At 42.2% G+C, this 561,004-nt stretch overlaps 5 protein-coding genes and 3 long non-coding RNA genes across 42 annotated transcripts; 6 read left to right on the plus strand and 2 right to left on the minus strand.

The window, feature by feature from the left end:
• Window positions 1-37,155: 37,155 nt before the first annotated feature.
• On the minus strand, window positions 37,156-364,063 carry TMEM117 (transmembrane protein 117). Of its 12 annotated transcripts, XR_005589582.1 has the most exons (11): window positions 363,902-364,063; window positions 361,052-361,356; window positions 307,880-308,012; window positions 198,042-198,141; window positions 159,561-159,623; window positions 147,956-148,053; window positions 98,951-99,110; window positions 83,600-83,663; window positions 82,778-82,903; window positions 82,147-82,198; window positions 49,626-49,755 (listed from the first exon to the last, which is right to left on the minus strand). XR_005589582.1 is itself a non-coding variant. In XM_039505162.1 (9 exons), the coding sequence occupies exons 2-9, from the start codon at window positions 361,326-361,328 to the stop codon at window positions 38,306-38,308; spliced, it is 1,602 nt and encodes a 533-aa protein (XP_039361096.1). In that variant the 5' UTR covers window positions 361,329-361,356; window positions 363,902-364,063; the 3' UTR covers window positions 37,156-38,305. The 12 variants fall into 12 exon arrangements, 9 of the variants coding, with proteins under 9 accessions (XP_039361096.1, XP_039361112.1, XP_039361129.1 ...); XR_005589583.1 differs by lacking the exons at window positions 82,147-82,198; window positions 82,778-82,903 and adding an exon at window positions 38,813-38,946; XR_005589585.1 differs by lacking the exons at window positions 49,626-49,755; window positions 82,147-82,198; window positions 82,778-82,903; window positions 83,600-83,663 and adding exons at window positions 63,216-63,336; window positions 63,508-63,576; window positions 64,724-64,776.
• Window positions 79,720-98,956, plus strand: LOC120386212. Of its 2 annotated transcripts, XR_005589588.1 has the most exons (5): window positions 79,720-79,826; window positions 84,803-84,893; window positions 93,314-94,606; window positions 97,086-97,253; window positions 98,381-98,956. It is a non-coding gene; the product is annotated as an uncharacterized LOC120386212 (long non-coding RNA). The 2 variants fall into 2 exon arrangements; XR_005589591.1 differs by lacking the exon at window positions 97,086-97,253.
• Window positions 160,624-167,028, plus strand: LOC120386216. Its single transcript, XR_005589593.1, has 3 exons — window positions 160,624-161,542; window positions 162,620-162,795; window positions 166,592-167,028. It is a non-coding gene; the product is annotated as an uncharacterized LOC120386216 (long non-coding RNA).
• Window positions 266,381-323,010, plus strand: LOC120386205 (P2Y purinoceptor 1-like). 3 transcript variants are annotated; one of them, XR_005589586.1, is made up of 4 exons: window positions 266,381-266,487; window positions 315,339-315,474; window positions 319,840-319,883; window positions 321,279-321,354. XR_005589586.1 is itself a non-coding variant. In XM_039505255.1 (3 exons), exons 2-3 carry the CDS (start codon window positions 321,303-321,305, stop codon window positions 322,301-322,303), a joined length of 825 nt encoding a protein of 274 aa, XP_039361189.1. In that variant the 5' UTR covers window positions 319,810-319,883; window positions 321,279-321,302; the 3' UTR covers window positions 322,304-323,010. The 3 variants fall into 3 exon arrangements, 1 of the variants encoding a protein (XP_039361189.1); XR_005589587.1 differs by lacking the exon at window positions 266,381-266,487 and adding an exon at window positions 313,056-313,132; XM_039505255.1 differs by lacking the exons at window positions 266,381-266,487; window positions 315,339-315,474 and adding an exon at window positions 321,528-323,010 and having other exon boundaries at window positions 319,810-319,883; window positions 321,279-321,351.
• LOC120386223 lies at window positions 296,846-306,805 on the plus strand. 2 transcript variants are annotated; one of them, XR_005589599.1, is made up of 4 exons: window positions 296,846-298,225; window positions 298,705-298,788; window positions 298,965-299,034; window positions 306,603-306,805. It is a non-coding gene; the product is annotated as an uncharacterized LOC120386223 (long non-coding RNA). The 2 variants fall into 2 exon arrangements; XR_005589597.1 differs by lacking the exon at window positions 306,603-306,805 and having other exon boundaries at window positions 296,846-297,041; window positions 297,287-298,225; window positions 298,965-299,066.
• A 19,621-nt stretch (window positions 364,064-383,684) lies between the features above and the next one.
• On the plus strand, window positions 383,685-419,484 carry TWF1 (twinfilin actin binding protein 1). 2 transcript variants are annotated; one of them, XM_039507731.1, is made up of 9 exons: window positions 383,693-384,144; window positions 391,603-391,680; window positions 396,883-397,061; window positions 398,371-398,466; window positions 410,988-411,092; window positions 414,770-414,895; window positions 415,086-415,236; window positions 415,696-415,817; window positions 418,341-419,484. In XM_039507731.1, exons 1-9 carry the CDS (start codon window positions 384,120-384,122, stop codon window positions 418,509-418,511), a joined length of 1,053 nt encoding a protein of 350 aa, XP_039363665.1. In that variant the 5' UTR covers window positions 383,693-384,119; the 3' UTR covers window positions 418,512-419,484. The 2 variants fall into 2 exon arrangements, with proteins under 2 accessions (XP_039363670.1, XP_039363665.1); XM_039507736.1 differs by lacking the exon at window positions 410,988-411,092 and having other exon boundaries at window positions 383,685-384,144.
• Window positions 419,485-428,213: 8,729 nt separating this feature from the next.
• Window positions 428,214-452,096, minus strand: IRAK4 (interleukin 1 receptor associated kinase 4). 6 transcript variants are annotated; one of them, XM_039505444.1, is made up of 12 exons: window positions 451,900-452,096; window positions 450,763-450,927; window positions 448,674-448,819; window positions 448,134-448,328; window positions 446,952-447,112; window positions 443,549-443,613; window positions 442,619-442,733; window positions 438,071-438,180; window positions 434,291-434,474; window positions 433,123-433,185; window positions 430,034-430,192; window positions 428,214-429,941 (listed from the first exon to the last, which is right to left on the minus strand). In XM_039505444.1, exons 2-12 carry the CDS (start codon window positions 450,921-450,923, stop codon window positions 429,909-429,911), a joined length of 1,392 nt encoding a protein of 463 aa, XP_039361378.1. In that variant the 5' UTR covers window positions 450,924-450,927; window positions 451,900-452,096; the 3' UTR covers window positions 428,214-429,908. The 6 variants fall into 6 exon arrangements, with proteins under 6 accessions (XP_039361378.1, XP_039361370.1, XP_039361391.1 ...); XM_039505436.1 differs by lacking the exon at window positions 451,900-452,096 and adding an exon at window positions 451,428-451,555; XM_039505457.1 differs by lacking the exon at window positions 451,900-452,096 and adding an exon at window positions 451,365-451,534 and having other exon boundaries at window positions 450,763-450,946.
• Window positions 451,187-482,521, plus strand: PUS7L (pseudouridine synthase 7 like). 14 transcript variants are annotated; one of them, XR_005589613.1, is made up of 11 exons: window positions 451,188-451,438; window positions 452,070-452,270; window positions 455,716-456,627; window positions 457,470-457,629; window positions 460,015-460,210; window positions 461,141-461,239; window positions 463,058-463,139; window positions 466,287-466,567; window positions 467,604-467,657; window positions 471,936-472,046; window positions 482,263-482,521. XR_005589613.1 is itself a non-coding variant. In XM_039505399.1 (11 exons), the coding sequence occupies exons 3-11, from the start codon at window positions 455,745-455,747 to the stop codon at window positions 468,673-468,675; spliced, it is 1,785 nt and encodes a 594-aa protein (XP_039361333.1). In that variant the 5' UTR covers window positions 451,188-451,438; window positions 452,070-452,270; window positions 455,716-455,744; the 3' UTR covers window positions 468,676-470,121. The 14 variants fall into 14 exon arrangements, 12 of the variants coding, with proteins under 12 accessions (XP_039361348.1, XP_039361351.1, XP_039361285.1 ...); XR_005589612.1 differs by lacking the exons at window positions 471,936-472,046; window positions 482,263-482,521 and adding exons at window positions 467,977-468,107; window positions 468,346-468,484; XM_039505399.1 differs by lacking the exons at window positions 471,936-472,046; window positions 482,263-482,521 and adding an exon at window positions 468,346-470,121 and having other exon boundaries at window positions 455,716-456,090; window positions 456,391-456,627.
• Window positions 482,522-561,004: the final 78,483 nt, after the last annotated feature.

Consider the following 561,004-nt stretch of genomic DNA (forward strand, 5'->3'; position numbering starts at 1 on the left):
GCTTGAAGTGGTTTCCATTATATACAGGGTTTACAGTTTGGCTCAATGGGTCTCAGCACCACCACTATGCAAATTGTTCCAGCACCCTTGGATGATTTTGATATTTTTGTAATAAAAAATAACGTGTGATGATTCTCCCAATGAATGTATCTTTGTTGATGCAAGGGCAGTCATCCAGCCATCAGAGGAAACTTTCTTTAATAAACTCTATTTTCACTACTGATGTGTCAATAAACAAAAGAGGGAACATGACCAAAGCTGTTTTGTGCTACATAAGAGGGGTGGGGGGAGAATAGAAATAATACAAATAAAATAAACATCTAAAAATATTCAGGAAAAAAAGGACCAGTGCAACATTCTACAGTGGACCATTAAAGCTATGAAGGTTTTCAAACTGAGTAAATCTTTTTTCTCTTCAAGATCTTGTCCATAAATAATAGCTACTCAAGGGATTTTCTGTTTTATCCACAGTTTCTGACAAGCTACAATCAATGTTCTTGAAGAAGCATGTTAGCTCCTTAAAAAGAGGCTGTTTTATGCACTGTTTTCCTGTCTGCTAATAATTGTCAAGGGGTCATGTTTTGCTCTCAGATACACAGGCACATCTCCTGTTGATTTCAATGGCAGTTGTGTGCCTGTATCCAAGGGCAGATTTGACAGACGGTGTTACTGTTTGGGGATTATGCTGAGAGTTCATTATAAAATGTGTGTTAGAAATACACAGAGCTCAGACCATTTGTTTTTTTTGTTGTGCAGAGTAAAAAAAAGAGTTAACATATTGCTTGAGGGCAAAATCCTCTAGCTCAAGTAAAGGCTGCAAAAAGCCCTGAATGAACACTGTGACACTAGCACACAGAAGGGGCAGGAGATGCATAGCCCAGCTTCATGCACACTTTATGTTGGACTCAGAGATAGGAGATTTAAGAGTCATGCAGGGGAAGTGGGTGGGAGGGGGGAGTCTGTCCAGTTGGTCCACAACTACATGAATCCATTAGTTTAACACCCTTTGTGAGGCTTAAGTATCAGGCTTGGAGCATTACTCCCTCCCTGGAGCTGTAATAGCAGCCACAAAGGGCTAGAAGGGTTTTCTATGCCCTCTCCGTGGGCTGGAATTCTGTTCCCCCTAACCTCCAATGTACTTTCTCTGCACGTAGTCTGGGTTGGGTTACGCACAGAGATCAGGTTTGGCCCTAAGACAAAGGTAAGATCATAAGGAAAAATTCTCTTCATTTTTTTTTCACTTCTTCGAGGCACAATAACATTTACACTTCATCCCAACTTGTACTCCAGAACTAAGAATGTGAATGATGGAAAACACATCTCTCCATTCATTGCAAACCCGCCCTTGGAATGGTGTGTCTTATGTTTTGTCTTGGGTTGTTGTTGTTTTTTACCATCTCATTGAACAACCTGCACTTTGCCAACATCTAGGTCAAATATAGCCAAGACATACCATAATAGTTTTTTTGTCAAAATGAACCATGTTATCAAATCCTTAGACAGCCAGTCAATACTATATGTATTTGAGGAGCAGAAGTTATTCAGTTGAACAAAGCTGAATGAATAAAAAATGAGAATGGGTTGAGCGAGCATTTTCTAATCTATCAGTGTTCCAGGTTGTTAATTAGTTGGGAGTTCTTGTAAAGGTCATTAAATTCCACCAAGACATCTCAATAATACCCCCAGCTAAATTGACCCATCAATTAGTAGTTCATGTTTCTAATTTTCCCCCAAACAGAAAATTTAAATACCACTGAAAATTGTCTCCAAGAATTCCAGACCTAAAGAATGTCAGGTAATATCAAACATTTATTTTCCTTAACAAATAATTCATTTGAAGTACTTCTTAGCCATCTCACAGGAGCAGTCAGAGTGAAGCTGATCTGTTGTGTTCTTTTACTGACCTTTCATTATTGGTGCACTGTTTTCAGCATTAGAATTCAATAACTCCCATAAAAGAATTGTCACCTGTTTGCAAAGTAATTGCCCAAAGTTAATAGACCTGCAGATACAAAGGCAGAAAAGTCTTCAGTTACACTGGATTCAATTCTGTGGTGAAACAAATTGGCAACGAATAGCTGCATTGTAAACTGTTGAAAACTAAACTCTTTAACTGGAAATTTCTGGTATCTATAAATTCACCCTGGGCAATAGCAGGGAGAAAGGAAGATTTCTCTTCACTCAGTGCTGGTGTTAAACACTTCTATGTGAGACAAATTGAGCCTCAAAGTGAAATGTTTATCTTCAGTCCAGAGGTTAGATTCATAGAAGTTGAACTGTGCGTCCCAAATATATGTATAGTACCAACGCTCTAAAGCAACATGGTATCTATGTGTATAGCTTTGGATGTGTGTGTTGTGACGGACCCAGGCCAGTGGGGTTCAGGAGTCTGTTAGAGGGCAAATATACTGGTCACTGGATGAGTAGTTTTCTGTTCCCTGAGTGACCAGAGCAGGGGCTGCACTAGAGTAATCAGGAACCTGCTAGAACCAATTAAGACAGGCAGGATAATTAAGACACCTGGAGCCAATTAAGAAACTGCTAGAATCAATTAGGACAGGCTAGCTAATCAGGGCACCTGAGTTTAAAAAGGACCTCACTTCAGATTATGGTGTGCATGTGAGGAGCTGGGAGCAAGAGGTACGAGGAGCTGAGAGTGAGAAGACATATTCCTGGAAGACTGAGGAGTGCAAGCATTATCAGGCACCAGGAGAAAGGTACTGTGGTAAGGCTAAAGAAGGTGTTGGGAGGAGGCCATGGGGAAGTAGCCCACGGAGTTGTAGCTGTCGCGCAGCTGTACCAGGCAGCACTCTAGACAGCTGTAGTCCACAGGGCCCTGGGTTGGAACCCAGAGTAGAGGGCGGGCCCAGGTTCCCCCCAAACCTCCCAACTCCTGATCAAACACAGAAGGAATTGACCTGGACTGTGGTTTCTACCAGAGGGGAAGGTCTCTGGGCTGTTTCCCAACCCACATGGTGAATCTGTGGGGCAAGCAAATCTGCCAATAAGTGCAGGACCCACCAAGGTAGAGGAGGAACTTTGTCACTGTGTGTGCGTGTGTGTGTGTGTGTGAGAGAGAGATATAAAGTGAGTGAGGTAATATCTTTTATTGGACCAACTTCTGTTGGTGAGAGAGAAGTTTTCATACTCAGTTCACAAATTTCAACTTAGTGGAAAGAGTTGAAACTGCCTAGACGATAGAAAGAGGTTCTCTGTGTTATTAGGAAAAGTAGCCCAGTGTAACAATGGACAGAGAATATTGCATATTTTATGGTGCAGTAAATGTTCCTGTTTTCTCCAAAATCTCCATCTCATACACTCATAGACTTTAAGTCTTGCTTCAAAAGTAGAGCCTTTGAATTAAGGTTGAACTCAATATTTACAGGAAGAAACTCTGACAGTAATAGGGATAAATATTAGTTTATAATAGAAATGTGTCATAGAATTGCTTGTGTCGCAAGCCTGGGTGGTCAGCTTCCCATTGCTCCTAGTCACTCTTATGTGGGGTGCACAATGGGTTTATGACCAGAGGTGCTGCACAATGCCCACTGAAGTCAGTGGGAGTCTTTCCATTAATTCCAATGGGCTTTGCATCAGACTTGTAGCGGGTTAGATTCTGATCTCAGTTAACCAGTGTAAATCTAGAATAGCCACTCTAAAAATCTAAATATATGATTGGAATATGATCCATTCAATGCAGAGTAACCTGGAAAAAAGTTGCCAAAAAAATTGTACTTTATAGATTGGGATTTTTTTACACAGCCCAAGGAAATTAGATGCACAATTTCCATTGCATCTGTGGAATTTGGGCACCTAACTCACTTAGGTGCTTGTGAAAATCCCAGCTATAGATATTCCTTCACTTTTTAAAACATAAATGCCAACATACTAAAACTCTACAGATCAATGTTTATTAGAATTTTCTTATTCCCAGCGTTTACACCTTCTGTAAAATGTTAACTAAGTAAAAATAGTCTAATATAAATAAAAAATGTGCACCCTATGTTCTACCAACGTTAGTGAATCATTTAAATAACATAAAACATTAATTACTGCAAACCATAATAATTTACTGATCACATTATATTCCATCCATAAAACAGCCAAATATAATTACTATGCTTTTCTTAAGTCTTTTTTCTCAGTAATATCATTTTACCATTTAAATCGTGCTTTAAATATAATTCCCAGGATGCATCAGAAGTATTGCTTGGAATCACTAATATAAACAATTCTATGGGTCCTATTTAAACTGCAAGAACTGAGTCATATTTGAACTGCAAGCCAAAGCCAAAACAAACTGATCTGCATCATTGCTTCTAGAATATTATCCTAAATAAAGAAGCAGATCACTCATAAAAATTCTGTGAAATCAAGTGAAATTTATAAAATGAACACAACCAAACCATTCCATTGCTAACTGCTCAGGCATACGTTCCTTTTTTAATTATGACAGATTTAAGATGGGGGGGGGGAATTAGTGTGCAGTGGATTTTTCTTACTTTTTGCATGTGCCACTTTCACAAATTTCTTACAGGTGCCACAGCCAATGGCATACTTATGGAATGATGCTCCTTCAACGTTTCTTCCGACTTTGTTGGCTATGACCATTTGCTATTTCTTTTCCTAGTCTCTTTTTCTGGTAATATGTCAGAATAGTTTAGGATCATAGTATCACAAAGGTGAGGGACAGTCTGTTAGAAGCCAGAAATTTCAGTAGCAGCAAACACAGATGCATCAGTGGGGCATGAGACAGAGGTGCTCTGCTGGGGTGATCCCCTGTCCCCCAGCCAGGATCCAGGCACCTGCATAGTAGGGTAGCAGGTGGCAGAAACCTTGCCCAAGGAACAAGTTCCTCTGCTGCTGCTTTATAGCTGAACTAGAACCTGATAACCTCTGTGATAACCTCCTCAGGAGGAGAGGGAACAGACAGGAGAAGGACCAAGTGGATCCCCTTGGCACCACATGAATCAGGAATGCCTCTCCTTGCACCTCATGAGGGTGAGCTCTGCCTGAGAGACATTGCCAACTGTCTTTCCACTGTAGAGGCATGCAGGGGATAGGAATGGTGACAGCCTCTGCCCCACTGGGAGCCTGCGACATGAGAGCAATGGAGGTTGGGGAAGGAAGGGAAAGGAACTTGTGCTGAGGGAGGAGATTGATAGTCAAAGCAGCATGAGGAGGGATCATAGGATGACTTGCGTGTAGTTGCCAAGTGAAGAGGCCAAAGGTTGGCAGGATGGGGTAGGAGAAGAGAGAGAAGGTGGGTGAAGAAACATCTTTTATTGGACCAACTTCTGTTATGAGAGAGACAAGCTTTCGAGCTTACACAGAGCTCTTCTTCAGTGCTGTCTAGCTCAAAAGCTTGTCTCTCTCGCCAACAGACATTGGCCCAATAAAAGATATTACCTCACCCACCTTGTATCTAACAGGGGCGGCTCTAGACATTTCGCCGCCCCAAGCAGGGCGGCATGCCGCGGGGGGCGCTCTGCCGGTCACTGGGAGGGCGGCAGTAGGCTCCAGTGGACCTCTCGCAGGCGTGCCTGTGGAGGGTCCGCTGGTCCTGCTGTCCGCAGGTCCCGTGGCTACTGGTGACCGGCAGAGCGCCCCCCGCGGCATGCCGCCCCAAGCACGCGCTCGGCGAGCTTGGGCCTGGAGCCACCCCTGGTAGCTAATATCCTGGGACCAACATGGCTACAACAGCAGTGTATAGATTAGCAGGTGTAAGGGAGTACTGTGCTCTTGAAGGGGCTTTTAGGGAGCTGGGGGAAGTCTTGTACACATTAGGGAACATATGTTTTGTCAGAATAAATGTGCATAATAACTAAGGAATCATGTGGCCTTACTTTTGTAACCTTAATCTGACTCTACTCCTGCTTTCCCTTCCTATTTTAACTTCCTCGTGTGGTGCCATGACTAGCATTAGAACATGAGCTCTTTGGAGAGAGTCCATCTGCCTATAGTTGCATATGTTGGGTGATACCCAATATAAACTGAAATTGTTTGTATGGATAGCAAAAATAGCCAGAGTTATTACAGTTAATGCAAAAAAAAAGTGTTTTGGAAGGGATAAAAACCTCATGCTTCAGGGGTCAAATCAATCTCTTACTAGTCAGGATTTGGAAGAGGTCTCCATGGACAGGCAGGGTGGGGGAGGGTATCCCACATCTGCCTATAGTGGTGTTTGTTGTATCTGCCTCTGAAGCATCTGGTGCTGGCCACTGTACACAGATAGGAGGACTATGGACTAGGTGGACTATGAGCCTGATGTAGTATGACAATTCCTATGTTAATAACAATAATTAATAATGTACTTTGCATATTGGTTCCTAGAGCTACAGTCTTTGCACCACTGACTCTAGGAGTCCCTAAAGGACCCCATTTTATATTAGAACGTATTTTGCAGTTCTATGCTTCCACTGAATAGTTGGTTTCAAGGTCCTGATGATCCCATGGAGAAAACAGCTGGAGGGGAAAAATTAATTCATTATTTCCACAAAGTGAACCCTTGTTGTCTGCTCGCCTGATGATCCCTTCAAAGGTGAGGGGCTTTCAGTGCATGCAGGAGTCCATCTACAAATCCTGTGGATTCAAAGGATCTGTGTTGAAAACAGCACTCATCTCTGCAGTTCAATGGATGTCCCAGGGATGCCCTTTCCCGACTGTGTTTTAAGCTTTGAGGTCCCTTCTTTCCCAGCAGAAAGACTCACTTAGGAGCAGTACTGCCTTTGGTGACCATGTCATGGCTGGCCCTTCAAAGCTGGAGGTGGACACTCTGGAGAGGAGTTGCCAGTGCTTGTAGTGATATTAGCAGGGCTGGCCCACAACCTTTGGGCACCTGAGGCAGGGAGCTCAAATGACAGCCCACCCTCACTTGGGCAAAAACTTTGAAAGGGCTCAATTCTGCCTTCTTCCTGTTCTACTCCTCTTGTGGTACTGCTCTGCTACCTACCCCAATAAAGGAGAACTAACAACTTAAAATGCCTTATTAAAACATGTTAAGTAACACTTAACTTTCAAACGCCTGAATAAAAAATGTAACTTTTCTTGTCTGCATAGTAAACACTGGCATTTTTATCTGTTTGAATAATCAAAGTGGTGCTTACCGTGCCTTCTTGGGTGCAAAGATTTGAACTGCTTCCTGAAGGTCCACAGTCAGAGCCATCTCATGCTCTAGTGAGATGGTTGCAAGACCAACCAGCCTCTCCTGTGTCATTGTGGAGCGTAGATGTGTTTTTTTATTAACTTCGGCTTGGAGAAGCTGCATTCTCCATTGGCAACTGTTACAGGAAGTGTTAGCAGTATGAGCAGAGCAACAAAAGCGTTTGGAAAGAGAGTGGTCATCTTATTTGCACACGTATATTCCAGAACAGCCTTTTGAGTTGATCCTGCTGAAATGTATCTTGAAAGGGCTTTCAGTTCATCACATAAATCACTCACATCAGTATTGCGCATGTGTCAACACTGTCTCTAGTGCCCTGCATTGCTGGTGTAGGTCTTCTTCAGGTATAGTGAGGAGTTTTGGAATATCATACAACATCTCAAATATACTGCTGTGTTCCTTGAGCTGCATGAAACATTCTTCAACTGACTGTATGCACAATCTAGCACCTGGTTAAAGAATTCAACTTTGAATTGTTCTTTGATGTCTCTGATGGGATTATCCTGTGCCTCGTAATCAAAATGTCTTCTTCTGTGACTTTTGTATTTTTGAATGGGTGGGAAAATAGCTTCAGTGTGAAGCTCTTCTGCCAACTTCTATGCACTCTTCAGAATGTTTTGAAATCCCTCGTTTGAGTGGTAAGACTGTAGCTATGACTTTGCTTTGTCCAGTTGTTCCATTGCTCCAGATATATGAAGGTCAACACCTTGGAGTCTTTTGCTTACAATATTTATTTCAAACAGTATGTCATGCCACAACGCTAAGCCACACGGAAATTTGAAGTTATGTATGTTTCTGATGATTCTATTTCCCTCTGCCACTGTTCTCCCATGGACAGTTCCTGTCATAGCATTATCCTCCATAATGGCAACTATGGCATTATCTATCTTCCCAATTTGGTATGTGATAGGCTTTATCACCGCCACTCAACTTTCCCATCATGTGGCACTCACTGGTTTCAGTGTCAGAGAGGATGTTCCCAGATGTTGCTTCAAAATTTTCCGTTGATGCAGAGAAAAATACATAGATGCTTTGAATTACATTAAAAAATTCAGCAGCCTCACTAGAAACTGATGCTGCATCACTGACCACCAAGTTCAATGAATGAGAACTGCATGGGACAAAAAAAGCTCAAGGGTTTAACTCTCAAATTCGTGTCTGTACTCCTCTGTTCTTTCCTCTCATATTGGCACCATTATCGTAGCCCTGACCTCTCATGTCAGCTATTGCAATTCCTGTATCTTCCAGCCTTTAAAGAAGTACGTTTGTCAGACCAGCTCCTGTAGTATCATCAATGTCAATAAAGTCTAGAAAGTGCTCTCTGACAGTCACCATTGCAGGGATATTTTCATTTGGTTCTGTTACAAAACGCACCATTAAAGTCATTTGTTCCATATGGCTGATGTCAGGTGTGCAGTCCAGAGTAACAGAGTAATATCTTGCTGACTTCAGATCTGCCACAATCTTCTGTTTGACTTTTGTTGCCAGTAACTATATGATCTCATTTTGAAGTGTTTTTCCAAAGTAGTGGTGTGTGTACATTTCTTGGGTGGAGACTCTTCTTAGATGCTCCTGGAGTACAGCATCAAATTCAGCCATCAGCTCCACATACAGCTGATTTAAAGTGCCACATAGTGCTAGGTTTTGGGTAGCAAGCATTCTGGCAATGGCAATGAGCCTTTTCAGAACATTTTGCCAGTAAAGAGACTCTGATGCAATCTTCTCTTGATGCTGATCATCTATGGTGGCCTTTAACCTTAGTCTCATCTCAAGTTCTTTCCACCTATGGAATGCTCTCTGGTGATTTGCTGCCTTCTCATGGCATGGCAGATTTCTAGCCAGATTTTTCCAGTCCTTTGTTCCTGTAGAACCCAATGTGTCTGGAATATTAGACTGGAAGAGTTTGCAACAAAAACACTATGCAGCATTCTGGGTTTTTGAGTACATAAGCCATGGCTTCTCCACTTTGTCACCATTGGGGATTTCACGCCAGTAGTGTGTTGGATGGAAAATTCTATTTTTGTTGTCTTTGGGGAACATGAAGTTTTTCACTTGCTATGGCCCATGCAGTATAAAGAAGTCCCTCAGGCTACTTACTGCTCAAGTGGGTCCACAGTCCTGGATCATCTAGACTTAAGGAACTAAACTCAGCAGCAGCTGTTTCTTGTGCCTCCACCACACTCTTCTCTGATCTACACTTTTCTTCAGGAATGTGCATGGTTACTTCCATTTGAGATGGAGATATGGATGCTATAATAGCTGCCAGGTCACCTGCACTCTGACTAACTGGAAGATCAGGCATCTCCTCACCACTCACATCCTCACAGGGGCCAGAAGGCTTACCATGAACATTTGTGTCTGTGTCTCAGGAGATCTCCTTCCTGCTTAGATAGAAAAACTTCCTTTGCTTTCTTTCTTTTTCTGAATGTTGCCCCAGAGGGGCGTTTTCTTCTTTCACTCATGACTGCTGTTCTGTGCCAGCTATAGTGACTCTCAACACTCAGTTGAAGGGGACAAATAAGCAGGCTGGTAGCAGGGCCTGAGTGAGGGAAGATATCAGCGTCTTAAGAGCCTAACTGGCTCCTACTTCTGCAGTTGGCTGCCTGTTCTCCTCAAGTGGGTTCAGGGAAGCAGCAGGAAACAGGAAGCTCCCTGAGGAGCTGGTGTTAATCAGTCCAGGCTCCTGGGGGTGCTAGAGAGGTACATAAGAAGCTTCTCCTCTGCTCTCTCCCTGTAGCTCCTGCTGCTTTCTGTTATTCCCTCTCACCTTTTCTCCTGCCTGCCTGCCTGTTATGTCTCTTGTGCCCTCCTTCCAGGACTCCTCCATCTCAGTGCATCTAGAACAGAGAGAATACATATGCACCAGCAGCAGACACAATTTTCTACACTCTGGGTCCTAGTGGCTCCCCCACACAGTCTGGCACCTGAGGCAGCCGCCCCAGTTCGCCTCATGGTAAGGCCAGTCCTGGATATTAGCTTCTGCTTGTAATTTATTTGGACAGGTTAGGAGAGGAGAAAGTCATGGAAAATGGGTGCTCCATCCTTCCATATCTAATTTATGCTACCTATAAAGTGCTAACCATCATTTTATATACCATCATTTTATATACCAGGATATACACTTTTCAGTCTCTGCATATCTTGGGAAGGTTCTTGATGTTTTCCATAACAATGTTTTTACTTTTTAGGCCTTCAAACTTCTTAAACACACAGTTCTCTGATAGCACAGTTTGTCTATGAATGTCTTAGTCAATGATAACTTTTTTCTACAACAGCTAAACCTCTGACCATAGAGCAGGGCCTTTATCATTTATTTATTAATTAAATGTATCTAGCATGGCTCCAGCACCCCCTTCCACACCCAAACTCCCTCCCACAGCCTGCACCCCTCCTCCCTCCCTCCCAGAAGCTGCTTTTGTAATGAGCCAGCCACTCCCAGTCCCTATTCAAGCCAAGATTAATGATGTTGCAAATGAATTTTAGTTCTGCTGTTTCTCTTTGAAGTCTGTTTCTGAAGTATTTTTGTTACTTTTAAATCTGTTATAGAATGTCCAGGGAGCAGCTTTGCCTCTCCTGGAATTGACACCTCCTCATCTATTATTGGGAGTGGACTACATCCACCCTGATCAAATTGGCCCTGTCAACACTGGTTCTCCACTTGTGAGGTACTCCCTTCTCTTGTCATTATATAATGCCTGCATCTGTAACTTTTACTCCATGCATCTGAAGTGAGGGTTTTTTACCCACAAAAGCTTATGCCCAAATAAATCTGTTAGTCTTTAAGGTGCCACCGGACTCCTTGTTGTTTTTGTGGACACAGACTAACACGGCTACCCCCTGACACTTGAATTCCAATCTTGTTTCATCCTGAATGGATAATTATAGCAAATCCTTATTCCAGGTCTTCCAGCAACAGCTTCCTAATATCTGTAGTTCATACAAAATTTGTTAGCTCAACTCTTTCCCCACATCTAAGTCCTTCAATCACATTGCAGCAAGATTTAATGCACTTCATTGATTTCAAGGAAAGCTGTGAATACTCGCACACTCTAGCACAGCCCATTTAAGAGATTTTTATTTCTTATAACCAGCTTTTAAATGGCTTTTTGCATGCTTCACACATTTGGATTGCCTCTTATAGGTAATGCGCACTTGCACATAAAGCTTCTCAGCTATTGCATTTCATTTTTCTGATCGAGTAGAATTTGGGATTCACATGGTAAATCTATCCCTCGTGTAGCTCCAATCAGCAGAGTTGCGCCTCTTACATGTAGGCTGAATTTGGCCGATTGTGTATAATTTGAAAGCTGAACTTTTTTGTGTGATTTGGCATTTAAAACATTTTTGTGTGTTTTTATAATAGCCTTCTGTAGTGCCTCAGGGTCTTCGCATTAATGCACTTTAGAAATACAAATGTGGATTGATCGAACAGTCAGTCAATATGGGGTAGAGTGAGGACATTTCCTCCCATCTGTGCAATTTGTTTTTTTTGAAACTGAGGCATTAAAATTTACAGTAATAAATACAGCCATACAATTCACCGCAGTCTGACAACTACATGATTTTCCTTTAAAGGGAGAGCGAAGGAGATGTGCCAGATTAATGAAGCAACACATTAGCATCTAGTTTAGTGAAATAAAGATAAGAGGAAAAATGAGACAGTTACAGATATTGAATGGCTGTTCAGTATTGTACCTTTAACCACCTGCAAACCCCTGGGAAACAATAACCGACTAGCACAGATACTAGCCAGTTAATAACAAGATAAATTAGTCATGGTGAAGAATGTCATCTACCAAAACCTTCAACCACTGATTACTTTGAATATGTAGTATAGACAGGGTTTAAACACCTTTAAACCAAGTTAGCTGATTGTCCATAAGGTCAGTCTTTGCCAGCTAACCCAGTTCTAAAATATGTTAAACCCTGTCTACAATGGGTGCTAACATAGTTTTTCCACATTCCACATTCTGAGGGTGCAATCCAGATTAGTGCGGGCCTGTCATCACCTGCCCTGCAACCTGGGCTTCCTCACAATGCTTTGCTGCTGTAGCTCTCAACCTTGAACAAACAGCCTGCAGGTCACACCCTGAGTGTCTGTGTATAGCTGCAGCCTGCCAGCAACACTCCAGTCACACTCTGGCTTCCACCAGCCTTGGTTGCCATTTGCAGGGTGACCCCCTAACACACTCGCAATCCTGAATTTTTCCAGAAATGTGCGTTCTGCACTGTCCAGCCCTCTCCCAGCCAGTTCAGATATTAGAAATCTGTTGTGATTGGAAGGGAATCAATATTCAACGGTTTGCTTTTTAACTAAAGTTACCCAACAGGTCAGCTAAAACACAGCACTGGATTAGTTTTGATTAAAGAATATTACAAATTTATTTAACTATGCAGAGGGAGCATTAAAGTCCAAAATGGCCACAAGAGAAATAAAGATAAAATGCATCCTAATAATTAAAACTTAACAACCTAGACTTGATTCAAGGTAAAATCCTCACCACCAGTTCCCAGTAACAGGGCTGACCAAATGTTCAGGTCAGAACCCATCCCAAAGTCCAAAGGCTGGTTCCTTTATCTTAGGTAAAAGAGAGAGTGAGAGAGGGTGAGAAAGGAAGAGAGACTACCTGGGGTGTTTTTGCCCATCACTTTTCTAGTTCAGTCACCCTTTGAAATGCTTTTTCTTGAGGGTTACCCCTAGATACAGTTCCTTCCCACTGTGAGAATGGAGACCTAGAATCTTGTGGTGAAAGAGGTTCCATGTTGTTGTTAAAATGCAGGTTGATCTGTTCCAGCCCCACTATGTTGTCAAAGAACGGCCACTGGAGCAGTGATTGCCAATCCACTTGGATGACACCTGGCATCAGCTTGTCCTTTGTCTTTGACAAACAGGTTCTCCCCAGATTAGTCTGATAAATTATGACTGAAATGTGTTTATGTTCATAACTTGACATATAATGTTGCTACACACATTTCACCATGATATAATTGACCAGTGTGTTAATTTTCAAATGATACCTCACAAGACATATTTTGTACAAAGATTATTACAATAGTGTGTAGGGTGTGAATAAAGGGATGAGTTCCATCACAGTGTTTAAACAAGAGTTAATTAAACCATGTTAACTAACATGTTTAAGCCCCACCACGCGCACACACACAAACAAGACCTATGTGCGTCTTTTGTCAGTTTCTCCCCAAACCACCAATATTACCAAAAAACCCCAACCAAACAAAAAACCCTCCAAAACCACAGAGAACCAGATACAGTCCCCGCACCCCTATATTACTCATGTTGAAAAGCGCCTGACTCCATGAGCAGTGTCACTAATTTCAATAAAGTTACTTGAAAATAAAACTCAATGTGAGTAAAGATGACTGAATCAGGCCAGCAAAGTTCTGTACTGTAAATCTGCTGAATTGTAATAGAAAATTATAACACCAATGGCCCACTATAGCTAGCCATCACAGCTGCCAATAGTTATTTGTTAGCAATTGTTTTAATAACTAAACTTATACATCGTCATTGGAAAACATATTGTGCCTGATCCTCAGCAAGTGTAAAGTGGCATAGATACGCTGAAGTCAATGGAGCTACACCAATGTACCCCAGCTGAGGCACAGGTGCATTTTTAAAAAATTTCTTCTAGTGAATCATTGTTTATAGTCGTCTCTTTATACAGTTTAATTAATATAATAGATTGTATAGCTTATGTAAGCACATTTCACTCTAGGGGGTTGTTTGCAGGATTTTCAATACAGCTATTCCCAGCGTGTGATTAGTCACCTTGGAGCAGATCCTCCAGGCATCTCTGTGGAGCTATGACACTTGCCAGTAGCTGGAGAATATGACCCCTAGTTTCTTCTTTGGGAAGGGATGACAAACCTTTTAAATTGGAATGTAGTGAAAAATAGTGCTGCACATGCAGGATGAATTTTTGGCTGTACTAAAATTCACGAAACTTGGATTCCTGATAATTTCATATATAAAAATTGTCTGCCCTTGTCTGTTTTCATAATGTACACTAGTGCTATAAAGAAGGGAAGTGAAGAAGAGAAACACAGCTTGTGCCCAGATTGTACCAACTCCTATGTTGTCATGGAAAATAGTGGTTCTTCACTATACCTGGAAGACAAGATAGGCTCTAAATAACAAGGTGCTGGGTTTGCCAGAAAAACCTTACTTCAGATTTGTGTATTGTAATTATCCTTGTAGAGGCTCATTCATGACCTTGTTTCTCTGCTGCTGTGTATGCTCATAAAGCAGCAAGCACGTCAGCAAAAATTAAGTTACCTGCAAAATAACAGCCAAGATGTTCTGCCAGTCAGGCACCATTCTTCAGGAACGCACAACACTCAAATGCCGACTCCTTCAGATGTCTTCCAGCTTTACATTCACTGCTTCTTAATATATACGGAGGAGAAAAAGAAAGGAAAGCACAGAGGAAAAAAAAGCCCTGAAATTTCAATTTTTATGGTGAAACTGCTTAATAAAATCTAACCCTAATAGTTTGTCTCATCACTCCTGCATGAAACAAACAGTCATTAACCAATATTTCATATAGCATAACCAATATGTAAGTAGAATTTCTCAGTGTGTTTTCTTAATGTAACATTGCGCACTGAGCTATTTAATAACTGATGAGCAAGTCTACTTTGTAACATGTCAAAACGTCCAGTTTTATGAAAGTGCAGTTTCACTTTCAACACACCAACAATACCCGATGAGCCAATGAGAAATAATCAAATATAACATGTTTAGGCCAATGTTAATGTTTTCAGAAGTGCCTATGTCACCTTTAAAAATTTGAGCATTTGTACCGCAAACATTAGGGCATTGGGATAGTGCTCAGACACTTGCCCATACTTACCTGGTTACCACTTGTAGAATTGATTATGGCAATGAACTTTATTTGTCATTTGGAAGGTTTCTGCTTGTGCACAATAGGGTGACCAGATGTCCCAATTTTATATGGATAGTCCTGATTTTGGGGGTCTTTTTCTTATATAGGCTCCTATTTACCCACCCCCCATCCCGATTTGTCACATTTGCTGTCTGGTCACCCTAGTGCACAACAGGCTTCATCCGTAACCCTCTGAAGTTAAAGTTAAGTTCTTGTTGTTTTCTGTTGGCATTAGACTGGGCCCAGTGCACTTAGGCCCTGATCTTGCAAATATTTACACCAAGACGCTACTTTACTACTACGAGTATTCCCATTGACTTCCATTAAGTACATTTGTTTGCAGTGTCAGTGCCTTAATGAATGCATCATATCTGACTCAGCTCAAAATTTGTCAACTTTCATTTCACACTGCAAAGTCTGAGGGCTCTATGTGAGAAGGGGTCAGGGCTGGTGGGTGGGATTTCTGTGGGCTTTAAGGTTGGTACAGAAAAGTATTGTTTTTTGTTGTGAACTAAGATTGGCTAGATACATTTAATTAATAAATGATAAATGCATACAACTGAAAGTCAGGCTGGCTAGAAACAAAATCTTCAATTTTTCAGAGTCCAAAGTACTAGAAAAAACGCATTTTAAAGCTACTTCAGTGTTTGTTCTTTAAGATGGTGTTAACAACACAAGTAAGGAAATAGGTTATTGTACATGTATGGATTTTTAACCAGACCATGTCTCTTTAAGTGTTGAAAATGTAATGGCCCATATGCCAGAGGACAGGATTTTTCAAGTGTGCAATTTGGAGCAATGATGCAAAAAATCACACACACAAAAACCAGAATGACTTACACTAAGTGTTTCAATCACACATCTGCATCTAAAAGAAGAATGTCCTGTCTAAGGCTCTGTTTTCACAGTGCAGCTATGCCACTGCAGCCTTGCCGTTGTAAGGGGTGCTGTCTGGCTGCTTTTTATTGCCGGGAGAAAGCTCTCCCGGGGACAAAATAAAACCACCCCCAATGAGGAGTGGTAGCTTCGGCTACAGGAGCATGGGTCCCACTGACAAAGCTCTGTCCACACCGACGCTTTTTGTCGCAAAAACTTTTGTCGTTCAGGGGGGTATTTTTTCACACCCCTGAGCGACAAAAGTGTTCGTGACAAAAGTGCCAGCCTAATTGTGCACCTTAGCACTCTCAATTATGCATACAACTTATGTGCATATTTTCAATGGTTTCTTTGAGAAGCCTGGATTCACAGTGGCTCCCTGACAAATGCCTATATCCTTATTGAAAGCGATCCTTCCTAATTCTGCTCTGATTTGCAGTATGGGCCAATCCAGATCCTATTCAACTCAATGGCAAAATTCCAAATTGACTTCATATAAGACTTCTTATAAGTCTTTTCACTCTTTTTGTTCAAATCATCAATAACCTCTATAGCCAAAAATACTACTGTAGCAAATGAAAGCTTACTTTTATTTATACTGGGACAAAACTGCTATTTAACTTTAGCTGGGATTTTTCCTCTTAATCACCTTTGATTCCTTACTGATCTAAAGATAAACTCTAGATTATCAGTCCCATACGTCCACTCCTCCATTACAGATCTAAACACAGCCTTTTGTCATATGGATAAAAACATTTTGCCAATGCATACAATGAAAACAAATGTAGAAGATCACTGGGATGTGCAGTGTACTGTCAGATTTGGCTCAGTTCTTCTATGGAAATAGAATAGAAATAAATCAAATCTAGGTATTTCTTTTCAAGCATAAGTTATTTGTTATGACCTTGATTCAGCAAGGTGAGTTACAGAAGTGTCTGCCTATTTTTGTTATGACTTGTCCTATTGAAGTCAATGGGACTACTTGCACACTTAAACATAAGCACACACTTAAGTACCTTGCTGAATGAGGGCCTACGTGAATAGCAATATGGAAGTATATATTTGTGGCTCACACACTGATAAGTATTTATTAGATGAGGTGAGGGTTGCTTAATATCCCCATATGTAACTGTTAGGGATAGAGCAATACAAACTGTTATATTTTATGTTTCATATTTGCTTTTTGTCCCTGTGGGTTGTGGAGTTTTGGAATTTGAGCTGCAGAATATAGAATACTTCCCTACAAAATCAAATATGACTAAGGTAAATTCCAGGTGTGTTCACAGGGAAATACCTTCCAGTAATTTGAGCTTTAGGCAAAAGAAATCAGACTGCTACAAACTGGGGATCTAATCCTGAAAGGTGCTGAGCACTCACATCCCACATTGATTTAGTGTAAATCAAACTGTGGAGATACTTGATCATGCAGTTGCCACTTCATCTACAGAGAGATAAGTCTTTTTGAAAATTCAACTAGGTAAGAAAGAGAATAATTTTTAATAAAATAGAAACCTCACAGGATATGAACTCAAGGCCATTGCAATCTACTACATAACTTTTTTATTCACTAGACTGCACAGTCTTTTGTTAATATCCATGGGAATTTACAAATGTTAAATTAGTCACTGGAGAACTCCCATATTATTTCCTTAATGCATATTGAGAATTACAAAGGAAACACTAATACAAAATTGAATATAAGGGCTGCAAGATCTCATACAAAGTGCATTCCTATAGGGCATTAAGATCTGGCAATATATAAAATGTCATGCAATTCACACTTAATAAACTGTGTTTTGCTTCTTGTTTTGAGAACAACAAATTCTACATGAGAGCTTAAATTGTCTCTATAAATAATGCACCTTTTTGAAAGTATTAGGTCAATGCAGGAAAAACAAAAACAATGGTATCCAAATGGCTGGTATTCTTAGAACAATGCTCAGACTCCCTCATTAAGTTGGATGCTGTAAAGGTAGGCTTGTCAGAAGATGATTTTTATTTTTGTACAACTTCAAAAGATAATATAGATGTTTGTTTTTAATTTTTTAATCTATTAAAATGTTCACATTGGTGCAAAATTATGGATTTTAAGCATTTTTTCCTATTATTGATAGTATTGCATGAGTCAGATGCAATTTCAAAAAGCTAATATATTTCTCTACATAAAAACTGGTTTGTTTTCCATGTACTAGCACATTCGTGACCTTTTTTCTGGTCTCCCAATTAAATGCTGGGCAAGGGTAAAACCAGCAGGTCACAATCACTTTGTTTTTGCTCACTGTATAAATCAACCAAAACTACCACATTTTAGTGCATGTCAATTATTTATGACCAAGTCTAATTGAACAAATATGCTTCTGAGCCTGGACCTAAAAAAAAAAAAAAAAGAGTCAGCGTCACAAATTGACAGAAGTGGGGAAGGTCCAAAGTGAAACAAGCAATGAGTCAAGACCTCCTCAAATTAATAAGTGGAAACCCCAAATGATCCACTTAATTGGACCATGTGTCCTGGGTGTGGCCATTACATAAATCAATAAATCATAGAAGATTAGGGTTGGAAGGGACCTCAGGAGGTCATCTCGTCCAATCCCCTGCTCAAAGCAGGACCAACCCCAACTAAATCATCCCAGCCAGGGCTTTATCAAGCCGGGCCTTAAAGACTTAAATTATTTAAAGTGTTCCTTTGCAATTGAACAATTCTGATTTGTTTTGCATATACAAAATGAATATTCACAAGATCGCCCTTTAAAATCCTGCAGATCTAAGCAACCAGCCAGACCACTTTTAACTTGTGTAGGATTTAAGTGTGAAGCTACATCTTATCAAAAGTGAGGGCAATCATCCAGAAGATGTAAAATATAACTAGAACTGGATGAAAAATACACTGCACATAATGTTTGTCTTTAGTCAAATTCATGAAACTCTAGCAACACTGGTATAATGGGAGACCATGCAGAATTTGAGGACAGTGGCCTTCCCAAGACACTGGAAAGGAGGGACTCTTTCCACAAAATACCCTGGAGAGGTTCACAGGCCATTGGGTGACAACACAGAAGCCAGCACTCAGGCCTGGTCTACACTAGGAAATGAGGTCAGTATAACTACATAGCTCAGAATTCTCCTGTTGTCCTAGCTATTGCCCCTCGGGAAGGTGGATTACCTATGCTGATGGGAGAACCCCTGTGCTATAGTGGCACAGCAGCAGTGGTGCCACTGTGCCGCTGTAGTGGTTTATGTGTAGACAAGCCCTCAGTAGGGTTGGTGAAGGAGGGCTTGCTGCATAGTCTCCATAGGTTCAACAGTATTGTATCCTGGATAACTATCCAACCTCGGAATCTTTAAAATCTGCTGCATTCACTAGATTTGTATGTACTGTGGCTATGGAAAGGCTGGTTTCCTGGTGCTTTAATATGAAGTTTGGCTATGTCAGTTTCTGGGTTTGGATTTTATTTCCTTAACGTCATAGAGTTAAACTCAGTCTGTGTTTCCATTGGCCTCTGTGGTGAAAATCAAGGCACATGACTCTTGAAGCGGAAGGTTCCTAGGTGGTTATAGTCTGGAAAGGTGTCAGGTTCACTCAGTGTTTTTTCAATTCCTTCAGTCCAGGTAATTGCTCCAATTAGGCAGACTTCTGTTCTCATGCAATTGAGTTTAAACATTAATACACACATAAACATAAGAGGGCCGGTCTTGGATTTACAATAGTCATTATCCTTTTCCATTAGAGGGGCCTTAATTCTCATTTTCAAATATTGGGGCAAAAACTCATCTCCTGTGGGACAAGTCAGATAGTCCCAACTTCTAAATAGTTGTGTGCATTTTGGTTTTCTTAAATAAGCCCCCTTTTCATCTGTACTGGTGACCAATGAGTTCATTGCCTGTGGAATTTATAAGACCCAGAAACTCGCTCTGTAAGATGCTATGACCTTGAGGGGCACTCATTTGAGAGGACTTCAGCTATTCATTGTGGCCATCGAGCTGGTACTGTTTTATCCATTTCACTGGTAATGAAATTTTAAAATCCAAATAGGTCTATTTATCTACATTCATGTTTAAATGCAGACAGAGTGACTATTATTATAATAGCTGTTAGCAAACAGATACTTATATTAAAAGTGCTGTCCCATCATTAAAAGACCTCCTATAGACTGATATGGCCATCTGGGACAGCTCAACCTATTAAGAAAGTTTTAAACTACTGTGTCTCTCTAACAGAAATATAATAAAGCCAACTTGCTAATGAGGCTAAATCCTGCATTCAGAAGCATCTCCCTCTCCTATTAGTGTCTCGGAAGCCTCAAACATCTCCATTTTGGCTGTTGCAGGTGAGTAACTTTGATTTGAAAGATTACAAGATCTCATGACACTTTTATATTATGATTCTAAAGATAGGCACTTAGGCTGAGATTTTCAAAGGGGATTTAGATGCACATTAAAATGAATGTGTATATTGTGTCTAAAGCAGCAAAGAATCCTGTGGCACCTTATAGACTAACAGACGTTTTGCAGCATGAGCTTTCGTGGGTGAATGCCCACTTCGTCAGATGCCCACTCTTGCATCCGACGAAGTGGGTATTCACCCACGAAAGCTCATGCTGCAAAACGTCTGTTAGTCTATAAGGTGCCACAGGATTCTTTGCTGCTTTTACGGAACCAGACTAACACGGCTACCCCTCTGATACTATATTGTGTCTAAATCTGTTGGATAACATTGAAAAAAATCTCAGCCGTTCTATATAATTTTTAACGAAGCAATTCTTTCTAGTAAATGCATAATCTACAAACTGGCTAGCTGTTGTAAACGGGCCAGGTCCCAGCAACCTTAAAGTACGCCAGCTGAGACTATGGACCAATGGGTTTTATAATATCTTAATTCTGTGAATTAAGATGCATTTGCTAAATAGAGAGATGTAGTTTAGCAAAAGTTTTCCAACAGCTCACTTAAAATGAAACAGTGTTGTTTGCCAGTCTTGTGGCTCCTCTAGACTTCTGACTACGGTTTGAGGAAAAATCAGTCTCTTATTTCGCACTTCAGCCAGATGGATAGGCCAGGCAAGGGCTTCAGATGAGGACTTGTGTCATTCTGACAGGGGGAAAAAACATGTTTTCCCATTTCAAGCTCTACAGTTTACAAGCCAGTATTGACAGCTTTGCAGCACTTTTTTCCAGGAAAGATCCATCATGGTGGAGCTTCAAGGCACTATTGACTCTGCTATAAGTGTATTTCTAAATACCCTCACTTGCCAAATACAATTATAAATTACCTAAGTGGTGCCTATCTTTGAATGTGCTCAATAAATGTGAAGAGTGGCCAAGAAACTGTATAGAAGTCCTGAATCACCTACAAAGCCAGGGAACCCTAAGTGAACACTCATAGATCTGTACAGTATCTTATACTTTTAGGTACCCATTTGAACAACAAATTCTTCCAGAGTTAATCTAATTTACAGCCAGCCTGATTCTGCTGAGCCACACAGAAAGGTGTAAACAAAATTTGTTTAACAAAAAACCCTAGAAACTGCATTTTTGTGCATTATGAAGAAATTATTTTCCCTGCATATGGAAATGGCACAGCTCTTAAATGCTACTGCAGAGTATGCCGGTGGAAGATTACTTGGAAACACTGACTATTCTTCAGCACCGTGGCTGTCATGGTACATGTCAAAACAAAAGATCATTTTTAATACCCACTTCTGAAGTGCCATTACTATTCACATCGACAATCTGTGTTAAATGTAGTATAGAAGAGCTATACCAAAATGTAAAGATTTCTAAAAGAATGTGTTACTTTCTGGACATATGTATATTAGTATAACTATACAAATTATTTCAGATACCATTGATCTCTTACATACAGAATATAACTACAGCCCAAAAATACCTGAAACAACTATTAAGGTAGCAAAGTCAAGCACTCAAAAGTCAGGCAATGCCAGAATTAAGGTGGCCAGGCCACCTTAGGAATGGACTGTTGAAGGATCCAGATGTTGGGGAGTTGCAGGCTGGGGGAATTCTGCCAAATGAGTGGTTGGGCAGAGGAAGAGTGCCCATGTTCATTTGCATGGTTCACAACCATTTCTACAACATTCATGTGAACCTAGTCTAAAGTTTGTAAGAAAAACTGAATTAAGGATTCAGTGTAAATATTTCACACAGACAAGCTTTTACATGATTATGAACTAACAGTTATAGCCGTTACAGGGTCAAGCACATAACTGGGGTTTACCAACCACCAAAAACATTATTTTTTGCAATAGTATATGTATATGGAGACATACCTATCTCATTGAACTGGAAGGGTCCCTGAAAGGTCATTGAGTTCAGCCCCCTGCCTTCACTAGCAGGACCAAGTACTGATTTTGCCCCAGATCCCTAAGTGGCCCCCTCAAAGACTGAGCTCACAACCCTGGGTTTAGCAAGCTAAGGCTCAAACCACTGAGCTAACCCTCCCCCTAGGTGTGCATACATGATTGGTGCCCCCCCCCAAGAGGAGGACACATTACCTCCCTATGTGACCTCCCCACATGACTCCTCCCGGCCCCACCCCCGCAATCTCCCCATCCCCTTCCCACCCCACCGCACATTAACTGTGGTGGGGCTCTGTCCTCCTGCTGCGCTGGCTCCCCCTGGCATGTTTGGCTGCTCTCCCTAGCAGCCAGGCCCCGGAGCCACTCCCGGATGCTGCCTGGTGCAGCACAGCAGCTGCCTGGGAAAGTGTCTGGCTCTGGTGGCAGTGGGCTGCCTCCTGCCTGGGCTTGGCTTCTGGGACAGCAGCTGAGCATGTTGGAGCCCCCGCTGCCGCCCCCCCCCCCACTGGCATGATCAGAGTCAGCTCCTGTCCCCAGAAGCTGAGCCTGGGCAGGGAGCGGCAGCAGCCCTGCCCACTAGGCCGTGTATCATCTACATGCCTCAGAGGGCACCAGTATTGTCCATTTTTAACATTCCAGTATCTAACACATTGCTATCAAGACGGCCTAATTATATATCAGTATGAAGCATTTAAAATTCAAATGCAGGTACTCCATTTTCTACAGTTCACCTTCCAGAGAGCTACAGGAGCAGCTCAATTTTCTCAAGTCATAAGGGGAATTTTTGTGCAAATATTGGCCATTTATACTCCAGTGCAAAGGAGTGGACTACAAACTAGAACTGTGTGATACTTTCATTATAATTTCCCCAAACAAGCAAAATATCCCATGTTCCACTGCCAATTCAAATCTCAACCCCAGTGCTTCTAAAGATTTTGTATAGTTTGCAAAACATTCAAAAGCACCACAAGTTATTGGCTGGATGCAGAAATCATTGGGTGAAAAGCTATGGACTATGTTATGCAGCAGGTCAGACTAGATATCATAATTGTCCCTCTGGCCCTTAAAAATCTATGATTTTGGGGTCCAGTTTCACAGGAACTAGAATCAATCTATGGTTTCCATACTATAACAATTTAAACTCAATGGTTTTGACTGAGTTTTGTTTTGAGTTTTTGGGCCCAGTCAAATTTAAAACAGCAGTGATCCAAAAGCAAAGAAAAGTTTCATGTGAAACCATGACAACTGAAACAACTGAGATTCACAACATTACACACACATAATAGCCACAAATGTCTAGGCATACCTCTGAGACATGTCATGACATAGTGCATAAAGCTGCTTAAATAAGTGAGACATGGGCCAGGGAAGACAATTTTGCAAAACCAAAATTTTTGGAGGCTTGGGCCTGTAGTCCATCTATCTGAAACCTCTGAAGTGCAGTGGGGTCAGATGAAAGGTTCCTGTTTTGGATTATTTCTATTGAAAATGTCTAAAAGTCAATGCTGCTGTACATAGATATAAGCAAAGGCAGAATACAAACTCTACTGTCCCTTTTGAAGCTTGCTTTTGCTAAAGTATATTGTACTGAGCTTTGGAAAGGAAATTTAAAGATCAGCATGTCACAGAGGTATGGGAGTGTAGGAAAAAGTATTTGCACCATTCACTTTTAGCCAATCTAACCTTCAAGACAAAAATCAGCAGTGTATTGACCATGACTTTTGCAGTGCTTCCTCCCTCCTCTTCTGGCAGCTTGTGGACGCAAATTGCATTTATAATTCTCAAATTCTCTACACAAGTAGAGATGAACTTTTATTTCAGTGTAATGGTAGCCTGGACCATAGCTACACATTAATTTTGTAAATCATAAATGAGAATCCATCCACCAATCCATGGGATTTTTGTCATTCAGTGTAAATATTATTAGGGATTATATATTTTTTTACATATCTATGCATGCTCATCACTCAGGTGAGTGTCTGTGAAGCATTTGTTCTTTTCAGCCAACCCTATGCAATCTGAGTACAAAGGGCTGGCTCCCAAAAGCTGCCAAGTACCAATAACTCCTATAATAAAGGTTGTTATTTTTTATTACAGGTGCCTAGGGGCCCCATATTGCTAGGCACTAGACAAACACAGAGTAGCTGACAGTCCCTACCCCAGAGAGTTTACAATCTGAATAGACAGAACAGGCACGGGGCTGGGGAAGGGATGTAACAGCCAAAGTGAGTGGTGATGGTTTGCAAGCAGTACATCATCGCCATGATTCTTTCATTTTTTGGGTGGGGTTTAATTACTCTGTGATTGGCTAGCTGGAAAGACAAAGGGTGAGAACCATAGAAGAGAGGGGAGAAGAGGAGTATGGGAGGGCAGGTGGAGAGTGAGGGTGGGGACAGAAAGAGATTGGCTGCTTGCACCAATCAGCACAAGGGAGAGAATGTCTGGAGTCCAATCTGCCGAAAACAGGGAAATGACATCACCGATGCTCATGATCCCTGTTGAGGCTGCCTCTGTACCTGCCGCTGTACCTGTACCTACCTGGCTTAAGAGTTTCTCTGTCCCCTGAGGCTGTCTCCTCCATGGAATGTCTTTCTTCTCCCAGCCCACAGAGCTCAGGGAATGGGTACCACTCCTAGTGCCCCTACAGGGGCAGGAGGTTACCTCTGCACAGTGCTGGGCTTGGACTCCTCTTGGGAGCAGGGGTGCTCCCAGCTGGGCCCCATATTGCTGAGGCCCCTACACTTGTTGTCCCCCAGTACTGCAGTATCTGCTGTGGCTTCAGTTTGCACCTGCCAGCTAGCGTTTTTCTGGTGCCACATACAGGTAAGAGCATGACCTTTATTGCCTCTCCCTGGTCACATGACATGGGTCAGGGTTACAAAAGGGTATAAACTGCCATGCTTCAGGGGTCAGTATCCACACATTGCAGGGGCTAGTGGTGTAACTTTCACTGAGTCTTGCTGAAGTTACACATCTACAGCAATTCTGATTTGGCCTGAGAACAGCATCTTGGATGGTGTCATTAGCCACACAGATTGTGTTTGGAATCCAAACTGGTGGAGAAACTTTTTAATTAAAGGCCAGCCCACCCATTAATGAGTTATAAATATGATTGTATTTAGCAACTTGAATTTATGGCAGCAGCAGGTCCACTAGCAGTGAGTTTCCATCTGCTTTCAGGAGTAAATTGGCACCCAAGCTAAGTAGAGGGTGGTCAGGTTTTTTTATGTCACAGACTGTGTTCCGTGATTTGTCATGCACACTTGGCTTGGCCCAGCATACTGGCAGAGCCCAACATTTCTTACACGTCACAGACCACGTTTCATGAGTCATGATTGATTTTGATTGATGGCGCACAACATCTTGGGTGTGAGTATTCTGAGAGATAGGAAGGATCTCATCGTTGGTCTGCTGCGTGCAATGAGCCTCGCTGGGCTAACATTTCCCCCTCATCTTGTCACTAAAAATAGTATTTCTCATGCTGATGCTGGTTGTGTTTTTTCATATCTCGGATGAGACAGTGCATCAGGATTCTTAGTGTAGAATCCCATTACAAATGTATTGTTGTTTTACAGGTCTCCGTGTCTCATTGTTCAAACAAGAATTAATGCACTTGCAATGTACATGACAGGAACATCTTAAGTGAATATTTTTCACTGCATGGCTTTTGAACTTCCAGCTTTGATCCTTGGTGACATTCAATATAACCAAAGAAAAAAAAACACAAATGGGCACAAATTCTAAAAGTGCAACTCCACAAACAGCAGCAAACCCTGCACCTACTTTCAAGAGTAGGCTAAATATAAGAAAAAATAGTTCAAAGAAGCAATGGGATTTATATATTCCTTGGAATAAAAGAAAATACAGCTGTGAAGTACCTTATTTTCTCGGCCAGTGTGCTTTACTGTGTAATTTGCATACAGGTTTGCACCAGCCTATGCTATACTTAGAGCTATGCAATGTCTGACTACAAAATGAGACCAGCAAATTTCAGGTGTATTTTCATTTCTCTTGGATATAACCCTGGTGGCATTTTTCCAACACTGGATGCATGTCATCTCATGTTAGCAAAAATAATTTTTGTGGTCAAAACCTGTATTCCCCAAACTGAATACAGTATATATTATGGTCAGGGCTGTCCTTAGTGGGGTGTGGGACCTGGGACAAATCAGCCTCCCAACTAGTCTCGCCATCCACCTGGCATGCCCGTCTGCCAGGCTACCACTTTCCTCTTTGCCGTCCGCCCGCCCACTTGCCACTCGCCTCCTAACCCGCCTGCCCGCCGCTCGCCTCCCCACTAGCCTCCTCGCTGTCCATCTCGCATGCCACTCCCTGTCCACCCACACGCCGCTCTCCTCTTCACCATCTATCTGCCCGCCACTCGCCTCCTCGCCCACTGCTCGCCTCCCCACTGGTCTCCTCACTGTATGGCTGATGCCCCACCCCCCAGTCCACCCGACCACCACTCTCCTCCTCACTGTCCACCCACCCGCCCGCCACTCTCCTCCTCATCCCGCCCATCCACCCACCCGCCACTCTCCTCCTCACCCCCCGTGCCTGCCCACTGCTCACCTCCCAACTAGTCTCCTCGCTGTCCATCTCGCATGCTCCGCCCCCTCCACCCACCTGCCGCTCTCCTCCTCGCCGCTTACGCACTGCTTTCCTCCTCACCCAGTCCATTCACCCACCCGCCGCTCTCCCCCTCGCTATCCGCCCACCCGCTTGCCACTTGCCTCCTCACCACAGTTGCCAACTTTGATGTGGTAAATAAGCATCCCAACTTTCACAATAAGCCAAAAATCAAGCTAATCTCATTTCAAAACAAGCCAGTCCTTAAGAACCCCAACACTCTATGTGACTAGAACCCACAGCGTGCAGTCTGTGAGTGTGGTGAGCCCACTGTGCACCTCTGACTCTCTCCCCTCCTTGCCCCTCTTGTCAGGGCCAGTGCAAGGATATTTCGCGCCCTAGACGAAACTTCCACCTTGCGCCCCCACCCTCTGGCCCAGGGAGCCAGGGCCGTCCCTAGGTATTTTGGTGCCCTACGCAGCCCCACCAGGCCTCCCCGTGGTTGCACCGGCCCAGTGGTTGCACCGGCCTTGCCTCTTTTCCCTCCTTGTCCCTGCTTTCCCGCCCTTGCCCCTGCTTGTTGGGAGCTGATCAAAAAAAGAAGCAACAAGCTACAGCAAGCAACAGGCTACAACAAGCTACAAGCCAAAAACTAGCCAACAAGCAACTCACAAGCCAATTAAGCCAAAAACCAGCCCAATTTCTGCAGTTTTTTTCCACGGTTTAGCATGTCTGCTCCTCACCCAGCTGCCTGCCACTTGCCTCCCCACTAGTCTCCTCACTGTCCATATCGTGCCCCCCCCCATCCACCCATCCACCACTCTCATCCTCACCACTCCCCACCCACCGCTTTCCTCCTCGCCACCCGCCCGCCTGCCACTCGCCTCCTCACCCGTCTGCCCACTGCTTGCCTCGCCACTTGTCTCCTTGCTGTATGTCTGGTGTGCCCTGCCCCGTCCACCCACCTGCTGCTCTCCTCCTTGCCATCCGCCTGCCACTCACCTCCTCACCCCCCTTCCGCCTGCCCGCCTGCCACTCATCTCTCTGTTCGCTTCCTCACTCTGCTCGCCTGCCCACTGCCCACCTCACCTCCCCATCTGCCTCCTCACCTGAATATTGTGACACATGGTGTCCCAATTATATATTGGTTGGGATGCGAGACAAAGGGCTAAATATTGGGACAGTTCTGATTTTATTGAAACATAGGGCCCCCCCAAAGCATGAGGCCCAAGTCTGTCACCCTGATTCACCCTACCCAAGGGACGGCTCTATGTATGGTAAGAATACCCCCCAACCCGCTTGCTGTGCAAATTCAGAGCAATACCTGCTGTGCTAACCTACAGGCACAAAGAAAACACTCGTCTTTACATTGGGGAAATGCAGGATAAGTCCATCTCAAGCATGATGGGAGAATGTAGGGGCACTAGCTTACCACTCGGGACACCCGGCTTCAATTTCTAGCTCTGCCACTGTCCAGCTCTGTGATCTGGGCAAGTGACGTCATCTCACTCTGCTGCAGTTTTCCCTCCCTCCCCCCCCGTTGTATGTCTTCTGTCTGGTAAGTTCTTCGGGACAGGGTCTGGCGCTTTCTATCTGTGTACAGCACCTCACACGGTGGGCTCCTGCCAGGGCTGGGGGTTATAGGTGCTATTATAATATAAATGATAACAACAATAATAAGATGGGAGCTTGGCCCAGCTAAAATACAATTTTCCACCGCAGCACTTGGCAGATGGAAAAGAGGCCTTCGTGAAGCCCTACTTGTCCGGTTAAATTCTGAGATGAGATTACGTTTTGTCCAGCCAAAATGGAGCTATGAGAAACCAACAGCGTTGTCTGATTTCTTGATTTTTGTTTTTTCCTCACCTTTTTGCCAGAATATAATGGGTACCCCCATGAGAACTGGTCATTTGTTATGGTGCAAGAATGTTGGCATCATTTCTCAGACATAAGCTGGGTTTTGGCATTGCTCACTGGCAGAGGGTGCTGCTACTAATAATTAATAAACAACACCAGGTCTATGCGTAAAGGAAAAGTTAAAAATCCAGACCTCTTTTTGGTAGAACTTTGTACATGTCACTGGTGGATTTATCTGGATAACTCCGTCCTGGGAAGTCTATCTATTAGAAAGACAGAACACCTAAGTAACCTTACTGAGACTCATTGTGTAAATTGAGAAGGACCATAGGGGGGTTAGCATCTGATCCAATTTGGCAATTCTTATGTCAATAATGTACTCACTAGCCCTAGGAATCAATGTATTGACTTTGCACCAATGAGCCCAGGAGTCCCTAAAGGACCTCCATTCTGATCTCAGTTTAGAAGAGAATTCCCAAGGATTTCTTTAAAAAATTTCTTTTCTTTGGAGCTGGTGGGGCATATGTGGGTGATGGTGGAAGGAGGCAGGGACAGACGGGGGAAGGTGGGTATTTTATGGGTTCAAAATTTCATTTTTACCTTACAAATATTGTGGAAAACATTATATTTTCATATCATTTCACAATGCAAAACTAGAACATTTTGCCCTTACAGTCACCATGGAAACAATGATTATTGGAAATGATCTGTACTTGAGAGAACAGGTTTGCATTATCTCCAGATGACACAGAAGATAAAATGCACTTGCTTGTTAAGCAGTGCTAACTGGCAAAGCTTTCACAGCCAACAAGTAAGGAAACTCACAAAGGGCCTCTGGAATAGCTTTAACCCACATGTGTTCTGGAACACATTGGCCCCCCCCAGCTGTCATTTTCTCAGATGTGTCTGCTTTGAAGCAGTGATTTTACAAGTGACTAAATGGTAAAACGGTGCCCATGTTTGAATATTTGTTTTATCCAACTAGAAAAATTAGTAACATCCATTAATATGATTCATTTTAATTTTTTTGAAACCGTCTACAGAGGAGCCTGTACAGCCACCAATACTGTAGCATGACTAGATGATTGCCACAAGAAATCATTAATTCTGTATCTAATCTATCATTTCTATCAAATAAAAAAAATATTGATATTAAATTTTTGAAAAATCTTGTTTTAATCTAACATTATCTCATTATCTGATCTGGTTTGTTTTGTCGTTCTGCCCTTCATGTTAGTCCCTGGACCTTTATGTAAGCAAGTTCTTAAAGAGACAAATGCTTAATAAATTGTTCTGAGCAAAGGCACGTGAGTTTAGTTCCTATATAGATCTGCTTCCACCACTCCCCACCTGTCCCTAGTGCATCTGAACCATTTCTCTGGTATTTAATTCTTTTGAAATTTTGCAGAGTCACCGGCACACTCTTCCAGTTGTTTAAGCTATCTGCAACCTTCAAAACAAGAACCTGAGCAGATCTTTCTTCCTTCCAGTTACCCTGCACTAGACAGGTGATTTTTATTCTTAAAGGAACATTGTCAGGCAATTTAGGCCCAACATCTAGGTTTTAATTAAAAGCAAACAACGAAAGGCCAGCAACTCCAGCTTGTCCATGTTGCACATATGGAGTATTTGCTGTTCTGTTTTTCCTTTGTAAATGTAAACTCTAATACAGCATTTAGTATTGGTTTGTGCCATTTGAATGATAGGGTGTGCAACATGAGTCAGACTGCTGGACCGAATTTCATTTTTCATTTTATTTTAATACTTTTTTCATTTAATAGAGATTATAGATTAATGACTTCTGAGATCATGGCCTAGTCAAACTGTAAAATACTGAGTTCCTACTGTCTCCTCTAGCTGGTTTTTCCAAAAACTTTAAAAATTAATCAAACTATTGTCTGTTACTAGTTCTTCTACTTGAACAACAATAAAGTGTAACTCTTTCATGAATAATTCCAAACACTGACTAAAGATAATTGATTACATGAACCAAGGGTTGCAAATTGCAGAGCTAATTGACTTCATCAATATGCAAATACAATGCTAGGCAATAAACAGATACTACTGTAGTTATATCAGTACAAAGTATCATTGCAATTAATTTCAGCATCACAAAGAATTTTCATTGAATTTGTTTCAACTCTTAAAAGCCATTTCCGCTTGTCAATTATTCATGTGCAATTTCCAGTGGTAGCAATAGAAGTTAGTGTAGTATTTGTCCCTGTAGTGCAGTCCAAAGGGTATCTGAACACTGAGAACATAAGTGTTTCATGGGCTTGAGGTCTTTGCATTGATGGTGTGTGATCGTTTGCACGCTGCTGTTTTTTGCTACTCTTAATTCCTTCTTTCTATCAACATTAACCTTTATCCAAAACTGTTTAAATCAACTGCAAGCATCTGGATGAGATGGTTGTAAAAGAGCAACCCCTCTGCTCTCAGCAGCAACCCCTTCTTTCCAAAGGGTAAAGCGCTCAAACAGCAAAAAATGGCTCTTTTGCCCTCCCCTGTCCACCTGGCATTCCCGAATGGGATGGAGTAAGGAGAGTGGAATTAGGAGCCAGGAACAGGAGTCAGAGGAACATAAGCAGGGGGTGATGGAAGGGGACTGAGGGCTTGGAGAGGATGCAAAGAATGGAAAAGGGAATGATTTAAATAGAAAAAAGGGAAAAAGTCATATGGGAAAAGTGAAAATTAAGAAAATGACAACTAGCCTGACTGAGGAAAGGAATCTGTGATTCTGCACCCAAATGCCATTTTTGGAAAAAAGTAAGAAAATGGCCAGTCTTGATTTTTTAACAATGTAAACTTGCATTTTAATTTTTGACTGATTGATTCCCTTGTCTTCATTGTCCTTCCTGATAGCCCTATGTATTTCATGAAACCTCCTGGTTATAAAGACCAGGCCCAGTCTTTGTGCAGTATTGTAATGTACTGACCTTGAATCCACTGTGTCTTCAGATTGTTAACTCTTTGGGAAAGGAACCTGTTGCTTCTTAAGCATAGTTTCGTCAATTGTGCACAGCTTTGTGCACAAATGGCACTATATAAATAATTATGAACCACTATGGCCCTTCAATGGGTGCTTTGTAGTCAAGGCTGTCAAATGGAAAAAGTGCATGGAAGGGAAAGCAGGAGCCAAACAGACCTAACCTCCCCCTCCCTCCCCCACTCAAAACACTCTGATGAGAAAAGCAGTGGAGGGTGAATTCCATCTGCAGCGAAGCTATTCAGATGTCAAGTGCAGAGCCTACAACAACGAGCTAAAGTACTTTAAGTTCTGCAGTACGCCTCCTACCCCTCCTCCCCATTTGACATCAAAAAAGGTGTTCTTCGCAGTGTCTAATAGCAAGGCCATAAGAGTATTGTATTTGCCAAGTAACTGGCCAAGACTATAACAGGGTCAAAAAAAAAACCAACCTAGATAATTTCATGGAGGATAGGTCCATCAATGGCTTTTAGCCAGGATGGGCAGGGATGGTGTCCCTAGTCTCTGTTTGCCAGAAGCTGGGAATGGGCGACATGGAATAGAGCACTTGATGATTACCTGTTCTGTTCATTCTCTCTGAAGCACTGGGCATTGGCCACTGTCAGAAGACAGGATACTGGGCTAAATGGACCTTTGGGTTGACCCAGTGTGGCCGTTCCTTTTCTGTTCTTAGGTCTATGGCCTGCTACTGTAACTTATCATTTATGTAAGTGTTTGACATAAAGTAATTCTTTTGGCAAATAAGCCAATCACACAACGATGTTGTGACGGACGTGGGTTTTTCTAAGGATGGCCGGTATAGTTCAGATGCGATGCACACAAACCTAAACCGGACATTGATTTGAAAGGTTAGCCCAGGACATGTGCCTGCCACTGTCCCCCATCACTAGTTATTTGGGCTCCATCAGCTCTGTGCAACCACAACGCCATCTCACCACAAGTGAAGCCCATTGCAGAGGCCAGCTCATCCATGCAATGTCATCTCTTGCTGAATCCATCAGCCACCCGGTGGAGTGCTTTTAACTCTGGGACATATTGGTATAACTTGCCTCAGCTTCCCCAGCTGTAAAATGGGGCTAACAATGCCTATCCAGTGCTTTGAGCGCTGCAGATGAAAAGCACACTATAAATGCTATGTGTTTTATTATTAGTATTATGACTACTGCTGAGCTAATTTGAAGTGGGGGCCTAGCGGAGAGATTAGGCCCTGTTGGAACTTGGAAATAGGAGGAGGGCTTTGCTGAGGCCTGGTCTCCTTAATGTGGAGCAAGTAGGATTGGTGAAGAGGAGGAAGAAGGATCTCTGTTGTCCTATGGAGAAGCTGGCAGAGAGAAGGGTCTTTGGTGGTTCCCCTACTGGGGGCATTAGCCTTATGCTTTTCCCCTCTCCAGTAAATGGTTTCCATGGAGTGAAAGGTAGAAGGTTAGACTCAATCTCTTCCTCCCAAAAGAAGGATCAAGTTTCTTCTTCTGCGCACCTTTCCCAAGAAAACAAGAAAAGAGGAGTTGCTGATCTCAAACTTCCTCTGCATAGAGGAAGTATTAGTGGGTATCAGAAAGAAGCCATAATTATGAATCCACTATAGGTAAGGCCTCAAACAATGCAGATTTTCATTTTTTATTGTTCCAAGGATATGCATGGCCTTTCAACACTAAATAAAGACAATATCAGAGGGGTAGCCGTGTTAGTCTGGTTCTGTAGAAGCAGCAAAGAATCCTGTGGCACCTTATAGACTAACAGACGTTTTGCAGCATGAGCTTTCGTGGGTGAATACCCACTTCTTCGGATGCAAGCAGTCAGCCCATAAAGACATAAATAAAGACAGCTTCCCTGCCCCAAACCACAGCAAACACCAGGTCATCAGGATGAGCTGACATCACATAAAGGCAAAGAACATAAAAATGTCTGATGCTTTACCTGATAGGCCCCTCCAGAAATGCCCTCCCTAGTTTTGGGTAAGAAAAAGAAAGTTTGGTTGTTTTCTGTACCTCACCCCTGAATTTTTTCAGTTGTGCTGGACAAACTTTCAGAGGTTTAAAGTTCAAGACAAGCATCCAAAAGTTCATATGGGTGTCTTACTTAGCCAGTGCTTTTCAGTCTCAATCCTTTCCAAGCCATGACAACCTCTCTTTCACTTCACCTCGATCCCATAACTCAACATACCCTAGCTCCCGCCTATTGTGGTGGAAGATCTTCCTAAAGGCTGGAAAAAGAGGCTTCCTAATGCCTCTATTCAGGGTAGTGGAAATGCCTTACTGGGTACAGTTTCTTCTATGTTTATCTTTAACAGCTTGGGGGCTGGCACTTCAGAGTGTAGGGTTAATGTGTTCCACCTCTCCCTTTGAGAATTCAAATGAAACAGGACTGTCCCCCACGCCTATGCCCCCAACTCCATCGCAAGTTTGGGGTATAAATTCAAGGGGTTATTAATTTGGCCGTCCTTACTTTTCTTCTTTTTCCCATTTCTAATAGTTTGAAACCCATGCGTTACATTCTGAAAGCCCCAGCTCCCCAATGTGGATAGTTTAAGTGCCTAGTGAAATGATGATGGGTAGGATGAACAGCCCCTTAGTCAGTTTAGCCAAAGAGTGGCTGTACAGTAACTGTGCCAGAACTGTTTGTGTGTTTGTTGTGTTTTGCTGTAACTTGGGAAATCTCTATAGTGATAAAAGGTTTGCAATTGTTTGTTCATAAATGTAACTTGAATCAAAGCATCTGCAGTATGTCATTCTGAGTATTTCTGCCACTCAACTCCAAGAATAGTATCAGTTTAACATCTGATACAGTACATTCCTCATCTGTATACTATATCCATCAATTGCTAGAGGATCAGCTTTATGTGCTTATACAAGCTTGGATCTGTCTCTGACTTTTATTATTCTTATAGTCTGTTCAAAACTTCAGACCTTTCCTTGTAAGTGCTACCGGTCAAAACCACATGCCTCTTGAATACCTACAAGACTGTGTCCTGAGATACAAAATTCTCTTGTACCTCTGTTAAATATTGTTGCACAATAGCTCATTGGATTCATTAGTTAAAATCTAGACGTGTGTGTTGAGTGTCTGATGCATCATTTAGTGGTGGCCTATCCTCTGTACTTGACAATCTAGTGGGGTTTTAGATCTCCAACTTCTGTGGTCCTATTTCTGTCGCTCATGTGGCTAGTGCTATGGAGGCTATTCAAGGAAGGAAAGGTGAAAGCTAAACACAGTAGGGGGTGTGAGGTGCAAATGTAGTCAAGAAGTTATCTCACAATTACTGTGCCTAGACCGAGAGTAGAAAGTATATTTAAAACAGAACAAGTTAACTTTTCATGCAAATTAACTCAAAAGCATTCAGCGAGGCAGATAATAGAGCTAAAATTTAATTTAATTTAACATTTAATACAGCTAAATGTTAAAAAAATAGTAGCGGGGAAGAGAAATGTACTAGGGAGAAAAGAGACAGGTTTGGCTGGGATTTTATAGATGGGGAGCTGACAGGTGGGAAATTAGAGAAAAATTGTTCCAGGTAATGGCAACTGCAGAGGAGAATGTTCTAAAACTAATAATACCAAATTTTAGGAAGAACCAGAGATGAAGGCCTGAAGGAATGGGGGAAGAAGTGAGGTAGAGTGAAGCAATTTCCTGGAGCATTATAAAATAAGGAGGGCAGTACTGAAGTGTCTCCTTGAGGATATGGGCCATTTCTTCCGAATAAATAATTAAAAAACCAAAAACCTAAAGCCAAATAAGCAGAGTCTGTTTTTAAGGGCTGTTTCAAAAATCTACTTACCCTCCATTTGTTCCACATCATTTCTGTGAGACCAAATGTAATCACTACAGATACTCATATAGAAGTTTGTAAGCACTTGTATACTCGTAAATCCTGTATGCTTATCCCTGGGATGATCTTTGCTATTATTTTTAGGGTACCTGTTATCATGGTATCTTGCAATATATGTGAATGAAAAAAGATACTGTACCAAATACATTCTCTCACAAAGCAGATATAGTTCAGCCATAAAGGGACAGCAACTCCTGCATGGCTCAGGCTTGAGAACCACAAGTTCTCCCTCCCCCACCCCCCCGCCCTCCCAACCTCTCCAACTCACTCATGAGGACGAGGGTTTGGAGTCCTTGGAGGTTATTTTCATTTTCTGTGGTAGGTAGACCATTCATATCACGGTCATGGGTATTGGTGCTGGATAAGGCCCTTAGATTAGAAAAGGTTTCCATTTTGATGTAACAAAGCATATTGTGAATGTTAAATAAGGACTGCCATGGAAAGAATGGACATATCTACTTCTGTGTTTACAATATATATGGCAACAGTTATTGTAAAACTAGTGCCTTTTCAAGTGCTTCCTTTAACTAAAGTGCAGAGTTGACCGCAAAGGTCATGCTGAATCCTGTGACTCCTTTTGAATCCATTTTGGGTACAGTTTCTCTGCTTGGCTATTAATTTGAGCACTCATGGAAAATCTCAGGATTACTTGATTTTCTCTCTCTTGTGGCGACCTTAAAAGCATTAACTTGTAAGGTCACCGAATTATTTTAGCTGTGGATCAGTTGCTTAATAACGGTTACTTCAGAGTCATGTAATCATGCAAGCAGCAAGACTCAAGTCAGTCTTTCATTTTCTGCTTATATATTAATGGACTTAGCCACCCTATGCACAGAAAAAACAAAGCAATCCACAGAAGGGTTTGACATTTTGGAGTAAGTCTTCCAAATCACATGGAGGAGCATGTGTTTGTACAAATAATTAGCCATTTTGTCTCTCTCTTTGTCCATACCAAATCCTACTTGGACAAAAAGCATAAATATAATCACCTCCTACACAGTAAAGGCAAAATCTGACAGTATTTTACCATAAGTAGTTAATAGCTTGGCTTTGAATATATAAATTCTATCTTAAATAGACTGAACAAGTTTACAGGCTGCACTAACCAAATGCTAATAATAGATTTTTTTAATAGCTATAATTTCTGGTGGATAAAAATTCAGCCTCATTAAAAAGGAAACTTTCTCTTGATAAAATATTAACTGTTCCATAGGCAAAATGGTTTGTTTTGATATTACAATGATTTTGATGTCTGTATTTTTTAATGCCAGAAATATTTATGATTCTAAGTAGGACAAAGTATGGGTGAAATGTTAAAACAAAACAAAAGAAAAAAAACCTAACGGGATAGGTTCCTGCCACATGATAAACAATTGTTGAATGATGTTTATTAAATTGGCTCTCAAGTGATAGATAATAAATGCATAGTTCTATTATGCATGCTAAATTCACCATGCTGAAAACTTAAAAGCAGATAGATCAAAACAACTGAGATTAAAAAAAATCATGAAAACAAAATACAGCAACATCAGTAACTGACAGGGAAATAATTTAGACTTTAAAATGACTTCTTATTTAGTAACTTGTAACAACAATTTATGAAACTAAATTAGAGGCAAGTCAGAGTTTTTCTGGTATTTTAGATTTGCTATGTTTTTAGTGTATATTGTTTGAACAGACAGCTGAGGAATTCATATTCCGAGTAGCCTTTAAAAAGGCTGCAAAAACAATTCCTCCATGTTTTTGCTGCTGGGTTCTATTATTTATTAATGGACAGTGTTTAATTCTTGAAAGGGGCAAAAAAGATTCAGGACAAATCACTTGCTAATCTATTCCATGCAGTCACTCCCCAGCCCCCACACCATTGCTTCAGTCTTTGAAGAAGTTAAAGCTGTCAGTTGTGTTGTACATTTCCCAGCATAATGTATCCCAAACCATAGTTACACAAAGTTGTACAAACACTGAAGGCTATGGGCTCTGGGTTCTTTCCTGTAATCACTACACTGGTTCTTTGGCATTGCACAGGTTTGTGTTGATGATGGGATATGTCAATGTTGCTCTAACTATGCATTTTAACCTTTGTTTCTGAAAGGTGAAGGGCAGGAGTTTTACTGAAGCAGCAGTTTATCTTTAATTATGAAAAACATAATTGGCATTATCATGTAATTGCAATTACTGATAGAGAAAGTCCTATTTTCACAAGTAGTGACCCATGCTCTACTGTTACTCTGTTATGAAGCTGTATTTGTGTTTGGCAGCCAGCCAGCAAAAATTAAAAGGTAATCAAAATGCTTCTCTGCAGTCCAGTTATCAAAGTCACTGACTCTACAGCTGAGTAAATAACAAAGTCAACCGTTAGTGTGACATCTTATCAGGAATCGTTCTTCAGAAATCTCTACATCTATTGGTAAGAAATCAAATGGCATTCTAAATAATTGCATGTAAAAAAACCCTTGCAAAATAGGTTAGAAGAATTGGTCTTTATATCTTTCTGTGTTGAGTTAAAAATCAGTTTAATGTTTCAAGGCACCACCACGGTTAGAATTTTCATCTAATTCACTATTATACAGGAACATCAATGAATTAATAAATAGTTTGTGCGATTCTGAGACGCAATCTATAAAGGAATGTTAGCTATAGAGTAGGCACATATATTATAATACAAATAGAAAACAAAATTCCTAAAAAAAGCGTGTTGAGCACCTTTGTGGTACAGGTTATATTTCTTGTGCTAAACATGATGTAAACCTTAACTTACAAAAACTGAACTCTCACAATAATTGGTTATTTAAATCTTTGTTTTCTGGGTCATTTGCTCTAGGTCATGGGATCACTCTTAGGGGCAGAATCCGCTGTCATTGGTTGTAATGGGCTGTCTTGTTCATTCAACTGTAAGCTCAAGTTTTCAGAAGTTAGAAGGGAAGAATTAAAGACAATTTCACTTAAGTCTGATTTTATGGATACTAAATGTGGATCTTGAAAACTTAAAGTTTTCTCCACTAAAACCTGTGTATTTTCTCGTGTCATTCCCATGTCTGATGGCGACTTCCTTTTCATTCTTGTGTATGATTTGTCCAGATTCTCCGTGCCTTGCTCAGTTTTCTGAAATCGCCCAAAGAACCAGATGAAGAACCCAAACAAAGCAAAAGCCAGCAAACATGGAATGAAGGCCAGGCATTTGACATCAAGGCTAATCCCTGTATATCTGCTATGCAAGAACATGTCTCCCTCAGCGTAAGTCCTGTTAGTCAGAGGGTTTGTGTTATTTGATCTCCAATCCCAGGATAACTTGGTTCTGTTAAGGTCCTTTAAGCTTTCTGAGTCCTCCACTGTGTAGATCTTCTGTCCAGGACCAATATACTGACCATATTCATGAGGTTTGTAAAATATTTGATTCTTCCACATATTTAGATCCAGGATTAAAACCAGAAAGATAATTCCATAGTTAAACCATTTACCTGTTTGAAAAAAGAAAACAGTGTCATCCGATGTCCTTTTTATAAGTATCACAACCATGCTGATAGAGTAAATGCCCCTCAGATAAAAATTTTCTTTCAATTAACCTGTAAAACTAAGTTATAATGAAATTCTCAGCAGACCCAGATTTATTCTTGAATCTCTCTTAGTATTGCATAATTATGTCTAGGCACATAATAAATCATTTTGTAAAGCAGTACAACAGTATATCAATTGAATTCACACTGCAGTTTGTAGGTGACCTGTTGATTAAACCATTAGGTGATGTAGTTTACATCAATCAACCTAAAAAGAACTCATTTCAGGATTTTAAAAATAGTTGCAGGAATATTCTCCTTGAAAAAGCTACATTTGATAGAACTCTTTGTATGCTAGTGGTGAGATGCTTTGAAAGGATGGCAATTACATTGCTTTAATAGTATGTACTGTGATTGATTAGTACTCATGCAGTGAAGCCCAGACATATGTACGTGGGAGGTATGGCGGTTCTGAGACATGGTATCCAAAGTACATACAAGATACTACTTTACTAACTCTATTCTTTGTATAGATGCCATTGCAGTATTGTCAGAGTCTACTTATTAACTGGCACCATCTAAAGATCTTACCTTGACATTGTATTAGCAGTGTCCAAGAACTCATCACATACACATACAGTTAAAGACATTTTAGGACCGTGGATGCACAAGTATATCTAACTGCTGCATTATGTGATTTTGCACATAAGACACTAAGGAGTAGTTTTGCTAGTCATCACCAATGTTGATATTAATTTTTAGTAAATAAAAATATACACAGGAAAGAGAATCTCAAAGATGAGTTACTTTATTGGTTTGCTAATCAGTGGTATGGTTGAAATTACTGTCAGGCTGTGCACTCATGTTCTGCCATTAATTTGAATGTCTCAGTAAAGTAACCCCTTATAGTTTGGTATTTGTATTTATGTTTTTAAAGGGCTTTTTTAACCCAGATGGCCATTCTGGATGAGAATAAACATGAGCATTAATTTTCCTGTGGTATTGCCCTATCCAGAAACTAAATTACTGAAAGACGAGGGAGGAAATTCTGCCGTCAGTTTCAACATTATAAGTCCTCACAAACACCACTGAAGCTATTGGTATTATTCTGGATTTTCACCAGCATAGCTGAGAGCAGACGTTAGCCTCATATTTCCTATTACTTTAGTCCCTTAAATGGTCCCTGAGACATTAATAATACTCATAAAAATAAAAAAAAACACAACATACCAAGAAACACAAATACAAATTCTAAACCACCATGCCCCTAGATGCAAAACTAAGATTTCATTGCACCCAAAACATCTTTTGTGCCTGTCAGTTACCTTTGCAGTCCTGACTGCAACAGTAACCTGGTTTGTAATATTTTATGGCACCACACTCATTATCAAACCTCTGCTATATTTTTCACTCTGAATGTAAAGGTTCCTGCTGGGTTGCACATACAATTCAGTTTGCGTGCCAAGCTCAGAGTTGGAAATAGGTCACTAGTGGTTTTCACACCTCCTCCCACACAGGCTATGAGGCCATCACCTGCATTCAGGAGGGTCCTCTAATGCCTCTTCAGCCTGCCTGGAGGAGCTACCTCCTCACATGCTTTCTTCTCTGATTGGCACCACTAGAAACAGGCTATGTAGCTGTGCTTTTTGTTTCTATGGAAACAAGGCAGGTGGCTCTGCAGAGAGCCTTGCTAGGTGTAGGGGATGGTAGGAAATGGGTGGACTGGTATGGGCATTTGTAGGAAGAGTATAATACTTTGCTTTAGGCTGACACACCTGCAAGTGCAGAAGGATAGGAGGAGTAATGGAAGAGATTGAAGTTAGGAAAAAAATTAAGAATAATGCAATGTACGTTATACTGAGACTGCCACTCCTGTATAGAGCTGTAGATGTCCAGTCCAAAAGGGACCATTACGAGTCTAGACTCCTGCATAACACAGACCAAAGAACATCACCCAATAATTTCAGCATCAGGCCCATAACATCTAGTTGGGCTAGAGCATATCTTTTAGAAAGACATCCAGTCTTGATTTAAAGACTTCAAGTGATGGAAAATCCACCACATCATTTGGTAAATTGTTATAATGGTTAATTACCCTCACTATTTAAAATATTTGCCTTTTATCTAGTTTGAATTTGTCTAGCTTCAGCTTCCAGTCATTGGGTTTTCTTATGCCTTTGTCTGCTAGATTAAAGAGTTCCTATCAGAAATATCCTTCCTGTGTAGGTGCTTATGCCCAGATCCTCAAATGTATTTAGGGGCCTAACACCTAACCCATGGGTGTTAGGCCCTAAAATACTTTAAGGATCTGTGCCTTCGAGACTGTGATCAAGTTACCTCTTAACCTTCTTTGTTATAAACTAAATAGATTGAGCTTCTTAAATCTCTCACTACAAAGCAAGTTTTACAGACTCTGAATCATTCTTCTGGCACATCTCTGAACCATATGCAGTCTTTCAACACATTTTTTAAAGTGTGGAGACCACAACTGAATACTGTATTCAGTAAGAGTCCTACTAATGCCATATACTGAGTTCACACCACTTTCCTACTCACAATTCTTCTATTCATTGCAACCAAGGATTATATTAACCCTCTTAAACGTAGAATTGCAATGTGAGCTTATGTTCATGTGCGTATCCACCTACATTCATTTTAGAGTGGCTTCTTTCTAGTGTAGCCCCTCCCTTGAGGCATAGCCCAAGCCTCCTCCCTGATGCTGGCCACTTAGAGTGGCTTTTCCCCTCTCCTCATGTGAATAGGATCCTGTTATTTTTTTCTGATGCTGGGTGCCTTCATCCAAGGTGATGCTTCACTGTGCCAGAGAAACATGTCCCTTGGGAAAAAATGCATAATGCTACCAATGGGCAAGGAGTATAAAATCTAGTACATAAGAGACGGGGATAGGAGAATGGGGGGAAGTGAGAGCCTTCCCCTCCCCCCCCCCCCAAGCACTGGCAGCCCAACTCCAGTGCATGTCCCTGCTGCAGGTACCTCCTCCAGTGCCCTTCAAATGCCCCCTCCAATAATCCCTAAATATCCCTCCCAGTACACAGACACCCCCAGCAGCCTCCCAAATACCCCCCAGTTCCTCCCCTCCACCCCCAGTAGTGTCCTCTATTTGGGTACTTGAAATATGGTAACCCTAGGGGTTGCTCCATTCTCACAGCCCTGGTTTCCAGAGCTGGCGGGAACAAGTCAGCTCTGCCAGCAGCCGCCTGCCCCCAGCACCAGGGCTGGGCACCAGGCTCGTGCAATGGCTGTGTGACCACAAGCCTGGAAGCCAAGGGGCTGGGGCAGGGCAGCCTAGGGGAGCAAGGGGAAGATCTGCTCTGCGCGCAGGGAGTGTGGGGAAAGTGACCTGGCAGCAATGGCAGGTCTCTGGGTGGGGACTGGGGTGTGACCGGGTTACTGAGGGGCAGGTACCCAAGGGGGATGAGTACTCCAGGGAGCTCCTCAGGGAGCATCTCATGGCAGCCAGGCTCCATGGGCAGAGGCTGGCTCCAGGGGGGATCACTGGCTGGCACCAGGCTCCTTCAGGACAGAGGCAAGAGTGTGTCAGGGGCACAACTTAGAGCTGTGCTGCCTACCCTGCCTGGGGAGTGCCTGGCCATGCAGAGGTGGCCCACCTCAGGAAGCAGGGCAGGGAGGGCTTCCAGGCAGCCAGCCAACATCCCCACTCCCACAGCACAGAGAGCCAGGAGCCCGAGCAGGCCGGGCAGCTCCCACCAGCTTCTGATCTTCTGGCTCCTGGCAGGAGGTGATGGTTTTCAAATTGTGGGGTGCAACCACTAGCGAGGCATGCCCCACAGTTTGAAAATCTCTGGGATAAATGGGAGGCAGAAATCTGGGGGGAGCATGTGACCCTGTGTGCCCCCAACATGTCACCATCCCCTGTTGTCCAGTCCCAGGTTCTAGCAGTCAGAGGTTTAGGGATACATAGGGGGTTGGACTAGATGACCTCCTGAGGTCCCTTCCAACCCTGAGATTCTATGATTCTATGGCTAATAGCCATTGATGGACCTATCCTCCATGGGCTTAGCTAATTTTTTAAACCCAGTTATATTTTGGCCCTTACAGCATCGCCTGGCAATGACTTCCACAAGTTGACTGTGCGTTGTGTGAAGTATTTCATGTTAGTTTTAAACCTGATGCCTATTCATTTCATTGGGTGACCCCTGGTTTGTGCGTTAGGTGAACACTTCCCTATTCACTTTTCCCATACCAGTCACAATTTTATAGACCTCTATCATCTCCCTCCCTCAGTCACTGCTTTTCCAAGCTGAACAGTCCCAGTCTTTTTACTCTGTCCTCATATGCAAGCTGTTTAATGTAGTAATTATACTGCGTGCTCACTCAAGGGTGAAAGCACATGCCATCAAGCAGTCAAAACAAAACGTCTAACATACATTTGGGAAATAGGCAAACATTTAGTTGCTGGTCCAGCAAAGGATGTAAACATACATCCTTGAAACATGCATGTCATTGAAATCTCTGGGCCTACCCATGTGTTTGAAGTTAAGCAAGTGAGTAAGGCCTTTGCTGGATGAGGACCTTATAAATGAAGAAATCTTTTAATTGAAAGGTGTTTTTTAAAGTAATCAGTCAATGAAAATGAGAAACTTTGTACTTTTACATTAGCTATTAGCTATATGCCCCTGTTATTTCACAGAGAAAGTGTAATGTATCTCTGCATGGAGCTGTGGTAGTAACCCATCTATTATTTCCATTAACCTTTCCAATAAAGTTATTTCACTATCTCTTCTAATGAAGTTGCATTCACTTCACAGTTTTTAGCGGATTAGTTCCTTTATATTTCAGTTGTGTAATGAAACATTGATTTTCAAACTGTTATTGTCAAGGTAATTTTGTTTTTGTAGCTGATGAAAAGTGATAAAACAACAGGCGAATTAATTTTAAAAGTTACGACATCAACCAACATGTCTTTAATCAGCTGAACAAATGACAGCGCAATTTAGATTAAGTTGATATTCCTTCCAGCTGGGACCAAAACACCACAAACACCTGTTTTGTGTTTCTTTTTCTTTCTTTTGTTTGTTTGTTTTAATGTCTTGATGCCATTAGGTATGGCTGTGTGGGTCAAACAATGAGCCAATTTGGTAAATTAAATGGAAACAATGTGTTGTCGACACAAGAACTGCGTGTGGCTCTAAACTACCTGGGGATTCCCACTAGAGTGACAAGGGGATTCCCACCTATCCAGATTTGCCAGGTATATGTCTCCTTTATACCAGAAAAGTAGCACAAAGGGACCCAAGTGGATCCAAAGGTTGAGTACTCAGTCTATCAGACATTCCTGGATATCTATGTTTAAAATGAGGGGACCTTTTATCTTAGAATTTGCTCTCACAGTTAAAGTAGGGCTTTTTCATTTTACCCTTTCCAGCATTGCATCTACTTTTGTCCATTAAATATTGAAATATGCCCACTTTTAAAAGGTCTCCAAAGGCATACGTGTACGTACACACAAGTGTCAGACACCTGAGTTGCAATCCCCATGACACTGACTCGCTGTGTGATCTGGGCAAGGCCCTCAGCCCCAAATTTTCAAAACTGGCCTCTGATTTCAGGTGCCTTTGTTTTGGTGGGTCCAGCTTGCAAGAGTGCTCCTGAAAGCCTGTCCCAGGTGTAGCTGGGGACCCACTGTTCCCACTGAGGCTAATGGAATTGTAGCTGCACAGATTAAAATCAGGCTCAAGCAGCCTCAAGTTAGGCATCCAAAACCAGAGTCTACTTCAGAAAATATTGGCTGTAACCTCTTTTGTCTCAGTTTCCCCATGTGTAATGTGGATAAAAACGCTCACACATCTCTGTAACGCACTTGGATAGCTGCGTGCTTTGCTGCTATGTTGATGTTATTCGATAGATGCATACACACATACTGTACACAGCTGAACCAAACAGGAAGCCCTCGGAGATTTCTCTCAGAACCTGTGTGCCTGGATTGCTTTGGTTTTGCCTCTAACTGTTCTATTTTTGCCTACAGGCTCCCTCAGGCATCTCTGTGCAGGCAGTGCTCATCCTGGACCTAGACATGCTACTTTTGGGTTACCTGCCCAAGCCATTCTTGCCATTCAGATGACATCCAGCACTGAGACCCTTTCACCTCTGGCTGGATTGCCTAGTCCTTTCTGAGATGGGCAGTAATGCCTCTCCAAAAACTGCCCAATAAGGAGTCTTAATGAATGGTGAGCCTAATCTCCCCCCACCCCTCTGTTTTGACACTTGACACACAGCATTTCCAACTTGAAACCTATCCAGAGTTTGGGTAGCTCAAGACTCTGGATCTCCTGTGTGGTACAATAATATGTTGGTATTAAAAAATACCCGCCTGGCCTCTAGATGCATTTTTAACAACGAAAGAATATGAAGGTTCGGTAACAACATTTACTTTTAAGTAGTACAGATTTCCCTAGGTACTGCAGAAACTAGGCTACACTGTGTATTTTCGTAAACTGCAGCCCAGGAAGGAAAGCACATACACTGCAGTGAACCATCTGTCAAGGGAAATCCAGATGACTTAAGCAGATGCAAAAATTCATGCTCTTTCTGATATTCAGAGATAAAAGCAAGGCTGAAAACAGGATAAAAATATTTAACATGGACTAAACACACTAGGAATTCCTAGGTACAAAAGAATTAAAGCAGAAAGCAATACTGTCTTTCCAGGAAAAATGAGATTTTTTAAAAATAATAAATGACAATTACACTAAAGCATGAGAACTAGGAACGGAAGATGTTAGTTCTGCCGTATTGCCAACTCCAAAAGGTTAAAAAATCATGAGATTGGCTTAAAAACAATACATTTAGGCTTCTTTTTGTCTTCTGGGCTTGTTTGGTGTTTTTGAGCCTTTGGGGTGCACTCAAGTAGTACTTTAAAGCTTTTCTTTGCAATCATGAGAATTGTAACCACAAAATCTTCAAGCCGCATTGAATGCAGCAAAAAATACATTGAGCATAGCAGAGAAAAAGTGGCTAAGCAACCCTTTGCACTTACCTGATCTTCGTGCTGCTCTAATTTAGGCTGACTTGCAACAGCCTCAAGTGGCCAAAAGAGCAGCCCAGTATCCGGGTAGCAAAGGAGCAGCCCAGCTATGCCCCCTTTTCTCCAGTCATGCTCCCTTTTCCCTGGTCTGCTAGTGCCAGCACAGAACTACTGCTACATGGGTATGCTTTTTCACTAGGCTGGTTTTACTAACTGATTACACTGGGGATGCTATGTAAACCAGCTGCACCCACATCAGACTTGACCAGGGATCAAAATATGAACCCAGCTCAAGACCTCAGGGGTGGACAATATTCAGAGACTGGATCCAGATCGCAATTTTGCAGCTTGAGCTCATCCCTATACTAAACTAAACATTGTTTCCATCCCCAGACTCCTCTACTTCACCAATATTATTATCAAGAAAGGGAATTTCTTTTCCAAAAAAGATCTGTTCGAATTAGGCATTCTTATTAGGCTACTGTCTTAAATATTTTAATTGGTTATTCCTGATTTTTTCATTAGCTCCTTGATTTTAATTGAGAATTGCTGTATCTGCACACAGTAACTAGAGCTTGAAAATGCTGTAAATGATGGAGAGCTGACAGCAAGAACAGATGGTCCAGGTAAAACACCCACCCAAAGGAAGGGTCTCATGCCATCTATGGTAACAGCTGTTTTTAGATATCCTGAAGGGTGGTGTAGCACTGAGGCACTCAGTATCCAGGGTATGTGACATGCACTCAAATGGATTGATTTGTCTAGTAATCTAATAAATGGGTCTTATTAATTCTTAGCCAGGAGAGAAAATATTCCTCAGTCCCTATTCACAAGCTCATTCTCATTCAAGAATGCCTCCTCTCCAAAACATCAAAGAGGCCTCCATTTCTTTCTGCAGAGAACTCTATAATGCACAGGTATCGATTTCCCTTAGCTGGTCTGTTTTCAAACAGCAGCACAGACAGTAGTTAAAGGAAAGATTTCAGTTGTTGTTTTGTCACTACCTTATTTTCTTTAATGTTACTCATTCTCCCTTCTATTGAACAACCTTCAACCATCAATACCCCTGACTTCTCTGTATCCCTGAGTCACTCTTCTTTGCCCTTTATTCCCTCTTCTTCCATTCATTGTTTTGTCATCTACACTCTGTACCACCCTTAATTCCTTTATCTCCTTCAGCCACTGCAGAGTGTCCCCCACCAACAATCACCATGGTTCACACTCCCATCCAGTTCCTTGTCTTCTGCTCAAACAATAGTTAACAGCTCTGGATGAAATCTAGGGACCTTGTGCGCTTGCTTCACAGCAAATTCATGTTCTCCATCTTCAGTACTGACTCCTCACAAAACACCACGACTTCTCCACTGTTTTTGAATCCCATACCCACAACCCATGTCATGTATCTGCTACTTTTGACACCTTCCTTGAGCTCTCGTTTCCTCTCCTCTCTCTCTCTCTCTCTCTCTCTCTACTGACTTCAAAGAGAAGATTTATGTACTCCCTTCTTGTATACATTTGCCCCTCCCATACTTTCTCCGCCTTTAGCCTGTATAGTGGCCATGAGGTCACACATATGCTCCTAATTTCCAATCCCTCCTGCAATCCCTTTGTCTCTATCCCTTCACTGTTACTGGCCTCTCTTGCCGTACTCTTACCTACTACCTCTTTTGTCTCTTTTCTCTCCATTTTAAGGCATACCCCATATAACACAACCTCCTAAAACACTCCTTTCCTCCATCTGTCTTTCCTACTACCAGCCCATCTCCCTTCTCCTTTTCAATGAGCAATTTACAATTCCTGCATTGATTTCCTTTCCTCTAGATCAGGGGTTCTGAGGACAAATTATTTGGTGGTCTCAGAGTGTGGCCACCAACTCTTGCTGGTGGACATTCTCACACTTTTCCCTAAAATACTTAATTAGCTTTAGGGAAAACAACTAAATATGCACATAGATACGTCCAAATCATCGTAACATATTTATTGCTAGCTAGTAAGTCTGCTGTGAAAAGTGATATTAAACATACACATATCCCTTTTCACAGCAAACTTAGCCCCAGCAAATCTGGGGATAAATTAAGCCCTAGATGGGGGATCAGGGGCCAGGGCTGATGGGGATGAGTGGGTGAGTGGGTAGCCAAGGGAGGCAGCGGGGGTCAGAGCTTGATGCCCCATGGCTAGGGACAGAGCCTGAAGCCCTGTGGCCAGAGCCTGCTGCCCCGCTACCCAAGGGGTGAAGCCCAAAGCCTGAACTCACCGGCAGCCTGCTCCTCCAGCATTATTCCCCAGCTGTCTCCAGAGGGGGGCAGGGCCCAATACCTTCTGGTGGCCCCCGCAAACAACACCAAGGCTGTGCCCCCAGGAGCACCAAGGAGGGAGAGGGGCTGCTGCTCCCACCCCATCAGAGATCAGGAGGCTGTGGCTGCAAGAAAAGCCCCTGGTGGCCACATAAGGCCATGGTGGTCGCATTTGAGAAACACTGCTCTAGCTCATGTCTACATCCACTCCAGTCAGATTTCTGTTTCACTGAAAATGCCATCTCCAAAGTCTCACAAAATGTCCTCCTGCCTTAGCCACAGGTGCTCAGTTCCATCTTCCTTGATCTTCAGTACTGTTCATCAATCCCTCCTTCTTGGCAACTTCTTTTCCCTTGCCTTTTGTGACCCTGTCCTCTCATGGTTCATCTACTTTCTCTCTGACCTCACCTTAGGCCTATTCTTTGATGTCTCTTTCTCCTTCCATATGGGAATCCAACATGGCTCTATCATTGGCCCCTTCACTTATACTTTACTTCTGGATAATATTGTCTGCTACCATGGTTTCTACTACTTGCCCATGGTACCAAGTTTACACTACCCATCCTCAGCTTCAAGGCCCTATTCAACTCCACCCTGGCCACCACATCACTGTTTCACTAATTTCTTCTTCCTTTGCTCTGTCAACACTGCCATTCTCAACATTCTCCAACTCCTGTATTTGCTGTACTTGTCCCATGCTGCCCCCATGTATGGAATGGCTTCCCTTTCTTATGACACAGAAAGAAACCCCTTTCACATTACAATCTCCCTGAAACACACACACACTTATTCCATGAGGCATACTACTAACCTTCAGCCCACATCTTACAGCCCTCATGGCTCTTGCACTGAGCATGACTCAGTCGTACTTTAGGATTGGGTCCTTTATTTCTAAATTCGCCATGCTTTAGAACATCTACAACCTCCTTTGATTTGTGATCACTCTGCTGTCTGCTTCTGGTTAAAGGACTGATAAAGGTGTAGCTCTTTCCTGGATGAGAATGACTGGAGTTAAGAAAGAATATAATCAAATATATTGAAGCGATCTGAAAGCGGAACAGATCTGAAAATGTAATAACCTGTTAATTCCCCAGGAGAATCGTTTCAGATAAATATGATTTCTTCAGCAACAATAGGTAGTATTTAATGGCACGAGAAGTTGCAAACACCTTGGAAAATTGTAGGTCTGTTTGGTTCATGGAATATATATTCTTGTTCTCTTCACTAATGGGTTATTTTGAAGAAAAAACATAATCTGGGTAAAAATCATATGGTCAACAGACTCACCCCAGCAGAAAAGAGTACCATGTGAGATAGCTATCACCATATATAAGATTACATACCTGTTATATGTATGTGATATTCTTCCTTGAAGATATTTTGGAAGTAAGGTAGTTTGAACTGCAGATGTGCATATGGCAAGCCAGGAAGATTTACGTCAACATCACCCATGAAATGTGGAAACTCCCAATCCTGTTAAAGAAACAACAGAAAAAATAACTTCTCACAATATATTACCCCCCTATAAAATGGTATAAATAAATAGTAGGAAAAGGATTCTGACAAGTAATATGGCAAAACATAAAAATATGGAAAGTTCTTGGGACAACATTTTGTTTCGGGGGACAGCCATTTTAGAGTTGGTTCTGACTAACTGGGAGGAATTGGTTGAGAATTTGATGGCAAGTTGGGTAAAAGTGATCATGAAATTATAGATTTCATGATTCGACGGAAAGGAGGGAGTGAGATCAGCTGAATAAGGAAAATGGACTTCAAAAAAGCAGACTTTAACAAACTTGGAGAACTTGGAGGTAAGGTCCCATAGGAAGAAAATTTAAGGGAAAAAGGAGTTGAACAAACTGCTAAGGAGGAGTACCAAAGAATAGCACAAGCATATAGGGACAAAATCAGAAAAGTTAAGGCACAAAATGCATTATACCTAACAAAGGACATAAAAAGCAATTAAGAAGTAGTTCTATAAATATATTTGGAGCAAGAGAAAGATAAGGAAAGTGTAGGTTCTCTACTTATTGGGGAAGGAGAGCTAATAATGGATGACATAAACAAGGCCAATGCCTATTTTTGCTTCAGTCTTCACTAAAAAGGTAAATTGTGACCTGATACTTAACACAATTAATATTAACAACAAGGAGGAAGACGCAGAAAAGCAAAATAGTGAAAGAACAGATCAAATAGTATTTAGCTAAATTAGATGTATTCAAATCAACAGGGCCTGATGAAATTCATCATATGGTACTTAAGGAACTAGCTGAAGCAATCTCAGAACCATCAGCAGTTATCTCTGAGGACTCCTGGAGGATGAATGAGGTCCCAGAGGTATGGAGGGGGCAAACATAGTACCTATCTTTAAAAAGATGAACAAAGACGACCTGGGGGATTACAGAACAGTCAGCCTAGCTTAGATACCTTGAAAGATAATGGAATTAATTATTAAACAATCACTTTGCTAGCACCTAAAGGACAAAATGGTTATGAGTACTAAGCAACATGGATTTGACAAGAACAAATCATGGCAAATGAAATTAATTTCCTTCTTTGATAGGGTTATTGGCCTAGTGGATGGGAGGAAGCTGTAGATGTAATATTTCTTAATTTTAGTAAGGCTTTTGACACAGTCCGACATGATGGTCTCATAAACAAACTATGGAAATGTGGTCTAGATTAAATTATTATAATGTGGGTGCAAAACGAGTTGACAGACTGTACTTAAAGAGTAGTTATCAATGGTTTGCTGTCCAACTAGGGGGACATATCTAGGGGGGTTTACTTGGATAATGGTGTGGAGAATATGCTTATAAAATTTGTGGATGGGGTTGTAAGGGGTTGCTAGCACTTTGGAGAAGGAGGATAAGAATTAAAAATGATCTTGACAAATTGATGGATTGGTCTGAAATCAACAAGATGAAATTCACTATAGACAAGTGCAAAGTAGTAAACTTAGGAAGGAAAACAACAAAATGGGGAATAAGTGGCTAGGCAATAGTACAGACAGCAGTAGTACTTCTGATAATGATCTGGGGGTTATAATCATTAAAAAACTGAATGAGAGTCAACAGTGTGATGCACTTGCAAAAAAACACCAATACTCTGTGTCCAGTTCTGAGTGCCACACTTTAAGAAAGATGTGGACAAATTGGAGAAAGTCCAGCGAACAAGAAAAATGATGAAAGGCTTCAAAAATCTGACCCACGAGGAAAAGTTTAAAAAATTGGACACGTTTAGTCTTGAGAAAAGAAGATTATGGGCGGGGGACTGGATAACCATCTTCAAATACATTAAGAGAATAGTGATCGATTGTTGTCCATGCCCTCTGAAGGTAGGACAAGAGGTAATTGGTTTAATCTGCAGGAAGGGAGGTTTACATTAGATATTAGGAAAAACTTTCTAACTACACGGATAATTAAGCACTGGAATATGTTTCCAAGGGGGGTTGTGGAATCCCCATCACTGGAGGTTTTTAAGAACAGCTTAGATAAACAGGATGGTCTAGGTATACTTGGTCCTGTCTCAGCACAGAGGACAGGACTGGATGACCTCTCAAAGTCCCTTCCAGCCCTACATTTCTATGATTCTGTGCTTTTCTTTTATAGCCACCTGCTAGTGAATATATCAGAGGGGTAGCCGTGTTAGTCTGGATCTGTAAAAGCAACAAAGAATCCTGTGGCACCTTATAGACTAACAGACCTTTTGCAGCATGAGCTTTCGTGGGTGAATACCCACTTGTAGTAGTGGGTATTCACCCACGAAAGCTCATGCTGCAAAAGGTCTGTTAGTCTATAAGGTGCCACAGGATTCTTTGTTGCTAGTGAATATGTCTATCTTAATCTTGAGTGAGCCACCTGAATTGGAATATTGTTTACATTAGAATATGTGATTTGATTATGACTTTAAATGCATATAATTATGCACTTAAATATTCACTTCAAAATGGTAATGATGAACCTATAGTATCTACTAATAGTACAAAATTAATCTAAGCATATGTATGCCTATTCCTGTATTTTAAAAAAGGAAATTAAGTTCATGATACACTTAATTATAAAAACTTAATCAGAAATTGATTCTTTTAACCTGCAGTAATAGTCTTAGCTCCTGTGATTAACTTGGCAAACAATTTATATATAACAAATCTGGCAAGAAGGGGCCTGATCCTGGAAGTGCTATGCATGCAAAACTCCAACAGAAGACAATTACTCTCAATTTTTGTGTTACTTCTCACAGACATAGCGCTGTGGAACACACTATAATAATGTCTATCCCATTTTTTTTCAAGTGAATCCATGACCTAAAGTGAGCCCCAGTATCAGGATAAAAAAAAATCCACCAGTTTTTAACATGCATATTGACCCACTAACCTTAAAGTTAAAAAGTCACTCACATTATTCAAATTAGCAATAACATGCGCAAGGCAAAAGAAGCCTTAAATGACCTGAGCAATAATGGGGATCTTAAAATACTAATTTCCCAAACTAGGATAGAAGTTGCATTTAAAGCTTTGTTTGTATTATAAGGAAATTAGTTTTAGTTGTATTAATCATGTATTGCTGCTTAGGCAGTTTATTAAAGTATTATAAATCATATATAAATGTCCTCACCACTGTTTCATGCATTAATTTGGCAAAGATGTTGCCCTGATAATACAAGCGACAAGTGTTGGACCTGTTGACCAATGTATGCTGGGCTAATTATATATCAATCACATTATTAATATATATCATTGACATCACATATATTAATATGCATGAAGCACATAATATCAATATAACATTATATTGTATACATTTCCAGCAGTTACATGTACTAAATTGGCCTGTCGTTTTATAATCCTGTTTACTTATACTAAGTATCTCTTTACAAAACTGACGTCAGCTTTGGCATTAGAAACTTGTTAAAGACAAAATACATTAATGTTCTGCTCTGGTACAAGCTGGGGAGGTACCTTCACGGACCAGTTATGTTACCTGGAATGTTAGTATCCAAAACAAAAATAAAGAAAGGTCCAGAACAACACGTTAAGGAACTGGGACAAACTGGTGTTTTGGATTTTAATAATGTGTAAAGGGTTTTGTAATTTGTAAAATCATCCAATAAATACTAACAGTTGAAATGTATACATTTGGGAGCACACCTTCTCAGTAAGATTAATTTAAATACGCTGCATGAGAAGCTTCCCAGAAACTGGTATTGTATTAAGCCTTTCTTCCTGTACTATAGTATCATTGACTTTTAGCAATAAACCTGATTGATATTGGTTATTTTGTCTCTTGAATACATTTCATAACAAACTAAAATGTGCTCAAGCAATTGATGTGCAATTTATCAACAGTCCTCAACAAAATCTGTCCTAGTGAGTTCAAATACTTCCTCCTATTTACTTGTTTGCAGTGTTGTTATAGTCATGTTGGTCCCAGGATATGAAAGAGACAAGATGGGTGAGGTAATATTTTTTACTGGACCAACCTCTGTTGATGGAAGGCACAAGCTTTCGAGCTACACAGAGCTCTTCTTCAGGTCTGGGGAAGGAAGCAGAGTGTCTGAGATAAATACAAATTGGGAGAGACTGTCAAGAGAAGGGGTAACACATATTCGAGGTAGCCATTTGAAATGAAGTGGGCAATTGGGTGTTAGATTATCATGCATAAAGGTTTTGAAGTGGGCAATTAATAGATGGCAGGCACTATGTTGTGTGACAAATTGTTGTAATGAGCCAGTTTCCCTGAAGTCCATGGTTTTTGGTGGCTAGTAGAGTGAAGAATTTAAGTGTCTAGGCTCAGCTTTTGAAGATGTGTAGGTTTCCCTTGAGGATAAATATTGAAAGATCAGATTTGGAGTGATCGCTTTGTGAAAAGTGCTTACCCACAGGTGATATGGTGTTTTTGACTTTAATCATTTTTCTGTGTGAGTTCATTTGAGAGCACGGTGATTGTCTCATTTCACCTACATAGTTGTTATTGGGGCATTTGATGCACCAGATGAGGTACACCACATGTTGTGATAAGCATGTATAGGACCTATGAATCTTGAAAGGTATATTGTGTCTAGCAGTGGAGATATGTCTGTAGATTTTGCATCTTTTGTTCTAGTGGGGTCTGGTATCACTTTCAGTTTAGGGTATCCTGGTATATGATGAGCTTACTTCTGATGATGAGCTTGGCAAGGTAGAGGGGTTGTTTGGCCAGAAGAGGAGGTTCAGAAAAGATTTCTTTCTTTCAGGTTTTGGTTCCCATCAAATATGGGTTGTAATTGTTTGATGGACCTATTTACTTATTTCATGTGGCAGACAAAATAGTGTATGCAATGTGGAGGTTCTTATTAATTATTTGTATATTATGGTCGTGGCTGCACGTCCCAATCCAACTGGTGTGAGATACTCTGTGAGATACTGCTTAGTTTGGAGGAATTTTCCTGCTTAATTACATATATCCACCTCTGGCAATTTGAACTAGGGTATAATGGCATGTCCCTTTAAGGTTAGAACCTGAAAACTCTAGGACTGCTGATAGACAACAGTATAATTGCTGCCTGAGTGGTTACATTGTGAGATGCAGACTGCTGAAGCTCTGCTGATAAAATAGGATTGGATCTGTTCCCATGTATGCACCTGGACATATGTCACACAAGATGGTAAAACAGGTATCTGAACGACTAAAAATAAAATAAAGGACTCTGAAATCTAATAGTGTACAGGATGTTTGCTTCACATGGACATTCTCCCTATATATTCATCCAACTTGAATAATCATTTCAATTTTCTCCAGTCTTCTAAGACAGGAAATTTAATAACCAGATGAGGCAATGAAAAAGAAAAACATTATCAACAGCAAGTCATCTTTGAAAAATAAACCAGCTTTACTTCACTAATTTAATCATTAAGAATTATTGTGGTGTACCGTGTAGAATCATAGGGTTAGAAGGGACCACAAGGGTCATGTAGTCTAACCTTCTCCAAGATGCAGGATTTGTTGCATCTAAACCATCCAAGATAGATGGCTATCCAGCCTCCTTTTGAAAACCTCCAGTGAAGAAGCTTCCACAACCTCCCGCGGCAGTCTGTTCCATTGTCCTACAGTTCTCACAGTTAGGAAGTTTTTCCTGAGATTTAATCTAAACCTGCTATGCTGTAGTTTGAACTCATTGCCTCTTGTCCTGCCCTCAGTGGTAAAAGCGACCAACTTTTCTCCATCTTCTTTATGGCAGCCTTTCAAGTATCTGAAGACTGCTGTCATATCTCCCCTTAATCTTCTCTTTTCCAAACTAAATATACCCAGTTCCTTCAGCCTTTCCTCGTATGGCTTGCATTCTATCCCTTTGATCATCTTTGCTGCTCATCTCTGGAACCTTTCCAGTTTCTCTACATGCTTTCTATACACTGGTGACCAAAATTGGACACAGTACTTCAGCTGAGGCCTAACCAACACTGAGTAGAGCAGTACTATCACCTCCTGGGACTTGTATGCTATGCCTCTGTTAATGCAACCTAAAACTGCATTTGCTTTTTTTGCAATTGTTGACTCATGTTGAGGCTGTGATCCACCACAACTCCCAGATCTTTTTCAGCAATGCTGCTACCAAGCCAGATTTCCTCCCAGTCTGTATTTGTGCATTTGTTTTTTCTTCCCTAAGCATAGCACCTAACCTTTGTCTTTGTTGAATTTCATTTTGTTGTCTATAGCCCAGTTCTCTAACTTATCAAGATCCCTCTGAATTTTAGCGCTATTATCCAAAGTATTGGCAACCTCCCCTGCCTCCCCCAGCTTTGTGTCATCTGCAAACTTGAGCAGTATGTGCTCAATACCTACACCCAGGTAATTAATAAAGATGTTAAACAACACCTGACCCAGAACAGATCCCTGTGGAACCCCACTTGAGACCTCCCTCCAATCTGGCATCATTCCATTAATAGTTACTCTTTGTTTGCAGTTGTTTAACCAATTATGTATTCTGTTGAGGCCACATTTCTCCAACTTACTTATCAGAATGTCATGTTGGACTGTGTCAAAAGCCTAGCTGAAGTCCAAGTATGTTATGTCCAATGCATTCCCCTTATCTACTAAATCAGTTACCCTGTCAAAGAAGGAAATCAAGCTGGTTTGGCATGATTTGTTCTTGGTAAATCCATACTGTCTATTGGTGATTACCCCTTCATCCATCAAATATTCACAAATTGAATGTTTTATATATTTCTCTAGTAGCATCCCAGGTATCAAAGTCAGGCTGACTGGTCTATAGTTCTCCAGTTCTCCTTTTTCCCCATTTTAAAGATGGGCATTGCGTTAGGCCTTCTCCTATCTTCTAGGACCTCTCCTGTCATCCATGAGTTTGTAAATATTATTGCCAGTGGCTCCAAGATTTCTTCAGCTAATTCCTTCAGTATCCTCGAGTGAACAGCATTCTCGGCCCCCTGATTTGAATTCATTCAAATTGGTCAGAAGATCTCTTATGTGTTCTTTACTTATCCTGATCTGCATCCCTTCCCCTTTATTGTCTATGGTAACTTCACTAGTAGTCCTGTCACATTATTTTTTTGTGAGAAGACTGAAGCAAAGTAGGCATTGAGCAGCTCTGCCTTTCTATCATCTTCTGTTATCAGCTCACTTTTTCCAATAAGTAGTGGATCCACACTATCCTTGATCTTTCTTTTTTGTCCGACATATCTGAAGAACCCCTTCCTGTTGCCCTAATGTTTCTTGCTAGCTGTAACTCATGCTTTGCCTTGGCTTTCCTGATTTTATCCTTTCAGGCTCACACTCTTCCCATGTATACTTCCTTGGTGTCATGTCCCTCCTTCCATTTCCTGTATGTATTCTTTCTGGTTTTTAGATAGGTACAAAGATCCTTGTGCAGCCACAGTGGCCTCCTGTGGCTCTTCTTATCTTTCCTCTGCATCAAATAGCTTGATGCTGAGCATCTAGTATTATATCTTTTAAGAACTGAAGGCCCTCATTGATTCCTTTTCTTTCTAATTGGTCTTTCCGTCGGACCTTGCCTACTATTTCTGAGTTGGTTGAAATCCACCTTTCTGAAGTCCAGTGTCCTTCTTTTTCTGTTCTCATGTCCTCCTTTCCATAGGATCTTGAATTCTATCAGATCATGAACACTTCCTGCCAAGTTTCTGACCAGCTTCATGTTCTCAACTAATTGATTGCTGTTGGTCAACACCAGATCCAAAATGCGTGACACCCCCCCAGTTGTTTCCTCAACTTTCTGAATCAGAAAGCTGTACCCTATACATGCTAAGAATTTGCAAGACATATGTTTTGCTGCAACAGTCTTCTAACAGATTCCCACAGCTCCCATTGGCCAGGAGTGGCGAACCACGGTCACTGGGAACTGCAGGAGGCGGTGCCTGCAGACAGTCTGCAGATGGTCTGTGCCTGCAGACAGCCTGCAGGGGGGAGGGATAGCTCAGTGGGTTGAGCACTGGCCTGCTAAACCCAGAGTTGTGAGTTCAATTCTTGAGGGGGCCACTTAGGGATCTGGGGCAAAAAAAAAAAAAATTGGTCCTGCTAGTGTAGGCAGGGGGCTGGACTCAATGACCTTTCAAGGTCCCTTCCAGTTCTAGGAGATTGGTATATCTCCTATTATTATTATTTATTTACAGTCAATGTAAACAAAATGTCTTGTGGCCCGCCAGCAGATTACCCTGATGGGCCACATGCTGAAGGTTGCCGACCCCTGAAGTAGACTAATAGACTTGGGATTGTCTCTTGATAAACAGATGCTGGGAAGTGGCTAGAATTAGCAGAGTTGTGATGCAGGGTTTTTGAAAAAGGGCTCTTCTGGAAATAGTAACTTTGCCTTAATAAAAAGTTTTTTTAAAAATCCAATATTTTTAGCATGAATAATCATTGGGTTACTTTGCAATTATGGAAAGTACCAGAACACTGTTCCAGCTCACCAAACAGGTGCCAGAGCAGCATTGTGGCATGACTTGAGCACTGCTGCTGTACCATGTTCAAAGCCACTCTGCACTTGTAATACAAAGCAAGGAGGCCCTAATACAGAGAAACATCTGGGCCTTTGGATTTTAATAATACCTAGCTCTTACGTTGCATTTTTCATCCACACATCACAAAGGCTTTGCAAAGGAGGTCAGTACCATTAGCATCATTTTACAGATAAGGAATCTGAGGTACAGGGAGGGAAAGCAACTTGCCTAAGGTCACCCAGCAGGCCAGCAGCAGAGCTGGGAATAGAATCCAGATCTCCCAAGTCATGGCCCAGTGGTCTATCCACTAACAGGCCAGTGAGAGAGCTGGGAGTAGACCCCCAGCTCTCCTGAGTCATACCCACTGCTCTATCCACTAGCCCATTTTAAGCACATCTAATTAGCTAAGGCATGTGTTGTGATATTGACTTAAATGGGTTCAGTTGGATATGGCGCTCGGTGCTTACTGTGATGCTAGATACCATATTGTGTATAAGTGTAAAACAAAATATAACTGTTTTGTTTGTGTGCATGTGTTCTCAGCTCACAGTATCTCTTGCCTAGTTTATCTCTCTGGGCTAGTATTTCACATGACAAAGAAATATGTTACATACATTTGGATCCACATGAAGAAACACACATGTAACCTTCAAGACCTCACACATATTAAAACTGAGAAACCATGTGATCTCATTTCCATAATCCTTGTCCTTCCTCACCCCTTCCTCACCCCATTTCTCCTACTGCCTTTAACTCTCACTCACTGAGACAAATCTAAATTTACTTTGTCAAGCCGTCTGGTGAGGGATCACATCTTTTGATGTTGTTTTGTAAAGTGCCTGACACATTTTCTGCACTGTATAAATAACAATAGAGAAAAAATAAAAAACCAGCTCTGTGATGATGGGAACTAAAGTTATGTCTACACAGCACTTTGTCGGGACGGGGGGATGCTTTCCCACCGACAAAGCTGACACCCCTCGTCATTGGAGGTAGTTTCATTTTGTTGGCAGGAGAGTTGTCTCCTGCTGCTTATCCTGCTGACAAAGTTAAAAAAACAGGAATAAATCTCCCTCTTAGCATAGGAAAAATTCACAAGCTAAAACAAAAGATACTCTAACGCATTTCCTTGCCTTTACTTACAATTTTTGTAATTTTAAATGTATCATTTCAGGTATCTTTTTAGGAGATGGTTTACCTGCTTAGTCTCTCTTTCTCTCCAGAGAGGGAACAAACAAAGAGAGCACAAACAAAACCTCCCCTGCCCCAGATTTCAAAGTATCTTCTTTCCTTATTGGTCCTTTTGGTCAGGTGCCAACCAGGTTATTTGAGCTTCTTAACCCCTTACAGGTAAAGTGATTCTGTACCTCTGGCCAGGAGGGATTTTATGTTACTGCATACATAAAGGTTGTTACCCTTCCCTTTATATTTATGACAGGCTGCAACTGTTTACTATACACATCCCACATCCCATATTTTATTAAATATGTCTGAACTCTCCAATGACCTCTATGAGTCTGATCCTACAATGCTTACTTAAGAAACACACTCAGTGAAGCACACTAATACATTCACCTAACATTGTCATTTTTTTCTTCAAAAGCATGCATAGATCCCACACATTTTTTCTCTTATACGGTTACTCGTTCCATGTATTTGATCCTAGGCATTATATACATTTGGTCTACCAAAGGAGCACTTCTTAGAAGTTAGTTTGGCACCTATCCATACCCACCTTTGATAAATAATGATATCCCCATTTGGCAATCCTTGGACTGTTGCGAGCTGGTGTCAATTATGGCTGCACCCATGCAATACCAACCTTCTCCACGGCCAGGAGAGATATATACACTTGGATTATAAAGATTTGTAATTCTAAAATGTCCTGATGTAAAAGTTGTCAGGATTTTCTAATCCCGCATTTTACAAGATGGACTAGCACTAATGTAGAAACTCCCAACCACCTTGGAGCTGATACTACATATAGGAATTTTGTGATTCCTCCTGTAACTGATTTCTGCCAGAACAGCCACAATATATTAATGCAGACTGTCCACACTAGAAAACTATTTCTAAATATCAACTACCCGATCATTGAGAAAAAAGAGAGAAAGTGATAGTGAGAGAGAGAGGCTACATTGGCATCCTTTTGTCTGTGAGAGACGATGGGAATTGCAGCCTATGATGTAGATGGTTTGCAATGTCTCATGTGACTGAATAGTTCAATCTGAGATTTGCATGATCTTTGGCAGTTATTGCAAATGTATGTATCTTGGTTGGGAGCTGCTTGCTTCCTATGGGCTCTTTTCTCCTCAAACTATAGAAGCCAGCTTCTGTCATGGGTTTTGATCATTTGTCTTTATAGTGAAGCTTGGGGTGTCCTGTTGTTCTTGTTCCCTCTGAAAGCTCCCTGTATAGCATGTCCTCAGGTACACATCCATCTTCCAATCTACTCAGATGGCCCAGGCAACGCAGTCATCTTTGCTTGAGCAGGGCTGTCACCTTTGGTGACTTTATCTTGCCATTTGGTGATAAGTATGTGGCGTAAACATTTCTCCTGAGGAGCATAAGTTGTCCAGGTTTCCCCACCATACGTGAGAGTGCTGAGGATGCAAGCTTGGTACACTAGCATTTAGGTCTTGATGGACCTAACAACTTTGAGTTGTTCCATGCTCTTTTAATTAGTCTGCTAAAGGTGGTGGCAGCCTTTCCAATGTGAACATTTAGTTCTTCATCCAGTGAGAGGTTGGTGGTCACTGTAGAACCTAAATAGCAGAACTGTTGGACTACTTCTAGATGGTTTGCATTTAAAGTAATTGAAGGATCTTGTGGAACCCCCAGTCCTAATACAACCGTTTTCTTGATACTGATGGTGAGAGCAAATGCCTGACAGGCACTTGAAAGGTGGGACATGAGTTCTTGTAGTAGATCTTCATTGTGGGCTATGAGGGCAGCATCATCAGTGAATAGAAGTTCCCTGAGTAGCACCTTTTTGACTTTGGTCTTTGACTTAGGTCAGGACAGGTTGAAGAGTTTCCATCTGATCTTGTGTGGAAATAAACTCCATCTTTCATGTCCTAAAATGCACAGTTCAAGAGTACCGAGAAGAAGATTCCAAAGAGTGTACAGGCAAGAACACATCCTTGCTTCACTCTGCTTTTCATCTCAAAGCTGTCTGAAGTGGACCTGTCAAACTGGACAGTTGATCTCATGTTGTTGTGGAATGAACTGTCCAGTTTTAACAGGGTTGGTAGGCACCCTATCTTTTCTAGCATTGCAAATAGACCTGCTCTGCTGACTGTGTCGAATGGTTTGGTTAGGTCCACAAAGGTGATGTACAATGGTCAGTTTTGCTCTCTGCACTTTTCTTAGAGTTGACGCAGAGAAAATATCATGTCTATAGTCAATCTTCCAGCCCTGAACCGCACTGTGATTCAGGGTAGACACGATTCGCCAGCTGTTGTAGGCACAGTAAGATGACTTTTGCAAAAGCTTTTCCTGCTAGACTTAGTAACGAGATACCCCTGTCTTGTAATTGCCCTTTTCGCCTTTATTTTTATACAAAGTGATGATATTTGTATCGTGCATCTCTTGTGATACCTCACCCTCTTTCCAGCATTTAAGTAGCAGCTGATGAAGATATGGTAAAAGGCTGTCTTTCCCGTACTTGATGATTTCTGCTGGGATGCCATCTTTTCCAGGAGCCTTGCCACTTGATAGCAAATCAATAGCCTTGCTTAGCTCTTTTACAGTGGGCTCCACATCTGGCTCTGGCATGACGTGTAGAGTAGGTATTTGGTCCAGTGATTTGCTGGTGATGTTTCTTGTGCGTATAGCTCTGAATAGTGTTCAGCCTATCAAGACAACTGCTTGCTTTTATCCGTAATGATTTCACTGCTGTGTGATTTGAGAGGGGAAACTTTGTTGAGAGTGGGACCTAGAGCTTTCTTCAGGCCGTCATACATGACTTTGAGGTTTCCTGTGTCTGAGGCTGTCTGTATCTCTTCACAGAGCTTGATCCAGTAATGATTTGCACAATGTCTACTTCCTCGCTGTACCTTGGATTTTGCACATTGAAGTCTCACTTTGGTGCTCCCTTGTTGTGTTCCTGATAGGCTGTGTTCTTAATGTTGATGAGAGGTAATAGTTCCGCTTCATTTTCTTCAAACCAGTCCTTTTCTGATGGTCTCTTTCCCCCAAATGGGGACTGGGACCGATATTGCAACCATATGTGGTATCTTTGGGGACTACTGCATTAATGTATCATTGTGGGCTAGGGATTATATTCTGCTTCATGGGGAAAGATTATTGCAGCCCCTCCAGGAATGAAAAATAGTCCCTGTAAACAGCTCCAGAGAAGTGTCCCGCCCCGGGGTGGCTTGCCTATAATGGTTCAGGGTTTCAGCAAATGCAGACAAAAAAAGAAAGAATTGGGGTATAAAAGGCCATCTTGAAGTGACACAGGGGCCTTCCTTTTGATTCAGCAAATGGACATGTCCAACAAGGGACCCAGTCCTGCTGAAAGGTTGGGAAAGACTTTGATCTACCAGACCCCCCCATGGGGAAGATGGGTGACTGTTGGTATGTTCAGTATGCATGTATACGTTTTTATTATTTTATGTGTTCTCTGTCTGCTTTTGTCCCTAAATAAATGTGCTGTGCTTTAAGAGAACTCTTTGGTTACTGGTAATTGACACTGATCATAGCCCTTGGGGAGGAAAGTAAAGTGCAGGGGCTGGACTTTAGTCAGACCTGCTGTGATAAACACAGTGAAGTGAAAGGGGGTTGCAAGCCTAAATCCCTGGTGAAGAGGGAGAGAAATGTGGGTCCCTGCCCAGAGAGAGGTGAAGAGACCTAAGAGGGGATTCCTTGAGTAAGTAAGGAGAGGGTCAAAGGTGCAGGTACCCTGAAACCAGCAGTAACTATCCAGAGACAAGGTAGATAAGATAATATCATTTATTAGACCAACCCACCTTGTTTCGCTAATATCCTGGGACCTAGGCAGATACAACAACACTGCATAAGAAGCATCTTAAACAGTCACCAGTGCAGTCCCAGCATGGGTATAATTGTTCTTCATTGGTAATCTAAACTCAGTTCAGCTTCTGTAATATTCAGACAACATTTTTTGCAGAAAGACCATGATATCCAACAGAAACTATCCCCACTAATGAGGGGAGGTGATTAGCAGCTCCAACTTACAATCTGCACAAATATGAAATCTATTTCTAACACAACAGTAAAGAATTTATATCTGACATCAAGCCTTCATGTACCTTGTATTTCCTCTCCACAGCTTCCAGTCTTCACTCTAGGATATCTGCTCCCACATCAAAGATTAATCACTGCAGATGACATATGCTGCATGCTTTAACTTCTCAACTGATAATAATGTAGATTTTACTTGATCAGTCTTAGTGTTTGCTATAGTGGTGCCCATGCTTTGAAATATCTAAGGTCTCATTCACAACTGGCCCCTGAATGCCATAACTAGATTGCAATCATATACATTTGTGTAATTTTAAAAATAAATGCACACAGCCATACTCATATTAGTATCGCTCATAATGCATGACTAAAAATAGTTTCTTCTTTGAATTCAACAGCAACCAAGTCCTGCTGTTGATCCATTTTGATTTCACCCTGCAGTTACAGGGAGAGGACAGTCACGGGTGCACTTAAGACCCGAGGGATTCACACTGGGCCCTCAGACACCAAAGTGGGCACCTCTGGTTTCCAGTTTCCAAAGGCTGCCTCATTAAACTGACATGCTTCAGTGCTGAGAGCACCAGGAAAGGAGTGCATGCTGCAAAAAGGAGATCAAGCTTGAGGACAAAACTATTTTGATTTCCTCTGACTGGCATCTAATTTCCCAAGCTAAATAAAGGTACATCCCCCGGCCCTCAGATCCTCAAAGGAAGATCTAGAATGGAATGGAACAATGGAAATACTGTAGTTAAGACTGATAAGGCATTTCCACCTTAAATTCCTATTTCAGTCAAAAAATTAATTTGTATTGTTTAGTTTCAGCCTAGAACAATTGTTACTTAATTTCAGGAAAATCTGTTTGGTATAATGCAGTGTGCGGGGGGAAAGTATTGTTCAGATACTGAGAATTTTTCAGATTTTTCGTACTTGGATACCTCTTAAATAGCTTATTTTTTCAATCTCAGCATATGATGTAAACACACACACACACTACAATCCTGTTTATCTGAATGGCCTAGGGGACATCCAAAACTTAACTGGGCATTTGGGTAAACTGAAATGCTATTAACTAACGTAGGACTACATGAGGGGGACACCATGGATTTGGATAAGTAGGATTTTTGGATAAAGGGAATTCAGATAACCGGAATTATACTGTATGTATATTCTTAATAAGGAGTAATGGCTTTGCCTTGCTTGAAGAAATCTGGTTCTGAAATAAGAAACTGAAAGTTGGAAGATAGTCAGCTGGGCATGCATGCTATGTTATTTATGTCTCCTAACCTCAGTGAGATGTTGCAGGATTCAATGCTCCTAATGGTGGCAGCTGTGAACAGCTGAAATACAGAAAAAGTGTTTTATTCCCAAACTCAAACATAAAAGAGAAGTTACAGATGATGATTATTATACACTTTTACAGTGCACTATTAGGCATGGAGAACTGAGGCACAACTCAATCTCTTCCAGTTTGTTGCATCCTTTCCTTTGCCAACAAGATATCTATTTAGATAATGAGTTCTTTAGGGAAGGGGCCTGGTTTTCTTAGGCCTTGACCCTGTAAACAATTATATACATGCTTTACTTTATGCACGTGAGTACTTCCACTGGCTGCGGTGAAATTACATGCATGCTTAAAGTTAACTATACACATAAGTGTTTGTAGGATGGAACCTTCCTGTTTGTAAAGCACCTAGCATCATTTTGGCACTATTAAATACAAAACAGTGGATGCTGGTTCTCAGCAACCCCAATATTAACAACTTTCAGTTAATAGCAAAATTTTGCTGGGAACCAATCCTGTCCCATTGACTATGATGTTTATGGAATTCGGCTATATACCACTTATTCAGAACTTTTTTTGAAAGAAAGACCCCGCTGCAGGCAGGACGAGCTGGGACATGCCTTCTCCGATTGCTGCCCCACAAACTGACCTACAGACAGGGACCCACTGCCAGCAAGGGAGTGGGGCGCTCACATACCCTCCAATGGGAGAGGCTCTGCTGGAGGGGAGTGTGACCCAAGTACCTCTTGACGCCAAATGCTAAGTGCAGTATGTTAAGCAGAGTGGGTCCGGAGGTGAATTTTGCAAGCTGGTGGGTACTGTTACTTTGGGAATAGCAGATCGAAGAGTTCTGTGGGCAGCCAGTGGCACAGGGGCTGAGCACTCCTGAGGGACACTCGGAGGACTCAGGGGTTGGTATGTGTCTATTGCTACCTACACAGAGAGATTGAGGCCCGGGAAGGCCGGGAAGGCAGTGCTTTTGTTGCCAGAGGACTCAGAGAGCTGACACAGCAGGCAGAGGCAAAACTTCCTCATGCTAAGGGCAAGCGGTAGCGAGGTGCCTCACAACCCTGGGTATCCCTGGGGAGCGTCAGAGGGAGGTTGAGGGGGGAGGCTGTGGGCTGGGCAGCAGCAGGGAGTGGGGCTGCAGCCCAGATGCTGGGGCTTTCCATGGAGAGCAGGAGCATGCAGGCTGCACAGTACCTTTCCCTGCACTTTATGGCTGTGCCCTGCCCTGGCATGAGAGGCCCGGGCTAGACATACTCCAGCGCTTCCATCTCTGGCTGCAGCTCCACCAACCTGCCTTTACCTTATTGGCAACCTTTGGATAATAGGGAACCCAGACATTGCTAATAAATGAAATGTGATGATGGGATCTGCCTCCTTAGGGGTAGGGGTGTGTAGGGGTCAGCCCAGCCATGTCACATGGCATGACCTTTTAAGACATGGAAAGGTCTGCCCTACAGAAAGACCCCAAGGAGATTTGGTGGAGAAGATATGGGTAGAGAGCGATAAATGGTGTTTGGGAGAAACTCTTGGCACTGGTTCTGAAGGGCCCGGGATCAGGAGCCTTGCAGAGTGGGCAAGGTAAGGCTCCCCTCTCACCCAAGAAATTGAGGTTGAGCTCTGGGGGAGAGGGGCCAGCATATATGCTGCCTCCTTCTCAAAGCAGGAAAGACAGCAGGAAGTGGAAGGACTGAATGGGAAAAGGGCTAGCTGGAGGAGAATCTGCCACCACTGAGAAACAGCCTAGCTTCACCCTCTTTGGAACCCCCGCCCCCTTAGGTAGTTGAAGGCTGCTATCAAATCCCCCCTCACTCTTCTCTTCTGCAGACTAAATAAACCCAGTTCCCTCAGCCTCTACTCGTAAGTCATGTGCCCCAGCCCCCTAATCATTTTCATTGCCCTCCACTGGACTCTCTCCAATTTGTCCACATCCTTTCTGTAGTGGGAGGCCCAAAACTGGGCACAATACTCCAGATGTGGCCTCACCAGTGCCGAATAGAGGGGAATAATCATTTCCCTTGATCTGCAGGCAATGGTCCTACTAATGCAGCCCACTATACCATTTGCCCTCTTGGCAACAAGGGCACACTGTTGACTCATATCCAGCTTCTCATCCACTGTAACCCCTAGGTCCTTTTCTGCAGAACTGCTTCCTAGCCACTCGGTTCCTAGTCTGTAGGAGTGCATGGGATTCTTCCGTCCTAAGTGCAGGACTCGGCATTTGTCCTTGTTGAACCTCACCGGATTTCTTTTAGCCCAATCCGCCAATTTGTCTAGGTCACTCTGGATCCTATCCCTACCCTCCAGTGTATCTACCTCTCCCCACAGCTTAATGTCATCTGCGAACTTGCTGAGGGTGCAATCTATCCAATCATCCAGATCATTAATGAAGATGTTTAACAAAACCTGGCCCCAGGACAGAGCCCTGGAGCACACTGCTTGATACCGGCTGCCAACTAGACATCAAACCACTGCTCACTACCCATTGAACTCGACGATGTAGCCAGCTTTCTATCCACCTTATAGTCCATTCAACCAATTCATACTTTTTTAACTTGCTGGCAACAATACTGCGGGAGACTGTATCAAAAGCTTTGCTAAAGTCAAGATATATCATGTCCACTGCTTTCCCCATATCCACAGAGCCAGTTATCTCATCATAAAAGGCAATCAAGTTGGTCAGGCATGACTTGCCCTTGGTGAATCCATGTTTACTGTTCCTGATCAACTTCCTCTACTCCAAGTGCTTCAAAATGGATTCCTTGAGGACCTGCTCCATGATTTTTCCAGGGAGTGAGGTGAGACTGACCGGTCTGTAGTTTCCCGGATGGGCACTATATTTGCCTTTTCCCAATCATCCAGGACCTCCCCCGATCACCACGAGTTTTCAAAAATAATGGCCAATGGCTCTGCAATCATATCAGCCAACGCCCTCAGCACCCTCGGATGCATTAGATCTGGACCCATGGACTTGTGCATGTCCAGCTTTTCTAAATAGTCCTTAAGTAGTTCTTTCACTACTGAGGGCTGTTCACCTCTTCCCCATACTGTGCTGTCCAGTGCAGCAGTCTGGGAGATGACCCTGTCTGTGAAGACTGAGGCAAAAAAAGCACTAAGTACTTCAGCTTCTTCCATACCATCTGTCACTAGGTTGCCTCCCCGATTCAGTAAGGGTCCCACACTTTCCCTGACCTTCTTGTTGCTAACATACCTGTAGAAACCCTTCTTGTTACCCTTCACATCCCTGGCTAGCTGCAACTCCAATTGTACTTTGGACTTCCTGATTACACCCCTGCATGCTCGAGCAATATTTTTATACTCTTCCCTAATCATCTGTCTAAATTTCCACTTTTTTAAGCTTCCTTTTTGTATTTAAGCTCACCGAAGATTTCTCTGTTAAGACAAGCTGGTCGCCTGCCATATTTGCTATGCTTTTTGCACCTCGGAATGGTTTGTTCCTGAGCCCTCAATAAGGCTTCTTTAAAATACAACCAGCTCTCTTGGATTCCTTCCCCCCTCATATTAGCCTCCCTGGGGATCATGCCCATCAGTTCCCTGAGGGAATCAAAGTCTGCTTCTCTGAAGTCCAGGGTCTGTATTCTGCTGCTCTCCTTTCTTCCTTGTGTCAGGATCCTGAACTCAACTATCTCATGGTCACTGCCTCATAGAATATCAGGGTTGGAAGGGACCTTAGGAGGTCATCTAGTCCAACCCCCTGCTCAAAGCAGGACCAATCCCCAGACAGATTTTTTGCACCACATCCCTAAATAGCCCCTCAGGGATTGAACTCACAACCCTGGGTTTAGCAGGCTAATGCTCAAACCACTGAGCTATCCCTCCTATCTCACTGAGCTATGCCTCCCAGGTTCCCATCCACTTTTGCTTCCCCTACTAATTCTTCCTGGTTTGTAAGCAGCAGGTCAAGAAGAGCTCTGCCCCTAGTTGGTTCTTCCAACACTTGCACCAGGAAATTGTCCCCTACACTTTCCAAAAACTTCCTGGATTGTCTGTGCATCTCTGTATTGCTCTCCCAGCAGATATCAGGGTGATTGAAGCCTCCCATGAGAATCAGGGCCTGTGATCTAGTAACTTCTGTTAGTTGCTGGAAGTTAAAGCTTTAAGGCTTATGAGTTTAATTTAAATGAGCTAGTGTTTGAAATAGATAACACTTTCATTTTGATAAATTAATGGTGTGGCAAAAAAACTCTAAAAGATGCTTCTACCTATAAAAAAAAATGGTGCTCTCTAGAATTCTAATACTTCACCATATAATTACATTACTTAATCTGATTTATTTTACTGCATGAAACATAGTATAAATGTTTCCTCGACACATTAACATAAATATAATTTTAGATTTTATACAAATGTTAGTGCAAAAAACTCAAGTAACTCTGGAATCATATTTATTTATTGGACATTTTGGATAATGACTACCATCATATTCATACAGGCCCAAACCAAACCATGGAACCCAATACCACTGAAATTTCCAGCCACATTTGAATTTTTGGCTGAGATCCATCTATGCATGTATGCACAAATCCGTAAAACAGTATTTGTGTGTCATGTTTAGGAGTGCAGAACTTTCACTGATGACATGCAATATGTGTATTTACAGGTTTCCTGACATGGCAGCCTGTGAGGGGATGTAATGTATTTGAACGTATTTTTAGAACTAACAGAAACATATCTTGTACCATTATGAATAACATGAAATCAATAAGTAACACTAGAAATAAAGAAAAAAAAAGAGATAGAGCTTAATAGCGTTGGGAATATTGTAACACCAAAAAAGACCCAAATATCTGACTCTAGTTACTAATGTGAAGGATAAAATAATTAATTAAATACATTGTTATGAACTAGTATGCCCCCTGTACAATGATAATATAAAAACTGGAGTGTTTCAGGGCTTTCAAAAAGTATTCATGCTATCTGTCCCCATTTTAGAAGATTAGTCTCTATTTTGAGCTGTATAGTTGTCATTTTGCCTCTTCTCCCTCTTAAAACCTTTCTGTGTCCAGTTTATTTCAAATGAGTTGAAAGATGTATCACCACCTCTCTCTTCCCAAATGTCCACATTTATAGATTTCTATTGTTGGCTAGTAGGGAAGAGTTATTGGTGTATTTTAGTGTTGCTCACAATAATATATTTTTGCAGTAAAATACATGAGTGGCTATTCTAATAATAACCATAGGCTTTTGCTGTGTCATCAGAATGGTAGTGTACGTTGAGAAGAGATGAGAACTATCTGAGGCAAGGAGAATGTATATCCTCATTGCTGGTGGAAGGCAAGGAATCAGCTTCAAATTTAGAGATGGGTGAATGAAGGAGTATTCAGTTCTGGACTGGGCGTAGGCTAGGATTCAAATCAGAGACCAAATCTGGGCTAGAGGCCAGTTCTGATTTGACAGAGCTGAAATCTCCCATGCTTGTTTCACAAGACTTTAGCCCAATGAAGTAGAAATCCCACAAGATACTCTAAGTCTCAAAGCTGGTCTGCCACTTCTTCAGGGACAGCCCCTGGTGGGTTGGGCCGGTTTGTTTACCTGCCTCGTCCGCAGGTTCGGGCAATAGCGGCTCCCACTGGCCGTCATTTGCCGCTCCAGGCCAACGAGGGCTGCGGGAAGGGCGGCCAGCACATCCCTCAGCCCACGCCACTTCCCGCAGTCCCTATTGGCCTGGAGCTGTGAACCACAGCCAGTGGGAGACACGATCAGATGAACCTGCGGACGCAGCAGGTAAACAAACCACCCCGGCCTGCCAGGGGCTTTCCTTGAACAAGCAGTGGACCAGCTTTGAGAACAATTGCTCTAAGTGATCATAGGCTGGGGGAGGCTGTGCCTCCCCAAACAGCCAGGCGTGATCCCGCCCACGCTCTGCCCCCAGGTCCCCTCCTGCTTCCTGTTCTGTGGTTCCCCCTGAGCAGTGGCCTGGGCTCAGGCTGGGGACCCGCTGTCCACTCTCCCAGCACTCTGGGGCTGGGCAGGCTGGGACTGTGCTGCTCGCCCTGCTGGCACACCTGCCCTCCCGGTGCTTGGGATACTAGCCTCGGTTGGGGGCTGGCACCCACGGTGGTGGTAGGGCTTTGGGCTCCAGTGGGGGTGGTTACGGAAGGGGGGGGGTTCTCAGGCAGAAAGGGCGGTGTTGGGGGCTAGCCTCCCCCAGCCGGCGGTTCACGCGCTGCCCATGATATATAGGAACCTGCCTACTATTCCCAGCCAATCTGAAGTTTAGTAGATGATGTAAGGCAGCGGAGCTGACCACCTCTTCTCCTGAAGGTGTTAGTGGGGGCTCCCTCAAAAGATATGAAAGGCAAACAGCAGAATGCCTGTTGTCCAGAGGGAGGGAAGATCACATTCTTCTCAGTGGCTTCTGATTTTTGTCCAGAAACTGTTTAAAAAAAATCAATAATACCTTCTGTATCAACACAAGGAGAGGTACAGCTCCTGTGCCAAAGAATTTACAGCCTATGGCTTCACAGAGATCTGGCTGGGCACCCAGAGTTCCATTAACTTCAGTGAGGGTTTTACCTGCATGGAGCTCATTACAGGATCAGGGCCTAAAACAGAGGTGCTATATAAATTCAAAATCCTTTCGCATATGACAAGACATTCTTTAGTTATAAAATAATCAACAAACCAGACATCAGCATGCTAAAATAAAATAAAAGTACAGCTTCTGACTAAGAACCCCTGCAAGGTCTGTGTCGTAAGACACACTTTTCATTTTACTGTGCTTCATTTACTCCAGGGTTTGCCATGAGATTTCGAGAATAAGAAGAAAATAGTCTCCCTACATTGGGGCGGGCAAACTTTTTGGCCTGAGGGCTGAATTCGGTTTCCAAAATTGTATGGAGGGACAGTTAGGGGAGGCTGTGCCTCCCCAAAGAGCCAGGCGTGGCCCGGCCCCTGCCCCCTATCTGACCCCATCACACTTTTCGCCCCCTGACGAGCCCCATCCCTCGGGACTCCTGTCCCATCCCCCCTCCCACTCCCTGTCCCATCCAACCCCCCTGTCCCCTGACAGCCCTCAGACCTCCTGCTGCCTCATCCAAACCCCCCTCCTTCCTAACTGCCCCCCCAGGACCCCTGCCCCATCCAACCACCCCTTCTCCCTGTTCCCTGACCGCCCCCAGAACCTCTGCCCCTGACTGCCCCCCGCCACCCCATCCAACCCCCTCTCTCCTTCCTGACTGCCCCTCTGTGACCCCTGCTCCCATTCAACCCCCATTCCCCGCCCTCTGACTGCCCTGACCCCCATCGACACCCCTGCCCCAACCACCACCCCGAACTCCCCTGCCCTCTATCCAACCCCTCTATCCCGCCCCTTACCGTGCTGCCTGGAGCACCAGTGGCTGGCAGCGCTACAGTCGTGCCGCCTAGAGCACCAGGACAGGCAGCTGCGCCGCCTGGCTGGAGCCAGTCACACCACTGCGCAGCACAGAGCACTGGGTCAGGCCAGGCTCTGCAGCTGTGCTGCCCCAGGAGCTCGCAGCCCTGGCGCCCAGAGCATTGCGCTGGCAGCAGGGCAAGCTGAGGTTGTGGGAGAGGGGGAACAGCGGAGGAGGGGCTAAGGGCTAGCCTCCTGGGCCAGGAACTCAGGGGCTAGGCAGTAGGGTCCTGTGGGCCGGATGTGGCCCGTGGGCCGTAGTTTGCCCACCTCTGCCCTACATTAATGCAGGATCTACTAGTTTTATTATTTTCAATATTAATAATAAGAGGAGATGTAAAACTAGCATGCCGCTTGGATTATTATACTGTGCCTTCCACCCAGACCATAGTATTCCATTGCTCACTCACAGCAATCCAATGACATGAAATAACCTCCTATTACTAAGAGCGTACGTGACTTAATAGTTGCAGAAATTATTTACAAAATAAAAACAAACAGATCACTCTCCCTTCTCTTTGGGGAAATGCTTCTAGCACAGTCTGTATGCAATGCATCCATAAATTACATACCTTAAAGTATGAACAAAATCATAAAACTAAAAATATGGCCTCAAATGTGAATAAAAACCCAGAGAAGATAAATCTCCTCTCCAGCCCTCTCTCTGACCCCAGTGCAAAAGCTCCCTTACCGCGTGTGAGAGCAGAGAAATGCAATTTCAGCTTTTTATTCCAGAGCAATATATCTACCACTGCCAGCTCCATGCAGAAAACATGAACTTCATCCTAAAAGGCTTTCAGTGTTTAAAATCACTTGGGAAGAATTGTCAAAAACACAGTGAACCAAATTCTAATTGCACTGACTCACCCTGGCTTTGACAAACAAAACAATTTGGTTTGAATTTCATAACCGTTCTCATCAAAATCCTTGGGAAAAGCGAGTGCATGTACTTAATGCTTCTTTTTGAATCTCAAAGACAGAGTCAGAGTTTGGTGGTGAGCCTGGAATGAATTAAAGAATTCTTTCAGTCAGATGTGAATCTATATATAGCAACCATCTCTTTTCAAAAGCAAAAGCTGAATTATAATTTTAGGAAATGGCATACGAGGCGTGATGGGCAAACCTCAAAAGGTTCAGAAATTCAGTCTAGATAAAGATCCACATTTCAAATGCTTGGCTGTAGCTTATCCAAACTAACAGGGGTGCCCTCCTGCAACCTTCCTTCTCAGCCCTTACCTTTGATCTGGGAAGGAATCCCTTTCCCATCTGACTGCAATAGCACTTCAGGAAGGCAGCTTGCCAGCTATCCTAAGCAGAGAATTTATTTAGGGGGTAGGCTCTGCAACCTTTGCTGATAGCTTTATTCCTTTTGACACAGGGCAGGTTCTCTTACCCTCGCTGTCCTCTTAGAGGAGTGGTTCTGTACTTCATCTTCCCATATGACCTCTTCTCAGAAAAGAAGGAAAAGTTGGCACTCCCTCCATACTAGTGAGAGCATTTGTGTACATCTTTCCCACCAGCAGCATTTTTTCCTTAGGTGGGAGGCTCCACAGCCTTCCCCTTAGTTTCAGCAAGTGGAAGGACTGGATTTGATTCTGCTCATTTTTAATTTTGTATTTCTGCATAGAAATGCCCTAAAATGTACAATGTGCCATTTGGTGCATTGCTGTAAGGGCCAGATCCTCAACTACCAGAGCTCAATTTGAGTCAGTGGAGCCACATTACACCAGCTGAGGATCTAGCCCAGAGCAATCAATAGAACAGATAATGGTTTAAAGTTATACTGTGTGTCTGTCTGGTGGTGGTGGTGCTGGGGGAACAGTGTTTGATGAGGAGTCTTGTCTTAACCAGGCCAAGCCATCTGAAGTAGATAGCTAACTTTGGTCTTTCTGGGCAGGGAAGAGATAAGAATCAAGGTTTATTTTCAATTGTTTAAAGAAATGCTAAATCAATTTTCTCATCAGAGGAATCACTTTAGAGCAATTCACCAAGTCAAGATAATGAATGAGCCTTTCTTTCATGGCATTCCTAGAGGAGGCATTATCCCAAATGATGTGGTTACTGAATATGAACATTTATAAAGGGACAATCATTATGTGAATTATGCATTTTACATAATTTATTTTGACTTACAGTATATAGCACCACGTTTATCTTTTCACATTCAGTGATAAAAAAGGCATCAATTATAACCCTCCTATCACAGAACAAATGTCTGGTCCTGAAATTGCCATGCTCATTCAAATATATACTGTAATTATACATTGAAGGATATAGGGCAATCTTAACTTGGTGTAATAAAGAAACACTCAAAAATACTTGCTTAAATGAAGCTTCTAAAGCATCAAAGGTGCAACACAAAACATAGCATGTAAGCAGATCTCCTCTGCCTTCTAGGGCTCGATGGCTGTTGTCTGAAACACCACTATTGCTAAGTATGTAAATCCACTCAGAACTGTGGGGATCAATACTCTTGCTGCAATGTTTTAAAATGAATAAGTGAAAAATTGCTTTCACATTCCTGCAGACACAATTCATTTTTTGTAGAGGCTAATCCAGTTTTCATAGCTGAATACCTGTACATTAGCTGTGAAGCATAGAATGCATCAAAAGAATAAGAACCATACAAATTGTAACAAACAGAACTGCAGTTTTAAAGAATTAATACCGTGTAATAGGAGTCCAGAAGTATAATAGGTAAAGCAATTTAGAGCCATTTCTACAGGTTATTACTAGAGCAATGTGTTATTTAAGAATTAAAACATAGAAGGCCAGGGGTCTGTGTCAGCATGACTGATGTGACAGACATTGGCCAATTGCTGTGACTTGGTCTGAAAATTATTGCACAAGTTTCTGCAAATTAAAGTTCAAACGCTGAGTTATTACAAATATAATTTGTCTGCATTGTGTGAAGGGAACTAATGTATTAGTTTGTTACTCGCATTCAAGTTCTGGATCCTGGTTCGGGATCTTTCTTTCTTTCTTTCTTTTCCATTTTTAGTATTGCCCTTTTAGTTTGTTTTGAGTATCCCTTAAATGACTCTGAATTAGAGGAAACAAAACAAAATTTGATAATAATTCATAGATAATGGGTCTGATCATCCCTTTGTGATTTGCACACGGGAATCATTCCACTGACTTCAATGGGCTTGGATCAGGCCCGGGACGGGAACATTCCGGGTATGTCTATGCTGCAGCCAAGGGTGTAATTTCCAGCTCTGGCAGATGTACCCACACTAAAAAGAGCAGAGTAGCTGTGGCTACACAGACTAGCCACTCAAATACAATCTCACCCATCCCTCTGGTTATGTATTTGGGTGACTAGCCTGAGCCACTGCCCATGCTGCCATGGCCCTACTGCTATTTTTAGCTTGGGAAACACTGACACACCTATGTAAATCACACCCCCCAGCTGGAGTGTAGACACACCCTCAGAGTGTGGGCTTGTGGGGGGAATGAGAGGTGTCAGTTGTCTCAAGCACACTTTCCACACTAGAGCATAGCCACAGCAGATGCCCATCGTCCCCAAAGGGAAGCCACTCAGAAGTTTATGCCCCCTGAAGCTGTATTAGCTGTTGAGTGGCACCCTTTCAGTGCAATGCACCTCCCTTTAAATTGGGGCTGTTTCCCACAGCAGAAGTCTTTTCACTATGGCTCTACAGTGAACTGGGGGAGAGGTGCAAGAGGCCAGGCACACAGTGTGGATCCCTGGAGCTTGGTGGCTGATCCCCTTGCTTCTTCCAGGGTACAAATTTAGAAGAAATTCACCGAATTTTCCTTTCCCATTTGGCAATCTGGGCCAACATAAACACAATTTAATTAGAAATATGACTTAAAAATAGCTTATTTATATGGACTTCAAATGGTCAGACAGAGAGACACACAGAACAAAGTTCTATGCAGCAGGCAGAATCTTATTGTCTCCTCTTAAAATGTTCATTTTTTTTCTGCCAGTTTTTTCTCTGCATCTCCTCTCTAACTTCTCAAATTAGTTTTCTTGCAGTTAGTATCTGCGCCAATAAGATTCACCTTGTGTGCTTAACCTCCTTGATTCACATGGTGAATCAAATTACGAAGATAATCTCATTCAGGTCTCTTTTTTTTACGTTTTTTTAGCTAACTATTTAGGAGGCCTGCAGGAATATTTCCTGTTCTGGGAACTTATACAATTTGAAGCTACACGGTCTTGAACCCATGTCAAAAGGCTTCACTGTTTATCATGAATTCTCACTCCAGCTAAACTTTTGGACAATTTGGATCCTCCTTCTGAGTTGAATTACCTGGATAGTAAAAATAGGTAGTGCTAGTTTTGCATGGGTGTAATTTTTCACAAGCAATTAATTGCACTTTCTTTTACCTTATTGGGACTTGATATACTAAAAGGACCATGTTCTAATCTTAAATTTAATTTTATATAGTATTTAACCAATTGCTTCTTCCCTAATGATTTTACAATCTGAATACATTGTTCTATCTCCCAAATTCAGAATCAGATTCTCAGTACTTTCCTGTGCTAGCGATAACAATCTTATTGAGAATACTAGAAATTTATCCTGTAAATAATTAGATTTGACAGATGCTAGTGTGCCACCAGCTAATCCCCCATGAAGACTCCCATACAGAATAAACACAATATATGCATATATTTGCTTTGGGACAGTTTGTGCAAATTTACTGACCAGAAAAAGCTGAAAAACGTAAACTTATATTTAAGTTCAATGTTAATTACAACTGACCCATTTTATTTCAAAATGTGTTTGCAACTCCATCTCCTCCAATTTAAAGAAAATTGAAAACACCATTGAAATAATTATCAATTTTCTTCATTTAATTAAGGCCAGATTTTTGGTAAACAAACAAAAAATCCAATAACCATGTTGATGATGTTTTCAATTATGTTTCTGATTAATAAATCGGGAAAAAAACAGAAAAAGTCTGAATTTTTTCCCCACACACCACCAACAAATTCCAACAACGTTGATAACTTTTCACAAAGTAAAATTTTATTTTTAAAAAGGTTATTTTTGACCCCCAAAACCCCAATAACAACAACAAAAAATGTCACTTGAAAAATTTCAATCTGTCCTAGTATGGATATGCTCTGTTATTCCTGCATTAAAGGTGGGTCTTAGAGGAATTAAGGAAACTAAAAAAGGAGGGTGTAAAGAAAAGCATTAAGCTATTGCTACAGGAATGACTATGCAAATGAAATTATGGAACATTTGTATGGATGTGACTATCCTAGTGCTTGGGTTAAGCCTCTGAGCATGTCCAGTGTTAAACACTTCAAAAGAATTGAACATACTCAACATTGTCAGCATGGCTCTATTAGGAGCCATTCTATCAGGGAGTGGAAGTGGAAAATGAAGCCAGAGGCTGTCCCAGAATAGCTCACAGTGAGGGGAGCCTCATACCTGAAGATCCCCTAAATTCAGCAAGTGATGAAGGCATATAGCTTTCAAAATGCACAGTCTCCCCACCCTAATGGCTCCCAACCAGATTTGGAAATGCCAGGAAAATTCTGTAAGGAGAACCACAGCGATTTCCTCCTTTCTTGCCCCCTGGGTAATATGGATTCAAGTACAATAAAAGAGAGATGCCTCAGACTATTTACATGATATCAAAAATAGAATTTTGACATTATAATTTCTAATAGCTGTGGAGTGGCAGGAGGGGAGTAATTTATGTAACCTACGTCAGAAAGATACTGAGATACCATTGTGACAGGTGCCACATAAAATAGATAGATCTTCTAGTACACAGAGTTTCATTATAGTTATGTAAGTAGGGCTGGTACTGCTGCCTATTATTAAGGTTGCCTGACACATCCTTTATAACACCCTGCTTTCAGTTGTTTATAACTTTGCCAGACTTTAACCATTTGGACTGAAATTTTCCATGTCAGCTGTCTGCCTCAGGTTGAATGTTGTTGGAAAATTTTAGCCTAAACAATTCAGCCATTTCTGAGAATGAGTCTAGGAATAAATACATTGTTTTGTCCATGTAAAAAAAAATGAGAAGCTTTATTGCCCCCCTTGCTTTGGAGCAGGGATTTGAAATTTGGCAAGGGGGTGGCCTTTGTGTCAGGAATGTGCCTTTTGCCAGCCCTGCGAAAATCCACCCAAATGCAGCCAAGTTATAAGCCTTTGAAAAATTGCACTTCACACATGCTCGCTAGAGACTTGATAGAGTTAGTCAGCTACAAATCTTCAAAGATGCTCTCCTCACTGAGCATGCTTGAGCCTCTCGCAGCTCCTAATGTGGATAAGACAGTGCATGCCCCATCCCTAGAGAATGACTGAAAAAGCTCCAGCCAAGGACTACAGGGGTATAGAAGGAATTTTCCTGTAATTGCTGCTCATGGTGGGGTTGGGACCAGGCACCAGGAGTAAGAGCAAGGAGCCTGTCTCTCCTGTGCTCGCAATGACAACACGCCCCACCCCCACCCCCAAATCCCTTACTGGTACCCAGGCAGCACGGAGGAGGAAGCCATTTGATTCAAATGAAGAGCAGACAAAAGCTGGAAGCTGGAGCAGGGAAAGGAGGAGAATGGGACAAGGAGACTGATGAGACGGAGCCTGGAGGGGAGAAAGGAAGTGTGACTGGGAACTGGAGGTGGGGGAAGGTAGGCAGGGACAGGCAGGCAGGGAGACTGAAACTTGATGGAAAAGGAGACTGGAATTATGAACCAATGGGGCGGATATGGGGGATGAAGGGAAGGAGAGCGATATCTGACAAGGAGCTGACATTTGAGGAGAAAACTGGAACAGGCTGAGCAAAGACAAGGAGCCAGAGCGGGAATGGGCAGGGAGGAAGCGACTGAGATTGGATGAGAAGACTGGGAACCAGTAGAAGGGGAGAGAGAAATCAGACAGAGCCAGGAGTGAGGAACTGCAACTGGCTGAGCAAGAACACTGGGTGTGCGGAACAGACTGGACAGCAACCTCAGAAGGGGTTACTAGGCCTGATTAGGCAAAAAGAATGGGACTGGGATGAGAAGTCTGAGGGAGTGGAGACCGGGACTGGGGTAGGCAAGGAGAATGGGATGTGAAAGAGGGAGGCATGGGGAAGAGACAGGATTGGGACAGGGAGAGATTTGGGCATAAAGCTCAAGCTTGGGGGAAAAGGGTAGATAAGTCTGTGCCCACTAGAGCACACACCTCTCCAAAACTTGGAATGGAACCCAAGATTCCTGAGTCTCAGCATTCCTCTGCTGTCAGGAAATATCTGAATGTGTCTCATTCCCCTCTAGTGCTCATCCACCCAGAGGAGGACAACAAACTACTGCTATCAGTTACTCCATTAGCTCAAGTGTCAGAGATCTGTACGAGGATCTATAGGTTTCAACCCAGCTCATGACCCATGTGGGTGTCAATATAATGCCACGTGATGAAATTTCTGTATTTTCAGTTTGCATTTTAAAAAGCCAGTGTAATTACATACACTGTTAGGAGAATATAATTAAGGTTAAAAGTCAAGCACTGAAAATAAAGGAAATGCCAGCATTAATGTTGCCTGTGACACCTTCATTTGGCCCCCTTGTGCATATACATTATGATACAGTTTTTAATTACATAGTCACATACTATTTTTTCCACAGGACTCCTTCCTCATTCAGAGCACTTGGTGGACCAACTCTGGGAGTGAATCAAGTAAAGGAGACTGCTATCTATACGACCAATGCTTCCTACAGAAATTGGAAGGTATGTGGTGAATGAGTGAGGGAATTGCAGGAAAAGAAAGGAGGTTCTCATGGTTAAACAGTTGAATGCTACCTTGGAGAACTGGATTCTATCCTGGCCTCTACCACAGAGTTCCTATGCAATGCTGGGCAAGTCACTTAAACCAAAATATTCACAGGTGGTCAATAGCTCTGTGTTCCTCATTTTGTGGGTGCCCAACTTGAGATCCCGGGGACTGATTTGTAGAAGTGCTGAACACTCTCAGAAGTCAAAGGGAGTTGTGCTTGAATGTATTGTCATGCTACGGTGATAGGGAGGTTCAGTGAAACTCACTGAAGCTGGTGGGCATAACCACCACCCTTCATTTAGGATAAATGTAAGAAACATCAAGTTCCTTTATGGGACCAGGTAGCTGTAGCAATAGGAGCTACCATCCAAAACACAGGCTGCACATGGCAAGGCTTGAATAGAAGCTAAATCATGTGGCCCAAGGGATTTCCCTGGGGACTGATATAGCAAACACAGGGGTTAGGGCTTTGATTGGTGGAGCTCTGTGTGTTTGTGCATGAGAGAGAACCAGCAAAAACACACAGAAGGACACAGAACAGAAGCAAAGAAGCCCAGACACACCTAGAGAAACACCAGCATAACCCCTGAAGTGCTGGCTGAAAGAGATTTGGAACTGTGAGCAAGGAAATGGTCTCCTAGTGTTTGATTTCTGTTGTGTTCAGGGAAACAAGACTTAACATTCTTTGTAAACAAACAGGGTTGCATCAAAAAATACCTGATTCCATCACCAATTTCTCCCCCTAACAAAAGCAGCCCACTTGGCCCTGAAAACTGGCTAAAATTGGGTTAAAAAAGGTAACAATACAAAGTACCGTGTCCTCGGAAAAAATCATGTCCTACGTGTTTCAAATGGGGCATCCAAAATTAGTGGATACTTTTGACCTTAATTTCTCTGTGCCTCAGCTCCCTCTATGTAAAATAGGGGTAATGATAGCCCCTCCCATCACAGGGGTTCTGTGAAGATAAATTCAGGAATGTTTATGATGCTCTCAAATACTACAGTGATGGGGGCTATAGAAAATCCCATGAGGAAATTAATAATTCTGTATTCAGAGCAGGATTTGAATGGTGTGCAGTAAATAAGGCATGGGGCTGCACACTGAACAGTGACAATACTACAAAATCTTGAATAGCTGCTCATTAATTAAACACTGTTCATCTGGTGCACTGAAAAAATATGTGATCCTGTAATTAAAGATTGTATCGTAATTAAGGCCCTATTTGAATCGCAGGATGATTGTCCAAAAATTGAGGCTGAGTTGTGGACAAGCCATGTAAAATTGTGGAAAAGTAAGAATGGACCTTTTTACTTGCAGTAATAAGGTCCTTATTACTTCTTGGTGATTTTCCGCTGCCAGCCGCCCAGGGCTCCCATAGTTCGCACTGTGCACAGCATGGCTCCTGCTGTCAAAATTGCAGTGGACGCCTAATATTGTGGGATCCACAATATAGTGAATTAAGTAGGGCCTTGATCATAATGTATATGCACAAGGGGGCTTTATTATGGTTGCATGGGTAATCTTATTTCTGTCTTTTCATAACTTCTGAGTGCTTGAGTTTGCAACCCCAATACTGTTCTGTTAAAATAATTACACACAAAAAACCCTATGTTAAGTTTGCTTAAATGATCAAGTGTTCATTTCTGAGGTTAGTCTTGTTTATGCAATGCTTTTCATTAGCTTATCCTCTGTATTTGGAACTCTTTGTCTAGCTATGCAAATCTTTGCAAACTGACCTTGATGAATAGTAGGAGTTTGTATAATTTAGATTAGTTCAGTAATTGTTTGGACCAGATGCCAGAAACATCCCCAGGAGTATTTAACATTCACACAGAAGACATAGTTGTTTGTTCACAATTTAAGGTCAGGACAAAGTAACTTCTTGGAGCCAAGAGAACATTCTGCTGATCTTGCCTTGGAAGTAGCTAGCTAGACATCAACAACAACTAACTGATACAGAAGGGAATGTGCTGATTCCAGAATTCCATTGGATGCTGAGTTTGGCACCTTAGAGTAACATGTATATATATTAGAACCAAAGCCAAGTGGTAATAAAAATGTTTCTATGATTTTAGACATGACAAACAATCTTCCCTTTTACTTCCCTTATTGGCTGCGTGAGAAGATTGCTGTTGTTGCTGCTGCTGCTATCTTTTGTTTTGCAACCTATTCTAAAGTAAGTTGCATTCTGTGAATTGCATCATTTGCTGCTGTTCAGGATTGTTTGCTTTGGGTGCCTAGTTCTGAAAATGGAAGTAAATTTAATTTCTAACCTTGATGTGTACTGCATATTGTAGCCAAGCAGGAGAGAATACCGGAGAGAATCTAAAAAAGAACCATCCAAGAAGGATTATAAGATTATATTCTTAAATCTATAACAAGATAGATGTAAGAAGAAATTTGCATTATTTTTTCATTTACATCTATAGTCACTAGAATAAATCATCTGGACACACATTTAATTCCTCAGACCACACCTGATGTAGGAAATAGTGTAATAAAAGAACTCTTTAAGAATTTGCATATGTGTGGTTGAACATATGCTCGGTGAACCTATAAATGTGTGAGTGCTAGGGAAACAAATATAGTTTTCTACCACCTTCCCTCCCCACCCTGCCCACAAGTCCTGTGGCCAACCAGGAGCTGCTTCAGCCCTGACATTACTTAGAGCTGGCCTCCTAGCTTACCTAAGTTGCACTGGTATGTAATGGCCTTTTGAGGCTGTTGTAATGAGAAACTGCTGGATCATAGAATGTACCAGCCACTCTGCATCCTGCCTCTGTCATGCTCTCTCTGCTGGTGGAGTGAACCAGCTATGCTACTTTTACACCAGCTAAGGATTCCCTACACTGGCTCCAATGGGAACAGAGTAAGGTCAGCATTGAGCCCTTTTGAAAATCTTACCCTAGAAATCCACATCTCTCTTGGTCAGCTGAAACCAGTTCTGCTGCTACTGCTGCCAGCTATTGGAGATTCTTGTTTAGCAGGTGTCATAGAATTGCTGCTTTCGAATCCAAGAGTTCACCAGCTCTGCCAAGGATGGAATTCTCACAGACTAAATAGGCACTTATAGGATAAAATAAATTCATTGCTTCTACCTAATGGACTACAAGAAGACTTATACAGTACTTCCAGTGGCTGCTGGAGTTACACTGAGGAAATGCCAATGAGATACTGCATAGAAACAATACAGTGCTACACCAGTAGAATCGGCGTTTTGGAGAGGGCTTTGAGATATGCCACTTCCTCAATATAAACTGTAGTCTGAATTTACTTAGCACTCTTCATATTATTTCAAAGACAGTGACAGTGTGCTATTGCTACCATAGCACACCACTCAATGTTGAACTCCTTCAGAGCTCTAGGGACACTAAAAACAATGTTGTAATTGTACTGACAGGGTAATCTATTTAGCTGAGAGAAGGTGGAGAATGGGTTAATTATTTGAGACCAGATGAGACATAAGAAGGTTCCAGACTGACTGCAGTCAGCAACAGAGGCTGTTTGGAAGATTGTGTACTTGTTATAGGCATCTTGTCTTAGCTACTTCACTGCTCCAGTGGGAAAAACAGATTCACACTGTGTCATGCAGTGCTCGTCCCCCGTCTAGCTGCTAAGTGTTATGCTGGGGAATCCATTCTCTGTAATAAGTATTACAAGACAGCCTGGCAAACACAGTTAGATACTAGGAAATACAGAAACTTTAAAATCTTTTTAGTTTCTGACCTGTGGGAGACTGGAAGTCTTGCTGAATGAAGACTCCAGCTGTCTTGTCCTTGTCCACAGAGACCTGACTCCAAATGCAACATAGTTGAGTAATTAAATACTAGTTTGAAGCAAGCAAATACTACAACTATCACTTCAAATTGCTTTGTAACACTGGGAAAAAATAATTTCTCTATCTCTGTACAGTGCGAGAATTATCTATTAATGGCCACAGTAAAGTCTAACTATAACAGATGCTAAAATACCTAATGCACTCATTATCCCAAGATATTCAGTGATTAACTATGCAGATCCCTTTTGTTATGCAAAAGAATGCAGCAGCTTTATTGTAAATTACAGGAACTCAAAGGCAATAAAAATAAGCAAGTCTTTCAGTTAATGTACTATATCAAACTTTCTAAGGAAATATAAACTGCCATTTAATAAGCTTTGCAGAAATTATGCACTCAGACTGAGAACATAATGCATATGTTATCCTGCTGTTACTAGTCTACACGATCAGCCTAATAGGGAACAAGTTGTTTCGGACCCTCTTATTTACTGTGTTCAATATTGTTGCTAAGTGTATTTGCGTGCCCAAATATTATCCCTTCAGCCAGTGAGTCCTGTAAAACCCAGCACTCTATAAAGCTCTATTACAAATATGAATAGAAACAGAATAACCTTAAGGTAATATTAAGGGTCTGACTTCATCTGACAAAGGCAAATTAGAACTTTCCTTCTGTTTTTCATCCACACAGTTGTTCTTAGCTATTTCAAGATTCTACAACTTAAAAATAGTTGAATCAATTAAAAACCCATGACACTAAGATGAGAAATTGTGTAACAAGTTTCAGTCTGGACCAGATTTTCTTGGTCAAAAGATATATTTCTGAATGTTGCTACAGATAGTCAAAATGCTCATAGCCTCTTAACTACTGTCATCTTAACATGTGCCACAGCAATAAAAAACAAAACAACAAAGCAATCATCATACATACATCACATAACAATGAAGTCTATCAGACAGTGACTATAGCAGATGGATAATCACTACAAGGGCTTTGCTTTGTATTAGAGCTGCAATTAGAGCTGTGAGAAAACAAAAAAAAAATTGCAAAGAATTTAGGCCTTTTCTTGTTCCTGGAATTTTGCTTTTCTGTGAATTTTAGCAATAATGGTGGTTTGAACAGTGCATGAATAATGCTATGTCCACTTTTGCAGAGCCACTCAATAATGTGATGCAAACACTAGGCCTGTAATAATGGCATCAGCACAACAGATACAAGGTAAAAGGGTAAGACTGTGGCCAATGGTAAGTCAACTGTGATTATTATTTCATTGTTGTTGTTGTTATTACTGTTATTATTTTATTATTATTATTATTTATTATTTACTTGAATTGTGGAATGATTGTCAAATAATTGCAGCTGAGTTGTGGACAAGACATGGAAAATTGCAGAAAAGTAATAATGGACCTCTATTAATTGCGGTAATTTGGGAAAGCCAGGGAAGACCTGTTTAAGAAAAATTTGCTGGAACAATATACACATTCAAGTATTATGTTGTGCCTCCTAATTTTTTTAAACCATTTTGCTGCAACTATATTACAGTCATTAATGCATGGGGCTGACAGCACAAGCCCCAGACACTATCAGCTCAGATAAATGGAGTTCTTCTGTACTAATGGGGAAAAACATGTGTGTTGCAAACCTCAAAATGTATGCAAAATAATGGACTGTACAAAGTAAGCTAATTAAAATCAAAACTGTGGTGGAAGCCTAATATTACGGGATCCGCAATTTCCTCACTATCACACATTAAATGGGGCCTTACTTATATATACTTTTATATTACAGTATTACATAGAGGCCCCTAATAAGATTGGGACCCTATTATACTAGATGCTGTACCTAGTAAGAGACAGTCCCTTGTTGAAGAGCTTACAGGCTAAATAGACAAGACACAAAAAGAGTGGGAGAAAGAAAGTATTATTCACCTTTAACAGATGGGGAACTGTGACATGTAGATTAAGAGCTAACTCCTCAGCTGGTGTAAATTGAAGCTCAGTGGACATATAACTCTTTATCAAACTGAGGATATGGCCTTACATACTTTCCTCAAGGTTACAGAGGCAGTCTGGTGGTGCCATGAATTGAATCTGTGTCACCTGAGACTCAATTCAGTGTTTTAACCACAAGCCCAACCATCCTCTATTAATGCAGAAGGAGAACCAGACTTCAAATTCTGCAGCTCCTGTTTTACAAAGCACCAGGCATAAAATGAGAGTTTGCTCAACAAACTAGACAATCACAAAATGAAAATGTTGCCCCCCCGCCCAGTGCCGCAACAAGGGCGAGGCGAGTGAGGCACCTGCCTCGGGCGCGCAAAGCTGAGAGGCACAGAAAAAGATGACATCAGTACGTTTGTTTGTTATCGAGTTCTAGTATTCACAGTGAGCACATGCTTATTCTATATTAGGACTTCTCAGATCCGCTTAAGACCCACCAAGCGGTGAGTGCCTTTTTTTATCATTCTTTATTTCTTATGGAGATCACAGATTGGGAATCCGTGATCTCTATAATATTTTGTTTAATGTTTAGATGAATTTAATACATTTATATATGTATTTTTAATTTTTATTCCAGTCCCTGCATTATCAATAGTATGAATTCTAAACGTCTGAGTGGGGCAGAGTACCGTAAACGACGAAAACATGCTACAGTAGAAAATGAAAAAATGTCAATGACAATGGGGAAATGGCTAGTGAAAAATGCATCAAACGATGGGAATATGCCAATAGCTGACATCTCTGATGTCATAAGTTTGGCACCGCTATCTAATAGTAACAATGAGAATTATACAACTTCAGAAATTATTGTTGCTATCGACCAGCAATTGGATCATGAGGTTACAACTTCACCTTCAGTATCGATTACTGACAATGATGAGACACTAAACACCTTCGATATCATGACTAAAGCTAATGTGAATGGTCGTGATCCGCAACATAAATCCTCTGCAAGGCAAATAATTGAAATCAATTTTAACGATCCACCATCTTGGCCCTGTATAAATGATAAAATAAGATGCCACCTTATTGAACATGGACCTGACCAGGGAAAATCTGCAGATTTCCATGAATCAACATTGGAAGATGGAAGAAAATTTTCAGGAGACTGTTTTTTTTAAAAGTTTTTAATGGTGAAACCATAGAGTGTAATTGGATTATTTACTCGTATTGTGGAATATGAAAATTCAACTAATCATTGTGAAAATTTCTGTAAATGGAAATCCTTACAAAAGAGATTACTAAGCAGAGAATGTGTCGATGATGCACTACAAAAAGCTATTGAAATTGATAAACAAAAATGGAGATAAATTCTAAAAATAATTCTTGATGCCGTGATGTTTTGCACCAAAAACAATTTACCACATAGAGGATCATGTAGCAGTATAGAAAACCCTAATTTGGGAATATTTCTTAATCTATTGGAATTTATAGATCATTATGATGTTCAACTAAAACAGAACATCGTAACTCACAAAAAAGGCTTAGTGAGTTATTTTTCACCGGTTATACAAAATGAATTTATTGGCTTACTAGCAAACCAAGCTCGTAATGAAATTATATCCAAAATATAAAAAGGTAAATATTATTCTATCCTTCTGGACTGCACATCAGACATATCTCATCGAGAGCAAATGTCCCAGATTGTGAGGTACGTGAGAGTCAATAACGGAATTGTATCTATAGAAGAAAGTTTCATAAACTTCATTGAAACCAAAGAAAAAATGGGAAGTGGATTAGCCGAAGAAATAATAAAGAAGCTCGAAAATGATGGGCTTGATCTTCAAAATGTGAGAGGCCAACGCTATGATAATGGCGCAAATATGTCAGGTGTGTACAAAGGCGTCAAAGCTGTCATTTTGCAAAAAAATAGATTAGCAAATTTTGTACCATGTTCAGCCCACTGTCTAAATTTAGTTGGAGTACGTGCGGCTTCCATAAATTCTACTATGGTTTCATTCTTTGCCACTGTACAAAAGTTATACACATTTTTTTCTCATTCAACCAGTCGCTGGGATATTTTAATGAGTATGTTAAAAGTATCACTAAAAGGTCATGCTGATACTAGATGGTCATCAAGAGCTAATGCAATTGAAGCCTTAAATTTGCAGATTATAGAAGTGAGCAAGACTCTAAAAAATGTCGCTGTTGCATTGAAATGTCCAGAAGCCATATCAACAGCTAATAGCCTTCTTAAAAAAATTATCATTTTTTTGCACGTTATCCATATGGCGCAATATACTATTGACAAAGTGAATAAAGCCCTACAAGCAAAAGGCATCACTGTTTCTCAGGCTTGTAAAATGAGCAACGACTACAAAATATTTTACAAGAGATGCATGAAAGCGATAACGATATGGTCAATATTTTTACAGATTGTAAAAAAAAGGCTGAAAATATAGAAATACCAGCAGAATTTATTGAATCCAGAAAGCAAAACGTAAAAAGGCAGCAACTTAATGAGTGTGCAGACATATCTTCTAATTTATCAGCTGAGCAATCTTTCAAAGTACAAATAAAAAACATATTTGACACCATAATAGTTGAGTTAAATTGGAGATATGAAACTTTAAATGAGATATCGTCTGATTTCGACTTTCTTTCGGTGATTCGCTTGCTAAAATGGACATTACTACTCTTCAAAAAGCAGCAGTGGATTTAAGTCTCAAATATGACGGCGATTTGAATGCCTCAGAAATTTCGTCAGAGATTCAGAGTTTTAAACATCAGGCGTTAGTGTTGTTTCCAAACGTTTCATGCACAACTAGTTTGGACCTTCTCCAGTTAATTCATGAATATAATTCGGCCGAATCTTATCCAAATTTAGAAATTGCATTAAGAATATTTCTCTGCTTGACAGTAACCGTGGCTTCTTGTGAAAGAAGCTTCAGTAAGCTCAAAATAATTAAAAACTACCTTCAGGCAACCATGGGTCAGGAGAGATTAACAAATATGTCCATCTTGTCAATAGAACATGAAGTAGCGAATAATATTAATTTTGATGCAATTATCGATTAATTTGCCTCATTAAAAGCACAAAAAGTACAATTTTGAAAAATAATCATTAATCGTATCTGATATGGTTCTACAGCTAAAGTTTATTTGCAATTATTTAAATAGTATGTTGCATGCACTATGATGCACACCTTATATGTATTAGTTGATTTTGTATGCAGAACTTATGATTAAAATAAATAAACGTTCTATTATCATTATTATTCTTGTTATTTACGTATTTTTCTTTTTTTTACAAAGTAACTACTATGAAATGATATCGAGGGGAGGAGGGCGCAATTTTATATTCTTGCCTCGGGTGCAAAAATAGCTAGTTACGGCTCTGCCCCCACCCAAATCACAGAGTACTCATTAAAAAGGCAGAAGAAATAAAGTGTGATGTGGGAGAAAATATACACCCTTTTTTCCCAGAGAATGATTGGTTTCTTATCACTCTTTTATCCCAAAAAACTGCAAGCATTGAGAAAACAAAGAGTAGTTTAGGTGATAAAATCTGCTTTATTGGGCGACAAACAAGGTCCTACAATCATATTCAAAAGGTGCCCTGGAATTTTCTACAGGCATCTAAGTGATGGAAAATATTCCACACTCAACTTTGATAAAATATTTCCTGGTATGGAAAATTCCACACAAATATGCTAGGGTTTCTCCCCACCCTCATAGAGAGACCAAGAGTCCACCAGGGTCATTTTTTGTGTTTTGGATTTTGCTATGAATAGGGCTCTACCAAATTCACGATCCATTTTGATCAATTTCATGATCATCGGATTTTAAAAATCATAAATTTCATGGTTTCAGATATTTCAATCTGAAATTTCATGGTATTGTAACCATGGGGGTCCCGATCCAAAACAGGGTCACGGGCGGGGGGTCGCAAGGCTCTTATTTCTGTGCTGCTGCCTTCAGAGCTGGGCAGCTGGAAGGCAGCTGCTGGCTGGATGCCCAGCTCTGAGAGAACTGTCACCACCAGCAGTAGCATAGAAGTAAGGGTGGCAATACCATGCCACCCTCACTTCTGCGCTGATGCTGGTGGCAACACTGCCTTCAGAGCTGGACTCTCAACCAGCAGCTGTGGAGCTTTTTGCAGCCAAGGAAGATTCCCGGAGATGGGTCTGACCCAGCCTCGGGAGCAGCTCATGCAGAGGAAGAGGAAGTCTTGTTCCTGTCCAGTCCATCTGGGACTAGCAGCTGGAGCCCAGTGCACAGTAGGAGCCCCCGGCTGGGGTGCCCTCAGTTCCGCCCCTCTTCAGCTTCAGATCCAGTGCTTGGTAGTTAAAGGGGCTTTGGGCTGGCTGTGTGTGGAGGAGTTGACCACAGCACCCCCTGACCATGGGGCCCTGGGCGGTTGCCAACCTGTAAGGCCAGCCCTTCCCCCCCACCAAAAAAATTGACGATCCCCCACATACCATGCCACCCTCACTTCTGCGCTGCTACTGGAGACGATGCTGCTTTTGGAGCTGGGCTCCCAGCCAGCAGCCACTTCTCTCTGGCCCCCCAACTCTGTGAAATCTGGTCTCCCCTACAATATAGATTTCACAGGGGAGCTCAGATTTCACGGTCGGTGGCACATTTTTCACAGCGGTGAATCTGGTAGGTCCCTATGATTATTTCACACCATTCCAGTTGCAATATTAAATTCATCCCCAAACATGAGTTTCCATTCAGATTCCATGCATAATAAAAGTAATGGATTTTATTTTAATTCATTTCCAAATACAAAACTAATTCTTAATATGAAAAAGGAAACCCAGAAGACTAGGACTCTCAGTATGAGAGGCACAGCTCTACTATATTTCCTGGCAAAACCTACAGAGCAAGGATTATGGATGGGAAGCTGGACATAAAAGACAAAGTTGTGAGCTATATGCAGAAACAAGGGCATGGAAATCTCTTACTCTCATGCTTGCTGGCAAGGAACTGACCTGACCTATTCTGACAATCAAAGTAGGCACCAATGGGATTCAGAGGGGCTGCTCAAGGAGAAAAGCTAAAGAATCAGCCACTTCTTAGAGCAACCCTCTACAGATACATCACTTCTCTTTTCCCATTGCTCTGGTCACAGAATATGTCAGTGTGGGGGAGGTGGTGGCATGAGGACCATGCACTGGTTGTTCTGAGATCTCCCACTTCTCTCTCCACTAGGCAAATGGTATCTTCACTCCATGGGAACCTGAAATCCATTCCTGAATTGTCAGCTAGGGAATCATTGTTGGGGGCCACACTGGCCCATTTAGTCCATCTGGATGAGTGACAGACAGGAAAGAATCTGTTAATAAGAACATACGAATGGCCATACTGGATCAGACCAAAGGTCCATCTAGCCCAGCATCCTGTCTTCCGACAGTGGCCAATGCCAGGTGTCCCAGAGGGCATGAACAGAACAGGTAATCATCAAGTGATCCATTCCCTGTTCCACTGATTTCAGCTGTAGGCAGATTTACAGGAAGGCTCACAGAAAACATCCATGGAAGCCTTATGGAAGTGCCTCTGAGGAGACATGAGAGAGGAGCGCAAGGAGCACTTCAGTCTACACAGCTCTCCCACTCCATAGAGTTCCATACCATGAAACCAGACAGGGTCAGGACTTGGCCCAGAGGGAGAGAAAACTGTAAGGGGAAAATGAACAAAATGCTTTAGCACTGAGAAATGTAATACAGATGCAAATGCAAATAAAAGCAGCAGAGATGGCAGATACAGAAAAGATAGCAATTGCAGGATAGGCCAGAAAGATCAGTGCCTGAGCCAACGGCAGGAACTGTAGTGATATCACTAAAGGCATGGGGAGCATTACTAATATGTTTCTGAAATTGTGTTTATGAATGAGCTTGAGCTGACCATTGTGACCAAGTTGTGTTATAAGGCAAGAGGAGTTGATGCTTCCTAGGCATTTCAGTATTCAGAGATCCCATATGCCATGGAGAGAGACACAGTGCTGTGGAATCATCCTTTATTATAAGGGATTACAGGCAAAAACTGTGACCCATTAGCTGAATACAACCCATCTTCAAAAGACATGATAAAACTTTAAACAATGTTATGTTGCAGATGCTTTTAAAAACTGCCAGTGAAAGGCGATATACTTTGAGCTAGAGAGAGTCCTTCATTTAACCAGTGAAAGAAATAGCTTAGTGTTTACTGCTCCTAACCATAAAATATTGCCATATGACCGTGCCCAGGTACACAAGTGAGCAGTGGCGGCTCTAGCTTTTTTGCCGCCCCAAGCACGGCAGGCAGGCTGCCTTCGGGGGTGGGCCTGTGGGAGGTCTGCCGGTCCTGCGGCTTCTGTGTACCCGCCACCAAATTGCTGCCGAATCCACGGGACCGGTGGACGTCCCACAGGCAAGCCGACAAAGGCTGCCTGACTGCCGCCCTCGCAAGGACCGGCAGGGCGCCCCCCGCGGCTTGCCACCCCAGGCACGCACTTGGAGCGCTGGTGCCAGGAGCCGCCACTGCAAGTGAGAGACTTGGACCTGCTGTCATATTTTTGTTAAACGTACAGTCCCATTTATCTTGACTCCTCTAGAATAGCACCCACTGAACACCTGCCCTTCTATCTAATCTCCCTCCTGAGAAACAGTAGCAAATAAAAAAAGTAAGTAACAGTGTCTCACATACAGAATGCCTGAATGTCAGAAAGGTTCCAAAATGGCTGCCAACTTCATTAGTATAGCTGCCTCTCCATGGGTTCGGCTAGTGTTTGCTCATTTTCTTGTGCTTTCAAATGTTACAAAACCCAATAAAAGCATGATGGAAACTACTGTGACATTCATACACTCACTTCTTTAGAAGTTTTCACAGTGAATCGGAGGTTTTTAAAAGCACATTTGCTGAAACCAAATCCAAACAAACAACATGCAAATTGGGAAAGGAACATATTAAAAACTAGACAACAAAAGGGAGAGCTTTTTCTTGGGTTCTTCATTCAAACTTTGGAAACTGCCTCAGGAACAAACTGTGCATGGACATTTTCTTCTGTTGCTTGTCAGGAAATGGGGAAACATGTACACTGTTCCTGAACTAAATGTACAACTGTGAGGATACTGTTCTCAAAGGAATGCATAAATGAAGTTATTTTGTTCTGTACTTCCAGCTTTGTCTATTAACCACAAAATCATATCTTCAATATTTTTCAAAAAACTATACTTATGGGGCCTGATTCTCCTCTCCCGTACACAAATGTAAATCTGGATTCTCCTCTCATTTACATCAATTGTAAATTAATTTCACCAGTCTACACTGTTACAGCAGTGTAAAACCAGAGTAAGTGAAGGGAAAATCAGACTGGTAAGGATATGTAGATTTTTCTAAAGTATTGGGAAGAATGTAAATCTTGTACAGATAGAAGGGTTTTGTTTTTTTACTCTTTAAGATATCTAAGCAATTCAACAGCTTATTGCTAACAACTGAAATTTTTTTCATGTACTGTACAAATGAACCATTCATTGGAGCAGATTCTAATCTAAGTAGCCAGTACATTGGTGTAAACCCATATTGACTCAAAGTAAATAGAGTTGCTTCTGCTTACAGATGTAAATGAGATCAGAATCTTGTTAATTTGTCTATATAATACATGGCTTACCAATGACATAATTAAAACATTCATAATGCCAGAGTTGGGAAATGTCTAAATTAACTGTTTTCTTTGGTAGGGAAACAGATGAAGAGGCTGGGAAAAATACTTATAGGAAAATGATAAGTATTAAAATCTTTTCTATCTACCAAAATTCTACTCTCCATATTAATATTTAAGTATGAGTTAGCATGAGAATTATTCCTCCTAAAATTTTATGTAGAATGAAAGGGGTACAGTATAAGTGCTTTGAATAATAGAACAGATTGTTGAAAGGAAGAAATGTGATTATTATTCTCTGTAAAATGCATGCAAATGCATCACCTCATCTGTGGGGCACATGTATATTCATTAATAATATTGGGTTTACAGGTAATTGAGAAATGCCTACATTAACTACTTTCTTCAGCAGAGAGACAGATTAAGAGACTTGGGAAAGGATATACAGGAGAATGGAAAATATTAAAATCTTTGCTATTTACCTTTTAATCTCCATATTAACAGAGAGCCACCTGTGATGAAGAAGACTGCAAACTATCTGAACCTATTTGATCATATTTCCTCTCAAGTGATACAGTGGGCCAAACTCTGCTTGATTTATTTATAAAAAGAGTCCCATTTGACTTCAGTGGGATTACTTGAGTAAGTGACCATAGATACATAGATTCCAAAACCACAGTCTGATCATCTAGTCTGACCTCTCATCTAACACAGGCCACAGAACTTCCTAAAAAAGTGTCTAGAGCAGATCTTTCATAAAAACACTGAATCTTGATTTTAAAAATTGCCAATGATGGAGAATCTACCAGGAGCTGTTGGTAAATTGTTTCAATGGTTAATCCCTCTTTGTCAAAAATTCATGCTTTATTTCCAGTCTGAATTTGTCTAGCTTCAACATCCAGCCATTGGATTATGCTGTATCTTTCTCTGCTAGATTGAAGAGCCCATTATTAAATATTTGTTCCCCAGGCAGTTTCTTATAGACTGTGATCAAGTGACCCCTTAGCCTTTTCTTTGTTAGACTAAAGAGATTGATCTCTTTGAGTCTACCGCCGTAAGGTATATTTTATAATCCTTTTTCATTTTTGTGGCTTTTCTCTGAACCCTCTCCAATTTATCAACATCCTTCTTGACTTGTGGACACCAGAACTGGGGGACAAAGTATTCAAGCAGCAGTTGCACCAGTGCCAAACATAGAGGTCAAATAATTTCTCTATTCATACTTGAGATTTTTCTGTTTATGCATCCCAGGGTCTCATCAGCTCTTTTGGCCACAGTGTCACACCGGAAATTCATGTTCAGCTGATTATCCACCATGACCCCCAAATCTTTTTTCAGAATCACTGCTTCCCAGAACCGTGTCCTCCATCCTGTAAGTATGGCCCACATTCTTTGTTCTCAGATGTATATGTTTACATTTAGCCACCTTAAAATCCATATTATTTACTTGAGCCCAGTTTACCAAGTATTCTAGATCGTTCTGAATCGGTGACCTGTCCTCTTCATAATTTACAATTCCCCCAATTATTGTGACATCTGCAAACTTTATCGGTGATAATTGTAAGTTTTCTTCAAGGACATTGATAAAAATGTTAAATAGTATAGGGCTGATAACCGCTCCTGGAGAGATCCCACTAGAAATACATCTACTCAATGACAATTCCCTGTTTACAATTATGTTTTGAGACTTATCAGTTAGCCAGCTTTTAAACCATTTAATATGTGTCATGTTTTTTTATAATGCCATGTGGTACCATGTAAAAGCCTTACAGAGCTCTAAGCATAGTATCTTTATCTACCAAACTTGTAATCTCATCAATTTGGGACAGTACCTCAGATTCACAACAAATAGCCAAACTCTCCTTAACCTGGCAGCTCACTCAGCCACCATGCTCTCTCCCTCTGTTGTGGGCTCTCTCTGCTCAAGAAGAGTGTTATCATATGATATGACTACATCATTCCCTCCCGCCATAAAGAACAGAACTATTTATTGAACACTCTGCCTTGTCTGCATTATTGTTGATAATTCTACTATTTCTATTGAGAAATGGACCAATACCATTGTTAGTATTTTTCCCCTTAATATACTAAGCTCTCTTTATTGTTTTTTTATAACAAAAATGCAGATATAAAGCTGATATCCATGGACTTGCAGGGCTCTACACGTGTTGATGGTGGCATCACATGTAGCAGGAAAGATACAACCAAACAAATCACAAACATGGACAGCTTGATTAACTTCAGTGTAGGGAAAGGATGGCAAAATTGGGGCCAAATTCTGAGTTGGTTTAAGCAGACACATTAAAGTCAGTGGACTTGCACCTGCTTCCACCATGTCTGAAATTGGACTTTAGTTTTACCATGAAAAAATGTGCATTTGTAATACTGACAGACCCTGGTCATCATCAAGCAGGATTAAACCTGGAACCTCTGGAGCTAAATGCATGAGCCTCTACTGCATGAGCTGAAAGCCCCAGGGCTCTTAGCTAAGGCTATAGCAGACTCATTCATCTGTAAGTAGTCTCGGTGCCATTAGAGGGGACAGAACACCACTCCCAGGAGGTGTGTGGGTTACACATTCTCTTTCTTTTAAAAAAATACAGCTACCAATCATCTCCCTCCTGCCTTCAACCTCCACATTCTCATGGCCTCAACTTCCCCTCCTTTCTCTTCTGGGTGCTGTGTAATCTCACATCTGCCTGCTCCACTCTACCAAGATTGCTTTCATTAAGCACACTCATGAGTTGCCTATTGCCAGATTCAAGGAGTTCTTCTCCAACCTTAACATTATTGATCTATCTACTGCTTTCGACAATTAACACCCCCTCCCAATCTTCCTTGGCTTTCTCCTCTCTGTGGGTTTAAAGTCTAACTCAGGATCTGCTTTCATGGTTTCATTTACTGTGTCTACATTCATGACTCTCAAATCTACATTTCAACAATGTGGTTGGATTGGCGGGGAGGGAAGACATGGCTATAGCTTTCTGACACTGCCTGGCCCCGAAAAGGAAGTAAAAAGAAGTGCACAAAACAATCAGCATAACTCAGTATCTTTCCCTGTGTAACACTTGGCCTCCCATATTCCCACCCCCTCCTTTTGTTTATGGCATCACTTGCTATATTATGTCTAATTTATAATGTTAGCCCTCCAGGGCAGGGTCCTGTCACTTCTTCATTTGTTTCTACAGTGCTTTGCTCTACGGGGGGCTTGTATAAATATTAAGTTCTAATAATACTGAGCAGGCAAACTTGTCCTTTACATTAATGTAATTATTTTTCACAGCATCAAGAATGGCTTTCCAAACTCAGTTACTTTTCTCCTGTTGCTAAACTTTGTCACATTGATAGGAGTAATGCTACCATTCAAATGAAGAAAAAACATATTTCTATACACTACTCAGTTAGAACATTAAATGAGATTTCATCTGTGCCCTTAATTAATATCATCCTCACATGGAAATTAGAGGATTTAACCCAATACTGGTTTTTGTTTAGTCTGCTATTCTGCTGGAAAAGCTTGTTGAGATCTATAAAAACTAGCACTACCCTTAAAGAGAATGTGTGTATACATTTAATTCCAAAATATGCTTGCTTCCCTCTAGTATAATCACAGGGTCCTGATTCTAATATTGATTTTTGCTTGTAATTTAATACTGTGCTGAGTCAGCTAGCTTTTATTCCCATGCAAAGCACTGATACTACAACCACAATGTAAATAAAATGTTTCATCTTAGTTGTGCATTCTGAATAAATATCTTTAAATAAGTAAATAACTCCACTATACAAACACCATTCTTTCACATGGCTTGGGTAGGTAGCAATGACCACAAATTTATATCTAGATTTGATAGCCAGCACATTGCTGCAGCAGTGAGCTGGTGAATGTCTTTCAGACCCCCAACGAAACAACAAAGGGGACACTAAGATCTGATGTGCTCCATCTTTTGTGCATGGTGACCACAGCCACAGATAGAAGTTTGGAGCAAGATGACAACCTTCATGTGATGCTCCTGTTAAGTGTTGGTATTTTTTGTGCTTTGTGCAAATTCACTAACATACCAATGTCTTCAAGTGGCCTTTGGACATTGCATTACTAACCTCCAAGTGAAAGTAGAAACTATATATATATATATATGCAATTAGAGCAAGTCTTACTTTATGTCATAAAAATATGGAATAGGGCATGCAACAGGTCTTTTCAAATAAAAATTCTCTAAACTCAAAACCCCTTCAAAATATGGTGACTTAATTTTTCAAACTCAAAAGGATGGTTTAATAATGATTTTGGGATTAAGACAGCCCCGTTTCTATATGTGGTATGCAATAGTCAGTGGAGGATAGGATGCTGTCTGGTGCATTTCTATTCATTCTTTCATTACAGTTACACAAAGTAGATCCATTTATTATACACCCTCTTGCATCTTTTTAAAAGACCAAATTAAATGTAAAATGCAGAATGGGAGAAAAGAAAGCATCATAAAGGACTTACTCTCCAACAGAAGTTGGTCCAATAAACGATATTACCTCACCCACCTTGTCTCTCTAATTAGACTCATTAGACATTTAATTTGAACTTCTTTTCTTAACCTTCTATTCAAACAACAAACAGCACATTGGTTTACTCCTGGACACTTAAAATGAAGCAAAACTGTAGAAGTTTATACCCCTCTGATGTCCCATTACAGTGCTGATAAAATCTAGCTGCCATGTCATTGTCACTTCTGTGGTAATTACTCTGGTGATGGATACTTGTCACTATTTACAGGAAAGTTGGTACCTCATCAAAGAGAACTGGACACCTCTCTGATTTGGTTACCTTTGTTAATAGATTTCAGTAATTGTGAACAAAGATGCGATAGCATGTCCAAAAAGGAGGAAACCCAACCATTTATTATGGACCTCTTCATTATTCTTCAGCCGAACGATGCAACTCTGGGACAGAGATAACGTTGATCATTTTGAACACTAAATGGCCTCTTCCAAGTCAGCCAAAGTGACCTTTCTTGCTAGAGTATCAGAGTTGTCTTTAGACACCACTATGACAAAACTCAAGCAATAGACAGAGGTGATGGGTAAGGCATAATGGCACATGAAACAAGTTGTTTGGACTTATATCTACTGCATATACTCCTTTCTTAATTTCCAGATACCAAAGAGCAGCCATTGGAAGGAGTTACACTGACTGGTGAAAGACATTGCAATGCAGCAAACTGTCACTGAACAGAGTAAAAATATTGTTTACATGAAAGTGGAAATATTGAATATTGAGAGCAAGTGTTCATTTTCATCACAAAAATGCATTCCTATATCGTGTACATTTCAAATATTGTAAGCCTTTGAAATGACTGGCAGTTTTTCTTCCCTTGCTTTGCTGAGTTTCTCTCATCCTCATAATAGAGGCTTTACATTTACAAAATGACTAGCTTCCCTTTTTTTCCCCCCAGTGTAGTTTTGGCAGAAGATACCTTCCCATTTGGAAAGTCACCAAGTTCTTACCTGGCACTCTTAGCAAAACAAATCAGCAATGTTTTCACAATACAAGGCCAACTGGCTTTTACAAAGTCCCTGAGAATGTTGATGTAAAATCTCTCAATAGCAATTGCAAATGAAACATTTATTTAACTTTATGAAGTCTCAGTTGAACAGTGTTTGCTCTAGTGGAAATACGGTGACTAGGCAGCTTCAGCAGCCTGAATGAAACATTAAGACAGTGTACCTGCATGATAATAAGAAGGTCAAACACTAAGATGAAAGAAGCCAGGAAGGCTCTTGAGACCTCATCACTTGGCAGAAATCCACGATTCAACTTGTCCCAGCTGATCCAGTCAGTAGTGATGACAAGCACAACCACAGAGGTCAAAGTAAATAGAACAGTCCTGCAAGGGAAAAAAATACTTCAGGAACAATACTGTATAATACAATTCTACATTATTTTTTCTCTCCTCTAACAGTTAACTAATACTTTATCGTACTGTACTGCAGACCAAGTGAGCTTGAAGAAAATTATGTGTAAAAGTAGGTAATTTTACTCAAGATATAAAAGGTGCTGGACAGATCTTTAGTGCAAAGAAATGTGCTAGCCGTTTCCAAACAAGCTACATCATTGTATTTCAGTTTCATACTTTTCATATATATTGTAAAGACTAATAAAGACAAATGTAATATAATAAACCAATAATTATTTGTAAAAGTACCAAGACTACCATGGCGCCTTTGAAAAATGGAATGCAGACTCACTACCCCTGCATCGTGTTTACGATTACCCCCATCAGCCTTCAGTCTGGAGCCAAGGTTCCTTTCAGGCATATATTCTATGTCCAAACCAGAGCTAGCATCATTAAGGGAGTACCTCCAGAAAAACCTAGCCACAGTAGAACCTTAGAGTTACGAACACCAGAGTTACAAACACACCAGTCAACCACACATCTCATTTGGAACCAGAAATACGCAATCAGTCAGCAGCAGAGACCAAAATCACACACACAAAAACAGCAAAAACAGTACAATACTTTGTTACATGTAAACTACTAAAAAAATAAAGGGAAAGTTTTAAAAATTTTTGACAAGGTTAGGAAACTGTTTCTGTGCTTGTTTCATTTAAATTAATATGTTTAAAAGCAACATTTTTCTTCTGCATATTAAAGTCTCAAAGCTGTATTAAGTCAATGTTCAGTTGTAAACCTTGGAAAGAACAACCATAACCTTTTGTTCAGAGTTACGAACAAGCATGATTCCCGAGGTGTTCGTAACTCTGAGGTTCCATTCTAATGGTTTATCCGCTGCTCTGCCTCCCCTGAAGGTATCCTGGTACCTTTACCAAAGAAGAAAGACAGCTCCCTGAGATTTTGTAGACTACAAGGCTCTGAACCAAATAACTATATGCAATGGTTACCCTTTACCATTAATCCCAAACTCTTGGATCAAGTATGGTCACTGCGGGTGTTTATTAAAGTGGACCTCAGAAGAACATATAATCTAGTTCAAATTGAGGCAGGGGACAAGTGGAAGATAGACTTTAGAACAAGGTATAGACACTTCAAGTATTTGGTAATGCCCTTTGGACTCACCAGTGCTCCCATCACTTTTGAGCACCTGATCAACAAGATATTTTGAGATATCCTAGACCAGTTTGTTGGCATATCTAGATGATATTTTACTCTATTTCAGTAGTCAAGCAAGCCACAACTATCATGCCCATGAAGTTCTCACATGATTGACCCAGCATGGGTTATATGAAAAACTGGAGAAGTGTATATTTGAGCAATCATCCATCAAATTTGGGGGTTCATCGTGTCAGCAAACAGACTATGCATGGATTGCAGGTATCTGCCATGTAGGACTTGTTTGAACCCTGGAGCATCTGAGACATCGAGAGATTCATTGGGATTGCCAAAGGTCGCTGCCCCTATATCTGCAATCCTCCAAAAACCTGCAAGGTTTCACTGGCCCCTGGAGGTCTTTGAACTCCTGAAGACAGCTTTCATATCTTCCCCAGATCTGGTCCACCCTGATCCTCACCTACCCTTTGTCCTTGAGTATGACACTTCTGATGTAGCCATCAGGGCAGTATTGTCCCAAGAAACAGGGTCCCAGCATGGAATGCATCCATTTGCATATTTTTCATGACAACTCACCTCAACTGAACACATTTATGAAATAGCAGACAAGGAGTTACTCGCCATCAAGCCTGGATTGGAGATTTGGTGACAATACCATGGGGGAATCAAATACCTCATCCTAATCTTAACTAACCATTGTTGAGATGAGTTCCTGTCTGCATCCTGTAAAACTTGCCCATACCGGTATTGCCCTGGCCTCTTCTTTTGTCATTCAGTGTTGAATGCATTCTAAGACAATATGCATTTCCTCACCTTTTGGGGGCGAAGCCAGACTTTAAGGCACCTGCTCCCCTACTTGGTGTAAGCTTTGCTTGCGCCAATCAGAAACGAACACAAACAGGTTTTGGGCCCCCGTCCCCTATGACACTTCTATGATGTCATAGTTGGTACTTTAGGCCTGCCTGCCATGTGCAGGCAGGGAGAGGAGAAAGAAAAACGAATCCTGTGTATCCTGTGTACACCCGTAACCGAGCCTGATCACCTCGAAGCCTCTCTTCTCTCAGCACACGTGTTTCAAACAGAGCTGCTACGTTTGCCGGTCGTTATGCGTTGGTTTGTATTTGTAAGTATCAGTTATTACTAAATGCTGCATCTTTGTTTATAAATATTGTTAGTAGATATTTTAGTCACTGTGTGTTTTAAGTTTCATTAACTCTATTAGCTAATCATACGCTCCTCCCTTACCCCTTGTAATTATCCCCAATAAAACTTTAAATTGATTAATTTTAGTGTGTGTGTGTGTGTCTGCAGTTTGCATCGTGACCCATACTCTCCTTGCATCCCTTACCAATATAGTCTGTTGCCACGTGCAGCCTGGTAAATAACAGGCCTGCATTTTCTTTCACCCCTGCGAGTCCGTGGCAATCTACAACCATAAGAATCTAGAATAGCTACAATCTGCCAAGGCTCTGAATCAGCAGCAGTTGATCTAGGAGTTTCACTTCCTAGATCTCTGGCTGCAGGCATCCACCACTGGCCAATTGGTATGGGTCAACCAGGTGCTCAAACAACTGTTTCCTGAACCACTCCCAAAACAACTGGGCTGTGGTACTCCTGATCACTGAATTTGCATATAATGTGGAATACTCCTCTACCCAATCCAGCCCCCTTTTCCTCCAGCCATGGTTTTCATTCTTGTTTCCACCCTTCTGTCCTCTTGTCCACAATGGTTTCTGCTGCCTCTGATCTGGTGCAGACCATTAACTGAACCCAAGACAACCTAAATGAGCATCTGGAAGTGGCCGAAACAGCCTACAAATGCCGTGATAACAAACATAACCGGAAGCCACAACTATAAAGGCAGGCCAGAAAATATGGCTGTCCACAAAACACCTACAGACCATCTGACCTGCACACAAATTAGGTCATCAATAAAAAGGCCCTTTCACTATTACTCAGGAGACCATTTGAATTACAACTCCCTTGAAGCCTTTCCTTGACAATCCGTTCTCCAGGCAGCATATGCCATCTCCATCCCTGGTTCAAGTTCAAGACCATGAGGAGTACCTTGTTCATCACATCCTGGACTTCCAAAGTCACAGAGGGACCCCATACTATGTGATTGATTGAGAGGGCTATGGGCCCAAAAATGCTCTTAGGAGCTAACTCATCATGTGCACATCCCTGAAAAAGTATGGGCCTTCCACAGGAGTCATCCTGAGAAGCATGGCCCCAAGGCATCCAGGGATCACCCTTGAAATGGGTGTTTGTGGGAATCAAGTTTCAAATCCAGGCTTGTGGGGCTGCCAAGCCTTATCCTCTGTCCCATCAAGCTGCAAGGGCTGACATGGGAACAGCTGCTAATACCGCACCCAGATGCTATACCTGCTGACTCAGAAGGGTCAGATGACTTACAGCAGACCAGTGATTCAACATCATTGGATGTAAAGCTTCCTGTTCCTGTCCCATCCCTTGTCCGAGCAACTAGTTGCTAGGCCTGTTGTTGCCCAGACCTTAAAATCAAGTCCCTGTTTCCTTGCCTGGTTCTTGTTCCTCATCCGTGCTACCACACCTCATTCCTGTTCCTCATCCAGTTGCCAACTCTGGCTTTGACCTTTGGCGTGATTTCTGAGTCTGACTCTGGCTTGACCCCGATCCCGATGCTACTCCTGGTTCCAGTCACCAGACAACCCACATTACAGGCCCTGACACATCCAAAAATAAATATTTGGTTTTGGCTTCAGTGGTGTTCTGGAATTTATTCCAAGGCATTTAAACTCTACTCATTTTCTTCAGCTAAGGCAAAGAAAATTTGAGAATACTTCCAGACATGACCAATACTCAGTAGAGTAAAAATAAAAAATAAAAAAATGGCAAACAGATAGACACTGATAGATACATAAATTTACAGAGCTAAATCTTGTTGATGTCTGTGCAGGAGGGAAAAGCCACAGACCTTCACACAAGCAGTAGTGTATTCATGTGGGCATCTAGATAGCATCCTGGCATGCAGGTGGGTCTGGGGCAAAATCTGAAAGTGAAGCCCCCCCAGAATGCCAACAGTACAAAAACACGGATGAAAGGATGGAGTGGGGCATTGAAGAGCTGGCATGCCCCATAGTAACCCCGCAGTAGTGGCTCCAGTCCCCGCAGGGGCTGAGTCAGGCTCTCTGCTGTGCCAGGGCCGCAGTGCCACTCAGGTTCAGCCAGGCTGCCTGATCGAGGGGCAACTGGGCCAAACCTGAGTAGTATTGTGACCCATGCACCAGGTCACAATGCCACTATTTTGGGGGATCTCTCAAATGGGGGGCCTGGGGTATACGGCTCATTCCCTGCCTCCCAGGTGGCCCTGCTGCCACAGCACATACGAGTGGACTATCAGATACATCTTGATAATATGTTAGAACACATGTCATCACCACACAGAACATGGTTGGTCTGGCCTGTATGCTGCTATTTACAGCAAGCCATAAACTAGTGCTGCAGCAGCAAATAGACTACCCCTGTAGGAACCCTCCAAGAGTGGTGAACCAGACGTAAAACATCACACATTTATTTTTATTTGTATTGTATTCACCTCACTACATATTTAGTTACATGCACTACCATGGGCAGTGCCATGTTGTCATTTGGGTGTATCATCAGGATGTGGGCCTTAACATGTATGCATGGCAAAGCATTTAGAACCAGATTCCAGGGTGTGCACATGCAAAAGCTCGCACACACTTTTATGCCTGCCTCACCTGCAGGCACACAAATTCCAATGTGTGTGCCCAGTTCCTGATTTGCATATACTCATATCTTGATGCATGCACAAAACAGGTTGAACATGAGAACTAGAGTTTTCATGCATGAAATCTGGGTACATGTACTTTTGAAAATCTGGCTCTTTACATGTTTAAACCAGGGTAAACCAGAAGAACTTCAGCTAAGTTAAGCTCTGATAACAATAAAACAGTCATGCTAGAAAGGGAAAGCTATTTGAAATGACTAAATTCAACAGAACACAAGTAAGGTTCACTCGCCTCTTTTTAACATATGAAACTGGAGCAAAGCCAAATATTTAATACAAGTCTTTTTGTAGCTATTTTAAAAACAAAATTGTTATGGTTTTGAGTTCACTGAATTTTTGCAAAATTGGAGCATTGTCCCGACACTGCAGAAGGAAAGAGAAGACACCAGGAATATCATTTAATTGGACCACAGCTTTATTAAGTAACATGAGCTATCCAGCAATAAATCATCCAGTGCAGGCCTCTTCCTTTGTAACCCATACTACCTGGGGAAGGCTGCCCTTAGCTACTACACACCCAACATTAATCTGGTCTGAACAGCATAACTGGTACCCCACTGTCCTCCTCTTAGACAAGATTAAGGGGATGGGGAAGAGAATGTTGTCTCTTTGCTGCACCAGACATTAGGAGCCCTAGTCCCATTCCCCAGTTTCTTTAGGAGATTCTTTTCCAAATTCGCTTCCAATTCGCTTCCAATTCCAGGGAACTGGGCTCCCTATTGAATAATTACCTGCACTGGATACCTGCCAAGTAGTGACAACAGACAGTTTACAACCTATCCTTCCCACCAGGTCTCTTGGCTTCTGGGACGAAGATATATAAACACTATATCGCCCAGGCCTCTCTAGCTTGCAGTAAGGGGGAAAAAATTCTTCCCAGCCCCTAAAAGACAGCTAACATCATGCCCACAGGAAAACCTAAAAATCTGTCCCTACTCTAATCACAAATCTTTTGCTGCCAGGTGCAGAATGCAGCCCTGGGCAGGGGAACGGTTTATAAGCTCTCCCCTAAGGTGCATACGAGCCAACTGGCTTACATTGTGCCCTGCTGTCCAACCAGTCAGCCAAGCAGTATCTCCCTCCTCAAGCCCATGAGCAGGCTGAGTGCCCACAAGTAAGGGAGTTAATAAAAGAGGGGATGGGGGGAAATCCTTAAAGTGGCTTGGAGTTTTCCTTCCCCTGATGGCTGAGACAAAGGCTCCCCATGTCTGAGGTTGGGAGTGAATGTTACAAAATATTGAAAAAAATCTAGTATTTGTCATTATGTAGATGTTTGCAAAAGCCTGAAAAAACCATTTCCACTCACAATTTATACTAGAAAATTAATAATTCTCCCTCACCCGAAAGGTCTAGTAGAGGGAGGAAGTGGGGGGATCTTGGAAATCCTGAATTATATTCCCTCCTCTGCCTCTGACTGACTGACAATAATTTCCACTCACTGTACACAGAACATTACAGACACAATTAAATAATCACTTTACATCCATAATTTAAGCAATGCCTCATATCACCCTGTGAAGTAACTAAATATTATTACCCCCAATTCACTGTTTGGGGACCAGATTCTCTCCCTGTAGGCCAGCTCTTACAGACAAGTTGAAACTGGCTGTGTTTAGTCTGCTAAGTGTTCCCTCAATGGAACAGATGTCTCAGCTAGTGGAAAAATCAATTTACACCTAGGTCGTCCACCAACCGCCCTCTCCTCTCCATAGACAACATGTCAGAAGGAGTGGGATCAGAATGCAGCTGTGCCTGGCCAACTCTCAGATGGCACGTGATCCCTTGGGGAATCACAGCCAGGAGGCACAAGTTAGAGTAACCTGTGGCTGTTTTAATTTATGCTGGGGATGGACCTGGCAAAGATCCGTTCACAGAAACAGGGAACCATAACAAGCTCACTGATGACCCCCTCTCCTCCACTTGCCTGTGCTGAGTAGATCCCTGAACAGCACAGAATCTGTCCCTGGAAAGCTAAGGATAAGTTAAGTAACCTGCCCAAGTCCACAAAAATCAGTGCCAGAATCCAGACTCTCAGGCCCATGACAATTCCACTAAGTCACAGTACACCCAAAGCAAGTCACAACCTGTAACTTAGTTTCCCAGTCAGTAACATGGCAAAAATGAAGTTTTTCACAGGCAAAATTTGAAAATGCAGAAGGTTTGCATACAAGATATGCCCAGCCACATGTAGGTGGTAGATATTATTACCTACAATTACCAGCAACTTTGAGCTACTTATTGCAATTCTTATTTAGAATTTTCTTCTAAACCTTTCATGACCCTCCCACCTCTGCAAAAGCCTTTATGATGTTTTAGCTTTGATGATCAGGAAGTAAGAGTTCTGCTAAGATCAAGTGATGAGATGAAAGTCATACTTTGACTATTTTCCTGCTCAGTTCTTGCCTTTTGTGACAGGCCAAAAAGTGCATTATTTTTCCCTTTCACAAATCTTCCTATGTTAAAAAAAATTCAGTGTGCTTGGTGAAAAGTAAGTTTTGAAACATATGTGGCACACCATTTTAAGAGCCTTGTATTGCAAGTATATCCAGGAATAATTCCCATTGAACTCAGTTGACTGAAAATTGGCAAAGACAGTGAATGCACGCTGAAGAGCCTATAGCTCAATACTTGTTCTTATTTTGGGTAGGAAGTTACATTAGTTACCCAGAATTAATATTCGGAATGAAATGTCCATAGAAGTCAGTGGGAGATCTGTTTGAGCAAGGAGTGAAGAATCAGATGTTAACCTACCGATCATTATCATGGCATGAAGCATGTGCACTTAATAATTTATTTAATGTGTACTTATGTAATAGAACAAATAAACTGGCATCCTCTCCAGGCATATGGAAACTGAAAATAATATTAATAATTAATTAGCATTTGTCAAACACTTTCAGCTCCTTGGATGGACGTGTTACAGGGATATAAAATACTGTGCTATTCATTATTTTCAAAATCATTAGGTATGCATTGAATAGCAATGAGTTATAGTCGGACGCATTTCATAAACATGCCAGGATAGTTAAAAGTACACTGAAAATAGAGATAGAGCAGGCAAACACCAATTTGATTTTTGCAACTCTTGGCATTTAGAAATGCTTTACAAACCTCCAAAAAGATTGTCGGGCAAGTTAAATATTTTCCATCAATTTTAATTTCAGAACTGGCTCAAACGCTGTCCCACAGTGTACAGTAACTATAAAGCACAACAGAGCTGCAGCTGTTCGTTTGCAAATGCCAACATTTTTTATTTTTCTTGTTTTAATTACCAAGGTTTCCAGTACTAAATCTGTTTCAAAAATGAATTTCCTACAACCATTTAAAAAATGAAATGTAAGATTTTTAGTCAGCCCAATGACTTGATGTCAGCACCACTTGATGCTGTTTCCGACACCCATTTCGGACAGTTCCTCAGCTAGTGCAAAATGTCCCAGCTCCACTGAATTCAATGTAGTGATGATAATTTACACCAGCTGAGGATCTGCTTCCTGGTTTCCTGAATGGCCTGAGATCACAGTTGCCAACTTTCATGCATTAAATAAGCACCCTGCCTTTCACAATAAGCCAAAAATCAAGCTAATCCCATTTCAAAACAAGGCCAAAACAAGCCAATCGCTAAGAACCCCAACACTCTGTGTGACTAGATTCCCCCGTCCTGCAGTCTGGGACTGTGGTGGGCCTGCTGTGCACCCCTGACTCTCTCCCACTCTTGCCCCTGCTTGCTGGGAGCCGATCAAAAAAAGGAAGCAACATGATACAACAAGCAACAAGCTACAAGCCAAACAAGCAACAAACTACAAGCCAAAAACTAACCAACAAGCAATTCACAAGCCAGTTAAGCCAAAACCAAGCCCAATTTCTGCATTTTTTTCACGGGTTTGGCACGTCTGCCTGAGATCTCTTGCTCTCACAATAGCAGAGCCTGGGAATGCCAAAAGGGATGCATTGGGAGACTTATCTGCACTGGGTTTCTTTGGTTTAACTATGATCACAGAGAATAATGCCAGTGTTTGTTCTTACAGTGGGGATGGATGTATGGAGAAGGCAGATAGTGATAATGCTGCCAAAAATATAATATTTCAATTAGTGTCTTAAATTCCAACATTAAAAATAATGTTTGATTTATTTGATACGATCTCACTTTAGTTCTTGACATCACCTACTGCATGTAATGCTGTCACTGCAGAGCACAGTGGGCCTGATTCTGACTTCACTTGCCTGTTTTTACAGTCATGTAATTCCAATTACTTCAATGGAGGTATTCTTGATTTAACCTGATGTAAGTGAGCTCAGAATCAGATCCACAGGGGCTAATTCACCATTCACTCACTCACAGTTGGTTTGCTGTATGGTAAGAGTGTATAGTAGCGGCACCAGGTAATAAAACGTGGCCTATAGGTGTAGGCTAATGGGGATTAACCCCTAATGCTATCTTGCTCGAACAGCAGTGTTACACAATACACGTACCAGATAACACTTAGAAATGCACTAATGTTTATTAGACATTATTGGAAAAACATGACTTCTTGTCCTGTGGAATTGTGATAGAGTAAAATATGGATGGTCCCGTTAGTGGAAAATCTTTCACACCAAGTACTTATAGAAGAGAATCACCACTGCATTAGGTATTTAGAAATTTGGTCACCCTTTTTAGTGAACTCAGAAGAGGAGGGCTCCTCAGCCAGCAAGCCAGAATCTTTAGCCAGGTTTCTTGAATATTAACCTGATCCTGAATAAGTAATCTACGATGGAGTATGTTAACTTTATTGTAACTTTGCCTTAATGAAAAGTTTTGAAAAATAAAACAAAAAAAGAAATGCACCAATGAATATTTTAGAGCTACTATACACTTACTATATTAAAAATACTTTACTTACAAAGATCACAATTTTAATTACCAAAGTTATATATCACTTAGCTGAAAATATAATTTTGTTTTAAACTTTCTATACCGTGATCCTTTTAGACAGAAACATTACCATTGCAAGATTTCACCCCAATCTCTCTCCGCTGGTTGAAATTAATTGGTAAATGATCTGCATTAAGAAATTGGTATTTGCCTGTATAATTCTGAAATGCCACAGTTCCCTTGACTTAGAATAGGAAATAACAGGGGGACGTGTGTAGCGGGACCTGTTCACAAATGTTGATTTTTTAATAGTAACCATGGTACAAGACTTGGGCTTGAAAAAACAGAGACATTAAACATTTGGGGGACTTGCATTCCCCAGGAGACATCCCTGATCTGTGCATGCAGCTTTTCTGTTAGGTGAGATGAAGGGACCAGGCAAGAGTGAACAGACTAAAAGTTCTGAAGGTGGAGAAAACAGTTCTAAGTCAATTTACTCTATGTAATGCATCAAATATATATGTCTTAAACCTCATGTAGGAGCTGCAGAAGGAATACAGATGCCATGGTTTAACACGGTGTGTCTGTACAGCTGCTATATGTGGTAGAAATTGTCCTTTGGCCAGCCTCATGTATGCCAAAACATTTCATACTACTCATGCCCAGAACATCTGTACTACTGGTGCAGAGGGGTTGCAGCTGTTGCTGCAACCTCAAGTGTCTGACAGCCTTGTGCAGCTCATTGGCTCATAATTTGTGTGGTAGATGTCATCTCCTCCACCTCTTCATACTCATCCACATAAACCCTGATTATTATTAAATATTATTATTATTTGTCTTACTCTGGTGCCTAGGAGCCCTAGTCATGGACCAGGACCCCATTATAGCTGGTGCTGTGAGAAAAGACAGTCCCTGCCCCAAAAAGCTTACAATCCAAGCTCTGGTCTACACTACGAGTTTAGGTTGAATTTAGCAGCATTAGGTTGATTTAACCCTACACCTGTCCACACGACCAAGCCTGTTTTGTCGACTTAAAGGGCTCTTAAAATCGATTTCTGTACTCCTCCCTGGCAAGGGGTTTAGCGCTGAAATTAACCTCATTGGGTCGAATTTGGGATAATGTGTACGCAATTCGATGGTATTGGCCTCTGGGAGCTATCCCAGAGTGCTCCATTGTAACCGTTCTCGACAGCATGCTCAACTCAGATGCACTGGCCATGTAGACAGGAAAAGCCCCGGGAACTTTTGAATTTCATTTCCTATTTGCCAGCATGGCAAGCTGATCAGCACAGGTGACCATGCAGAGCTCATCAGCACAGGTGACCATGGAGTCCCAGAATCGCAAAAGAGCTCCAGCATGGACCGAATGGGAGGTACTGGATCGGATCACTGTTTGGGGAGAAGAATCCGTGCAGGCAGAACTCCGTTCCAAAAGACGAAATGCTAATATATATGCCAAAATCTCCAAGGGCATTATGGACAGAGGCTACAACAGGGACACACAGCAGTACCACATGAATATTAAGGAGCTCAGGCAAGTGTATCAAAAAACTAAGGAGGCAAACAGTCACTCTGGGTCAGAGCCTCATACATGCCGCTTCTATGATGAGCTGCATGCAATACTAGGGGGGCCACTGCCACTAACCCACACTGTCCATGGACACCTACAACGGGGGAGTCTCACGCAACAGGGATGAGGATTTTGTGGATGATGATGAGGAGGAGGTTGAGGATAGTGCACAGCAGGCAAGCGGAGAATCCCTTCTCCCCGGCAGCCAGGAACTGTTCAGCACCCTGGAGCCAATACCCTCCCAACCCTCCCAAGGCGGGCTCCTGGACCATGAAGCCAGAGAAGGCACCTCTGGTGAATGTACATTTGTAAATATAATACAGGGTTTAAAAGCAAGTGTGTTTAATGATTAATTTGCTCTGAAGACTTGGGATGCATTCGCAGCCAGTATAGCTACTGGAAAAGTCTGTTAACATGTCTGGGGATGGAGTGGAAATCCTCCAGGGACAGCTCCATGAAGCTCTTCTGGAGGTACTCTAAAAGCCTTTGCAGAAGGTTTCTGGGGAGGGCAGCCTTATTCCATTGTCCATGGTAGGACAAAGTAGTCTGGAATCATTGCAGAACAGAGCATTGCAATGAATGGGCCCGGGCTTTGGTGGTATTCAAGCTACATCCGTTCTTTATCTCTCTGTGTTAGCCTCAGGAGAGTGATATCATTCATGGTCACCTGGTTGAAATACAGGAAATTTGTTTAACGGGACATTCAGAGGTGCCCATTCCTGCTGGGCTGTTTGCCTATGGCTGAAAAGAAATCATCCCCGCTGTTAGCCACGCGGTGGAGAGAGGCCCGTTCATGCTGAGCTGTTTGCGTTTGGCTGACAGGGATCTTCCCTGATACTAGCCACCCAGTGCGCAGGGCGCCCAGCTGTGCTCTTCTATTCGCCCTGGTGTCTGGTTGTGCGTAATCGGCCGCTAGGCAATTTGCCTCAACCTCCCAATCCACCATAAATGTCTCCCCCTTACTCTCACAGATATTGTGGAGCACACAGCAAGCAGCAATAACAATGGGAATAAATTAACTGTGACAGCGAGTTTTTAAATGTCCAAATGCACATTCTACCACCATTCTCCGCTTGCTCAGCCTATAGTTGAACTGCTTCTTACTACTATCCAGGGTGCCTGTGTATGGATTCATGAGCCATGGCATTAAGGGGTAGGCTGGGGTCCCCAAGGATAATTGTAGGCATTTAAACATCCCCAACGGTAATTTTCTGGTCTGGGAAGTAAGTTCCTTCCTGCAGCTGTTCAAACAGACCAGAGTTCTTGAAGATGCGAGCATCATGCACCTTTCCTGGCCATCCCACATTGATGTCAGTGAAACGTCCCTTGTGATCCACCAGTGCTTGCAGCATCATTGAAAAGTACCCCTTGTGGTTTACGTATTGGCTGCCAAGGTGGTCCGGTCCCAAGATCGGGATATGTGTTCCATCTATCGTCCCACCACAGTTAGGGAACCCCATTGCAGCAAAGCCATCCACTATGACCTGTACATTTCCCAGAGTCACTACCTTTTGTAGCAGCAGCCACCATGATGTCCAAATTGCCAGGGCCTGCGCTTTGAGAGAAGTCTATGTCCATTCCTCATCACTATCGTGATCGCGCTGTTGTCGCCTCCTCGCCTGCTTTTGCAAGTTCTGTGCATACTGCAGGATAATGTGTGAGGTGTTTACAATGCTCACAGCAGTAGCAGTGAGCTGAGCGGGCTTCATGCTCCAGTGGTGGATGACGACGGATGCCATGAGAATAGATATTTATACAGAACAACGAGAGGACCTGCAAGGTGGATTCATGGCACCAGGAGAGCAGAGTTGCAGCTCACCAGCTCTAATCAAATCCTGTGTCCACATGTGGCTGCAGATGGATGTTCTGTGCAACCAAAGTAATGTAAAGTCATGCTATCAGCTAAGCTAACAAAATAAATCATAATACACTCTTCTCTGATACTAATCATTATCCAAACTGTCCAGTAAATAAATATGATTCCAGAGTTACTTGAGTTTTTTGCACTAACATTTGTATAAAATCTAAAATTATATTTATGTTAATGTGTCGAGGAAACATTTTTACTATGTTTCATGCAGTAAAATAAATCAGATTAGGTAATGTAATTATATGGTGAAGTATTAGAATTCTAGACAGCATCATATTTTTTATAGGTAGAAGCATCTTTTAGGGGTATTTTGCCACACCATTAATTTATCAAAATGAAAGTGTTATCTATTTCAAACACTAGCTCATTTAAATTAAACTCATTAGCCTTAAAGCTTTAAGTTCCGGCAACTAACAGAAGTTACTAGATCACAGGCCCTGGTTCTCATGGGAAGCTTCAATCACCCTGATATCTGCTGGGAGAGCAATACAGCAGTGCACAGACAATCCAGGAACTTTTTGGAAAGTGTAGGGGACAATTTCCTGGTGCAAATGCTGGAAGAACCAACTAGGGGCAGAGCTCTTCTTGACCTGCTGCTTACAAACCAGGAAGAATTAGTAGGGGAAGCAAAAGTGGATGGAAAACTGGGAGGCAAGAAGCATGAGATAGTCAAGTTCAGGATCCTGACACAAGGAAGAAAGGAGAGCAGCAAAATACGGACTCTGGACTTCAGAAAACCAAACTTTGAGTCCCTCAGGGAACTGATGGGCAGGATCCCCTGGGAGAATAACATGAGGGGGGAAGGAGTCCAGGAGAGCTGGCTGTATTTTAAAGAATCCTTATTGAGGTTGCAGGAACAAACCATCCCGATGTGTAGAAAGAATAGTAATTATGGCAGGCGACCATCTTGGCTTAACAGTGAAATCTTTGCTAATCTTAAACACAAAAAAGAAGCTCACAAGAAGTGGAAGATTGGACAAATGACCAGGGAGGGGTATAAAAATATTGCTCAGGCATGCAGGAGCAAAATCAAGAAGGCCAAATCACACTTGGAGTTGCAGCGAGCAAGGAATGTTAAGAGTAACAAGAAGGGTTTCTTCAGGTATGTTAGCAACAAGAAGAAAGTCAAGGAAAGTGTGGACCCCTTACTGAATGAGGGAGGCAACCTAGTGACAGAGGATGTGGAAAAAGCTAATGACCTCAATGATTTTTTTGCCTCTGTCTTCATGAACAAGGTCAGCTCCCAGACTGCTGCACTGGGCAGCACAGCATGGGGAGTAGGTGACCAGCCCTCTGTGGAGAAAGAATTAGTTCAGGACTATTTAGAAAAGCTGGACAGGCACAAGTCCATGAGGCTGGATGCGCTGCATCCAAGAGTGCTAAAGGAGTTGGCGGATGTGATTGCAGAGCCTTGGCCGTTATCTTTGAAAACTCATGTCTGATCCGGGGAGGTCCTGGCTGACTGGAAAAAGGATAATGTAGTGCCCATCTTTAAAAAAGGGAAGAAGGAGGATCCAGGGAATTACAGGCCAGTCAGCCTCACCTCAATCCCTGGAAAAATCATGGAGCAGGTCCTCAAGGAACCAATTCTGAAGCACTTAGAGGAGAGGAAAGTGATAAGGAACAGTAAGCATGGATTCACCAAGGGCAAGTCATGCCTGACTAACCTAACTGCCTTCTATGTGAGATAACTGGCTCTGTGGATGAGGGGAAAGCAGAGGATGTGTTATTCCTTGTCTTTAGCAAAGCTTTTGATACGGTCTCCCACAGTATTCTTACCAGCAAGTTAAAGTATAGACTGGATGAATGGACTCTAAGGTGGATAGAAAGCTGGCTAGATCATCAGGCTCAATGGGTAGTGATCAATGGCTCCATGTCTAGTTGGCAGCCGGTATCAAGCGGAGTGCCCAAAGGGTCAGTCCTGGGGCTGGTTTTGTTCAATATCTTCATTAATGATCTGGAGGATGGCATGGACTGCACCTCAGCAAGTTTGCGGATGACACTAAACTGGGAGGAGTGGTAGATATGCTGGAGGTTAGGGATAGCATACAGAAGGACCTAGACAAATTAGAGGATTGGGCCAAAATAAATCTGATGAGGTTCAACAAGGACAAGTGCAGAGTTCTTCCACAGGATGGAAGAATCCCATACACTGCTACAGACTAGGGACCGAATGGCTAGGCAGCAGTTCTGCAGAAAAGGACCTAGGGGTTACAGTGGATGAAAAGCTGGATATGAGTCAACAGTGTGCCCTTGTTGCCAAGAAAGCTAACGGCATTTTGGGCGGTATAAGATCAAGGGACGTGATCATTCCCTCTATTTGACATTGGTGAGCCCTCATCTGGAGTACTGTGTCCAGTTTTGGGCCCCATACTACAAGAAGGATGTGGAAAATTTGGAAAGAGTCCAGCAGAGGGCAACAAAAATGATTAGGAGGCTGGAGCACATGACTTATGAGGAGAGGCTAAGGGAACTGGGATTATTTAGTCTGCAGAACAGAAGAATGAGGGGGGATTTGATAGCTGCTTTCAACTACCTGAAAGGGGGTTCCAAAGAGGATGGATCTAGACTGTTCTCAGTGGTACCAGATGACAGAACAAGGAGTAATGGTCTCAAGTTGCAGTGGGGGAGGTTTAGGTTGGATATTAGGAAAAACTTCTTCATTAGGAGGGTGGTGAAGCACTGGAATGGGTTACCTAGGGAGGTGGTGGAATCTCCTCCCTTAGAGGTTTTTAAGATCAGGCTTGACAAAGCCCTGGCTGGGATGATTTAGTTGGGGATTGATCCTGCTTTGAGCAGGGGGTTGGACTAGATGACCTCCTGAGGTCCCTTCTAACTCTGATATTCTATTATTCTAAGTTTCAAATGCCATTTCTTATCTGTAACATAGAAGAAGGAAAGCAGTCTAAGAAAGTTCATGGTCTTGCTTGTAAAAAGTTTCTTCAATCAGCACTTATCATATGCAAGGTAGTGCAGGATTCACATGACTTCTAGTCATAGAATTCCACCTCTTGGTCAACTTTCACAGTCAAAAGTTAATTGCCTAACTCTAGTAGAAAGCAATTTGAAAAACAACCCTTATATAAATGTATCCCACAAGCTGGGGGTTACATAAATAAAAGGGAAATGATATTTCAGGCTTACTTTATATGGGATAGGTAACCTTCTTCCCCAGCCAAACTGGAGGGGGAATGGAGCGGGGAGGGTACAGCTGGTCCAGGAAATAGCAGAATCAAGATTTTCAAAATTAAGGGAAAATTTTCAAAGCACCTTAGTGATTCAGGAAACTGTCACATTTTGAAAACTGACTTGGGCATGTCCTGAAAATGTTACCCTAGGAAGCTAAAGATAGGCTTTTAATATATATTTTCAAAAGTGTGAGCACCCAACTTCCATTGAACTTAATGGTAACTGTTGAAAATGTAGCCCTTTTGAAAACCAAGGTGGTGTCTATATATGGACTTAACACTGAGATTTTCAAAAGTTATTTAGGGTACTTCAGTTTTGCGGTTTCCAAACTCAGACACATAAAAAGAGCCTGATATTCAAAATCTCTGAGCAACCACCCTCTGAAAATCAGGCCCCTGCAAACTGTCTCAAGCTGGCCACTCAAAAATTGAAGTATCCCCAATCTCTAGTTACTTTTGGAAATCTTGGCCTAGGATTCTAACTTTTGGCTCATAATTTTAAAAATCTTGACCCATCAGGCTGATCTAGTGGAAATTCCAAGCTATCTTACATGTACCAGTAGGTGAGAAGATTTGGGACACCACAGGGTGTGTAGATAGCTTGGTCTCTCAGCCTCCATCAGACACCAGGATCTGCAGGAAATGGAAGCCCTAGAGATGAAGGAGGTAGAAGACATTCTCATGGATTCCTCTGTGTGCTGTATTTCCTCATTCCCCTGTAATAACACAGCTCCTTCAGGAGGTACTATACTCCCATTGTAATAGCAGCTGTCAGGAGGACCCAGAAGGAATTAGTAATGCTTCAGACGTGCCCACATGTTCTCCAGCCACTCTCAAGTGGCTCTACACCATTCAGTAACTCCTCTACACCAGGGGAATCCTCCCTGTGAACAAATACATTGGCTTTAAAGCAGCTTTGTGGTGGCAATGGGATAAAGATTTCACTGCATGGCCTAGTACCTGTTCAGGCTTCCTACTCCAGGCTTCCTCATCCTACCTTTGATATCTACAGGGAAGGCATGCCGGCACCACCTTGGGCACAATGCCCGGTCCTCTTGGTGGACTGATTTCCAAACAGGAAATGTGAGGGCCCAGCAATTAAAGATCACCTAACCCTAAAAAGATTTCAAGTAAGAGTGGAGGCAGGACCTACCCAGTAAGGCAGGAGTCAGAAAGGAAACATGCTTGCTCTCATTGCCGCTTCTGGCTATGAACTGGCTGTAGATGATGCAACACAATTCAAGGTTCAAATCTGAATTAGTTTAGGAACCACACGAGGTACTATGGGGCACCTGTGCTGTTGGCTCATTGGAGACAGCCAGTGGTTGTGGGAGATGAATTTTGTGAGTATCTTTGCTATGTGAGCACCCTGAATGAACTCTTGTGTTGCTTAAACTGAGAATGCAAAAACACTATAATAAGAGAGTATGTTGGCTGCAGATGATAATATATTATGAAACAGCCTCAAATTAAGGAAGTGTTTTAATTAATTATATTTTATTAATTGTTTCAGTAATATAGGAATAAACACAATAATTGAGAAGTAGGCCTTGGGTTGCAAAGAGAGAAGGCTTAACAAATTGGAGTAGATGTGATACAAAGAGGAGTACTGTTCATCAACTCTAGAAGTTCCTGGAAAAGTTTTCAAAAGTTTTACAGCAGGTCCTAATGCAGTGCTTTTTGCAGTGAAATCGGAGGAATGGCAGCCTAAGTCAGATATCTGTCTGTGGTAGGAGGTGTACTGTTGGTACTCTATGTTCAGCAGCAGTCAAGCTTTTAAACAACCTTCTCACCAATGAGAAGCTAATAGTCTGTGAGACATTTCTAGACATAAGCTGTCCTGTTACTGCCTCTCTAGAAAAAGAGGTGTGAGTATGTTCAGCCAGTCGGTAAATCCAGCTGGTGGATGATCCTTCTGAGATACTTTATAATATTATAAATCCAAACACTGCATATTGAAAGGTTGTGGGTTTTATTTTAAGGTTCTGGTAACATATAAAAACTCTTTGAGTTTTGCTTTGTCTTCTGAAACCTTGACAAAAATGTACCTCAATAATGCATAGTTGGCTCTGTTTCATTTTATAGAGGAACAGAAGAAGGGAACTTACATCCATTATGGACACGAATCATCTGTCACTTAAACCAACTGTAACTCCAGCAACAGCAGCAGAGTTATATCAGATTTGCCCAGCGATCAATGAAATGAGAATTGGGTCCTATGTATGCTGTTGGAGATTCAGATACGCAAAGGTATAAATTGGTTTATAGAGGAAGGGGTTATGGAAACATGTAGTTGAACCATTGTTTGAATTTACTCTACTATGGCTAAATTCCCTCAGGGTACAGAGGCTGCAGAAGGCCTCCAGCTGAACGCAGCTATGGAGGTTCGACTGTGAATGAGGCAGGGTGCAAAGTGGACACTAGGGTGCTAGGTGCTTCCTGGACTTGGCAGAGTTGGACTCCATCCCAGTACTATATAAGCCATCCCTGAGGCAAGCTTTAGAGCCATTCTGAATAAGATGTGAGGATATGACCACTTAGTCGGCAATCGTATGAATCCAGCAGTATGGGCAGGGGCATTGGCAATAGCCAAGCTGGGACAGTAGCCATGAAAGTATTAAAGAATTGCCCAACATCATGCTCTGGTTTTGGAGTGGGGATTCCATTCCCCCTCAAGTTCCACACAATTTCCCACGCAAAGCAACTTCACTCAGACTGTGCGGGGAGGACAGAGAACTTCGCCCCAATGCATAAAGGCATCTCACTGTACTAATTCATGTTAAGTGCACATTGGTATAAGATACTGGTGCTGTTTGCCCTCAACTATCACTGAAGTCAACCGAATTTGAGGATGGCTCTGCAATTCACAGGATTGGGTCTTTAATTAGTCTTTTAACACAAAGTATGCAATCTCTGATGTTCAGAATATGTTCTGGCAAATCTCCTCATTGGCTTCTTTCTGTTCAGTTCTCTGTCAAAACTAGTTTTATTTTTGAAAAGTCTAATTTAATATAAATTTTCAGATAAATGGAAAGCATGAGATTCTGGACAATTTATGCTTATTCATAGTCTAAGATCAATAATATCTTCGGAGGTAGTAGTGGGCTGTGCTCAATTTTTAAAAAAAGACAAATGTTCATTTGTTACCTGTGACATTTATTGTATGGGGTGGGGGGGAGGTAGAGTGCCAACTATGGTTGAACCAAATAGTAAAAATAGTACTTACTACAGTGATGACAAATTTCAGATGACGTTCTGAGCATGTAAAATACTTTGGTAAAATATTAATGGATGCAGATGTGACAACTGAAGCTCATAGGTCTTATGTACTAATTCAAACAGAAATAAATCCTTATTGCTGCATTTATTCTGTAACAATAATAGAAATTGCTATATTTTTTGGTTTGAAGCTACTCAGTTCAATTACTACCTTTTTTAACAAGTAAATAGGATTGTTCTCTGTTGAATGATTTGTTATATTTCTTTCATAAGTGTAATCGATTTATAACTTATGTGCCTGGTTATTAGGTGTCTTTCATTTGTGCAAAAAAAAATCTCCTTTGCTTAGTGACATATGGTCTGTACTCTCTGGAAACATTTTAACATAAAAAATTTGCCAGAGAAAAGAGTTATACCTTTTTGGATTTTTTTTTTGCTCGTAAATATATCTAGCACTAGAGTAATCATCCTTAGATGAAAGAGACATATTTATTCAAACAGTTTGAAAAAACATTAAAGAGTTGTTCAAAACACTTGTAATTATATTTTACCTTGGTAAGCTTTTTACAACTTTAATTGTAAAAAGTACTTACAAGATGTCTTGATGAATGAGAAGTTACATCTTGCAAGATATCACAGTGTGTGAAGTCTAAAGTAACTGAAAATTTGCTATTGCATCAGTCTAACACAAAGCGAAAAATACAAAGCTAACATAATGGGGAACATACAAAACTATTAGCCTATTATAGTTGTTTCACTCTAAACTTGAAAGCTGCTAACACATAGAAAAGAGTATCCTTATATTTTTCAATTCTGCCAGGTTTTGTGGAATTATAGATATAGATATATAGATGTATTTGTGGAACTATAATATATTGTACTAATGCAATTAAAATATAAGTGTAATATATTACACAGAGTTCCCGTCTGTACTACCACTTTGCTAGGGCATCCAGCTGAATCGTGATAGTGCAATGATATGCTTAAAATTGAGCTCTGCTCTACATAGATATGAGCAAATCATATTTTAACCATACTGTTTGGTAACTCAGTGCCCCACACAGTAGGTTTTGTAATGGAGTTGGAATCTAATTAAATGTGTTGTCATACTGTAAAGGAAGTACTTCTTCACACAACGCACAGTCAACCTGTGGAACTCTTTGCCGGGGATGTTGTGAAGGCCAAAACTATAATGGGGTTCAAAAAATAATTAGACAAGATCATGGAGGATAGGTCCATCAATGGCTATTAGCCAAGATGGTTAGGGATGCAACCCCATGCTCTGTGTGTCCCTAAAACTCTGACTGCCAAAAGCTGGGACTAGACTATAGGGGATGGATCACTCAGTTAAATTGCCCTGCTCTGCTCACTCCCTCTGAAGCATCTGGCACTGGCCACTGTCAGAAGACAAGATACTGGGTTAGATGGACCATGGTCTAACCCAATATGGCCATTTTTATGTTCTTATTTTCTGTCAGAGCACATTAATATTACAGTTCATAATCTCATATCATAAAGTGTAAGAATGTGACATCCTACAATTCATAAAGCTATATTATGTACTCTTATGCCATAAAAATAACAGCAGAGCAGGCTTCTGATACATCATAAATCATGAGAATGTTATTACTGTTCAAAATTGGAACAAACCTTTAAGAAAAATAACTAGCCAAAAGGAAAACTCACTAAACGGAGGACGAGAAGGGATGAGGTAGAGGAAGCAATATGCACAAATACAAACACATACTCCAAGCAATGGTTGTATCATAGGAAAGATTTTTAATACAGACTCACACTGGTTTTAGTGGGAGTTTTGCATGTGGAATAATGACAAGATATGACTCAGCAGTGTGAAGGAACTATCATTGGGGTAACATCAGGAAGATGCTCTTGAAGCTGAAGAAGAAAGTGTTTGAGACTTAACTCATCAAACTAATCACCTGTCAGTTAAAGGCTCCAAAATCTAGTTGTATATACTGCATGGAGTTTGTTTACAACTGTGGAAGCTAACTGTTGAAGTTAAATATCTGTCAGAATTAGGGCCTGATCCTGCCCCATTGAAGTCAACTGGAATTTCAGTATCGATTTCAATAGGAAGAGGATCAGACCCTTATTCCCCTGAAATATATGTCTGGGACAATCAGTCATCTTAAGTGCTAATATAGACCTAAAAAGCCAATAACCACAGCTTCTCCTTAAACTGGGAGCACCTCCAAGATCATTGACCTCAAATTCAAACTGTAGATCCTGATGCAAACACAAACATGAGTCATATAAAAACCTGCCTCCATGCTGATATTTGGGCCCTCCCATATCCTATGAATATTCTCCTTTGTTCCTGACATCTCCAGCAAGAAAAGATGTCCTAAGGTTCATATTTTTGAGTCCAATATGCTCAAGGTAGAATTTTAAATGAAATAATCTGGGTTTCAAGTTCCTTCTAAATGACCTAATGTTTTGGACCATCAAAGTGTTCAGCATGTTAAAGTGCTAATAGAAAGGAAGGATGATCCTGTGTCTGTGACACTAGTCTGGGACTTTGGACATGTAAGTTTAATACCCTGCCCTGCTATAGGCTTCCTGTGTAACCTTGGGCACATCATTTAAGGTCACATTTTTAAAGGTATTTGGTGCCTACAGATGCAGAAAGGCACCCATGGGTTAGGCATCCAGACACTTTTGAAAATCCCATTGGGTGCCTACGTGCATCTTTAGATGCCTAAATACCTTTAAAAATCTGGTCCTTAGGGATGAATCCTCAAAAAGAGAATTAGGCTCCTAACTTCTATATAGGCTCCTAACCTCCAGCTTTTGAGCATTCAGCCCTTAGGCCTGGTCTACACTGGGTTGGGGGGGATCGATATAAGATACCCAACTTCAGCTACGAGAATAGTGTAGCTGAAGTTGATGTACCTTAGATTGACTTACTTCATGTCCTCACGGCACGGGATCGACAGCTGCCGCTCCCCCGTCGGCTCCGCTTCGGCCTCTCGCCCTGGTGGAGTTCCAGAATTGACGGGGAGCGCGCTTGGGGATCGATGTATCACGTCTAGAGGAGATGCAATACATCAATTCCCGATAGATCAATCACTACCTGCTGATCCGGCGGGTAGTGTAGACGTACCCTTAGTCTCTCTGTACTTCAGTTCCCCATCTGTAAAATGGGAGAATTAGCACTTCCCTACCTCATCATGGTGTTGTGATGATAAATCCATTAAATACTCTGAAGCACTTAGATACTACAGTAATGGGGCCATATAAGTACTACAAATGTACTATAAACATTATTATTAGCCACAAGAGATTCAAATATGGCCATGATTTGGTATTTTGTCCAGCAGTGGAAATAACCCACTGAGAGTTTTAGAAAGATCACAACCTGTTGCATTTAGTACAGTGGTTACAATGTCACTAGAATGCAGGTTTGTTCTAATAACAGCCTGAAAACTCATTCAAAAACCAAATGTTTCTGACTCTGCCTCAATGCTGAGTGTACACAAATGCCTTTGCTTCACCGTGACACTCTCTGTCACAAGCATATCTCATTACTGGAGCGCAAGCTCTCATTCTACTAATGTTCAGAGGTGGCCCGTCCATATAGGCGAACTAGGCGGTCGCCTGGGGTGCCAAGTTAAATGGGGCGCCACATTCGAGGAAAAAATCAAATTAAAAAATCAAATAAAATGGGGAAAAAATGAAAAAGATGAAAAAAAATACAAATACAATAACGAAGATATTATTTCAATTCCCAGGTACATATGGAGGGAATATGAATTATAATTCATTTCTCTACATTTCTGAGAATTTATTAATATGTCAAATCTTTTATTTACTGCAAAAATAAATAATATTTTAGTGAAAAAAAATTTCAATTTGTGACAGGGTCAAGATGACCCACTCTGCAGTTTTGATAAGCAATAACTCAGCCACAATGAAACACATCCACCAGTGGCAAGAACTGCAATACTAGTGACATGTAACTCGAATATACATCAAGGTCACATAGCCAGAAATTCATGTAGAGTGGAGATATCGTGAGTTGATACATGTCAAACGGTCATTTTAACACACATCGCAAGTAGATGGTTAAGAATTGAGAAAATACTGTGGAAAATTGTGTTTTCTTTCAGCATTATAAATCCAAAATGTGAGTATCTTTAAGCGTTATTAAACTTTATCATTATTATCGGGCTGTATAATTATGCACTTTTCTTTGTTATAACTGGTTCACATGTAATAAATAAGGTCTATAAAAGAAAAGTAACAGCGTTAATGCTTAATAGACTACGAAAGTGATGACGTCACACTCCAAGTGGATAACTGTGAGGAAGGGGATTACTTTCCAAACAACCGGTGTTGGGTTATAACGTCAAAAAAGGTCATTTTGTTTCCATGTAAACGCTGTAACTAACTGTTTTAATAGGTAAGTGAGTGTATATTACTAATCACTGAACCCTAACCTCAACCTCATTTCTACCTTCAACCGCAGCAGAAATGAAAAATTATACACTCCAGGTAATGGAAACTTTTTAAAACTTCTTTCACCCTTTTAACTGGTTTCCCAAAATGATTAGCAATTTGTATAATTTTATTTTTAATGCCTTTTAAGTGGCAGGTTTATTTTTGGCCTAGAGCCCCAATTTATCCCTTCACCAATCATTTTTTCCTTCTGTAAGTTCCCGTAAGTGGGCCACGGTCCACGGGAGCTGGGACCAGTGGTGCTGTGCCACGTTTGTCAGCCGGATTTGCTCCAGAACCGCTGCAATCAAACTCTGTTGATAAAAATAATTTAATCCAGTTTGCCCTGGGCCCTGATCTAGGTTAGATAGATACTTTTGGGTTTTTTTAGCAGAAAGAAGCACGTCCACCACGGCTCAAACAATGAGCAACCCTTCTTCTTGCAATTCGGCCACCACAGTTCTTATGGTGGAGGCCAGCTCTGGGCTGGCAGAGGTGAGCACCCGCTCAATTTCTTGCTGGGACAAACTATTTACATGTATGATGTTTCAGAGGGAAAGGAGCCGGGTGGTGGCCTTTTCTGTTTTGAAGGGGCCAAGCTCGCAAGCCAGCACAGAGATGTCCTCCGGGCCCAACGGACTCTGAATTCTGGCTGTAACATGCTGAGTCTGGACCCAGGTCCCCTCCTGAAGTTGTTCAGTGGACCTCTCTTTGGTCTTAATGAGGGCCGCTATGGGGGTGCAACAAGAATCCACCCACCCTTAGGGATCCTTCCAAAGAGAGAAATCAAAGCCCTCACATGGGTCACCCGAATCACCCCCCATGAGGCTTGCTACTTGGACCAAACGCATGGTCAAATGATGTTTTAACTGCTCAATTTCCCTTTTATGGAGAGCACACTGCCATTGTGGCGTATGCTGAGCATGGGTGGTTAAGTCTTTAACGAGTCCCTGAAGGACTGGTACGTGCTTAGCCAGTGCTTCCAGGCGGGGTGCGTTTCACCTTTTCCACCTGGAAGTCCTGTCTTAAGGCTTGCAACTTGTCCTGGGCATAGTCCTGGGTTGCTGCCTGGTTAGTGATTTGCGCTTTTAGTTGCTCAATTTCCACCAGCTGTTGGGTACACACTTCTTTCCTTCTCCCCAACTCCTTTTTCTGCCCCGACACCATTTGAAACCACATGGCTGCTGCAGTCCAGATAAATTCCACAGCTGCCCCTAGGTTTTTACCCTTCTGCTTTTTATACTTGGCATACAGGTCTAAAAAATCCTGCCAAATCTGCCCTTTTTTTTGCAGCTCTGCTACAGAACCCCAGGGATTATATCCCACCTTCGTGAGAGCCCTCTCCAACTGGGAGAGGTCCTCACCCCCCTTTGAAAGAGGCAACAGGGTTCCAACCCTCTTTGCTGCCTCCCCTGTGGCTTGGGCATTAGATCCACCAGCCTCCCAGGACACCAGCGGGCTGGGCAGCCAGACTTCCATGTCCGCATTCCCTAATGCCCATTCATCTAGCCTTGAACCCATCGTTGATGCCATTGCCCACGACTGTGGGACTCCTGAGTCTGCAGCTGTACCCTGTTCCTGAACATGTTGTCACAATTTGCTAGTACAACCTTGAAGATTTTTAATTACTTGAGATTTCACATAGCCCATGCCGACACCGGGACTTACAATGTTCACTCCCCATTTGGGCTGAGGGGAGAGATGCTAAGCCTCCTTCCATATTATTTGGTCCAATATCACCTGAGGGTCCATATACCAAAACCCTTCCCGGGCAGAGCGAGACACCCTATGTCCTCCTCTTCAACTCAGGCACGCTACGGCTGAGGCTGTATGCACCAAGGATTATATGCGTAGAGCGAGACTCCAAGTCCTCCCCTCCTAATACCCAGGACTTCTATAACCGGGAGTATACCCACCTGCACCCTACCCCCACCAACCGAGGTGGAGAGAGGAATGCTAAACATCTCTCCAGTTCTCAGACCTTCTACGGCTGAGAGTGGGCACACCTTTAATTATAAAATCCTCAACATGTAAAACCAACAGTGCCAGAGTCCCAACATGAAATACCAAGGGCAAAACAGTTGCTGCGCTCCACAGGGCTCCCCACTCCGCAATTCTCCACCAAATCTGTGAAAGATTTCTGTTACCAATCTGCCTGAGGCATCAGGTGATCAGGCTGAGGCCACAGGATCATTTGGGGAGGAGATGATGAAACACACCAAGTGTCTACGTTTTAAAGCTTTATTAATAAAATAATAGCAGAGAGTGCTGGGTGGGGGAGGGTTCCCCATGTCATTCAGAGGAAGGAAGAAAGCATTAGTGCCCCAAGCCCTAACCCACTTTGATACTCACACCCACACTACCTGAGGCTGGCCAAGCTTGGATGTAACATAAGAAGAAGGGGGGGTGGGGTGGACAGGAGTTCTTGTCCTGGGCCCAGGTCGTCCAGGGTCCGCTGTGATCTCTGAGGTGCTCCGGCTCTCAGGAGGGTTTTACGTCCTGGGTTCCTTTGGGGGTGTTCCGTTCAGGGACCTCTGCTCCTGATGCTCTTTGTACTAGTCAAAACCGACGTTCTGTGGTCTACTCAACTTTCCCAAAACACACCAGCTAGACTTTGTTGTCCTTTTTGTTTTCCTCCGTGCTGGCCTTCGCTTGTCTCGCTCATTATGGGCTGCCTCTGCAGGTCTGTTCAGCTGCACCTTCCTTTCTCATGGCTGGTCGGTGGATTCCAGGCCCCCCTCTTTCTTGGCAGGCAGCCAAGCATCGGCTATGAGCTGCGGCCTTGGACCTTATTTTCTGACTGTGTGAGCTGGAGTGTCAAGTTAACCCATTCTCTGCTTTCTTTCTCCTTCCCCCTCTGGCCTCTTCAGCCTCCAAAGGAATCTTCCATTCCACACTCACACCTTTAACCCTTCCCCAAAATGCCTTGTGATGCTTGCAACAGTGTTAGAGATATACAATGCTGATCTGCCTCCCCATGGGATCCACGGGAGGGAGGGGGCTGTTGAGGTGTGACAGGGGCGACGATTGAATGGTTCACCTAGGGCGCCAGTTGCTGGCAGCTAGTCTAGGGCCGCCCCTGCTAATGTTACTGCTTAAATAACACATTAGGATGATACTGTTTTGATATGGGGGATATCCATACATCTCCCACAAGTAATTACATTATTAGCAATCCTCTTAAAATATTGGTTTTGCTTAGATGCCTTGCCAGTAGCACGAAGCCTGGTTATTTGAAAATCCCACTTACTTGAAGCCCCTGAATTGATAACAAATGAACCAAGTGAAGTGGTGGTGCCATCTGATCAGTAACACACCACAATGCTAAGAGCAAGTCCAAAGAAAATCTAGCTCTGAAACAAAATCTCTTTGCAGTAGGCTGAGTTTCTTTATCATTTGAAATGGTAGAGAGCAAAGAATTACTGACCCTCAAAATAACAGGTGTTCTTTTATATGTTTGGCAAAGAAGTGTAATTATCTGGAAATATTATCACCAGCATTCTAAAGAGCTCCATTATTCACTGAGGGTATAAAGAGCTGCTTCTAGCTATAACACAAGCTTCTCTTTTGTGAAGGATAAAAGTAATGATCTGAAGATACAGGATTCAGGCCATATCATAGGGGATTCTTATCTGAAATCCTAATAATGCTGCAGCAACCGGAAAAGGAAGTTTAGTTAAACACCCATATCCTAAGATAAATGATATGAATTAAAGCGGAAGATTGCTTCACACAGCTAGAATGATGCTGAATGGATTAAAGAATAGAACTCTGCTAACCTGAATACTAACTTTGTATTCTCTTACTATAGAGTCTACTTCTGCTTCCTGAGATGGTGATCAAAAGTAGAAACTGTCACTGTATCTGTCAGTCAATGGCTACATACACGATGCAATAGGCACCGTGCTCAGAAATGTTTTTGGACCATCAAGCAGCAGCAGCACACAGAAAGGCTGTGAATAAATTAAAGTAAAAATATAAGCCTTAGGCTGATGTGTTTGAACTTCACTGCAAACATTCTTCATACATATTTAATTGCTCCGTTGAGACAGTGACTGTTTTGGAGAAGTTCCAGGCATTATTTCCATTCCATTAGTAAGCTTGCAGTATATGTACTCCTTAACCCAAAATGATTGATTCCATAAATGTCTTTCCACTACTGACCTGAACACTAATTGAAGTTGCGTATAGATTAAAAGAAAGTGTATGTTTTCAGAAACCGGCCAAAATATACTGTTGTCATTGAAATATCTCATGATTTAAGAAGAAAGTGGCCCTTTTAACAGAAGACACCAAAATTCCCTTCTCAATAAGCCTTTCAAGAAATAGCTGGTGGAAACTGTACATGATGGGTTGCACAAATTCTGATAAACAAAAATTGAAATTGATTTTTAAGTACAACAACAGACTGCTTTTCTGAAACATAGAACAAACTTTCTTTGAAATATTAATATTGCATGCCAGCTGCTTTCATCTGTACTTGGGTCTTGTACTTTAATTTGCTTTGGGAGACAGTATAAATGTTTTACATTGCATAAAAATAAAACTAAAGAAACACCAATAATTTCATCAATTCAGCTACGCTTAGGGGGGAAAGCTAAATGTTTTGTAAGGTCTTGTTCAAACAGAAATAATGTTATGAAGTTTAAATTATTATATTACAAAACAAGCTTTCTTCTTCATATAAAAGTTGTTAAATATAAGTACCTTACTTATGATGTGACTCAGCCTGACAAACTGATTTTTCAGGTCTCGCATTAGCTCACATTATGGTTAATCTGAAAGCAGTGGCTAGTTTAAAATTCACTGCTCACTAAACTAATTGAAAATAAAATTAATAACACAGTTTTAATGAAAAGGACTGCACATTCTTTGATACAATTCCATAAGATACAGCTATGTTCATGCAACTTAGATGTGTCTACATCAGATATTTGGAGATTCCCTAGGAAAAGAAACCCTCTTACAATATTTTATTTATAAAGCAGAATAACATCAGTATGTTTGACGTTATATGATTGGCTACTGCTAAGTAGTTTAGATATAAAACTTGGCCAGCTTATAGTGAGGATCTACTTTGAAAAGTAACTGTAGAAATGTGCATTCTATATTCAGCATTTCTCAAGGTTTTCCGTATCAAATTTACGCAGTTAAAAGAAGTGTGTTTTTCCCCTTAATTTCCAGCTCTGTAACCTCAATTTATAATCTGAGTCAAACTATGTTTTCTTTTTGCTTATCATCACAAGAAATAAAGGGTCTAAAGACCAAATGCTGTCCTAACCGCACCTGTGCAGTTCTGTTGTTTTCAATAGGACTGCACGGGTGAAACCAAGGGCAGAATTTTGTCCAGCAACTGGAATTTGAATGACAATTGTTGTGATGATGTGTGAACCAGAATACAGCCTAGCTCACTCCCCCATAGCTGTGTTGGCTCTGCACTATCAAGAGGAGTGAAAAGTAGTAAAATCATATTTCTATCAGTTAAAATAAATAGATATGATTCAGACACAGAAAGAATAAGAGCAAGTAGGTGCCATTTTACAAAAATCACTTTTCAGCGCAGAGCTGCGCTTTAATTTGATCACAGTAACATCCTCCAATTCATAGGCTATTACAGCTATGTTACTGAGAAATTAAAATCAAACACGATTTCGGAAACCTACAATGTTTTGCGCTCTGCTGCTGTAGATAGAATCAGCCAGCAGAAGAGCATAACTTACAACTTCCCTTCCCATAGTTGTGATATGATCTTTGGTGAAGTCGATAGACAATCACATAAATAAAAATAACAACAATAATAAAAATATGAAAAGGCAGTTCCATGGAAAAACAGTCCAGAGGCTGAGAAAGAATCCATGTGTACCTAACAGAAAAGGGCAACTGAGGCAGATAAAGTTATTTCAATGTTCATGATTTTACCAAAGTATTACAAATAAAAGAGATGAAAGAAATGTTGATGGTGTTATTCTTGAGATTTGCTTACCTTTTCATAAATTAACAAATTAATTTAATTAACTCTACTTACATGTCATCCTATCTATGTTCTGATACAAGGATCCTGTATATTATTTCTAGGTATATGGGGTTCTTCGAAAAATTTTGAATCACATGTTAAGTACAAACAATAACATAACACATTGGCTGTTTGCAACTTTACTGCATAAAATCCAATAAGCATCCTTTCTAAAAAGTCAAACCTATGCAAAAGCTGCAGCTGGGCCAGCTCACAGGTCAGGTTAAACAGCAGCCAATTAAGGCAGCGAAGAATTCAGTGAGGCATATTCAGCCCGGCATGGATAGGCATCACTAGGAACTCGGACATCCGTTCAAGAAGTTTGTTGGGAGACAAGGCAGTATTGTCCGTAACCTCCCTTCTTCTGTGGAATCCAAGAGACCAGTGGTGTGGATATGGCTAGGATTGATTCTGCTTCCTATAGAGCAGGGGCAGGCAAACTTTTTGGCCTGAGGACCACATCGGGTTTCCGAAATTGTATGGCGGGCTGGTGAAGGGAGGCTGTGCCTCCCCAAACAGCCAGACGTGGCCCAGCCCCTACCCTCTATCTGACCCCCTCTGCTTCTTGGCCCCTGACAGCCCCCACCCCCAGAACCCCTGCCCCATCCAACCCACCCTGTTCCCTGTCAGCCCCCCCAGACCCCTGACCCCTCCCTGTACCCTGACTGCCCCCAGACTCTCCTGACTGCCCCCCACCACCCCGTCCAACCCCTCCTCTCATTCCTGACTGTGCCCCCAGGATCCCTGCCCCATCCAACCCCCCCGTTCCCTGTCCCCTGTCCCTGACTGCCCCTCCACTGCCCCATCCAACCCTTCCTCTCATTCCTGACTGCCCCCCAGGACTCCTGCCCCCATTCAACACCCCTGTTCCCTGCCCTCTGACCGCCCCGACCCCTATCCACACCCCTGTGCCCTGACCACCATCCCGAGCTCGCCTGCCCTCTATCCAACCCCCCCTGCTCCATGCCCCCTTACCGTGCTGCCTAGAGCACTGGTGACTGGCGGTGCTACAGCCGAGCCGCTCAGAGCACCAGGACAGGCAACAGTGCCACCTGATTGGAGCCAGCCACGCCACGGCGCAGCACAGAGCACCGGGTCAGGCTTGGCTCTGCAGCTGCGTTGCCCGTTAAGAGGTTGCAGCCCCGCTGCCAGAGCATTGCGCTGGTGGCGCCATGAGCTGAGGCTGCGGGGGAAGGGGGAACAGCAGGGGAGGGGCCGGTGCTAGCTTCCTGGGCCAGGAGCTTAGGGGCCAGGCAGGAGGGTCCCGCGGGCCACCGTAGTTTGCCTGCCTCTGCTATAGAGCCACAGCAACAACTTCAAGCTGTTTCTGAGCCCTCACAAATATATTAGAAAGGCCCAAGGGATGGTGGGAGCAGTAATGCTATCTGCCCTCCTGTAGGATAAGTACCCTTTGGGACAAAGGGGCCATATTGGTGCAGGGAGAAGTAATTTAGTCCTACCTTTGCCAGCACTAGTGAGTCTGGCCCAGTGCTGTTTGTTTGCAGTGTGATTTCACTTGTCTTGTGATATTTGGTGTTTTTCTACAAGCCCCAGCTGCTGGCACCAGTAATTACCTGAGTGTCTCAACTTCCATTTAAAAAAAAGAAGTTTCTAGCCCCTGTAGTTATGGAATAAAGCTTGAAAATGTGAACCTTAACAGCTCCAACACCAAAAGGCAAATAAATCCTAGTCACATTTATTATCCTAAAAATCTCGTTATTTTTAAGTGAATTCCATGATTTTTCGGGCCTGACTCCTGACTTTTGAATACTTGGGGTTGGCCTAATGTGTTTGTGAGGGTGACTCCAAACAGACAGATGGCTTACCTAGAAAAGTAGAGTCTTGAGAGCAGAGCTGGGCTGATTTTTTCCTTGAGTAGCAAATTCACTGGACAGGGTATTGAAACTATTTTTAAATTCAGATCAAATTCAGTGAATAGATTCAGCTGGGGGAAAAAACTGATTTTTTTTTCAAAATGTCAAAACATTTTGTTTGGAAAAAGTCATTCAAATAGACATTTTATTTCAAAATGTTATTTCAAAACAATGTGCAAAACATTTTGTTTGACCTGAACAAAAAAGTTTCAGCCTTTCATTTTAGGTAAGAGATAAAATGGAAAAAAAAATCAGATTCAGTTTGAAAATATCTGAATATTTTTTGATTATTCAGTTCAGCCACTAACCTGAAAAAATCAGTGATTTGCTTTGCTCTACCCCAGAGGTCGGCCTATGTGGCAATTTCCTTTTATGGGAAAGCCCTAGAGCTCAAAGGCTTAGGGGATTAGAACTTCTCTGCTCCCTCTGTAGCAGACAAGAGGAAAAGCCAGCTTTAACCAATGTGGCTTGCCCATAGTTCCACTTACTGTGATTTGTTGCTGTATTTGGAATTTGTCTGTGTGCTGATAGTATAAGTGCTAATAAATTGTTACTGTAACTGTACTCAAAGGGCACAGGAATTCTGCAAGAAGTGCCCTGGAGCACATGGGTCACTCTGACTTCACTAGTACTTGGCTCTGGTTTCAGAATTAAGGATTCAAATTCAACAAGGAGGAGGATAGGGTTGTGTCCTAGAGATGAGGGGCTCTCCCCAGGGATCCTGTTTTGCTCTGGGTTCCTCACCTGGACATTCTGAACCCGATGTGGAAAGATTGTGGGGTTGTGCTGGGTTGTACTGCACTGCACTGGCCCACATCAACTCAGGCTGAACCAGCAGCAATGCAGAGCTGGTTTAACAATAGGCAAGGCCAGACTGGCAGCACAAGACAGAGCTGACTTTGCAGAAAGGCCCAACCAGACCAGCAGCTGTAGCACAGAACTCACATCAAAGTGCCCCAGACAGGTGATGGTGCAGAGATGACTTAACCGCTCTGCCACAGGTGGTGCAGCTCACAGCTAACTGCACAGTGCCATGAAAAGGGGTGTGTGTACACAAAGATAATTTCACAGTGATGCCCAAGTGGACCAAGAATGACAGAGCTGATGCCAGACCTGGACTATGTAGCTGCACATGAGACAGGGACCTGGTGGTATCTTCCAGCAGGAATCTTTCAGTGCAGGCATCTTCCAGCAGCTCTCATTGGCCCAGAGCAGCGATCCGCAGCCAGTGGGAGCCACGATCGGCCGGACCAGGGGCTTTCCCTACACAAGCGGCAACCTCTGTTTGAGAAACCCTGGTCTAACTGGACCCAAGAGTGGGTTTTAGATGGTTGGGAACTGTGGTGAGACCAAAAGTCTTGGACCTGAGCAAGCAAGACAATTAATTCTTGGTATGTTGGGGCTGCCCATATTCCTGACACAGTGACTGGGGTTTGCTCATTTTATTGTATTTCTCTGGGCCAGCCCCAGGTGGGCTCAGGGGGTGATAACAATAGTGATACCTAGCACCTTTCATCAATGTGTCCATGAGAAGCCTGGGCAGCCCCAGCCCTGCATCCAGGGGAGACACTGCCTATTGAAATACTGTGCCCAACAGCTGGTACTTACTAGTAACTGCACACAGCACTCTAAGCCGGGTGTGTATTTGCCCTCAACTGACAAAGCCTAAATAGGTTCATGTTCTGGTCATGCTGCAAGACCTATTTGTTCATTCATCCAGGCTTTGTCTCAGGTGGGTAGAGATCAACCATTTGCACACAGTGGGATCCAGGGAGCCAAGGGATCAATGGATCCCTGATTGTTATCAAGCAAGAGACAAGGTGGGTGAGGCAATATTTTTATTGAATCAACTTCTGTTGGTGGAAGGGACAAGCGTTCAAGCTACATTGAGCTCTTCTTCAGGTCTGGGGAAGGCAGAGTGTCACAGTTAAGTACAAGGTGGGACAGATTGTTAAACATAAGAAAATAACACCAGGAGACTAGTTAAGATGAAGTGGGCAATAAACACCTCTGCAGCCATAGGACAAAGGAGGGTTAGTAGGTTACAAATTGTTGCAATGAGCCATAGAACCAGTGTCTCTGTTGAGACCATAGAATCATAGAATATCAGGGTTGGAAGGGACCTCAGGAGGTCATCTAGTCCAACCCCCTGCTCAAAGCAGGACCAAACCCAACTAAATCATCCCAGACAGGGCTTTGTCAAGCTTGACCTTAAAAACTTCTAAGGAAGGAGATTCCACCACCTCCCTAGGTAACCCATTCCAGTGCTTCACCACCCTAGGTCTGTAAGTCTATTAGGTGCCATAGGACTCTTTGCTGCTCCTAGCGAAATGATTTTTAGTGTCTAGCAGAGTTATGAATTTAAGTTCCCAGGTTTGCCTTTTGAAGTGTTGTTGGCCTCCAGCCTGTGATTTCTCCTTTAAGGATGAGAACTGAAAGATAAGATATGGAGTGATCGCTTTGCAAAACGTGTCTGCCCATGGGTGAAAGGATGTCTTTGTCTATCATCATTTTTCTGTGTGAGCTCATTCAAGAGCATAGTGATTGTCTGGTTTCATCCACATAGTTGTTGCTGGTGCATTTAATGCACTGGATGAGGTATAGCACATGTTGTGAGAGGCATGTTTAGAACCCATGACTCATGAAAGATGTTCTGGGGGGATATTGATCATCCTAGCGATTGAAATATGTCTGCAGGTTTTGTTATGGCAGGGTCTGGTGCCACTTCGAGCTAGTATGTCCTGGTCTGTGGGGAGTTTGCTTCTGATAATGAACTTGGTATGGTGGGGGTTGTTTGAAGGCCAGAAGAGCAGGTTTCGGAAAGATTTCTTTCAAATATCGACCCTATCTAGAATGGGTTGTAACTGTGTGATGATATCGTGTATAGGTTCCAGTATGGTGTGTGTGTGATCCTAGGCACCCCATATTCACACCCTCCACACTACGCAATCATATTTGTACAAAATATGTCTTGTGAGATATGCTATGAAAGCTAACACCACATTGGTTATTAGTATCATTGTAAAATATTATTTCAGCATCCATGTTATTGAGCACATACACAACTTCACATATGAAAATATGAAAAAAAAACCTGACACTGAATGTAGCTGTTAGGCTCTCACACTGTCTTTGGTTCAACATCGTAATGCACCTCACAAAGACATTTGGCCTCCAGCCTGTGATTTCTCCTTTATGGTATTTTCTCAATCCTACTGACTTCTGTAAGATTACAGTAAACTGCATTGAGATCCAATTTACAGATCCAGTCCAGGTTACCCTGCGTTGCTCTACATTCTCTCTGCAGGGCTGGGCTGGACCTGAGTAGTGCTCAGAATGGCTGCCAGTTTTGTACCCCTGACAGATCTCACTACTGATTGGCCAGCAGCTTCCAGTTTATAGCTAAGGGGGCATGTGTGTACATGCAGAAATGCCTGCCCTTAATGACAGCTTCCAAACAGCCACTGTGCATGGTGAACAACTTCCTAAACTCCTTGCCTGGGAATGTTTCCATATCAACTCAGAGCAAGTGGAAACAACAGCTGGAATTACAGCAATACGGTGTGGGGTTTTCTTTCTCTCTTTCTTTCTTTCTTGCTGAACACCATGCAATAAGAAAAAGAAAAGGAGGTTACAAATGTATCTCAGGTATACCACTGGTATGATGAAATAGATGTTTGGCAATTGTCTTTGGAGTGGATATATAAGTGTTATCCATTGTCGGATAGATATTTGAGGCAGGCAGTGATGTTGTCATGATGAGGAATGTTGGTGTCTAGGGATGTGATATTCATGCTGGCAAGGATGGTGTTCTGAAGGAGGTTGTTAATGCTGCAGAGTTTCTGGAAGAAGTTAGTTGTGTCCTGGAGGAAGCTGGCCCTGTGTGTGTGTTGAGTGACTGGAGGATAGTTTCTGTGAGTCCTGATATTCTTTCAGTAAGAGTGCGGTACTCAGATATGAGGGGTCTGGCTTGTTTTCCTTGTTTGTGTATCTTGGGATGCGTGCTGAAGGTCCTTGGGATGTGTTCGTGGGGGATGAGGTCATAGAATTTCTCTTGAAGTTGTTTGGGGAAGGATTTGATGAATCCTTAAATTCCTGTGTGAATTATGGTGTAAGGTCTTTGAGTTCTTTATAGCAGGTGACGTTAGAGAGTTGTCAGTTGGTCTTGTTGACATAATCATCACAGTTGATTACTACAATAGCTCCCCCATTGTCTGCTAGCTTGTTCTCTAAATTAGATGTCTGGATTGTAAACTCTTTAGGGCTGGGACCATCATTTTATTCTATTTGTACAGAGTTTAGCAAAATGAGGTGCTAGTACATGACTGGGGCTGCTGGGTATAACTGTAATACAAATACCTGTGCCCAGAGTGCATGGACAAGCACATTTTAAAAATCATGTATTTAAATAGACTGTAGCTGACAGTTAAGAAATCTATTTCTGTAGTTCCCATTTACTAAACATTTGTTTAGTATCTTTCAGTTTTTAAACAAAAGTGCCCATTCAAAACCCCCAAAGTGCTTGCATAATAATAAAAAAGATTTATAAACCCATAAAAAATTCCTACAAAAATTAAAATAAGAAACTCAATCAAACCCACCTTAATAAAAAAAAAGCAAGCAACCAAACAGAACCACCACAACAACAGAAGAAACATCGCCCAGATTCTGTAGACCCCACCATTCCCAAAAGCATTGCTGGCCTTGGAGTTTGCAGTGATGGTCAACCGATTGAGACTATTACAAAGAGAAAAATGTATTCAGCAGTAGGAAAAAGCCACATATAATATACTTGACCTTGGCAACATTTTGTTCTTTTTTTTTTCAAGCATGTCTTTGAAGAGGCTAGTACTGCTGGAGCAACAAATGGAATGTAAATGTACGCCAACTCCATTTTAATGTAGACTTCTGACAATTTTTTGGCTTGTGTCTCCTCTCTCAAATTGTATGATACTTGCTGCCTAATGAAATTAAGTTCAAGTTACTTTGTGGCAGAGCAAGTGGATACTGGTGGGCAATGGGTTAGCTGGAATATAAGACACAAAGCTTCCAAAAAAATTAGCCCCTCTCAATTTTTTTTTTCCAAATAATCCCTGGTGCTGCCATCCCCCCTTCAGTGCTCACACACAACATCTTGATCCTACTCCCATTGAAATCCATGGGGCTTTTCCCACTGTCTTAATTAGAAACAGGATGGGGCCCACAAACACACCATGGTAACCATTACATACAAAGCAAAGCACTCCAAATGAGAGCCAAGGTCTTTCTCAAGGAAAGATCACTCATTTCAGTAGGTAACATCTGAATAAATGGAAGATGAAGAATAATTACTGACTACTGTACTGACAGTGTCTTTGTTTTACAGGCTGTTTACCTATGCTTTTGACTGCAGTTAGCCCTGTAGATATTTTATGTTAATCAGAATAACCTCCTGCTTGAATAGAGTAACTAGAACATATACATTCTGAAAGTTAAATAATTGTTTTATTGTAAGAACTTGGAACATTAATTGCTAACATGATTTTTCTTAGGGATTTAAAAAAAAAAGCAGAGATCCATAAGAAAGAAAGAAAGAAAGAATCAGCATGTGCATTAGAAACCAAATTGCCTGCAGGGCACCTTTTGTTAACACAATGTGATTTATTGACATTTTAGTCCATCCTTTGTTTTAGCTTCTGCTTTTCCTGCTGTCACAATTGTGAGTAGATAACATACAATTACATGAAATAAAAATATTGACACAATGTTCTCATTATTACATCTATGTTATAAGGGAGATTTTTAAAGTTGTATGCCTCAATATAGATAGCCATCAGTAGATTCTTTTAGTTTAAAAGCTTTATTAATATTTGCAAAGTACAAAAGCAAGTAAAAAAATGTAAGAAAGGATCCCTAACTCATAATTATGTTTTATATACAAGTTAACTGAGCACAACTGAACTCATATTTACAGTTGTGTTAAAGTACATATAGACAACATTTATTTTAATTGAAAGTGGTTCTACTCCAGTGATAGTTATGGAATAAGAACCTGAATAGAACAGAATGGAAAAGGCTCTCTAAAAAATTGCCATTATTCAATTCATTGTTTCCTGTTCTCAATGTTCTCTTCCACTTAAAGGCACTGATCCTGCTATAGAATCCAGGCAGGCAGACCCTCATGCACAGGTGAATATGATTGCAGATTCGGGGCCCAAATGTGCTCAGTTTACAAGTAAAAACCAGAAATGACAAAAAAAAAAAATCCAACCTTAAATCCAACTGGGATCTGGCAGTCAAGCTGGGCTTTTTCTTTCTTGCATGTCACCACCGAATATAAAGGTTTATTGGGCCAAGGGGTGACTACAGTTATACATATACTGTTGCACTGTCTTCAGATTACACTCTGTAGCCTGAATTAATTTGGGCTGCTGTCATGAACATACAGCTAAGGGTAGCATAAAATCCCTCCTTTACCTGTAAAGGGCAAGAAGCTCAAATAACCAGTTGGCACCTGACCAAAAGGACCAATAAGGGAAGAAGATACTTTCAAATCTGTGGGGGGAAGGTTTTTGCTTTGTGTCTATGTTGTTCTTCTCTCTGAGACAAAGAGAGAGACCAAGCAAGTAATCCAGCTCCTACTGAAATGATACATCTAATATAACAGAAATAGTAAGTAATAGCAAGGAAATGTGTTAGATCATCTTTTGTTTTAGCTTGTGAATTTTTCCTATGCTAAGAGGGAGGTTCATTCCTGTTTTTTTGTAACTTTAAAGTTTTGCTTAGAGGGGAATCCGCTGTGTTTTAAATCTTATTACCCTGTAAAATTACCTTCCATCCTGATTTTACAAAGGTGCTTCTTTTACTTTTTTCTTTATAATGAAGTTCTGTTTTTAAGAATCTGATTGGGTTTTTAGTGTCCTGTTTGGTTGGTATATCATTCTCAAGCCTCCCCAGGAAAGGGGGTGAAGGGTCTTGGGGGGATATTTTGAGGAAACAGGAACTCCAAGTGGTCCTTTTCCTGAATCTTTGTCTAACTCACTTTGTGGTGGCAGCGATACCATCCCAGGGCAAGGAATTTTTGCCTTGGGGAAGTTTTTAACCTAAGCTGGAGGAATATAAGCTTAGGGGGTCTTTCATGCGGATCCCCACATCTGTACCCCAGAGTTCAGAGTGGGGAGGGAACCCTGAGAGGTGCAATTTGCATTTATCACAAACAACAGGTCCTTTCCTCAGCAGCTAAATAAAAATCTCTTCAATAGAGGATACGGATGAGTAACATCCATAAGCACATGAAGATTTTACCAGCGAAATTAGTGCAAAAATAAATAAAGTTGCACATATGATAGATAAACACAATTTAAAAGTCCCTAGGCTTGTCATACTCACACACTTCAAGATCATATTAAATACAGAGATAAGATGATAGCCAGTGGGGTATAGCGTAAGTGGGATGTGATGCTTCAGCTTACACCATCCTGTCAAGCCCAATATGCTCAATGAGGGTTGGATAAACACCTTCATCCCATTCTATCCACACATATCCAGGGCCATATTTGATGAGATTTCTGACCTGCTGCTCATGTGTGCTATTCCAGAGAACCTTGTTTGGTATTCTGGCTAATTAAACTTCTCAGGCTGGCATAAGTAGAGTTGCCAGGTGTCCAACTTTCGACCAGAACACCCAGTTGAAAAGGGACCCTGGTGGGTCTGGTCAACAGCACTGACTGGGCCATTAAAAGTCTGGTTGGTGGCACAGCGGGGCTAAGGCAGGCTCCCTGCCTGCCATGGCTCCACGCGGCTCCTAGAAGCAGCGGCATGTCTCCGCTCCATCTCCTAGGCATAGGGACAGCCAGGGGGCTGCATGCACCAAGTGCAAGCTCCGTAGCTCCAATTGGTCAGGAACTGCAGCAAATGGCACCTGTGGGGGTGGCACCTGTGGACAGGGCAGTGTGCAGAGCTGCCTGGCCACGCCTCCATGTAGGATCCGGAGTGGGGGACATGCTGCTGCTTCTAGGAGCTGCTTGAGGTAAGTGGCATCTGGCACCTGCACCCCCTCCCCTGCCCCAGCCCTGATCCTCCTCCTACCCTCTGAACCCCTTAGTCCCAGCCAGGAGTACCCCAAACTCCTCATCCCCAGCCTCACCCCAGAGCCCACACCCCCAGCCCACGTCCCAACCCCTTGCACCAGCCCTGATCCCCTTGTTACCCTAAGAACCCCTTGGTCACAACCCAGAGCCCCCTCCTGCACCCCAAACCTCTCATCCCCAGCCCTACCCGAGAGCCTGCACCTCCAGCTAGAGCCCTCACCCCCTCCCACATCCCAACACACTGCCTCAGCCCAGAGTCCCCTCCCACACCCTGAACTCCTAATTTCTGGCCCCACCCGGGAGCCTGCACCCCCAGATGGAGCCCTCACCCCCTCCAGCACCCCAACTCGCTGAGCCAGCCCATGAAAATGGGTGAGTGAGGGTGGAGAGAGCGAGCAACAGAGGGAGGGGTGATGGAGTGAGCAGTGGGCGGTGCCTTGGAGAATGGGTGGGGCTTCGGAGGAGGGTCAGTTTTGTGTGAGTAGAAAGTTGGCAACCATAGGCATAAGTAATTTGTGTCAACCCCATTCCAAATTATTTTGATATGTCAATGCAGTTCACTTCATGAATACGTATACCCCAATATCCAAAAAAGATGCTATTTTAAGGTTTTTTCTTCTTTGGGGTTTAATTGTTTGTCACAAGCTATATATTGCTAAATCTCCTGACCTCAGTCAAGCACTCTACTTATACTATCAGGCCTCATTAGGCCTCAGCCTTTTTCCAAGCCTACCTTAATAATACTCCTCACTTTACAGGTTTCTCTACTTGCATTTCAGTTGTATTAATATCATGTAAAAATAATAAAGTAATTTAGCAAGCAATATATGAATTAAGCTTGCCTCATAATTTCCATAGGATCTGGTCCTGGGACACTGGTCACCATCTCTTAGTGGCACCAGCGTAGCCCTGCTGTCTTTACAAAATTTGCCCAGCAATTGTAATTTAGCAAACAATTCTGTTGATGATGCCAAAGAAGGAATCAAATTCAGCTCACCAGAATGAACAAGAGCCAAAAGAGGTAAAATATTTTTAGCTGGTTTAAATGGTATAGCACCACTGAAGTAAATGGAGTTACATAGATTAACACCAGCTAAGAACCTGGTCCAGTATGTCAACAGGGACCCTATTCTGCAACCCTAACATTGTATTACACATACTGACTCGAATAATCTCATTAACATCAATTGAACAACTTTTATGAGTTAATGTTTCTTAGTACAAGTAAAATATGCAGAATCAGGCCCCAAAGTATGCCAACAGGAGTTAACAATTTTTCCATTGGCCTTATGTATGTTTTGGAATTACTTCCTTCTATTCAACTAGGAGCCATATAACCTTTCAAATGTTTATGCTATTAAGAAATAATATCTTCGGTGACCAATATGGCTTGCAATTATCTTTTGCCTTTTATATAATTTAGAGTTGCTTACATGCTAATGTGCTTTCTAAAACAAAATGAGTAAACACACAATGGTGAAGAATAGGGGAACAGATACTCTGAGAATGAGTCAAGGTTTCAGTTAGATGCATGAAAGCTTGGCTGACTGGTCGTCAGAAAATTCTAACACACATCTTTAAATATACCATTACGGAACTGCACAGTTAAAAAAAATGACTCCAACATGCCATAATTGCTTTAATCGTTACATTTATTTTACAGAATTGAATTGATTTTTGGAACGTAGCCACGACAAAGGCTGTGAACACTGGCTATAACCACTAGGAAGGTGAAATGCTTGTTTTTGACCTACATTGAAATGTGAAGCCCAACGTGGGCTTTGAGAGTGCATATTTTGCATAGGTCATTGGCTGAGGCTGTATTTTTCACATAGAGTTTTCTGTCATTGTTTGACAGATTTTTGAAAGCATGCTGAATAAAGCTTGAACTTGAAGCATCCATGTGAAGTTTTGGGGGCATGAGTTTACAAGGCCTCTGCACAATGAAGTCAGGGAGAAAGGAAAAAAATATTCTGCACCTGAAGGTCTTACAGCAGAGGTGGGCAAACTATGGCCTGCAGGCCACATCCGGTCTGCGAGACCCTCCTGCCCGGCCCCTGAGCTCCTGCCCCAGGAGGCTAGCCCAGGGCTTCTCCCCTGCAGTTCCCCCTCCTCTGCAGCCTCAGCTCGTTCCGCTGACAGCGCAACGTCTGGGGGGTGGGGCTGCAAGCTCCTGGGGAAGCGCAGCTGCAGAGCCCGGCCTGACCCAGTGCTCTGTGCTGCGCGGTGGCATGGCTGGCTCCAGCCAGGTGGCATGGCTGCCTGTCCTGGCGCTCTGGGTGGCGCAGCTGTAGTGCTGCCAGCCACCGGTGCTCCAGGCAGCGCGGTAAGGGGGCAGGGGAGTTTGGGTGGTGATCAGAAGCGGGCTATGGATAGGGGTTGGGGAGGTCAGAGGGCAGGGAACAGGGGGAGTTGAATGGGGGCAGAGGTTCCAGGGGGGCAGTCGGGAATGAGAAGAGGGGTTGGAAGGAGCAGCAGGGGGCAGTCAGGGGCAGGGGTTCTGGAGGTGGTCATGGGACAGGGAACGGGGGGTTGGATGGGGCAGGAGTCCCGGGGGTGCCATCAGGGGGCGAGAAGCAGGAGGGGTCGGATACGGGGTGGGGCTGGACCACGCCTAGCTGTTTGGGGAGGCACAGCCTCCGCTAACTGGCCCTCCATACAATTTTGGAAACCTGATGCAGCCCTCAGGCCAAAAAGTTTGCTTGCCTCTGTCTTATAGGATCAAACTCTTTCTCAGCTTTACAGTCTGAAATTTATTTTGCTTCAGTATGTACAATGGTGTACTTATATTATGAAGCTTTGTACTGGGGACAGTGTCAGATATTTATTAGATATTGCATGCAGCCACACTTTAATTTTTTTCAGTCTTGTGATCATGTTACTGCCTGCATTGATAAAATACTGTCACTTATGGAGTTGTGTTAATTTCTGTTTGCTGGCAGTCCTGAAACAAAAACATTGTTCTGGTCAAACTGAAAGTTATTTTTTTCTGAATTTCTGAAGTTTTAAAAGTGAAAAAAAAAAAAAAAGATCCATTTTGGGTCAAATGAAGTGTTCTGTTTCCCTTCTGGGAAATTTTAACCATTGTTACTAAGAACAGAAATGATGAGCTGGAGGTGCCTTGTACCCAATAGCTAGAACATTCAGCTGGGCATGGGGAGAGCCAGTTTCAAATCCCCACTCTGGAGCAGACTCAAACCCAGGTCTCCCCCTTCTCAGGTTTGAGTGCCCTAGTCCCCTGGCTATTGGCAGGTGAGGTGCTTTCAGTCTCTTCTATAGAAATTGTTCCATTTTGTATAAAATACTTGAATAGTCATTGGGGCAGATCGAGAGAGAGAGAGAGACTGACCCTGTAGCCCGGTAGTGAGGGTACTCGGGACAGGTGGAACCTAGAGTCCAGTCCCTGCTCTAATGACTATTTTATTTAAATATCACAGTCTCTAGTATTGCATAGATGGACATTACCTTATGTTATGGAATTAACAGATCATAAATCCTACCCAGAAATAAATAACCAATGTTGTTGTGGAAGGACAGCTTGGACCAATCAAATGTAAACCTTTACCAAATATCTTCTCACCCCCACCTTAGCTCCTCTCTCCCCAGAGAGCTTCCACCACCTTCCTTACTTACATGCGGAGTAATCAGTCACCCACCTGTCTCAGTGAATTGGCAGACCCCATTTAACACGTTCTGAGCAAGACCAACAGATGCTAGCAAGATGGAGCGCTAGAGATGCTTAATGCTAGTCTGTTCAGGGAATTACTGCTGACTGACACATGGACTGCAGTGAGGAAGATAAGTGATTTAGAACAGTGGCTCTCAACCTTTCCAGACAACTGTACAGACACCCCCTGGGTTACGCAAACCCGATTTACACAAATTTCTAGCTTACAGAAAAGATTCCGTAAGCTAGAAATAGGAGGGGGGGGGGTTTCAGGGGGAGAAGGGGGAAATGGTTGTGTATATGTTTCCGACTTATGCAAAATTTGAGTTGGGGAGTGTCTGTACCCCTTTCAGGAGCCTGATTTGTCTTGTGTACCCCTAAGTTACACCTCACATAAAAACTACTTGCTTACAAAGTCAGACATAAAAAACACAAAAAAGTGTTACAGAACACTTTTACTGAAAATTTGCTTACTTTCTCATTTTTACTATATAGTTATAAAATCAGTCGATTGTAATATAAATATTGTAATTACATTTCAGTGCATAGTATATAGAGCAGTATAAACAAGTCATTGTCTGTATGAAATTTTGGGTTCTACTGACTTCACTAGTGCTTTTTATGTAGCCTGTTGTAAAACTAGACAAATATCTAGATGAGTTGCGGTACCTTCTACTGATTGAAAACAACTGATCTGGAATGAAAAAAAGAGTTAATGAGTGAAGTAAATGTGGGGGAGGGGAGGTGAATAACATAGGGTTCCTTGCTTTGTATTGGTTTACACTTGTGTGATATGCAATCTAGAAATCTTAACTTTAATAAAAGGGTTGTTTTGTCTGGGGCAGCATTTAATTTAGGCTGACAAAGGTATGAAATCTACTTAGTTCTTTTAAATGCGGTTCACAATGAAAATAACTAATTTTAATAACCTATTTTTTGAAACAAATACAAGAACTGCTTTCAAATCTGTAAAAGCAACGTAATGCTCCAGTAACGCATTTATTATTGTGACTACTGCAAAGCAAGAAATACTGAAATACAGCTGATCAGGTCAAAGCCTCAATTAGGTGCATCACAGAAAAACCATTTAAAAAGCCCATGTTTAATTTCCATTCTGGAGACAGGGCTATTAATCTCAGATAGTAACTCCTACATTTACATGAGGAACTTTGTCACACTCTCTACCTTGGTGGGTCCTGCGCTTATTGGCAGATTTGCTCACCTCAGTGATCTTCCCCTCTGGTGGAACCCACAGTCTGGGTCAACTCCTCCTGTGTCTGATCAGGAGTTGGGAGGTTTGGGGGGAACCTGGGCCTGCCCTCTACTCCGGGTTCCAGCCCAGGGCCCTGTGGACTGCAGCTGTCTATAGTGCCTCGTGTAACAGCTGCATGACAGCTACAACTCCCTGGGCTACTTCCCCATGGCCTCCTCCAAACACCTTCTTTATCCTCACCACAGGACCTTCCTCCTGGTGTCTGATAACGCTTGTACTCCTTAGTCCTCCAGCAGCACACCCTCTCCCTCTCAGCTCCTTGCACCCCTTGCTCCCAGCTCCTCACACACACAAACTGAAGTAAGCTCCTTTTTAAACCCAGGTGCCCTGATTAACCTGCCTTGATTGGCTGCAGGTGATCTAATCAGCCTGTCTGCCTTAACTGGTTCTAGCAGGTTCCTGATTACTCTAGTGCAGCCCCTGCTCTGGTAACTCAGGGAACAGAAAACTACTCATCCAGTGACCAGTATATTTGCCCTCTACCAGACTCCTGTACCCCACTGGCCTGGGTCTGTCACAATAGTAGGAAATCCCACAATGAACCATGTTTAACATAGTCTTTTTTAAACATAAAATAGATAGTCTCCTGTAGTAACTGAGTAATTTTTGATCAATTCCTTTGAATAAGCCATATAATTTTTGACTCTTTTTGAACTATATTCCTAACTTGTTGAATCAAATAAAGATGACATCTAGTTTAAAAAAACAAAATGCTGAAACGTAAAGAAAATTAGATAGATATGACATGAAAAAAAGTCAGGCACATGAATGTTAGGAAATGCCAGATTTACAATTGCCTGTGAGACCTTAATTTTTTTCCCCTTGTGCATCCATTCTATGCACTGAATAAGACAAGGGACCTGTGGAAAAAACAGTTTGTGATTATGTCGCTATGGACTATATCATAGTGAATATGCACAAAGGATGCCCATGAAGGGGCACCTTGAAGGATTTGACCCTTATCAGCGATTTGCCTGTTCAAATATCCAGTTTGTTTGCACTATTTTTGTAATTGCACATGTACATCAAGTATTGAATAGCACACCTATTTTGTGTTCAGTCCTAGGTTTCTAACATATTTAAAACGTTGCCATCTTTGTGATTTATCCCTTATTTTGAGTAACTAAACTATAGCGCACTGAACTGAAACTTATCCCAATTACGCAGATGTGCCATTTAGAAGATACTAATTAAGCAGATTCTAATACATCTATATTTCTGTGGCATTTTCTACTTAGGATGTTCCTTTCGGACAGCTTACCAAAATGAACCCATTTATGTCACAAGTCGCTAAACAGAGCAAAGAAAGAAAGACTAATACTTTATATTACCACCCATAATTTTAGTTAGCCTTCCCTTTCCCTTTCTCCTCCTCATAAGAAAAAACACATGTCTACTGTTACTGTATGTCTGACACACACTATATAAATAATGTCTCTATTTAATATGGAGTCTTGCCTAAGGTGATTTTATTTCATTGCCGATAGCTACAAATAAAAGAGTTTATGTCGCCCTTTGTGCTTCTGAGTCCTCATTAACAACACTCTTTATTTTAAACGTATTTATGAAAATAAACTTTTTACTTAATCCATTTCTATTTTCAGCTTTTTGTGGCAATTTTAGTGTGACTGTTATGCGAAAGCAAATATGGCTTTATACAATTTTGGCCTGTAAAAAATTCAGAACATCTTTTGTAAGAACATTAATTATTTTTTATAGTGTTTGATTGCTCTCTGTGTCTTGCAGTGTTCTCTCTCGAAAATAAAATATCTTTACCATGGCACTTCTTACTTGTCCCCTAACTAGTCTTGGTATTTTCAATCTTTTCTCAAATGAAAGTCTCTTCATGACTAACTAGTCACTTCACCAGAAGCTCTCTATTTTATGAGACAGATTGACCAGAATTTAATACCGTATTCTAGATGAAGGCATACCATTGATTTATGTCATGACTTGATCTTTTCTATCCTGCTAGATGTGTATTTTAGCATTGTTTGCCTTTTTGACCACTCCCACCTCTGAAACAGAGGTTTTCATTGTGCTGCCCACAATGATGCTCAGGGTTTACTGTTTTCCCCTGAACATAGTTGATTTCAGGCTCAGTAATATAGATAGATAGATAGATAGATCATTATTGCTTCCAATATATATTACCTTGCATTTGTGAACAATCAATTTCATCTGCAATTCTGCTGCCCATTCACCTAGCATTCTTACATCCCACATAGTCTGCTCTAGTCTTGACAAGCCTAAATGATTTTATGTCATCTGCAATTTTTGCCACATTACTGTGCAATCCTTCCTCCGGGTCATGGTTAAATACTAATCCTAGTTCAGAATTTTGGGGCACCGCATTTTTAGTTTGCAACATGACAAAAGAAAAGATTATTTTATTCTTTCTGTTATCTCTTTCTTAGCCAGTTTCTAATCTGCTTTATCTCTCCCTCCATGACTTATTAGTTTTCTTAATTGTCTCGTGTGAGGAACTTTGTCAAAGGCCTTTTGAAAATCCAAATACATTAGATCCACCAGTTCTCCTTCATTTACTATTTTCCTGACATGCTCAAAAGAGTTCTTATAGATCAGAGAGGGATTATTTTCCTTTAGAAAAGCTATGCTGGTTTCTTTTATCATATGTTAGTCTAAGGATTTTTTTATATATTTTATTCATAATTATCATTTCAATCAGATTACCAATGGTTGGTCATTGCCAGAATCATTCCATCACTTAAAAAAAACAAACCAAAAAACAAAAAACAGGCACAACTTTTATTAACCCTCAGTCCTCCAGTATACTTGATTTTAATGAGAGCTGCATATTTTTGCTAGCTTGGCCCCTTCATTCTTAAGTTACTCCAGAACTCCTGGGTGTCTCCTCTTTTTGACACCCCCATTTCTTACGGTATCACATCTTTATTACCTGAAAAAAAGTAAGTATCCCAGTATCCTCTCTGGTGAGGACTGATGCAAAGAAATCATATAGCTTCTCTACAACATAACCTCCTGAATTTCTCCCTTTATCCTTCGCTAGAATAACACTCACTGATATTCTCACAGGCTTCCTATATCTGAAAAATGTCTTATCCTTTTTATGTCTTTGACAATATGCTCTTCAAATTCCTTCTTAGACCATAGAGTTTCCATTTTTCATTCTACCTGCCATAGTTTATATTCCTTGTTATTAGTGTGATTTGGGCTGGGCTGGAATTACATTTTGTGAAGCATACCTTTTGGTTCATGTAACTCTTGTACCCTGTTATTTAGCCATACTGGTTTACTTCTTGTCTACTTTTTATATTCTTTCTCAAAAAAAAATCTATGGGCCCAATCTATTTTTGCATTCACATTCAATTGTGAATGCAAAATGTTACCACATTTAATTTAGATGTCTAGTTAACTTATATACAGGGACAAACAGGTAATTAGACATCTTAATGTTATCACATATGCCAGCAATTTTGATCCTACACTTTTGTGCCCACAACTGCCTGGACAAAAAATGGAAGCCAGGTTGAGGCAATTTTAAAATTTGGCTCATATGTCATATATTCTTATTAGAGGATGTGTATGCATATGCAGCATTGATTTAAATTGCCGTAAAGCTTTTTTATTCATATAAAAATTGTTTTAACAGGCTGACAAATATTGTATGACATTTTGTTAGAAAATATAGCTTAAATCCTTTGCCAGTTTTATTCTTATCATGTATTCACTTCAAAGTTCTTCACTGACATAGAGTGTTAGAGGGTACTTTGGCAGAGGTTTGGATGTCTATTCAAGGCTCACTTACAATAATTGGATTTTACTGTTTTCCTACCAGAATAAAATGATCCTAACATTTCCTTTCTTCCAGAAAGCTCTGGCAGACTTCCCCCAGTCAGGGTAGGTCTTGTCCTGAAGCATCATATCAGTGACCTATGGAGGAAGAAGGAAAACATTTAGCTTTAAATCAGTGTCACAAAGTTTTAAACACAAATTTTTAGATTACAAAAGATTTTTCATTTCAGATCATTCTAATCAACATTTGTAACAACAGCTAAGCTGAAAATCTGAACAAAGATATTATCTGCAGCTCTCTAATTCAAAACCTACATGAACTCTGGTTTGCCTTCTAGAACTGGTATGTACACCTTCCTGAGAGATGTAAGAAGGCTCTGGCATTGCCAAAGATGCAGAGAGGATAGAAGCTAATCTAAATGAGCCAGTTACTTATGAAGATCTAGGAAAAAATGGATGTAAGTTACTTTCTTCATAGCCATATGAAGAAGGCAAACAGTATGGTTCCAGTCCGGCCGGGGAGATAAGTCCAAGTTCTATGAGCACAGTGTCGGGAGAATTTTGGCTATGAAATCTGAATTGCAGTCCAAGGTGTTGAAGCCAGGGAAGCTTGTGCAGTAAGGGCCATATGCTACCCTCGATCTGCTCTCGATCCCAGATGCCAAAGAGAAATGTGCACACAGAGTAAAGGCCATATATGACCCTAAAACCTGTGCTGTTCTCTTACATGGTATTTAAAAATTGAAATGCTTATTCTAATTTTCAGTACTCATATTTAAATGGACCATCTGTCCAACTCTGCCCAGAGACCCATACACACATACTACTTTTGGATGATTTACAAAAAAAACTAAAGTGAACTAAAGCAATGGATTTGGATATCCATTATCTTTGGGCGTGTTAAAAAGCCATATCCTTTTCTTCAGATTAACACTCTTATAAAGTATTGAAAAATACAGAATAGTCATTTCATACACCATGCTACTTAGAAAACCCAGTGGTGGGGAAAACATACACAAGTTTTTTTAAAAAAAAGGTCAGTACACAGTACTTGCTGTGAAATGCAGTAAAACAAATGTTTGTTTGCCACTAGCATCACTACACTGTTTAAACTATTAGTTACTTTAATAAATATAAAAGTAACTCCTAAAGAGATTTCAACAGAAATCCCTCCTAGTTTTCTTCACTTCCAAATAGAACCCAGTTTTATGGAGAATTTTCTATTTTTATTTTCTTCCTGGTTTATTTTTGAAGCATGGAGTTAGTTTGGTTTGGGTTTTTTAATTTAATCAGCTAGCATGTGAATTAGTACTTTCATTCAAAGACATTTTATAGCATTTATCAAAGGGAACACAAACCCTATGTTTAAATCAGGGATCGGCAACCTTTGGCATGCATCACTTCCCACAGCCCCCATTGGCCTGGACCGGCAAACTGCGGCCAGTGGGAGCTGCGATCGGCCGAACCTGCAGATGCTGCAGGTAAACAAACCATCCCAGCCCGCCAGCAGATTTCCCTGACGGGCTGCATGCCAAAGGTTGCCAATCCCTGGTTTAAATCAAAGCCACATATGAATCAAATTCATCTCCCAACTTTAGGATTCTCAGACCTCAGGGGGTGAAGGTGTTCAACACATTGCAGAACTGGGTCCTAAATGATGATGAAAACTTTAAGCATATATGGTATATAAACAAATACGTACTCCAATGATTCTATTATTCTTAGCTTGAAGAATTGATTGTATCCTGAAATACTATTTCCTTTGGTAATTCCTTTCTCTGATCACCCATGTTAAAACCACCAAAGTTAACTAAATAAATATTTGGATACGTATTTAATGCTTAAAAGGCCCCTCTAAAGACTTAATTAATTTCATTCAGCAATACTTTTCCAGTTCCAGGAAGATTCTATACAGTAATAAATATTTGCAGGGAAACAGATGATTACCGGGTGGGTTTTATTCAATTTTCAAAATGTTTTCTCCAGAGTACTTTCTGGGAAGTACTTATTATATTTGCTAGAAGGAAGCAATCTGCAGCTGTGTGACCAGTTATTACAGCAGCGTGTTTTATAAGAACGGCATTCAAGTAAGTGACATTTGCTGAGGAAAATGGCATGAAGAGGCAGGAAATGTTCATTCTGATATCAGACAGCTGGTCTTTTTCATCTCTTAGCTCCAGCATTTATTTTAAGTCTTATCATCAGATCAATGTCAGGTCACTTGCAGCTAAATTGGCAGAAGCAAAGACAGTCATTAAAGGGATGCATTCAATAAAGAAAAATCCAATTACCTTTTGCATTAGAGAAATCAAATTCATTTTCTGGTGGTGGTCAAGGACAGTCATTGTGGAAAATGGTGCATGTACTCAGCTTTGTCACAATATAAATAATTTTGTTTGGATCGAATCAATATAATAGCAACGAGTTGTTTTAACTTCCACCAGCACTGGCAGAAAACAAAAATTCAACCTTTTTGTTTTCCACAAGTTAAAGAATTTATTTCTCTCTTCACATCTCAAAATCCAATGCACTGCCTGGCAAACATTCATCTCTATTAGCTCAGACTATCTGGAAAAATGCTGCATATACTGTAGAATAGATGTTCCATGATGTGCAATTCTTGCATTCTTCAAACATTCTATCTATGTATCTTATATAATCAAGGTAAAATGGGAAAAGCCACCTGAAAAATATCCATTACTTACTTAATTTATTTTGTATCTATTACTATGAAAGAACTAGGAATGTGATACTGTATTAAAATTGTTTGCTTATACTGACTCAATTTAAAAATGTATGGCTTTTTATGCATAACTGTGTTCCTATGTTCCTGTGTTTCCTTGACACCATGGTGCAAATAAGTGATGATCACATTAACACCACCCTATACCGAAAACCTACCGACCACTATGCCTACCTTCATGCCTCCAGCTTCCATCCCGGGCACACCACAAGATTCCATTGTCTACAGCCAAGCACTGAGGTACAACCGCATCTGCTCTAACCCCTCAGACAGAGACCAACACCTACAAAATCTCCACCAAGCATTCTCAAAACTACAGTACCCGCACGAGGAAATAAGGAAAGAGATCAACAGAGCCAGACGTGTACCCAGAAGCCTCCTACTGCAAGACAAACCCAAGAAAGAAACCAACAGGACTCCACTGGCCATCACATACAGTCCCCAGCTAAAACCCCTCCAACGCATCATCAGGGATCCACAAGCCATCCTGGACAATGATCCCACACTTTCACAGGCCTTGGGTGGCAGGCCAGTCCTCGCCCACAGACAACCTGCCAACCTGAAGCATATTCTCACCAGTAACTGCACACCGCACCATAGTAACTCTAGCTCAGGAACCAATCCATGCAACAAACCTCAATGCCAACTCTGCCCACATATCTACACCAGCGACACCATCACAGGACCTAACCAGATCAGCCACACCATCACCGGTTCATTCACCTGCACATCCACCAATGTAATATATGGCATCATATGCCAGCAATGCCCCTCTGCTATGTACATTGGCCAAACTGGACAGTCTCTACGGAAAAGGATAAATGGACACAAATCAGATATTAGGAATGGCAATATACAAAAACCTGTAGGAGAACACTTCAACCTCCCTGGCCACAATAGCAGATCTTAAGGTGGCCATCCTGCAGCAAAAAAACTTCAGGACCAGACTTCAAAGAGAAACTGCTGAGCTTCAGTTCATCTGCAAATTTGACACCATCAGCTCAGGATTAAACAAAGACTGTGAATGGCTTGCCAACTACAGAACCAGTTTCTCCTCCCTTGGTTTTCATACCTCAACTGCTAGAACAGGGCCTCATCCTCCCTGATTGAACTAACCTCGTTATCTCTAGCTTGCTTCTTGCTTGCTTATATATACCTGCCCCTGGAAATTTCCACTACTTGCATCCGATGAAGTGGGTATTCACCCATGAAAGCTCATGCACCAAAATGTCTGTTAGTCTATAAGGTGCCACAGGATTCTTTGCTGCTTTTACAGATCCAGACTAACACGGCTACCCCTCTGATACTTGTGTTCCTATGTTTCACTTAATGTTCCATTAGAAAAATGAGTATTGTCTATAAAGGCTTACAAACTACAATTACATGGTGTGCACAGTCAGATGCTTGTTCAGTGAAAAATAAAATTGGCATTTCTTGTACTGCCTTATCGAACCACAAACTTCATTTTACAAGACACAAATATCAATATGACTGCACATTATCTAGGAGGGTAACCCAGCAATACTTTAGTGGCACATTTCTCTTTATCATTAGGTCAAATATGCAGAAATGCTTATGAGTCACAATGTTAGCTAAAGATTTTAAAAAAATTGATGGTGCATTGTGACATGGTACACTGCAACCATGTAAAAGCAAAAAAATGTTGATTTTGAGATGAACTGTTATTATGAAATACCACTACCAGAGAATACAATTACCAGTAGAGAACATGTATAAAATGGGTATAATGATACTTTGTAAAGTGCTTTGAGATGCTCATATGAAAAGTGTTATAGGAAAGCTAATTATTTATTTATTCTTATCATTGCATCAATTTTTCATAAAACTACCTTCGCCACTGGTCAAACCACTTCTTTCTTATTACATCACCTACAGCAGACAGAGAAAATTATTGTGCAATTCTGCTTCTTAGAAGATATCTTGCAGGATTCTCACTTCTGGCTTAGTGTGAGATTGGCAGAACTTCCCTAGTTCTTAAGGTTTTTTGACCTTTGAGGGCTATGATAGCAAGGCAGTATTGCAAACCACACCCCCTGCTGAGTATAAATGCTGCTTTCTGAATATTCCAGTCTGTCCCTTTGACTGAGAGGAAGGTGAAGCTCCCAGGAGGAAAAGTCGCAATTCAAAATGATCAACGTAAGATCAAAACATGTGCCTCAGAGAAAAAATGAAAAACCAAGGTGTGAACACAACTCAAAAGCTAACCTCCCAACTCTGAGGGGACAAAGGCAGGGGCAGAGAGAATCCTACAAGATGCTTTCAAAGAAACAGCATAACAAATAACTGCAAACAGGAACCTTTCCAAATCTATGTTATAAGCTCAGCTTACATTGTAAAGTACAAATTCATTCTTCTTCTGATGTTTGACTTTATTAACAAAGAAAGCAACAATAAGATTAGCTTGCTCCTTCTATCAGGTTTAACTGCTCTTACAGTTCTTCCCCCAGGGCTGCTCTGACCACACCCTCCCAAGAAAGTCACTTCAAAGGTACAGTAATGAGATCCCTACCTCAGTGAGTCACCAGGCCCACATAATCCTTTCACAGTAAAATCATCTGCTGACAGGTGTTTCAGACTAACACTGACAGCCTGTTACAAACCAGATAGCTGCAAATAAAACTCTAAACAAGGAAAACAGGGGGACACTTTTGACCATTCCTTCAAAAATCTTCAAATCCCTTCCTGGGTAGAAACTAAAGCAGACATTCCTACATTGTAGCCCTTGGAGCAATTGCTGGTAGTCTGTGGTGCTGGCTCATCATCTTTGTTTCCAGCTGCTAAACTGCATTTTAAAATAATTAAAATCTATTTAATGCTTTCATAACAGCCCTTTTTCCAAGCAAAGAATTGGAGTAGGTGTAAATTGGAAGGAAAATGGACTATGAGACAATCTCTCTTATTAGGAAGTGAACTACCCTATGAAAATGTTTGGAAATGCCTGAACTAGCGAACAATGAGCTAACTGGAGTTTCCTTCAGTATTTCATTCATAGTAGTCATCACCGGGTCATCAAACTGGGTGAGGCGCACACCTCAGGAATTAAACAGTAAACAGAGGATGGAATAATTGGAAGCCATGGTCCATCGGAACACTCTAGAATTACAAGCATCTGATGGACTCTGAAATCTTTTCTACCTCCAATTAAGCACCAAGTAGCTTACATTCTAAAAGACAACACCACAGCAACATTTTATATCAACAAGTAAGGAGTGCTCATTCCCAACTATTTTGTCTGAAGGCTCTGGCTCTGCGGTAATAATGTCTGGGACACTGAGTGTATCCAGTGGCTCTCTACCTGAAAGGACAGATAACATATTAATGAACACATTAAATCACAGACTATAAGGTCAGCATGAGTGATCTCTGACGCAGTAAGTAGTGGACTTACTGCTCAGAAAGAGGGTTCAATCAATACACCTCTTCATAACTAACAGCAATGAAAAATGCCCTCTATTCTCCTTCAGAGCAAGGACGGACAAAGATTTCTGTTACAGATCCATTCCTATTAGATTGGAGCAGCAGATTTCAATGTTTTCCTTCTAATCCCATGGAAATCAGGGAGCTAGAACATTCTCCACCTTGGGACTCTGAGGGTTTCCTTTTGTCCTAATGGCACTTTTCCCTTTATCTGGCTTATGTACTCATATGCCCCACAAAATGTAGTATCTGAACACCTCACAATCTTTAATGTAACACCCCTCTAATGAAGGCAAGTGGTATAATCCCCACTTTACAGATAGGAAACTGAGGCACAGAGAGGCTAAGTGACTTGCTCAAAGTCACACAGGACATCTCTGGTCGAAAAGGGAATTGAACCTAGGTCTTCTATAGCCCAGGACTACATAATACATATGGGCCTATCCACTCTTTTTTCCTCCCAGGACCCTATTCAGGCTTGCCAAGAAGAAGCCAAATTCTGCTTGGTTTCAGCAGACTAGGCTTATCGTTTCTTTGAGTCACTTGTTACTCATTTCTGGGCTTTTTTGACTTTTTAAGTAGCTTGTTGCTTGTTTTGGCTTTCCTTTGGGGCTTTTCCGGGAGGTATGGCTGCTGCTTTTTTTTTTTTTAATTGCCCATCAGAGAGTGTGGTTGTCCCCTGGTTGCACAATCCCTCTCCCAACACCAAAAGAAAGGGGATGGGAAGAAATCAGGATCTGGTGACTGACAGCCCCAGAGCCAATGCTCCAGGTCAGCCCGATTGACAGGGCAATAGCAGGGCAAGGAGGGAACCAGGAGCTTGGGGTGGGTTCCTCTCCCTGTGAGGGTAGGTTTACACTTACCTTCCAGGTCAACGCGGTGAGTTCGACTTCTCGGAGTTCGAACTATCGCGTCTGATCTAGACGCAATAGTTCAAACTCCGGAAGCGCTGCGGTCGACTCTGGTACTCCATCACTGCAAACGGCGGTGGCGGAGTCGACAGGGGAGCCGCGGAGTTTGACCCCACCGCGTCTGGACGGGTGAGTAGGTCGAACTAGAGTACTTTGAATTCAGCTACGCTATTCACGTAGCTGAATTTGCGTACCCTAGTTCGACCCTGCTTCTTAGTGTAGACCAGGCCTGAGTGTCGTTGTGAGATTGCTGCATGTGCTTGCTTCTTGTGTGACCTTCAGTGCCTACTCTCTCTCCATGGGCTACCTCCTGCGTGCACAGGGGAATTGATTGGTTGGTTTAGTATGGGGGGATTGTGGTTTGGGAGGGGGGACTGATAACAATAGGCTGGAAGGCTGCAGCAGCAGCAGCAGCCTGCCATTTGCCTGCCCTTGCTGGCTGCTGGTTCTGCAATGCTTGTGCTTTTTGTTTTTTGTTTGTTCTGGTTTTGTTTGTTCTGGTTTTTTTAAATTATTATTAAATTATTATTAAAAGCTCAGCTGTGCTCGGTGGTCTTTCTGTTGGTGCATCTCTGGTGGTGGTGTTGCACCTGCACTAGCAGGGGGAGGTGTATCAGGGGAGCTGCGAGGGGCAGGGGGGAGGCAAGCTGTGGGGGTGGGGGGGAGGGGGCAGGGGGTGGCAAAGCTGGGTGCGGGGGCTCTATGATTGGAGAGGTGTTAACTGGCCACTTGACCTTGAATGGTTTCTTGAAATATGTGCTAACTACTTATGCTAAACTATCTGTTCTACCTTGTATTTAGCTGTGCCACTCTGAATACATTTCCCAAACCTGAGGAAGAGCCCCGTGTAAACTCTGAAGCTTCTCTCTCTCACCAACAGAAGTTGATCCAATAAAAGATATTACCTCACCCGCCCTGCCTCTCTAATATCCTGGGACCAGTTACCACAACACTGTATGCAAGAGCTTAACAGAAATTTAGATAATATGCTGTGAATATTCTGCAAATAACTAGCTTCTAGCTAAAAAGAGTAACCAGCAAATGGAAGCTGTCAACAAAAAATAAACTGCAGCTACTTATGTAATAAAGTTTGCAACCTTTCCCAAGACTCTCTTCAGCATTGCCTTTATCACACAAGAGGGAATTAGACAACTAAATGAATTTCTGTTCAGATCAGAAGCCTTTGCCAAATATCCTTTAAATTACGTATGTGCAACATTAATATTGTTTTTAATTACCCATGTGTATAGAAACTACAACCACAGTCAAAAAACAAAAGCCTTAACAGTTTAGAAATCCCTATATTAAGCAATATCTTATTACACTTCCGAAGAAATACTGTCCTTGGAGCAAAGGCAAACCCTCCGCATAAATCAGTCAATCCCACTTTTTAAAAGCTACTCTAATGTCTGACTTCTGGGAACAAAGGTGCAGCATGGAAACCAAGCTTCCGCTGGTACTGTTCTTCATTCTTACTGAACATACACAATAATCTTGAGACTATTCCACTGCCACATGTACCCCAGTTGGTAAACTGACTCAGAATACTGGCATGTGAAAATGACAAACCACTTTCAATGTAAGACCCTTTATTTAAAAATAGTCCAGGCAAACAATTAAGGCCTGTAAAACTGGCACCAAAGAAAGACAATGATTTGAGGATCATACTACAGATAGGGACCCTTGTGAGACAGCAAGAAACAGCAGCTCCTCTGAGACTGCACCTGGAAGATTGCGCTTAGTTACCGGCATCCTTAAGAAAAAGACACACAAATTGGAGGAATTCATTCTTTCTGTTACTTTTCTCTGATTAGGGAGCTGAGGAGATTGTTAAGCAAAGAGTGATTCCTCCATTAATGTCAACTTTTACCAATGGTTACCACACTACAGTGCCTAAATATTGGATGCATTTCCTGTTCTAAACATAGCAATAATTGCCAACCCACAAAATATCATAAGACTTCCTTAAAAATCATGATGTTTTACAAAACAATTTTTTTGAGGTTTTGTTTTATTTGCATTCTCTTTTTTGAGCCTTTAAGGTTCAGGTTTTCTAGCTTTTCTCTGCAACCATGAAGTCCAGAAAATTATTTTTTTCTTTTAAATGGAAGCTCAGATTTTCACATATACACGTGAGATCAGGACCTGGGGCTTCAAGAAAAATACTGAAGACTCATAATAAAACCACAAGAGTCGGTGCTTTAGTGTAGACACTAGCTATGCTGATGAGGGGTTCTCCCACTAGCATAGGTAATCCACCTCCCTTTGAGCCAGTAGCTAGGTAGATGGAAAAATTCTTCCCCGACTGACACAGTTAAACTAACCTAATTTTCTAATGTAGACCAGGCCTTACTCTTATATGTGTAGAGGAAATATTGCAAGACTCGGGGGATTGTGGTTTGATAAAAAAAAATTAAATGTTAATAAAAAAATGTAAATGTTTCAGAACTATCAAGTTAGCATATTGCTAGCCCATGTAACTATATGGCATATGACAATTACTCTGATCTGCCCTGTCCTCTTCCTTCGGATTCTTTTGTGTGTGTGGGTGGTGGGTGTCTACACGCGTGCCCCCTTTCTTAAATTTTATTGTAAGCTCTTCAAGGAAGGCAGCATGTATATATGTGTTTGGTAACACCTAGCACACAGCATCTCCAATCGTGTGTACAACCGCAATACCAATAATAGTAATATATTAAAAAAACTTTCTCATGAAGTATCTAATGTTGCTGCACAAACAATGCACTTGACATTAACCTTACAAAAATAAAGGAAATGAAAAGTTAAGCCACTTATCAGTCTGAATCCTGTGTTCTTCCAGCCGTAGGACTACAGTTTACCATTACAACTACCGTACACTACAAACCATACACTGCCATAGGCGCTAATTTCCCCTTTGCCCAGTGGGTGCTTGACCCCTGCCCGCCCCTGGTCCCGCCCCTGCACCGCCTCTTCCCGCCCCTGCACTGCCCTTGCCCCACCCCATTCCATGCCTTCCCCAATGTCCCTGCCCCACCCCTGCCTTTTCTCACTCCAGCCCCGTCCCCTTCCTGCCCCCATTCCACCCTTCCCCCAAGTCCCTGCCCCTGCCCTGCCTCTTCTCTGCCTCCTCCCCTGAGAGTGCCACATCCCTGCTCCTCCCCCTCCCTCACGGAAAGTCCTAAGCACTGCCAAACAGCTGTTAGGTAGCGGGGGGAGGGGGCAGGAAGCGCTGGGAGGGAGGAAGAGGAGCGGGGATGTGGCACACTCGGGGTAGGGAGAAGAAGCAAGGAGTGGGAAGCTTGGCTGCTGGTGGATGCAGAGCACCCATTAATTTTTCCCCGGGTGTGCTCCAGCCCTGGAGCACCCACAGAGTTGGTGCCTATGCACACTGCACTCTTAGGTCCCACCCCTCAGCTCACCCTGCTCCAAACATCCCTTTACCAAAGTATCCCCTGCCAATACTATTAGTTGTGGATGTTTGCTCTACTAGTTCAGAAAAGAGGGTGAAGGAACGGTGGTAGCAGGGCCACAAAAAATTCAAAGAGAATCAAAATTACCCTGGTGTGAAATTTCACACTGAGAAGCCACCTGCGTGCCCCCTTTCTTAAATTTCATTGTAAGCTCTTCAAGGAAGGCAGCATGTATACATGTGTTTGGTAACACCTAGCACACAGCATCTCCAATCGTGCGTACAACCGCAATACCAATAATAGTAATATATTAAAAAAACTTTCTCATGAAGTATCTAATGTCCATTGCCAGTTTGCAAACATTCATCCCATAGCGAATGGGAATAGTTGATACTCACTGATGACATTTGGAAAAGAGCAAGCAACACTAGCTCACTGCTACACAGCTACTGACCATTTGTTTGACATGTTCTTCTTCTATTGTCCATACACAAAGTCATATCAGCTCAACTAATGGTCACTCATTAAAATGCATCTTTGCCTTATGTAGATTCATAGAATATGCTGTAATGCCAAACAATGCGTGCTTTCAGAAAAGAAACAAAAAAGAGAATATCCCAGCATGAAGAGAGACCACCTTCCCACAAACAGAAAATGTGCCTCTCAAGACTTCAGATGCCACAATTTTTAAAATGTTGCACTACCAACATGGTGAAATGTCAATTTTTATCAGATTCTGTTTTGAACAATAATTTTCAACATTATGACTTCTCCAGTGTGAACAATTCCCAGGTCTAAGCCATCCTGTGTGCACAGCTGATATGGTGCAATCTTTGCTCTACAGCTGGTCTTGTTTGTCATCTCAGCTTACTTGATTAAGCATTTTAATCAATGTTTTGCATAGGATTGTGCACCTTCTGTTGAAAATCATGTTTGGCTGGTATTTAGCTGAAAACTTGTTGACGCCAACATTTTATCCAGGCATTCCCTTTTTCTCATTTCATCATTTTTAAGGGTTTAGGATCAATATTTTAAATGTTGCCTTTCCTTATATATAAAACAATAAAAAAATATTCCCCAATCATTTTAAAATCCTGTACTAATGATGTTGCTGAGCAGCTTCCGATGCTGCTGGTAAGCTGTTTACATTTAGTATAATACCTTGGAGAATAGCAAGACTTGACTGTCTTCCTTTGCCTGTCTTAAGTTTTGACCTTCTTGCCTCTGAAACATACAAAAAAATATTTTTTTAGTGCTGAATTCACTTATTCTCATCTGACTCAACTGTTATGTTATAACTTCTTGGAAATTCCATTTTTCAAAAAAACCCAAATGATTGCTAACCTTTTGTAACTGTTTTTCCAAATATGTTGCACATATTGCACAGTTGCTGGAAGTTTTTCCCTCAGTGGTACCCATTGGCATAGGCGCCAACTTCTGCTGGCACTGATGGGTGCTTGACCCCCTTCTGGCCCTGGCCCCACCCTGACTCCATCCTTGCTCTGCCCCTTCGACCCCCATTCTAACCCCTTCCCCAAAGTCCCAGCCCCGGCCCCACCTCTTGCCTGTGATGAGTAGGCTGAGACTGCAGTCTGCCCCAGAGCGTGCTCTAGACACTGACTCCCAGCCAAATACTGAGGCAAGGTAAAACAGCTGTTTTGCATGGAGAAAGGAGCAAGAAATGTTGCTTAGGGCATAACACTGTGTTGTGGTGGCACCGGTCCAGGAGGTACGGGGCAAAGAACAGGTGGATCACCGGCCTGCAGAGGGTGCTCCAGGGCTGGACTGAGCTAAAATTCGCAGAGCAACCAGCAGGAGGCGCCGCAGGGGTGAGTCGACCCGTTTACAGGGTGCTCCAGGGCTGGAGCACCCACAGAGTCAGCGCATATGCCCATTGGGGCAGCTTGAGAACCCTCTGCTGCTTTGCGTCGCTGACGTTGGTACAAAGGGCCCAGCAGACTCCAAACTCTCTCAGTTCCTTCTTTCTGGAAGGGCCAATGTAGAGGGGTCAGAGGGTGGATCGTGCAATGGACATGTGCAATGCATCTCAAGGAACAACATTCACAAAATATTAGTAACCATTTTTAATTTTTCAAGTGATTTCACCTGTTCATACCACTCTTGGTGACGCCCAGGCAATAATATAGACAGAAGGATTGGAGTGCACGTATACACAGACAGTAGCATAGTTCAAGCAAATCATCATCATCTCTGGAGTATTGGGTGATGGCATAATGGGAGGATAATGTGTGCACCAATGACCAGGTTGCTGATTAAGGATCTGCACTAGGAATTCTGTTGAGGATGCTTGCAACCTTGTGGAGTGAGTAATCAGCTTGTCTGGTGGAGAAATGCCTGCCACATCATAACAAGCATGGATACGGGAAGTTATCCAAGATGAAATTCTCTGTGAGGAAAGTGTAGGACCTGTCATTCTGTCTGCTATAGCCACAAACAGTTGGATGTCTGGCAAAATGATTTGGTCCTGTCTAAGTAGAACACAAGTGCTTGTCTAACACCCAATATCTGTAGCTACTGCTCATCCCTATTTGCATGTGGTTTGGGATAAACAGGTAAGTAAATTGATAAAAATTTGAAACTACTTTAGAAAGAAAATTCAAATAAGGCATAAGTAAACCTTATCTTTAAAGAAGACTGTGTATGGTAGTTTGGATGCAATGGAATGCAATTCAGAGACCCTTCTGGCCAGAGATGACCTATACCAGGTTCAGGTGGAGCAGCTGACCATGGTCTTGGGAGGTCAGCGATGCAATGGGAGTGAGATTGGAGTTACAACTGAGATGTCCAATAGAATGGAGAACCAGTATTGGCAGGGCGAGGCTTATACCTGAGTATAGTCCCGCTTGATCTTTGGTAGCGCTCTGCATAGGAGGAGTGGGATTGTGGGAAAAGCTTTTCTGTCCAGAATAGCAGGGAGGTATCTGTGATTGAGCCTGGATTGTGGTCTTGTTGGGGGGAGAATTGGTGACATTTTCTGTTGGACTTGTTTGCAAATAGGTCTATCTGGGGAGTCCCCTTCTGCTGGAAAATGCGCCTGGCTACATCCGGATGAAGTGACCAACCATGATGACTTGAAAATGACCTGCTTAGGTGGTCTGCTAACTCGTTCTGCTCCCCTGAAGGTACGAGTCCTTGAGGTTGATTGAATGAGCTATGCAAAATTCCCACAGGTGAATTGCTTCCTGATAAAGGATGGATGAACAAGTTCCTCCCTGCAACCAGGAGCTCCTATCCTTGGCCATTGCCGAAGCCACGGACCTGGCAGCTGAGTCAGTCCCATCCAGAGCAGCCTGCAGCCAGGCCCTTGCTACAGCTGTCTCCTCCTCCACTAGGGAGGACAACTCCTGCCTAGCAACTTCTGGGAGCATGTCTTTAAATTTAATGTGGCATCCCAAAGGTTAAAGTCATACCTGCACAAAAGTGCACGCTGGTTTCCAATCCTGAGCTGCAACCCCTCCATAGAATAAACTTTCCTATCAAACAGGTCTAACCTCTTTGAGTCTTTTGATTTTGGGGTTGCGCCCAGATACCTCTGCTTGTCCCTCTCATTGGCAGCAGATATTACCAGTGACCCCGGGGAGGAGGGGGAATGGATGAGAGTAAGGGAACTCATTACCTTGGGCAGGTACATAATACTTGTGCTCATCCCTTTTTGAAGTTGGGCAGGGGAGAGGATGTAGGGGGTCTGTCTCAGCCCCATAACTGGGTCCATAATGGCCTCACTAACTGGCAGAGCCACTCTGGAAGGACCTGCAGTGGCTAAAATATTGACCAGGCAGTGAGAAGATTCTTTTTCTTCCACCACCCGTACACCCAGACTTACAGCACCCTCTTTAAAAATTCTTGGTGTGCTTTACTGAACTCTGGGAGAGGCGATGTGCCCTCTCCTGAGACTTTCTCATCCGGGGAGGAGGAAGAGGAGGCCAGCTCTGGGTGTGGATGCTCTTCCTACATTTTTTGAACTGCAGGGTCCTGGTGAGCTGGCTCTTGATATCCAGTACTGGGCTCGGTACCAGAGTCATGATCGGGTGCTGCCCAGTGGGTAGGTGCCACATGCCTTTCCAAAGATAACAAATAGAAGTGCCCGGAATACACTTCAGAAACTGGGGAAAATCCCCATGGATTCCAAAAAGGTCACTAGACAGGCATAGGCCCCCAGTGACCTGCAGGCCAACCACTCAATGGTACTCTTGTGACAGGATCCATAGACGGGTAGAAACATCAGGAGGAGGGGTAGCGAGAGTGGCTCCAAGGATGAGAAATGTAGAACCTGACCTCTGATTTGGAAGAAGATGACTTCCCTTCTGCTGACCATGCAGATGCAGTTCCAGATGGTTTCAGCAATCGCTGCCAAGGTGGAGAGGCCCACTGACAAGTGAGCATCGTGGGTTTTCTTTTTGATGCTACCAAAGGGCAAGTTGTCAGGGGTACATGAGGCTGGCATGGTATCAAGCACTCTAGCAATTCTGTTGATTGCCCTATGTCTGATAGTGTCAAGTCTTGTTGACAGTGATACCAGCACTGACAGGGTTAGGAGGTCCTTGGTAGCCACAAACTCCTCCAGAGTGGTCAGTACCGAGACAGCGTTGGTACGGTGTGGTGTTGCAGATGTGTAAGGAGCTCCTTCTGACTCTGGACTCGATGAAACCTACCTAGGTGCTGAAGTCAATGGTGCCATCTTCTGTGGTACCAAAGCAGAGGAGTGTTTAGACTTAGACCACACTCTACTCTTAACCCCGTGCCAACCAGACGTCAGTGCTAGGGATCTCTCCCTTTCATCAGTCTACTTCTTAGGCACTGGGCATGGGGAATGGTGCTGGGACTCAGGCCTGGTAGGAGGTGCACTCCTTACTGAGGCAGAGGCTCTTGGTGCCAAGTCTGACTGACCTGTCTCAGATGGAGGTCTCAAGGTCACCTCCATGAGTAGAAATTTTGGCATTGCTTCATGATCTTTCTCCATGCGAGGCTTAAAGTTCCTGCAAATTTGGCAACACTCCCCAATATGAGCTTCCCTGAGGCACTTCAAGAAACTTGAGGGTGGGTTGCTCACAGGGGAAGCTCTAGCAATTTCGCCGCCCCAAGCACGGCGGCACACCACGGGGGGCGATCTGCCGGTCGCTGGTCCCGCGGCTCCGGTGGACCTCCCGCAGGCACGCCTGTGGATGCTCCACTGAAGCCACGGGACCAGCGGACCCTCCGCAGGCACGCCCTCCCGGCGACCGGCAGAGCGCCCCCCACGGCATGCCACCCTAAGCACATGCTGGGGGCCTGGAGCCGCCCCTGGTTGCTCAAGGCAATAGCCTTATTGCCAGAAAACAGGGCTTGTAGCTTGGTGATTGAGACATCCCTTGGGATTGGAATCAACCAAAATCCTCAGACTGGTAAAAACCTGCTAACTAAACAAACACTAAATTATTTACAATAAAAGACAAGAGAACACAGTCCACTGATAGTACTTGCAAAAGCAAGAAGATCAGTTCCAGAGACCACCTGTAAAAATAAACTGAGGGGGCTCAGGGGCAGTGGTGTCCTTTATACTGATGCTAGTGGTGCACAGCAGCCGAAGGTGCTCAAGCCACTGAGGAAAAAATTTCCAGTGACTGTGCATGGGGCACACACAAAGCAAGAGTGGAATGCACATGTGCAATCACTCAAAGAAGTATATACCATTTGACTGGATTCCAGCTCTTCAACCTTGTATTTCTAGCACAAGACAGGATTGAACTACCATAACTCTGGAAGATTTGAGGCACTAGGAAATGTCATCTACACTGGTCAACTGCCAGTGCTTTAGAGCCTTCTGGAATAGTCTCATTTTGTTCCTTGATAAATAGGAAGTAAAGACCTCCCCAGCCTATATATAACCTGTCCTAGATAAAAAGCTATAGGTCAGATGACTAAAATAGAAATCTTCAGAAATCCACTCCTTCCCAATCTGAGCAGAAGGCAGACAAGTAGGAAGCCTGTCAAACTATTGCTGTGGTTTTCAAAGATGCTGAGCACCCATACCTCCCAAGGATGTCAATGGATTTGTAGGCACTCAGTACCTTTGAAAAATCAGGCCAAATGCCCACAGAGGCTGGGTTACAGGGATGTGATTTTGCTTTGCTATAAGTGTAATATTTACTGGATTTCTATTGGTGTAATAATAGTAAGGGAATGGCTGGCAAAATCAAATATATTAAGCCTGCCTGCCTGGAGTCCTCTCTCATACACACTGCAGGCTCAAGTTCAATAGCCATTGCAAGTCCCTGATGTTCAGTCAGCTCTAAGGACTTGCTCAGTAAAATACTGCAATGCTCTGCCCAATCATTCTCTTCTCCCTGCACTCAGGATGGATACTTTGCGGAACCACTGAGCTGGTATCGATATTCTAGTATAGTAACAAGCAATCTATGAAGAGATACATTCTGTCTCTGAATTCTCAATATGTCCAAGGAGTCTCAGGCATGATGAGTATTCAGTCAGTTAACGAGGTATTCAGACACCTCCCTAGACTACTGAAATGCAGTCTAAGCACTGGGAAGACAGATGTAGTCAATCAAGGATACTCAGCAGGGGATACCCCTCCAGGACCCCGAAATCTGGAACTGTGTGGGAGCAACACCCATAAATCTAGGGTACCAAGACCCTTGCAACCTCCCTGCTGTCCCATGCATGTGAGCTTGAGAAAGAAAACCTCCAGGAGAGCCACCCAGAGCCTCGGCCAGCAAGAGTCTAGACAAGCAGCTGCAGCAGGGGCTTGGACACCACTGCTTTTCAGAAAATTTCAGTCCTTCTCTTTGAAAAGCCTTCCCTCTGTGCTGATTGGTTGACTGCTTGTTCCACTCCTGTTTCAATCCTTCCCACATAGTCTCTCCACTTTAACTTCTCACCACTTGCCCTTCATCTCCCTTCAATGTTGCTTCTCCCTTCCTTTGTCTCTGTTTAATCCCCTCCCAACAAAACAAGAGCCATGGAACTAACATAGATTTGCAGACCACCCTCCCAGCCTTTTGTCTGTCCTGTTTATTTAAATTGCAATGGGCTCTTTAGAAAGGGACAGTCTCTTATTACATGTCTGTACTGTGCCTAACCCAATGAGGCACCCATATGCATTTCAGCTGAGAACCCTAGAGGCTACAGTAATATAATTAATAGTAATAATAAATATGCAATGTGTATTTTATCTTTCAGGAGACCTGTTGTATAAAAATCCAATGTGAGGTCCACGGTGATCTTTTAATGCATAGATTCATAGGAAACCTACATTTGTTGCATTTACATTTGTTCAGAAATTATGATGCAAACTCAAGAATTCTTTGTATAGGAGGTGGAAGAGGTGGAACTCATAACAATTTTGTGACACTTACAAAATATCAAAATGTTTGAGTCAATTCATTGTATGGAATAGTTTGTAGGTGCAGACACTAAAGCTGACAATAACCCAGGAACTATATTATTTATTTTATATGCTCAGGGCCAGTGCTACCATTTAGGCCAACTAGGCGGTTGCCTAGGGTGCCAAGATTTGGGGGTGCCAAAAAGCGGCGCCCCCCCAATTTTTTTTAAAGCATTTCAGTGGCCGCTGCGCTGGGAGGGAGAGGGAGTCTGAGCCGCCGCCGGCAGCCCAGGAGTTCCCCTGGGTCAGCGCGCCGCCAGCAGCCCGGGGGTTCCAGTGCACAGTCGCTGCTCTGCTTCTCCTGCCTCCCAGGCTTGTGGCGCCAATCAGCTGTTTGGTGCAGCAAGCCTGGGAGGAGCATTAGGGCAGGGGCGGCGTGCTCGGGGAGGACGTGGAGCAGAGGTGAGCTGGGGTGGGGAGGTGCCGCACAGCTTCTGGGCGGCAGGGCGCCTCATGGGGGGGGGTAGGGAGCTGCTGCAGGGTGGGGGGGGGGGTGCGCAATATGGAAGTTTCGCCTAGGGCACGAAACTTCCTTGCACCGGCCCTGTATATGCTATCTACCAGAATTAAACTGAATAGGGAAATGAATGTGTAATTATAAATGACAAAATATAGCTTATATTAATATTTATTTTTATTTGGATTTAAATAATAATAAAAGACACCTATAAGAAGTTCTAGGTTCCATAACATACAATTAGCATTGCATCAAAACCCTAGACGCATTAAAATAATAATTCAAACAGAAATACATACTGTAATACATACATTAAACCATTCTAATCAACAGCCCTATTGAGTCTTCCTAAAGGGATCTCCAACTCAACACCCACCACTCATCACCAACACAGCAGGGATTGAACCAAGAACCTCCAGAATTTACAGCATGAGCTGGTACAGTTTAATCTGAAAAGGCAACTAATATAGCTGGGGTTATAGCACCTCACAGACAGGGACTATAGTAACTCATAACCTCTGTGGATTGGCACAGCAAATGACCTGTAATACATATTCACCAGTAGGTTACATGTGAAGCTACAATACCCAGCTACACTGCCTCATCTTGTCACATCAATCTCAAGAAAACAACAAGTACTAGTAGGGCTGGTTGAAAAATGGAAATAACTTTTGCAAAATCTTTGTCCTTTGTTTTGTTAAAACACATTCCATTGTACATTTTTGGCCAGCTCTATAGCTGGTTGAAAAACAGTATGAATGTTTTGGTGAAAGTAATCACAAAAATGTGTCTGTTCATATAAAAAAATGAATTTTGAATTTTTTCAAACAGCTGTAATTACTGGTTAACTGAAGATAGATTGGTGTTATAGGCACATATGCATAATACTGGTGAATGTAATAGAACTGGTGAAATGAAAGTTAAATATGATTATATCTTATGATTATTGGCTGAAATTTGTGTGCCCCAGGGTTTTATGAAGCAGTTTTAATAAAGACAGACAGTCTCATTTTTCAGAAAGATACAAGCTGTACACAGACCAGAATGTTCCTAGATTAAAACAAGGCCATTTTCACTTTTCCCACAAAACCAGAAAAGTCTTGTTAAAAGACTCTTATGGGCTCTGAATAACAATGTTTTCTGGGAAAATGAAAAAGAGAAAGGAGCCAGTATAGAGGGGACTGAGGAAGAAGGTCTCTGGAAAGAGACTGACTCCTACAAGGAGGGCATAGAGAGAGAAACAAAAGCAGGGTATACTGAATGAGAATGTGAGGCAGAAATAAGTCCAGCAAATGGACTAGCCAGTATGAATCTGCAAAAGAATATTCAGAGTGAAGGCATAGGCTAGAAGTTAAAAATACTTCTCACACCTTGTTCAGTATAAACTAAGGGCTGACAACTCAGTACTTTAGGAGATGCAGAATTATCCATAGGTCAAAGAAAGTCATCTCTGTACCTTAAGAGTATTGGTTAGGACATCTAAGTGTGTCCACAAGTTTCTACAGAGTCCAGGACCAAATCCAGAGGAGGAAAATTGTGCACTTCATATCAGAGACCAGACTGTAGGCCAAGAACTAAGTCAAGCCAGTCTTAAGAAGCAGAGAGGACCCTGTCTTTTGTCTCCATCCACCTGCCTCACCTTGTACCTGGACAGAGACTGGGTATTACCCCATAGTATTTAAAAGCCTAGTTGGAGTTACATCTAAGACTTTCTACCTTAAGCTCTAGCTAAGAATTATTTAAAATACACAACATTTGAGAGTTTTCATCTGAAAGCCCCTGCTGTCTGCTGGAGGAGAGATAGCATATCTGCTAAGTAACTTTTAAGTTTTAATACCTTATTTGAGAAATGCTATAAGAAACTTTTGCCTAGGTTAAGCTTTTGTTTCCATAACTGACAAATGTGTGCTTCTAATTGAATTATATGTGAAGTGCTTTAGAATCTGAATTTTGGTTGGTTTTGCAGAACAATGTATGGGCTACAGAGTTGCACTGTGTTGTGATATGGTCCTCCTTTTTTGCTTGTAACAAGTAGCAATAAAAGTAGAATTTAGTTTAGCACATGAATGGAGGCTTGAGTCCTCTGGCTTTGGCTATATCAAATGCTAATATACACGTCTTCTGTAGGAAAAGTCAGCCTTCTGATAAAACGTCTGAGTTATTGACTGTTTAACTTGGGTTTCAAGTTACTAATGCCTGCCCTCCTCCCCCTCCCCGCCCCCCGGTATATAACATACAAGTAGAAATGGACACAAACTGGGCCATTCATATAACTCTCAAATGTTTGGATTCAAATAACATGACACACAGATTCAAACAACCCTTGTGTGCAAATCCACCCCTGGTTTTGCTTATGTCTATATGTAACAACAGAACACAAACTGGACCATTTGGGACCAATGCTGTAGCCTGTCTGTGCCCTGGGAATGCATGTAGTGACTTGCAGAATCAGGTTCCTCTTTCTCATGTTTGTGTCCACAGCAGGAAGCTCATAAAGTCACTATTTTAAAGTGACACTTTGGCCAGGCTCAGTAAAACTAGTCTCCCATCTCTGAATACACGTCAAACACACACATGTTGGGCATGGCAATGAGTCGTTCTTCGAATGGGGAGACAGACCAGAAGCTATAGCAACATAGTAAAATAGGTCCCAAAGCTTCCAATACTTATAACCATGCTTAACTTTGCACATTCTGAATAGTCTCATTGAAGTCAATGTGCTAAAGACTTTATAGAATGAGTGCCCTAAGATATGTCTTCACTAGAAACACGGTTGCTGGAGAGCTTCAGTGTAAATGGGAGACCCTTCCTGTTGCTGTAGTTTATCCACCTCCCCAAGAGGCAGTAGCTATGTCCATCAATCTAGCTCTGTCTACACCAAGGCTAGGTCACCTTAATACGTCACTCAGGGATGTAGGATTTTTACACCTCTCAGTGATGTAGCAAGGGTGCTGTAACGTTTTAGTATAGCCTGGCCTTACATTGGACTAAAAATATGAGTGACCCTGGACAAAGGTCCCACAAAACAAACCTGTAGAATAATGAGTGGAACTGGAGAAAGAAGACTGGGTTTCAGAAGGGACATGATATGTCAGTGTGAGACTGTTGGCATGGCAAACTTGGTCCTTCCTATATTTAACAAAGCTCCTATATACACTCCCTCCTGGTTTTGCTGGTTGGCAGTTACACTAGTAGCGTTCATAAATGAAAGCAGGGATGATTATTCATGAAAAGTGAAACCATGAATCAATTATAATGTTCCTGAACTTGCCATCCAATTTAGAGTCAACAGTGCCTAGTATCCCAGTGCCCACTGTTACTTATTTAAGAATGTTCTATTCGCATTTAGATCATCTATGAACAGGGGCGGCTCCAGGCACCAGCACGCGCCTGGGGCGGCAAGCCACAGGGGGCGCTCTGCCGGTCGCCGCAAGGGCGGCAGGCAGGCTGCCTTCAGCGGCATGCCTGCGGAGGGTCCGCTGGTCCCACGGCTTTGGTGGACCTCCTGCAGGCTGCCGCCGAATTCGCAGGACCAGGGACCTCCTGCAGGCAAGCCGCCAAAGGCAGCCTGCCTGCCGTGCTTGGGGCAGCAAAGTGCCTAGAGCCGCCCCTGTCTATGAATCCAGCACCTTTCTAGGTATTTACACCAGATGAATGAGAGTCAAAAATGAATATGAATAGTGAATAATTATAACTGGCCATGAGGCAGAAGTCTTCCTGAGTTATGCAACAACTTTTGCCCATCCAGGTCCCCTGTGCAGGGAAGCCACCATACTTGACCCTTGGTATATCCTACCACAGTGCTGGGTTGCCATCCATTTTGTGTTTGTCAGCTTCGTCTCATCCCTGACCACAACACAGTATTCCCGTTCCTGTCCCATTCCTAACTGAGAATAATGTTGTCTAGTATGTGGGGGAGTTCTTAGCTTTGAAGGGGGTTTTGTATACATTTAAGGCCCAATCCTGTGACCATTGACTTCATTGGGATTCTCTCCATTGACATCCATGGTCACTGGATGGGGCCTAAATAAGAAAACAGAGTGCACGTCAGTTGGCATTGCTGTGTGTAAAGAGCTGGCCAGATGCTGAGCTTTTGTAAATTGGCCTAATGCCTCTGCAGGCAATACTAAAAATAAAAGACTTCAGAAAGTGTGGAAATTGTAAAAGCAGGCAGTGAGCAAGAGCTTCTAGAAGGAAAGGAAGCAGAAACTGAAGACATTACATTGCAAAGGAAGTGCTACAAATTCCACCACCTGAAATAGCTTATCTCCTGGTCTTGTATCTGGACTTGCAGTGAAGCAATTTATACATGCTCTTAGTTGCAATGATCTAAAAATTATCATTTTAATACTGAAGACAGCACTTATGATGGGAATTTACATGCAACTCTTAATATAACTATGCTAAGGTATGTAGTATACAAACCCGTATACAATAATGCACAATAAGCAGTGATATTGTATACGTAACTTCTGACGGAAACTTAAAGAAATATTCACTTTGATTGTGGGCAAGCACAAAAGTTCTGCTAACATACCATCTGCCATTTCTCATTCTATATTCTTTTGGCTACTGTTTTACCCTCTGATCATTTTATAAGTTTTAATCTCTGTTTCTGCGATGAAAACCTTGTGTTCAGATGAATGTTTGTCTACACAGTCCACATTTGTTTGTCTTCACTCATTTAAGTCTCTGTATTTTTCTCAGCAGTAACCTTCTAACTTTTTCAATTTTGCAGAACTTTCTTCTATACAATACTGTATCAAATGAGCCCATACAGATTTATGTTTTAACGACAAAGAGCAAAGCCATTACAAATATTAAAATAATAATATTAAAAGATGTAAAAAAATAATTTGCAAAACAGTCTTCGTTGTCAGCTACATGACATCAACTAGGTTTCAGACTGAAACTAAATCTTGTGTCTTTGGCTGCATCATATTCCCATGAACAACAACTACCCAACAAATAAATATTGTGGCACAATGGCTAAAAATAAAAGCAAAAATGTCAATTGGGAAGTGAGCAGTAATGGATTCCTGCAGTTTCTCTAGCTTTACCTTATCTTTAAGGAGTAAAAGCAAGAGCATCAGTAAACCTGCAGATTAGCTTTGTTAAATTAAAAAGGCATAGTTGGAAATTGACAAGGCAACAAGTAGTACTGAGACCTGCTGCTGTGCCGATCCTACAGGATGTAAGAAGATCACTAGGCAAAGGCCATCAGTCCTGCAGAAAATGTTATAGAAAGTAAAGAACAAAAGGCAGCACAGCATCAGTCCTTTTTAAATATATTGATCTCTTAGGGTGGCTTGAGTGAACTTGCCCATGCTGCAGTGACTGTGGCAGGGACAGTGCACTATAACGGAAATATCAACATCTTTTGTCACAGTAGATATTGAAGAATGGGCACCATCTTGTATGTGCTTTTTCTGTGGACTGAGTCTTTGCAGCTGGTTTTAAAACATACAAAGCTCCTTTTTGCATAAGAAAACAGTTTAACATGGTTTGAGTTCAACATATTTTTCTAAGAGGATAATTGACTAGATCCCCAGTCTGGATGAGCTGTGCTAAATTGGAGATCAGGGCATGAGAGGAAAATGGTGGCATTAAACCACATGTAAGCTGTGCTGATCCTAAGGCTGTCCAGGATCTAGTCCAGTCCTCAGTGTTCAGGCTGCTTTAACTTGGGGAGGTGGGCACACAGGCCTAAGGGGCGATTCGGACAGCTAGTGATCAGCCAGGCCCATAAGTGCCTTGCCACACACCCTTTTGCACTGTCCAGCCCTCTCCACCCCCAATGCTGTTGTAGATGCTAGTATCACTAATTTTGGGAGCCAGTAAGGTAGCCCTATATCACCTGATTCACACCATGGTGAGATCTGATAAGGGCTTGCCAGACTCTTTGTTCTCCCTCTATTCTATTCATTGTTACTTTAATGGCGAGAGTGATGCAGCCATGGCTGTGACACTCTCAAAATCCCCTGGATATTGAAGGCAGTCTCGATGGTGAGAAACTCTGCAGGAGACTGAATCTCAAACCAAGAGCTTCTGCAGGCATGGCAGGCTGACCTTCCTATCATCCACAGCTGCCCTTTGCAACAGCAGCTATGTGATCTTCCTCTGCTGTGCAAAAGAAACTTTAACTGCTTTGCAAGTGGCCAGACAAACTTGTTCGTCAGAAAGAGCAAAACAAAGATGCATGAGAAATATCCTCTGCTCAGTTCTGAGGGGCCACAGCAGTTCTGAAGTGGGAGCTTTTTCTTGTAAAGAATGACAAACAGAATACTATGAAAAAAGTGTAAAGGGCTAAATTCTGATCTCCTTTACATGGCTGCAAAGCAGGGGTGCTGGAACAATTTTTATAGCGGGTTGCTGAGAGCCATTGAAACAAACTGTAAATCCTGGATATAATGGAAACAAGAGGGTGCAGTAGCCAGGGTGTGTGGCAGCACCCCCCAGGACCTCTAGTTCCAGCACCTATGCTGCAAACCCAGAGTTAAGCCCATTGATGTCCACTAATGCCAACGAGGAAGTTCCGATTTACACCCGTGTAACAGAGAAGTGAATTTGGCCCCAAAGCCTTAACTCTATTTTGGAATTTTGGTGCATCACATATCAGTCACACTTTACTGTTGCAGTTTATTATACTCTCATCAGAACTCTTGGTTGTCTATCATTTATTTCTTATGAATAATATATAACTCATATAGCACAATTAGCTTTGATATGGCTTGCATGGACAAAATAAGCATAGGCTTTTGAAAATACTATTTCATAATCAATGGGAGGTACAGTTAAACCAGAAATCTCTTAAATAAAGTCCCATTCCTGCATGCATTCAACACTCAAAACTCATGTTCTTGACCCAATTAATTAACTTTGGCAAAAAGTCACACTATCTGAAATAAGTCCAATATTTAAGAACTGTTCACTCCAAATGTCAGAATGTGGTGAGCCATTTTAAACACCTTATTTAAGTAATTACTGATGGAAATAAAAGAAAATAATAGTTCATTTCTCATTACAAATTTAGACTAACTGAAATAGTTTCCAAATATTAATTAACTTTTTATTGTAAAATATTTGTCATCTGATATCTTTACCATGTGCATTTATGAAGCTATGAAAGATGAAAAACCTAACAACACATGGTTACAATTCTTTGAAGGTACCAAGGCAGCACAGATTAAAATTTCAGTTCAAATAACAGACTGCAGCCACTCTTAAAAACATATATTCCCTTCATAGCTGAAAAGAATACTAACATATTCTTTGTGTAGACTTGTCAAATGCACACAAGAACTGTCAAACTATATTTTTAGCCATGGAGTCTGCTTAATCCCACAAGACTTTATTTTGCCTTTATGCTGACAAATGAACAAGGCTGAAATATCAGGGATCTGAGCTCCTGTCAAGATCTACTGTGCTTCAAAAGTCATTGTTCTTGCACAGCTGTTTCCTCTAAACTATTGACTTAAAAGCAGTCTTGTTATTCTATTGGATTTGCTACTGAACTCTTTAGTAGTTGTACCTTCATTGTTTCTGAGCTTCACTTCTATAGACAGGCCAATAAAATGTTGTGGAAACATAATATACCAGCAAGATGAGGTGCTTCTGATAAACTTCATTCACTATGGAGCTGTATTATACCGAGATTGTATTATTAACATTTTCACATTTCTTAAAATGTATTAAAAATACATCTTAACATTTTTAAAAAATGTTACTTATATTACCGATAATGCCTTAGATTACCAATATGTACAATAATTAGTAGCAATAATAATTCTATAAATCTAATTTGCTTTTATTGATGCTTTTAGGTTGAGGTTTGTTTATGTTTGTTTTATTTTTGGTTTCTTGTTTGTTTGGAGTTTTTTTGCATTCTTCAAGGTTTTTTAAAGGTTACTTTCATTGTTTTTTATTCAATGGACTGTGACCATTTCAGTTTAGATTTTATAAAAGCTTGTTTTGCAAACACCTATATTTTGGGTTAAATTAGCTCGGGGAGCCTTGAAGCCTCTCTCTCAAAATATGAATAGTTTCCCATACTTTAATACAAACAAGAATACTACCGATCTGTTTATTTTAGTGCTAGTGAGGTTGGCCACACATTTGCATTACATTATTTTCATGTTCCTGGGTGACCTTCTGCAGATGAGCTGCTAGCACCATGCTAGAAATAATTTTTTGATTATGATAATTTTTCATATCTTCATATGTAGTAAAAATTAATGTACTGTTACTGAACTCAATTGGGATTAGCCTGAGTAAGGACTAAAAATGAATAAGGGCCTGGATTGTCCTGTACCATGGTCAAGCCAGCAGGAGGGGACTTTTTATGTGGGAGGATCGCCTAGTGATCTGTCCCCTCTGAGTTCTCAATTGTCCTGGCAGGGGGATGGGCTTCCCTCCACCTCATGGAATAGGTGACAGAGCCTACCCCCAAACCTAACAGAGACCCGTGGGCCTGCAGGGAGCCAGGGCCATCTCCTCTGGCACTGGATTGCCTGCCCCGTTCCTGACTCCCTGGCAGCATGACTCCAGTGAAGCTATACTACCATGGATTCCCCTGATTGTGGCTGCCCCGGGAGCGCAAATGGGGGCTTTCATGGAAAGCATAATCCATCGGCTGCTTTATATTGGTTTTATTGTACAACCCTTGGATGACCATCACTGATTATTTGGCATGAGTTTTACATCATAGAAATATATCAGTTCCATTCTGGGTTCTTCTTGGAAGGCTCACAGCCAAGTACTAACCAGGCGCAACCCTGCTGAGCGTTAGGGTCCAGATCATTCAAGATCATTGCTTTAGGAGGGAGGCAGCTTTGTTTCTACTCAACAGTAAACAGGAAAGAACCAATTACAGTAATAATTTACGGTTGTGCGTCCAAAATCACTACAGCTGGTTAACAGGGTATCTGTATGTGTGTGTGAACTAGGCTTTACTTGATTCTTCTACTGATTCATGATTGTAGTCTGTTCAATGACGATATTTGTACAGTCCCTAGAGGAATCAGGATTCTCAAATAAAGTGATTTCAAAACAAACAGTGTAAACTGAGGAAAAATATAAAGTGGGAAAGAAAAATGTTTCTGTTCAGTGTGAACTATAATCCTAATGTATTCTATCTTGTTTTGCTTTTCATAAAGCAAAGATTTTTCTGGAGACAAATTAAAAAGCAATTATTTTGATTAGTCTGTTCTTTAGTGTAAGAGATCACAAATGATACTGGCTATTCACTTTTTCCTATAATGTTCAACCTTAATCTCTAGTATATAATATACACCTCTAGGTATCTTAAAGAACTAGTTACTTGGCATACTTTATCATGTGCAGAAACAGATTGTCACCCCTTTGGGCCTGAGCAAACAGTTGGCTAATATTCAAGGTCTTGGGGTTGTTTCTATAGGAAGAGAAACTGATGATGGAGTTTCTGGTATTTCGTGGGTGTGATCCTGCTTATTCACAAAGAACATACACAAAGTCCTGTTTTCCAGAACACAGCAGGAACAAGCAACAGGAAGCAGTTTCCTTACTCACATTTCCCGGCCTTCTTCCAGCAAACACTATGACCAAAGGAAGCTCTCTCTTGTCTTCCTGGTAGAGCCCTGCTAAATGTGCTTTAGACCTTTATCCTGAATGAAGAGTGACTAGCACACTCACAAGCCTCAAAGAGGTCTGGGATTGCCTAAAGTTCAAAGCCCCCAGTATCCTCCAGCATAACATATTTTCAAAAAATAGTAGTGAATAATCCATAAAAATCTCCCTGGCTGATGCATGAAAATATTTAAAAACATGGCATGAAAACTGAAAAGGACACAATAGTCAGCCCAGCTTAGGGTGACCAGATGTTCCAATTTTATAGGGACAGTCCCGATACTTGGGGCTTAATCTTATTTAGGCACCTATTACACCCCACCTCCTGTACCGATTTTTCACACTTGCTGTCTGGACACTCTAGCCCAACTGTCATTCATGCTAATGAGCACTTAATCCTTTTTGCCATATGAGAGAGAGAGAGACAGAGAGAGACAGAGAGATGCAATTTTTAAAAAATTATAGCAATGGTTATTACACTATATGGAGCAAATGTCCAGTGGAGATAATTTTTTCCCAAGTTAATTTAAATGTCAGATTAGAAGAAAGGACTCATCTGTTGTCTCCGCAGTAATACAGCCATTATCTAGAAAACATGTACAGCAACCACATTATATCATTATATCATTATTCTGTATGCTACAAATGTATAATAATAAGAGCTACATTGTGGCTTTAAGTCACCATCCTTAGTAGTAAATTCTTAATCTCTTATTCAAAGTGTCTTCCTTAGTAGGGGGTTTATAGGGAATCAATGGACCCACATAAACAGCTACACTAACCCTGGAGACTGGAGCCTTGGGCTGGATGTGGACATCAGAACTGTAAGAACTACTCCCTATCCTGTCAGACTATTTCCATCTGCAAGTGAAAATGACAACTTCCCTCATTTGCAATGCAAGAAGAAACCATGACTATGGTCTGTCTCTGAAAACACCTGGACCCTGCCACATTTCAAAGCTTTCTTATAAAAAGTCCTAGCTAACTGAGAAACCCACATCTATTGGCTTCCTATCAGACACAGACCTGGCCATGCCATTCCATGCATTTTTGACCTCCAGGCTTGATTTACTGCATCTCATTATATCTAGGAATGAAACCACACATTGTGAAAAAGCTCTCTCTGATACAAAAAGAAGTTGCCAGTCTGCTTAGCAAGAGAGGTCACTGTGAACACATTCCTCTGCTCCCTTGTTCTCTGCACTGGTTTATCACTGAATACAGAGTCCATAATCTTTGCCATGAAATTTAAAGCTCTCCATTGAACTGGCCCTAGCTACCTGATTGATTGCTTCACTCTCTGCAACTATGACCTCCTATGACAGCTACGGTCCTCTAGGACAATGAAACAGTCAACCAAGTGCAGGAGACCTAGCTTTCACAGTGCATGAGTGCAGGAGACCTAGCTTTCACAGAAGCTCAACCTAGATTATGGAACTACTGCTCACAAGAGAGGAGGATGACTGCAGACCTTACTTTCTGCAAAATACATACAAAACTCAGTTCTTGGACTTCCCTCCATTAATTCATTTTTCCAAACAAACACACTCCTCATAAACAAGGAAACAAAAGAAAAAGCAAAAAAAAATGTTTTCCCCTAAAGACTGGAAAAGAAGAGCGAGAGAAACAGAGAGAGGCCCTAATTCAGCAAAGCACCTGTGCACACGCTTAACTTGAAGTACTTTCTAACTTGAAGTACATTCTAAATCAATGGGACTTAAACATGTGCTTAAATTTTTGATGACTTGGAGCCAGACAGTAAAGAGTTTAAAACAGGTACCAAGCATAAATCCAAAATATAAATAAGTAAATTTGTGTACTATATTCCCAATACTGTTCCTATTCTCCTTTTGATAATCATAGAATATAGGGTTGGAAGGGACCTCAGGAGATCATCTAGTCCAACCCCCTGCTCAAAGCAGGACCAATCCCCACACAGGTTTTTGCCCCAAATGGACCCTGCAAGGAATGAATTCACAACCTTGGCTTTAATATGTCAATGCTCAAACCACTGAGCTACCCCTCCTGCCCAAGTCCTTAGCTGGTGCTGGATTCAGAGGACTGGGAGAGTGCCGATTAGGAACACCTCAAATTTACCTCTTACTTAACCCAGCAAATACTGAAAATCAAGTCATTCTTATCAGCTCTATGCTGGTGTTCTTAAAAGAATTGGTAGTAACAACTTAAAGTCTTTCCCTGGGAAGTCAAGGATCCAAAAACTTACATATGATGAAGTAAGAAATCTGAGAAACGTGAGCATTCCAAAAAAGACATAGAGAAATATTTGCTTAATAATACGTCTAGTGAGAGAGGCTGGGAAGGCCTGGTCTGGATAAACTAAATTAGGAGATAAGTCAAGAAAATAGAAAATGAAATGTTTTAAGTGTCAGAACTCACATAAGTCACACTGATTGCATACAAAGCACTTCCCACATTGAACGCGGAGCCCGACAGCAATAAGACTAGATTACAAAGGTCCTATTAGACTTTTGAAAAGGAGCAGCACACACTGTCCCATTATTGAGCCAACACTGCTGACCACTGTGGAATCAGGGAGCAGGGCTGTTTCCCAGTCAAAGCCTAATGGTACAGCTACACTAGAATAAAATACCCATAGCACAGCTGTGTCTGGCCTGGGTCAGCCAAGTTGGGCTTTGGCTGCAGGGCCATCCAACTGCGGTGTAGATGTTTGAACTCGGGCTGAAGCTCTGGCTCTGAGACCCTGTGTTGGAGGGCCATGTAGTTTAGTACTAGGAATTTCAGAGGAAGGTGTAAGAAACCCTCTAACGACCAAGAGTAGAATAACCTACCCTACAACACAACAAATTTAATCAGAAACCCAATTAGTAGATGGCTCATGCCCTAAAACATGAGTTTACATAGCCCTTCAAAAAATATCCTATTTAAAAATCAAAAGACAACCACTGGAATGCGTCACTCTTCAGTTTTCAGTTATGTCCAATTCATTGCTGTTTGCCTACAAGTGCCATGCATTAAGCAGCATTATACTTGTTGCTTAAGAGCAAGGTCAATCTATGCTATTGGAGGTTTCAATTTAAGTGAAAATGGTTCAGTCTCAGACAATTATATCTGTATAAACAAGTACATTGGAAAAATCATAGTACAAAAGAGAAAAAGGATGTGGCCCACCATAAACATTTATTAGGATGCAATGGATTGAAACCTAAATGCTTCCCTCATCACGCTATCAAGCCATCAAAATTAAAAGCCTGGGCCACTCTCTTTTGCTATGATATAGAATCTACATCAGATAAGAGCTGCCCAGATGTTCCAAAACCAGAAACAATACAACTAACTATAAAATACAGGGTAACAGATGACCTAGAGCAGTGGCTCTCAAACTATTGTACCGGTGACCCCTTTCACACAGCAAACCTCCGAGTGTGACCCCCCCTTATAAATTAAAAAAACACTTTTTAATATATTTAACACCATTATAAATGCTGGAGGCAAAGTGGGGTTTGGGGTGGAGGCTTTCAGCTCACGACCCCCCATGTAATAACCTCGCAACCCCAAGGGGTCCTGACCCCCAGTTTGAGAACCCCTGACCTAGAGTGAATACTAAATACATAATTTACTTGAAGGACTATACTACTGACATCAAACTATATGAACATTGTGGAATGGTTTATGAACAGAGACAGAACCCTGAGAGCCAAATGCCCCCCGCATTTTCTGTGAAGTCAGGCAGTGTTTTATATAGAATAGATTATAAACAAAGTTTTGGAAACATTTTAACACACAATGAATAATTTACATTCCCCACCAAGTAACCTCAGTGAAATGGTTGGGGCAGGGGAGGTTGTTCAGTGTTTAAAGTGGATTGAACCAGGACTGGGAGCTCTCACTGTACAAGCCAAGGAGCAGGAGGAGCTCTCCTTCTGTCTTTAGCTGAGTCCTTCCACATTCCCTCTTACTTTGGCCTTGTCTACATGTAAGGAAGTAAAACAGTGGTCACACTACACCAGTGTTTCTCAAACTGGGGTCGCCACTTGTGCAGGGAAAGCCCCTGGCAGGCGGGGCCAGTTTGTTTACCTGCCCCATCCGCAGGTCCGGCCGATCGCGGCTCCCACTGGCCGCGGTTTGCTGCTGCAGACCAATGGGGGCTCCTGGAAGCGGCGGCCAGTAAGTCCCTCGGCCTGCGCCACTTCCAGCAGCCCCCATTGGCCTGCAGTGGCAAATTGCAGCCCGTGGGAGCTGCAATCAGCTGGACCTGCGGACCGGGCAGGTAAACAAACCTGCCCGGCCCGCCAGGGGCTTTCCCTATGTAAGCGGCGACCCCAGTTTGAGAAACACTGATCCAACCTGATTTTCTTTACAAAAAATACATCATACATTTGCTGCAACCAATATATTTCTGAACTGCATCATATTTTTAGCAATGATAGCATTTTCAGGAGCCTCTACACTTTTGAAGCCAATCTGAATTTTCTCTGATGGTTATTTATGAATACTACAGGCAATGGATTTCAGCCAGCATCTGTACATTTCCATTCAAACATACAGGATGTGCTCTCCCACAGCCTGCTACCTTTTTACCGAATGTAGGGGTGGGAATGTAGTTAGCATGCATATCGTGGACAAATTTCTCTCTGGTATAACTCCATTAAAGTCAATGGAGTTACACCTGGGATGAATTTGGCCCATTGTGTTTTTTGTAATTTGCTCTAAGACCCTTGTGAAATTATAGCCCTCGGAACTGGTTAGTGCATGAGTGTGGTCATGCTCCCGCTGTCTTCCTGTCAATCTCCCAATCTCTATTAGGCTCCTGTACAGTCTTTTGGGATACTCTGATGAAAATCTCAATAAAATGTATTCAGCTGTTTAAATGTTATTGACACTTTTGACACACTGTTCCCCACTGAGCTGCACAGAAGCCCAGTAGACAGCACAGGATCTGCATCAGCGCTGGGCTCTTGTACTCGGTGACTGAGAAAGCTGTAATTTCATGTGCTGCCTGCCCTAGAACATCTGAATGAAGTGCATAATTGCAGCAGAGATGGTACGGCATATTCACGTGCACTGTCTGCCCTGTGACTCTGGACAAAAATACTGAAGGCAGCCAACATAAGTGAGCTAAAGTGCAAAGAAATCAGCTAGAGCCAGTATTTACTATTATTACTTCAGCATTTACATAGTCTTGTACAGCATATGGTAAAGTAAACTATGCGGTAAACTAGGAGGTCCGTGCCAAAGAAACAATAGGTCTTTGTCCTCAAGTGTTTACAGACTATGGCTTGTTTTCACTGGTGCCTGTACAAGACAGAAAGAACAAATGCAAAGTGAGGTGCCAGCATCATGCCATGAATGTTTCAGGGATTAGATCAATGAGTTTTTCATTCCTTAAAGGGGTGGTTAGATAGAGCTTGGTGCAATTTATTCTAAACACACAAGGCGACATGGAAGAAACCTGAGTTGAACTAGGCAAATGTGCCAAAAGCAGCAATGAAAAGGCAACTTTGGCGGAGTATGACTTGCAGGAGAGAGGGCACTGCACATGGCAATAATGACACGGATGTATGAAAGGATGGAGATGGAAAGAGTTTGAAAGACAAGGAGTTTGAATAATATATGGAAAAAGTGGGGGAGCCAATTGTGAGCACCAAGGACAGGGATAGTGAGAGTGAGGCATAGCAGTGGGAAAAGATAATGATCTTGGCAGCTGCATTTTGGACGGAATGAGAGGGGAAGAGATGAGAGTAGGACAAACCAAAGAGGAGAAGGACAAACCAAAGAGGGTTGCAGTAACTGAAGCAATAGACTATGAGAGCATGGACTAATGTTTTGTATAATATAGCTCAGTGTAGTCATCACTCAGGGCACTTCTGCATCAGGGCAGGCCTTAAGGAAAATGGCACCAGGGGCGAACTTGTATTTTGGTGCCCCTGGCTCCCGTGAACTCCCCCCTCCCATTGCCCCGGCCCCTGCGGGCTCCCCAACCCCCCCAGGGTCCCACTGCCTTCCCGCTCAGTGCTTAATTTGTATTGAAAGAGGTGCCAGGGCTCAGCCCCAGCACAAATTAAGCACTGGCCAGGTGGCCAGGGAGTGGTGGCTTCTGGCTAGGCACCCAGCTCTGCCAGCAGCAGTGGAGAAGTAAGGGTGGCATGGTATAGTGTATTGCCTACCTCACTTTGTGCTGCTGCTGGTGATGGCACTGCCTTCAGAGCTGGGCACCCAGACAGCAGCCACAGCTCTCTGGCCACCCAGCTCTGAAGGCGAAAACCCAGAAAACCGCTAAATGTCCAGAGATCTGTCACACTATATCACATGACATGATTTAGGCAAAAAAAATGTCAGCTTCAAAATGCTATACAGAACAACAGATCTTTCTGTACATCATAAAAGACGCCACTTCCTAGAGCTTATCTGTCTCTTATATCTGCTCTATCCGACTGGTTTAATACAATGCCATGAGAAAGGATCATTTATAGATCGGATTTCCTTCTTGCTGGTCTGCGATTGCAGAGTTAATATTTTAAAACAAACAGGATAAAGACTTATTTTACCCATTTTGTATTTGTATTTTTTTTTAAAAAAGAGTAGGAGGTAAGCAATCTAAAACAGAAGTACCCTCTTTCCCACATTCCAGTAAACAAGGATGGATACTGCATCATCTACCTCAGGAATTTCCACTATCCATAGCTGTTGAATTGGCATCTCAAGAGATTAAAGCTTAAAAAACATATTCATAATAACCAGTCAAACAGAATACAGAACACACAGAGTTTGCTTCTCCCGGGTTTTGCTGGTATAACTGCTAAGTTATACAATCACTTAACAACTATGCTAGCTAACCAAAACCAAAAGCAATAATATATAAACAAGTGCCAAAAAACACACATGGCATAATGGATATAAATTTTGGGCTTGGACATACACTGCTATTAATCAGTCTTCACAAAAATAATAATTTGATTTGGCTAGTCAGCATTGCAAAATTTGATTCCAGTGCTTATTCTGAAGAAATTATCTTTATTAGGAATGTATTTGTAGGGAAGTTCCTCCTGTGCAAACCCATACATTCTAGCTTTAACAATATTACACATCTGTGATGTGTGTCTCAGAATCGGCAAGAAAACATGCTTTCTCTCTCACAATACGTGCTATATATATATATCGAACAAGAGTCTGCCACATGTGATTTTATTTCAGGATACAAAGACTATATGGTAGAACAGGGGTCCCCAACGCGGTGCCCGCGGGCACCATGGCACCCGCAGAGGCATCTAAATGCGCCCGCGTCCTGGCCGGCGGTGGAGCACCCGCCGAAATGCCGCCGACAAGTGACGTCATCGAGAGGCATAGCTGCCAAAACGCTGCAGAAATTCAGCGGCGATGCCTCTTGATGACGCCACTTGCCGCCGACAAGCGACGTCATCAAGAGGCGTCGCCGCCAAAATGCCGCAGAAATTCGGTGGCATTTCGGCGGGTGCTCCACCGCCGCAACCGTCCTTCGTCTGGCACCCGCCAGACGAAAAAGTTGGGGACCACTGTGGTAGAACATAGAATCATCCTTTATTCTTCATGGTAGCAGCAAAACATTAAAATGTTTGCAGACAAATCAACACAAAGTGCTGCTCCAAAACTCTGAACTGCTGAGCAACAGTAGGAGCTGGGACAGATCTTGCAACCTTCATGAGTTCAGTTGGATGAAGTGTACGAGTAAGGACTCATTGCAGAGTTAAGGTTTCCAGATCAAGTATTTGGCTTCTGCTGATAGGTTTCAGCATGCTCTCAAGAATAAAGTAAGGGACGGAGAGAGCCCAGGCAGACAAAGGGAGAGATGGACCCATCTTGTGCTAGTGCAGACAGCTGAAAGATGGTAGTCACTGATAAAATTGAGAATGATTTCAGGCATCTAATCTGAGACGTATGCCTGAAATTATTTGTAAAATACGCAATAATAACAGTAATAATGGATAACCCCTTCTCCCCTAACGCCATCCTGTGCCCCATTCTCCCCAACCCCATCCTGCGACCCCACCTGCCCCTAACCGCTGCACTGTGTCCCCTTCTCCCCTACCTCCTGCACCTCCTTCTGTGCACCTAACCTCTGTACCCCCCTCCTGCACCCACGTTGGGAAGCTGACCTGGATGACAGAGCAGCTGGCATTGCTGCTTGCTCCCCTGCTCGAATGCTACTCCTCTGTGCCCCCTTAGGGGGGCTGTGGGGGAGGGAGTGAGATCAACACCAGGGCTCCCTGCATCCAGGTCACTTTCCCCAGCTGGGCTGCAGAAGGGGAGGGCAGGAGAGAAGTTCTTGATGCTGGCCTCAGGGAACAGCCCATGTGGTGAAAGTGACTTGGATGCAGGTGGCCCTGGCATTGCTCCTTCCCCCCCCCCCCCGCAAAGCCCCTTAGTAGGGCACAGAGCAACATTGGGGGGGCGGGGAGGAAGCAGTATCTGTGCGTCACTGCTCTCCACCCCATCCCTCAGGAGGAAGCAGGGAGAAATCTGCCTCTCCCCGCCCCCCACACATTGGCTCTGCAAGTTTGTGGCGCTCCCCGGCCAGGCACCTGTGCAATGCCGCACAGTGTCTCCTTGACCATGGCACCCTGGGCGCTTACCCATGTGGCCCACCCCTAAGGCTGGCCTTGTCTACACTGCACTTAGACACCTGCAGCTGAACTGTGCCAGCTGACTTGGGCTCATGGGGCTTGGGCTAAGGGGCTGTTTACCTACGTGTAGATATTTGGGCTTGGGCCCAAGTCTGAGCTCTGGGCCCATCCCACCTCACAGGGTCCTAGAGACCATACTCCATCCTAAGCTCGAATGTCTACACTGCAATTAAACAGCCTCTTAGCTTGAGCCCCATAAGCCCAAATAAGCTGGCATGGGCCAGCTGTAGCTTTTTAATTGCAGTGTAGACATACCCTCAGTGCTTAGATACTACAGTGAGAAGCAATCAGGGGCGGCTCTAGATATTCTGCCGCCCTAAGCACGGCAGGCAGGCTGCCTTCGGCGGCTTGCCTGTGGAGGGGCCGCTGGTCCCGCGGCTTCGGCGGACCTCCCGCAGGTGTGCCTGTGGGAGGTCCTCTGAAGTCGCGGGACCAGCGGCCCCTCCGCAGGCAAGCCTCCCTCGTGACGCCGGCAGAGCGCCCCCCACGGCTTGCCGCCCCAAGCATGCGCTTGGCGTGCTGGGGCATGGAGCCGCACCTGGCAGCAATGCAGAAAATCCACAAAACAGATGACACAACAATGTGTTTCAGTTCATCCTATGTTAAGAAAATGGAGTTTTGTGATACTGGTTATTAATTCATATTATAGTTCAGCAAGGTCCTGAGGCCCTAATCTGGATCAGGGCTCTGCCGTGCTAGATCCTGCACAAACTGATCTTTCCTATCCACTTAGAGTGGTGGTATCCAACCTGCAGCTTTAGCGGTGCATGCAACTCTCATTAGACCAGATCTTCAGTTCCTGTTCTGTCCCATTCTTTGTGCCTCTTCCATGATGCAAACTGCAAAGATGGAAAACTGATGTCACAGGGCAGCTGGGGATTGCCCTGGCACGGAGGAATTCTTGGGTGGAGTAAAGCCATCACAGCTGACTCTCTGCTACCCACTCCTGGCCCCCACTAGCACAGTGGACATTCTGCAGCATGCCAGAGACAAGAGGAAGTAAGTCCGCAATGTGCTGCACGCTGGTGATCCTGGACCAGTGAGCAGGCCTAGAATCACAGCCCCATTTTGCAGCAGGGCAGTATCTCTGCATTAAGGATTTGTCCCAGCATAGCTACACTGATTTGTAGTTACACTCATACAATTTCCCCTCATCTAGATAAGCCTATTGACCCAGTGATCAGGGGACCATACAGTTCCAAGCGCATATGGTCACTGGGCTGTTGGCTGTGTGTGGAGCAGCCCCAGTGCAGCAAATCCTGGGTGTCTGGCAACCATATCCATGTGAGTTTTGTACTGTAGAACTTGTTTCTATGGTTATGAAATTGCTTTTTGTGAAATCCTACGTGGGCTACAGGATGCTCATTAAGCAGGCATTCTTTTGATTTGTAGGTAAGGTGTGGTGCACAGGACCTGAGTCTCCATTCTCTTAGCATAAATCCATTGAGGATGGTGGGATTACTCAGGACAGGGGTAAACTCAGCCCAAGTCAGTGGAGAGTCAGGCCAAGAGTGATCTTCAGAGCCCTGAGCCTGGCATGGGTGGAGGCAGCTCAAGGGTGGGCCAGTGGAAAAGTGGGTGAGATCCCAGGAGACCTATCAGGGGACAGTTCCCATTCACCTCCACAGAGGAACCATATAAGTTGATCCAGGCACTAGGCTGGAGTAGTCTCCATCGAGCAGCTCCAATTGCTTCCCTTACATCTCCTCAATTCTCTGCCCAGCTGAACTGGCATTTGGGTTTGGTTTTCCCTCAAAGAAGGTATTTGGCAGCACATTTTAGATACACCAGGGTGCTGCCATCAATGGAGACAAAGAAAAATAATAGTAATTACAATTGGGAACAGGGATATCATTGTGGTTCAAACACAGGACTGGAGTCAAGAGATTTAGGTTCTATTCTCAATTCCACCAAAGACTTCCTGTGTGACCAAGGACAAGCCCCTTAACCGCCACATACCTCAGTTTGCAAAATGGGGACACCTAATGCATTCATCTCACAGGGTTGCTGTGAAGCTAAATTCCTTAGCTGTGAAATGCCAAAATAATAATAATAATAAAAAAAAAATCTACCAAGTACAGGAGCAGCAATTACTTTTGTGACATGCAGAGGTGTGCTGCTGTAAGAAATTGTAAAAATAGCTTTTTAATGGAGGTCTCAAAAGGTACTTTAAAAAGTTGAGTGAAACTCAGCAACCTTTCTATCCATTTAATTAAGTGCTTGAAGTTCCCATTTCAAGGCATGTAAAGCAATAATACAAAAAGAGCAAAGACAAGATGAGATTGATCTGTACCAAGCCCATTTTATTAAATACAATATTAAAATGAGATTCAGTGCAAATCACTGAACTTTTTCATGTGAATGTCTTTATTTTCAGAAAAAAACAGTTGTGTATTTAAGGTCCTGGGACCAAATTCACATCTGCTGTTACTTACTATAGTCAGTAGAATTACACCAGGGTTCAGTTTAACTTTGAATTACAGTCAAACCTCGCAATAACGCGCCCCACCATAACGCGAAATCACATGTAATGCGATCATAAGTTGGCTCCCCTTTAAGGCCTAATACCAGTGGTCCCCAACGCCATGGCGCCCGCCGGGACATTGATGTGCCCCCGCCTAGTGCCCAGCAGGGGAGAGAAGCTGTGGCCCTGCGCCTGCCGGGGACAGGGAACTCCGAGGCTGCAGGCACTGGTGCTCTCTGTCCCCGGCAGGTGCAGGGCCACGGCTTCTCTCCGGCTTCAAGAGGAGCCGTGACTCCCCGCCTGCCAGGGACAGAGAGCACCAGTGCCCGCAGCCCTGGAGTTCTCTGTCCCAGGGCAGGCGCGGGGCCACGGCTTCTCTCCAAGCCGGAGAGAAGCCGCGGCCCTGCACCTGCTGGGGAAACAGAGCACCGGCGCCTGCAGCCTCAGAGTTCTCTGTCCCTGGGAGGCGCGGGGCCGCAGCTTCTCTCCCCTGCTGGGCACTAGGCACTAGTGGTACTAGGCACTAGGCGGCGCACTTCAATGCACCGCGTTGGGGACCACTAAGTTAAACTGACCGGCTTGAAACCCCGCTATACCACGACCCCGCATTTATCGCGATGGAATTTTTTGGACCCCAAACATCATGCTATAGCGGGGTTTCACTGTACCACAAGCCATCTGTCACAGTTTAAGGGCAACTGCACCTGTCTCCCCCACACCATGGTCCATTCTAGGAGTGCCCAGTCAGATCTCACGTCTCCAGCCAGCATCTGTCTCTGGGCAGCGACCCCTGCCCTCACTCCCTTCTGACTGGGGGATTTTAAGGCTGTACAGCCCCATCTTACACTGTGATACCCCCAGCAAGCCAATGTGCCTACAGGCCAGCACCTGTGCATGGCTTTCTCTCTCCAAGGGCTATGAACAGTGCGTTGCCAGAAGTTACTAGCTACTACACAGCGCTTTCTAAGGGCAGGTCTACACTATGGGGCTAAGTCAACCTAATTATGCAACTCCAGCTACGTCAATAACGTAGCTGGAGTCTACATACCTTAGGTTGACTTAGTGCGGTGCCTACATTGCACTGGGTCAATGGGAAAAAACTCTCCATCGACTTACCTTATGTTTCTCGTTCCAGTGAAGTACTGGAGTTGACGGGAGAGCGATCGGTGATTGATTTACCGGGTCTTCACTAGACCCACTAAATCAACCCCCAGTGGATCAATAGCTGTGTGTCAATCCCCTAGTAAGTGGAGACAAGCCCTAAGCAAGCACATTCATTCTTAAGGCAAAAGTATTAGAGAGAACATAATAAAGACAAAAGACACATTTAAACACACTCTAAATCTATCAGGAGTCACCCATTAGTTTTATGTGACCCTAGTAGGCCAAAGTGTTTCCAACCCTTCCTCAAAATTTGGGTCCTTCCTTGGACAGAAGCTCCTGTCTGGTTGCTGGATCAGAAAGATAGCCCTGAGTCAGTTTAAACCCAGCCTTTTTACATCAAAAACCCATTCTTTGCCTATTGGTCTCTGGAATACCCAGTTTGTATCAGTATATGCAAACCTCCCGAGAAATGGTACCTGTCTGGAGGTGTTTACTGCTTGACTCACCTTAATCACTCTCCATTATTTTTAATTCCTGGAGGAGCTGAGTAACACACCACCACCACCTCTGCCCCCAGAGTTGCATGGAATCTCTGGTCCACAGTAATACATAAACCATTCATAAAACTTAATACACTGTTTCCCCAAAGCTACTGCATGGAGTTGCAGTCTCTGTCATACTAGCTAAAGTTTTTCTACATCAGCCATATGAACATAATGAATATCTAGTCTTTCTTCAGCAGAACACACAGACTTTGAGCTTGTGTCCAAAAATCTTACACTCTTCCTATGGTTTGACTTCAATGATGACTCAGACAATGAACATCAGCCTAAGCTTGGCTGTTCCTAAAACTTCTTTGCCGAGACCTCTCCATCCTAGCCCTGGGCTCTCTCATTCACCTCCCCTATAGTCTAGGTGGAGTTAATGAGTTGCACCTGTCACAGCAGAATGTCATCAGCTTGCTGCAGGTTTCAAACAGCTGCTAATTGGATGGGTTAACAGAAGAACTCTGCCACCCTATTACAGCCCAACCCTGTAGTATCTAAATACTGCACAGGAAAATTAGGTCTGCACTGGGATGGATGTAAGCATATCCTTAAATGCTTTTCTGAATCAGGGCCTATGTCTGTACTGAATAGTTTGCCAGATACTTTGTTCTTAGGTCTTGGAGCTGGGAGTTGTTAACCACAGTTTCTGAGTCTGATTTTATTTTACACTTTAGGCTAATTCTAGTGTAAATACTGTTGGGTAACAGGACAGCACGGTTTACAGTGTTACTCTGTAATATCCTGGGTATTTAAAGAGTTTCCTTCTCACCTCAGATACAGTCTAAACACATTGTCCCCACAATCACAGCACTGGGGTGAAATCCTGCCCCACTGAAATCAATGGGATTTTTGCCATTGATTTCCATGGGAGCAGGATTTCATGCTGATATGTAAGCTGAAGAGGTTAATGAGTGAAGACGTAAGCCTTCATACAAGTGGGAGGAGGTAAGGACAGCCTGGATCCAAAAGGTACTAAGGTGTTGCGATACTGAGCGCACCTAGAAAATCACTGGAACAATGTGGGATCCACAAAGCCTGAGTTAGGTGCCCAGGTTCCCGATACAATGCATGGAGAGAGACAGGCACCTTACAATGTGATCTACAGAAACTAGCATACTAGGGGTATGGCTACACTTGCAGCTGTACAGCGCTGGGAGTTAAACCTGTCTTCGTACAGCTGTGTAGGGAAAGCGCTGCAGTCTGGCCACACTGACAGCTACCAGCGCACTGTCGTGGCCACATTTGCAGCATCTGCAGTGGCACTGGGAGCAGTGCATTATGGGCAGCTATCCCAGCGTTCAAGTGGCTGCAACGTGCTTTTCAAAAGAGGGGGTGGGGTGGAGTGTGACAGGGAGCATGGGGGAGAGAGAGAGAGTGGATTTTTGGAGCCGACACTGTGTCAGCAGCTGCCTTGCAAGTTCAGACCCCGTCCCCCACCCCTCTCTCACTCACTGAAAGCAAACAGCAGCTGCTATAACTGGGCTATGGGCTAGTCTAATCGGGTGCGCTCGCGCTCTCTTCTGGTGAAGTCGTTCCATGGTGTGTGAATACATCAAGAGTGTTTGGGCCAGTGAAAGAGACAGCTTGAGGCTTGCTCTATAGCTTAGTGGTTAGGGAATGAACCTGGGGAGTGAGAAACCCAGCATCCAGCCCCCCCTACTCCAACAGCTATTTAATTATTTATAGACAGCTTAATGGTTTCATTAGTAGCGATTGAGAGACTCCTCCCCACCCCCACCACACACACGTGCTAGGAGCCCCCTATTTAAATCCCTTCTCTACCTCAGGCAAAGGAAGGATTGACCCTGGCTCTCCCACATCCCAGGGGAGGGCTCTAAGCACTGGGCTATGGGTTATAAGGTGGACAGCAGCAGCACCACCTCTATCTGGATTTTGAATGGAGCTCTGAGCTCACCTACTGGATCAAGGGCCACAGGTGAGAGAGATGCTCTTCTGCCAATCTTCTCCTGTTTCATGGATCGCACTGGGGCTTTGGAGGGAGATAGGGGCCCAGACTCCTAGAGCGAGGCAGCAGTGTGCGTGCCCAGAGGCAGAAACATAGGTGCCTAGGGAAATTTTACCCTGAAAACTTAGGTGCCAAGTAAGGTTCAGCGCATACAGGGTTAGGTGGCAGAGGAGCAGTTCTGTGGATTGCAGTAGAGCCTAAAGCTGGGATTTAGGCACCCAGGTACCTTTGTAGATTTGGGCTGAGGCACTTGCATCGACAAAGATGCTTCCAGCTGTTTCTTCGGACTTTACAATGAAGTCCTGGTTGTACATAGCTAGCCAGCTTCATTATAACACATTTAAAGACCAGATATGTTCTCTCTCTTTCTCTATCAGTTTCAAATGTGTAGTTTCCACTGTGCAAGAGCATCATCTTGTGAGTCAAAAGTGATGTGATGGTACATTATCAGTACACATAGCATCCTGATTTCCTCTTTCCCCTGCTCAGAGTTTCAGATATCTCATTTTACAAACCCTGAAGGAATTTAGGATTAAAGAAAAACTTTGCTGTGTGCCGCTGCCATCTGCTGTTAATCTCTCCCTTTGGAAGATGCAGGGGGTCTTATTTGATCATATATTTAGTCCATTGCAGTTCTTCAGCTCAATTTGCATGGTCGATTGAATCCTTCTCTTATGATAATATCAGCCTTGCTGCTCCAAGTTTGGTACAAGTCTGCTCATTATGCATCTTGGCAGGTTTTTTGAGGCTGTTGGTGAGGGCTTTAGTTCCAGCACTAGCAAGAAAATTATCCTTTATTTTTCTGTCAATGTAAAAGGTTTGTGCCTGCTTCAAGTCATGTAAAAGGTTACAGAGTCAGACAACTGTTCTCGATAGGATGTGTTCCATGTTAGAGAACAGAAGCTCGAACTTGTTCTGAAGAGATCTAAGTACAGATGGCTAATGGGCTATTTCCAGAGCCACCTCTGTATCCCCTCAGTTGCCCACGCCTTCACAGTGTACATGAAGAACACATCACATCTGAGTGTAGTATTGCTGGAAACAGCCATGCAAGGAATTCTGCGTGTAGAATTGCTCGATGGTTATTGTATTTTTGTTATTATATTTATTTTTGATGGTACATATTTTTAGTTTCCAACATATTTAATTAAAATAAACCACCACAATGTATGTCAAAAGAGCACATTTAGTGCTATAGAGACAAATATTTGTTTAAATGAAGACCAGAAAGAACTTTATAATATATTTATGGACACATCCTTTTTAGTTTAAAGACGCACACAGTGGTTTTCTTCTTTAATCATCAAAAGTGGGAGGAAGAAAAGGCTCAAAAGCACCAATGCAAAATCCATCGGGGAAGAAAAGGAATTCTGATATAATGGAAAATTTACGATCTCAGGACACCTCTTTTTTGCCATGTTTTCCCTTTTCTGTCTAGGCATTATTTCACAAAGAAAAGGCTGAAAGAGATTGTCCTCCTCATTAAGATATAGAAAAACAGCAGACCTGATCCTATAGCTACTGAAGATAGTAGGAAGCTTGACATTGACCTCAGTGGGTTCAGAATCTGGGCAAACATGCCTAAATATCTTATAGTCTAAGATAAGGGTAATCCTAGACTATAACGATTCTTAAAGTATAACGATTCTTAAAGTAACCTTATCTTAGACCTATCTACTTTAAGATTCTTAAAGTAGATAGGTCTAAGATAAGGGCAATCCAAATATTTGGCTTTAGAGTCATGACTGCAGGGGTCCAGAAGGAAATTACCATAAACTCCAGGCACAGCATTGTACAACTGTCTAGGTGCGCACCATGGGGAGGGAGGTGAGCCTTGTTCAGAAGCATCTAGTATGGACCATGGTAGGGTGGCAGGATACTAGACATAATGGACCAGTGGTCTGCTCCAGTATAGAGATTCCTGTGTTATTTTCAAATGTGTGCATGATTTTCTTCTCCACAGAGAAGCTTGCTGTGCTGAATAAATTCCATGGCAAATAACTACCTCCAGGAATCAGGGACAGCAACATACATGAGGGCAACATGTCTAGGTTGTCTTTGATCACAAAGATAATTAGAAAACTAATGCTGAAAAAATATGTCTTAACAGCCTTTGATCCAACAATCAAGAAAAGTTGTTTCCATCTGTATCTGTCCTAGGTAAGTTTTATAACTATAGGGCCCCTCTCAACCCATTAGCATCTTCTGGCCCTGTACTTTTGGATGATTAAAGGGAGGTTAAGTCCCCTTCTGGCCCAAGAAAACTTTGCTGGATTAGGGTTTTGATCTTTTACTACATAAATGCTGCAGGGGAATGTATGAGTTAGCTGCAGGACGGCCTATTAACCTGTTCTTTAATCAGAAATCCCTCAGGAACTGGACTGAGCCCTGGAAAAGGGGAAGGAAGAAGTGAGAGAGAGAGAGCGAGCACTTGACACCATGTGTGCTTCTATGAATGGGCAGAATCTCGTTGCCTCCACTGAGGTCATTAGATACATCTGTGTGCAGCGTGGTTAAGTGAGTTTAGCAACATCTATCATCCATTCCGCTCCTTCCATTTCATGCTTCACAGTTTAATTTCATTTCCATCTCTGAAGTACAGCAGAGTTGTTAGCTATCCTGTTTTTCAGATGCCACTTCAAATTCAATTACAGCTTTATTCTGTCATTTGATATGTCAGTGAAAGGGAAACAATCAAAAAGATTGACACTGATCATAATCTGAATTGTCATGCCCAACCATTGACAGAATAATGAGTTAGAGGTGATGTCAGTCACTCCAGGGTTCACGACACACCAAAATGCAATGGAAGGTGCAGCAAAAATGGTAGTTCTTTCACTGTTTGTGAATGAGACAATATGCAGTACTCTGCAGAACAAATTTATCTGCTTTTCTCACCATATGTGTGGACAGATGGATTACTCTTTCACTCACAAACAATTTTAGAGTGAATATTTGTGGCTGTCCAAAACCTACTGCTAGAGAACAAAGACAGTATCTCAGGAATTTTACTATTTCTATAGAATATGTTGCACTTTATTTTTGCATACAAAAATGCATTCTGTTTAAATTCAGCCCTGCAGTAAAGGAGATTTCTCTTTCAACCATTTTATTATTTTATTTTTGTCCATTTGGGCTGTAGTATATTTTAGCACAGGCTATTTTCAGCAACTGAAAACTTTTTGCAGCATCAAGTGGAATTCCTCCTCTGCTAATTTGTTTTAATAAACCATAACAAAACATATACATTAACAGATAAAAGAAAAACAAGGATGTGGCGCGAACTAATAAGTGTGTGGTAGCCGTGCGTCCTTCTTTCCTCTAGCATGTCAAGATAGGCAAGCTTGTGTGAGAACAGATGAGGATGAAAATAATCTTCTGTTCTAATAGATACAAGAGCTGCATTGTGAAAAAATATCATTTTAACAGTTTGTTCTCCCACTTTCTTCAACGAAATGCAGTCTTTCGGAATCACAATGATAACAAAATAGACACAAGTAAGTGTGTTCCAACACTGTAAATAAAACACATTCTTGCCAATGAGATATGCAGAACTATTTAAAAATTGAATTCAGGGCAATAAGTAATAAGCTACTCTTACTACAAAGAAGAGCAACCGATAAAACAATCTGAACAAAGCTTACACCTACTATTGATATATCAGAAGGTTAAATTAAGCAACTGGTTTATTAAAATATAATATACATGCTGTATTACTTGAACCTACACCACATCATACATTCAAGTAGTGTGTGGGTGTGGGGGTGTGGGTGAGGAATATATTGCTAACAAGGTTGAAACACAGAGCTAAGCAACCTACTCAGCAGTTACTGATAGACAAATTCTTCCATCCAAAATTCCAGAGGTTATATAGTGGCCTGAGTCTATATTGTAGGGAAGGGATGCAGAGAGTCTACACTGCAACAGGATTATCTGGAGGTATTCTGACCTATTGAGCTTCTGTCTCTGGAGAGTTATGGGTTGGGCACATCAGAGCAGAAGCTCTGCCACCATTTCAAAAGTGAAGCATACATTCCGTTCATCTCACACCTGGACAAGTGCAGAAGGGTGGGGTAGTCAGTGTCTTGTCTGCAACCCTCCCTTCCCAGACCCATTTGGAGAATCTAACACTGTGGGCAGACCTCAGGAAATACAACTATAGCCAGCCACTACGCCAGGGCAGAAAGGGAGAGCGGCTCTTTGCCATGCTCCCTGCTTGCATGCCTAGGGCTCAGCCAGCTCTTTTAAACTTAATGAGAGATTCTCATTGACTTCAATTGGAGCTGAATCAGACCCTGACACAGAGTGATCCAATGTCCACAAGGAGTGGGTTTAAGAGGTAAATTCTGATTTCCATACATGAATCATGCAATGTTTCCAAAGTACACTCCTCCCTTTCAAATATTTTTCTGATATTAGGATCCTAAGACAACTTCTAAGAAATGTCTTGCCACGTGCTAGAATAGCATTTTTTCTTATTCATTTTGCAAATGAAAGTCCACAACTCATTCTGACATTATCAGCGCTGACATCTGCCGCCACCAGTTCAACGGAGCATGGGGATCTGAACTCCAACAGGATTCCAGTACAAAAAAATGAGAATACCATCTGCATTTTTCATCTTATACTTAATAGCATAGACATGGCTGACTTTTAGTTATTGCAGAAGCCTCTTAAGCACATTAGAATATAATGGTTACAGTAAATTAGAACCTGCTACAAAACTGGATGTTTCTGTCCTTCTTTTCCTCTTTATTGCTCTGTCAGTATTGGAGAACTTCTCAGAACACAAAGTGCCTACAAATCACTTGTGCCACGTCAATATATCTCAGTACTGTGATTAACATTCACAAAGTTGTTAAGCAAGTCCAAATAGCTGGAAGAGCATGATACCACACCTGTTCATAGCTAAAATGATTTGCCATGGTTTCAAGAGGAGTGGACAGGAATGGTCACTGAGATTAATGGTAGAATAGGAGAGGTTCCTGAATTCTGCGATGGATTTTTCCACATAAATATTCAAGTTCTAGGGGAGACTTTCATGTAGGAGCATGTTCATGGCTTTCTCCTGCCACCATACCTCAGTCTGCCTCCTGCTGACACTGCTACTAGTGCTTTCTTGATGCTGTTAGGCCTAGTTGCTCTGAAGTGCTGCCATTGCTGTAGTCTGCTCTTTCCACATTGTGTGCAGCAAAGTGGAGCGATAGACTGACCCAGCAGCAGTGGTCTCACTATTCATTTTTGCTTTAAGGCTTTGCCCATGTGAATTCAGATTTTTGCAAGTGAGAATTTGCACATTTCAGAAGGTTGGAAATTTCCCCCAGGGAATGCTGTTATTTGTGAATAAAAAATAAGTTGAAATTCTATAGAGAAGTAAGTATTAGCTCTGTGCAAGAGCACACCTCCTTTGTAATGAAACACTTTGTTGCCTCTAAAATCAAATAGCCCTTTTAGTGGAAATCAGTGAAAAACTGAAGTGAAGCCACAAACCATTTTGCTTTTCATAGTGATCCACCTTCAAATTCAACATATCACAGTGGAAGAAAGCAGAGAATGAGCTAACATGCATAACATTCCCAAGTGTTTTAATATGCTTGGCAATGAGGGCTACAGGGAGAAAGACAGATTCACATATGAAAAGAGAGTCCAGGATGCTAGTGGCCTCTGAACTCAGACATTTGCATAGCAGCCTAACTTGTCAACTGTTTTATACAATGACTGAAGTGATAATACACAGTGCTGCATGTTTCTTTGTGACATGTACTTTGGAGGAAGTGGGCAAAGAGCTGACAAATTGGAACACTGCCTAATGTACTGTGACCGTAATCCACCATTTGAACCATGAGCAACATATCTATAATAGACATGACCCCACTCCTTTGGTTTAGATCATGCCTCATCTTTCCTTGCATAGCTGCATAACTCTGTGGAAGTCCATAAAAGAAGGACCATGCTAATGAGGTTCAGACTCAGCCATGAGTTTTATTACTGGTTTGATAGAAAGACACATTAAATGTCAACATCGAGTCCACAGATCAGTTGTGCAATGTTCTTACTCTAAACCTGTTCAGATGGATGATTTGATGTGTACTTTGTTTTCATGGCCACCATTTCGTAGAGGGTAATTTGTCTTGGACAAGCCACTGACACTTACCGTACAATATGCTGAAAAAAATCCTTGATGCTGCTCCAAATATGTGGAAGTTAGAAGATAAATGGGGAGAAACTCAGATGATTCCCCAAGGACTAAGAAATGGTACCAACAGTGCTTGCTCCTAATTCTTACAGATACCCTAAGATTCTTTCTATTCTGGTACTTTGTTTTCAATGCTTTATGTCACAGGTAGCAGTGATTAATAACTAGACATGTCAAATGCTGACACCTTCTCCCCATGTGTCTGTACTCTTCTGAAATATGTTCAGAGCTGTATTTCCTGCATTAATGGAAAAGCAACTTGGATGCTGCTGACTCTTTTGGGGTCACAAATTGAGGCACCATTGACTGGTTAGAGAAAGTAACACTGCCTGAAAAAGAAAATGGCAATTGAATTTCAATGGATTCTGTAAAGTTAAAATCGTTGCTGCTACTTCTCTCTGCTGAGCCACCATTGACATCAGTGGTGGCAGAATCAGATCTCTCTAAAAATAAATCTTGCCTATGTTCAAATTAAAACCTTCAATTATTTAAATCAACAGAATTAAAAAATCTTATTTACTTTAAACTATTTGTGCTGTTTTTAAAAAGTGTATTTCTTGCATCTCAGACAAAGAAATATATGAGTAAACTCACTTTGTGTAGTTAGTTGTCACTTTCCCGTCCTCATGCATTGCTAACACATTTGGTTTGCAAACATGGCAAGGGAACATGCTTTTTAAAAATGGTTCATTGGAATTTAAAGCAGCTTCATGAAAACATTTAGTCTTAGGTTTGTAAAAGCTTATTTTTACAAAAACCTAAATGTGGGGCAAATTTAATCTGGTAATGTCCTTTTAGATGGCTTTTTCCAGACAACATCTGAGTGTATCTTAGACATATTATTGGTTCTCTTCCTTTTCCTTTTCCTGCTTCATTCTTAGAATCAGTTTGCTTAGTCAATTCTTCCTCTTCAGCTTTCTCCTTGTCACTAGAGATGGAGACTGTGCTGTTACTTGCTTTTTCACTTTGCCACTATGTTGTCTTGGTGCTATTTCAAAGCAAAGAAAGGGCCCAATTCTGCTTCCATAGAATTCAATGACAAAACTCCCACTGACATCAGAAGAGTAAAATTAGGCCCCAATTCATTTTAACGGGCTCTTCTTTGGATTCCCAATTCATTACCAAACCCTGCCATTGTTACCTTTGTACTTGTCTGAGTTGAAACATTGTTCAGATTTCAAGGGGTTCAGGATTTTTTTGCTTTAATCAACAGTTATACAGTTTTTGTGTTTTGCATTTAAAGTGTGGTATTAATTTTCTTACCATCCAAGCTGTGACAAAGTCTCCCATCCAAGTCCCCACTGCAGCAACCTTCATAAAACTTTCATTCCTGATGCCCATAAAGTCTGTTATGATGTATGCCCTGTGGAAATAAGCACACAGACTGTAAGTTAGGCCTGGTCTACACTATGAGTTTATTTAGAATTTAGCAGCGTTAAACCGAATTAACGCTGCACCCATCCACACAACAAAGCCCTTTATTTCGATATAAAGGGCTCTTAATACCGATATCTGTACTCCTCCCTGACGAGGGGAGTAGTGCTGAAATCAGTTTTGCCATTTCGGATTAGGGTTAGTGTGGCCGCAATTCGACGGTATTGGCCTCCGCGAGCTATCCCACAGTGCACCATAGTGACCGCTCTGGACAGCAATCTGAACTGGGCTGCACTGGCCAGGTAGACAGGAAAAGCCCTGCGAACTTTTGAATTTCATTTCCTGTTTGCCCAGCGTGGAGCGCTGATCAGCACAGGTAACTATGCAGTCCCAGAATCAAAAAAGAGCTCCAGCATGAACCGCATGGGAGATACTGAATCTGATCTCTGTATGGGGAGACAAATCTGTTCTATCAGAACTCCGTTTCAATAGACGAAATGCCAAAACATTCAAAAAAAATCTCCAAGGCTATGATGGACAGAGGCCACAACAGGGACTCAACACAGTGCTTCATGAAACTTAAGGAGCTGAGACAAGTGCACCAGAAAGCCAAAGAATGAAATGGATGCTTACGAAGGGGGAGGCTACTGACAACTGTAGCTATCCCACAGTTCCCGCACTCTCTGAAAACTATTTGAATTCTTAGCTGAGCTCCCAAAGCCTGAAGGGTCAAAAACATTGTCGCGGGTGGTTCAGGGTATATGTCCCCCCCCCTCCCCCCCGTGAAACCAAAGGGAAAAAAATTGTTTCTCACCTTTTTTCAATGTCACCGTATGTCTACTGGATGCTGCTGGCAGACGCGGTGCTGCAGCGCTACACAGCAGCATCCCCTTCCCTTCCCTTGCGGATGGCAGATGGTGCAGTATGACTGATATCCATCATCGTCATCCCATGAGTGCTCCTGGCTGGCCTCGGTGAGGTTGGCCGGGGGCGCCTGGGTAAAAATGGGAATGACTCCTGGTCATTCTCTTTTTTAAGTTTTTTCTCCTGGAGATTCACTCTTGCCTGGAATATCATAGCAGCTGGAGGCTGCCCTCCCCTCCCCCCCTTTGATCTCTGCTTGCAGACGCAATAAAGTCAGTGTTGTTTCTTATTTATGCATTCTTTATTATTTCATCACACAAATGGGGAGATAACTGCCACAGTAGCCCAGGAGGGGTGGGGGAGAAGTGAAGCAATGGGTGGGGTTGTTGCAGGGGCACCCCCTAGAATGGCATGCAGCTCATCATTTCTGCGGGGTGTCTGGGGCTCTGACCCGGAGTGGCCGTTTGCCTCTCTGGTTCTTTAGTAGGCTTCCCTGATATTCTAGGCAGGACTGACTCTCCCTTTAGACAAAACTTAAAGAAGAGAATGACCTGGGGAGTCATTCCCATTTTTGTCCATGCGTCCCCGGCCGACCTCACCGAGGCTGGCCAGGGCCACCCATAACAGCAGCAGACGGTACAGTATGACTGGTAATTGTCATTGTCAACTTGCAAAACAGCAGACGGTACAATAAAGCGGGTAACCATCTTTGCTAACTTGCAAAAGGCAAGGGGATGCTGCTCTGTAGCGCTGTAGTACCGCGTCTGTTAGCAATATCCAGCAGACATATGGTGATAGTGAAAAAAGGCTGAATGGGCTCCATGGTTGCCATGCTATGGCGTCTGCCCGGGCAATCCAGGGAAAGGAGGGAGGATTGTCTGATGACATTTACCCAGAATCACCCACGACACTGTTTTTGCCCCATCATGCATTGGTATCTCAACCCAGAATTCCAATGGGCGGGGGAGACTATGGGAACTATGGGATAGCTATGGGATAGCTACCCACAGTGCAATGCTCCAGAAATCGACGCTAGCCTTGGTACATGGACACACACCATCGAATTAATGTGCTTAGTGTGGTCGTGTGCACTCGACTTTATACAATCTGTTTCCAAAAATTGATTTCTGTAAAATCGGAATAATCCCGTAGTGTAGACATACCCTGACACACATTCATTTGTTTTACTGAGGGAAAATATTTTTAACATGAAAGATTTTCCAGCTTTTGGATGACCACATATTCGGCCAGATCTCACATCTACAGGGGTCAGTTCCAATTAGAGATAGAGAAGTGAATATGGTTGTACAACCGTGTCATTTTTTTAAGCCAAAAGATTGACAAGAGCTTCTGAAGACTGTCAGAAGAGTTCTAGACTTTTCACCTCTCCCTGAGCACAAACAGAACTGTTGCATTCTGTCAATTGGAGATCTCCCATAAAAAAAAAAGTCTTTTCATCACCCTTTCAAAATAATTGAGCCACCTGACCTTAAATTCTGTGAGTTGTAAAACCATGTGTCTTTTAACTTAAGAGTACAAATACCCTTCATTTAATTCTAGTGAGAAGCAATTGTCTCATGTTCTTGTTAAATTTCAAAATCTCCATGGACATACTTTATCTAAAAACGAACAGAAATGTATTTTCACACACATTAAGCTACGTTCAGGGAAGGACTGTGAGTTAACAAAAAACAAAACAAAAAACCCCAAACATTCTGCTCAAGCAATAGAGCAGATGGAATATGTAACATCACACAATGGTCTTCTATCCACTTCAAGCTCAGTACAAAGGGACAAGTTGGGAACAACCTATACCCATGCTAAATTTGAAGTATCTTTCTTACTCATAGCTTAGGGCATATTTATTTCCTTTGTTAGCAATCCTGGTTTATTTTTTAAAGAAAAACTTGTTCTCACTCACTCATTTATGTAAGAGCTAATACGTTGAACAAAGATACTTGTATCTTTTCAAGTAAACATGTATTTACAGGCTTCTTAAAATAAAGGACTATATAAATGTTATGCATGTTCAAGGATGTGGATGATGAAGCCAACTGACTAACAACTTCTTGGAAACTAGTGTTATCTATTGTGCAAATCTATCTAAATGCTTATTATGCGTCCATCACCACAGTATCTAGAAACTTATGGGCCAGATCCTGCAACTGTATCTGTGCAGGTGGAGCCCTGTACCTATGTGGAGCCCCATTAAAGTCAAATTTTGCCTGCATGGATCCAGTAGAAGGATCGGGCCTTGTATCTGTATTTGTACCTTGTCTCTGCAACAGGAAGTTACAGTGTGTGGTAATAACCTACTTTTAGTGCACAGATGTATGGCCTGGCAAACCATGATGATGTCTATTATGTTAATCAGCTGAACAGGATGTAAATGTAAGCTTAGATTTCCTGTTGGACTGCTCAAAAAAGAGAGATGTTATAAGCAATTTTTAAATATGTCCCATAAGGTTAAATTAAACATATGTTTAATTTTTTCCCTTCTCTGCTGTCTATTCTCAACATCTAAGACACTGTCACTTCTGAAAACCCCAAAATACTCAAGCCGGGGTGCCTAAAGTGAGGGTATTAACAAAATGGACAGTAATGATGCTAGGGTTGCCAATTTTGTTTGGATGTATTCCTGGAGATTTCATCACATAATCTTTAATTCAAGATTAATATTTTAATTCCTGGAGACTCCAAGCCAATCCTGGAGGGCTGGCAACCCTAGATGATGCCTGGTGTATATATGACTGGACAAAAAAAGTTAATGGGCCTGATTCTCCACATCCTGTGTCATCTTGTGTAAAGTTGGTGTAAAGCAATGTAATTCTGACTGGTAGCCTTTCAGAACCATTTTCAATAGGTGTAGCAAATGACTACATAAGGTACCGAGAAGCATAGGCTCTCACCCTCTCTGAAAATCAGGCCACTTATTTAGTTTCTGTAGCTTAAGGGCCTGGAATGGCCTTCTGGGGAATTTGCTTATGTGGTTTGGTCTCTTCATCTTGCAGCCCCCAGAGTAGGAGTGTGCGAGGGTTGTGAAGGAGAGCCACCCATAGGCAGTTGTGCAAGCCTGCTGTAAATTAGTGTAGCCCTGGGACTGTGCCAGCCACTGAAAGAGGCAGAATTAGGAAGCCATTAAAGCTACTTTTACATCCCCATCTCCACAGCTGGGAATTCTGTGCTGCCCTTCCTAACAAGCACAGCACAGAGGCTGACCCAGTCTGAGCAAGGGTCACACTGGCCCAGATAAAATCCACACATCCTGTGAAAGGTCAAACTTGTTTTTTTCTGGGGTTTGGCTTTATTGAGAACTCAAATAATAATAAAAAACATAAACCTCATAAACCCAACCTTTCTTATAAACTGTTCCTATTAATAAGCCACACCTTCCACAATGAATTAGCAGAACTTGCTCAACCACTTTCAATAGGTTCTAACGTCTGCAGACAGAGTGGTACCCATATATAGACTCATTAACTCACAAATGCTGAAAGGTCCCCCTCTGTGAAGGGCTTTATTTAAAAAAAATCTGCATAAACATATTTATAATTAATGCAGAATTGACTGCTATGCTGTGCAATTGTGCCAGGACTGGATCACACTGTGAAAACTCCAAGTACTCAAATAAATCCTGGTACCAAATGCAGACTGTTAATCAAATGACAAACCAAATACGACAAGACAAGCATTGTAATAATTAAGCAGCACAAAAAAGCAGGCATCAGAATCTTTGTCAGAAGGATGAAAGAAAATTCTGGCACCATTTCTTAGGTGTCAAGAAGCAGATTTCACGACTGCAGTGACATGGACTTTGAAAGATCATCTGAATGAACCAACTTTAAGGGCATTCACTACAGCTGATGCAGTACATCAGACAGCTTCTCCTGAGGAAATGACGTATACAATGATCATCACCTTGGTACTGTGATCAGGGGAATTTACCACGATAATGTAAAGTAATTCAAGAAAGTATGTCCGACCACACACATCTCCCTGAGGTTTGAGTAGGGGAGTGAGAATTCTCTGAGAAGGTCAGAAATGCATCCTGAAACCTTGCACCAAGGTTGCAAACCCTTCTGATGCAGAAAAAGAAGAATACAACCACAAGGAAGAGGAACAATGTTGAGTTTAAAGTAGGATCTTGGGGATTTAGTAAAGAGAAAGGACTTCATAATGGCTGGTTCTTGGTGTTCCAGTCAGTCTCCCTCTGAGACCCAGGAGAATAAGGCATGCTGGGAAATAAGTTTATAAACAATACCCCTTTCTCAGTATTGCCAACCCCAAACATTCAAAAGTTATGTCACGCTCTAAATCATGAGATTGGCTTAAAAATAATATTTTTTAAAATAATACATTTGGGGTTCTTCTTTTTCTCTTCTGTTTTTTGAGCCTTTAAACTTCATATTTTCAAACTTTCTTCCACAACCCTGATGACTAGAAATTAACTCACTTTTTTTAACAAAAGCAGAAATTCTCAAGTAATCACCTGACACCATGAATCATAGAATCAGCAAAATGTAAGGCTGGAAGGGACCTTCAGAAATCATAAGGTCCAGCCCCCTGCACTGAGGCAGAACCTAGCAAACCTAGATCATCCTTCTCAGGTGTTTGGAAGCCTATTCCATTGTTTAACTACCTTGTTAGAGTTTTTCCTAATATCTGACCTAAATCTCCCTTGCTGCAGACCCCATTAGTTCTTGTCCTATCTTCACTGAGAACAATTAACCACAGTCTTCCTTATAACAGCCCTTAATATATTTGAAGAATGTTATCAGGTCCCCCTCAGCCTTCTTTTCCCAGGACTAAATATGCCCATTTTTTGAACCTTTCCCCATAAGTCAGGTTTTCTACACCCTTTATCATTTTTGTTGCTCTCCTCTGGACTCTCTCCAATTTGTCCACATCTTTTTTCAAGTGTGGTGCCAAGAATAGCACCCAGTACTGAAGCTGAGACCTCACCAGTGCCACGTGGAGCGGGACACTTACCTCCCATGTCTTACATACAACACTCCTGTTAATACACCCCAGAATATTAACCTTTTTTGCAGCTGCATCACGTTGTTGACTCATTCAGTTTGTGATCCACTATAACCCCTCAATCCCTTTCAGCAGTACTATTAACGAGCCAATTATTCCCCATTTTGTAATTGTGCATTTGATTTTTCCTTTCTATGTGCAGTACTTTGCACTTGTCTTTATTGAGTTTCATCTTGCTCATTTCAACCCAATTCTGTAATTTGTTAAAGTTGTTTTGAATTCTAATCCTGTCCTCCAGAGTGCTGGCAATCCCTCACAACTTGGTGTCATCTCCAAATTTTACAGCATACTCTCCACTTCAGTACCCAAGTCATTAATGCAAATATTGCATAGTAGTGGACCTAGGACTGACCTCTGTGGGATGCCATTATATATGCCCTCCCAGTTTGACAGCAAAACACTGAGAACTACTCTTTGAGTATGGGCTTTCAATAAGTTATGCAGCCACCTTATTGTAAATTTAATCTAGATCACATTTCCCTAGTTTGCTATTCAGAATGTCATGGGGGTCTGTGTCAAAAGTCAAAAATCAAAATATATCACATCTACTGCTTCTCCCTTATCCATGGGGCCAGTAACCCTGTCAAAGAAGGAAATTAGGTTGGTTTTGCATGATTTGTTCTTCACAAATGCATGCTGGCTATTACTAATCCTATTATCCTCTAAGATAATTGATTTTTAATAATTTGTTCCAGTATCTTTCCAGTTATTGAAGTTAGGCTGACTGGTCTATAATTCTTGGGTCTTTTTTGTTCCCCTCTTTAAAGATGCCCTTCTCCAGTCCTCTGGTACCTGACCTGTCCGCCAGGAGTTCTCCCGTATAATTGCTAGCAGTTCCAAGATGGCTTCAGCAGTTCCTAAGTACCCTAGGGTGAATTTCATCAAGCTGTGCCAACTTGAATACATGTAATTTATCTAAATATTCTTTAACTTGTTCTTTCCCTATTTTGGCTAGCATTCCTTCCTCCTTATTGTTAATATTAACTGTGTTGAGTATTTGGTCATCATTTTTAGTGAAGACTGAAGCGCAACAGGCATTAAACATCTCGACCTTCTTGATGTCATCAGTTATTAGCTCTCCTTCCCTGCTAAGTAGAGGACCTGCACTTTTACTTCATCTTTCTCTTGATCCTAACATAGTTCAAGAACCTCTCCTTATTTTCCTTTTATGTCCCTTGCCAGGTATAACCCATTTTGTGCCTTACCCTTTCTGGTTTTCTCCATATATGCTTGTGTTATTCTTTTGTACTCCTCCTTAGCAATTCTTCCATGTTTCCACTTTATGTAGGATTCCTTTTGGATTTTCAGGTCATTAAAGAGCTTCTGATGGAGCCATATTGGCCTCTTACTACTCTTTCTAGCTTTCTTTCACAGAAAGATAATTTGCCGTTGTGCCTTTAATATTGTCTCCTTGAGAAACTGCCAGCTCTCCTGAACTCCTTTTTCACTTGGATTTTCTTCCCATGGGACCTTACCTACCATTTCTCTGAGTTTGTTAAAGTATGCTTTAGCTGGGGCTTTAAAAAGAACATAAACTATCTTGAGATTCATGGTAAAATTGTGAATGGTGACAATAATGCCCAAATATGGAGAAAGACCTAGAAGGCGTCAGGGTGTACTGATGGCCCCTTGGAAGCTGAAGTCAAGCAAACTCATTTGCTTTATTTTTGGTTTTGTCCTCATCCTTTGGCTTTGTATCAATTTTGGGCCAGGCACCTCAAAAACAGAGCTTTAGTCAGAATATTTTTTGTTGTTTCAGAGTAGGGGAAATATAAAGTCTTCAGTCACCTGGTTGCATAAAATAAAGTGTGGAGCACTCAGGAAGGAGAACTTTTCAGCTCACCAGTTTCAAAGTGCCATTTTCTATCCGACCTGCAACAGCAGCCCAAAGTATTTCCATTTTGTCACACAAACACACATACACACACACACCCCTACATGCTGTTAATATATAATAACCTGGTGTAAATGATGCACTTGATTTTAAAAATAATTAAGGCCTAATTTAGATATAATGTAGAGGAGTATCAAATTCTGAATTATAATTAAAGTAATAAATTATTATAAAGATGCTATTAAGCAATATAACCTGTGTATATTTTTAGCTTTATTCATTAACTACAAATGAAATAAAGAACAACTTCATCTGAAACATCAGGAAACAATATCTGGCTTTGCTATTGCTTCATTAGAAATGACAACAGAAATGCACTACTTTCTATTCCTTTTTAATGCTAGTGGCATAAAATTATTCTGTTTCTTTTATGTTCTACTTGAACACTTTTCATTTGAGAACACAACAAAATAGGGGACCGCAGAAATTTGGCCACTATTAGGAATACAAATGTTTATTTGGTTTCAATTACTGCGGTTGAGAGAGATTCTCAATTTTCAAGTTTTAATTAAAATGCACATTTTCTTTAAAGTACACTGCACCATTATTTGACCTTGAAGGATACATTTGCACAGTGCTGCACAAGCGATTAACTTTAACATAGCAAAATCCTCATGTGCATGGAAAGAAGCAAGTTTGAGACAAAATTCTCCTTTGCAGGATTCAGACTGATCTCCACTGATGCTCACCACTAGTGATAGCAATGGTGGAAAGTATGTAATGTAGATGGGGATTTTTACCAACATGCCATCCAACTCTGCTTACAGCTCAGAACAGGGTGAGATGAGACAGTGGTAAAAAAACCCTTACCCTATGTACATTACAGCTTCCATCAGCTGCCATTGATGGAGCTGCACCAGTGGTGAATCATGGGCCCCCCTTTTGGCAGTGCAGATAAGGCAGTAAAGGACAGACGTACCTCTTCACCTATGACCAAATACTTAGACTAGACACTCAGATATCAATTTTTTGGGCAAATAAGAACCTGAAAAGTCTAGATGGTGGGGAAAAATATCAAGAGAAAGTTTTCATAGTATGAACAGTGGTCTTTTATAGTATCATCAGTGCTTTATGATTCCACATCCACAGAATTTGACACAGAATCTACTCTCTGCTTCCAAATTGTACTTCACAATCCAAGCTTTTCTTTAAAAAAAGCTCCTAGCACTCCAAGTTGTGAAGAAACTCTTCCAAATGTGAAACAAATACAAAATGATGCAATCGTGTCTGGCAGCCTCAAGCAATAGTTCTGAGAGCCATGAATTTATCTCAATTAGGAGTTATATTTTCAACATTTGGTTTCAAAGTTAAGTGCCAATATTTTTAACTATTTAGGAGAAATTTCCCATGAATGTGTTTATCTTGCAGTTTCAAACTGCCTTCTGCTTCTTCCCAGGTGCCAGAAAATCAATTTTCTCCTCCTTAGTTGCCTGAACTTCCTGCTTCTCTGACCCCTCACAATGCTGTTCTGTATTTTCATGCAAAATATGAAGCACAATGAAAATCGAAAAAAGGGGGGACAATGTAATACCGATATTAAATCCAGTTTATGACACATGGGGAAAATGCTGCATTGACCGTATTATTCATTTTCATATTTAATTCACTACAACCCTCATGTTTTAAATTTATCGGATGCTGCCACAGAATCTGCAGTTTGAACTGGAGCTTTGCAGGATGAAGACTCCATGCTACAGAATTTACATCTAGTTTGCTGCAGAGTACCGGGGCTTTCCTTGTCAGCAGTCTGTGGAGGACAGAACTACATTGCCACAATAGGGTTGAAGTGAGGAACCCACAACTAAACCAGGTGATCTGAATATTCCATAAGATACCAGAGTGTTCTGATATTCACCCTCTAGTATGCACCCCAGCTGGAGCCAGGCCAGCCAAGCTAACAAAGATAATGTTACCATTGCCTCATATTCATGTTTCAGGGCAGTATTCATTGACATAGAATCCTCTTCAAAGCCATCCAACATACATATTTAAAAAAACAATAGGAATTTCTCTCTAGTTCCCCAACTCTTGGAAGGTGCTGTAAGAACCAGAACAGAAGCTTAAGAGAAAGGTGTGATATAATTTCAGTGCAGATATAATATCTTGACATCACAAAACAGAGATAAAAAGAGCTACTTATCTCCCCTTCTCCAAAAACAAAAAACACCAGAAAAAAGCAATGTGAACTGGTCAAGAAAAAGTCTGACAGCAAGAGAACATGGAGTTGCTGCCCTATTGGCATAATAGGCAGTGAAATACATCCCACCATGGAAAGCCTGCAAAAGTCTATGCATCCCTTCACCCCAATGTACTATTATTAATTTGTACTGCAGTAGCACCTAGAACCAATCAGTCTGGGACCAGGATACCATTGTGATAGCAACTGCACAAATGTCATCAATGACCAGGGGCTGCAGAGCACCACTTAAAGTGTGTGGGTGGGCATCGATTTCCTCCTCCACGTCTTACCCTCCTCTTCCCGTCTCAGGCCCACCACCACCACTAACACATGGTGATCCATGACACTCCTGATCCATGAGCCTCTACTCCCACCTCCCCAAATCTGAGCAAGTGGCATTGTGGCTTATGGGGTTGCAGAGTCATTCAGCTTGACCACTTTTTCGTTGGGCCAAACCTATGACCTGCGTGACCCTCCCCGCTCCATGACCTACAAAAATGACAGTCCCTGCTCCAGAGACCTTACAATCTACTGTATGATGAAAAACATTGTCTCACTAAAACCATCAATGGAGAAAGAGAAGATAACAGTAATACAATGAGGATTAGCAGCGATCAGCCATTATTAATTATTTTGTATGTATCATGGTAGAGCTGAGTTTTAAAAAGGAATTTGGAAGTTTTATTAATCCTAGATACTTACATGGCCTCTGCTGCTATAGTACCTGAGCACCTCACAACCTTTAATATGTTTGTCCTCACAACACACCTTCAAGGTAGGGAAGTGCTATTAAGCCCATTTTAGAGGCAGGAAACTGAGGCACACAGCAACTAAATGACATGACCAACATCACACAGAGAGTCAGTGGCAGACCAGGAAATTGAACCCAGGTCCATGTTTTCAAGGCTAATGGCCTAACTTCTGGGCTATCCTTTTTCTCTCCAAAATAGCCTACTGCTGTTATGGATATCAGTGGGAAGAAGAGGTGAGGGAATAACTGATTTTTCAGTATGGTGCCATTTCAAACCAAAGCTGATTTTTTGTTGTTATTTTTCTTGCCAAAACAAAAAACCTGAAAATATTTTGTTTCAATCAATCTGACTTTTCATTCTATTTTTTAAAAACTTACAGCTGACATTTCCAACATTGAGTTTTCCCACTGAAACTCTTCCTAAAATTCGACCTGGTTTTGTGCATAGTTTCAGTGCGCCCCAAAAATGTATTTTTCAGAGAATTTACTATGTGCCCAAAAAGTTTTACCCAGCTCTAATAGGAAGCTCTTCCTATTCATAAGAGCCAGCATGGGAGAAAGTGAGAAGGTGTTTGACAGTGTGACAAAGTTCCTCCTCTACCTTGGTGGGTCCTACGCTTATTGGCGGATTTGCTCCCCTCAGAGATCTTCCCATCTGGTGGAACCCACAGTCCGGCTCAACTCCTCCTGTGTCTGATCAGGAGTTGGGAGATTTGGGGGGAACCCGGGCCCACCCTCTACTCCAGGTTCCAGCCCAGGGCCCTGTGGACTGCAGCTGTCTATAGTGCCTCCTGTAACAGCTGCATGACAGCTACAACTCCCTGGGCTACTTCCCCATGGCCTCCTCCCAACACCTTCTTTATCCTCACCACAGGACCTTACCCCTGGTGTCTGATAACGCTTGTACTCCTTAGTCCTCCAGCAGCACACCCTCTCACTCTCAGCTCCTTGTGCCTCTTGCTCCCAGCTCCTCACACGTGCACCACAACCTGAAGTGAGCTCCCTTTTTAAACCCAGGTGCCCTGATTAGCCTGCCTTGGTTCCAGAAAGCTCCTGATTGTTCTGGAACCTTCCCTGTTACCTTACCTAGGGAAAGGGGACCTACTTAACCTGGGGCTAATATATCTGCCTTCTATCACTCTCCTATAGCCCTCTGGCCTGACCCTGTCACAACAGGAAACTTGATTAATGTCAGATGTAGGCTTGCAGTGGGTATGACTTGGGACATTTGACCCTTTGAATTCCAAAAGCAGAAGAACATCTACTACTTTCAAAATTCCTATCCTCCCCATTCACGCCAGTAACATTTTGAATGGCATCAACAGCTCTTGGTTTATTCTTGCAGTTTGGTACCACCTAATTTATACATTATTCAAAAATTTTTGGTATTTTTACTACAGTTGTATAATATACTTCATTTCATTTATGTTTTGTTTAGTCAGACAATAAAAATGTAGCTGCAGATTTCACTTGGTTGGTTACTGATGAGAACAAGGGATTCCACTGCCAGGTCAAGGACAGACTGCCAAATGCCCTCCGAATACTGCTGTGCTAATAGGTGAACTCTTCACATAAATATCCAAAGCCCATTCCTTTTTCAAAGGAGTAAGTTCTTTCACCCTAGCTGTTTTGAGCAGAAAGGACTCTTCAGCTAAAGTACAAGTTCTTCCACTGAAAAGATAAAATAAAGGGGTCAGAGGCTGGCCATTATTTACAAAGCCACTTAGCAGCGTGGGAGGGTGTTAAGAGGTTTTCTCACTGCTAAATACTGTAAATTGCTTAGTAAGTCATAAAACAATTGAAAAGAACGGTTTCTCTAATACCTCTTTTAATGGGCTAGTAAGCTTCTCTAGCTTATTTCATGCAACTCAGTCACTGGCAGGTCCATTGAAGTCACACATCTTGTGTAATTTGTTGCTTTTGGCTTTCACTATATACAGTGATATCAAAAATGGACCAGAATCCTGTCAGAGCTGCCATATTAATCTAGTTTTTGGGAATAAAGAATTACATTTTGTTGTCACAGTAGGAATTACCGCCTGCTTGAATATAACCCTGGGCAAGGGTATGTGGAGCTTTGCACGTGCTATTGGGTGTGCTGGGCTGTTTATTACTAGATGTATATAAGCTAAAACAAAGGGGGTTGCTTTATTATACACCATCCTTCTTGGCACCTTTTGTCTATTTGTATATTCTGAGCTACAAACCTACATGAGCTCCCCCGGTGGATACTTTCTAGGATGATGCGCTGAACCCAAACCTTGAGTCCTGTTTAGGGTGACCAGATGTCCCGATTTTATAGGAACAGTCCCGATATTTGGGGCTTTTTCTTTTATAGGCTCCTATTATCCCCCACGCCCTGTCCTAATTTTTCACACTTGCTGTTTGGTCACCCTAGTCCCATGTGCTCTTGGCTTCCTGGGGCTGTGCAGAGTTTAGGCACTGTCTCTTTGGACTGTGTCCAGGCACTCACTCCAGGTACTGACCCCACATCTGACAGTCCAATTGGCTCGGCCCTGAAACAAGTGCCAGCTCTCCCAAGCCTTGCCAGTAGCTGTTGCATGTTCTCAGAGTTCCATGAAGGCTGTGGACCCTCAAATATATTGTTTCCCTCTTTGAGGACTATGTGACAGTGAAAACAAGTAATGCATTGTTCCTGCAAAGGAATTTCTAAACACACACTTTACTCTTAGACAGCACAAGACCTATATAGAACTAAACCTGCACCCAACAACAAAAAACAAAACAAAACCTGCACCCAAATCCTGCTTTAGTTTCCTCACTACTCCAAGAGCCCTTTCAATTTGGTCAGGGATCCACAATTCCTGCTTCTGCTGCTCAGCCTTCTCTGCTTCCAGTCCTGGTTCGCTCCCCTGTCTCTCTCAGGACGACGCATGACAGATCCTCCCTTTTATAAAGTTGCAGTCTGCTTTGTCAGGTGCAGGGGCGGCTCCAGGCACCAGCACGCCAAGCGCATGCTTGGGGCAGCAAGCCGCGGGGGGCGCTCTGCCAGTCGCCAGGAGGGCGGCAGGCATGTTGCCTTCGGCGGCACACCTGCAGAGGGTCCACTGGTCCCGCGGCTTCGGCGGACCTCCCGCAGGCTGCCACCGAATTCGCGGGACCGGGGACCTCCCGCAGGCAAGCCGCCAAAGGCAGCCTGCCTGCCGTGCTTGGGGCAGCAAAATACCTAGAGCCGTACCTGGTCAGGTGACCACTCTCAGTGACTTCAAACCCTCTTCAGATGATCCATTGGTTGGCTACTGGGTCACTTGGAAGAGTGGGTTTCCCTGGGGGTTAGTCAGCTCACTGTCCTGCTAGTGCAAGGTTATTCAATTGTTGACAGTCCTTATTGATGTACCACTCAGAGGCAGACACCCAGGTGCCAGTCCCCCTCCCCTGAGCACAAGTGGTATGATGCAAGAATACAGCAAAAGACAATCCTAAGGGTATAAACACAGCGTTCATAAAATCAAACTGGAATTATTAAACACAGCTAGACCGATCCAAAACTGTCACATCACTCCTGGAACAGTTCTTTTTAGACCCACCCTATTTGCAGGTATTTTCCTCTGCTACCCCTGAGTAAATAAGTAGAGTTAGACTCGTATGCACTTCAAACTGGTGCAATTTGCCCAGGGGTGCCCATTTTCTAATTAACTTAGACTCAACATGCAACTTGCATCATGTTTACATCATAATTGCACGTGCATGTATATGACAGAAAGAGAGAGTATTGCTTCCAAGTGCAACCAAAAGGCTTAGGGACAGATTGTTAAAGGTATTTAGATGCCTAGCAGAATTTTCAAAAGCATCTAGGCACCTAACTCGCACTGAAATCAGTGAGTGTTAAGCGCCTAGGTACTTCTGAAAATCCCACTAAGTGCCTAAACACCTTTAAAAATCTGGCCTTGCTCATTGAGTTTGGTTATAGTGATATTCTTGAATATCTAAAAGTAGAAAAGAAGAAAGTCCTTTAGGTTTCTGCAGCACAAGGACCAAAAATCCATAGTTAACACGGCTTCAGGTCCATGCATGCTGTCTTTTACAAGTGGACTATAAAGGTGTCTTGTTGCTAAATATACTTGTATTACCCATATTACAGTACATGAATATATGAAATACAGGGGTTTATAAGAGAGCAGGATGGGAATGTTTTGGCTAAACGTTCCTTTATCTCAAAGTGTTGATCTACCAAAACTGAAACTATTTGTGGGAAAGCACCAGTTTCGATGCATTTCCCATTTTGAAAAAATGCTGGGGAAAAAGTTTAAAACTATCAAAATGTCTTATTTTTTTTTAAGTGGAAACAACTTTTCATTTCAAAATGTAAGTTAGTGTATAGTAAAAAAAAAATTAAAAATCAAAACTAAAACAAAATATTTTGAAATCAAGCAACATGTTGCAATTGACCTGACCTTAATTTTTCAGGTTGTGAAAATATAACGATTTCAACTTTTCAGCCCGATTTGAGACAAGAATATTTTTCAGAAAACCATTTCCCATTCAGCTCTAGTTAAATCCGTACGGTGTTAGATACATTTCTCTTTCGAAGTACGGTATACAATACAGTACAGCAATATTTCTGCATGAGGACTAATTCAGAGAGAAATTAACAATACAAAATTTCAAAGTCTACTTAAGGATATCATTTTTTAACCTCTAGAGGCAGGAGAGGTACATTGCTGTTCAGTTTGGTTTTGATACTTGACTGTAATTATTGTTAAAAATATATTTTACTTGCCAATAGATTCTTTAGCAACATACTTGCACTCTTGGTATGTATGTGTGGACAGAGGCCCCACAGGGAATGAGCAAGGCACTGAGAAAGTGAGCACAGGAGCATAGGGACTGTGTAGGACAGGGGTAGGCAACCTATGGCACGGGTGCCGAAGGCGGCACGCGAGCTGATTTTCAGTGGCACTCACACTGCCCGGGTCCTGGCCACCGGTCCGGGAGGCTCTGCATTTTAATTTAATTTTAAATGAAGCTTCTTAAACATTTTAAAAACCTTATTTACTTTACATACAACAATAGTTTAGTTATATATTATAGACTTATGGAAAGAAACCTTCTAAAAACATTAAAATGTATTACTGGCACGCGAAACCTTAAATTAGAGTGAATAAATCAAGACTCGGCACACCACTTCTGAAAGGTTGCCGACTCCTGGTGTAGGAGCTTCAGGGAGTATCTTGAGTTTGGCCAATATATAGTTAAAAACAACCTTTATGTCTAATTTGGGGAGTTAATTTGGGAATTTATACCATCATCTTTTATATTTACAAAGATATTATCTAATTTTTCAAGTTGTAACTGCTGTAAGAACAGAGACCAAAGCTAAACTCCTGAAAATAACACTCTTTGAATAGAATAAAACATCTCTTCAAATAGTCTCAGTGGCAAAGTGGCATAAGTAAACACTCAATGCATGCTGCTGCTGACTCTCAGAGCTCAAGAACTGTGATCAGAATTACTGAAAGAGCAGAAAGAGATGCAGAATTATACAGAACGACAACAAAGAGGCATTATGGAGTAGGCACAGCTCAGAACTGACTACCCCAGTCCTCCACTTAAGGAGGCCAGTATCATGACAGAAAGAACTCTTCCTCCGCTGTTCCAGACATAGCACCAGTGCAGCTGAGGATCTGTCACAAAATCCACAAATTCAAATATTGGTCCTGGTCCACAGCTACGGCTCCTAGGCACTATGGTAATCATCATAACAATTGAACCTACCCTGGCTTTAGGATGGTCAAATACAATCAAGTATATTCTGCTAGACTTTGCACTGAAGTGTTTGGAGAAAGACTAAGTAGCCACAATTTAGGATTTTTTTCCTTGCTTCCCAAAATAAAATGAGACATGCATATATTTTATATTAAGGTGCATATAAATATACACACATGCAAATATAAATAGGTTTATACAGAACATGAATTTTATTCTTACATGATGAGATGGCATAATTCAAAGCTACAGTACAAAGTCAAATTAAAGTATTAACTCTGTCCTGCAGGGTTTGTGTGTTGTGTATAGGGGAATTGGAGATATAACACTTGGTAAAGCTTAATAGGAATGAATGGTTGTTGACTCTCGCATGAACACCACTGGCTTTCACATTTGTCACCTGGTTGCCTCATGGATTCCAGTAGCAGGTGTCAGGATCCATCAGCATGCCCAGTTTTCGAACACTGACGCTGGTAGATACCAGAGAGAGACAATCAACATAAATAAGGAGAAAAGCAATCTGACAAAACCAGAGAAAATTAAAAAGTAACAGGGGAAGAAGAAGAAACAATGTTTAAAAGAGAAGGAATAGGGAAGGAGAACAGGAAAAACAGAATGACAAGCAAGCAGAGTGAAGTAGTGCTAAATCAGAGGGAAGGGAAATGATATAAGAGTGACATGTTATAAAGTGCAAACAACTTATAACATAAAGGGAAAATAAAACACCAGCGCAATAGCTCACAGGATGGGAAAGCACACTTGTGAACAACCCAGGATCTTCACAAAGTTTTAAGGAAAAGTGTGTATTCAGTTCTACTTTAAGCCCTTTTGCAAAATTGCTGCTCAACCAGCGAATGTCTCATCGAGAGAGATGCCATGAAGCAAATACTGCTATGAAAAGAACAAAAAGATTAGGGCCCCAATTCAGCAGAGCACTCAGTCATGGACTTGATTTTAATTACATGGGCAGTTCCATTGACTTCTATTGGACTACTGTGATGCTGTCTCACGGGTTGGCAGCAGGCTAATTCACTCACATGTTAATAGAAATCAAAGGAATGTTAAAAGGTCATGGTATGTTCAAACCAATTCACTTGTAAGATCTAACTGTATTGTTAAGCTTGACTATATCCTGTTATTTATTTGCCACTATGCATGCCCTATAGTAAATAACCCTAGATCAAAAGTTGTTAGTATAAAGATGAGCAGTTACTTAGTGTGCAGAACTTCCTGAATATTGTTCCCATATAGCCATCCCTATTGTAACAAATGGTCGGTAATTACATTATGTATATCACTGTGACTGGATTACTTGTGTATCCATAGGAAGTAGAATGTTAACTTCAAAGCAAGGTTCGTTTCATGTTCAACAATGGATGTTCACAGCTCCATCAGCAGCTGCTACTCATCAAAACCCACATGGGTGGAGACACCTGTCAGCTTGTTTGCTGTGAGCAAGATATATAAATACTAGTTTACGTGAATAATCTTTCATCTCTGGACTGATGACTTCTGACAGGATGGAATTCTGAGCAATTGGACCGAGATCATTTGTAGTGTATTTACCTGCTTTAATCTCCCAATAATACATTTATTTTGCTTAGCTAATAAATCTTTAGTTTACTACAAAATTTGGCTTCAGCATTGTCTTTATTGAGATCTGAAGTACACCTTGACCTGGGGTAAGTGACTGGCCCTTTGGAACTGGGAGTAATTGAATGTGTGATGATTTTTGGTTTTAATAACTTTTCATCATTAAGTCTAGTTTGTCTGGGTGGTAATATAGGCTGAAGTGTCTAAGGGGATTAGCTGTGGGTCTATTATAAGCTAGTATAGTGATCAAGGAGCAGACATTTGTTGCTGGTTTGGTTAAATCTAATTATAGAGTATACCACCAGTTTGTGTGTGTCTGTCCTGTTTTCTGACAGTCTGGCCTGAGATTGGCCCTCTCAGCTGTGACCTATTCCAGGCACTGCGACAACTACTCGTGCTTAAGTCCTTTGCTAGAGCAGGGCCTATATAGGTAAGAAGAGAGAATGAAGAGGTGAGTATAAGCAATTAGAAAATTGTACCTGACTGGGTTAGCACTGTGCAATGCCGAAGCATTTTTTGGGGGGCGGGGAGGGGAAGTTGTTGACATCCTCTCCTTATGAGAATCTTCAAAGAACTATTCCTGAAAAAAATGATAATTCAGTCCAAACACCAGCTATGCCCCCCTGAGATAAAAGAGTCAGAACACAATACAATGGAGCCGACACTGAACCCCAAAGAACAGCAGCTTTCCAAGAAAAACATTTCAAAACTGTTCTATGATAAAATGACATCCCAGTTCTGTAAAGCCTAAAAACGATGAACAACAAATATTCTGTGGGCAAACATCACAATGGGAATGCAACTAATTCCATAAAATATGATTTATGGTAGCAAAAGCAGAGGAAATATCTAACTGTTTTTAAGTATGCACAGTCTGATGTCTATTGAAGACAATTAGTCATCTGTGCCAGTGCTTGTTCCATCCCACTGCAGCTCGCAAAAATCAGACCGAGATATAAAAACTGTTGCTTTGAGGAGAAATAATTATCTTTGGCCTCCTCTAATACTTTTGAGATGAAAAAGAAGGAAGAAGTGGGATGACAATTGACAAGCTGATCTGAGGGTCAGGTTGGCTTCCTTTATAATATAACAACAGCAGATTGTAGAGCAGATGGAACAGAACCAGACACCAAGTATTGTAGAAATTAACGAATTATGGAGATTGCTTCGTCACTAATCAGTTTAAATCAGTCTATAAAAACCAACTGGGACCAGTACCAGCCATTCTGCAAGACCTGGGATATAATCAAGATAAGAATGTCATTTGGATTCTGCAATGAGGAAGAGAAAAGCCCACTCTTCAACCTATTAGGTTGAAGTGTTCAAGCTCCCTGGCCACACAATAGCAGATTTTAAGGTGGCCATCCTACAGCAAAAAAACTTTAGGACCAGACTTCAAAGAGAAACTGCTGAGCTCCAGTTCATCTGTAAATTTAACACCATCAGCTCAGGACTCAACAAAGACTGTGAATGGCTTGCCAATTACAGAACCAGTTTCTCCTCCCTTGGTTTTCACACCTCAGCTGCTGGAACAGGGCCTCATCCTCCCTGATTGATCTAACCTCGTTATCTCTAGCTTGCTTCTTGCTTGCTTCTATATACACCTGTCCCTGGAAATTTCCACTGCTTGCATCCAAAGAAGTGGGTATTCACCCACGAAAGCTCATGCTGCAAAACGTCTGTTAGTCTATAAGGTGCCACAGGATTCTTTGCTGCATGTATACAGATGTCCATATCTGTTACACAAGTGTTTGAACTTTCTAGTTGGGCTGTTTTTTAAAGCACTGGGTGTGAAGGAGTTTTCCTAAATGTTTACATTCAAATGGATTTATTATATATCTATTGGCACCAATTATCCTCATCCATAACAAACACTCTGCTTGGGTAAGAGACACCACTTTCCCTTTCTGCTCCAAGTCCAGCAATTATCATTCTTCAGCACAGCTGGGGACCTTGTCCACATTAGGCCTTGATTCAGCAAAGAATTTAAGCATCTGCTTAAATCCATGTCAATTCAGTAAAGCACGTAAACATGTACTTAACTTTAAGCACATGCTTAAGTCCTAATGACATCACTTAAGTTTAAAACTTAAGCACCTACATAAATGCTTTTCTTTATTAGAGCCTTCGGCAGTTAAGACATAAGATGTGGATTATGGTTTAAGAATGGCACTGGTTTTTATTATTAGACTGAAGGTCGAGTAACACTGCTGCCCAAACATGTCCTTATATGCAGACCCTAAGGTGCAATTTATATGTGTTAATTGCTAAAGAAAAATATGCATCATGAGAACAAATAATTTTAAACAGAAAAAATAAAGTTTAATTACATGTTAGGTTAAAAACTATAGTGCCTAGTAATTGTACATTTTCAAAGATAAAACTTTAAGGAAAAAATTTAAATGATTACTAAAATGAAATGACAAAAATCATAAAAATAGATGAAATAATTTTTAAAGTTGAACTCAAAATTATCATGAAAGATACATCTTGAAGTCAAAAATCTAGTCTCTTTGCCTTAATTCATTATTAAGAATGCCCTTAGAGCTTTTATTTGGATGCACATATAAAGTAGGGGGACAATGGTAAAGGTTGAACTTATGATAAATATGTTCTTAAATTATTTATTGATTTTTACATGAAGAGGCTATCTAATTAAGCTGATATTCTTCCATCATGAAAGCTAGTAAGCAGTAAAAGTTCACTTGGATAGCCCTGCAGAGGAATTTTAAATCCTTCTCTGTTTAGAAAAAGCAGCTGCCAACATTCCCTCGGCAGTTTAAAACTAATTGAAGCTGAGAGGGTGGTTAGAAAGGTCTACACTGAAGCAAATGAGATAGAATGTTCTTCTCTGATTAGAGTCAAGTCTTTTAAAATTGAATCTCACAGGAAAATGCTTCTCCTATTTTTTTAATATTTTTATATCAGTTTCAGGCACTTCCAAGCAGTAATGGACACACAATACTCCATTCAAGCAGAGCTAGGGTGGAAGGAGATAAGATGTTAGGCGACCTGTCATTAATGACTGCTCAACAGAAAGACAGGATATGGTTTAATCAATTATATTCCAGGCCTTTTTAAATCCCACTTTATAACAGAAATTTAAAACTCGTTATTTTTTATTTTTGCTCACTGACAAAACTGAGGTCTTGAAATAGCTATAACATCAGATATAAACCCTAATTCCTGGCACTCATTTAATTTAACAAAAGTTATTAAACTTGCACAGAAACAGATTTTTAAAGTTTTGTGGCAAGTCACACCTCGCAGTGCAGTTTTATAATTTCCTTTGACTTATATTCTATCATACTGTAGCAAATAGAGCTCATCACTGCTAAAAAGGCATTTCTAAGGCAACTTAATCTGATTTAAAGGTAATATTATTTAAATATTATGGCAACAATACTTCATATATGAATTCTAATTTGCCATGTAGTATAAAGCTGATGGCCTGCTCAGCACATATGAAAATTGGGCCACTTATTCTTCTGAATGTTACCTTTCACTCCACCTTTTTAAACCTTTACCATACATCCTTCAAATAGCATACTGTTAGTTGTTTCAAATATGTAAGTGAGCTTCATTGACTTAAGTCATTTATTTACAGGAACACCACCAAAGGTTCACACACTGTAAAATTCCATTTAACTTTTCCCCTAATTCGAGCCTGGTCTTTTTAAAAGTACTCTATTTTCTTTTATAAATTAATCTTTTCACAATTAATCTTTCCGCTTTCCATTAAACTATCCACTTTTATTCACTATCTACCATTAGCCTTTTATTTAAACTTTTATGGAACAGTAACCTTCAAAATACCTTACTTACCTAACCAATGATAAAATTCAACATTAATAGGAAAGGCACTGAAGATCTGTGGAAATCGTAGAAAATAAATATTTCTAGTTAATAGTGCTTGAGGAGTTTAACTCTTCTATAACAAAAATTCTATAAAGTTTTAAGAACCCTGTCATCCCTTGATGTTCAGTGCAGGAACCTGCAAATGTTGTAAGACAGTTTTCATTTCTTGTTACATACTGGGTATGAAAACAAAATAGTCTGCTACATGAGAGGAAAAATAATGCTCTGTGACCCTGTCCTTTTTGATTCACTGGTCATACAAGAACAGTGTGCATCACACTGAGTAATCACTTTGATTTCCTGAAAGGTTAGAAAGCTTAAAACTGGCAGAAGGTCTGCCCCTTGTAGGAATCTAGTTTCACTAGAAGATTGCCTTACTTTTTATTGTAGGGTGGCCATTTGTCATCACTTTTTTTTTTTTTAAAGGAAAAGCTATGGTATTTCAGTCTGCTTGGTATTAAAACTTGACCTACGAAGTGACTTTTTGATCCAATTTTTAAAAAAGACAAGTTATGCAAGTGCAAAAGAAAAAAGTCCATGATTAAATTTGTTTTTTTCCATACTTCACACAGTCTCATGTTTCAAAAGTATCTGATTTTTGCATCGAGGACTTCAGTTCCCATGGATGCTCTTTTAAGTAATAAATTGCTGGTTTAAAAAGGAAGTTTTTAACAAAACAAATACCAAGATTTTCCAGCATTAAATTTAACAAGGAGTTTCTACATAGTACTATTTAATCATTTAATATGGTATTTTGGGGGAAACAGTTTTAAATGTCTTTAAAAATATTTAAACACTAAACTTGGAAAAGTAGTTGTTGCGAAAGATTCACAACATTTCCCCTACCGTTTATTGTTTTTTTTTATTAGAGGCCTGATCCATCTCTCATTGAAGTCAATTTAAAGATTCAAGTTGACTTCAATGAGAGATGCATCAGACCTGGGTGCCTTAATATACATTCACACTATGAGACAGTCTGAAGCACAGCCATCATACTGGATTATTTAACATTCCTTTTGTGTAAGCTACTTTGATTGTGAATTGTATCCTTTGCAGCTATCTCTAGTTCTACCATCTCTGCCCTCAGAGGATAGCTTTTGGTATTTTTGGTGGTTTGTACAAACCAGGTTTGTTCAGATGCCATTCACTAGCAGAATTGCAGAGATTTGTTTTGAAGGTTTTGGAAATTGGGTTCCATTGGCCTTTGATGATGTTTTGAGTTCCAATATATGCTTAGGTTAGTCCCAGGAAAAGCCATTTACTTGACAGAAAGGGCTCCTCATTGAGGCATCCTAAACTGACATGTTGGTTTCTGACATTGTGGATGTTGCGAGATTTGACTATTTTTTAAGAAGATTTCCTGATATTGCCTTTTTTTATTGACAGCCCCTACTTCAGACTCAGGAGTAAAGCACATTCCAGGGGGTGTTGCGAAAAGTTCCAAATCTCCAGGACTCCTGCAGAATTCTGAGGTGAGAAAATGTCCACTGTACAATCTCATAAGAGATCATATCTCCCAGAAGCTGAAGGCACTGCCATGCCATGACTTTTGAGGATCCCCAAAGGTGAGCAAGATACAATAATTTCTGTAATGTGCCCATGGACAAGATTGTAATGAACGTGAGAGACCTTGTCCCAAGATAGACAAAAAAATCCTTGAAGGAATCATTGAGCTGTTTTTAAGATTAATAATTAAACCATGATGCTGCAGAAGTGAACTTAGTGATTCTTGTATGGTTTCTGGAAATTGAGGAGTCTATTATTAAGATATCATGGCAAATATGCATGTCTTCTTTTGAAGCTGGTATACTGCATGCAACATCAGCTTTAAAAAAATTGGAAGTAAAAGAAAGTCCAAAGGGTAAGATCACAATTTTGATCTAATTTCAGTCTGAGGTTCAGTGTGTGGTTGCTGGATGATGTTGGTGGCCTATGATTTACAGGAACTCAGACTAGAGGATCTGGTGGTCCCTTCTAGCCTTAAACTCCATGACTCACAATGTTGTGTTCAAACCTATATGTCATATAACTTTACATTTTAAAGTAAGATAAGATTGGTGAAAGGTGAAAAAGGCCATCTTTGAGCTGGTCAGAAACAGAGGTAAACTATGCAAAAAACTTTTTTTTGCCCAAATTTTTCTTATGTTTGTTTTGGTTTGGTTTTTGATCAACATTCCAAATCGATTAAAAGTTTCACTGAAATTTTGATGACCTTGACAATAAACATATTATTATCTAAAGGTGTTACTGAAAAGCCCAGAATAGAGTAAGAAAAGTTGTGCTAATTGACTTTGGACTGAAAATGATCATGAAGAATCATTGAGATCTCTGGCTATGTCAGTCATTACCCATCATAATGATAAAAAAAATTATTGAAACAGAATGAGATACCTCCATTTAGATATACCCAGAACCATCTTTGCTTGGACATCTGATTTGGGTAATAATAGTTGACCATTCATTCCCCTTCTGAACACAAATAGGTTCCATAAGGCAACACAAATAGGTTAAGGCATTCATTCATCACACCACCATCTCTGGCCTTTGATTGTCAGCAGGCATTTATCTGCTGAGCACTTTTCTAGGTCACAAACAGACCACTAAAGAATGACAGAAACCAGACCACAGATCAGAGAGGTTTACGGGTCTTCTCTACAAGACTGCTGGGTCCTAAGTAACTTCTAGGATACAATGTTTAAGATTCATACTACTCCTTTTCTTGTACATAGTTTTTTTAACCTATTCAGTTTAACCATCCTTATTGTCTTCTGTCTAATCATCTCCAACCTTAACCAGTTTTAGAACTGACTCAAATCCATTATGCCACCATAAATAATATGCCCAGCTACAGCAAGATGAACAGACCTCTCTTGTTGTGAAAAAGAACCTGTGAGAAGAGAGCACCAGCCACATGTTGTTTCCAGCTGGAGAAGTAAGCCAGGATACAGAGAATGAGTGAGTGAGCTGTCCTGATATCCTGCCTGCAGCATATCAATGAAGGAACCCCAGAAATAGGAGGACAGAAAAGATCAGAACGCTTTCTCTTAATTTCCTATGTTTGCTGTTATAGGCTTAATATTAACACAAATGACTGATGAGCCAAGATTCAGTGTTTAGCTGATGCTTCCATTCCCCCTAAAATGTACATGACTATCAGGGGACTAGGTAAAAACCCTGATTGAGATACTTTATTTGAACACAAAGAAAAAGGATTTCTTCCCAAAATGAATGTTCATTTAATTTTTGATTTTCAGCTATTTTAATTTTAACTTTTTTATTGGATTTAATCAATTCTAACTTTACCTTTTCCCCCTTTTTAACATGTATATATTTTAAAGCATTCTTTTGTCTAGTTGCTTATCATTAGGCCCGGTCTCCTTTCAGAAACCAATTGTGGGTTGTTCCCACAGAGTCTTGGGATGTCCTCCAATGGAGGTGAGAAAAGAACAAATGGATTATAGTACTAGGGAAATAAGAAACTGGCATGAATATTTGAAAGGCTGACTCCTAGAATCCTTGCTATCATATGCTAGAAAGCTTATCCAGCTACTAAGGATTCTTTAATACTCTATCCAGGGAGTTTCCAAATAATTCTGCACATCATAGGAAGCTTGAGTTCCACATAATGTAAGACGTCTACATCCAACATGCTGAATTACAAAATTTCTCCTGGACAGAGAAAGAGGAAAAAACTTGTCATGTCACAGCAAGCATCATAAATGAGAGTGAAGTTGTAATGAAGGTGCCTGAAATATTTTTATCTTTGCTTGGAGAGTAGACAGGTTTGTACTGAGCCTTCTTATTGGAAAGGGATTTTAGCCACAACAGAGAGGCCCTGGAAATTATTATATAGGTCATCTCATGGTTACAGAAGAAAATTCTCTTATATGAATGTTTATTGAGGCGTTTAGGAAACCCAGTATCATCCATTGGAATAAGTGTCCTGTAGTGGCCAAGGTGGAGGAAATCAATCTTGGGAGAAGAGGAAATATTTGTACATTTGTCATTTCAGACCTTGCGGGCTTGTGAAAAACCTTGCAATCTTTTCTTATAGAGTAAAAACACTAGGAGTTCACAAGTTTACTATTGTGGAATAGTGAATGCTGCTTAATTGTTGGGTTTGCTCAGCTGCAACAAGATTTTCAGATTTCAGCCTTCACTTTCATGAAGGTTTGTGCACACATAATTTAGCACTGGTCTGCATGCTGACTACAGCTGGTTGAAATTTTCCCAATTCCAACTTTTCAATGAGATTTTTTGTTAAAAATTGATTTTCAATTGAAAAAAATCCCCAAAATCTTGATTACAAATATTGGAGGGTTTATAACATTATTCATATTTTAACAAGGTCAGGAGAGACCTTTATGATTATATAGTATAACCTACATAACACAAGTCATAACATTTCTTCAGGTCCATAACTTGTGGAGGAGTTGGAGCGGATCCTTTAGAAAGCTATCCAAACCTTCATTTAAATACTTCAGGTGATGGAGAATCCAAAGTAAATTGTGCCAGTGGTTAATTACCTTCATTGTAAAACATTTGCACCTTCCTTGTCCAATTTTTCAAAATTCGTTTTAAAGCATGGATGACAGAACTGGATACAGTATTCCAGTAATAATCTCAGTAATGCAATATACAGTGGCATTAACACCTCCCTACTTCAACCCCATATTCCTCTATTTATATATCCAAGGACCAAGTTAGCCCACCAAACCAGAGAATTGCACTGGGAGCTCATGTTAATGTAAGTTTTTCAAAAAAAAAAACCTGTGAAATTGCTTTTTCTACCATTTCTACTGCTAAAATTTGCCCGTGCCCTTTATCAAGTCTAACACCTGTGCACTTGCAGTTGTACATTCAGAACAATGGGTTTTGTGGGTACAAGTTCTAATATTTGAATGCACCGAGTAGTTGAGACTATCTAACAAGTGCACACAAGTGTTAGTATAGCCCACATGCTTTATATTGCAGTATTTGACTTTGTTTCTCCCAAAGACAGGGAGAAAGCAGTGGGGAGGGGACATGGATTTTAGTTGGAATATTCTATCTCTGCACATATTCAGAGGGCAGGACAGGGCAATTCAGTTAGAAAGGACCAAAACCACCCAGAACCAGGGAAGTTACTTGACATGCTCAGCAGCTGTTTGAGGGTGCACAGGAAGTTTTCATTTTGGGCAACCCAGGTGGTAGGTTATGCTCAGTCTCCCTCAGAGATGTGGGTGATCACAAATGCAAGTTAAAGACAGCCCTGAGGACTCAGTGGCTGACCTAGTCAGGACAAAGAGAGATGTCTGATGTGACTGCTGGGTCTCAATCCCTGTACTACTTGAGATACAGGCTGTAGATTTGTTCCACCAGCAACTGAAGACCAGTAAACTATTAACTCAAAGGCTGTCATGCTGCTAACTGTGGAGTTTCCCAGACTGTTTGCTGGCTGAGATGCTGCCATTCTTCGAGCTCTGATGAGTTCAGATGACACACATTACATATTGTGACCAAGCTACAAAAGGCTGACAAATAATCTGAGGGAAGATCAGAGGGGAATGTGTTTGATGTGTGTGCTATAATGTAGAAAATGTTATGATGAAACCTTATATTTAAATATAAATAGTAGAAACAAAATGGGAAAGTCGGTATGAGGAACACCTGTAAATTAGTCTAATAGTTTTTGTTTAAAAGTTATTCAAAGTATTCAGTACTATTTATGATGTTTTATACTATTTACAATGTTTTCTTTGTGCGTTAAATGTTACTAAGAAAGTGTGTGGTACTCTCTATTTTAAATTGATTGGGAACTATTAACATCTATTTAGCAGGGGTTTATGACAATAGTTCTGGGGTTTAATTCTGTGTAATGCTTTCTGAAAAGTCCTGAAAAGACAGAACTCTGGCCAGCCTGTGCTTCAGCAAAGAGTTAATGTGCAGGAAGAAGAGAGTTATAATATATGGAGATATACCTATCTCATAAAGCTGGAAGGGGCCCTGAAAGGTCATTGAGTCCAGCCCTCTGCTTTCACTAGCAGGATCAAGTATTGATTTTGCTGTAGATGGCCCCCTTAAGGATTAGGCTCACAACCCTAGGTTTAGCAGGCCAGTGCTCAAACCACTGAACTATCCCTCCCGCCTCTAGTATTGCTTTAGCATTCTCTATGGTGCTACATTAGCATACATATAAGCATTTACAACTGCAAAGTGCAGGCTTACATTTGTTCATGCACACAAGTTGAGGTTGGGTAGAGGTGTAATTTAATGTATTTCCCTTTGGGCAGACCTGAGAGATTAGGATGCTTGGTACTTCTCATTGTCCACTGTCAGAACAATTAATCCTTAGTTAAACCATTTTTCTCATCTTTGTCTGTCCATATCTCAGACTGAGAAGGGTCAGAGGGGAGTTCACCTTCCTCAGAAGCAGGCAACTTCACATGCTTTCTGGATTTGTTCTCAGACCTGGACATTCTTTTCTTGTATGATGGAGAGAAAGAAGAAGTTGCTTACTCCTTTAATGAAGCAGTGAAGAAAAGGAAAAGAGAAGATCTCTCTTCTTTTCATTTTGCTAGTCTTCTTTAATATTTATGGATATTATGGACACGTACTCTGTTTCTGTTTGTTTCTTGAAGCTGAGAAAACCCCTCCCTAATTATTTCAAGGGAGAGAATAGCAGTGAGCTAATTGCTAATATCTGGATGAAGAGTAGTAAAAAGCCCACATACTTGAAGGAAAGGCTCCTGAGTTTAGTGGTGCCATGGTCCTTGCAAACATGGTAGTAAAGTTGGGTCCCAAAGGAAAAAACACTAGAGCACTGACACATTAGAGACATGGGGGTAGAGAGTCATCTAGGCCTAACTTATCTAGCTGACTTGCTGACAAGATCACTATATACTGCAGTAGTGAGCTTAACAGACACTTTTCAAGCTGAACATTTTAGTTTGGTACTGATTTTTATTTATTTATTTTTTTAATTCATGGACCTACCACTCCCTCCCCAACATGTTAAAGTGGGAGTGTTTTGATTTTCCTCTAGTAAGGCCTGCTCCAATCTTGACCTATAAGTTGAGGAATCTACCAATAACTAGTCTGTCCATGCAAAAGAGATGCAAAGGTGGAAAAGCTTTCCTGAAGTAAAGGAGAGGAGAGGAAGCAGCTTAGGAATCAATGTTGGGGCAGCAGATAACAAGCTAAGAAATTGCTGTAGAACTGCAGCAGGGCTGGCTCAGTGGGGAGCGTCACTGAAGCAGCACTTCTGAGACACAACTGTCACTTCAGTCAAGAGGAATACAAACTGCCAAGGAGAGAAAAAGGCTTTGGAGATTGGAGATGAGGCTTCCCAGCAGTGGGACTTTATCTGTCTGCCTTATTGTTATCTATAACACTCATCACTGTATCTTTGAAGAGTGAAGATGCTAAAACCAGAAGTGTCTCACTGGGAAAAGGTGGAGCACAGCTGCCTGTGAGGATGGAGGCAGCTCAACCTAGGTTGCCTGTAGTGGTTCAGCTAGTTAGTAGAGATTCCTCTTGCCACAAGAGCCAGCTGATTCCATGGATGATTGGGTGGGACCTTCCCAGAACTGAGTCCTCCATATTGGTGGAGAAACTTACACTTAAGGAAGAGAATTGAAATAAAGTTACATTTCAGTAGTGTTACATGGATGGACCAAAGCCAAAACAGGCAAAACAAAGTCAGGCAGCACATAGCATTGTCTCTAGTTTTAGAGCCTTAATTTTTCACTTTTTGACTGTTCGCCTGTGTCACACATACTGGTTACGTACATGCTAAGGCTCTGCTGTTCATTATCTCTTCCCCTTACATCTAATTCTCTGTGCCTCTGATGTATTTTGTTAAAGTCTGAGCACTGCTCTTGGGGTACCAGGGACGCTGGAACAAGGGATACTGGGGGTGTGGAAGCACCCCCCGGCTTGAAGCAGTTTCCATCATATACAAGGTTGACAGCTTTGTTCATTGGCTCTCATCATCCCCACTATAAAAACTGTTCCAACACCACTGTGGGGTACATCTAAATATGTCATGGCATGTTGCTCACTTGTGCTCAACCCTTTGTGGTGAGGCCTCAGAGACTCCCAATCCAGCTTCATTTCAATTCTGTGCAATAATGCTTTTGGAAACAAGACTTTAAGTCCCTCATGTTTAAAATGACTGGACTCAATTGCTCTTCCTGCTGCTGCAGCATGCTTCTTCTCCAACCAGGTTTGTTGTATTCTTGTATTGCTTTTTCAATTTTAAAATGTAAAATTTGCATCAGTAGGTGGAGAAGGCATTTTGTTTAAAAGGATCCATTATGTCTCCTCTGCATGGAGGCAGTTAGATTCCTTCATTCCTGCTACAATTTCAGGCAGGCTTTTATTATGATGTTCTCGGAATTCAAAATGAACATCTTTCGAAACCAAAAGTCTTGTTTTTGCAAGCCATCCATATGCAGAAACCAAGGGGAGGGCTCATAGGACTGTTCCCTAAGTCATCTGCAATATATTATATCTGGAAATAATTACATGTTACTTTTTCCCTTTCAACAAATGAGTTACATGTCCATTAAAATGAAAGGTGGTATAACAAGATAATCAAATGTACTGTCATTTTAACATCGACAATTTTGAAAACGACTATGTTACTTGTGAATTGAGCTCAAAAGTCATAAAAAGTCAGCATGTGATTCATTAATTTATTCTGACAGGACTTCATTAATGGCATCATGTTACTAATCTACTAGGCTTCCGTAAAATAACTTGCTTGATGAGATTAGGGATTTATGTGTACACGAACTCAGTCAGAGGGCTCATCTCTTGGACTCGCTCTATCCTCCAAAAAGGTCCCTGTGGGTGTCATTTGCTTTCAAAGTAATTATAATCAATAATTCTAGAAGCTCAGTTGTACAGCTTCAGACCAACTTAACCAAACAGATGAGTCTAAAGTTTAAGAAAAAGGTTTTAATTAAAAAAACACTGTTACAGGATTCAGATAAATTTGTATTTTAAGAAGTTCTAGTTCCAAATTCCCTTCATAATAAAACTTTAAGCATAAATTACTAACAATTACGGTTTTACGTAGTCCTAAACTAGTAAGAATAACCATGGAATTCTGTATACTCTATGATTGAGATGTTAAAAATCCCAACCATACTATATGCTTCTTTGAAAATCTCTGCCAGTCACCTTTATTTCTTTGATTTGTATTCTAATCTTTACATTTTTCAAATCTACAGTCACTGGCTTTACAAAGTCACCATGTATCGACAGATACCTCAAAATCAGATGTCAAAATAAATGACTTAATAAGTTCTTAGGGATAATTGCAATTCCCTTTGGAGATGTCACTTAAAGTAAAACTTGATTTCATTCAGCGTTAGGCACACGCACTTTGCATTTACTAATTACAACATATAGCTACAAGATAACGTAAAGAGTTTGATGTAAACCAAATAAAGCAAAGAATTGCTAAACTCTGGGCCAAATCCTTGAATGGTATAAATGGGCACAGGTTCATGGGAGTCAATAAGCTAAGATTATTGAAACCAGCTGTGGATCTGGCCCTATATTTTAAATTCATCCTGTTGTGACTAATATACCTTGTGGGAGCATTAACAATACTGATAATGATTATCGAAGTGGGGAAAATCAATTTCTAAATTATTGAACTATCATGTATTTTGGAGTGCTAGAATTTATCAATGGTTTTCAACTTGGGCTTCTTATTTAAATTTATTCCACCACGTACTAGCATTACTACATAAATAATAATGCTTACCTCAGATATAAAGAAAATATAATTGTTGTAGAGTATGTTAAATAGTGTCAAAGAGTCTCACACATCTCGATACTAAAGGCATCTTGTTTTGGAAAACTACTGACAAAATACTGTCCACATTATAACCTGGGTTTGCTGTACAATGAACAATCAATTCAAATAAGCACTTAAGTGTGTGCTTAACTTTTAGCATGAGAGTTGTCCCATGGAGAAATCAATGAGATTACTCACATGATTAAAGTTAAACACGTGTTTTAGAGCTTTTCTGATTCAGGGCCTAAAAGAAGAAGAAGAAACATATTGTTGGCATTATTTTATTTTCTCTGTTTTACTGCATTTTGCATTATTTGGCATTGTATAGATGTTTGGTATTCTCCTTTTGATGGCTTCTTTTTTTGGTTCTCTGTTTTTTCTCTCCTCTTTATGTTCACTTTTTTCTGTTTAGATTAGGGATTACAGTACCAGACAGTGAAGTACTAGCTCCTGACCTGACAAATCTGCCTAGTTGAGGAGGCAATTGTTTTCTTAAAAATGAGTATTCTGAATATAGACCAAGGAAACTACCTAGAACAGGCAGCAGAATAAATAAAATTATACTGCTGAAATTGTCTGCCTCAGTTGAAAGTGTGTGCCAAAATCTGAAGAGCTGACATTCCTGCATACATCTCAAGGTCATAATCATAAGTACAACTAGCTTAAATTTTAGCTACTAGTAGACAGAAAAACCCCCATCACAAAAAACACTGCACATAATTTAGCCATTTAACAGATGGTATTTCAAATGAGCCCTAGGGCTACAAAAAAGTATGGGTCCCTTCAGATCAACATAAAGGTGCAGTGTACTAATGAAAATCGATACTGAAATGTGACACATTGGTTTCCTATCTAGTCACAATTAGAGAATGTTACACTGGTTGTTTACATTTCCATCTAAATTTACCTCTGATGACAAACAAAGGAATTTGTGTTTTTTGAATGCTAGTTTCATTTTGACTATTAGAAAAGGAGAGACTATTACTCTTTGTTTTTCTCCTGCCCAAAGAAAAAAATCCAAAAACAAAGTGCAATAGGGCATTTGGGAATGTTTCAGAGAAAGAACTCCAGAGGCCTTTGCAGCATTTTATGTGCATAAACATCTTGCTTCAACACTGCAGACAATAAAGAGACTCAATACAAGAAAACAATACAGATGTGGCTCATTGAAACAACTGTTTTCATGAACTGTTTGTACTGCTTTCAGCAGGTTAAGAATATTAAGTCTTTCTTTCTGCTGAGCATGGCTAGATATTTTCTATTTGTTATCTCCCTAGGAACTTGTCAGAATGTCTCTTGGTGAGGATAAGATGCTACTATGTTTTGCAGTTGCCAGCAGGTAGGAGGAAAACACCTGGGTGAGGTCCCTGATAGTTTACATATTTCATTTACACTGCAGACTTGACAGCCTTATAGAAGTCTGATTTGAGAACTGGCCTATATTTCAATAAAGTATAGTGCTTCAGATGAACAGTTTGAGGGGTTGAACACGACCCTTGCTATTCCAGTAGTGTGTGTAACTAATGTAGCTTCCCTCAAATAAACGAATGTATTCATTGCTGCATCTTACCACTGCTGCCTTGACTTTATTTCTCTCTCCATTGCTGTTTTCAAGTGGCTTTCACTTACTATACCACAAATGCAACTGTTAAGCAAAATCCTTATTTTCATGCTAATATAATCGATAATTAACATAGGGGAATGAACACTGATTATTCAGTAGGAGAAACTCAATGAATAATTGGTGTTATTAGCTAGTGTTGTACCTGTATTTAAATCCGTAGTATAAATATGAGCTCAGCATCAACAACCTCAACATCACTTCATATTATTTACATCATGTAATGGACATATTTGGTGTAAAGATTGTGAAAAACTTTTCATTCCCCCTATCCCTGTTGTTGTTACTTCCATGTGATCTCATTATAAACTAGGTATTTCCTCACAAAATCACTAGGTTAGCAAAGGGAAACAAAGAAAAGAAACAGTTCAGGACTATTGCTCCATGGCTTGACTTGGAACTATTCTAGACCATCAGAAAGGGACATGACAGAATATAGGCCAAATATATAAAGTTATCTGTTCAGTAATTCATTCAAAATGCCACACAGATAACAATGTTTGTCTTGTGTTTTAAAATGAGGAATGGCTAGGTGGTTTTAAAAAGCCTGTACTAGTTGCGACCCATGAATAAGACACTGTTTTTACATATGTGCACTAAACCAGATTGAAAAATGAAATTTCCATCCCACAGGAAATTCCAATAGTTTCACATTTGTTTTCAACCTGAATTGGGATGAAAAGTTGATTTATAAAAACTTCGCCAAAAGAAAAGTTCTGAACATTCTCACTTTGGAAATGCTGTTTTGCTGGACTCCATCCCCTATGCTGCTCTGCAATCTCTCTTCCTGGCTGAGAAGCTGCACAAGAGATGTAGTCTGGCTGAGAAGCTTGACCCAGGGGAGAATGGGGCATAAGGCACCCAAACTACAACTCCCATGAGGCACTGCTTTGGCTCAGGCTAGCAGAGAGGTTAGTCAAATTAACCTGAAATGAAATGTTTTGTTTCAATTTGCCTCAACAGAAAATTGAGAAACTTCAGAAAAAATGAACATTTTCCCATGAAAAATCCAAATGTTGTGGAAACCATATTTTCTGTCAAAAAACATTTGTACTTAAAATTCCTGACCAGCTCTAATGTGCACTCATATAATTAGAAGCTTTTCCTTCTGGACCAGTATGTAGTGCCAAACAGCACCTTATATGACCTAAAATGTGTTGCCTGTGCATAGATCCAATAAAAGGAAAGACATAAAAGAAAGGCATGGTATAGTGGAGAAAAGCTTTTAGTGAATACATTGGTCCCCAAAGAGCTGGGAACCAAGAACTCCGGAGTATTCCCCAAGCAATGACTCTGACTGCTTCTGTGAACATATGAGAGTCATTTAACTTATCTGTCTAATCTTCCCCGCTAACAAGATGGTGATAATAATACTTAGTTACCTACATCAAAGGGGGTGATGTGAGGTGGAATTAAATAAAAGTCTGAGTACACCTCTATCCCAATATAACGCTGTCCTCGGGAGCTAAAAAAATCTTACTGTGTTATAGGTGAAACCGCGTTATATCAAACTTGCTTTGATCTGCTGGAGCGCACAGCTCGCCCCCCACCCCGTAGCCAGGGGCGGCTCTACCGTTTTGGCCGCCCCAAGCAGTCATGCGTGGGAGGCGCCCCGGAGCCGCGGGAGCAGCGGACCTCCCGCGGGCATGACTGCAGAGGGTCCGCTGGTGTCACGTGGTTCGGCTGGACCCCCCGCGGCTGCGGACGGTTCGCGGATCCCGCGGCTCCGCTTGAGCTGCCGCAGTCATGCCTGCGGGAGGTCCAGCCGAGCCGCGGGACGAGCGCCCCCTCCGCAGTCATGCCTCCGGGAGGTCCGGTCGTCCCGGGGCTCCGGTGGACCTCCCGCAGTCATGACTGCGGCAGGTCCGCCGGCCCAGCCTGCCGCCCCCTAGATTTCGCCGCCCTAGGCACCAGCTTGTTTTGCTGGTGCCTAGAGCCGCCCCTGCCCGTAGCGCTGCTTTACCATGTTATATCCGAATTCGTGTTATATCAGGTCGCGTTATATCGGGGTAGAGGTGCATTGCCTTGAAGATTAAAGGAACTGTACAGGTGCTAAGTAGCATTGCTATTTTATTATTACAACAAATGGTATTTTTGAATTATTTTAGGTCACTAAAAGGTTTCACTGGCAAAGAGTTGGCAAGTACCCATAGGCATAAACTGGCATCATTCTTTATCTGGTGCAATAGTGAAGTCAAATGACATGGAAGCAATGTTATCCCATCATCTCTCATCCACGATAATTTCTCTGAACTGCTTCCCCATGATTTCTCTCTCTCCAGTCTTTTTTCTGCAGGCAAACAGGATAGTCTCTAAACCCAGACTATTCCATCTATATTTAGAGTAGGTAATAGTAACCCTGTCTCTTCCCCCTCCCATACAAGGTCTCTTTCGCCTTCTCCCAGCCCCTGTTCATTTCTCTATGAAACACTTTCATAAGTTCACAGAGTTTAAGGCAAGAAGGTACCATTAGATCTAGTCTGACCTCCTACATGTTACTGGTCAATACATTTCATCCTGTTCCCCCATATTGAGCCCAATTACTTGTTTGACTAAAGTATATCTCCCAGAAAGGAAACCAGCCTTGACTTGAAGACATCAAGAGATGGAGAATCCACCACTTTTCTTGGTAGTTTGTTCCAGTGGTCAATCACCCTCACTGTTAAAAATGTATACATTATTTCTAATTTGAATGTGTCTGGCATTGGCTCTCAGACACTGGTTCTACCTGTCTGTTTAATTTAACAGTCCTGTAGTACTTGGTATTTTTCCCATGAAGGTACTTACAGTAGTCAAGTCACCCCTCAGTCTTCTTTTTGATAAACTAAACAGATTAAGCTCTTTCAGTCTCTCACTATAAGGCACTTTCTCCAGCCCTCGAATCATTTTTCTGCACCCTCTCCAATTTTTCAAAATTTGGATCCATATTTTAAAAATGTGGATACTAGAACTGTATCCAATATTCAAGTATCAGTCTAACCAATGCCATATACAGAGGTAAAACCACCTTCCTACTCCTACTCACTACACCCTATTTATACATCCAAGGAGCACATTAGTACTTCCTGCCACAGCATTGCTTTTTCTGCTCCTCAAAGGTTCAACCATCTAATGCGCCTTCATACTGCATTCAGGGGTTCTCTTAAGCTCACAACCTACTGGAGAAGAGGAAACACTGCTTCTTGACTCAAAATCTTTTAACTTCTTTAGTGCCATGCAAGGTTATAAAACCAGGAGCAGCACAATGACGGACATGGAAACACTGCTGAGTTTTCAGTGCCTTGTGTTGCTGCACAGGTCATTCACTCATCAAGGCAAACTCTGTCCCTCTCTAGCTGACTCTGCCTGCAGGTAGTAAGATAAAATTTTATAAGACAGCTCTCTGTGAATAGACAAGCAGAGTGAGAAAAAGCTTTTAGTACATGCATCCACAATGAAAAACACAAATAGGTCACATTTTGGCCTGCCAGACTTGATAGCATCCCATAAGCTGACAGATGCAGATCAACAAAGGTTTTTTTTGTTTAGAAAAGCAAAGCAACGTAATATTTTTAGCTTGTTATCTATTTGGAATTATACATGCTATTAAAATAAATAAAAGGCAGTCAGCAATTCTTAAAAGGATGGTATTTTCAATCATACTGTCTCTTTCTGAGCCTGCAGAGAAGCATCATTGTATAGCAGACAGAATGTCTTTTTAGTTACAATGTGCCAACTGCTGAATAGAGGAGATGCTATGCAAAAAATAATTCACTCTACGATCCACTTTTATTTCACTACTTTGGGTGTTATAATGTGCTTCTTTCCTATCCTAGTAAATGGAAGTCACTTTTCCTCTGGGCCTGATTCTGGCCTGTCCCTGGGCCATGTACACTGCTCCAGTGGTGTTCACTGTTAGTAACAGCCCCAAAGGGAACAGTCCTGGTGCAAGACCAGCATAGGGCTGGCATATGCAGCCCTACACAAGACCTCTATGTAGGAGTATGCTACGGTAGAGCCAGGGACACAAGGGGGATCAACTGCAGGACAATCACTCGCTGTCCTGAGCTGAAGAACAGCCATAGGCAGCAGAGCAGAGGCTGCCATAAATTAAAGCAGACCCTAGGACTGTTATAGCTTATACTGTAGACCACTCCAACCCCTGGAGGACCCCAGTATCTCAGGACCATAGAGCGATCTTTGATGCCCCCTCTCCTGTGCTGAGCCTTTTGAGAGGTGCTGAAGAGTGATTTCAGATATATTGTAAGTGCCCAGATGTGGCTTGCCAAGTCCTAGAACACACAACGCTGTTCCAGTTTGCTATCTATTAAATATGGTGGTGCAGTCTATGCAGACTATTGATTCTAACACTTCAAGGTTCAAATCTGCTATTCCTCAATCATCTTTGCACTAAACTCCTCCTGTTCCCCTTTATTTTTCATCACTGTCAACAAATCTATCATCCTCTCTGTCCTACAGGTTCAATCATCTTTCCTCCTTTCTCTCCTACACATACTCCCTCAGCCCTATCATTTCATCTCCAAAACCCACCAGTTCCTGGCCTCTGACATCATGAAAACCCTGGTCCAGGGCTTGAACAGGCCTTGACTATTGCAAATTCCTCTCCAAGACTCAACTAACTTAAGCTATGCATAAGAACACCATAAAAGTAATGCACATTGCCCTATGCTACAACAATATTCAGGTCCTCTACAACATAGGCCCCACTTTCTACTTCTCCGTTTGTCTAGTTTTGCTTCACCCTCATGTTTTCCTCACTCAGCTCAAGCTGCTCACCTTCAGGCCCTTTCACATCCTGTTCCCATGCCCACATCCATGCTTCCCTGCAGTTCTCTGTCTGGAACTCACTTCCTGATCCAGTTCACGACACCTACACCCTCTTCTTTTTCATATACCTTCTCAAAACTCAAATCTGCAAGGAAGCTTATAAACTATACCCATTTATATTAAGGCCAAACTGTGTAACCCTTAAGATAGGCACAAGCTACCATTAGAAAACTGTAGGTAAAGGGCTTACTGTAAAAAGGTATTTCATATTGGTTTTACACTGGATCAAAGACCAAGAAAGTCTTCTCTTTTATAAACGGTGAGGGTCTCTGTTATTGCTAGTTGCCCTCTAAACCAAAACAAGGCAAAATATTTGACCTATCAGGTATTTGGCACCAGCGCAAAAGACTGAATAATAATTTTACTACCTATTCTTTATGTAGCCCTTCTGCCAGGTGGAGTCAGCAGCAACAAGGGCTGGGTTCCATATCTAGGGCAGTGTTTCTCAAGGGTGACCACCGTGGCTGCATGTGGACACCAAGGGCTTTTCTTGCAGCCACAGCAAAGTAGTTCCCCCTCTTCCACCTCCTCACTCTTGCTCCTGGATGCACCACCCTGGTGTTGGTTGCTGGCTCCAGCTCTGGGCTCTGGCTGACAGGCAGCAGGCTCCAGGCTCTGGCCACAGGGCTTCTGGCTCCAGCCCCCTACTGCCTCCCCCAAGCCATCTCCCCGACCCCCCACTGCCTCCCTTGACCCTCCATCCAGAGTTTAATTTGTCCCCAGACTTGCCAGGGCTGAGTAAGTCTGCTGTGAAAAGTGATACTTGTATGTTTGTTAATATCACTTTTCACAACAGACTTACTAGCTAGCAATAAATAAATTACAATGATTTGGACATGTCTATGTGCATATTTATTTGGTTTTCCTAAAGCTAATTAGCAATTTTAGGAAAAAATGTGAGAGCAGCCACCAGCAAGAGTTGGTGGCTGCACTCTGAGGCCACCAAAAATTTGTCCTGAGACCCCCTAATCTAGGGGTTCCTCTTAACACCACAAAACAGAACTGGCTCAAGCCCCCACCCAGTAATCTGGTCAAATTTACCACCTTGGGTACCCCTAAGAGGCAATACTTCCTTTCTTGCAAGCATTGAGACTGTGTAACAAAATAAAACTTTTATTAAAAGGGAAAAGGAAGCCCAACATTAATTTGCAAAAACACCACAGCTACAATTCAAAAGCATGTGACCATAGGCAAACACCCACCCCAGTGTGTTGGGCAGTATCCTGTGCCACAGTTTGTATTGTGAAAGTCTGACAAACAACTGTCAGACTTTCACTCCCACTGCTGCACCACACTCACAGTTGCTGATCCTGGTTTGGAAAGACCCAGAGTTCAGAGGTGAGTTCATCTCCCAACCCTGGGAGGGTGTTGAGCAATGCTGCCTGTGCAACTGGATTACAGCTACCACTACCTCTCTACCACCACTGTCTGCTGCTGCTACTGCTCCTTCTCTGCCGCCGCTGGCCACCACTGCTTGTTGCTCCCACACTATCACCTTCTGAGGTTCTGTCACTTCACTAAGAGCTGGGTTAATTCAGCTTTCAGTGATTTCAGCTGATAGAAACTGCACTAGCAGGAGATTCCCCACTATGTTGTCTTTCACTGCAACGCTGTCCCCACACAAGGTCTAAGGCTTAGCCCCTAGACCTGCTCGGCAGTGATGTCAGCTATAAGAATCACCAACCGAAAACAAGGACTCTCCATTGAATCTAGTCAGCTCTATCTTTAAACACTGGAGAGTGGTAGGTCAAATGGTGTCCAGAACGCCACACCACCAGCTAGAACCTGTCCCTACCCATTTTCCCTCTTCAGTGAGATTTGGGGGGGGAGGGATAGCTCAGTGGCTTGTGCATTGGCCTGCTAAACCCAGCATTGTGAGTTCAGCCCGTAGTGGGGGAAACCCAACCCAACCCCAACCTGTTAGGGACAGTATTTGGTCCTGCTAATGAAAGTAGAAGACCAGACTCAATGACCTTTAAGGTCCCTTCCAGTTCTATGAGATAGATTATATCACCATATATACCCCCTTCTAAGCAAGCAAGGTTCAGTTTAGGGTGACCCCCTCAATCATAGCATGCTAAGCACAGTTCCACTGCCCTTTACTTGTACAAAAAGGATAACATTTCATTACTCCTGCATTCAATTACCAGAGTGATTTGCAAGCAAAAATTGATCATTTTGGCAAAGCAGCTCCATCTGCTGTGCACCTAGGCAGAGTAGGTGTGTCTATGCCAGGGGTTCTTAACCTGTTTACCACTGTGGGCCACATCCAATACTACCTGTATGAGAATGTCACATGGACTGCAGCTGTTTGCTGGCTGGGCTGTAAGCAGAGCACAGGCTGCAGGTTGAGAAGCACTGGTCTATGCAAACTGTGTGCTCCTGAAGTCTTTTACTGCAGTTTATCTCCAAATGGCATGGGAGAGCTCATTCTGACCCTGCTTATACTTATGTCTCCTTCCAGTGCCGGGTGAAGTTCATTCAAAGGCACTACAGGAAACATTGAGTGACTAACTACAGCTTGCTTTGCCAAACCAAACCAAAGCTTCATTAACAATTCTGTGTTGCCACTCTGCTAATTTAAACTGCCACCATCTCGTCCCAAAGCAGAAGAATAAAATGTCTATACCACCATACAGTGATGCAATACAATACCTCCAAAGCTACAATGTCCCGTGACACAAAATATACATATTACTGAACCTGATGTATCTAAATCTAGTTAACATTTATATAACTTTAATCCAAATAACTAACTGTAGAGGGATTTAAGCTCACGTTAGATCAGTTAGTATGTACTTGCAATCTACAAGAAGTTTTACCCAGGGAGTCATTGTTTTCTTGACATCTCATTTAATTGATAACCAGAATCTCAGAGAAATCTCTTGGAAAGGAAATCATGTAGTCAGCTTAGTGGCCTGGCAGTAACGTGCTTCCCTGTTTCCTTGGGCAGCCCGAAAGGAACAGAAATGGAACTCTTTCCACCTGGTCAAACTCTACACTACATCCCTTTATTGAAAAAGCCTCTCCAAGACACAGGTGTCATTCTCCACCCTGCATTCTCTCACCCCTTGAGGGTGATTTACAGAACTGTTGACGGTGATCCTATAGAAGAGCTGCCTTCTCCTCCCAGTGGAGATAGGTATATTCTAGTGATAAGAAAGGGACAAAAAATTGAAAAGAGAAGACAGCAGGGAAAAGGGACAGAGTGACGAGACAAGAATTAAGATGACACAAGAAAGAACAGCAAGGCCAATTAAAGCTCATTAATAATACCATTAGCTGTGGGAAGGTGAGAACTCTTGTGGCACACACTTCTGTGACTAGAAGGATGGAGAAGGATGTCCTTACTCTGATTCATGGAACTCTTCACCCCAGGATATCCAAAAGTTGCTGTTTTCATTAAAACAGTTATTTCATTGAGTCATATTTTAATGTGATTTTGAAACTCTTTACAATGAACAGTACCTGTGACAACTGGTGGTTCAGACCTGGAGTTTTTATTAGCCATCACCTGTTTCATAGGCATTTTGTCACATAAAAATAATATGTATAGGGCCAGAATTGGCATGAGAGTGGTGAGGAGAAATACGAGCTGAAAGCCAGAATTCCTGGAGCTGGTGCTGTGCTACACCTACAAAGAGTACAGAATATACTTCTCTCTGTATTGGCTCAGTGTGGCTGGCTGCTGCACGCAAAGGGAAAATGACTCTGCCCTCACCTCATCCTCTTGGAGGCTAGCAGTGACATTAGCCTAACACAATGCCTATGCTTGTCACTTAGATTGTGTCTGGACCTCAGTAAGGGCTGTAAGAAGAAGAATTCTCCTTGTGCCTACTCTGTGTAGACAAGACATCCCCTAACAAAATCCAAACATACATAAACACTCAGAGACACTTTATTAGAGCAGATGCAGACTCTCAATACAAAGGCTAAGCTCCAGGTCCTCCCCCTGCACACAAATATGCACCAAAATTTAAGGGTAAATGTTCAAAGCGATTGTCTGCCTCACCTGTGCTAAGTTTAGCCAACCTCCTAGCCAGAGTGTATGGTACAAGGGTCATGTAACAGAGCATAAGACTAACAGACATGCTGGGACATATAAAGTAGCCTAGGTGCAGTCAGGAGAAAGACTCCAGGAAATAGACCTGGAAGTGAATACTCCATTGAAGAGTGAGAGGTAAGAACATACATAAGAACAGCCATACTGGATCAGACCAAAGGTCCATCTAGCCCAGTATCCGGTCTTCCAACAGTGGCCAATGCCAGATGTGAAGAAATACTTCCTTTTGTTTGTTTTAAATCTGCTGCCTATTAATTTTATGTGGTGACCCCTACTTCTTGTGTTATGAGAAAGAGTAACTAGCACTTCCTTATTTACTTTATCCACACCAGTCATGATTTTATAGACCTCAATCATATCCCGCCTTAGTCGTCTCTTTTCCAAGCTGAAAAGTCCCAGTCTTCTTAATCTCTCCTCATACGGAGAGATGGCTGAATACATAGGAAGAGGCCCCAGGAAAGAGACAGCAAGGCAGTTTGTGATACAGAGGCTGATAGCCCAGTGATTTAGGGTACCAGTGCTGGAAACCCATAATAGAGGGTGGGTCTGGGTTCCCTCTATGCTGCTACCCTACATGAAGAGTGCAGACGTCCAGTGTTTACTCAGGAAGTAAGATACTATTAAACCTGAAAGCTAATAAGTATGAAGTGGTCTATTAGGTTTTGCCACTAGTGCATATAGCTTGTGTAACAACCTGACTCAGCCCCTGCTCTGGATGGTCATTAGATCCCATGTGCTCCTAAACCAAGGGGAGTTTAGGCAGGGATGGGTCACAGTTCTTTGCTCTGGGTCTCTTAGGCACACACTCAGCTACAGCCCTTGTGTCTGCCACCCTTCTTTGGAATGTGGGGCTCTGCAGCCCAGTTGCCTTAAACCCCAAAACCAGTACCTCAGCCCTCTGGAACTCCAAGTAGCTTAGACGTGTTCCCTCAGAGTTCCACTTCACTTTGGCACTCTGGGCTTCTTGATTAACCCCTACAGGGACCATGTAGCAGTCAAACAAGGAACACAGGCTTTGCAAATAATGTCTTAACCACAAGAGCAACAAAGAATCCTGTGGCACCTTATAGACTAACAGACGTTTTGCAGCATGAGCTTTCGTGGGTGAATACCCACTTCTTCAGATGTATTCACCCACGAAAGCTCATGCTGCCGCTGTTAGGTGCCAATTCACAGGCTTTGTTGCTTTTACAGATCCAGACTAACACGGCTACCCCTCTGTCTTAACCACAGACACTTTTGCTCTTAAAGTACTAAAGAGTTATAGTTCTTTGAAAATTAAAGCAGATCTGAGCTGCACCCACCACCAAACCCCACTTTAGTCTGATCTCACCCCTTCTGTGAGTCTGAGGTCAGGTCAGCAGTTCAGGCAAGGCATGTTCCCTGCTGCCTTCTCTCGCTCTTCAGCCCAGTCTTCTGGCATGTGGCACTGGAAGACCTCCCCTTCTCATAAAGTATCCCTCTTTAAATACAGTCTCTGTCCCTGGTTTACTATGTTCCAAACTAGAAATTCCAACCCCTTGCCATGTGAGTCCCAAATGAAAAACGAGTCTTCTGAGGTGGGCCAGTCATTGAGAGTCATTCAAAGCTGATGGTCTCTAATGGCTCTTTCACTGATAGTTCTTTCTGAGCTGTCTCATAGACCTCCCTGGCAGGGCAGTGTCTGGAATACACTAGCCTTGTCATGGTCAGGCTGGCTTTTCAAGAGAGAACCTCAAAAGTCATTTAGCACACAAAATGGAAGTCAATACAAAATGGAGTTCAGAATTCAATATAGACATGTCACAGCTGGAGCTCTAGAATAATGTTCAACACAAGTAACAGCTGAAAAAAATTCTGACCTCTAGAATTAAGCTATAATTGTTTCAGTCTCCCACAAACTTTGTTACTCTCCCTATCTATGTCCATCTGATTTACAATTCTGTCATTTTTACCTAATGAATTAATTGCATTCAGTTAACTGACAGCAACACCAGAGTACATTACTAAAGGATAACAAATTAAATTCTAATTATGGTTCCTTGTGACGGGGAATTCGATATAAACATAATCAAACTCCATTATAAAATAAGTATGTTAGACATCTTCAGTAAAACATGTACACTGTTCAAATTATAGTCAACTATGATATGTTATGCACAAGGGTAATATTCATTTATAAAACTCAAAGAATAACACCTCCCACACAAATGGGGAGGATATTTATATTTTTTATCACAAATGTTTAATCTTCAAACTACAAGTTTTCACAGATGGCACCAAGAAGAAAACATTGCCCTTATGGTGATATGAAAGCTATTTTGTCATAGACTTGAAGGTCAGAAGGGACCATTATGATCGTCTAATCCAACCTCCTGTACAACGAAGGCCACAGAATCTCACCCACCCACTCCTGTAATAAACCCCTAACCTACGTCTGAACTACTGAAGTCCTCAAATCATTGTTTAAAGACTTCAAGATGCAGAGAATCCTCTAGCAAGTGACCCATGCCCCATGCTGCAAAGGAAAGTGAAAACCCCCCAGGGCCTCTACCAATCTGCCCTGGAGGAAAATTCCTTCCTGATCCCAAATATGGCAATCAGCTAAACCCTGAGCATGTGGGCAAGACAGTGTATCTGTCTTTATTATTTTATGTAAGAGAAAAGTGCACTTAGCTTCAGCAGCTCCTCTTAGAAGTTAATTGGCTTTCCCATGGCAAAATCTCAAATTTCTTGTTTGAGCTCAGAGGATGCAAATTTTTTTTCCCCCTTACTGATTGTAGCTCTGCCATTTCTGAATACTTCATTGGTCATTGTTGGCTTGCTCTCAGTGCTTCGTTTCAGGGGCAGAACATGAAAATCTTCATTGATTGATAAGGTTGAAATCTTTATTGACTACTTGCTGAAGCTAAATTATCCACCAAACATTTCTCAAACTCCTGGATGTCTGTGAAGGAGAAATACCCAGAACTTTAAGTAAAGCTTTGAGAGTACTTGTGCCTTTTGTCATGACTTAGCTCTGTGAATCAGACATTTTTGCTTTGCCTTTTTTGTTTTTAAGAACTCATTGCTGTTAAAACACATCCTGCTCTCTCTCACCTCTCTGTTGAAGATGACCTCTGCTCTTGCCTGGCAAACACTGAGCCTCAGGTACAACATCTTTGCTTATTAAAGCAGGCACAGCACTTAATGAATTTTTTGAACTTGTTTGATCATGACACCTTATTAATCTAAACTTTATAAGTATCTTGTGTCAAACGTTTTTTACTAATTTTCAGATAGTTTTATTTGATTATTGGCTTTATTAACTATTTGCTGGTGGTTAAGTATTTAGAAGGCATACAGGAGATGTGAACTTGCAATCTGAATTTCACAATTTGTTGCATCTGCAAAGGATTGTGGGATATAGTAGGATGTGGTGAGTTGAGAGATGACTTTTTTTTTTCTAATCATTTGGTGGGTTGCAGATAAAAAAATTGGAAACAAATGCTGTAAGTGAATTACATATCAATGATGTACATGTGTATATATATACATGCAGAGTCTCTCATCCCAAACAAGTAATGACACTTGAAGATTGTGAACAGAAGTCAAAGCATCATGATAGCCCTTTCCTCCTTATATTGCTAAATGGCAAGTAGAGAGGTTCTGATATTGAAAAGGCTGATTAGAATAATGACTAAACTGACCTTCCTTTTTTATCCTGCTGGTCTAGCTAGACAAAAGGTGGCTAGCTACATCTGAGGAATATGTTGGTCTAGACTAGAGACTTTGGAAGGAAAAAGCCCTTTATGTCCAGGGCTAATAAACAATTATTGTCTTGCAAGAGAGCACCTCTAGTCAAGATCTGTTTCATACATGGAGTCAACTAATTCAACTTAATAGAAGCCAATATCCATCTCTTTTGAAATCATTTTAAGTCCACAAAAGATTGTGTTCTTCAGATGGTCAAAGGAATAGGTTTCTAGTGTGGCTTGCAGTTCCTTAGAAATCTCATAGAAGAAGATTCTTGACATTATACTCTACATTCCCCCCACTACCACACACACACACCAAAATGTGCAAGTATACTACCAATCAAGATGTGAACAAGTTAATGCTACAATCCCTAGAATTGGCTGTAAAATGAAAGAGACACAGATAATGAGTGACAGGAAGATTTTCATGATAACCCTGTACCCAAATTATTTATTCCACACATTGGTTCAGGAGAATGGTGGTTGTCTAATTTTTTTTTCCAGTAGGTTTATGCTGCAGTTTGTCACCTTGCAATTTCAGAACATAAGAATGACCATATGAGGTCAGACCAATGGTCCATCTAGCCCAGTATTCTGTCTTCTGACAGTGGCTATTGACAGATGCTTCAGAGGAAATCAACAGAACAGGGCAATTTTGGGTGATTAGGGGGGATAGCTCAGTGGTTTGAGCATTAGCCAGCTAAACTCAGGGTTGTAAGTTCAATTCTTGAGGGGGCCACTTAGGGGGATCTGAGACAAAATCAGTACTTGGTCCTGCTAGTGAAGGCAGGGGCTGGACTCAATGATCTTTCAGGGTCCCTTCTGCTCCTATGAGCTAGGTATAGCTGTGTATTATATAATAACTCAGATCCCATCACAGGCCTTTGGGCATATTTACCACTAATAGTCAAAGATCAATTAATTACCAAAATTAGGCTATCCTATCATACCATCCCCTCCATAAACTTATCAAGCTTAGTCTTGAAGCCAGATATGTCTTTTGCCCCCACTGCTCCCCTTGGAAGGCTGTTCCAGAACTTCACTCCTCTGATGGTTAGAAACTTTCATCTAATTTCAAGTCTAAACTTCCTGATGGCCAGTTTATATCCATTTGTTCTTGTGTCCACATTGGTATTGAGCTAAATAATTCCTCTCCCTCCCTGGCATTTATCCCTCTGATATATTTAGCTAGTGTTTATCCCTCTGACATATTTTAAAAGTGTTCTTAAACTGAACAACATGTACTGAGTCATCATCCGAGACTACTATAACATGAAATTTATGGCAGAATGTGGGGAAAATAGAGCTGGAGACATACAATTCTCCCCCAAGAAGGTCAGTCACAATTTAATTAACACATTATTTTTTTAATGAGCATCATCCACATGGAAGCATGTCCTCTGGAAAGGTGGCTGAAGCATGAAGGGGCATACAATGTTTAGCATATCTATTTCATACCTGTAGTCTACAACAACCACCATCATTCCACAGAATGAAAGCGGCACTCACAAAATAGTATTCTCCTACCATAATAGCAGCACATTCCCTTAACTGTCTGTTAGTCTGTCCTCACGTCCTGCAAAATTTGATCACTAACAAGGGATCATTGTGTGTCTACATCTCCAAGTAGTTGAAATACTTGTTTGAAAACAAGTGCAACAGCTGCTCATAATGGGAAATATTCTTTGTAGTGTGTTAGTGTCTCTGAATTTGAAAAGAAGAGAGAAAAGAAACAGATTCAGGGAGAAAGAGAAGTGCTACGCAGAGGAGGAGATTAAACAAGCAGTGGATAGTGTTCAGATTCTGAAAAGAGGATATTTTAATTACTGCTGTCTAGAAAGACAGGACATTTTTTGTTTCATCTGCTGCCATGTAGTTTGGTAAAGTATCATCTTCATTACAGAATACAGAGAATAGTATTGAAAAAATTAGCATATATTAGAAATGGATATCTCCAGCAGTAACAACTCTTTTCTCTAGATGATATATTCAAAACATCTGGTTGTCCAGCTGGTCAATGAACTCAAAACTACATAGATACGCTGGGGCAGATGTTCAGCTGGTGTAAATTAGTATAGCTCCATTGACTCCAATGGCCAGAAAGGGCAGACTTCACATTTCTAAGGCTCTCAGTCCAACATTTTTTATAACACTGGTCTCTCTTTATTTAGTCTGTGCCATTCTTAAGAGTATGCTGCACACAGGATTTATCTGCCTTAGAAAAAAGAAAACCAGCTCTTTAACGAGACAAGGGAGGAGTCCTGTTTGGAAATACTTAAGAAGAGCATGTGGATATAGAGTCCTTCACTGAGGGCTCAATACTTCAAAGTTCCAAGAAGTTTGGCCCCAGTCCCTCAAGTCACTTGAACATGTGCTTAACTTTAAATATGTGAGTAGTACCAACAGGAACTGGATTGAGATCTCCAACAATTGAAGTCCACCTTCCAAAAAGGTACCATGAGGGTAGCAGCAGTGCAACACTATCCTTCAAAACAAAAAAGTGTGTAAATTAGGGCTATCATGATTTTAAAAACTAATCACGATTAATGATTAATTGCACTGTTAAACAATAATAGAATACCATTTGTTAAATATTTTTGGATGTTTTCCAGATTTTCAAATACATTGATTTCAATTACAACACAGAATATAAAGTGTACAGTGCTCACTTTATATTTATTTTTTATTACAAATATTTGCACTATAAAAATGAGAAATAGTATTTTTCAATTCACCTCATACAAATACTGTTGTGCAAGTTCTTTACCATGAAAGTTGAACTTACAAATGTAGAATTATGTACAAAAAATAACTGCATTCAAAAATAAAACAATGTAAAGCTTTAGAGCCTACAAGTCCATTCAGTCTTACTGCTTGGTCAGCCAATTGCTCAGACAAACAAATTTACATTTGCAGGAAATAATGCTGCCCGCTTTTTGTTCACAATGTCACCTGAAAGTGAGAACAGGCATTCTCATGGCACTGTTGTAGCTGGCATTGCAAGATATTTACATGCCAGATGTGCTAAAGATTCATATGTTCCTTCATGCTTCAACCACCATTCCAGAGGACATGTGTCCATGCTGATGACAGGTTCTGCTCAATGACAGTCCAAAGCAGTGCAGCCTGACACATGTTCATGTTCATCATCTGAGTGAAATGCCACCAGCAGGTGGCTGATTTTCTTTTTCGGTGGTTCGGGTTCCGTAGTTTCCGCATTGGAGTGTTGCTCTTTTAAGACTTCTGAAAGCATGTGTCATACTTCATTCCACTCAGATTTTGGAAAGCACTTCAGATTCTTAAACCTTGGGAAGAGTGCTGTAGCTATCTTTAGAAATCTCATTGTTACTTTCATTGCGTTTTGTCAGATCTGCAGTGAAAGTGTTTTTAAACTGAACAACATGTGCTGAGTCATCATCCGAGACTACTATAACATGAAATATATCATAGAATCATAGAATATCTGGGTTGGAAGGGACCTCAGGAGGTCATCTATTCCAACCTCCTGCTCAAAGCAGGACCAATTCCCAACTAAATCATCCCAACCAGGGCTTTGTCAAGCCTAACCTTAAAAACCTCTAAGGAAGGAGATTCCACCACCTCCATAGGTAACCCATTCCAGTGCTTCACCACTCTCCTAGTGAAAAATTTTTTCCTAATATCCAACCTAAACCTCCCCCACTGCAACTTGAGACCATTACTCCTTGTCATCAGGTACCACTGAGAACAGTCTAGATCCATCCTCTTTGGAACCCCCTTTCAGGTAGTTGAAAGCAGCTATCAAATCCCCCCTCATTCTTCTCTTCTGCAGACTAAACAATCCCAGTTCCCTCAGCCTCTCCTCATAAATCATGTGCTCCAGACCCCTAATCATTTTTGTTGCCCTCTGCTGGACCCTTTCCAATTTTTCCACATCCTTCTTGTAGTGTGGGGCCCAAAACTGGACACAGAACTCCAGATGAGGCCTCACCAATGTCAAATAGAGGGGAATTATCACATCCCTCGATCTGCTGGAAATGCCCCTACTTATACAGCCCAAAATGCCATTAGCCTTCTTGGCAACAAGGGCACACTGTTGACTCATATCCAGCTTCTCATCCACTGTAACCACTAGGTCCTTTTCTGCAGAACTGCTGCCCAGCCATTCGGTCCCTAGTCTGTAACAGTGAATGGGATTCTTCTGTCCTAAGTGCAGGACTCTGCACTTTTCCTTGTTGAACCTCATCAGGTTTCTTTTGACCCAATCCTCTCATTTGTCTAGGTCCCTCTGTATCCTATCCCTACTCTCCAGCGTAGCTATCACTCCTCCCAGTTTAGTGTAATCTGCAAACTTGCTGAGAGTGCAGTCCATGTCATCCTCCAGATCATTAATGAAGATATTGAACAAAACCGGCCCCAGGACCAACCCTTGGGGCAATCCGCTTGATACTGGCTGCCAACTAGACATGGAGCCGTTGATCACTACCTGTTGAGCCCGACGATCTAGCCAGCTTTCTATCCACCTTAAAGTCCATTCATCCAGCCCATACTTCTTTAACTTGCTGGCAAGAAGACTGTGGGAGACTGTACCAAAAGCTTTGCTAAAGTCAAGGAATAACACATCCACTGCTTTCCCCTCATCCACAGAGCCAGTTATCTCCTCATAGAAGGCAATTAGGTTAGTCAGGCATGATTTGCCCTTGGTGAATCCACGCTGACTGTTCCTGATCACTTTCCTCTCCTCTAAGTGCTTCAGACTTGATTCCTTGAGGACCTGCTCCATGATTTTTCCTGGGACTGAGGTGAGGCTGTAGTTCCCCGGATCCTCCTTCTTCCCTTTTTTAAAGATGGGCACTACATTATCCTTTTTTTCAGTCAGCCGAGACCTCCCCTGATCACCATGAGTTTTCAAAGATAATGGCCAATGGCTCTGCAATCACATCTGCCAACTTCTTTAGCACCCTCAGATGCAGCGCATCTGGCCTCATGGACTTGTGCTCATCCAGTTTTTCTAAATAGTCCTGAACCACTTCTTTCTCCATAGAGGGTTGGTCACCTTCTCCCCATACTGTGCTGCCCAGTGCAGCAGTCTGGGAGTTGACCTTGTTTGTGAAGACAGAGGCAAAAAAAAGCATTGAGTACATTAGCTTTTTCCACATCCTCTGTCACTAGGTTGCCTCCCTCATTCAGTAAGGGGCCCACACTTTCCTTGACTTTCTTCTTGTTGCTAACATACCTTAAGAAACCTTTCTTGCTACTCTTAACATCTCTTGCTAGCTGCAACTCCAAGTGTGATTTAGCCTTCCTGATTTCACTCCTGCATGCCTGAGCAATATTTTTATACTCCTCCCTGGTCATTTGTCCAATCTTCCACTTCTTGTAAGCTTCTTTTTTGCATTTAAGATCAGCAAGGATTTCACTGTTAAGCCAAGCTGGTCGCCTGCCATATTTACTATTCTTTCTACACATTGGGATTTTTTCCTGCAACCTCAATAACGATTCTTTTAAATGGCAGAAGGAGGGGAAAATAGAGCTGGAGACATACAATTCTCCCCCACGAAGGTCAGTCACAATTTAATTAACACATTATTTTTTTAATGAGCATCATCAGCATGGAAGCATGTCCTCTGGAATGATGGCTGAAGCATGAAGGGGCATACAATGTTTAGAATATCTGGCACATAGATACCTTGCAATGCTAGCTACGAAAGTCCCATGTGAATGCCTATTTTCACTTTCTGGTGACATTGTAAATAAGAAGTGGGCAGCATAATCTCCCATAAATGTAAACAAACTTGTTTGTCTTAGCGATTGGCTGAACAAGAAGTAGGACTAAACGGCTCTAAAATTTTGTCTTGTTTTGGTTTTGAGTGCCGTTATATAACAAAACAAAAAAAATCTACATTTGTAAATTGCACTTTCACAATAAAGAGATTGCACTACAGTACTTGTATGAGCTGAATTGAAAAATATTGTTTCTTTTGTTTCTCATTTTTACAGAGCAAATATTTGTAATCAAAAGTAATAATATTAAGTGAGCAGTGTACAGTTTGTATTCTGTGTTGTAAATGAAATCAATATATTTGAAAAAATCCAAAAATATTTAATAAATTTCAATTGGTATTCTATTTTTTAAGTGTGATTAAAGCCGTGATTAATTGTCATTAATTTTTTTAATTGCAATTATTTTTTTAGATTAATTGCAGTTAACTCACGTCATTAACAACAGCCCTGGTGTAAATCTGAGAGAATAACTACTTCAGCAACTAAGATTTAAATACTAGTCAGTGAAAACTCCTTGTTATAAGATACAATCATAAGAACATAAGAACATAAGAACATAAGAAAGGCCGTACCGGGTCAGACCAAAGGTCCATCTAGCCCAGTATCTGTCTACCGACAGTGGTGGCCCAGGTGCCCCCCCCCTGAGGGACTACACAGGCAAAATGATCAATGATCTCTCTCCATCCATCCATCTCCATCCTCTGAGACAGAGGAGGCTAGGGACACCATTCTTACCCATCCTGGCTAATAGCCATTTTATATATGGACATAGCATTATCAGTCCTTTTTAATTATTTTATAGTCTAGTTCCTTACCTCCTCTCCTCTCAGGTTCCACAAGTTGACTGTGCGCTGTGCGAAGAAGAAAAGAAAACTTCTTTTTTTTTTTTTTGCCTGCTTATTAATTTCATTTTTTCCCCCTCTTCCTAGTTTGTGTATTGAATAAAATAATAATTCCTTATTTTCTTTTCTCACTCATCTCTCATCATTTTATATATCTTATATGTCCCCCCTTCTCTTCTTTTCTTTTCTCTTTTCCAAGCTCCTAATCTTTTCTCTTTCCTCACCTTTCTCCTTCTCTAAACCCCCTAAATTTTTTTTCTCTTTTTTCTGAACCTTTTCTAGTGAAAGAATATTTTTTTGAGGTGAGAAGAGACCACATCTACACACACAGAGATGGATGGGGTTATGCGGGCAATAATATATAATTATATTCTTATATATATTCTCTCTTATTCTCTTTCCCCTTTTTTTTTTTCCTTTTGCTTTTTTTTTTTTTTTTTTTCTGACACTTCTGCACACAGAGAACTATCAGATCTTATCCAAGATCCTTTTAACTCTTTTTTTCCTTGCCTAGCCCCCATATATGTATAGTTATTTTTTTTGTATAGTTTGTTTTTTTTTTTTTGTTTTTCTTTACATTATTTTTTATTTTTTATTTTTTTTTTTTTTTTTTTGTTTTTTCATTTTTTTTTTTTTTTTCTTTCTTTTTTAGTCTTTTCTAATCTTAGTAGTTTAGTTAGTTCTTTTAGTTCTCTATGTCACCTGCAAACCTCCACCTTGCCTTTTTCAGATTCTTCATTTAAATTATGATAGATTGGATAGGAGGATTGGAACAGGAACACCACTAGTCCTCCCCCTCATTCCCCATTATTCCCATTCTTTGTTCCCTTACCCTTAATTACCCTTTGTTCCCTCTCCTTCCACTTCCTTTTATCCATGATGAATTTTTTTTTCATTTTCGTTTTTTACCTTTTAATTAAAGCCTTGTTTTCTTGTTTGGGACCTCTAAGTTTCACTAAATCACTGTCCACACACTGTCCACCTGTGATCCCCTTTGTTTGATGTTGAGACAATAGATTCTAAGACAGATTTTAGACACAAGCTTCCTCTTTATTTATTTTGTGTTGTTTTATATTTTTCTTTTATTATTTTCTTTTTATTCTCTTTTTTTATTCTTTACTTTTGTTTCACTTACGGTCTGTAGTGGCTGGTATTAGACTACCGGTCTGTAATTTTTTTAAATTCCCTAGAGCCTTTTAAATTTTGGCGTTACATTAGCTAGTTCTTAAGTACTAGTAAAAGTTAAGCATTTAAAGGACAGTTTATTAACTTCACATTTGAGTTCTTTCTTTCACCTTTGAGTTCTTTCAGAACTTGAGTTCTTTCAGTTTAATGACTGATTTATTAATTCATTCCAAAACAATTCCATCCTCCCCTCTACTGATACTTCAATTTCAGATTTGAGTTATTTGTCACCTACAAAAGCCAGCTCATCCTCCTCGCTCAGCTCCTGTCAGCTCCCCAATAATCCTCTGATCTTCCATCCTCATTCTTTCTCCTTTCTGACTTTTTCATCTTTTTTTTTTTTTTTTTTTTTTTGTTTTTAAGGCTTTGTGGGCTTGTTTTTCTGCTCTTTGTTTTCATGTGTATTTAAATTTTTTTTTGAGTTTTTGCTTGTTTTTTTGGCTACTTCTCTTTTTCTTTCTTTTTATTACACTCTTGCACTTTTTTTACTTTGTTTTGCTTCTTCCTCCTTTTTTGTGCTTTTTTTTTTTCTTTTTGTTTTTTCTTTTTTTTTCTTTTTTTTTTCTTTTTTTTTTTTAGTTCTTTTGGTTTTTTTTTTTTCTTTTTTATTTTTTTCTTTTTTTTTTTTTCTACTTTTTTTGGGGCCTTGATTTTGGGCTGTTATTAAAGGGGCCAACTTTCTTTGCAGGGTTTTTTTTTTCAATGTTTTTTTTAACTTTTGTCTAACTAACCCCTCATTTTAACTTTTTTTTTTTATTTTGAAAATTTTTTGAGTGGGTGGGCAGTAGGGGGACACAGATGGGATAGATGGATGTTTGTTGATTTTGATTTATGTCCTATTTCCCTGCTACTTGGTATATATGCGGATCCCGGTCCTCCTCCTCTCTCTCCAGCTCTTCGCTCCCCTCCTTAAGCCCTAAGTTCCCTGGGTTCCATACTCAGCTGTGCCATCAGCACCAAGTTTTAATCGAGAAATTTTATAGTTAAATCATAGTTAAATATTAAATGGATTAAGAACTGACTACCCGACAGATCTCAAAATAATTGTTAATGGGTAAATGTCACTGCAGGGGGGGCGTGGTTTGTAGTGGGGTCCTGACGGGGTGTATTCTTGGTCCAGTGCTATTCAAAAATCTTAATCAATGATCTGGGGGAAAATATAAAATTATTGCTGGTAAAGTTTGCAGATGACACAGAAATAGATGGTGGTAGTGACAGATAGTTCAGCAACACAGAGTAATCTGGTAAATCAGACTCATTCAAACAACATTTGAATAGAGCCAAATACAAATTAATAATTTAGGAATAAAGAATGTAGGTCACACTTACAGGGTGGAGGACTTCTACCAGGAAAGCAGTGACTTGGGGATCCTTGTGGATATCCAGCTGAACATGAGCTCCCAGTGTGATGCTCTAGCTAAAAGGGCAACACAATCCCTGACTGTATACACAGGGAAATATTAAGTAGGACTAGGCAGTTGGTATTACCTCTGATGGTTGCTGGAATATTGTGCCCAGTTCTGGTGTTCAGACTTTATAAAAAAAAAAAAAGATGTTGAAAAATTGGAAAGTATTCAGAAAAGTGATACAAGAATGACAGGGGTCTGGAAAATTGCCTTACTCCGACAGAGTTAAGAATCTGCATCTATTTATCTTATGAAAGAGCAGGTTAAGAGATTACCATCTTTAAGTACCTGCATAGGGAGATTTCTTATAGTGGAGGGCTCTTTAATCTAGCAGACAAAGGCATAACAAGATTCAGTGGCTGAAAGTTGAAGCTAGACAAATGCAAAGTGGAAATCAGCACAAATGTTTAACAGTGAAGATAATTAACCAGTGGAATGTGGTGAATTCTCCATTACCTAAAGGATATGCTATTGCTCCACCAGAAGTTATGCACCGGATGCAGAAATTACTAGGTAAAATTCTATGGCTGATGTGATGTAAAGGGTCAGACTAGATGACCCTAATGGTCCTTTCTGGCCTTAAAATTTATCATATAGAAGCATAAGACATTGGGAATTACCACAACAAATAGAAATCAGACCATACCCCCAACATTTCCAAACATTATACATTAAAAAAATATTAAACACAGATTTAAAATACCTACTTTCTGGAATAATTGAAACACAATCAGTAAAATATTCATTTTAACCTTGATCTGCATTGTTATTATTTGTTTTTTAATTTAATACTTGTTTGAGTTGAATTTACATTTGCATTATTTGAGTATAATTAGAATGACACCCACTGCCCTATTTTTCCCCTTTGCATATCCCTGGAGACTCTCAGTACTGTAAGTGTCTCAAATTTGTCATATCACAGCCATATAACTACTCCTATGCTAGTCTCACTCAATCCCCTCTTATTTGACCACTATGACCATGTAGCTAAGTAGGAAGCTGGACCACTAACTGAAGTCCATAATGATGTCACTGTGATCTTCATGGATAATTTACAGTGACATGTCTATTGACATGTCAAGAGAAAACACACATAAGTGTCATAGTCAAATGCTTGGTGGCAATTTATTCTGGCTATTCTGCTGCTGTAATTTTAATGAGTGCATTGCAAGTTCTCACATGGGACCCGCAGACCATAACAAGATGTTACTTTATACACATTGCAGGCACTTGGCTGTCATTTAGTTCTCTGCTGACAAAAATGAAAATTATACTATATATCTGCACAATGACATGCAATAAAAATGGTGTTATGTTTCATACATGATTTATAAAATAGAAACCACAGCATGTGTACATTTGGTCGCAAACAAGATATAAATGAGATGTTTGGAGGCATATGTGTAACTAGTTAGGGTTTTTAAATGTCTATAGGATTTTGTTGTTTGTGTTGTATATTTATATATTAGAGAGAAAACAAGATTTATGTTCTGTCAGGCTTTTGAGTGAACATTTAGTTTCTCTTTTATTTGTATGAATGACAGGTTACATCTTCAGGGGCAGGTTACTGATGGCTCATTGAGCCATTATTTTAGGACACTAGGAAAAAATAATAAATATTTGATGGAAAACACCTAGTCAGAGCTGTCAAAAGTGCTATATAAGTCAACAAATGAATAATAAAAAAGTAGACTTTTGCTATAAATAGGTCTTTCCTCTTTCATACAAGCTTATTAAAAAAAGGAGGGATTTGGATAGGAGGGGTACCTCTGATACACAACAGTGAAAATACAAGAATTCCTTTGAATTCGCAATGTTATCTAAATGCACTACAACAGACTTTTCAAAACCTCACTTTACATTCCCATCATCTCATGTCTGTACTGTACATCTGCTTTCTCTGATCCGCATTATCAGCTGAAGGAAACAAGGCAGGGGGAGAGAAGTGTTCATAACAAATTGGTGGTAAATGTTGTTGAGAGAGCCCAGATGAAAAGCTTGCTAGTACAAACTGTAAGAATATTTATGTGGCATTACCAGATCTTTCATTTATTCATTACTCATAATTCACTTTTCCAACTCAGTTACATATTTTATAATAATGTCACTCACTCCCATGTTCTTTGCTACATTCTGTTGTGTTTTGCATTACACACCCCCTCATGTTTTAACAGCATCATGAGAACATAGAACATTCTCTATTCTAATGAATATTTTATTAGTAACTTTTGAAATGGAAGAAGTGAGCTTGATGGTGGCTCATTGGGGTGGTCCAGGCGCAGGGGAGCAGGGCTCATGTGGGGTTTCTGAGTGCAGCGGGGGGTGAGGCTTGGTGGAAGGGTCTGGGTATGAAGGAGTCTAGATGCATAGGGGTTGCAGATGGGGGAGCAGCTCCCTGTACAGGGATCCCTCCTCCTGCAGCTGAGGAGTGATGGGTGCAGGAATTGCAAGGGGGGAGTTTGCAGAGCTTCCTGCAGCTGGGGGAGACAGCTGGGGGTGGGTCTGACCCAGCTCTGGATGCCATGCAGGGGAAGAGGAAGTCCCGTTCTCCCCACCCCAGCCAGGACTAGCAGCTGAGCCGAGTGCAGGGTAGGAGCCACCAGCCAGGTCTTCCCCAGTCCTGCCTCCATCCTACAGTGATTTACCTCTCTACCCGCGGCCCTAAGCATCCAAAACATACTGCAGGGGAGGGTCACATGACTACTCTTGTGGCTTCCCTTCGCTTCTCTGTCAGAGAGTCATTTTTTGCAGGGAAGCAAATAAATCTGTGGGGAACACAAATTCTGTGCATGTCCAGTGGCGCAGAATTCCCCCACAAGTAACTTGGCATTGGCCACTGTCAAAAAACAGCATACTGGGCTAGATGGACTACTGGGGTCTGACCCAGTATGGCCGTTCTTATGTTTGTTATGAATCCATAACTTAATATCTAGCAATACACATGGGGCCACATGCTACCATTTGCAGGCTTTTCCATGTTGGGATTTGGAAACTGTACAAACTTAAAGTCAGAGGGCCAGATCCTCAACTGCAGAGTTTCCAGCCAATCTACCCACTGAAGGATCTTGGTTTGCTTGTCTGAGGGGATGGTTGGTTGTGGTTGATGTCACTCTTTCCTGAAAATCCACAAGGATTCTCTCAAAAGCAGGAAGGGATTTGGCTAATGCAGGATGGGTTGGGGAGCATCATGCCCTTGATATGAGTTCACTGGCCTCCTGTGAATGCCCAAATGTACTAGATTTCTCTTCAGATATTAGGGTATTCTTAGATTTGGAAGGTCATCATGCTATCTGTAGTAGAAAGAGAGCCTGAAACATAAGCCCTTGTATCAGAGGCCTAAACTAAAGTAGTGGTCAAGCTTTGCTAATATAAAGCAAAGTTAGCAAGACAGACTGTGAGCAGAAGTCAGGCTCTGCCTGCGTGCAGGCTCACAGAACCTGGCAAGAACAGGGCTGGTATTGCATAAACACACTCATTCCTGAGAAAAGCTAGGCACAGGACACTCATGCAGACACATTCCAGAAGGATGGGACCAGAAAACCCCAATACCAAGTATGATAGAGACACTCCCCGAGAATGATACAGGAATATAGTGACCCCCTCTTAGAGATAAGGTCAGGATGACAGTGTGATGGATAGAGATGTTTTGATCAAACCAACATGCACAAGGTAATGGGTGGTAACTAACCAAGTCAGAGGGTGGTGACTGACCATGTCAGCGGGGCAATAAGTAACTTGTTTGTATTGATGTATAAAATGAAGTCTGGCTGACCTAGGGGGCAGAAGAAAGTCCTTCCACAGACTGAGCTCATCCATTGTGACAGGCATACATGTGTTAGTGGTCCTGTAGAGTCTACAGGATAATAGGACTGTGCCTCGTTAACAATGAACCTGGTCAAGTGCCTTTGCTACTGAACGGGTCTGTGGTTATTGTGCAGTTCGATCAGAACCTGCTGTACAGGTTATCTGGCCAGAGCCAGTGTAGCACATAGAGAGAACACACACACAGCCAACATCTGACTACACCATCTGCCCACTACATATGGAAGGAAACTTTTGATGGGATGATTTGCCAGAAACGTTGTGACCTCAAAGCTTTTTCTGCCCAACTTTTCCCTTTTGTTTGAGAGGGTAGCAGAGGGAGAATGATTTAAAGTACATTCTGATATGTGTTCCATATGACTTTATACATATGTGATGTTAATGTCAACTCTTAGATAGCAGCTTCCTTTATTATGTCATTATATTTGACAAGCCAACGCATGTCTAATACTCTGACCTGAAAGAACCCAAAAACTGTGTTCAGATTTTTAATGGACCTTTTGTTTATATTGATTTATAGACTGGGCACCAACGTAAGAGTTATCCTAGCCCAGCTCCATACTAAATCCTCAAACTAAAGCAGTGCAGTCCATTCAAAACATCCAACACAAGCCAAAAATCAGACAGACACTGTTAATCACCAGAAGACTCTTTGAAAGGTTTTGAAACTTGTTAACATAATGTAGTGGTCTTTTAAAGTACACTCCATCCACAAACCTGCGGACCCACCTGCTGCTGACTTTGCTGGCAACAATGTTTCTTTTAAAGAAAAAAATTCTTCCAAAGTTGAATCTTTTATGCTATCCCTCATCTACAAAACAGTGACAGTTTTTTATTAAAACTATTATTTGCCAGTGTCTGCATACCTGATATTAGAGAGACAAGGTAGGTGAGGTAATATCTTTTATTGGACCAAATCCTGTTGGTGAAAGAGACAAGCATTTGAGCTTAAAGAGCTTTTCTGGTCTAAAGAAGCTCACATCTCGGCAAGCAATGTTTTGAAAACCAATGAACGGTTCTTCAGCAATATGTTTGAATGCTCTCTGGAAAATGAAAAATGCTGGACTCTCAACTTGTTTGGTAAACGCCACTTTTATTTATTGACTAAAGAACAAACAGGAGAGATCTATTGTGCACTAGCGAGCAAGAAAAAAAATCAAATATTGAACAATGAATGCCCTCAGCAAGAGCAGAACAAGGTAATTTCACTTATGACTGAACAGTTTCAAAGAACCTTAGGAAAAAAGTCCACAAGAGATGGAGGGAAATCCTGGGCACCAAATAAGTGCAGTTGTATGTGAACTCAAAGTATCATATCGACATTCTTTTAAAAAGTAACTAAGATCACATTCCATGCTAGCAGCCGTGCCCATTTACTAGTACAGAACTTCTGTGCGTGCTCTCTGAGCTTCCCCTTTCTGCCATCAGGCTGGCCTGTGCTCCAGCCCACCCCCTGCACATGTAAACACATCCTACTGGATCTGCTCTGAAAGACATTTTGAATCGACAGATCACCACAACGCTGTCACTCTTAGGATTTAGACTGCAACTCATTTGTGTTATATGCTTGCTTGTTTTATCATGTAAATAAATCTCTTATTTCTTTTTCCTAGTTAATAAACCTTTAGATAGTTTATTACAGAATTGGCTATAGGCATTGGGTTTATTGCCAGATCTCAGATACTAACTGATCTGGAGCAAGTGACTGGTCTCTTGGAACTGAAATCAACCTGAATATTTTGTGATTTCTGGTGTAAGTGACCATTTATCACTCCTGCTGGTCTTTCTGGGAATTAGCTCAATCTTTTCATATGGTGCCCTCCTCCAGTGGTGTCTCGCCGCCATCACTTCTGCTCCAAACCCACATCATCTCAAGGATCACGGTGTCCTCTTCAGGACACAGCCCTTCAGCTATACCCCATTCCATTCTCCCACCCCTTTCTGGGGGAACAGCAGTCCTCTGTCCAGCCACTCGCCTCCATGGCCAACTGCAGTCCAAGGTTCTAGCCACTTGCCTCGGTGGCAAACTGCAGTCCTTCACTGGCCACTCCCCTCCATGGCAAGTGGGGAGGAGAGACCTGAGTCCACCCATTATCCCAACCCAGGGACCCTCTATGCGGCAGCCACGCGCTATATCTCCTTCAACCCCCACCATCCATTTCCCTGGGCCACTTCCCCATAGCTCTAGCAGCTTCTCTGCCCCTGTATTAGGGCTTCAGTCTGTCAGCCAGTCAGGCTGGAGCTTTTGCTCACTCCCTTGATCCAGCCCAGCCCTGCTCTGCTCTGCTCTGCTCTGCTCTGCTCTGCTCTGTCCAGGGTGCTGGCATTTCCCTCAGCCCATCAGGGACCCAATCCCTTCTCCCAGGGATCCCAAGAGGGAACTACCCCCTCTGCCCTGCTGCTCTCTTTATATATGGGCCTGTTCTGCCCTGATTGGCTGCTCATTGCAGTCCCTCTCTGACTGGCTGTCTGCTGTGCAGCCTCCCTAGGGCTGCTTTTAACCTTTTCTTCACCAGTGTGGGGCAGATGGCCCATCACAGTAAATCAGAAGTTCACATTTGTTACTGGATTGGTGAAATTTAATTATAGAACATTACCACCCCCATTTAGGGTGTCTACCCTGGTTTTGACAGTTTGTCCTGAAGTAGGCACTCACGGTCATGAGCCATTCCAGACACATGGCAACTGACCTAGTCTTGGTAGGATTCACATGCCACAGGTCAATTGAGTTTATAGATCATAACTCCAGCACTGTTAAAAGTTTAAATGTGAGAATTTCTAAGGGTTAAAGATTACAATGAGTGAACTGCAGTGATATGAAAGTCTTGATACTAAAATAGGGGAATATCCCATAAAAAGAAATCCTCAGTTCAGGAACCGAGAGCTTTGCACATAGACTTTGACCAAAGAGCAGGGTCTGAATACCCCACTATCCCAGATACCGCAGAGACCGCTGGCAAATTCCCTCAGATAGTGATACCGAAGAAAAAATCCCCTTTTATAGTTGAATCTGTCTTATATGAATGTAGGGTTATGCCTTTTAGATTAATCAGTACAGGAGCTACCTTTCAGAGGCTTGTCAGTGAAATGTTGCAAGGATTATAGAGCTTTGCCAGGGCCTATATAGATGACTTGATTATTTTCAGTAGCTCCTGGCAAGACCACTTGAATCATGTGGGAATCGTGTTACAAAGTCTTAAGTAAGCCAACCTCACTGTCAAGGTCTCCAAATGCAAAATGGAGCCTGCAGAAGTATCTTACCAAGGACACAGGGTGGGCAGTGGTTTTGTTCACCCTGGCCTTTTAAAAGTAGAATTTATTAAGAGTTGGCCTTCCCCACAAACCAAGAAGCAGGTCCAATCCTTTATTGGGGTCTGACCAACTATTACCAGAGGTTTGTAACGGGGTTTAGACATAAGGTCTATTATGTAGCCCCCATAATAGACCTTACAAAAAGGGGAAGTAAGACCAGTATGGCCAGAGGCCTGTGAAAAAGGCTTTCAGAACATAAAAGAGGCTTTGTCTAAAAAACCTGTTTTGGTCAGCCCTGATTTTAGCAAATTATTTATGCTCTGTACTGATGCTTCTAACTTTGGGTTGGGTGCAGTGCTAATGCAGGATAGGGTGGGAAAGAAGAGGCATTCCATTGCCTTCTTGAGTAAAAAACTAACCACCCCTGAACAGAACTGCACTGACATTGAGCGGGAATACTATGCCATCCCTTGGGCTGTTAAGCAACTTAAACCTTATTTGTGTAATATAATATTTCAGGTTTTGACAGCTCATTCCTCTCTCATATAGCTACACCAAGCTAAGGGGACCAATTCTAGATCATTGCATTGGAGTCTGGCTCTACAGGAGTCATGGAAATAGTCCATATCAAGGGGAAAGAAAATGCAGTGGCTGATGCCTTATCCAGAATAGGGGAACCCTGCGGTGTATTCAGGAGCATCGGTGATACCCCTTCCTACACCAGTTTTGTGTTGTGGGGGGTGATGCTGCTTGGGGGGAGGGATAGCCCAGTGGTTTGAGCATTGGCCTGCTAAACCCAGGGTTGTGAGTTCAATCCTTGAGGGGGCCACTTAGGGATCTGGGGCAAAATCAGTACTTGGTCCTGCTAGTGAAGGCAGGGTGCTGGACTCAATGACCCTTCAAGGTCCCTTCCAATTCTAGGAGATTGGTATATCTCCAATTATTATTATTATTATTATAAACCAAGTGCCAGCTCTGGTCAAGGCCATAGGCATTTAGCTAAAAACTGACAAACTCACAGCTGGAAACCAAACCAGCTTGCCTGTGTGTTAGTTTTGTTCAAAATAGGTATTAATCTATAAGATTGTATTTAGTGTTTAGAGTCTATGAAAAACTTGTAAATTAATCTCACTTGCAATGTCTGTATTCCATGTGATAGGGTAGTATGTAAATTTTGCTTTATAGCTTTGAAAATGTTTGCTCTAAACTTGTGAACCCAGGCACAGAAATCATCCCCCCACCTCCCAAAAAAGAGCACTATGAAAAATTAAATGGGCCATCATAAGACAAAAGCTTTGTTAATTGCCCCATCCACCCATGGAGAAATATGTGCAGAAGGCCTGGTCCTATCAATTTGAATGCTGAAGAGGGAAATCAAAATAGCAGACATGAAGATTTTTCATCTCTTTGCTGTCTGAGCTCTCACAGGGCCAGAGACACTAAACTAAAGCAGAGATCCCCAGGGTCAATCTGACTCTGCCCTGTAAACATTTTGAATTGACAGGATCACTACAACTCTGTCACTCTTAGGATGTAAACTGCAGTGCATTTGTGTTATATGCTTGCTTACTTTAACCTGTAAATATCTCTCATTTCTTTTTCCTAGCTAATAAACGTTTTGATAGTTTATTACCGGATTGGCTACAGACCTTGTCTTTGGTGTCAGATCTAAGATACCAATTGATCTGAAGCAAGTTACTGGTCTCTGGACACTGGAAACAACTTGAATACTTTGTGATTTTTGGCGTAAGTGGTCATTGATTGCTAGGTCCAGGTTGCCTGGGTGGCAAGATAGACTGTTATAGTGATGTGGGAGTTCACATTTGTTACTGGGTTGATGAAATCTAATCATAGCATACCACCAGTTTGGGTGTCTGCCCTGAGGTAGGCACTCATAGTTATAAGCCATTCCAGACAGTATGACACCATGCACAATTCCATGCACACATGTAATGAAACAAAGGTGGGAGAGGAGACTGCACCCTTTTGGATGGTTTGTTTGCTCTTTGCAATTTTGGCTGCATTCAGCTGCTCTGGTAAAAGCTGCATTTTAAGTGTCTAATCAAGCTATTTGGTATGTATATTTTCTGCATATATGTGCATAGTGTGTCTGTGTGTGTATGTGAGAGAGAGAGCGCATGCTGGCAGATCTGCTTAAATTTATTGTCCTAGAAAACAGAGCATTTGAGAGATTTTGGAAAACCTGAACTTAAATTTTCAAAAGCCAAAGGGGCATATCTTTAGTTGGTGTAAATTTCCAGAGCTCCATCCACTTCAATGGAGCTATGGCAACTTGCAAATGCAGAAGATCTGCCCTGAAATTTGCAGAGTAGTCTTAATTCTCAAAAAAGAATTGTTCAATATTAATGCAAGAACATCAGAAATATACTTAATTATACCTCATTATAATTAATTGATAGAGTCCCTAGATTGTATAATAATCCAAGTGTCTGATATAAAAATTCAGACAAGATTTAAGGATGGAAATGAAGATGCAATTGAAGCAGCATATGTACGTTTCTGTATCTGATTATATCTATTACTAGAGATGAGACAATTTCCCTAGAATAACTCCTAAATCTATAAACATGTGACTCAGCATTCCCAACCATGGTCAATGAATCAACAGATTTCCACAAATTCATTTAAAAATGAAATTAAGATAAGATTTTAATACAGATGTCTGAAGACCAAACCTAGTTATACTGTATTTCTGCTGTAAATATGTTTTTAGGGAACAATACAATTTTGTAATGAAAGGAATTTATTTTATTTTAATTTATTTAAAGTCTCTATTGCTTCATATCTATTTCTGACCAGTTATGTAGGGTTACCATTAACCAAATGCCACATTCTGCCTTCGCACATGGCTGTGTTCAGCAGCTGGTAAAATTATTATTTTATAGTCATTGTTTGAGGCTCCTCAGGATTTGTAGTGATAAATAGGAAAATCTCAGTTTTAACCAGTTGAACTCAAAGGCCAAACTCCCATTGATTCATTAGGAGTATGACTGGAACTAAGAAAAGGAGAGTATTGTCCCCTAGTCAGAGCATGCTGTTTATCCAAACTAAATCACATAAATGGAGGCCATACACTCACTATTAGGAGCATTATATAAACATGTACTACAGAAATAAGATGATAGTCTCTTCAGTTATCTGAATTTCTAAGAACATTAGAAAATGTATTGCCAAAAATAAAAGAAGACTTAATATGTGCGAAGCAGTAGCAATCTGAATATTGCTGACAGTATCAACACTCTCACATCTAGCCGTCTCAGGTAACTTACTGTAGGAAACAGAAGCATTCTGAATATCCCTGATAATTTTAAAAAAGATTACATTGTCACTGTCTAGTGATATGCAATCCCTCTCCAACTGAATCTGAGACCTTTTTTTGAAAGTGGACTGACTAATATGCTTAGTAAAGCATTGTTCAGATCTAGTTTTACTAACAGATCTCTGATGTAAGCAATTGCCTTTAATACCATGAAATGTTGTCAACTTAGAAACACATTTATCAGCAGAAATCTTCTAGGGAGGCAGACTTCTATAATTCTATATGCCATAGCTCAGATCCTCAGTGAGTGTAAATTAGTATAGCTCCAATTTTAAAAGCAGACCCACTGTGATCTCACACTTTCATTGGCTCACTATTCATTATTATTTATTATTTATTTCTATTATTGTGTAGCACCTAGGAGCCCCAGGCATGGATCAGAACCCTATCGTGTTAGGTGCTGTACAAAGACTGAATAAAAAGATGGCCCCTGACCCAAAGAACTCACTATCTAAGTGTAAGAGAAGAGTCAACAGATGAATACAGACAGAGGAGTACTGGGAGGAGACACCCCCCCTTCCCACTGGTAGAAAGGCAGCACCAATTAGGCACACCTGTGAACATATTCCTCCTGCAGACATGGAGCTTAATCAGGTGAGACTGACCACAGGCCAGGGGGAGGAGTTTTCCCAGGAGCAAAGAGGTTGCCAGCAAGTGCTTGTGAGCTCCATTAGTAGAGGGTGCCCAGCCTGAGGTTGGCCTTTCCTTCCCCATCTCCCCCCATTTGGAGCAGACTGACAGTATAAGCTTCATACAGGTGAGGGGCCGTGGTGGGATGCTTCTTGCCAGTGACCTGTGGCAGGACCCAGGGAGTGCCTCCAGGGATTAGAGACAAGTGAACTGTAGCTGGACAATGAATAGACCTCAGGAGTGAAGTGATCTCATGCTGAGAACTGTGAGATTGCCCAGGAGTGGGGGCTCCTCTAGGGGGGCCAGGGGCAAGAGACTCAAAGAGACTACAGCCGAATCCAGACTGAGGGCTGGCAAGCTACAAGTACATATATATGACCCAATGAGTTTTGCCTCTCAGTATGTTTTGAAATACTTTTGCTGAAGACAAAATCCTTCTGGAGTCATCATCTAATGGCCTCATCACCATCCTTGAACTTTTTAAAGGTTTTAATTCACAGTTTAAAATTAGACCCTAATGTTTTTGTAACAAAAGCTTTCCAGTATGTTATAGTCATGTAAATACTTAAGGCTGAGATAGACATTAAAAATAATGGAAAATTCAATAAAATCCCCTGGGGGAAAAAACAAATAAATATCATTGGGCTGGGTTTTTCCCAGCTGTATCCAGCAACCTTATTTATTAGTGCTCAACTTTCTGGCTAAGCATTTCTTACATAGTTAGGAGCTGAAAAAAATTAAAGGAAGTGTATTTAGTGTCCAATCAAATGCTATCCAGCCCATTCTCACCAGGTGGGATGGTTGATTTAGCTGGCAGTGGAATATGCCAGCTCAATATAATATAGAAAGAAGGGATATGCCTGGGAAGGCTGGGCTAGGCTCCTCCTCCTCCTCCAGGGGCTCTCTGCTTCCCACTGGATAGCCAGAGAGAAGCAGGGAGCTGATTGGCCCCCCACTTTACCCCCATTAATTTAAGCCTCTGCCCAGGCTTTTGGGGGTCTCTTGTCCCCTTTAGGAGGTAAAGTATAGTTAAGATGCTTTTGAAATTATTGATCCTAGACCTGAGGAAATCCCCTTTTGATATTGTGCCTAAAAAAAGCTAAAGAAAAGTACAGAATTATCCACCATCTATTTTATCCTCAAAGCTCCTGTGTAAATGACAATACTGACCCTCAGTTATGCTAATTATTCCTTATTTGGTACAGTGGTAGTCACATTCTTTGAACATGGCTATCTCTATGGTCTCTTTGAAATAGGATTTGGGTCAGGTGAATGCACCCACCTATTGAGGGCTCTTCAGGAGATGGCAGAGCTACTGGTGGTCCCGCTGGCCCTCTGGACTGAGTTCCATTTAAGACCCAACCCAAAAGTTAACATGTATGGGAATCAAACTGGCTATAATGCAGGGTGTATCGTGGCTACCCATGGATAGGTTAGATAAACTATTGATGAAGGCAACCCAAAGTGTTAAGAAAATTACACTAAAACAGGTGCAAGTAGTTACTAGGTACTTAAACTTTGTGTGTAGAATAGTGGCACCAGGGAGAGCATTTTGTATTCATCAGTCAGCTGCCACCTTTGGAGTCCAGAAGCCTCATCAGTTGTCAAAGTGAAATGAAGAAAGGAAGACTTGAGGTCTCAGTATAATTTCTGGAACAATTTAATGGGATATCAATCTGGTGATCCGATTGCGTACTAGGAATGAAGCTTCGGATCAATTGGATGCTTCTGGGGGAACAGGTGTTGGAATGTATTATAAAGGACAGTGGTGTGCTCAGAAGAGGCCATACAAGTGGGCAGCATAGGGTATAATAAGGAACATTATTTTTCTTGAGGTTTTGCCAGTATAGGTGATGGTCACTATCTGGGGATGAGGAATTCAGAAACAAATGGTTTCATTTTTGGTATGTCAGCCAATCAACAGGCCACTAAATCAGCTTGGGTAATGTAACAGGTGAGGACATTTGTATTGCATTGCCTTTTGTTAAACATTCTTTTCTGTGCAGTATATGTTCCTGGTATAGATAACAGAATTGTCAATGCTCTGTCTCAGTTTTAGGAGGCCAGATTCCAGGAGCTCGCAACATTTGCCAGCTGAGACTCACTGACTGTGGAACCATGGCTCCAGGATTAGCAGAAAATGCCATTGGCACATTCAGGATTTAGAAGGTCAGTTTTTTGGGGGTCAGAGAATTTAGAGGTAGGAAAGGACATTAGCACATTTGGCCCATTCCCGAGCTTCAGGCAGTGAGATATGTGGTTTCTGGTGCACTGAGGACTGGCTACATCCACTATATCAGGTCATCTGGATGGCCAGTCATTTTGTTGCAGACTGGCAGAATATGTTGACCTATCTAAAGGATTCTTATTAAAGAAGCTCTTGGAAGGATGATCCAGAGGGAAGACAACAGACACTCCATAATCATACAGATTTTGTTAGGGTTATTGTATGCTCTGCCTAGGATATGCAATGGTGGAATCAGGGCGCCAACCTCTTCCTGGGGCAGGGGCTGAGGTGGGCTAGATCTCAAAAAGTAGTTGTCAATGGAGAATCATCATATGTGGGGCGTGTTTCTAGTGGGGTTCTGCAGGGGTCATTACTAGGCCTGACACTATTCAATATGATCATCAATTATCTGGAAGTAAGTATAAAACCACTACCGATTAAAAATTGCAGATGACACACAGATTGACGGAGTGGTAAATAGTGATGGGGACAGGACAGTGATGTAAACAAGAAAAATGCATTTGTAATACAGGCTAATGCAAAGTTATACATTAAGGAACAAAGAATGTAGGCCATCCCTACAGAATGGGGAACTGTATCCTGGAAAGCAGTGACGCTGTAAAGAATTTAGAGATCTTAGTGGACAAGCAACTGAACATGAGCTTCCTGTGCAATGCTGGGGCCCCAAAGGCTAAGTGGCCCTTGGCTGTACAAACAGGGGAATAGTGAGTAGGAGATGATTTTACCTCCATATAAAACATTGGTGAAACTCACACTGGAATGTGGCATACCGTGTTGGTGTCCACACTTTTGAAAGGATGTTGAAAAATTGGAGAGGGTGCAGAAAAGAACCACAAAACTGATCTATGGGTTGGAGAAAATACTTTAGAGGGAAAGACTTAAAAGGGCTCAATCGTTTTAGCTTATCAAAAAAGACTGAGAGGTGACTTGATTATAGAGTATAAGTACCATCATGGGGAGAAAATATTGGGTACTAAAGGGTTTTTTAATCTGGAAGTGAAAAGCATAACAAGAACTAATGGCTGGATGTTAAAGCCAGACAAATTCAAATTACAAGTAAAGCAAGAAAATTTAACAGTGAGGGTGATTAACCACTGGAACAAACCACTAAGGGAAGTGATGGATTCTCCACCTCTTGATCTCTTCAAATCAAGATTGGATGCCTTTGTGAAAGGTATGCTTTAGCCAAATACAAATTACTGGGTTTAAGATAGGGATAACTGTGTGAAATGTAATGGCCTGTAATATACAGGAGATTAGATAATCTGATGGCCTTTTCTGACCTTAAGATCTGTGGATCTATTAATAAGTGCTGGTGTTTCCAGTGGCCAGTGAAGAAAAAAGCCAAAGGCCAGCTTCCATGGATAAAAGAGACCTTGAGATTCACTGGTGGACCTTGCACCTATGGGAGAAGGCGAGACCTGAAGTCTTCACAGAATGGGGTCCCCCTTTAGTACCCTTCTACTCCTATCTGAGAGGCAGAGAGGATTCAGAAATGAGCTGGGTCCTAGGGGCAGGCTGAGGAAGATCTGCCCCAAGTAACAGGTTATGATGTGGTAGGAACCCTATAACCCCTTGGGGGGATAGAGGGAGGGAGTGGAGTTTATAGCACCTACCCCCAAGTATTAAGTTAATAAAATTGCAGCGAGACACTTAAATCCATCTCTGTGTATCTTTATTCTGTGTGTCCTTCTCAATCTCCAGTGAAGCCAATAGAAAGGCTTGTATTAACTTCGACAGGAGTTGGATCAGCCCCAGCCTGTCTACATCTGATCAGAATATAATGTATGAAGGAAGAGTGAACAGGTGCAAGCAGAGGTAATTCTGCTTGTTCAGTATAACAAATATCCAGATCTACAATTTAGTGTCAACAACAACAAAATCATTATGAGGACCAAGTTTGTACCTAAGGGATTATCAAATGATCAAATAAAAGTAGTTTTCAGGCTTCAGTAGTCATGTACATGAGGTCTTAGTTTAAGCACTCACAAAAAAATTGGTGCAGAGCAAAACTGCCACCATTTACATTAGTTTTACTTGAATAAATAAAGGAAAAGCTATTCTCCATAGACTTCTGAGATTATACAAAATTGGATTTCCTTATTAAATACAGTGTTTCTATTTAAAATGTGTAATGTACTGTATACTCTGTTGAGTCCCTGATGTACTGCAAGTTTGACGTTTAACACCACAAAGGAGAAGGGACTCAAGCAAGTCTCCTTTGAGATGGAGGGAAGGAAAAGAGAGATAATAATCAGTTGCATGTCACACTGCTTCAAACATACCCTAGAACTGGTAGGGCATTAATGTGAAGGAGTTTACTCTCATATTGAGGCTCAGAGTCATTATGAGTGGAATCAATTATCCTGAGTGGTTTCTCTGTAAATTGAGGACTAGGCTAGGTCAGCATGGTTCTTTTCATGCCTTGCCCACTAAAATTTCATTTCCTTCCTGAGGTTTATTATAGTAGTATGTCTGTTTGAAAGCATCGGACAACTTAACTGATAAAATCAGTTGTCTTAATTAAAAGTCTTGAAGGTCGAGCTGGTAACAAATCTTAAAAAGTATTAACACATTTACAAACAATCATTTCTCTTAAACCGTCATGGCAGTTTCCAATTAACATTCTTTAAGGTACACTTTGCATAATATTCACAGAAAGAGGATAGCTAGGTGTTAGGCAACAAGAATTCATTATCTGTATTTATTGTTTGCTTTTCTATTGCAAATCCTGCAAATTCAGTTGTTCTGGAGGATACACTTAGAATTTCTGCAAAGGCGTGCACACACATTTCTCAGCGAGACTGGAAAATAACAAGACAATGTTGGAACAATTGGCTAGATTATGAGCAGCCTGTGAAGAAAAAATCTCACTCCCTAAAGACAAAGGATTTTATCTTTGCTTTGGGCATGAGCTCTACTCCACCACACTAAACTCAAGACTGATAACCAGGGTCAGCAGTTACCAACACTGTTACCTTCCTGTCTAAAATACAGACAAAGGCAGAGAACAATTGAGTCATGGTGCAGCTGCAACACACAGCATGAAACTAATCCCAGCTGAGCTGCACAATCTCCACCAACAGCTGGCAGCACCAAAGTGGGTGTGATTAATGAATGATTCACCAAATAGATGGTCTAATTAAATAAATGGTTAATTACTAATTAGCATGCAATCTATGCAGCTAACAGCTTTTAGACATGTCAGATATAAACCTTGCATTAAAGACATATATAGCTATCGATATATATACACTTGCAAAACCATGATCAGTATGCAAATTTTTCTTTTATGGTACATCAAGCCAAAACATCTCTGGTATTGTAAAAAATAATGTAATCCTTGTACTTAATGGGCATCGTTTCTATACAGGAGATGCAGAACATTGTTGTGCATTACATGCTTTGAAATGCTGCAAACCTCAGTCTTTCATTGTAGTATCCTGTATGCTTTGTTCAGATGGATTTTGAGCAGAACCAATCTATTATTTTATCAATCAGCTATGCACACATAGCATATCCACTGTAGATTAGCAGATGGATTTAGAGTGAGTTATATGGCACCTGTCCCTCTTAATTCATAACAATTTACTTAGGGCCAGTTTCAGCTTGCCTAACTCTCACTGAGTAATAGCTTACTTTGGAAGTAATCCCATTGATTTCAATGGCGTTACTCAAGGAGTAAGATACTACTCAGGAGAAATAAAGGTGGCAGAATCTGACCTTTAATCTTTTCTTGCATGTTCAAAAGCTGTCATTCTCAGTAAGTCAAATCATGAAGTCCTTCCTTAAGCAAAATTCATTCCATGGATACAAATATTACTTGTTATTGTGTGAAGGGACTGATCAGGTTATACAGAAGGAATTTCTATTTAACTCAGTTTTGCAAGCACCCAGGTCAGACATCAAACATAAAATACATTTTATGGATTGCATGCGTTAGATAACTCCTTTAGGTTTGCTTCCCTAGCTGTTCTGAGAGCCAGAGATAGTTGACTTCAAATTTTGGCATATATAGAAATATCCCATCTGTCACCTACTTACACTCTGAAAGGTCCCGATATAACATATGGATACCATCCTTCCTTATCAATTATGTAATACATATATGGAAAAATAATTAGACACATAGATTAATGGTTAGATGCTCTCAACATCTGAACAAGTGCAGATAGTGGTAAATATCCGTGTGCTTTGTAATGACTGTATTCTTCTGTGGGGAATCATTACTCTACTATATGTGGTTTTCAATTCTTCATTCAGAAACAGGCAAACTAAATACCCTTCAGCTGCTTATTTTTTCCTGGTAGTTTCGAGCCATCCGCTGCATTGTAACAAATGACAGAAGACATGAGGGGTTAGTTTAAAACTATTGTTGATTCTGAATTACAACTACATTCTGGCAAGTAAATTATGTCTTGTTAAATAATGGATTACAAATGTTTAACCACAGTGCCCTCTAGCTGCCTTAATTCTGATTTCATAATTTCAGTATAATTTGCAACATACATAAGCGGTGAATTCTTGAATGAGCCACTAGCTTTATAACAGTGTGAAAAGAATTTGCACTGGAGAGAATATGAGAGATTGGTGTACAGTCTGTATAAAAATAGGTCAGAATCCATCAACCTGTTTTACCTTATCATGACTTGAAAAGTAGAATGTCTTGTTAGCCAATACATATATGCTAGAAATATATTCACCACATTAATACATATTATAAGCATGGTACTAATATACTTTATAGATAGATATAAATATAAAATTAGATATAGATATAGATATGTTCTTGGGAATTTATGTTAACTGACTATATTATGCACTTCCCACAATTCTGTTCACCCATGTCAGGTATCCAACAGCACTTTGCAAAGCTGAAATCAGCTTTGGCATTAGAAAATAGGAAACCTGTCAAAGCAACGATTAATGAAATCCCACCCACCTGTTGGAGCTGGTGGTGGAATGGAGACATTCCTGCGGAAAAGGAAGGAGACACTTGCCAAGGGACAATAGGTAGCCTCTCCCCTGGGAGTCTCTAGCACCCATTGGCCAGCTGGGGGAAAGCGGTACTGATTGGCCAGCATTCCCCAGCTTTTAGGATTTAGCCCAGTGCAAGGGCCATATGGAGCCTCTTTTGGCAGCTTCCAGCATCACCAGTCATTGTCCTCCTCCTTAGTGTTGCCAACTTTTTAATGGCACAAAACCGTACACCCCTGCCCCGCAGCCTCGCCCCTTCTCCACCCCTTATCATTCCATCCCCCATCCTTCCATTACTTGCTCTCCCGCACCGTCATTTACTTTCACCAAGCTGAGGCATGGGGTTGGAGTGCGGGGGGGGGGGGAGAGGACTCCAGCTGGGGGTGCAAGCTCTGGGGTGGGGCTGGGGATGAGAGGTTGGGGGGAGCAGGAGTAGGAGGGGACTCCGGATTGGGGTTGGGGCATTGTGCAGGGCGTGGGCTCTGGGAGGGAGTTTGAGTGCAGGTGGGGACTCCATGCTGGGGCAAGGGCTTGGGGTGTGGGAGCAGGTTTGGGGTGCGGGGTCACAGCGACGCTTACCATGGCTCCCAGGAAGCAGCCGCCAGGTCCCTGGAGCCCCCAGGCGCATGGACAGCCAGGGAGGTTCCGCACGCTGCCCTCATGCCCGCAGACACCAACCCCGAAGCTCCCATTGGTCACGGTTCCCAGCCAATGGGAGCTTTGAAGCCGGCACTAGGAGCAGGGGCAGCGTGCGGAGCCTCCCTTGCTGCCCATGCACCTAGGGGCCACAAGGACCTGGTGGCCACTTCCAGGAGCCATGCACAGCTAGGGCAGGCAGGGAGCCTGCCTTAGACCCAGACCCCCGCTGTACTGCCAACCGGACTTTTAACATTGCCGCCAGGGTCCCTTTTCGACTGGACATTCCGGTCAAAAACTGGACGCCTGGAACCCTCCTCCTCCACCTCAGGATGCAGAGGAAGGCAGGTTAAGGATTCTGGGTTCCCTCTCCCCAGGGCATAGGGTCTGCCCCAGCCAGGGGTCCCTCCCCCACATCCATCCTGCATCAGGGCAGGAGCCCCCTTGGAGATGAATACCATGTGGGCTGCCTGGTGGCCCTCCCTGCTCAAGATGGAGAGAGCTGGGGCCGCATGGGGAAACCACTGGGATCCTGGTGCAGCCCAGGCTGGGCCTGCAGCCCAGGGCCTCCTGCTCATGGAGGGGAAAGCCAGGGGCCACATGGTGCAGCTGCAAGTGGCCTGGCCAGAGTAGAGTTTCTTGCCATGGCACTCTCCACTCCCTTTGCTGAAGGGAGTCAGGGGTCACAGGGTACCACTTTGGTGGTGGGAAGGCCTTGGCTCTGTGTGATCAGGTGGCCCTACCAGAGCCAGACCTATGACACCAGCTTCTACCACCACCCCACCACCCACCAAGGGTGCACCTCCAATGGGAGGAAGGATCCTAGCCCAAGCTGGGGCTGTTGCTTTGGCCCCTTCCTCTCCCACTACTCGCTGGGGAAGGCCAGTACTGCGGCTGGGTGGGGCCTTGGGTAGGGTGACCAGATGTCCTGAATTTATAGGGACAGTCCCGATTTTGGGGTCTTTTTCTTATATAGGCTCCTATTACTCCACACCCCATCCCGATTTTTCACACTTGCTGTCTGGTCACCCTAGCCTTGGGTGACCCTGACAGAGTGGGGTCCACTGGTTCAGCCCCCACCCCTACCCCTGCATGTGGGAGGAGGAGCCATGGGCACACACTGCTCCTTGTGTCCTGCTGTTTGCCCCCCACATCTAGTTTCTGGATGGGGGAGAGGCTTGTGGGTTTGACCAAGGGTATGGCTTGCAGCTGCCCACTCCAAGAGCCCCCCTGACGGACATACGGTCTCCCACCTGCCACAAGACACAGCCCTGTGGGGAAGGACATGCTCAGTCTTTTCAAGAATGGAGCTCAGGTGAGGACCAATGGCCTGCAACAGGCACAGGAGAAGAATTAAAAGTTGAAGGGAGGAGCTGGGATCTCAGCATGGATGGTTCATTTTTCAGATGGTGGAGAGTCAAAAGTGTGTCCTTCCTGGTTTGGTCCCAGAACCCCTCATACAGGAGGTCCACGTGATGGATTCGGGGTCTAAGTTTGAGGATAGTGAGGAGCAGATGAGTATACCTGGGACTGCACCTCACTCCCATAACTTGACAAGAGTCCAGCAATCATCCTCAGGATGCGGCAGCGGGGTTCTCAGATACTGAGCCTCTGTGCTCAGGGGCTAGGGTAACAGCCCAAGTCCCTCCTCCTTCAGACACCCCTCCTTAAGGGAATGGGCTGATTTGGCAAAATCATTGGCATTGGTGTCCCATAGGTTTGGCAGCCTGCCTAGTAAGAGTAGGCCGCTCTCAGATGAGAGGGTAGCGCTGTCAAAGATTTGGGATGGGACTGATATCCCACAAAGGAATACAGAGCAATTAGGGAGGTCCCCCTGTCACCATGTGGCATCATTCCTAACGAAACACAAGCTGGAGACATGACTGCTGATGTCCCAGAGCTTATGCGGGATTGGATCACACACTCAGGAATCATCTGTCTAAAGCAGTTAAAGAAAAGATTTGTAAAGGGGATTTGTGGATTCATTCACCTTACTCTTTAGGGAAGAGAAGACACAGGAAGGGTGCAAAAAGCACAAAAATGAGGAGAACAAATCCTGCACCTAAGGTGCCTCTAACTTTTGAGAACTGGTCCACAGCCTTTCACATTTATGAGTATAATTTGTGAGAGGAGCCCTCAAAAGTGTATTTCCTTGTTTAAGTATTAGCACTTAATAGCGGGGGTCTCATGCTACATATGGGGGTGGGAAGCATGGTTAAGATATGACAGAGAATTTAGGCAGAGGGAGGCAGCAAAGCTTGATTTACCTTAGGATAAAATAGACCAGGATCTTTGGCTGGAGTGTATGACTCCTTATTACTGGCATTGCCAGTGCTAAAACCTCAGCTTCAAAATGCAGATATAAAAGCCAATGTGTGCTTTGCATTTAACAATGGGAAATGTTTTCACTCACAAGGCAGGTACAAGGCTGTAAGAGGTGTGGGGGTCCGCAGAGCGCACTCTCCTGTTATGGGGGAAAAAGGCAGTTCGAGCAAGGAAGTAGGAAAAGGGGGTCTGCAAACTCCCAGTGCTTCAGAAGATGCTACAGGAGAAGGCAATAACCATGGAAAAGGCTCCTTCTCCAATTAAGAAATAGGTGTTACAGAACTTATTAATGGATATCCTGCTTATTTATTTAGCTGGTTTCCAGTGAAGTTAAGAGAATAAAATGAATGGTTCCCAGAGGTAAAAGATTAGGAATTTTGGTGATGGGCCTTGGGCTCGTGTGATAGGGTGAGGCCTTGCAGCCTTTGCAGGCCGAAGTCAGACCTTGTTGTCCTCACGGGCCAAGGTCCCCACCCTGCTGCACCATCTGGCCTGCTCATGAGAGCTAGGTCCTTAGGTGTAGGCTGAGGAGTCCCTACCCCACATTATGGGTTATATGGTAAGAAGCCCTGTAACCCCCACACTGGAACCAAGTAAATGTCTGATATTGGAGAGTTTGGGTGATGGGCAGGTAGCGCCTTTCCCTTGTATTAAAGTTCAATAAAAGTTGCTGCCTGCATGTGTACGTCCCCATTTTGCTGCTGTGTCCACATCAATACTTTGCACCAAGTACAGTTAGGGAATACTTTCATGGCTCATCAACACTTGAAATGTAGTATATTCAAAACGAGATAAGAAAGTACAAAGGACAAAACTGGCACAAACTAGTGGGTTAAACTTTAAGTGTCATATGACTTCTAGCTTGTAAACAACCACAGTATAAATAGAAGAGTATTTGAGGGTGTATCTTGGAAGCACACCTTCTGTATAAGGTCAACACGCTACAAGATAAGACTTGCTTCCAGGAAGGAGGGTCTGTATGTCTCCTTGTCGTATTGTACTGTTTTGTCTACAGACAATAAATTGACTGAGATTGGTTATTTGGTCTCTTGAACATTTTTAATATTGCAGTACAAGTGTAGTCAAAATCCATTGGCTATACATTTTAATCAACAGTCTTCAAGATAAAATGCTCAAAAGATATTTCTTTCAGACTGAACTTCCTGGTCTAGTAAGTAGAGATCAGTGAACTGGTTTTGACAAAATAGGTTTAGACTCAATACTTTGTCCTTCACTTGAACTCAGCCTTTACAGAGATTTGACAGAGTTACATTAACTTTTTATTTCATGACTTTTCATCTTTATGTGACAATTATGCTTCCTGTTTCGGGCCAGAACCAGAATTACCAAAACACCGCAAGAAAAACTTTTCTTGTGATAGTTCCAGCCTAACAGATATGGGATATGTCACAACCTGGCCCAGTCACCACTCTGGATAGACACCTGTTCATTGAGAGCAGACCGAGCTCCTGGATCCCGCAGCTCTGCATTCTAAGACACAGTCCCAGGGGAGACCTTTTGTCTGCCTGACTTGCTTGGGATGTAGGACTTCCAATCCAGCTGAAACCAGTGCCTAGACCTCCCACACCCGCAGTGACATAGATATGTTCCCTCAGCGTTCCACCTCACTGTGTGTGCTTTGAGCATTTTCATTAACCCCTTCAGGGACAATGTGGCAGGCAAGCAAGGAACACAGGCTTAGCAAAGGAATATCTTACCCAGTCACTGTACTCTTAAGAAGGCACTAAAATTACAGATCTTTACAAAATAACAAACCTTCTTAAGATGCCGTCACCCCTTTAGTCTGATCTCAGCCCTTCTTGTGAGTCCAAGGTCTGGTCAACTTTTTGGGCATGACAAAGTCCCTCCTTCGTTCTCTATCTCTCCAACCCAGTTGTCTGGCATGTGATGGTATAGCCTCCCCTTTGCGGAAAATATATCTGCTTCTATTCAGTCTCTCTGAGAATCTTTTCCCTGTGTCCAGGCTAAGAAAACTCCAGCCCTTTCCCCAGACATGCTTCCACGCAGAGAGCCCATTGTCCACTGGGCTGGGCTGGCCAATGAGAGATAATCAGAGCTGATGTCACTCTGTGCCAACTTCTCAGAGGTTGTCATTCAAAAAGATATCAAGACCCTAATACAAAACGGATGCTCTATTCCATAACAGAGGTTGCAACACAACATGAAGGTCACACTCCAACATGAAGGCTACCATCCAGAATTGAGCCCTTGAAACCAAAATGGTATTCACAAGACAAGATGACATTCACAATTTGATGCAGACGTATCTCACTCTGTCACAGAAAGTTCTGGAAATCCATTAGAATGCCCATTTGCATGAGTTTTCTAGGCCTGTTTTGCAGACCAAAGGGGCTCGGGTACTATAGAAAATGTTTGCAGAAATATCTGAATACTGAGTTGTTATCCAAATGCAACCAGCACAATTATGTGGTTCTTCCAACACTATTAAAATCTTAACCCCAAGAGTATAATTACTCATTATCGGTAATTATATTTTGTGCTTTTCTCCAGAATGCTTGTCACACATGTATAATTTACCTTAATATTAATTAAATATGAGCCCAATCCTGTATGGTGCAAAGCACTTGAAACTTTTCAGGATTAAGTCCCAGCAATACTTAATATTGCATTATTAATTATAGCATGTCATAAATATGTGTGGTACTTTAGACATATACAAGAGCACAAATTCTATGCTAGAGGAGCTTCCAGTCTAATCTGTTCTCATTATGGTATTTGAATATTCACTGAGTGCAGTGATCATGTGATGGTGTGTGTGGTTTAGAAAGGAAATACTTTTAGAAAAAAGTAAAAAAAAAATTCATTCTGAACTGAAAATGAAGAGAAATGAAGGTTAAAATTAAATTTGACTTATTTGGGAAAATGTAATTTTATATGTCTGATTGTACACATATGTATTACATTAAAAATACAAAAGCCTACATAATGGTAACATCACAAATTTGAACGCTCAAAGGTGAAAGTCAATATTCACTGTGCTTAAGAGTCTTTAACTGCAAGACCACTAACTTAATCCTGCAAAGCCTTGTAAGTGTGCAAGATGGAATGCAAGGTTCTTGCACTTCTGTGCAAGTGAGAAGAGAAGCTATATGTCAGCTTGAGTAAGGCTAAGCAATAAGCAGAGCCCTACATACTAAGCAGAATTCTAAAGCAGGGCCACCCGGGGGGGCAAGTGGGGCAATTTGCCCCAGGCCCCGGGCCCCTCAGAGGCCCCCACGAGAATTCTCCGGCCCCATCCCGCCTTCCCCCATCCCCCGGCACCTCAGCGTGCTGCATCCAGGAGTGGCCCTGGACAGAGCTAAAGCAGTGTGGCTCCAGTGGGGCCTGAGTTCCTCCCCGCTCAGAGCTGCATGGTAAGGGGCGCCGGAGCCAGGCCGCTGCAGCGCTGTCCAGGGCTGCTCCTGGATGCAGTGCGCTGAGGCTCCGGGACAAGGGGGAGGCGGGGGTAAGCAGCATGGCAGGGGGCTGGGGCTGGGGGGGTTGGATAAGGGGCAGGGAGTCCCGGGGACAGTCAGGGGACAGGGAGGGGCAGAGGTTCTGGGGAAGCGGTCAGGGAATGTGGAAGGGGGGGTTGGATCATGGGCATTCCGGGGTCTGTCAGCACTCGGTGGGGTGGATTGGGGTCAGGGCAGTCAGGGGACAGGGGGTTGGTGGGGGGTGGGGTCCTGGGGTGGTTGTTGGAGAGGGGGTCTCAGGGGGGCGGTGAGGGGACAAGAGCAGGATGGGTCAGGGATTCTGAGGGGGGCAGTCGGGGGGCAGGAAGTGGATGGGGGTCGGATAGGGGGCAGGGCCAGACTGTTTGGGGAGGCACAGCCTTCCCTACCCTAAAGCTCATTCAGCAGTTTGAGGCTTGCAGACAGCTATTTAACACAAAGAGCCAAGCTGTTAGCTTTTCCATGGGGGAGGGATCACATGAGAAGAGCAATATCCTACACCACCTACCTCCTTCCCAACCCTACCAAGGGAGACCCCCCGCCCCTGCATTCCCCGAGGTTTCAGAGGGGTTAATTCAGTGATTCTCACACTTTTGTACTGGTGACCCTTTCACATAGCAAACCTCTTAGTGCAACCTCCCCCTCTTATAAATTAAAAACACGTTTTTTATATATTTAACACTATTGTAAATGCTGGAGGCAAAGCGGGGTTTGAGGTGGAGGCTTACAGCTCGTGACCCCCAGTAATAATGTCGTGACCCCCTGAGGGGTCCCGACCCCCAGTTTGAGAACCCCTGGGTTAATTTAATTTTAGCACCCTGTATCCATTCACGTGCATGTGTTATTTTGAGCATTTCAGTTTTCACAGCATAGGCTCATCCCAGATTCTGGAACAAGCTCAAATGCTCAGTTCATGGAGTATGTACATAAGCTACACTAAAGACAAACTCACAGTAACCGCCTCTAGTTTGTGAGGGATCCCATGGAGCCAGTCTCTAGGAAACAGATACATTCGTGGAGGTTAAGTTCACTAATGGCTATTAGCCAGGATGGGTAAGGAATGGTGTCCCTAGCCTCTGTTTGTCAGAGGGTGAAGATGGATGGCAGGAGAGAGATTACTTGATCATTACCTATTACGTTCACTCCCTTTGGGGCACTTGGCATTGGTCATTGCTGCTGGACAGGATACTGGGCTGGATGGACCTTTGGTCTGACCCAGTATGGCCATTCTTATGTTCTTATGTTCTAAGCTAAATGAACTCAAAGTTATGGAGACAGATATGAGTCAAGGAAGCCAGCAGAGTATCAGAAACCTGGAAAAATCTCTGACTGGATGGGCTCAGGCGTTTGGTCACAAGCTGAGGTGGTTCAAATATTTTGGATTTTTTTTAAGCAGAATTTTTTTATTGTTTCTTTAAACAAACACAGCAAGCAGCAAATATTTGGCCAAATACTTCTGAAACCCCAAACCATGTTCAGGTTTTGGCAGACTAATTTCAGCTTTTCAATTAAAAAAACCACAACAAATTTTGAAGGAAAGCTGACATTGTCCCTATTTTTTTCTGCTTTTTAAAAACCCCTAGTTTTCAATCCAAAAAAAGTTTTGACAGAAAATATTTGTCCAACCCTTTAAATGAGCTTTAGTGCCTTTTAGCACTAGCTGATGCTGAGAACCAGTGATACCTTGTAAAGGTGACTTGAAAAGAAGATTTCTCAAAACTGGGTTTGTGCCGAGATGTGGAAGGTTTTAAAATGTTTATTTTTCCCAGGGCTGCCCGGAAAGGGCCCCTGAAATTGCTTTGCCTCGGGCCCCCTGAATCCTCTGGGCGTCCCTGTTCTAAAGCGCCTTTTGTGTCCATTCCCTTACTCCTAAATGCACAGAGTAAAAAAGAGGTGTGGCGTGGATTAAGAATATGCATATCTAAAGAAGCATGGCCTTAAAAATGAGGTGTTTGGCTGTGCAGTCGCCTTTTGGCCTGACTGGACAGGCATAACCTGGTAATTGTAAAACAACTCTTGCCTTAATACAGGAATAGAGTGTACCAGGCTGATAATTCTGGATCCAGAGACGCAATGGGGAAACATTGGTTCCTTTGAAGTCAATGACCTCAATAGGGGCAGGGTTTCATCTCAAGATACCAGGAGAACAAGATATGGTGAGGATGCAAGTACTACCCAAAGTCTGAACAGTACTTTCTTATAAAGATGGCAGTGTGTTATTCTTACAATTTTGCACTCAAAGAATTTCCTTGTCAAGTAGTTGCAGGAGATATGATTTAAACATGCAAGCCATGTGGCCTGAAATTCCAGGGGGTCAGGAGCTCTCTGCCACCCTCTGTTAGAGAACAGAGGAAAGTACGGCTAGAGTGAGAGCTTCATTTGAATAAGTTTTCTATCTAGATTTTCTTCTATGACACTTTTGGAGCCATTATAACTAGGGCCGTAGCAAATTCACAGTCCACTTTGGTCAATGTCATGGTCATGGGATTTTTAAAATTGTAAATTTCACGATTTCAGCTTTTTAAATCTGAAATTTCACGGTGTTGTAATTGTAGGGATCCTGACCAAAAATGAGTTCTGGTGGGGTTTGCATGGTTATTGTAGGCAGGGGGTTTGATACTGCTACCCTTACTTCTGCGCTGCTGCTGGTGGCAATGCTGCCTTCAGAGCTGAACAGCTGGAGAGCAGCGGCTGCTGGCAGGGAGCCCAGCTCTGAAGGCAGAGCCACTGCCAGCAGCAGCGCAGAAGTAAGGATGGCATGGTATGGTATTGCCACTGTTACTCCTGTGCTGCTGCCTGCAGAGCTGGACCCTCAGTCAGCAGCCGCCGCTCTCCAGCTGCCCAGCTCTGAAGGCAGCAGCGCAGAAGTAAGGGTGGCATGGTATGGTACTGCCACTCTTACTTCTGTGCTACTGCTGGTGGGGCGCTGCCTTCAGAGTTGGGCATCTTGCCAACAGCTGCTGCTCTCTGGCTGCCCAGCTCTGAAGGCAGCGCAGAAGTAAGGGTGATAATACTGCAACTCCCCTTAAAATAACCTTGCAATCCCCCTGCAACTCCCGTTTGGGTCAGGACCCCCAATTTGAGAAACGCTGGTCTCCCCCATGAAATCTATAGTACAGTATTAGGATGACATGTTTTTCATGGCCGTGAATTTGGTAGGGCCCTAATTATAACTATATAGATCAGCATTGATTAGGCAGTGGAACTGAACTGAGAAAGGGGTAAAGGGCTCCTAATTTATTGCAAGGACTCTGCTGAGGAGTCCTATAACCTACTGGTTTCCTTTCCCTGAGGAGCCTAAGCTGTCGAGAGAACTTTGCAGCAAGAGATAACTCCTCAACAGGGTACAATACAGGAAGAGCCCTTCACTGAAGCCACAGAGGACAGCAGCAAAACTGAATGAACTCTCCTGAGGTCCCTTCTATTCAGCCACTAAATAAAGCTGAAATCACTATAGGTGATTAGGTGGTAGAGTTAGGCAGGAACTGGAAACAAGCGTATCTCAGGACCCTGGGACTACTCTACCCACTGACACCAGACTGAGAGAGCAGTTTAGTGGATGAGGAGGTAAGTAGGGTGCCAGGTGTCCAGTTTCTGAGCTGGTGCTGACTGGGCTGTTAAAAATCCAGTTGGCAGCACTGGGATGAGGAGGGGGGCTGCAGCAGCTCTTTCTGTGGAACTTGGGGGTAGTGCGAGTGCTGGCGGGCAGGGGATGGATCCCAGTGGAGGGGCTGGGAAAGGCAGCCGGCTGCAGGCTGGGGCCAGCATGGTTAATCCTGGGCAGCAGCCTCCACGGTGGCCAGGGGCTCCCTGTGGAGTGGGCATTGTGGCCTTTAGGAAGTGCCTTCAGCCCCCTCCCTACCCAGCCCACTGCTCCCCAGATGACAGGAGTGGAGAGAGGAGCTGGACTGGCTCCCCAGAGGCTGCATGCAGCCAGCAGCAGGGGAGGGGGCCAGGGCGAGCCGCCGCCACCTGCCTCGGGCCCCGTAGCCTGCTCCCAGGGGGCTGCTGTGCCAGACTCGTCTCGGGACCATGCAGCCAGCAGTTAACAGGTTGTGGGCTGGTCAGTCTCCTCTGGGGGATGAATGGGCTGTGCAGAAGCATGGGGCTAAAGCTGGGCTGCTCCCCCCGGGAACAAGTCCGAGCGGAGTCAGGCAGCAGCTGGGTGCAGAGGCTCCAGCCAGCGGCCGGGCTGGTGGGAGACGAAGGAGAGGGGCTGGGGGTCACTACAAACAATGGGGGGATGAGGAGAGGGCCTGCAGCAGCTCTCTCCCTGGAGCTGTTGTGATTTGGGCTACGCTGTAGGCGCAGCGAGCCAGGGGAAGCAGAGGGGGGGGTGTATGTCACATGCGGGGAATTCTTTCCCCCTCTCCCCCCCAACCCTGCATTCCAGAGAACAGGAAAAACTTTTGTCCTCAGTGTGCTGCCCAAGCCACGTGTCCAGGATTCACAGCAGGTAGAGCAGCCTCTGAGGCCTGGGAAATACCAGGGCAGCGCTGGTGCGGCTTCTATTTAAGGGGCTGCCTGAGCCGCCCCAAATGAATTCAGCCAGAGCCTTCTGGAGTCCACACCCCAAACCCCCTCCCACGTCCCAACCCCCTGCCCCAGGTCAGAACCCCCTCCCGGAATCCGCACTCTCTCCCACACTCCAACACCCTGCCCCAGCCTGGAGCCTTCTCCCCACACTCCGAACCCCTTGTTCCCAGCCCCACCCCAGAGCCCGCACTCCCAGCCAGAGGCCTCACCCCCTCCTGCACTCCAACCCTCTGCCCCAGCCCGGTGAAAATGAGCAAGTGAGCAACAGTGGGGGAGAGCAAGCAACAGAGGGATGGGGGAATGCAGTGAGCACAGGCGGGGCATTGGAGAAGGGGTGGGGCAAGGGTGTTCGGTTTTCTGCAATTAGAAAGTTGGCAATCCTAGGAGTAAGTGATGTGGTAAAAGGATATTTGCCTATTGAGCATTCACAGTGGCAGGTGGGCAACAGAAGTGACTATGGCCAAAGGTACTGTGGGGAAGTGTTTTCTTTATCATTCATGTAGATATACATGGTTATTGTGTTCTCTTTTCCCCTAAAAATGTTTTCCCTTTTTATTACTGTAATGGGATCAGCACCTGCTCTCACAAGTGCTTCCTTTGACCAATTCCATCTCTGCAATCTCTCAATTTGGAATGGGATGGCACCCACCTACTGTAAGACACCTCTACACACACACTGTAACAGTCAGAAAAACCAACAAAGAACAAACAGGAAGAAATAGTCAAGAACTTGAACTTTACATTTAAAGTCATGGAATATTCTAGAATCAGAAATAAAAGGGGAAATTATGTTTGTAATAAAGAGAGACTAGAGACAGTAATTTAAGGCTCAGGCCTATTGTGAAGTGGAATACAATTTGTGATATATTATCATGACTGCACAAGCCAGACCAAGAGTTTTATGAAGTGTGTGATGTCAGCAGGCTACATTGTGTAGCTAGCAGTTCTGAGAGTCACATCCACAGACATCTAAGACTATAAGCAGAAAAGATGAAGCTTCCTCTATTACTGTTGAGCCCATCTCTTCCTGGGGTTTGCTGCAACACTATCCCCCAGAGATGAAATTAGGGGATTGGTATCATTTAAAAAAAATCCTTCCCCTATTTTGCCCTAACCCTTTTTCCATGTAAGCCCTGAAAGCTGAATTTTTTGCACAAGTTCATGATTTTTTACAAATGTATTTATTTACAGGCATTTCTATTTTGCTGTAATTCTCAGATACAAACACAGTTGGTAGCTTGTAATGTAATGAAAAAAGCTCAAACATATTCCTGTGATGCTCATCACCATAAAATCCAACCACTGTTTCTGATACTCCATGCACTATGCTTATTATTTGTGTACGCAGGGTCTGAATGAATGCTTTCCTGACAGCTAGCTGGGAGGAGGACAGACTTGGGTGTGTTTATGTAAATACAGTTTGCTCCTATTCTGCTTACATATTCAGCAGATACAGAGGTGTCAAAGTAATCAACATGGTCTGGTGTTGGGTACAAATCACCTTAGTACTGAATGCAGGGGTAGTGAAATATGGTTACCAATGTTGTAATTATTGTAGGAATACAGAAAACCAGGACTGTGCTTAATCTGTCCCAAATGTAGTTTACCTCAGTTGAAAGACCCTCATTAAGCCAGGGGCTCAAATGTCAGAGCCCTGTGAAAGTAAGAGGCGTGGGGACAGATATCCCCATCCAAGAATGTCCTCCCTAGACTGGTTTAACCTGTTCCTCCCCACTGTTCAAAGACCAGAGCTAAATAGGCTTCAATAGGAGCCTCTTTGTTATGTTAAATGCCCAATCAGAGCTGAAATCAGTTGTGGTGGGACTGTGTTTCTGACCAGTCTGCAAAGACCTAAAAATTACTACGGGCTTGGCTACACTTGAGAGTTACAGCACTGGTGGTGGCTTTACAGCACTGTAACTTACTCCTCGTCCACACTGGCAAGGCACATACAGCGCTGTATCTCCCTGGCTACAGCGCTGGCTGTACTCCACCTCGGCCTGGGGAATAACGACTATAGCACTGCTCTTGCAGCGCTGGGGTGCCAGTTTAAACAGTGATTAATCTTACTATGCTGTAACTCCGGAACCTTCCCATAATGCTTTTTAAGTAAAGATAACACTCTTTGTTTTGTTGTGATGCCTCTCTTTGTTTTGTTGTGAACTCGGGGCTCCCGGAGCTGCTTATCTAAAAGACAAACATAGCTACTGTTTGCTCCAGCAGAGGCAGGCAAGGGGATGAATGTCCACAGCTCGTGTTTGCTTGAGGAGAGAAGCAGCCTGGAGTGGGGGAGGGGTGTCCGTTTTGGAGCAGCTGCTTATCTGGTCTGAAGGCTTTTGCATTTAGTGAATGAGAAGGGGTGGGGGAAGGGGTCGAAACTTTTTAAATGATTGAAGGTTGGTGCTGTGTATCTTCAAGTCCTTAGAATTTGCAAGGCAGGGAGCTGTCACAGTGTCAGCTCCAAAAATCCACTCTCTCTGTCTCCCCCACACTCCCTGTCACACTCCACCCCACCCCCCTCTTTTGAAAAGCATGTTGCAGCCACTTGAACGCTGGGATAGCTGCCCATAATGCACCACTCCCAACACCGCTGCAAATGCTGCAAATGTGGTCACACTGCAGCGCTGGTAGCTGTCAGTGTGGCCACACTGCAGCGCTTTCCCTACACAGCTGTACGAAGACAGCTTTAACTACCAGCGCTGTACAGCTGCAAGTGTAGCCAAACCCTAAGAGACTGATGTGCAGAGGTCACAGCAGAGAGGCAGGTGGCAGCGGAAGGCGACTGACAGTCAGCTGGTGAACGAGTGGCTGGTGCGGCAGAGAGGTGTGATGAGCAGCCAGCAGAGTGGAGAGGCATGGCGAGAGTAGTGAGCAGGTGGCCAGCAGGAGCAGCTGGTGAACAGCCAGCAGGGTGGCCAGCAGTGAGAGGTGGTGAGCGTGTGCCCAAGCAAAGGAGCAAGTAAGGTTTACCTCTTTACCCCACCCGGGGGAGGGGGGAGCATGAACTCTGCACCTCTGAACTCTGGGTCTGCACTGACCAAGGACAGCAACTGTGAGTTGGGTGCAGAGAAGGGATGGGCACGTAAAAGGGACTTTTAGGTTGCTGGACATCAGAACCTGAGGGGAAATGGACACAGCCCAACCTACTTGGGGGTGGGTCTTCTACTCATGATTAATGTTTATAAACCCTAGTTGCAATGTTTTCCCAAATTAACCCTGAGTTACTTCCCCTTTAATTAAAAGTTTTTTTTCTACACTCAGACTCTGCTTGCGAGTGGGAAAGTATTACCTCTTAGAGGCGACCAGGTGGTGTGTAAATTTCCCAGGTTACTGGGTGGGGGCTCGAGCTGGTTCCGTGTTGTATCAATGAAAAGGAACCCCTAAATATTGAACCCAGCCCTGGTTGCTACTGGCTCCACCTGGCAGAAGGGTTACGTTTGTGAATCACTTTATCTGTGGAAGCACATTTTAAGGCAGGGTAGAATAGGGAGAGTCTGGATTTTAATGGCCATGCAGTTGAAATATTCCAGACTACTGCCTCTTGGACATTGGACTCCTTCTGCAATCAACTCTGAGAGGTGAAAACGAGACTTTTCCTGTCTGATCCTGCTTAAACTGAGAATTGAGCATTTATTCTCCATTTCCTGGGAGAAACACAGACAATTATAACTGGAAAAAATCTGATATCCCTAAGAAGGTGGATATTTCTGAGTCAGAGGAATTGAACATAAACTGAATTTAGATTTATACTCTCACTTGATTGATTTTAGTTTAAATTTACTGAGAAGGGATTTTTTTTCTATGATAATTCCTTTATCCTAATTTATGCTTATCTTTTTTTGTATGTGCATGTAAATCCCATTCCTATAACTGCAGGGCACTGAATACTTTCAGAAGGTAACATTTGGATTATATCTGGACAAAGGATTTTTCATTATCACAGATTAGGCTTTTTCAAATCCTAAAGCCTTTTCTTTTTGGCTCACCATATTGACAGTGGGACAATAGAACCCGGGGAAGAAGAAAAGGATGAGTTCAGCCCCAGCAACACACTGGCTTCTGTGCCACAAGTTCGTTTAACCTTCCTGAGAAGTTTTTTCAGTTACATCCATGTGTGGCACAGAAACCAGGATGTTGCTGGGTGTTTCAGACTCTTTCCAGTTATAAATGTCTGTGTTTCTACCAGGAAATGGTGACTAAAGGTTCAAGGGTCAAACAGGAAAAAGCTTGTTTTCACCTCCCACCGTTGATTGCAGAAAGCTTCCATTGTCCAAGAGGTGACAGGATGGAATATTCCAACTCCATGGCAAAATCCAGAAGCCCTGAGCAATCTCCTCAAATCTTGCTCTATCCATTGCACAGTGGCCCTCCTTCGGCAGCTACAGAGGCTTACGTATTGCAGAAATTGCTTCTCCCTGCTGTACAAGCATTTTTATTGCTAAAATGGTCTTTTGATTTTATTATTAATTAATAGCACTAATCCCAGGCGTCAAATTTTACTGTTAACCACTATCAATTATGTTCTCGGTTTTCATTATTTATTAAGTACAATGGAGATATTTCAATGGGTCATATGAAATAAGGAGAACCTTTTGTGTATCTTTGCTCTTCACTTCAGAACGTGTTCCCAATTTAAAATAATTTTATCACAATTTTTTTCACAAGGTTCCTTTCATTTAAATAGGTTCTAAGCTTGTAATTGTCAATGTTTCATTTTAACTTTTACTAGAAGCTATGCTCTCCATCCCAGTCCTGCTGCTTCTCTTGCAGTAAAAAGGGCTTTAAAAATAACTTTCCAACCCACATTTTGCTAGATGAGCATAGAAGATGACAGCTCAAAAATCTCTAATCAAGCCACAGAGCACTCAAGAATTTCAAGCAACTGTTAGAAATCTTTGCATGCAGAGATTTGTAGGAGTATGTGGGAATTTTCCCCTAAGTCATTTACCACCACATGAATTCCTAGATTAATAATATACAATGAGTTTTACTTATTTTGAACAGATCTGGAGAAAAAATGTCAAAAAAGAGACTTCTAATAATGCCTTCATTCAATGATGTGTTTCAGATTAACAAAGATCCTTTCCAATCCTTTAGAAACAACTATGTATTAATATGACTCAGTGTCTTCATGCACCTCCCCACATCCACAGGCCACTTTTTCTTTCTCTTCCCTCCTCCTCCTCCTCCTCCTCCTGTTCCTCCCTTTTATGGAATATTTCTATTTAGCAGAAGGGGGAAAGAATCCTCAATACATGTACATGTATTTAATCTGAATCACACTGAAAACTCCATGTTAATTTTAAAATGTTAACACTAGATGTAACAAAACAATAGTATATAGGTCATTTGATTAATTTTTCTATCACCCATAAGAAAATTAGTTACCACAGATATACACATTATTCATATTAGTCTATGAATTCTTGAGTAATTCTAAAATTCCAGCTGTGATGGTTGGTTATAACTAGTGTTTTAACTATCCAGAGATCTGAGCACATTCATCAAAGAGGTTTTTAAATTTAGGACCCAGAAATAAGAAAATCCAATTAGAGAAGAAGCTACTCCTCAGCAACAGACAATAGCTGATTAAGAACATAAGAATAAGAGAAAAACCTGGGTACTAATGATCACAAGATCATTGAATTCACCCTAGTTCAGAATACATACAGAACCAAGATTTCAGGAAAGTCAGTTTATTTAATTGTGAATTCTTTGGGACAGAGACCATGTCTACCTTTGTGTTGGCCAGGGCCGGCTCCAGGGTTTTTGCCACCCCAAGCAGAGAAAAAAAAAACAAAAAAACAACTGTGATCGCTATCAGCTCTACCGCTGCCGCTTCAGTCTTTGGCAGTAATTTGGCGGCTGGTCCTTCGGTCCAAGAGAGAGTGAGGGACCCGCCGCTGAATTGCCTCCGAAGAGCCAGACATGCCCCCCCTCTCCGTTGGCCACCCCAAGCACCTGCTTGCTGGGCTGGTGCCTGGAGCCAGCCCTGGTGTTGGCCCAAGTGCCAAGTAAAATGGGCCATCAATCCTGGAGGTTTTGGATGCTACTGCAGAACAACAAATGAAAATAATGATTGAAGAAGTCTAGAGACTAAGGAGCAGTGGTAGGAAACGTTACAATTTATGACCGCAGAAGAAGGATGAAGAAATCCTAAAAGATACAACAGACTACAGTTCCTCTGAAAAGAGGAACTTGCTCAGGCAAAGTTCCCACAGCAGTCAGGGCATTTGATTAGGAAATAGAGGATTTGACTTGAAGGCTCTCAGGAAGAATAAAGGATGCCATGGCTTCACAGGGAACTGGAAAAAGAACTGAGGTTAAAATAATAATAAAATAGTAACACAAAAAATTAAAAAGCAGCCTTAAGTTTCTTCAGCAAGTATCACCTGCAGGCTGTAATTTGCTGTTCCAAAGGCTGAGATTTTGTTTGTCTGTGGTGCGGTGGTGGTTTTTCACTCCCCATTTTAGAAATTGCTGAAGGAAGATTAAGGGCCTATCCAAAGTCCATAGCAAAACTCCCATTGACTTCACAGATGAAAGACTGACCCCAATAGGCATGATATAAAGTAATGTATGTAGGAAGAGTGGCATGTACTATTATGTGGCCATATTCATTTGTGCCCTCTACTACCCTGTAAAGTGAACTCTGAGCTGAAAGGAGGCACGTCCATCTCTGCATTACAGTGTCTACTGAAAATGGCTGGTTCAAGATTTTCTGTCAACAATGTTTTTGATGCAAAATTGGGTTTTTGACTAAATTAAATTTTTACTGGAAATTTTTGTGGAAATGTTTGAATTTTAACTGAATAGTTTTCAGCCAAAACCTAAAATCTTTCTGGTTTTGGCTGAAAAGCTTTGGGCTTTTTTGAGAAAAATAGAATTTTTTTGTAGTCATTTTTCAGTTTTCAACTCCTTCAATTTTTAACATTAGCAAGAACTGGGAGAGGATTTTTGAGAATTTAATTATTCAGTTAATACTAACTACCATAATCTCAAAACCCATGTTCAAACTCTGATGTGCAAGCACAACCCCTGATTTGCATATGTATACAGATATGTGTGCCTATAAATGATTGGCTGTGCACTTAGCAATCAGACATTCAGTGTTTAAAATCTAGACCTTGGAAAATAGGGTTAGTGTTGCAGGTTTATCACTTCAACCTTGAATAGTTAATATGCTTCTATTCTATGTTTCCACATTTTTCCCTTTTCAACAGGCCTGAAAGTTATACAGTTGTTGTATTTGATTTTTTTTTTCCTCAACTAGAAAGGCTATTGAAAATTTTCTAATTAGATTTCTGTGGTTTCATTTTGACTGATGGGTATAAAAATGGATAAAGCAACAAGAGAGGCTGACACCATATATTAGCTTCTGCTAAACTCTGAGGGCATGGCTACACTTGCAGATGTAGAGCACTGTGAATTAAACTAGCCCTCAGAGAGTGCAGTAGGGCAAGCGCTGCAGTGTGCTATGCCACTGCGGAGGAGGATAGATGGGATGCATATTCCAATTCTGGCACCAGCCCACCTAGCCTCCGAGTACATAAATCAGAAGGGATATTTATTCTATGGTTCTCCAGGCAGTTGTGGATCACCGTGTGCGTTTCACTGACATTAACGCAGTCTGCTCCAGAAAGGTGCATGATGCATGCATCTTTCAGAACACAAGCCTGTTCAGGAAGCTGCAAGCTGGGACTTTCTTCCCAGACCAGAAACTCACCGTAAGGGAAGTCAAAATGCTCATTGTGATCCTTGGAGACCCCGCTTGCCCTTTAATGCCGTGGCTCATGAAACCTTACACATGGAGCCTTGAAAGCAGCAAGGAGCAGTTCAACAGGCTGAGTCAATGCAGAATGACTGTGGAGTGTGCTTTTGCCTGTTTAAAGGGCTGCTGGCGCTGTCTGTTTGGGAAGCTGGACCTGGCCGATTACAACATCCCTGCGGTTATATCCACGTGCTGTACCCTCCATAACATTTGTGAAGGGAAGGGTGAAAGATTCACTCAGGCATGGACTTCGGAGGTTCAACACCTGGAGGCTGAATTTGAACAACCAGAGAGTAGGGCTTTTAGAGGGCCCCAGCACAGGGCTGCAAGGATTAGGGATGCCTTGAGGGAGCAATTTGAGGCTGAAAGCCATGATTAATGTTTGGTGCCCTGCCTGGGAGTGAAGTGCAGTGGTTCCAATGTTAGTAGGAATCTGTGTTTGCTACATATGATACACTGACTTGCTGTTCCTGTTGCTTTCCTGAGCTAAGGTATCTTTTATTTAATGCAATAATAAAGAATTAGCAAAGAATCCTGTGGCACCTTATAGACTAACAGACGTTTTGCAGCATGAGCTTTCGTGGGTGAATACCCACTTCTTCGGATGCAAGCAGTGGAAATTTCCAGGGGCAGGTGTATATATAAGCAAGCAAGAAGCAAGCTAGAGATAACGAGGTTAGATCAATCAGGGAGGATGAGGCCCTGTTCCAGCAGTTGAGGTGTGAAAACCAAGGGAGGAGAAACTGGTTCTGTAATTGGCAAGCCATTCACAGTCTTTGTTTAGTCCTGAGCTGATGGTGTTAAATTTGCAGATGAACTGGAGCTCAGCAGTTTCTCTTTGAAAGAGAAACTTAGTCTATAAGGTGCCACAGGATTCTTTGCTACTTCTACAGAACCAGACTAACACGGCTACCCCTCTGATACATAATAAAGAATGTTTTCAAAGCCAAAAAAATTGTTTATTGAAAAGAAAATTTATTTATTGAAAGGAAACACAACTGCTTGGGAAACAGAAAGGACAACGGGGTGAGGAATGGTACAACGTATGTCCTGTTCTCATACTCAGCCTTCCTGTCAGGAGTGCTGTGCAATGAGTGCTGCACTTCAGGCTGGCTAAAATGCATGGTGAGAGGGGACTGAATGCAGTGGGTAAGGATCATAGTTTGCAGGGCTGGGTGGTGAAGTTACAGATGTTGGAGGCAGCTGGTGGTGATAGGAACCCAGATGTTAGGGAAAGTGGGTTGGAGGTGACATGAGGGCACAAGAGAAAGAGTTTTGGGACAAGAGTTGCAGGGGGAGGTGGGTGTGGAAGTGCTCCGCCTGCATTGCTACGAGTGCCTGTATCAAGTCTGCTTGGCGCTCCATGCTTAGCAGCCGCTCCATGCTTTGGTGCCGGCAATCCGCATTCTGTTGGCGGACCCTCCTTTCACTCTCCCGCCACTCCTGAACTTTTTGATTTTCATTAAGAGACTGCTGCATTACTTCATGCAGGATGTCCTCTTTGCTTCTACGTGGCCTTTTTGATTCTTTGGAGTCTTTCAGCCGTTGATAACAAGGACTGCTGGGATCTCAAGGCTGCATCTGTAAAGCCAAAATGCAATACTTAACAGAGGCAGCATTGTTCACATCAGACAGAGCCATGATTTAGCTGTACTTAAAGACAAGCACAGTCTACACAATCACAGAAATTGCCTGTCCCAAAGTGAGTGCACATAACCCACAGGAGCCCCAAAATGGTGAGTAAGCACAGGGGCAAAGGGGACTGATTGTTTCATGGCTGTACTGTCCTCTGGGGTTGTGTGCCTTGGGGAGAGCCAACAGCTGTAGGGGGGGCCTATACTGAACACTGTCCCCACATTTTCCACAGATGAGTTCATCCTGCAAGATATCTCTCTGCTGAGGGTGACCTGAGAAGCAAGGGTGGGTGTAGTGAGGTGGTCACCCACTCTGGCCATGAAGGGCTTAAAACAGCCCAGGAGAGGGCTGTGGCTGGAGGAAAGCAGCCCAGGCTGACTGGGGAATCAGCCTCAGCTGTGGCCACGCCCCAATCAGGGCTCAGCTGGCTCTTATAAGAGGGCAGTGGGCTAGGAGCAGACAGTCTCTCTCTGCCTTCAGAGAGAAAGGGGCCTGGCTGCTGGGAAACTCAGGGTGCCTAGAGTGAGGCAGGGCTGGGGAAAGGCCAGAGGGGCTGGGGTGCTCCAGGCTGGCAACTCCCCAGGCTGCAGGGCCTTGTCCAAGACCTCATAGAGGCACTGGGTTCCAGAGAGAGGCAACAGGTCCAGACCCAACCTTGCCTATGATGAGTGGCTGACACTGCAGTCTGTCCCAGGGCGAGTTGGTGACTGGCAGTAGCCTATGACTGAGGCGAGGTGGGGATAGCGGGTGGGGGTTCTTTGGGGAGGGGAGACCCTGAGAGGCAGCACCACAGATAAAGGGGCACCGGAGATCAGGGAAGCCAATTCCCGGAAGGACGCCAGCAGGAGGCGCCGCAGGGGTGAGTCCATTCGCTTACAGTGGGTTTTCAACTACAATGCGGCTTCTGCCCTGGCCCATATGCAGCTTGCCTGTGTGCAGCAATGTTCCCACCCGTCACGGCACAGCGACACGGATATGTTAGCCTTACTGGGACAAGAAGCACAGTAGCACTGCCAAGGAACCTGCGCAAGCGGATTGCCCAGCTTCTGCATGAGACCTTTGAAGAGATCACTGAGGCCAATTACCGCGATGTGAGAGAGAATATCAATGCCCTATTCCGCATCTAGGCATGCATGCAGCCCTAACCCTCCTTGCCCCAAAAGCCTGCACTGAACAACTTCATCCCCAAAATAAAAGCTGCTTACCGGGCACCTCCTCTGATGTTTGTTCTTCCCTAAGCACCATCCACTGCGACTTGCTACCTTCCACCTGGCTTGAAAACCGTTCCTGGCTGCATGCATCTAGAGATGCCGGGCTCTCTCTCTGCTCCTCAGCACCCTCGCTCCCACTTTCCTCCTCCTCCTGCCTTGTTGAACTGGGCTCTAAAGTGTCCATGGTGGTCTTTGGAGTGGTGGTGGGGTTGCCCCCAAGTATTGCGTCCAGCTCTTTGTAGAAACGGCAGGTCGCAGGGGCAGCACCGGAGTGGCAGTTTGCCTCGCAAGCTTTGTGGTAGACATTCCGCAGCTACTTCACTTTAACCCTGCACTGCAGTATGTACTGGTCATGGCCCCTTTCCATCATGTCCCTTGATATCTGCCCGAAGGTATCGTAATTCCTACGGCTGGAGTGCACCTGGGACTGGCCACTTCCTCCCCCCAAACACTGATGAGGTCCAGCACCTTGCCATTGCTCCATACTGAGGATCGCCTGGCATGTGGAGGCATGGTCACCTGGAAAGATTTACAGAGAGCACACCACACCTTGCTAAAAAAATAGGAAGGGGCTTTTCAAAATTCCTAAAGAATTTAAAGGGCGGGTCTGACCAGGGCCGGCTTTAGGACATGCAGAGCCCGATTCGAAAGAGCTGCCACCGAAATGCCACCGAAGAGAGCGGCAGTGATTGAGTTGCTGCCAAAAATAGCAGCGGCAATTTGGTGGCACCTCAATCAGTTGTCGCTGTTTCCAGCGGCACTTCGGTGGAGGGTGTGGGGCCCCTCTTCCGGACGCTGTGGGGCCCTCTTAGCCGCAGGCCCCGATTCCCAGGAATCAGGGGAATTGCCCTAAGGCTGGCCCTGGGTCTGATGGTTGGTCACCTGAGGGCAGGGCAATAGAGTTCAAAGTGATGACCAGAGTGGCTAGAGCAGGCATTGTGGGACACTTCTGGAGGCCAGTCAGAGCGCATTAATAGACCAGGGCGTCAACACTGGCGCTGTGGTGCTCCAGCTGAGGCGCAGCAGGCATTATGCTTCTCGTTGAGGTTGATTACCAGGAGCGCTCTGTGACATTGCACTCTATATGATTTTATGAAAATATGCTAATGTAACTGGAATATGCTTCATGCAAAAGGTCTCTTGTAAGGTATCATTACAAAGCTTATAATCTACTGAGTGTGATCATCCTATTTGTATAAATGTACCACTCTTGTATCTGAAATATAACTTTGAGGTCTTATTGTAATTATGCAAAGTGTGGGTCATTAATGATGGTTTGGAACCTTGATGCTCCCATTAACCAGGACAACTGACTGCAGATGGCTTTGTTTTACCTGTAAGTCTTCCTGTACATGTGTGCGCTGGCAAGTGGGCAATGAAGTCTTGCAGTGACATGTGATCATGTTACCTGAACTGGAATCCATCTTTAACCTAGTGCTTTTCCATTGAGAAGGGGTGGGGGGAACCCAGAGGGACAAAGGATTCCCGCCTAATGCAAAAGATATATAAATGGGTGGAACAGAGAAAAGAGGAGCCATCATGAGAAATCCCCTAGCTACCATCTGAGCTGGAACAAGGGTTGTATCAGGGGAAAGGATTGTGCCCAGACTAGGAAGGTGTCCAGTCTGTGAAAGAGACTTATTGAAACATCTTTCAGGGTGAGATTTTATCTGTACTCAATTGTATTACTGTATTAGGTATAGATTTGTGTGTTTTATTTTGCTTGGTAATTCACTTTGTTCTGTCTGTCACTACTTGGAACCATTTAAATCCTACTTTCTGTATTTAATAAAATCACTTTTTATTTATTAATTAACCCAGAGTATGTGCAAACAGCTGTGCACATCTCTTAATCAGTGTTACAGAAGGTGAACAATTCATGAGTTTACCCTGTATAAGCTTTATACAGGGTAAAACGGATTTATTTGGGTTTAGACCCCATTGGGAGTTGAGCATCTGAGTGTTAAAGACAAGAAAACTTCTGTAAGCTGCTTTCAGTTAAGCCTGCAGCTTCAGAGCAAGTAATTCAAACCCTGGGTCTTTGTTGGAGCAGATGGGCATGTCTGGCTCAGCAAGACAGGGTGCTGGGGTCCCGAGTTGGCAGGGAAAGCAGGGGTAGAAGTAGTCTGGGCACATCAGGTGGCAGCTCCCAAGGGGTATCTGTGCTTTAACCCGTCACACGCTCCTGCTGCGGAGTCCGGGCGCTGTACGTGTCTTGCCAGTGTGGACATGTCATGAGTTAGGGTACCTGGGGTTGCTTTAATGCGCTCTAACTCACAAGTGTAGCCAAGCCCTGATATTACTAGTATCAATTTCTATGGCCCGATTTTGTATGTTGACAACAAACTAGCATGTCTTACTAGTGTGATAACATTCTTGGGGGTGATAACATATCACAAGTATTCCTCCAAGCTCATACAATATTAAAACGTTCTCTCAAAAACTAAACACCGTGAATCCTGAATCTTATGAAGAAAAGATACAAAATTGTTTTTAGATAATTTCAAAGAATTAGGTTACCCTCTCTAGCTAGTCTCTCATCTGTAAACATTAAGGCCCCAATCCTGCACAGACTTATTTATGTTCTTACCTTAATTCATGTAAGTAGTTACACAGAAGTCAATGGGGCTAATAAGATGTGAAGTTAAGTACATGTGCAAGTCTCTGCAGGATTGATGACTAATTTTGCAGATACAGTCCCCTTTTAAAATAATATATTTTTTGACAACCTAAATTATTTCATCTTGAAAAACTACTTTTCATGAAGTTTTTTGTGTCATATTAATTCTCCATCTATCAAAATTGCATTTGGATTTATCTGAATACCTGCATGACAGAGCCAAAGCAAGTTCAATTGGTTATCACCAAACAGTGGAAAGAAAGTGAAAATAATGTCCAGATCCTCAGCTGGTAAAAATTGGGATAGCTCCAGTAGTTGTAATATTGCTATGCTGATTACAACAGCAGAAGCTCTGGCTGAGTGCAAAGGACAAAGCTACTGCAGTCCAAGATTATATCTGCAACATAACAGCGTGGGTAAATTAAAAACATTATCAGTGTCTATTACTGCAATGTTCTGAAATGTGAAAGATGAAACCAAGCAGTGTCACAGTCACAACACTGGTCTTCGCAAAGTGTCAGTAGTGTCAGTGAATGCCCCTGGTGTGAGCAAAGGAAAAGTCAGTCTTTTGGCCAGTACACTAATGATGTGAACAAAAAATTTCAAAAATGACAAATTTATAATGTCAGCAAAAAGAAAATGGAAATATTTCCCTTGTGATAGCTAATTTTTTATATTTACTACAAATTAATAGATATATTAGTTGAAATTTTGAACATTTTAAATAGCTTGGTTTTGTTGAACAAATACACTATTTCAAAAGAAGAAGATGATATAGCAAACACTTAACAGGGTTGTATATGAACTTATGCCTGAAGTGTAAATATATATAGCTTTATGATCAATTTATTTGGCCTTGTGTTGTTGCTCACATTTAAAAGGACATTAATGTTAACGGGGGGGGGGGGGGGAAGCCGAGGGCTGTAAAGACCAACCACATCACAAACACATTCCAGTTGTCACCATGGCAACTCCACAGGACCCCATGTCATAGTTGCAAGGTCAGCTGCACCTCTGTCCCCTTTGTGGTCTCTCTGAGTGTATCACCTCAGATATCAGACATGCCTTCTCCTCTTAGCCTGGTCTACAGCACTCTCTCTATCAACCGTGTTTACCCAGCAGGTCCAGCGAGGTTCTGACAACTGTAGTTCTTCCCTTTAGGAGTGTGACCAGTGGTGTACAGTGATCAGATAGCCTTGTTAAACCTAAGTACTGTTTATTTTAAACAGTAGAAACAAAGCATTGTAGAATTTAAAAACAACAAAAGGTCTAAACGTAACCATCCTTGGTTAGTAACCTAGGCAGGCCTAACTTCATACACCCCAGCAGGTGGCTGAGTCTCAGCCTAATTCCTCTGAAAAATATCCCTGTCTCTCAAAAGAGAGTCTGTTGTTTTTTTAATTGCAATAGTATTTTGATCTTGTATGTTCCCAGGCCTTTTCCTGCCTTGGCATTGTCTTAACACCCTTACGTGTTTGCAGAAAAGTGGCTTATCTTGATTCATTTTACCATCCTGTTTGTTTTTCCTTACAGACTCTACAACACTAAACCAATATGTTCGCACAGTAAACATCCCAATAACCAGGTCAACATACGGTATTCATAAACTGTGACAGCACAGTTCCAATTCTGTCACTGCCTTTTCAGCAACTGACCAAGAGATGTTATTGACATAGCTCTGTGCCCCAAGAGGAGTGGATTATAGCATTTCTCAAACTTCTTTGCACCATGACCCCCTTCTGATAATAAAAATGACTACACAACCCCGGGAAAGAGGACTGAAGCCTGAGCCCCGCTGCCCTGGGGGCGGGGTGAAGCCGAAGCTTGAGGGCTTCAGCCCTGGGCAGGGGGAGCTCTAACTTGAGAGCCCTGCTGTCCAGGGCTGAAGCCCTCAGGTTTTTGCTTCAGCCCTGAGCAGTGGAGGTTCAGACTTTGGCTTCAGCCCTAGGCCCCAGCAAGTCTAACAGCAGCCCTGGCGACCCCATTAAAATGGGGTCATGACCCACTTTTAGGTCCTACTCCACAGTTTGAGAACCGCTGGCGAGCATTCTTCACTCTTTTCTAAGAGATCTCAGGGCACTGGTATTCTGTAGATGCTCCTCTATCCTAGTCTCTTTGTGACAGGATGGAGTAGGCCCTGAGGCTCCACTGCAGGAGGCTTTGTGGTCCTGCCACATCCTGCCCCAGAAAAGGATAGTGGAGAGAGTCCTCAAGCTGCCTAGAGTGGCGGTGTGGGATGCAGTCAATCAGAGAGGAGCTGCAATGGAACAGCCAATCCGTGCCCAGCAGACCCATATAAAAGGAGCTGCAGTGCAGTGCAGAATTCAGTTCCTTGCTGGAGATGAAGAAGTGTGAAGGGTGTGCCTGCCTGAGGAAGCTACAGGATCTTGGATAGAGCAGTGCTAGCAGAGAGCTGGGGGAATGAGGAGCTCTGGGCTGGTGGCTGGGACTCAACCAAGATGAGGCATTGAGGTAAGGGTGAAAAACATTCTGGGGCCATGGGGAAGTGACCCAGAGCATCATAGCAGCAACATAGCTTAGTTAAAAGGACATGGCAGATGGCAGCTATCTTTAGGGTCCCTGGGTTGGGACCTGGAGTAGAGGGTGGGCCTGGGACATACCTCCACCCCCAGCCATTGGGAAAATGGCCTGGACTTTGATGCACCTCAGAAGGGGAGCTGAACTCTTTTAGTGGCCCAGCAGGAGAGCTGGGGACTAAAAGGCCCAGAGAAGGTGAGAACACTACTCCCAGGGAGGGAGACCTGGATTATGGCTCAATATCAGGGCCAACACAATTTTAAAGACTGCTGAATTAATTAAGGGCCAGAGCCAGGGAGGGCTATAGGGAAAGAAAGGCCACCTGAGAGGTACTGGGATAGGCCCCCCTGTTGAACTGTTTCCCCAGAAGGGGGTTTTATTTCACCTATGGACTTCATGTTACTTGACCGAAGGGCTGAGACACCGAAGATTCACCACAAACTGAATGAGAGAGTGAGTGCAGGCACATGTACTTGGACAGGGGGCACTCGCAAGAGGTGAGTGTGACTCCGTTACACTCATTTCAGGGGTCCTACAAGATTCTAGTCTATCTCATCTTCGGGGGAGGGAGAAGGAAGAGCATGGGATTTTTAGAATGTAAAAGGTTTTGGACTTCAGAGCCACTAACATGTGTATGACACTCACCTCTACATCTTATTTTTATGCCATCCAGATTGTGCATTTTTCTTGCCTGACCCTGGAGGAAGATAAACTTGCTGAAGTCTAATCCAGGAAAGATGGAGGTGATGTTTGCAGAGTTAACATAAGGAACTCATTAGGGTTGTGACTGATCTATCAACTGATGGAGAATGTGTACCCCTAGCCAAAAAGGTTAAGATGCTTAGAGTATGTGACTCTCGTGTATCGTGACTCTCGTGTTGGAATTGCAAGTTATTACATAAAAGAAAAGGGAGGATTTCCTGGTCCTGCTTGCAGGCAAGGGGCCTCTCTGTAAGGAAGTGTGCAATCAGAGTCATTCAGGAAAAAGTCAGCCTAGAATAAGATGGCTTGAATCCTGTCTCTCTGCTTATAGAGCAGCCTGCTTTGTTTCTCTCTGGTTTTAGTTCTTGAGTATTAGGTTTCTGACTAAAACTACGTTTTTTCTTGGTATCACACAATTCCAGAAAGACTCTTATATTTGTATTTAACTTCTTTATGTCCTGTGAACATAACAGACTGAAGTTCCTTCCGTCTCCCCCCCCCCTCCCCCCGTATCCGTGGTGGATCATGACATTTTTCTCTTCTGTGGTAAGCTAAGAGGATGTGGCCTCTCCTTGCTGATGTGATCTCATCAAAGGCCTCCCAGCTTTTGTCACCTCATGGTAGGATTATTATAGTATGCTGTAGTTTGGGCTACAATTGAGGACCACTTAGCCTCAGACTTCTACATTTTTGGAGTGGGTTAGTGTGAGCATTTTACACCTGTGATCTATCAGGTGCATTGCCTTCTAGGTGAACTTCCAGATGCTACTTTTAACTAAAGTCAGCATTATTAGGCACTTCCTTAGATATGCTGGTTCCAGTCTCCCTTTGCATCATCGCAACCACTGAGATCAGCTGAGGCTCTTTCGATTACAGTCACCAGAAGACCAGTATCTAAGGGTAGGATAGAGGGCTCATGTCTGTGGAATTCATTCCCTCTGGCAGGCCACAAGAGAATGAACTTATTGAACCTCAGAACAGCACAAACCCTCTTTTCCCCTTCCTACATCTGCTTGTGTAGGGGTTATCATAAATTCATATTTGTGTCTAGTTGGGGTGCTACAAGGACGGGGAAACTATTTATGCTGTCTATTATGGGATGTCAACTTGATAATAAGAGACCACAATAATGGAATATTATTTTTTTTAATGATACATATGTTTTGGTGGGAAACTTTAGAATGGAGAGGTGGACTCCTCAGCTGGTGTAAATTGGCATAGCTCCATTGTGGTCTTTAGAGTTCAGATGGAGGTTAATTATAGCCAGGAAAAGAATTTTGCCTTTTCCTCAGAAACTTGCTTGAAAAAAACAATACTGATGACATGTCCATCTTATACTTCATATAACTGAGTAACTGCTAGAAAGTACCTGTTTCTAGAGGCACAAGGATCTACATTTGTCTGCACTGGAAAAGGTTCAGTAATTATTTAGGTAGGATTAGGATAAAGTTAATGTATTTTAAGGGATATTTACTATTGTAGTTCTTAAATATGTAACTTGTTTCCTGTTTTTGTTTTGGTGATAAATAAGAATGTCAGTATTTGTTTTCATCAACTGGAGATTTGTTTTAATTAGGCCCGAAGGCCCAGATCTACAAAAGGGACTTGGATGTTGTGGCACTGTGCTTCACAGTGCCTAAAATTTAGGTGACTAGAAAAATCACAGGAACGCATTGAGATCACACAGCCTGAGTTAGGAGTTGAGGCTTGTATACAATGTATGCAGGGGAGAGAGGTGCCTTGGAAAGAGATCCACAAACCCAGCATACTAGGTGGGGAGTCGCCTATGGTAGCTAATGGGAGATGCCAACAAGAGCGATGCATCCTAAGCCCTGGTCATCTGAATCCTTGCTGCAAGAAGGTGTCTAGCTCTGCTTGTGATTCATGAACCAGGAAGACCGGCACTCATCCACCTAAATCACCTGCAGGGCCTGATCAGAGGTGGTTGAACACCACACAACAGCTTGGGGAAGGGAAGCAGGAGTAAGAGCAGCACTATTGCCCTTATAATCTTTAGCCTAGTGGTTAGAATTCTCATCTGGGATATAGGAAACCCCTGGTTCAAGTCTCCCTCACTGACTGATGATAGAGGAGTTGAACAGGGTTCTACCACTTCTCAGGTGAATGCCCTAACCACTAGCCTATAGTGTAATTCCTACTCTTTTTGGCCAATTAATATTTAATTAAAGAGGGAAACCTTCCAGAGCCTAGTGGTTAGAGCATTCTCTTGTGAGATAGGAGACTGTTCAACTCCCTCTCCTTTTTAGGCAAATGGAGGACTTAAACTAGGATCTTCCATATCCTGGGGGAGTGCCCTTAACCACTGGGCTAAAGGACACACACACACACACACACACACACACACACACACACACACACACACACACACACACACACACACACACACACACACACACACACACACACACACACACACACACACACACACACACACACACACACACACACACACACACACACACACACGTTAGGTGGCCCCTAGGCACATACCAAACTGGCCCTCCACAGGTGACTTAGGCAGAGGAACACCTATCTTCCTCTGGTTCATGGATTGTTCTGGGGTTTAGGCAGGAGACAGACACCTACGTGTCTGAAGTGAGGCAGCAGCACACATACTTAGAGGCAGAAACGAAGGCACCTAGGCAACTTTTATGGCAAAAACTTAGGTGCCAATCAACTTTAGGCACTTGCAGGGTTAGACAGCAGCTGAGCAGGAGTTTGGTGGAATGCAGTGGTGCCTAAAAACAGGACTTAAAGGCTTCAGGGCCTTTGTGGATTTAGCACAGTCATTGGGTGAAATCTTGGCTCTGTTAAAGTCAATGGGAGTTTTGACATTGACTTCAGTGGAGCCAAAGTTTCACCTCTTGACTTCAATAGGACTAAGCACATGCTTGAAACATGCTATATTAAAACAAAGACACAGGAGTACCAAGAAATGTTAATCTCAAACTATATAAAAACAACTGAATCACGGTGAAAGACTATATATAGAAAGCGCTTCAAAAACTGTTGAGAGATCCAGCACTCACATGAGACAATAGTGACAACCATATTATTCACTGCAGAAGGTCATAATCAACAACCAGAGAGAGTGTGTTGTGGCTACAGCTTTAAATTACTTTTTACTATTGAATAATGATATAGCTGACCACATCCATAGATTTTTTTTTCTTTAAACAGGAGGCCAATGTTCCATTTTAAAGTGTCCCATTTGAAACAAACTTCAATTAATCTTATGAATTTATAGTATCTTTCCATACAATAGTATAATTGGGTGGTCTATAGTCCAATGAGAGCAAGTAATATGAAAGATAGTTCAAGAATAAAAATGTCTTTGTTGAAATGAATCTAAACAGATTGAAAAGGAAAGAAATTCAGTTTGAGATTTTGACACCAAAAAATCCAGAATAAAAAATAGTTTTCAGTCAAAAAAAATCCTGCTGCTCTTAACTCACACCCATCATATTTATTTTTAAAACATGACTTTTGCTGCCATCATGTGGCTCTTCCCAGAACACATTTACAAACATCAAATGCTGTGTGATTACAATACAGTGGTTTTATACCATTTTCTCTCACCCTCACAATTTGTTCTTTTCCACTTGGCTAAGAAGGACTTCCCCCCCTCTCTTTCATATGTTTGAAATTAAGTTTTAAATTAACACAGCCTTTTTCTCATTTATCAGTTCCTTTCTTGCATCAGAATCAGTGATGAGGTTTGTAAAAATGTGAATAGTCTCAGCTAACCAATACTGCATAAGAGCAAAAGACCAACTATTGCTTTAAAAATAATAGCATCTTTACCTTTGTCCTGTCAGAGACATGCTGTCCACCCACCCTGGCAGCTGCTGGAAGTCCTGTCTGCATTATGACATCGTGGAGCCAATAATCTTCTAGAGATGCCTGAGTGACATCAAGAGCTAGGCAGGACTTTTGACAGAGGGCCAGCACTAGTAGACTTGAGTACAAGATAATAGAATTTAGACCACGGAAGGCCACAGTAGATTAAAACAGTATGAAGGTGGCTAAATATTTGGGCCTAAAACACAGGGCAGTGGCTTGGTAGTCAGGAGAGGTTCTACCTACCATGTGACCTTGAGCAAGTCACTCATCTCTGTGACTCAGCACCCCCACCTGTGAAATGAGGATACTGATATACACTGTTCTTTGGAAAGTGCTCTGAGACCTAAGGATGAAAAGTGCTATGTAAAAACTGAGAATTACTGCTCAAAAGCACCCTTTTCACTATTGCCTCACTCCTGGCAATACGGCAGAAGGAGCAGGGCAGACTCTCAAGCAGGCAGATCCTAGGCAAAGCTCTCTGGCCAAGATTTTCAAAGGGGCTTTATGCATACAAATCCCATTGAATTCTAGGGAAGTTTGGTGAAATAACTGCCTTAGGATCCTTTGAAAATCTCAGCCTTTATTACCACTCAGGCTAGCGCTCTTCAGTTTCTCTTTAATCAGTTTTAGACTCTAGTGTTAAAGGAAGAACTTCCTGAAATAAAACTTCTAGCATCATCTGTGCATAAGCCACTCTCAGCTGCCTTAACTTACATGCCAACTCAGTGTTATGAAGGTCACTGTCACAACCTGCCCCCGTCCCTCTCTCTGGACGGACACCAGTCTGTTGTGAGTGAACCCACCTGCTAGGAACCACATCTCATCAGGGTCTGAAGAGTGACAAGGGCTGGGTGGGAAATAGTTTTCTTGTCCTGTGAACATTTTCACAACTTCAAACATTTTTCCAGTTCCACGTTAGAACAGAAGTGTGACCTTTAGAAATGCTTCATAAAAAGCAGAGAGACCCACCCCAGGGGTTAGGGAATTCTCTTGGGATGTGGGTAGTCACAGGGACTTGACTATCCTACGTGAGTTCCTTAACCACGAGGCTAGTCAGTGTCTCTTACTGAAAGCATATTTATACAATGAGGAACAGCTCCAACAGAAAAGAGATGAAGAGCACTTATCTAGAACATGGCATACCAAGGTTCACGTTCCTGTCCTTACTTTGAATCAGGCAGAGTAGGATCTTAAAGAGGGGTTTCCCACATTCCAGGCAAGTGCCCTAGCCACCTGGCTATTCCAGGGCCCCTCTATCTCACCCCTCTCCCTGCCTCTAGTTCTGAGAAGCCTTCCATCAAAAGTGAATAATTTCCACAACGCTTTTGTTTCAACTAATTGGCATTTTAAAAACATTGTTTTGTAGAAAATTCTCAACCTGCTCCAGTGGTGACTGGTCACAGTTTGTAGCTCTGGGTCTCTCAGGCATATTCCCAGATACCCTGTGTCTAGCACCCTTCTTGGGCAGTAAGATTCTTCAGTCCAGCTGCCTTAGACCACCCAGAGGAGCATTCCAGCCCTTCAGAGACAAGATGGCAGGCAAGCAAGGAACGCAGGTTTAGAAAAGGAATTTCTTAACCACAGGCATTTTACTCTTCAACAGCATTAGAGAGTTACAGATATTTGGAAAATAACAAACAATCTTGAAATCACCCCCCTTTGTGTCCTGTTTTTGGTGAGCCTCTATAGGATAAGCAGCAAAGAGTCCTGTGGCACCTTGTAGACTAACAGACGTTTTGGAGCATGAGCTTTCGTGGGTGAATACCCACTTCGTCGGATGCATCCGACGAAGTGGGTATTCACCCACGAAAGCTCATGCTCCAAAATATCTGTTAGTCTATAGGGTGCCACAGGACTCTGCTGCTTTTACAGATCCAGACTAACATGGCTACCCCTCTGATACTCTATAGGATAAGCAGCTCTTCTGATTTTCTACCTCCTTAGCCCAGACTTCCTGCATGGTAGCTATGATCTGCTACACACACTCCCTTCAGAGAGAGAATTCTCCTCTTAAATGTAGTCTCTGACCTCATTGGACCATATACCCAGGCTGAGGGAGTTCATTGTTCATGCGGTTGGGCTGATAACTGAGAGACAATCAGACCTGATACCATTACATTGCTCTGTGCCAACGTCTCAGACAGACAGTCATTCAACTAGGTGTCAAGCCCCTACTGCCAAAAAATGGATGCCCTAATCTACAATGGAGGTTGCAATACAAAGTGGAGCCCCTAACAAGAAATTACATTCATGGGCAAGATGGTGTTCCCAATACAGTAGAGATCTAGCCCCACTCTGTCACAGTCCACATGGCTAATCACAAAGATTTTGATCCAGCTGCTCATACTCTCCAAGCAACCTTTGGCTGCACAATGTGTATTCAGCCACCAACAAACTGGCTACCTATTTTCAGTGCCCAGTAAAGCACAATTCCTAAACTTTTACTTTTAAAGGGACACTAATGAAACATTCTTGGGTTTGACAAACATAAAACACTCATTGAAAGAGCACTTAAAAAAACATGTGTCATCAATAAACACAAACCTATCACATACTCCAAGATGAGTCTTGAAACAATGTTAAAGCTCTATCTACTGTCTTGGGACTCACTCACTCACTCCAAACCTACCCACTCCAACCCCCAACAGGACATTGTTTTTGTTGTGTTCACCAGGCGCAGACATGCGTCTGGCAACATTCATCACTCTCCCAATATCTCCATTCTGTGAGCCACTAGGGACTTTTCATTGACAAGATCCAGTATTCAGAGATGAAGAAACTTGTCAGCTTCATTCCCCTGCCATCACACAAAGCTAGCTGGTAGACGGACAAAGTGATGTGCATACATGCACAAGAAGAGTTGATCTTTTCCCACTCAGTCGTGGGGGGTTGGGGTTTTAAGGCTCTCTCAGCCAGCTTTTGCCAGTCAGGGTGGAAAACGTTCCAAGAAGTTGACACTCAAGGTGACCACACTGCTTGCCCACCCCTAAAAAAAGCCCTGTTCTCTGCCCTCGTTTTGGAAGGATGATTTTATTATTGTAAATGCTTTTATTTTGAAGTATTTAATGTTCAGGAATCCACATCACAGTAAGTATTCATGTCAGCAATCTGTGCAGAGACTACAGACTGCGTGACCATGGATACTGACTTACCCCTTTATCGTCAATGCCAGTTCCTCCAGTGTAGGATTGGGCTGCACTAGTAAGGCAGTGTAGCAAAGTGTGTTGTCCATGCTTTAACTCCTTTGTATACAGCAAGCAGCTTTCATAAACATTACATTCACTAAAATGAGAGGAATTCCACTCTCTAAAATGTCACTGTAAGACAGAGTTAAACAGTAGGCTCTGGCATTTTCTCTTTTGTTGATGAGTCTCCCAAACCCAACTGGTGTTTTTTTTCTGAGAATCAATGCATACTGCACTCATTACCTGTACTCTGAGAGAACCAATTCAAGCTCTATTTTGTCTGAATACACTATCTACACTTGAAACGTTTGCTTCTGAATGGAAGAATTTTGCAGGATAAGTATAGCAGACACATATATGATGTGGGAGGAAGTGATATTATTCTACATCAAAGTCACAGAGTTGAAGAGTGAGATTTTGACTGTTTGTTTACATTCTTGCCTACTGTCCCAATGCTAGAAATGCATCAAGCACATTCCAATAAACCTTCAGAGCATTTGTTGAGTCCAAATGATTCACCAGGCATAGCATAGTCAATTTCTCATAATAATTTTTTTCAGATATCAGACTGGCATAAATACCAAGGATGAAGAGACTTTATTTCATATTCCATAAGAAGATTGATTGATTGATACATGCTATTTTATAAATAGATCGTGTCTGTCTGTGTGCACATGGGCTTTGACTATCACACGGACGTTTCAGCACAGATGGCAGTACGCAAACAAAACAAGGGAGAGTGTAATAAAGGCGAGGCACAGAAGTACTGGCAAGAGTGAATTAACTTCATTTCCGAATATGAGTCAAGGTTACAAAATCTTAATGCTGTCACCTGGCAGGGCCCAGTATTCACTGACTCCAAGAGCTAGTTATATCTTCTATTTTTTGGAAAATCAAATGCAAATAAAGCATAATAATAACAAAATGATGGTCAATAACAGATACAAATGCAGGATGGACATGTAAGACCTAAACCTCATGAGCTGGGAGGATTATCCTACCTTGCTTATATTGGGCATCTATCAGTAACTAGCATCTCAGAGCCTTGATGGTTTTCTGACCACATGGACACTTGCTCTCCTAGGATAGTAATTGCATTTGATGCCCTTATTCGTATCTATTGGAACAATACAACTTCATAATGTTTGGTGTTATTATAGTAACCACATTATTAGCCCAGTTGTTTTATCATCTAGTCAAGTACAGCTTTTATTTTATCTTATGTTGGTAATGGGACTTCACATGCTGCATATATTTTTGGCAGCACACTGGGACCTATAATATATCACATTTATATTTCCTTAATGCATTTCAGTCCATTAAACAACACATCATCACATTCCTTAATAGTATCTTTTTCGGCTTGCTAAGTAGACAAGATATTCACCCATTTGATCATCTGAATTTCCTGGGTTGTAATGCTTCGTACTGGGATAATTACAATGTCCCTGTAATGTTTTTACCCTTAAATTACTGATACATGCTCACCTTAACTTCAGTTTAATGTAGTTTTTCCTGTGAACAAACTATAAGCAGTAGATACAAGAATCATTAGTAAGTTGGCTTAATTAATAGCTGAGGTCACATTTTTATAATTGTGAACTAATTAGCTTAATACTACTCATCACTGATCATCAAACCTCTTAGTCAGTCAAGCTGCTAAATTACCATCATGCCTAAATTCAGAAAAACAGAGGTGTGAAAAAGGTAGATTTCAAATGCTAATGAGTTTTCATTATAGTAAACTGGTAATTATACAAGGAGCACGCTATAAAATAAATTCTAGAGAGAATATATACACCAATAGAAGACAGAGAAAATAAAACCCATGGCCTACCTCATATTCCCTGCCATAAGGAGGCACAGGTTGTAAATGTGAGAAAAAATGAAAAGGAAGAGAATGGTGCTGAAGAACATTGTCATCCAAGATCCATGATCCTCTCGAAACATCTTTAGCCGGAGTAACTGACCTGTGGTGTGAATATTATGAGAAATCAGTTCTATTTTATCCAGAATACAAATGTATCTCTACTTTATAGCAAGAGCAAAACAGTTTGCTAAACTGTACTTATGAAATACAATAACTTGATTTTCTATAATTTTTTTCAGGATTTTACAGTTTCTATACCATTTTCAGCCTTTTCTTGCACTCAGCATAGCTGGAGAATATTCCTGCAATATTATAAGGTATTTGGGTATGCGCTCCATAAACTGATGTCCACCCAATTTACAATCTGATACACTAGTGTGGACCCCTGTATCTATAAGGAACCCCATGGGCTGAGCAAGGGTCTGTACTAGTGGTTCAAACTGTAGAATCTCAGCCCTAGTTTGTTCAAGGAGAATACCACATTAATTCAATTAAGACAAATTACTATACAAGGGGGAAAATGTCTCTGGAATTAATCTAAAAGCCAACTTAAAACTCAGGGCAAGAGTCACTTTTTTTGTACTGTGCTATGCTGCAGGTTAACTATTTTATAGGATATACTTTTGCAAAAGATGTGCCTTAGAGTTCTGTGTTCACACTTCTCAAATTCCCCATGAAAGGGCTTGCAGACGATATCCACATTCTGTGGCACTGATAGAACTCCTTAGTCTTATTATTTGATCTGAACGGGGTGCTAAAATTCATAAGAAACAATAACAAACCATTTTGCAAGCAGAGAGGAGAAATGGCAACCTGTGCAAAAAATACAGGAAACTGTTAGGCTCAGGAAAAGCCAAAATGCAAAACAGAAAACATTAAAAAAAAATGAAAAAAATGATGTAAATACCATACTGAAGCAAAAGAAGGTTGGTTTGCTCTATAACAGGAATATAACCAAGCTTAAAATCTGTTTAGCGTATCTGGTTCATAAATGCAATGAAAACACACAAGTTTTCTTTTTGCAAGAAGTAAAATAAACAATAATCAAACACACACTACCAGTTAATAGTTGATCCACATCTTTCTCAGCATCTATCACCTTTTTCTCCACTAAAATGTTTTAAATTGTCTAAGCATCTTTTACTTTAACTGTTCCCCCAAAATGTCTTACAAATAATATGTACACTGAAAAGCAGTGATTGGAAGTGGAAACTGCTGTCCTTCTGAGTCAGGGGCAGCAGGACTCCAGTTCAAGGAGTATGAGGGTGTTTGTTTAGAAGGGGAATTATACAACTGAACGGGTATTTCCAAAGTTAGGGCTTGATCCTGCAAAGTCCTGAGTACTCTGGTCCTTATCTAGCAAAGCACTTAAGCACATGCTTAACTTTAAGCAGATGAGCAATCCCATTGATTTAAACCTAAGCATATGCTTAAGTGCTATACTGAATCAGGCCTACAATGCTCAGCACCTTAGACTGAGCCCTTAGATTGGGAACTCCTAAATTAGAATGTGGCCTAGCCTAGAGCTGGCCAAAAACAACAAACAACCAAAAATATTCACATAATCCTCCCCCCCACTCCCCAACTTCTTTTTGAAATTTCATTTAGATGTTGATTTTCTGACCAGTTACAGCGAGGCCACACGTAGTCTTCAAAATGTACCATGGGATCCTTTATTACCACAGGTGTTTACCAAACATTACTGCCTGGGTCAGAGGGTTTGGTTTACTGCAGTTGTTCTGTAACCTTCTCTCAGAAAGATCCAAGACAATTGTGCTGGGCAATTTCCCCTTTCTTGTAGAGTTCGGCAGGTTGCCATGCATCCTGTTCAATATCCATGGAATGCCAATGTGGGAGATTTTCAGATGGTTTGAGCTACTCAAAACCACTACTGTGGCAAGACACTGGAGGGCTCACATTCCAGTACTGACCGTGCTCAACCCTGCTTAATGGCTGAGATGGGACAACCTCGCAGAAAGATCTGGTGGTTAAGGCTGTGCACTCGGTCTCAGGACAGCTGGGTTCAGTTTCTTATTGTTCCACTGACTTCCTGTTTGACCTTGGTCAAACTGTTTACTTTCTCTGTGCCTCAGTTCCCCACCTGTAAAATGGGAATAACAATACTTCCTCTACACCTAAGAGCGAGCCTACCAGTCCGGATCTACAGACTTGTTTTATCAAGGCTCACGCTAGCCCTCTGAAGATAGCATCATAGATATTGCAGCTTGGGCTCTGAAGCCTGTGGGCGTGGGAAAACTTGAGAGTCTGAGCTCCAGCCACAGCTGCAATGTCAGAGTTACGTCCACACAGCTAGTGTTAGAGCCTTGCTAACATGAGTCTATGGACCCCAGCTGAGAAGCTAGCTCCCAGATGCAGTGTAGACATGCCCGAAGTGCTAATGTAGTAGAAATAGTAAATAATCACATTGCAAAGCAGAGCATGCAGTGCTACTAACAAGATAATCATTTTTCATTTCCTAGCCAGAAGTTGTCACTGCATCTCAGAGGACTAAATGTTCTCTGGAGTATCTGAGCTGCGATTATTTTCATGTTAATGTTCTTATCATTTCATGAATATAATATTACAAGTTTATTTGGAGTAGGATTGGCTTTACTGTCATATGCACAACAGTCTTTCTACAATATAATGACATACCCCAGTTCTATAGTTTACACTTAGCTGTAATGACTCCTAGCTTCTGCTTGGCTCTTCATTTGCAGCGATTAAAGATCAAAGAAAGAATGGGTGGGTGAAAGTGGGAAGGTTTAGAATTATTTTGCATTCAGGGTCTGAGGCCCAGCAAAAACAGAAAGAAAATATCACAGATTTGATTTTTTAAGGGCTTAGATCAGCATATTACATTTAACATCCCACTAATAATCTGACTACAGAAGGAATTTTTACTGATGAAGCAATATATGAGAAACATAAGAGATTTGCTGCTAAATACCAGGCAAGGCGATTGTCTGATTAAATATGACAGGTGGTGATATACAGCCCATTGCTGTAGGCAGCAATGCTAAAGGGTCATCAGCTAAAATCTTAAACATTTTCTCACCATTTATTCACTGAAAATGCTTAGTACTTTACCCACACATTTCCAATATTGTATCTTCAAACTTGACAGGCTAAATATGAAACTCAGTGCAACAGATTACCGGTATTTTTGCGGGGGAGCTAGGAAGGTTTAGTGACCATTATGATTCATTTCAACCATTGGAGAAAGCCCATTGACTCATTCATCCTATTCTCTCTCATCTGTCTAATCGGAGCCTTTTCCCTTATCAAATATTTGAAGTCGAAAGAGTCAATTTTTGCTAAATTTTTGTGATACCAAAGGCCATAACACACATCCTGTGCAATCCAATATTGATTTCACTGGGATAGCAAGGGTATAAGACTAGGCAGAATTTGGCACAAAGCATTTTATTCATCCACCTAACAGGTGATTTGCTGCCTTTTTAGTTCGCACAGAATCATCATCTTGTCTCAAAGCACATCAGTATATCCCCGGATTACCAGGGTCCCTTCTGCAGAGGGAGCCCTCTGGAGGGTTCAGTATGTGAAATGTTTGCCATGATTTTTCACAACATATACAAATAGTCTCACAAGCAGTTTGTAATAAGGGTAAAGCCCAGAAGCAGAACTTGAGGCTCGCTGGGAAATGATAAATGCAAGTAATCAATGTGAAACTCTGGCTCAATTTCACTTCTGCACAGCAATTTGAAGGACCACAGCAGGATGAAGTTTAACAAAGACAAATGCAAAGTGCTCCATTTAGGAAGGAAAAATCAGTTTCACACATACAAAATGGGAAGAGACTGTCTAGGAAGGAGTACGGCAGAAAGGGATCTAGGGGTTATAGTGGACCACAAGCTAAATATGAGTCAACAGTGTGATGCTGTTGCAAAAAAAGCAAACGTGATTCTGGGATGCATTAACAGGTGTGTTGTGAGCAAGACACGAGAAGTCATTCTTCCGCTCTACTCTGCACTGGTTAGGCCTCAACTGGAGTATTGTGTCCAGTTCTGGGCACCGCATTTCAAGAAAGACGTGGAGAAATTGGAGAGGGTCCAGAGAATAGCAACAAGAATGATTAAAGGTCTAGAGAACATGACCTACGAAGGAAGGCTGAAAGAATTGGGTTTGTTTAGTTTGGAAAAGAGAAGACTGAGAGGGGACATGATAGCAGTTTTCAGGTATCTAAAAGGGTGTCATAAGGAGGAGGGAGAAAACTTGTTCACCTTAGCCTCTAAGGATAGAACAAGAAGCAATGGGCTTAAACTGCAGCAAGGGAGGTTTCGGTTGGACATTAGGAAAAGTTCCTAACTGTCAGGGTGGTTAAACACTGGAATAAATTGCCTAGGGAGGTTGTGGAAGCTCCATCTCTGGAGATATTTAAGAGTAGGTAGATAAATGTCTATCAGGGATGGTCTAGTCAGTATTTGGTCCTGCCATGAGGGCAGGGGACTGGACTCGATGATCTCTCGAGGTCCCTTCCAGTCCTAGAATCTATGAATTTTGAAAAAGCAGTGAAATATGAAATTGACCAGTTGGGTTAGATTTGAACAGCTCATTTCTAATTAGTGTATATTTTCTGTAGACACTGTCCACATTTACCAGACCCTGCACCTAAATGTAAACTGGTAAATGTGAATGAAGCTAAACTTTCAAAAGTTAAGGAAGGGTATTGGTCCTTATAGATCAGCACCACTGCTCTTTATAAAAGGCATAAGGGGCCTTTATGTGATTACCTCTTTAAGATTTTGTGTACAAGACACTACTCTTAGTTTCTAAAAAAATATTTTTGTTATCAGCATGTTGCAAGGAAAACCTGATCCTATGGTCTGGGCTTGGGAAGGAGAAGTAAATCCAGGACTAAGAATATATAGTTTATCTATGGGGAGCAGTAGTATTAGTTCAGTTTCCCTAGTTGTAAAAATCGAGATAACAATAGTTCCTGTATAAAAAGAGTTCCATGGATGAAAACAAATATTCTTGATAATGTCATTGATATATAAAATATTAACTGACAGACAAATGTCCAGGGTAATAACATTTGAGCATTCCACGTTTCTAAAACTAAACTGGCTCTTTATTAACAGAGATGCTGCAACTGCAGCTAGAATTCAAGCACTGTGCAAATAGACTGACTTCTTGCTGCCTCTACCAAACTATTCCTTCCTGCAGTCTGTGTACCTCCTTTCATCTTCCAGGCAGGTTGTGACATCTTTCCTTTTAACTGTTGTTGTTGTTTCTTTTGTGCCAGCATTTGCTAACTTGCTGGGGCCAGAGATTACTAGTAGATAGACCAGGGGTAGGCAACCTATGGCACGCGTTTCGAAGGCAGCACACGAGCTGATTTTCAGGGGCACTCACACTACCCGGGTCCTGGCCACTGGTCCAGAGGGCTCTGAATTTTAATTTAATTTTAAATGAAGCTTCTTAAACATTTTAAAAACCTTATTTTCTTTACATACAACAATCGTTTAGTTATACATTATAGACTTATAGAAAGAGACCATCTAAAAACGTTAAAATGTATTACTGGCACACGAATCCTTAAATTACAGTGAATAAATGAAGACTCGGCACACCACTTCTGAAAGGTTGTCAACCCCTGCGATACACCAACTCAGGGACATGGTCTTTACCACCAGCACATAGCAGTCTGTTAGACCTCAGTCTTTAAAGTGGGCTGGTCTTTGAACCAGTCTCCCACTTCTTGTACATTGCAGCTGTTGGTGGGGGACTTGCTTCCACCCTATTGCTGTCTTCAGTTTGTTGGCTGGCTTACTCATATACCTCATTTCTTCAAACTCTGCTACATCAGGGTAGCTGATGGCTGAAGGTCTTTCTAAGACCACCCAGTCCTAGCCTTAGCCCAGTATGTCTGGGTGTTCTGGCTGTCTGCTGCTACTCAACAGTTCTCCTCAATGTAGTCTCTACCACTGTTCTGATTCTGTAGCTATCTCATAGGACCCGTATCCACTGTGTTGCCTTTTGCTATTGTTTTGTATGGCTGGCTGGCTGGACCCAGACCTGCTCATCCGTGTGTAGCGGGTGTGACGGGTTCAGTCACAGAGACCACCCCCCTTGGGACAGTCACCTGACGTGCTGGAATTACCTCTGAGCCTGTTTTCCCTGCCAGCTTAGCACTGCTGCAATGCTAGTCTGCTGCAACACAGACCCAGGTCTGGTCCATGCCCCCAAAGCTGCAGACTTTAACCAAAAACTGCTCAGCAGGTCACATATCTCCAGCACCCAGACACCCAGTTCCCATCCGACAAAGTGGGTATTCACCCACAAAAGCTCATGCTCCAAAACGTCTGTTAGTCTATAAGGTGCCACAGGATTCTTTGCTGCTTTTCCAGTTCCCAATGGGATCCAAACCCCAAATAAATCCATTTTACTTTGCATAAAGCATATACAGGGTAAACTCATAAATTGTCCATAAATACAGTGTAAACTCAAACTCTATTACACTGATAGAGAGATATGCACAGCTGTTTGCTCCCCCCCAGGTATTAATCACTTACTCTGGGTTCATTAATAAACAAAAGTGATTTTATTAAGCATAAAAAGTAGGATTTAAGTGGTTTCAAGTAATAACGGACAGAACAAAGTAAGTCACCAAACAAAATAAAGTAAAAACACGCAAGTCTAAGCCTAATACATTAAGAAACTGATTACAGGTAAAATCTCACCCTCTGAGATGTTCCAATAAGCTTCTTTCATGGACTAGACTCCTTCTCAGTCTGGGCCAAATCCTTTCCCCTGGTACAGTCCTTGTTAGTCCCAGCAGACATCTTAGGTGGAAACTAGGGGTGTTTTCATGACTGGAAGCCCCTTTTGTTCCGTTCCACCCCCTTTTATAGCTTTGACTCAAGGTGGGAATCTTTTTGTCTCTCTGGGCCCCCACCCCTCCTTCTAAATAGAAAAGTACCAGATTTAAGATGGATTCAAGTATCCTGTGACATGATCATGTGTCCTGTGAGACCCTAGCCTCCATTCTTCCTGGGCTGGCTCACACAGACACAGGAAGGCTTGCAGGTAAATAAACCATTTACAACCAATTGTCCTAGTGAATGGGAGCCATCAAGATTCTAAACCGCCATTAATGGCCCACACTTTGCATAATTACAATAGGCCCTCAGAGTTTAGTTCATATTTCTAGCTTCTGATACAAGAATGATACATGCATATGAAAAGGATGAACACACTCAGTAGATTATAAGCTTTGTAATGATACCTTACAAGAGACCTTTTGCCTAAAGCATATTCCAGTTACTACATCATTCATATTCATAAGCATATTTCCATAAAACATTATGGAGTGCAACGTCACAGTGGGATCAGGTTCTTGGCTTTACTGTAGTGAGCTGCCCACCTAGGTTGACATTCTCTTAACTGCTTATGTGTACAGCCCATTGTTCTTCTGCTGGACCATGGTGACTTCTCACAGGAAGCAGAATCTTGGTTCTCCAGCCCATCAGCCCCTGTGCCGGCCTACTACAGTAAAAGCTTTGCTATCCGTCATGCTGGGGGAATGCAGGCTGCTGGTAAGTGAAAAATTCTAGTTAATTAAGAGGAAGGGAGTTTGGGTGCAGGAGGGGATGCTACTGATCGTAGCACCCCATCCTGTTCGGTGCTTTAATTGGATTACCTGGAACGTCTCACTAGCGAGGAGAAGTTTCTGCAGCCTGGTGATAGACAATCTGTTCTGGAGAGCCATCCATGTTGTAATCTGGAAGGTATGCGCCCTGCTCAGTGTATATGCAACCAGTATTGATTTTCTTGGCAGTAACTTATCCTCACCTCATAACACTGGAGACTGAATAATATGTGTTGTAGTGACTTGGGTGCAATCAGCAGTGGCTTCTTCATGATACCTTCTAAAGGCTTGTGATCAGACTGCATGTCCACTGCCCAAAGGCAAACTGATGGAATCATTCCAAAAAGCACAGCAAGGAACAACTCTTCTATCCTAACACATCACGTACAACAACTGAAGCATATTTTCAAGGTTTTATCTGTTTCTGAGATTTAAAATGAGACCTGTCTTTTTTTCATGGTAAAACTGGGTGGATGCAGAAAAAAATATGGTAATAGAAATGTATCCTCCCTTACTGAAAGGAGGAGCCTAATGGTAAAATACATCTCTCTTATGCAGTTTGACAACTGCTCTCTGAAGAGTAATCACAGTATATGGAATATTACTAAATCCACAGATTATTAACAATATTTGCAAAATAGTATTGTACTTTGAAAAGGCTTCAGGTTAATGGAAAGTCAAAACATGGTTTGGAACACAGAATCCTGTATCACAGATAATTTCAGCATTTTCAGACAAGGTAAGGGAAAGATTTGCTAAATACTCCTTCCATTTCTATAATTTTAAAGTGCCTTCCTTTTTCCTATTTTATAGAAATACATCTATCACACTCACACTGATCACACTGATTAATACACACATACACAAATGAATGCAACTTTAATGAAGTAATGTTTGCTTCATCTTGGCAAATTCTTAAATATCCAACTACTGTCACTTATTTCTGCCATATAGGATTTGATTTACTCTAACTCTCAGATAGGTGCATAACTTCATTGCCTGATGAAAAAGTGTATATAGTGGATTATCTGCTAAAATGTTACAAAAACTTAACAACATATACTCACTTAATATCCTAGAAATACTTTTATATTATATATTGTTCTATGCATACTAACAGACATAAATCCTGAAAATATAATATGCTGAATGCAGTTGAACTTGAAATGTTCAACTTTAACAGTTCATTACATTTTATTACAGTAACTCAATTCTGCAAACAACATATTGTGCTGAATGATTAATAACCAAAAAGATAAGATGTTAGAATGAACAAACATTGCAAACTATGTTTGATAATATATTTATAACAAAACTCTTCTTAATATCTTTTCATTAGTTTTATACGGTTGTGTAGAACTTGAACTAACAAGAACAGTATTGAGAGCACATGCAACTAATGAGAATATATTACATGGTGCTCAGTCAGTAATACAGAAAAGACACCGATGGAATATCACAACACAATGACAAAAACTAGTAATCCAACCTAAATAGCACAGGCAGGTTCAAATACAGTCATGAATGGCCAGGCAGCAGTGCGGAGGTCAATAAAGAGAAAGAAAGCAATTCACTTAAAATCATGGCATTAATTTTAAGGAACAGCAGAGAAGAGGGGAAAATAAACTAAGAGATTGGGTCTTAAGGAACTAAATTACATAAATAGCATGTGATGTAATGTCTTTCTAGATTGTAGTTGGATTTAATCTTTCAATAATATAGAGCCAAATTAATCCCTTGTGTAACTCCACTGAAATCAATAATGTTATACCAGGGAATAATAATAATATATGGAGATATACCTATCTCATAGAACTGGAAGGGACCCTAACATGTCATTGAGTCACCAGTCCCCTGCCTTCACTAGCAGAACCAAGTACTGATTTTGCCCCGATCCCTAAGTGGCCCCCTCAAGGATTGAACTCACAATGCTGGGTTTAGTAGGCTAATAGCTCAAACCACTGAGCTATCCCTCCCCTCTTTGTATAAAATTACTTATACAATAGACTATTTTTGGAAAAATATTAGCCCAAGTCTAATGGAAGACAATCTTTGCCCAATATTTTATGTTAGATGTCATATGAATGGATGTTTGAATAAGCTGTAACCACAAATTAACTGTGGGTAGGTCAGATTCATTTCAGTGTTGTAATACAGTCTTCCCAGCTCAAAACACAAGTTCAGTAAATCATTTTTGTACAAACTCTGAACTCTACTGAGCCCAACAATTTAGAGGCTGAGGCAGGTATAGTAGCCAAAGGAGATTCAGTTATATCACTATTCATTGCTTGCCAGGATCTGTAGATCCTAAGAGATATTGGCTGAATTGAAAGCAGAGCCCCGGGGATTTTAGAGCACTGAGGCAAGCCAAGAGGTGAATTAACATACCTGTTATAAGCAATATACCTCAAGCCACAATGGAGCTAAGGCAATTTACACCAGGTGAAGATCTGGCCCTATTTGTTCTATATAATTAAAAGGATTGAGCAACCTAATTTCTTCTAGAAACAGAAGCCAACTTGGCTCCTAAAACAGCTTGTAGCTATTCAAAGGGAGTGGAGCCACCAGAGTTCTAACCCATATTTCTTTCTGATCCTAAAGAAAAAACACCCCAATGAAAAGATGTGGAAATTAATCCAATAAAATGGATCACATTTTTTAAACCTACAATGCTTCTATGTTGTTTAGAGTGTAGCACACTACCAACAAAGCATGAGTAAGATTCTGCTCTGTACCTCTTAGACATAGTACAAAACTTGCAGCCCATGCGGATGGGAGGTTAAAGTGGCTTTTATATTCCTTTCCATCATCCCAGTTCAGGACTGCTGAAAGGGTCAGTGTGGCCCCCGGAGTGATTCAGACTTCTGCTAAGTGCTTACAGGGTATTCTGATATCCATCCAATTTTCAAATAATAGATATTTGCTTTATTTTGGATTTGATTTGTCATTCGCATCTACTCATTCTTCCAGGCCATCTCCATCGAAGGCTGAATCTGGTCAACTGAAAAAAAAATACTTGCAGAGACTCCAAAATATTTCTTAGCCCCCAGAGTTCAATCCTGTTCCTGTTGAAATCAAGGGCAAAACACAAGCTGATTTCAGTGAGAGAAGGAGCAGGCAATAACAGCATATGTGACTGCTCACTAGCAACAGAAGGATATTTTCATGCTTCTGTCGCTCATCGTTTTAGTCACTGAACTAACAATTTCCTTTCCTTGTGTCACCGTTAAGAGTTATTTATGGATTAATAATACATGGACTCAGCCTTGAATGCTGCAATCTGTGGGAACAAAATTCTCATAACTCACAATTGCAATATCATAGTCCTAAATTCTGATATTGACCTAATCAAATCCACTGGATTGTGTTACTCTGGTGGTACTGGCTAGCAGAGCAGTAAAGAAGAACCATTTCAGTGGCTAAGGACAGGATGCTAGGGTGGGAAGAAAGAACTCTATTGTGGTGTGGGGCAGACAGCCAGGCAAATGCAGAGGGAAGCTGGGGAAAGTTTGTGGGTCAAAGGGATAAAATTGAAGGGCAAGAGCATCCTGTGCAATTAATGGATCTCAGACTGCAACCAATGTTTTAGGTAACATTACAGGAAATATTTTAAATGATGTGACTGTAAATTCCATGTAACATCTCTCTCTCAGATGGTTTCTGTTATCACCAGAAATCTTTGATAAATTTATGGTATGGTACAATAAGCACCATCAGTACCTATAAGGCTTTTGGGGTAGTAACCATTTGGTAAGTGTTTGTACAATAGATAATATAATGTGGCCCTAATCCAGATTGATGCTCTGACCAATATTGTAATATAAATAATAATTACAGATAATAATTGCACAGGCATCATAGCTATTTTAATATTTCAAATATGGGTATCTTGATTTAGCCATCATGAGCAAGCCTATTACAAATATATGTTTACTAAGTAAGATTTTATATCCAGATATCAGAGAGCCATAATCAAAATGGTCTTGTTCAAACAAAAGCCGGAAGTCAAGAAATCCAGGTTTTTTCTGAACTTTACCACAAGTTACTCAGCAATTTTGGTCCCAGTCCCCAAGCTGTTGAGTTCCTCAACTGCCAGTTTTGAGCCCCTTCAATTCCCATCTACATCAATTAGAGATAAATATCCCCAGAAGGGACTAAGTGCCCTTACCACCTTGCTGCATCAAGCTCTTAATTTGAGCCTCAGTTTCTCCATCTAATAAAGTGCAGATATTAGTACTTGCTTACCTTGCAGGTCTGTGACCCATGATGGAAATGCCACCACATCTACAACTTCATGCTTGATGTTTTTCAGGAAATCAGTAGCACGTTGGAAGGCAGTATATTCTTTCACACAAGGTATTACTGTATGTGTGTTTTATTCTGAGTAAAAGCTTCTGAATATTCCCTAAGCAGCAGAAATAGAGTCTCTCCACTGGAGTGTGGATGGTGAATAGATTGCCCTGCTCTGCACCTCTGTTTGGGTAGACTTTCCACCCTTGGGAGCTGCTGAAGTAAATTGGACAGAGATGTGACAAACATAACCAGCTAGACATAATTGTGCTCCAGCCAGCGAAATGTTCAAATGTCAATTAATTATTTGTTGGGAATGCAAAATTCTTAGAAAAAATAAAATTTAAATTTAAAAGGCAAGCTAAGCTAAGGCAGAGTATGATTTCACTCTAGCACTATTACTAGAACCTCAGATCAAAGGAATATTTGAAACCAAATCATACAGTATAGTAAAAGAAACCCTTTCATTTATATGACCACAAAAGAGACTTGTTAACTTGTCAGGGTTAACTTGACTTGGAAAATATTTAATAACAACTACCACTCTTATTTTCTCCAATTTACAACAAGCTTTATCAGCATAAAACACTTGTTGTGAAATATACACAATGCTATGCACTATGCTACTCTGTTAGGGTCAAAATCACCATTTTCCCGCCCATTCTTCGCCACCTCCACCTATCAGACAAAGTCAAAGTAGCTGGGCTTTGTGCAGACAGTGCCATGGAGAGTGAGACAAAATTCATTCTCCCTAGTCCCAGCAAGTGCAGTGTTGATGGGCTAAATTATTATTAGAATTATACAGAAAATAAAAAGGGACTTATCAAATGCTCTAGGGATAAGACTGCCATTGACTTCAGTGGGGTCAGGATTTCATCCCAGGTTGTCAGGATTCAGAGTTTCAGGTCTCAGACTGCCAGCCGCTGAGCAGCTGTCCACATTACAAATGCCACTATCAATAAAGGTACTTATTGACATTCAAGGCAAAAAGGCCAAAGAATACAATGAGCATTGAACATTAACTACACTACTACCCTTACGGGTTTTTCCTCCAGAGCTGGGTAAAGGCACATTTGGTGGGCAGAGGGAAGATGTTGCTATTGCATAGTCTCTCTCTTATGAAAAAATAAGTTGTCACTCTCCCATGCTATAAACCTAGATTTTCTCCTCAGGGCTAAATTTAATTACAATTATTAGGTGGAAAATAAAGAATGTTTTGCTATAGGTTCATAATGATGCCCTGAGCTGCTGCTGTCATAAAGCAATGGTTTATCCTTTTTAAATATATATATTCTTCAGGTACTGAAGATGAGCTATTACAGAATAGCCTCTGGTTTCTGAATTGTTTTTACTGATTAAAACAAGCTGAATTTTACTCAGAGTTCTGAATTGTAAATTCAGTAGATTTAATTCATGCTTTCATTTTATTTTAAAAGCTTTTGGTCTCACTTTCCCCTTTAGGCAGAGACCATGGAAAGAGGCTGAATGCTACATGCATTACTTTCTTCTGCAACACCCATAGTAAACTGGAGTGGTACTGTTATTTTCTGATTATGGTTTGCCTTTTTGCCTTATTATTGGGATTTCTGGGAAATATCTTTGCAATACTACATTATACATACAGCATAAAGTCATGGACTAGTAGCACTATATTTCTGTTCAATCTGGCACTGTGTGACTTTACTTGGATTCTCATGGTTCCTTTTTCAGTTTACTATAATCTACAGAAGTTAGCCGTATACTCCAGTCAGATATTTTGCCAGTTCAAAAGAATATTCTTCAATATTAATATCTACGGAAGTATCTATTTCCTGACACTCATCAGCTTTGACCGCTACATAGGTGCTGTCCATCCTATCAGTTCATTAAAGTGGTGGGACAAAAACAAGGCTACATTTTGTACCGTTGCAATATGGATCTTCATTTTCATTGAATCAATTCCTGATTTTTACTATACGTTTGCAGTTGAAAGACGAAATGACACTGTAGTTTGCCTGGAATACATTGGAGAACCTTTACACTTCGTAGTGCCATTCACAGTCTCCAGAGTTGTATTTGGATTCCTAATTCCAGCCACAGTCATATTCACCTGCTATATGTTGACTCTGAAGGCCTTGCAACAACTGAAGAAGCGTCAACAGAGAAGAAACAGAATTGCTAAACCTCTGATGTTGATTTTTGTGGCAATGATTGTTTTTGCTATTGCATTCATTCCATATCATGTTATGATGATAGCAGTATTACTTTACAGATTGAATTACCAACTAAACTCTGACAATATAAGCATGATATTTACCATTTATGAACTCTCTGAAATCATCTGCAGTATTAGCAGTTGCTTGGACCCAATCATTTTTATACTGGTACATAAGAATTTCCATCAAAGATTTCAAATGATAAAATGCCCTGCTAAGCCTGGGTGTCACTGCTGCCGTTCACGGAAGGTCAGGGATATCACTGTGGCCCAGCAGAGAATGCTGAATTAAACTGCAATTCACAAAACATCCCCACGTGTCTCTCACGAGCCAGTTAGTTTCAGTTTCATGCACTTTTTAATTTCTTGTTTTCAGCATGGTTACAACAATCTCTCGGGAAAGCAAAAATATTGAGAAGCCATCTGAGAAATAAGAATTGCCAGATGGATCCACTGAAAAAGCAGAACAGAGATTTTGGGGTTTTTTTTGGCCATGCCATTGACAGTTTAAATATCCTAATCCATGTGTGTATGTAACACCGACAGACCCCGGTCCTCAGCAGCTGGGATCGAACTGGGGACCTCTAGAACTTAGTGCATGAGCCTTTACAGCATGAGCTAAAAGCCAACTGACTGTTAGGGTGGTAGAGTAGACTCAATTTCTCTCTCTAAGTGGTCTTGGTGCCATTAGATAGGGCAGAACACCACACCCAGGAGATGTGTGGGTTACATGTACATGTACACACACAAACTCTCTCTCTCTACAGAGTGCGTAACATTCTGTGTAGCACTAACAAACCAAAAAGGGTTCTAAACAGCAGCTTATTCATTGTGGGTTAAATTCACTCCTGCACAGACACCCAGCAGAAAGCGGATATCCTTCAGGGACTGAAGTCCTGCAATGGTACAAACACTCATGCCTTATCTGCACTAGAGTTCCATTGACACTGCTAGTGGAAAGTAAATCTACCTGCAAAGAGAGCACGCTGGGCCCCAAATGAGCAAGATACTTAAGTACGTGCTTAAGTCCATCCCTATACAGCAAAGCATTTGAGTATGAATTGTTGCTAAACTAGGACTTTAAAGTTAGATTTTCAAAAACCTAATGGCTCTTTGAAAATCCCAGATCTAATGCAACAGGGGCTTAAAAAAGCAAGTTCAAAACTTAATCTCCAAACTAAAAATACATATGAACCATCACAATTATAACAGGGAAACATGTAATCAATCACTGAGAAATTAGCTTCAAATGTTCTCCAACATGTTTTCTGAACACCTTACACTAGCATAATCCATTCATGTTTTTGATTCATCTACTTGGTGAGATGGTGTTTTGACAGCTTTTACACAATAATTTGTTAATTATTAAAGCAGCTGTGTCAGTAAGAATATTAAATTATTTTCCAAGAGCCTTGTGGATAATCTATTCTTGTATTTGTACAGTTCAGTCATTGTTTCGTTTCCATAGTTTGAAAATGACTTGATATAAAATTAATTCCATGTTGTATCAGGGCCAAATTCAGTTTACAGTACACGTTTCAACTCTGTCAAGCAAAAACAATACTTGTCTTTGTCTAGTCTAATGGATTTTTTGATGTTGTCACTAGCTATTTTAGACAGTGAAATAAAGGACTATGACTTAAGCATCTGAAGTACTTGTTAAGCTGATTCAAACTGAAATACCAGATTTCACATGGAAATGGTACATCTTTGGATCTATTCTTTCCTAAGGAGTTATATACCCAACTGGGGAGACGAGCCCTCCTTTTCCTCCAAATGCTTCTTAATCCTAAATGTGCTTTTGTTCTAAGGAAAAAAATAAAACTATATTTTTGAGTTTGTTTTATCCATTGATTGTCCAATACAAACTGGACAAGTTTGTTAACAATGCATTGTGTTCCATAATATAAGCCATCACTAATGCATCACTGGACAAATACTGACAATATTAAATATACACACATACATCCCAAACGTGTGGAAGTAATATTCATGGACCAGATTCCGACACCATTTACGGAGTAAGGTGCATCTCATCATGAGAATGGACCCAAGAATCTGATCCCATGTGAAGAACTACACAGCCATGGGGTGAATGAATATGTGTAACTTTGATTGCTTTCCCTGCCCTTTGCAAACTGGGCCATCTCCCCCAATATCACCCCACTGAACAGCTTCAAACAGCTGCCATTTTTTTTCTTTTTAAATTGACCTGCCACCGGCACATCTCCACTCCCCAATGTAATACTGCACTCAAAAAAGTTAACCTCAGTGAACGCTGGATGGGCAAGATTCAGTATGGGACCAGCAACAGCTTTCCTAAGCATAATGTCACACATGTAAAGTCCAATATCTTCTGGCCCTACAGGGCTAGAAATGGTAGCTTCATGCCACTGGGAAGAGAGAAATTTCTAGCTCACATCCAGCAGGAAGGTGCCTTACATTTGAGAGCTTTTTATAGAAAATATTAGGTATATTTTACGTTAGTTTATAAATATAAACCCTCCATCTGAGCCCTGCGCAGATGAATGCAAGGAGGGCAGCTGGCTTTCTATTTAGATACACTTTGTGCAATAAGATAACAAATTAGATGCTTGAGGTGTTAATAACAGTATTGCACATTAAGTAGAAAGCTCTTTTTTTGTTATGAAAGAAGCACTCCACTCAAAGAACGAATCACGTCACCTTGCACTTGAAGGCACTTTTTGGATTTAGAAACAAGATTACAATTGTTTCTTCTTACAATGCCAATCTTTACAATATCTGAGAATTCAGTCTCTGGTCACAAGCGAACCAGTAGTTGAAGACTGTATTATTATTAGAAGTTCCAAGTGAGGTTGGATTGAAAATGCATAGCAAGCTTGAGTTTGACAGGTGCACCCCATTCTCCCGAAATAACTGTGGTGCCCCACAGAATATGCCAGGATGTGAAACTACTGTCCCCCACAAGGGCAACAAGAATTTGGTCACTTCCCTGTTCACATACTTCCTGGTTTTGTCCACCCTGGCAGGGTTCATGGCTCCCCGCCAGACCCTGCGCTGAAGCATATCTGACCAGACAATGTTAACACTCGGAAAAGTTGCCAGGATCTGCTTCAGGTTCCTCCTATTTTGAAACATTAACTCCACCCCTTTAAGTGTTCCCAGATCATTTTCTCCCAGGTGTATCACCAATATATCCGGTGGCTGCTGACGCACCTGCACACCATACAACAGCGGTATCAGTTGATCTCATAACATGGCCCTCCGTGCATGCCAACTGAGTAATGCTTCGCCACTGAATCCTAGCTGGGAGCCCTCAGGCAACCTGGATGTGTGCCTATGCACCCAAAACACAATACTGTGCCCACAGATCCACATCCTCATGTGTATAGCCGGCTGTCCCATATCTGAAATGAGAACCCAACTGAAGTGGGTATTCACCCACGAAAGCTCATGCTGCAAAACTTCTGTTAGTCTATAAGGTGCCACAGGATTCCTTGCTGCTTCAACTGATTAATGTTGATTTTCCACTTGCGGTCTTACATATGTTTGGTATGCAGTAGACCGGCAGCGCCTGATTACCAGAATAGCCTCTGCTTCCATACCTATCTGTGCAGCTGCCATAGCCACCCCTATTCTGAATGAGTGGGAACCAAATTCATGGGCTGGCATCCCCAACCTCGTTATCCCCCATCTCAACATGATAATCAATTGATATGCCATGAGGGGACTCCTGTCTTTGTGTAAAAAAAGGAGGCCTTCTCCCTTCCACCGTATTGCCATGTAAGCCCCCAACACCCGAACAGGACCCATGCTTGCCACCCTCCCCTAGGGTAACGAATGCACCCCGGCTGACTTGATCAGTTTGTCTCTAAGGTGCCACAAGGACTCCTAATTGTTTTTGATAATTACTATGAAAATTCCTTCCCTCTTCTACAACCACCACCTAGCCATGCTCCATCTCTGTATCATCCAACAGTATATAGTCCTCTATGGCTGACAACACTTCTAGAAGTTCTCTCTCCTCTTGATAAATGAGGTTATAATCAGTTAATAGCACTTTTTTTAAAACGTATTTACTCAACCATGCAGAGCTAATGCTAATGTTGTCCTGATTAAAATTAATGTTTCCCTACAAAACAAAAGTTAAAAGGCACTGAGACATCTGCTTATATTTACCTAGTCATATTTTCATTTGGAAACACATGGTCCTAAAATGGTTTATTATAATATTCCCCATTTCAGTTTGACACATACAAATACAGCAAAATAAAACTGTTCCATTTTGCTGCAATAAGAGAACAATAAACTGAATAATTAAGAGGCAAAGTCAACATTTTCACTGATTACAATATATGTTGCAATACTGTGTTCTCTTAGGTCACTGTTTGCATTAATTCTGAGGATATGGTACCTAATAAAATGCCCAGATGTTCTTAATAAGTTAGTTAAACACTGTAATAATTCATTAGCCCACAAAACAACCTACATGGTATGGATCACAATGTGCTGTGCAGCACATCCAGACTCTCAGATAGGCACCCTTCTAGAAACCTGGATCGATACACGAAAGATAAGATCCAAATTTTGCAGAGTCCTTCAAGATTTGAACATTTCTGGATGTGATGAACTGTGTTCAGAAGTAGAGGACCAGCTTCATCAGCTATTAGAGTTGAGTTGGGGCATGTTTCATCAGAGAAGCAAGAATTGACGTGCTACAATAGAAATCTATCAGCCGAAGGGGTAAATCATGCTATGTGTCTTTAAACTTCTATATGAAAAGCAAGGCCAGCTCTAGGTTTTTTGCCACCCCAAGCAAAAAAATTTTTGGCTGCCCCCAATCCCAGCTCTAGGCTCCTCGCCGCAACCCCCTGCTGCCCCAGCCCTGGGCTCCCCCCCTCCACCCACACCCCCTGCCGCCCCAGCTCTGGGTTCCACCCTTACCCCACACCATTGCCCCCCCCACACACACCTCCTGCTGCCCCAGCCCTGGGCTCTCCCCCCCCACCTGCACCCTCTTTCTGCCGCAGCCCTGGGTCACTCGTAACTCGCTCCCAGGGCAGGTCATTCAACAGGAATTTTAGATGTGCACAGAACACAGACAGGATTGGTTCCCATATGGTTACAGAACTGCCGTAAAGTGGAACAGTTTTCAGCTTGTGTGATTGGAAGATATATGGATGCATATTATAAGACTGTCCTACATAAATGAGGAAAAGTTGAGGTGCCTTTATTATTCTTTTGTTCCATTCTTTCTTTCTATGGGGAATTTGCCAATGCAGTATCACTGTCTTCCTTTTAAACAAATAAACAAAAAAAAGGCAATGGCTGTTGAAAATAGCAATCCCAGTCCTAATAACCACTGGGAAGCATTTCTTGCTCAATTTTATCCTACTTTTTCTACAGCAAGTTACAATGGATCAGTATATTTGATTTGGTAGAAATGAAGTAACAGCTGCCCAAACTGAGCTTGAGCACTCCTGAATTTTGAGGTGTTCAAATCTGGAAGGCAGGTGCTTGAGGGGGTGGCTGTGGCTCCATGGGGGAGCATGGCAACATGTATGCAGCAGTGTGTCAGGCGCTGCACGGAGCCAGACACGCTGGTCTGAGTGGTACGGTAAGGGGCTGGGGGCTGGAGAACGGGTAGGAGGTTCCGGGGAGCAGTCAAGGGACAGGGAGCAGGGGGGGTTGGATGGGGCGGAGGTTTGGCGGGGCAGTCAGTGGCAGGGCGCAGGGGGGGTTAGATGGGTCAGGGGTTCAGGGGGGGCAGTCAGGGGACAGGCAGTGGTTGGATAGGCATGGGAGTCCCAGGGTTTGTCAGGGGACAGGTGGGGGTGGAGTCCTAGGGGGCAAGTTGAGGGGGGTCTCAGGAGGGGGCAGTTGGGGACAAGGAGAAGGGAGGCTTAGATAGGGGGTTGGGTCCCAAGGGGCAGTTAGGGGCAGGGGTCCCAGGAGGGGGCAATCAGGGGACAGGGAGCAGGGGCGGTTGGATGGGTTGGGGTTTCTGTGGGGGGCAGTCGGAGGGAGTGGATGGTGGCAGGGTGGGGCTTCCCTCCCCGTGGAGTGTCCTATTTTTTGAATGTTAAAATATGGTTCCCTGCCCTTCACAGTGCAACTCTCCACTCACAGCAGGCTGCAGCATGAGGTCCCCCTCTTTCCTTTCCAGTTGGTAGTGGCCAAGGGAATGCTGGGAAATGTAGTTCTTTCCCTGCTCCAGGGCAGGCTCTATAGGCAGGGAGCTAACCAAGGAACTACAGCTCCCAGGGCCCCTGTTGGTTCTCAGCTCCCATGCTGGATCCCTGCAGCCCCTGCAAATGGGCTGCCCCAAGCACGTGCTTGCTTTGCTGGTGCCTAGAGCCGCCCCTGATGAAAAGCCATCTTTACACCTCTTCTAACAATCATTTTGCTTTGCAATGCTATGATCTCACTGATGAGCTGCCTTGAACTGAAACTTTAAGAAATAAGGTAAAAGTTACACTTCTTTAATAGCAATAACCAGGTTTTCCTAGAAATTGTGGTTTTCATTTTGATTTACATAAATACCATCAGAAAAAATTGTCTTTCCTTTTCAAAGCCCCCAGATACACTTCAACTTGGAAAGAAGCCATAACAGATAATATCTACAAAGGTGACCAATTAAAAAATAAGTAAAGTTGTTATACCAATATAATAAAAACCAGCAGGATCTTATTAAGAGGGATAAGGCAAAGATGCCACATTTATTGCAAATATAATAAGGCAAAAGATAAAAATAAACAATGTTGTTTAACTGCTTATTCCTATCACTACTTATTCCTTATACACACACACATATATATATTCATTCACACAATCATTCATTCAGGTTCTGTATAGGTGTTATAGTTACCAGCCTAGAAGTTGCTCATGCCAAGTTACTGGCCAGGTACCTTGGTCATGAGGATGGAGCGGAGTCTGTGTCAGATGCACCTGATGCTCCTGGAGGTTGGCTGCAGAACCAGAGACTCAAAATCCTCAGTTTTTAGAGTCCATTTTTATAGGAATTAATTCCTATGTTAGTCTATGGGAACTGTTTCATCCTGCTGTTGTTGGCTCAATTAGCAGATGGCACATTCCTGGTGGCTCCACACTGTCTAAAGTGGCACATTCCTTCCAGGTGTTTGGGGTGGATCCCAGTTTACTCTCCGGGGGTTGTCTGGTGGTCCACTTGACACATTCTTCGGCTGATGGATCCTTTCCAGGCTGGCACCTCCCTAACCATCAGGGGTGGCTCTAGCCATTTCGCCGCCTCAAGCATGGCAGCATGCTGCAGGGGGTGCTCTGCCGGTCGCCGGTCCTGCGGCTCTGGTGGACCTCCCGTAGGCGTGCCTGCGGATGCTCCACCGAAGCCGCGGGACCAGCGGACCCTCCGCAGGGACACCTGCGGGAGGTCCACTGGAACCGCCTGCCGCCCTCCCGGCGACCGGCAGAGTGCCCCCCGCGGCATGCCGCCCCAAGCACGCGCTTGGCGTGCTGGGGTCTGGAGCCGCCCCTGCTAACCATTCACGTACATCAAACATTCATCAACATACATTCCATATCTTAACCACATTTTAATTTACTGTCTCCACCACTTTTGGGGTGTGTGTTAATTCCTATGAGATTCCCGGCCCTGTACTCACAGAGGGTGGGAGTCTGTTTGTTTACATTGTATCAATTACAGCTTAAGGCTAGCACAGTGTTTACTTCAAGGACAAAGTCAATTAACTTGTTTGTAAGTTTTACATAGTAATAGAGTATTTTTCACAGGACAGATACAATCAATGTTTTCTGCAGACAGGAGCCCACAAGCCCCAACAGAAGAACTAAAAGACCTCTGCACTTGGTGAAACTGGGGGGTCACTGTCACTTGGTGAAATCACTGTTAGTACCTTCTTTAATATCCCTACAAAGCACCAAATGGAATGACATTCCCTGAAGAGCAGTTGTTTGGGAATTTTTGATATATTAGTAAAAACAAAAATTTCAGGGACAGATCCTCAGTTGTAAATTGGCATAGCTTCATTGAAGTCATATAGCAATGCTGATCTACACTAGCTGGAGATCTAGCCCTCAATCTTTACAATCTACAGATGAAATCCATTCCATTGCATAACGTGTGAGCATTCAGACTCTATGCAAGTGTTCTAATGGAGAGGAGATATCTATCCCCAGCCCAGGGCGATGGTGTGGCATCACCATGAGTCCCCTCTCCTATCAATAAGGATAACAGTTACAGCCCAACCACACCAGTTGCACACTGTTTTGGGGGCCACTGGATCCTCATAAATGTGGATCTGTGGCCTCTCCAGTGGCCATCCACCAGTCCATCCTATGCAAGGCAGGCACAGAGACACTTTCTGTAACTGGCAGAGGTGAACAGACATTCCTCTGTGGCTGCTCCACCACTGGGTTTCCTGTGCAGCCTATACGTGAGGTTTTAGTGGCGTGGAAGGCCTAGTGCTGACTCTCTATACCATGGGGGAAATTCATCCTATAACTTTCTGTTTAAGCCAATTATATATCCAAGAATAAAATTCAGGAACTTGTGTAGTAAAGATACAAACTGTAGTAACAATAAACTGTGGGACAAACCATGCAGACATATCAGTAAGTCCACCTCTAACTGAAGGCTGACACTTATTCAGAAGAGCTATTTTTAGGATACATCAGACACCCATTGGAATGTAAAAGGCAGGGGAAAAGAAAATAGTAAATTCTTAAACTGTACATAAAAGAATAGAACTCCAATATGTTATGAGAATACCATAATTCATATTTCTGGTAGGGAACAAAATAAAATGTAGTTTTGAATGAAAATATTCCAAAGTGACATGAAAATCTTTACATTAGGGAACAAAGAATATCCTTACATGAAAAACATATTAGTATGATACAGAAGGGAAAAAATCCCATAGCTTTAGGACTGGTAAATTCCCTTTCATTCTTACATACCCACAGAATAGGTGGTATGTTCAGCTGTGCTGAGGGCACCTCTAAGTCTCTTGAGTCTTTAGCAAACAGTTACTATATTTTAAAAGAAATAAATAGAAAGCATAGAAAATGTTAACATGTATCCTCAACTCTGCAGGGCAAGCGTCAGAGCAAGAAGTTTTATTTTCTTCAAAGGTAAGTGCTTCATAAAGGAACATGAGAATTTTCATTCTAGATCAGATCAATGGTTCCTCTACCCCAGTATATCCTGACCACGGCCAGTAGGAAGGTGCAAGTAGCCTCAGACTGGCCAATTAAGAAATGATCTGCCCATAAGGAAAATTAGACACCCCTCCCCAGTTGTGTTATGTGTGAGCTGAGAGCATTTTAGGATTGAACTCAAGAAGCGTGAAGGGCTATGTCATGGGGCGGGACTCACCCCTGCAGCGCCTCCTGCTGGTCATCCATGGAATTAGTGTTTCCAGCTCCAGAGCGCCCTCTGCAGGCCAGTGTCCTGCCTGCCGCTGGGCCCAAGTCCCTCCTGGACCCCAGTGCCCCCTTTCAGTGCCAGAGTGCTGCCCCCTCGCAGTACCCCCCCACACACATCTGGGTCTCCCCTCCCCGGGGAACCTCCAACCCCCTATCCCCACCTCAGTGGCTACTGCCAGTCACCATCTAGCCCCCATTCACTGGGGCAGACTGCAGTCTGTAAAGGCCACTCATGGCCGGCAAGGGGGGTTTGGACCTGCTGCCTCTGCCTACCTTTGGACTGCCCCTCTGCAACCCCAGTACCCTTTCCGGCCTTTACCAAGGCCTGCAGCCTGGGGGGTTTCTAGGCCAGAGCTCCCCAGCTCCTCTAGCCTTCCCCCAGCCCTGCTCCAGTCTCAGTACCCTGCTTAGCTCCTAGCAGCCAGACCTGTCTCTCTCCATGGCGAGCAAGCGAGAGAGAAACACTCTGTGTGCTCCTGGCCCACTGCCCTCTTATAAGGGCCAGCAGGGCCCTGATTGGGGTGTGGCCGCATCTGTGGCTGGTTCCCCAATCAGCCAAGGCTTTCTTCATAGCCACAGCCCTCTCTAGGGCTGTTTTAAGCCTTTTAAAGCAGGAGCAGGTGACCACCCCGCTACAGGCTATAAGTGCGAGGCCCGCTGGGGATATCAGTTGGCGGCTCCTTCATGGGGCCATGAGCATGGGCGTGCTTTTGGCGCAGTTTACCCCGTCCCAGACACCTGCCCCTTCTGCGGCGTGAGGGAGACCCTGGCGCACGTTTACTTAGAGTGCGCCAGGTTGCGGCCCCTATACCGACTCCTCACGAACATACTGTTGCGTTTCTGGCTGCACTTTTCCCCTCACCTCCTTCTTTATCCATTCCCTATCCATTCCCACGAAGTCACGGGACCTCCTGGTCAACCTCCTCCTTGCCCTGGCTAAAACGGCCATCTACACAACCAGGGAGAAAAGGTTGGCCAATGGAGACTCCTGTGACTGTGGGGCTTGGTTCCGATCTTCTGTCCGTTCACATATCCGGGCAGAGTTCTTCTGGGCAGCGTCCACTGGCTCCTTTGACGCCTTTGAGGAGCAGTGGGCACTGTCCGGGGTTCTCTGCTCGGTGTCCCCGTCAGGCTCCCTTCTTTTGACCCTTTGTCCCCCGAACTCAGTTGGGTTTTGAGGTCCTGTAGATCCTCCCCTTAGGCTTCCGCCCACCCACTTCCCAGAACCCAATAGGTACAGGCTATAAGTGTACCTATCTGTCTCTCTGCTTTCAGTATATCCCACTCTAACATAAATGCCATTATACCTAGACATACCATTACTGAGAAACTGCAATATCTAGGCACTGTGGGAAGGCAGAGGCCTTGTCTACACAGCAAGTTAGTGTGCAGCAAGCCAGGGTATGAATCTACAGCTGTCAGAGTTGCCAGGTGGGCTGGCTAAGGCAGGAGCAGATGCTGGCTAGCATGGACACAGGCACAGGCTAGAGTAGCAGCAGGCTGCAGCAGGGTAAGGGCTGGCTGGAGCAGAAGCAGGAGCTGGAGTGAGAGCAGACAGCTGAAACTACTGGCAATGAGAATGCTTCTGGATGGATCACAGGAAGTGGCGTTGAGCAGACTGGAGGGACTGCTTCCCTTAAGAGCCTATACACCAGCCTTGGGATCACCCAGATGTGTCCTCGCCTATGAATTGGCTGAACCCTGGCTGAATGGCACAGGGCAATCACAAGACCTGCAGGTAATTGCCTCTATGACTCATCACACTCTGGATCAAGGATGGCTCATCAGGCTTAAGCAGGCTAGGGCTCAAAGTTAAATCAGGATTAGGCAAGCTCAGAGATATCATAACAGCGCATCAACTTGCCATGTGGACCCTGCTATGGGGCACTGAAAGTTCCATAGTACACTTTGGGAGCATGTCAAAGTGCTCTACAGAACTTCTAGGATACATCTACACGGGGACAAAAGACCAGTGACACAGCCATGCTTGGCCCAGGTCAGCTGACTCCCATTCATGGGGCTCGGACTCTGGGGCTAAAAACTGCTATGTAGACATTCCGGTGCAGGCTCCAGCCCAAGGTTCCAAACTGAGCCAAAATGTCTACGCAGCAATTTTTCAGCCCCGCAGCTTAAGCCTGAGTCAGCTGACCCAGGCCAGCCACATCCATTGTGTAGATGTACCGCGCTAGTAAACAGTAACAGTGTCCACTTAATGAGTTAGTGCATGGCAAGCTAGCGTGCTGTAGATTCAAACAATGGATTGCCATGTACTAACTCAACGTCTAGAAAAGCCGTTAATGTCACCATCTGAGTTATCACAGAATCATAGAATCACAGAATATCAGGGTTGGCAGGGACCTCAGGAGGTCATCTCGTCCAACCCCCTGCTCAAAGCAGGACCAATCCCCAACTAAATCATCCCAACCAGGGCTTTGTCAAGCCTGACCTTAAAAACCTCTAAGGAAGGAGATTCCACCACCTCCATAGGTAACCCATTCCAGTGCTTCACCACTCTCCTAGTGAAAAAGTTTTTCCTAATATCCAATCTAAACTTCCCCCAATGCAACTTGAGACCATTACTCCTTGTTCTGTCATCGGGTACCACTGAGAACAGTCTAGATCCATCCCCTTTGGAACCCCCTTTCAGGTAGCTGAAAGCAGCTATCAAATTCCACCCCCATTCTTCTCTTCTGCAGACTAAACAATCCCAGTTGCCTCAGCCTCTCCTCATAAGTCATGTGTTCCAGCCCCCTAATCATTTTTTTTGCCCTCCGCTGGACTCTTTCCAATTTTTCCACATCCTTCTTGTAGTGTGGGGCCCAAAACTGGACACAGTACTCCAGATGAGGACTCACCAATGTCAAATAGAGGGGAATGATCACGTCCCTCGATCTGCTGGCAGTGCCCCTGCTTATACAGCCCAAAATGCCGTTAGCCTTCTTGGCAACAAGAGCACACTGTTGACTCATATCCACCTTCTCGTCCACTGTAACCCCTAGGTCCTTTTCTGCAGAACTGCTGCCTAGCCATTCGGTCCCTAGTCTGTAGCAGTGCATGGAATTCTTCTGTCCTAAGTGCAGGACTCTGCACTTGTGCTTGTTGAACCTCATCAGATTTCTTTTGGCCCAATCCTCTAATTTGTCTAGGTCCCTCTGTATCCTATCCCTACCCTCCAGTGTATCTACCACTCCTCCCAGATTAGTGTCATCTGCAAATTGCTGAGGTTGCAGTCCACACCATCCTCTAGATCATTAATGAAGATATTGAACAAAACCAGCCCCAGGACCGACCCTTGGGGCACTCCTCTTGATACCGGCTGCCAACTAGACATGGAGCATTGATCACTACCCGTTGAGACTGATGATCTAGACAGCTTTCTATCCACCTCATAGTCCATTTATCCAGCCCATACTTTAACTTGCCAGCAAGAATACTGTGGGAGACCGTGTCAAAAGCTTTGCTAAAGTCAAGGAATAACAAGTCTACTGCTTTCCCCTCATCCACAGAGCCAGTTATCTCGTCATAGAAGGCAATTAGGTTAGTCAGGCATGACTTGCCCTTGGTAAATCCAAGGTGACTGTTCCTGATCACTTTCCTCTCCTCTAAGTGCTTCAGAATTATGGTGAGCAGACAAGTTTAACTCTGAATTTCTTTGCTTTGGTCAATTTAAAGTAGACTTTTAATGTCCTTTTAAACATAAGGTTTGTATTTACTGTTGTTAGTATTACATCAGGCTGACACAACTGTGCTGAATCAATTCAAAAGAAAACAGTGAAAATAGATATTGATTTCTTGTAATGCTTTAGAACAATTTTCAGTAAGGAAACAAACAGCTGAAAAATCTGCTTTAGCAGCTGAAAAAGCAACTATGTTTCTTGCTGAAATGCAGATTGTTGAGTTCAGCAGATGTGATTACATTCCAGATTATAAAATGTTCAATGAAAGTTACTTGGGTGAATACATTTCTCCTCTCTCTAGATAACTGCAATGTATAGACAATTATGTTCATTAGAAGGCACCTAGGGAATGTGTGGTGATATGCTTTTATTGTCTTTTTTTTTTTTTAATGTTTTGAAATTTCAAAGAAACTACATATGTTGGAACTACAACATATTTAAAATTATCCTGTGGCCTTCTGTACTCCCAAACTAATGCAAGATCCTTCTTCATTCTACTTCTTGGCATAAATTGTTTCAGAACTCCATTCAAGGCAGTAATTAGTGAGTTTTTTTCCAGTACCTCACAGAATCTATGAGTCTATGAGAAAAAGAGTTTAACTGGAATCCAGATTCTTCACAGGTGACATTTCTGCCTTGAAAAAAATATCTCCAGTATAGTATTCAGTGTTGTTGTAACCATCTTGGTCACAGGATATTAGACAGACAAGGTGGGCGGATAAGGTAATATCTGAAGAAGTGCTCTGTGTAACCTCAAAAGCTTTTATCATCCATAATAAACACTACAAAGTCTTTTGTGCTTTGCCATCCAAAAGGAAACATGCTGCGGCTGAACACTACAGGATTATGTTCCTTTGGTTGGTTGCCTGTTTATCATGTTTTGGACACTAGAATGCAATACCTCAATTATTTTGTGGAAGTTCTGTGGCCTGTGTTATACAGGAAGTCATACTAGATGATCACGATGGACTCTTCTGCCCCTGGAATCTATGAATTTATGAATTTCTTTATGTCTTAGTTGGTCATATATTCACTTAGTGCCTTTGGGTTGTCGTGATATTCTAAAAATTCTTAACTGATTTCCCAAGTGCCCCACAGCAATAACATCCGAGCAGCCCCAAATATAGTACTATCCTTGCTGTATCTTTCAAGAAAAAAGTGATTATACTCAGAGAACCCTGCTGTACCAAGGTTAATACTATCGGATAGGAGGGACTTCATGCAGCAACAGAATGGCACTTTCAATATGTTCAAGGCTGATCATTTAAACCAGTTTTTCCCACACCCATGTACTACTGAAACTAGCATAACACTTTCTAAATGGGCATAGTCATATCTGCTTGTTGATGGCAGGCACTAAAGTGGATGCAACTAGTTAACCAAGTCCTCCACCCAGTGGCTGGACTTACTATGTGCAATCTGAATATTACCACAGCTCAAACCAGGACCTTGTGGTTAGTCGGCAATACTTCTAACAAAGGAACATGAACTAGGAGCTGTGCTAAGTTTGTCTCAGGTTGTTGATTACCTTACAGACACCATGCCATCCCTATTCTTAGGCCGGGAGGTACTGCAGGCAGCAAAAATATCAGCTATTTCAATAAATGTGTTTAATGATTCCACCCCAGAAAACACTGGGCTATTTGTATGGGCTTCCCCTGGTTTTGGGTATATGCCAGACTTGAACTGAAGCCCCTTAAAGATTATTTTAAAAGTTTCCTTAGCCATGCTGCAGAGCTCAGGGGAGTGAGAGCAGGGCTGGGCAGGGGCTGGAGCAGCACGTGGCTGCGCAGAGCACCAGGAAATTTGGTGCCCCAAATTTCCTGGTGCCCTACGCAGTTGCGTACTTTGCATATGGGTAAGGATGGCCCTGTGCACAGGGATCAGTGGACTCCACTATAAAGAGCAACAGAAGGCTGCCGAGAAGGGTGGGGGAATTGCTTTATTTCCCAGTTCACCAATTCCTTCAACTTTGTGACTGTGGAGACTGATTGCTCATGCCCAGACCCGACAGTCACAAAGCCGAAGGCCTCAGTGAAATTGGGAAATAATCTCTGTAGCTTCCTGCTGCTCTTTATAGGAGAATGAGCTGATTCCTGCTCAGGTGTGCCTACTTAGGCCTCATCTACACTAGGAATTTATGTCAGCATCCACACCCGTGAGAGAGGTAGTTATACCGACCTAACCCCCAGTGTAGACAGCACTAGGTCAATGGAAGAATTCTTTACTCTGGGGGAGGTGAATCCCCCCCACCCCCCGTCGGCATAGGCAGTGTCTTCACTGAAGTGCTACAACAAAATCACTGTACCACTGTAGCGTTTTAAGTGTAGACAAGCCCTTAGTATAAAGGGTTGGTTGGCCCCAGGCCTTTAGTCCTTAGAGAGGCAAGCCAGCCTGTTAAAAGGATTAATGTTCACAGAAGTAGAAAGAGGAACTACAATTAAGTCTCTTTGACTCTCTGCAAAAATGGCCCTGTAGATAATGTTTTTTGAGAAAGTTCATATTTATACTGAACAAATTCATAGGAGCCCAGGACTCCAAGTGACTCTCAAAAACCCATGCAAGTAGTTCCCATTAAAGCGCATAAGCTCCCCTCAGAAAAGGAGGCTTCAGAGACATCAATCAATCATACTAGAGATCCCCTGCATCTTATTTACATATGCATCTTCACCAAGGTTGTCAACCTTCAGACTGCTGTAAAAGATGTATTTTGTATGTACAAACGGAGAGTATAAATTCCTGTTAAGAAGTAAACAATCAAAACCGTTTTATTTAAAGGTCTCTCTAGGCAAATGGATTTCTAAGCAGGTTTATTTTGCAGTATGTTGCCTATAAAATAAACTAGCTCAAGAAAATACTATATTCAGAAAGTTAATTTATCTGCAAAGTAGGCTAGAGGGGAATTCATCCCCAGGAGAGGGAGCAATTTGTGTTAGTTAACACTGACACACTGGACCAAATAAGAAACAATTTTATAGGCTCTAAAGGAAATTTTTGGAGCCACAACTCACCATAACCAGAGAGCTGCAAGATGTGGGGCCAGGTCCTCAATGGAGCTAAGATGATACACACTAGCTGAAGATCTGGCCCTCAATAGTCTAACACAAGAGAAACAGGAGGTTAATCAAGGTTTTGACAAGGAAATACTGGAGTCCTTTTAGGAGAAGGGGAGAAATGACAAACAAATTCAGTTTTGGGTAAGATTTTCATAGAGCAAGACCCAAGTTTTGCATGTGTTCTTGTGCCTACTTTTGTGAAGCTGTGTGATCATATAAGGTATTTGTATATGCAAAATGGGAACGTGAATGCCTAAATATCTATTTGCATCTGGAGAGCCCTGTTTTGCATGCACAACTGTGGAAAACACAGACATAGATGAAGATGTACAAATGTGTATTCAAAAATGTACCCAAATCTCAGGGCTAAGGTAATGAATACATTCCCCTTAAAATTTACTTTGTATTAAAGTTAGACATAATTTAGTGATGTGTTCACAGCACAGGATTATTTTTGCAGCATTTAACAATATTCATTAAAATTAGCAGAAGACATTATGTTTTAGCATACATTTGATTCTATGCTTTATAAAGAATGATGATGGATAAGCATTCCATGCAAAAGAACAAAATTAGAGCTGGCTGAGAAACAGAATTTCCCTCCCATGACAAATTTCAAGTTTATGGAATATTTTTTTCATACACAATCAGGAAAAAGCCAAAAAAAATTAAAATGTTTTGTGGAACTGAAATTCCACAGTATTTTGTTTTGGAAACACCAAAATGTTCCAACAGCAGGAAAGTTTTGGTGTTTCCAAAACAAAATATTCCTCCCAGACTCACAGCAGCCCATTCAGTGGGTTACTTCATTTCACAGGCTCCCAGTCTCCCCTCTCCATGACCTGCTAAGCTGGCCAACCCCCAGGCTCCCCACTCAGCAAGCTGGGGAGGTGGCCCATCTGCTAAGTATTTCACTCGGGGAGCCCGGAGAGCCTGGTAGCCAGGAAGCTCACTTGCCCATCAGGCTGGCAGCCAGCTGGGTAGCCTGGGAACTTTACTCTCCTTTTAGAAGGGATGCTGCAGCTTCTCTGAATCCAACTGTCATGTATTAGACACTGGTACTTTTTTTAACTGATGTGAAAAGGGAAGTTACTTTGTAGAGACACACTAGAATGGCAGCCTCCATTTCCTGCACTAAAAACAGGTTATTTTAGCATGTTTGCAATCCATTGGTATCTTCTCTGGAAAGATAATTCATGCAACACACTAGAAACCTAGTGACATCGCTCACCTCCATCTGTCCAGCTGCACCCAGATTATTATTTTTTGCAGGGAACCACTGAATGTTTCCATATCAAAAGCTAAGAAGTGTGTCAGGTTTTTGTTTGTTTGCTTAATTTTAAGAGGTCTTCAGAAATAAATTGGTGCAAATCAGGTAAATATAACATAAGACCATAAGAACGGCCGTACTGGGTCAGACCAAAGGTCCATTTAGCCCAGTATCTGTCTACCAACAGTGGCCAATGCCTGGTGCCCCAGAGGGAGTGAACCTAACAGGCAATGATCAAGTGATCTCTCTCCTGCCATCCATCTCCATCCTCTGACGAACAGAGGCTAGGGAGACCATTCTTTACCCATCCTGGCTAATAGCCATTTATGGACTTAACCACCATGAATTTATCCAGTTCTCTTTTAAACACTGTTATAGTCCTAGCCTTCACAACCTCCTCAGGTAAGGAGTTCCACAAGTTGATTGTGCGCTGCGTGAAGAAGAACTTCCTTTTATTTGTTTTAAACCTGCTGCCTATTAAATATGATCAACAGACAAGATAGGTGAGGTAATATATTTTATTGGACCAACTTCTGTTTGTAAGAGAGGCAAGCTTTTGAATTCCTCCTCAGGTCTGTATTTCTCTCATCAACAGAAGTTGGTACAGTAAAAGATATTACCTCACCCTGCGACCTTATCTCTCATAGCTACAACACTGCATGCAAATGTGATTGATTACATTCTCTCCACTAGTCAGGCTCTGGTTTTCTTTCCCTATGATTTTAAGGAATTATCCATTTACCAACACAAATATTGAGAGGAAATGAAATCATTACTATTCTAGTTTTTCTCCATCATATGTAAGTGTAGCACTTACACTTCAGCTTAGCTATTTTAAAGACCAGAAATTCATTATTTAACTAACTGTAATTTTCAGCGAGTCCCACTAGAAGATGCTCCTCTATTGGAAGACAACTAATTCTGTTCTCCCAACTTAATATAAACCTTATATCTCTTTATGTAATATGATGTATCAATTATAATAACCACACTGATCACAGACTTTGTTAAATCATAGGCATAAAACCCTGAACTTGCAAATGTTCAATATTAGGAACTCCAGTGCAGTACCATGTGTGGTATGAGCAGTTAGACACCCAATGCCAGTGACAGATCCTTAGCTGATGTAAGTATGCTGAAGTCAATGGAGCTATGGCAATTTCTACCAGTTGAGGATCTGCACCCTATTGCTTTAGCAGAGGGCTAGAGCATAATCTCCTATCGTAAAAGTCCCTCCCTTTATTAAGTTCCCCCTACAACATATGCTGGTCTTTACTGGTGACTGGAGGACCAAGAACTCTACAAGTTCAACCCAACTCCACATTTCCTTTTCTGTACAGTAATTATCAGTACAGTAACTCCTCGCTTAACATTGTAGTTATGTTCCTGAAAAATACAACTTTAAGCAAAACAATGTTAAGCGAATCCAATTTCCCCATAAAAATTAATGTAAATAGGGGGGTTAGGTTCCAGGAAAAACAATTTCACCAGACAAAAACTATATTTTATAGTTCACACAGTATAAGTTTCAAACAAACAATTTAATACTGTACACAGCAATGATGATTGTGAAGCTTGGTTGGTGATGAAGTCAGAGGGTGAAAGAGGGTGGGATATTTCCCGGGGAATGCCTTACTGCTAAATGATGAACTAGCATCCGGCTGAGCCCTCAAGGGTTAACACATTGTTGTTAATATAGCCTCACACTCTACAAGGCAGCACGAATGGAGGGATGGGAGACAGTATGGCAGATAGAGACAGAGACATACACCCTGTGTATGGGAGAGAGAGAGAGAGAGAGATGCGCATTGACCCTTTAAATATGCTGGCACCACTCTAAGTACATTGCCTTTAAAAAGATCAGGAAGTTGAGACAGCAGCTGCAGCCAACAAGCTCTCTCCATCCTGAGCCCTGTCCTGTGCCCACCCTGCTCTATATGGAGAAGGAGTAAGTGGGGGGCAGGAGAACGGGGGAGGGGGACACCCTGACATTAGCCTCCCTCATCCCCCCTCCCCTGCACAACAAGCAGGAGGCTCCCGGGAGCAGCTCCAAGGCAGAGGGCAGGAGCAGCACATGGCAGTGGGGGGAGAGACAGCTGAACTGCTGGCAATTGGTAGCCTGCTGGGTGGCTGCTACACAGGGAACTTAGGAGAGCGGGGAGCTGATGGGGGGCTGCTGGTCCACCCCAGTTCCAAACCCCCACCAGCTAGCTGCAACAGGCTGCTCTTCCTGCAAGCAGTGGACAAAGCAGGCGGCTGCCAAACAACGTTATAAGGGAGCATTGCACAACTTTAAACGAGCATGTTCCCTAACTGATCAGCAGAGTAACGACAAGACAATGTTAACCAGGACGACTTTAAGTGAGGAGTTACTGTATAGTTTTAAAACTGTTTTTACTTAATATAAAGAATTCAAAATAAAACAAATCATTTAAAACTATTTATATTAACATCTTCTTAAAGCTCTTGAGCCAAAACTTTTTGTCCTGGCTTCACCTCTACTAATCCTTTCGCTTTGTGATAAATATTGAAGTTTTGTTGCTAAGTTTTATTTCGCCAGCTTTTTTTTCCCTTGGACTTTTGGCTTTCCCTTTTCTTCCTGTCCCTTGACCATCTCAGTACTCTCCTTGTCTCTGTACTGCCCTTTTCCTGCTCCTTGGCATTATTTTGTCTGTATTTCTTTGAGTTGCTTTTTACATTCTCTAGCTCTGGGTTCCCCATAGTGTCTGGTTCACAGTCTTCTTGATCAAATTGAGCCTCCTCTTCCACTTCATAAGGTTTGTCAACTGCAAGTCTACATCTGTATAGCTCTCACTATATCCATGAATGATGTCATCACTCTGTCTGTGGAATAGAAGTTCATTTTGCCTGCCTTCTGCAACAATCTGTAAATTCTCCTGCAAATTACGCATCTTTCAAGTCATAGTAGCACCAACTGTTTCTGTGGAGCCTAATTTGAATCTAGTCAGTGAACTAACTTGTTTTCATCTGCAATAAGCTCCAGGCTTGATCTAGTTTGTGTACCATCAGAGTCTCTACATTTGTGGACTTATCTGTTAAATTTCCTGATAAATCCAGCACAGGTTTATGATTACAATCGTCACTAAACCAGGGGCGGCTCTAGCTTTTTTGCTGCCCCAAGCACAGCAGGCAGGCTGCCTTCGGCGGCTTGCCTGCGGGAGGTCCCTGGTCCTGTGGATTTGGCAGCTTGCCTGCGGGAGGTCTGCCAATCCCGCAGCTTCGGCGTGCCCGCCGCTGAATTGCTGCCGAATCCACGGGACCGGTGAACCTCCCACAGGCAAGCCACCGAAGGCTGCCTGACTGCCGCCCTCACAGGGAGCGGCAGGCTGCCCCCCATGGCTTGCCGCCCCAGGCACATGCTTGGAGTGCTGGTGCCTGGAGCCACCGCTGCACTGAACTGCTCCTCAGGGGAAGAATGTGGCAGCAAAGGAGTCAGAACTTCATTCTGATCAGTATCACACTCCAACATCTGCATTTCTATAGTCATGTCTGTCGGACACTTCTCTTTCTCTGACTTTTTTTCACTCTCTCATTACTGCCATGAAGCTCTGTTGCCAGGTCTGCTGTAGAAATTTTCTCTTTGTGGGATATTTTTCCACCATTCTCAGCACAGCTGCAATGAGATCAAGAGCTCTGTAGCCTTCCCTGGTTTGATCTCCTCTTTCCTTTCTTTCGGGTTTTCCTCTATTAAATTCTTCTCTCCCAAAGTCTTTATGAAAACTCTATTTGTAGGTCAAAGATTTTGCCATAACCTTCGTATCCCCAACTGTTATTTCTATTCTATGTAGTTCCCACCTGCGATGCAAGCATCTCCCCATGTTCTTCCTTTTTCTTTGCATCTACCATTTATTTTTTGTTAATATTTTGGGACAGCTCTGGATTCTTAGTGAAATAAACAAGCGTTTTCTTTACGTTTTCATATTAATTCTATTGATTTTCAGTGAGGCCTGATATTTGCAGAATATCATCTTTCTTTTCCCCCATGATGAATATGGGTAAATTGGTATTCCTCACTCTTCACAAGTCCTGATTCCACCTGGAAATTGTTCAGCATGGTGTATCCGTTTTAGCCAGGGTGATTCAACAACAAAATTAAAGCACGGGTGGAGCGGCGCGGTGGAAAATCAGAGGAGCCATTAGCTCCATTATCCTGGGACTTCTCCAGGCTCTTTCTTTATTTTGCTTTTGTCCCTTTTTAGGGCAATTGGCACTCTGACTCTCTCTGTGTCCCTGTGGAGATGGCCCCTCTCTTTCTTCTAATAGGGCTCCTTGCTATAGCTCCAATGGAGGTTTTTTTTGTATTCTGACTGCCATTTTCCTAGTCTGCACTTTCATCTTCTCCAGACTTGAACTTTTCCTGTCCTCTCATCCCTTCTTAAAGCCTTATCTACTCATTCCTTTTTCTTTGTCTTTTCAGTCCCAAGCCTGCTCTGAACCTGCTCCACTGTTTGGGGCTGAGGGACGCAAACTCTCCCCAATAGTTTTTACTGACTCTTGCCTTTTCTTTTACTCCTCTCTCTCTCTCTCTGGAGGTAGCTTTTGACCTCTTGACACTGTGTACAGTGAGCAGGGAGGCTACAGTGTGAGTAGAGACACACGAAAATCCAACTGCTGAAGTATAGAATGACCTCCTGCCTGGAATGGAAGTCCCTCACTTTATGAAGTTCAATATCTCCTGTTCATCTCTGGTAAGGGAGGATCAAGAACTCTGGCAAGTTCAATTCCATGCCATGAGCTGTGCCCTGCAGATGGATCCTCCTCAGCTCGCATAAGTCAAAGCTTCTTTGCAAAGCAGAATTTGATCCTGCATATTTTACTATTGTAATAAGTTATATATGTGTATATATTAATCCCATTTAAGTGGCTAAATCCATGGAAGAAGCAAGGGCCACTATGCATTTAATATTATCCAAGTATAAGACTCTGTACTTAATACTTCTTTGATGAGATTAGTGTAAGAACCTAACTAGCACAGAATAGAATAAATGAATTGAAGCACATGCTTAAGTGCTATTCCTGAATAGGGATGTTTTCCTAAACTGGAGCCTAATACAGATAAAATAGATACTTTAAGTAAAGATGCATAGTCAAGAATAGTCAAATACAGTTTGGTAGGTTAAAGAGACATTTTCAGGTACTTTAGTCCCAAAATGTGGCCTATTTTAAAAAATTATATATAATTAAATCTAATATACACCGAACTTATTTCAGAACTCACAAATGGTCCTTAACATTCTATCTCAAACACTGAGGAACATTAATATTTACTAGTGTCAGGATTTGCTTTCTGTTCCTCAAAAAAGTCCAATAAGTTACACGTTCAAGACTGTCAACATTGCAAATTATGGCCCATATTCTCTTCTCACTTCTATGCAACCACATTGATTTGAAGAGATGTGTGAGGCAGCAGGCTGGGAAAGTGTTTTTTCTGATCACTTGTCCACAGGCAAGTAAAATTTCTTGTCAAATAACCAAGCGTGTTGTCCCAAATTTCAGGCCTTGATCTTAGTGCCTCATGTAAATTAAAATGAAATGTTGCTGCTGTGATTGTCTGGAGAGATTTCTCTGCATTCTGCTTTTTCTGTCTAAGACGGTTGTGTCAAGATTTGTCACTTTTATTCTCTGTGAAGTGTGTATGACTTTCCCTTGGCTTTATAGGGTTAATTTTCTCTTTCTTGTGATATAAATAAAAATGTGTTTTTATTTATATTAAAGCACATTAAATCAGTGCTCCGGAATGTGCGCTGGCTATCTCTTGGTTACCAAGTGAGCTGCGACCTAAAAAACTTTAAAATGGCTCCCGATTTGAGAGATCATGCTATACCATTGCAGCTGTGATCAGTAGAAGCACCCTACCTGGATTCCACTCAATTTAAAAGAGAGGAAGCCCTCAGTGGAGGAGCCTGCAGCTTTTCAGCTAAGAGCCACTTTGCTCTGAAACACTTCTGGTCTTTTAAGCCCATCGCAAAGCATATCTATTTTCTAAGTCTGTTGGGGACGGAAGGAGTCAGTGGGTGTTGAGGCTTGTGAGAGTATAAGGATGCTTGTGGGAACCTTTTATTGGAGATTGATTTTTGTTGGAAATGGAGGAGGGATGTAAAAAAGATTGGTGTTAGCAGCTAGCTTTATTGTTTGTCTTCATAATCTTTGTTAAAGGTAGCTAGAGATTTTTGTCAATATTTTTATAAATCAGAATAATAACCAACTAAAAATCTGTGTCACACAAACTAGCTATGTACTTCAACACAAATCAGTTCAACACTTAATCTGAACCTTTAGAAGACATCCATTTCTGATCATTCCGTTTGACTGGAAATCAAGATTGTACAAGTATGGAAGTGAAGGCAGAAGGTATGTGTATTGCGAGTGATACCTGTAGGTGGGATAATGGGAAAAGTGAAATTGTGGTTGTAGGTTGCAGTGGTCAGGTGAGGACTAAGCTAGGTATTTCCTGGATTTTGTTCAGTTTATGCAGTTCAGTGACCTTATTTGGTTTTCAAATAAGTTTTTGTCTGGTGGATTTAAATAAAGTTGTGTCAGCTATTTCCTTTTAAATCTGCATTCAGGCATTTGACAATGAGCCATAAAAAAAGCAAAATAACATTGCATTGCACTTCTATAATTTTCATCCGAGGAGTTCAAGCACTTTACAAATGTCAAGTCTGATTTTTGCTTCCACAGGTATAAATGACTCTGCAAGATGAAATTCTGTTCTGGGTAGGTCATTATACCACCCCCATCAACTGTGGTATACAAGCACCTAGACAGTGGAGCACTGGTTAAACCCCTCAACCCGCCTGTAAGGTAGGTAAGGGACACATACAGGAATTCAGGCCTGGTCTACACTACGCGTTTAAACCAAATTTAGCAGCGTTAAACCGAATTAACCCTGCACCCGTCCACACAACGAAGCCCTTTATATCGATATAAAGGGCTCTTTAAACCGATTTCTGTACTCCTCCCCGACGAGGGGAGTAGCGCTGAAATCGGTATTGCCATGTCAGATTAGGGTTAGTGTGGCCGCAATTCGACGGTATTGGCCTCCGGGCGGTATCCCACAGTGCACCATTGTGACCGCTCTGGAAAGCGATCTGAACTCATGTGCACTGGGCAGGTTGACAGGAAAAGTCCTGCAAACTTTTGAATTTCATTTCCTGTTTGCCCAGCATGGAGCTCTGATCAGCACGGGTGGCGATGCAGTCCCAAATCCGAAAAGAGCTCCAGCATGGACCGTACGGGAGATACTGGATCTGATCATTGTATGGGGAGACAAATCTGTTCTATCAGAGCTCCGTTACAGAAGACGAAATGACAAAGCATTTGAAAAAAATCTCCAGGCTATGATAGACAGAGGCCACAGCAGGGACTCAGCACAGTGCTGCATGACAAGTGTAACGGAAAGCCAAAGAATCAAATAGACGCTCATGGAGGGAGGGAGGGGGACTGAGGACTCCAGCTATCCCACAGTCCCCGCAGTCTCCGAAAAAGCATTTGCATTCTTGGCTGAGCTCCCAATGCCTGAAGGGTCAAAAACATTATCCGGGTGGTTCAGGGTATATCTTGTCAATTTGCCCCTCCTCCCCCCGTGAAAGAAAAGGGGAAAAAAATCGTTTCTCACCTTTTTTCAATGTCACCGTATGTCTACTGCATGCTGCTGGTAGACGCGGTGCTGCGGCGCTGAACAGCAGCATCCCCTCCCCTTCCTTTCCTGATGGCAGATGGTGCAAAATGGTGGAAAACCGTCCTCATCATCCCATGAGTGCTCCTGGCTGGCCTCAGTGAGGTCGGCCAGGGGTGCCTGGGTAAAAATGGGAATGACTCCTGGTCATTCCTGGCAGATGGTACAAAAGGCTTGGTAACCGTCCTCATCATAGCAGCTAGAGGCTGAGCTCCATCAGCCCCCCCCCCCCTTCATGTCTAAAAAAAACATTCTGTACTCCCTGGACTATCATAGCAGCGGGAGGCTGCACTCCTCTCCCCCCACCCTTTAATGTCCTGCCTGGACTATCATAGCAGCTGGAGGCTGCCTCCCCCTCATTTTATCTCGCTAAAAAGTCAGTGTTTCTTATTCCTGCATTCTTTATTACTTCATCACACAAATGGGGGGACACTGCCACGGTAGCCCAGGAGGGTTGGGGGAGGAGGGAAGCAACGGGTGGGGTTGTTGCAGGGGCACCCCCTAGAATGGCATACAGCTCATCATTTCTGCAGGATCTCTGGGGCTCTGACACGGAGCAGCTGTGCTCTCTGGTTCTCTAGTACACTTGCCCCATATTCTAGGCAGGACTGACTCTATTTTTAGACAAAACATAGGGAATGACCCGGGGAGTCATTCCCATTTTTGTCCATGCACCCCCGGCCGACCTCAGCGAGGCCAGCCAGGAGCACCCATGACAGCAGCAGACGGTACAAAAGGATTGATAACCATCATCGCCAATTTCCAATTGCAAACGGTGCAAAATGACTGATAACCATCATCTCATCGCCAATTTACAATGGTAGATGGTGCAGTAGAGATGGTAACCATCTCTGCTACCTTGCAAAGGCAAATGAATGCTGCTGTGTAGCACTGCAGTACCACCTCTGTCAGCAGCATCCAGTACACATACGGTGACAGTAACAAAAGGCAAAACAGGCTCCATGGTTGCCATGCTATGGTGTTTGCCAGGGCAATCCAGGGGAAAAAGGGCGCAAAATGATTGTCTACCGTTGCTTTCACGGAGGAAGGATTGAGTGACGACATTTACCCAGAATCACCCGCAACACTTTTTTTGCACCATCATGCATTGGGATATCAACTCAGAATTCCAATGGGCGGGGGAGACTGCGGGAACTATGGGATAGCTACAGGATAACTACCCACAGTGCAACGCTCCGGAAATCGACGCTAGCCTCGGTACATGGACGCACACCACCGAATTAATGTGCTTAGTGTGGCCGCATGCACTCGACTTTATACAATCTGTTTTAAAAAACCAGTTTCTGTAAAATAGGAATAATCCTGTAGTGTAGACATACTCTCATTCTACTGAGCACTAGAATGCAGCCATCTCTTGAGCAGAGCACAGCAGAGTGTAATAGGGCACAACAGTACTACACAGCACCTTAGGAAACCACATGATGAAGGACAGTATAGCCAAGTGAGGCTACAGTGGGAATTTAGGTTAACAAAATATCAGTGTGTTTACAAAAAGAGCCATGGGTTCATCATCTGTTGTCATGGATTACAAGTAGCTGATGCAATATTTATTAAAACACTCAAGCCCTGCTTTGCTGTTGCCCTGGGGCCCCTTTGGGCCAGTGATGCTGACACAAAGGGTCTGCAACTCAGCTACCTTGCCCCTGGCACTGAAAATGCTGGGATTCTTGTGCAAGCTCCTGATTCCAGCAGCTGGGGCTTTAAGAAAAACAATGACATTCACAAGAGTTGGCAGTGCTGAGACGAACTTCCCTTTTCTTGGGCTAGACCCATGGGCAGTGGGTATAATAGGCCAGGGAAGGCTATGCTGCTGCGGAAAGCCGGGTTGCCATTTTTTGCTTATTATTATGCGCTATGCAGGCTCCAGGGCAGATGAGGCAGCAATATCTGCTATTCAGCTTCCCAGTTCATCGTAATCTCCCTGAACTGCAGAGAGATTACTGGTGAACCCCGGGAAGCTGAGTAGCAGATATTGCCTTCTCAGCAGCCCCAGAACCTACAAAGCACATATGAAAATCTCAGCTTCTTCCGCTGGGCGGCTGGGGGTTTCAGGGGATGAGACGCGTAGCGTTTCCCATTCTCCAGCTGGGGCTGGGGCCGGCTGGGTCTCAGGTCGGCCACCCGGCCTGGCTGAGGCTGGGGTGGTTGGGGCATGGCCCGGGGCTGGGGTTAGCCAGCTGGGGCTGCTTGGGCCGGTCCGGGGCTGGGGTCAGCTAACCGGCACAGCTGGGGTCAGTTGGCCAGCTGGAACCGGGCCAGGGCTCGTGTTGGTCAGCCAGCTCGAGCCGGCCCAGGGCTGAAGCTGCTCAGGCCGGTCCGGGGCTGGGGTTGGCTGGCCAGCACGGCTGGGCCTTCTCGGGTCAGCCTGGGGTTGGGATTGGCCAGCTGGTGGAGCTGGGGCTGTTCAGGCCGGCCCGGGGCTGGGGTCGGTTGGCCAGCTGGGGTCAGTCAGCCAATTTTGGTTGGACTTATTCCTGGAGGTTTCTTTGCATGACATAATCTTTAATTAAAGATTAATCTTTAATTCCTGGAGATTCCAGGCCAATCCTGGATGACTGGCAACCCTAGTCAGCCGGCTGGAGCCAGGACAGGTCTCGGGTTGGTCAGCTGGCTGGCCAGCACAGTTGAGGATACTCGTGCTGGCCTGGGGCTCAGGCTTAGGGATGCCAGGCATCCGGTTTTCGACCAGAACGGCCGGTCGAAAAGGGACCCTTACAGCTCCAGTCAGAATTACAAGTTTTCCAAATGCCATTTCATAGAATGAATTTTCAAAGTTACCTTTAAAAGCTGATAGGCCCCAACCTGAAATCACCTTCTGTCTGTGAAATCTGAAAATAATTCTGTAAGTTATTCGTTATTGCTTCCAATCTAGTAACTAAAGCTGAAGATACCATAAAAGGATACCCAAGTTAAAAATCATGATAATAAATTAAGTTCTGTGTGGTGTTCATGCTGTTTGCTTACTTTTTGCATTTCTCTCATCTTGGATAACAAACATCTGATGAAGTCAGTTTCACTTTTGTGAAAAGTCATTTTTACTTTCAGGTAGTTAGTTCTGCAGTGTTTGAACTGAAAGCTATAAAAATATTTATTTAAAAACAACCATTAGTATGGTATTTTTTAAACTGTGGTTCATTATTTCTATTACAGTAATGCCTAAGGAGCATAATCAGAGGCCAGGGCCCTGCTATAATAATCACCAAACAAATACACACACAATGCCTGATCACTGTATTAACATTTCTATCCAGCTTGTTTTTTCTCTTTATTTCCTCAAATTTTACACAAGCTTTTATTAGAGGGCCACATTTAAATTGGCAGCTTATGGCTTCAATCCTACCAAATCTCATCCATGTGCTTCACTTTACTCACTGACTTTAAGGGAACTATTTGCATGAGTCAAGTTATGCAAGTGCATACATGTGTGCAACATCAGGGCCTAAATCTTTAAATTGATTTTTCTAATCAATAAGCTTTTGCTGTATCTTTTGTGCTGTAGTCTAGAGGTAAGACCTTCATTAGATAAGAAAAGGTCATTGGAAGGTCTAATTTGACCTAAAATTTAAGTTTTACAAAATGAGTCCAATAGTAATATTTCCCATTGGAAATTTTAAAAAATGGGAACAGCTTAAAAACAATCTCCGATACTATTTACAAGCCCAGTATTGCTCCAGTGTATGAAAACCAGAAAGTGAAATTGAGGATCTATTTTCTTTATCCAAGCTGAGGGAAAGACATGATGTAAAAATAACCAGGAAAGAGTCAATTTGATTTTTAATACTCATTCAGTTCTAAGAATCTAAGATGTTATTAATATTGAAAAGGAAAATTGTGGGGTTTTTAGAATATTTTCAGCAGACAGTGTCTCTATAAACTGGGTTATAGCAGGTTTAATAGTCTGTAATATTTATTGATGATTTCCATGTTAAATATCACTGGTGGGAACAATCCCAAAATGTTGTCTTGTATAAATCAATAAACAGCTGTAATAGCTCCTACGTGAGTACACTTGCAGGTTGTTATAGTGCTGTGTAGAAATACCCATACACACATATAATCTTATATTTAATGTTTGCTATAACGTTCTCTAAACTGAAATTTAGGAATTTTGATCCAAGCTTTCAAAAGCCCAGAGCAAATTTAGCAAAATTGGGATAAAGAATGGAAGACGTATGACAAGGAAACCATTTCAGATCTGGGGGTGGGGCAACTTTAACCGTGATTCCAGAGGCTACTTAGGCACCTGAAAACTCCAGGGTTTTTTTGCAAATAATAACTTAGAAATTAGCTTACAGGAGTACTGTATCTAATTCCTATATAAAGAAAAAAATAAAAATCAGACTCAGCTCTAATACTAACATGTTCTGATATCTTGTGTCAAGTCACTTAAGGGACACTGGTTAGGTTTAAAATTTTAATATATATTCTTACTTTGTTACTAAGTCTTGAATGCAATTGAAATAATTGTTGAAAAATCTATATTACTTTCTATCACTTTTTTGCAGTTCACCAAGCTTGGAATAGATCATTTAACTTTTGGAAACATCCTACTAAGGCAAGGCCCTATGAGTTTATACTGCACCTGCCTAGGGCTCCAGGGGTGTTTCCCCACTACAAGTAATAGACTAGAAACTGACTTTAAACAGAAGTGACACTTTCAAGTCACTTTCACAGTATTGCCAGCCTGGAAAGTTCAAAAATCACGAGTCAGGCTCACCAAAAATCATGAGATTGGTTTAAAATCATGAGATTATGTACATCAGATTTGGTGATCTTTTTATTTGCCTTCTGCTTTTTGAGCCTTTAGGGTGCACTTGGGTCACATTTTGAGGCTTTCTCCACAGCCATGAGGGCTAGAAACTTATTTTTTCTTTAAGAATAAAGGGTGAAATCATCTCATATCCACTTGACTCCAGAAGCTGGGGCTTTAAGGAAAACAATAATTATCATGAGACTCATGACAAAATCATGAGAGTTGGCAACTCTGCTTTCACTTCTGTTTAAAGGCTAGACTGAGATGCAGTTCTCACAGGAGAATATTTAAAACTAAATACCAAGAAAATTCCACATTTTAAAGATGAGGAAAAAATTGACACTTCTGAAGTATTTCAGGGCTACTGCAGGCAGGAAAGGAAAATAAACAGGCACCGGAGCTCAGGGCAGCTCTTACTCTTGAAAGAAAGTTGGAGAGTCAAATCTTCTAACCCTTAATCCAGTAAAACTTCTATTGGCATCAGTGCCTCCACTCTTAGATATTAACGTGCTGAATAATTATACACTTCATACTTAAATATCTGAGCCATCTTATCCAGGGCTAAACATATTATACACATTGCCTCAGGGACTACATTTTCTGGCATATTCTGAACTGTGCTGAGCATGCAGATGGTACCTAGTGAATAATACAGATCATGACAATAATTGTTGACTTTATGGCCTCTGTGAATGCAATTTCTGTTCTTTGTTCTGGAATTGGCCTGGATTCAGATGAAACCCTAAAAATTTGAGGCATAAAAACATCTGGCACTCATTCCTTCCTTTTCTCGAATTCAGAAAGAAAAAAAAAAGACAAAACAAAATGGTTTTCAGGTAAAATTACACAGCAGCCATTGCTCTACAGTCCAGCACGGGGCAGAACCTGACAACCATTGCGGGTTAAGTGATCTCCTCTCATCTGATTCTCATTCTCTCTCTTTCTGCATTCTTCCTGACCTCTTGCTGCTTTTTATGCTGTCAACCATGACATCCTTCCCAATCACCTCAGATTGATTGCTGGAGTCTCAGAGAACTGGCCTCCTTGGTTTTGTTCCCATCTACCAGAATCCTCTCTTTTGCAGCATGCAACAGAAAAATAGGCTGGTCCAATGGATAGGGAGCTAGCCCTGAGAGACCTGGGTTCTACTTCCCTCCCCATGGACTTTCTGTATGACCTCAGGCTGTGCTTTAGGGACAGCATTTCAAAGGTTTTTAGGCTAGTGAAGGCAGGGGGTTGGACTCACTGACCTTTCAGGGTCCCTTGCAGTTCTATGAGATCGGTATATCTCTATATTCTTTTTAAATATTTTTATGTGCTAGTTAAATAGTTACATATGAAGAACAGGAGTACTTGTGGCACCTTAGAGACTAACATGTTTATTTGAGCATAAGCTTTCATGGGCTACAGCCCACTTCATCAGATGCATAGAATGGAACATATAGTAAGAAGATATACACCTCTACCTCGATATAACGTGACCCAATATAATACGAATTTGGATATAACACAATAAAGCAGTGCTCGGGGGGGGGGGCAGGGCTGCGCACTCCAGTGGATCAAAGCAAGTTTGATATAACGCAGTTTCACCTATAACGCAGCAAGATTTTTTGGCTCCCGAGGACAACATTATACAGAGGTAGAGGTGTATATACATACAGAGAACATGAAAAGGTGGAAGTTGCCATACCAACTCTAAGAGGCTAATTAAGATTAAGATGAGCTACTATCAGCAGGAGAAAAAATACTTTTGTAGCGATAATCAAGATAGCCCATTTCTGACAGTAGACAAAAAGGTATGAGGATACTTCCCATGGGGAAATAGATTCAATTTGTGTAATGACCCAGCCACTCTCAGTCTCTATTCAAGCCCAAATTAATGGTATCTAGTTTGCATATTAATAATTCAAGTTCAGCAGTTTCTCGTTGGAGTCTGTTTTTGAAGCTTTTCTGTTGCAAAATTTCCACCTTTAAGTCTGAGTGACCATAGAGGCTGAAGTGTTCTCCTACTGGTTTTTGAATGTTATGATTCCTGATGTCAGATTTGTGTCCATTTATCCTTTTGCGTAGAGACTGTCTGGTTTGGCCAATGTACATGGCGGAGGGGCATTGCTGGCACATGATGGCATATATCACATTGGTAGATGTGCAGGTGAATGAGTCCCTGATGGCATGGCTGATGTGATTAGGTCCTATGATGGTGACATTTGAATAGATATGTGGACAGAGTTGGCATCGGGCTTTGCTGCAAGGATAGGTTCCTGGGTTAGTGTTTTTGTTGTGTGGTGCGTGGTTGCTGGTGAGTATTTGCTTCAGGTTAGGGGGCTGTCTGTAAGCAAGGATTGGTCTGTCTCCCAAGATCTGTGAGAGTGAGGGATCATCTTTCAGGATAGGTTGTAGATCTTTGATGATGCGCCGGAGAAGTTTTAGTTGGGGGCTGAAGGTGATGGCTAGTGGCGTTCTCTTATTTTCTTTGTTGGGCCTGTCCTGTAGTAGGTGACTTCTGAGTACTCTTCTGGCTCTGTCAATCTGTTTTTTTCACTTCGGCAGGTGGGTATTGTAGTTTTAAGAATGCTTGATAGAGATCTTGTAGGTGTCTGAGGGATTGGAGCAAATGCAGTTCATAGTACCTAATCACATCAGCCACAACAGTCAGAATCTATTTCCCCATGTTAAGTATCCTCACACCTTTTTGTCAACTGTCTGAAGTGGGCCATCTTGATTATCACTACAAAAGTCTTTTTTCTCCTGCTGATAATACTCATCTTAATTAATTAGCCTCTTAGAATTGGTATGGCAACTTCCACCTTTTCATGTTCTCTGTATGTATATCTATCTTCTTACTATATGTTCCATTCTATGCATCTGATGAAGTGGGCTGTAGCCCATGAAAGCTTATGCTCAAATAAATGTGTTAGTCTCTAAGGTGCCACAAGTACTCCTGTTCTTTTTGAGGATACAGACTAAAATGGCTGCTACTCTGAAACCTGTTATGTAGATGTTGTCACTAGATACTGATCTGTATTTAAGGGCAAAGCATCTTTCTTTAATGAATACTTTGACACTGGTAGCTTTTCTAGGAGACTCTCACTATTGCTTTAGAAAGTGAGTGATGTGGCTCCTATGGAATTAGATACTTAAGAGAATTTTAAAAGAAAGAGGAAGATTTCGGAGGAATTTAGAGATGCTGGCACAACCCTCCTACTTAAACCTCTATAATTAACTGCAGATATAACATAGCATCGAGTTGACTTAATGACTAATCTAAAGCCCACTGAAGGCTGTGGATGAAGCCCTAAGAAAGGAAGAGGTAAAAATGTCACTTTGCCTTTCTAAATGGAAAAGAAGAAGAAAGAGTTAGGAAACCTGCTTCCTTTTTATTTATATTTAGAAGGGCATTTATGTCCTCAGAGGAGAATGGTGCTCAGATTAGTTTCAAGCCAACATCTGATATTGGCTATCAGTCAATGCTGGAAACTGATAAATCTGCATTCATGATCAGTGGCTGGTTGTCAGTTTTTCAAGTATTTTGATGATGCTGGCTTTTGAAAACACTCACCCACATTCCCTTGTGCGATGACAGGGAGGGAGAATTATTAGTAGTTAATTTTTAGATTGTTCCTATTGGCAAGTAAGGACCAAACTAATGTTGTTTCATCTAATGCTAAGTGACACACTGAAAGGGGAAAGTTGGTGGTGAAGTAGTTGAGATAGACCTTGAGTTGAAAGTTTTTAAATGACATTCACTAAGTGATTGGCACTGACATTTATACTGAATGGGCTACTGAGGACAGTATTTCTCACCTGCTCATTACCAAATGTGTCAGTTCCTATTTGACAGGAGTCATCAAGTAGAAATCAAAAATCTGCAATGAAGTTGCTGGCTATTTACAGCAACAAATCTCCTTGTAATATCTGATATACTGCTGACAGCAACTGAAGAACATGCTTTGCCTTTAAACTTTTACGTTAACACTCACCTTGACATTTCAAAATACTCACTCATCAGGGGTGGAATATTTCATGAGCTTATCCCAGGTGATAAGTTTTCTTTATGTTGAGCTGCTAAAGATCTACATTTCTTCCAAGAATACAGTTGTTAGCACTCGGACCTTGCTGCCTTGGCTAAATTCAGTTCTGCCTAGCTAACTTCCCTCTGCAATCTGTATATAATAGTCATGTCATTTCCTAAATTGTTGCATACTCTATCTCTACACTGTTAAAAAAGATGCCATGTTTTACGCACAGGTGACTACATTTCAGTGGCAGACTGCTAGATATGTTTATATAGTTTGTAAAGCACTTTGGATCCTCCAAGATAAAGAGGAGCTATATAAATGCAAGATACTTAACAAAAAAGTCAGATATTTTCAGAGAATAGGTCTTGCTACTGGAAAGCCTTGACTTCAATGGGAGTTTTGTCTGTATAAGTAACCATGGGATTGGTCTCCAATTGGTACTCTTGAACACACATTTGTCTTTGAAGGTGCAACTGTCATCATAGGACCATAGAAAGATACAATTCCTAAAATAAAGTTTGTCTTGATCCAATTTTATTTGGAACTCATTCCAATGTTCAGACTCAAATGTGTCATTTTAATTCTAAACAACTGTGAATTTCAGGACTCCATATTGTAGAGTAAGAGCTATTAAAACTCAACGTTTGCTTGCCTGAGGAAATGATTGTACATAGTATGATGGTGCTTCCTGTTTTAGATAGGGTGCAAACAGCTTGGGCCAGCTATCTTGTGGTTTTGATAGTTTCTAACTAAAATACGCAGCATTGACTCTCTCTCCACCCCATTTAGAAAGGAGCTAAAAAATAGTGGAAAGCTCTAGGCACACTGGCTAGCCAGTAGCAGAACTCAGTCTCTGTAATAACCAATTTTAATCAGTGTTTTAATCTGTCTTTTATGGTTCCAGCTAAGCAACTATAAATATGCATGTGGGTAAATTTGTTAGAGTGTGAATATTTCTTTAAAAGTTAGTGAGCATGCTTGAGATGAGATGAGAATTATGACAAAGGACACCACAACGAACATATGAGAGACTGAAAACATTTCTCCTGTTTTGACAGATATTGCCCATTTCAGGTGTATTCCTCATTTTATGTGCAGGGACTCTTTCTCAAACAGGTAGAATCTACTAAAATGGAAGAAGCTTTAAGTTCATATGTTAGGCTATGTTTACTTAGTTGTTCTGTAACATATTACACTAGAGACCACACTTTGGGCCAAATCTCTCCCACTAATTCAAAATGATTTTAGCTCAAGGTAAGGCTCCAAGATTTGTCTTCACAAGATGCAAGAATTCCAGCATGTGAGCTGATAAAGTTGAGCCCAGCTTGAATAATATATAAATTTTCCACTTTTCTGGGTGTTGTGCTGTTTTTTGGACAATGGCCCAAAGTAATTTGATGTGCATGTACAAGAGCTTGTTCAGGTTTATTATTTTTGTAGGCAGTGTTTGGGGCTTTTTAGATACAGAATGCCATTTAGTTGATTCAGTTTGTAAATTGTTTCTGCTTTTTTATCAAGGCAGATGACAAATCAGCAAGCTTGAGGAAATCCCTAGAGTGAGTGCACAGCAGGCACCGTCTTCTCTCCACCCTTGAGTAACTGTCATTCTTTGTTCCATTCTGAGAGACAGGTACATATTTTTAAATGTTCTTCTCCTGGTTTTTCCTTATTAATTTATAAACTTTCAATTTCAAATACAAAATTAAATGCATGGAAAAATATCATAGTTCACCAAATACCAAGATGCTTAGGCATAAATCAAGGAGAATATAAAGGTGTTAACAGCCAAAGGGCACACACTTAAAATTCAATTTACTCATAATCCAGTGCAATAAGGACATGCAGAACAATTCTAGATAAAGATTGTTTTCTTTAGAGATGTTCATCAAATGTAATAGGGACTTGCTTGACTGAGAAAATTGAACAGGAGAAAATTAGTCATTTATTTTATTCTTTATGCAGGTTATCGCATGTTACTTTTAAGTCATCAGAACAAAGTGGGGACTTCCTGTTCAAAGGCTGCACTGCATGTTACTATGTAGTAAAGCTTTTCACAGATGTCCTTTACAGTCAAGATATCCACTTGTTAACATTATTTCACACACTTTAATAAGAACACATCAAGAGGAGAATACACCCCTTTATCTCCCCATGAATTCAGGAAAATTTGATGTCTAAACTTTGCTCCCATCTCTCCCACTGTGTAAAAGCCTAGCATGCTTCAACCAAATTGCACTACATTTATAATCTACAGCAACAGTCTTTGTTGAACTGCTATAAAATTTGGATATATGGTATGATATTCAGACAGACACTTTATTCTAGCTCCCTCACTGCCCGACTCCACCTGTAAATTGAGTAGCAAAGTCAAATTAACCAGATATGGACTTGACCAGCAGGAGAGAGCAGGGGGAGGGGAAAGAAAAGCCTTTTCACTTCCCTCCATCTGAAGTGAGCTGAGCTGCACAGAGAAACTATTTATTCTCAGGTTTCAGAGTGGTTATTCTCAGCTGCACTTTGCAGCCTTTCCCTCAGCCAAGATCTTACACACAGGGAAACTCACTAAGGTTATTCAGCTTCCCTTCTGCAGGAAGCTCTGAACAGGCTGCAAGGAGTAACAGACCATAGTTCTCTTTTGCAAACAGAATACCAAAAAATAGAAAATGGTACAAAAATCTGGAGGAGGGGGCAGGGGGGGAAAGAGAAGAGCTAAGAGAAAATGGAAATGAGGACAAAGAAACAGAAGAGATGAAAAAAAGGCAGATGAAGTAAAAGATGGGATGGAGAAAGACTGGCTAAAATACAGCCCCTCTTGTAGAGTTGAAATGAAAATTTAAGTGCTTAATGGGGGCTTTGATTAGCATTGGATTAATGTCCAGAAGGGAGGGTTGTGATTCACAACACTGGGTGCCCTTGGGGAGTGGCACTTCACCAGCACCTTTCCCCTCTCTGAGTGAAGCAGTCTTGTCTGTGCCTGCTGCAGCTCAGCTCTCTGAAATCAACAGCCTCTGGCAACAATAGCCCCTGCCTTCCAGGCCTCCATAGACCTCACTCTCTCAGTTCAGCCTAGGAACAGGTTCACACCAACCCTCGAGTTCTTGCAGTGGCATGGGCAGCAGGTTATATATTTGTGTGGGGCCCGGGGCCCAGCAATATTCAGGGCTGGGCGCCCTGCTCCAGCAATAGTTGGAGCTGGGTCTCCTCCCGCCCCCCGGTCCTGCCTGGATCGGCCCCGGCCACCGCAGGTCTCCCCCCGCCGCCGCGACCCTGCCTGGAGCAGGTCCCAGCCCCGCCTGCCACCCCCTCCGCGTGTCCCCGCCGCGTTGTGTTGCGTCCCTGCCTGACAGAACGCAGCGCGCCTCTCCCCTGCCTGCTGCCCGGAGGGCTCCCAGCAGATTTGCTGTCTGCTGCCGCAGGGTCCTAGTGCCTGCCCTCCGCCAGTACTGGCAAGGCAGGCTGCCCTTACCCTGAGCCTCTCCAACCCCAAACCCTCAGCCCCAGCCAGAGCCCTCATTCCCCCCGCACCCTAATCCTCTGCCCCAGCCCTGAGCGTCCCCACATCATGAACCCCTCATCCACAGCCCTCACCCCACACTCCAAACCTCTGCCCTAGCCCTGAGCCCTCCTGCATCATGAACCCCTCATCCACAGCCCTCACCCACCGCCCAACCCTCTTCCCTAGCCCTGAGCCCCCTCGCATCATGAACCCCTCATCCTCAGCCCCACAGTCCTCACCCTGCACTCCCTCCTATCCCCAAACTCCCGCCCCCTTCCCACCCACCCCGTCCCAACCCCAAACTCCATCCCAAAGCCTGCACCCTTCACCCCCTCCTGCACACCCCCCCCCAGCCCCAGCCCAGAGCCGGCACCAAGCCCCCTTCCTGCACCCGAATCCCCAGCCCAGGATCTGCACCCCCGACCTCCCCCCTCCCAGAGCCTTAGGCAGGTGGGGCGGAGTGGGCCCCACCAAAATTTTTACAAACTTGCCACCCATGTGCAGTGGTCCCTCTGCAACACTCAGCCCCTATCACTGCACGCTCATAGAAATTACCAGAGAGCTGTCCCCAAAAGAACAGTGTACACACAGCTTGATAGGTACAATTCAGGATTAGGTCCTTGATAACATCACAGCACTAAGATATATATTTATAGTGAAAATCATAAGTTTATGGTCAAAGATTAAGATTCAAGAAATACTGAGTAAGGATAACAGAATCAGAAATGGTGACATATAAAACAAAAAGGTATAACATGCATCTCATAAACTAAACTTAACGTTAACAGGCTAAAATCCTTGTCTAAAGTAGTTTTATCTCACCCCAAAGCCTTTTTTGCAGAATTTTCAACCAACCTTGGTTGAGATCCTGTTCTCATGCATCAGAGGGGTAGCCGTGTTAGTCTGGATCTGTTCTCATGCAATCACACTGCCTGATTACTTCCTGAAGTGCTGGATAACAAAATGCTTTATTTGTCCCCTTGTTACAGTCCAGTAAACCTTTGACGTGCACCCACTGATAAAACTCTTCTCCTCCATTGCTCGTTTTTCCTGTTGACTTCCCATGTCTCTTTTTTTATTGGCATTCAGTTCAAACCAGTGATGGGAGGCCCATTGTGAAAAAAATATATACAATGCTTAATGTACGTCTCAATTTGCTAGATGGACAAGCACTCCTGGTCTGAAACCTGTCTGTGCTAGTGGCTCATACCTTGATACAGACTCTCAGAATATATTTTCAGTATATATACACATAACTTCTTAAATATCATCCATACATACATATCTCACAATCTTCATACTGATTATGAAGATCAGTATGACATATGCTTGTGTTAGATATCTTATATGACATTCTTTATGGATAAATACTACGAAAGTGGTGTTTTAGTTGTAGTGAGTTGTGAGGCCTGTTAGGAGTTGCTGACACAGAGAAGTGAACCCTTTGCCAGCTGGCTCCAATGGGCCTCTGTGTCAGAAGAATGTAAACTTTGTTGTACCACATTCTATAGGGCTTCTGCATCATTGTTGTTTCAGAGTGTTTTTATTGAAAAGTTTTAAACATTATAATGTACAAAATTTAAAAAGAGAGAGAATTACACAGCGATAACATTAGCGAGAAGTCACTGAATGCGTTACAGAACTTACCAAACAAACGCTGATGGAACAGGAATTTCCCAGCTATCAGTCCCGTGAGAATGGCAAGTAGCCATAGAAGCACCTTCAGAAACCTCCAGCCTCCTCCTCCAGGGTATTTATTTGTTACAAACGAAAAACAGTTGCCAACAACAATAACATTGGCTTCTGTCTGACTGTGAGATACTGGATCCTCAGCAAATATTAAGAAGTTAAAGAAGATCACCAGGTAAGCCACAGTGAGGCGAGACCAGGGGTGCTGGAAGTAGTAGCGGAAGCCTTTACCCATTCTCAAATACTTCAGGACAGTTGTCTGCCTGTGTATACAAGATATATCAGTACATTGTTATACCCACCAATCAGCATGGAATTCAGAAGCTGTCTAGACATTTCAATAGTCAAACCACTTTACATTTTCAGTGATTTACTTTTGATATTCTAGACTAACCTAGTGATAAACAGTTCCAACAAAATAGGGTGACCAGACAGCAAGTATGAAAAATCGGGACAGGGGTAGGGGGTAATAGGAGCCTATATAAGAAAAAGACCCAAAAAATCAGGACTGTCCCTATAAAATCAGGACATCTGGTCACCCTAAAACAAAAGCTGTGTTAGAACCCAGGAAAAGAAAAATTAAGACTTCCTGTTAGTTTCAGTAAAGGCATGCTATACATCTTAGCACGCCATTTTTATTTTTAAAATGTCTATATTCTTATTAAAAGTACAACTACATCACAATTAACATGGCACGTGAATATGGGTCAGCACAAAACATGTTATATGGCACTTGAAATTCATAGTGCCTGTCTCATGCATTCAAAAAGATACAGCAAAGCCTCCACAAATTTTGCTTCTAAGAACCTTTCATCCCTCCTATCTCTTCTTTGACATAGGTGCTGGAACTAGTGCTGCCACACACCCTGGCTTGAAGTGGTTTCCATTATATACAGGGTTTACAGTTTGGTTAAATGGGTCTCAGCACCCCCACTATACAAATTGTTCCAACACCCCTGCACACATACACATAGATCCCAGGCCTACTACTAAATCTTTTGGAAAGAACCTGGACTGAGTCTGCATGAAAACCACATAGTCAATTCTCTCATCACCTGCGAGATTTATAAGCCTCCCAATAACACCACTGGAGATTACTACACATGGAGGAATGAACAAATCCCAGAGTTAATCTTTGAAGGGCCTGACCCAAAGCTCATTGAGATCAGTGGAAGTCTTTCTATTTACTTCAGCTGGTTTGGGATAAAGGCCACAATAAAATGCAACCTTTTAAGCAGGGCACTCCCATTTCCTGCACTTCAAAACAACTTTGCATGAATACAAGAACAATTCTAATTTTGAAATGTGTTCACTTATAAGAGCACAGATTTATATTTTTTTCCAATGTGGTCTGTTTCGGTGCTTTTCCATCTACATATTTGTCTCTCTGTAAACATTTCAGTGTGTAGGTTCATTGTGTATTCATTAAGACACTATGCCAGGAGTGCTATAGAATACTACAGTTGTTCAAAGCAACCAGACTGGGGTGGGCAGGCTGGTGGAGGGGGAAGTAATCCAACAGCTCTTTTTACAGAATGAGCATGTAAAAATATAGTCTACATAATTGAATGAAAAACAGTTTTTTGTCAGTGTCGTACAATGTGAAAAAAATAAATAAATAAGATGCTTCTTGAAAATGTTTACGGAATAATACTTGTTTCAATGACAAAGGTGTCTCTGATAAGTATAGCTCTTTATGTAGGCACTTTTTAAAAAAAATTCAATATCTGATTTTTCTTATTGTCAGATTCTTATATTACATTCAGTAAATATTACATTTACATTTACTAGTCAGGGCAACAATGTCAAACTTCATATATTTTTTGTTTTATATCAGAGAAAGCACAAAATAGATTAGTATGTTTAAAAGTTGATTAGCTAGTATAAGGAAATATGTCATCTTTGGAAGAACTTTATGAATTGAAGAAAGTGACTTGAAGTGGGAAGTTATTACTCAAACAAGCTAAAGGCTATTTAACAAGGTCACAGACAACAAGAAACCAAAGATCCATTTTAGACTACAAAGTCAGTACATTCCTGTCTTCTTTTTGTTCTGCTGTTAGCATGGAGAAAAGTCCTAATTATTCTATTCAACTGGACATCTTAAATTTAAGAGGCGGGTGGGCAAAGACAAGACAATCATGTATCCACCAAATATTTTAATCACTAGGTTAACCTAGAGTAACCAGGTAGTGAGCAAAAGACATAGCCTCTTAGACATTATTTGGGTAACAACAGGAACCAATGCTTTAACTAGTTGCACTAGGTTAGAAAATAAACAGATGAGTGCTCTTTGCATCTAGCAAAGGTTCCGAAATTTAGGGACTATTTTAAAACACGTGTGGGCTGCAACATGCTCATTTAACCTATTTTATTTCCTTTCCTGAGCAACACAAGGATTTGGCTTTTTTTTTTTTAAAATCTTTTTAGAATTAAGTGGAGCTCGTTAAAACCGATTGTCTCCAACTAAAACTGAATGTGGTTTGTTTATTAGGGAAATCAGGACCTGATACGGTGATACGCCCCCGCCTCGCCACGCGCGCACACACGCTTCAGTGCCTGCTGGGGAAGAATCATGCCAACAACACAGTGGCAGAAGAGGGGCTGTAATCTCCCCCGCTGGGGGTGTCACGATACTAACTGCTGCAGCCCCCGTTCCCCGCGCAAAGTCCTGCCCATCGTCAAGGGAAACCCCGCTGCAGTGTGGGCACAGCCGCTGCGGGGCCAGGCTGCAGCCCCCTTTCGCACACCGGGGGGCTGGGGGCTGGGCTGGGCTGTTACACGCCGAGACAAATGCAATGTACTCACCGAGCTCGGCAGCCACCTTTGGCTCTAACGGGAAACTCCTACGTGAACCCGGCTCCGGCTCTGCCAGGGCGCCGCTGTCACGGTGCTATAAATACCCGCCGATGGCTGGCCCGCGTCCTTCTCCAGCTGCTGCTGCTGCTGCTGCTGCGCCGACCGCACAGGGCCTCCCTCCTGCCAACAGCCTGCGCAGCGCTCGCCTCGGCCGCGGGCTGCCCGCGGGGGGACCCGCTGCCTGCCTGCCTGCCTGCGGGAGGGGCGGGGGGTTCGCAGCTGGGCTCCTCCCGCGCGCCCACAGCCCGCGGCAGCTGCCGCCCCTCCGCGGGGCCGCGGGAAGGACGAGAACCGAACCCACAAGCGGGGGCGCGTGGCGGGACTCCCGTCTCCGCCGCTCGGGGAGAGACGCGGACTGTTACCCGCCCCCGGCCTGCAGGAATGCGGCGGCCAGAGCCGCTGTGCGTGGAGCGGAAAACACGCGTGGATGCTGCCGAGTTTTACCGGGCCTTGTTCCGTGTCTAAGCGCCACCTGTGCAATTGTCCGGCCCCCTGCTGAGCCTCTTGCGCTGTAGTGCGGGGACTGCCTGGGGGCTTTTCTCTTTGTTACCCAATGCGAGACCCTCTGTTCCCCCCGGAAGGTGTTTGGAACTGGGAGCCGGTGGCTCAACAGCAATTATGGGTGGGGAGGCAATGGCTCATCAGGCCCCATGGAGATGGGTTCCCAACACCCAGCTCTGGCCGCTGAACTCCAACTGGATAGCCTTGTATGAATGGGTGAATTATTAACCCTTTTAGGGGCACATCCGGGGGTAGGGTACCGCTGGAAGGACCAAAGGAAGTTTAAAAAGTGTGAACCCCAGTGGAGTCCCCGCTCTCAAGAGGACTCAGCAAGCCCTGAGGGTGCAAAGAGGACCTCTAGGGTAGTCACATGGCAGGGAGATTGTCAGCAAGACAGGGACATGGTCAGCATGGCCACAAATCAAAATGCATTTAGTGGGGAGTAGTGGTGCACCTCCGTTACTGCTGTATTATTGGCTGAAACCTAGCTGCACAGTAGTATGGCTGGCTGAGGTTGCCCAGACTTGCAGATATCTTCCCCAGAATTTGATCCTTAGAGCTAGCACCCACAGATAAGCTTCTGGAATGCTATCAATACATTTGCATTGTAACATAGTAATGCATAAAGCAGGGTCAGTTCTAGGGTCCCATTATTTTCTGCAGGGAGGTGGTGATGAAAGTGGGTATTTTGGGGACCATAGATACCACTATTTAAAAAGACTAAACCATCTTCCTGGAGTCCAGGGGCTAGTGAGTTAGATCCCCCAAAAATATTGTATTTTAAGAGTTTAGGAGACTAAATTTGGCTACTGTGTCAGTATTTTGCTGTGATTTATAACTTTGGCCTGACAATAATTTGGGGGCCCTTTAAGATAGTTTGGGGGGGTAAATGTCTCCCCGTGGTAGTACTGGGCCTGGCATAAAGCATTAAGGCAAGATTTCAGCTACCTGGGCATTCCTGAGTTTTTTAGTACTTCACTTTGCAACCTTAAGATTCTTGTACTGTAAAAGGAAAGTTCTGTTGTTGGTTTCTAAAGGAAAGATAAAAAAGAAATTCCATCATATAGGACTATTTACTAGCCAGCACTAGAACACTGCATACAGCACAATATATTCACAGTGGGATTCCTTGTGTGCAACCACATAGCGTATGAAGTCCTGCTCCTTCCATTCAAAACAAGAAAGTGTGTATTGGAGGGGAAGTGGTCCCCAAAAAGGCCAGATCATGTTCTTCCTGCACCTACACATTAAAACTAAATTCCATTCAGCTTACAGATGCACATATGAACATTCATAGATTGTTATATTAAAAACTAAGCGGTGGGCTTGGACAAACTAAGTTTAAACTGTTGTAACTCAGCCAAATGAAAAACTAGTTTTCCACCAGAATAGCCAAATGCACATCTTTGCATATATATATATATATACATACACACACACACACACAAAATCTCCTTACCAAATTTCATATGTCTATACCTTTTGGGTTGCTATTCTTCAAAAAGAAATTGAAAAAAAAAACCATCCTCACAGGAATTATTTCGGGTTTTTTTTAATTATTATTATTCTCTTTATTTAAAAAACAACCTGAACCATTTTTGCTTATATTTTCATAACTATGAACAAATGGGACAATTTTCAGCTCAAAAGGGTAATTTGACATGTTTAGAATGTAAATACTTATGCAGGCTGAAGTGTAGGTCTACAATTTTCTTCAAAGTAACTCAGATTTGGTGGTGTTGAGAAACACAGCCCTGAAGCAAATAATTTCAGTAGACGGGAATACTCTGGTTCATTGAAAAATGAGGTTGTCTACGGTACAAAAATATAAAATACAAAATTCCATTACAAAACTGTAAACAGCTAACTAAGTTACTCTTTTTGGCTACCAGTCAAAATCAGTTAGTCGAAGCTATAAAGCAGGTTGAATCAAGATGATGAGTCATCTTGACAGCCAGTAAGACTAATTTTAAAATGGTTTCTCTCACAAGTATTACCAACACACGCACCTGACTAAAGACTACTACTAGTAGTAATGTGGGAATAATCTTTTCACATTCAGTTGCCAGCAGTTTGAGGACATTTATTTTATTGCAGTATCAACCACTGCATAACCAATCTTTTACCTAAGTCGAGAAAAACAGTTTTCCTGTGCATTGGTCTGTAATTTTCCCTCTGAAAGCTCTTGTGAAAGAATCTGCTGTCTCATTCAAATATAAATCAATTCAAAACAGTGCATCTTTGCAAGTGGACAGGTTTAAACACACACACACACAAAATGTATAGTAGTGGTAAGGCTGCAGATCAGTACTTATATGATTTATATATCACTTGTACTAATTTAAAACAATGCATAAAGGAAAGTGCATACCAAACACAAACTTATATACTTCCTATGGCTTCCCCTATTAAGGATGAAGCCTGTTCACCTCTAGAAGGACCAATAGGCAGCAGGACCATTGCAGTTCCACTAGACAGTGTAGGAGGCCAGGAATCTGAGAGGTTGCTCTGAAGGAGGAAGAGAATTCCATAGCTCCCCATGGGATGGAGCCAAGTGCCATGGCAGCCTATTCAGTGGGAGCACATGGGGTTTTATATAGGCTGGGTGTCCAGCTAGTTGGTCTATGAACTGTGCATATATGCTGTCCACAAACAACATGAAGATACAAGTGTGGTTGCCAGCAGCTGCTACTTACAACCTATGGACTCCAAGGAGTGGCTGCACACGTGATTGGAACAAACACTGCATCATCCCAACCCTCCAATAATCCATTTATTTAGGATTTGTGCTACAAATATGAATTTTATTCAGTCCCTCAAAAAGTGCATCCCTACGTCAAGAAATTCAGATGTATGGCTTCAGTAGACAGGACTCATTTATATCCTTATACTACATTTAAGGACATCAAAGTTATTACCAACTTGATAACAGGAGGGACACAAAAGCAGTTATCCCTTTTTATATATAATATAAAACAAATGGAACAAAGGGAAACTTAATAGATTCTAATTTATATTTATTGCTATGAATTGTAGACAATGGATAATGGAAGCAAAAGGTCACAAGGAAAACTCTATGACCGGCAGAATTAAGGACAATATTGAGGGTTTTTGTAATTACACAGGAACAAAGGAATCCTATTAGTCCATTACATGAGGGAAATGGTGTCATGTTCTGGGGTGCAATTCAGGCCAGTAGTGGGTTGTGTCCCTGCCTGCCTTGTAACCTTGAGTGCCTCAAAATGCTCTGTTGCTGTGCTTCTTTTGTCTGGACACTTCCAGCTAGCAGACAAGCATGCACTGAATGTCTTTAAGCAGATCTGATTCCAGCAGCCTGCTTGTTACACCCTTGTGACACTCTGACCTCCTCCAGCCGTGGCTACACCTGGCAAGACGACCCCAACAGCTCACAGTACTGAATTTTCCCAGAACTATGTGCTCTGCAAGGTCCAGCCCTCCCTTGGACCATTCAGAGAGAAATTAAGGTTCTTTTGTTCCTTTAAAGATACAATACTCAGAAGTTTGCCATATTAATTGACGTTAACATTCGCTTTAAATCAAACACAGCAATGGGTTGGTTTAGATTAAAAGTAAAACAAATTTATTAACAAAAGGAGATAGGATTTTAAGTGAGTTCAAGTATAAAAGATAGTTAGAAATGGTTACAAGCAAAGAAAACTGAATAACACTTTCTAGAGGCTAAGACTTAACAAAACAAGCTACAGCCTTTGTTGAAGGTAGTTTCCTTAGTAATCTTCCTCGAGCAAGATGGCTGACCAACCCCTCTGGTCAGGATTTCCCACAAAAGCCCAAAGTACTCAGTTCCTTTTTCTTCTTAGGTAAAACATAACTTGGGTTTCTCTGCCTCTCTTTTTATAGCCCAGTGAACCTTTAAATGGTTCGTCTGAAGGTTATCTCCCCCAAAAGAAAATCCATTCAAGCTGTGAGGAAGGCAACATGGAGTCTCCTGCTGAAGGAAGTTTCAGCATGAAACCAGCATGCTGGCTTCCTCCACTGGTGTTTGCTAACATGCAAATTGATCTATTTATTGCAATCTGCTCCCTCTGTTGCCTTGATGGTTCTCTTTACATTCTAGTGCATTCCCAATGCCTCTTAATGTACCATGGAAATACCTTCCAGGTGGCTGAACCCCATTCCTATGTCTAGCATGGAGTAACTTTAGCCCTGCCTGACAGACACACTTTGCTAACACTTTCCAATGTTGTAATTTTGAATTTGTCCTCCATACATACACCACACATTAATATGCATGATCAGTATTATATTAGCTTTCTATGGATATCTTACATGTCACCTTTCAGATACAGGTTATGACATTAGTGAGTTGGAGTACACTGAAATGGTCAAGCCACCTGAAATACACTACCAGATATCAGTGAGCCTCTTTCATTGCAATGTTGTTAGGGTCACACATGGTAGAAATGCTTATAGTAATTCCCAAAACACAGAAGTGTTCAATAAATATTTCTGTTCTGTATCTCGGAAAAAGCCAGATGATGTAGTCATATTGTATGATTTTGATTATATAGTTTCTATTCCAACAATAACTCAGGAGATGTTATACAGCAGCTACTAAAGTTAGACATCTTTAAGTCAACAAGCTTGGATAATATGCACCTAAGAGTTTTAAAAGAGGTGAGTGAGGAGCTTGCTGAGCTGTTAATGCTTATTTTCAAGAAGTCTTGGAACACTAGGATGTTCCAGAGAATTTGGAAGAAAGCTAATGTTACAGAATATCATGGTTAGAAGGGATCTCAGGTAGTCATCTAGTCCAACCTACTGCTTAAAGCAGGACCAATCCCCAGACAGATTTTTACCCCAGTTCCCTAAATGGCCCCCTCAAGAATTGAGCTTATAACCCTGCATTTAGCAGGCTAATGCTCAAACCACTGAGCTATCCCTCTCCCCTGTATACAGGATAGCCCAGCTAATCATAGGCCTGACATCTCGCCCAGGCAAAATAAGGAAGCAGCTGATACAGGACTCATTTAATAAAGAATCAAAGGAGGGTAACATAATTAATGGCAATCAACATGGGTTTACGGAATATAGATCTTATCAAACAAACTTGTTTTGTTATTACAAGTTTGGTTAATAAAGGTAATAGATACTAGAACTTCCCTAAGGCATCTGACTTAGTTCTGCACGGCATTTTGATTAAGAAACTAGAATGATATAAAATCAACATGGCACATGTTAAATGGATTAAAAACTGGCTAACTGATAGGTCTCATACATAGGAAATCACCATTAAGTGGACATGTTTCTTTCTGTTGGGGTCCTGTGTGGACTGGTACTTGGCCCTATGCTGTTTAACATTTTTATCAATGTCCTGGAAAATAACATAAAATCATTGCTGATGAAGTGTGCAGGTGACATAAAGATGGGGGGAGTGGTAAATAACTAAGAGACAGGTCACCACCACAGAGCAATCTGGATTGCTTGGTAAACTAAACACAAGCAAGTAATGTGCGTCTCAATATGACCAAATATATGACTTTAGGGACAAAGATTGTAGGCCATCTGGAGTGGCTCACAACCGAGTGTGCCAATCTCAGGGCAGACTGGTAAGAAGCAGAGCACAAATCCCAAACTGGTTGTGTGTTCTATACTTAGATTACACCAATGAAGTATCAAGTGTGAACTCCTCAAGCGCTATAACATCTTTAACATGGAGTCACAGACAGTCCCCTTGGGTAATATCACTATCTTGCCACCTGGGCAAGCTTGCCTTTGTGATAGATGGTCCCATACACAAAAATGAAATCACAGCAATATGGTTACTCCCAGTCCCAAAGAACCAGTCACTTATCCCAGATCAATTGTACCTCAGATCTCACACCAAAGACAACACTTGTAGCTAATCCTGTAATAAACTAACTAAAGGTTTATTAATGAGGAAAAAGAAAAGAGTTATTTACAAGTTAAAGCGGGGAAACACACACACACAAAAATGAGTTACAGTTTTAGGTTTCAAAAAGTAATAAAAGCTGCTGCAATGTGCAAGCTCTGCATGTCCTTTAGGTCTAACCCACGCTAAACAGCTGGGGAACCCTTTCTTATGCTTGGAAGTCTTGCCCTCTTCCTGACATCCAAGCAACATAGGAATAACAATTCTTGACAGGGATTTATATTCCCTTCCTCCAGACTCAAGTTCATAGGATGAATGTTTGTGCATGTCTCCTCTTCATGGGTGTGGGGGAAGCAATCAATCAAGTCTTTTGTCTACTGAGTTCCACAATGGCTTGTCTGATGTCCATGGGCTTTCTTTTACTGGAGAGGAGATGACACCTTTCATGGGCCTTGTCTACACTACCAAGCTTTGTCGACAAAGGTGATGTTGGCATAATGAAAATCGGAATGTCATGTTCACAGTCGCTCCCTCTGTTGGCAGAACACGTCCACACATGGGAAACTATCATCGACCGTGTGAGCAATACACTGTGGGTACCTATCCCACAGTCCAGCTCAACACCTTCTGTCGCTAGGTGTTGTGAGAAGGCGGAGCGGATCACGGCGCATCTTGGAACTGGGCTCAATATCCTGTGATGCATTGTTTTCTATCCCAGCACTCCATAGGCTTCCAGCTTTCTTTGGTAGCATTTTTCAATGGCCCTTCTTTGCTGTGCACCCCAGCATCTTTGTGAGAAGGGATAGATTCTGTGCTGCTCTCATATGCTCTGTTAACTGTCATGAAAACATTGCAGATGGCAGATGGCAGTTCCAAACTGAAGAAGATTCCCAGGCACCTGACATGCTGTGTGATATGGTTAGGAACAACTTTAGATTGCTTTTGGCATTCACAGAACAGGTGCATAGGATAGAGAAACTGTGTGCGGAGCTCGCCCCTGCACTGCAGCGCAAGAACACCAGAATGAGAGCTGCCCTATCGGTAGAGAAGTGTGTGGTGCTACTGCTGTGTGCTACTGGTTGGTCGTGAATCAATCTGGAGTTGGGAAGTCGACCATTGGGGCTGTGTTAACACAAGTGTGCAGGGCAATAAATCACATCCTACTATGAAGGTCAGTGACTCTGGGAAATGTGCGTGAAATAGTGAATGGATTTGCAGAAGTGGATTTTCCTAACTGTGGAGGGGCGATAGATGGCACACATATTCCAATTTTGGCACCAGACCAGCTGCTTAGGGGGGAAAAGGAGGTATCAGTGTTCCAAATGTCATTCATACTGTGGAAAGGCCATTTCAAATGGCAAGTTTTGCAACATTTCTTATAGACAGACTCCAAATTTGCCCAGTTTCCTCTGACATTTGTTCCAGAAGCCAGATCCCTTCAACTGAGAATGCTTTGTTCCCACCTCTCATGTTTTATCCTTGGCTATGTTGTCTCAGAGGAGCACAGGTGTTTTGGTGGTTCATAACTCACTTATCAGGTTTTAACAATATTACACATGTAACCCCTTTGGGGTTTAGAGAGCATGGCCCCTTTAAATCTTTTTCCCAGGGGGGAGGGGGAGAGTAAGAAAAAGGAGGGAAACTCCAGGGGGCAGGGCTGGAGCTCCAGGGAGAGGGAGAGAGGCAGCAGGGCTGGCCCTGGAGAAGGCAGCAGAGAGAGAACCTGCCTGAGGCCTGAGGAGGACAGGCCCGATCGGGGACAGCCCAGGACAGGAGCCAGGAGGAGTCCTGTGCCGGGGGGAATCACCCGAGGAGGACAGGCTGGAGCTGGACCCAGTATCACGGCTGCCCGGAGCTGCCTGGGGCTGTGTGAGTACTGGGGCTTGTGACTCTGCACTGGGAATAAGGAGGGAGGCTGTTAGATAGTTAAGTGGGGAGGTGGTCGCTCTGTGCGGCTTTGCAGAGAGCGGCAGAAGAGGCACCGGAGGGGTTTGCTGGGGAGAGTTCACTGGCGCCGAAGACGACCAGGAGCACCAAAGACTCACCACCGGACTGGAACTTTGCTCAGGCCTCCCGAACTCTGTGTGCAGACACATTGCTTAGTGTCTGCCCTTCCAGACTGTGCTACCACTGGGCCCGTGGGGTTTTGGTTTGAATGCAGCCCTGTTTTACTGCTCCCCCTATATTTCCCCTTGTTGTTTTTCTCCTCTCAGCCCTCTGTAAATAAATATCTCCCTTTGTTATATCCATTGTACTTTTCCTGTGGGTGTGTGTGTTCACTCTGGGGGGTTTGGAACAGGTGCCCCTGGGGTGGAAGGGATTTCTCCTGCTGCATTCCTGCGCGCGCTGTCTCTTGGCCAGAGCTGCCTGCAGAGCAGACTCCATCTTGGCCACGAGGGCGCTAAAGTTATTCACACAATTTTGAAATTGTGTTCTCCAACAGATGACATTACTGCAGAGTCAAACTGTGTGATGCCACCATCAATTATGTTTATTCCATTTATATGCAGTAGACAATTTACACAAAACATGAACAATTAACGCTGATTATACTAGGTGCTTTGTTCATAACACAATAAATACACTTAAGATCAATATCTGCATATACTTTATTCATTAAGGATTTTTAACATCACACCCAGGCTAATGGTATAGATATTGTTATTAGAGCTGGTTGGAAAAAAATTTTGAACAAAAAAATTCAATGAAAAATTACTTTTTTTCCAAAATAGGAAACTTTTGTGAAAAGGGCTTGCTAAATTTTCTTGTTTTTTTGGTCAAAACCAGATATTTTGTAAGTCTCTTCTCATGTGTTCCCTTTTATTTCCTTTGTCCTTTTGTATTCAGTTGCCAAAAAAAAATGAATAATTGCCTGGGTGGGGTTCGTCCACTTTTACGTTTTTTGGGGTTTTTTGCAACTCGAACTTTTCAGTAGTTGAAGTTCTGAAAACTTACTGTGACAAAAGGAAAACTAACACGGCTGCTACTCTGAAACCTAAGAAGAATGAAAAAGTGAAGAAAACAAGCAACCCTGATCATAACTTCTATTGGATTCATTGGCAAAAAAACAAACTCTTTACTTTTTTTCAAAAAAGTGTTTTGCAAAAATCTCATTCCAAAACAAGTTACTTTGAAATATTTCAGGAAACCGTTTTCACTTTCTTCAACCAGCTCAAATTATTATATAGATACTTAACTGCTGTTAGACACTGACAATTCCTAAAAATCATCTTGCATGCTGTACTCCAGAGGAACAAAGGAAAGAATGAACAGTTCTCAATTATTTGGGGGTTTAGTGGGCTATAAATACAAAATATAGAATTTTCTTGTATCATTGATGTGACCACTATATTCCCTAAATATGTACACAGGTTTGCACAATTCCTGAATTATATAAACTGTACAAATTAAACATTACATAAATAAACCATGCTGCAGTTTTGAACAACTTCAGTACTAGTTCAGGATGGTTTGTCTTTCTTCAAAATAGAAATGACAAGCATGGGTTACATACTACATGGACTATGGCTGCAGGCTGTCCTTCTAAAGATCCCCTCACAAGCCCGCACTGAGGGTCATGCTAGGGATGGAATGGGGTCTCAGCACTTAGCACTCTGGAGATTCTGTGTAGTGCTGCTGCATGTAGGGCAGCCTGAAAAGGCTGTCTAAATAATCCTAGGGGCTACTCTGGCTCTTGGAGAAGCCTAGAATTTGGGGCCACAAAGGTGGCTTAAAGCTTCTAACGTACAGAGCAAAGAATTACAACATAAGAACATAAGAACGGCCATACTGGGTCACACCAAAGGTCCATCTAGCCCAGTATCCTGTCTACCGACAGTGGCCAATGCCAGGTGCCCCAGAGGGAGTCAACCTAACAGGTAATGATCAAGTGATCTCTCTCCTGCCATCCATCTCCACCCTCTGACAAACAGAGGCTAGGGACACCATTCCTTACCCATCCTGGCTAATAGCCATTATCGGATGAATTTATCCAATTTTCTTTTAAACGCTGTTATAGTCCTAGCCTTCACAACCTCCTCAGGCAAGGAGTTCCACAAGTTGACTGTGCACTGTGTGAAAAAGAACTTCCTTTTATGTGTTTTAAATCTGCTACCAATTAATTTCATTTGGTGGCCCCTAGTTCTTGTATTATGGGAACAAGTAATTAACTTTTCCTTATTTACTTTCTCCACATCACTTATGATTTTATATACTTCTATCATATCCCCCCTTAGTCTCCTTTTTTCCAAACTGAAAAGTCCTAGCCTCTTTAATCTCTCCTCATATGGGACCTGTTACAAACCCCTAATCATTTTAGTTGCTCTTCCTCTGAACCTTTTCTAATGCCAGTATATCTTTTTTGAGATGAGGAGACCACATCTATATGCAGTATTCAAGATGTGGGTATACCATGGATTTATATAAGGGCAATAAGATACTCTCCGTCTTATTCTCTATCCCCTTTTTAATGATTCCTAACATCCTGTTTGCTTTTTTGACCACCGCTGCACACTGCGTGGACGTCTTCAGAGAACTATCCACGATGACTCCGAGATCTTTTTCCTGATTAGTTGTAGCTAAATTATCCCCCATCATATTGTATGTGTAGTTGGGGTTATTTTTTCCAATGTGCATTACTTTACATTTATCCACATTAAATTTCATTTGCCATTTTGTTGCCTAATCACTTAGTTTTGTGAGATCACCCATGTCTTTTGACACGGTCACCTGTTCAGACTCCTGAAAGCCATGTAAAGTAGCAATGCTGTGAGCAGACCTCTTCAGAGCACAAGTCAGCTTGTTTCCTGAAAACAAACAAACAAACAAAAAAACACACACACAAGCTTATGTTTGCCAAGAGCGCCTGATTAGAAAGTTCTATTTCCATACTCCTTCCCCATTTCCACACACATTCCAGCTGGAATCAGGCAGTCAGTGAAGGTTACTTACTCCTGAGGTAATTCTGTGCCAAATAATAATAATAATAAAAAAAATCTACACAATATTTTAAAATTCTGCAAATTTTATTTGTCAATAAATAAATGTGGAGGCTCCAGAATGGCAGTGGAAGTGGCGAGCACAGGCCACTGGCTGCACAGAGGTGGGAGATCACCCTGTAGCTTGGACTTGGTGGTGAGGCTGCACCTGACCCTGACATGGCACAAGGGCTGGGCCTGCCCCACCACACCTGGCACACTAGGTGTGGGCAGGCAGGATACACTTGTGTCATGGAATCCCCGGGCGATGCTCTGGAACTGCTCCTCACCAAGCCAGTCAGGACTTTGGGGAGCCTCCTTTCCCTTGGAGCAGACTGTCTCCAGGGCAAGAAGCTCACACGGCTTCACCTCCTGGGCCTCTCCTTGGAGCATTCAGCATCCTCTGCCCCTCCATGCGCTTCCCACAGCGAGTCCACCCAGGCGGGGTCCTGGGGAAGCCACCGGGTCCTGCACCCCCCTTCTCAGTCAGATGTGATTCTTAGCCAGCCAGTAAAACAGAGGTTTATTTGATGACAGGAACACGGTCTAAAACAGAGCTTGTAGGTACAGAGAACCAGACCCCTCAGCCGGGTCCATTTTGGGGGGCAGTGAGCCAGATACCCACGTCTGCACTTCACTCCTCATCCCCAGCCAGCTCCAGACTGAAAACCCCCTCCAGCCCCTCCTCCTCTGCTCAGTTCCTTTCCTGGGCCAGGAGGTCACCTGACCTCTTTGTCTCCAACACCTTCAGTTGGCACCTTTCAGTAGGGGCCCATGCCATCAGTTGCTAGGAGACAGAGTGTCAGGCATTTATGTACACTGGCCCTTTGCTCTGCAGCAACCATACACCCCTATCCCCCCACCTGGATACTCAAGAACTGCATAGGGGACACTGAGGCACCAACACCGTATTCAGAGAAAACATTAAGAACATTCCCAGTTCGTCACAACTTGGATCCTGCTGGTCTGAGAGGGGCTTAGTGTGGGGGGACCAGGTGTGGAGTGAGAGGGTTATGGTTAGGGCAAGCTAAGTGTGCATGGCTCAGTGTGGGGTCTGGATGGGAGTGGGATCTGGATGCACAGGGGCTCATTGGAGGGTTCTGGGTGCAAGGGCATTGGGACATGGTGAAGGTGGTTAGGACTCAGTAGGAAGGCATGGGGGGCCCAGTGGGGTGGTCCATGTGCCAGGGGTTGGGGCTTGTCAGGGTGGGGGTTTGACTGCAGGGGCTCAGCTTGGGGTGGTTTGGGTCCAGGTGCAGCTGGTTGGGACTCAGTGGGGTGGAACTCCAGGTGTGGGGCTCATTGGGGTGGTCCAGATGCTGGGAGGTGGGGATCATCAGAGTGGGGGTTCAGGTGCAGGAATTGGGGGGGTTAGGTGTAGGGGACTGGGTGGGTAGGGTGCTGGGGAATGCATCTGAAGAAGTGAGGTTTTTTTACCCACGAAAGCTTATGCCCAAATAAATCTGTTAGTCTTTAAGGTGCCACCAGACTCCTTGTTGTTTTTGTGGCTACAGACTAACACGGCTACCCCGATACTTGCCTTTTTAAGTAGATCAGCAAGCTGAGACTGCACCTGCTGCCAGCAAGCTCCCTCCATCCTAAGTCCTGTCATGTCCCCCCTCTGCTCTATGGAGATGGGGTACAGGAGCAGGGGGCAGGAGCAGCAGGAGGGCGACACACCCTGACAGTAGCGCCCATCTTCCCCCGCCATCTCTGCACAGCAAGCAGGAGGCTCCCGGGAGCAGCTCCAAGGCAGAGGGGAGGAGCACCACAAGGCAGTGAGGGGAAGGATACCTGAACTGCCCAGCAATTGATAGCCTGCTAGGCGGCTGCCACACAGGGAACTTAGGGATCCTGATGGGGGGCTGACGGTCCACCCTGGTTCCAAGCCCCCACCAGCTACCGCCAATGAGCTGTTCTTCCTGCAAGCAATGGACAAAGTAGGTGGTTGCCAAACAAAGTTACAAGGGAACATTGCGAAACTTTAAATGAGCATATTCTCTAATTGATCTGCAACGTAACAACGTTAAGTGGGATGATAAGTAAGGAGTTACTGTATTTGAAAATGTGGAAAAACATACAAAAATCTTTAATAAATTTCAATTGGGATTCTATTGTTTAACAGTGCTGTTAAAACTGAGATGAATTGCAAGTGGTTATTTTAATAGCGATTCATTTTTTTGAGTTAATCACATGAGTTAACTGTGATTAATTGACAGCCCTAATTATTACTCAGAGTTCTGTAATAATATGCCTAGTGAGGAATCTATTTGTCAAAAAACATTTCCTGAATCTTTTTTTGTTCTCTGTATTGTTACAGACATATTTGCTGACAGGTATTTTGAAACAAATTACCAAAATAACTGAAACGGGCATGATTATATTGTGTTATTTTGACAAATAAGCAGAATTTTGCAGAATTTTAAAATACTGTGTGCAGAATTTTTAATTTTTCTGCCACAGAATTCCCCCAGGAGTATAGACAGAATGAGCTGCAGTAATTAAAACTGAAGGCCACAAATATGTGACTAACCATGGCCAGGTATGTGTGTTACAGGCAATCACTGAGGGGCAGGCAACTTAATCTACTAACTCTTCACAGCAACACTATAATAAAAGGAAATGTTTATGCAGTATTACAAAAGCAGCAGAATCACAGCCTACGTTCATTTCTATGTGGAGACATGAGACTAACATTGATCTCTCAGTGTGTGTCACAGATTTCTTGGTGTGCACCAAATAGAAGATGGAGATGAATATGATATGAGTTAAAGAAGGTGTGAACAGAGAAAAGAAAAGGGCTAACTGGTAAATAAAAGTGACATGAGGATGTTCCACTAACTGACAGCAGGGTGCCTGAGGTACATACTCAAGTCACTTTCTGTGCTGTAGCTGCTGAGAGAATAAAATGCTTCAGTCACCAGCGCTGTTAAAAATCAAGACTTTTCCATGAGCATAAAGTTTACTTAGACATAAAGCTCCCATCTCTGTTCTGTACTATTTCTACAAGCACCTAAATACACTACGAGTATATTTATTTCTCATCCATTTAAACAGAGGGAAGACTGATTTTCTACCTACATAGAAACTGAATGGCTTTCTGCCTGCCAGGGGCGGCTCCAGGCCCCAGCATGCCAGGCGCGTGCTTGGGGCGGCATGCCGCATGGGGCGCTCTGCCGGTCGCCGGGAGGGCGGCAGGCGGCTCCGGTGGACCTCCCGCAGGCGTGCCTGTGGGCGGTCCACCGGAGCCGCGGGACCAGCAGACCCTCCACTGACACGTCTGTGGGAGGTCCACCGGAGCCGCGGGACCGGCGACCAGCAGAGCGCCCCCCGCGGCATGCCGCCGTGCTTGGGGCGGCGAAATGGCTAGAGCCGCCCCTGCTGCCTGCTGCAGGATGCTTACTAGATACTACATAATCCAGAGTGTACAAAAAAACTTAAGAAGCACATCTATAACAAATTTCTAGAGAGAAAATAACAGGACTAATATTCATTCCCACACTATAAGACTGACTCTAGTTCCACTTGGTCATGCTTAAAACAAAGTTCTCCCAATCTAAGGCTTAAAATTACTTGGATATCAAATAGAACAAACAAGGGAAACAACAAAGATCTCTGTTCACAGAGGCCTGATATGCCATTAATCATAAACAAATTACCAAAAATCAACAAAATAGTGCAAACTAAGATATACCTACCTCCAATGTTTCTAGGTTGGTTCTATGAGTCCTCCTACAAGAAGCCAGCAGATGTAAACCCCTAGGTTGATCACCAAGCAGGGGCGGCTCTATGTTTTTTGCCGCCCCAAGCACGGTAGTCAGGAGCCTTCGGTGGCGTTTCTGCGGGAGGTCCGCCAGTCATGCGGATTTGGCGGCGGTTCTGCGGATGATCTGCCGGTCCCACCCCTATGGCGTACCAGCCGCTGAATTGCCGCTGAAACCACGGGCCCGGTGGACCTCCTGCAGAAACGCGTCGAAGGATCCCTGATTGCTGCCCTCACGGCGACCGGCACGCCACTCCCCCCGCCCCCAGCTTGCCGCCTCAGGCACAGGCTTGCTGCGCTGGTGTCTGGAGCCACCCCTGTCACCAAGGCAATGAGAGACACCTGTCAGGAAGCCAACTTTTTAAAAAAAGTGCTCCTGCAACCCTCACCTTCAGTATTTTTGGAACAGAAAGTAAGAGTGGGTTAGTTATAGCCCCAAATGCATTTGGTTGGGGGGGGGAGCGTGTAGTTTAAACACCTGCTGCTCAGAGGAGGTACTGTCTCCCTCCCCTTATAATCTTTATCCCAGTGGTTAGGATATGGCAGATAAAACAATATCCTGGACAAACTTTATTGAATTGAGTTAAACATTATTGAATTGAGATTAATGCCTTTGAGGTCCATTATATTAAAAATGCAATTGGTTATGTGTTATTGTATGTAATATTGAGTATGCTAATGTAATTCCTCCAATTATCAGCCCTTTGAAGCCATCCCAAGGCGATGCTTGCACATGCTAGTTCAAACTGGATTCCCAGGAATCAACATTTCCAATATTTTTGGAAATATAGCCGGGTTTTAAACGGGCTCAGGGCCTTCATTCTGATCCAGCAAATAGACATGACCTCTGGTCTATGGAGAACCTTCCTTGGGGAAAGGTTGGAAGGAGTTGGACCACTGGGGCCCCGTGACACTGGGTGCCATTTCTGAGCTGAGGCTGTTTTATGACGTCGTGTCGACAAAAGAGACCCCTTTGGGAGGTTTGAAGGACTAACCAGCCAAAACCCATGGTGGAGACAGTTGGGGTAATCTCTGGTAAACTTACTAGCAGGATGTAGGTTCATTTATTGTTTTTAATATGTTTTTGTTTAAGTGTTTTTACCTTAAACATAAAATAAGCTTGTGTAGTAACTTAAAACTGTGGCAAGTGCCATGTTATCAGTCTCTGAAGAAAAAGCAAGCAGGTCAGTTTAGGCAGGCTGTCTGTTGCTGGAAATAACACAGCAGAGGCAGGGAACTGTTCAGCCTGGACATACCTCAGTCAGAAGGAAGAGAGATACAGGTTTCCTCCCAAGAAAGGCTGTTACTAGGAAGCTGGAAGCCTGAGACTAGGTTGCCCTTACTGAGGGGAAATACAGATGCAGTAGCCCTGAACTGTGACACAGGGTACTCAACCAGGTTTATATCCAACTCTACCAAGGTTGCAGCCTGGACTTAAACTTACATCTCCTACCTTCTAGGTAGGGGCCTGAACTACTGGGTTATTCTGGGTCAGGGCTCTCTTTAGCTGAAGGAGTTCCACTGGGTAAATAACTACTTATTTACTGGCACAGGGGACTGGGACTGGAACTTGGGCCTCCCGCGTGTGTGCCCTAGTCTCTAGGCTACAGTCATTCTCTCCCATTCTTTCTCTCACTGGCCCAATGAATATTTAATACAAAGCAAAAGTTTTAACAGGAGAGCTCGAGAGCCTCACCCAAGAATATCATACAGCCCAAGGGTTAGGCCATCACCTCCTTCCCGTTTTGTGTGTGTGCGCATGTGCACAAAAAACAAACTAACCTACCTGTCTTAAACACCTAACTCCAGGGAAGGGTTTACAAATGTGAATTGCAAGTGAAAATAGGTACCTAAAACCAGGCTGGACACAAATCAGACATTAGGAATGGCAATATACAAAAACCTGTAGGAGAACACTTCAACCTCCCTGGCCACACAATAGCAGATTTTAAGGGGGCCATCCTACAGCAAAAAGCTTTAGGACCAGACTTCAAAGAGAAACTGCTGAGCTCCAGTTCATCTGCAAATTTAACACCATTAGCTCAGGACTAAACAAAGACTGTGAGTGGCTTGCCAATTACAGAACCAGTTTCTCCTCCCTTGGTTTTCACACCTCAGCTGCTGGAACAGGGCCTCATCCTCCCTGATTGATCTAACCTCATTATCTCTAGCTTGCTTCCTGCTTGCTTCTATATACACCTGCCCCTGGAAATTTCCACTGCTTGCATCCGAAGAAGTGGGTATTCACCCACGAAAGCTCATGCTGCAAAATGTCTGTTAGTCTATAAGGTGCCACAGGATTCTTTGCTGCTTCTACAGAACCAGACTAACACGGCTACCCCTCTGATACCTAAAACCAGGCTGGAAAGAGGTGCCTACGTTCTTTTGAAAGACACAATTTAGGCCCCACCACATCCTTGGCATTTCCTACTGACTAGTTTACATGCTTCCCCCTACCCCCAGTTTATTGTTTTTTGTGAACCGTATAGTTAGGCAACTAACCTTCCTCACACATTATATAAGGAACCCGGGCAGGTAACTCAAGGTTGTAAATTCCGCTGGGTAGCAGGGCACTTAGGGGTTAGGCATTTCAATGCCTCAGGCCAGGTCTACATTACAAATTTACATTGGTATAACTGTATCGCACAGGGGTGTGAAATTTTTTTTCCAGTCAAGATTTTTCACACCCCTGAGTGATGTAGTTATACCTAACCCCTGGGGTAGACAGCACTATGTCAACGGGAGAGCTTCTCTCATCTACATTGTTACCACCTCTCAGAGGTGGATTAACTATGCTGACGGGAAAAGCTTTCCTGTTGGTGTAGTAGCATCTTCACTATAGTGCTACAGCTGCACCAATACAACTGTGCCACTGCAGCTTTTTAAGTGTAGCTCTGCCCTAAATCCCTTTTGAATTCTACCTGATGTGTAGTAACACAAACTAGTGTGTGGAAAGAGAACTCTTGGCTTCTATTGGAACCATAATTTTTAATTTCTGCAGCCAAAACCTATGATCCTTACTCAGAAAAATCTCACTCAATGCCTGAGTAAGATCTGAGCATAAACTCACACCCTTATCCTGGAAAGATTTATACATGTGCTTAATTATGCACTGCAAGCAGTCCCACTACATAACGTCCAGCACATAAGTCTTTGCAGGGTCAGGGCCTAAGATCCTAAGGCTGCGAGTTGTTCCACACAGACAGAAGTCAGGGTCTTTGCACAGGTGCAGGATGGGAGTCAACTCACACAGCAGCTTTCATGATCAGGGTTAAATAAGCAAGGACCTCAAGAAATGGACCTGTATAATTAATTCAACATTAAATTTAAGATTTTAATGTAGTTTTATATGAGTTAAATCAGTCAGCTGCAAACCGGCAAATGGGAGCTGGGGGGGTGCGTGCCTGTGGGTGAGAGTCACGAACCTCCGCCAAGGAGCCAGACCTGTTGCTGGCTGCTTCTGGGGCACAGTACAGTCCACAGTGCCAAGACAGGCGGGAAGCCTGCGTTAGCACCCCTTCTGTGCCACTGACCAGGAGCCTCTGGAGGTAAGCCCATGCCTCAATCCCGTGCCCCAGCCCTGAGCCCCCTCAAACCTGGAACCCCTTCCTGCACCTCAAGCTCCCAATGCCCTTCCCCCTGCTGCAGGCCTGAGGCCCCTCAAACCCAGAACCCCTTCCTGTACCCCAAACCCCCATCTCTGGCCCCTCCCAGAGCCTGCACCCCCACCCGGAGCCCTGACCCCCTCCTGCACCCCAACCCCTGCCCTAGCCCTGAGCCCCCTCCCTCACCCTGAACCCCTCATTCCCAGCTCCACCCCACAGCTCTCATCCTGAGCCCCTCCCACACCCCAAACCTCTCATCCCCAGTTCCCTGGGGCATCACAGGCATCAACAATTTTCTTCAACTGGGTCCCCAGAAAAAAAAAGTTTGAAAATCTACTGGGCTAGAGAAACCTTTGCCCTGTAACTGATACTGCTACTAAAAACAGCCCGAACATGAGATTAGATGTTTTCATCAATTACTTTGGCAACTAATTAACTTTGTAGCACGTTTGAGGCCACTCCACCCAAGCATTTTCTACAGACCTATTACTCCAGTTAGTAAGAATTGCAGAGTTTTAAGTACTCTCTTTATTAGAAAGTTGTGAAGTGTTTTCCATATTAAGACTTTGATTCCCTTCTCTAAATCGCTAATTAAAGGTATACACTTCACCTTAAATTTCATCTGTGGTCTGCTGCCAGTGAAGAACAGCAGACACAATTTAAAGCTCATCAGCCAAGCTATTTCAGAGATGAAGTTTTTAACAGCTAAGTGTGGCTTATTTAATGGCACGTCCTCCAACTGGTTTGTGTGCGCGCGTGACATCACCTTAAAAATAGCTTGGCAGTCAAATTTTTTTCCATGTAAGCGCCCTTGACCGGGTTATTGTTCAGAGGTTGAAGCACTTCGCTAGGGGATTGTTCGCTTCGCATGCACTGAGGTCATCATAGCAGCCGCCAGCAAACTTCCCAAAGATCTGATGGCCTCTTTATAGTTGCACCTGTGACCTATGGACCTGGGGCTGTGTGTCACTGAAGCTCCTACCTGTGCATGGATTGTTTAGCTGCCCCCCGCCCCCAATCCCGGGCAAGCCGCTGCGCCCCCCCGTTCTCTAGCGCCCGCCCTCTCGGGCCTCCCCCGCCGGGGCTGCGAACGAGCCCCGCGCAGCACAGGGCGGGCAGAGAAGCAGGCGGCGCTGCGGAGCGGGCGGGGATAGTCGGGAGCCGTCTGGCCACGGGGGGAAGCGGCTGGAAAGAGACAAACTCGCCGCAGCGCAGCAGGACAGGCCCGGGCGGGAATCGGCAGCCCCCAGCCAGCCCGCGCGCCGCTCACGCCCGGAGCCGGCTCCCATCGCAGGGCCCGCCCGGAAGGAGCCGGGCTCCCGGCCGCTGAGTGGCGAGGACGCGTCACGTGCGTGTCCCGGGCCAGCCTGACCCCCCGCCCCCCAAGCCCGCCGGTTCCTGACCGAGGCGCGCACAGAGCCCCGGCGTCGCGTCCCGGCTCCAGCGCAGCATGTCCCACCAGACCGGCATCCAAGGTACCGGCCTGGGCTCCGCAGTGTCCCTCTCGCCTCTGCACCGCCCTAGTGCCGCTTTCCCCTCCTCTCCCCCCAGCCTCTGCACCCCCCCGGGGCTCCCCAGTGCCCCTTTCCCCATCCCAGCCTCTGCACCCCGGGGGCTCCCAGTGCCCCTTTCCCCATCCCAGCCTCTGCACACCCCGGGGCTCCCAGTGCCCCTTTCCTCTCCCCAGCCTCTGCACCCCAGGGCTCCCAGTGCCCCTTTCCCCATCCCAGCCTCTGCACCCCGGGGCTCCCCAGTGCCCCTTTCCCCATCCCAGCCTCTGCACCCCCCCGGGGCTCCCCAGTGCCCCTTTCCCCATCCCAGCCTCTGCACCCCCCGGGGCTCCCCAGTGCCCCTTTCCCCATCCCAGCCTCTGCACCCCCCCGGGGCTCCCCAGTGCCCCTTTCCCCATCCCAGCCTCTGCACACCCCCCCGGGGGCTCCCCAGTGCCCCTTTCCTCTCCCCCCAGCCTCTGCACCCCGGGGCTCCCAGTGCCCTTTCCCCATCCCAGCCTCTGCACCCCGGGGCTCCCCAGTGCCCCTTTCCCCTCCCAGCCTCTGCACCCCGGGGCTCCCCAGTGCCCCTTTCCCTCCCCAGCCTCTGCACCCCCGGGCTCCCAGTGCCCCTTTCCCCATCCCAGCCTCTGCACCCCCCTGGGGCTCCCCAGTGCCCCTTTCCCCACCCCCGCCTCTGCACCCCGGGCTCCCCAGTGCCCCTTTCCCCCCCCCAGCCTCTGCACCCCCCCCGGGGCTCCCAGTGCCCCTTTCCCCATCCCAGCCTCTGCACCCCGGGGCTCCCCAGTGCCCCTTTCCCCCCAGTGCCCCTTTCCCCTCCCCAGCCTCTGCACCCCGGGGCTCCCAGTGCCCTTTCCCTCCCCAGCCTCTGCACCCCCGGGGCTCCCCAGTGCCCCTTTCCTCTCCCCTCAGCCTCTGCACCCCGGGGCTCCCAGTGCCCCTTTCCCTCCCCAGCCTCTGCACCCCGGGGCTCCCCAGTGCCCTTTCCTCTCCCCAGCCTCTGCACCCCCGGGGCTCCCAGTGCCTTTCCCTCCCCAGCCTCTGCAACCCCCGGGGCTCCCCAGTGCCCCTTTCCTCTCCCCCAGCCTCTGCACCCCGGGGCTCCCAGTGCCCCTTTCCCCTCCCCCAGCCTCTGCACCCCGGGGCTCCCAGTGCCCTTTCCCCTCCCCAGCCTCTGCACCCCGGGGCTCCCAGTGCCCCTTTCCTCTCCCCCCAGCCTCTGCACCCCCCCCCGGGGCTCCCCAGTGCCCCTTTCCTCTCCCCCCAGCCTCTGCACCCCCCCGGGGCTCCCCAGTGCCCCTTTCCCCCTCCCAGCCTCTGCACCCCCCCGGGGCTCCCCAGGGCCCCAGTCCCCATCCCCGCCACTGCAACCCCCCGGGGCTCCCCAGTGCCCCTTTCCCCATCCCAGCCTCTGCACCCCCCCGGGGCTCCCCAGTGCCCCTTTCCCCATCCCAGCCTCTGCAACCCCCGGGGCTCCCCAGTGCCCCTTTCCTCTCCCCTCAGCCTCTGCACCCCTCTGGGGCTCCCCAGTGCTGCTTTTCCCTCCTCTCCCCCCAGCCTCTGCTCCCCCATGGGGCTCCCCAGTGCCCCTTTCCCCATCCCAGCCTCTGCACCCTCCGGGGCTCCCCAGTGCCCCTTTCCCCATCCCAGCCTCTGCACCCTCCGGGGCTCCCCAGTGCCCCTTTCCCCATCCCAGCCTCTGCATCCCCCCGGGGCTCCCCAGTGCCCCTTTCCTCTCCCCTCAGCCTCTGCACCCCCCAGGGCTCCCCAGAGCTGCTTTTCCCTCCTCTTCCCCCAGCCTCTACACCTCCATGGGGCTCCCCAGTGCCCCTTTCCCCATCCCAGCCTCTGCACCCACCGGGCTCCCAGTGCCCCGTTCCCCAGCCCCGCCTCTGCACCCTCCGGGGCTCCCCAGTGCCCCTTTCCCCATCCCAGCCTCTGCACCCCCTGGGGCTCCACAGTGCCCCTTTCCTCTCCCCCCACCCTCAGCACCCCTCTGGGGCTCCCCAGTGCCCCTTTCCTCTCCCTCCAGCCTCTGCACCCCGGGCTCCCAGTGCCCCTTTCCCCATCCCAGCCTCTGCACCCCGGGGCTCCCCAGTGCCCCTTTCCCCATCCCAGCCTCTGCACCCCCCGGGGCTCCCCAGTGCCCCTTTCCCCATCCCAGCCTCTGCACCCCCCGGGGCTCCCCCGTGCCCCTTTCCCATCCCAGCCTCTGCACCCCCAGGGCTCCCCAGTGCCCCTTTCTTCTTCCCAGCCTCTGCACCCCCGGGCTCCTGGTGCCCCTTCCCAGCCTCTACTCCCCCTCCCTGGGGCTCCCAGTGCCCCTTTCCCCATCCCAGCCTCTGCATCCCCCTGGGGCTCCCTAGTGCCCTTTGCTCTCCCCCCAGCCTCTGCAACTTCTGGGGCTCCCCAGTGCTGCTTTTCCCTCCTCTCCCCCCAGCCTCTGCACCCTCCCTGGGGCTTCCCAGTGCCCTTTCCCACTAGCTTCTACACTGCCCCCTTGCTGCTTTCCCCAGCATCTGCACTACCCCTTCCCTTTTCCTCCCCTTTTTTCCTCCAAGCTGCCTTCTCCCTCATCCCACTCTAGGGCTTTTAAACTGCCCCTGCTCTCTTGGGGGGCTGAACTGCCTGGTCTTTCCTCCCTCCCCCAAGCCTTGAAATTGCCTCTTTCTTCTGCTCTTATCTTTCTGGGTTAGCAATCAAGACAAGGTCCCCATTCCATGTCTTTGTTAGTAACAAGCCATCTGGGCCCTGACTGTGATGCTTGGGTTCTTTCTTATCCTTTGCCTAGACTGCATGCAGCTATGATTTATTAGCAGTCTGTTTGTGGGGCACCCAGTGGCCCCCAAACTGTGGGGCAAGGTGAAGTACAGATGGGCACAATATGTTTTGTGAATAATTGTACAAACCATATAGCTGGAAGGAGGAGCATAGAAATGCAGGGCTGGAAGCATCCAGAGAAGTCATCAAGTCTAGCCCCTTGCGCTTGAGTAGGACCAAACAAACCTAGACTATCCCTGACAGGTGATTGAGATGGTTGGGAAGTGATCAAATGTTTTAGATGTAATCTGATGATTTAGAATAGCTGGGGAGTTATGGCTTCTCCACTTCTTCCTTGTGCCCCAGTATAAATCGATGACTTGCTCCCTGTTGGAGTAAATCTGAGTATTTGGCTTGTGGCTGTTACTGTGTTAATTGGACGCTTTATGTTAAAACTTCTTTTGCAGTCACTTACCATGTCCATATGGGAGTTAATCCGATGTTCAGTGTATTTCAATGTCTCTGCTTTTGAGGAATTCATTTTCTGCTTAAAAAATCCAACTTGTCTTTGATGTTGCTTTTATTTAGTTCCTTTGTCTTGTTGGAACATTGGCAGGCAAGTTTAATAAGATAAAATTCACATCTTTGATTTAGACATCAATTTTAACCTGGCTGCCATCTTTTAGATTTTGGTCTGCATCAGACAAAGTCTCCTGGCATTATGACATCATAATTTTTGAGGTTGTTGCATTGCAGCTTCATCTGGCCAATACAAAATCTTACTTTTTATATTGCTAACCATACTTCTCAACCTTTGGATGACCAAGACCAGAAGTGATGGACAAAGGAGAAAACATTCATGCAGAAAACTTAATTTCTTTGGATTCAAATACCTTTCTATACTTTATTTTACATATTTTGGATGTGAATAATTTTTAACAATAAAAATGAGGGTAATTGAGTAGGTAACTGGGACTAGAATGAGTGACACTTGAGTGGTATGATGTTGCTTGGGAACTGTTCCTGACAACTGTACAGAGGGGAGTCATTAATTTCTGCTTGCTTCATTTTAAATGAAAGTTTTCCTTTATGGGTGCAATGGTAACTTTTAGAATGCGAGCAGATTTAGAACAAACTTCTTGACTGCATTGCTTTTGCTGCTTCTAGTAGCTCTCCTGAGCAGCTGTTGCATTGTAGTTTAACATCTGTTAATTTTTCACCACTGCTATTCAGAATCATTTGGGCAGCCCTGAAAATGCCAAGAATTATGTCAGTTTTTTCTCTACTGCTTCTTTGAAGGCTTTGAGAAATAGCTGAGACAGAACTTGGAATGAACATACAGAGGAAGAGTTAAAATTGTGGAGAAACACACATCCCATAGCAGAAGGCTGTGGTAGGAGTATAGTAGCAGAACACCCTTCCTCCCTACTCCCCCCAACACACACCTCCCACACTCCCCTAGTACTTGGCAGCTATGAGGTGAAGGTAAAAGAGAATATCTTTTCTGTTTCTGCAGCCAGAGAAAAGCAGATAAGGACAGAAGAAGTGCTTCAAAATTCAGACTCCAAATTTTGGACTCTAATCAGGATAGCAAATATCCATGATTCCTGATTATACCTATGTTGGCTTGCAGTACCCTATGGGGAAAATCCATCTAAAGTGTTTTAAATGTATTACATGATTCACATGAAAATAAGCACAATTGCATTTATGTTAGTATATAGCACTATAGGTGTATATATAGGTATACTATGCCAGATTTTCAAAGTGAACTCTCACAAGTCAAGGCATTTGCACATCTACAGTAGGTTGTGCATGTGCACTTTTGAAGATTTTGAAGTGTTTAACACACATACACACGCTTCTTCCCCCAGTATCTTAAATTTCCATATTCTATATTTTTAAAAATTCCTATCTGGGATAATTTTGTGAAGGCTGATTATTTACATTCTAAACTCCTGCTGTGGCATGGCATGGGGAATTTCTGTGAATAAAGAGGTTCTCTCTTCACCAAGCTATTGCATTGCCACTGATGCAATTCCACTTGTGGGAGCTCTAAGTGTAAACAAGACACTGGTGTTTTTACCACTGTCATATTTATAAAAGATATACTCCAGTTAAACCATAAGTTGCTAGACTAACTGCAGGAAACACTGGCTGAAATTCTATGGGCCTGTATTACACAGGAGATCAGACTAGATGATCATATAATAATCTATTAACCTAATTAGAAAAAGTATAAATGACCTGGTGGCAAAAATGCTGCTGGACATTGGGGCCTTGTCTCCTGTTGTTACTGCAATTGGTACAGCTGTACTGATGGTAGTGTGGTGGTGGGAAACTTTAAGAAAATGGTCTGTATAGATGCCAGAACAAAACTGGTTACATGTTTTGCTCTCATTTTGGTGCATAGGTTTAATCCTGGAAAAGAAGGAGCAGAAAACATCTTTGAGGGAAGGGGACAAACAATTCTCAGGAAGATGGGGGAATGTATCATTCTAGGGGAGAGAGAGAGAGAGAGTGGGGGTGGGGGGAGTGAGAGAGAATTTCTGGAAAGGACAAGGAAAACTTGGTAGCATATTACCTACATAGTGTGTGTGTATGTGTGTGTGTGTGTAGGTGAATTAGTCTAATTAGTTGTGTGTTGGATTGGTATCTGGCCAGACAAAGATACTCCTCTGAGATGCATCTTTATACCCCGATACAAACAAATTAGTACGTCCCTCTAACATAGTTAGTTACTGCCCCCTGGCGTAGCTACTTATCACCCATCACCTTGTACATATTGGTTCGATCAAAACATCTCTCTTACGTACTGTTATCCTGACCATATTTTTTATGAGGAGTCAGTGTGTTCCTGTTATCCTTGAGGAATGTTTTTGCACCATCCTTGATATCGAGATGTTCTGGTACCACTTGATATTGGGATGTGTTTGCGTGAGTACTCTGTGACTAGCACTTCTTAGGAATATGTATTTCTGCAATATCAGCTCTATTCTTGCTAGATTCTGTGAGCAGGTCCTGCCTCATACCAGGTCTCTGATTCAAGGGCTTATGTCTCAGGCTCTCTTCCTAGTATGAGAATAATCCTCTCAGGGTTCAAACACAATTCTTCAACATGTTTATATAAATGAATTTGCTATCTTTCCTTCATATAGATGTTAACGATTTTAAAACATGTTTAACTACTTTTCTAGACTATTCTAATCTATTCTAATCTTTAGTAGATTCGACTATTTAACGCCTGCATATTAATCACTTCCATTGTGAAAATGAAACCACAAGCATCCAGTTAGTGCGCCTTCTACTGTTGCAGTAGTTTTTTGATACTACAGGTATAAACAAAGATAATTTGAATTTCTCTGTGGGAGAAGTGACGTAACAGACCTTCTCCTATTTCCTTCCCAGTGGCCTGCAGGCTGTGCTTGGCAAGGAAGGATGAAAGAAACCAAAAAGCTGCTTCTCACTTTCAGCAGTTAGGAGGGGGCAATGCTTCATTGATTTACGTGCAATTTGCATTTTGAAAGTTATTTTCACAACCGTTAGGGCTCAAGACTTTGAGAGAGATTTTCAGACATCTAACTTGCAGTGACTTTCAATGTGAGTTGAAAGGCTAACTGCAATTAGTAACTCAAAAAATCTCCCCAGTACCCCCTCAACTGTTTTTCAAAATGCAGACTTAGATGGTAGAGCACAAGGGAAAAACCCTCCAGGGGAATGAAGCGGCCCCAGTTCAACCTCAGATCCTTATAATACACAGAGATACACCAAACATCCTGGATGATCTAATCAATCATCTATAAATTAATTCATTTACAAAAATGATTAAAATGTGACTTTGCAAAGTATATTCAGTCTGTAAAAAGATGCAACAAACAAGCGCTACAAAGGAAATTAGAGGATAAGGCAGATGCTTCATTCTAAACTTGTCCTATTATGACAAGCGAGGGACTGAAAATTATCAGACACATACTAGTGTGAGGTAGATATGAAAGATGGAAGGGAAGCTTCATCAGTGGTACTAAGGGGCCCCTAGGAAAGGCCAACATCCAAATGCTAAAAATATCCACCTGTATGTTTTTTGGGGTTCTCTTTTACACATCACTCTTGCATTGTATCTAGCTAGTAGGCAGTTCATAAATTTGAAAATTATATACCTGAGCCCGCAGGAATCCTGGAGCTATTGCTTTAAGAGATGTAACACAATCGATCTCCATGGAGTATTAACTGAAACCTAAGAATGATGGCATAAATGTCAGCATTGTTAACTGTTTTATTGCTGAGTAAAGAATACAAGAAAGAGATGATTGTTCAGATAGGGTTGCCAAACCTCCAGGATTGGATTAAAGATTAAAAAATTAAAAAATAATCTTTAATTAAAGTTTGTCATGTGATGAAACCTACAGAAATACGTCCAACCAAAACTGGCAACCCAATGTTCAGAGCTTCATAAGACAATGTGAGTGGAGCAGGAGTTGTGAGTGGAACTTGAGGAAAAATAACCAACTATTTGTTTTCAGTCTGACTTCTGTTAAAGGTGCAGCTGAATGGTTTAGTACTAGCTTCTTTTTATGATCACATGAACAAGTGTACTTTAAACATACACATCTTAAATAGGTGAAATGCATTAATTCAATTACTAATATTTTTTTTCTTTTCCAGCTTGCGGAGATGTTAAAGATACCTTTGCCAGAGCAAGATATGGACAATACAGGATTTTAAAAATAGTTATTGAAAATGGTTAGTTATATTTTAATATATATTTTATTTATGTTATGTCTCATTCCTTTTTAGTATTTTACTAGTTATGTTTTAGTGACTTGCAAGTAAAGAACACACAAATGTGATCATTGCTAGGGTCTTCCATATATGAAGATGAGATTGAATTTCAGAGATGCTTCAGTGCTTTCCAGTATTTTCAGCTTTTGCTTCATATTGGAAAAAAAATTGTCATTTCATGTCAGAGTAAGTAGTGTTGTGTGCTGGTCAGAAATCTCAAAGGACTGAAACAACTTATGAAAATAGTTAAAAAAGGACAGATGGGTAGAGAGTGGTATGAACACTTGTGTAGATTCTTTTGGTTTTTTTCTACTCAGATTTTTAACACTGCAGCAAACCCCTTGGATGGATTTTAAATGTTCCTACAACTACAGTAATGTAGTCTGCATCCTCAGTCTTGCAAGGAATATAACTATTCTTTAGTTCTCATGCACAAATAACTAGATATTTTTTATTGAAAATAATTTGGTGCAATACATGAAATTTATCTTTGAATTTTTGTGGCAAATGTGCAAAACTGAAAACATATGGTCAAAATATGGCATTCACCAGCTTTTTTTTTTTTAATTAACTTATAGCCATTAGCTTTTTAAATAAAGCTTGTTCTCTTTAAATCAACAGTTGAATCAAACTGTTTGAAACATTGTATAACTTGGTGTGTAGCTAAGCACAACCAGACCTTTTGGTTTGTTTTCGGAGCCCAGGCATCAGCACTGCTCTGAAACAGCAGTAAGTTGGAGAAGCATTTTTGGTATTGTAATGTAAATGAGTCCACTTTGACCTTCCCTGCACTTGTCTTTTTTTGGAAATCTCCTGCCATTGCAATACCCCTGCTCCAGCAGCACACCATTCAAATAAGCAACAGTAGATATTCTAGTGTAGGCGGGGCAATGTGATAAGGTTTTTCCAGATTAGGTTAGCAAATATTGACACACCGTATGCCTGTTGAATTTCATTGACATCAGCAAGGTACACCACCTGGCTTTGTGTGTGTAAATTTTACGTTCCATCTCATCTCACTTTTAAATAAAGCATGGAGGCAATAAGTGGGGAGTGTCTTCCGTTGTGAGTTTAATACTCAGCGTGTAGACACAGAAAGTGGAAACAAAAACCAGTGTGATACTGTAACATGCTGTTCAGGACACCCAGAACTGAGAGACACTGTAGTATAGGTACCTAGTTCCTCACCACTCTTCCTTTTCCAGCAATGGATATGGGGATCCTGACTAACAGCTAGTCTAAGGTGCTGGTTTTCCCTGTTTCTTCAAGTGAAGGATAACTTGGGGGTTCTCAGCCCCTCTCTTTATAGTCCAGTAAACCTTTGAAAAGTATATTTCTCAAAGTTCATTGACTCTGTTTCAAGAGGTAGGAAGGCTTCCTGGTAGTGCAGTCTCCATCCTCCACTGAGAGTAAGTGATCACTTTTTCCCTACTTGATCTCCAAATGGTTTGTGTGCTTTTCTTTGTCCTTGGTCACACCTTGCTCAATTTACATGGGAGACATATTCAGTCAGACAGAAACACATTCCTTTGTTTGAAGAAATCCTATTTATTAATTCCCCCTGATATGCCTGGTTTAAACACATTTCCATCATAATTCCAGCACATCTGCATAGTCCTTTGTTGTTTGACGGTACATACATCACGCAAGAATGTTAATGATCAGTGAGCTGTTAGTTTTCCAGTAATGTATTACATGATACCTTGTACAGATACAGACTATAACTAGGGCTGTCAATTAATCACAGTTAACTCGTGATTAACTCAAAAAATTAATTGTTTAAAAAAAATTAATCGTGATTAATCGCACTGTTAAACAATAGAATACCAACTGAACTTTATTAAATATTTTTGGATATTGTCTACATTTTCAAATATATTGATTTCAATTACAACACAGAATATAGTGTACAGTGCTCACTTTATATTATTTTTCATTACAAATATTTGCGCTGTAAAAATGATAAACAAAAAATAGTATTTTTCAATTCACCTCATAGAAGTATTGTAGTGCAATCTTTTTATCATGAAAGTGCAACATAGAAATGTAGATTTTTGTTGTTGTTACATAACTGCACTCAAAAACAAAACAATGTAAAACTTTAGTGCCTACAAGACCATTCACTCCTATTTCTTGTTCAGCCAATCGCTAAGACAAACAAGTTTGCTTACATTTATGGGAGATAATGCTGACACTTCTTATTTACAATGTTATTTGAAAGTGAGAACAAGCGTTTGCATGGCACTTTTGTAGCCGGCATTGCAAAGTATTTACATGCCAGGTATGCTAAAGGTTCGTATTCCCCTTCATGCTTTGGCCACCATTCCAGAGGACATGCTTCCATGCTTGTCATGTTCGTTTTTGTTTTGTTTTGTTTGTTTTTTAAAAAGGCATTAATTAAATTTGTGACTGAACTCCTTGGGGGAGAATTGCATGTCTCCTGCTCTGTTTTACCCACATTCTGCCATATATTTCATGTTATAGCAGTCTCAGATGATGACCCAGCACATGTTGTTCATTTTAAGAACACTTTCACTGCAGATTTGACAAAATACAAAGAAGGTACTGGTGTGAGATTTCTGAAGATAGCTACAGTACTCGATCCAAGGTTTAAGAATCTGAAGTGCCTTCCAAAATGTGTGAGAGAGAATATGTGGAACATGCTTTCAGAAGAGTAAAAAAGAGCAACACTCTGATGTGGAAACTACACAACCTAAACCACCAAAAGAGAAAATCAGTCTTCTGCTGATGACATCTGACTCAGATAATGAAAATGAATGTGTGTCGGTCCGCACCACTTTGGATCGTCGTCGACCAGAACCAGTCATCGGCATGAATGTATGTACTCTGGAATGGTGGTTGAAGCATGGAGGGAAATATGACTCTTTAATGCATCTGGCACATAACTATCTTGTGACGCTGGCTACAACAGTGCCATGCAAATGCCTGTTCTTAGTTTCCGGTGACGTAAACAAGAAGAGGGCAGCATTATCTCCTGCAAATGTATACAAACTTGTTTTAGCAATTGGCTGAACAAGAAGTAGGACTGAGTGAACTTGCAGGCTCTAAAGTTTTACATTTTTTTATTTTTGAGTGCAGTTATTTTTTTGTACATCATTCTACATTTGCAAATTCAACTTTCATGATAAAGAGATTGCACTGCAGTACTTGTATTAGGTTAATTGAAAAATACTATTTTTGTTTTTTATAGTGCAAATATTTTTATTAAAAAATAATATAAAGTGAGCACTGTACACTTTGTATTCTGTGTTGTGATTGAAATCAATATATTTGAAAATGTAGAAAATATCCAAAAATATTTAAATAAGTGGTATTCTATTATTGTTTAGCAGTGCAATTAATCATAATTAATTTTTTTAATCACTTGACAGCCCTTATAACAGTAGCGAGTTGGTGTGCACTGAGCTGATCAGGCCACTGCTAGAGTCCAGGGAGCCCCTTGTCTTCTGACACTGGGATGCCTTAAGGGTCACAGACACCTCTTTTCTTGGCTTGATGGAGTGATATCAGCATGCTCCAGAATGAGCCCTATATTAGTCATGGTGCAGAAAGTTCCAACAGGGATATGGGATAAGCTCTTCCATCTAGCACACACACAGGCAAGTCCACACTCTTCTGCAGATCAGCTCTGGGAAGACTCAGCTTAAGAGACTTGCTCCAGCACTCAGATGTCCATGTCCCTTGGAGTGCAGACCCAAAGAGATATTATAAAATTCGCCCCTTCCCTCAATGTGGAGAGAGGTGTGCACACTTCTTGCCCCCACAGTTAGAAATTACATAAACTGGGTTTAATAATAAACAAAACAAATTTTATTAACTATAAAAGGCAGATTTTAAGTGGTAAAAGGGGTAACAAACCGAACAAAGCAGATTACTAAGGAAAGGAAATCAAACACGCAAACTAAGCTAGTTTTACTAAAGAAATTGGTTACAAATAGTATTTCTCACCCTAGATATTGGTGCAGGCAGCTTGCAAAGTTTCTGTGTTTCAGAGTTCCACTTATATTCCTTTTCAGACTGGACCCGCCTGCCTGCCTGCCTTTTTGCAGTCTTTCTTCTTGGGCAGACAGGCCATGGAAAGGAGGAGTCTTGTTTGCCTTCCTCCCCACCCATAATTAGGGCTCTAGTTAAAACAAAATTCTGCATATGATCGTGGAGCAATTAGATCTATTGAGAGAGGATGGGGGAGTGGAAGTTCCAGTCTTTGCAAGGTGGTCTAGTGGTTACGGTGCTGGACTTGGGAGTCAGGAGACATAGGTTGTTATCCCAGTTCTGCTACTGACCTGCCTTGGGCAAGTCACTTCTATGCTTGTTTCCTCTTTCATCCTTCACCTATCTTGTCTATTTAGATTATAAGCTCTTTGGGTGCAGCAACTGTCTCTCACAGCAATTAAACACCCATTGCTTGCCTGGGTCAGCTGACTTGGGCTCGTGGGGTTCAGGCTGTGGGACTAAAAATTGCAATGTGGAGGCTTGGGCTGGAGCCCAAGCTCTGGGACTCTTGAGGGGGAAGGAGCCCAGACTCCAGCCCCAAGCCTGAATGTCTACACTGCAATTTTTAGCCTTGCAGTCTGTGCCCTGTGAGCCAAATCAGTTGACCCAGGCCAGTCACAACTATGCGCTGGGTCTTTTATTCCAGTGTAGGCGTACTCTGTGCATGTATGTACAGGTCTATTGCAACTCTGATGTCAGATGGGGCCTCTAGGTACAATAAATAATACTTAATATTGTCGTGGCTTTCCATGAACTTGAGTCTTACATAGTGCTCTTTTTCTTTCTGTTATTACTACTTACACAGCATTACATACATACATTACTCTCTCTCCAAACTGGATTTATTTTAAGTGAAAATCCCTTCCACATCTACTTGCAAGTCCTTGCTCTGAACACCTGGCAGGCCAACAGTGAAATCAGACCAACCAGTGGATATTTTCTTATGTTTTAGTATTTAAGAGTTGAAATAATTTAGGGCTTGATCATGTAAACAGTAATATGTGTATGTACCTATTGCTGCATGAAGTGCCATTGTTTTCCGTTCTCATGGGCAGAACTTTTCAGGATTAAGCCATAAGTATCTTTAATTGCAAAAGCTTAATGTTTCAAACCACTTCACTGACCTGCAATCTTTGTTTTTGTTTATAGAACAGCTTGTAGTGGGATCCTCTAGGCAGCCTGATGAATCATGGGAAAAGGATTATGATTCCTTTGTTCTTCCCCTTCTTGAAGACAAGCAACCATGTTATTTATTGTACAGATTAGATTCTCAGAATGCTCAAGGATATGAATGGATCTTCATTGCATGGTCACCAGATCACTCTCATGTAAGTAATATTAATGTCTTTGTGTTGTTAAAAACACATTGTCCAAAAGTCTGAAGGAGCTACAGATTTCCAGACTATCTGCAGTATCTTGGCCATCTGGTCTAAATCCCAGGTGAGCAAGAGCTGGCAGTGTTTTGGAGGTGGCCTGCTTAGCTCTGGAAGGAAGTGGGCAAGCATCTTGAAATTTATTTCATGCTGATTTAGGAATTGTATTTGTTGGCTCCATATTGAGTCCAGCTGTTTTTGGCAAGAAAATATTTCCTGGGGACTTCTGCTCTACAAATACAGTGTATAAATAGGTAGGCTTGTTGGCCTGTCTCAGGATTGGGTTGCGGAAGAGAAAAGGGGACAAGAGAAAATTGAGTAACTGAGGAACTCCAGAATGGTAAAGATTACAACCTACCTAATGCTAATTATGTATTGAAATAAAAGGCTTTATCAAATATTAGATTTATTTAGCTGAAGAGTGTAAGTTTTTTATTTCATTAATTAAATTCATGAAAGGAAACACCATCTTTTTAGAAGCATTCAGCCATAAAATAAAAAAGAACTTGAATATTTTCTGTGATACAGATGTCTTCCTCAAAAAGTCATTATCCTTTAAATCTACTTAAACTCCATCCTAATCAAGAAGGAAAATTGGATTAACAGGGATGATTTATGGAGCTATTTCTGTTTGTGAGGCAGGTGACTATGCTTAGTGCTGCTTTTATAGGCTCCAGTAAATTTTTTTTAATTATTTTTTTCTTAAGTACATCTTAGCTTGGACATTCCACTTCAGTATTTATTTTTCATTCCTTCTGTGATTGTGATAGTTATTCAGATCCATTATTGAACCAAACAGGGTAATAGTATGTTTGTAGGCTATTGTGTCTGTCTGTCTCTGTCTGTCTGTCTGTCTCTCTCTCCCTCCCCCTCCCTTTTTTTTAATCCAGTTGCTTGTATCAATATTCAGAGCAGCAACAACAGAATCTAGAACAGATTTTTTTTTAAAGATGTTACTATGTTATTTGTAACTTTTGCAAATGTCCCCCATACTCTGAAACTTACCGTAACAGTTGCAATTTAGAATTACTTAGATTGGGTTGTTGTAAAACATCTCTCATCGTACCCTTCAAATGCTTAATAGCATGTCAAATTATCACACTCCAAAGCTCATTGTACTGAGTGTATTCCTATTATTAATCTTCTTGTAACTTTTATTTTGCTTAATGAAATATTTCAGAAGTTCAATAATAATTTTAGCATGCAAATGCACTAGCGTCCATGTACATTAAAAAATCAAAAGAACTCTTTTGCAACATAACAGGTTCGTCAAAAAATGTTGTATGCAGCAACACGGGCAACTCTGAAGAAAGAATTTGGAGGTGGTCACATTAAAGATGAAGTATTTGGAACAACAAAGGTATATTTTTAATGTCAGCATATATGCTCTTTTTCAGGAATAATAAAATTCTTCTATGGGCTAAGTTGCATAGTAAAACGTTTTAAATAATAATTGTGGTCAGATGTTCATCTGTGTGTGTTGTCCCAGCTCTGCGCAGATAGCTGGCACAGCAGATCCCGAGTGAACTGTTCAATAAGACCACAAGACTTGGTTTAGTAGCGAAGGCTTCCGACCAGGTATATTGTCGATGAAGCACGGTAATAGCACCTGGCAGACTCTACGAGGATACTAAGACGTGTGCTCATGACAATGGATGCAGCTCAGTCAGTGGCGGGACTTGCCACTGCCCCCTCAGCTGGACAAAAACACTGTCTGAGATAACTTGTATAAAGATGTATGTATCACCTTCTGACGTATCAGGGTGCCACCCATTGCCTTGTACCTGTAGGTTCAATCAAAACATCTCTATTCATCATGCTGTCAACCTGACCTTATCCTTAATAGCGGTCAGTGTGTTCCTGTTATCTTTGGGGAATGTACCGGTATTGAGGTGTTCTGGTACCACCCTTCTGGAATGTGCTTTCTTGAGTGCTTTGTGCCTCGCATCTCTTAGGAATGTGTGTGTTTTGCAATATCAGCCCTATGTTTACCAAATGCTCTGAGCAGGGCCTGCCTCTTGCTCACAATCTGACTTTGCTTTATATCAGCAAAGTTTTTTGACCACTACTTTAGCCCAGGCTTCTAATACAAGGCCTTATATTTCAGGCTCTCTTCTTACTACAGTAATTTAAATATAAATCTTTTTTCCTTTTATTTAGAAAGAGAACAGCAGTATAAAATGTGTACAGAATAGCATTTCTGTTTTAAGTGTCACTTTATTTTAAATTCCTTTTCCAAACAGTTTGTTTTGAGGCTGTGTATTTCTTATGCTTAATTACTGTAAAGGGTAAACAGTCACCTCTAGGAACAGTTAGAGGATCTTCCCATTTTAAATTATTTCTTGCCCAAGGATTGTGCTCCAGAATCTCAGCTTTCATTTTGGTAGCAAGAAAGGAAAAGAGAGAGTTGTCTTGTTTTTTTAAATTCACATGAAGCACTCAGATACAGCAGTGATGAGAATCATGTACCTGGATATATATAAGTAGGAGCTCCCTGATATGCCTTTGTGAAAGCTCTCGATTCCAGGCCTCTCCATATCAAGGTCTCCAGATTTTCCACCCCTGCATTTATGTACTAGAGTGGAGAGCAGTGTCCAAGTATCAGTAAATCTTCTACAATTGGGCCCAGTGAATTCTGATCCTCTGTCAGGCTGCCACAAAGCCCTAAGCCTTTCAAGTCATTTTTTTGCCCTGTGTCGGCAGATGTAGGAGCTCGTATTGCAGAAAGGAAAATCATTTTGCCTTGTAATTCTACTTCTCTGAAGAGATCTTCTTGCAGGATTCTCACTCTCAAATCCACTTACCTCTTAGAGTTTGGAGGTTACTATTTAGAGGTGTACCCATTTGTGCACCTTTTAATTTTTCTGAGACATCTTTTATTATTTTTCCCCTATTGATCCTCTTGAACTGGCTTTTTCTTTCTGGGTGCTTCACCTCCCATGCAATAAATGGAACTGACTGAGGTGTAAGCATAGTTAATACTCGGTAGGAGATGGTGCATGACAGCCAGTTGAGGGGGCCCTCACACCCTACCTTGTTATCCCTTGCCTTTTAAGGGTAAAAAACCAAAACGTTGAGAGCTAGGAGAGTTCTGCTGGGCTCTCTACTGAGCTACGCCTCGGACTAAGAATCCTGCAAGATATCTTCAGAGAAGAAATGTTACAAAGTAGATAACTTTCCTTCGTAGATGGTTTGGCGGATGCTCCAACAGAACCCTTTTTTTATACCTTCTTGTTTGGGGGAATTTGGTTCATTTCAGAGGCAAAACGAGAACAAAACAACAACTAGCCCACTTTTCATAAGGGTTTCTTTGAACCCAGGCAAAAATGTGATCCCTGGAAGAAATAGTTTAGAGCAGAATCCAGGAGCGAATGAATCCATTGGTGGCATAGAAATCTCTCTGCTCTCTTTCAGGTAGAACGGAGGTGGGGAGGGGGTAGAAGAGCAAGAGAGATGATCATATTTATTTTATTGTTATATATTTGCATATGCTTTATAGCTTACTATGTTCTGCAATCTTACTTTCATTCTCCTTTCTCTAGATGTATCTATTTTTTTAAATCTATTGTCTTTGTCACACTCTTTCCTTCTCTCCCATCATCCCCATTGATTTTTCTCTCTACTTCCCCGTGTTTTTTCATTTTTTACCATCCATTTATCCTTCACTCTTTCATTTGCATCCCTTACAATCTCATCCTCACTTCTCTAGTTTTTTATCCCGACACATATTTATTCTGTAATGTTCTAATGTGTGTATAAAGTTCTTAGTTGTTTCATCTCTGATTTACATTTGTGTAAAAATCCCAGCTTCTTCGAGTATTTGCTGGTGTGGATCCCACTCTGGCTGTGCATACACCTCATATGCATGACACTGGAAGCTTTGAACAGCAGTGTTTGTTGTGTAGGCTGTGCATGTCTTGCTGCCCTCCCCAACATAAGGACACAAAGGGCATATCAGTTGTAACTATCTCTTACTTTCCTCTTACCATCAGTGACATAGAGACAAAACCAGGCTGTGTCCATCTATGTGCTATTCCTTAGTATATTCTCCCCCTTTTCCTGTTTAGATTCCAAGGAAAGGTAGAGCAGGATACTGGACCAAACTTGGTTCCCATCACCAGTCTGTCTCCCCTAGCTGAGAGCATAAGAACTACTATTTGCCTTCAATCTACCTACAGAAATTGAGTGTAGAGTCCTCTTGTAATACAGGGGCAAGTGGCACAGGATCAACTTCCTACTTTGTACCTAGTAACACCAAAACAACCCCAGTACTTACATCTGGTACCAATGTGTCTGCACCAAATCTCTGAGTACCAATGCTGACAATCAAAGCCCTAATATTTCTGGCAGACTTGTTGTCAGAAGTCACTAGTTCTCCAGCACCATCATCTCATCCTCTGTACCGAGTACACAGCAGTCTAAGAGAGTCCGACAGCCTGGCCCATTGAAGGCTGTTTCCAAATACAAAGATCTTAAGAAGCTAGAGCTCTCTGGGAGAAAGGGGTTGTTCCTCTGCCTTTCTCTAATCACAAATAACAAATGACAAGCACTGTTTGCTAAATAGGATTTTTTTATTTTTAACCTGGGACAAAGCATCTTCCTCAAGATACCAGGGAGGAATAAAAATCTGTAATTGAGGGTCTGCTAGTAGCAAAAACATCTCTGCAAGCAGCCATGGATGCTTTGGATATGGACACTCAATCCATGGCCATTGCAGTCACAATGAGGAGAACATCCTGGCTATAAGCATCAGCTATCCAAAAGGAGGTGTAGAATACCATTGAGGACCTTCCCTTTGAGAGCATAGACATATTAATCACCCATATGGATGATGATTTTTATTTGCTGAAGGATTCCATGGCCACTATATGATCACTAGCTATACCCCTGCCTCATTGCGGAAGCCCTTCAGATACCAAAGCCAGACTAGGTAGAGAACACCCAGTTATTCTCAACAACAACCTGCCTGAGGGGTCTGGAGAACATGGTTTATGAGGAGAGGCAGAGGGAAAAATATTGCAGGGATGGCCAAACTAACTGACCCTCTGAGCTGCATATGACAATCATCAGAAATTCAAGAGCCGAAGTGTGCCTGCCAGGACTCAAGGCTTCGGCCCATTGGCCCATAGGGGCCCCTCCCCACTGGGCAGAAGCCAGAGACGACATGCTGGCCCTGCTTGGTCACATGATACCATCTCACCCCAACCCACAGCAAGCTGGGAGCTGCTCCCGTGGAGTGAGAGAGCGACAAATAGCTGGGAGCTTTAGACAGAGTTGCTGCTTTTGCTCTCCTCACAGAACTAAAGCAGCAGCTCCCAGCAGTTTGCCACTGTCAAGGACAGAATTTAGGGCTATGGAGACTTCCTAATGGGATCTGCCTTTGATCAGCTAATCATCTAGATATGGGTAGATGTGAACACTCTGTCTCCTCAGATGTGCCACTACCACTGCAAGACACTTTTTGAATTCTCTCAATGCTGTGGAGAGACAGGATCTTGCATCGATAGCACCTGGACTCTACTGTCAATCACAGTATCTGGCTTCTGCCCAGTGGGGAGGGACCCCCATGGGCCAATGGGCCGAAGCCTTGAGTCCTGGCAGGCACACTTCGGCTCTTGAATTTCTGACGATTATCATGTGCAACTCAGAGGGTCAGTTAGTTTGGCCATCCCTGCAATATTTTTCACTGTGTTAGGCAGTAGTCTCAGCACACCAGCAGGAATCAGGGTCTCCTGTATGCATTTCCTCCAATTCCTCTCATACCCAGAGTGATAAGAAAAATCAGACAGGTCTAATAGTTTTTTAGTCATCCAGCCAGTTCTGGCTGACTGATCTAATTCAGCAACTCAGCCTAAAATACATTTGCAGACTTGACATATCACAGAAATCAGCCAAATTCTACATTCAGACCTGAAACCATTACTTCTAACAGCCTGGAAGTTGGCTGGCTAAATGCTACAGAGAGATTGTTTGTTGTAGGTATGAGAAATCTTGCTACAAAGCAGGAAGCCCTCCATAAGGGGAACCCAATCCTCAGAATGGAAATGATTCTCAATCTTTGCAGAGCTGTGACCCTTCGGAGAGCCGTATCCCCAAGATTTTGACTATATTCTGTACCTGAAACTCTCTGGACTCTCCATCACTTTCATCAGGATCCACCTTGCAGCAATTTCAATATGCCAGCCTCTGGTTCAAAAGTTTACTGCACCAACACAAGCTGGTCCAATAAAAAATAACACCTCACCCACCTTGAGCCTCAGGTTCAGTCATACTCAGTATTCTTCCACCATACTATTTCTAGATTTTTTTTTTAAAGGGTTAACTTTACATTTTCTTTCTGAGGAGAGAAATAAATAGTGTAAAATTAACTTTCGCTCCACTCAGGGAGAGCCCTTGTTTTTGAAATCTCATATTGTGCTTGTGAGTCTCATGGAGCCCCTCAACCCATTTGGACCTCTCGGTGATTGCTCTCTTCACCACTTTACTCTCTAGATGGCTTTTTGGTGGCCTTTATATGATCTTGAAGAGTCGGTGAACTCCAAGCCCTCATGGCCAACCCTCCTCATAGCATATTCAATCAAGTTAAGGCTGGTGTTGAGACTTCATCCTAAATGTATTCCCAAAGTAGTTCCCATGTTTCCATTTAACCCAGTTGATAGAAAACTGGGGGAATCATTCTTAAACCCCATTCCACTCCAGGGGAGAAGAAACTCCCCACCATAGATGTTGCTAAGGCCCTGCTATGTTACCTAAATAGTACAAAGAAAGCCCTTTAGATAAGCTTCCTATCTTTTTATTGCATTAAATAATATTGTTTTGGGACAATCCTTATCTTCTCAGAGATTATTTAAATGGATTATGCAGTAGGGATGTAAAATATTAACTGGTAAGCGTTAGGCTTACCATTAACTGACCTTAACCCTCTGCGTGCTGGCAGGAGTGGCCCCGCCCCCGCCCTGGGCCAGCTGGAGCAGCCCTGGCCCCTCTCCCTTTAATCAGTTAAATGATATAATTTTAAGGTTACGTCCCTATTATGCAGCGTATTTCAGTCTGTTCCCTCGTGGCAGGCGTACTTCATCCCCCAAATATCAAAATTCAGTCAGCCAGAGCTCAGGCTGCCTCCTTTGCACATTTATGGGAATATTCCCATATCTGACATCTGGAAGGTAGTGTAGTTGTAGCCATGTAGGTTGCAGGATATTAGAGAGACATGGTGGGTGAGGTAATATCTTTTATTGGACTAACGTCTGTTGGCAAAAGAGACAAACTTTCAAGCCACACAGAGCTCTTCCTCAGGAAGCCGCGTGGGGCAAGATAGAGAAGTACAAGGCATTGGTAAGACCTCATTTGGAATACTATGTACAGTTCTGATCATCCATGCTCAAGAAAGATGCATTTAAACTGGAACAATTGCAGTGAAGAGCTATAAGGATGATCCGGGGGCTGGAGGGCCTATTTTCTGAGAGAAAAGTGGAAGTTTGCTTGTGTAGTCTTGCAGAAAGAAGGCGGAGAGAGAATACGATTGCCCTGTATAAACACATTAGGGGGTTAAATACCAGGGAGGGTTGAAAAGCGATTTAAGTTAAAGGATAATGTTGGTACAAGAAAAAAGGGATGTAAACTGGCCATGAACAAAATCAGCCTGGAATTAAAAGAAGGTTTCTAACTATCAGAGGGGTCAGGTTCTGGAACAGCCTCCCAATAGGAGTTGTGGGGCAAACAACTTAATTAGTTTTAAGAGCGAGTTGGACAAATTTATGAGTGCAGTTTGTATGATGGGATTGGTTTGATAAAGGCCAAAATGCATTTTTCCCCATATGTGTATTTTTGAAGGTGGTTGTTTTTTTTTTTTTTAATCTCCTTTTTCTGAAGCATCAGGGATGTCCACAACTGGAGATGGGACACTGGGCGGGGTGGGCCAAGGCTCTTGGGTGGCACCGAGCATTCTCTCTCTCAGGTGATTTGCTGGCTCATTCTTCCTCACATATCCAGGGTCTAGCTAATCATCATATATGGGGTGAGGAAGGAATTTTCACCCAGGTCAGATTGAGAGCAACCTTGGTTGTTTTTCGTTTTTGTTTTTGTTTTAATTTCTCTGCACCATGTGGGAGCCAGGTCACTTGTCAGGATAATCATTTCCTTGCCAGTGCAAGGGCCTCGAGCACTAGTATATCTGAGTCCCTCTTATTCTCTGCCTGTAGCACATAAAAGTCTAGTCTCCTGTGGGCTGTAATTCTTTGGCTAATTTCAGTTGTTGGATTTAGTGTATGGGTGCTGTGCGGTGATGGTGGCATGTGATATATGGGAGGTCAGACCACAGTGGTTCTCAACCTATTTACCATTTTGGGCCACATCCAATACTGTCTGTATGGCCCTGAGAATGTCACATGGGTTGCAGCTGTGTGCTGATTGGGCTGCAGGTTGAAAACCACTGGACTGCATGATCTAGTAGTCCCTTCTGGCCTTAAATTCTGACTCTGATCGTGCCTTTGACCTGGACTTGAGATCAGATGCCAAATTTGAGAAGGCAGTGTTACAATCGTAGTGACAGCTAGGACCTCTTGATTCCATTTTCTACACAGGGTACTGTTAGCTGTTAACCTAGAGAGGGATCCATGTGGACAAATACTCAAAGAAAGAATTGTTACTTTCCAGAAATAACTGTGGTTCTTTAAGATGTTCTGTCTGTGTGGATCCCACAACTCACTCCTATATTTGCTTCTTCAGTCTTCTCGAGTTGTGATTCAGGATTAGTGAGGAACTGAGAGATGGCTCTGGCCACTCTGCCCTTTATGACCTCGTGTGGGGAGGTCATGAGGATATGCAGGGCCCAAAAAGACTCAAAGATTTTGATCTCTCACTCATGAGGTGAATGCACACTTAGGCCTTGTCTACACTACAGGACTATTTCGAATCTACTTAAGTCGAATTTGTGGATTCGACCTTATGAAGTCGAATTTGTGTATCCATACTAAATACACAAATTCGAACTTCTGAGTCCACATTCACGGGGCCAGCGTCGACTTTGGAAGCGGTGCACTGTGGGAAGCTATCCCGCAGTCCCCGCTGCCCATTGGAATGCTGGGTAGAGCCCCCAATGCCTGCTGGGGGGAGAAATGTGTCGAGGGTGGTTTTGGGTAAGTGTTGTCATTGAACCGTCAATCACAAACTCCCTCCCTCACTCCTTGAAAGCGGCTGTGGGCAATGTGTTCGTGCACTTTTCTCGTCAGTGACAGCGCGGACGCCACAGCACTGCAAGCATGGAGCCCGCTGCGATCATCGCCGTTTTCTCCTCCTCGCACTTTATCGTCCACCTCTTCCACAGTCAGCTGCTGAGAAATTGGGCTACTTTTCAATGGTGCTGCAAGCAATGGGGGACCATAGGGGACGTTTTACAAACATCAACGTCGGGTGGCCGGGCAAGGTTCATGATGCCTGTGTTTTCAGGAACTGTGGGCTGCTCAGACACCTGCAGGAAGGTAGTTTCTTACCGGACCACGAAATAACTGTTGTGGATGTGCAGATGTAGTCATCCTCGGGGACCCAGCCTACCCGCTAATGCACTTGCTCATGAAGCCCTATACATGCGCCTGGGACAGCGACAAGGAACTCTTCAAATACCAGCGAGCAGCGTGACCTGTGACTGTTCAGTTTCTTTACAGAGAAGCTGAACCTGCCCCTGTTTCTTTACCCAGTTACTGTTGACTCTCCTCTTCGGTTACATACCCCGTTCACCCCGTTACCCCCACTTCCAGCACACGTGTAAAAATAAAATACATGTCCCATTATTACTTAACAAAGGTTTCTTTATTCATGACTTTTCGTGAAAGGGATGAAACTGGGATGCAGGCTGTGCTGGGTAGGGTGTGCGGTGATGTAAAGACGGCCTCTAAACTCAAGGAATGACAGGCTCCTGCTCCTAGAGCGGTCCGCAGTGCCGGAATGCTTCTTTCCCCGGATCCTGCCATCCCTCTTTATGGAATTCTGTGTGCGGGCGGATATGTGACCTTGTGGTGGAGGAGGACGGATACAGATTCCTCAGCTGCGTGACTCAGCGGTCCAGGACAAGGACCGCTGTATAAGATCTGTGACCGCCCTCCCCCGCTGCAAAGTCACATCTCCCCCGCCCACACAGATCCTGGAAACCACCTCCAAAAACCGACCAGGGTGCCTACTGACTGCACCGTGTGTGTGACCCGCTGCTGATCCTGCCCCCGTGTCTGTACCCTGGGAAAGGTGACTGTCCTATGCAATTAACCACCCCCTTCCCCACGCCCCCCATTCAAACACAGTCTTCTTTGAAAAAACAGAACGGAAACAGTAATTAACAGCAAAGCATTTTTATTAATTAAGTAGACAGTTAGGGGATGGGACTGGGATTGGGACTACTGTGAGTGTGGAAGCGAAGGACTTCGGCAAAGGTAGGGTATGAGAGCTTTTGGGTACTTGAGCACTGTGCTGTGGTGCAGTGACAGTATTCACGTCCACGGCCGCCCCTACTCCTGATTACTTTCGTTGTGGGGGGTATGGGACTTTGTGGCAGGGGAGTGCGGTTGCAGATACACTGCAGGGTGTCTCTGTCCTCCTGCGGTCCTGCAGAACATCCACAAGGCGCCTGAGCGTGTCTGTTTGCTCCCTCACTAGTCCAAGCAGCGTTTCAGTCGCCTGCTTGTCTTCCTCACGCCACCTCTCCTCCCGTTCGCTGTGTGAGCGCTGGCACAGAGAGACGGTCTCCCTCCACTGGCTCTGCTGGTCTGCCTCTGCTAGGTAGCAGCCCATACGTTCCTCGAACATCTTGTCCCTTGTCTTTTTCTTTCGCCGCCTAATCTTTGCCAGCCTCTGCGAGGGGGATGCTGTGGCAGGTCTGGAGACAGTGGAAGCTGTGAGATGGGAAACAGGGAGTGAATTCCTTGCAAAGATACATTTTGGCGAACAATTAACTGAGTCTAGTCTGTCTCTGTGAATTCTGGGTTGAGACCCCTGTGCCTGCTGGGGCACAAATCATTTTCGCGGTGGATTCTGGGTAAATGTCGCCAGTCATTCCTTCCTCTGGGAAAGCAACGGCAGACAATCATTTCAAGCCCGTTTTCCCAGAATTGCCCTGGCATACGCCATAGCGTGGCAACCATGGGCACTGTTTTGCCTTTTGTGTATGTCACCGTATGTGTACTAGATGCCGCTGACAGAGGCGGGCCAGCAGCGCTACACAGCAGCATGCTTTTGCTTTTGCATGACAGCAGAGATGGTTACCAGCCATATTGTACCATCAACCATACCATAAATTGGTAATAAGATGGGCATGGTTACCAGTCCTTTTGCACTGCAACATTTGCTGCTGTCATAAGTGCCCCTGGCCGAGCAGCCAGGGGCGCAAAAGCAAAAACTGGGAATGACTCCCTGAGTCAATCCCTCCTTTTTGGTATCTAAAAATAGAATCAGTCCTGCCTAGATTATGGGCAAGTGTACTAGAGAACCACTGTATCATAGAACCAGAGAGCACAGCTGCTCTGTGTCCGATCCTGCATAAATTATGAGCTGTATGCTATTCACAGGGGGGTGCTCCTGCAACAACACCACCTGTTCATTCCGTTCTTACCCCAGCCTTCCTGGGCTACCATACCATTGTCCCCCCACTTGTGTGATGAAGTAATAAAGAATGCAGGAATAAGACACAGTTACTTGTTTGGGAGAAATGACTGGAAGGAAGCCTCCAGCTGCAATGATAGTCCAGGCAGGACATTAAGGACTGTGGGTGAAGGAGCCCATCATCCCTCTGCTAGTCCAGGGGCAATTGAATCTTTTATTTACAATGAAGGGTGGGGGCTGATGGAGCTCAGCCCCCTGTTGCAATGATGAGGACGGTTACCAGCCATATTGCACCATCAGCCATCAAAAATTAGGGCCAGGCGCCCTTGATCGACCTGACCGATGCTAGTACGCATGGTTACCAGTCCTTTTGCACTGCCCCATGTGCCAATGGGCTGATGATGACGATGGATATCAGTCATACTGCACCGTCAGCCACCCATGGCGGGGGGGGGAGTGAGGATGTCGTTGTTCAGTGCTGCAGCATCGCATGTATCTGCAGCATTCATTACGGATACGGTGACATCTAACAGAGTCAACACAGAACCGTTTCCCCTTTCATTTCTGGGTGTGGGGGTGGGGTGCGTAAATTGCCGAGCTATGCCCTGAGCCACCGCGGACACTGTGTTAGACCCTAGAAGCATTTGGAGCTCAGCCAAGAATGCAAATCCTTAGCGGAGACAGCAGGAACTGTGGGATACCTTGCGTCCTCATTCCCCCCTCCCTCCATGAGCGTCCATGATATTCTTTGGCTTTCCGTTACGCTCGTCACGCAGCTGCGTGCTGAGTCTCTGCTATGCCGTCTGTCTGGAGATTTTTTAAACATACTTTGGACCAGGCGTAAAATTACAGTAATTACCCTAAATAGATGCAGGAGTCTCCGAGCGAGATCACCCTGAGGACGGTCACTGAAGGAGATAGAGAGCGCATGCTGCGTGAAAGCTACCACGAACCAGGGCCCGATGCAGCCGTGCTCGGGGAGGCAGTGCTCCATGAGTAATTAATGAAAGCCTCGCGCGGAAAAGTGTGCTACCACGGAGCACCCAATAAGGCAGCTCTCCCCAGGAACCTCCTGCTGATGCTTTTCGAGTAACCCCAGGAGAGCTTCATGGAGATCTCCCTGGAGGATTTCTGTTCTATCCCCATATATAGAGAGACCTCCTTTTCACACACTTAAGATTCCTGTTACATTAATAATAAAAGTTAACATGGTTAAAGCACTTACCGACTGCTCCTTCCCGATTCAGGATCCGGGTTCATGGCCGGGGAGGGTTGGTAGGGGATCTCCGTGACGGTGATGAAGAGATCCTGGCTCTCCGGGAAACCAGCATTGTAAGCGCTGTCGCCTGCCTCGTCCTCCACAAACCCTTCCTCATCTTCCCCGTCCGTGAACATCGTCGAGGAACTGTCCGTCGACACTGCCCCATCATCAGAGTCCACGGTCACTGGTGGGGCAGTGCTGGCAGGCTCCGTAGCGTCCGTTTGCCGCTTTGATTTTTTGGTAGCCTTGTCTGGGGTCCTTGATTTTCACGCGGCGCTGCGTTGCATCCCGCCTGTATCCTCTGTCTCTCATGGCTTTGGAGACCTTCTCGTAGGTCTTTGCATTCCCTGTTTTGGAGCACAGCTCCGAAAGCACAGACTCCTCGCCCCACACACCGATCAGATCGAAGAGTTCCCAGTCAGTCTATGCTGGGTCCCTCTTTCTATTCACAGATAACATGAACTCCTCTGCTGGAGAGCTCTGCATCGTTGCAGGTGCTGCGGAGCTCGCCCCGATGTGCAACCAGGACGTCAGATTCAAACTGCCCAGACAGGAAAATGAATTCAAATTTTCGCGGGTCATTTCCTGTGTGGCTGGGCAGAGAATCCAAGCTCGGACTGCTGTCCAGAGCATCAACAGAGTGGTGCAGTGTGGGATAGCTCCCGGAGCTACTAAGTTCGATTAGCATCCACACCAAGCCTAATTCGAGCTAGCCATGTCGAATTTAGCGTTACTCCACCTGCCGGGGTGGAGTACCAAATTCGAACTAAGGAGCCCTCTAGTTCGAATTAAATGGCTTCCTGGTGTGGACGGTTGAGCGGTTAGTTCGAATTAACGCTGATAAATTCGAATTAAAGTCCTAGTGTAGACCAGGCCTTAGAGTGGGATCCACACAGACTAAACATCAAGGAATCACAGATACTGTAAAGTAAATTAACTGTTCTTTCCCTTTCTTCCTTCTGAGTATTAAGTATCTTCAAAGAAAACTTTAACTGAAGAATCATTGATGCCAAATACTGATTCTGTGTTTTCAGGATGATGTTTCGTTGAATGGATACCAAAAATACTTGATATCACAGTCCTCCCCTGCCCCTCTGACTGCAGCAGAAGAGGAACTTCGGCAAATTAAGATTAATGAGGTACTACATTGTCTGGGAAGACAGGCAGGGGGATGAGTGGAGAATTCCTGAAGTATTGCAGGAGGAGAGAAGCAAACCAGTCGAAAGTTTCAGAAAGCCTGCAGGGTGGGACAGGGACACACAAACTAGGGTTGAGCATTTGGCCAGTCCAAACAATAATTGGCCAATTGACTGGTCAAATAATGTAAAAAATGATCCAGTATTTTCAAGTACTAACTTATTAGCACAGTAACAAAAAAGAATAAGACTTAGCCTTAGATAGATACTTGTGCCCAATTACAAAAAAAAGAAAGTAACCTAATTGAATTGTTAGCTCAGAAAAACATGAAACACAATGAAAAGAAAATTACAACAAATGAAAGAATAATCATATTACCTCTTTTGGTAATGTTAGGTTAGCATTTAAATGTGAACGTTATTCAAGACTGAATGGTTACAAAAGAAAAGAATAAATAAAACACATAGCAAATATAAAAAGAGAAGTCATTTTTAAATGCACTTATGCTTAGTAGGCAGCAGTCCAATTCTTTAAGCAGTTTAGTGGTTGTCCATCTTTTTTCTTTGTATTGGGGGAGGAGGTTTGATGGTTGTTAAGCCTCCATTCCCTTTCCTGCTCCCTTCTGAGTTGATTTCTGTATGTTTGTCTAGTCAGTTTAGACTGTAAGTTCTTCAAGGCAGGGAACTGTGTCTTTTAACTTGTTTAATGTGGTCTGTAAACCACTATGTACATTGATTGCCTGATATACAAATAAAGCTACATGTACATACTTGACCAATCACTTGACCATACCAACCAATCATGAGGCTCAGCTTTCAGTTAGTTCTCCTTCCCCCCTCCCCCCCATAGGTGAAATTAGCAGGTAGTGAGTGATCAAGACTTTTAAGTAGGTTTGCTAACAGAGGCTGCTGCCTACATCAGGACATTCTTGCTGGAATATTTGACAGTTTGGCTGCAGTCAACTGACATTACTTGGCAAGCCAGTCAATTGACCAGTCGAGCCGAAGCACAAAGAATGTCATTTTCAGTTACTAACTGGGATTTAAATTTATACTTTAAAACAGGCCTGCACAACTTGTAAAGCGGCAAGGGCCACATTACTCCAAAGAAAACAGCTGAGGGCCGAAACCTCCCGGCCCCGCAGAAACACCCCGCCCCAGGGCCGCCCAGCCCTGCGGAAACAAACCCTCCTTCCCCAGCGCCACCCCACCAAAACAGCTGTGGGCCAAAAAGGAAGGTTGGGGGTGGGGAGGTGATACTTTATTTTACATCAACCGGGAGCTCCCAGCTGAAGAGGTGGCTGGGAGCCCTCAGGGTCAAATTAAAGGGCTCAGGGCTCCGGTGGCTGGGGGAACCTGGCAGGGCCGGCTCTATGTTTTTTGCTGCTCCAAGCAAAAAAAAAATTTGGCTGCCCCCCGTCCCAGCCCTGGGCTCCCTCCTGTACCCCCCTGCTGCCCCAGTCCTGGGCTCTCCCCCCACCGACCCACACCCCCTGCTGTCCCAGCGCTGGGCTTCCCCCTTTCCTCCCCACCAGTGCCCTCCCCCCACCCCACTGCTGCCCCAGCCCTGGGCTCCCCCCAGCAGTGCCCCCCCCCAAACACCTACTGCCGCCCCAGCCCTGGGTCACTGGTAATGCTCCCAGGGTGGGTCATTCAGCAGGAATTTTGGATGTGCACAAAACACAGACAGGATTGGTTCCCATATGGTTACAGAGCTGCAGTAAAGTGGAACAGTTTTCAGCTTGTGTGATTGGAGGATATCTGGATGCATATTATAAGACTGTCCTACATAAATGAGGAAAAGTTGAGGTGCCTTTATTATTCTTTTGTTCCACTCTTTCTTTCTATGGGGAATTTGCCAATGTAATATCACTGTCTTCCTTTTAAACAAACCAAAAGGCAATGGCTGTTGAAAATAGCAATTCCAGTCCTAATAAGCATTTCTTGCTCAATTTTATCCTACTTTTTCTACAACAAGTTACAATGGATCAGTATATTTGATTTGGGAGAAATGAAGTAACAGCTGCCCAAACTGAGCTTGAGCACTCCTGAATTCTGAGGTGTTCAAATCTGGAAGGCAGGTGCAGGGGGCCTGTGGGCTCCGCGGAGGAGCATGGCAGCAACGTGTCTGGAGGAGCATGGAGCCAGACACGCTGGTCTGAGTGGCACGGTAAGGGGGCTGGGTGGTTGGAGAAGGAGTAGAAGGTTCCGGGGGGCAGTCAAGGGACAGGGAGCAGGGGGTTGGATGGGGCAGAGGTTCGGGGGCAGTCAGGGGACAGGCAGCAGTTGGATAGGCATGGGAGTCCCAGGGGTTTATCAGGGGACAGGTAGGGGTGGGGTCCTGGGGAAAGTTGGGGGTTCTCAGGAGGGGGCAGTTGGGGACAAGGAGAAGGGAGGCTTAGATAGGGGCTGAGGTCCCAAGGGGCAGTTAGGGGCGGGGGTCTCGGGAGGGGGCAATCGGGGGACAAGGAGCAGTGGCATTTAGATAGGGGGTGGGGTCCTGGGGGGCAGTTGGGGCAGGGGTCCCGGGAGGGGGCAGTCAGTGGCCACGGGCCGGGATTCAAAGGGCTCTGGGCTGACTGCAGCCGCGGGGAGCCCTGAGCCCTTTAAATCCCAACCGCGGCTGGGAATCTCTGCGGGCAGCCCAGAGCCCTTTGACTCCCGGCCGCGGCTGGGATTTAAAGGGCTCTGCGCTCCCCGCGGCTGCTGGCAGCCCAGAGCCCTTTGGTTCCCTGCCGCGGCCGAGATTCAAAGGACTCTGGGCTGCCCGCAGAGCGCCATGTGCGGGGGATTTCCCGCGGGCCGTATGTTGTGCAGGCCTGCTTTAACACATATAATATGTGCAGTGTGATTTAGCATTGCTCCAAATACCTTAATCTTTTCATTTCCTGTTTTGTATGATTTTAGATTTTTAAACTTTAATGTTGCATTAACTTCACTTTTTGATTTTAATATTAACATCTTGGGTTTATTTTGATTCAAGTCTAGCCCTTTTAATGTTGTACATCAGTGATGACGATGAACATAAATCAGCTACAGGAAAATGCTTGTGTGGCTTTGGAAGATACAGTCTATATATAAATAAGCTGCTGAGATAAATTCTGATCAGTTAGATTTGGAAAATAAAATATAGAGCACAAAGTTCATTTTATGGAACATTGCACATGTGGACAATAGTTCTTCTCTGAAAAGTGACTCTAAGTGATATAATTGGTTTCCATATTTGTAGGCTTTTGATGAGTTCCATATCAAATTTGCTAAGTTTACAAGAAAATATATGTTTTTTCTAACTGCCAGCCAACACTAGGATTCCACCTGGAATATGAAAGTCAAGCTGTTTTCTTTCTGGTTTATACATAATCATCAGTATTAAAGATTCTGAAATTGCAACTTAACTAATTATTCTCTTGATACTTTAGCACTGCCAAGAATTTAGAGTTATGGGAGAACGATATAAAAAACAGGGTTTTTTTTGTTTTTAAGAAAAGTAAGCAGATGTGATTCTATAAACATAAAAAAGGAACAGATCTGTTGAGTAAGGCAAAGCCATTTTAATCATTTTTTAAAATCTCTGTTACTCACCGAATGCAGAACGAAATAGTACTTACTGTGAGACTAAAATCTTTGTGAATACTTTGAAGATTTTAGATTATAATTAAACTGATTTATATTAATTCCAGGTACAAGTGGAAGTTGGTGTAGATACCAAGCATCAGACACTGCAAGGAGTAGCATTCCCTTTGGCTAAGGAAGCTATTCAGGCTTTGGAAAAACTGAAAAATAAACAGCTCAACTATGTGCAACTGGCAAGTAAAAATATTGCATTTAATTATTTTACAGAATACAATTATGCAGTAGTTGTTTAAATTGTGCTTGTATGAACATGTACTGCAAATGTTTAATTCAGAATAGGATTCTAAATTATCTGTTTTCTCATATCACATTCTCTGGTTATGCTGCTCTCTGTATCTGCTCTAACTTGTGTTTGTTTAACAGCAAATTGATATAAAAAATGAAACTATTGTTTTGGCCAACACACTCCATACTGAACTTAAGGATTTGCCAAACAGGATTCCAAAGGATTCTGCACGCTATCATTTTTTCCTTTACAAGCATTCCCATGAAGGAGATTACTTGGAATCCATAGGTATGAGAATTCCTATATATAACTTAGAAGTATATAACTTAGAAGTAACTTCATATAACTTAGAAGTAATCTTGAGATGGGGAAGATGGTATGTAAATGATAAAATTTGCTGCATAGTTTCAGTGGTCAAGGCTTTCAAAAGTGGCCACTGATTTTCAATGTCCTTTGGGCATTAGACTTTGAAACCGCTTTAAGAAGGCCTGATTTTGGAAAGTGCTGAGCACACTCTGAAAATCAAGCACTTTTTAGAGTGTCTTCAATTGGGCACCCAAAACCATTGTTCACTTGAAAATATTGGCCAATATCTTCATTCATTGGTCACTTATAAGTTTACATTGTAACTAAAGAAGTGTAGTGCTGTTATTTCTTCCCCTTCAGACTTTGTAGAATATTTTGTTTAAATGTCTGTCACAAGTCATGATTTTAAGGTAATATTCTTACACTGTTTTCATTCTGCAGTATTTATCTACTCTATGCCTGGGTATACGTGCAGTATTCGAGAACGGATGCTATATTCTAGCTGCAAGAGCCCACTGTTACAAATTGTAGAAAGACAACTGTGGATGCAGATAATTAGAAAGGTAAGCATATTAGAGGTCCCATATCTGTTCAGTGAGGGAAGAACATAAATTTCCTTTATCTTGAGTTTTATCTTCTGTATAGCTGAATTTTGTTGGTTAATGTATAGCCAATTAATTTTGACTACACTTGCATGTCAATATTAAAAATGTTTGAGACCAAATAACCAAGCTGAGCCAATTTATTGTCTATAAAGAAAACAATATGGTACAAGAAAGGAAGTTTAATACATCACCAGTCCTTCTGGGAAGCAGGCTCTCACTGTGTGTTCAGTTAACATTACACAGAATGTGTGATCCCAAAATACACCCCCAAAACTACCTCTGTTTATATTGGACCTGTTTACAAGTAAGAAGCACTATATATGTCACCCTTAGGACTAAATTTTTCCCAATTACCTTGTTTTACTGGTACCTTGGTATACTCCTCTTATCTCTTGTTTTCGAACACTGCATTCCAAACTAGTTGGGCCATGAAGGCACTCCCCTACCTCTACCAGGGTAGAATATTTACATATCTTAACTTTGACAGTTTTCCCATTTGCCTATGCAAAATGTTGACTTGTACTTTTACGTGGAATACTTAAGCGATCAAGAGAAGGCATAATACAATTTATGATTACCCAACACTTAATATAATATACCATGTGTATAATACCTATTAATATGTGAGTGCAGCCTGTATGCATTGGCTAACAATGGTTTATGAGGTCAGGCAAAATTTTTAGGGCTGTCAATTGCAGTTAATGCATGCAATTAACACAAAACAAATTAACTAGATTTAAAAAAAATAGTTGCGATTAATCGTAGTTTTAATTGCCCTGTTAAACCATAATAGAATACCAATTTAAATTTATTATACATTTTTGCAATGTTTTTCTACATTTTCAAATATATTGATTTCAGTTACAACACAGAATACAAAGTGTACAGTGCTCACTTTATATTATTTTTTATTACAAATATTTGCACTGTAAAAAAGATAAACAAAAGAAAATGTATTTTTCAATTCACCTCATACTAGTCCACTCAGTCCTACTACTTGTTCAACCAGTCACTAAGACAAACAGGTTTGTTTACATTTACAGCAGATAATGCTGCCCACTTTTTATTTACAGTGTCACCTGAAAGTGAAACAGGTGTTTGCATGGCAGTGTTATAGCTGGTGTTGCAAGATATTTGTGCCAGATATGCTAAACATTCACATGCTCCTTCATGCTTCCATTTGTAGGCTCTAAAGTATTGTTTTGTGTTTGAGTGCAGTTATGTTTAAAAAAAAAATCTACATTCGTAAGTTGTACTTTCATGATAAAAAAAAATTACACTTTCAAAACCAATTAATTTTAGGCAGTGACCCTGTAACTTTAATTGCTATCTTTAAGCATCTCAATTAGTGCAAACTACGATTTGTAAATAAGTGCATGTCTTTTCTTGTAAAGAATTCCAGTCCTGTATTACCATAAAGAAAAAATTGCTTCTGAACTCAAGAACTGATAATATTTGATGGGGCTCTTCAAGGACTGCAATACATCAGGTCATGTTCTTAAACTGCAGATGCTACAAATAGGGGAGCGCTTTTAAATTTTGTTTCTGTGGATCACATTTCAGTATTAAAATCATGGCAGGATTAATGGCAACTAGAGATTCTCTTTCATTCAAATGTTCATCTATTGAAGCTATGTCAAAAATAACTTTGTATATACATATTTCTTAGATATAGGTCAATATGCTCCCCTTTCTTTAAAATTAAATAACGGCATGAAATGACCTTTTGAAATGACTAGGAAAAGTATTCCTGAGCATTTGTTTGACCTCTTGCTGCAAAGTAGTTGCTGATGGATCTATTGCTGGCCCTGGTAGGGATGCCAGGAAATTCTAAATGCTCAGTGGTACAGGGTCAAAGAATTTTTCAGAGATCTAAATTCATACAATAAAACCAGTGGATTTTGGCTTGAGAACAATAGTTTTCTTCCAGGCAGGGCTGTGTTTTGACACTTTTATAGATAAAGATTTTAATTTATTATAGTTTCTTCCTTGTCTGAATAGTTACACTGGGCTGGGCTGCATTAGGCTGCAGATTCAGGTCCATTTTATTCTCTCTGCAGGGAAAGCAACATGTATATTGGTTTCCTTTACAAATATTATTTTTAAAACACTTTTAATAGGTAAAATGATTAAGTTTTTCTACTAAAAGTTGAAAGGTTGTGATAGAACATGAGGTTTGAAGGAGTTTCTTCCAACAGGAGATACATATTGTACATTTGTGTTATACTCCTGAAAAACAAATTGGGAAGCTAAACCACAAAAACTGCATACCAGTAAGGGTCTGACAAACTCAAAAAGAAATGTAGGTCTATTCAGTTTTGTAGAGGGTGCTGTACACAAATGAATTAAGGGTCACCATTTCACCTTGAACTCTGAACTTGTTTGAATATAATTGTAGTGCTTCAGTAAATATAAACTCTTTCACAAGTTGTTAGTCAAAATCATGAAATACATTTAACTGTCTCTTATCCTCCTTGGCAGATTGAAATAGATAATGGTGATGAGTTAACTCCTGACTTCCTTTACGAAGAGGTTCATCCAAAACATCATGCACACAAACAAAATTTTGCTAAGCCAAAAGGTCCTGCGGGAAAAAGGGGAATCCGAAGACTAATTAGGGGTCCTGCAGATGCTGAAACACCTACTGATTAAAATCTATTACTTGCACTGGTGGTAATACATTACAATAAGAGATGAAAAATTCCAATTTTTAGTAATGAACTGAAATCATTCCACACTGATATATGCTAGAAATAAGCCTTGTTTTTTCCATAGCACTTATCTGGCTCTGCCATTTTAGAGTTTATATTGTCCATATAGTGTGGAAGAGTTGTTAATCAGTTCAGAACTAGAAAAGGATTACAAAACTAGTAGTGCTTTATTTTTAATTATTTAATAGCTATACACTTTATAATGAACTCCTGATCTCTGTACTGAATATTGATTCTGTGTAATCTGCAGTCAGTTCTTACTATTGGGTTAACTGTCACTGTGGGGCTAGATTTGCAAACATTTACTCACACGAGTAGCCCACTGAAGCTAATGAGAATACTCATTTGAGTAAAGATTTGCAGGAGCGGATTCTGTAGCAGTGTTCCAAATAAAGACATACTTTTTTTCCTTGCAGCCATCATGAAGGAAAACATTTTATTGTATGTAATGTCTGTCTCAGAATAGAGAAGCTGAATGAAACTAGTCTACCTGATGCAAATATTCAGGAATAGCTAGATTATTTTTGACACAGAGATTTTGCTGCTTGAAATTAACTTCTAGTTTTGTGGAACTGTCATTTAAAGAAATCTGACATTGAAAGCACTAGAATTATTCATACTTTTATACCATCCTTAAACTGTTATGTACTGTATGATCAAGTAAAACACTACAAATTTGCATAAGTCAGTGCATTCAGTCAATTATGGAGCTGCTCTAAAATCACTATATTAAAATGTTTCTAAATCATTCTGTTAAACTATATTACCTGTACACTCTGATGCAAAATTGTTTATGCGTAGTAAAAGGCTTCATGATACTGAATCAGTTCTTGAGAGAAAACAAATTGATTACAAATGGTTTTCCAATGCATTTGCCGTTTCTACTGCAATATAATAAATACATTATGAAGGCAGCTTTTTTCCTTGGATTTGTAAATGTTCAGGCTATTTAATTTCAGAACATTCAACTTGTTTAAAAAAAACTGCTGGCAGAACCTTAATAGCTTTCACTTTAGTCCTTTTATTGTTTTTCTAAATCAGCTACTAAAATACGCCAAGGAGAGTCTCAGTTTGCTTTAACTAGATCTAATCTGTTCAATAGGAATAGCAAAAATACACATTTCATAATAAAGGGGTAAGAAAATCAAGTATTAGACACGTCAGTTAAGTTCTGGATGAGCTTAAATCATTAAAATGTGCTTAAATGTGACAAATGGTCCAGTAGTCAAAGTATATTCCTAATAATGCAGTGGTTCTCAAACTTGCATTGCTGACCCCTTTCACACAGCATGCCTGATTGTGACCCTCCTTATAAATTAAAAACACATTTTTTATGTTTAACACTATTCTATTATAAATGCTGGAGGAGAAGCAGTATTATGGGTGGAGGCTGACAGCTGGTGACCCCCCCCCCAATGTAATAACCTCACAATCCCCTGAGGAGTCACGACCCCCAGTTTGAGGATCCCAGTACTAATGGGCCTTAGGTTTTTTTAAAGATCTAAATATAAAGTGTTTGCAGGTCTTCGGTCATTTCATAATACATCCTAGGTGTTGGGCATGTACATTAACAGACGGCAACATCACAATTGTGCTTGCTTCGTGGGGGATGTATTTTAATCTCATTTTCTGGGGAGATAATGCAGTAGCAGTAATACTTCCTGGTGTGATTTACTTTAGCTCTTCCGATTATTTCCATTATTAAAAATGGCTTGTTACCCAATCTGTTGAGACCGCACTGAACAATCTGAAAACAACGATAGAGACTTTTAAGTCTATTTTATACTGCAATGAAGTTTTACATTTCAGCTATTTTTTAAAATTGCATATATTATATCAGTGCTGTTCAATATATTTCCCTGATCCTCAGTTAATCCTCTTCCATCCCCTCACTGCTCTGATCTTCCTCCTTTGTCTCTTTCATCCCCTTGTAGGGCAAAGAGGTGTGTTCTTCCACAGGTTTTTTCCCCCTCTCTTCCCTGCACCTATCAAGTATGTCTCATGTTTTAGCTTAACATCATAATGTCTGTGTAGTACGTTGAACAAATCACTATAAAATTGCTACGTGTTTATTTAAAATAACTGAATCAGGGGCTACTTAGTGCTCCCAACTCCATTTAAAAAAAAAGTGAAGTTAGACCCTCATGATTAAAAAGCACTGCCACAGAAGAAACTTTAGAAACATACTTCAGCAGTTTTTTCCTCACTGTTTCTCTGTCAGGAATTTTATCAGCCCTGTACTTTTGGCCCAGTTGACTTGTGCATTTAAACTTTTACTTTGAAGTGGGAATATTAAAGGCTTTCATATTTTAGGTCTTATGGTTTTTAGTAATGAAATGGTCAAGTCTAGTTGGATATATGTAGGTAGTATTACTACACTGCACTACTGATGAGGTGAGGGTTAGAAATCTTGCTTGGGATGAAATTTAAGTTTTTGTTTTAAAAGTAATTTTAAAAGGAAAATAATAAGACTAGCTCTCGTAATCTTGGGACTCAGTCAAATAGAACATATGTGATCTGCTGATCCATACAACTTCCTGAAATCTGGAGCTATAGCACCATTACTGCAGCCTATCCAGGGGAGCTGCTACAAAAGGGCAGAAAAACCCAACTCCTCTCCAGTTTTGTCAAGGAATTATAGACCCGGAGGAGAACTAGCAAAATGAATGCTCTCTTGTACCACAAAATATCCTATGTAGGCCCGTTCTGTGCCCTCTAGTTCTGTGGTGTAGGTCTGCAGAAAATTGTGTATAGCCCTTCTGACAGATATTACAACTGCATGCAATATCTGTGGGGACCATTTTGTCCAAAGTGTATGAGTGGTCTGTGTAACACTTGCTGGGCCAGGAATTGTATGCAACTCCAAGGGAGGAGGGTTGCCACAGTTCCGCTAGGAATTAAAAACAGTAGGAGGTGATTTAAGGTGAATCACTCAGGTTGTAAACACCTCCAGAGAGGTACCATCCCTCACGAGGTTTGGTTCAAACTGGTTTGGACCCTGGTTCAAACTGGGTCTTCCCAGAAACCAACAGCCAAAGAAAGTGCTTTTGAAATAAAAAGCCTGAGTTTAAACTGACTTGGGGACTTCTTTCTGTTCCAGCAACTAGATAGGACCATCTGTCCAAGGGCTCCAACCTTTACAGGAAGGTTGAAAAGACTTTGGCCTACTAGGGCCCGATAAGACTGATGGATGACCTCTGCTAAGCTTTTAGCACCTGTATAGGAACTTGGGTTTTCATGTTTTACTGTAATGCTTTTACCTTAAGAATATATGTGCTTGCTTAGAAAGATTGTGCAGTAACTGGTAATTGTTGGCAATATGCTGTTCATAGCCTTTGGAGAGAAAATATAGCAGAGCCATGGGCCTTTAGGCAGACTGGCTTGCTAGGGATATCACAGTGTAAGGCAGGCAGCTGTGCAGGCTTAACACCCCCCCCCCCCCCGGGCAGTAGGGAGAGAAGTTGGTGCTCTCAAGGGACTATGGAGGGGATGGGATATGGGTTACCGTGAAACTATCAGCCCTATGTCAGGAGTAGGTTTTCAATGGTGCCTCGGAGTGTGGGGGAGAATTGGCTTCTCCACTTACCCTACAGGGTGGGTAGGAGAGACTGTTGTCCCCATTGCTTAATCATCAGACTGCTGATGTGGGGGCTTATGAGCTCCCTGTCACAATCACCTAATGGGCTGTTCTGGAACCCATCCAAAGCCAGAACATGTCAGACTGCAGCCTGTTAAAAAAAAATTTCATGTCAACTGCTGGCTAGCAAGCGCTGTGTAGTCTTTGCCAATATACAACCAACGTGCAACGTGGAGTGTTACTGCACTTTCCCTCCACACCCCAACCCAGAAAGACAAAGCCTGTGCTTATGGTGAAATATTCTCTTGGAGTAGGAAGCAGCCCCAGTCACTAATGGAGTTGAATAGGGCCTTATGCTATGCGTGCTGACTTATTCACCCCACCACATTATCTATTCTGTCATATATGTTCAAGAGACAAAAGCACTAAGTAGTATCTGCTTAATATTCTCTTGTCAGTGAACACTTAAAAGCAGCACACAATAAGGGCATTAATAAAAGCCGGGACTGTTGTTTCTTGAAATATTACTGGTCATTTGATGGTTAAATGACTCCTTTCTAAAATGCTTTCTGCCTTCATAAAGCACATGGGGAAGGATGTAGCTGCTAGAACAAATGAATGTTAGGAATGTAACGAATAACTCAAATCCCCTAGTTTATTTAGTAGATTTGTTAATAGAAAAAATATAGATGATGAGCAAGTGATAAATTACTTTTGAAACACCCATATGGCAAAAGGTAAATATGGGGGAAATGAGGTTTTTAAATTAAGAAGTTAATTTGTGTTAGAGGTTTGTATAACAAATCAAGCTGTTAATATCATTTGCTTTATGTAGGCATTGGATAATCTAAAAGTGATTACAATACTGATTATGGAATCTTTCCCCCAGTACATATGTATTGAATGTAAAACCTTCAAACATTTCAGTTAACTAAACCTCTTCTTACTGTCTATTCTGTAATTTCAGTTTATCAATAAAAACCTGAAGTTTTGGTTCAGTGTTATCTGGGGTTTTCTGTAATATCTTTCAGCAAGAACTCACATTATAAAGCCATCATGCATAAGTATGTAATTGTCAACATATGTTTAGACACCGCAGAATAAAAACATTGGTAGGGGAGAGATGTGCTCATGGGAAACAAAATCCTCCAGTTGCTGCTAGTGATGAGTATCAGCCTGTTAGAGGGTTGAGGAAGCAGTGGGAAGCTGCTTCTATAAAGCAGCAGAGAGGCCTTCAGCGTGGGGGAAAGCTCAGTGCCTTTCACACCTGAAGCTTGTGCATTTTAATTAAAACTATAAAGCAGTGTACTGTACTCTGACTTTGAAAGAAAAATCTGAATTTATAACTACCACCTTGGCACCCATGTAAGATACATTGCGGTATACTTCAACAATCGCAGTTCAGTTACAATGTTCATTATACACCACGTTATAAAACAGTATAAAGAGATTAGATAATGCCGAGCTGAATTTTAGCCTAAAATGAGAATAATTTAGAACTTCAGGAGAGGAGTATTCAAATTGAGGGGAGAACAACTTTGGTATATTAGCACTTCATCAGCATGTCCTGGCCTGCTATCACACTGCCTTTCTGACCAACTGGGGAGAAATCTTGTTGGGGAGTTTGAAGGTGGCACATAAGAATAGAGGAAAGTGTCCCGAAAGAAGGCTGAGGTAAAGGTCAATGATAAGCGAGTTTAAAGTGAGGTTGGAGGAACAAGTGGTATAATGAATCCTTACCGCATGCAGTCCTATAACAACTCCCTTATCTGGTAGTTTGATAGGAGGCTGCCTTTGAAGGGATTTTCTAGCAGGTCTGAGAAGGGCCTGTCCCTTGGCTTCTTCCACTCCACCACTTCCCCTTAGGAATTTGTGTACCAGGGGATGAGAAGCATGATGGGTCCTGCCATTGTTCGTTTGAGACTCATGCCTTGGATGAGTAAATTGTGATGATCTATAGGTCTCCATGACATTGATATACAAAAAGGTTTGGAACTTCCATTAAGAATTGATCCTTTTGCCACCCTCCTCCTCCTTTTTTTTTTTTCTTCCTTTCTCCTCCTGGTCAGAGCCTTTTGTTTCAACATACAAAGTACAGTGATCTCAGGTCACTGGCTTGGTAGGGGCAGAACTGGCTCAGAAAGCCTAGTGGTTACATTGCTAACACGGTCACCATGCAGTCATCACCCTCTCTGCGATAGCAGCATTCACTCGGGAGCCCTGGGGCGCTGTAGGGTAATGCCAGCTCCCCCACAATGTATCATTCCCAGTCTGAAGTGTGGGGGAGCCTCGGGCTTTCGAGCGGGACCTTCCAATGACCTCCCTCTGCCTTACTCAAACTCCACTAGGTGGCCCAGGCACAGATTGGAGTCCAGCTGGGGCTAGCTGAAGAACCCAGGCTGAGCTGGCTGGGTGTACACGCAGGGAGGGAGGCTGCCCATGCCCCCTGCCACACTCCAGGGGGAAGCTCCTACACGGGGGCTGACCTTGAAGTTCAGTGCCCACTGACCCAGCACTTTCCACCCTCCCGCCAATTAGAGTAACTGGTGGTGTTGACTTGCTGCTCTGAGAAGCATGATTGGCGTTCCAGACCTGAGCCACCAGCTCCCTGCTCAGCCCGTCTAGCACACACTGGGAACAGAATTTAGTTCAGTGACAACTGTGGCTCCAGCAGTGACACAATCTGAGGCTCCTAGATCATGTTCCCTCCTAGGCTAGTTCAGCCACCCCAGCGGAGACGAACAGGTTCTGGGTCAGCGGCAGCAGCTTTCTTCTTTGCCTCCTTCTTGAGCTTTTTCTTCTTCAGCTTGAGCTCCTTGCACTGTTTCTTCTCCATCTCCTGGAATTTGGCACTGTGGCAGTCCACCTTGTGGCCAAAATGCTCCTGGGTCTTGGCCAGCAGATGCTCCCACGGGGCTTTGTCCTCCCGCTGCCAGTCCTCGATCATCTGCGGCATCTTGGCCTCCTTTCCAAGGTAGGAACAGCAGCAATTGCATTTATAGTACAATCTGGAGTTGGACTTCATTCTTTAACTGCCTCTGGCCCAGAGTGGTCCTGCATTGCTGATACCAGTACTAGGTCATCTGAGCTCAGAGTCCCCAGACCTAGCTTAGCTATGTGGTGTTGATAGTGACATGCTACATTACTGCTGACGGCAGGGATTCTCCCACCCGTGTAGTAATCCACCTCCCTGGGAGGGATTAGCTAGGTCAATGGAAGAATGTTTCCATCAACTGAGCATGGTCTATAGCTGGGGTTTGGTTTGTTTAACTGTCGCCCCCCACATAGACACAGCTAGTCGACAAAAGACTGCTTCTGTCGACATAGCTAATATTGTCCAGGAAGGGGGTGTTCCTACATAGACAGAAAAAGCCCTTTTTCAGTGTAGGCTGCACCTACACTATGGGGCTGTCCTAAGGTATGTCTACAGTGCAATAAAACACCTGCATCTGGCCTGTGTCAGCTGACTTGGGCTCATGGGGCTATCAAATTGCACTGCAGATGTATGGGCTCAGGCTGGAGCCTAGGCTCTGGGACCACACAATGGGGAGGGTCCCAGAGCCTGGGCTCCAACCCAGACATCTACACTGCAAATGTAGAGTCCCACAAGTCCGAGTCAGCCAACATTGGCCAGCCGTGGGGGTTCATTGCACTGTAAGCATACCCATCGTGCAGATGTATACTAAGAGCTACACTTAGTCTCTACTTTGAGAGGCAGTGAAATTTCACTTTAAATCAGTGAAATATTTTCTGCAAAATGTGGTCTTCTAGCACCTGAAGTACCATGATCTGAAGTGCCTCAGATGCATGGGCTCAAACACTGAAAAATAAACTTTAAGCATACATGTTTGGGTACAGTAAGCACCAGAGCAGAGATTGGCAGCCTTTGGCACACAGCCCTCCAGGGTAAGCACCCTGGCAGGCCGGGCCGGTTTGTTTTAGCCTGTCTATTCCATTTTCAGCACTCTTACATTTTGTATGTAGAAAACCATAGTAGAGTATCCATCTCTTGAGCCACATTAGAATGTGACACGCAATACAGCATTCACGCTTCCCCCAAAAAGAGAGGGCCTTGCCTCCTGCTCCTCTGGCAGAGAATAGGAAGTGGTACCAAGCCCAGAATGTTCATAGCCAAATGTTCAAAAGTGGGTTGTGTTTGTCGAGCTGGAAACATTTGACCCATTTTCCAGAAGTGCAGAGAACCTACAGTTCCTATTCATCCCGTTTAAGATCATCTGGTCTGACCTCCTATATCTCACGGGGCATTAAATTGCACCCAGTTACCCCTGTATTGAGCCAAATAACTTGGTTTGCTTAAAGCATAACATCCAGTATGGAATGATTTGAAGACACCATGAGATTGAGACTCTACCACTTCCCAATGGTAGTTTGTTCCAACGGCTACTCACCCTGTTAAAACAAACAAAAAACTATACAATTGTGCCTAATTTGAATATCTGTCATCAGCTTCCAGCCACTGGTTCTGACTCTCTCTGCTAAAGAGCCCTTTAGTACCTGGTATTCTCTCCCCACAAAAAAGTACTTAAACATTGAGAGGTGATTTGATCAATCTTTTTGATAAAGAGCTCAGTCAGTTTAGTTTAAGTCACTCACTGTAAGGCATTTTCTCTAGCCCTCAAATAATTTGTGGGGCTATTTTTGGCAAGCTCAATTTTTCAACATAACATTTTGAAAAGTAACACCAGAACTGGATGCAGAATACCATCATCAGTCTCACCCATGCTATGTGCAGAGGTAAAGTAGCCTCACTACTCCCCTGCATATAAAAAAAGCCAACAAAGTCCACAAGTGTCTGAGGAGGAGGGGAAACAGTTGTGGGTCAACCTTTATTCCAAAGCTGCTTTAGTTAAGGACTCTTTTGTAAGAAAACCCTAGTATCTTTAGTTTGAAAATGGAGAAGCTCTACCATAAACGGGCCTAAGTGACACATTCCTGCCATGTCAGTACTTAGAAGCTGTTTCATTTTCTTTTGAAAATGGTTTCTTTGACTTCTAAGTAACATTTTGCACTGGACAATGAAGAACTCAGTCAGGTGCACACAGGAGATACAGACTCCACTCCACTGATGAAATGGAACAGTAGAAATCACCCATCGTTTGCAATAACGGAGTGAAAAAGCGTACTGTTGTCACTGAAGTACTGACATAAAACAGAGGTCCAGGTGGGAGCTAAAGAGCCTACCAAAGTTGAAAAACAAATCCTGAGCTAGAAACATGTAAAAACCCTGGCTGCTCACATACAAATGAGTGATCACCTATTCTATAGCATTAGTGGAACAAATGCACATTTGACAGGTAAGTCAAATTGTTCTACTGCATTGTTGGTGAGTAGTGATGTCTTCACTTCTCTACCCACCAAAGCAAAAATGCTTGAGAGCTGATATTTCATACATTAGAGGGCAGTAAGGCTGCACACAAGCTCCCGGGGATATGGAAGATTAAGTATGTTCTAGGAAGGTATCCTCAAGAAGTGCCCAAAGAGACTTTTTCTGCCTTCTTATAGCCATCTTTACTTTCTGTCTTCACAATCTGCTATTCTGCATTTTTGTAAAGTTCAGTTCTTAACAGGAATCTCTTCCCAATCAGCCTGAGTTACATTCAGGGTCCTCAGACACCTCCAGTTCTAGCACCAGAGTTACAAAGTGACTGTTTCCCAAAGCTGCCTAACATTCTAGCAGTAAGAATGTATATTAACAATTATGGCTCATTCTAACTCATGTTAAAACCCTTTAACCTATGCTCAATTTAAGTCACTCACCATAACAATGTTAAAGTTAATTTGTATTTAAATGTATGTGTTAGTCCATTTATTTAAAAATAGGCACTTTAGGACTTATTAGCTGTATGGGAAGATTTGTTTACTAATATAATTACCAATTTGAAAATGACACATACCACACCTGTAATGGAGACAGATCAAATCGACTCTACTCTGATTTGAAGTGCCCTAAATCCTACTGTTCTTGTTCCATCACAAGCATGGATTTCATTTTGTTCAATTGTTTTCCCACCCACAATAAGTTGTCAAGAAAAAGCTGAATGAATGGTAAGTGCAAAAAGGAAAGTTTATTTGAAATTCATATCTTCTATTTACAAACAGTAGCATTTTTATACAAGATCAATGTAGGTTATTCGGTCACTGTGGAGTGATCAATTTTTAACCTGTGGTTTGGTCCATCAACATTTATATATTCTTTTATTATAAAACCTTTCAAGTACAGAAGTCATTTAAGTCTATATAAGCTCTTATATTAAACTCAGCTATTGGATGTGAAGACAATGCAAGTTGGTCGTAAAATGGCACTATCGTGATAACTTACAAAATGACTGTATTAATGATACTTTACATTTATATAGCATTTTCTCCAAGGATCTCAGAGTACAACAAAAACAGGTCAAACAGCTTTTTCCTAAACGGGAAATTGAGGAATAGAGATTAAATGGCGTGTCATTAGGTCATATGAGTCAGTAAACCCAGTGAACCCACATCTATCAATTCATAGTTCTCTACTCTCAATTTGCATTGAGCAAAGTAGCTCAGTTTATTTTAAATGGGTATTACCCAAATCATGTAGTTTTAAGAAAAAGCTGGACAAATTAACAAGTGTGACTGTATGACAAGGTTGCTTATGGTGGTGGGGGGCTGAGATCAGCAGCTTTGGGGCTCACTTCCAGTTTATATCATACATTATTCAAAGCTCATGCTTCAGGGTTTCAGCTGGCTACCTGCAGGGGTCAGGAAGGGATTTTTTTTTTAAATGATGTCTTTCCTAAAGCATCGGGGATGCCCACAGCTGGAGATGAAACACTGGACAGGGAGGACCAGGGCTCTGAGTTGACACTGAGTAGTCTCTCTCTCAGGTGCTTGGCTAGCTGGTTCTGGCTCACATGTAACTTGTGTAACAGATCACCATACGTGGGGCTCAGAAGGAATTTCAGATTGGCAGTGACTGGGGCAGGGAGGCGGGAAATGACCTTCTGCTGCAGCATGTGGGTGCGGGTCACTTGCCAGGATTATCTGGCTATATCTCACTTAAATAATTTCCCTGCCATTGCAAGGGCTTAGGCATTGGCCTGTGGCACTTAATAGTTTAGTCTCCTGTGGGCTGTACTATTTTAGTTTAATTTAGGTTGTTGGGTTTTGTGTGCGGGTGCTGGCCTGTGATATAGAGCCAGTCTGATTAGATGATCTGGTGGTCCCTTCTGGTCTTGAACTCTGACTCTATGATCACAGAGAACAACAGATTAATGCAAGTTACCTGAACTCTGGCTGAGAGCAATATAGACTGACCTCTTCAGTTTGAAATGTTTTTGCTTAAAGTAGAAACCAAAAAGAGCTAGTCTTTCTGCTTAGAAGCAATTTACCAGTCAGTCAATTTGTTTATCATTGTCTCCTTGTAACAGGTATATGTTACCCAGGGAGCTACAGAAGCCTGGATTCTAGTCAGGAAATATAATTAGAAAACGAAGTGGCGATGGTTTGGCAGAAGCACAATGTGTTGCCATAAAAAGAACCTCTGTGTTCTTGCTCTCTAAGGCCACTGAAGAAAGTCTTATGGAAGTGATTTAAGATACCCTTTGTTTTAATCAGACATCAACTCCCTTAAATGACTAAAGCATAAAGTCTTTGAGAAAGTTCCTTGCCTGGTGGCACAGTGGTGAAAGGCCAACAACAGATTGCACATATAAGCCACAAAAGCCTCGAATGCAGGAATAGCACCAAACTGGTAAGAAACAGATATCAGGCTATTATCTCTTGTAGATGCTGCTGGACCTGCAAAAGTAGAACAGATGTGGATTAGTTACATTACCACCAGCAAACAATATATATTGGCTAAACAAACCTTAAAGTGAAAATCTATGTACCATCTTAATGTCTGGCCTCTTGTTCTTTTTTTCATTCAGACACTGACTAGCAACTGAATACATTTTGTCAATGGAAATGGTGTCCCAATCACTCATTTTTTCATCAACATAATCTTCAATTGTCTTTTCCTCATCTTCAATTTCTTCTTTGATACTTAACTGTAAGAGAATTTGGTAGTGTTAAAACTGTTTTGAGTAGAACAACTTTTTAAAAGGAGCAGTGAGGTTTAAACTTGAGTACTTTACATTTTTCTGAGAGATAGGGTGGGTGAGGTGATATCTTTTATTGGATCAATCTCTGTCGGTAAAAGACATAAGCTTTAAACACGTGCATGCATGCGTGCATACGTGTAGAGGACAAAAAAACCAAACCAAAACAAAAAAGCCACCATGGCTAAACAGCAGAGTAGGAAAGGCAGTTACAGGCAAAAAGGCATCCTTTAAAAACTGGAAATCAACTCCTAATGAGGACAATAGAAAGGAGCATAATCTCTGGCAAGCGTAAAAATATAACTAGGCAGCCAAAAAAGAATCTGAAGAGCAACTAGCAAAAAGACAAAAACTAACAGCAATTTTTTTAAGTACATCAGAAGCAGGAAGCCTGCCAAACGACCAGTGGGGCCATTGGACAATCAAGGTGAGAAAGGAGCACTCAAGGAAGACAAGGCCATTGTAGAGAAGCTAAATTAATTCTTTGCATTGGTCTTCATTGCAGAAGATGTGAGGGAGATACTCATGCCCGAACCATCCTTTTTAGGTGACAAATCTGAAGAACTGTCCTAGATTGAGGGGTCAATAGAAGAGGTTTTGGAACAAATTGATAAACTAAATAGTAATAAGTCACCAGGTCTCTTCACCCAAGAGTTACAAAGGAAATCAAATATTAAATTGCACAACTATTAACTGTGATATGTAACCTATTGCTTAAATCAGCCTCCATACTAGATGACTGGAGGGTAGCTAATGTAAAGCCAATTTTTATGAAGGGCTACAAAGGTGATCTTGGCAATTACAGGCCAGTAAGCCTTATTTTGGTACCCGGCAAATTGGTTGAAACTATATTAAAGAAGAAAATTATCAGACATAGATTAACACAATATGTTGGGGAAAAGACACCACTGCTCTTGTAAAAGGAATTAATTCCTCACCAATTTATTACAATTATTTGAGGGGTCAACAAGCATGTGGACAAAGGGTGATCCAGTCGATACAGTGTACTTGGACTTTCAGAAAGCCTTTGACAAGGTCCCACACCGACCGCTCTTAAGCAAAGTAGGCAGTCATGGGATAATAGGGACGGTCCTCTCATGGATCAGTAACTGATTAAAAGACAGGAAACAAAGAATAGGAATAAATGGATAGTATCACAACGGAAAAAGAGGTAAATAGTGGGGTCCCACAAAGATCTGTACTGGCACCAGTGCTATTCAACATATTCATAAATGATCTGGGAAAAGGGGTAAACAGTGAAGTGGCAAAGTTTGCAGACAATACAAAATTACTCATAATGATAATGCCCAAAGCTGACTATGAAGAATTACAAAGGGATCTCACAAAACTGGGTGACTGGGCAACTAAATGGCAGATGAAATTCAAAGCTGATAAGTGCAAAGTAATGCACACTGGAAAACATAATCCCGACTATACATACAAAATTATGGGGTCTAAATTAGTTGATACCACTCAAGAAAAAAAAAGTCTTGGAGTCATCGTGGTTATTTTTCTGAAAACATTTGCTCCATGTGCAGCAGCAGTCAAAAAAGCTAACAGAATGTTAATAACCATTCGGAAAGGGATAGATAAGACAGAAAATGCCATAATGCCACTATATAAATCCATGGTCTGCCCACATCTTGAATACTGCATATTGTTCTAGTCGCCCCATTTAAAAAAAAGATATATTTGAATTGGAAAAGGTACAGAGAAGGACACCAAAAATGATTAGGAGTATGGAACAGCTTCCATCTGAGGAGAGATTAAAAAGACTGAGAATGTTCAGTTTGGAAAAAAGAGATGACTAAGGGGGGATATGATAGAAGTCTATAAAATCATGAAAGGTGTGGAGAAAGTGAACAGGGAAGTATTATGTGAAGGGGTAAATAACACAAGGACCAGGAGTCAACCAATGAAATTAATAGGCAGCAGATTTAAAATAAACATAAGGAAGTACTTCTTCACACAATGCACAGTCAACCCGTGGAACTCATTGCCAGGGCTTGTTGTGATGGCCTAAAGAATAACTGGGCTCAGAAAAGAATTACATAAGTTTGTTGTGGATAGCCATTGATGGATCTATTCGCCAAGATCATCAGGGATGCAACCCCATACTCTGGGTGTGTCTACATCTCCCCCTGCAAGAAACTGGGACTGGATGACAGGGGATGGATCATTCAATAATTGCCCCTGGATGACAGGGGATGGATCATTCAATAATTGCCCTGGTCTGTTCACTCCCTCTGAAGCATCTGGTAGAGGGAGATGTAGAGACACCAAGAATATGGGGTTGCATCCCTATGTTCTTTTAATACAAACTTAGTATAAGTTAATTATTTCAGTATATATTCCATTTTAAATAGAAGATGTAAAACAATTTTCTGCTTTTAGATGGAACACAAGCTGTGAACTTTTACCCAGTTAAGGCTCAACAGTCCCTTACTGAGTTCCCCAGTTCTCCTGTTTGCAAAACAAAGGTGTGATAGCTGCCATGAGATAACTTAATTTACTTCAGGAAATGGTGAAGGATGCATGATAGAGTGTGACTGGTTCCTTTCTTTTGTTAGGAACGGGTTTACTTCTATGGAATTGTTGAGTCCCTTTTCCCAGATGTTGATGCCATGTGTCGCCCGTGGCCCAGAGGGGTAGGATAAGGCGGCTGCCTCAAAACTGGCCTTGTGTTTTTCCTATTCTTGATTAGACTCTCTCCCACTAGCTCAAGAAGCAAGGGTTCCTGCATTACTCCTGAAAGAAGACTTTGGCAACTGGAAGCACTGTCAATACCTCCTGGGTGGCAAAACTTGGACTTCTCCAAACTGGAAAATATGGTTTATTATAAAACTATTCTGGAATGAGGAGGAAAAAAAAGTCAGTACCAGTAACTGTGGCTCCCGGTTTTCATCTATTGGCGAAAGCCCGGTTATTATTTCCAGTAAAACCTACAAGAAAACCAAAAGAGGTAACAGCTAGGAAAGCATCCAGAAACAGTTAACACATAAATAATTTAAAACAAATATAAACAGAAGATTTTGTTCCTTTATCACAGTTTCAAGTGCAAGTCTCTAGGATCACGGCTTGCAAAGAAAAGCACATTTTTGGACATAACTGGCTGACTCCTGCCTCTCATTTCCCCCATTCCTGGAAGAGCAGGTGAACTCCTTGTCTTCTCTCACCCCATCCCTCCTAATGAGGTTCTCCATTTTCTCCCTCTCCTGCCTAGCTGAGGGGAGAAATTGGTTTGTCACCCCATCTCTATTTCCCTTCCATTTTCACCTTGTGTGCAGTATGGACATTCCCTGGAGTTCTTCTCCTGACCCCATATGGTGGTGGTCATTTTTCCTATTTACCACCCCCTTCCTCCCCAGCAGGTGGTGGGTATTTTTCAGGTACTTAAACATTCTTCCTTGTCTTTTCATCCCCCAAGCTGATAGTCGGAAAGCAGGAGCTGACAGCTCTTGTGATGTTGGATAATCTGTTCATATTTGGGTTCACCACTTTCCTGAATAGAGCAAGGAGCACTAACACTCCACTCATACTGATTTACGAGCAAGCTAGGCATGAGGGGCATCAATTACTGTGCTTCAGCAGCACACTGCATTCAGGTTTGGGGTTGTTTGTTTTAAAAGCAGAAAAGTAAGAGAACCAGTTCCCTGTTATAAACTGTGCAAGTGGAAACCGTATTTAACATATAAATGTAACATCTTAAGGATTGTAAAGCCAGGATTAAATCAAATTGGAACAAAAGTTTGTGATCTTACATTGATGTTCCACAGCATCAAACTCACTTTTCAGCAGAATAGCAGCCACCAGTAGTAGATTTAAATGCCAGTTCTAATTAGCATTTTCAAATACCTTCAAACAGCGCAACAAAACAAATACATTTACGCTTCAGGTACAAAGTGGTTTCCTTCAATCAGTAAACATGGCATATGCAAAACAAAATGGTGACAAATGCCAAGTTTTCCATTTCATGAACTTTGGCTTGTAAATGTTTTTCATTTCTAAAAAGGAAACAAGTACAACGGTTTTCTATTTGCTACTCACCACACCAAAACTGAAAATATCAGATTTGGGTGTTATCTCTCCACGCAGTGCTTCAGGTGCCATATAAGCTGCTGTTCCCACTATTCTATCAGTCATGATGGTTTTTGTAAATTTCACAGATGCCCTTGCAAGTCCAAAGTCAGAAATTTTTGGCACAAATGATTCATTTAGTAAGATATTTGCACTGAAAAAAAAAAAAGTTATTTGTAGTAGTGGAGTAACTCTGTTTTCTATCACACTTTTAGAAGCATTTAAAAACATCTGTACCTGAACTGTACTCACTATTTTAACCAATATTTGGAATCTGGAGAACTCACTGAAGTTGATGATTTACTTTAGTAAGCAAAATATGTGCAAGTGATCTTTGATGGGAATCTACCATAACTATCAAAACAAACTGCGCACTAAATAAATCAGTAACTGGCTGGTCAGCAGACTAATCCATGCACAAGCTCTCTTGGAGACTAACAGGGAGCAAAACTAAAGTACAGAAACTACTTAAAGGCTACTAATCCTGTTACATTCGTGTCCCAAAATTCTAGGCACAGCTTGAATACTCCTCCTTTAAACAAAGCTGTAAAGCCTTGTTAATTTTAGTAAAGTTATTGACATAGAATCCTCCACAAAACCCTCTCAATTCTCTAGCTCATCCTACACAAAACACCAAAGAGCTGCTTTTGGTGCATATCCATGAGCCAACAAAAATGGCGAAGGAGGCAGAAGGAAAACAAAGATGTTTATTTTCCCCTTGAAGCATGAACATACCAAGTTAAGGGAAGTCACCTCGGCATGTCCACATATTAACTCATCCCACTTGTCTCTCTAACATCCTGGGACCAACACAGCTACAACACCACTCCATGCATGTAAGTCAGGAGTAGGCAACCTATGGCACATGTGCCAAAGGTGGCATGCGAGCTGATTTTAATTGGCACTCACACTGCCCAGGTCCTGGCCACTGGTCTGGGGGGCTCTGCATTTTAATTTAATTTTAAATGAAGAGTCTTAAACATTTTAAAACCCTTATTTACTTTACATACAACAATAGTTATATTTATAGAACGAGACCTAAAAACGTTTAAATGTATTACTGGCATGCGAAACCTTAAAATTAGTGTGAATAAATGAAGACTCAGCACATCACTTCTGAAAGGTTGCCGACCTCTGATGTAAGTCATTAGTGGCCTTAAAGAAAAACTGCATTGAACTAGGCTAAGCTAAATGAAAAGGGAAAAAACTCATACTTTTTACTGAATATAGATATTTATTTTACTATTTTTAAATTTAAATATTTTTGGCTTCTAGAACCTGAGACAGGATTAAAGAACTTTGATACCTAGACAGTATCTCTCCATTTTATAACCATGCTACTGGAACCATAAGAGACCCATAGGAGACATCTCAAATAAACAAAGCCTATTAGAAACATTACTATGTCCATCCTCTCAGTCTTACTCTTAGAGCCTTCTAAGCAAAAGGTTTAAACATAACCATCACTTATGAAAGATTACTAGCTGCCTTAATCTTAAAAATAGACCTGCTACAAAAGGATCCCTAATAGATAATCACAGCTACAGGCCAAACACTAACCAAGGGTCCATCCACCGATGAGTGATGCGCTTAACTCTAAATAGGCCAGTGGGAACACCATATGTGAAAAAACCCACAACTTTTTAAGTAAGTCATAGTTTCTTCTCAGCTTAAGAAGGCCAGAAGCCTACAAGAGAGACCATAATTTGATATGCTTCACAAAGCAGAATGGAAGCGAGTTCTATTGTGATTGTGTCCAACTACAAAAGACCAACCCACTTCTTTACTGCATACAACTCAATCAAGAGTTAAGAGCAACAATGAAAACAACAATTCAGTGATGGCTTCCCAAATCTGCAGAGACCCATCCTTGTGCTTCTGTTATTCAGTTTCCCCAAGCTGCAGCAATGTGAAGACTGACCAGAATCTTGTTTAATTTCTCCACAGCTATTCATTACACCCATGAACACAGAAATTATAACAATTGCCTTGTAATTGTGCTCCTTCTGCTTGGAAAAAATATCAGCAGTAGCAGTTACACTCTCTCACTGAGCTATTCACTGTGAAAAAGGACAAAAAACAGAGTCCAAGCAGGGGAGGAAAGGAGATGGACAAAGTGGTACAAAGGGAGAACAACTCCCTCTCACAGCGGTCAGGAAACCAGAGGAGGGGTAAAGTAGAAGACACTCTGTTCCCCGGAAATTCCAGCTGCTGGGAAGCTTGAGCAGAGGGGTGGTTCTGACACACACAGAGTCAAAGCAGCAAGGAGCCTTTGGGGTGGGAGCTGGAGTAAGAATACTCCCTTTTTCCAGCACCCAGAGAGGATTGCAGGGTTGAGGTGAACTGGATTCAGCAGGAGTGTTGCAGGAGCCAGAAGGTTCTTCATGACCTCCTCCATGACATTATCCTACAGTTCAGCCAGTCACAATCCTTCTCAAGGTCTAAGATGCTTGTCCCTGAGGGATGTGGCTTGATTGCTTCCCAGGCATTTCTTGAAATAGCTTGACTGCTTTGCTACTCTGAAAAACGCTACACAAAAATTTATCTCTAAGACCTGGAGGTAGCAGAAATTGCTTTGGGGATAACACGTGAGTGGAAGAGTCCACTTCCTCTGTACACCATTGGCATGCAAACTTGATTAAAGCCAGTCTCCATTACAGAGGTGAGGTTATTTTTTGGTGTTGTTTTGTTTTTAAAATAGCAATAACTCAAAGGAGGCACTCAGAGGAAATTCTCCAAAAGAAGAGGGTTTTCAGCTGAAAACTCCCCCATCGAAGTTGTCATGGTGCAGCATTACTAAAGTGACAAATGTAGTGACCAGCAAAAGCTCTTACACTGGTCATAGTTAGACTGGTTGTAGTTAGACAAGAACTGACTTTTGGATACACTAAGCAACCACACATCAGCTGTTCTACAATGGCAGCTCATGCCACCTTGACAGGAGCAAAGTTTTAGAACTCTAGCTATGGAAATTCTCATCTGGCCACATCTTTGCAGCACAGATCCAAAAATAGTATGACAGAAATCTTTTGCAGGAAAGGTTCATGTCCTTGAATAATTTTTTGAAGTGATGTTTTGAAGGTCTGGTCAGTCTCACTAAGATTTCATTTGTGGAGGAAAGATGAAGCAGACTTTGGAAAGAGACACCATACTCAAGAGAGAGATAGTATGTTCACACAGTGCAAGCATTAAGCATAAAACAAAATCCAGAAAGACTGTATAACGAAGAGCAAGTTGCAAAGTCATTATGATACTTTGGAAAATGTGAAAAGATTTGGGGTCAATTACTTTGCATAAAACTGTTCTGTATACATATGCAGCTGTTCTGATATTCTCATACACTTCTACCCTGATATAACGCGACCCGATATAACATGAATTCGGATATAACGCGGTAAAGCAGCGCTCCGGCAGGCAGGGCTGCACACTCCAGTGGATCAAAGCAAATACGATATAACGCGGTTTCATCTATAACACGGTAAGATTTTTTTGGCTCCCGAGGACAGCGTTATATCAGGGTAGAGGTGTAGGTAAATCACTGTGAAATAAAGTTATCCTTAAAATGATTGACAAACAGGCCTTGAAATCTTAGGTAAACAGTCCTGATATAGAAAAATAGAAAATATTGTGATAAGAATTCTATCAAAGTGGGTGTTTGTAAGAACCAGGCAACCTTGGCAAAGAGGTTCCCTCTCTAAAATGCACTCCGTGGAAAAATTTGGGGCATTATTGAGCATTAGCAGCTTTTACCTTTTAACATCTCTGTGAATATGATTGTTTTCATGTAAAAAGCTGATGCCATTTGCTGTACCTTGAGCAATGTTACACCTTGTACTCCAAGGAACTGGTGCAGTGTCATCCTTAAAAGAGAAAGGAGGGTGGGGGGGGGGGGAGTGAAAATACATCAATATATGTATTTGATTTATAAATATGGATCCCAAAAGAGGAGGTAGATCTATGGAGGACTAGTTAGCACATGTTCCTTTATTCTTCATTCACTACATCAGTTTCCGCTCTCCACCCAAAAAAAAAAAAAAAATAGCGTTTGTAATGGTAACTGATAAGTCTGAGGTCTGGTCTATGTTTACAATTTAAGTCAACTGTCTACAGCGCTCAGGGCGGCGAAAAAAACCCACTGAGTCCCACAGCTATGCCTTTCTCACCCCCGCATAGACATGGCTAGCTCAATGGAAGAATGCTTGTGTCAACTTAACTACTGGGGAGGTGGTGTTCCTCCGGTGACAGAAAAATACCTTCCGTCGCTGGAGGCTGCATCTACACCAGGGATCGGCAACCTCTAGCCCGCAGCCCGCCAGGGTAAGCACCCTGGCAGCCTGGGCCAGTTTGTTTACCTGCTGTGTCCGCAGGTTCGTCTGATCGCAGCTCCCACTTGCTGCGGTTCGCCGCTCCAGGCCAATGGGGCTGTGGGAAGCCACGGCCAGCACATCCCTCGGCCCGTACTGCTTCCCGCTTAGCCTGGCAGGCCATGGGCCAAAGGTTGCCGATCCCTGATCTACACTATGGTGCCATAGCTGTGCTGCTATAGTCCCTGTAGTGCTGACATGGTCTGATTTCTGATCCAGGAACATTTCTACTCCTGAAAGGGGAACACAACGATCAGATACAGTCAAAAGTGTCTGCACCACATTAGAGACAGATGAATGCTTCCTAATGCTGCATTAAACTCTTGAAAGCAGTACAGAGGCCTGATCCCAAATCAATGGAAAGACTTGAAAAATCAATGGGAGTTAGGCATCTAATGGAGTTTTCAAAAATGCCTAGGTGCCCATCTGCATATTAAGGTACCTAAATACATTTTTAAATGCGGCCCCTAGTGACTAAGACACTTGTGTATCATTAAAATGGGGGTGAGGAGGAAGCATGAAAAAATAAGAGATTAGAAGCAAAGTTCATTTTGCTTCTGTCTCCTTTTGGGTCTAAAACAGGAAGATTACATGGAATTTAGTAAAGAGACTATAGTCTATAAAAATCTGGTTTCAGCAACTCAGGAATAAAAAAATTAAAAAGCTTGTCTCTGCAATCTCAAAAGACTGATGATCTTTAAAACAGAAGGCATGGAAATATTATTTATATCACTGGTACATCTATCACCACTCCACTTGAGGCCAATTAATTTCTGTGCTAAATGGATAGCAGACACTTTAGATTTTAGCCATCCCTTGTGATTCCCTCAGTACTGATAGAACACAGCAATTATATATGACAGATCAAGATCTCAACTCCAGAGAGTAGGTTTTGGATGCCAAATAAACTTGAGGAGACACTGTTTATCATTAGGTCATTAACACTTTTTCCTTAACTCTCAAGTGACCTAGGGAAGAGGAAACATTTTAGGATAATTAAAGACCTAACTTTGTAATTAGGGCAAACTCATTTGGCTATATTGAAATCTGAAGTGATAATAATCTGTTATGTTTCATTTCTCTTGCATTGCTTTCAGCTTTGGTCTGACAGTTTTAGCTGCTTTCAGTAGGTTATTTTAAAGATTCATAAATGTTTCTCTCTTTCTTCATATGTGTAGCAATATGTAGATTTGTCAGCTTACATTTCCTCTTCCCACCCCTTTTTATTTTAAGAACTGCATCAGGTTGTTTCAAAACTTGCTCTTTATTGCTTTGATTTTACCTACATACCGGCAATCACCAAATTGCAAATCGAAGAGCTAACTACATCGGCAACAATTACATCCTAGATTTTATTTTAGCCTCAGCAGTTGCAACATCACATCTACGCAACCAAAGCAAATTGTTCCAGTCAATAAAAATCTTTATGAACATGAATGACAAAGTGAAAAGCTAATGTTCCTTCACGAAATGATTGCAAACATACAATTTACCAGCACAAGATTTTCACTTTGGTTCATGGCACTAATTAGGCTGGGAGAATGGGGACATTTAACTCCCCCGATCTGTAGCTGAGTCAGCCACCTAGGGAAGAGGATGGGCATGAATTCCCCTTTCTCCAGCTCAGCTCAGCCTAGGCTCTGTGTAGTGAAGGGGATGAGCCAAGAAAGCACTGCCAAGTACCCAAGTTGTTCTTGAAAGTCAGCAAGCCCAATAAACATTCTGACAACCACCCATTTCCCTCTCTGGTCATTGGATGGAGAAGCCTTGGGGACATAATAGGGAATAAGCTTGCTCTCTCCCTTGCATGCAAGGGCCTGGTCTATTTCTGCCTCCCCTTCAGACTAGGAGTGCTCTGCCCAGCTCCCTCTTTCCCTAGTGCTGATTCGTGAGGTTACAGAGACAGATAGCAAAAGATTTTCACACACACCCCTTCCAAAGAAAGAGACTTGTCTACAAGCCAACTTGCATCAGTTTAAAGTGGGTTTTTTTGGTTGTTTTTAAACAGATTTATTTACACTGGCACAAGTTTGTACACCAAGACACTTACAACTGGTCTACACTCAGATGTTGCATTAGTATTAAGTTAGTTTTTAATAAGATTTGTATCAGTTTAGTAAAATCAAAGTGGACACTTTTATAGTGGGTTAACCCTGGTTTATAATGGCTTAGTTTGGGGCTTGCACCAGTTTAACTAAATTTGTTTAAAGACACACCTTTAATAAAAACAGTGAGATTGTCTTTTACACCAGGCCTTATTTCAGTTCAAGTGTGTCTTATTTCAGTTTAGCTTGATCAGTTTTCTACAGGATTAAGCTAAACTGAAATAAGCTACTCTTAAACCAAAATAAAGAATATCTATAAGCAATTTTAAAAAAACTAAACTAAAAAAATCCGTTTTTTAAAAATCCCCAACAAATACCTTTTCTGAAACTGGTGCAAGTCTGTGTGTAGTCTAGACTGGCATTTAAAGTCTTAACACTGACATAGTGGTTAGCTTGCTTATTTCATGTCTATAATGTAACTTTTAGACATGTAGTTTTTCTTAAATGGAAACCATTTTATAAGAAAAATCTAACCCTCTTGAGACTAATGCAAAAGAAACTAGTCACCAATGTCCGAAAGATGTGATCTTTCAGGTCTCTCTTCCTGAACAGGAAGTTCTTGAGATGAATGTGTATACTGTCAATTTATAATCTTTGAATAACTAGTTTTATTACTAACCCACATTTTTTGTTGTTGTTGAAGTCTTCTAAAGGGGTAATACTAGATTAGGGTTAGAAGGAAGTTATGCTCATTTGGCTCAGCACTGAACTAGGAATCCACATGAAGTAAGAAGCATTTCTTCTCATGTTTATACTGTAAGTTACATCTGTAAATCAAACTGACATTTCTGTGCCAGCTAACATTTTCTCCTTCATGTAGAGGTAGCTGCACACGTGCCAAAGACGGATGGCATTTATTAGTTACTAGGAGGCTCAAGCCTACAGGAAAAGTCATTTCCCTAGATCAAAAGGAAGAATTCTACTTACAGAAAATATTTATTGCTTAAATACTACTCTTCTGCTTGCTAAGCATGGTTTACGGCTTTTGACACTGACTCCCATGCTCTGGAAGTGTCAACTGATGTTACAAGGACAGAGACTAGGGCAAGAAACAAAGACTTAGATGCTGTATGCCTGACAAAAAATGGTTACAATAGACAGGGTGAGAAAAGAGCATCTTATCACAAAAGATAATAGATTGCTCTATGAATGGTATCATTTAAAAACCAAACAAAGAACTCTGGCACTCACTGATAACAAAGTTACAGGTTTTTCAACATTTCACAAAACTTTCAGACGTTTTTTCAGCTCTCGGGGAACTGCCATTTTTCAGACAGATTGTTAAAGACAATGGTCTAGCTTGTTCTAATTAATTAATATTATATCAGATCTCTTAATAAGTTAAAATGTTTGTATAAAATGTTAACTGTATTTACCTTCCAGCTGGAACATAGTAGAATATCATAGCTTGACCACTTCAAATCCATTAGTGCAGGGGTCGGCAACCTTTCAGAAGTGTTGTGCTGAATCTTCATTTAGTCACTCTAATTTAAGGTTTCGCGTGCCAGTAATACATTTTAATGCTTTTAGAAGGTCTCTTTCTATAAGTCTAGAATATATAACTAAACTATTGTTGTATGTAAAAGTAAATAAGGTTTTTAAAATGTTTTAAAAGCTTCATTTAAAATTAAATTAAAATGCAGAGCCCCCCGGACCAGTGGCCAGGACCTGGGCAGTGTGAGTGCCACTGAAAATCAGCTCACGTGCTGCCTTTGGCACCCATAGGTTGCCTACCCCTGCATTAGTGTCTCAAGGACATTAGAATAAACTTCTAGTCATTGACAGAGGTAGAAGACAAAGTTAGAAAAGTAATAATAAATCTCACTTACCAGACAAGCCAGTCTGTCAAGCAATGAACCATTGGGCATGTATTCATAAACCAGACAGGGTTGATCACCATCACCTGAGAAACCAAGCAGTTCTACTAGGTTCTCATGTTGACACCTGTGGCAAAGAGAAACCTTAACAATTAGTTCTGCTGCATGATACTTCTAACACTTAGAAAAAAAAAAGTTTAGCCCTGTTAGTGGTTCGGTGTGTATTATTGATTAGTAAGACATCAGATGACTCAGCTCAATTAGTTTATTAATCAAAGGCAGATCAGCATAACCAGAGAGGTTCATACATTATCAATCTCTGGGAAACAGAGTCGTAGCAGTTCAGTCCGTCTCAAAATGAAAGCTTAATTTGACATATAGTTATAGTCCACTTGTTTATGACAAGTAGAAGATTAATATACCTTACTCCCCTTTTTTTTAAATCTAGCTTCATAACTATTTTTCAGGTGCAAACATCTGTACCAACCATATGCAACAACATTCCAGATGTTAGTAGACTACAGAATACAAGTTGCATGTAGATACATGAATTGTTTTGTACTAATGGTACCCAATAATATATATATATATACACATTCCTTAACAGAACATACATCTTATTTCTGACATTCTAGGAATTCAGTCATAGTTTTACAACTTAGCCTAAATGCTTTGCATTTAGGAAATATATGACATTGGCTAACAGCCCACAAACTCAATGGGACTACTAAACTGTGTAGAATTAATCATAAGCCTAAATCTTTATCTTGAGCAGAAAGAATCCACAATAGTTTTGCAATGTTTTCACTTAACAGTTTCCAAACTATCCCATGCAAAACTACAGCAAAGAAACCCTAAGGCAGCAAGCTAACAAGGAGAACTCTGTAAATGTAGGCAGTCTATACCTACAGTTATGCTAAATTTGCATGACTTAGTACCTACTTTGCCATTGTTTTTATTTCTTGATCAAACTGCTGTTTCAGATCTTGAATGCTTACATCAACCATCTACAAAGACAATATTAGTTCTCCATTAATTTTGAAGGTGATATTACATACAAAACAAGTTTATTGCAAATCTTACTTGGGGGGACACCTCTTTTTGTAAACCATAAAAAATTGGTTTGAAACAGTTGGCAGTACAATATGTCCTACGTAACATCCTCATCACACATCTTTGCTGACCCAGAAAGACAGTACTGATTCGTATTCAGGTGGTTACTCTCACAGATGCAAACACCTCTCCTTCCCACCCCAACCAACATCCTCCTGTAGAAAGTGATGGGCAGCCCCACCCATGCCCACATGCTTGCAAGGGAATTTCCTATTTTCCACTGCACTGGTCATTGCATTTCAAATCCTATCTAATAGAACGTTTTTTCCTGTATTCATACCAATGGGGAGGAAGGTTGCTCTTGTGGCTAAAGCACAAGAGTGGGAATCAAGAAATCTGGGCCAAGATTTAACAAGAAAAAAAATCAGATGCCTAAGTAAGGCTCCTAAATCCATGTTTAAGCACCTAAACGGAGCACCTGTTGAAGTCAATGGAAATTAGTTGGTGCTCAGCACTTGGAAGGGAGCGGGGATTCAGACCACTTTCTTAGTCCACATTTAGGCACATGTTTTAAAGTCATGGAACTGGATCCCATTCTTGGCACTACCAGAGATTTCCTTTGTGACCTTCCAGAGTCAGAGTTTTAAGGCCAGAAGCAATCACCAGATCATCTAATCTGACCTCCTGCACATCAGGTCACTAAACCCCATCCAGTTATCCCTGTATTGAGCCCAATCACAATATTACAGTCCTCAGGAAATTAAACTACTGTGTACCACAGGCAGAGAATAGGAGGGAATGAATGTTCCAATGCCAGAGGCCCCGTCAATGGCAGGGAATTGATTTGATAAAATAGACCCAGATGATCCTAGCAAGCAATCCCTACCTATGCCACAGCAAAAACACGATGTCCCTTGCCAATCTGACCTGGTGGAAAATTACTTCCTAATCCCCAAAATAGCTATCAGTTTGATCCTGAGCATATGAGCAAGACACACAAGCATCTGAGAAAGAATTCTCTGTACTGCCATGGAGAACTGGCCCACTGCATACCATGTCCCATATCCAGCTGTGGCCGTTTCTGATGTTTCAGAGGAAGAAGAAAACAAAACCCAGAACCCCTGCAGGTGACCAGCTGAAACCCTGAAGCATGAGATTTAGGGAACATAAAACACAGGACTGGAAGGAACCCCATGTACCACTGAACTCAGCCCATTATCCCTGCAGGTAAACCCATCATACCATCTCGCTCTTAAATGTATCAAGCTCTATCTTAAAGCTAATTAGATTGTTCCCTCCCACCCCATAGTATTGGGAGGCTATTCTAGAACCTTACTCCTCTGATAGTTAGAAAACCTTCTAATTTCTAGCCTAGATGTAATTCCTAGCTAGTTTATACCAATTGTACTCGTGACAACTTTTTTCTGTACGTTAAATAGCTCTTCTCCCTCCCTGGTTTTTATCCTCTTGACCAAATAACTTGGCTTCTCTGCAACAGGGACTTTTCTCAGGGGATCAATGAAGGATGTTCTCTCCACTTCCCCCTTGCGGATGGTTACAGTGTAACATTTATAAAATAAAATTTTGCCACTACTTGTGATGGAATCATTGACACTATATAGTTATTCTTGATCACTGTTACACAGTATTCTCTTGTTCTTTGAAATGCTGATTAGAATGACAGAATGTCTTTAGGGTCTTCCACACAGAACTTGCAACAGTCCCCTTAGTAACAAACAAACAAACAAAAAAAGTAACACTGTAGACTTCTCTCCCCCTTAAATTTTCAAATCCTCCACTGCTAAGATTGTGGTCTGGACACTGAGCCTCAAGGGCCTGGGATAAAAAGCAGCAGTAAAATATTAGCATAATACCAGAACTCTTACAGGGTTCTAGAAATACATTTATTCCCTTGTATGACAGATCAGTTTTATTGTATGTGTTTGTAACCTGAGTGGTCTGACTGATTTCACTGGGACCACTGGTGGGGGAGAGGGCTGCAGAAGTAGGATCCCATTGTTCAGTTTCCTAAGAGCTACAAGACTGCGCCCTTGGAAAGAGAAATCTGGGCTCCTACACAAAATTCTGGCAGCTGAACCTTAACTTAAGATATTTTACTCAGTGTTTCAAGATGTAGCAGCACAAAAATGCAGATAAAAGCTTATCTTTTTCACTTCCAGTTGGAGACAAGCTACATTCTCCTCCCAAAATAAGCATGTTAGTTACACTGTCCCTCTGAATAACCCATAAATGACAATGTCAATTACTTTAAAAGCTAAAAACACAGAACAATATGTAATAACCTATATTTTTCAAGAATTGAAAAGATTCTTTCCTTAGCAATTCAATCCTTTCCATTTAGAAAAGGTTATTTTTTTCACTGTGTGGTTTTTAATGGAACTTGAAAATGAGATCTCACAGCATTATTATTTACTTCCTTGATTATAAGATATGTTGACATCCTAGTTCCAGTTAACAGCTAGATCACCTGTTTTTCCTCTAATTGCAATACTATGCTTAATAATACAAAAATAAATATTTATACTTAACCAGCAAGTTTATAATAGATAAAAGTAAAAATATTAATGGAATGTATATTTAGCTCATGGGGTCACTCACCCAGTAATGAGGTAGAGACCTTAAAACAAAAACCAAACAAACACCAGACACATCTGAAGCACAGAATCACAGAAATCAGAATGGGAAAGACTTACAAAATCATTGCTCCAACCCTTACCAGTACTGGATTATTCCTTTCTTGGCCTTTAGAAAACTCTTTTTAAAATGGAGCTTCCACACCTTATCTTGGAAGAACCTAAGTTGAACTAGGATAAAAAGTTACAGAGACTACCCATTCTGAAACTTCAGAGCACAAACTGATCACCAGGCCAGGAAAAACTTCACCTCTACAGTTCATCTCTGTCAGTTGCATACTATTGCAACATCTGGTGTATACCACAGTAGGTGAAGGAAGTTAGTCATCCTCTGAAACAGCTAGTATTGGCCCCTTTGGAGACAGACATCTCAGTAGATGAGCCATTAACTGCTTATACAGCAAAACCTATGTTACTAAAAATCCCAACAGGTGACTAACATTTTGATGAAAGAATAATGCATTTTTAAAAAAAAAGAGTTCATATCTGACAAAGTCTCACCCAACTGAGTTTTCAATTATCTCAAATTCTGGAGTATCCCTGTCACTTATAAAAATACTGAATACGTCCACCTAAAATACACACTAGTAACACCATAAAGCATACGACGCTCATACAAAATAGTTATGACAACTTACTGCAGCAAGTTTTTTCACTGCCACAATTCTGCCATTGACGTAGCCCTTGTACACAACTCCAAAGCCTCCTTCTCCCAGTTTATTACCTCCAGCTGATATAGGCCGTTCATCGAAGTTGTTTGTAACATTTTTCAACTCATGGAACCAAAAGCTGTGAAAACCTGAAAGAAGGAAACATTTAGGATGGAACTGAAAGCTCAATTTCACTGTAAGGTACGTGTGTGCGAAGTGGCTATTTAAACAACAGATTTCCCAGAGCACAAATAATGGCATTGTGGATCTTTAATTCTGGATTCATTGCAAGTTTTAAGCCAGAATTGCTCTCTCTGAGTAGACACCAGAAAATAAGAAAAGCAAACAAAGTACAAGTGAGTTAGCTATTCTTTGATAACTTTGCTCACTATTTGCAGGTACTTCGAGTACAAATATCTTCCAGTTCCTTGTGTGGAAGAAACCAGATATACAGTCAATTCAGCTTTAATTTTAGAGCTCAGGAGCCTAAAGCATAGCCCATGAAGCAAATGCTCCAACAGTCCAACCTCATCACTAACATTGATGTAGAGCACATTGGAATTAGAAGCTTCTATATCCAACACTCCCCCTCAGTGACCTTGTTAATAGCAAGATGGAGCATGCATACTGAAAGTTTGTTGACCACAGGCCAAAATCCCTTTATGCAGGCAGCACAAAAACTGGACAAGGGGTCAGAGGCTTCCTATGGGGACTTGCAAAGGCATATCAAAATCTGGCCCCTTGGTTTCTATACAGTAGAACCTCAGAGTTACGAACACCAGAATTACAAACTGAGCAGTCAAGCACACCCGTCATTTGGAACCAGAAGTACGCAATCAGGCAGCAGCAGAGGCAAAAAAAGCAAATACAGTACAGCACTGTTCTAAACGTAAACTATAAAAAAAGGAAAGCACCATTTTTCTTCTGCATAGTTAAGTTTCAAAGCTGTAGTAAGTCAATGTTCAGTTGTAAAACTTTTGAAAGGACAACCATAACATTTTGTTCAGAGTTACGAACATTTCAGAGCTATGAACAACCTCCATTCCTGAAGTGTTTGTAACTCTGAGGTTCTACTATATGTTCTTTTTACTTCTAGAACTTAGGTAAAGGATGTGTGCAATGATGGAAGGCAGCAGCTGAAGCTGCATTTAATTTTACCGTAGTGCATACCTGTGTCACTAAGTTGCAGACTGTTGTTCTCTTGAGATAAGCAGGAAGGAGCTGAAAGTTGTCCCTCACTACTCTGTGCTAGAAGAGGTGTTGCAGATATTACTGTTTTTTCCTGTACAGGCATAGTTTTATCTATAGGCATAGTTTCTTGTGAAGAAAAAGGTACCATAATATCGTCTGCCACCCTAACAGCATCTGCAAATGAAATTAAAAATATATTGAAAAGTGCTGGGAAACAGAAAATCATAGGTTACGTAGCATCAGCATTTAGTAAAGGCTGACATATCTAAGCTTCACTAAACGTGACATGTTCTGTATGTGTCTAAAATTTTAAAATATATACCCCTTGTAACGTCCTAAAGAATTACTCTTAATCTTTATTATTAAAAAAAATAAGTCAGAAGAGATGTAACCACCTTCAGTTATCATTTAAACAAGCTAGTCATGTCATTTCTTTTAAATAGAGAGCTACTGTGAAGTTACAAAAGATCTATGTAAATGAAGAATGCAATATGTAGATACTGTGGAGAACAGAATTACCTGGAAGCAAAAGACTAGCTGGTGCTAGGAAGTGATTCCTGATCAATAGCTCCACAAGATCACCAACTGTACAGTTTGCTGTTCCCCAGTCATAGAGTAATTCACAGGTAGGGCTCTTTCCCATCTTTATTAGCCCTTCAAACCTCCTTAAAAGACAAATTAAAATCAAATTACTTTTTTAAATAAGAAGTGACCTGCAAAGACCCGGGGGGAGGGAGGAGGTGAGAAGGAGGATGATAGGTTTGCACCCTTTCTTTGTTTCTTCATGGCATAAGCAGGAGACCTGAAAAGTTAAAAAAAGCAGCTTTCTTCTGTTTATGCCTAATATTTTAATGGTAGAAAAATAAACTCTTTTTTCCTGTTTTTGCTAGAGGGTGCTGCTGGAAGACCCAGGTAAGTTGACTGGGAGCCTTCTCAGCCCTCAAATGAAGAGGAATGGGTGTTGAATATTTAGCAAAGAGAATGTTTCTTCCACTTGTTTGTTAGGTGTTCCAGTTAATAAGCTGTTAAAAATTTTTAGACAGCTTGACTAAATCCCTCAGGTAGGTTTCACTTCCTTGGTATTCATCATATCATACAACTAGTTCTTCAGTTATTCATGAAGTCTTCCAGAAAATGCAGGGTAACAAGACCTAGTGTAAATAACAACAAAGAACATACATGCAGAAACAAAAAATCTCTTTCATCAGAAAGATCACAAACCCAATTTTAAAATACATCTGCGCAGATCATTTGAGCATTCTTCCAAATACACACAATATTGCTGCATATGTGAACAACTACATGGTGTGTTATCAAAACAAAAATAATTCTTATATTTTTTGTTCCATTTTGACTTTGAGTTTGCTTGGACTATTCAACTTGAAAGGGACAGAAACTGAATAAAACTTGAACCTAATTAAATGTCTTCACTGCTTTATTATTATTTACAGAAAGGCAATTGAGGCTTTCGTGTTAAAAGAGTACTAAAAATACGTAACAATTGGGCTTAAAAATTTACCCTAATTGTGAGCTCAACTGTCAAAAATTATGTGAAAGTTTATAAGATGTTACAATATCCTATAATAATAAATGTTGATGGGAAAAGGTATGAAAAAGAGACAGACTGAAAACTAAAAATTAAATTAATCTAAATAAAAGGGCCTACTGATATGGTTTAAGGGCTATGTTAAAATCATGCTGTGTAAAAAATAGAAGATATGGAACCAGAAATTAAGGAACCAAAGTTGGTGTGTTGGACATTAGACCCAAACGGTAGACAAAATAATGAGGGGATGGGCAATTCCACCCCTCACTCCCTTTTGGTGTCCTTAAAGAAAGAGACTTTAAGTGAATAACTCAAGTAAAAGACTATTTAATCAGTTTAAGTAAAGTAAAATGGCTAATAGCCACTGATGGACCTACCCTCAATGCATAAGGATAAGATTTTGTCATGGAGGTCACGGATTCCATGACTTTCAGAGACTTCCGTGACATTTTTTGCTTCAGCTTCATCCCTGCAGCTCTAAGCCAATGCGGGCCCTCACAGCAGTCAGTAGCTGCCTCAGACAACAGGGGCTGGAGCTGTCAGTCCCTCCCTTTATTTCAGTAAAAGTCACAGGTTTCCATGAATTTTTGTTTATTGCTCATGATCTGCCTGTGACTTTTACTAAAAATAACCATTACAAAATCTTAATCTTATCCATTAACTTATTTAGTTCTTTATTGAACCCAGTTATACTTTTGGCCTTCACAACAACCTCTGGCAATGATTTCCACAGGCTAATTGTGCATTTTGTGAAGAAGTACTTCCTTTAGTTTGTTTTAAACCTGTTGCCTATTAACTTCATTGACCCCTAGTTTTCTTGTGTTATGTGAAGGGCTAAATAACACTTCCCTATTCACTTTCACCACACATTCATGATTTTATAGGCCTCTGTCATATCCCCCTTAGTCACCTCTTTTCTATGGTGAACAGTCCCAGTCTTTTTAATCTCTCCTCATATGGAAGTTGTTACAAGTCACAGGAATGCGGACATGACATCTACATTAAGTAACTCAATTTGATTAAAAACAACAAATCTATTGTCTCATGACTTTTATATAATACCTTATATGCATTTGGTTGTATCTCTTTTCGCCAGAAGGGTCTTTTATATCTACTGCTAGCTTCTTCCATCCTTCTTGTGGATCAATGAAATCAGCCAGTTGCATCATGAGTTTATAGCCAATGCAGCGCACGTATGTTGAAGGAGTTATGGATTTGCTCATCTTCCTAACAAATGCATTGCATCCTTTTAATACAGATTCTTAATTAAAACTACAATAGACATATGACTCACTGTTCTCTTATTTTAATTCACTCGTTTTTAATCGCACCATCACCCGCTTTCATCTTCTTGATTCTTGCCACTACTCTTTCCCCTCTTTCTTCCTCTTCCCCTCTGTTAATATTTATATTACGGTACTAGAGGTCAACTAGGCCAGAGCTCCATTGAGTTAGGCGCTATATAAACATGTGCAGTCCTCCATTTATGTCCATCTCCAAGTCCCTCCCACGTAGCTCACTTTCCCCACATCCTCTCTCATCTCAGTTCCTCATCGTGCCTTCTGCCCCACAACAGGTTTGAAAAGTTGTCCCTACCCAACGTACTTCACCATGTGACCCTATTGCTACCCCCCCTGCCCCCCCGGCTTGCCGGGCCACAGTACCTTGAATGGGGCCCGGCCCACGCTCACACACACAGAGCAGCGTCCGACGGCCACGGCACTTACAGCGAGGGCAGGTAAGGCTGCGTCCCCGGGCCTGCTGGCTCGGGCCTCGGGCTCTGAACCCGCTGGGGCAGGAAGCAAGTGATCGCTGGGTACCGTGTACAGCGCCGCGACTAGGGCGGGGCGAGCGGGGCAGCCGCGCAGGCTCGGAGCCGCCGGGGCGCACAAATGGGGCGGTGCAGGATCGGGCCCAGCGGCGTCACCCCCTCTCGCAGGATCGGGCCCAGCAGCGTCCGGCCGCAGCCCAGGGCGTTCGTGCCCCGCCCCGCGCAGGGTTGCGGGCCCAGTGTCCCGAAGAGCCGGCGCTAGGACCGCAGCGGCAGAGCTCCGAGGGCCCCGGCTGGTGGGCGGGGCAGGAGGCGGAAGGGCCGCGCGCCGGAGGTAGGAAGTTGCAGCACCAAATGCCTGGGAGGCGGGGGGAGGGGAGGAGAGGAGAAGGGTGGCTGAGTGAGATGGGTCGGGTCGGGCCTGATACCTGCATGGTCTCAAGCGAGGTTAAACGCTGCCTGTGTTGATGGCTTGGTTGTGAAAGCACCAGAGTCTGCATATTTCTGTGTAACGTTTTGATCAGCGCAGGGTTGTTTATTTGTCAAAGCAAAATGCCGCCCAGAGACACCCCACTAAAAAGGCTCTTTCTTTGGACAGGTGCCAGGCTGTTGTGAATTAACCTGCTGAGCACACCCAGCCTAACAGAAATCTAGTGCCGCAGATGTAATAAGCAAGGAGTAAATGCAACAATCCTGGTTTGTTCTGTGTCAGCCCTCTGCTGTGCTGCTCTTTCCTGGCCATCCCCCATGCCTATCTTTACTGTGCTTCTGATTTAGATTGCGTTTGTAAGCTCTTCAGGTCAGTGCTCCTGTATTTATCTACCTATAAATACTCAGCTACAGAACATGTTTCACGGAAAGATCTCAAAGCACTTTACAAACATACATAAGTGTAATTATATATGAGAAAACTGAGGCACAGAGAGTTTAAGCCCAAGGAGGATGAGGTGAACGAGGCTTTCTTCCGGCAACTAACAGAAGTTACTAGATCACAGGCCCTGGTTCTCATGGGGGACTTCAGTCACCCCATTATCTGCTGGGAGAGCAATACAGCAGTGCATGGACAATCCAGGAAGTTTTTGGAAAGTGTAGGGGACAATTTCCTGGTGCAAGTGCTGGAGGAACCAACTAGGGGCAGAGCTGTTCTTGACCTGCTGCTCACAAACAGGGAAGAATTAGTAGGGGAAGCAAAAGTGGATGGGAACCTGGGAGGCAGTGACCGTGAGATGGTCGAGTTCAGGATCCTGACCCAAGGAAGAAAAGAGAGCAGCAGAATACGGACCCTGGACTTCAGAAAAGCAGACTTTGACTCCCTCAGGGAACTGATGAGCAGGATCCCCTGGGAGAATAACATGAAGGGGAAAGGAGTCCAGGGGAGCTGGCTGTATTTTAAAGAATCCTTATTGAGGTTGCAGGAACAAACCATCCCGATGTGTAGAAAGAATAGTAAATATGGCAGGTGACCAGCCTGGCTTAACAGTGAAATCCTTGCTGATCTTAAACGCAAAAAAGAAGCTTACAAGAAGTGGAAGATTGGATAAATGACCAGGGAGGAGTATAAAGATATTGCTCAGGCATGCAGGAGTGAAATCAGGAAGGCCAAATCACACTTGGAATCGCAGCTAGCAAGGGATGTTAAGAGTAACAAGAAGGGTTTCTTCAGGTATGTTAGCAACAAGAAGGTGGTCAGGGAAAGTGTGAGCTCCTTACTGAATGAGGGAGGCAACCTAGTGACAGAGGATGAGGAAAAAGCTAATGTACTGAATGCTTTTTTTCCCTCTGTCTTCACGAAAAAGGTCAGCTCCCAGACCACTGAACTGGGCAGCACAGTATGAGGAGGAGGTGACCAGCCCTCTGTTTAGAAAGAAGTGATTCAGGACTGTTTAGAAAAGCTGGATGAGCACAAGTCCATGGGGCCAGATGTTGCTGTCTTTTGTGGATGGCATTCTTAGCCACTTATCTCTCCCCATGCATTGTATAGGGAGCCAACAGAGCTTTGTGGATCATAGTGTGTTCCTGTCATTTTCTAGGTGCTGTGACATTCAGCATTGCAACACCTAAGTCCCTTTGTGGATCCCACCCAAAGTACATTACAAAAAGGGAGTAGCACCATTATCTCAATTTTTAGATGGAGAAACTGACCAGGCAGAGTGCCTTGCTGCAGTGATTAGGACTGGGAAACAAATCTGATTCCCAGACTTGTACCCAGCCCAGTCCCTAGCTGCTATCAGTGCTCTTGCTGTGATTTGCACCATTACTGCAGAATTGTGCCGTGGGAAATGTCTGTTATTAATTCCTATCTGTTATTTGGATGTCACTGTTTCCACTTGCACTTTCTATCCCACAGCCCCTGTGCCTTTGCTGATGGAGAATCGTGTCTTGCTTTTTTGACACTTTTAGACTGTTAATTTGCTTTGGGATAAGGCTTTATTTCATTGGAAAAATGAAACAGTCCAAAGCCATTTCTTTTTGTTTTCCTTCCCCCCAGATCTCGTCATCCTCTTGATTTGCAGGTAGAACGCAGGGGGCTCAGATAAGTGTGTGTGTGGGGGGGAGAGCGGTGTTAAAATCTGTACTTCAGACAATACAATGAGGAAAATAATGAAGCATGTGAAAGAGGAAGATACTTTATCTGATACATGTTTTAAAAGGGCTGTGTGTGTGGGGAGAGCTGGGCTACTAGTCTTGGACTAGCCAAGGCCTGCTGTAGAGGCCTGCACATTTCATTTCAATTCCCCAGATGAAAAGGTGATGCTGGCTAATTTGAATCTAGACATTAAGACCCCATTTCAAAACTCAGTCAATTATGCTCTCTTCTCCTCCCCAGTCCAGGGGCCTTGGTTTGTTGTTATTAATCAGGAAACAGGGAAATTGCTTTCACCATAAAACTTGCACTTTCTTTGCTGGAAGCAAGACACTGATCTGATCTTGCACGATGGAAGAGGCTTTTATGCATGTTGGGCATGAGTGTGGGATTGCCTCCCAGAAGAGAGCTGTTTAGCACAGCTCCTATGGCCTAGGGTGGGAGAGACAGATTACTGACCGAGTACGGGGGGTCCAGCTGGAGTTCCAGCTACAGTGGTGGATTCCATTCAGTGGGACATATGTTAGCAGGCAGGATTCTCTCTCTGGAAGCCACACTTGGGCATGGGTTTTAGTGCTCTAGAGGATTAAGTTTCAGAAAGGCATATTTGAAATCTTTATAAAATAGATACTACAGCACTGGTCCCAAATGCTGTAGTGACTCCATTGTAAACTCTAGCCTTAGAGATCATGATTGCAGAGCACTGCAATATTGCTTTCTGTGAGGGCTCCTAACTTGTGATCTCTGGTTTATGGGAAAAGGGTCCCTTTTTCCCCATGTCCACATTCTGGAGAGATGAACTACTCTAGTTTGTACTCTTACAATGCCTTTCACTTTACCAGTGAATTATGCCTCCCACCATCCATCTGTAGAGTATCTTTCGTATAAGGGGAAACTGAGGGACCAAAACATAAGATCATAGAGGATCATAATGATCATAATGGTCCCTTCTGATCTTGAATTCTATGATTCTATGATCTGCTACCTGTCACACTGCCTACACCCCTCTCACAACAGGACGGCACCGAGGAGCCTCGTGTATGTCGGGATGTAACTCCTCCCACCCCACCGCTGATGGGCAAGTGAGCGCGGTGTGGCCCCTGGGCACTGCCACCAGGCTGATGGAGGCCATGCCCCTTGTGGGCAGGAGCTGGGAACCTCTTTTTCTCTGAGCCGGCGGGGGCAGCACCTCACCTCATGGTCCCCTGTCCAGGCCCTGCGCTGTGCTATGATTGCTGCTCTCCCCTCCACCACCTCCCCCACACAGGGCAAGGGTGGGGCCGGGTTCTCTGACTCCTGCCCCCCATGTACACAGTGCAGAGGGTGGGTTCACTGGCTCCTGTCCATACAGGGCAGGGGTTGGGCGCAGATTTGCTGTCTCCTGCCCGCAGAGGTTGCGGGCAGGTTCATTGGCTCCTGCCCTCACGTGCACGGGGCTGGGAGAGGAGTGGTTTTGTTGATTCCTGCTGGCCCTCACTCACAGGGCAGAGGATGGAGCCAGGGTTGCTGACTGCTGCCCCCACGTGATGGGAAGCGGTACCCCTTGTGTTAATGTTTTGTTTCAGGACGCCCCGCTAGTAGCTGGTAATCTGCAATGACCCCTGGGAAAAGTGGGGGTCCCCTGGCTGCCATGCGATGACTGGTGCACTCTCTCTCACAGGTGTGTGGCCTCAGGGCAGGGCTGGCACCATGCCGGGTGTACTGAGCATGCGGAGCAATCACATCGGCTTCCAGGGTAGCATAAAAACCTCTGCCAGTGACTTCATCGTGACAGAAATTGATACCCTCGGGCGGCTGCTTAGCGAGAGCACAGCCGAGACTCTTGGTGCATTCGGTGACATGCCTGCAGCCCCAAACAGCTACTGCCCACAGAGCTCCCACAGGCCCTGGCCAGAGCCTCCGGAACTGCACAGAGAAGAGGTGCTAGGCCCATTCGACAGCCCCAGTCATGCTCCAGAAGATGGCCTGTCGCCAGCCAAAGGCAGCACAGAGCACATGGCTGGAGCTGCACCTGAAGGTGGGCGCCATGAGGCAGGTACATTGGACTCCTTGTTAGACGAGTCTGTGAATGAACTGTTGAATCAGTTTGCTTGTAACATAAAAGATAGGTGGGACTCAGAACATGATCCAGCTGCTCATCCTGCTGAGTTCTCACTGGGGCCAGTCCTTGACAAGAGGAATCGAGCTGATTTACACAGTGCCATTAGACAGAAATTTCCTTTCTTAATGACTGTTACAAAGAATAATGAAATTATTGTCAAAGCAAACACTGATTACAAACAGCTCTGTCAACTAGTGTCTGAGGAGGAAGCATTTGATTTTTTTAAATTTTTAGATGCAAAACTGGAAAACTCTAAATTTTCTTTTAAGCCTGATGGGAATAAGGAGCACAGAAAGGCAGTCCACCATTTTGTCAGTCAGAAGTTTGGAAAACTTGTAGAAACAAAGTCTTTTTCTGTGACTGACTTTAATGGTCAGCAAAATGTAGCAATAATAGTAAGGTTGCGGGAGAAGAGTTGGTCCAGGAAAAGGCCGGCTGCTGATTGCCAGGAAAAACAAGATGTTTATACAGGTAAATATTTAATAATGTTTTATAGTTTCCTTGGTTAATTGTTTTATAATAATTGTTTTTTTAAAGGAGTACAGAGAATCTGAGTCTCTTCTAATTTACACAGGCATAAATCAGGAATAATTCTACTGAGGTCAGTGGAATTAAATTACTGTAAAATTGGTGTGAGAGATGAATCCAGTTACCACAGTGAATTAAATAAATAATGCAGTGGAAATGGCTGAAATACCCTCAGTGCAACCTCTCTCTGTGTAAATTTCATGCATTATAGTTTCTCATTTTAAAATAACTTGAAGAATTCTGGATGTTCTGTTAGGTGTTCCTAAGCTTTTAGATGTTAAAGGTCCACCATTAATTGGAAAGGTTATTGCTCAGTTTTATAATAAGACTAGATTTGATTTCTGATTTCATTTTGTAAAACCATTACTTTTTGATATGCAGAATGATGTTCCTGTTAGAAGAGTGGTTTGTAGGCCCAACGTTAAATCCACAGACCGTCTTAGAAACATTCAGTATGGCTTTTTTTTTAAATTGCTTTGTTTGATTGTTTTTATATGAAGATGAAGAGATTTGCATCTTCTGAGCACTGAAAATTCTGTTGCTTTTATGGCTTCTATGGTTTCTAGTAGCTGTAGTTTGAACATCAGTTGTCATCTTTCTCTTCAATACAACAAATTTTTTTCCTCTACCAATAGTTTCGTTTTGAGAACAATTGATTCTGTGTTCTTACCAAATCCTATCCTGTTCTAATGTTAAAGAATAGCTGCTAGCCCATTAGTGATGACAGAGTTCCCAATATAATTTGGAATGGTGGATTTCTAATAATTTTGAGATGTTCGTTGCAGGTTTTACCCTTCGAAAAGAAAATCTGGAAACACTAGAAGCAATTAGCTATTTGTCTTCTGAACTTGGTGTTCTTCCTTCAGACTTCAGTTACACAGGCATCAAAGACAAAAAGGCCATCACCTACCAAGCTATGGTTGTGAAAAAAGTGACTCCTGAGAGGTACTAAAAACTTGGTTCCTCACATAGAGCAATTTCATCATTGGAATAGGTTAATAAATGTGAAAGCACCTTTTAATACCAATCTTATTATATTGGTTCATCTCCACCTATGTTTGAGTCTACTTAGAGCAGTTATTTTGTGACTTAATGCGTTTGTTACTAGAGAATATCAGGTTTGACTCTGGATTAGCCTTGGACTTTAAGGGGGAAAAAGTATATATTATTCTTGCTTGTTGCGGAGAGCTGTCCCTGTCCTTTCTAATGGTCTAGTGAACTAATCAGGGTGCAGCATCTGGGACACACAGAATATCAAAATCTACTTCTTGTGTCATCAGAAGAAATTGCCTGGGGGACAAAGGGGTGTCTTCCCTAGGGACATGCCATCACCCAGCACAGGAGAACCAGGTCAAGTTGCTCTCTCCTCTACTTCCTAGCATTGTCTTTCAGGACAGCACAGTACTTTCCTGTTGTAAATATGTGGATGGAGCGGGTGCGACTTGCCATCAACTCCCTCTATCCCAAACTCTTAGTCCCTCTCTAAGTGAAGTGAAGAAAAGGAACTGCTACTGTAACCCAGAATGGAGAAAAGAGCCATGCTCACTCATGTGCCACCCCTTGCAACCTTGGGGAATGAAGAGTAGAAGCTGCATGTCACCCGAAAAGGTGACTGTGTCGTACAGCCCTTTCTCCTCAGAGAGTATGAATGACACATCAGCACTTGTTGGATCAGGAGAGGGGAAGGCATGTGGCTAGATGCCCCACAACACAACAATAGTGATAGTTTTTCTCTGTAAGGGTTCTCTCCAGTATTATGTTGTCTCTGAAACAGCAGGTTCTTTCCCATGAGTGTGGGCATAGACAATGGAAGGCTTGAGGTAGCTTTAGTCCCCCAGAAATTTAGGGATTGCATTAATAAATAAAGGAGATAAATGAGCTTCTGTTCCAAAGTCAGTATCTCACATTATTAAAAGTGGACAAATTTTTGTTGTGGTACAAAACTACTTATTAAAGCACAATTCAATAGCTATTTTATTATTATTAACTCTAGCCTCCCCACTCCCCACCCTCCCAGATAAAACAAGTTGTCTGTGACCCTGCTAAAGGAGGCAAGTTAGGTAGTGGCTCCTCTCCATCACCCTCAGCAGAGAGTCAATGATCTTGACACAGTATAGGGAGTGAGCAGCACTCTAACTGGTGAGATTTAGCACATCAAGCTATATCAGGAAAGTTCTGCTATACCTTGACAGCCATAGAATAGGAGAGAGCTCATAAGAGGAGAACCATGATTCTTACTCCAACAGTCTCCCTTCACATCTGGCCCTGAGTTTAATATGATGAGGTAAGATAGCCTATTAGGGAGGAGGATGACAGGTTTTCCCTTCTAGCCCTTTTTGCTGTTTGATGAGCAGAACCCACTGCAATGGGATTTTGCTATTTACAGTGTTGTGACTACTGCATTCAGATTCCTCTGTGGTGTCATAAAATCTTCTTCTGTCACAAGTAAAGAAAGGGGAAGCCAAAGAGGAACCTTGTTTTTATTTAGAATTTACTTTTGTCCTAATTTTGGCAAATTGTTTCTTACTTACCTCCATATTTCCAAAATGCAAAGTACAATAAGATTATAAATTTAAAATGTATAAGGAGAAATCATCTATCTGCAACACATTTGTGAACTTTTTCTTTTTTCTTTGTTTCTTGTACCTTTTTCTGTGATAAGAGTAGTAGTTCTCAGACTGTGATCTGTTGACCACCAGGGAACATTTACTGATGGTCTGCAGAGTTTTGTTTGGTCACATGATGCTGGCTCCTTCTCCTTGTTTCCAACTACTAAACTGCATTAAAGAAACTATAAATACTACTTAATTTTAGTAATAGTGGGGGAGGGGGAGGTTATGACTTTTCCCATGAAAGCAACTGCTGTAATCACCAGAAAGATGTCATTCAATCACGAATAGGAGGGAAGATGGTCCATGTGATCATGAATTGGACGGAGGAGTCCATCAGACAATCTCTTTATTAAAACAACTCGTCCATATTATGAACAATTTGAAAACCCCTATATAACATTAAATCCACCTGATAATTTTTCACTTATAGACTGTTAAAACCTTCCGTTAAACTAATTATATTAGTTTCTAAGCATCATTTGATAAGGGGTTAATTTCAAGATCACAAATTATTTTAAATGCTCAGTCAGTAAGCACGACTGTGACTTATTTCAAGTAAGACAAAGGGAAAACCTTTGAATGACAACTATTTTTAAATCAGTTTTACATGTAATTCGTGCTGAGGCAAGCAAAGCATTTGTGAAGGAAACTTTTCTTTTTCCAGTTGGAATGTCTTATCGACAGTTCTTCATAAACTCCCAATTTATCATTTGTGTAGGTTGAAAGAAATTGGAAGCACAATTGAAAGAAAAGGAATGAAAGTGTATAATATCCATTCAGTGTGCCAACACCTTAAACTCGGTCAACTGAAGGGGAACCACTTTGATATAATTGTGAGAGATCTAAAACATCAGAGCAATGACTCTTCTGCAGATCTGAAAGAGAGAATATCTGAAGCATTTGAGAATGTTAAGGTAAAAAGAGATGCCATGATTTCATTTTCAACAAGGAAATATTTTTGCCTCATCAATGCTGCTTTTTTAGAACAAGATGGTTCTCATGCTACCTCTGACCTGCAATCTCCACTCAGCTCTGGCAACATTTTATTTGTTCTAAAATGTAGAAGCTGTGTGCCCTTTGATGATTAGTCTCTGTGGCTCTACAAACCAGGAACAGAGCAACTTGCCAAAAAGGGAGGACAGTTAGTGGGTTCATTCTGTGCCACAGCTTTCTGGTCCCAGAGTAGTACAAGACAACAGATGGCAAATTTGACAGATACGGGGTATCTGTATGAACCAGAGTTGCTGAGGCATTTTCTTTCGTGGCATTTTTTTTAAAACCCCCTGCTGTCTGGCTGCTTTCCCCGCCACAGCTACAAGCAAAGGGAAAGGGAGTTTCAAACTTCCGGGGGCTTACATGGAGAGGGGGGAACGTCCCTTTATCTGGCATCAGAGCAGCAGAGATGCTGGCCAGAGTGGTCACTTTTGGAACTGTGGGATATCCTCTGGAGGCCAAAAGGTGTTTACACAGATAGAACGTGTCTTCACTTTCACAACAGCGCAAAAAGAACAGTAAGAGCTGTATGCCTCTCGTGAAGGTGGCTTTCTTTTTGTGGTGAAACTTCTGAGTTTCACCGCAGAAAAGGCATTAACAAGTGTAGACGTTCCTGCAGTTGTAGTGCAAAAAAGGGACTTTTTGCACTTTAAATGGCAAGTGTAGACATAACCTTTGGCTCCTAACTGCCTAAGTCACATTTGAAAATGGGACTTAGCTGTCTAAGTTACTTAGTCCTCCCAACACGAAGCAGAGCAATATCTGAATACCTTAAAAAATATGCACCTTGCTGTTTTAATGAATATTTAATATTTTCATGTTTTAACCAGTTGATTTCTTTTTGACTGTAGACAAAAGGTTTTGTAAACTACTATGGACCTCAGCGATTTGGGCATGGACAGAATGTTCAGACAGATCAAATTGGATTGGCTTTGCTGAACGAAGAAATGGTATAATTCACCTCATAATCCAAATGACTAGTCTACTTCTTTTCCATGGCTACAGTTGGTATGTCTGAATCAAGCATTGGAGGTTACCACCCTGTTGAACGGTGATCTCCATGTGTGACAATAGTAGTGTGAGGGTTGTTGGAGGAGACTGCAAAACCAACTCCCACCACGTATTAACAATGTTGTGTCACAGTCATGAATGTTTTAACATTTAAACAAAATGTTCAATTTTAACATTAAGCTTAAACATTATTTATTTTAAATAGAGTGAAAAGTAGTTTTCAGTGTTTCGTGGGGCTGTCACACTGCAGTTGTCATATATAATATAATTTTACATGAAGACATCTGCTTTTAGTACTAGGCTCAGAACAATTTAAATCAAAAGCTCCTTTTTACAGTTTGTTCATGGTGAGAAGTGCTCTTTAACTTGTGAATATTCAGACTGATGGGCTCAGTACACTGGGAGAGATTTTTTTCTTAAAATTTTGTAAGAATATTAAATAAGACCAGATCTAAACCCCAAACCCTTTAAGATCACAGTAGATATATCTGCATTTCTCAATATGTTGTTCCTTCTCATTATCCCTTGGCTACTGTCCCTCAGCCAGTCTTCTTTCCGCATAAATTCTTCTTTGCAAGCCCATTTGAATTAATTTCTCAGATAATATTTCATGAGACATAGGTCCTGATTCTCCACTGTCATGTAACTTGTGTGACAGTTTGCACAGGTAAATTATCGCACAAGATACGAGGCAGTAGAGAATGCGGTCCATGGTATCAGAAGTTATTGTTGAACTAGATATATAGGGACTGATTCTTCTCTTCACTTACACTGATACAAATCTGAGAAACTTAATAAAAGTCAATATAGTTACACCTGCGTGCAAAGAGAATCAAGCCCTTAGATCCCACAGGATGCTATCCACCCGCTGCTGGTCTGGGGTGCCGGCCCGGCTCAGCCCACCGCCGGTCTGGGGTTCTGGCTGCCGGCCTCTTGCCAGCTGGAGTCCCAGCCACCGGCCCCGCTCAGCCCACTACCAACCTGGGGTTCCGGCCGCAGGCCCTGCTCAGCCAGCTGCTGGCCTAGGTGAACGAAACCCCAGGCTGGGAGCGGGCTGAGCAGGCCTGCGGCTTAAGATCAGCATTTTAATTTAATTTTAAATGGAGCTTCTTAAACATTTTGAAAACCTTGTTTACTTTACCTACAACAGTAGTTTAGTTATATTATTTATAGACTTATAGAGAGAAACCTAAAAAACGTTAAAATGTATGACCGGCACACAAAACCTTAAATTAAAGTTAATAAATGAAGACTCGGCACACTACTACTGAAAGGTTGACGACTCTGATCTAATCTCATGTAGACACAGCCTAGGCATATCATTGTCCCCTCTGTGTGAGGGTGTGTAAGCCCCTCCATGTGAACATTGTATGGTTATGCCTTAGTGGGCCACAAGGTAGAACCAGAGTGTGCTACTGCTTTAGGCAGCATACTCACCTTGCAACATGGAAGATTTTCATCTGGAAACCTATAGAAAAGTAATGCTCCCTGCATCATTAACTTCCCCTTTGGAGGTTTTGAAGGCTGTTCCCATCCCTTCCAAGGGGAGAATACAGTAGTCACTTGATTTCACACTTGTGACATTTTAGGACTTTCTTCTGTCAGAGGAGAGAATTTGAGCCATCGTGCTTAAGAAATGGTCAGAGTTTTGAGATGCTATATAGTATCCTACCACAGAACTGACATATGGTTGTCTTTTTCATCAAGCAGGTAGTTACATTAAAACACAGTAACCTCATGTTTGTTGTTTTTCAAAGGTAAAAGCCGTGAAGTTGTTTTTCACACCAGAAGATACAGATGATCCTGTAAACCAGGCAAAGAGATATTTTCTTCAAAGCGGTAAATTCCACATTTTAAAATGTTTTTGTTGTTATTCAGAACATGTGTTTTTGGGGGTGAGGGTTTTGCTGCATACTGCCTGAGTTTCTCTTAGTTCTTCTGGTGTAAATCAGTAGTAATTCCATTGAAGTCAATGGAATTATACTGGTGGAAGTGATAGGAGGATCAGGCTCTGGGAGCTTGACTTAATAAGAACTGAGTAAAAGCCAGGCAAAGACCCCAGGATTTGGCATTATACGTTTTGCATTGAAGGCATTTTTAGATCATTTCTTTTCTTTACATTTTCAACAAGTATCTGGTAGAGACAGTGAGTGTTAGCAATTAGTTTAAATTTAATGAGTTTTTAATAATTTTATTGTCACTTAAAATTATTCTTAATAGTCATATTTTTTCATACAATTTCTGCTTTTGCCAGTAGCTGATTCATTCTTTTGTATAAACTGACAATACAATAAATCACTTCACATTTCTTGAGAGCATTGGAATTTTGTGTCTCAAAATGTTCTGGGTTCTGAGTCTCCTGTGCCTTGCACCCTGTGTAATTATTTATACCTTGCAAGTGAGTGTAAAATGCTACCATCTCCCAAGTGCAGGGCAGTGGAGACAGGGCTCTAGGAATTCCGCCGCCCCAAGCAGGGCGGCGCGCCGTGGGGCACACTCTGGTGGTCGCCGGTCCCGCGGCTCCGGGGGACCTCTTGCAGACGTGCCTGCGGAGGGTCCGCTGGTCCCGCGGCTCTGGTGGACCTCCCGCAGGCATGCCTGCGGATGCTCCACCGGAGCTGCGGGACCAGCGGACCCTCCGCAGGCATTTCTGCGGGAGGTCCGCCGGAGCTGCGGGACTAGCGGACCCTCCACAGTCATGCCTGCGGGAGGTCCGCCAGAGCTGCGGGACTAGCGGACCCTCCATAGTCATGCCTGCGGGAGGTCCGCCGGAGCCGCCTGCCGCCCTCCCGGCAAAATGCCGCCCCAAGCGCACGCTTGGCGCGCTGGGGTCTAGAGCCGGCCCTGAGTGGAGAATCTTTATTTACATCTACATAGTGGAAAAGATATGAGACGTTCCTAAAGGCTATGTTCTTCTTTTGTCCTCCACCTCTCTTCTTCTTTTGAATTACCATATTCTCTTTGATTGGGAATTACAAAGGAGTGTACAAAAGTTGGGAGCCCAGCTGCAATTGAAACTGAATGAAAGTTGGGTGCCACACTTTCTTAGGTCCTTTGAAAATCACAGCCTTTGTTTACAGCTTTGGCCATTACGTCTGTGTAATTGACTTTCAACTCTGCATCTCCCTCCACTCTCTCTCTGACTTACCTACTTCCTATCTTGAGTTCCATTCTTCACTGAAAAATATTTTCAAAAACATACCTGTCTTCTAAGTAAAATACCCCGTTTGTCACATCTCTTTCTGCTGTCATTCTTCAGACGCTAACTTTTCTCGCAGAGTCAGAAATCTTGAAGTCACTGTTGACCCCAAATCTCCCGTGTCTGTAAATCCAGTTATCGCTGATATTGCCAGAACAGCCAGGGCCGCCCAGAGGATTCCGGGGGCCCGGGGTCTTCGGCGGCGGGGGGCCCTTCCGTTCCTGGACCCTCCGCCGAAGTGCCCCGAAGACCCGCGGCGGGGCCTCCCCACCGCCGAATTACCGCCGAAGCGGGACCCGCCGCCGAAGCGCAGCCCGGTCTTCAGCGGTAATTCAGCGGAAGGGGGCCCCCGCCGCGGGTCTTCGGGGCACTTTGGCGGCGGGTCCCGGAACGGAATGGCCCCCCGCCGCCGAATTACCGCCGAAGACCAGGCTGAACTTCGGCGGCTGGTCCCGCTCCGTCTTCGGCGGTAATTCGCCAGCGGGGGGGTCCTTCCGCCCCGGAGCGGAAGGATCCCCCCACCGGCGAAGACCGGGAGCGGCAGAAGCTCCTGCGCCTGGCCCCGCAAGAGTTTGCCGGACACCCCGGAGTGAGTGAGGGATCCCGCTCCAAGGGGCCCCGAAAAACTCTGGTGGGGGCCCCTGTGGGGCTCGGGGCCTGGGGCAAATTGCCCCTCTTGCCCCCCCCCCCCGGGCGGCCCTGAGAACAGCTAGGGTATGTGGCTTCAGAGGGTACAGATGTGCTTCAGTTCACAGAAGAGAGCCTTTGAGTCCTTCTGTATTCTGGCGTGTTGTATGATGCATGAAAAGGCATTGATATGAACTCTGAAAACAAATGCTTATCTTTTCCCAAAGCAAGAAATAAAAGGCTACACAAATGACTTCTCATCAAAGAGAAAATCTGGATAAAATTACAAAGGAAAGAAGGAAATATTAACACAAAGGGGTACGTTTCTATCCAGGTTGAGACTCAGACTCCCTGTTGTCAAGTGCAGTTTGCACCTACAAAATAAAACAAGCACATTATTTTTTCCTACAAAATTTGTGCCATCAAATGACTTGGTGCTTACATTGCTTTGACAAATCAGAGTACTTAGCAATGCAGGTGCTAATACTGGTGTACATTTTGTGGGTGCTTCCAAAAGGGAGGTCCATCTTCTGACAGTGTAGGCCTATGTCTGAGTATCTCATGTTCTTTGATAGGAATGCACTTCTCTTTCACATGTCACATGTGTAAGAACACCCTGCTAGCAATGATGTGATATGCTTTTATTTCTAAGGAACTAGCAACTCTTTGGACTGAAGCAGGGCCGGCTCCAGGCACCAGCTTATCAAGCAGGTGCTTGGGGCGGCAACTTGGGAGTGGGGTGGCACTTTCAGGGATTCGGCAGCAATTCGGCGGAGGGTCCCTCACTCCCGCTGAATTGACGCAGATCGCGATCGCGGTTTTTTTTTTTTTTTTTAGCTGCTTGGGGCGGCAAAACCCCTGGAGCCGGCCCTGGACTGAAGTAATGAACATAGTAAGCCAGTTTAATTTATATTTTAATGTAAATTACAGAAAATGGAGTTAATTAGCATGGGTTAAAAGGTAGATAAGATGGAATTTATCTGACATGAGAAGTTAAAGGCAGGGAATAATAAAACAATAAAAACCAGTGTAAACAAATGAGTCTGACATCCTTTTCCTCATCTGATTTAATTTATCCTTTTATTTAAGTTTTTCACTTTCCAGAAGACTAAGTTTGAAAAGCAGGTGGTTGTTCCAATGTTGATTTCTTTTTATTTCAGATGATGCAAAGGGAACCCTGGCAATGTTGCCCGAATTTAAAGTAAGAGAGAGGATGTTGCTTCGTGCCTTGAATCGCTATGGTGTAAACCATGAGGGTTGTACACGAGGATGGCTCAGCATTCCTCATTCCATGCGTATATTCTACATTCATGCATATTGCAGTAAAATTTGGAATGAAGCCACATCTTTTAGGTTTATGACCTATGGTTCAAAAGTAGTGGAGGGTGATCTGGTCCTCTCTGAAGAAAATGTTGATGAAAATTCTTCTCTGAATGACAGAGTGAGTGAGTTTACAAAATATTTCTTGTAAAAGTTAGCTTAACACACTTAAATCGCTTAAGATATAGGAGTTCTGCTTTTTATGTTTAGTTAAACATTCTAACCCATTTATGCTACTTTACTACTTACCTTTGGCTCATGTGGAGTGGCTTAGCCCTCCCTCAGCTCCCCACAAGTAGGCATACATGCTCTATACACCATAACAGCTCTTTTCCGTCCTGACTGTTCATAGTACTCATGTTAAGAGTAGGAATGCATGAAGGTGTTTGTAGGGCCCTGGACTTGTCCTGAATGGTTACACATACATGATGCCTCTGAGCTATTTTCTGTTACATCCTTCTGTGGATCTGGTCATGGAGGACCTAAAAGGCAGCCGTCTTTCCCCCATGTATCAGCACCAGTGTGGAATTTTAGCACTATTGTAATGGTGTGCACAATGGCCAGAATATCACCCAAATTGTTTAGCTGAAGAGTGAATTTCTTGTAGATATTTCTGTGAGCAAGAGCAGCTTAGAAGTCACTGTAAATAACCTTCAGAGCTCTAAAACAGTAGCTTTCTATGCTCGTTGTGATTTTGCCAAAATGTTATTTAAAAAAAAGAGTGAGTTTAATAAACTGATAGACCAAATTCAATGGAAGGCCGAGCTATCAAATTTAATATTAAACAATGGAATCTGGTTCTCATGCTAAATGTGAATGTTACCGCATTAATCTTCTAGCATGAAATTACATTGGCACCATGAACTTGAGATGGGCAAGCATATTAGAACTATAGTGATAGGTCCGTACATCAACAGTAATTAACATTAGTTTTATTTAGTTTATATTTAATGCAAGGCCTTGTACTAATGATTACTTTGTGTAAAACACTTCTAATTTTTTGTTGAGTGAAATAATTTCTCCTTGGAGTAGTCAAATGGCCTTAATTCTTGATTTTAATAGAGGGTGGGATTAAGACAAATATGTGATTGGTTCATAATATAGTTTTTCTACTGTTTGTCAAGCTATAAGTATTTTTTTAAAACATTTTATACCAGGTTCACGTAGTAACTGCTCCAGAAGAGTCCGCTAACAAATATGCAATACATCAAGTAAGTTTGTTTGAAAAATCATGTTTCAGGGGTTTATGAGTTAATGAAGTTGAGTTTTGTTTTTAAAATAGATCTGATTAACTTACAGGTGCAGTTTTATTTCTCTTCAGAGTGCACCTTTATGGAAAATGGACTTAGAAATTAATGTGGACTCACAGCAAACACAAAGATGAAAGTCTTCACTCATGTGTACTGAACATAAGGGCAATGTTATCGTGGTTGGATGTGCTTTTTTGTGCACTGTTACTGCCAATTGAGTGTTAGCAAACTACTAATTGTAGTTTTCTTGAAACATTTTATTTCAATCCTCCCATGCTAGGAGAAGCATCAAGAGTATTTGAAGGTCAGGGTATGAAAAGGCTGAAGATACGAGGGTTTGGAGACTTACAAAGAATGCTAACATATTCTCTATTTCTATATCTCAGAACAATCCAGAAAACAATCAATTTGGTATGTTTGTAGTCTGTTATTAGAGTACTGGCATTTTGACGGGCTTCTGTGCCTTTCAGTTTAAGCCTCAAATAACTGTCCTCCAGAGCCTTGCTTGGGCTTTTAGGGTATGGAAGCAAGGTGGCTTCTTTGCAGAATCAGGCCCTAAAACATAAAGGAATTAAATTTTAAAGGGGAAAGTGGTGGCTTTGTTTCAAACACATTTGTGGCTCACATATATATATTTTTTTCCCTTGAGGTGGTTCTTCCAATGGTTGGACACAGTATCAAGTATCCCAATAATAAAGTTGGGCAGTGGTACCATGAAAGGCTTGCCAAGGATGGGCTGCAGACATGCAGGTTCAGGGTGTCTGCATTACAGCTGAACACACCTGGATGCTACAGACACATTTTGAAATATATCCACAATCTGTCATATCATTTCTTAGAAGACAATGAAAAGGAAATCAAAACCGAAGAAGACAGTCACCTAAATGAATCTAAAGCATCTCTTCTTTTGTCATTTGACCTTGATCCTTCATGTTATGCAACTGTTTGTCTGAGGGAAATAATGAAATGTGACCTTTAGAATATTCATAGTAAAAAGTTACAGGAGTAACATAATCCATGGAGGTATTTTATATATGTTGCCTATAAAATAGGGAAAGCTAATCTTGTTCATCATGTACAGTGTAGTTCAGAAAGAATTAATGAATTACTTAGGGTTTTATTACTTTGTTTTTAAAACTAAATTTGTAGTCCTGAGTACATTGGAGCCAAACAATACTAAACTATATATAATGTCATACTTAGAGAAGCCAAGAGCTGCAGGTCTGGCTTTTAACCAGTGATATTTGCACAAGCTTTACACCGCATGACCAAAGCTGGATTCTGGAGAAAGGGGAATATGGTGAATGGTCATTTCCTCCTTGCCTTTTATTACCATCATAAGGGCTGGTTATATATTTGGTTCTGTACAAGACACACAAAGACAGCTTCTGCCACAACGCGTTTACAATCTAGTACTGTCTGTCTACTAGGAAAGCTGCCGTATCATAGTGAACATCCAGGCCTGTTGAAACCTTGCTGAGTTCTAAGGCCCATTCATCCTCGCCTGTTTTCACTATGCATATGAACCCAGAGCTAAAAGGATATGTGAGGTAAGTAATAGTGCTGAGTCATCCTGCTGATCGTAGGACACTTCTTTAAGCTCACAGCATGCTCGTCTTTCAGTCATTCCTGTACTGAGAAATTGAAGGAAAAAAACAGGCTCAAAATAAAAATCTATGTAAACAGGAACTTCAGGACCCAGAGGTGAACATGCCATTAATACACTTACAGAAGAGTGCTAATGTTTTTATTTCCTGACTTCAGGCAGTGTGCTCGTTGCTGGTCAAACCTGCTCACTGCACAAGCTTAAGGTTGTGAGGAAATCTTGCAGTGATTGTCACTGGAACCTTGCCATTATCACGGTTAAAAGTTATTTATAAAATTCTTCTGTGAAAGAAGTTTGTAAAAAGAGGATATTGGCATGGAAGGGCAGAAAATTGAATAATAAACTAAGAAGCAAAACTATCACAATAGCTTTGAGTTGCATATGTTATATTTAATCTGTAGATGGCACTGTGACTTAAAAATAACCAGTGGAAGAGAACTACTTTGGCCATTTTTGAGAGAAGGGATATGTAAGTTACAAGTGCTTCAATTTTCTCACACTCTGGTAAACACAACATTGATTTACTGTTGTCTGTGACCCCAGTCCTGCAATTCTTGCTCAATCCTTAGCAAGGCAAATATTCCAGGGTTGATTCATCACTTCTTTACACCAGTTTGACAGAAGTGTAATTCCAGTGACTTCAATGGAGGTGTAAAAATGGTCATCTAGAATGAAGGATCAGGTCCCCACTGTGTTTGTCTTTGTAAGGCATAAGTAAGCATTGCAGGATTTGGCACTGAAGTGTCAGGTGGGAAATAAACTCTTATGCCAGTAATATTTGCAGTGTTATTGTACACTAAATAAACTATTGTGACTATTGCAACGTATCACTTTTAATGCATTTCATCATATTAAGCTAGAACCTATGTGAAAACTAACAACTTGCTTAAAGATTCAACAAATCACTTGAGAAACCAAACCTAAACATGTTTTCCTACAGTACATCCACTTCAGCCTTCACTAGATTTGCTGAATTATATCACTCATCAGAGGGAATTACTAGAGCCGATGAATTTTTATTGAGATCAGACTGGTGCTTTCACTGCTTGGTTCAAAATAGTTTTGAGGATCATCAGTTTTTACTGGCATCAACGCAACAAATGAAATTTAAATGTGTGTGTTAATAGCTGATACTTGATTTGAAGGGACACATAAAAGGTCAGATTAAAAGATTTTTCACAGAAAGGTCTGCCATTTAAAAATGTTCAGAAGATGATGTTAATGGAGTTAATCTATAGTAATTTTAGGCTCATTTGTCCAGTACTACTACTGAACATTGAAAGGACTAATCTTCTTAAGCAAATCATCCTTTCAGCAACTCTGAGCAGAAAGAGCTAACTTACTGATATCCATAAATATAATTCCTGCAATAGAAGCATTCTACTTGGAAGAAGTCAAGGTTGTAATTAAATTGTTTGTATATATGATAATCTTCTGCCTGCTTAGTTTTACTGTATATTTAAATAAAAGTCAGAAATATTTCAGTGTAAAAATATGCAAAAAAATTGGATTGTTCATACATGTAGCCTTTGGGTCCAACTCTGCAACCCTTACTTATGTAAAAACTATGGACTTTAATGAGAGTTTTGCCTGAGAAAGGGATGAAGTATTGGACTCTTAAAGCCATTCTGTGTAAGCACAAGAGCTTTAGCAGTACAATAAAAAGATAATCACTGCACAGATCTGATTTTAAGAAGGAAAGATCAAAGAGCTGATCACCCCTTGTCTTGATTCTTTGCGTTTCTATTGGTATTCACCCTTCCTTGATAAGCCTAGTAGGCATTTTGTTAACACTAGTGAAGGCAGGCTCTGAATTTTTTCTTAACAAAAGAGGTTTTAATCTTAGTAGCATGTTGACTTTTCTAGTCATTGATGATAAATGTGCATTTTTAATGGAAAAAATTCAAATTTTCTTTTTGTGCAATAATTTTTATTGACTCAAATTGGACAAATATCTTATTAATTTTAATCAGAATGTGCAGAGCTTTCAGAATGGAATGGATTTATAGTACATTCACATCACAAAAAGTTTCTTCATATGATGTATATTTCTGTTCTTCAGAAACCAGGTAGATGTTTTGTGATCCTCAGCTGGTATAAATCTGCATAGCTCTACTGACTTCTATATTGATTTCAGTTTACACCAGCTGAGGATTTGGCCTATTATACTCAGCTAATAAATCCAGTCCTACATTCCTTGTGCTCTGAACTCCCACAGAAACCAGCAACAAAAGTACAATGATCCAAGTCAGAGGATGATTTGAACTTTTATTTCTTCTTTTTCAAATCAAATCTGTTATTGCAAAGCATTTAGAAAACAAAGGGAGCTTTAGGAGTGCTGGGAAGGCAGGATCGGACCCAAACTTTTGTTTTCAGCTTCTGAAGACAGCCATCTCCACCAGTGCTATGCAAAAGCATGTTTTAATCATGTTTTAATTTGCACAGTAGTTGTGCTACCTGACCAGAAAATGGGTATATTTAGTCAAATCATAGGAATGAGTTATTTCACATACATGAAACTACCTATATTTAATAAATCCTAGTTATTTAAGCAACCAAAACCCACAGTTTTGTCATTTTACCTTTATACCTGTATTAAGGCCATTAATTCCTTGTAACTTTTAAATTCATAGGTCAAATCTGAGAAATCCAGAGAAAATTAATTTGGAATGATTCATGGCCTAGCCATCCACTTGCAAGAGGAGTTCACGTTGGAACACTTACTCATTATACATCTATATTAGGTATGCACGCATATAGAGTTATACTGTATTGTACATAAATTATAATGCTTTATATAATTAAATAATGCTAAACTGCAGAAAGTATACCTGTGTGGATCTGGGCCTAAAAGTTTGAGGTGAGTCCATGAAGAGTACTACAATGATGCCAGGTTTGAAGCAGATCCTGAAATGAATGTGGAACCAGTTGGGATATCTGGAAATGGGGCTATTTAGTCATGCTTCTTTGCCCAGAGGATGCCAAAAATACACTGCACAAGCTAGAGATAATTTATGGCACAAAGGCCACAACTGTATTACTCAAATAAATAAATAACAAGAATGTAAACAAAAGAGGGCAATGAACATAATCTTTGCGGGAAAGTGGGTGGTGGATCCTCAGCCTGGTCATGAACCAACCTTCGTTCTGACTGGCTGATCCCAAGGTCAAAATGGCTACCCATAGAAAGAAACCAGCCCGTCCAACTAGGCCTGGACACGAGGTTTAAGCTACAGTCTCTACCCTTGTAGATAGAACTAGAGCTTCAATTGACATACATTCCAGGCAGTCTCTGCTGCTCAGTCTCTTGGTCCTAGCTACTTGCTGAATCCCAGAATTATGGAATATATATATAAAAATATCCCTCCCTATATCCCAATATCCTATGATACTGGCCCAAACAGCCCAATAAATTTACCCCCTGCCAAGACTAGGGGTAAAATTTTGAAAAGTACATAATTCAGGTTAAAAGGTAGGATTTAGGCTCCTAAATCACATAAGTGCATTTGCAATTTTTATCCTAGGTCCATGTCCAAAGTTGTGACATAACACACTGAGATACATGGAAACCCAAACAATTCTATCTTGACCCAAACAGAACAGCAATACAGTGGCTAGTCAGCATTAACAATAGTCAGCAATTAAATGCCAGCACAAAATCTCAAGGAAAAGACTAGCTGCGCTAACCCCCATCCCCAGGGCACTGGCAGGCAAAGAAAATGCACAGCTGCAAGATGAGAGCATGAATACCTCTTTGCTGCTGCTCACTCATTCTAAGGGGGAGGGGGTCGGCACCTCCATCTGGCCTAGAGGGCTTCTTAGAAGCAAGCCAGGTCATAGTTTCTGAGGAGGGGTAAGGTGGCCCTGGCATCCACCCTGAGAAGCCCAGCCAGCCACTGCCCTGTGAATCTATATGAAAGATGCTGCAAGACGGTGGCAGTGCTGTGCATGTTCTGGAATTGAAGTCTAGGGTTCAGGAGAGAGAGTGCAGCGATTAAAGTGAAATGAGAGGAATGCATGTGTTGGGGTTTCAGCCAGAGCCGACTCCAGGCATCAGCATTCCAAGCTGGTGCTTGGGGTGGCAGTCCCTGTTGTTTTGCCCCCAAGCAGTGTGCCGAATTGACGGCGGGGGGCAGTCCGTGTGCCCTTAGGGCGGCACGTGCATTTCCACAGTGTAGGCAATTTGGCAGCAGCTTCTACATCTAGCTGTCCGTGGCGGCTTCAGCTAAACATAGAAGCTGCTGCCGAATTGCCGCCGCCACGGAAATGCGCCTGCCGCCCTAAGGGCACATGGACTGGCCCCGCCGCGGCGGCAATTCAGTGCACTGCTTGGGGCGGCGAAAACTGTAGAGCCAGCCCTGGGTTTCAGCAGCGGTGGAGTCAAAGTGATGGTATCCATGAGCAGTATTGCTGAAGTGGTAATAGGTAGAGTCATAAAACTTGGTGGTGTGGGAGGAGAGAGAGCTCAGAGTCATGGATGACATCAAAGTTTTTGAAGTCTGAGTTGAGGAGGGAAACCGGAGAGAACTGTGAGGATGTACCCCAAACTCAGACCTCCTTATAGGAGGAAGTTTACCATAATCCTGCTCCCCAAATAATTAAAAGTTTCTAATGAAAAAATACAACCACCACATCAGTTGCAAACAGACCAGGTAACTTAATACCAACATTCCCTTTGTATAGCCACATTCTTTAACACATTGCAAATGGTGCCTGTCAACAGAATGGCCACCATGTTGCTAAACCACATTCCTCAAAAAGTTATATGCCAAAAGTCAAAGTCCACACTATCATGCCAGTGCTAAGAAGTCCCAATTCTCAGTAGTGCACCCACTACAGGTAGCTCTCTACTCCTATCAGGACATTCAGAGTAAGCAGAAGTTTCTTGTTTCACTGACCATATTTTCACATAAGCAAAACAAGGTAAGGTATTTTTAGCAAAAAGTAAATCACAATATTACACATACCCTCTCTGGGTGTCTTAATATAACAATAAATTTATAACTGATCTCTATTTATGCTTCCCAAGAAAGAACAAACGAATTTTAAATTGAAGGTACAGAGCCTCTAACATTTATTTTACCCAATATGTTCCCTACCACAGCATGGGCTTGGCATGTTTCAGGATTAGAAAGGTAAGAGAAAGCTATTTTCTTAATCACTTGGCTGGAAAACAGAAATTTTGAGATGAAGGTTGTTAGTGAGTTGGGGTAGTGGAATGGGTGTTGTGAAGAAGTGACTTTAGAGAGTTGGAGAAATTATCATGTGAAAAGAGATTAGTGATAATATATGGAGTAAGGTTGGCAGGATGGTAGAAATGCTGGGAAGGAGAGGCAGTCTAGAGAGAAGAAAGTTTTTGTAAGTGTGGTTGATGGCAGGAAAGGAGAAGCAAATTAGAAGGAAGACAAAGATGTGGGTGAGTTCAAGTTTGGCTAAAGGAGATATAGTACCAGATCCGCAGATTTTGTAAATTAGCACTGCTCCATTAGAGTTAAGAGAGCTATGCAGATTTACACCTGTTGAAAGCCTGGCCCATTGAGAATTGGAGCTATCTTAGATTGAAAGAAGGAGGCATATTTCTCAAAGATAGCCCGTTAAAAGCTGGGCTAGCAGAGAAGGAGTGCTATGTGGACATTAATAGTATTAAGACAATAGGGATTGCCAGGTCCTATGGAAATGAGGGAGGCACAGAAATTGAGGGCTTGATTCTTCACTGCCTTGCAATTTGTGCAGACATTTGTCGAAACCGATTGCGGTTCGATCAGCTTTGGTATTGGGAGAGGAAAAACCAGGCTGGACCAAAATCAAGTTTAAAGCCAAGTGGCTGCATTTATTGGGGGGATAGTTACAACGTTGGCCGAGGAGGGGGCAATTCTTAGCTGGGATGTTATTAAACAATACAAACACACCCAAAAATCATTAACAATACAAATCTATACTGCTCACTGCTTCACACTGAGTGGGCAGACACACCAATTACACAAGATGGAAATCGGGTTCGTCAGAGCGGTGCCCGGTGCAACACAGAAAAGAGACCCACGGGCCACTGCCTCAACCGCCCTTGATTTCACGCTAAGGGATTTACCCAGAGTGTGGTGCGGCTGCGATTGTGCAGGTTCCACTCACACAGACCGCGGGGACAGAAACCCCTTGGTCAGCTAATCCTCAGGTGGAGACAGCACCTAGCACCAAGCACTCCAGACAAAGACAGAGCAGTAACTCACACAACCTTAAAACAGTCTACAATTAACTATCTACTAAAACCCAGAACAACTATACAAACTAGACAACTGTGCAATTATGAGCTCAATAATTCAACTCTCATATACTGTATACACACTTGGTACCGAGTTAAGGAGGGGAAAAAACGGGGAAGCTAGGTAAACAAACTGTCAGAAATTAGAAAGCAAATACCGCACTCCAGGTGCAGCTGACCAGCAGAGCAGACACCAGAAGCATGACGAGCTGATAGAAATAGATCCAAAATGATAAATCCAAAGCGATAACGAATCCAAAACGACACGACACGAGCTAGCTATAACGGGAGGAGACCCTGTCTGAAAGGTTGATCAGGCCCTTCAGCTGACATGCGGATACTCCACAAAAAATTTGGGGGGAAACCTAGTTTTATTCGAAGGGTCTCACTCACTCGTGTCAGCATCTGATTGGTCCCTGGCTCCTACACCCTTCAGGCTCTAAACTGTTGCCCCCCACGCCAACAGGATTTGCACACGGCACACTGGCATCTTTGCACAAGGCACTAGCCTGACCCCTAGATGACCAGGCCAAAAAGAGCGGGAAAATGCACACAGCACTAGAATGTTGCACACCGCACCTCAGGGTTACACACGACACCACGGTGTTGCTGGGCAGAATTAGGTCTCTGCCCTCTCCTGTGGAACAAGAACCTGGTCCAAGATGGAGGCTGCCTTGTCCTTTTAGCAGAACAAGATGGCCATGGACCGACAATTGGCCATACAGAGCCATAACTATGTATAGGGTTGCGACAACATTAACATTTACAAAATGGATGTAAAATGCTACCAAGTCAGAATAGTGCTGCTTTACACTTGCTTTGCAGAGGTGCAAATGACTACACAAGGAACAAGTCAGTGGAGACTCAATCCTAAGATGTCACTGCCTAGGAAGCATCCATCCCTCGGAAGTATCTGGGATTTCCAAATCTTGTCATGAACATGAAGAAGGGATATGCATCATTATTTTATGAAGTGCCCGTTTGTACTCAAGAGGGACTGTAGATGTCCAAGATATATCAGAGGAAACAGTGTAGGCTCTCCTGGAACAAACTGGTTAAAGGGATTAGACAGAAAGAGTTTAAAATAAAGGAGAAAGTCACGGAGAAAAAAGCATAGTTTTGGTCTAGATTACTACAGATGCACAGGCAGTGTTTTTGTAACATTTCTAACCTTACATTTGATATAAGGTTTCATTTTGTGTTGGTTCTTGTGGAGTATGCCACAAATTTCCTTAAATGGTTGTGTATCATTGTTAATTTATGGCTTCTCTATTCATTCCATATTGCGTGTTTCATGTTAGGCATCTAGTTGGGAAAAAATGTGTTTTAAATCCTCCACCCCCCCACACACATTCTTTTTCTGTTTTATTTAATATTTAACTCTTCATTTTAACCTTTCTGTCTTCATTTAACAACCCTTCTTTCCACTAATACAGTCTAAAGTGCCTTCAGTATAGGAGGTAGTATGTAGCACTTGTCTTACTAAGCTAAAAACGTGACCTTTAATGCTGATCATTCCAGTTAGAGAACCTGCCTCACTCCTTCAACACCAGTGCCTACTCAGATTTCAAAACGAGATGCAGTATTACACTACTGACACCCATATAGCTTATTTGCAGTGTTGTAGCTGTGTTGGTGCCAGGATATTAGAGAGTCAATGTGGGTGAAGTAATATCTTTTATTGGACCAACTTCTCTTGGTGAGAGAGACAAGGTTTCAAGCTCACACAGAATCCTCAAGAAGAGCTCTGTGTAACCTTGAAAGTTTGTCTCTCTCACCAACAGGAGTTGATCCAATAAGAAATATTACCTCTCCCATCCATATAACTTATGTAACTCATGCCAGACTTGCTTTCATATCTCACTGCTATGAAAAGAACTATGCAAAGTACAGTAAACTGCACTGCACTAGTTTATTTTTGCTAAAGAATCTAGACACACAAAAGCTTTTTATTTGCTTTCACACTGATCCCATTCCTTCAAACAAGTCAGGACTTCACAGGGAGAATTGGATTGCTGTAGCACCTTCCAGCACCTCACAGATCTATCCCACTATGAGTTACACAAAGAGTTTGACAATGATCACAAACAGGAAGTCTGCAAAAGGCCTACGGTATTTTTGCTTGGGCAAAGCAGCTGTCTTACAGCTGATACTTGATTTTCCCCTCAGGAGATTTTTTTATGCTGATTCTGTTGAGGAACTGAGAAGTGACTTGTCATCTTCAAAGGATAGGTTTGTCTTTAGTACTTTTAAGGCTTAGATTAGCAAACAGCAGAAATGTCATTCCTAGTGTGAAGCAAAGAAGTAGGTCTCTCTGTCTGTAGACAATGTAAAACGTTCTAATGAATTTACAAGTGAGAATCAGATAGTTGTGAAAGCCTTTTGTGGGCCATCAAACCATCAGACTGGCATTAACAAAGAAGGCCTTAAGAAGAGCTCTGTGTGGCTCGAAAGCTTGTCTCTCTCACCATCAGAAGTTGGTTCAATAAAAGATATTATGTCACCCAACTTGTCTCTCTAATATCCTGGCACCAGTACGGCTATAACTACACAGCATTACCAAAGAATGGCAGCAATATTGTATCAAAGACTTTGCTGTTATGGGATGGTGTATTTGTTCTCTAATCTGATCTTTCCTCCCCTTCAGTACTATATGCATGTTGCACTATAAAGCAGAGAACGGGAGGCCTGGAGACAAGCCTCTCACAAGCAGAGGGCTGCTTACGAGCTCATTGGATGTTTCTCACGGGTAATACACAAGTGGCTTGCTGTGTCTCTTGATACATTCTTCATTCAGAAAACCATTTATACTGATTAAATAAACTAGTCATGACTCAGTTTTTTATCAGTGTAATCAGCTGTCTGAAATAGTTACTTGCTTTTGCCTCAATCATCACAAGAGACTTGGATCCTAAGATTTTCATAAGGGTTAGACTTCTTAAAAAATATTTCCAAACTTCCATGTTTTTGCATATGTGAAGGAAGAGTAGATGAATAAATTGTATTGAGGATCTTGGTGACAGGACATGGCTGCATAGGAGCATATCAGGAAACAAGGCGAGGCAAGTTAGACAAATTCACTGAAGGAGGAAGGTTAATGTCACATGCCATAAGCTCCAAACACAAGGGCTCTGTGTCAGAACTGAGAAAAGAGGTGGCGTGAAACAAGGTGTTCAGTAAACATATAATTACTATAAAGAAGCCTATGCCCACAGGCTGGGCCGGCTCCAGCTTTTTTGCTGCTCCAAGCAGTGAAGCAGGGAAAAAAAAAAAGATAAAGCTGATAGGTGGCACTTCGGCGGCAGCTCAATCACGCCGCTTCATTCTTTGGCGGCAATTCGGTGGCGGATCCTTTGCTCCCTCTCCTCCTCTTCGGTGGCACTTCAGCAGCAGCTCAAAGAGGAAGAGAGGGACTGAGGTACCCGCTGTCGAATTGCCACCAAAAACCCGGACGTGCTGCTCCTTTTCATTGGCTGCCCCAAACACCTGCTTCCTTCGCTGGTGCCTGGAGCTGGCCCTGCTCACAGGCAGATTATACCTGGAGGAGAAACTGGGGATCCAAGGAAACTTTTCTTAAAATTACATGTACAGGTGGTTACTACAGAATAATCGGATAGACTTTTATGAATCTGATAAATGTTTGACAATGAAAATGTAACAGACCAAATTATCACAAAGGCTGTACAAGAAAACCTATTCAGAGCAGCACTGAAACCTCAATTCTAGGTCTCACCAAAACGTGGGGAGGCCACTCCATGGACCCTTTGTGACTAGAACCGTGGAGATGCATTCTAGGATTGGGTCCCGACATTTGTGTGTGGTTGTGTCTGCCCTGGTACAGATCACTCTTACACTGAGCAGGAATAATTTGTGTGTGAAAAGTAGTTATGCCTGGAGCTTCTACTGGCCACAATACTGGCATAAGTTAATGCAGTTTATGAATGTTTGTGGCTAAATTCCCCATTTTCAAAATATGGCCTGTAGATATGATTAAATGTAAAAAAAAACAACAAAAAAAAAGGGTTCATATTAGTGAACACTGTATTCAAAATACTATTCGGTGTGTTTCACAATGAGCATGTCGAACAGCTTCATTTTATAGTTATTTCCTTTAAATTGTTTAATGAGAGTCCCTCACGATAAATATTTAAAATATCTGCTGGATTACCTTGGTGCAGTTTAATTAGATTGGAGAGAAAATGTTTAAAGCTCTGTTGCAAAGAGTTTCAGACATGGTATAATTTAAAAGCTTGTCCTCTGAGAAGTGATAGCTTTGTGAAGTTGAAGTAATGAGCTTTGAGAATGTCTAAACATAAAGGTGAAGTTATGTAACTAGAGAGATTTGCAATGGAGTGGAAATTAGCACTGCCAAATATTTAGACTTTGAAATCTGAAATGTCAAGATTTCTATTAATAGTAAAGGAAGTAGATACAAATGGCTGGCCTATAAAGCTCTGCCCATCTGCCATCAGAAACAGACCTGTCAGCCTGGAATCATCATATGTCTAAACTTCAGGGTATTGCTCTTTAGTGTTTCTCTGACAATCAACTGTTGTCTATACCTCAAGAAAAGTGCTAACATCCCCCAGAGGACAGGACACTCAGTGACACTCCCTGAGGTCATTTACAAGAGCCTCAGCACCTTACATGCCAGTTAAGCTGGGTGGAGTTAGTGACTCCTCTCTGAAGCAGGAAGAGGGCATAGACTGCCTAACAAGGCCTTCTGTAGCTACTACCAAGATTGGAATTTTTACAATTCTCCCTCAAGTGTAGGGATGACCCTTCCATAAATGGAGATACTCTACTGAATCCTTATAATTAATTCTTCCCTCAGATATCTGCATCCAACTTCTATTGATTTCAGTACAATCTGTACATAGAACGGCAAGGGCCCAGATTCACACCAGGGTCTATGCAAGTGTGGTCTCTAGCACTCTGAGCTCTGCTGGGGTGCAGGCATGCTACAACAGTTGAAAAAATGGCTATAACTTCCCTTCCACAGGATAGCTTGCAGAGGGTCTCTGCAAACAAAAAAGAGTGGAAAAGATGTCTGAAGGATGCACAGGTGCAGCAGCTTTCCTGTAGTTTCTGGAGACCTGCCTGCTGTGTGATCCACTGCCAGTCTTTCTTGGGGTGAATACTCCTTAGGAATGTAGGAGACCAGGAAGGTGCAAAGCAGCATAAATAACATGTCTCTGTACAATTGTGGGTAGCCCAGATTGATGGTTATTATAGCTGGTACTGGTAGCAATGCCTATATTTAAGGTTGGTTAATACTTCCCCTTATAAGGTCCTGTTTTCAGTTGCTTATAACTCTGCCAAACTTAGAATATTAGGGTTGGAAGGGACCTCAGGAGGTCATCTAGTGCAACCTGCCCCCTGTTCAAAGTGGAACCAATCCCTAGATTGTTTTTTTACTCCACTTCCCTAAACAGCCTCCTCAAGGATTGAACTCATTACCCTGCATTTAGCAGGTCAATGCTCAAACCACTGAGCTATCCCTCTCCCCAAGCCATTCAGCCTGACATTTTTCATGCCACATGTCTGTCAGGCTCTCTCTCCCCCTCTCTCTTGCTCTCTCTCTCTCTTTTTTTTTAAAGCTTCAGCAAAAATGGGTCAGATCCTTTCCAAGACCAAGGTTAGGAAAAATGTTGTTTTGCCATGTTGAAAACATTCTTGTAACAGTTTTGTTGAGAAGCTCTAATACCTCAGTGCTTTGCAACAGGGATTTAAAATTTGGTGGGGGGTCAGTCTGATGTCAAGGATATTCTTTCTGCCATCCCTGTGAATTTTTGCCCAAATTTGCCCAAATTATAAGCCTGCAAAAATAAAAAAATCTCTGTTTGCACATGCTCAATAGAGACTTGTAGAGTTTGACAGCTGCTTTGAACAAAAATTTGGTGTGCACTGAGCATGCTCCCTCCCCCTCACAACTTAAATTTGCCACTGGACTACAGAGTCATTCTCATTCTCTTTCTGACCGAATGCATATTAAATTATTTAAACACAGTGGAACAGCTTCAATGGGAGAGTTTAAGAGAGCCCCATATCAGAATAGCCCATAGCCCAGTGGTTATGGCACTGACCTGAGAGGGGAGACATCCAAGGTTAAATCCCTTCTTCTTATCAAGTAGAGGGGGGGAAATGAACTAGACTCTCCTACATCCTGGGTGAGTTCCCTTTTGCTGTGCTAAAGGTTATAAGGGAGGTTGCTGCTGCTACCTCTTCCTCTGCCTTTCTACCATCCCCTGGGCCATTTGATGTAGGCCACCACTGTTCTTGCAGGAAATGGCTTAGGCAGCAGACTCCAGAAGAGGGTTCTTGGCTGCAGAAAAGTGTCTCCCTCCTGCCTGGACTGGATCTTTGAGAGGATGGGGCTTAGGCCACATCTCTTTCATTGGCATCTGCTATTGGCTAGGTTAGTCTGCTCCCCATCCAGCATGCTGGCTTCTGTGAATCCTATTCTTAGGCATCATCTCTCCCCATGTATGGTATAGGGAGCCTTGTTGTCTAACTCAGGGTTTGTGGATTCCACTGGGTGGCTAGGCACTTAAAAGTTAGGTATTGCAATACTGAGCCTAAGTTCCTTTGTGGATCTGGGTCCTAGAGTATCCATATCCTGTTACTGGTCATTAATCCTTAAGTTTTAATAATGATAAATAGCTGAATGAAAGTGATTGACGGAAGCAATTTGCTCTTTGCAGCTAAATGTGAAATTCTATAGGTAAAGAATCTGTCCTTGCTCTTTTGATCCAAACCTTGGCTTGGTCAACCAGAAGCTGAGCAATGAAAAGAAGAACACCTGATTTAACTGAACTATGAGATAATATGAAATCGCAGGTGAGGAAAAACCCCTAATTGTGAGACAATGGAAGCTTTTGTCTTGTAGACTATGGCTGTTTAAATCTCCAAATAACATCAAAGAAACTCATGCAGATGAAAAGGGAATGCCAGACACAAAAAAATAATAAATGAGGTCACCTATACACTTTGACAGCATGATGGTTTTCATTTACATCAGGATTATGTTAGTAATAGCACCAGCTTCTTACATTTAAGGTTAACAGCCCTTTCATTCCAAAGTATTTTTCAAAGAACCACAACAATGGAGTGAACCTAAGCAGCACTAACATCAGTTTGTAACACACCCTGCAGCAGTCTCAGGATGCCCTGACTTATTCTCCAGTGACAGAGAGAAACGCTGACTTGGGAACCTCTCGAGGTCCCTTCCAGCCTTACATGTCTATGATTCTATGACCTCTGGTTATGAACTGGACTGGGACTCAGGAGATCTTGGTTCGTTTCTCAGCACTGCCACATGTGACCTTTGGCAAGTCGTGTAATTTCTCTGTGTCTCAACTTCTCATTTGTAATTGGGGATAATAATAAATATCTGCTTTCTCTAAAATGATTTTGTGTCCCATCATGTCTTCAACATGCTAAAGAAATTTTAATTGATTTGTCATCAGAATATGCTTTTGAACTAGATGATCTGCATATAATGCTGTTTTTGAGAGCTATTGTCAAAAAGGAGAGCCGAAGTATCAACTGCAACTGGCAGAAAAAAGGGAAAGGAAACAAGTGTTTTGAGTCCACAGCTTTAAAGCCTAGGATTACTGGAACCAGAACCCCACTGGGTATGCAGTTGCCTCTATGCTGGAGGAGAGCATGCAGCACATTAAACAATGGAGGAGGAGAAATTTTGGCAAAAGAGCAGTGAAGAGATTCATAACCATGTTAAGCAATCAGACTTCTCTTTAAGATGTCATTTAAAAATTATTCATTAGTAAACTGCATGCATCTTAATTTATATGGCTCAAAGAATGAAGGACTTAGTTGACCCCACTGGGACTTGACAGATCATTCCGATAGCTAGGTATTTTGAACCTGATGGTTAGAGCATTAAGTCATGCCCTCCGGCTTAATTAAATACTAACTTGGGTGCACTGCCTGTTTATGAACGATGGAAAATTATTTTTCAGTAGGATAATAACTGAAGAGCAAATAAACACAGTGCTGGATTGTGAACCCTCACTATCCCTACATTTAAATGCATCTTAATACAAGAAACTTCTATTCAGTTACTGAAGACATATAAACTGGATCATATCTAAGAGCCTAAGCTGAAGTAAAATTAATTATTTTGCAACTAAATGGAAATCCTACACTATGCATCTTTATTTTCTTTAGTGAACGAGTCTCCATACTGTTTTGTAGTTAACCTAATATTCATACATAGCTTTGTGTGTGGAGGGCAAGTATAAGTTTTCCTATTTCAGATATATTCACAAAGACTGAAATAAAATGTATTCAGTAACCAAAGAAACTAACTCACTACTGTTGTCTCATTTTTGTGAGCGTGGGAAAGAAGACAAGGAAGTATCTGGATGAAGACTATTCACTGACTTCAAGACTTGATAAGAATTGTTAGAAATGGTGTGAACTTGTCTTGCTGGCATCAGAGAAGATTAGAAACAGACAACAATAGTGTAAGGGCTGGTCTACATTGGGTGGACTGCCGCGGCGCCCCCGTCGACTGTGCTTACTCCTCCTGCCGAGGTGGAGTACGGGCGTTGATTAGCGGATGAATATATTTGTCTTCAGGGGGGTACTAAAGATCAACTTATTTTGGATACCTCGGGCCCCTGTATCTCCCATCATTGGTTTGAGCATTGGCCTACTAAACCCAGGGTTGTGAGCTCAGCCCTTGAGAGGGCCATTTAGGGATCTGAGGTGCCAAAAAGACAAACAAAAAAACCCCAAAGTGTCAGGGATAGGACTTGGTCCTGCTAGTGAAGGCAGGGGACTGGACTTGATGATCTTTTAAGGTCCCTTCCAGTTCTAGGAGATAGGTGTGTATCTCCATATATTATTACTGCTAGCCCATCTTCATTACTCCATTTTATTCCAGCACAGTTTCTTCCTGTCTTCAGAATTAGAGGGCCAGATTCTCAGCTGGTGTTAAATCAGTGCAACTTCTGAAGTTATTGGGCTATGTTAATTTACACTGTCTGAAGAACTAGCCCAGATAATTAAAGTCTGTATCCACCATGTGTATATTCAGATGTTCTAGCCCCCGAACATATATATAAAAATGATACTTAACAGCAGTGGAACAAGGTCCCAGACTGTTAAGCAAGGACCCTGGCATTGCATAGTTAATGAGATGGAAGCAAAGTTGAGGGGCCCTTGCTGGCCTCATCATTTTGTCTGCTTTCGCTATCCTCTTCTTAAATTGCTCCAGTCAAAGATATTACCTTACTACCTTGTCTCTCTAACATCCTGGGACCAGTGTGGCTACAACAATACTTCATCCTAAAGCTTTTGTCTCTTTCCACATTATGAATTCCTGACTTTGGTCAGTTCTTAGGTTCAGTCTTCATAGGTGTCTTCTTGGATCTTCTGTGTTGCTGGTCATTGAGCTATGAGAAAGGTGATGGCAATGCATCCTTTCTTCTGGTACTTTCTGCAAATAACCTGGCATGCCCCGCAATCCTTCTCAGCATGTGTAGTTTGTACGCAACAGTCACACAGAAATTCTTTATGTTCCCTGTTCCTCTGTCTCACTGATTCAGGAGGTGAACTTTCTCAGCTCCCACTAAATTCCAGAGAATCCTTCTCTACAATTTGCATGCCAATAGCTATTTCAACAGCCTTCTTGAATGTAAGTGCTGATAAAGTCAGTAATATCTTTCAGATCTGCTCATTGCATAGTCCAGAGAAGCGGTTCTCAAACTACGGGGTGGGCCTCCCAAGGGAGGCACGGGAATGTGTCAAGAGAAGTGTGAGCTGTGGTTTTTGTTGGTTTTTTTTAAGAGCTCTGGCTGTCAGCCCCAGGTGGCTGGAGCTTGTGCAGAAGGGCCGTGCACACCTGGGAGGCGGGGACAAAGGGCACAGCCAGAGCCCTGCCACCCAGGCTTGGGCTCCCCTTCCCAACTTCCGTCAATCCCTCACCTGGAGACAGCCTGGGCTTTGGCTCTCCTTCCCTCCCTCAATCCCTCACCAGGAGGCAGCTCTGGTTCTCCTTCCCACCCTCACCCAGTCCCTCACCTGGAGGCGGTGGGGTTCCAGCTGTCAGCCCCGGGATGTCAGCAGCAGTGCAGAAGTAAGGGTGGCAAAATCACTTTTCATATTGCCACACTCACTTCTGTGCTGTTGCTGGTGTGATGCTTCCTTCAGAGCTGGGTGCCTGGCCAGCAGCTACTGCTCTCTGCTCTGCCTTCAGATCTGGGTGGCAGTATATGTACTTGGGAGGAGAGGGGTAAATAACTACAGACACAAAGAAGGGAAGCCCAATCAAATAAGTTTGAGAACCATTGACCCAGAGACAAATTGGTCATGCAGGGCATCACTTAATGTTGCTCACTAAGGAGGAGGTAAACAGAATTTCTAGTGCTGCTCAAGACACTAAATCAGAATTTTAGACTGTATGGTAAAGTAGCATTAGACTGGTAAAATGAAATTCAGACAACCAAATACACCACTGTAGTGTACAGGGCAAACTAATGAGAAGGAATCTCATAATTTCTAAGTAATGCACCTGAACCGACAGTGCTCTGACAATTTCCTTAGAGTAGCAATGATCTGTGCTACTGAATTTCCACTTCCCTGATGCCACTGATGGAACCAATATCATTCTGCTATTGTTGATAGAGTAGGAAAAATATGTTCCTGCATTGCTGTAGTAATTGCAGCAAATGTGGCAGTTCCAGGGACAGTTGGAAACAACAGGTCACGCTGCAGTCCGTATGCCTTTGGACCATCACTGTCAGCTTGGTTGAAACTCTTTGTCCATCTTGAATGATGTTACAAGCTACATTTGCTCAAAACATCCAAGGTACACCACCCATAATTTGCAGTTTTCGCTGAACTCACCAACATTGCCAATAAAAGTTTCTCTGCTCTCCTGTTGGACTTTGTGCTCTCCCAGCTGCCATGGGTAACTGTTTGTTTTTTCCTTCATTGATACCTTCCTCATCTGTCCAAGTTCTTTGTCAAAAACTTTGGGATATTTGTCCAATATTTCTTGACGATTTTGAGATGCTTCTGTGTTCGCCTTGATCTCGCTCCAATTCACCTTGAGCTTTTCAAGCCGAGATCTGCCAAATAATGGTGGATATTTTGCTTCAGCCACATACAAAGGTAAAATGACTGATTGTCCATCTAGTTAAATGTTCACCCGGAGTATCCATTTTGATACTTTTTTCTCTGGTATAAATCTTCAAAACCATGGATGTGTCGTCCAGAGGGACTTGTGACAAAGTCTGGTGATAGGTAGATGTACAAATCAGTGAGATTGCAGCTCCAGTATCAAGCTCTGTTCTTGTAGGAATACCTTCAATCAATGGTGTGGCCCAGCTCTGACTCCAGCTTCTGATAACAAGGTTAGTGCTGGGTCTTGGTCAGTGTTATTAGAGCTCTTAGAGATAACTCCAGGATAGACCCTCAGCCTCCCTGACAAGTACTGACTATCTGGATGTGTTCAGGAAGAAAAATGCAGACTTACTCCCCCACAGAGAGATTACGACTGCCCAGTGGACTTCCAGCCCAGGGCAAATGTGGATGGATATACTCTATGTCTGAGACAGAGCTGGAGGCACTACATTGTAGGATAACAATTACTACATTCAGTTAGGGGGAGGCTTTGATGTATTGTATGTAGTTTGCCTAGCAAATACTGGGGGAATTGGCTCTTTAAAAAAAAAAAGACTTTAAATATTTTCAAGTTTAACCATGTTTTTTCCAAATGTGTCAGATATGCAAAGTCATAGAAAGTTGGATAAAGACACAGAGTTCCATTGTTTTATAGGAAAAAAATATGCAAGCCTAAACAAATGATAAAGGATGTGAAATCAAAGAACTCAGGCCAGAATACATAGTCACTCTTGAATGATGCTAATGTTCTTTCCTCTGATTATTGCCTTTAGATGTTATTGTGACACTCATCTGAGGCAGTGGCACTATTACAGCCCATGGTAGTGATTATTAGATAAAGGTTGCAATTGTGTACTTATTTTCGCCTTAGAAAAGGCTCTGATTGTTAAAACATTCTCTGAAGAAGCTGTTTCAGGCCCTTTCTACTATGCTAGACTTCATCCCTGGTGATTAGCAGCTGCTTTCCTTTGAAGATTTAGTGCAAGAAAACTATACTTCTGTGACCTTTCACTTATCTTCTGAACTCAAAGAAAATGCCTGTTTGCCACAATAGCAGCAACACACATGCTGACTTGAGGGAAGGAAAACAACTTTCTAAAACTAAAAGGAATAAATGGAAAAAGAAAGTAGTTCTAATTCCTCATCTCCTCATTAGTTATTAATACTTCATTTTCCCTGTCCACCATACCATCACTTTTTCAGACACTTGTCATTTAGACTGTGTATCTGTGGTAATTTTTTACTTCAGAATATTTTGTTAGAAGGCAGGATGGTATTGTGGTTAAGGCATTGGCCTGAGACTTTAGAAATCTGTTTTCCATTCCCAGTTCTTGGGCAAGTCACCACATTTCTCTGTGCCTCAGTTTTCCATATTTTACTTCTCTTCCATTCCTTGTCTTCCTTGTCTATTTAGATTGCAATAGCAATCTGAGAAACGTAGTTCACAAAGATACTTACAATGCTTATATGTGCACATCTTGTAAACTCCACAAGACTCCTTGTGAGTTTGTATAGAGACCCTAAAAAGCTTACAGCCTGAAGCTGTGGATGCCTTAACTCCAGAGGTAAAATCCTGGCCCCACTGAAGGAAAACGGTAAAATTCCCATTGACTTTGCTGCGGCCAGGAATTTGGCCCATAATCAGTGAAGTAATGGAGGGGACTTGTTGCAATCCCTGGTTAAAATTGTTCTACCCAACTGGTTAAAAGGTAGGGATGATTTATCTCCCTTGGTATCTGTCTCTGCTAAATCTTGCCACAGGTGACGCCTATCTAGTACTCCATATTACGTGTCAGTACCTTTCAAAGGTAACTAGAGAGCTCCACATTTTCTTGGTTTTGGAAAGTCCTTGCTCAAGGGAGAATACTCACAGATAATGTTCTTATGCTTCTGAGGGCTTCTTAGTAGAGTGAAGCTACAAAATACTGTCTATGGCGGATCCTCTTTCCTGGTCAGATTCAGTTGTCTATGAAAGAGACTTCAATTAAATTGGGAAAGTCTTGGTTCCCCCCACCTCCAACACCCAAAATTGTTTTCATCTTAATTTTTCTCGATGAGGCTTTTGACTACAATGGATTTCTCTTTATTTGTTCTATTTCTCTCATCCTCTGCAATCTTTAAATGCTCCACAGTTACTGAATGGTTTATATGTTGCTATCCAGATTATCTAGTTTGGGTTCCAAAAAGCCAGTGAATTCCTATTGTTGATTGCTTTTCTTAAAAAAATGGTTAATAAAGCTCTCAAAATTAACTGGCTGCTTCCTGACATTATAACTGAAGTAGAACTACCATTTTGGGAGGCAATACCTTTGGGAGGGACCTGGTACAGGTAATGTGTGCAGTGTTGTTGTAGCCATATTGGACCCAGGATATTAGCGAGACAAGGTGGATGAGGTAATATCTTTTATTGGACCAACTTCTGTTGGTGAGAGAGACAAGCTTTTGAGCTTACACAGAGCTCTTCTTCAGGTCTGGGAAACTAAATCAGGGCTTGTCTTCATGTACAGCGCTACAGGAGCCAAGCTGTACCAGACCCTGTCAGAACAACAGATGCAAAACCTAAAGATATATCTGCACTACTACCATGATCAACACCCCCCACCTTTCAAGATACATGAGTTCTACAAATGCCTATCAAATCATGTGGTGTACCTCGTCAAGTGCACTAAATGCCCCAACAGCAACTGTGTGGGTGAAACCAGACAGTCACTACACTCCTGAATAAACTCACATACGAAAATGTTAAAAGACAAAAACACCACATCACCTGTGGGTGAACACTTTTCACAAGGCGATCACTCTGTATCTGAACTATCAGTCCTCATCCTCAAAGGAAATCTGCCCTACACTTTCAAAAGATAAGTCTGGGAGCTTAAATTCATAACTTTGCTAGACACTAAAAATCATGGACTGAATAGAGACACTGGAGTTATAGCTTATTACAACAATCTGGTTCGTGTACTGTCTATACTGGGGCTTTACAGCGCTCAGGGGTGTGTTTTTTTCACACCCCATAGTGAGAAAGTTGCAGTTTTGTAAAGTGCCAGTATAGACAAGCCCTTAGAAGAGCTCTGTGTAAGCTTGAAAGCTCATCTCTCTCACCAACAGAAGTTGGACCAATCAAAGATATTACTTCATCCATCTTGTCCCTCACAGAACAGGTAAGACAGAAGAACCAAAAAGAAACCTAATGTTTTAAAGGAAGTTACACAGCTTGTGGATTCATCTCATCCAATTTGGTGAAACATTTGATTTGTACATACTGACTGCTGTCAGTTACAGTAAAGTAAATCTGAAATGACTACACTGTCTTCAGAATATGGCCCTTTGAATCTTCCATATGTGTCTCTGTGTAACATTTCTCAATACAGAGAAAATTCAATTGACTTCAGTGGAATTACTTTGGGTTTACACCAGAATTTGGCAAAGGAAATAAAAGCCAAGGCCAGTAATATTAACTGCCTATGTTATTATGGGACTAATCCCATGAAGATATTAGGTCTGTTCAGCGTAGCTATATTATGTGTTGTTGCTTTTATTGTCCTATTTGTCTACACTAGCACTTATGTTGGCAAAATTTTTGTTGGTCGTGGTATGAAAAAAACCACACCCCTAACAAACATAAATTTCACTGACAAAAGCGCCGGTGTGAACAGTGCTGTGTTGGCGAGAGATGCTCTCCTGTCAACATAGCTATGCTGCTTGTTGGAGGTCATTTAATTATGCTGGCTGGAGAGCTCTCTCCCATGGACATAGCGTGGCTATCCGGGAGACCTTACAGCGGTGTAGTTGCAGCGGTACAGGTGTGCTGCTGTAGGGTCCATAGTGTAGACATAGCCTTAGAAACTATTCATGAAAAACAAATTTATTTAAACACTTTCTAGAAATAATCAGAATTCAGATAATTATTACAAATTAACAACTTGTAAGTAATTTATGTAAATTAGATTTTTATTCAGTTACTGCTTCTACACGGCTGCTCTATGACAAAAATAAGCTTTTATCCACTTTAAATGTTCTAAAAATTTTATTAAAATATCTGTTCTTCCTCAGATTTTCACATTCCATTTTGTGTTCTTTTTTACATCCCATAGTTTCTTGAGGGGTAATCTACTGCAATGTCTTTCTTCCTAAAGATTACAGCAGGCTGCAGACCCTCTGTAGTTTAAACAAAGGCAATACTTTAGCAGCTTTTCTGATTGAAACAAAGCAGGGGGAAAGAAAATGCTCTGACACTGGTACTGGGGTGAGAGGTTGGAGTGTAGGAAGAGCATGAACTTCTCTTTAGACTTTGTTGATGCACATAGCAGAGATAAATGGAGAGCAGTTATTGTCCCACAACAGATGTACTGTGTGTTAAAGCCTTTATCAACTCAACAATCTCCGTATTAATGAAGTGGGATAAAGAATTTGCCCTGTGAAAAGTGACACAAGTCCTACGCTTTTTCCTACAACGTTAATAAATTCCTTACTTGATTTTCTTTTATTGCACTGCCCCTATTATTAGATGCCAAAAAATTAACAGGATTTGGCAGTCTTCTGCTATCATGTGGCAGCCCCCTTCTACGCTCAATTAGATGTGTTTTGGGTTTACATTGTGTATCTCCTTTCTACATGTCTGAGTCAGTGGGTTCCTTTTATCCTGTGCATGCTGAAGCATTGCCAGAAAACTGCAGCTGGGGCCGGAAAGAGCTCTTGAGGCCTGGAGTTTAGGCCCCAGAACAACTCTGACAATAAGGTGCAATAAAACAATAAATAATGTGTCTTTTTCTTCCCATTTAGCATAACTACAGCTAGAACATGGGGCTTATGTAGTAAGGGATTTTAATGTCTTGCCTACCTTGAACAACACTTTAATACTGAGAAATCTAACTGTTGAAGTTTTAGGTCAGGAAGTATCATGCTCTGGTATTGTAAGGGAGCCTAAAATCAGCCTTTTCTCTGGATCATTCATATAGAATAATTTGATTCCTCAGAACACAGCAGGAAATCACTTCTGTGAACTTTGAAACTTTAGAATGAGGAACATAGACTCTCACAGTATTTTTTTTTAAATGAAAAGACATTAAAAGATTTGAGGAAATGGCTTATTTGGAGAAATCACTTAAAGTGATAGGAGAGCCTTAAAAGGTTCAGGTTTGGTTTAGATAAGAACCCAAAGGTTCAAATACTTATCCAAACAGGGATAGAATGAATCCTTGATTCAGATTGGATTAATAGTTGAATCCAACCATGTAGTTTGGTTCTTATTTGTTCCAGTCTGTGACAGAGGCCTAGTCACTGGTCACGGACATTGCTGCAGTACAGAGAAGGCTGAAAGCTTAATTGGAGCCAGTCAGCCTGTTTCTAGTGGAGATTACTACTCAGTGGGTGGCTAAAGAAGTGTCCTGTGACATACAGGGGCGTGTCCAGGATTGTGATGGGATTTACAGGCCTCTCACTAAGACTACAGGAGTGATGCAGCAGTACTGCATCAAGAAGGCCCCACCCCTTAGCAGCTGTAGAGCATACTCCAAATGGAGGACTGGCTTAAAATGGGACTCTGTAACTCAAGCAGGGGGGAGTGTGAAGGAGAGGCTGTCTGCAGAAAGGAAGCCAGTTATCTTCTGGAACAGTGAAATCCACAGGGGAAGGGCCTTCTTTGACTGGGCTATGGCCAGGCACTGGATTCCTTTTTCCCTCCCCTTCCCTGTGATGAGGGGAATCATTGAGCACTAAGAAGAGAGCTGGGAAGCCCCAAATGATTATCTGAACTGTTGAGACTGCTTGAGGAACCCTGGGAGGGAAGCAGAGTGCTGTGGCCACACCCCAAACTCTTGGGAGATAGGAAGTGGCCCAGGAGAGGCTGGTCTAGAGGAGCTGGGATGCTCTTCACCCCTTTCTCTTGGCCCTGGACCAGGACACAGTGAAGAGGGAATGCTTGGGTCCCCCATCCTTCCCTCTACCCCTTGTTTGCCCAGGGAAATCAGTAGAAGGGCAGACTAACTTGGCTGCTGGCTCTCAGATTGCTCAACAATACTTCCCTGGGACATTGGGGACTATTGAGCTGTGGCAAGCCCACTAGGCCTGCTGGTCCCTAAATTAATCCAACTCCCGGGATCTTAACTTTCTCAGTTGAGGCTTGAGAGGTGACCTCTCTGGGTGCAATGCAGGAGATGCTGTGCTGGCTGGTGGAGCCTGACAGTAGAGAAATATCATCAAAAATTTAGAGCAGCTAGGTGGAACAGTGGGATATATTTCCAGGCTTTTGTGCAAAAATTATCTGACTAGCCAATTGGTAGTTGAAGCCAGATAGACAGGACATAGAGGCCCTAATGGACTCAATTATTCTCAGTTTACCCAGAATCTCCCTGAGGCTATAAGAGTTTGGGTCAGAAGGCATCAGCTGGAATTGCTAGACGCTGCTGTAAAACTAATGGAGGTGTATGTGGAAGCGAACTTTTCATGGAAAGAGCTTTCCCCGCTCCCTATTTGTGGGGGAAAGAAGAGTGAGGAACCTCATTCATCGAAGCCTAGGTAGGGATGCAAGAGGTTAACAAGGGTGCCCTAGTGCCTGCTCAGTTGTTTGTTACCAGTGTGCTGGCAAAGGACATATAATGAAAGACTGTCCATAAATGGACTGGGTTTGTGGAGTTCTGTGAGTGGACAGGTGTAAAATGTGGGCCTGGGATAAAGTAGGCTGGAGAACCTCAAGAGATGTGGTGGATTCGGCAGTTATATCTTCCCTTGTATAGAGTACCTTAGTTAGATGGCAGTAGCAACAGAAAGGGGTGACAATAACAATCCACTGTATACATGGAGGGGAAAGAATACTTCCCCCATGGTGTAGCCATTCCATTGGAAGTGGAAGGAAAGTTTAAGTTGCAGAGAGTGGGTGTGGTAAAGTTGTGCCCTTTGCAGTGATGACAGGAACTTATTTTGCTCCATTTCCCTTATGTAAAAATGCAGAGGGCACAGAGACACCCAGTGGTGGGGTCTGCTTAAAGTAATCTCAAGAGCAGAGCCTCCAGGTAATCCTCCAGGTGCACTGTTTAAAGACCCTAGACATATTGCAACAAGCTTGAAGTTGACATGCTGGAGGACTTGGGGAAGGAGGGAAGAAATTCTCGAGTGGGGGTGGGAAGTGGATCTGGGAGTGAAAGATCAGACACAGCTAGCAGAGAAGAGGCTTGGCCAACTGCCCAAAGGAACAAGCTATTGGCAAGGCCCAGGATGAAAGGTGTACCGAGGAGAGCGAGAAGGGTCCTGATAATGAGGTCCTGGGGGTTGAACTTACCTGTGGCAAGATAAGTCAGGGGAAGAGGAGGGATCCGAATACTGAGGCATTGGATGGGCAATTTATTCAAATAGTTACAAGCCAGAGGCAAGAGAAACCAGAGCTAAGGTCTGTGAGGAGTGACTGGTGAGAACGACTTGTCTTCTGGTCCCTACTGGAAGCAAAGAGGCACACAAAAATGAAAAAATAAGTTTCAAATGTCAAAAAGATTTGGTTTTGGTTCACATGCCATTTCTGAGGGAAAGTCTAAGGTGGGAGGGTTTTTTAAATTTTATTTTAAATGGCTTGCTCTTCCCCAACCTATGTCTCTTGAGGGTATATACACCTCTTTCCACCTGCACAAATTCAATTGCTAACAATACTTACAGCCATGTCACCCATTGACTAGTATGTTTGGACCAAATGTACCAGATACACCTGACCCTCCCCTGAGTTTGCATCTTTTTAAAGCAAAATTTGAATATATTTTCTTATAGGCTTCATGTAGAGAAATACAGAGCCATTGATGAACAAAACCTAAACTCAAAATTGGTGTTATAATATGAAATATGATAACTCGGAATATTCAAATTTTATCTAGATCCTCCCATTATTTGAATAACCAATAAATCCTATTCCATACATATTACATCCTAGCCAGGCTATGTACTGTGGAAATTAATGTTTCAGATCTATTTTTGAGATGTTAGTGTCCTAGAAGCTCAATTTTACACAGCTGTGGGTATACCATCATGATAGGGTTTTAGTGGGTAGGAACACAACAAAATTATTTTTTTCCTTAATACCTATGTCTCTCTCAATCATCCTGGTTAACATGGAATATACAGAACTCCCCAAGGCTTATGGTCCCTTACAAACAATGTCTTCCCTATACTTCTGTGATGGCCAAGAAATTTTAAATGTTGGCAGTGAAAGTAGATTGTTTTATTTGAGGGCCAAACCCTACGAGGTCTTGAGAGCTCTCAACTCTGACCACAGTTAATGGAATGAGGGAACTCTGCTTCATGCAGGATCGGTTCCAGAGTAATTGCTCTGGAAACTCTCTGAAAAGATAACCTACAAGAGATAGAGGTACAGATCCTAATCTCAATTACATCAGTATAAATCTAGACTCCTTTAACTTCATTTTTACAACACCATAACTGAAATCAGAATCTGTCCCACAAACTGCAAATATTTGAAAGCATATGGTCTTTGTTGTTGTTTTTGTTTGTTTGTTTTTGGTTTGGTTTTTTTTACAGCTAGGACACAAGATGGGTAACTTAAGTTTCTAGGGGTATGTCTACACTACAAAATTAGTTCGATTTAATAGAAGTCGATTTTTTAGAAATCGATTTGATACAGTTATTTGTGTGTCTCCCCACTAAGCGCATTAAGTCGTCGGTGTGCGTCCACAGTACCAAGGCTAGCGTCGACTTTCGGAGTGTTGCACTGTGGTAGCTATCCCACAGTTCCCGCAGTCTCCACCCCCCGTTGGAATTCTAGGTTGTGCTCCCAATACCTGAAGGGGCAAAAACATTGTCACGGGTGGTTCTGGGTACATGTTGTCAGGCCCCTCTCTCCCTCCGTGAAAGCAACGGGAAAAAATCATTTCTCACCTGTTTTCCTGGGTTACCTATGCAGATGACATACCACAGCAAGCATGGAGCCCGCTCAGCTCACTGTCACCGTACGTCTCCTGGGTGCTGCTGGCAGACGCGGTACTGCAGTGCTACACAGCAGCAGCTCCTTGCCTTTGCAAGTTGGCAAAGACGGTTACTAGTCATACTGTACTGTCTGCTGCTGTCATGGCTGCTCCTGGCCGGCTTCTGTAAGGTCAGTCGGGGGCGCTTGGGCAGACATGGGCTCCTGGCCAGCCTCGGTGAAGTCGGTTGGGGATGCCTGGACAAAAATGGGAATGACTCCCCAGGTCATTCTCTTCTTTAAGTTTTGTCTAAAGGGAGAGTCGGTCCTGCTTAGAATATCAGGCAAACCTACTAAAGAACCACAGATGCCAACAGCAGCTCTGGGTCAGAGCCCCAGACATCCTACAGAAATGATGAGCTGCATGCCATTCTAGGGGATGCCCCTACAACATCCCCACCTGTTGCTTCCCTCCTCCCCCACCCCTCCTGGGCTACCTTGGCAGTTATCCTCCCATTTGTGCGATGAAGTAATAAAGAATGCATGAATTTGAAACAATACTGACTTTGTATAGACTAACAGAAGTTTTGCAGCATGAGCTGTGAATACCCACTTCTTGACAGGTGTGTATATATAAGCAAGCAAGAAGCAAGCTAGAGATAACGAGGTTAGATCAATCAGGGAGGATGGGGCCCTGTTCCAGCAGCTGAGGTGTGAAAGCCAAGGGAGGAGAAACTGGTTCTGTAATTGGCAAGCCATTCACTTTACTGACTTTATTGCCTCTGCAAGCAGAGATCAAAGGCGGGAGGGGAGGGCAGTTGGCTTACAAGGAAGTAGAGTGAACCACCATTCTGCACTTGCTCAGCCTATAGTTGAACTGCTCCTTACTATTGTTCAGGCTTCATGAGCCATGGGAGCAAGGGGTAGGTTGGGGTAGGTGCAACTGCATGGGGCTGATGACTGGGAGAGCAGCCTGAGGCAGAAGCCTCCAGCTGGCATGATATTCCAGGCAGGACTGAATCTCCATTACACAAAACTTAAAGATAGAATGACCTGAAGTCATTCCCATTTTTGTCCAGGCGCCCCAGACCGACCTCACCGAGGCTGGCCAGGAGCACCCATGTCTGCCCAGGTGCCCCCAACTGACCTCACCGAGGCCAGCCAGGCGCACCCATGGGATGACAATGAAGGCTACCAGTCATACTGTACCATCTGCCATCCGCAAGGCAAGGGGATGCTGCTGTGTAGTGCTGCAGTACTGCATCTGCCAGCAGCATCCAGTAGACATATGGTGACAGTGAAAAAAGGTGAGAAATGATTTTTTCCACTTGCTTTCACAGAGGGAAGGGGCGGGGGGGTCTGATGACATATACCCAGAACCACCCGCGACAATGTTTTTGACCCATCAGGCATTGGGAGCTCAACCCAGAATTCAAATGGTTGGTGGAGACTGCGGGAACTGTGGGATAGCTACAGTCATCAGTTGCCCCTCCCTCCGTGAGAGCAACTGCAGACAATTGTTTCGCGCCTTTTTTCCATGCAGACGCCGTAGCATGGCAAGCATGGAGTCCGTTCAGCTCACCACAGCAGTTATGAGCATTGTAAACACCTTGTGCATTATTGTGCAGTTTATGCAGAACCAGAAGCTGAAAAACCAGACGAGGAGGAGACGGCAGCGCAGTGATGAGAGTGATGAGGACATGGACACAGACTTCTCTCAAAGTGCGGGCCCCAGCAATATGGAGATCATGGTGTTAATGAGGCAGGTTCATGCCGTGGAACACCGATTCTGGGCCTGGGAAACAAGCACAGACTGGTGGGATCGCATAGTGTTGCAGGTGTGGGATGATTCCCAGTGGCTCTGAAACTTTCGCATGCATAAGAGCACTTTCATGGAACTTTGTGACCTGCTTTCCCCTGCCCTGAACCGCAAGAATACCAAGATGAGAGCAGCCCTCACAGTTCACAAGCGAGTGGCGATAGCCCTCTGGAAGCTTGCAACACCAGATAGCTATGGGTCAGTTGGGAATCAATTTGGAGTGGGCAAATCTACTGTGGGGGTTGCTGTCATGCAAGTAACCAACTCAATCACTGAGCTGCTGCTATCAAAGGTAGTGACTCTGGAAAATGTGCAGGTCATAGTAGATTGCTTTGCTGCAATGGGATTCCCTAAATGGTGGGGCGATAGACAGAACCCATATCCCAATCTTGGGACCGGACCACCAAAGCAGCCAGTACATGAACTGTAAGGGCTACTTTGCAATGGTGCTGCAGGCACTGGTGGATCACAAGGGACGTTTCACCAACATCAACGTGGGATGGCTGGGAAAGGTTCATGCTGCTCGTGTCTTCAGGAACTCTGGTCTGTTTAAACGGGTGCAGGAAGGGATTTACTTCCCAGACCAGAAAATAACTGTTGGGGATGTTGAAATGCCTATAGTTATCCTTGGGGACGTAGCCTACCCCTTAATGCCCTGGCTCATGAAGCTGTACACAGGCACCCTGGACAGTAGTAAGGAGCTGTTCAACTATAGGCTGAGCAAGTGCAGAATGGTGGTAGAATGTGCATTTAGACGTTTGAAGGGGTGCATTTAGACGTTTACTGACTCGTTCAGACCTCAGCGAAACCAATATCCCCATTGTTATTGCTGCTTTCTGTGTGCTCCACAATCTCTGTGAGAGTAATGGAGAGATGTTTATGGTGGGGTGGGAGGTTGAGGCAAATTGCCTGGCCGCTGATTATGTGCAGCCAGACACCAGGGCGATTAGAAGAGCACATCAGCAAGTGCTGCACATCAGAGAAGCTTTGAAAACCAGTTTCATGACTGGCCAGGGTACCGTGTGACAGTTCTATTTGTCCTTGATGAAAACCCACCCCCTTAGTTGACTCTAATTCCCTGCAAGCCCTCCCTCCTTCGATCACAGCTTGGAAATAAAGTCACTATCATTTAAAAACCATATATTCTTTATTAATTGATTATAAAAATAGGAAGATAACTCACAAGGTAGCCCAGGTGGGGTGTGGGAGGAGGGAAGGAAAAGGCCACTTCACTTCAATACTTGTTGCATGACAGCCTTCTGTCCACTAGGGTGGAGTGGTTGGGTGCCTGGAGCCTCCCCCCACTATGTTCTTGGGCATCTCGGTGAGGAGGTGGCTACGGAACTTGGGGAGGAGGGAGGGCGGTTAAACAGGGGCTGCAGCCGCAGTCTCTCCAGCTGACATTCCTGAACCTCCACCAGACGCTGGATTTGTTCCTGCAATAGCCCCAGTGTTGCATCCTTCCTCCTCTGATCTTCCTGTGCCCGACTCTCCTGACGTTCACTGGCTGCTTTCCTGTCCTGTGCTGTTGTGTCCCTCCACACTTTCTACTGAGCTCTTTCAGTGCGGGATGCCTGCATAAGCTCAGAGAACACTTCATCGCACATGTGTTGTTGTTTTTTTGCTGCCTTATCTGAGATAGCCTTTGGGACGGAGGAGGGAGGCTTGAAACATTTGCAGCTGCAGGAGGAAAAAAAGGGAGAAAAGTATTTTAAAAGATACTTTCTTTCATGGTCAACAACACTATTCACATTACATAGCACATGTGATTTCAGTACAAGGTAATTTTTTGCATTTTATATTGAGTGCCTGCAGCTTTGGTGGTAGAGATCAAACAGGCCGGGCAACAGAATTAGGCTTGCAGGCGGCCATAGTAAGCCATAGTCTTTTGGCTTCTGCAACCTTCATAACAGCAGCACCCTCCTTTCCCATACCAAGCAAAGCCCGATGAGTTGTCCATTTAGGGCTGCGGGTTTTGTGTTAATGTGCAGCAGCAGAAACCAAACTAACCCCCCACCCCAAACCTTTTCTCTGTGATGATCGCTTTAATCCATCCCCAACTGTGTGGCTGGTATCAGGGAAGATCCCTGCTAGCCAAATGTGAACAGCTCAGTGCCAATTCCCCACTTCCCCCTCCCCACCCCCCGCTTGTCTAACTGCGGGGAGAATTTCTTTTCAGCCACAGGCAAACAGCCCAGTAGGAACAGCCACCTACGAATGTCCCCTTAATTAAATCCCCATATTTCAACCAGGTTACCATGAACGATATCACTCTCCTGAGGAGATAAAGAACAGATGTTGCTTTAATGCCTGCAAACATTGGGACCATACGCTGCCAGGCTTTGTCATGCAATGATACCAGACTACCTCCTACTGGCCTGGTAAAATGTCCTACCATGGAGGATGGAATAAGGCTGCTCTCCCCAGAAATATTTTGCAAAGGCTTTCAGAGTACCTCCAGGAGAGCTTCATGGAGACGTCCCTGGAGGATTCCCGCTCCATCCCCAGACACGTTAACAGACTTTTCCAGTAGCTGTAATGGCCACGAATGCATCCCAAGTCCCCCAGGGCAAATTAATCATTAAAAAACGCTTGCTTTTAAACCATGTTTCCTATTTACAAAGGTACACTCACCAGAGGTCCCTTCTACGGCTTCATGGTCCGGGATACCGCCTTGGGAGGGTTGGGAGGGTATTTCAGTCAGGGTGAGAAAAAGATCCTGGCTGTCGGGGAAAATGGTGTGCTGTGTGCTCTTCTCAATCTTGTCCTTCTCCTCCTCCTCCATCTTTCCCATCCGCAAAATCCTCAGGCATAGTGACTGAGAGTACCCCATCATCAGCGTCCACGGACAGGGGTGGGGTAGTGGTGGTGGCCCCCCCTAGAATTGCCTGCAGCTCAGCATAGAAGCGGCATGTCTGTGGCTCTGTCCCGGAGCGTCCGTTTGATTCTTTGGCTTTCTGGTGCGCTTGTCTGAGTTCCTTAAGTTTCACGCAGCACTGTGTTGAGTCCCTGTTGTGGCGTCTGTCCATCATGGCCTTGGAGATTTTCTCAAATGTTTTGGCATTCTGTCTTTTGGAAATCAGTTCTAATGGCATGGTTTCGTCTCCCCATACAGCGATCAGATCCAGTACCTCCCGTACGGTCCATGCTGGAGCTCTTTTTCGATTCTGGGACTGCATGGTTACCTGTGCTGATGAGCTCTGCATGGTCACCTGTGCTGATCAGCTCTCCACACTGGGCAAACAGGAAATGAAATTCAAAAGTTCATGGGGCTTTTCCTGTCTACCTGGCCAGTGCATCCGAGTTCAGATTGCTGTCCAGAGCGGTCACAATGGTGCACCATGGGATAGCTCCTGGAGGCCAATACCGTTGAACTGAGTCCACACTAACCCTAATTCGAACCAGCAATGTCAATTTCAGCGCTACTCCCCTCGTCGGGGAGGAGTACAGAAATTAATTTTAAGAGCCCTTTATGTTGACAAAAATGGCTTTGTTGTGTGGACAGGTGCAGGGTTAATTCGATTTAACACTGCTAAATTCGACCTAAACTCATAGTGTAGACCAGGTCTAGGAAACAGAAGCTGGAAGAGATGCTGTATCATAGTCTACTTAGACTGTAAAAAGAACAGGAGTACTTGTGGCACCTTAGAGACTAACATGTATTTGAGCATAAGTTTTCATGGGCTACAGCTCACTTCATCGAATGATTAGAATGGAACATACAGTAAGAAGATATTAATACATACAGAGAACATGAAAAGGTGGAAGTACCCATACCAACTGTAAGAGGCTAATTAATTAAGAGAAGCTATTACCAGCAGGGGAGAAAAACTTTTGAAGTGATAATCAAGATGGCCCATTTTGGACAGTTGACACAAAGGTCTGTATGTATAAATATCTTCTTATTGTATGTTCCATTCTATGCATCCGATGAAGTGAGCTGTAGCCCACGAAAGCTTATGCTGAAATAAATTTGTTAGTCTCTAAGGTGCCACAAGTACTCCTGTTCTTTTTGCTGATACAGACTAACATGGCTGCTACCCTGAAACCTGTACTTAGACTGTAAAATCTTTGGGGCAGGGACTGTCTTTTTTGTTCTGTGTTTGTACAAGTGCCTTGCATGGGCAGCAGGTATCGTAGGCGTGGGGGAGGGTGTGCCTCCCCAAACAGCCTGGCATGGCCCTGCCCATGCTTTGCCCTCAGTTCCTGGCACTCTGCCCTGGCCCAGGCTGGCTGGGGCTGGGGCTGGAGCTGGCTGGCCTGCCTCCCACAGGGACTCGGGGCGGCTGGCACTGGATCACCCGCTTGGACCGTGCCGCCCAGCCTCCTGGCACACCGGGGCTGTTAGCACTGTGACCACACAGCCTGGTGCTGGGGCTGTGGGCTGTGACAGGGGTGCTTTGGGCTCCTGTGGGGGAGGGGGACACGTGGAGATTGGGAGGGCCTCAAGCACAAGGCCGGGGGCTAGCCTCCCCCAACAGCCAGGTCACCGGCCACCCATGGAGTCTTGTACAATGGGGTCCTGATTGATGACTGATGCTCCTATGCACTAAAATGATACAAATAATAATAATTTGCTCATGCTACACATCTCATGAAATCATCTTAGGAAAAAGGATCACTGCATCCCTACGAAAGAGATGAAAGCCTTCAGTATTTTACTTGTGCCACTAAAAATTGTTGGGTTTGCTCATGTGTTTAAAATTACAGTATGGTATTTGAAAGTGTACAAAATCGATAGTCCTAGAAAATATACAAATATACTTTTTTACAGTTGTGGTCCTGACAGTCCCTGCCCCAGAGATTTTACAATCTAAGTAGACTGTGATACAGCATCTCTTCCAGCTTCTGTTTCCTAGAAACTTAAAGTTACCCATCTTGTGTCCTAGGTGTAAAAAAACAAAACAAAAAAAAAAACATTGCTGAGTACAGTGCTTATTGCAATAAGTAGCCCGAGTGAGTTTATGAAGTTACTTGAAGTCCAGGGGATTATTCATTATGGCAAATGCTTGCAGGATCAGGCCCTGTATTTGTTGTTTTAAGGGGAGAGCATTACCTTGACTGGAATCAGAGAAGATTATTACTAAGATCATATTTCAAAGGGATCACTTCAAAACAAGTAGCGGTAAGGTATAAAGACAAGAGTAAAGTATGTAGATTAAACCTTTGATCCACTATGCAGGTGAAAGACTGTTGAGGTTTAGTATAAGTAAGTTACTAAATACTAGGATCATATGACAAGATTTTGAAAGTACTTAATTTTTATTAAGTCAGCACTGAGGGAAAACACAAAGACAAAATCTAGTTTGCTGACCCATAGCACCTAGGGCCTGATTTTTTTTTTTTAACAACCTCCAATTTAGCAGGTGCTAATGCTAAGGCCTGACTCTTCATAGTCTTGCACCTAGCACAGTCACTTTCACTTATGCAAAGTGGGTGTGAATTTCTATCAAATTAGAATGGTAGCATTTTATACATTCTTTGAAGTGATGTAGATATAAAAGGTGGAAAGGCAGTGCAGAATGGACAGCATAGCTAATTGATATGCCCACAAATCCATTAAACCTCTGAATGCTATTTACATTCATAATTAATTGCACCTTTAAAACTGGAGGCAAGTTTGGAGCTCCTGTAAAGATGGTGGTTGTAAATATAAGAATCTATATGACTAGGTATTCTATGTGCATCATAGACATTTTTGAGACCCAGAATGTCAATTTTTAAACAAAAATGCAACCAAGATATTTGTCATCTTGCTAATTGCCTGCAAAATCTCAAGTTTAAAAAGTTTCAAACTGAAGCTGCTTTAGCCTTCAAAAACAGAAGGAAAAGGATTTTTTTATTGAACTCTTCTAACTTAAAAACAGATTGATTTAATTGGAAAGAGAAATTATTAGCTGAAATCTAGTTTGGCTTCTTTGTTGCTCAAAGATTTGCTCTTAGATGTGTTTTGCATTGCACTGTGCTCCATTAAATAACCTTGTCATCAAGAGATAACTCCTCTCTTTAGTGCACTAGTGGTTTGTTTTAATGGAGTAATTAAATGAAATTTAGTGCACTGTAGTAAAGAGCCATGGTGTTGCACAGTTACCTTTTATACACTGGTGATAAAGAGGATTCAGTGTATTTCAGGAATAAGCAGAAAAAGCCCCATGAAAATAACCACTGGATTTCAGTAAGTGCCAAAAGTCCTAACAAATGTGGGATTTTCCAATTCTAACAGTCCTGGTTATTTTCAAATTGACTGCCAGAGAATGAGCCACCAAGTCACATAGAAAAAGTAGCATTAAGAAGGAGAGAAGAGAAAACAATGTATATTTTCCTATTCCCCTGTGGAAATTCCTTAAGTGCAGTTCCACACAGAGTGGGCTGTGTGGGAATATGATTTGCGTGCTGGAGTGAAGAGAGGTGCAAACGGGAAGCAGCCACTGTTCATGGTCCCTGTGCATATCTGTGTGGAAGTTAATGCATTTCTAGCAAAAAGAATGCATAACAATAAAAAGATTCATGGATTAACATGGACTTGTAAGTTTTGTAGTGAAATCAACACTAGCCTGCTGATACTTTACTGAATAAATGCAATGTCTGACCTGAAAGAGTTCATACTCTTCTGAGGTGAAATATCATTAATCTATTTAATGTTTAAAATACAAATAATTTCCTCTTGAAGTACTTTCAGTAAAATTTTTGTTCGTCTTGCTAAGATTTACTGTGGCTAGAAGTTTAAGTATAAAAAGAACATTTGTGTATTGGTAAGAGCTGTGAAAAAATCATGGTAAACCTCTGTCTAATTAAACATAACTTGAGTGGGTATTCACCCACGAAAGCTCATGCTGCAAAACTTTTGTTAGTCTATAAGGTGCCACAGGATTCTTTGCTGCTTCTACAGAACCAGACTAACACGGCTACCCCTCTGATACTTGATTGTAAAAGTCAGGAAACAGACAACAAAATGGTACAATTGGCTGCTAATTCAAGTACATTTTAATAGATAGTAGGTGATCTGCAGTATGTCTAACCCTATTATCTGAGTGCATATCAAAGGACCTTCAAGGAACCCAAGTAGAAGAGCAAACCTAAACAATATCAGGAAATTGAAGGGCTGGTGTTTAATTATCAGATTTTCCATCAACTTAAATTAAACAGACTCCAAAAATGCACGGCCAAAAAAAGTAGATTCTTTTTGTTTAGATAATATTTCATGATAGAAACTTCCTATCTAGGTCACAAAACATCTTTCATTTCTTTGTTGAATGGCTTTGCTCTGAGATTCAGTGTTTAGAGACTAATGTGAAACACATTGAGGGCAAAACCTACATTTCTTTAGTGTGAGTAGGAGTTATATAGGCATTTAGATAGGATGGGACTCTGAATTAAAACAAACAGAGTGTATCCCATGTCGTTTCCTTGATTTATTCAGACCCTATTATTGTTTCATGTTGTCACTTAGAAAGGTTAATTGCATGGCTGGTGAAGTGGAAAATTTAAATTGAATGCTACCAAGATATGTGACATTAATAGTACAGTGATCACACTAAAATGCTTTCCAATTTTACCTTGTATTCTATTACTTCAGTATATGAAGTAATTTCCTTATGCTTAGCACAGGGAATACTTTAGCAATACTGCAGGTACTGAGCTAACATTTAGATATCAAAGACAACCGAAGCATTTTAACTGTGCTCACTGATAATTAATTACAACATCCTCCAGTATGTATTTCTCTGAGCTGTGGCTTCTAATGTGAGACTGCGCTACCTGGTAAATAACAACAACGGGCGTTACTTTTTCCATGAGTGAGGGGATTTTGGCTCAGGCAGGAGCTAGTCTGGCATGATGGGAGAAGTTCTAGCCCCCAGCCAATTTCAGCCCTGCTCGTGGAAAAGCCTGTTCTGATTGGCTGGCTGCATCCCCCAATTGCCTGCCTTCTGGAGAAGAGCAGCCAATCTGAGCTGCTGTAGGAAGCAGGCTGAGCTCTCCCCCTCTCTTCAGCACCCCAACCCAATTCTCACAGGAGGGGAGGAGGAAACAGAAAGTGCACCATGGCCCTGCTTCCCCTTTCCCTCTAAGGAGCCTCCCGTTGCTCACCTACTTCTCTCTCATCCCCTTTCCTTCTAGTAACAAATGCCTGGGAAGGGGCAAGAGGGTGAAGAGAACCCTTGGCGCTGCTCACCTGTCCTAGGAGAGGGAGAAGGGACCCCACTGCAACTTTCTCCCCACCCCAGGTCAGGGAGAGCGAGTGAAGAACCCCTGGATCTGCAGGAGCAGAGGTGAGTTGGGAGGTAAGGGGCCAGAACTGATGCAGGCATAGAATTGACCTGGGGTCTGGGAGGGCAGAACTGATAGGAAGCTGGGGGCTGGGCAAATGTCGGGGTGGGGGACAGACAGAATTAATTGCTTGGCAAGGGATGGGCAGATGGCAGGGTGAGACCTCCTGCAGGAGGGGCCCAAATCATTTAAATAAATTGGGGAGTGTTGGCAAAGCTGATTGTCTCACACACTGGGGGAGTTCAAAAAACATGGGCAGGGGGAGTTCAAAAAACATAGTATAGGCTTTTTTAAAAAAATGATGTTTTTGGGGTAAATTTCATAATTTTGAGGGGGGTCTGACTTATGATTTTTGAATCTTTGTGCTGGCAATATTGCAGCAACCTAGGAATGTGGCAATCACATCTTTATAAAAATTCCTTTATAGAGGAGAAACTTAAAGGAGAGTTAGCTAAATAAATTTGTTAGTCTTTAAGGTGCCACAAGTACTCCTGTTCTTTTTGCAGATACAGACTAACACGGCTGCTACTCTGAAACCTAGAAGCAGAGATTTGCGATCCTGATCAGCAGGAGAAGGCTTTGCTCCAGCATTCCATGGGGAGTTGGAAATGTCAGCATTTTAGACTACACTGTAGTAGATGAAGAATTACAGATTGGGAGCAGAAACCTGCAGAGCAGGGAAGGTAAGCAGAGGCCAGAGGGCGGAGGCCACACTTCAAGAGTAAGAAGGGGTTAGGAGACTTGATATCTGTCTTGCCTCAGGGAGTCCTGCTACAGCAAAATGATGCCTGCAATCGCTTCCTATCTTCACCCCAAAGATCAACAAAAGGCAAGCCCAAGATGGAGCCCAACCAAATCCTCTCAAATTACGGTATTGCAGAGTGGTTTTTTAGATATTGTAATCGCTGTTACATTTGAATAGTATAGGTGTATTTTCTTTGTATGATTGGGCCTGCTCCTACGCCCACTGAAATCAATGGGAGTTTTGCCCCCTTTAATTCAGTGGGAGCAGGATCAAACTGGTGAAGGTAGGTTATTGCAGTTTTGTGCTAGGTTTTTCAGTCAGTAATGGTGAGCACTGGAGCTACGTAAATCTTATTTTTGTTTTGTGATCTTGTTAAACTGAAAATTTCTGTTTACATATGCTGTAGTGATGCCTCGTTATCCCCTTCTCCAGGCCAGGTTCCTGGCTAGGCTTCATCTCCTCTGACACATTCTCCTCTTCTTGGCCCTGCCACATAACAGGAGACGTTGTCTAGGGAACAAGAACGAGGAGCACTTGTGTCACCTTAGAGACTAACAAATTTATTTAAGCATAAGCTTTCATGGGCTAAAACCCACTTCATAGGATGCATGCAAAGGAAAATACAGTAGGAAAATATATATACAAAGAGAACATGAAAAAATGGGTGTTGCCATACCACCTATAACGAGTGTAATCAGGTAAGGTGGGCTATTGTCAGCAGGAGAAAAAAAAACTTAGTGATAATCAGGATGGCCCATTTCCAACAATTGACAAGAAGGTGTGAGTTACAGTTGGGGGAATAGTTTTACTTTTGTGTAATGACCCGTCCACTCCCAGTCTTTATTCAAGCCTAATTAATTCCAATTCAGCAGTTTCTCATTGGAGTCTGTTTTTGAAGTTTTTTTTGTTGTAGTATTGCCACTTTTACACAACTTATAAAGAAGAATGGGGCAATGAGACACCAGAACTACAGTTCCCATGATGCACTACAGTGGCATTTCTGCATCTCACTTTTTTCATTTGTGGCAGAAAACAAAACACTTTTCAGTTTTTGAGTGTTAATATTTTGGATGAAAAGTTGACATTTCCCTTGGAAAGCACACTTTTTGTGAATTAATTTGTTTTGTTGGAAACCCAATTTTCTGTTGAAAACCAGTTTGGGCTAAAATTTTCAAATAGTGGTATTATGCCCCACTTAAACCCACTTAGGTTAAACCTGAGCGATTCATAGGTCTTTTGCCAGCCCACTGCTGGGTTATAAATTTCACCCCAAGTGAGCACAGACTCCTCTACTCACTCACATAATCTTTCATTATCTTTGTTGCACTTGTCCTTTCTCTCACTCACAATTAGCCTCACTAATAGTGGTGCCTCCTCAGAATGTGGAGGACAAATGGGGGATACAGCTCAACATATGCAGGGCCACATCATCCCTCACTGTTGGCCTCCCTTCTGCCAAACTGGGTCATCTGCGCATCATAAGAGGTTTTAGGAAAGTCCTGGCCCCACTGAAGACAATGGCAAAACTCCCATTGGCATAAATGGATTTTGGATTTCACCATTCGTGTTACCCTATAGATACAGGATATAACGAGGATTAATTTGCCAGCCCTAAAGTGAGGATTTGGTCTTAAATGTGTCTATATTAAAAATAAATAATAATACTAGAGGAGAAAACCTTCATCATAGTGACAATATTTTTTGCCCATGCTCTTTAACTGAGCTGGCAGTTTAAAGAGGCAGCTTATTTTGATTTCAATAAATAACATGGAATTCACTTCTAGCCACTTTTATTAATAACAAAAATGAGTAATTCACAGACAGTAAACACGAAATCTACTGAACTTCTAACACTGCAACAGAACAACCTGAAATACTAGAACCGTAGAAACATATGTTAGCAGACAAAGTCACATTCATTAAGATAACTTCTTGTACTGCCTAAATATAAATATATATGATATTCATCCATATGGCAATACAAATGTAATTGCTATTTTTTGTTAAATTAAAAGAACACACACACACACACACACACACACACAGTAACTTAAATAACTAAACAGATAGACATGCCCATTTATAGTAACTGGAATTTGTGTCAGACTTTGTGTTTAAAGACGGCAGGGAACTGTTCCATCATTTCCATGCATCTTTATCTCCAATCCTATTTTTAGCTAGTAGTTGTTCTGAGTTCATTTCATTTTCATGGACATACTTGCAGTACACTCAACACCCCCATGCTGTTGATATGTTGAAAATAGGAAAGCTTTAATTCAGTTCAGTGCCATTTCTACAGTATTAACCCTTTGGGAAATACCATCTGATTATAATCCTAAATGGCTGGATTCTGATGGCCTTGCTAATGCTAAATGATCCATTACTCTGCGAGTAACTGTGTCTCACTGATTTTGAAATCAACAGAATTACCCATGGAGTAAGGGACTATTGAATGTGAGCAAGGGTAGCGGAATGTGTGCCAAGGGGCACAGGACTTAAAGTGGACCTGTGCAGAAAGGATGAAAACTTTTCACTAAATTTCATGCAAACATTTCTTGCCATTTCATCTTAGGTTATTTTGTGCCTCATGAATTTCCCTCTTCCTTAAAATTTTGGCAAAATGATCATGGGGGAAAAAACACTTTCTCCCATGTTTTTCATGCAAAATCACCTTTATATGAAAAGGAATAGGTGTTATTGGAAAAGCTGAGTCTGAAAAAGTATTACAAGGGAATACAAGGGAATTTAACAAGGACAAATCATAGCTGTTTTCTACTTTGCATCAGAGGTATAGAATCTGTCTACTGAAACCAGTTTCCTGAAAGTTACTACCCTTCTTTATTCTCTCACTCATACAGTCTCAGAACTGATTGGTTTGTCCAGTAATTCAGTGTTTCAGGGGACAGTTTTCCCTTGCAAATGTTAATAAGTAGTCAAGGGTCGTTAAAGGCACTTGGTGTCTTATTGGATGTGGCCTAATGTGATTCTTTATTAGAATTCAAATACTCTGAAACAGATCAGGTGTGACACTGTATGGAATCTGGGGGACACTTTAGGATATTATGAATACCAATATTGTAAAAGGGCAATGAGTTGTGCCAGGTATGCTGTGTGAGGTATCTGCAAAAATGTTATAATTTGTTTAATCTTGTTTATATGTTTGTATCACCTTTGTTTTATGAGTTATAGCTATGTAGGATATTTCCAAACTTGGGCTGTGTTTCTGGGTGACACCTCCAGACAGATTGGCATCAGCACTAGGTCTGCTTGATGGCCCATCAAGGGACCTCAACTGTACAATGAACCCATTGAAAGGGCCAGGGACTATACCTTATGACTCAGCAAGGCAGGCAGGGACATGCCTATGGGGAGAATTCTAAGGCCTTTCAATGCCATGTGCTATGAGTTTGTGTTTGAAACAAAGGAAGTACCAGGCACATGGCAAAAGGACAGCACAAGGGCAGCTGCATCATCTTCATTTTGTCTTCAGTCCTGCTTCTTGTCTTCATTCTTGCTTCTTATCTTTGGAGTAACCTTTCTACAAACAAAGCTCTGAACAAAGTACTAAATGACCCATCCAACTGTGGATGTGTTCCAGAGAGACTTTCAAGCCAGCAAACTCACCAATACTGCTAGGAACCTGATATATGGCCTTTGAAGTCTTTGTATGTATCTGACTGTTTTACCATTTAACATCTCTTCTTGTTCTTTCATTTTTCTTTACAATAAACCTTTCATTTTAGACACTGAAGGATTGGCTGGCAGTGTGGTATTTTGGGTAAGATCCAAACCTATACTGATCTGGTAGTGTGGTTGACCCTTTGGGGTCAGAAGAACACTTTGTATATGTGAGCAGAGTGTTTTTTTGTTGTTGTTTTTTTAAAAAATACTTCTCGCTGGACCTACATGCTGATTGGGAGCCAGAGATCTGGAATGTAATAAAGGGAGCTGTGTGATTTCCTTTTTGCTTTTTGATAACCAGTGTGGGGGATCAGAAGCACAGTTTGTGACTGGTTGGGGAGTTTAACTTTAATGTTACCCACCAGTCTTGGGCGTATCTGCTCTCCCTTTTGCAGCCTGCCCTGATGTTGGCATTTCCAGTGCGGGCTGCCCCAGACACACCACATCAAATGGTCAAGGACCTGATGCAGAGCTGGGTTTAAGCCGATTCACCTGATTCCCCGGAATTGGGCCCCATGCCAAAGAGGGTCCCGCGCCCGTGCCTAAGGGGGCCCTGCTCCGGGGGTCTTCGGCGGCATTTTGGTGGCGGGGGGTCCTTTGGTGCCGTGGAAAACCCAGAGCAGACCCCCTGCCGCCGAAGTGCCACCGAAGCCCCGGACTGCCACCGAGTATTCCAATCGGACTCCACAGGTCATAAAGCCGGCCCTGACCTGATGTAATAGAATATCAAAGGAGAGTGGCCTACAAGAGTTCAGGCTTGAAACAGAGATACATTTCTCAGAGCTCATGGAACACCCTCCAAATACTGATCTACCAAGCCTGTGTAACTCCTGTTCTTTTAAATCCCTTCCAAAAGCCTCACTTCTTCCACAACAACTACAAGAAATTAATTAGTGATACTAATAATTGATCAGATGAAGGCATGAGCAGAAGTTTTGCAATGGTCTTACCTGTTTTTCCTATCTACTCTGTTTCTGCCTTATATTAGACTGTAAGCTGTATTGGTGAGGCACAGCCTGTCTTTTGTGCCCTGCTGTACCGGGCTGAGCACATTCGTGACACTTAACAAATAGTATTATGATGCAACAACAAAACAGATTGGTGATCTTGCAAAAGAAAGGGATTGAGCATGCAAAACTGAATGTCACTAATTCTGTGAAGTTCAGTCATCTCTGTGAAATGAAACAGTTTTCTAACAGTACTAACTTCCATTTTCTAGAAGTTAGTACTGTTAGACTAAGGGAATGCTACAGTAACTAGGCGGTTATATGCCTGGCTAGGAGTAAAGAGATTAGAGTGTGATTTCTGGTAGAACAGAAATGATTTTCCTTAGTGAAGGGGCGGTATGTGTTTCCTTGAACATTTAGAAGTTTAATGATGTGAGGCTCAGGAATTTACAATGCTGCAAAAATTATCTAGTTTCTTGGTAGTAATTACACTGAAAACTCATAAGAACAGCCATACTGGGTCACACCAATGGTCCATCTAGCCCAGTATCCTGTCTTCTGATGGTGGCCAATGCCAGGTGCTTGAGAGGGAATAAACAGAACAGGCAATCATCTAGTGATCCATCCCTTGTCATCTACTTTCAGCTTCTACACAAGATAAGTCTACTAACTGGAGAAAAGGCTCTGCTCTAGCTTCTGATTTGCCTTGTACATGCTGATGTAATGGACCAGGTTCTCAGCTGTGCCAGCTCCAGTCATCACAGAAGAAATGAGAGCCATTTCAAAGCCAGTGCTGTGCAAGTGGAGCCAGGAGCTGCTCTAAATTTGGCCAGCTTCCAAGGAGCTACATACCAGCAGGGATAGCTAGAGCAAAACAAGCTTCCAACGTGTCTCTTACTGTGGGGCGTGATGTGACTCCAACCATGTGATCAACCTTGTCTTGAAATTCGACAATTTAAATACTCTGTGAAAACAGCATTAATTTTTCAGAGCACCCAGATAATGCCAAAAAAAGTATCCAACTTCATCCAAAGTTTTCAGAAGAATTTGTCATGCTGACTACTCAACAAACCACCCTGAATTAAAAACAACAACCCGAACACCCCTCCAAACCATTCCAAACCTATTTTAGTTCATTTCAGCTGAGTAATTTTTTTGCACATTATATTTGAAATAGCGGTGCCTTCAATCATTTGTTACTTTTTAAATGCCTTGTCCTAAAGAGGTAAACAAAAAATTATATTCTCTTTTACTGCAGTTTATTTCTTGTAAAGGTGATAAGAATGGCAACCCTGGAATAAAGTCTGTTTATCCATAGAACAAGTACAACACAGGCAGTGACAGGCCATACTTCTCCATATTGTCCCACCAATAAGCCTCAATCCTGGCTTGAAGGAGATATCTCTAGGAGTGAAAGGACAGTTCAAGCCCCATGCCCATTCAGTCATTGGTCTCTCTAAAGAGACTGCCAAAAAAGTTGCCAATTAGTGCTAATTGTAGTGGAAGTTTTTGTGATGCAGACCCTTGTCCACTGAGAATTGGATTAAGACCATCAAACTCATTTCCTATGCTGCTGATACACTGAAATTACTAAAGCTTTTATTCAGGTCACTACCACTTTGACAGTGTTAGCCCTTTGGAAATATTGTCTGATTATACATAAGGAGAGTAGAGTTTGAACTCTCAATCTTTGGTTACTGTACATTATCTTGAAGTGTTAAATTTATTTCTGTTTTCTTTTAGTTGATTGAGTTTTCCCAACCACACTGCATTACAAAGTACAAACTTCAAGGGGCTTAAAGTCTGCTGGCTCTTTTGTGGTTTGTAACAGTACATAAATGTAAGAGATTCCCAATTTTAGACAGATGTTTTTGGATCTAGTTGCATTTCTACTCTCCATTATTATGGTACCCTTTGATCTGGAACATTCCTCTTCTGTGATCAAATGTAAAATGAATTCAAAATCATTCCTATTCATCTCATGTGAGCAAAACGTGTGAACCATTTACTTAGCTGCACTCCTCTTTACGATAAGCATTGTCTTTTTCATTGGTTCTTGGTAGGATTTTCTTTTTCTTCTTCTTCTTTTTTTTTTTTTTACATGAACCAGCTCCTTTATATGTTCTTACAAAAGACACTGGTGGGATGTCACTTCACATTTGTCAAGAACAAACAACACAATCTTTTTAACAAGTGATGTCTTACAATGTCCTGCAGGGGATTTTTGCAAACTGACATTAATTAGCCCAGGAAAAAGATAAGTAATTAAACCACCAAAAACTGCTTTCAGATAATCTGAAAACTCTGACTCATCCTCAGAAAACCAGATATTAGGAATCTGAAACCGTGTAACATCCTAAACACACCTCTGTATGCCTAGGTATTGCAACAGACATGGAAGATTATCCACAGTTTGGTAGCGTTGCTTAAATAGTTGGGCACAATAGGGTATGTTTAAACGGGAGTTTCAGCATTATCGGTTTATTTGTTTTCATATGTTTGAATCACATTTTTAACACAACAGAAAGCATTTCCTGCCACCTTTTTTTTTTTTTTTTTGCAGTAGCATATGGAAAAGGGAAGTAGATAAACAAAATGTCCTCTTCTTCCCTTTGGACAACTCATATTCAGCTCTCATATTTAAACAGTAATTTAAAATTTTGGATCTGTTGCTGGACTATAATGGTTTCTTTGGTGTTTATATGAATAAGTAAACAGTGTTTGTAAAGGGTTTTGAAGATGAAAGCATTTTATCAGTGATATTTATTTATTATGATTATATCATAGAATCATAGAATATCAGGATTGGAAGGGACCTCAGGAGGTCATCTAGTCCAACCCCCTGCTCAAAGCAGGAGCAATTCCCAACTAAATCATCCCAGCCAGGGCTTTGTCAAGCCTGACCTTAAAAACCTCTAAGGAAGGAGATTCCACCACCTCCCTAGGTAACCCATTCCAGTGCTTCACCATCCTCCTAGTTATATAGATACATATTTGCAAGTGATTTTGAAACTGTCCCTACACCTTTACACCAATATATTTAAAAGTGAGATACTCTCATGGACCCCAATCCTACAGATACATAAGAGTGTATACCTTTCTCATAGGAATATTCTCATTGACTTCAAGGTTAATGAACTAAAAACTTGGTATAATTTAACATTTCTGTATGTATTACAAATGTCCTAATAATTACATGATTATTATTTTAAACATGTTGTTCAAAGCAAGTCTGTATGATACATAATTGGCTGTTCTAACTAAATGAATCTGTACAGTTTTTGTCCATAATCACCATTTTTGTAGCACTTCCCTGGCTGTGCCTGTCTTCTATCTTTTGCTATGCAAGTGCTAAAGACAAATTTATAAAACCCTTGCTGTCCATGGCTATTTGATCTTAATTTTGATAAAATATGTAGAAAGGGGACTAAAACACATTTATGAACTGACTTTTAAAACATTAATGAAAAAGAAGGTTATAGGAGCTCCAAAAGAGGATCAGCCTAGGTCTGCCTAAGAGCACAGGTGAGTGGGACTAGGACTCGTGAAGCAGTGAAATGCAAGGAGCAGGAGCCAATCAAAATGGCTGGACTTGTGCTTCCCCAAGTGCAAGGGCTGATCCAGTGTAGTGCCACTACCAGCGTTAGCTTCCTCAGAGGTGGTGAGGCTATTTTCTGCCCTACTCCTTCCTCCACAGTTGACAGAGCTAGGGCAGGAAGTGTATGCTGCATCTTGTGAAAAGGTGGCACAGTGCTTCCAGGAGCTCCTGGTGCGGGTGCGTGTGTCTGCACTACAGCTGCATCTATAGGCTGCAATTGAGCCAGTCCTGAACTGGTAGATTCTTTTGTTTTTGCAGGATTTAAATGTACCAAATGTTCTCTATTTTTAAATTTCTTATTCATAATAAAAGACTTCAGTTTCCTCTTAAAGTTACATTTTTACAGCTAAGTTATAAAACCATAACGAGAGAGATTTAAATAGAAATGTTGGTAATCTTGGTAGCTGTAATACTGTTACCGACTAGTTTGTTTAACAGAGCTGTTAAAGTTTTAGAGTTCTTTTGATTCACAAATTATCTTTTATGCCATGATCAGTTGCAATTCATTATCCAGTGAGTCACATGAAACATCTCCCAGAGAAACATGTTTGATACTGTAATGTACAGTAAGGTTGAAAAGACAGGCAAGGTTTGAAAAATTCTGTGGAAAGGACATAGACATCAATAAATGCTAAGGATGAAATGCATTCTAATGTAGAAAATGTGTGAAAGGCCCTCTTAATCTCTTTAGCCCTTTTAAAGCCCATTTAGAGGGTGCTAACAGGCAGGCTGCATTGTCAAGGAAAACAGGAATTTCTTTCCGACCTCTGAGAAAGCAGGAAGAACCTGGAGGAACCTACACAGAACTTGGAGAGAGGAGCAGAGATTGCAGGAGGAAAGAGTTTGGAGGAGGCACCAGGAAGTCAGTATGAGTGTTACACAAACATTAATGAATTAAACTAGCAATTTAGGTGATGTAGGAAAGTCTTATCAGTATGCCATTTTATAGATGGGGAACTGAGGAAAAGGAAGATATAATGTCTTGCGGAAGATCACACAAGAAATCTGGGTCTGTCTTCTATTCCAGCTCTTGACTTCCACTTCTGGTACCTTCACCACAAGACCATCTTTCTTCCCACATATTAAGAGATTATGTAGTACATAGGATCTTGCATAGGCCCTCTGCACTAGAGTGAATTTCCCCCTTATATTTTAACCTTCTTCAGGTGAAGACTGTGTCTGAGCCTTGAGCTCACTGTTGGGACTTGACAAATAAATAATAAGGAAACTACCATTCTGTGTTTAACCTACATAACTGAAACAAACATAAACTGGGTGCTGAAGGACACAGTCTGTGTCTTGAACATGTGTCTGAAGAAAAATCTTCAATTTGCTGAGTCAGTAGGAGAGGTCCTAAATATTTTCCCCTTGCTCCTAGTCCTTAATAATAGCAGATTACTATTCTGGCAGGCACAATGAAGATGGAGCCAAGTCTCCACCCGTTCCCTGCTTTTCTCTGGTCACTCCATGCCCACCTACATGGGGGTGGGGAAAGTACTGGTCTGCCCACCATGCCTGGAGTAGAGATTCAGAAGAGGCTGGCCAAAAGCATAGTGAAGTCTTACTTCTTCTTTCTCTTGTGCAACCATATAGGCCTAGATGCAAACTGACCCTGAGCCATCTTGGTGTTATGGGCAAAGGGTCATAAAAACAGTAAGACTGTATTATTTTACAATTCATATGTTTCTAAAAGAGATGTTTAAAAAAGTAAGAGGCATATTATAGTGTTGGGTGGTAATGCTATCTATTATTAAGGTTACCTGACACTTCCCATTATAAGACCCTGTTTTCAGTTGTTTATAACTTTGCCAAACTTTAACCATTTGGGATGAAATGTTACATGTCAGATGTCTGCCTCAGGCTGGTTTGTTTTTGGAAAGCTTTACAAAATACAGTAAAGTGGAGGTAAGTAAGAGGATGTTACAGATGGGACTACTGAGGCACCAGGAGATAAAATGATTTGTATAAGGTCACACAGGAAATTTGAGGCATAGCAAAAAGTGTGGTATGGTATGAAGATGTTATTGGCAGTTGTTTGAGATGGCTTTCATAACTCCTGTGTTGCTTCCCTGCATGTGAGCAATGTGCTTATCCCAAATACATGCTGATAAACTCTGATTCCACACCATCTTTTTTTCCTCTATATATTTTATTGTAAGGCATCACCTTTTAATCAGTTATTATTGAAGAATGACATTTCATAGTGGGAATATTTTCCATAAATGCTTTTTATTTTATTGATCAGCTGATTACAAATTCTTTGCTGATTACACTTTAAAAACTTCAAGATCTTTGTAGGGTGCTATTTTTGATTGGACTTTTTTTTTAATGTTATGGTAGAACCTCAGAGTTATGAACACCAGGGTGATGAACTGACCAGTCAACAACACACCTCATTTGGAACTGGAAGTTTGTAATCAGGCAGCAACAAAGACACTCCCCTCCACCCCCAAAAGCAAATACAGTACAGTACTGTGTTAAACATAAACTACTAAATAAAAAGGTGAACGTTTTTAAAAAAAAAAGATTTGACAAGCTAAAGAAACACTGTGCTTGTTTCATTTAAATTAAGATGGCTAAAACCAGCATTTTTCTTCTGCATAGTAAAATTTCAAAGCTGTATTAAGTCAACGTTCAGTCATACATTTTTGAAACCATAGGGTTTTGGTCAGAGTTATGAACATTTCAGAGTTACAAACAACCTCCATTTTCGAGCTGTTCATAACTCTGAGATTCTACTGAATTTATTGTCTCTGGGTGGCAGTGAAGGGGCTGATGTAGTAGGATTTTCTTCCACACTGGGTATTTGTGTGCAGCTTTGTGGTGTCCACTACGTCAAACACTTTGAATTCCAAATTGTTATAGGTCTTAGATAATAATACGTCAATGCAGATTATCTTCCAACTGTAACATTCCAGTCCTCCACAAACTTTCTGAGCTCCATTTTTTCTTACAATATTTCTGACATACATACTGTCCTGCAAGTTTTGGCCAAATAATCCAGTGCCATTTGAAATTATTTAAATTTCATGCATGCACCATACAACACTCTGCATATATATGGTATCTGAAAATAATCTTAACTGATATTTAGCATCTGAGAAGGTGTGTACTTCTTGGCTGGCTTCTTAGGTCACTGAATTTTTCAACAATGAAATCAGATGTCTAAACGATACATTCAGTTACATGGAAATGAATTCTGCATTTTGATTACCATTAGGCCCAGAAGAAATGAATACACAAAGGCTATTTTTCAGCTGTGGAAAAAGATTGCTAATAGTCTTGTTCTGCCAAGAACCGTCAGTCACAAGGGCATGCAACATTACTGTTTGCTGCTCTGTAGGGCCACAGTTACATTTACTGTGCATAACAATAAAGTGTTATGCTCGTTTAGGGGAATTTCATCCAAAATAGCGGGGGCCACATAAGGCTTATAGTTCCATTACATAACGGGTAAGGGAAAGAACTGTGCAGCAGCAAGCATACAAGGAGTCTCTGCACAAGCTTCTTTGGTGCTCATTGCTACATCAAAATTAGTTTGTTGCATCATTTTCTTTCTAATGCAGGATATTTTACTCTTCCCTTTCTTCGTTTCTGGAAGGCAGAAAGAAGCTCAGTAGTTTTGAAGTTGCCAGTGCAACCAGATGGTGACCCACACAAGAGGAGGAGGAGCAAAATGTGTACAACTTGTTCAGAAATGTCATTATCATCCAGGGCTATCAAATTTTGCTGGGCACACCCGAGAGGCCTCCTAGAGGTGCCCATCAGAAACTCTCCTTAGTCCTGCCTGAAGTGTTCTTCACAAGATTTATCCTTAAGCAGAAACCTGAATCCCTCTACTGAATGCAAAGATACTGCATCAGTGCCATCCATGTCACTACAGATCTAGCTTCTGCCTAGGTCCAGTAGATCTGCTTCACAGGTTGTCTTGAGTGGTCTGAGTTATCTGCACTGACTCTGAGGTTTTGAAAGTGCCTTTATTGCCTTAGGCTCAGTAGTAAACCAGTTTGGTGGTACCGAGCTTTGGTTCATGTGGAGGCAATGACACTCCAGGAGATCACTGAATGTAAGAAGTACTGTGAGAGACCTGCACCAAAGTTGCCAACTCCAGGAAGCTACATAATGAATCTCAGTGATTGGATATTGTCTCTGCTGACAATGAAGTTCCCAATGTATGCTCATGGAAACAGTCAAGTGCAAGTGGACTCTTGAGTTGACCACAATGGTAGCGATACCACATATACATAGCTCAGAGAAAGCTTCATCAACATTTTTCAGAGTATCCTCTTCAGTGAAAATGCCCTTTGTACCAATACCAAAGCCTGAAACCTGGAAAGCACAAGTTGCATAGAGATCCTCAGAGCATGTGTATCAAGAGTGTTGTCTTTGAAACCGGCATTCCATGGCCTTGTCTACACTAGACCTTTTTTTGAAAATCTTGGCCTTCCTCTTCATCTTTGTCTTCCTTCTTGTTGTTATAATGTACAGACTGCCTCAGAGTAGCTAGTGTATTCTTTTCTCTCCATATTAATAAGCATTATGTCCAAGTATTGTGAGAAGAATGTATCACATGTTGGCCTTGACTAATATCAAGCTGTTTATGGACAAAATTAATAGTCATTTATCAATGAAATGTTGCATTACTAACAGCCATTATATACCAGCTCATTTTACCTGGCTGTTTCAGTTGAAATAACAAGCATCACAACATGTTTGCAGTTGGTGCTGCAAAATTACAAATGTCAATTAATATTGGGGTTATATGATGTAAAATGTTGCAACAACTTTTGTATAATGAATTATTTTTGCCACATGTCACCATACACTTCCCTGATGCCAGGAGTGGGTAACCAGCATAGCCTTCTAGTCACATGTATTCGTGCTGTGGTTTATTGGTGATGTGTGCTTTTTCTTCTGATTCTGGTACACAGTTGATCTATGCTCCTGTATCAACTTTGAATTTTATGGGTGTTTTAGCTTTCCCTGTCGGTAATGTGGTGATTGCTTCAGCCATATCAGTCACTGCTGATTGTCGTGATACCAGAAACAGTTTAGTGTCTTGTTCAGCATCAGTCTCTGATTCATATCTTTCCATGAGTGTATGTCTCTCTCCCTTTGAGGACTCAAAATTACCCAACTGGTACAAAGTGAGGTAAAATGTTTTCCCTTTCTACACTTGATACACATTTTTCCTTGTGCGTGGGATGTCTGTTTTCGTATGCTTCCAGTCACATTTACAGCAGGTGGGCCCGTTTACTGTTTTTGTCTGCCCACTTTTTCTGAGCTCCCATTTCCAAAGGGCTCAAAACCAGAGATGCCCAGCATAGGGGAAAATGTGTGAAACAACCTCATTATGTTCTCTGCTGCTCAATTCCATGCATTCTTGCCACTATTGTAATGCATTTACTTCCCAACTGGCGTTTTTCAGTATCTTAGTTTGGAAGCCCCGTGGACTCATGCTATTTTCCGTATCTTCTATAGGACTTCAGTTAATTTTTCCTACATCTCTTTGGAGTTTGACACCTAATAAAATTCTGTCTTTTAACATGTCATCTCCATCTGCAAAGGCAGTCTTTCATTATGAGTTGCAGCAGTATTAACCATTCATCTATTGTCTGTATTGGGCCCAAATTGTTCTTATAAGACTTTCTTTTTAACTGGATCATTTTTATATGGAGTACAAGAAGCCTCGTACACTTATAAATAATTTGTAGGGTTAGAGTTGTTTGGGATGATTTTTTCTTTTAGTTTCCCATGCCTATATATATGCACTTGATATATATGTGTGTATGTGTCTTCATATTAAGTGTATTTTTAGTGATCTGGGTATACGCCATGCACGACCCATAGTGATATGTAGGGGCATAAGATAACCTACTGTATAGAAAACTTTACCTGTATACACCTAAGTGCTTCAAGAAACCAACCACTCTGCAGTGCAGTACTGCTACTGGACTGGTGAGTACCTGTATATTATTTTATATTTTATTCATTTTATTGTATTATAATTATTTGAAAATTTGTATTCCATTGGTAAGTATAACTCTTAGCTAACCGGAATTTTTGACAAACCGGCACCCCTAATTCCCCCAACATGCTGGGTAACAAAGCTTTTACTGTATATGGGAACACTTACAGTCTTTTTTGAGTTGTTGATGATCTGTCTGCTTCATGTCCAGCAAACTCCATCAACATCAGCTTCTTTTTGTCTGGTCCAGTTTTCAGAAACATTTCTTACTTCGAAGTTCATTGGAGGTATATTTCTTACTGTACTAACAGATGCCTTTCCAAGTTACTTCTGAAGGCATGTCTTGTCCCTACATTATATTATAAAGTGAATTGCATTCAGCCAGAGGCTTCTCAAATATAATTTCTTTATATAGCTGTTGGTAGAGGAATACCTGACTTCCTGAGTTCACTTTCTGCTGATGTTTTCTGTCATGAGCCTTAAAGTGACAAGAACTCTTTCAGCATGCTGGTTGTTGAGGTCATTAACTTTGTGTTTCATGCAATACAATACACCTGGGCTGATCCATTTGATTTTTCTGCTGCCACAGCTAAGTCACTGAGGAGCCTTTCGTATTGGCATGACATTATGGGAGCAGCAGAGGAGAAAACATATCAAAGGATCTTCTGATCAATGATTTAAAACAATGTTGGAATATATCTGTCAGATGCCTGTGCCTACACATATGCCCTAATCTGGATTTTTTTTACTGTTACTGTGCTTAAATAAATGGACTTCCAGAGTTCTTACTTGTTTGTCATGGCTGATCTTTATTTTTAATAGCTAGTTAACACATGCAGTAGTTTTTAGCTTCTCAGAATCTCTCTTTAGTTTTCCCTCCTGTTGTAGAGGCAGCTGCTCTGATAACTGACCTCAGATATATTTACCATCTTGACCTTTAGCACCAGAAATTGAATGACAGAGCCTACCTCCAAAATTAGTTCATTCTTTCAGCAGCTATACTCGAGGATTCATGCAAGGATAGGGGGCAACTGGTCCATTTCAACTCTCTCACTTGTAGAAGAACGGGTTAAGAAATATGTAAAAGTCACTTTATAGGAATTACTTGTAGGTGTCTTAATGCCTTGCAGTACCCTCTCAATCTCAGTCTCCCCCAAAATGGGGAAAAGAATGTAACCTTACAATCTAACAGAAACTTGGCAGGATATCTGGCTTAATTTGAAAGAGACTTCAAGTTCTTTATCTTTGCTATTCTCCCAAAACAAGGTATTAAACAGGTACTAACGGACACAAGAACATTTGTTTAAGGCTAGTTTGACAACACACAGTGAAAGTTGGAGATGCAGACAGCTACATGAGACTCTTTCGCACATCCTTCATACCTGTCAAAAATGCATGTATCTGGACAGGTTGGACACTATATTCAGTACTCTCTCTCTCTCTCTCTCAGAAACTAAGTGTCACTATCTTTCCTTCTCCACGCTTTGTGCATATTAAGGGTGCTGGATGAGTTGGTATTACCAATTAACATTAAGAAATGGACTGAAGTAACTATTTTCGTGGCCAAAAGAGTTATTTTGAGAATGAAAAACTTCAATTCCTCCCTCATGCACAGACTGATTTAGTGAGCTTTCTACTACCGCATTAGTCTAATGGGACTGCTTGGAAAAAATGTGAAGATGTCTGATCACACGTGAAACTTTTGCAATTTAGTACATATTCGTCTCCAATAATCATAGGTTATTTTCTCACTTATTTATCTATTTAGTCACTTTAATAATTGATTCCCTGCCTCAGCTAATGATATCTGAGAAATGATTAAATTATTAGGTGAAACTATTTCACCGATACAAATAAACTGATATTCAGAAGAGAGAAAGTAGGACATTGCAATTCTTCATTGTTTAGCAAGCATGCCAGTTCGATTAGACTTTGATATTTTTCAGCTGTCACAGAACCACTTTGGGATTACAAGAGATGTTTTGCTACATTACAACCATTAAAATCAGTGTTTTGAATCTTGTTAAAGCACATTCTTGTTCCTACTGCATACCTGAAATAACTTCTAATACATTTAGAGAGGGTGTAAGAGTGTACTCTCTCAGACTGGAAGTACAAACTAATATAGCCCTCTAAAGAATGTCAGGCTGCATACTTAACTCTCTCTTCACTTTAACACCATTTCTGAAGTCCATGCATACTACAGTAGGTGTTGTAATAACAAGGTGTTAATAATATATTTAAAGTCGTTTTTAACAAAGATATATTGGTCTTATGTTGAGAAAGAAACAGTTAACTGTAACAGAATTTTATTATGAGGGTTACATTGTATTTTAAGCATATGACTGGAGATCTGGATCTTTTTCATGGCTCTGCCACAGATTTCCTAAGTGACCTTTGCAAGTCACTTAATCATGATATGTTTCAGTTTCTTCCTTCTGTAAAACCAGGATAATACCAGCTACCTAATCGGAATATTGTGAGAATTTAATCATTGTTCATAAAGCACTTTGAAATCTGCAGCTGGAAGTAACTTTACATTTATATAGCATTATTTTAATTAGTAATTGTATTTATTATCATGGGATACTATGGTCATAATTGTGGTGATATTTTCTTTTTAAGTCTTTCTTTTCAATGGCTTTTGTCAGTTACCTTTCATGCTTATCTTAGCCCAGAAATGATTTTTTTTAAGTTTGATGAAAATCCTTTAAGGGTATTTAAAAAACAGTCTTGTTTGGCTTTTAGCACATATGTACTGTAATCCTCAACATGAAATGCTGCTTTGTTAAATCTTTAAAAAATAATTTAAGATACAAAGAGGTTCATTTGTCTGCTTTACATACCCAATATATTATATTCTTTACCTAAGAGGGTGCCAAATTTAATGATCAAGTACACACATCTGAATAGTTTCCCAGACTCAGCATTCATGACCTCCCTGAACCCTCCCATCACTCTGGAAAGCCATTTGTCCACTACAGATGCTTTGAATGCCCTCTAGTTTTAAGATAGTGTTAGAAAGGATCAGCAGGTTTGGTGCCTTGTTCATTGAGCCCTGACACGCCTCTGAATATTAGAGTTTGCATGTTCTTGGAGAGCAGGACACTGTCTCAAAGCGTGCACATTGTGAAAAGAATATGTTGTGATATAATGTTTGCACCTAGCACCTTTTTGATTTTCCCCCCTTTTTCTTATTTTCCTCACAAACTAAATGCAGTATTTTGTATTAATGCAATATCAGAACCGAGATTCTGATTGTACAAAATCAGTAAAATTGAGCTTCTGATATCTATGGCATCTATAACTTAGCATATATGGTATAGTATATGTTTAAAGAATTAAAGATAACTCACCATACACAGAAATACAAAATGCTGCATCCTGTATATTCTGGAGATCAACTTACTGCTGTTGTGGCAAACAGTGGCTCCAGTCCTCTTCTACACTGACTGCTTTGCACCACTCTTCCAGTGCAAAGCAACTGGAAGGCTGCTGGATCCAGAGCCTCAAAATTTTCCTGGCAAGAGGAATCTGTGAATGCCACAGAACCAACATAGCAACACTATATCACTCCTACTGCAGATTCTTGGCTTAGGGAGCATGGCTGATGGAAAGAAGGCATGGCTGGAGCAATCCCTGGCTGCCAGAACAACCCCATGAGAGTCACAGGCAGCTTGGCATAACTTACAGTGATCCTGAGGCTGCTCTAAGTTGTGCCGGGGACAAATGCTCCCCCCAGGCAGTCCCCAAGTAATGAAAGTAGCTTAATGTCACTTTTGCCTCCCATCTCCATGTCTTGTGCCAAGTATAGCTCAGGTGGAACAAAGAATCTGGTCCCATATGTGATGGGTTGGACCCTGCCCTTTTGGGGTGCTACTGGGTGTGCTGGGGTCCCACTGAGCCCACCTGTATCACCAGCCTGGGTTTCCCTCACTCTGTGCTGCTGTGATCAGCTCTCAAGCCCCTTTCCAGCACACAGTAGGGACACACCCAGCTGTAGCATCACACAGAGTCTGCGATCAGCTCTCTGTGGGAGGACTCAGCTAGGGGAATGGCCAGCTCTCCTGTGCACACACCCTCTGGAGTGTAAACCCAGAATTATATTGTCTTATGCTGGATAGAAATCCATATAGTGTAAGCTCATGAAATTCAATCCCTCCCTCAATGTGGAGGGAGATATACATGGCTCTTTGTGCCCTCCCCCGCACCCCCAGTTATGAATTGCACAAACTGGATTTTGGTATAAACAAGAAATAAGTTTATTAACTACAAAGGGTAAATTTTAAGTGATTATAAGGGATAGCAAACAGAACAAAGCAGATTACTGAGCACATAAAACAAAACACGCAAACTAAGCTTAATTCACTAAAGAAACAGGTTACACATAGTAATTTCTCACCCTAAATGTTGTTTGAGGCAGGCTTCAGAGTTTCTGCAGCTCAGAATTCCAGTTATTTCTCTTTACAGGCTAGACCTATCTTTCTTTGTTTCTTCAGGTGTTTTTAGCAGTCTTCCTTCTTGGTCAGGGAGGCAATGGAGAAGAGCCCTGATTGACTCGCTTCCCAGCCTTAAGTAGGATTTATATAAGGTGGAAATCCTTTGTTTCCAATGGAAAAATACCAGCAGTGTCCAAGGTGGTACTCCGAACCAGGTGACATCATCACATGACCTTGCAGTGTCAAAACTACATCTCAGGAAGGTGGGAGATTAGTATCTTCAATGTCATATTGTCTTCTTAAATAGCCCATCCAGGCTGATTGACTACTGTCTGGCGGGCGTTCCCCCAAGTACACACACAGTTGTAATTGTTACATAGTCAATATTCCTAACTTCAGATACAGAAATGGTACATGTATACAAATAGGATAATCTTATTCAGTAAAACATAATCTTTCCAATGATACCTCACATTACTCATCTTGCATAACATATATCTTAGTCATGCCATATTCATATCATAACAATATTTCTATGAAGAATATGGGGTGTAGAATCACACCGTAACATTAAATGTTTTGATTTTTGTGTCATTAAAATCTCATCTTAAAATTTGCCTCACTGTAGGGCCAAATGCCACTGTTGGAGGCACATGCACAGTCTCACTGAAGTCACTGGGAATTGTACACATGAATTCAAGGGCACAATTGACCCAGAGTTTTTCTCTACTTATGTGAATGGGACTATGCCAGTTTACTTCAAGGGGAATCTGGCCCAGTAATTTGAAAAAAAAAAACAAAACCAAAAAAAAACCCTTCTATGTGAGCATTTGGATCGTATCCATTCAAAAGTTTGAATTAGTGACTCATAGATACTTTTTCAGATTTATATTTAGCGTATCCAGCTTTACACTGGCTTAAATGAAATCAGAATCTGGCCTGACTCCTTTTTGTAAGGAACCCAGTATTCTGCCAGTGTAACATGGGGGAAGCAATTTAACAAGCTCACTTCTCAGGACTATTGAATTTTACTGCTGTAAATCAAATGAGAAGCTTACATAGGGACAGGTGGAGATAATATTTGAACAGAAATCTGAATCCCAGTTGAATCCAGCACAGACATGGATAAATCTGCTGCTAAGGCTTACTAGTTTCTATGTCTATGGGCTTTTTGAGATGTGTGAGGATTTTCTTACTGTGAATATTTTTTTTCTTTTGCATGGGCTGAACTTGCTGTCTCCATATGAAGAACTACAGTAATATCAGATCTTACTGCTGAGATCATTAACATGGACCTTCTTTGTTCTCACTTCTACCTAGGCTGCCAGTGGAAGAGAACTTAAGTTAAAGTACATAGGAATGAGTAGCTGAAGAATGATATTAATAGGCAGGCCCTGTCCTGACACTGCTTTACAGTTTGTCTGTTATGAGAGGGGGTCAAAGAATTGTCTCTTGGATTGAGGGGAGGAGCAGAGACAGAATTCAGGCTCTAATATTCTCCTCTATTGCACAGTGCAGAGGGGAACAAGACTACAAAGATATCAGAAAATTATACACTGGGCCATGTCACTTTGACGCAAACATCTAAATGATGATAGCGCTGTATGTCTGTCTTAGCACCCATTAATATGGAATGTAGCACTCATTAATGTGGAATGTAAGGGCCCATTTTTGAAAGTTATTTAGGTGGAAATAGGCACCTAATGGGAGTTTCCAAAGCTCCTGGGCAACTAACTTCCATTGATTTCAGTGGAAGTTTTGAAATCCCACTAGGTGTCTATCTTCATCTTTAGGCCCCTAAATACTGGACCTAAGTGCCGCCCAACATCTGACAAAGCCTGGGTTCATTTCTGCAGCTGGAACACAGCAGGCTAAAGGTGGCTCAGACTTTTGTCTAAACTTATTGTACTTTTCAATCATTAGGAGACAGCCAACTTTTTAGTTGCTTCTTATTGAAAACCTTTATGCTGCTTTATATCAATGTTTGACACTGAGAACAACTGCTAAGTCATGGCTCACCAACCAACTTGCATATTTTGTTCCAAAATGTGTGTATTTTTGAGATCTCCAGAGTGATGTCTTAATGACGTGTTCTTTAATTTGCATTTTAGATCATTCTCTTTTTGCTATAGAAAAAAAAATGTCCTTGTGTTAAAAAGGGAAAGAGTGCTTGGTAATAAGGCAACATTGGCTTCTTTTTCTGCACTGGGGTTATGTAGTTCACAAGTTGATAAATGTTGTAATGTAATCAGATCCTATCAGAACTAGAGATAGCCCACTGTGGTCCCGACCAGATAGTATCTATGATTTTCACATGAGTAGTCCATACATTTCCTTATGAAATATATTATTGAAGGTGATTCATAGCACTGGCATTGGAAAAAAAGTGTGACCCTTTCTTCACCCCAGCAGGTTTCTGAGGAGTCATCTTTAGATTGTAAACCCTTAGGGAAAGAGATTTGTTTCTCTTCTGTGTTTGTGCTGTGCCCACCACAATGGGATCCCATGTCAATTCAGGACTGTGGGTGGTTGTGTTGTAAGTAAGGTTAGTAGCACCATCTATTTTTAAGGTTGCCTGATGCTTCCTTTTATAGGACACTGTTTTCAGGTGCTTATAACTTTGGCAAACTTTTAACTGTTTGGGTTGATATTTTCCACATTGCACGTCTACCTTAGGTTGAAGTGTTTGGTAAAATTTCAGCCAAAGTGGTTCAAAAGCCATTTCTGAGAATGAGGCTAAGGCAAAATACATTGTTTTGCCCACGTTAAAAACATTCTGGTGACAGGAAACCTAAATTCTGACATTTCCTAACTTTTTAGTGCTTGATGTTGCAACTTTATTAAAGTTCTTTAAATGAGTGTGTGTGTGTGTGTGTAATATAAATATTTACTTCTACTAATTAAAGTCTTTGAAAATAGGACATCAGTGAATTCGAAGATGTGTAATGAGAGATGTGAAAGGATGCCATGTCATACCTACCTTTAATAAAGAACAGAGGGGAAAAGAAAAAAGCAGTAAGAGGATCAATTGCACCATGGTATTGATTTTAGGTTGGGCTCATTACTATTGATATGATATACAAGTACCAATTTTAGAACCTGGATAATGAGCATTGTCTGTGGTGAGGGAATAGGTAAAATTATTTTCTCATCCAATGAAGAATCCAGTTATCTCTGGAGAAGGCTGATTTGTCCTCCATTAAGCTAGATGAATGCTATTGCTCTTAAAGATAATGTGTGCTAACTGTGGTGGTTTGTTTCTATCTTAGATCTTGTAATCGCTCTGGAGAGAAGGTAAGCATATGAAATTACAATAAGGAAGGTTGGGAAATGGACAAAAAATCATGTAAAATAGTTTATATGACCAGATAATTAAGTTACCCCAACCTCCCCTATAGTGGAAGATAAGCACTGGGCTCAAACATGCTCCCCATTGAAGTTAATAGGGGTTTTGCCACTGACTTTAATGGAAAAAAGGTTGGTCCCAATGTCTCTTCCATTTCTTTTATAATAAAATGCATTAAGCAAGTGATAAAGACAAGTGATAAAATAACAGAATGTTGTAAATGATACATGGCAATATGTTTACATTGGTTTTAGATATATATTTAATAGCATGAAAACTGGCCTTTTTTGTAATATTTTAAATATGTATTTTCACAAATATTTTAAATTTTTTTGTGCTATACAAAAGTATACTGTGTATATATGTGCATTTTCCCATGCGGCTCTCACTCCTGATCTCATTGAAACTTGGCTTGCAGGGGATCAGGAGGAGACCCATAGCCCTCTTCTCCTCTTTTGAAGGCTACTGCTGCTGTTGGCATGAGCTTTGAGCAGCAGTCTTTGCTCTCCCTGAGCACAAGAAATGGGACTGTATCTAGTCCCTTTGTAGAGACACATTGTTGTGGAAGATGAGCCCGGTTCTCCCATAGTCTACCTCTTACTATATAAGGGTCTGATTCAGTGACAGCATATTTGCAGCCAACTCTAAATATACAGCTTCACAAAACATAATACACAATTTACACCTCCGATTAGGGAAATCGGGAGAATAAATGTCTCATCCAGAATACAGTATGTTTTTCTATTTCAATATTAAGTTAAATTTTCATTCATTGACAAGTAATACCAGTTTTTTTCTCTTGTGCATGTGTAAATCTTTTTTATAGTATTGCTTAGCACTGTTAGATGTTCATAAAAAGTGCTTTAATTATATTTACTAGTTATAAATTTAAAAATAGCGTGTATACTTTTACCATTATTGTAGTGCAGCAAGTTACCTTGCGCATTATAAACCTGCTTTATTGTCAATCAAAAAGACCACAAATAATTCTTTTTAAACAAGTCATGTATTTTAATAATAAACCACTTGCTGACATTTCTCATAATTTAGCTTTGGAGGTTATGTTTGTGAAAGAGTGTAAAATTATGCTCTGGCAGTTCTCCAGAACATTTAATTGCCTCTTGCCAATACTTTATTTTAGTGTAAAAGAAGTGACAGGTTGCTGTGTCTGTAACAGTGGTTAATTTTTAACTTCAAAAACTTTCCTGTGATCTTAAAAGCTTATAATTTGTTCATAGGCACAAGCTCGTACAAGCACTCTGCAGCATCTGTATGTAATTTTAGCAAACAGATACAGTGGAAGCCTGTAGTCTCTCCAAAAATCGTTTAATTAGATGTGAAAACTGGGTTAAGCTCTTACATTAACTTTAACAGCTGTAAACACAACACCAAATGTTCACGTATTGGACCTAATACTACATCATGCTGTGTGCCTCCTGTAGGGTGTGGAGCACCTTCAATCCCTGATGAAGACAATGTAATCTGAGAATATGCTCAGCATCTTGCAGGATCAGACTCAAAATATCTAGAGTGACTATCTGGCCCCACTGAAGTCAATTGCAAAAGTCCCATTGAGTGAAATGGGACCAGGATTTCACTGCTGAAATGTGCAAATGTATAGTTTATGGCTGTGGGATATTAGAGGGTTGTTATCAAGTCAAAACAAAGGGGCCAATCTTTCAGGCCCCTGCTCAGGGATAGTTACATTTTCCATTGTTTCCACATACAATCCTCAGTGGGGATGCCTTGTGAGGAAAGGATGAATGATCAGGCCCTTAATTTAAACACAAAAACAAACAGAAGACCTCATCTGTGTTACCAATAACACCATAGAACAATAGCTGAACGAAATTTTAAAATTCTCAAGTGTTTTTCACCTTTTTTATTTTCACATGTTTGCCCTTTTATTCAGCTTGGACAGTGAAACTAACCTGGTTAGTTTAAATTCCAATTACATCCTTACATAATATTTTGTACTTTATAGTCCGTTTCAGGTTGATTTCAGCACTGCAAGGTACTGTTTATTTTTTTAAAAACGAGAACATTTTTGTTAATATTAGGTTTTGGGAAATCTTTTTTAAAACTCCCCCCTCTTTCACAATACCAAAGTAACCAACAAAAACAATCCCCTACACTTGTACCTAAAATGGCTATGTTCCTTTAAATTGCTTTTCAATTTTATTTTTCTAAAGGATTATAGTTCTTTCCTTTTCAATCACATTAATGTTTAGGGAATTCTTTTTCAAACATAAAACACTAGATTTGATAAGATTTCTAGTAGAAGTAAATTTAGGATAATGATTGTATTTTGCATTATAGAAGAAATAGGATTATTCTTTAAACACTGTGGGTAAAATTGGAACACAGGCACTATAACTACTTTATTCAAGTAGTGATTTCTGATCTTATTTGTATTAAAATAAAAAAAGTGTAACAGTGAAAAACACTAGTGCTTTTAGAATTTATTTCAAAATGAACTCAATTCTGCTCTCAGTGGCATTAGTAGTGGAAATTCCCACTGACTTTAACGAGAGCAAGATTAAACCCACCATGTTTCCTTTCATAGGGTTAGACCATGCTTGTTAGACATAATCCATAGTGAGTAGTGGTGAAACTCTGCAGTGTGCTGGAAGGCACGGATTTTTTTCCAGAGCTATCTGGCATGCAGGGGAGTGTGCTTACTGTCACACCCATTTCTCCATGCTGCCCCTTGAGCCACTGCAGAGGGTGAAGTAGCTGTGGCTACATCTCCTCTCCATCTCCTTTGGTGTTCAGGGTACCATTAGGGGAGCTGAAAGAGAAAGTTCCTTGCACTCCTCTCATCGCAGTGACTGAAGTCCCGCCTGGCTTGTACACAGGTAGGGGGAAAGGCTCTGTGCACCCTTCTCCCATTGGACACTCATCATAGGGGCCAGTCACAATCTGGTCCATAATCATTCTTGCTTCAGACTGTTTAATGCAGGGCAGTTTTTGCTTCATTTTCAGTTCCTTCCTTCCTACCATTCATAATTCCACTGCTCTCATTAAAATGCTTTTTAGCATCCACTAATGGGAGTGGGCTTGAAGAACTACAGGTCAGGTTTTGAAATACCCAACAGTGTACACATAGCCAGTAACATAGCAGTAGCAATTGAGATACACCTCCCTCTGCTGATAAGCATGAAAAGGAGAGGAGATAAAAGTGAGTAGTAAAAAGACAGACATTTAGTTTCAACATTCAGCTGGGGATGAGCTGCAGAAGGATATGGCCTGCAGCTCTCTTTTATGTGATGCAGCTCCCTTTGGCGATTTGAATGTCTGCATTCCGTAAAAATACAATAATGCCTAAGGGCTTGGCTACACTTACAAGTTGCAGCGCTGGGAGTTACAGCACTGGTCATGCAGCTGTGTAGGGCCAGCGCTGGAGTGTGGCCACACTGACAGCTACCAGCTCTGCAGTGTGGCCACACTTGCAGCACTTTCCAGCGCTGTATTGAGAGGTGCATTGTGGGCAGCTATCCCACAGAGCACCTCGTCCCATTTTGGCGCTGAGTATTGTGGGAAGGGGAAGGAAGTGTGCGGGTCATTCCGCTTCCTGTGTGCCAACGCCCCGTGGTGCATCGCTTCACATCCCAGCATTCACTCTTTCCGGCAACGTTTGGCGCCATTGTGAGTGTCTTTCTGTTTTACTCTCTGTGTGAATCGCGATTTCTGTGGCAAATGGAGCCCGAGCTGCTGAGGACTGTGCTGATGAGTGTCGCCAGCACAACACGTTTGGCTGTCAAGCTATTCCTTCAGCTCCAAAGTGACAGTGAGGAGTCTGACGATGATATCGATATCCATTCTCCTGCCGCGTGTGACACTAAAGTGCTTGTGGCATTCACGGAAATGCTCAGCACCGCTGAACACCGCTTTTGGGCTCGGGAAACAAGCACTGAGTGGTGGGATCACATCGTCATGGAAGTCTGGGATGACGAGCAGTGGCTGCAGAACTTTTGTATGAGAAAAGCCACTTTCATGGGACTGTGTGCTGAGCTCGCCCCCACTCTGCAGCGCAAGGACACAAGATTGAGAGCTGCCCTGACGGTGGAAAAGCGGGTGGCTATTGCAATCTGGAAGCTGGCAACTCCAGACAGCTACCGGTCGGTCGGGAACCAGTTTGGAGTGGGAAAGTCGACCGTTGGAATCGTTTTGATGCAAGTTTGCAAGGCAATTAATCGCATCCTGCTAAGAAAGACCATGACTCTGGGGAGCGTGCAGGACATTGTGGATGGCTTTGCACAAATGGGTTTCCCTAACTGTGGAGGGGCGATAGATGGGACGCATATTCCTATTCTGGCCCCCCCCCACCTGGCATCAGAGTACGTTAATCGTAAGGGGTATTTCTCTATGGTTCTCCAGGCGCTTGTGGATCACCGTGGGCGTTTCATTGACATTTACACAGGCTGGCCTGGAAAGGTGCATGATGCACGCATCTTTCGGAACAGTGGCCTGTTCAGGAAGATGCAGGCAGGGACTTTTTTCCCAGACAGGAAGATCACAGTAGGGGACGTTGAAATGCCCATTGTGATCCTTGGAGACCCCGCTTACCCGTTACTGCCTTGGCTCATGAAACCCTATACAGGGAAGCTTGACAGGAGCAAGGACCGGTTCAACTACAGGCTGAGCCGGTGCCGAATGACTGTGGAGTGTGCTTTTGGCCGTTTAAAGGCACACTGGCGTTCCTTGTATGGGAAGCTAGACTTGGGGGAAAGCAGCATCCCCGCGGTTATATCCGCTTGCTGTACCCTCCATAATATTTGTGAAGGGAAGGGTGAAACATTCAGTCAGGCATGGACCACCGAGGTTCAAGTCCTGGAGGCTGAATATGCACAGCCAGAGAGCAGGGCTAATAGAGAGGCCCAGCACAGGGCTTCAAGGATTAGGGATGCCTTGAGGGAAGAATTTGAGGCTGAAAGCCAACAGTAATGTTTGCTGCCTTGCATGGGAGTGAATTGCACTGTTTACACTGTTATTCTATTATCCATAATAATAAATGATTTGCAGTGCCTCTTTCTTTACTGGGCTAAGGTATCTTTCACTATCTGCTATAATAAAGACTGTTTTCAAAGCCAATAATTGTTTTATTGAAAAGAAAAAAACTTCCTTGACAGACAGACAAACACACAACATTTCATGAACACAAGAGGGCAGGGGTGTGGGTTGGTGAACTGTACAGTCACAAGTTTGCATATGTCCTGTCTGGAGTGCTGTTTAATGAATCCTGCACTTCAGGGTGCATATACTGCATGGTGATGGGGGTTGAGTGCAGAGGTTAAGGGTGGTGGTAGGTATCAGGGCTGGTTGGGGAACGTACAGGTGTTGGAGGCAGCTGGTGGTGGTAAGAACCTGAATGCTGGGGAAAGGTGGTTTGAGCTGACATTGGGGGACAAGGCAAAAAGCTTTGGGCTGGGGGGGGTGGGGGAGTAGCACGGTAGTGCTCTGCTTGCATGGCAACAAGTGACTCGATAGAGTCCGCTTGGCGCGACAGGATGCTTAGCAGCCGCTCTGTGCTTTTCCTCTTGGCCACTGCATTTCTCTTGCGGATCCTGCTTTCCTTCTCTCTCCACTCCTTCAATTCCTTACTCTCTCTAGCAGAGTGATGAAGAACAGTTTTCAGCATGTCCTCTTTGCTCTTTCGGGGATTTTTTCTCAAATTTTGAAGCCTTTGTGCTGTGGAACATCTGCTCAGTCCAGTAGTCAAGGTCACTGTAGAAACCCAGAAATGACAACATTTAACAGGGGCAGCATTGTATCCACTATCTCCAGACATGAATTGTTACACTGAGGGAGTTCTCACTTTAGCATTCTTTTACCACACGCATAACACGACAGAAGCCACGAAATGGTGAGTGAGGGGTGCTTATAGAGGGAGAAATGGGGCTTGATTGATAGAGGGGAGCTGGTTGCTTCGGGTAATCTGGAGTGATAGAGGGGTTGAGTGAAGATGCAGCTGCAGGGGTGATCTTCACTATCTCCCTATCTCTTCACTAAAGAGTCTCCCAACATTTTTCACAGGAGTTAATCCTGGAAGATGTCTCCCTGCTACGAGTCACTAGGGAACAGCGGGAGGCTCTTTTAGAGCAATGTGGATTCCGCCCGGGACCCTATGCGGCTTGCCTGTGTTCAGAAATGGTCCCCCCACCACTCGCAGCACAGTGGCGCGGACGTGTCAGCGTGACTGGGACAAGGAACACAGTGGCTCTGCCTATAAACCTGCGCAGGCATATTGCCCACGCTCTGGATGAAACTTTTGCTGAGATAACTGAAGCAGATTACCGCGACGTGATAGACCACATCAACGGGCTATTCCACATCTACTAGTCTGGCATGCATGCAGCCATAACCCCCCTTCCTCTCCAGAAACATTTCCACCCAGAAAATAAAAGCCGCTTACCGGTAACCCGCTCCTCTGCTTGTCCTTCTGCAACTGCTGGCTGCTGCGATTGGGTACTTTCCTCCTGGCTTGAGAAGAGCTCCTGGCTGCATGCCTCCTGGAAATCTGGGGTGTCTTCCCCCATCCCAGGAGCTTCACTCGCGGTTTCCTCCCTCCCCCGCCGCCGCCTCCGCCTCCTCCTCCTCCTGTCCCCCAGCCTGCTCAGAAGTGTCCATCGTTGTCCTGGGATTGGCAGTGGGGTCACCCCCAAGTATCGCGTCCATCTCCCTGTAAAAACGGCAGGTCGTGGGGGAAGCTCCGGATCAGCGATTGCCCTCGTGGGCTTTGTAATAGGCACTCCGCAGCTCTTTAACTTTCACCCTGCATTGTAGTGCATCCCGATCATGGCCCCTATCCAGCATGGACCTTGATACCTGCTCAAAGATATCGTAATTCCTATGGCTGGAGCGCAGCTGTGCCTGCACAGATTCCTCCCCCCAAACACTGATGAGGTCCATCAGCTCGCCATTGCTCCATGCTGGGGCTCGTTTGCCGTGTGGAGGCATGGTCACCTGGAAAGATTAACTGATTGCACTCCACACACACCTGGCTGCAGCAAACAGGAAGGAGATTTTTAAAATTCCCGGGGCATTTAAAGGGCGGGTCACCTGAGGCAAGAGCAGTAGAGTGCAAACTGATGAGCAGAGTGGCTGAACAGGAATTCTGGGATAACTCCTTATTCCCTGGAGGACAATTAAAGCACTGGTGAGTGTCCACACCTGCTGAGCAGCGCTGGATCACCAGCGCTGCACTCCTTATACCCCTGCCGGGATGGGTTTTCAGCCAGCGCTGCAACCAGGGAGTTGCAGCGCTGGTTGTGCCCTCAAAGTGTGGACGGGGTGTAATTGCAGCGCTGGAAAGCCTCCACCAGCGCTGCAACTTGTAAGTGTAGCCAAGCCCTTAGTAAAACATGGAAACTACTCAAAAACCCTGTGAAAGAGATGTAGCTAATGTGTCTCTGTTCTATGGAACTGAGTGTAATATATTTTCAGCTACGTATGTGTCACATTTGGAGGACAATTTTGAATAGTACACAAAATGTGGTTTGTGGAAATATATGTGTTTGTTAACTGTGCTGTGATGCATAACTTGTAGATGCCATCTGACTACAGATGTGTCATTGTGATATCCAGGCTTGGGAGAATTCACTGTTTTATTTGAAGACAACTAAATGTTCCATACATTAGGTCATCTTTTTTAGGAACTTGATATAACTCAATGCAAGTGATCTTGTAAACAAGGCAGCTATGTGCAACCATAGGTATTATTAGCCCTATTTTACACATGAGGAAACTGAGACAGAGAGCTGAAGTGATTTGCCTACGGCTATGGAGAAAGTTAATGGTCAAAGCAGAATTAGCACTTGGGAGGTCTGCTTGACTCCCAGCTTTATGAATGCAGTGTTGTTGTAGCTGTGTCAGTCCCAGGATATTAGAGAAACAAGGTGGGTGAGGTACTATCTTTTATTGGTCCAACTTCTGGTGGTGAGAGAGACAAGCTTTTGAGCTTACACAGAGCTCTTCTTCAGGTCTGGGAAAGGTACCTGAAGAAGAGGTCTATGTAGCTCAAAAGCTTGTCTCTCTCACCAAAAGAAGTTGGTCCAATAAAAGATATTAGCTCACCCATCTTTTCTCCCAAACTTATGCTCATTCCTTTGGGCTACAGTGTCTCCAGTGCAATAGCATGTTTCTCTGTTGCTGGTGTTAACTTCTCTGGAAGAGTTTTATTATTTGGTGTATGAGCCTTATTAATGATCAGCACCTGCACAATACATGATGCTGCTGTGTGACACCTTGCATGTCTGATGATGATTAGGCTGCTTCTACTTGCTCCTCCTGCTACTTTCAGAGTTCAAAAATGAATTTCTGGGTCTTTGTACAACATAATTTTTCCACAACAAATTTCAAACATAAATGTCTGGAAACAAAGACGGTGGACCATATTCTCAGACTTCAATGGAGCTACACTCATTTACACTAGCTGAGAATCTGAACTGACATGACTAAAACTGGTTTGGTCCTAAAAAGATTTGGTTATATATTTACTCTTCTCTTCTTACTGCCTATGCAGAGCACAAGTATTCCTGTGTTTTTCTGTGATACACTAGCTCAAAGCACACACAAGCAGTAAGGAAGTATCATGGATGGAGAATCAGTATTCACCTCTATAAGAGGGAAAAATGAAAGACATTCTGAGGAGTGAAACTTCCTCTCATCTTTTGAGAATTCTACTTTACATGAGCCTGAAAGAAGGACTGCAAAGTCCTTCAGCAACAAATTGATTCGTGAATAATAACAGGTCCTGCAGTCACATTTCTCTGTCTTTTGAAAACAATTTCTTTAAGGTTTTACTCTGAAAAAGATCTAACATATCCGAAAGCTGAAGGCAGCAAACATCAATGCTCATCTTGTATAATGCCCATATATTCCATTTAAATAGATTTGATTCTAAATTATTTAGAATCAAAATTTAACAAATATTATTATAAGTACAAATTATAATTTCCTGTGCCTTGTCCACTCTTTCAGGCATGGCATCCTACTATTCTCTTGCTTCGCCCACAATCATTGCTGTGCTTTCTTTCACCCTTTATGCATGGAATTCTTCCTTATCCAGAAAGGCACTACTCTTTCTTCTGTCACATTTTGTCCTCAAGACACAGTTCAACCATGGCTTCTACAAGGAGGGTAGACTCCTAATTGTGCTATATAGAGGGGCAGTTGGGGATGATAATTATTTTTAAAAACAACAACAATACTATTTATCTTTCCAACTCTCCACCCCTCTTATGATTGGGAGATCTTCAGGGCACGGCTGTGTCTTACTGTACGTGGGCAGCACCTAGTACTTTGTGGGCGCTTCTGTAATACTAATGCTTAACTAATACTAACTTAAATAAAACTGACTTAAAATTGCTTTAAATTATTACTATTATATATACAATAAAAACAGGAAAAGAACTTTTCCTCCTCACTCAGTTGAGGCCAGCATCCAAGGGAGCAGGCAGATTCTCCTCCACCACTGTTGCCTGCTACTTCAGCGCCCACCCCTTTCTTCCTCAGGCACTGCTCTGTCTTGCCAGATCCTAGTGGTGCTGTTCAGCACCCCTCCTTCCTGTGACGCCTTCACCCAGGCTCTCCAGCAGCTCTCTGCTTTCTGAATGGTGGCCTCTCAGGACATAGGCATAGCTTGACTTCTGTATTATGGAGGCAGCTCTGGTCAGGCCAATGGAGCTGCACATTGGGGGGACAAATTTTGTGTCTGCCTAGTCTTGCAATGCTCCCCTCAACTACGCCCATGTCTCAGGATGCAACACAGATATACCTCTGGATGCTGGTTTTCCGGGTGATACCAGAGAGTATCTGTTCCAGCATGAGAGTTCTCTCTCGTCATTGCTAGGTAGCAATGCAGGCATTCAGAAGGATGGATAAGCAAATCCTTGACTCTGTACTGCCCCTATGGTACAGAGGCCTCTCCCACTGCTTCTGGTAGAGGTGGTTGCACATCACTCCACCCCTCTTTGCTACTGCTGCTCATTTTTCAAATGTATTTTATTTAAAAAATGTCCTCCAGCTCATCTGAAGCAACCACACTACTTTCCTCTCATTCCCCAAATTGCAATCCACAAAGAGGTTTCAGCATGCCAGCAGGAGCATTTTCAGGGTAGATACTCTTTTGAGTTATTTATTTTCACAAATATTCACAGATCTTTCACTTTGCACAAACAGCAATTTACTTGTCAGAATATTTGCCAATATCAATCGAAAGGAATTCCAAATACAAAGAAAGTGCACACATCAGTTTTGTGTACAAAAGTGTTTGCAAAGAATTGTTTCCTGTATTTGCTGAGCTCTATCCTTTAGTTAAAGGCAGAGAAAGTGCTCCCCACTCATGCTTGGACTTCTGCCCTTTTCTCTTTGACATGAACTGCCAAAGACTCCTTGCCTCTCTTTTTACCCCTGCCCTGATGTCATTCCACTGTATTTGGCATCCTGTCAGGTCACTGGGGTAAACTCTAAAACAAGTTATCTTCTGTGTAATCTCCTGCCAGATTATTTTCCTGGCAAGGGACCTGGCTGGATAAGTGCCATATAGTGCCCTTTTATTTTTTTAACACCTTCTTTATAAGGAAGTTATTTTCTAATTCTCTAAATTTAGGACACCTCTGCCTTACTTGAACATGAAGCTTTCCTAGTAGCAGCCCTTTTGTCTTCTGTTCCCTCCATTTTGTTTTGTGATTTCCAGTTTTTATAACTAGGGAATGAGTTTGAGTGAAACTGGAGGGCTATGACCAAGATGTGCTTTGTTATTGTGTTTATAGTTATTGAGTCTTGTACATGTGAGGAACATTTCCTATTGTTTAATGATCAGAAAACAGTTAGCAGAGTTCTTCTTTTGGGACTAAGATTTAGTGTATCAGGAAGGGATCAATTCTGTTGCAACAGGGGTTCTTTCCAATGGGTTCCAGTTCAGGTTATTTTACTATTTACTTTAAATGAATTAGCAAACTAAAGTTGCTCTTTGACTGTCTTACGATCTGTTAGTCTTAGCTAGCTAACATTTTTCATCCATAAGAAATTGCAGTAAAGCTAAATATAACTATGTTTAGTGTTCCTCTACCCTGCAGTCTACTGCCAGTAAATTACAACCTAGAAATATTGGGACAAATTCAGTTATACTCTTGCAAGCCCATTGAATTCAATAGGGATGTATGTGTGAAACTGACTGCAGAATTTGTCCCTATATGTTTTTTAAAGGTTGAGGTGGATTATATTTTTTTCCAAAGAGGAACAAGATACAGTAATAATGGTAGTATATATCCATTGTGGGTTAGATTCTAATTTCAGATGCATGGTGTGCTTGCTATATTTCTGAGACTTTTTTTACTGTGCTTGAAGTACCATGTAGCCCACTACGAAATGCAACACAAAAGCAGATTGTTCAGGATATTCAATAATGCATGCTATGTTTCTCCGATTAGAATGTTATAGTTTAATCTGAATTAAGAATTATCATGTATTATAAAATGATCTCAAATTAGAGAACCTGATACTCTATGGCATGCACTTTGCGGCATGCAGTCATTGCAGGTGCAAAATGTTACCAAATCAGTATTTTGCACTCAGTTTGCACAGATGTAAATAATTTCACAAGGTACAAGCACTGTAGTGTCAGGCACAGAAAATTCATTATGAGAACTCTGTAAGTGCTCTATATCATTGTGCACACATGTATTTGCTACAGAGTAGTGCACAATGTAATGTTTTAGAGACATCAGTTTTTAAAAACATCATTATTGGAGGTAAATGCATTAAACGTAAAAGACTTTTTACAGCCCATTAAATCCATTTGTCTACAAGAAAATGTATTGATCTCTGGCATTTTAAATGAACTGCAACAGATGTGGTAGAAAAGCCCTAAAATAATATAGCTCATATGAAATAAAATTAGAGATTAGAAAAGGGAAATAATTAAAAACATTCCCCTATCTCAGTGAAGAAAGATATAAGTAATTACCTAATTTTAAGGGAAAATTTGCTCTCATGTCTGCATTGATGTCAACAGGAGAACTGCTTGTAGGAGGAGCAGAGTAACCAGTGTTTAGTTAATTCATGATGATATGACAGCAGAAAGAGCTTCAGGCAGAGAATCTGCACAGGCAGCTCCCCGATCAGAAGGTGTGAAGGATAGTGGAGTAATGGAGGACCTCAACCTGAAGGAAGGGTTAAGATAGTGTTAGATATATAACCTACTGTAGTTATATATGATGCTCAGATGAAATGAGTGAAACATCTACATTAATGATTCCCTCTCCCCAACAATTTCAGTCATAGCAAGGGAGTGGATCATGGGTGCATGACACTTTATGTAGTAAGTAAAAACATGTCCTTGACCCAAACAGTTTAAAATCTAAACTGATATCCAGACGTCAAAACACTGAGATAACAGGAAAAAGGGGTAAGGTGTGGGGGAAGAAATGTACAGAATAAACCTGTGGACAAGGTATGAGCTTTTGTTGAATGGTAGGTATGCTTGTTCCTCGTTTTTTTTAATGTTTTTCCAAGGATATATTTCTCCATTGGCCTATATTAGCGATGATCATTAAAGTGGACAGCAAATTAAACATGAGATTATAATAATCAGGCAGCAAAAAAGGCTCAATAAAGACCGAAGTAAGACCATTTCTATGTGGTTTTAGTTCAACTGCAACTGGAATACTGCAATCATTCTGAATTACCATCAAGATATTAACAAATTGATGGATATTCTAAAAAGAATAATATAAATCAAATCCCTCCCAATCTCCTAATGATTGTTAAAGAGAGATTAAAAAGTTAATTATCTACAATAGAGCTATTCTGGAGCTTTTCTATGAAAAATGCAATTTCTGCAAAACTGAAATTTTCTGGGAAAATTTCAATTTTGCTGAAATTTCTCAATTTTCCTTCAGGAAAGTAGGAACAAAATATTTTTTAATTGAAATAATATATTTTGTCAAACCAAATCAAAACTTGAATGTTGAACTGGCCTAACATGAAATCAGTGGCTGCTTCTGTGTAGGTTCTTATACTGCTTGAGTTACCATGATGCCTTATGTCTCCATTCTTTTCTATGGGCTGGGAGTCCTGGCTGGACAATATGTCCCATGATGCACTACAGTCTACCCTCTTGTTGAACAAACATGGTGCATTATGGGAGTAACATGATCATGGGGTATCAGGAGATCTATTGGCCTTTGAAATAGTCTTCCAAGGAAAGTAACCTCATTGTTTGTTACATTTAAAACTAGACGGTCTTAAATTCCAGAAAATATACCATGGCAAACAGTTCTGTATTAAGGCATGAAAAGACTTGCCCATAAACAGTGAAAAGATTGGCATGGTTTAGTTTACAGAGGAGTCTAAAAAGACGGTATAAGAAGTATAAAAATAATGAATAGTGTGGAAAATGTAAATCAGGTGCTCTTATGTGCCCTCTCATAACACAAGATGATGTTCAATTAAATTGACAGCAAATTTAAAACTGACATAAGAAATATTTTTTTACACATCATCATCATCATCATGGCAAATCCCAAAGGGATGTAGCCTCCTTGCAGACTGACTGCCACCCAGATCAGTCTCTAGCTAGATCCTTAAGACAATCTGGCTGGATCTTCAATCTGTGTCTGGCACTAGTGGTCTTATTGTGCCACTGAAGATTTAATATAGAGCAGCTTAAGAAGACAATGAGAATTGGAAACATCAATCTGCTGCTCTTCAGCCTTCCTCAGCAGGGGTCTGGGGCAAAGCAATTTCGGGGGCCCCTTCCATAAAAAAAAGTTGCAATACTATAGAATACTATATTCTTGTGGGGGTCCCTGCAGGGCCTGGGTCCTGGGGCAAATTGCCCCACTTGCCTTGCCCCCCTCCCCCCCGGGAGGCCCTGTTCCTCAGTGCCCACATTTCATGATCATATAATAAAGTTGGTATAACTGTGGTTCTTCAGATTCGCAGCTCTGTAGGAAGCTTGATATCACAGCATTGCCACAGAGGCCACTGAAGGGCCCAAAACATGGTGGCAGCTGCTACTATACAAGTGTCCACATCTTTTGAGCATCTCCATCACTGTTATGATGCTTCTCAAGTATTTGACAGTGGCCACCTGTTCAATGTCCTGTTTGGACAAGGTTTATACTGAGCTGGTTGTAATCAAGGCTGCTTGATAATAATGGCCAGGGACTTAATTTTATCAGAATTAATAACCACACCAAGGAGCACTGCTTCTTGCCAGACTGATTTTGTTTACACAACACATATGTGGTAATCCTACCACTAGACATAACTGAGACCAAGAGCTCAGAAGAATTTGAAAAAAGGTTAGCCGTTTATATACATAGTGAGAACATCCACAGTTAAATTTGACAGGTTTGGGGAAAAAAAGTAGAACTGCTATAAACCCTTGCTTCAGGGTATAAACCAACCTATAATTTGCAGTCTTAGAAAGCTATTGTCCATTATAAGATTTCATGTAGTAACATACTGTACATCTTTTCCATCTATAACTTACATGGTTCTTTGACATGCTGCATGTGTATGACCTACCAAGACATACCTGGAATTGTCAGACAGTCTAAGTGATATGCATGCATGATGGTTGTAAAATTAATCTCAGCTGTGAGAATAAAAACTGTTCAGAAGAAGACATCAAGTCTGACACAGTTTTGAGAAGAGAGGGTTTTCAGCATAAACTAATACAAGAAAAAATAATTTATGATTGTGTTTGATCTCCTTGGGAGTGGAAAGGGTGTTTATTACAAACTTAATCTGAACTTTATCCCCCTTTTAACAAGCTGACCCGCAGATATACATTCAAACTAACTGTAAAGGAGAAGGCATAGCTGTATGTTAAAAATTTGAATAAACAAATTAAATATATATGGTGAATTAATAATATGGAAATGTCTCTAGTCAGATGAATCCCAAATAGTCAATCTATTTCAACCTATTTCTGGCAAAAATCTCTGGGAAGAAAATCACTAGAATAAATGTTAAAAACTGGGTTTTCCTTCTATTTATTGGAAACCTTTCTCTTGATGCTCATCTGTTTTATTCTTTATTAAAAACCTGAGTGATGCCATGGACACTTCTAACTTTGGATCTGTCAGATCAGTTACTATTTCCTTGTACCACCTGCTGTCTGTAATGTAGCCAGAATTCAGTCAATGCTTTTATGGACTGGTGACAAGATTGTAATCCATTTTTGTGTGACCTGTAGTTTAAACTAGGGGCTTTCCTGAGAGAACTCGGCAAGGTTTCAACTTGTTCAAAATGCTGCCATTATACATTTAAACTTGCAAAAAGAAAACTCATCACATTCAAATATGGAATTTGTTTTAGAATTGCTTAGCCACCATGATTTGGTAACATTTTTTTACCCACTGTGCACTCATTTTGCAGAGGTTTGAATGACTGCACAACTGTAAGGGAGTGGAGGATATGGCATAATGTTATTATGTATCTGATTTTAGCACATATGCGACAGAGCACATCGTAGATAACTAGAAATAGAAATACAAGCCACCAGTTTTAAATGATTATGACTTATCTGTTTGTCTGAATATTTTCACAGGGTATGTAAATAAAAGATAACCATTGTTTAATTTCTCACAATCAGTATTCATTTGACACATTATGGCACGTCTCAAAGTAATGCCAATCTTCAGATGACTGATTATTTAAAGTTACATAGTCTACAGTTTTTTGTAGGGGAAATTTTCAGAAAAATATGTGTGTGTTCTCAAGGTAAAATTCCCCCTATTGCAGAGGCCCTGAACTACTACTTAAGTCCCATTTAAACCCTCCTTTTGGGAGTCTGAGTAGTAGTTAAATGGTGCATAGATCTTGTGCTGGCCCTTTGCAATGTTTCTCTTCAGGGAATAAGGATGGCAGATTGAAGTATCTTTTCACTGGTTTTTCCATTTAGCTAAAACCCCTTTTTCATCATAACCCTAACCTTAGGAGAGATAAACTTAGATGGTAAAGATTATATTTTGTTTTAGAAAACATACTGAGTATATTGATAGTGTGTATTTGTGTACATATAGTGCACTGTTCAACTTATGTAATTTAAAATGATGAAGGAAAAAGGAGGTGAATAAAGATCTTGTAGGGTTTATCTTTCACCGCTAGGTTGCCAGTTCAAATTCAGATTAGCTTAGTAGAGATCAAAAGCTGTTTCCATCTCCTGGCTACTCAGTGATCTGTGCAGAATGAGTTGATGATTTTATACCAGTTCTTAGTAGACAGGTGTCTGTATCTCAAGGCCACTATTTCATTTAGCACAAAGCCCTTGGTATTGTCCACAAAAGATATTCTTACTGTTTTGGTTTGAGTTCTATCCTTATTCTTCACAGGAGACTTTAACTTTCCATAGGTCTTTTGGAAAAGTAATACAGCAATTGGTCAAAACACAAAATGTTCAGTAAGTTTGTGGAAAGTATTGGGAACAACTTCTTGTTTCAGAAAGTGTATGTTAACGTTAGTGACCATTATCCTTTACCTTTCAACCCATAGATTGGTTTGCAGCTCTCATTCTAAAAGATTATTATTGTCATATTTCTATTAGGTCAGGTCACTGCAAGTAAGTTTGTTTTATGGTGGGCCAACAACTCTTCCAGTTCAAGGTCCTCCCCTTTGGCTTCTCAGTGGCTCACAGGGTATTTACAAAATGTCTGTCCATTGGGGCAGTTCATTTAAGAAAAAAAAATTGTCAACCCCTATCTAAAAAATTGGTTACTTGGGACTGTGACATACCCAGCGTACAATCCAGACTGATGAGTAGCTGTGTCCCCCTCCCCTCTAATATGGGTACCCTTTATAGTGCTTTGCTGCTGCAGCCTCCACTCCTGGACTGCTCACAAACAGCCTCCAGCATTTAAGTCACTCTGAGTGGCCATACTGGGTCAGACCAAAGGTCCATCTAGCCCAGTATCCTGTCTACCAACAGTGGCCAATACCAGGTGCCCTAGAGGGAATGAACAGAACAGGTCATCATCAAGTGATCTATCCCCTGTCGCCCATTTCCAGCTTCTGGCAAACAGAGGCTAGGGACACTTCAGAGCATGGCTTTCCATCCCTGCCCATCCTGGCTAATAGCCATTGGTGGACCTACCTTCCATGAACTTATCTAGTTCTTTTTTTAACCCTGTTAAGTCTTGGCCTTCACAACATCCTCTGGCAAGGAGTTCTACAGGTTGACTGTGTTTTGTGTGAGGAAATACTTCCTTTTGTTTGTTTTAAACCTTATGCCTATTAATTTCATTTGGTGACCCCTAGTTCTTGTGTTATGAGAAGGAGTAAATAACACTTCCTTATTTACTTTCTTCACGCCCATCATGATTTTATTGACCTCTATCATATAAGCCCTTAATCGTCTCTTTTCTAAGATTAAAAGCCCCAGTCTTATTAATCTCTCCTCAGATGGAAGCTATTCCAGACCCCTGATAATTTTTGTTACCCTTTTCTGAACCTTTTCCAATTCCAATAGATCTTTTTTGAGATGGGGCGACCATATTTGCACAAAGTATTCAAAATGTGGGTGTACCATGGATTTATATAGAGGAACAAACAAATTAATGAGCTAGCAGTGCACTGGATAGTACAAGAGGCACATCTCTGGGGTACAAGGCAGGGGCTGGAGAATTTGCAGGGGTTGTGCTGTGTGTGTAGTTCATGCATGGCTGGGAGAACATGCAGCAATCAGCTGCGTGCGACTTTGCATGCTGAGGGTTGTGAATGAATGAGCCAGGAGTGGTGTGTTCCCACAGCAAAAGGCACCCTGGGCTGGAGAATCAGAGGGACACAGCAATTCAACAGGCCAGATTGTACTCTGGGATAGGTCATGCCCCCCCTCCCCAATCTTGAGGGGCGCTCCTCCCTCCTATCTCACTCTGGAGGGTGGGGTGGAGGGGCGTCCTATGTCTCTGTGTGAGCTGCAGCCAGCCACACATGGGCTCTTACCAGCCTTGTTTATACTGCAGGGTGAACCCAGCACACTCCCAGTATTAGTTTTTCCCCCCAGAAGTGTGTGACCTGTTCTGTCCAGCCCTCTCCTGGACTATACAAACTCATGTAAAGTCTGTCATTTAATTTATAGAAAAAATATGTACATGTTCTGTTATTCCAAATAGAGTTTCCCAGACACTTCAATTCAAATGCACTGGATTAGATAAAACAATAAAACAAGTTTATTAACTACAGAGAGATTCATTTTAAGTGAGTACAAGTAATGAGGCATAAGAGTCAGAAATGATTACAAGTAAAATGTAGATAAAATGCAACTAGGACCTAACTTAAACTACATGAGAGTCAAAGCAAGGTTTTCTGACCACACTCTTTAGCAGATTACTGGCCAAACTGTTAGGTCAGGAACCCTCCCCAGTCCAACTCTACTTCCTTTGTTGGTCAGATGCCATGGATGTGGTGGGTAGAAAGAAAAATAGGAGTGTTCTTGGGGTGTTTCTCCTTCTTTTTTATAGTCCTTGCCCCCTTTGAGAAGCATTTCCAGCTCCTAGTGTGGCAACAGGCAGTCCATGTGGGCAGGAACTCCAGGCTGTTTCTTTCCTAAAATATAGATTTTTTTTTTGCCCACATCCCCTTTCCTGACAAAGAATGGCCATTTAGCAGGTTTACATCTGGCTGAGGCATCAGCTTGCCCTTTGTCTCTGAGAAACTGGTTTGGCCACTCCCCAGACTTGGAACATCTGTTAGTAATGCCACAAAATGGAATCTTATAACTTTACATACAATGTTGCCACAGATATTTACCAGGACAATAATGACCAGCAAATTATGAGTTTTCAGATGATACCTCATAAGGTATACTTTGTACAAAGATTTTTATCGTAATGTGCAAGGGATGTATACAGGGGTACAGTCCATCACAGGGACATCACATGGTTGCTTCTCAGTGACATTAATTATATATGCTTCATATTTGAGAGTCTAGGACTTCTAATAAATATAAAGAAGTTCCTGTTTGTTTCTACATGACAGATCATCTTTGTAAGTACAGTCCTCAATGCCCAGGTACAGATTGCTGAAAATACAGTCATTTATACTGATGCTTTGTTAGCAATGGACTCAAAGGGTCATGTTCTTCCTGGCACTAATGGAATTACTGGCCTGAGCAATTTATGTGACATCCTATGGAAGACTCAGAATGTGAATTCTTCAGCACTGCTAGCACTGAATTATAAGCCAAGCAGAGATGACATGGAGAAAAGGTTGTCTATTTCTGAAAGGGTCCTGATTTCCTTACAATGGGAGACTGAGTCCATGTCGACACGAGCACTTTCATTGGTATAACTTATGCCAATCAGGGTGTGTGAAAAAACACACCGTTGAGTGACATAAGTTACACTGACAGAAGCGCCGGCAGGGACAGTAGACTCTCTCCCAATGACATAGCTATCATGACTCACTGGGAGTAGTTTAATTATGTCAACAGGAGAGCTCTCTTCCATCGGCATAGAGTGGCTACATGCAAAATCTTACCGTGGTGCAGCTGCATTGTCACAGCTGTGCAGATGTAAGGTCTCTAGTGTAGACATAACCTCAGATTACAAATGTGCTAAAAGGAGTAAAAGCAACAAAGAATCCTGTGGCACCTTATAGACTAACAGACGTTTTGCAGTATGAGCTTTCGTGGGTGAATACCCACTTCTTTGGATGCAAGTCGAAGCAAGGCTTGCATCCGAAGAAGTGGGTATTCACCCACGAAAGCTCATGCTGCAAAACGTCTGTTAGTCTATAAAGTGCCACAGGATTCTTTGTTGCTTTTACAGAACCAGACTAACACGGCTACCCCTCTGATGCTAAAAGGAGTGTCATTCAACCCTCCTGCTCTTTCAGAGATGATCATATCAGACACCTCCAACAATGGACAGAGTACTTATCTCAATGCTCTAAGAAAGAGAGCTCTTTGGAACTCGAGAGAAAATCCTGCATATAAATGCACTGGAAGTAAGATCAATTCACTTCGCTTTCAGATCTTTGCTTCCTCATAACAAGGTGAGTCAAGTTGCTACGGACAATATGACGGTGATGTATGACATTTACAAGTCAGGGAACCTTCATTTAATGTATGCAATAAATCAGCCAGGCTGCATATCCAGAACAAGATCCACCCCGTTGTGCTCCACTTGGATGGAAAATTCAAGTGCGTAGCACATCAATTAAGCAAAAACATGACAGTTTTGAGTGGGAAACAAAGGATCCAGGATCATCTTCAACCTCTTAGTTTCCAGAGATACATCTATTTGTCACTAGAAACAATACAAAGTATAGTCAGTTTTGCCAAGAACAGGTAGGGACAGCCTCTTTATATCAAATGTTTTTCTCATGGATTGGGGGAAGAGTCTGCTCTATGCTTTCCCTCCATTTCTTTTAATGCAAAATGACATCAGACATGGCTGAGGCAACAGTGGTATATAGACCGTCTCCATCTTTCCAAAGCAATATACAGACCTTATCCAATGCACTGGACTTACTGTCTCATAATAAGAGCAGGATTTATCATCCAGATCCACTGTTCCCGCATCTGACTGCTTAGGTTCAGGACTTTAACAGACATAGAAAAATCTCAGGCTTTATAAATATGGTAGGTTTTACTTAATTCTAGAAAACATTTTTTAGTAGAAAGCGATTTAAATGGGCTACATTTGTGAGATTGATGCATGACAAGCCTATATCACCAATTGTTGCTGCTATAAAATGTATAGTAAGTATTTGTATAACAAAGATTTTGGATCTCTGTCGGGGAGGTGAGATTCGGTGTCTGAGCCCAGCAGTATAGCCCAGTGGCAACAGTCAATGGGACTGGTGGTAGGGGAACCCAGGCCCTCTCTGCTCTACTGGGTTCCAGCCCAGGGCCCTGTGGCTGGCAGGTTGGATATGCAGTGTGGGGGAAGACCCCACCAAGCCTGCTCCTTGGGTCACTTCCTCCCATGGCCTCTGCTCCTATAAAATCACTACAGGGGTTGCTTAGGGACTCCTGGGCAGGGGGTAGGTTCTCCCTAATCATGATCCAAAGAACCTTCTCCCTCAGTCACAGCCCACCATCTCCAGGGGGCCTTTGGCAGCTCGGCAGTGGGGTCTGGTCCAGGCACTGTGGAGCTCCTGCGGCCTGTCTGCTTCCTTGCTCCGCCCACCCCCTTTTGAGCTCAGCTTCCATTATGAGTATGCCCAGCAGGTGCGGCTGGGCAGGGCTTTCTGGGCTCAGAGCTGCTCATTAACCTTTTGTTCCCCTGTGTGGGGCTTATACACCATGTCACAGTCTCTCAATATCATCTGTCAAAGTCCACTTGGCTGCTATATCAGCACACCACGAGTTTGTTGGTAACTAATCTGTTTTTGCTCATGGCATTCCGAATATGGTTTATCACAAATTATGAAGTTCTCCTCTGAGCCCATGGCAGAGTACTCATTGATTTATTTGTCTATATAAGCTGCATTTATTGTGGCAATAATGCAGGATGTCAGACTGGAAGATCACAGTGGTCCCTTCTGGCCTTATGATCTATGAACTATATAGAAGGGTTATACACCCATATGGCTGACCCATACACTATATTCCACAAAGATTAAGTGATACTTTGTCCTAACCCAAGGTTTTTACTAAAGGTAGTGTCAAAATTTCAGATTAATCAAACAATAAAACTACCATTGATTTTCCCTGCACCCCATAGTCACAAGGGTGAGACTTCATACTGTGGATACTAGAAGGACTCTAACTTCCTATCTGGATAGAAGCAAGAATTTTTTAAAGCTTCCTAATTTTTTTTATAGAGATAAGATGAGTGAGGTAATATCTTTTATTGGACAAACTTCTGTTGGTTATAGAGACAAGCTTTCCAAAGACAAGCTTCATCCACCTTGTCTCTCTAATATCCTAGGACCAACACAGCTGGGTGCAGGGGGGCTCCAGATACAGGGGTTGAGGGTCAGTTGGGTGGGGTTCAGGTATGGAGGGCTAGAGAGGTTCTGGATGTATGGGGTGTCCCTAGACCTGTGGTGATTTACCTCACTGTCAGCTGCTCTGGGTGCCTGAAATGATATACCTGTGCTGCTAGAGAGTGGTGTCTGACTGCTCTTGTAGCTTCCCTTTGCTTCCCTGTCAGAAAGTCATTTTTCTGTAGGGAAGCAAAGAAATCTGCGGGAGACATGAATTCTGCACACATGCAGTGGTGCAGAATTACCCCAGGAGTAATCTTATGTAACTGTTCAGAAGGGTAAATCCATAGCTTCTCAAGGACAGTGGTTCTCAACCAGTGGTATGTGTACCCCTGGGAGTACTCAGAGGTCTTCCAGGGGTACTCAACTCATCTAGGTCAGTGTTTCTCAATCTGGGGGTTGCACTCCCCAGGGGGATCATGGAACAGGTTTAGGAGAGGTGCAAGTGCAGGGCTGGCATTGGGGGTGGCAAGCAGGGCAATTGCCCAGGGTTCCACACCACAAGCCCCCCCACCAAAGCTAAGTTACATACTTCAGCCCCGCTGCCTGGGGCTTGGGCTTTGCACAAGGCTCACAAGTGAAAAACAGGCTCCAGTATCACACTGAAATGTAAGTACAATATTTATATTCCAATCAATTTATTTTATAATTATATGGTAAAAATGAGAAAGTAAGCAATTTTTCAGTAATAGTGTGCTATGGCACTTTTTTGTATTTTTATGTCTGATTTTGTAAGCAAGTAGTTTTTAAGTGAGTTGAAACTTGGGGTATGCAAGACAAATCAGACTCCTAGAAGTAGTCTGGAAAGGTTGAGAACCACTGAATTAGGAGACAGTCCCACCTATCATGAATGGAGTACTACCATATATACTTGTTCATAAGTCGAATATTTCTGGTAAAAAAGTGACACATCAAAGAGCGGGGGTCTGCTTATAAATGGGTGTACACCAAAATTTGATGATTTTAAACTCTATGGAATCACTGAATTGAATATCTAATACAATGTCATTTTGCTTACCTGGTGCATCTGCAGGCACGGAGACCCTCCGCTCCCTCTGGCTACGTTTTACCGCTCCCAGCCAATGGGAGCTGCGGGAAGAGGCACTTCCCATTGGCTGGGAATGGCAAACCGCTGACACTAGGAGCTGAGGGGCTCCGTGCCTGTGAATGCTCCAGGTAAACAAAACGTCCATGCCCGCTAGGGGCTTACCCTAAGGGACCAGAAGCCAAAGTTTGCCAACCCCTGAAATATAGGGTTGGCTTATGAAAGGGTCATACAGTTTTTGCTATGTTTACCTAACATCTCAGGGGATCAGCTTATAAACAAACGGGCTAATGAACAAGTATATACAGTACTTGTTAAACTATCTCATGAGTGGGAATATGCAGAGGACACTTAAAGAAAAAATTAAGGTTATTCTCTTGTAACTAGAGTTCTTCAAAATGGACTTTACATCTTCACATTTCCTGCTCACCTTCCCTTCCTCAGAGTCCTAATGAAACATGACTCTGCAGAGGTGGTGGAAGGAATTGAGGTGATAGTAGACATGATGCCTTCTTTTATAGCCTCACCCTCAGAATGTTCAGGCACACTGAGGGGAAGGGTAAGATGGGTGCATGATACCTTCACTGACATCCCTATGAGAGGTTTACTGTCCAGGCTGCACTGATTGGTGCAACCAATGAGTGGGAATATGCAGAGTCCATCTCAAAGTACTGCACTTCCAAGTGAGTAACCTTCATTTACAAGTTCCTACTAAACCATTTTGAACCATTGGAGAAAATTTCCTTGTACTTTTACTCTAAAGTCTAAAGGCTTCCAAGCTTTGTAAACTTAGGTCCCTTTCCATCAAGCAGCTGCATCTGCCAATGTTTTCCAGATAAGGTGGTAGAAGGAGTCTTTAACTTTCTTCACAAGAGAAGTTCAAATTGCACTTAAACCGGTCAATTTTCTTTTAGTCATAAACCTTCTCACATTCCGGAAAAACAATTATACGTGGTAATAATGGTCATGGTGGTAAAATTCTACTTTCATAAAACTGTGGATGAAATCTAATCTGTTGATATTATGTAGAGCATGGAGGATCTAGTTTTGATGCTTTACTCCCCTTCCTAAGTCAACTATCTTCCAAGCTAATGGGTCAGCTAGCTGAGATCCTCCTGATGATATAATTCAGGGGTAGGCAACATATGGCATGCATGCCGAAGGCGGCACGTGAGCTGATTTTCAATGGCACTCACACTGCCCGGGTCCTGGCCACCGGTCCAGGGGGCTCTGCATTTTAATTTAATTTTAAATGAAGCTTCTTAAACATTTTAAAAATCTTATTTACTTTACATACAACAATAGTTTAGTTATATATTAGACTTATAGAAAGAGACCTTCTAAAAATGTTTAAATGTATTACTGGCACGCGAAACCTTAAATTAGAGTGAATAAAGACTTGACACGTCACTTCTGAAAGGTTGCCGACCCCTGATATAATTGCTTGCTCCACCTGGAGCACAGCTACTTTGTGGGTGAAGACATCGAACATCTTATGGTGCTGAATAACTACTTGGGCATCTGTACGCTCATTCAGGAAGCACTACAAAACTGATGCACTTTTTACTGTCCAACACTGCCTTGAAAATTCCCTTGTGTTCTCCTGTGAAAAGTCTCTTTTTGGGGGAAAAAAAAGTTATACATTTTGGTCTGTTTGTACAATTTGGCTTGATTTTTATGATGTTTCCACTTTGGACATTTTCACTTTCTCCCCCCAACTTAATAGGGCGGATGGTGGGGGGGGGAAACTTCCCAGAAGTTTTTTGGTAGCAGATTTCCATGATAGAGAATAACTAAAAATACCTGTAGCTATTACTTCTCTGAACAGGAGTCTGCTGCTCTGGCAGAATCCTGGTTTATGGTGTTTGACACTTTTTTAGTGCCTGGTCACACAGAGATGATAATTGATCCTTATCTTTGGATGCTCTGGGAAAAGAGAGAGGAGATGACAAGTCTGCTTTTATTCCATCCTCCCTCTCTTTTGGAGAAAATTTTTCAGCCTGATGTCTCAATATCTAATCTGTTTCTTCTAGTGTTTTCTTATTCCTCTGAACTTTAGCATTTGTGGCCTGGTTAGCTATATCAGTACATGCCTGTAAAGAACACTTAGTGAGTAGACAGCATGCAGGGGTAGCAAGGCAAGAAACTTCTTATCTGCCTTTGAGAGATGAAAAAGGTAGACAAATTCAGCAGTCCCAAGCCTAACTGAGCAGTGGATTACTACTCAGACCAGATAAAATTACAGGTAAGGAAACTAACCCTGATTTACCTAATTTTGGTAAACTACCCTGAATTAAATAAATTAAACATGAAACATAAAACAACATGAAATTACAAGATGAAAAACAACATGAAAAACCATATCAAAATAACAAGATCTATTAAAGAGAAACTTACCAAGGCAAAGAAATTCAAAGTTACTCCAACCATAGTTTAACTCATTCTAGTGAGCATGTACAGCTCTGGTGTTGTGAATGAATGTAGTTTTCTATATCTACTTCTTTACTGTGTTGATTCTGTTGAGCCCCTAATCCAGGCTTTGTCTCTGTATTAAGCCTAATATTTGTATTGGGATGAATCTTCTAACTGCGGGAAAAAATTGACAGAGACATAGAAAGGTTAAGAACTGTATGCTTAAAGCAGGTCACTCTCTTGGCACAATGGCTGACTCAGTGACATTCATTCTGACAACTGACAGACTTTTCTGTAGATATTTCTTGCATGCTTTGCTGTGCTGCCCCATCTCTCTCTCTCTCTCTCTCACACACACACACACTACTGTATGCAGTTTGACTCTTCCAGGTGTCTTCAATAATTCTCTTAAAATTACATTATCACATCACATAGTCCAAATTATTAGTTTTCTAAAATAATACCTAGCCTGGCTCAATATCCCAAAGTTCTCAGAATATTGGGTGCTCTTATGTATATACAGTCAGATGAGTTCTAGACAGCTTGACACCCTGAAATTTCTGAATTTTATGCTTAGATTTAATCACTATTATTATTATTATTATTTGTGTGTTTTACTGTTAAACTGATATTTCTTTAATGAAGTAAGTCTATAGGACTGCCCTGGGTTATACTATGAAAAAAGTTATGTAGCTAGGAGAAAACTATGTGGGCCAAATTTATCTTGGGCATAAACTACACTGACTTCAATGGAGTTATGCTAGGGATGAAGTTGGCCCTGTGTCTCTTTATCTGCGAAGAATATTTTCTCTCTGGCCAAAGTAACAGCTGCAGTGTACTCATAAGTGTAAAAAAAAAATCTGTATTTTTTTTCAGCAGAGCGAATGTGTAGGCCTTTTGACTACAATGTAGTAAGTCTTATTTTTACATAATGATTTGCATGAAGTCACTGGCAGTCCTTATGCTAGAGCTTTTTGCTTCCTATCTCTTCCCTTCTTAGTTTGCAGTGACTTATATTTCAGTCTCTTTTTTTGTAGCTGAAATTCCCAGTGGCTGATACAACAGCTGCAGTGTGCTGATGGAGCTCCAAAAAAGGGTGAAGCTCATACCCTGGATTGCTGTTTCAGGTTTGGCAGAATGAACATAGAAGTCTTGTGCCAATTTTTGATCCTGTGAAATTTAGCCTTATTACTTACATAGTGACTGCATAGTACTGCACATAATACCTTGTAACTGGGATTTACTTCACTTTGCTTCTTCATGGAACGTATAATGACATTCAAGTGTTTGTTTTTGCCTATATAGTAATATATTATTTAAATATATTTGAAGTCATTTAGATCCGTAGCTCTGAATATGTAGCATACATTAGAATTCTTTTATATAACACTATTCCCCTACCAACTGGTTAGTATTTCAGATTTTGAAATTGCTGATCTGACAAGCAATTACTAATTTCAGCTACAATGATGGGCTTGCTTTAACAATCAAGGGAGACAGAGATTGCGTAAAGGAAATTTGTGAGTTGCTTTAGTTATGTTGTATTTAAGGGAAGAATAAACATGATGGGATTAAATTTATACATGATAAATCATCCTTATGAAAAAATCCTATAGAATTGAATAGGCATGAAACCATAGAAAACAATGACTTTCCTAGAGGTTTTCTACAAAATCCATCCCACAAAATCAGATAAAAAATTATATCCCAACTATAGATTTCAATAGGATGGTTCAAAAAACCCTGCAGGTTTCTATAGAACTCTATTCGTTTCATCCCAATTAAATTTGATAGGACTTTTCAATATGGACATGCAGTCAGTGATTTGACAAATAAGGAAAGTTACCCCAGGCTGAATAGAACTGTACAATGGGTTTAATATCATGAAGAGAAAAATAAAATGTAAACATAAAAAGGAGTCTTAACAAACAAAGATATGATTTATGGATTTAAGTTGTTTTCCAAAGAACAGCAAAGTGTCAAGGAATTGTGATGAAGAGCAGAAGCAATACTCATCCATTTTACTGCAATATGTATTGCATAGATCCAGATTCTTCTAATTAAATGTGTACATCAATCTTATTTTTGTTAATAAATTGATTTGCTTAAACTCCAATTCTATCTCTTTCTAAGCCACTGCCTTTTTATACTACTACTACTACTACTATGCACATAAATAGTCCTTTTCAGCAAAAAAACCTCTTTACAAAGTTGTGTGAGTATTACCTCAATTTTACAGAAAGGAAAACACAGAGAGGATATGATATTTAGCAGCCAATCTTTGGCACTGCTGGGACAAACCCCCCTAACTCCTGATTCCCATATACAGGACTCTAGTACACAAATAATCTGCATGCAGTTGAATTACTACATTTTAAATGTTGTACTGTAGCTGAGAAAGAAATTGTATTATTAACTGCGTAACATGTTTACTTTTACAAATTCTATTCTTTTAACTAATAAGCCTTATTTACTGTATGACTTTAAAAGTATGTGCAAATATTTAAATATTCACCATAGCATTACAATTCAAGTTGTCCCAGAAATCCATGCAACTTTAGTGAAACTGCAGGGAAAGTAGAAAGTTTCAATAGGCACAGAATAGCCTTGTACTTTACAAACTTGCAAAGTAATTGGCATACATATTTCATTCCTAACATTTCCACTAGAAGAGATGAGTGAAAAGAATAAACAATGTAAATACATGGACTCATTCCACTACTGTAGGAACTTTTTTTTTAAAGGCAGCATTTTACTAGCAAGAAATAATATCAATGCACACTTCATGAAATCAGACAGCATTACTTCACCGAGGGCCAGATTCTCAGGTGTAAATCAGCATTGCTCCATTGACTTCATTGGATTGACACCAATTTACACTATCTGAGAATATGGCCCTGAAAGTCTAAAATTGTTAAAAATATATTATTTCAACTATTCCTCACTCCTTCATCTTCCTTTTCTCAGATTTCATGACTCATGGTACAGCTGCACTTTGAACTGGGAGTGTAATTCCCAGTTTGAGGAGATTTACCTTCACTAGCTCTGATCAAGCCAGGGTGCTAAAAGTGAGTGTAGCTACGGCAGTGCAAGCAGCAGGGGGGCCATGTGAGACACTAGGTATGTACTTGGGGCAGCTAGCTCCTCTTACTTCTCATGCCACTACACTGTTTTTAGCACTAACTATATCAGAGCTAGCACGGATATGTCTCTTTGAGCTGTGAATCACACCCCCAGCTCGAAGTGTAAATATGCCCCCGGGTTCTCCTGGTTCAGTTCCTATCTCTCTGTTTCTTTAGTAGCTGTAATGCTGACTCCTTTTCCTCCTCTATTCTGTTCTCTTTGGTTTCAATTAGGATTCTCTTTCTGATTCCTTCCTCTTGTTCCACTTTACATCATGGGCTTCATCTATCACCTTTATGCTGACTACTCCCAAATCTCTTCATCCCCAGTCTTTCTTCTTCTGTTTTCCTTCACAGCTCTGTCCCTCCAACACTTTTCTAGATGTTCACTGACAACTCAAACTCACTATGTTGAAAGCTGAATTGCTCGTATTCCTTACAAAACTCACATTGTTTTCCACGACTGTTGATAATTCCTCTATATTACCTGTCACCCTGGTTTGCAACATCAGTGGTATTTTTAGCTCCTCATTTTTTCTCACAACTATAGATATTGCCCTGTAGAGCACTTTATTGCAGAGCTCACTGGACCATTGACAGGTTGTCTGCATGTTGCTGGCTGGTCACATAGTAGTATTCGCTTCATGTTTCTAATTGCTAAACTGTGTTAAAGGAAGCTAAAAATATTAAATACTTGCCAAACATTAAATTTTCATGTAAGTAATTGCAATAGCTGCCCACAAATAGGAGGGGAAGTGGTGTTTGCCATCATGACTGGGGGGCAAGGTGGTCCATAAGAATATTTTTATTAAGATATAGTCCACACTGAAAAAGTTAAGATTATAGAACAGTTTCCTTAACTCCATTTTAACATGATCATAATTTCTGAAACGTTCACATTCTGAGCTGAAATTTTCCAGGCTTGGTTTCTTCTGAAGCTGAATTGCTGGAACAATATACATTTTGTACTGTAAAACAAGACAAAACAAAAATCTGACTATGCTTGTTTTGAACTGGGCTACAGCAAAAATGGCAAATGTTTGAAATGTGAAAGTTGGCATGGACATAATTTTCACTGAGACCTAGTCCCTTATTTCATTTTTGGAAGAAATCATTTTTGAAAATCTATTCTTCGGGTTCATTGTTGAGTTTGTAAGTGGCTGAGGAACCCAATTCGTGCCCCGCAGATTTTCTCACAGAAGTGACAGGTGTAATTTTGGAGGAGACTTAGTTGTTGGCTGGACTGTTGTGCCCTTTCTTTCCTCCTTTGTTGCCTCTCTGTCTCATCAGTACGTCTGTTCTCTTCAAAGTGAGCTCTGGCTTGATGTATCATGTGGCGCCACTGTGTTCTGTTCCGCGCCAAGTCCTCCGAGATTGTTGGGTTGATGCCTTCCTTTTTAAGGTGCACTTTCAGTACATCTTTGAAACTGCTGTCCTCCACAAGCCCTTCTTCCCTGACTTAACTGAGAGAAGAGTACTTGCTTTGGGAGGTGAGTGTCAGGCATACATACACAGTGACCAGCCCAGCGGAGTTGGTATTTCATGACCTGCACTTCTATACTGCTTTTGTTGGTTGCAGAGAGAACGCTGATGTTAGTGCATTGGTCTTTCCAGCTGATCCTGAGAATCCTCTTGAAGCAGCACTGCTGGAACCACTCCAGCTGGTTGAGATGTCGTCTGTAGTTACTCAGGTCTCACACCCATCGAGAAGGGTGGGGATGACAACTGCCTTGTAAACCAAGATCTTGGTGCCTGTTTGCAGATCCCTATCACTGAAGACTCGTTTGAGTAGTCTTCCAAAAAATGTGCTGGCACAGTGGATCCTGTATTCAATGTCTGTGTCAATGCTGGCTGTTTGGGAGAGGTGGCTGCCAAGGTATGGAAAATGGTCCACATTTTCCAGGGGTTCTCCGCTGATGGTGATTTGTGGAGTACGACAAATAGTTTGTGCAGGTGAAGGCTGTTAGAGTACCTTGGTTTTTCTGATGTTGAGAGAAAGACCTAGGCCGTGATAGGCATCTGCAAAAAGATTTAGGGTTGGCCTCTGTGTGTGCAAGAATGATGCAGTCATCTGCATACTGAAAGTCAATGTTGCCAATTCTTGTGATCTTAGATTTTGTTTGGAGACGTCGAAAGAAGGAAAGGAGGAAAGAAAGGGCACAACAGTCCAGCCAACAACTAAGTCTCCTCCAAAATTACACCTATCACTTCTGTGAGAAAATCTGCGGGGCACGAATTGGGTTCCTCAGCCACTTACAAACTCAACAATGAACCCTCTTGGCAGACGTCATTGAGGAGCTTGCCATTCAGACGATACTATCCCAATTCCATCAGGAAGGCGGTGGCAAATGAGAATCAAAATCACAGCAAGGTAAATGGAGAAGAGTGTTGAAGCAATGAAACATCCCTGCTTGACGCTGGTGTGAATGGTGAATGGTTCAGTCTCTGAGCCATAGCACAGAATGCTTGCAGTCATCCCATCATGGAGTAGTCTGATGATGGAAATGAATTTCTGTGGACAGTCAAACCTACACAGCACTATCCATAGGGCATCATGCTTGATAGAGTCAAAGGCCTTGTTTAGATCAATGAATACCATGAACAGTTCCTGGTGTTGCTCTCTGCATTTCTCTTGAATCTGTCGTGCCACGAAGATCATGTAAGTTGTGCCTCGGGATGGCCTGAAGTCATTCTGTGATTTGGGGAGGACTTCCTCGGCAAGGGGGAGAAGGTGGTTTAGTAGGACTCGGGCAAGGATCTTCCCTGCAATGGAGAGGAGAGCAATACCTCTGTAGTTCCCGCACAAAGATTTGTCCCTTTCTTGAATATTGTAACAATGTTGACATTCTTAAAGTCAGGTGGGATTTCTTCACAAGTCCAGATTTTGGCAAAGTTTGTGCAGGAGCATTGTTCCGCCAACTTTACAAACCTCAGCTGGGGTGCTGTCTGGGCCTGGTGCCTTATGATTTTTTGTCTGGGTGATGACATGCTGGACTTCCTCAGAAGATGAGGGATCAGCAAGATGTTACATTGCCGGGCATTGCGGCATAGACTTGATGGTGTCTTCAGAGACCATGGATTCACAGTTTAGTAGGCTCTCAGAGTGCTCCTTCCAGCATTGTTTAATGGCCGCTTTGTCCTCGAGGAGGGTGGAGTCACCCTGGGAACGTAAAGGGGTTGGGACTTTGCAGCTTGGCCCATATATTTGAAAATCATAAGCTAGTGAAGCATCACTTAAGAGCATTATCAGAGGGCATCTGCTAAGATTTTATCAGAGGTTAACAATATACTGTCCAATGTATGACATCATTGTATAGTCTCCGTGCTTGACTTGACTAAGGCTACTGGTATGATAGTTTACATGAGGGGGAGTCTTATAAAACAGAGAGAGCCTAATCATCCCAAAAACCCTAAACAAATGTTGCCTTAACATCAGGGATGGGAGAAACTGCTGGCATGGAAAAATGGCAGAGCCTGTGATTTTAAGAGCTTTGCAGTTCTTGCTGCTTTCTGCAATATTGAGTAAATGCTAAGCTTTCATTTTTAGAAAAAAAAAGTAAGTTTCTCTCTTTTCCCATTTTGTTCATATAGCCAGTGCAGTGTAAATGGATAGAAAAATATTGCCAGACAAATAGCAGCAGTAATGGTGAAAACTCACTCCCACTCCCACTCTGCGGAGCGTACTCAAAACCTGGAATCAGATTCATTAGCCTTGCCCAGAGCAAGTGCAAGGTGGAGTGAATGCTTATGCATTGTTGCAAGAGCTCATCAGTGTGAATAAAGCTTGTGCAAATCTAGCCCTTAGACAGCATAGCAAGAAGTGATGAGTGCACTTTATGAACTGAAACACAGAGAGCCTTAACTCAGATATTGATAAACAACGTACAGAATAGAGGTGGCCAAAATGTGGCTTGCGAGTCACATGTGGCTCTTTTACAGTTAAAGTGCGGCTCACAGAGCCCCTCTCCCAAGCCCCTCCATTCTCCACCTACCAGACTTGAGGGGAGGAACTCAGAACCTCTGTCTTGCACCAGAGTGTTGGGGTAGGGACTTCT

The sequence above is a fragment of the Mauremys reevesii genome, linkage group 1 (genome assembly GCF_016161935.1).
Source record: "Mauremys reevesii isolate NIE-2019 linkage group 1, ASM1616193v1, whole genome shotgun sequence".
NCBI lineage: Eukaryota > Metazoa > Chordata > Testudines > Geoemydidae > Mauremys > Mauremys reevesii.

What these genes read in the sequence shown, in the direction of transcription:
- LOC120386205 (XM_039505255.1), top strand. Translation starts at nt 321,303, where the DNA reads ATGCTACATGCATTACTTTCTTCTGCAACACCCATAGTAAACTGGAGT. An exon ending in ACCCATAGTAAACTGGAGTG is followed by an intron (nt 321,352 to 321,527) that starts GTACTGTTATTT and finishes TTCCTTTTTCAG; the next exon opens with TTTACTATAATCTACAGAAG.
- TMEM117 (XM_039505162.1), bottom strand. Translation starts at nt 361,328, where the DNA reads ATGGGTAAAGGCTTCCGCTACTACTTCCAGCACCCCTGGTCTCGCCTC. An exon ending in GTTCCATCAGCGTTTGTTTG is followed by an intron (nt 308,013 to 361,051) that starts GTAAGTTCTGTA and finishes TTCACACCACAG; the next exon opens with GTCAGTTACTCCGGCTAAAG. An exon ending in ATATCACATACATATAACAG is followed by an intron (nt 38,947 to 49,625) that starts GTATGTAATCTT and finishes TTTTTCAAACAG; the next exon opens with GTAAATGGTTTAACTATGGA.
- IRAK4 (XM_039505444.1), bottom strand. Translation starts at nt 450,923, where the DNA reads ATGAGCAAATCCATAACTCCTTCAACATACGTGCGCTGCATTGGCTAT. An exon ending in TCTGCAACTTAGTGACACAG is followed by an intron (nt 447,113 to 448,133) that starts GTATGCACTACG and finishes TCCTTCTTTCAG; the next exon opens with GTTTTCACAGCTTTTGGTTC. An exon ending in AGAGGCCAGACATTAAGATG is followed by an intron (nt 429,942 to 430,033) that starts GTACATAGATTT and finishes CTACTTTTGCAG; the next exon opens with GTCCAGCAGCATCTACAAGA.
- TWF1 (XM_039507731.1), top strand. Translation starts at nt 384,120, where the DNA reads ATGTCCCACCAGACCGGCATCCAAG. An exon ending in AAGTATTTGGAACAACAAAG is followed by an intron (nt 398,467 to 410,987) that starts GTATATTTTTAA and finishes CTGTGTTTTCAG; the next exon opens with GATGATGTTTCGTTGAATGG. An exon ending in GGCAAATTAAGATTAATGAG is followed by an intron (nt 411,093 to 414,769) that starts GTACTACATTGT and finishes TATTAATTCCAG; the next exon opens with GTACAAGTGGAAGTTGGTGT.
- PUS7L (XM_039505351.1), top strand. Translation starts at nt 455,745, where the DNA reads ATGCCGGGTGTACTGAGCATGCGGAGCAATCACATCGGCTTCCAGGGT. An exon ending in AAGCATTTGAGAATGTTAAG is followed by an intron (nt 460,211 to 461,140) that starts GTAAAAAGAGAT and finishes TTTTGACTGTAG; the next exon opens with ACAAAAGGTTTTGTAAACTA. An exon ending in ACAAATATGCAATACATCAA is followed by an intron (nt 467,658 to 468,345) that starts GTAAGTTTGTTT and finishes TTTTCCCTTGAG; the next exon opens with GTGGTTCTTCCAATGGTTGG.